Source organism: Heptranchias perlo, chromosome 27, assembly GCF_035084215.1.
Source record: "Heptranchias perlo isolate sHepPer1 chromosome 27, sHepPer1.hap1, whole genome shotgun sequence".
Taxonomy (NCBI): domain Eukaryota; kingdom Metazoa; phylum Chordata; class Chondrichthyes; order Hexanchiformes; family Hexanchidae; genus Heptranchias; species Heptranchias perlo.
The window spans coordinates 25370959-25932733 of record NC_090351.1 but is presented as its reverse complement, the minus strand read 5'-3'; the positions used below and the strand labels follow the sequence as shown (position 1 = coordinate 25932733).

The window sequence follows — 561775 nt, the reverse complement described above, 5'->3', positions numbered from 1 at the left end:
TGGCCGAGTCACAGGAGTATGAACCATGTACCTGGTGGGTGGTGTCCTCTCGTGTGATGGTGGTATCTGTGTTGATGATCTGGCATGTCTTGCAGAGGTTGCCGTGGCAGGGTTGTGTGGTGTCGTGGACGCTGTTCTCCTGAAAGCTGGGTAATTTGCTGCGAACGATGAGCAGAAATTGATAGCCAAGTTCCGCACCCATGAGGATGGCCTCAACCGGGATCTTGGGTTCATGTCACGCTACACGTAACCCCACCAGCGGAAAAAAAAGTTATCTGTTTTTAATACAACTGGACATTCTCTCTCTCTCTCTGCCTTTCAGGTCTCTTTCTCTATCTGTCTGTGTAATCTGACCCATGGTGTATTCAGTATACTGGGATGTAATGTTTTCCGTGGCTAACCTGTCTGAACACCGACACCTTTGATTGCTGTGATCGCCTCCCAGCCTAATATATGCTATGCTTCACTCACTTACCTGACGAAGGAGGTAAACTCCGAAAGCTTGTGATTTTCAAATAAAACTGTTGGACTATAACCTGGTGTTGTAAGATTCCTTACATTTGTCCACCCCAGTCCATCACTGGCATCTCCACATCACCTTAATATACTGAGTGACTGTGGCTATCCCCCAGATCAGTAAATGTCACTGATCCAGACTTCTAATTTGTACAATACGTATGGTTACATACTAAATGTATTTCATGATACATACACTGCATAAACACAATTCTTTGATATCTATTACGCTTGTAGCACACACCTGCATAATCTAACAGATGGGGATGCCTTGTGGATTTTTAAGTGTTGATCTGCTAATAAAGGCAATAGTAATTTATAGGTTCATATCTCTTGTCATAAAGTTGTTCAGCTCTTTTTTAAATTTGGTGACAAGATTTTTCTTATGTTCTAGTATGTATCAAATAAATGGGAGATGGGTATGGGCCTCAGTTTGATAAATCCTTCTAAGTGATGTTAATACACAAATGGCAAAATCATGACATGGTTCATAGCCAGCTTTGCAAGTGGAGATATTTAATATAGCCTGCCATATTTACAACATTTACTATGGCTGCTTATGACACATTCTATCTATAACACTTGGGTTTTCATGATCTATTACTACTATTTTTGGAATCCAATGTTGCCAATTTATGGTTATGATATCATTGCTGTGCAAATATAATCCTTACTTTCACCAATATTTCTCCTTATGAGTGTTATAAATAGAAGATATGTTCTGAAGACCTCGTTCCCTATGAACTGGAGTGTGTCTTTACCTGCCCAATACCTAGATAATGTGTAGTGAGCCCTGAAGACAATCAGAAAATCCTAATCCCTGTATTTCAGCTTATTGATTTTATCATGCACCCTCACTCGGTCCTCCTCGACTTTAGTAGATGGTAAAATAAGCACTTTATTTGACTATGGCTTAGGTTATAAGCTGTCATACAACAACAACAACTTGCATTTATATTGCACCTTTAACGTAGTAAAACATCCCAAGGCGATTCGCAGGAGCGATATCAAATAGAATTTGACACCGAGCCACATGAGGAGATGTTAGGACATTGGTCAAAGAGGTAGATTTTAGGGAACGTCTTAAAGGAGGAGAGAGAGGTGGAGAGGAAGAGTGGTTTAGGGAGAGAATTCCAGAGCTCAGGGATTAGGCAGTTGAAGGCATGGCCGCCAATAAAGATTTATTCAATAATAAACAGTAACAATGAAACACAGTAATTACAGGCTTAACTATTTTCCTTAGAATGATAGAAAATAACAGCCACATCTATTACACTGTACTTAAATGTGCACTGGACCTGGCACAAGATCCTTGCATATTAACTGATGCAGCAGTTTACTCCTGATCATTTATGGAGTCTCTCCAGCCTGTCTATCTTCTCTGATTTTTCATTTGGACTACTCAAGATAAGCTGAAATATATCTATCTATATATCTATATCCTATTAAAAATCTTATGTCTGCTTGCACTTCCTGTCTATAAATTCTGGCACACTTTTTGTGTGAACTTTTTATCTTTATAAGTTCCTATGTCCACATTCATAATGGGATTTGCCCACGTAAACTCACAGAAACATAGAAAAATTTATGGCACAGAAGGAGGCCATTCAGCCCATTACGTCTGTGCCGGTCGAAAAAGAGCTACCCAACCTAATCCCACTTTCCAGCACTTGGTCCGTAGCCTTATAGGTTATGGCACTTCAAGTGCATATCCAAGTACTTTTTAAATGTGATGAGGGTTTCTGCCTCTACCACCCTTTCAGGTAGTGAGTTCCAGACCCCCACCACCCTCTGGGTGAAAAAAAAATTCCTAAGCTCCCCTCTAATCCTTCCACCAATTACTTTAAATCTATGCCCCCTGGTTGTTGACCTCTCTGCTAAGCGAAATAGTTCCTTCCTATCCACTCTATCAAGGCCCCTCATAATTTTATATGCCTCAATTAAATCACCCCTTAGCCTCCTCTGTTCCAAAGAAAACAGCCCCAGCCTATTCAATCTTGCCTCATAGCTAAAATTCTCCAGTCCTGGCAACATCCTTATAAATCTCCCCTGTACCCTCTCTAGTGCAATCAAATCTTTCCTGTAATGTGGTGACCAGAACTGTACGCAGTACTCAAGTTGTGGCCTATCTAGTGTTTTATACAGTTCCAGCTTAACCTCCCTGCTCTTATATTCCATGCCTTGGCTAATAAAGGCAAGTATCCCATATGCCTTCTTAACCACCTTATCTACCTGTCCTGCTACCTTCAGGGATCTGGGGACATGCTCTCCAAGGTCCCTCTGTTCCTCTACACCTCTCAGTATCCTCCCATTTATTGTGAATTCCCTTGCTTTGTTTGGCCTCCCCAAATGCATTACCTCACACTTCTCCAGATTGAATTGAATTTGCCAATTTTCTGCCCACCTGACCAATCCATTGCTATATTCCTGCAGTCTACAGCTTTCCTCCTCACGATCAACTGCACGGCCAATTTTTGTATCATGTGCAAACTTCTTAATCATGCCCCCTACATTTAAGTCTAAAGCATTAATATATACCACAAAAAGCAAGGGACCTAGTACTGAGCCCTGTGGAACCCCACTGGAAACAGCCTTCCAGTCACAGAAACACCAGTCGACCATTACCCTTTGCTTCCTGCCACTAAACCAATTTTGGATCCAATTTGCCACTTTCCCTTGGATCCCATGGGCTTTTACTTTTTTGATCAGTCTGCCACGTGGGACCTTGTCAAAAGCCATGCTAAAATCCTTGTAGATGTACATTGTAATTGTACAATCTGACCACTGTTCCCACAAATCACTCAAAATGTTTCCTGAAATTATTTTCAACAGTCATTTTTTATCAATAACTAAAATTTATAATGTCCAAAATAAGGGTTAAATAAGGAGTTGTGATTGTCCCCTGTTCCTGTACCCTACTTCAGCCCCTCCTCATGGAACTTACCTGAGGGCTTTTGCCGGGGAGGCAGGTGGCCTAAAGTTGCCATCTCCTGTCGGACGAGCTGCCTGAGGCACAACTACCGTTGGAAGTTCGTCCCAATTATTTAGATGAGGCCTGAGGAACAATTTCCATTGCTTCGGGTGTGTGCTGCCTCCAAATACTCGCCCATAATTACTGTTCTCATGTTATTGTGTATCAAAACAACCCAGTTCATTTTCTGTGGTAAACCTGTTTTTTATGCAGGGACAGAAAGAAAGAAGCCAATAACATGATACACCGTAGATAAAATGCTTCATTTTTGTCAATGGATTTGGACCCTTTATATTTTAAACATTCTTTTTTAATGGATTGTCAAAGGAAAATAGTTTGATTTGAAAGACTGGTAACATTATTTCCAGGAAATATGAAAACTATTTCATGAAATGTACATTCTGTGTGGTGTAAATACACATACTGAATAATGAACAGCTTATGGAAATGAATGCACAATCCACACAACCTAGTGAATGCAAAAGGTACCTCAGGCAGTAACAGTGGCAGTAATAATTCCCTTATGCAAGGGAAAGAGTACAGATCAATTCCAGAGGCTTTTATTTGCTTTGAGTGTTGGGGAACATTTTGCTTTTGAATAGGGTGTAGACTCAGTGTGCCGAGATAGTGTCTCGGAGTTGTGGAGCTCTGTAGATTAATTTGAAGGACTGTCATACTGCTGAAGGAAATGAATGAGGAAACAAACTTCCCACAAATACACAACAGGTCTATAAAAATGGTCAGGTTAATATTTCAGCAGAACAGGGACCCATTTTAATGAATGGTTCCCAGCTGAGAAATTAACCGATCATTTCCTTTCAGAGAGAGATTGGCCTGCTGTGTTTCCAGCATTTACTGTATTAATTTCAGATTTCCAGTCTTTGCAGCTTTCACAGATTTCACATAACCTAATACATAAGTTTTCAAGTTGGAGTCTGAGAATCTTGCAGGGTCTGCGATGGGATGCCAGAGGTTCTGTGAGGTTTGATTTCTGTCCATCTGATGCTGACATATCTTTGAACACATTGTCTCAAGAATTGTATTATGTATTTTCTCTATATTCTTTATTTCTTCTCTCTCTAGCATGTTATTTCTGTTCCTGTACACTAAAAAAAAATTGCAATGATAGCACTGTTTCCATTAGGTGGGCTGACATTGTTATTCAGACTTTACGAGAATGGGTCCCTAAATGTACCAATTTTGCACAGGGTCCCCCACACAGAAATATTTGAAAACTACTGGCCTAATACCTGCGTGATCAACTGATAGTTACAGGAAATAAATTTTAAAGATCTATATATTCTATCAGTGTCATTTGAAAGTTAACAGAAATTTAGTTCTCAATGGGTTAATACAATGATTCATTTTTGTGCTAATACATACTACCTAATACGAACCATGGTCTTGTGACAGCATTATGTAAGTTGTTATATGTGTCAATATCTAAGTGGATCTAAGCAGGTGGGAACATCCTGCTGTTTCACCTGTCATGATTCACATTATAAAACCTGTAAATAAAAAATGCAAACAGAGCAGCTTATTAGAAAATAGAGTTTGCAATAACTAACTGATGTAATATAATTTTTTGTGACGACACAATGCCAGTTGATTTGCTGGCCTCAGTTACATTTTGGCCTCAGCACCCCTTGATTAGGGGAGGGAAAATCCAGCTAGGGTTCTGATCCAGATTGATATCCAGTTACTCTTGCTGGAAATTAGTATGTGTGGGATGTGATATTCCCTGTATTAAATAGCTTGCTGGCCCTAAATTTCCCAGTTCACACATGAATGATAGTTACTTCGTGAGAGGAAGGGAGAGATGGAAAATAAGAACTTCTGGAAATAGCCATTGAGATTTAAGCCACTTGATTCAGAACTTACAGGATGTTGACAGACTTGCCCTGACATTAAACTCTTTATGTTGTGTTCTTGTTCTTTTTAAAAGGGTATAAACACCATTCAACATGTTTACAAGCTTGTTAGGATTCTATTTTGCCAGAGGAATGTGACCTTTAGTGACTTAAATATGAAAGCCAGCCTTTTTCAAACTTGCCTTCTTAACATAAATTTCATTTCATAGAATCATAGAATCATAGAATGATCCAGCACAGAAGGAGGCCATTATGGCCCATTGTGCCTGTGCCGACACTTTGAAAGAGCTATCCAATTGGTCCCACTCCCCTGCTCTTTCCCCATAGCCTTGCAGATCTTTCACCTTCAAGTATTTACCCAATTTCCATTTGAAAGTTATTATTGATTCTGCTTCCATCACCCTTTCAGACAGTGCCTTCCAGATCATAACAACTCGCCACGTAAATTTATTTTCCCTCAAGTCGACTCTGGTTCTTTGCCAATTACCTTAAATCTGTGTCCTCTGGTTACCGACCCTTCTACCACTGGAAACAGTTTCTCCTTATTTGCTCTATCAAAACCCTTCATTATTTTGAACACCTCTATCAAATCTCCCCAGAACCTTCTCTGCTCTAAGGAGATCAATCCCAGTTTCTCTAGTCTGTCCATGTAACTAAAGTCTTTCATTCTTGGTACCATTCTGGTAAATCTCTTCTGCACCTTCTCTAAGGCCTTGATATCCTTCCTAAAGTGTGGTGCCCAGAATTGGTTACAATACACCAGCTGGGGCCTAGCCAATGTTTTATAAAGGTTTAACATAACTTCCTTGCTTTTGTATTCTGTGTTTCCATTTATAAAGCCAAGGATTTTGTATGCCTTTTTAACAGCCTTCTTAACTCGTCCTGCCACCTTCAAAGACTTGTATATGTACATCCCCAGGTCTCTCTGCTCCTGCACCCCCTTTAAAATTGTACCATTTAATTTATATTGCCGCTCCTCATTCTTCCTACCAAAATGAATCACTTCACATTTCTCTGCATTAAATTTCATCTGCCATGTGTCTGTCCATTTCACCAGTTTGTCTATGTCCTCCTAGAATCATTAATATATATCAAGTCCAGGTCATTCATATTTATCAAAAAAGAGCAGTGATCCCAACACTGACCCCTGGGCGACACCACCGTACTCTTCCCTCCAGTCTGAAAACAACCGCTCACCACTGCTTGCACCTATTATGATCTACATTGCAACTAGACAAGTATATTGCCAATAGTAGATGATAAACAAAGGAAAATGATGGTTATTCAGGATTTTGGTTCCATCAGAAGATGGCCCAGCATTTGCTACCATGTTTGGCATTCATCTCCACTTTACCAAAAACATAATAATAGATGCATGACAAAATGCCTTTAAACTCATTGAGCCTGTTCCTTCCAATAGCCCATGTGCAATTTACGTTATCATGGATTCTATCCAATTTTGTTAGTGCTCTGAGAGCAGTGACCAGTCAGAGGTAAAATCCCAAAACTCTGAAATGTATTTTTCAATCCTGAAAGAGACTTGTGTGAAAACTCCAGGATATCAAATTAACATTACAATCTTTGGAAATGTACATGCCCACTTGTATTATGTGTTCCCATGATCCCTCCAAGACCAGAACCATAGTGTTCCAATGAATATCATCATTTAATATTTTAATATAACAATATTCTGTAATGAATATCAATCATCTATGCCTATACTTACCCTCATAATCATCAATTCCTTTCTTAATCAAATATTTGTCCAGCAATACATTTATTCTATTTTTTAACATTGAAAAGCATATACAATCAACACAATATGCAGTGCATTGAGATTATATAATAGACAGCAGACAACATGTAAAGGAAATTTTGTAGCAAAACAGCAAAAGTGTGTTTTGAGGCTGAGTATTACAAACATTAACCTTGCTTCTCAAACCTAGAAGAGCATGTAACAATGTATTTCTATTGCCCCTTTGAGGTGATTTTTTGTAGTCATTTCCATTTTCTGCACTCCACCCAATTCACAATATCAAGTAATAAATTGAGAAAGGGAGATTACTCTGGTGAGATAGTGTCACATGTTTAGCTTGTATAACCATTCTTTCAATTCTAGGAAGAATGCAAGAAACACAATTTATTAATAGGGAGTAAGGTAATTTACTAATACAAAAAAGTGATACATTAGGGTTAATTTCCATTCTACAGTACATATTAGTCTACAAATAATTTACTTATTGCACACAACTGAGGAAGATTTACTGAAGAAAAAGAAACAACTCACATTTATTTAACATCTTTCCTCAGGATATCCCAAAGTGCTTCATCGTCAAGGAAGTATTTTTTGAAGTGTAGCCACTGTTGCAACATGGGGAAACCTGGCAGCTAGTTTGTGTGCAGCAAAAAGATAATGGCCAGATAATCTGTTTAGTAATTGAGGTATAAATGTTGGCTCGGACACCAGGATGACTCCTCTGCTCTTCTTTGAATAGTGTCATGTAATCTTTTACGTCCACCTGAGAGGGAAGATTGGGGTCTTGGTTTAACGTCTCATCCAAAAAATGGCACCTCGGACAGTGTAGTTTGAACCTCCTACATCAGGTATAGCAAATGGCAATGCAGTGTCTATCTCAGAATTGTGACTTTTGTTACATTACAACCTTATTTTAAATTTCTGCAAAGTGTGGGCAGTCTTGTGCTGTGACCCAAATCTGCTCTGAACTGGGATGGCTCAGCATGGATCCAAGTAAATAAAGGAAAAGTGTCTTGTCTCCCAAAGATAATCAAACAGATTTTCTTCCTATCTATCTATCTATCCATCTATCTTTCTATCTATATCTGCACACATTTCGTGTCAACATTTTCATAATAAATTTCTGTGTCCACATTCATAATGGAAACTGCGGATGTAGACTTATCATGCTGTAATTACACCTTCTCACCAGTGGAGGTGCTGCAGCACCATCAATGGCAGGAGGGTGAAATGACAATGTAACACGTTTACATAGGCAGTTTTCATTATAAATATGGATGTAGGAATTTATAATGGAAATATAAAAATAAAGGCACAATGTATGACTTTAAAAAGGGGACTGAATTGTCTGTGAGCCCTCATCCAATTATCCCCTGCTCACCTGAAGATGACACTTGGTCTAGACTCCCCCGGGGTAATTTTAACTTTTGGCTTTAGTGTAAATCAGGCGATATCAGATTGGCTGTCCACTGTACACCTTGCCCGATTTTTCTTTCCATTGAAGTCAATGGCTCTTGGTTCCCCAAAGTCTCAAATTTAAAATTCTCATTCTTGTGTTTAAAACCGTTCATGGCCTTGCCCCTCCCAATCTCTGTAACCTCCTCCAGCCCTACAACCCTCTGAAAACTCAGCATTCCTCTGACTCAAGCCTCTTGTGAATCCCCCACACCCTTCACTCCAGCATTGGTGGCTGTACCTTCAGCTATCTTAGCTCTACATTCTGGAATAACTTCCTTAAACTCATTTGCCTCCCCACCTCCTCTTTTAAGACCCTCCTTAAAACCCACCTCTTTGATCTCTAAATATGTCCTTCTTTGGCTTGGTGCTCATTTTTGTCTGATTCCACTTTTGTGAAGTGTCTTGGGACATTTTTCTACATTAAAGGCACTATATAAATGCAAGATATTGTTGATGATAATTTGGCAGTATATTTCAGCATTACATTCAGTTTTCCTACTGCTTTTTTCTTCTTTCAACTTCTTACTTGCCTCTCAGATATTCCACAGCCTACAGAAATTTACTAAGCAATGAGTAGTTTATTGTAAAACTTTTGGAGTGAAATCTTGGAAAATGTGATTGATTTGAAAGAAGTCTGACATTGGGAGCTCATAAATGGATTTGTAAAGATGTCTGATTAAGATGCTTGCTAAAAAAAATCATCAGAACAAGATCCTGGATCAGGGAAGAGGGAGCTGCATCCCATTGTGAAGTGTTCAACTCAATTTGATCGCTTCCAACAAACAGAATGTATACTTTAGCTATAGTTTAAATCTATGTAAGGAATCTTACAACACCAGGTTATAGTCCAACAGTTTTATTTGAAAATCACAAGCTTTCGGAGGCTTTCTCCTTCTGACTCACCTGACGAAGGAGAATGTCTCCGAAAGCTTGTGATTTTCAAATAAAACTGTTGGACTATAACCTGGTGTTGTAAAATTCCTTACATTTGTCCACCCCAGTCCATCACCGGCATCTCCACATCAAGTTTAAATCTAAGCAGACGATGTCAGAACATTCTGTCCCTATAGAACCAGCAGTTGTTTAGTTTTACACGTGTGCTTGTTTGGAATTGGAATAGAATTTCAAAAGTGATCAGTTTAGATTCACTGCCTAGAATGTGAATTATTTAAAGTACAGAATGTCGAATACTTATTTTTAAGGATTCAAATCATTCAATTGTCATTTCTCTTTTGTCAGCACCTGTAGCATAATATTGTAATAATGGAATGATGTAATGTAACAATGTTTCACGCCGGAGTAAGGCGTTGCAAGTTTATTTCGAAAATGAAACACAACTTTGCCGCATGTGTGGGATGGCATGGATCACGCACAGGGAAGGCGGTCGCTCTGAACAGCTCTTTCTCTCGGTCTTTATAAGGCAGCGCACCTGCCACTTGTTCTTTCTGTGCGTGTGGTTCGTACGCGGTCGTGGGGGTTTCGGGCATTCCCGTGAGTTTCCGCAAACTGACGAAAAGACACGAGCCGGCGACACCAGTTCATTTCCATTGTGTCCGCACTTTGTCGAGCCAGAAACGCGGAGTGGCAAACAAGAGGGAAGAGAGAGAGAGGCTGCCATCACCCAGTTTATCTGCATTCAACACCATTGCCCACTCCATTTATCTCTCAATCTGACTGGCCATGAATGCGAATACCTCGTCCTCTCGTTTGCTCTTTTCTGTATTGCTTTTCGCAGCAGGTTTTTTGTTATTGCCTCATTACACAAGCGTTCTGGCACAGTTAAAAAATCTTCCAATTTGCAAAGAGGTAAGGTGCCTTCGTTATTGTATTTTAGATATTCCACAGCCTTGGTAACGGTGCATCTGTGGCTTAAAATAAAAATAATTTGTAGAATTTCCTCCCAGTATTTATCATTTTGAAATATTCTGTAAATAGGTATGCATAAGTATCAATTTGTAAAGACAAGTGAATTGCGGTGATACACATTTCTGGAACTATATTAGTAACAAATTGATTTTAATTGCTTTTTGCCTTCAATGTTGTCGTTTTAGTCTGGATTAAATGAGATCTTTTACTTGTTTTGTACCATAGATCGTGCTGTGCGCAGGCATTTGTCCATATGGAAGGTGTAATTTTGATTTAGCAGCTATTACACAAAACATCAGGGACCTAGAATAATTACTGTGGAGTTGTAAAGTGCTGTCCACTGCAAATGTTATTCTCCACATAAACTGACAATTGCAAGGCCTCATTTAACGAAGTTATGAAGTGTTTTCCATTATTGCTGCTTAGTTGAAAGCCATAGTACTCGAGTCTTCAAAATAAAGTTCGTTCTTTTGATTCCTTCGAGTTCCATCCAAGTCTGTCAACATGACTTGAAAATGTTCTGTGCAAAACTACAATTTGTGAAAAATCTGCTAGTGTGCAAACAGACGTCGCCCTCTTAAGAGTTCCTGTTGGCACCTGCTTGAAAGTCCGTGTGTGTCAAAGTCACAAAGTTCGGGATCATTACAGGGCTGATGTAAACCACCAGGTGGTGTATGGAATACAATGGCAAGCTACAGAGATAGAACTGTAGCTATTACAGTATGAGCCAGACAAGATAGTAAAAAAAAAGTTTCATAAGTTATTTTTCCGAAATGGAAAACAAATTCCATGTGTTATTTAATATATCAGCAAAGTAGTGTAAAATAAGAAATGTGAGATTATGAACTGTGACACTTTAATGATCGATCAAATATTTAAGGATGATTGCTTGTAATATTTGTTGATCATTTCTGACTCAACCTATTTGGATGCAAATTATTCATAACAAATATTTAAGAATGCATTTTTCAATCAAATATTACCTCTACATTTTTAATGTTGAATATTAAAATATAGCAGTACACTTCATTTGTGGTGCAAACTGTAAAATGTGCCTTTAATAATAAAAATGAGTAAAACTCTGACAAAATATTACAGACCAAAAAAGACGTAACAGAAAAAAGTCTTGAAGGGTTTGACAACCTTCCAAATTGCTTTGCATATTAAGCAACAGGTGCACCAACATGTTCCTCTGTTGAGGCAGTGATGCAGGAGACGGAGCTGTTAAATCTATTGATCATAATTTTCAAACGTGATCTTGGTTTCTGGGAAAACCTATGTATGTTAAGGCAACACTGAGCAACAAAGGCATGTGAATGTTTAACTCCAGGTTTTGGTGACATTTGTTTGACAGAAAAGGTCAATGGAGTCACAGTTTTTGGCAGATTTCCCCCTCCTTTCACATCATGGGGGAGAGGGGAAACCTTTGGTGTGATGGCATAAGACAATGGTGGGAAGCTGTCTACCTAGTTCCCTGTGGCTTGCATTCACACAAGAGATTTCTTACATAGGGAAGAATTTTCCTCTCTAGGTAAATAAAACATGATCTATTTTTTAAGTTTTTCTGCTTTCACAGCAATTTGCCTATCACTGCAATGTGGTGCAAATATACAACGGAGGGGGCAGTGAATTCCACAGTACCTGCTTTTAGGCTATAACATTTGGGCAGTTTTCTTACTGGTGCATGCAATTATCAATTTACTGATTTTTTTTTCTTGTAGAAAAGATAAATTTGAAAAATATAGATTCCTCGTGGAACTATAATGCAGCACTTTTAAGGTAAATCATACAGGACAGAAGGAGTGCCAATGCTGGCTCTTTGAATATTAAGCTATCCAATTAGTCCCGCAGCCCTGCTCTTTCCCCATAGCCCTGCAATTTTTTTTCTTTTCAATTATATATCCAATTCCCTTTTGAAAGTTATTAATGAATTTGCCTTCACCATCCTTTCAGGCAGTGCATAATAACTTGCTGCGTTAAAAAAACTCATCTCCCCTCTGGTTCTTCTGTCAATTACCTTAAATCTGTGTCTTCTGGTTACTGACTCTCCTGCCATAGCATAGAGCATTTCATATTTTCAAAATGCTTCACTATTTATCCTTTTGCAAACTACCTGTCAACAGTAAACTTGCACCAAACTTAAATTAATTTGTTAAATGACCTAATGATGTAGCATATAGGTATACTACAATGTCTTTGACTTATCCACATACTAGCCCTCATTTTCAAGTAGAGTTTCCAATGGGGCTTAATAGGGGTGTTGCAATGTTAGCACATGTCCGTCTGTTGGTGCATGTTGCTGTGCCTACTTTCAGGGTCAGCCACATTTATGTAATGTGGGTGAGCTCCAGGCTTCAGGAATGCCTCTCATTGGGAGTTATTACATTAATGGGTGGGAAATTATGTATTTAACGAACCATTGCTGTTTCTGTTATCAAAGAATCACTGTAGTTTGAAGGAATGTCAACAATTCATTGTAAAGTAGCAAGGTTCCATGGTTTCTGATGGGGCTGTGGATATTTTGCTGGAGCAAGTTCACGAGAGAAGGAAGGTCCTGTTTCCTGCACATGGTTGTCAGGTTTTGAGATGTGCAGCGCAGGCTGAATGGCAGGAGATAACATAAATGCAAATGGCAGCACTTTGTGCCATGAAAAGTTTAATGATTTCGACAAATGCCTCAAGGTATGAGACCACCATAACTTCATAATAATGATATATATGAAGCATATGTGACAAGTGTAGTCGCCTCACAGTCTCACAGCATTTTGAATGCTTCTCAAGAATACTTAATTGTGCCGAACGGTACTCTTTGCAACAGTTCCTTTCACCTCTAAAAGTGCCTTCTCTGGCATCCTTACATGCTATTCCTCCTGGCAAATCCTTCAATCTCCTGCCTCAGAATCATACATGATCATGAACTCACAGTCCCTATGGGTTGCATGTTGACACAGGGATATCACAATCTGTGTTCATGGCAATTTCAAAGTCTCAACTGTTGTGCTATATTTGCAGAAAAGACTGCATTTAAGAAGAAGGAGAGAAGATGCATGGGGCAAGGCTGCCTCCCACCTCCATCCACTGATCCCCTTTGAGGTTGCCACTGCAGAAATCAAAGCCAAAGAAGTCACAGAGAAAAGGGATGGGGAAGTCACAGTTCTTGTCGCAGTTTGGGTTTTCTACAAAACATCTGCATCCTTTTTCCATCCTATTCCCTTAAGATCAATTGAAAATGATAAAATAAAGTTGTAAGCTGTCCATTTAAATGAGTTCATTTCTAAAGGCACAACCAAGCAACCCTGGACACCAATTTTTCCCATGTAAATTTAACATTGAGTGCACTTCTGGCATAAAGTTCAAAACTGCTGTCTAATGCTAAATGGTGTCAGTTCCTGCACCAGGCATTCACCCTACTGTAAATGAGTATCATGCACATTGTGGGCAGAGATTGAGCACAGATGATCTCCACCAATACTTCTGATTGGTTATGCCTGCCCATACTTCTGATTGTGTCAATCTGGGCATAACAAATGACCTGAAAAACAGCCCTAATGAGTTCTGGATTTCCAACAGAACATCAGGGGAGGCATGAAGTGGAAGTAAGGTGCTAACTCAAATGGAAGGAGAGAGAAATTGGAGGATGAGTATGGGTTTGGTTACAGATAGCATTGTAATTGCTAGGGAACAGGTTCCCTAAGTCCTGCCACATCTGATATTTAAATATTTCCAGAACTGCACAATATCATTTTAATATTATTTTTGTGCTAGTGTGGACCTATAAGCAGGTTTACATGCTCTGAACTGAAAAGTGAAGTTCTATTAACATTGAATTTAATACTTTTTCTCATTTAAAAAAATGTCAGTAGGTATGTCTACATGGTAATACATTTGCTGAGAAAGTCATATCCATACCATGCAACCAACATTGTATCTGACTGAACCAATACAAATTTCATGTGAGAACTACAAGGGCTAAATTTCATAGAAAATGTTTGACATAACAATTCTTGTTTGTGGTTCCTGTTTGTGTGCTGGCATTCTAAGTCAGCACAGACTTCCAGTTAAGATCATCATCATATGTATGGGGTTGAGCAGTCTGATTAAATTAAATAACGCAGAACAGAAAATGAAGAATATAAAAAGGTTTGTGATGAGAAAAGACCATTTGGCCTTTTAGTACTTGGTTTGTGGAAGGAATCTGCTATCAGCTGTATTGTAGACTCTGTCCAGCCCTATTTCATCTCCTGAGGAAAAGATTGCCATCGGACCTTTATCAATGCCCTCATATGGGGACATGTAGTAGCAATCTGACAATACTACCTCTGTCTCTGTGTGACATCTCCCTGCTTGTTGTAGTTCAGATCAAAAGCCGGGCTGATTTGGGATTGCACTCCATTCTCTCTGTGGGCTCACACATTGGTGCAGGGTTGTCCCATATGTAGCACCCAAGCCCTCCAAACCCTCCCTGAAGGCCAGGCAGCTAAGTCCTTCTTGTGTTTATATTTCTAATTTGATGGTTTATTCTGTTTGAATTTTGAGTCCCTGGAGATTTGCATAAGGCTGTTTTAGTGATGTTGCCTTGTTGGTGACTAAGTCTTAAATGAGGATCCCAAAATCTGTTAGCATTTGGCAACTTGACATACATGCAAATTAATGGAAATATGGATTTCAATTTTGCATGTGGTCACCCACACCCCATGGTACACACTTAAACAGCCCACAAAGACAAAAGCTTGGACACCTCGGCCTTGGTGCTCCATTACACAGTACTATTGTACCTTCCCAGACCAGCCATTATTACTTAAGGAAAAGGATAAGCAGCCAACCTCTTCCCAGAACAATGCTGCTATATAACATTCTCCGCTAGTTTGTCTTTTTAATACTGATGACTAGTTGAAATTGAAACTGGTGACATGCTGTGAAAAATCTCCATTGCAGTTAAAATGTATGAATAGAGATTATTTTCTACATCGGTAACTCATTTCCACAGTGCTTGTGAGTCATAAGAACATAAGAAATAGGAGCAGGAGTAGGCCTCGAGCCTGCTCCGCCATTCAATCAAATCATGGCTGACCTTCGACCTCAACTCCACTTTCCTGCCCAATCTCCATATCCCTTGATTCCCCATGAGTGCAAAAATCTATCTATCAGTCAGAGACAGAAGTGTTTTACACATATGAAGTAAACTGCACATTCCAGCTGTCGTACTGAATAACCTGTAAGCCAGTAAAAGGGCGTGTATTAGTTATTAACATAATACTTCACTGAGAATAAATATTTATTTTTCAGTTAAACCCACATGATGTTACAGAAAGGAAATTTGATAAAGGCAATGGAAGATAAAAAAATTCATTACCTGAACTGCAATGTAAAAGAATTTGTTAAAAATCCAAAATGTGTTGCAATATACACCAATCTATATGTTATGTGTAACGTATGGTACAATAATCTGTTGTATTTTCTGAAACTCGTGTAATCTCCACATGTGTAATTGGGAAGGCATAGTGGAGCTGTGTACTGGAGACATGCAGGGGGCAATTTTAACCTAACCCACCCGGTGGGAACGGGATGGATTCGGATCCGCCAACCATTTTACACCACACGATTTTACGCTCCATTAAAGTCAATGAAGAGTAAAATCGGGCGGAGCATAAAACCCAAACCTGCCCCTTTTTCGTCAGGCGGGTTAGGTTAAAATTACCCTTGCGGTATCACGAGTGGAAAGTTTCAGGTTTAGAATGTGCAGATTATCTTTCTGTAAATTTCACACTTCTGCCAAACCACGTCACGTCCTTACGTTCTCCATTATTGACACCTTCCTCACTTGTCTAGTCAACTCACCATTGCACTGTTAGACAGTGTTGGAAAGGAAGGCATGGGAAAAAATAGCTTGCATATATTATACAACATGAGAGTCAGGATTTAATTAGAAACTAGTAAATTATCTGTGGCATTACTATGGTCAAGGACCCCTGAAAAATATCCCGCAAAAATATCTAAAAGCAGATGGTTCAGTAATAATCAGTCTTTACTTTTAAAAAGGCATAAAGATATTTGAATAAGGAGAGATGGTTCAACTGTAATCAGTCCTTCGTTTAAAATCATGCCAAAATATTTAAGTAAATAACAGATATTTTAAACTTTAAAAATGGAAGAAAAAAATTAAATAAAAATAGGAGGTTCAGGAGCAGTAGAAGAGGGGATGTAGTGAAGAGAGTCTCTGTACCACCAGACTGCCAGACATGATTTCAGTTCTGTTTTTCACAGGACAACCCGGGTTTGAATCCCCTTTCTCTCAAATTCTTTCTCGTACTCTTTCTATCAGAGGTTAAAATGTTTCCTTTGCTCTTTGAAAAGCCTGCAATACAAAGTGAATTCAGATAGACACACAATCATCCAGATTTAAGTCACAGATAGATCACATATTTGTTCCTTTGGAAGTCCCATTTCCAGATATGAGGCCCATGAGTGGATGAAGAAGGAACAGTAGTGGTCAGAGGTCATATTTCGATCATAGAATGTATCCATAAAATTTATTGGATGGTGTGTGTGTGAGTAAAGGCCACTGTGGGAAGTAAGGGGAGGAAAAAAGATATCTTTTGCAATCATGCAAATAACTGAGAAAAATAAGAAGGGAAGATTTTGAGGAAGGCTGTGGAAGAGTAAACAAATAAAATATTTGCATCTTAGGCAATTGAATGACCTGAACCTGCCCTGTTCCTGCCGGGCAGGTTAGGTTAAAACCAGGCCCATAAAGTTACAATCAGTTTTAGGTGACACTTTCACAAGCATTAAGCTATGGCTTTGAAACCGGGCTAAATCAGGGACTGAGCAAGGCAAATGCAATTAATGTATGAAATTGTGGTATCTTTAAACTTTATGAAATAAAGTATATTTTGAAATATAAAAAAATACATGAGGCTGAAGAAGTAGTTCAGAGGTTGTTCTGAATTATTACATCACTGAACAATTACAATGCAATTTAATATAATAAAAGTTTGTCCTGAAATATTTTAAAAATTAACTCAATTTATCTGGTATGAGGTTTTCACTTTCTGTACAACAGTGCAGATTAATTTGTTGGAGTTGTGAAGTTGGAAGGTAAAAATCTAGTGAGAAAATACAATTGCCTTATCCTCTAAAAATGCTGGAAATGCTGCAAAGTAGCAAAAATAAAATTTTTGAAGGAATTAACACTAGCCTTTCACCTAAGTAATAAATCTCGTGTCTTCAGTGCTTGTATCTCCCTTCAGAAAAGTTTAAGTCCACCATTGCTGACCAGTTTTTAACGTTGAACAGACAGCAATCAATTTGTCAACTAGCTTAATCAACATTTTTTAACATTTCTCTTCTGTTTTCACCCCCTCCTCCTGAGTATGCAGGATCCCCCATTTCTGATGAATCCAAATGCATCTATGAGCTGCTTTCACTCTTCTGCCTATATTTGTGCTGGTCTTTCCAAACCTTCCGTTCATTAAGCTGAAGCCAGGTGTGACCATTAAGTGGTCACTTTTTGAGGAATGCCCAAAGCTGTATAATTTTGCACAAACTTCTCTTGATTGTCTTTAACACGTATGGTTCCACCCTATTCACCAACATTTGTTAATCCGTTTTTTGAGTGTCACACGTCATAACAGAAGCACTAAACACGAACAAATAGACCATTAACACGTTCTCCTCAGCTGTTGCTTTTTTTAAATAAACAAACATCTACCTGTTTAATAAATTTATCAAATTGAGGAATTTTGGACCCCTAACTTCCAATATTTGTTACAAACAAATCTGTAAGTTAATTTTGGAGCTGGTTCCTACAATTGTGTCGGTACCTTATAGACAGAAGCAGCATTTCAGTTGTATGAGCTAGTTTTCAGCATTTGTTTACACAAATGTGGGTGTTTTGATTGTTAGTGATTACTCATTTCAATGTCAGTACATTGCACAAGTTATTAGACATAAACCATTAGAACAAGAAAAGTAGTTTGCAAACTACTTGATACCTGTTGCTACACCTGAATTATACCATCAACGTTTTCTTTGAATTTCATATCATTTGGTAAAGCATGCAGTGTGGTTATTCAGTTGGATTGTGTCCAATTTTTGGGCCTGAAGTAGGGATGCTATTAAACCTCAAAATATTTAGGGAAAAGAATGGAGCAAAGATTTAAGAAGAACTTTTTGATGATTGCCCTTTCTCTTTTGTTAAATGACTAAACTACTCAAGAGGAAATCAGTTTGAACGTTTAAAAATTTGGACAAGAATGATATAGCATTCAAAGAGTCAACTGATAAAATGAACCTAAAATATGGCTTGTTAAGAGCAGGGGTTGAAGATAATTGGATCTGTATGTATATGAGCTCGAAGACCAAGAAATCTGAACGATAAATTGGAGATTCTGATCCACCTAAACTTTGCCTTAGCCCTCCTTATCTTATGCACCTGCACTTAAGCTTTTCCCTACAGTTTTCACCTGTGCCCTTGGGTGTATCACTGTGGAGAAAGGGATATGCAACTCCTCCACAAAAATCCGTTTCCAACTTTTCTTTCTATTGATAATCTTTCTCTATCTGTATCCTTTAGTCTCAGTTATCTTCAGCTTCAGGTAGGGATAATTGATCTCCATTAGGTCAATTAGCTAAATAAGCTTGTAAGAGCTAGAAGCAAAATGTGATCCCCTTCAGGGAGTTAAGTTAAATAGTGACTTTTCATCACAATTGAGAAGGATTGTTACTTCATGTACACATAGTGATCATTATATTGCAATGGAGGGTTTGGCTCCCTTAGGCAAAGATGGTCAGTTAATAGTAGACCATATTGATGAGTGCAAAGATTTGCTTTTTTTTAAACAGCTTAAGTTGACAGTCTCTCTGGAAAAGAAGAGCAATGGTATTGTTTATAGTTTCAGCATAGTGCCTTGGGAGTGAGTTCATGTATCACATGTAGTTAGATTGAGCTGTGAGTAGTTTTCTTTCATTGTTTGTAATCCTCAAGTGAGTTTTGGATAGTTAAACCAGAATTTAACAAAAAGAAAATTAATAAAATCTATTTTCTCCAAGTAATAGCTTATTCACTGCTACTGGAACAGAAGAAGTTCTGAAATATAAAGAAAAATAATTTGGGATTGAAATTCCTTGGGGGTTCCGCCGGTCTCCCGTCATAACTCTGGTGGGAGATTGGCTGAACCTCCTGGAAGACAACAGAGGCCCAGTTGTACCTCCTTCCACCCTTACTTGGGTGTCTACCTAAAAGGGACAGGGCTGAGGATGGAGACACCCAATGTTGAGAGTTCCCATCTTCTCGGCCTACAGGGGACCCACCATAACAACAGAGGGAGAAGAGCTGCACTGGCTTACAATCCTGCCACACGTCAGTCGTGGCTCAATGGTAGCACTCTCACCTCTGAGTCAGAAGGTTGTGAGTTCAAGTTCCACTCCAGAGATTTTGAGGTCTCTGTTGGCGGATGGATTTTACTCAAACCATAGAGAGGTTGGTGAGAGGAGGCAGAACATTGATGGGCTAAAACTTCCAACGAATAGTATTATATTCATCTGGGGTGGTGTGCTAGATGAGTCTGTCTCTCAGCTGTCTAGCAGCCATTGCCACTGCACCTGCTTCCTGTTGTTCATGGGCTGGGTTTTCAGCATCAACAGTGTCATCATTAGACTCTATGGCACATCTGCAAAATTGTGAAGCCTGCAGCATGCTACCACAATTTGTAAGACGTCGCTGGGCACATACTGCAAGGCATCTGAAGGTTCACATTTGGAGCACGCAATGCTACGTGGGTGCTATCAATCACCTCGACAACTCTGGGGAATCTGGAAATTCTGAAAAATTTGATGGCCCTCTCAGTCATCTATGTGGCAGCACTGTCAAAATGTATAAATTGAGCTGCCCTGGCAAAGAAAGCATTGGTGACTTACCTTATAGATGAGTGCACAGCAAATTAGTTGATTTGGTAACGGTCCCCTGTCACTCCCTGGAATGTGCCTGTGGCATAAAAGGTGAGAGCTGTGGTCACTTTCTCTGCCACAGTCAGAGCTGTGTGTGCTCTGGGTCTTGGTCGCAGCAATGAACAGAGCTCCTCCAAAGCTTCATTATTGACGCACAGTCTCCTGAGACAGAGCTCCTGAGAAAGGTCACAAAATGTACCCTACGGTGAGTAGTGCTGTAATGTTCTGGCTCTCCTCTGGTGCCGTCTGATTAATCTGGCTTCCCTTATAGGCTCCTGCTGCTCCTATTCCTCAAGCATATATATCATGTAAAGTCAGATTCCTATCGGGAAGCCCATTGTACAGCCATCAGTTCCTAGCTCAATAATTGTGTTGAACTAGAATGTTTTCTGAGAGTAATGCAGAATATAGGGCAAAGCTTCCTGAGTATTTCTGCAATACCAGCAGTGGTATACGGCCAAAAGTCTTCACAAGCAAACTCAGTTAAACAGTGTCCCTTTTGCTAAATACTGCCACCTTGATGAATGGATGCTGGCAAACTGCACCTTTTAAACAGTGACACACTTCTCATGGGCAGATGGGAAGGCGGAAATCACGGAATTTAGGGCGGGTGACGTGATCCCATACTAGCTCCATTATTTGCATGTGGCTGCCACTTTGACGGCTTGTGTTTTTTTTCACCGCGCCATGAAACTAAATGGAATTCATACCAAGGGGCTTCTACTGTGGAATCGTAGTGTACATTGGCCCAGTCAGCAATTCCTGCTTCCACAAAGGCAGAATTGCTGACTTACCCAACCCAGGAATTTTGGGGCCATTAACTTATTTCCAATAATACCTTGCATTTATTGAAGAAACTCATAAATCCAGTTCTGAATCTTCATTTTTACTCTAATATGTTCATTTTTCATATTATAAATAAAATTTTGATTGTGTGATAAGGTATATAAAACTTGGTGGTGAATAAGGAATTGGCTGAAAGAGTGCATGGAGCAGGCACTAGTTGGGGAGATGTGTTGATCAAGAAGTGCCTCAGGAACCAGTCTTTGGGCTTTTACTGTTTCTAATCTAAATATAAACAGCCTGAAGTCAGCACACAATGCAATTTAGTTAGATTCGGAGATGACACTCAATTGGGAGGGGGCAGTCAAACAGTGGTGTCAACAAATTGCAGAAGGACTGCTATGGTTCAGGATCTTTTGACCATTTTTCCACAGAAGCGCTTTGAAAAACGAGAGTCACTTTAAATGTTGTGTTTTAAAAATAGAGGGTAATTTTAACTTTGATCGCTGGGCGGAAAATGGGCGGTAGTGGATCGGCTGCCTGTTTTACACTACGGCCGGATTTGCCTTTTCACTGACTTCAGTAGAAAGGAAAATCGGGCGGGGTTTTTTCACATCGTTCACCTGACGAAGGGGGAAGCCTCCGAAAGCTTGTGAATTTAAAATAAAATTGCTGGACTATAACTTGGTGTTGTAAAATTGTTTACAAATGTTTAGTCACTGCAGAACAGCAATCAATTAAACAAACAGAATGCTAAAATATATTGTTATATCAGTAGAGTACAGGTTTTAAGATCATCTGCTTGACATTTAATGGTACTCTGGTAAGGTCACACCTTGGGCACTGTATTCAGTTCTGATCACTGAGACATGAGGGATATGCCAAGCCCTAGTTGCAGTGCAGAGAAGTGTCTTGAAGATCCCTAATATCAGTTAAAAGAAAGGCTAGAAAAACTGAGACTCTTCAGCATTGGAAGGACATAAATTAGATGGGGACTTTATACTAAATGGAATAGAAAAGGTAAATGAACATAATAATTTGAAGTTGAACTTTAACTGCAAGATGGAGGACAATGGCTATCAACTGGTAGAAAGCAAGCCAAGAAGCACTCCTTTGTGCAAAAACTCATAAATACCTGAAATGGTTTTCAGGGTAGGGTATTGTAGACAAAAGCTCTACAATCGTCCAAGAGGCGGTTAGATGGTGGGACCGTAGATATCTGCAGAAGAATGAGCTAAATAGACTGAATAGCCTTCCTCATCTGTACTTTGTGAACTTTGCAAATTGAAGTTTAGTAAGCTATACATCAAAATTATTTTTGGAAAAAAATAGATCAGACAATGTACAAAAGCAATTGTCAACCATTCTGATTGTAGCATGGTTAAAAAAATTGTTTAATTAAAAAGGCATCATTGTTCTCCAGTTGTAAAAAGAGCTACACAATGACATGATTGGTTATATTGTGTTGCCAATAAGTCACTGATCGTGCAGGTGCTGAACAATTAAATATATTTTTAAAAATTCACATGTAAACTGTTTGCACTGCAGAAGATATTGCATCTGCTACAATACAGAATTTTCTATACAGCAGCTCTAAAACAAGGTAAAAAAGGGACCAGAACCAACCTTGTGTTAAAAACCTCTTACTGTATTTGTTAAAATTTTACTTATATAACTTCTCTAAATAATTCTCTAAATTTTTAAATAGCCACAGGAGCCCAGCTGAGCAGTATGGGAATTCACTTACCTGAACACAACTTACTTGTTCAAAACAAAAGACAAAGAATTAGATTGGGAACAACACTGACATGTACATACTATGCGCAGTCATGAATTATATCTTCACTATACATCGCAAATGAAACCTGTTATTTTATAAAATGTTTGTTTAACAAAAAGAATAGCTGATTTCTAATAGTTCCTGTATATCATCTTTGGATGATTTCACAATACTGCCTGAAAGGGATCGGAGAATTAATGAGGGTTTCAACAGAGTAGTTGTCAAGTCACATCTCCACGTCATTGACATTGATAAGAAGAGACACCTCAAACTGAATTAAATAAAAGCTTTGAGGCATGTTTTCAATTAATTTCCAGTTACATTATATGATGTAAAGCAGAACTTTCTGAATATATATGCACTTTGGTAAAGGCAATGACAATTTTTACCTACTCAAGCTTGAATGGATAAATGCTTGGCCATTCAAAGGTAATAGCTATTTGTATCAAGGTAGCAATCACTGATTTGATGTAGAATTCTGACTTGAATCATTGCCACAGTTAACATATTGCATTTCCCAGATAACATCCAGATTTGTGAGTATTACAATTGTTGCCTTTTATGAGCCTATCAGTAAATATTGCAGCATAGAATAATTTTTCCATTAAACCAGCAGCTAGTCCATTGTTTTTTCCTCTACCCAGGCTTAAAACATTTTCTAAAATGTAAATGAAAATTAGCAAGAGCAGTTCAAAAGGTGGCCCCGTGTAGATAAGAAATATTCTTATTGTGCAGAATTTTTATTTGTACTTTTTCAACTCCACCATTGAAAGATTATTTACTTTTTTTCTACCAGGTGCACAAATGTCTTTAGAGTAGAATTGAATTTGATACCCATTGACTAAAATGATTAACAGAAGAGCTGGCAGGTTTGATAAAATAGATTTTTCTGTTTCCTGCTAATGATGCCAATGGACTTCAGAGACTGAGGCCAATATGCAGTAGAAGAGAGGCTGGTTTGAGACCATGATTTAGCCACAGAATCGATTTGCAGCCGGTAATTACTGATTTGTATTGCCTAGCTGGAAGGGTTTACTTTCTCAAACCATTAAAAAAAACTCTGATGAAGTTTATAAAGTGCTCAAAATGGATAAGCAATAAGATGTCTAACCCAAGCAGTCTGAGATGTCCCCCCTCCGTTTGTTTTACACCAGTGTTTCCTGGATTCAGATGTGGACTTTACAAATTTGCATCACTCCCACAATTTTCCTGTCATTAATTTTAATGGTTAGAAAGTTATGGGAGTGATGTGCCTTAAATCCTGATATGCTTCCTAGCAGGTGAAGCTCTGCGCTGGGCGCACAAATGTGTAAAATTACCTTTACTCTCATTTTTGTGTTGTTGTAAAGTAGAAACTGCTGTGCAGTGATGCAAAAGTGGTAGTAAAATGGCATCCTTAACCTTTTGTGTATTTTGTTAACCATAACTAATTTCTGGATAAAAATGTATAATAATTATATACTTATAATGTGGAATTTCATTCCCTCCACTACTATTCACAATGAATAAGGGAAAATTCTATCCTCTGATTTGGAAATCTGTACAAAGTGCAATTTTACAACTAGAATTTTATAAACTGTGTTCTTCAACATAGTAAAAACAATCCTTAAAATTACATTCTGACACTGTTGTGAATGAACTATTGAGTTTTACAATCTTTCATAGTTAAATTTAGAGCATTTTGTGGTTACAGAGGTTTAGAGGAATCAAGAAAATTTCAGAATTAACAATGGTTTGGAGAGAAATCAGTGCTCTATTATTGCTCATGTGGATTGCCCTGGTACCCCAAACTTGAGCCATTTCCCCAACCCTGGGAAAAAATTAATGCACAGGCTGAAAACCCAACTTAAATTCATATTTTACTTTTAAAATTAGCTGCCTATCTGATGTAGATTAATGTAGCATTAACTGTTCTTTTGTTCAATAACTCCACCTCTTGACTGCAGTTTGACATTAATTTATTTTGTAAGTCATACCATTTATTCAGAGTACATATGAACTCAAATGGCTGTTCCAGGCTAATGATCAATAATAATGCTATATATTTATTCATGGCGCACTGAGCATTAAAGAAAATAAAAGACTGGTCCAATTTATGGAGCTGAAGTTCACACATTGGTTATATTTTGTGTATTGTATTACAGATTCTTTCTCGGGATTTTATTACAGTAGGAGTAAAATAATTTACTAAATTGTAATTTGCAATAAAAATGGTGTTTATCCTATAATGAATTTATCATAATAAAAACAGAAAATGCTGGAGAAGCTCAGCAAGTGAGGCAGCTTCTGTGAAGAAAAAAAGAGTTAACGTTTCAGGTTGAAGATATTTCGACAGAACTGGAAGACATTAAATAGTTAAAGTTTTTAAGTAAGTACAGAGCCAGGGCAAGTTCGGGGTGGGAGGGGAGGGGAAGGGAGGAAAGAACAAAAGGGAAGGTCTGCGATAGGGTAAATGGCAAGAGTAATTAAATGACAATAGGAATGATGGTGCAAGGCAAGGCGGGTAGTAATGGAACAAGTTAAGAAACAAAAGATTGGTCTAGAGTAGCTGTAAATGGCAACAGCAGCTGGAACAGAAAATGCTGCAAAATCTCAGCAAGTGAGGCAGCATCTGTGGAGAAAGAAACAGAGTTAACGTTTCAGGTCGGAGATCTTTTGTCAGAACTGGATGATGTTAAAGTTTTTAAGCAAGTACAGAGCCAGGGCAAGGTGGGGGTGAGGGCAGCTGCAGCCCAATGAGTGAAAAAAAATGGGAGCAGTGGTTATGGTCTGAAGTTATTAAAATCAATGTTGAGTCCGGAAGGTTGTAAAGTGCCTAAACGAAAGATGAGGTGCTGTTCCTCGAGCTTATGTTGAGTTTCATTGGAACTGTGTGAGAGGCCGAGGACAGAGGTCAGAGTAGGAGTGCGCTGTCCCTTTTGTTGTTTGTTTCCCTTCCCTTCCCCACCCCCCCCCACTTTTCCTGGCTCTGCACTTGCTTAAAAACGTTAACTCTTTAACATCATCCAGTTCTGATGAAAGGTCTTCGACCTGAAACGTTAACTTTGTTTCTTTCTCCACAGATGCTGCCTTACTTGCTGAGATTTTCCAGCATTTTCTGTTTTTATTTCAGATTTACAGCATCCACAGTATTTTGCTTTTGAAAGAATTTATCATATTTTAACTTCTAACTAAAAAGGTATAAGTGCTGTAAAAGACTGTAACAGACTGCAAAAAAAAAAATTGCTTCTGAGGTAGTTAAAACTGAATTTGTCAAGCTGTCTGGGAGCAAAATTTTCTTTTCACTGAAAATGTTAGCGTCGTATTTTTTCACCGATTTAATCATGAACTACAAATAAAAATGGAGGAACATCGAAAATTGTGATTCCTGCAAGAAAGATTTTGTTAGCAATAACAAACAGTATCAGCCAATCACGATGCATACACAGGGGGCAGCAGGGCACGAGAAAAGCAATGTATGGAAGTTCACAGCGTACAAGGGCAAATTTCCTCCCCCAAAAAATTACAGTAAAACTTCACAAGTCCACCACATTTCTAATACACAACCACCCTATCAGTTGATAACATTTTATCCACTTTAGTACGCCACCTTTCAGGAAGTGAACTACTTTTTCTTGGTTCTAAGCCAAGAAATTTTTCGCTCCCTTTAATTTATCCACCACCAAAACTGTGTCCAAGTTTTGCTAGTACTGCAAGTTGACCTCAGTAGAAATCTTTAGAATTTATGAAAAATATATTTATTTTTTTCCATTAGCGCTCTGAGACCAGCTATATTGGCCAGAAAGATCAGCTGTAGAATTGCTGCACAACTAAAAATGTCATATTTGCCATCCCTTTACCCTATCCCACATAGCAGGCCATACATTTGCTACTGTCCAGTTCTACAAAATTGGCTGTTCCGAGTTCTTCTCTCAAACACTCTACATGAATTTCCTTAATGTGAAGCCAGATTTTGATGTTCAAACTCTGAATATCTTATAGAAGTATGCCCTTTGAATTTAGCTAAAGATTACATTTAAAATGGTCCAGGCTCGATCTCTGTTACATCCGAGGCATTGGTTTGAGTAGATCGTAAAAAGGTACACTCCCTGTTTGAAGGACAATCATGCCCATAAACCTTGAAGATAGGAAAATTTCCTGCTTGGCGTCTACAATTATGGTCCAAATGTAACTGTATTACTGTCCCGTTACACATGATCAATGACTGCCTAATCAGTAATATGCTGACTAAGGAATTATAGGGGTAGATCTTTGTCTTCACTGCCTGGGTGACAATCAGGCAGAGTGATCGCCTGCCTTTTACAGAATCCACCCGATTTTTCATTCCTTTGAAATCAATGGGTTGAAAATCGAGCGAGATCTATAAAGGGCGGACGATACACTCTGTCTAATAACCACTCAGATGGTGAAGATGAAAATATACTCCATAGCTTATTATGTCCAGAATTAATGACAACAGAAAACCATGATAAATCATTAACAATGCCGAGTACATTTCCTGTTTGGGTGCCATTGCTGAAGATAGATTGAAATGCTGGCAGCAGCTGTTGCACCATATGAATGGGAATCAGATAAAGGTGAAGGTGGGTTCAAAAATAAATATTTGAAACAGCAGCCTTTGAAGAAACAGCAGCTTAACGTTTGCCCGTTCGTTAGCTGAAACTCAGTTTTGATTGTGTCCAAAGGCTAGCATATTTACTCAGTGTGAAACATCATAGTTAACAAATAAATTAAGACTTATATTGGCTGGGCAATTGCTAAAACAGTGCTACTGTAGCAAACAGTGCTACACTTACAATTCTTGTTGCCATCACAATATAAAGTTTGGTAGTATGTCTATGCATTGTGTATTAATTCTTCAAAATGGGCCTTACTAGTGTAAATAAATAGATATAACAGACTGAATCGAGGCAAGTAATTTTTACATTCATACATGTATCCTCAAGGTGCACTCATTTTTACAAAATAAGAGAGAACTTTTATTGGTGCTTTATTATGTTCCAAAGCACTTCACAACTAATGCATTACTTTTGAAGTGCACTTACTGTAGGCAAATGCAGCATCCATTTTGGGCTCAGCAAAGTCCAACAAATATATGAATAACCCAATGATCCAAAATAGCAAACGAGATGAATGACCAGTTAATCTATGTTTTGTGATGGTTTTCTTCAAATACTGCAATGAAACATGTACATCCACAGGAACAGGTAGATGAAAAGACAGCACTTCACACAATGCAGTACTGCCTCAGTACTGCACTGAAGTGTCATCCTAGATTGTATGTTCAAGACCTGCAGTGGGGTTTGAACCCACTACATTATAATGTGCATTGCCAATGGTAGAGTCTTATAAAATTGTGACAGTAAGTGTGCAGTATTCACCTCAAACATTTACCCCAACTCTTTCCTTCCTTGTAGCTCTTGTGAATCAGTTACTGATTTCCACAATTTGATAGCAATATATAAAAACAAGCAGTATTTTTTGACAATTTGTATCAGCTAGTTTTCAGAATATATTGACAAATTGGACAGTTCTTCTCATTTTGATAGTTAAATAGTGCTTAAGTTTTCCAACATCAGGCTATTGCCTAATATTGATTCGATAAGAAAACTCATTGATAAAATAGTTAACGACAGATATGATGTTACATAGTTACTTGATGTTAATTGACTGCCTTGTGCTCACAGCTCTATACAACATTGGCAAGTGCTTAATTTTTGCTATATCTGAATTACTTCAGTCACTGTTATTTAGTGACACTGATACTGACTGAGTTTCATATAATTTTACATATAAGGTGATCATCTTATATTGTATCTAAATTTTAGGAATTTTTGATTTGAATGCCACTGAATGATTAGAACAGCCTGTTGTCTGCCTTTGAAGGTTTACGATCTATTAATTTGCATGTATTGTTAAGCAATAATATATTTTTACCTGCAAAGTTTTCTTTTGTACTGTGCGTTTAATGTGGAACATTTCTCATTTCTTTCAGTCGGATTACTACTATGAATACACAGAGTGTGACAGTCTTGGCTCCAGGTGGAGAGTAGCTGTGCCTCACACCCCAGGGACCTGCACAGGACTGCCAGACCCAGTCAAGGGCACAGAATGCTGTAAGCCACTTGTCAAATTTGAATTTCAGTTTGGACATTTGTATATTTTTAAAAAATATATACCCACAGGCATAGCAGTACTTGCTATAAAGTGTTTCTAATCCAGAGTTTGATGTTTTATATATAAAAAAAGCCAATACTAATAACATAGGGCAATCTTATATTTTGTTCTTTGGTGCTTAGTTTAAGTACATTCTTTTAATGCACAAATATAATATAAATTGGTAAACTGCATTTTACTAATATGAGAAACATAACTGATAAAGTTGATTGGAAGATCCTGATCAATATGCTGCCCAAAAGGCTGGAAGAATCGTTCTTTACTCTTCTCCATATGGATCTTGTAGTTTTCACAAACAGCAGATCTACCCTATCCAAATTTTTAAGTATTGATCAAATGGTGGTGATCTGGATTTCAACTTGTAGCAGCTTGGCTAAGACCCACTTTGTGGCAGTGCGTTTGATTTACTTAGTGTAAAGACTGGTCTGCAAGCTTCAGGCTAAAGCGGGATATCAGTTTGGAAATACAGGGGCCTTTCACCTTTTTACTGATTGACATAGTCCAGCAACAGCATAATTGGATTTGAAAAGTGGTAAGGTGACAATTCTTCTTGTAACTAGTATTCTATTAATTACACTTTAGGTATTTAAAAAAAATATATATCATAGTTGTGATGGACTTTTCTCCATATCTATGTATTACATCTCTTGCTTTCATTGAACTAGATTAGGAATTTAGTTGGGGAAATATAAAAAGCTGTATTTATGCAAATTCTATCTCATTGTATAGTTAACACAGGACTAATTTATAATGAAACAGTAAATATATCTTTTTCTCTTGATCCATGTTGATTTAAATATGAGTTTAAGGTAACTCAACATTAAAAACATAGGCCAAGATTTAATTTTGATCTATTTGAAATGAAAAAGACCAGATAAATGTAATTCTCTAGTACATTATTTCCTAATAAGTCGTGTGTGATTTAATATGTTTGACATCTATCTGGTCCTATTAAATACCAAATTTATTTTGAATATACATTTTTAAAAAGAGCCAAAGAAAAAAACCTTATAGCAGTCTGTCCTGTCATTTTAATATCCAAAGATACAAGTCAGCACCTTCACGGGAGAAGTGGAGAAACTGGACGTGGGGAAGGATTTTTAAAACTGCAGAAAGCTACAAAAAATGTTTCATTTCAATGCGGAAAAGTCACTGGATTGAGTTAGCATTCATTGTAACGGGTTTTAAAGCTCAATTTGTCAACTGTATAGGTTTTGTTAAAATATATTCCCCAGGGTTTCTTTTGAAACCTTTTCAATGGTTTATGTCTATTGCCTTTAATAACCTTTTAGAGAGAAAAACATTAAAGTGCAATGTAGTTGTAAGAAGTTGCGAGAGATATATGTGCTGTAGACTGGTGGTAGACTTTCCGCTCATTTTACCCCAGTAATGTCAACACAATCTGGGCAGAATCAGCCGAACCAGCGCAAAAGATCGGGGAATTTTAAACATAAGTGAGTTATACCCAAAACCAGATACGTTCGTGTTTTCCACAATTTTTTACGTTGGTTTGAGATTCAATTCACCCAGATCACAAAACTGGCCACGGCCCCAGGTCGAAATTGCAAGATTCCTCCGATTGTGCTGGTTAGGGAAGGCTCTTCAAATTACGCTCATTTTCTTAGGCGCACCGGCACCAGTAGGCACATTTTAAAATTTTTCTCAAATTAGAAAGTACTGAAATTACGAAGAAACTGACTAGTGTACACCAATGAAACTTTTAAATAGTTCAGAATAGTTTTTTTAAGTCATTCTTAGTGATTTTAAATCAAGTTTCTCACAGGTGGAGGACTGGACACTCTTATTAAAAATGTATATTATTCATTTTCAGCTGAATTAATAAAACTGCACCCTCTTACCACTCTTAAATACATTAAGGAATACTTTTTAATGGAAAGAAAAAAAAAAGAATTGATTACGTTACGCTGCCTGATCGCGCTGGTTCTTGAAAGATTTTACATTTGTGATTATGCAAATTAATTTTAGCGGAGACTTGAACTGTAACCTAACCAGCGCATTTTGGCCACAATTTCCCGATTGCACCCAAAGTGGAACCACTACCCCTTGTAGTAAAGTGATGACAGTAATGTAACTTTCCTTTATGTTTTGTTAATATATTAATTTCTTTTTCAAAATTGATTGGAAGTTACAAATTTGTCATGTACTTTGATGAAACTGGACTAAGGAATTCATTGAAGCTAAAGAGAAACTCTATGTTTGAGACTGGTGATCTTGTATCATTATGAGATTACTTTGCAAGAAGGCAAATTGGGTGTTTGTTTGACTGTAGGCAATTGATTTTAACGAGTCATTGACATGAGATGTAAAAAGACTTTAGAAATAACCTCATGTTCAAGTTTTCAATTTCTATCAAACCCCCTTTTACTTAAAAATCTAGCAAAATACTCATCTTCAAATTGTAGGAGTGATTTTAATTTGCTGCTTTCTGTGTTGGTAATGATATTGTACATCATGTGATCAATTCCAAAAATGTTTTAAGGCTGGGGCGGGGCTATGTTAATGAGAGGCAGAGGGTTTCAGCAGATATATCTCAGGAGCAGTGCAAATGACCGAGAAAAGTGGGGGTGCAACTACGTTAATGAGTGGCGGAGGGATTTGGCTGACATTTCATTGAATCAGCACAAAAGATCAAGAAAATTTGGACCTAGCGCAAAGACTAGCGTAAGACACTTATGTGCGAATTTTCTCAATGTTTTGCGCTGAAAATTGGCTTTACCGTGTATTACGTCGTTGGTTCATTGTAAGTTTCAAGGTTATTCCAGGCCTAATAGATGAACATGCAAAAACTTTTATCTTCATCAATATTTCATTACGATAATTGAATAGTAACTATTACTGATAAATACAAGTCAGTTGAAAATACATAATATATTTGCATGCGTTTTGACTATATTAGCAAATCTTGCCCAAATTTCTTATATTGACTTTGTTCATTTTGTAGCTTTTTCCTGTGGAGCTGGTCAGTTCTTAGACATGAGGAACCAATCATGCAAAGAATGTGTTGCTGGTACTTACTCTCTCGGCACTGGCATTGAATTCAATGAGTGGGATGTGCTGCCATCAGGATTTGTTAACACAGGAACAGCTCCTGAGACATCAGACAACGATTCAACTGAGAATTGCACCATGTAGGTACATCTGTGTATAGACCAACAACAGCCTTTAGCAAGTTACAGGGAGAACTGATAGTTCCCTCCTGAGCTGTTTAAGATTTATTTATTACAATCTTTGGTTACAATACATTCTCAGAAAATGCATTGTTACAGTTATAGTGTACAGTACACAAGGTAAATTGTACATGTTACTTGCAGTAAAATAAAAAAATAACCCAGTCAATTAGACTAGGTTTCAGTGGGCTTGATGTTCATGCATCACTCTTGTCAGACTTAAAAGGAACAATTATCTGAATGCATGCATCCAGCATGGAGCCTCACCCACTGGGGATATATATTGGGAAATCGCAGACACAAGCCCCATGATTTTCCATCGGTTAAATGTTTCCATTCTTTCTTGGTATATTTTTACTCTTGTGTGACCCAGGGGAAATAGGGGAAAACTACAAGAAAAATGAATAATTTATGGAAAAAGTTTCATCATGATCTGGGAGTATTAAATCATAATGTCCTTTGCTAAATGCTACCAGTAATGTTCTTTAAGTCAAACTGAATATCTGTAAGGAATCTTACAACACCAGGTTATAGTCCAAAAGTTTTATTTGAAAATCACAAGCTTTCGGAGGCTTTCTCCTTCATCAGGTGAGTGTCGGATTCCTTGAAAATTACCGCATATATAGTCACAGAACAATGCCTGATGATTACATATAATCTTTCCAACTGCCCGTTATCAAGGCAATCAAAGCAATTGAATAGTGTTCAGACAGAAAAACATTAGATACCAGACTACTGAATATACAAACGGCCAGAACCAAAGACAGGGAGGGAGAGAGAGAGAGAAACATCTGAAAGGAAGAGAAAGAGAGAGAATGACCAGTTGTATTAAAAACAGATAACTTTTTTTTCGCTGGTAGGGTTACGTGTAGCGCGACATGAACCCAAGATCCCGGTTGAGGCCGTCCTCATGGGTGCGGAACTTGGCTAACAATTTCTGCTCGACGATTTTGCGTTGTCTTGTGTCTCGAAGGCCGCCTTGGAGAACGCTCACCCGAAGATCGGTGGCTGAATGTCCTTGACTGCTGAAGTGTTCCCCGACTGGGAGGGAACCCTCCTGTCTGGCGATTGTTGCGCGGTGTCCGTTCATCTGTTGTCGCAGTGTCTGCATGGTCTCGCCAATGTACCATGCTTCGGGGCATCCTTTCCTGCAACGTATGAGGCAGACAACGTTGGCCGAGTCACAGGAGTATGAACCATGTACCTGGTGGGTGGTGTCCTCTCGTGTGATGGTGGTATCTGTGTCGATGATCTGGCATGTCTTGCAGAGGTTTCTGTTGCAGCATTGTGTGGTGTTGTGGACGCTGTTCTCCTGAAAGCTGGGTAATTTGCTGCGCACGATGGTCTGTTTGAGGTTGGGTGGCTGTTTGAAGGCGAGTAGTGGAGGCGTGGGGGATGGCCTTAGCGAGGTGTTCGTCGTCATCGATGACATGAATGGACCCCATTGGTCGCGCGGCGGACACAGAGGAATTCATCAGGAGAATGAGGCTCCGGGAATTCTTCCACAAATCCCAAGATTTCAGCAGTGAACCCAATGAGATAATCAACGATCCAGAACCACAGACAGAGGGATCCGCGGTACAGCAACCGAAGAAGAAAGAGTCAAACTGGACTCCCCCGAAGGGTCGCTGCCCTAAGCTTGACATGTATGTTCAAGCCGTCAGGAGATGCGTCAATGCCAGATTCATCAGCCGCACTCACAAGACAGTCCAGAATGTCACCCGAGCACAACGCAACGCCATCAACGCTCTCAAGACCAATTGCAACATCGTCATCAAACCAGCGGACAAAGGAGGAGCCATTGTCATACAGAACAGAACGGACTATTGCAAAGAAGCATACCGACAACTGGACAACCAGGAACACTACAGACGGTTATCCGCAGATCCGATCAAAGAACACACCCACTATCTCAACAAACTAATCAAGACCTTCGACCCAGATCTTCAAACCATCCTACGCGCTCTCATCTCACGTACTCCCCGCGTGGGAGACTTCTACTGCTTCCCAAAGATACACAAAGCCAACACACCCAGATGTCCTATCGTATCAGGCAACGGAACCCTGTGTGAGAACCTCTCTGGATACGTCGAGGACATCCTGAAACCCATCGTACATGGAACCCCCAGCTTCTGTCGCGACACTACAGACTTCCTACAAAAACTCAGCACCCACGGACCAGTTGAACCAGGAACACTTCTCACCACGATGGACGTCTCGGCACTCTACACCAGTATCCCCCACGATGACGGCATCGCTGCGACAGCCTCAGTACTCAACACCAACAACAGCCAATCTCCAGACGCCATCCTACAACTCATCCGCTTCATCCTGGATCACAATGTCTTCACCTTCGACAACCAGTTCTTTACCCAAACACACGGAACAGCCATGGGGACCAAAGTCGCACCCCAATACGCCAACATTTTCTTGCACAAGTTCGAGCACGACTTCTTCACTGCACAGGACCTCCAACCAATGCTATACACCAGATACATTGACGACATTTTCTTCCTATGGACACACGGCGAAGAATCACTGAAGAGACTACACGATAACATCAACAAGTTCCATCCCACCATCAAACTCACCATGGACTACTCCTCAGAATCGGTTTCTTTCTTGGACACACGAATCTCCATCAAAGACGGGCACCTCAGCACCTCACTCTACCGCAAGCCCATGGACAACCTCACGATGCTCCACTTTTCCAGCTTTCACCCTAACCACGTCAAAGAGGCCATCCCCTATGGACAGGCCCTGCGAATACACAGGATCTGCTCAGATGAGGAGGAACGTGATGGACACCTACAGACGCTGAAAGACGCCCTCGTAAGAACGGGATATGACGCTCGACTCGTCGATCGACAGTTCTGACGGGCCACAGCGAAAAATCGCATAGACCTCCTCAGAAGACAAACACGGGACGCAACCAACAGAGTACCCTTCGTCGTCCAGTACTTCCCCGGAGCGGAGAAACTGCGCCATGTTCTCCGCAGCCTTCAACATGTCATCGATGACGACAAACACCTCGCTAAGGCCATCCCCACACCTCCACTACTCGTCTTCAAACAGCCACCCAACCTCAAACAGACCATCGTGCGCAGCAAATTACCCAGCTTTCAGGAGAACAGCGTCCACGACACCACACAACCCTGCCACGGCAACCTCTGCAAGACATGCCAGATCATCGACACAGATACCACCATCACACGAGAGGACACCACCCACCAGGTATATGGTTCATACTCCTGTGACTCGGCCAACGTTGTCTACCTCATACGTTGCAGGAAAGGATGCCCCGGAGCATGGTACATTGGCGAGACCATGCAGACACTGCGACAACGGATGAGCGGACACCGTGCAACAATCGCCAGACAGGAGGGTTCCCTCCCAGTCGGGGAACACTTCAGCAGTCAAGGACATTCAGCCACCGATCTTCGGGTAAGCGTTCTCCAAGGCGGCCTTCGAGACACAAGACAACGCAAAATCGTCGAGCAGAAATTGATAGCCAAGTTCCGCACCCATGAGGACGGCCTCAACCGGGATCTTGGGTTCATGTTACGCTACACGTAAACCCACCAGCGAAAAAGAGTTATTTGTTTTTAATACAACTGGTCATTCTCTCTCTCTTCCTTTCAGATGTTTCTCTCTCTCTCTCTCTCTCTCTCCCTCCTGTCTTTGGTTCTAGCCGTTTGTATATTCAGTAGTCTGGTATCTAATGTTTTTCTGTCTGAACACTATTCAATTCCTTTGATTGCCTTGATAACAGGCAGTTGGAAAGATTACATGTAATCATCAGGCATTGTTCTGTGACTATATATGCGGTAATTTTCAAGGAATCCGACACTCACCTGACGAAGGAGAAAGCCTCCGAAAGCTTGTGATTTTCAAACAAAACTGTTGGACTATAACCTGGTGTTGTAAGATTCCTTACATTTGTGCACCCCAGTCCATCACCGGCATCTCCACATCAAAATGAATATCAAAAGACTTTGACCAGTGTGTACATAGATTACACTTAGCAAGTTTGTATAAGAGAATTGTATTCAAAATACGCAGTGGGTGAAGTACGGATGAGCGAGGGTTGTCCTGCCCATCTGTCCTAACGTCAACGGAAGAGCCGCAGAAACCGGAAAAAATGGTGTAAATGCCATTGACACCATTTTGCCAGGGTTTCCAAGCCCTTCCACTGAACTAAGTGTGGACAAGCAGGAAATCCCCTGCAGAAATTCACCCCCTTGATGTATTAATTGATTGATAGATGCATACAAATAAACACAGAGACAAAAACTGATGCATTAGCTCAGACAGTGTTTTTAGTTATCCCTGCACCATTGAATAAATCCCTGATGGAACAAAGATGCAAGGCTTTTTGTGACCTCCTTCATGTAATCAGCTTTTGTTTAAACAAAAGTACAGCTTTCTCCTGAAAAAATATCACTACTTTGCCGAGAAATGTTAGGGTTAAGGCTGCTGATTAAAAATTGATGGATTGTTACCCATTTGATTATTCAGTTCATAACTGCATCTATATTAAAAAGGAAAAAAGCATATTTTAAACAAAGTGGATACAAAAATGTTTTAAATTACCTGATTGAATCATTTCTGAAAGTTAAAATGTGCTGTCTGTATGTGGAACAGGACAGAGACTGAAAGTTTATCTCGTGCATAGGCATTCAAATCTAGATAACTGGAATCATTGATCTTGTAAGAAGAAGAAGAACACTGGATTTTGGTATCATGACATATATATGCCGAGGAAGCAGATGAATCTCCAACGCCCTCACTAGGAACCGTCTGGGGTTTACCTCCTGGTGTAGGTCTGGGAGTGAGTGGTGCCTGGTTTGACTCGTCGAACGGTCTTTATACTAACCAGTTCGAATTAAATTTAAGTTAACTTCAACCTTTGATTAGGATAGCTAGAAGCTACACGAGTGAATGAATTAACCCTTTCTTGCTGAATCATGAAGGAAGATGTCAGACAACCGATCATACACTAAAAGACTGTTCATTGGTTCCAAAATCACAATTTAAAGTTAAAGTTGGGTACCGACCATTTAATAAATATAAATAGATGTAGTCAAAGTTATCTAGCAGTCTGAATAGCAAATCATTATTAGAAACAGTCACTTAGTAAAATAAGTAGCCAAAGTTATGTAGGCAATTCAGTGTATCACTATCACTATAAATCAGCATTAATAGACGCTGAGTTTTAATTATAGCAGTTACCAGAGTCCAAGATTATTACAGTTGGTGAGGTTATTTTAGGTTTAAACCCTAGATATCTGACAAGTTAACAGCGTTGATAGCCAGTCTTTTGGATAGATTACCATCTAGATACTGGTGGTTAGCAATGTTTCAGAGCTTACTCGACCTTGTCCTCATGAGCGGCGTGATTGAGTCAATCTCCTTCATTCCCTGGGACGCAGGCATTAGCTTTTGGAATGTTGAGCTGATGAGGCCCCTTTCAGCAGCGAGGTTGTCTGTTCCACTTGGATCTTCAGTTCAGGCTGAACCCATACTATGCACGAACGATATCTGAGCTAGCTTCACTCTCACCTTTCTTTGATCTCGGATTTAGAAAGTTAAATGACACTTTTCTCTGTGTGAAACTGGCTGGTAGAGCCTAACATGCTATCACTGTGTTTTACTCCTCTTAATATGTTGTACCTGTAAAGGCATCTTTTTGCATCTACTAGGTAAAGGTTCTTACAGAACAAAGAGAGCCCAAGTGAACTAACAGAGATTGCTACTTGCACAAAGACAAAGAGAGATACTACTACAGACTGTTTATTACTCCATAAAGAGTACTACAGTTTGTCAACTACTGGTTACTGATCCTGATCATTTGAGGGGTGAAGAACACTCTAAATTATAATCTTAATTTTGGAGGGCGGTTGCCCTGCATTCAATTAACCAATCAGAGCAATGTATGTGCTAGAAGGACTCGCCCTCTCACTTCTACCAATCAAAGCTGATAAATGTGGAGTCCTGTGACTGTCATTGAGTCAATGGGGCATGACTTTACCCTCAGCATGACAGACTTTGTCTCTCTAACTTTTCTCCATTACTCTTTCCCCATAATCTTGCACTCCTCAAGAGTTTTTCACACAAATGGGGAGAAATTACTTCTTTATGTTGAATTAGGTATTACCTAAGTAGTTTGAGTTAGGGAATGTCTGTAGTGTAAACATGGTCCTTTCTGGTGTCATTACTTATTACATTTTATGGCTTTAATTTCTTTACGGCCTTTAGCTTAGAAAATTTTTATAGCCAAATTATTTGGGAATTTCCATGGCCAAAAGCATGGATGATGGTTTGAATTAGTTTCACGTTACAGCCATTTCCCAGTATTTAGTTCCACTGCAGACTTTGAGAACAGCTTTCGAGTTAACCTCCATTTTATACATACTTTAAGGCTTATGAATCTTGAAAGCACCCTGCGGGCAATTTACAGGGCATTGTTTGTGTAATCCTTTGTTTAGAAGTTCAAAGAATAGTGTATGCAAAGTTGTTTCCTACATTCGCATACTGTACCTGGATCAGGTAACAACATCAAAATAAAAGTTTCAGCCCTGGTCCTCTTAAAGATTCTGTGCAGCTACTTAAAGGGAATTTTCAGATAGACAGCCACAAAATCTGTTCTCACAAATCTTAGTATTTTATTCAGGGCCAAGAAGGAAAGACCGAGTAGAATTGGCCCATTCTTGGATGCAGTATTGGAGGGGAAGAAAATTGTATGGGGGTCTCCACTGGGCAATCCTCATAACTCTGCTTATATTGGCCAACTGTGGCATTCGGGGACCCTAAGCAGATTACAAAAATGGGGAATGGCCTGCCTTAATGGCAAAGATGGCTTATCCCATGTGTGGCTGAGCCATATGGACTAGAAAGATCTGAAGTTTAATCCAGGGTCAATGTTGACATAACTAATCTCAATTTTGCAGTGGTGGACAAGCTACAACAGGCCTTAGTAGGCCTGGGTTAGAAAGGCGAAAATCAGTCTTGGGATCATAGTTCTGATTGCTATCTACCGACCTTTGCTGGAATGCATGAGTTTGGACATCAGATAAGGATACAATTAGATTTGGGTGTGATGCTACCTACAGCTGAATAGCCAGCTGACATTGTTAAAACTCACTCATGAATAATGGCCACTCAAGTAAGATACTGAAGGGTGACTAGGACTGGCGGAATCATACCCCAGCAAAGAGTCAACACCTTTGGTGAGGGTGGGGAGGGGAGAAGATTGGTGAGAAAAGAGGAACAAGTATTTAAAACAAAAAGTGGGTACATGTCCATACCCTCAAAAAAAAATGAAGTATAGTGCAAGGAGCCCTGGATTTCTGAGCAGAGACATGGATAGAGGATAAAGTTACACCTGCCTTAAATGCTCCAGTTAGTATTCTAATTTTCTCCTTTATCGTTAGCAATAGTTGCTATTTATGACAATCACTTCAGTATAAACAACGTTACGTCAGTATTCAACATCAAGTTTGCAGTATCAGTACCTGTTTATTTGATTGCACAGACATTGCAGCCTAAAGATTTGTCAATTGAAATTCCTTTCAGCACAATTCAGCTTTGCATTATGTTAAACTGGAAATCTTCTTTTCTATGCATTTTTGATAGGTCAAAATGGACTCCTCAAGGTGATTTCATAGCATCCAACAGCGATGAGTGCACAGCTGCTCTGATGTATGCAGTGAACCTGAAACAACCAGGCACGGTCTCGTTTCAATATCTGTATCCGGACACCAGCATATACTTTGATTTTTTTGTAAGTAATTACTGAAGGAACAGCTCTCTGAACAATGTTATGGACTTTTTATATGTGAAGCACTGATTTCTTTGAATATAAATTGTTACCTCTGAAGCAGAAAATGAATGTCAGCGGTCTCAGGAACATGGAATCACTGCAGCTACTTTCAGCGCCCTCTCTTCAGAAGACAATAAGAGTAGACACACAAAGAAATAGTGCAGAAAACAACCCTGGCTTGCAAATGTGAATCCCATAAAATTGCAAAGATGAAATTTTATTTAAAATGTACTTAATTTTAAAAAAATTGTGACATTTAAAGGGACATTATTGTCCTAGTAAAGTAATACCCTTGGTGCAATTGGTTATGTAAGAACAGTCAAAGCTGGGCAAAACCCATTTGGCCCTTAAAGTTTGTCCCAATATTATCTTAACTCTCCCAATCCAGTATACAATTGCAATTTGAAAAAATGCCACACAAAAATCAAGTTTATGCTATTGAACATCTACAGCTCACATCTTTCTGGACAGCCAGTGCATCTGTGTGGCACCAAGGAGTCTTGGTAAAACTGAAGTCAGTGGGGATCAGGGGGAAACCTCTCCAGTGGCTGGAGTCATACCTTGCACAAAGGAAAATGGTTGTGATTGTTGGAGCTAACCATCTTAGCACCAGGACATTGCTGCAAGAGTTCATCATGGCAGCCTCCTAGGCCCAACCGTCTTCAGCTGCTTCATCAATGACCTTCCCTCCATAGTAAGATCAGAAGTGGGGCTGTTCCCTGATGATTGCAGAGTATTCAGTTCCATTCACAATTCCTCAGTTAATAAAGCAGTCCATGCCCGCAATGCAGCAAGACTTGGACAACATCGAGGATTGGGCTCCTAAGTGGCAAGTAACATTCGCTTTACCCAAGCGTCAGGCAATCACCATCTCCCACAGAGAGAGTCTAACCATCTCCCCTTGACTTTCAATGGCATTACTATTGCTAAATCCCCCACCATCAACATTCTAGGTGTTACCATTGACCAGAAACTCAACTGGATGAGCCACATAAATGTCATGGCTACTAGAGCAGTTCAGAGGCTGGGTATTCTGCAGCGAGTGGCTCACCTCCTGACCTCGTACATCCTCTCCACCATCTATAAAGCACAAGTTAGGAGTATATTGCACAATTAATCAAAACTGTCATTTAAAATAGATTTCCAAGTACAAGTTGTCCAAAAACAACCCAAACCAGGACAATACTCCTTTTAAATCAGTACAGTCTAATCAACAGTTAAAGTGCAAGTTTTTCCATTACATTGTTTCTGAAAATACAAAATCTTTTGTGTCTGATCATCAAATTTAGCTGATATAATTTTACTGAGTTGTAAAACTTTGATTTTATAATTGTTCCACTAAACCAATAAAGCCAGGATCATTCAACAGAGAACATTATACTGACAGAGATGAGATTTACCCCGAACAAATGGTAATGGGTTTTCCAGTACCACTGACCATACTATTGCCAGAAAAACCACTATCTTCGGTAATTTATATTTCCCCATCAGCAGATTTTATGCCTGGTGGCATTTACTTCACTCAGCAGTTTCTGGTGTATATATGCAGAAATCTTCCTTTAAAAAAGTGTGCAGTATCAGCCCATGTATTTGCTGGAGTTCTCCTGTTGAAGATCAGTTTCTGGGATGTATTCATCAGCAGGAGGACCATGAAACTGCAGACAACTTACTTGGTCGGGATCAGACCAGCATCCAGTGCTTAATCTCCAGTAAGAATGGCATTGACGAAAAGCAAAGGGGCATTGAGCAAAAAGTTGGCAATCTTGCACACCTGCCTTTTTGTTAACAGGCTTGTCTCTTTCCTCATGATGCTTGTAGTAACTTCTTAATTCCCTGTGCTCACACACTTGGATAAATGTAATGCTTAGTGTTAAAAACAAAACAGAAAACGCTGGAAACATTCAGCAGGTCAATCAGCATCTGTGGAGAGAACAGACGAATTAACGTTCCAGATGTGGATCTTTCATCTGACAAAGGGTTAAACCTGAAACATTCAACAGGTCAGATGCGACTGACCTGTTGAATGTTTCCAGCATTTTCTGTTTCTGTTTCAGATTTCCAGCAGTTTTTTGCTTTTCGCTGTGTTGGTGTATTTTGTATTGATAGCACCAAGGTTGCCATGCTCCAGAAATTATATTCAATGAGATTATTCGACAAAGTTGGTGAATCCCAGCCCTCTCCTGCCTAATCTTACCTCACAAGACACATATTCTGTTAAAATTGCTTAGATACTTTATTAAGTGCTTCTCGTAGTGAAATTACTAAATTTTATATAGAAATAATGTGCTGTTAAGTTAATAAAGAAAGGTAAAATTCAGCAAGCTGATGGCAGATGGACATAAATATGATCCGCTTATGGGCCCCAGTTTGAAAACCTATGTTTTATAAAGATATAAAATACAAATAGGCTATATATACATTCAAATATAAACTAAAGCATAATCGTGAAACAAAAATGAATGAAATTTGGGATCTTGTCAAGAAGATCGTTAGAAAATCCCCCAAACCAGTGCAACTCACCAAAACTTATAGGACTATACCTGCAGATACCAACTGAGGTTATTGCCAGCGGAATACCACTTCCATTAGTATGAGCATCCTTTTCTCCCTAACAACACCCAGTATTTTAAAAAAGCAAAAATTGTCATTGAAAAATAATAGAGAAATAATAAAGTTAGTTCTGTATTGTGTGCCACTAGCTAAATGCAATAATTCTTTCTCCACAGGTTCAGAATGATCAGTGTCAAACAATGGACAGTGAATCAAATTGGATAAGAAGAACAGAAAGGAATGAATGGGATAGTTGTACAGTAGGTGTTGAGATCTGAAAGTTGTATTAAAAATATTTTCAGCCCCTGTTCTTTAGTCCTCCCTGGGGCATTTCAGTTTTTGTAAATGTTTCTTGGGTATTGAAACTGCGCCGCTACTCGATAATGCAAATAGGCTGATTTACAGCAGTGTGAGCAGTAACTTTGGTTGAATTATGATTTGGCAGGTTGGTGATATTGCAACATATTAGATTTATACATCTACTTCCTATTTATTGTATTACCCATTTCTATGGCTGTTGATTGATGCTGAAAGATTTTATGCTGCAATAAAAGGAAAATCTCTGTTGGTCTGAAGAACATAAGAAATAGGAGCAGGAGTAGGCCATAGGCCCCTTGTGCCTGCTTTGCCGCTCAATAAGATCATGGCTGATCTTCTTACCTCAACACCACTTTCCCACCCCATAATTCCTCGATTCCCTTAGTGCCCAAAAAAACATCGATCTCAGTCTTGAATATACTCAACGACCAAGCATCCACAGCCGTTTGGGGCTGGGAATTCCAAAGATTCACAACCCTCTGAGTGAAAAAATTTTTCCTCACTTTGGTCCTAAATGGCCAACCCCTTATCTTGAGACTATGACCCCTAGTTCTAGACTCTCCAGCTGCGGGAAAACAGCCTCTACCGTCATCCCCTGCACTGAAAATGTGAGAACTCTGTGTTCTTCCAACTCTAGCCTCTTGTGCAATCCCATTTCCTTTGCCCCACCAATGGCAACTGTGCCTTCAGCTGTTTAGGCCCTAAACTCTGGAATTCCCTCCCCTAACCTCTTTACCTCTCCACTTCTCCTCTTTTAAAATGCTGCTTAAAACCTAGCTCTTTGCCCAAGTGTTTGCCCAAGACCTGTCCTAATGCCTCCTTCTTTGGCTTGGTGTCAATTTCTGTCTGATAATGCTCCTGTGAAGCGCCTTGGGATGATTTGCTACATTGAAGGCGCTATATAAATGCAAGTTGTTGTTGTAGTACATATGAAAAGATGCAGTATCAATCACAGAATATTCACTTTATGTACAAAGGAAATTGTTGTTGGCTTTAGAGCTCAGAAACTTTGTAGTATCAGACTTCTTTCTGTTAAAGTAGCAGTCCGTTCTAGGCATCTTGTTGAAGTGTCACAATTGCAGAATGCAAAGTGTATCTGGAGGTAAGAGTTGGCTTATTCAGGAGAAGTTGTGTCATCAGTTGCACTTGCATGTTTAATAATGTTTGATTGGCCAGAAGCCCATTATCTGAACTCCAACGAAGCAAATAAGAAAGAATCGATCAAACAGAAAGAAGGAATCAAATTTGAAAGAAAAGGAAGAATTAGAAGAAAAGCACATCTCACCGAACAGGGAAGGAGAGAAGTGGTGTTTGGGAATTTGGGGGCTTGTATAATGGTCGACTTTCTTTATTTCCTCTGATCAAGGGGTTAGAAAGCCTTTGCGTCATTCTTGCTGAAAATTACAGGTTATTACTTGTGGTGTTTTCAGTCCAGAAAGAATCAGTATTCTTCCCCTCTTTCTGCCTGTAAGTACAATGCTAACAATCTATTTATTTTTGTCCACTGGTTAATGGTTTGTGTTTGGAAGCATGCTGTGCAATATTAGGAACAAATGCAGCTCCATAGTCCACTGTTTCAACTAAAGTGTTAACCTATTTATTTTAAATATTTTAATCCCTTTGTTAAAATATTGGATAAAGGAATTTTAGATGACATTTGTTGCTAACATTACACAATGCAACTTCAACCCAATGGATTCATATGTGTTATCGATAAATATGTACTGGATATATGTTATTTTGGCATTACCACCTTTGCACTATTAGAAACATAAGAAATAAGTTTAGAAAGAAAATGAAGAAATAAGGAGAAAAGAAGGAAAACAATAGCACCTTGCATTTATATAGTTCCCAAATTGTAATAACAATGTCTCAAGGTGCTTCCTAGGGGTGAAAAACAGACACTGAGCAGAGGTGGCAGGTGAGCAAAGACATGATCAAAGAGGTCGGTTTTGAAGAGGCTTTTGATGGAGGCCAGAATGCTGGCAATAAGGAAGTGTCACAGTGCAGTCAACAGTAGACGTGGCTACATGAACATGTATCAAGCAGCTTCATTGTTAAGGATTGAAATTGGAGTTCCATTTCTGAGGAAGATTGTGAGTGAAGGCAGCTGTGTAGCTGTTGAGGATGTCAAAGGTGACCTGTGGCAAAATGGCCACTTGTAGTAAGCACTGGCATAAGTTCAAAAATTGTCTGAGGAGACTGAAATAGTACAATGTTGAAGGATTTAAGGAGAGTGTTCCCACATGTGGGGCCAAAATTAACAAAGGCTCTGTGACCAAAGGCTCTTTGATCAAAGGAAATATGGAAAGAGAGGGGATGAAAAGGAAACTGGAGTCGGAAGGGCAGAAGTTGCATGTTGGTATGTAAGGTTCGAGGCTATCACATAGATGGGGCTCGGCAGGGTTATGGAGGAACTTGATCTTAAATTTGACGTAGCAGAAGATGTACAGAAGATGGAACAGGTTGAAGAAACCATACCAAGAGCCCAAAGGCTGTCTGAAACCAGCATTAGAGATCCTGTGTCTCAGATGGACAGAAATCTTTGGCACCCAAGGTCACAAACCCCATAGCAAAGTGGTCCAAAGTGCATACGAGGAGGTGAAAAACCGTATCAATGTACACAGTACTTCTCAAAGGACATAAGTTCAAGTACACAAGATGTTCAGAGACCTCACTATCTTATAAAGATAGGTGGAAAAGCAAGTTGTGATGAGGACACAAAGTGTCTGCAAAGGGATATTGACAGGTTAAGCGAATGGGCAAAAATTTGGCAGATGGAATATAATGTGGGAAAATGTGAAGTCATCCACTTTGGGAGGAAAAATAAAAAAGCAAAATATTATTTGAATGGAGAAATACTACAAAATGCTGCGGTACAGAGGGATCTGGGTGTCCTCGTACATGAAACACAAAAAGTCAACATACAGGTGCAGCAGGTAATCTGGAAGGCAAACGGAATATTGGCCTTTATTTCTAGGGGGATGGAGTAAAAAAGCAGGGAAGTCATGCTACAACTGTACAGGGTGCTGGTGAGATCACACCTGGAGTACTGCGTACAGTTCTGGTGCCCTTATTTAAGGAAAGACATACTTGCATTGGAGGCAGTTCAGAGAAGGTTCACTAGGTTGATTCCGGGTATGGAAGGGTTGTCTTATGAGGAAAGATTGAACAGGTTGTGTCTATACTCATTGGAGTTTAGAAGAATGAGAGGAGATCTTATTGAAACATACAAGATTCTGAGGGGACTCGATAGGGTAGATGCTGAGAGGATGTTACCCCTCATGGGGGAATCTAAAACTAGGAGGCATAGTCTCAGAATAAGGGGTCGCCCGTTTAAGACGGAAATGAGGAGGAATTTCTTCTCCCAGAGGGTTGTGAATCTTTGGAATTCTTTACCCCAAAAAGCTGTGGAGGTTGAGTCATTGAATACATTCAAGGCTGAGTTAGATAAATTTATGATCAGCAAGGGAGTCAAAGGATATGGGGAAAGGGCAGGAAAGTGGAGTAAGGTAAAAATCAGATCAGCCATGATCTCATTAAATGGCGGAGCAGACTCGAGGGGCTTAATGGCCTACTCCTGCTCCTATCTCTTATGGTCTTATGGTCTCAGTTGGTCTGCTAAGGTTGGTCTAAGCACCAAAGTAGGGCCCCAAAGTATGTAGGGCACATTGTACTATTTCAATCCTCTCCGAAGATCTAGCTTTCTCCTTGCCCCAGCTGTAGAGCTAAAGGATGCTTTTAAAAGAAAGACGCTTTGTGAGCAAAATAGCAGGATACAGTCAGTGGACGTTGTGTCCATCAACCTGCAACTGCTGGTGGCCATGATGGGGGTGTGTACAGACTGTATCTGTGCAGGGTTGAAGGATTTATTCAGTGCACTGCAGGCCACCACGGAGCATGTGTCAACTCCAGGGACATCTGCAGTGGAGCCCACACCAGCAGAGGCCTTAGGCTCAATGCTAGAAGGTGCTCTCTCTTTTGGTTTCCAGATGCTGCCCACCCATATTAAGCAAACTGTCACCAACTGCTCTACAGCTCTAATTGTTGTTATTAGATCTGCTGTCACACAGATCATGGATACAGAGATCCAGGACCCCACAGCAGAGGAGTTAACTCTGTGAAATAGTTCAAATTCAACTCCGCAGGCAAAACATGTGTGGCGCATGAGCATATATCAAATAGTGCTGCCCGCACTGCACCGAGACCAGAACATCTACCCTCCTGTTACCATAGTTCCCATAACACAACTGGTTCAAAGAATTCTGGTATTTTCATTTTTAAAATGGAAACTTTGGTGGGGGTAATTTTGCGAAGAAGCATGGAGCACGAATGGTAAATGGCTGGAGTTGGCACAGATAAGGGTGTCTGCTCTCTGGGCAGTTACACAACTGAACCTTCCTACCTTGCCCCTTCTCTGTACAGATGTTAGTAATTGCACAGGACCAGGCAGCCCCCACAGGTGTGGACATGGGAGTAATTTTACGATCAGAAAATCATGGACGCATATGCCTGAATTTCTCACATACGCTGTTGTGGGAGAGGTTCCCAGCTGACTGCATGGACTCTTAAAGCTGGTGCCTTTTGTGTCATGCATGCTATGGCTATATAATTTGAATCGACAAATTTTGGGTATTCCTAGCATGGCAGTCTTCCTGAGGTATGAAAACATTTTCATCATTTGCTCCCATAACTTATGCTTATGGGAGGCTGTGATTCTGCCCCTCCACCCAGGCATTTCTCACAGTGCTCCTGATAGGAAGATGCCCTTGAGCGCTGAAGCTGGCAATTGTCCTTTGCATGCACATTCTGCAGCAGCACCTCGAGGGCAGCATCCTCAAGTGGGCAGTTCGGCTCCTGTGCTTTCTGCTCTTTATTGTCCACCAAGCAATTTTGTATTTTGCAGGTATTTATTGCAGTTCCCCTTTATGTGTGAGAAGCATCATTTTAAGTGCTATGGTTTTGCCAAGTATCCCATTCCTGGAATCAGCAAGTTTCCTGTGTTTGAACCAGTTTGAAGAGAAGGCATGACAATGAGTTCACCCTGTGAAATGATACAAATTCAACTCCGTAGGCAATGTGTGGCGCATGAGCACATGGCATATATTGCTGACCGCACTGCACCGGGACCAGGACATTTCCCCTCCCATTAAGCGTTCTGTTTATGCAACTGGTTCAAAGAATTCTGGTATTTTCATTTTTAAAAGGAAAACTTTGGTGGGGGTAATCTTGCAAAGAAGCATGGAGCACAAATGGTAAATGGCATCCTGTGACAGTACGGTGTGTTTTAAATTATAGGGGAAATGTGCAGCACATGTTGTTGCCATTTTTCTCCTTTTTGCTTCAAAAACAAAACTGTAGTGCTAAACATTGTACGATATTTTCCTTATCTCGCTGGAAGACGGAAGTTTAAATAAATGAAAATGTTTCCACACCAATGTGGACAAACAGGTTTTACCACAAGAGGAAATTTCATAGCATCAGCTGCTACCCACACTGTTTCTGCTCTTCACTTGGGCTCTTGAAATACAAATTAAACAGGGTGTTGCTGATTGACAGCTGATTATCAAAGGATGGATTTTAATCCTAATAAGTGTTCTACTGAGAGTGCTTAGTATTCACCAGGCAAAGGACTGGCAAAAGCTTTTAACCTTAATGAGTGTTAATTAGCACGATTTCAATGCCAGTCAATATTTGTTGTGCTTTATAATAATAAAAGTAAATGCTTTATTGACTTTTGACAAGGCTGCCAGTATAAAAAAATCTGTAACAATCACACAATGCACATTATCTTCATTATTCCCATTTCTTTTTGGAGAAGTTACTTTCCCCCTTTTTAAGAGTCATGTGCCATTTTACAATTCATGAGGGCAGGCTGGAGACTCACTCTTGTGCATATTGCTCGATAGCTCATCACAAGGAGGCGTATGAGAGCAGCCCAGGGTCATAGCCTCTTGTAAAGCTTTACTAACCTGCCACGATGATACAACTCAACTCAGAAACTGAAATGGAGATTGGGGGCAGGGCACTCCATATTTTTAATTATAACAGAAAAAAATTTACATTTACAGTAGCAAGCTACTTACCTTTTCAACTGGAATTTAAAATGCATTTTGAGTCAAAAGAAGCAGAAAAGAATCGCTGACCTATTGTACTCTTTAAAGAAGAAATAAACGTTTTCTGAATTTTTTTACACACATGGAGGTGCAACACATCTATGCATCTTGGGACCTGACACCTCACCCCCTGCCTTGCCTCCCCTCCCCCCCCACCCCGTAGCTGTGGAGGACAGTGGTGGTGCTGTAAAGGCTGCCCTCCAACAGCTGTTACGCTGTTTACAGTTGATTTTAACAGTGAAGAATGTGTGTCATCATCAGGGCACTTTTTGTAAAAAAAATCAGTTACCAAATGATGAACGTTGGCATTTTTTTATTCACTTTGCTCTTTTTGCTAATTTAATTTTTTTTTGTTTAAACAACGGAAGGGAAATGGGTTTAGAGTAAGTAGTTCCAGTTGAAGAGCTATCAGCTCCACGAGTGTGATGGGCCAAATAGCCTCCTCCTGTGCTGTAATTTCTATTAGTGCAACAACTGTTCTGAAACATAAGCTGCAGTTTGGGTTCGAGCCAGTAAGAGCCCTGTTTACATTGCTTGTCTCCTGTCCAGGTGGAACTTTAACTGTCCTGTTTAGGAGAGAGCTTTGTGCATGGCGGGATATCTGTATGTGCAGAGCTGTCCCCAAAAGTTAGAAATTTAAACATTTCTAACTTTTGGGGACATTTAAATTAATTCAGGTAGGTCATAAAGAACCCAGGGGTCAAAAGGATACCTTGAGTATTTTGTAAAGCCGGTTTGACACCTCAGTGGATTTACGCTCCATGCAATGTCACACTGAAGTTTTTTTTATATTTCAAAATAAACTTTATTCATAAAATTTGTAAAGGTACATACAATGCAATTCAAGTTATGCTTCAAACAATACAATACAAGTCATACAATTTGCAACAGTACATACAGTACAATTCAACGGACCCAGTACAATCAATACAGTTACGCAGCATATGTTGTACATACAGTTCATGGCACCCTAGGGTGCATCATTGCATTACAGTCGTTACAGATACAGTACATTGTGTTACATTCATTTTTCATTTTACATTCTGCCCGAGGGGGTTTTTAACCCGATTCCAGCCCCTTGGTATACAATGGCGGGAGGGCTCTAAAACAGTGGCCTTTCTCCATAGAGCCTTTATGTAGGTTGCACCTGGCCTCAGTGCATCCCACAGCACCTACCCCTGGACCTTGGAGTGTGTCAGTCGGCAACGATCGGTCGTGGACAGCTCCTTCAGCTGGAAGACCAGCATGTTTCGGGCGGACCAAAGGGCCTCCTTCACCGAGTTGATGGTCTTCCAGCCGCAGGTGATATCTGTCTTGGTGCGCGTCCCGGGGAACAGCCCGTAGAGCACAGCGGCTTGTGTTACTGAACTGTTCGGGATGAACCTGGACAGATACCAACGCATCTCTCTCCACACCCTTTGTGCAAAGGGGCAGTCCATGAGGAGGTGGAAGACGATCTCCTCCCTGCCACAGCCTCGAGGGCAGCTCATGGTGACACTGAGGTTCCGTGCGTGTTGGAAGGACCACACTGGGAGGGCCCTTCTCACCACCCCCCAGGCTACATCTTGGTGCCTGTTGGTCAGTTCCGGTGACGAGACGTTCTGCCAAATGGCGTCGACCGTCTGGTCGGGAAAGAAACCGATCGAGTCCACCCTCTCATCACCACTTGCGGGAAATCTCACTTCATTTCGCTCCTAAATCAGGTCGGCCTTGCCGTTATACTTTCAGTGTAAGTTTAGCATTGGTACAAAGTCACAATCACTTCGCACCAACGCTACACCTGCAGTGTAACTGCATCCTATGATTCTATGGGATAGATTTTCAACTTGTCACACGGGCGTAGAACTGTCCTTGCGGATTGGCTGAAATTAATGGAAATGCGGATCAGCTGATTTCTATAACAGGCGACTGATCCACAACACCTGTTTTACCCCTGGGCAGCACATTGAAAATCTGTCCCTATAATTCTTTAGTCACAGTATTCATGGTAATGGCATCTGACTTGTACAAATCTTATCTTTCATATTTTCAGGATCATGTGCTGTTACTCATTCCAGATTTTGTAATGTGCTCTCTTTTTCTTAAAAGGTACAGTTGAATCGTGGCAATAATGTCTTGTACTGGCGAACAACAGGGTTTTCACTGGGTACTAAAGTGCCAAAACCTGTTCTCATCAGAAACATTTTTATCACAGGTATGTTGAAAGCTAGATTGAACCAATGAAATAGCCTATTTTAAAATAAGTGTTTCATGATGCAAACAGTTCCTTGATACAGGTTGTTATGTGGTTCTGTGAGATAATTTCAGAATAATGGGCACCAGGGAAGGAATAGGTCGCAAGTAATACAGCAGTAACCAGTCTGACCTGTGAAACAAAGTTTCAAGCAGTTTGTTCTGGTTACCTGAACACCTTGAGTGTGCTTGCTATATTTAATTCACAGCCTCTCTGGTACCTATTAATATATATTTTAATATAAACTGGGTTCAGTAGTGTAGTGGTTATGGTAATAGGCTAGAAACACACAGATTGTGAATTCAGAATTGAATTTAATCGATCTGGTAATTTGTGGGTTGGCACCAGGAAAAAAAAATGACCACGAAAGCTGCCAGATTGTTCTAATTAAAAATTCGACTGGTTCATTAATGCCCTTCAGGTAAGTGAACCTGCCTCTTCCTTCTGGGTCTGGCCTACATGTAAGTTCCATCCCACACTATGGGGGTTAAATTCATCTTCGGCGTGGGCACAAAACGAGTGGTACACCCCGTCCAATTCTCCTTTCTATTGAAGTCACTGGAAAGGAAACTTGAACGGGGTGTATTAAGGTCAGCCGATCTGCTGCTACCCGTTGTGCAGCCCCATTGAAGCAGACTTTTACCTGCTATGTGATTTACTCTTAAAGAGAGATATTTCTGGATGCACTGGATCACCTGGGCGCAGCGAATATCGGAAAATTGAGCAGGTTGGAGTACACATCTATCAAGGAACCCACCTGCAGCCAGGCGATCCAATGCGCCTTGGTGCAGACCCTGGAGAATCTCCCCTTTATTGCCTTCTAAAGTGGCCGAGCAAGCCTCTCAGTTGTAAAAACATTTGCAACTCAATTGCCACCATCACCTTCTCAGGGCAACTAGAGATAGGCATTAAGTGTGATCTTGCCAGCGTTTCCCACATCCCAAGAACGTTTCTTTTAAAAAAAACAGTGACGAATAAAAAGTTAGAAATGTGAAGCTACTTTATAGTGATCGGAGAGGTCGTTGAGCTTCATATTCGGTGATGTCTATCTTCTGCTTTGTTAGTGAGTGTAATCAAGGCCTATGGATAATCTGGCATGACATTATAAGGTTGTGTTGTGTGCAGGTTCACTGATGCAGGACCGCACCTTTTTAATCTAGCAATTAAGGACAGTAATTGTGCACTGATCCCTCGTACCATATTTCAGTGGTTTAGTGTGGATCTTAATCTCCAGTCACTGCAGTTTTATTCTGTTTGAACCCAAATGTTGTGCTCTTTTTTTTCATAAACAATATGGCCGTCAGCAACATGACCTTGGTTATCAATAAAACCCCTGAGTATCACAGGTGTTTTTGACATACGAGATCTTGTGACTGGCAGAAAGGTATTGAATATGTAATTTTTGCAGCATTACCGGGTCACTGTGTTTCTTGTGCAGAATAACAGATTACTGAACTGCACAGGTTCCGTGATGAGTCTAAAAATTATGTGGGGGAGGATTAAATGACTATGATTGAAAATGTTCTTTGAGGCATAAAATCCTTACTTGTTTTGAAAAGTTTTAAAAGAGTTTTTTAAATGCTCTTAACAGAAGGTTCCTACATTTCATGCTGTGATAGTGAAAGGTATAATTTGCCTGTAGCAATTTTTAACCTTTCTGAATGACCAAGTAGAATTGTGTTGGAATGACAATGTATTATTATTAAGCAGTATTTCATTACAGATCACTATTTTTGTGTACTTGGTGAGTTGATGCTGGACATGCCCATCCCACTTTGTATTCCTGCACGTGTGAAAATTACCCGTGTCACGCTGTGCAGTTTCAGCCCCATAGAGTTTTCTGGCAATCAAGTACAGATTATTTTGTGGACAATTCTTCTTGATGCAACTTTGTAATATTCATAATGACATGAATTTGCCTGCAGTATACCATGCTCATTCATGATGGAATAGGACCTCATGAAACAAAGCATATGAGACTTATTAAATATATATTGCCAAAAAACTATATCAGTCTGGGCCTTCCTTTACTGGAATAGAGTTCTTTCTCTACACTGCCACCATTAATTCTGCTTTTTTTTTAAAATGCAGGGCAGATGCGACAATATAGAGAATAAAATATATTTTAAAATGTTAGGAGCATGATTTTCCCCTCCTGTTCTCGGGCAGATGTTTTGGAAAATAAATATGTGCACTGATCTTCAAACTAACTGGTCGTGTTAACTTTGAACATTAGTAATAAAATAAATGATAAATATTGCAATTATGTCAGAGCACAGTTCAGCCACAGTTGTTACCATTTGCGTGAGTTTTAGATAAGATGACATCCCCAAGAGCTAAAGGTTCATCCCTCAATTGATTGCTTTCATGGGTATTTTTTGGCTAACAATTTTTCCTTCAGTTTCCCCTTTAATTTTCTCCCCTTAGCCTTTCTGTCTTGAAAGCAGTGACTTATGCTGGAATATGATTCCATGGATGGTGGAAGACTTACTTCTGGGACTTAACCCAAATGGCCATTCTTCATGTGTGAAGCAAGATGGTGCATGTTGGCAGGTTATTAAACTCTGGTGCCATCACAACTGAACCTGACCCTGTCTTCACCTGGTATTTACACGTGTGCAGTTCCAAAAGCAATCAGGAGCAGGAAGCATGGCTGTTTCTTTTCCCCCTTCCATTATCCAGGGATATTGAAACCAATTGTAGCAGCCCCACATCATCAGTGGCTGAGACTAGTCAACTTAGCAGAGACTAAAGATCAGAGCTAAGGCGATAATAATATACTTGGATTTATATTGTGCCTTTCTCACCAACATGTCTCAAAGTGCTTTACACAACAATTTCCTGGCCTTTATAATTTAATGTGTACACATGGTGCATTTACTCACTAAAGTCATTTAAACAAGCATTGATCAAATTTTTCATCAAGATCAATGGTTGAACTCCTGTTTTGGCAAAGTTGGAAATCTATTTGTTCAGAATATTTATCCATTTACGGTGCACATCATTTTGACTACAGAAAAATTAGCCATTAAGAGTAAATTTGTATGTTAACTTGGCTCAGTTGGTAGCACTCTTGCTTCTTTGATAGAAGGTTGTGGTTGGAGCCCAACACTATAGATTGAGTGCATAGTCTAGGCTGACACTCCAGTGTAACATTGAGGGATGCGTCCAACTGTGGCAAAAAATATAAAACTGAAGTCCTATATGCCTATTCTGATAGTTCAGCTAGATGTTAAAGATTCCATAACATGGGTCGAAGAAGAACAGAAAATTCTCTTGATGTCCTGGCCAACAGTACTCTCTCAACCAATACTAAATAAAAACAGATTGACTGGTTATTCATTGCATTGCTGTTTGTGTGACATTGTTACTAAAGAAGAATTGTCATGTTTGACTACAATGGATGTCAAAAGTACTTGTGTAAAGCATTTTGAGACATGTTGATGAGAAAGACACAATACAAATCCGAGTTTATTATTATAATAAACATATTTGAGATTGGGAACATAAATTGGGTGCAGATACCACCTACTGTATTTGATAAATTGTTACAGGGGAAGGTACAATGTGCATAATGATACCATGAATTTGCTTTGAATCCATGTACATTTCTGTACTGAAGAGAGAATTAATCCATAAAACTTACATGACAAAATACCCGCTGCTACAGAAGAGATAGACATCTTGTTTAATTAATCAGTCAACCCTTTGCCTCCCTTTGTCATCAGTTCTCTGGTTCTGTTTATTTTTAAGGGGTGGCCTATACATCGGAATGTTTTCCTTGTAAACCAGGTACTTTCAATGCAAAACCTGGATTCTCCCATTGTGAACTATGTCCAAGAAACACCTATTCTCCAAGAGGAGCGACTACATGCCTAAAATGTGAAAAAGATCAATATTCAGGTAACATAGTAGTGAAGTAGTAAGTTCATTATTAATTGTACCATTCCCTATTTACATTAATATATTACTTTGGCAGCTAAGCCTTCACACCATCATCAGTAGTGGAACATGATGTTCTAGATGTTACTGCACAGATACTAGCGCATGAACATGTAATACAGTCATCTAGAATTGCTTTCTCCAGTGGAGTGTCGGTCCATTTATTTTAAATAGGCTAACGTTTCTGCTAAAATGGCAAAGAGGGCAGTTTCACCCAAACACATGAAGCATCAAGCCAATATCCCACAGCTTAATTTCAGGGCCTTGACCTTATGTCTATTTGATATGAAAAGAGGGAAATGAAGAATGTTACTTCATATGTACAAGAAGATTTAGCCATTGAAAATCTTTGTCTTTCTGCCAGATACAATTTTACAAATGGGGTTTACAAAAGTTGATAAAGAGGGACGACCTTAGATGTTCTCATGGTCCTTCTTTTTATTTCATTAATGTTCTCACATTTCAATTTCCTCTCCTGGATGTGTGTAATTTTGCTGGTGGACAGTTTAATGGGACCTGGGTGCTCTTTAGGACTTCAACCAAGTGGAAATTCTTCAACCATGAGCCTAGAAAGTGAAAGTTGGCAGGTTATTTTCAACAAGGGGCCATCACAACCAGTCTGATCCAGTCCTTTCACACAAACCTCATCACACCTCTGTTGAAAGTGCTTGCTTTCCAAACGAGAAGGTTAATAATTCAATGGTTTGGCACCCTGAGTCATAGCTCTTTGAACTAATCGGCAGTTTGTTCATGAAACTGTCCCCTTTATTAATGTAAGGCAGCTACATGAACCGAGAAGGCAAAAAAATGGTTGCCTCTGCTCTGGCTCCTCGCCCCTTCCTTGTAGAGCTGTTTTCCCCTGTGTTATGTAAACTAATGCTTCTGCTGTTACTGCTCTAAATTGAAACTAAAAGGTGTGAAGAATAAAATTGTTCAAAATTATCTGTGGCTTGTTCCTCAAGTGTATTTGCACCAACAATAATTTGTGATCTATTCTAGATTGTATTTTTGTTTGGGTTTATTTGTCAAGATTGTATCTAGGTCATTGCACAAGCTTAGATGCCATGGTATTCATTCATTTGTGTCTTTTTTGAATCAGAGCCTGGCTTAGGAACATGCAAACAACGACATCCATGCTCAGAGAAGGACTATTTTTCTACACATACACCATGTGATTTTGAAGGAAAGGTAATTCTTTTACATAGAATTTGTGGAATGTTCTATTTTAACTTTTTTTTATATAAAAGGTGTCCCTCTTCTACATCAAGCAGCCCCACATGCAATTTACTGAGATGTACTAAACTTTAGAAGCCCTTTAAAAAGGACTCTTTTAGGAAGACACATTGACAGAGTAGGGCTGATAATGTAATGTGCCTGTTTCACTGATATGAATCAAGTACTGGCTCTCTATTATCAAGTGTGAAGGCCTGAGGCCCATGCCCAGCAAACCCTAGTGTGACCAGACAGTGCATAGCCTGTGCACAAAATTGGGCAGTCAGGTCCTTAATTTAGTGGCTCATCCCTTGGTTTTCCTCAGTCCTGTACTAAAGTGTCATCCTAGATTATGTGATCAAGTGCTGGATTGGGGCTTGAACCACAAGCTTCTGACTCAGAGGCAAGAATGCTACCACTGAGCCAAGACTGACACATTGGGTTTCCTTTCACTTCACTTTCATCCGGCACTTCTTTCTCTACATCTCCTTTCAGCCTTGGCTGTAAGAATTTTGCCTCTGATCGCAACAACTTCCCTTTAAGTGGACATATCTCTTTAAATTTCACTTGCGCAACAATTTAACGGTATGCCCCCCCACCAAACCCCCCCATTAGATTAACTCCCTACATAAGGCCAAAGCTGCAGTGGGAGATGATTTAGAAAAAAAATCTGAATAGATTTGTTCTAGAATTTAGTCAATCTGTACTGAACTTCACCAAGATCTAAAAATCTATTCTAGTGAGTGTGTGAAAGAGAGAGAGAGAGAGAGAAAACACACCTGAACAGTTCTTGTCTAGAGTAAAAAAAAAGACATCTCTTTTTGGCACCAATCTAATTTTACTTTTCAAGCCATCCAAACTGTGGGAATAAAAACAGAAAATGCTGGTAAAGCTCAGCAAGTCAGGCAGCATCCGTGGAGAAAGAAACAGAGTTAATGTTTCAGGTCGAAGACCTTTCATCAGAGCTGAAACGTCCAGGACAACCTGAAATGTTAACTCTGTTTCTTTCTCCACAGATGCTGTCTCACTTGTTGAGATTCTCCAGCATTTTCTGTTTTTATTTCAGATTTCTAGCATCTGCAGTATTTTGCTTTATCCAAACTGTGGGGTTGATTTTGACTTTTGCATTTTTATTTATTCGTTCATGGGATGTGGGCGTCGCCAGAGAGGCCAGCATTTATTTCCCATCCCTAATTGCCCTTGAGAAGGTGGTGGTGAGCTGCCTTCTTGAACCGCTGCAGTCCATGTGGTGAAGGTTCTCCCACAGTGCTGTTAGGAAGGGAGTTCCAGGATTTTGACCCAGCGACGATGAAGGAACGGCGATATATTTCCAAGTCAGGATGGTGTGTGACTTGGAGGGGAACGTACAGGTGGTGTTGTTCCCATTTGCCTGCTGCCCTTGTCCTTCCATCTGACCCCCTCCCCTGCGATACAGGCCCCTCCCCTGCGATACAGGCCCCACCCCCGAGATACAGGTCGCACCCCCGATACAAGCCCCGCCCCCGCGATACAGCCCCCCCCGGATGGGAAAGCTGGAAGTATGGGTCCTTATGATTTTGACGTAAGGACGCCTTTATTTTGTTTTTGTCGGTGTCCGGTCTGACAGGCCGGCCTAATTGACAGGCTGGTCTCAGTCGGACAGGAGCAGAGGAAGGAAGAGGATGTGAAAAGGTAAGTGTTCAGGTAAGTCTTAGATTGTATGGATGATGGGGGAGGGAGGGAATGGGTGGGCATGGGGGGACATGGTGGGCGTGGGGCATGGGTGGGCACATGGAAACCGGGGGTGTGTGGGGGGCACGGTAGTCGTGAGGGAGGGTCAGTCATTGGGGGTGGGTGGGAGGTCAGTCACTCATGGTGGGTGGCGGGGGGGGGGGGGGGTCAGTCATCGGTGGGGGGGGGGGGATTAGGAGGGCAATCGGTTGTCAGTCACCGGGGAGGTCAGTTACCGGGGTGGGGGAGGGGGTTGGGATCGGGGATCATCGCGGGGCGGGGTTCTGCGTTCGTTGAGCGGGGGACGTCGGCAATCATTTGCGGGGGGGAGTATTGGTGATCATTGTGGGGGGTTGCTGCAGGTCGGCATGTTGGGCCTGGGGGAAGCATTCCTGCTCCTCTGGGCCTACAAGCTGTGCCAGAAATTTACTTACCTGCAGTTTTGGGCCTGCTCGCCTCCTCTCACGGAGCGTGAAGGAGAAGGCCCAGGAATCCCGGCCACCAGAGATTGAAATCGCAAAACTTTTCAAAATGGAGGCCCGCAGCCTCCTGGAAAGGTTTTAGTGACCAACCTGCCTCCTGAGAGCGGGGTGGTCTCCCACCCCTGTGAAAACCAGAAACGGGCGGGTTGCTGGCGGGTCCGAAATTGTTGCAATTTTCAATGACCCCCCGCCGCAAACCCACCCCTTTTTCCCAGTTAAAATCCTGCCCCTTACGTGAATTAAGCTCCAGCACTTTTAACTCACTTCCTAAGGATTAGGGGAACCACAGCACAAAAGTACCAACAAATTGCCACTAAATTAACAATGCTGCTCAGAAAGGCCTAACTGATAGCTAATAATTAGGGGTGATAACAATGATTGGAAGACCACACATAGATGGAGAACAGGGAGCTTTACCCTAAGTCTGGGCTGCAGAATACCTGATTTGGGAGTGTTTAATGAGTGCCCATATTGGAGGGGTGTTCTATTCCGAGCATTGATGCACTTTGATAACTATAAATATTTAAGCAAAAAAAATCCCTTTTCTCAAAATCCAAGTTAATGAACATTTACAATAACTTGATTAACAAGCATCTGAACAAAAACAACAGAACAATATTGTATCTTCAGTCTATTTTAAGTTCTTATTTAGGTTGGAATGTCACTAAAGGTAATTTTATTTCTTCCTCGATGTTGTTTGATCTTCCAGACTCAGATCATGTACAAATGGATTGAGCCCAAACTCTGCAGTGAAGATGCAAAGGGAGCAGTGAAACTTCCTGCTTCAGGAGCCAAGAAACCATGTCCACCTTGTAACCCGGGTTTTGTCCAAGTCAATGCTACTGGTTGTCAGCCTTGTCAATATGGCTTTTACTCAGATGGATCTAATGGTAAAATTAGTGCAATACATTGCTTTCTAAGACTGTTTTTTAGCCAGGGATACATGAAACATACCTTGTGTAAGAGATCATGTGACATTACAGAGCTTTATAAAGAAAGAGTGATGCAGTTAGTATCATTTTATCAGTTAGAAGTAATTGATACTTCTACTATGGAAAGGCCCCAGATGATGGGAGTGGCAGCTCCTACCTTTCCAAAAACATTACCAGCTTATCTTGCTGTCTACAGTAAAATAGGGTACAATTATTCTCTAGTACATGACCAGAGACCATTTAGGCGTAGCATTACACGGTTTTAGCTCCGCTGTACACCTAAGCCACAATTGTCAATTAAATTATCTGTTACTAATATAATTGCAAAAAATTAATTTGAGCCACATGACTTTATTAGTCATTGCTTCAAGACTTCATCTGGAACGGAATTGAATGGGTTTTCCCTTTGGTATTTAAAAACTACCTATATGAGGGGAAATCCATCTGAAACAGAAAATTGTTCTATTCTACTGCATAGGAAGAAATTAGACTGCTGCTCTGTGACAGTGGAGCTCAGTGCATGCTGTTTGGACACATGCACAATGCTCCATCCCTGGGCAGCTCATTTTTAATGAAAGAGCAATTGGGAGCAGCACTTCTCTCATAACATGCAAATGAGTCAACAATAGGTTTATAAAGTTACCACAAGGTCCAGTGGATCGGCTATGCGCTGTTGGCTGTGGATGCTGGGTCAATTGAAATTTTCAAGACTGCGATAGATAGATTTTCGTTGGGAATGGTATCAACAACAACTTGCATTTATACACTGCCTTTAACGTAGTACAACGTCCCAAGACACTTCACAGGAGCATTATTAAACAAAATTTGACAACGAGCCACATAGGGAGATATTAGAACAGATTGGTCAAAGAGGTAGGTTTTAAGGAGTGTCTTAAAGGAGAAGGCAGAAGTTGAGAGGAGGAGAGGTTTAGGGAGGTATTTCCAGAGCTCAGGGCCTAGGCAGCTGAAGGCACTGCCACCATTGGTGCCAATGTCAATGGATTTGGAGCAAAGGCACGTACAGATCAGCCATGATCGAATTGAATGGCAGAACAGGCTCGAGGAGCTTAACGGTCCACTCCTGTTCCTATGTTTTCCTGCAATTATATTAAATCTGGTGCGATCTGCAAGCAGCATGAGGCTATCAGCTGAAGTTGGTCTCATAATTTATGCTTTAGTGTGCTCTGATCTGATTCCTCAGTTGTGCAGATCCAAAAGATTTTTGCATTGGCAGCCTTACTTTCCATAGAGACATAGACAATAGGAGCAGGAGTAGGCCATTCGGCCCTTCGAGCCTGCTCTGCCATTCAGTATGATTATGGCTGATCCTCTATCTCAATACCATATTCCAGCTCACTCCCCGTCTCCCTTGATGCCTTCCAGCTATAATGAGCTGAAAAACAAAGCTTGCACATAACACCAGTGTATATACCTCTTGATCTCTAGTCCTTTACTGCTGCTTTGCTTTCTCATGACACTAGATTTTTAATAGTCTGCACAGGAGAAGGTACTTCAGCCCTTAGTACTAAACCCTGCACTTTTTATATTTCAAGCAATCCTGTTGGAAGTCACTACTATTTTAATAATTTCCTTCAAGTATGAAGCCTCACCCTGTTGAGTAAATAAGGACATTTTATATTGGCCAGTTTAAAATTATAGAGTGACCAGTGCCGTAAACACTTACGCAATGTCAAAACTTGGGTATATTTGCACTACACAAATACAAAAATAATTCATACAACTATGTTTGATTGTTGAAACTATTTGCATATTTTCAAAAAATATACTTTATTCATAAAATTTGCAACAATACATACAATACAGTTGTCATATCACATTCCAGATGTACACAATACAGATTATACAATTTGCAGGTTACATCAAGTACAGTTCAATGAAGACATTGTACATAATTACAGTTCATAACACACTCTAGAGTGCCTCATTGCAATACACTCAGTACAGATGATTAATTTCAGATTGATTACAGATTCATCACAGGTACATTACAGATTCATCACAGGTACATTACATCAATTTGAATTTTACATTCTGCCCGAGGGGGTTTTTCCCTCATTGCATCCCCTCGGTATACAATGGCGGGAAGGCTCTAAACATTTGCCTTTCCCCACAGAGCCTTTGTAGCAGCCGCACCCAGCTTCAGTGCGTCCCTGAACACGTAGTCCTGGACCTTGGAATGTGCCAGTCTGCAACACTCAGTCAAGGACAGCTCCTTGAACTGGAAGACCAGCAAGTTTCGGGCAGACCAAAGGGTGTCTTTTACCTGCATATGCCTTCAGGATCTGCATTTTCCTCCTTCACTAATTTTAACAAAAATCGGATACAAGTAGAAAGCAGAAAACACCCCTTTACACTTACAGCTACTTTTTTTGATAAAATCAGTGACTCGAGAAAAATACATCCCACTTTGTTATTACTCAGGGGGAGGTGCAGAATCTTTGATGATGCATGAAAATAATTGATAGTGATTGCTTAGAATATTACTGGGAGTGTCAAGTGAATATTACTTTGAGATGCAAATTGTTTTTAATTCCACGTAATGTTGTGGCTGTGTCGAACAAGCTATTCAAAATGAGTAGTACCAGTCCTGCAATCTGAGACTGGTAGTGGGGGATAGAACAGACTCTACATAGCTACCAATGACAATATTTTATTATTTTTTAAATGCTAATGTGAGGCTACCTTTGTTTGACCGATAAGTAATCTGTTCCGAATGAATGTTACAGAATTCAATCGAGAATAAAGACTTACAAAAGAGATAAACCTTTTCTATGCAATTTCAGATGATCAAACTAAAATTCTTTTTAATTCTTCTCATGCTGGGACAGCTTGCCACAATTGTTCTGTTTCACACAGGCAAATCATAAGGGACAACATCTCTAGTTGGCTTTTAAGGGATAATTGTATGAGTCTGCGTTGCTGGTGCGGAGCCTCACTCACCAGCAGCACATATTGGAAATTCAGGCGCGTGATGCTCCAACCATTAATAGCCAAAAACAATCACCTGAGTTTCTGATGTGCACCTGCTGACGGGCGAGACTTGCCACCTTTAGTGCAGACTTGTAAAATGAGCCCTATGGCATCAGTAAAGTTGTGGTAAAAGGGTACGTTCTCAGAGATTCCACTCCTGGATCACAGAATCGGGCACAGACATCAGCTCACTTCATTCACAGTGCTGCCGACTTTCCCATCAATGCTGATATAAGGCCTTGAAAACCTCTTAGAAATTGATTTTTGCCTCAAGTATGACCCTCAAAGAAGTGAAGTGTAAGCAGCCAATTGTAGGTGATTGTATAATGAACAGCTCTTGGCAGGGTGTAATACTGAAGAAAAATATAACAAGATCTGTCTGGCCACTTAAATAACTTCCTTACTTTTGCTCAGAGTGTATTAAGTGTCCTGTTGGAACTGAACCAGTACTGGGCTTTGAATACAAATGGTGGAATACTTTGCCAAAAAATATGGACAGCTCATGTTTCAATGGGATGGATCAAGATTGTGGAGAAAAGAAAGGTATGCAGAATAAAAATAATATATAAAATAATATATATTATCATTTGTCAATCGTAGCCTGTCCAAACCATTTAAGTAATACTTGTCTCTGTAATAGATTTTTCTTTTCCATTCAATATGGACAATTATTAAACTTTGAAATGTTACCTTTTAATATCTTAAACTGGAAACAGAATGAATCCAAGGACCTGTCCCTGTGTTACTTCACTGGTCACTTGTCTCAAATGAGATTTGTAACTAGTCAATGTTTCCTATTGCCTAGGCCATTTGTGATCCTTTTTTCTTTCCTCCTGCCTAAATTCGTGATTCTGCACCTATGATCCCAGTCATTGTGAGATAAGATACTTTATTATTGCAGCACTTCAAGTAAATAAAGGGCACTTAGTCTTTGACCCCCATGGCCTTGCTGCCTAGCCCATATCCTCTGATCTGAGGGGACCAGGCACAAGGACAACTGTCAACTACTTCTGGTGCCTCTGTGTTTGGGCACCTGCCCAGGTACCTGCAACAAAATGAGGCAGAAAGACCCCACCTCATTTGCATGACTGCTCCTTGCACAAGTACTCCACTCCGCCCCCCCCCCCCCCCCCCCACCACCACCACCTCCCCAGTCGCCAGGATCTCCAGGGCAATGTAAAAGGGGTAGAATCTTGGCATCATGGGTTTCCTTTGCTCTTCTCTGCACATTGAAACTGAGGAGGGGAATGTTGGTGCCTATGATGTGCATGTACTTTTTTGAGAAGTAAACTAAAAATGATGTTGGAGGGAGAAACTGTTATTTTGTAAAATGTCAATTGTTTACTCAGGAGAATTAGCTGCAGTTCTGTTTTTAAAAAAATCCTTTGTTTCAGGTTGGGAGGTGGCTGGAGACCATATACACAGTACGGTGGCAAATGCTGACAATAATTACTTGATGCTGATTATGGATATTCCTGGATTTAGGTAAGAAAACTAAAAAATCTTTATACTGTACTACTTGTATGGCGTACACAGGGGCTTCATAAAGCTGCAGGATATCTTTTATGATGGTTTATATAATTATTAAGTAGATTATTAAAAATATATATGTATTTTTACTGTGTTCCCTTTCTCCCTTGTGTTTTCCTCACCAAGATACATACATACATAAATAAACGCTATCCTCCTAATGCAAAATGGTTTAGTGCATAGATTTTTCCAGTCAGACTGTTAGTGCTGTTTCTTGGTCTCTGCACCAGAAGGTGTGCCTGAGCAGTGTTGCAGAATCCTCCCTTGATAATGTTCACTCCCTACCACAGACATCTTGCTCAGGTCTGGTAAAACCTTTCTCATGAGCTTTAGTGGTAGGTATAAGTGTTAGGTGAGGCTACGGTTCAGACTTAGGCTTCCTAGCTGGCTGTCTATTGAAGTAATATTATAGCTAGGAGGTCAATGTATTATCTGTGTCATTTTAAAAAGTCGTCTTAAAGTTCAGTTGTAACAGCAAGCATTTTGATTATTGGGCCCAAATGCTGGTAAAATATATTTTATTTCTTTAAACTTAACTTAATTACATGTCAAAAGGAAAAAGAGTGCTGAAAGGAATATGAATACAATACTTCAAAATAATTACTTTTTTAAAATATGAGTGCATAAAACAGAGGTAACCATATTATTTTTAAAAATATCTTATGCACCCTTTTACCTTTTTCTTTGTATTACATTTGATTTATTGCACAGGCCACCACAGTCAGCAGTAGAAAATTTAGACAATCCAGAAGTTGCTCGGATCACTTTTATCTTTGATACAGTGTGCACTGCAGACTGCGAATTATATTTCTTGGTGGTAAGCTACGTCACATTTATTTTTGCGCCATGATGGAAGGCTTCAATGGGTGGGGCTTTATGTAAGATGTGGAGAGGGATTAATCAAGGCGCCTTGAATGAATTTGAGCAGTAACAAAGTTTTTTCTTGTGTATGATAATGAGGATATTAAGTGGCATAAAAGTGCAATAAGTTTAAATTTCATTGGTATATTTGACTCACAAATGAATTATGTAGGACATCCATACCATTGAGGTATAGAAGTACATGCACACATATCTCATGAATACTTCCTTTATACCATAGAAGCATTTTAAACAAATTTAAATGACATCAGTTGAATGTAATGCATGGGGAAATATTGCTGATCGTGGGAATGTGATGCCCTGTTGTGTTCTTAAAATCCTTAGGTTTAGTTAAAGTCATTGGCCCTGAATTTCAGCTTTGAGCGCAATCGGCATTTGGGCACAAATTGCGCCTGAAAATTGCACCAGTTGTGTTTTTTTGTGAGTTCCCGCTAAATTGTGTTAACATAAACACAAACGTAAAATCTTCTGTGAACTAACGCAACCTGGCAGCTTAATAGAGCATAATCATTTATTTCTTTTTTGAAATAAAAAATATTCATTGATGTTTTTAAGATGTATTTAAGAGTGGTAACCTGGTGCAGTTCTATTAATACAGCTGAAAATGAGATGTGTCTACCTTGGACCTCCACCATTGACCCTGCCAAGTTGGTGGGGTCTGGAAAAGGTCCTTTCATTTGTCTTGACATTTCACCACATCACGAAAAGCTGATAAAGCTGTAGAATAGAGAACGGCATTGGATTGGTCGTCAAGAAGTAGGTTAATGCCATCTCAGCACAGATTTCTTTCTTTAATTGATGGGGATAGAAGTAGGAGCTGCTCGTGAATGGGACCATGGATTGTGGGTAGATTTCTCCATTCATTTTCTTGGTGGTCAGAGTCTCGTGCTGTCACAGGTGGAGACATTCTGCACAAAATGTCAGTTCCCGGGTCACCTCTAACTGTAACATCTATTAAGCTGTTTATATAGCCAGTACAAATTTGTTCCTCAATATGGAATCAGTCACAGCTACTTTTCTTAAAAGCAGACAGATCTAGAGACTTGTAAATAAAAGCTTCCTGAGTTTAGACAATACACTAACAAGCAGCTCTAAAGCATAAAACAGGATAAAAAGGGTCAACTGACTGTGGCAATGAACATATATTATACTTCGGATCACGGGGCAGTTCAGTAAAATGCAGTAGCTTGTTTGGACTATTCTTTTCGTTATAAATCCTAAAATAATGTGCAAATATTTCAGGGACCTACTAGAGAAAGAACAAGATCGGTGGAAGTCTGGAATGGCACCAGACAAAAACAGTCCTACACGTATATTATTCAAAGAAACACATCACTTGCTATTGTGTGGGCATTCCAGCGCACTGCTTCATTTGAACAGGTATACTGTTATACTGGAACCTGTACTTTTCTATACCTTCGAATGCATTTTTATGGCATCAGAATCTGTTAGATTAAAAATTGCAATTTCCTAAACATGCTGTGCTTAATATGCATAAATGATGGTTTGATGGCTTCAAACTTGAATTTTCACAACATCAATATGATAAAAAGGGACAAAGAAGAAAAATCGTATGTCCCGTGCTTTCCCCAGGCTCTGATTGTTTACCCAGATTTCGGCTTGTTTCACACCAGTTTTTAAATGTAAACAATCTTACAACACCAAGTTATAGTCCAACAATTTTATTTGAAAATCACAAGCTTTCGGAGGCTTCCTCCTTCGTCACATTCACCTGACGAAGGAGGAAGCCTCCGAAAGCTTGTGATTTTCAAATAAAATTGTTGGACTATAACTTGGTGTTGTAAGATTGTTTACATTTGTCAACCCCAGTCCATCACCGGCATCTCCACATCATGGCTACCAGTTTTTAAGTTCTGCTGTATGCTAATGAGATTCTCAGGAAATCTCGGCATAAATTGCCGTCGGCAAGATCGGGGCAGAAACCAGTGTAAATTTTGGCGTAATGCATATCGAGGGATTTCAGGCCCGTAGTTTCTATTTGTGTTAAGTTTTGGGGACTCTCGTCCTCTTCTTGGTAACTTTCTTTCAAGTGTAAGAAAAAATAAGCCGTTTCACCTGTTTGCTAAACTAAAATACATATTTACAAATTTTTGGATTAGTAGTTACAATGATACTCTTCAGGGACAATTTTTCTACTAACTTAATTGTTATTCTTAAGATTGTTGATTACATCATCACATTGTCATGTTGGAGTCCTTCAGGGTGATTTGCTAATTTTCAAAAGCCTGAGACAAGATGTCTCTGTAAAGGTTTCTGTGAGTCACCCTCCTTTGTGACGATTTCAACAGCTGTGATCTTCTAGCTGCAAAGTTTTATCCTAAACACTCACATCATAAAAAAATCAGGATAACTTGAGGATAAGAATCACACAGTTTGACTCTGCATTGGCTATTCTGGATAAAAAGAAGCCCTTTTGCAGTTGGGATAGCATGCTACCTCAGGGACATTGCTTTTCTATGCCTCCATGTGCTGTCTCATTATCCGTCACTCCCGCATTCAACATTCATCTCCAAGTTACCATTGTCACCTAACTTTCACCAGAGCCCAGACTATGATAATGGATTGAGACCGGATTGTCTCAGAGTGCATATCTGAGTACCAGGCATGTAATACTGACATTATCCAACATCAATATTTTTATAAGTGTGAATGAGTTTTGCCTTTGGTTTTAATACATTTTAATCCCTTGTTAATGCTGACATTAGCACTTACTATCTCACACAGGTACCACAGGGTCCCATACTATTTAGTTTAACTAGTTTGAGACTTTGCCACCCACCTTGTTATCCATCATGGCCTCTTAGTTTCATTAGAGAAAAGGATCCATACTTTATAAAGACACACTCCCTGGCGGAGTGGGGGTAAACGTGAACAGACAACAGACTATATCTAACCCATTATGAAAGACCTTTCAGTTGGAACCTACATTGGGGGAGGTGCCCTTGGACCTCAAGGAGCTGAAAGAAGGTGTTCTTAGCACTTTTCCTTAGAAGGTCAAAGAAGTACAGATAATTTTTATTGCTTTTCTCTTTGTTCCCACATTTTTACCTAACAGTTTCAAAATCAGTTGTCACCACACGTACAAACATATACGGGGCAATATTAACCCTTCCTGCCCAGTTAAAATCACCCTGGAGATTTACCCACCAATGTCTCGGTCCCTTCCCGCAGCCTTCTATTTTAACCTGCTCTTCTGAGCAGGAGGGAAGGACAACCTCTGGAAACCGACGGGATCCTTCTATAAATATGGAGATCGGGATCTGATGATGTTCTTCCTCTGACAAGAGGTTGAGTCTGAGACACCCTCATGCACCTTCTGGAACCCAGTTAGAGATTTTGACAGAAACCTAGGAACAGGTAACTAGCCTGACATTTCAGCTAGGGAATGGTAATGAAGTTTGTGGGATATAAAGTGGGTAAAGATTATTTACATAATTGGCATTAAAAATTGCTTCAAGCAAGAACCAGAAGGTTACTTAATTGAAATACCAAATGCCCAGAACAAAGGCTGTAAAGGGGAGTCATCTGCTGAAGAGCATTTAAAGGCTATTTTATGCATATTACATTTTTTGTATTTCTCCTATTTCGCACCATCTTCCATCACTTTCACTCTGGCTGAAAGAGCAGGCAGGTGCCATGCTCTCAGGTATCTGACAAAGCAACTTTTGAACCAGGAAGTTTGCCAGAATCAACCTAACTCACTAACCATCTGGTGGCTCCATTTTCCCTGTCAGATATGTGCATCAATTCTGTATTGGGCCTCACCGTCGGGGCTTGAGCAAGATCAGGATCCCACTGTTTGGAGAGTCACTCATACAAAGCCATATTGTATCACTATGGTACCTCATGTTGAAGATCCAGTGAGTTATCTTTCAAATATGAAATGTCAGGTATCTGGAGCAAGAGGGGACAGCTTTGATTTCAGTTACTATATAATTTACTGCTCATGCCATAACACAATCAATGCACTCTCAATAAATGAGGAACATTTCGTCCAAAGGATTCACATTTTATGACTGCCTGTATGCAAAGCAGTGTAAGTGTGTGTGTGTGTGTGTGTGTGTGTATGTATGTATGTAAACTCTTGTTGAATGAACTAGAATTTTTTGAGATAAAAATCGAGTGAGTCCTACAACGGGCGTGCGATCCAATTTGCAGATTACTGCCCAGGCCGTGAAGGTCAAAATTCCTCCCTTTATGTTTTAAAACTATTTGAAAAGCAGTCTAATATGTTTAAGTTTTTGCACAGCAGCAAAGTATTATCTTGTGTTCCATTTTAATAAAAGCATCACTGGTATATATTTAAGTTTTGGCTTTTATGTTTCAGAGACGAATGTATTCATCTGATGTTGCCAAAATCTACTCCATCAATGTGACCAATGTAATGGGTGGTGTCTCCTCATACTGTCGACCTTGCGCGCTGGAGTCTACCTCCTCGGGATCTTCTTGTGTGTCATGTTCACCAGGACAGTACATAGACAAGGAGTCCAGTAAATGCCAGGAGTGTCCACCAACTACACACCTCAAAGCTCATCATTACTATGGAAAGGAGTCTTGCATCCCATGTGGACCTGGCACCCAAAATAATTTGGTAATCTTTGTCATTTATATTTTTGGTGAGGGATCTCATTGCTAATGAATAAAATAATACCCAATATCAAGTCAGGTATTGCATAGGACAGCTGTAGAGTACTCTGCCCTAGAAATGTGCTATACCCCCAAACACAGATGAGTATCTCTACTGTCACATTAGTGCCAAAATATAGACAATTTTGTGGTATAGATTCATATATTTAGGAAATGTATTGTCAGTTCTGAAACTCAATACATGTAGCACGCATACAAGAAACAGAGAAGGGAAAAAAATAATGTGCTTCATTCAGTGTGAAACTTGACACCTGAAGTGGAGTTATGCTTTGAACATGGGAGCCCCATGTTATCAGGTGTGCAGACCTGAGGCCTACTATGAACCCAATACACTAGGTGCTTACCTATGAGGTCAGCCAGTGCATAGACTGGGAATCTGCACACAAACTGTGTAAGGTTCATTAAGGCCCCAAAAAATATACAAATGAATAGATCTCCCTAGAATGTGACCGCAGTGTTTGAGCTGAAGAGGAGGCCTGTTTAAAAAAATTCAAATTCCAGTCCTGGCTGGCCTCTCCTTATAGAGCCACCTTTATTTTTCTGCCTCCCCTTTTTTCAAAGCCTTTTCAAGCCAATTTTTCAATGGGGACTTTGTGCCCCCCCAAGTGAAAAAAATATATAGCATGATTAGGGCAGTCAGCAACCCGTCAGTGTCCTCAGGCACCCAACACTGCGAATCCAACCAGATGGCTGGGCGACATGGACATGTTGGGCCGAAGGGCCTGTTTCCATGTTGTAAACTTCTATGATTCTATGGCACTCCCAGCGTGTCTCGCACTACTCATTCAGAGTGTCACAAAAGAATTTTAAATTGTGCAAGATCACTTCATTTGGGCACATGCAGGAACAATACACTGCCCTGAGACCACGTCATCTTCCCCTTTGTGTCATCCAATAGTATAAAAATTCCATTATTAAATGCAACGATTTCAGAGATGAAAGTACATAGAAATGGATACATTTTGTATGTCACCCTCATAGATTTGTAGTGTGGTCTGTAGAAAAATCACTTTTAACTTCTTTACAATAAATCTATGCAAATCACAGTTTAGTGTTCAGAGAAGTATAAAAGGTTTAAATAAGTTATCTTAAATTTACCCATTGTGTATATTTGATTTCCAAATAATCCAGCTTTAACGTACATTAAAAAACTTTTAATGAGAACAACCCTTTGACCCTACCCTAAGGGTAGTTGATCCCATTATAAGAACTCTGAGGTTTGATACTTGTTCTGTGCTAAGTTAGTCATTCTCAGGTTGAGGGGGCAATTACAACTAGCCTCAGTATCCCCAGGCTGGGAGAAAATGGGGGGGAATAAAAATAAAATCAGAAAAAAAATCACCTGATTACCGTATCATCACCTTTTGTATAGTGACTTCAGCTGGAAGGAGGTATGTGTTGGTTGAGAAGATTCAGGGCTAGCTTTGATACTTTCCTTGGTCAAATAGGTAAGGTACCCTAGGGATGCTAGTCCTCAATGAACCATATTCCAACCAAAGTCACTACTACCTTCAGGAGAGTAGGGATAAATCAGAGAAAGAAAAGTTGGTGGCAATGTCCTGTAAACCCATCAGAACAAACAGATGAAATTGACTGTACGTTCCAATTTCATAGTGAAACAGCAGTCTATTAAACAGGTCTTTTCCAACTGAGGAACTCGTATATCAGGATCGGACCGGAAAAATGTGTTGTCTGCATGGAAAGTCTGATGATAATCTAGGAAGATTGAGTGTAATTGACTAATGATCATTTAAATTAATTATTTTGCATATGGAGTTTTTTATTTACACATCAAATGTCATGCTTTGAATAACACTTTGTATAACAATGGCTCCACAGATAACAGTCGACATATTTGCATGTTTGTTAAGATGACAGTGCTTATTTTCATTTTGCAAAACCAACACTAGCTTTGTTGAGGGGAAGGCTAGAACCCATATGTGCAATGTTTGACTCCCCTGGAGTTTGCTTCAATAATTGGGACACTTGGTGTGAAGTTTCTGGTTTTATATGACCAGAAGGCACATACGGTGTAGTATATTTTGTCTATATGATAATTCTTGAAGATCAAAAAATATACTACTCCATATGTGCCTTCTGGTCATATAAAAGTTTAAAAATCAGTAGGAGTCAGCTTTAATGTCTCATCAAAAAGATAGCATTCCCTCAGTACTATCCTGAAGTATCAGTTTAGATTATGTGGTGGAGTGGGACTTGAACCTAAGACCTCATTACTCAGAGGTAACAGCACTACCATTGAATGAAGGTGACACCAACCATTGTATTATCTAGAAAATAAAGACTGGTCCAGGAGAGGGAGATTGAAAGCTAGAGATAAGAATACCTATCAGACTCTGCTTTTGTATCGTCCAGGGCAATATCCCAATAAAGCTGACTCCTGCTGATTTTTAAACTTTTATTTCTCCCAGTAAAGCCCACAAGTAGTTTAACATCTCTTTGACCAGAAGGTACATATGGAGTAGTGTATGGCATTATTGGAAGAAGAGCAGGGGAGTTCTCCTAGTTTTCTAGCCAACATTTATCCCTCCACCAATACCACCAAAGCAGATTACCTGGTCAGTTCATCTTATTGATGTTTGTGGGACCTTGTTTTTTTTTAAGTTGGCTGCTGCATTTGCCTATATAACAACCTGACTACATTTCAGAAGTCATTCATTGGCTATGAAGATGTATTTTAAAAATATGTTTCACGAGGCTTTAAATGAAAATGACCTGGTTGAAACATCTCTTTGTAAATGTTTTGCATGTATTTCTTTTTCAGAACCACACTCTCTGTTACAATGATTGCAAATTTGAATACCACAAAGAACATAGGACTTGGCAGTACGACTTCAGCCTTCTCAGCAACTCCACTTCTGTTACAAGTGTACCTCGTTTCACTCCGAAAGGAGTGAGGTACTTCCATCATTTTAATATTGGCCTCTGTGGAAATCAGGTAGGGAGCAAACCCCTTGATATCAATAAGATTCCACTTCCTCATTTATACAAAACAAGTAACCATGGTTCATTAATTAAATATTTACATTGTTTGTCAAAAGGGAAGGAAAGTGGCCGCATGTGTGGATAATATAACAAACGAAGGTGTCATTGATCATGACGAAGGCTTTGCCAGAGCTGTCACATCTTATATCTGTCAGTCTACACTTGTTCCATCAGATGTAATGGGATTTAGAACTATCATGTCATCCCATCCCATCAACTTGGCAGATCATTTGATAGGTAAGTATTTTATAAAAGGTTACATTTATACAATGGATACACATCACAATGCCCTGTTGGAATGGACATGTTAATAGGATCATAAAACTTTTAAAATTAGACAGATCAGTGTAGCAAACCCCTGTCTGTTGAATCAGAGATAAAATGGAAGGCAACAATGTGTTCTCCCTGTTCTAAGCTGCAGACATATCCAGACATGTGCAAGGATAAGAATAAAAGCTTTGCAGTTTATTCAGCAGGCTAGACTTACAACTATTTTATTGTATAGTGAAGGCACCATATTTTTACATATTACTAACCCACAAGAGATAAAGGTGTTAAATTACACTCTGCAGGTGTTAGCATGTGAGCACTTAAACGCATAGTAATGTATAACAGTCATATGAAATTTCTTTGTCCACGACCTTAACGGAGGCATTAACTCATTTATTTTCATTTCAAAGCCAAAGTGACCATTATCTTGAAATGCATACCCTCTTTAAATCTCATCTCAAATACCATAAACATTGAACTATATTGTTAAATATGCATCAGATTTTCTGTCAACACCTTCTGATTTTTAATATGGTCCCGTCACAAGCCAACACCCATTGAGCCTGATATTAAGTTTAAATATCTAAAATATTTAACTGAAAAATATTGTCTACCTCTCCATCACACCTCACATAACTGCTGCAACATTAGACAACTGTTACATAAACTACAAAAGAAGGAAGTTTCCCACCCTTCTCTTTCCTAATAATCAATATATTCATATATCAAATAAAAACCTTGATTTAGGAACAGTATTTCTAATAGAACAATAAGCATGTTTTGTATTTTCTCATTTTATCAAGGAAAATTTCGGTTAAAATTTCAATATTAAAAGAATCAAGGGATACCTTTACAGTAAGGGGCTGTGGTGAAGATGTCTCAGAATTTGGCATGGATAACTCAGGGTTAGATTTATCTGAAAGAATACAAACCTTTTTCTCCCATTGATGGGTGCTGTGGGTGACAAATGAATCAAGTCCAGGCTTCAATATCTGGTCCCAGAATTAACATTTTTTAAGACGTTTTCTTTTACATTTTCAGGAGTGACTACTCAAACAACACTCGATAATATCACTGCTAAAGCTGACCTGTTTCCTATTGAAAAAGGCAGAGTATTGCCTGATATAATCTTCTTTTACAGGTAAGTGATTTGCATTTGACTACTCAAAGAATCGATACATTTTAGAGTTCCATAGACATAATGGGGGTGGAAAACGAGTACAAAGAGGTTCAATTCAGGGGGCCAACCTCCCATGCCCAAACACCATCAGAAACATGTCCAACGCCATATTGGTTCAGGCACTTTAAAGGTGTCCTGGTGGCCGCCTAAAGCAAGCGGCAGGTCCCTTGAATATGCTAATAAGGGGCCTAACCCCTCTTTTAGGACCCAAACCAGAAATTGGTTTTGCCTTAATGTATCAGGCACAGCCTGCTGTGTTCAGGATCACCTAATTTACATGCGGCCTAACCAACGGTCCTTAAAAGGACCACTGGAGTTCGCAATCAAAAAGGTAAGTTTAAAAGAATATATACTTACCTTAATGTGGAGCCAGGAGGAGCGGGGGTGCTGGTTATAGTTCATGCAGGTCAGCAAGAGCTATCGTGTTTTGCTGACCTATAGAAGCGGTCATGATGGCTTTAACTGTTCAATTTGCTAATAAATCAAAATGTGGATGCTTTCACTTCTGATGACATGCTTTTCAATCTATGTTGTGATATGAGCAGGCAGTAACCTCAGAAGTCCAAGGAAAATCACCTTCTTTGCTGATGTGCAATGCTTCCAGAAGGAAGTCATTCAGCCCATCGTGCCTTTGCCAGCTCTCTGAAAGAGCTATCCACTTAGTCGTGGCCTTTCCTCATATTTAAAAAAAATTCCATTTCAAATATTTATTCATTTCCCTTTTGAATGCTATTATGGTTTTTGCTTCCACCACTGTTTGTGGAGGGGCATTTCACAACCCAAAATCTCCCTGTATATATATATTAAAAAAATTCTTACTTCTCCTCTCATTCTTTTGGCAATGATCTTAAATTTATGCCCTCTAATTACGAGCTCACCAACCAGTGCTGTCTTGTTCCCCATACTATTAGTAATTCTACTACAACTCTATCTGCTTTTTTCCTTTCTTAAGCTCTCTAAATGGTATACTGTGTTTTCCTTATATGTCAATCCCTCTTGGTTTCCTTCTCATTTCCCTTCTACATCCATACTTTCCACTGTGGCTGTGTGTACACATCCGAATATGTTGGGAGTGCAGTACACTGTCCATGTTCTCTGCCAACTTCCATTCCAACCATTAACTCAGTGCTGCCACTGTTAACTTCACATTTTCAAATGACTGCTCAGTTTAAGCTCATCATTAACACGCTACTGAACAGATTGAATTGAATGAGACTTTGTTTATATTACACAGGTCTACTGAATCAACACAGACTTGTAAAGATGGGCGAGCTTCCACAGTAAGATTGAGATGCAGCCCTGCAAATATTGGCTCAGGAGTCATTTCTGTGCCAAGGTAATGCCTCAGATTCTTAAATAATATTTTTAAAGCTGTTGGCCGCATCATAACCCAAAAATCTATGCTGCTTATTACAATTCAGTCAATATTTATAATATGTATCTCTCCGATCACATCAGATGTTTAATGTAAAAACATCAACAATAAACAGACGCAGTTCTCAGCTATCCAGGTACTGATGTGTGAAAAGGGAATCTTGTGCATGAGGAATCATTCATATGTAAAAAGTATACCATTAACTGCTCGGTATCATAGCAACTGAAGTGCTTGCTTCAAATCACAATGACACAGGGCTTGTACCCAGGCGGTGGATGATGGTCTATCAGCCAACAGTATTCATGATGAACCTGTGAATGCTCAGTTAGATGAGCTGTTTCATCGTGAGGGAAACTGGTATACCACCACTGTCACTTTTATAGCTTTAATGATTGGTGATAGGAGCAGAACATTGAAGAAGGAATGGGAAAAGTACAAAAAGATATTTGAAGCATCTATTTATTCATTTTAGAGTTTGTTTTCCACCATTCTGTGATGCCACATTTTTATTGCTGATAATAAATGATAAAATATAATTTATAGCTTTTAAAATTGTACATTTTTTATCTTTATTGAGTACAGTACTTCAAAAAGCAGCTTTAAACAGCAGCTTGAGACAGTTATAAGCTTAAATTAAAGTGACCTCTGGTGGCAACTTCAGAACACAATTCTGTTCAGACTGACCAAGATTACTAAATTTCAGGGATCTAAGTTCTGTAATTCAAACTTGTCAATGTCTGGGAAATGGTAGAAATGAGATTTATGAACAAAAAGAATGAGGCAGAATGCAGATCTGCTTAAATATATGGAGCTGATTTTTTTTTTGTAAGGAGTGAGATATATGAAAATAGGTCACATTTGAAAACCAAACTGAAAGACGGGTAGATTTTCAATGGAACTGAAAACTAGGCGGTTTCTATAATGGACGGTGATTTGTAATGCCAGTTTACCTCACGTGGCAGGTTGACAAATCTACTCCCGTCCCTCCGAATGATTTTCTATTGTCAGCTCTGCCACCAAATTAACTAGCTTCTCATGAGTAAAAATGATCACAATTCACTTTTGTAGAACATTCTGCCTTATTGTTTTCTCTAATGCTTTTTACTGTGTTGACAGAAAATGCCAAGAAGGAACATGTGACGGTTGTACCTTCCACTTCCTGTGGGAAACGGCAGAGGCTTGTCCTCTTTGTTCAAAGAGTGATTACCACGAGATAGTGGGAGCATGTATTAATGGAATTCAGGTATCAAAGTGGAACTGCTCCGTTAATATGGATGAGTTGAAATGTTGATTTTCCAAATTGCTTATGTCCAATTAAACAATAGGAAAAATGGCAGAGATCCATAATGCCAGATTTCCTTCCATTTAGCTCCCATTTAATTTTCCCCTTGGGTTTTGTATTGGTGGCAGAAGTGCCTGTCTGTTTGCAGTTTATTATATTATATTTAGGCCCCTCTGACATCTCCACAATTTCTCAATTTTGAGCATTCAGTCATCTACCCCTCTATCTCCCATATAAAATGGGCGTCGAGAGCACGTACTGTTTAAGGAAGAACATTTAAAGAGCCCAATAGTAAAGTTCGTAGTAGCATTTGAAGATATTTCTGAATGTTTTTTTTTCTTTTTACTCCTGTTTCAGTTTAGTTGGTCAGGAGGCTTTGTACCAAGTGTTTGGTACTGCCATATTTTTGCTATGTCCACAATACAGGAACAGTGAATTTACCAGAGAAAATTCTTCCTCACTTATGGTTTTTAGAAGAAGGAGAAGACGAGCAGACAAATCAGGCTGCACCCACCTGCCAGTACATTCCTACCCACATTTACAGGCAGAGGCATGCCTTCCTGACAGTAGGCTGTGGAACTGGCTGCACTGGCTCTGGGTAAGCAAGACAGCCAAATACACAGCAGTTCCACCTTCGCTATAGGGCTGTAACCGCGAGTGATGATGAACAGTCAGATGCTCCCTCGAGTCCTCTTTATTTACATCTGTCCTATGAGGAGGAGTGTGCCCTGGACTGGCAAACATACTGCCCCTCTTCTCTACCACTTCATTCTGCAACACCTCCACCTCATCAGCACCTCCACCACTTGGCCACAGAAAAGTTCCCACCTCCACAGTTGTTGTCACTCGATTTTGCCAGGCATTTTTTGTTACTCAAGCAGTCTTTGCTAAAGCTGAAATAAGCATTCAAAATATTGGCAGCCTTTGCAAAGGATACTAATATTTACATTCCCGTATAGGGTCATTTACCTTTAAGTGGCTGCACTCCTTAAAAGAGCAAAGCTGCTTACACAAAATTTCTTCCCTTCCCCAGCAAATTCCCTTCAGCAGTCCCAAAATGAGCCCACCCACACTACTGTAAAATCAGGTGGGGTTCAGCACACTAATGGTTATGACAGGGGATAGTAACACACCAAACGAAGAACACCTACTGGGAGGTCAAAAATGGAAATCTAGCTCGTCATGTCTAAGACTATTTCTTAGTCCTATTTTTCCCATTAAAATATATGTTAATTACTCCTATGCTGACAACATCCAGCGCTACCTCTCCAGCAGCTCTCTTGACCCCTCAAATGTTTTGTGTTGTCAGGCATTTACGGCTAAAAACCCTCATTCATGCATTTGCCACCTGCAGACTCAACTATTCTAATAGCGTCCTGATCGGCCTCCCATCCTCCACCCTCTGTAAACTTCATCTCATCCAAAACTCTGCTGCCCGTATCCTTTCCCACAACAAGTTCTGCTCACCCATCACCCCTGTGTTTGAGGACCTACAATGACTCCAGGTCCTCCAATGCATCCAATTTAAAAATTCTCATTTTCATGTTTAAATCTTTTCATAGCCTTGCCATTGCCTATAACCTCCTTCAGCCCTACAACCACCCCCCCCCCCCCGCAACTCTCCGTTCCTCTGACTCTAGCCTTTTGTGCATTGACCTTCCCTTCGCCCCATCATTGTAGGCTTGCCTTCAGCTGCTCAGCCCCCATGCACTGGAATTCCCTGCCTAAGTCCCTCCATCTGTCAACCTCTATCTCCTCTTTTGAACCCATCTCTTTGACCAGGCTTTTGGTCACCTCTCCTTATAGATCATAATATCATACTATCATAGTAGGTACAGCACAGGAGGAGGCCATTTGGCCCATCGTGCCTGTGCTGCCTCTTTGAAAGAGCTATCTAATTAGTCCCATTCCCCTGTTCTTTTCCCATAGCCCCATAGTAATTTTTTTCCCTTCAAGTATTTATCCAATTCACCTTTTGAAAGTTACTATTGAATCTGGTTCCATCACCCTTTCAGGCAATGAATTCCAGATCATTACAACTCGCTGCATAAAAAAATGTTTCCTCATGTTGCCTCCTGCTCTTTTGCTGATCACCTTAAATCTGTGTCCTCTGATCTCCGACCCTTCTGCCACTGGAAACAGTATCTCCTTATTTACTCTGTCAAAACCGTTCATGATTTTGAACACCTTTTGTTTTGGTGTCCATTTATTTCTACTTATGTCTCTGTGAAACATTTTGGGACTTTTTTTATATTACAGCACTTTTAAATGCAAGTTGTTGTTGATAAACCTCATATATCCTATCTAATTTAAATGTCCTGTAAATACAACATTACTTTTACACATCAGCCATGCTCTTACTCAGCGAACAGTTCATGAGCATTTAATGATTATTCCATTCAAAGAAGCACTTTTCTATACGTAATAAGTTTTGATGTTATAATGTAAGTGTGCTCTTGTCTGGTGCAGTGAAGAAATAGAGGCAGATACTGACACTCAGTGGCCATCCACCTCACTTACTCATTCCACTGGCAAAACATTTGCAAGAAACACGTGGTTAGGAAATAGAAAACACACACAATACACTGTCACTAAAGGAAATAACTTGGATAAAACACACTCCAAACACTTACACAGTTTGACTAAATTAAATTTGGCTTAATTAATACTCTAAGTGAGATTTCATTTGGAATGGGGTAGAAAAGGTTAGTTGTTGAGAAATGTTGTTGCACTCATGGGGCTCGATATTAGGAGGGCAGCGGGGGGGTCGCCCGGTGAAATCAGTCTGCCCCGCGCGCGATCGCAGGCTAATTGGATTCACTTACCGGGTCTTCCGGATTCCTCGCTGCTGAGCTGCGCGTCGGGCAGACTGCACGTGCGCAGTAAGGTCTGTCAGCTGGAGGAGCTCTATTTAAAGAGGCAGTCCTCCACTGACTGATGCTGCAAGAAATAGGAAAAATTACAGCATGGAGCAGCCCAGGGGGGAAGGCTGCTCCCAGGTTTAATGATGCCTCACTCCAGGTATCATTGGATGGGGTGAGGAGGAGGGGGAGGACAGAGATCTTCCCCCCGGCGGGTGGGAGGAAGCGGCCTGCCTCTGCCACGAAGAAGGCCTGGCTCAAGGTGGCAGAGGAGGTCACCTGCACCACCAACATATCGCGCACCTGCATACAGTGCAGGAGGCGCTGCAATGACCTCAGTAGGTCAGCCAAAGTGAGTACACTTACTCATTCCCCTACACTCCGTCTGCCACATCACCGCCCCCACCCCACATCTCCTTCTGCACTGCCAACACTACTCGATCACATCACCCCTCACACCCACTCAAACCTCATCCTCATCTTACCTGCACTTACTCACCTCGCCAGTACTCATCCTGCCACTACCACTCAACCCAATCCTCATACAATCTCATGGCTCTATCTCATACTCACCCTCTCGTGCATCTCTTTCACGGTCAGCCTCACTCAACCTGCCACTACCTGTGCTGCAGCCACAGGGCATGCATCACATATGTGCAGTAGGCAGCGTAAGGCAAACGTGTCATGAGCATGAAGGGGATGCACAAGGGTGTTTGAGGGTTTGTCATGGTTTTTACTTATATTGAATTTCTGACCAACTCACATTACATATTATATTGGCACCACTACTGTCACGTCTTTGCGAATCTTGTCTGGTTTGTGCAATAATGCCCTTTCCTGAGGATCACTATGAAGACCCACACCTGATGCCACCCATTGTGTCACTGCAGAGTGGGTGTAGGTGTATTTGCAGGGCTCTTTTGTGCAGAGGACTGAGAGACGTCGGCGATGTCCCTGATGGCACCCTGGAAGGATGCGGAGGAAAAGTTGTTGAGGGCAGTGGTGACTTTGACAGGGACAGGTAAGAAGATGGTGCTCGGGCCAGCCGGGAGCAGCTCGGCATGAAGGAGGCTGCAGGTGTCCACGACTACATGTCGAGTGACTCTGAGCCTCCGTGTGCACTGCTGCTCAGAGAGGTCCAGGAAGCTGAGCCTCGATCTGTGGAACGTGTGGCGAGGGTAGTGCCCTCTGCGAAGCATCTCTCTCTGCGGTTGCCCTCCCTCCTGCTGTGCAGGTGGATGTGTCACAGCACTGTGTTGTGGGGCTCCACGTGTCAGAGGTGGACGGCGTGGCCGGCGAGGCTGTTCGACCTCCGAGGAGGTCATGACTGCAGCTACGGCGGCCCCCATCCGGAAGATGTACATCTGAGGGGGTCCGCAAGGTAGGTACATGTGTCTGGACCCCGGGGTAAGTGTGCAAGTTGGTGAATTTTATTGTTAGGAGGAGGGTGGTGGAGGCCAAACTTTGTCCCAAGTGACAGAGTGGCCTCCTGCAATGAGTGAGGGTCTCCCCCCCCCCCCCCCCCCACACCTGTCAAATGGACCTTTGCAGCTACCACAGGCTGATGGCTGCAACACGTCCATTTCAACTGGGAGTGTTTCCCCCAGTACGGGAAACAGTCCCAGTTGTTTGTAAAATCCCACCCCATGTAAAATATTTCCTTAATCAGGTCTGTTAACGACCTGAAATACCAGTATAAATACTTTTAAGTGGCATCCCGCCGGCTTTAATTGCCTGCGGGAGTCCCACATGCGGGGGCTGCTCGCGCACGTCAGCGCGTCTGTGGGGAACCCGGAATAGGGCGGGCTGGAGCCGGGCTCCTGACCCGCTCCGGGATTCCCCGATTTTCGGAGCCCCCCTGCCAGGATTGCACCCGATCGCGGGTGCTGATATCGAGCCCATGGGCTCTGATGCAAGGCTGTGGGCAGTAGCAGTGATATACTTGGCCAGGCTATTGGCCAGTAATATACGTGATTTTGTACGTATGGTCATAGACCATTTGCACAGTCATGAAGTGGAACATGTTTGTGTTCATGAAAGGAGTGGCATTGGGGACAGTGGCCTTCGATAATCCTCTGCACTTCGGCAAATCCGGCAAAACAATAAAAGTGCAGGGCTCTCTTGTGTTGATGCCTGTTTTCCGTCAGGAAATTCATTAATTCACTGGGCCAGGCAAAGTTATCTGTGGCCTGTTTGATGTAACTGTAAGATTCCACCTCTACCCCTGTTGTATGGATCGGCCTGGAGCACAAAAAGGCAAAGGAACAGTTACCTTGATAGCCACTGGCAGAGCTGTCCCCATTCTGGAAATGATTTCTCAGTCTCGTTGCAGGACAATGGAAAGTTCGTCAGGGCCTCCTTGGGAACTGATGGTTTTCACAGGAAGATTTTGTGGGACATAACCAAATGCCTTAGCTTGTATGCATGAGTGGGAGTGTAAGGGAAGGTGCTACTTTACTGCCTAAGGTGAATACACACCTTTCTTGCATGACTCTGCTTATCCTTCCTCTCCTCTTTCAGCACCTGCAAATAAAGAGGGATATCCAGGCCAATAAAAATAGCTCCTATAAAGGCCACACACAGTGACAGATCCCTGATGAAACAGTAACAGACAGCATATGGGTGCAGCTTTAAGAAGCTGTGATTAAGTTCACTTTTGGAAACAGCTTTAAAAGGCACCCACATCGGTGAAAGGAAACATAGCAGTTATTCACAACAAATAAAAAAAAATGGTCAAATGCATCTGAACAGAAAGAACCCCATGGTGACTACATCTCCCATGAAGCACTCATTTCACATGCTCACTGAGCATCTGGTGTGCTGTTCAAACACTCAGACTGAATTATGGGTCCAATACCACATCAGTTGACTCTCAACTGCCCTCTGAAGTGGCCAAGCAAGTTACTATCAAACAGCTATAGAAGAAGACCCACCACCACCTTTTCAAGACAACTAGGGCTGGACAATAAATGTCAGCTTTGCCAGCAATGTTTACATCTCGAGAATGAATTTTAAAACATTTTTGACTCTAAATGAGCCTAACACACAACAGGTTCACAGGCACCAAAGACATTTCCGCATCACATTATCCTGCATGATGGACAACAGCCACTGAGCAGGCTTCAATGTCTGAGCATACAGGGACCTGGCACCCAATCACACCAATGCTATGGGCAGCCAGAATCGCATTATCAGACTGTGACATTCTTAAGAGATGGTGCAGCGGGTTAGACACAGGCCTTTCATCTCTGGGATCTGGTTCAAATCAATTGTTGGCTGGTGGGACGAAAGTCTCTGCTGGCTGAAAGAAACCCACATGAAATGAGTTTGGATAATTCAATCCAGTTTATAGTTGTCATATGCAAAAAATTACCCCTAATTTGACATGTTTGGGCACAATTGCCAACATCACTTGTAAAGGCCCGGGTTGATCTGTGAAATAGAAAATGATATGCAAGTGCAGTAGGGAATGCTGTACTAAAGTTGAGACATCATTGAGACCTATTTTTTTTAAAAAACATAAATTGGTAAGCTATCGAGGTTGAGAAGATAACTTAAACACTATTTATAATACCTGTTGCTTATTATATCTGCTTACAGAAAACTACGTATGTGTGGTGGGAGCCAAAACTGTGTAAAGAAGGAGTTGCATTGCCAGAACAAAAAGTGGCAACGTGCAAGACAGTAGACTTCTTCTTGAAAATTGGAATAATCACAGGGACAATTACTGCATGCTTATTAATTGCTACATCATGCTACTTCTACAAGAAAAATCAGAAGTGAGTAAATAAATATTACTTCATGTTCAGATAAATAATACTGGAACTGCAGTCAGAGTTAAGGAATAGGAAGAGGAAGGGACAATTCTCAATGTACATTACAGGCTACCAAACAGTGGAGATGAGAAAGAGGGGCAGATTTGTATGGGATATGTAAGAACAACAGGGCAATAACATTGGGTGGTTTTAATTATCCCAGGGTAGGCTTGGATAAAGGTACCAGAAAGATAATGTAGCGTCTGTAATTCCCTTATTTATACAAACTATTTGTTTACAACATTATTATAAGACATTGTCATGAGAAATTTCTGAGTTCCTATATAAATAAGTCTCAATTTTAAACATATAGTATGGTGTAAGTTTTAAAAGTCATATAAAGTATGACTTTTACATAAACTTCACACTTGTACTTGAATTGTGTTTAGGTTAGAGTACAAGTACTGCAAATTGGTGATGAATGCCAATGCTAAGGACGGTGAACTGCCAGCAGTGGATAGCTGTGCTATAATGGAAGGTGAAGACATGGAAGATGATCTGATTTTTATGAGCAAAAAATCATTGTTTGGAAAGATAAAGTCAATTGCTACTAAGGTATGTTGATATTTGATGACTTAACTGTACTGGCAAGTGTTTGGTTAGTAGTACTAGCTGTTACACATTTTTTTCTTTTATATTTAAAAACTACTGTTAAATAATAAATGGTAGTTTAACACAATCTAATCAAACAGCATTTTTTCATTTACTTAATAACTATATTTTTATTTGTTTCATTGAAATTTCTTATAATTGAGACAGAATACAACTCAGCCAAGTTTTGGAAGTGTTCTGAATCAATTGGGTAAAATTCGTGTTTATAATTATGACGTAGAAAATGATGGGACTTTCACAACACAAATGACAACTAGAAATAATTTAATTGATAAGTTTAGATGTCACCATAAATTTGAGCCCTGAGACTGGATTAATGCCTTAAATGCACCTACATGTATCTATTATGATGCAGAAGTGAATTCTCATTGTTTTCCTATTTATTTTTCTCTTTTGGTTCTTCCACTTTTCTCCCCTTCTGTCTTGAAGCCTCATATTGAGGTACAGTTTCACAGGCTTTAGCTACCAATCCAATATCTTGCCCAATAGGCTATTTGTGTGCAAATGCCAACAGGCTGTTCGACTGTGAAGAACACTGTAGCTGAGCCCAATCAGGACCTCACCTGATGTCCACGTTCGCACGCTTTCGAGAAGGAATTATTAGATAGCAACCACGAGCAGGCGTCCTGCATGAATTTTTTCCCCTCCCTAGCTCAGGGGCACTGAGGGCAATAGTAATATCCCTATTGCCATGCTGGTTGAGGTCAGCTAATTCAACGTAGGCCAGGACTTGAACGTGGGATCTTTCTGGTTGTGTGGCTTACGCGCACACTAAGCAGAAAATGTTCCAACTTGAACTATTGGGGAACTTCATCCTGTCACAATTACAAGACAATTGGCAAAGTTTTAGAAGGGGAACCGGACGGAATATTGGATAATGTGGCAGGGCCTGCAGTAGTCCCATTTATTTTGTCTCCATTCTTAATGACATAGATTGTTGTAAATATATTTTAAAATATTATGTACCTGCGGAAATAATTTACAGTCATGCACTTGAGTAGAAGGAATAATTATCTTTCGCTTGTGTTGGTTGTCCAAACAGTTATCTTTGGACTATGAACTGAAGTGACATTGCTAACCCTTAATGATGAGTCGCTTGATATACTTCTGTCTGTTCCTATCTGTTATTGTTAATGCACATTTTTACATTTGGACTGTCTGCATTTCTTTTAGCCTTCATATGTTCATGATCCTGGTATAGAAGAATGTTTTGCCCTAGGAAACACAGTCTTAGACTGAAGCTCAGTGTCCTTCCACTTAGATAGAAATGGTGAGCAACAGATGAGGAAAAAAAAAATCAGATGGTAAAATCAAGCTAATCATTTATGGAAATTGATTATATGCAGTAACAATGGGGAGGGGTAAAGTAACAGATTTTTACTGATTCCATCAATAATTTTAATATTATAATACTTAGAATAATAGTAATTTCTAAGAATTATTTTTGATTACTTTTCAATCATGAACATGTATGCGCATAACAACAGCTTGGCATTGAGATCGCATCCTTAAAGTAGAAAATCCTGGTAAAATGCTTCACAAAGGAGAAAAGGAACAAGCACAAAGTCTTTGCAGGCACGTTAGGAGAGATGACCCTACAATTTGGTTGAAGAGATATGTATTGAAGAAGCTTTTAAAGGTGGGGAGGGAGGTAGTGAGACAGAGGTTTTCGGGGAAGTAGTTCTAAAGAGTAATGCCCTGGTAGCTGAAGGCCTTGCCACCAAAGATGGAGTGGAAGGAGGGGGAGATGCTTAAGAAACCAGAGTCAGAGGATCATGGGGCTGCAGAAAGTTGCAGCAGTAGTGTGGGCTGAGGTCATGGAGGGATTTGTAGATAAGAACTAAGATTTTAAAGAAGATCCAATGGGGGATGTGGAGCCAATAACAGAACTTAACAGACCACACACATACATTGCCATTACCTCCTAAAAACAACTGATGCCAAAGATTTATCATTGCCTCTATGAATAGTTTATTGTGCTAATATATATACATATGGATACCAGTACTCGGCAGTGCAGTGAACTCTCATTGTAAACTCCTCATTATCCAACTGCCATGGTTCTAAACCGGCCCTTCCACAGTTCACATTCCAGTGTTTTTATACAGAGCATTCAGCATTCTATCTACAACTTATACTTACAATTAAAAAGTTACATTTTAATTGGTTCAAAAGTTAAAACTTGAAAGATCACTCTCTATGACAGTAAAAGAAATAGTTTATTGATCGTGTGAAATCAATCTAATTCTTGTCAGCCCTCTGGAGTTTTGGGCCTTCTTTCTCCTATGACAGGGCAGACAAGCGACCTGCTACTAACTCTATGTCAATGCTGTTTTGAAACCAGTCAGTGGGAGAAACGCAGGAGCAGCCTGGCATCGACTCTCCTTCCAATTCCCCATCCCTCCACTCTGTACTTTCCCATAACAATGCAGCTGAAATTGGAAATTCAACCAGGTGAAGGACTGATCTTCTGTTCCAGCAATGTTTGTGCCGGCACTTCTTCCACATTGCCTTCACAAAGAAACCTGTTTATGAATGTTACTCTTGCTGTGGGCGGTCTTCAAATCTATACAGTGAATTAGGGAAAACACAGGTCCTGACTTCAACATCATAACACCAAACTTTATTTTTTAATACCTGAGTTCCATAACATAACATAAATCCACATTCTGATCTTTCTGGCTTCTACCTTCTGGTTCTAATCACCTCTTTCTTTTGTTTCTTGGTTTTCATGTCTGAAGGTCCAGACTCTGTCATTCATTGAATCATAGAATGGTTACAGCACGGAAGGAGGCCATTCAACCCATCGAGCCTGTGCCGGCTCTTTGTAAGAGCAATCCAGTTAGTCCCATTCCCCTGCTCTTTCCCGTAGCCCTGCAATTTTTTTCCCTTCAAGTATTCATCCAATTCCTTTTTGAAAGCCACAGTTGAATCTGCTTCCACCACCCTTTCAGGCAGCGCATTCCAGATCATAACGACCCGCTGCGTAAAAAAGTTTTTTCTCATGTCGCCTTTGGTTCTTTTGCCAATCACCTTAAATCTGTGTCCTCTGGTTCTCAGCCCTTCCGCCAATGGGAACAGTTTCTCTTTACTTACTTTATCTAAACCTTTCATGATTTTGAACACTTCTATCAAATCTCTTCTCAACTTTCTCTGCTCTAAGGAGAACAACCCCAGCTTCTCCAGTCTATCCACGTAACTGAAGTGCCTCCTCATCCTTCCTAAAGTGCGGTGCCCAGAATTGGACACAATACTCCATTTGTGGCCGAACCAGTGTTTTATAAAGGGTCAACATATCTTCCTTGCTTTTGTACTCTATGCCTCTATTTATAAAGCCCAGCATCCTGTATGCTTTTTTAACCACTTTCTCAACCTGTCCTGCCATCTTCAAAGATATGTGTACATACACCTCCAGGTCTCTCTGTTCCTGCATCCCCTTTAGAATTGTACCATTTAGTTTATATTGCCTCTCCTCATTCTCCTTGCCAAAATGTATCACTTTGCATTTTTCTGTGTTAAATTTCATCTGCCATGTGTCTGCCCATTCCACCAGCCTGTCAATGTCCTCTTGAAGTCTATTACTATCCTCCTCATGTTTTACTACACTTCCAAGTTTTGTGTAATCTGCAAATTTTGAAATTATGCCCATACACCCAAGTCCAAGTCATTAATATATATCAAACAAAGCAGTGGTCCTAGTACCGACCCCTGGGAACACCACTGTGTGCCTTCCTCCAGTCCGAAAAACAACCATTTACCACTACTCTCTGTTTCCTGTCACCTAGCCAATTTTGTATTCATGCTGCCACTGCCCCTTATATTCCTGGGGCTTCAATTTTTCTGACAAGCCTATCATGAGGCAATTTATCAAACGCCTTTTGGAAGTCCATATACACAAGTAGGTAGGCAAGGATTCGGAAAATCTACTGTGTGGTGTATTTTGAATGGTGTTGGAGGAGGCTGTTTAGATACTCTGATATAACAGGCTTGTATTCTGAACTAGTTTTATGTGGGGCTGTACTTTCTATGTACTAGGGCCGCAGTTCATAAAGTTTTGTTTGATCTGCTAAAATGCTTCAACTATTTACAGAAGAATGGCAGAAAGATGCGGTTTACGAGTTCAGTGCCTTTGTGAATAGGGGTCAAAGCTGACTGTAAATAATGATCAGTTTTACAAATCTTGTGTCATGTTCCAAGTTGCAGGAGCTTGTGTCTCGATGTGAAATTTTGCAATTTTTTTTTAATTTCAGAGAACACCAGATGGTTTTGATTGTGTTCCACTGAAATCTTCCTCAGGATCAGCGGACATGGACATGTAACATGATCTTTTACGTGCACTGCTTTGTTAATTAGCTCACTGAAGTGGCCTTTTTTGAGACATATTTGACCTAACAACAGTTTATAAAAAATAAATGTTATATCATTAGAATGCAAAATATAAATGAGGAATCTTTTGTATACATGGTATGAACATTGCCTCATGATGGCCTTACTACTGTATCATTTATGATGTACAACAAAGATTTCAAAAGAATTAATTTATGTTCAAATCTTTAGAAGGACTGGCGATTAATGACAATCATAATTACACATTGTGGGACCACTTAAGATCAATTCTTGTTTGCCCCAGAATCAAGAATTAAGCAGGACTTTATTTTTAACACAGCTCTTAGATATTCAAAGTGTAATGAAACTTAAAGATGCGTCATCTCTAAGACGTTACTAGTCCACATTGAAAATACTGCACTGCAAAGCATTTTTAACATGTTGAAGACATCGAGAAGCAGCCAATGAGTCTAATGCCATTTTGCTTTTAATCGCATCACAATCTGAATGGGGTTTGATAGTGGGGGTCGTTAACTCTTGTACTTAGCCTTTAGCACGTCCACTAATAGAACCACCATACCTAGGCATTCCAGTGAGTCCAATCTGAATTCTATTTGCTCTGCATCAATCACTGTACAACATGGCACATGCTTCACTACGCAGTGAAACTGGACCCGAATGCCACCTATAGTAGCACTGCATCTGCCTTAAAATCGAAAATATCCAGAGGGAGCAGATCCTATACCATTCCCCCCATTTCCCAAGAGGTTTGGCTGCCTCATAGTATAGAATGTCTGGAATAAACGATTCTGAACATCAGTAACCACGCATGTGTGAAGCAGTTGGTTGTTTTGCGTACATTAGAGCTTCAGGAGGTTATTGTTTGGTGCTGAATAATTTTTTTTATCACAATATAAAAAGAGTCCTAGCTGTTATCAAAGTTTTCTCTCAGTACTATCACTTATGAAGATTCTGAAGTTCTCACAAAAGAGGTCAATTTGAAGACTTGCATGCTCACACTGTGCACCGCTGCTATTTGCCTTAAAACTCTGGTTCTGTCATTTGCAAGAACCGAGAGGTGAAGAGTAGATGTTAGTAGTATGTATACAACAACAATAGCGGATTTATATAGCGCCTTTAAAGTAGTAAAATGTCCCAAGGCTCTTCACAGGAGCGTTATCAGACAAAAGGAGGAGAGAGAGGTGGAGAGGCAGAGAGGTTTAGGGAGGGAATTCCAGAGCTTTGGGCCCAGACAGCTGGAGGCACAGCCGCTAAACAGAAACCTTTCAGAAACTAATCACTGCAAAACCAGAAGTATCGTTATAATCGACGACAGAATAACATTTTAACAGGTCAGCTTCTGAAACTCCTGCTTACAGGTTGTGAGGTAGCACATCGTGGGCTTGATAAATTTTTCCCTGTTGAATTGGGTAAATATAAAAACTCTAACATTAGGTTTGTTTCAATCACTGCTCTAGTGCATGTGCTAAAAAGCCAATATATGTACTTGCAAGAGGCAGGCAGGCTGCTTTAAGAAAACAGGGCAGAGACTGTAACCACTCAGAGGGCAATTTTCCCCATCCCAGCATGTGCATATGGGCAAATGAATTGCTTTTATTTAAATAGATGAAGGTAAAAAGCAGCAGTCCAGTTGGGATGATTGCTGCTCTATCTTAGTGAAGGCTGTATATATCATTTCTCGTGTGAAAACAGCTTCATTCAACATCCACAAGTGTGCACTTAAGGAGTCATTTTCCAACTTTTTCTTCTGGCAGGGAGCCTCACCCACTGAGAGTACGTATCAAGAATTTGGGCGCACATTGTCCATGGTTTTCTGACCATTTAAAAATAATTTGGGCCATTAACATTGCATTTTATCATTTATTTTGCTTCCACATTCCAATGGCAGCTGACTTTGTATTTCATGTTGTCTTTGGGCACAATAAAGGGAAAATAGAGAGTGTTATAAAAATCTTGATTTGCAGTCATGAAGACCCTATTCTTATTGTAATCTAGTTAAAGACATATTGATCTTAAGTGGCATTTGGGCCCATAACTGTGCTATTTTACTGTATGGAACTGCATTGTACATGGAAATTGATTTTTAAAGTGAGATTTGTTTTTTTTAATTAAAGTTGATCTTAGGTGATCCAATGAATTCAGCAACTTTTAGCCAACTTCCTGGGGAATTTTTAAGTTAGTAGTTTGCTTGTCTCCTGATGTAATGTATCAGGCCTCCAGCTGCGAGCTCATTTTGATGTGCAACAGCAATGGCTTGCTGCTCCTGGGGGCATTTTATGTTAATCAGGGTGGGGTAGTGGCGATTACTACCTGAACATGATTGTCTAATGTTATTACTGGAGTCATGTTGAGTACAATTCAAATCTGCACTCAGCATTAGTCCAACAGCTAAATAGTTTTTAAAAGAATATTTCCACCCCAAAAGTCTGGAATTTTGTCCCAGTGAAACTGGACTCCCAGCTATGTTGCAATCAAGGATAAGAATTGATTTTTTGGTGGAGAACATCCAGCCCTTCCTTATGTCTGTTCTTACCCAACAGCAATACACATAAATATAGCTGATAGTTAATTTAAACATGTAAACCCAGGCCTCATTGCTCAGGCCATTCAATTGCTACTTTCATTGTTTGGTAATGCCTTACATCTGCCGCTCTCAGAATAGATTCCACTGATTTTGAACTGGGAAACCTTGCCTGCTAAGTATAGGCATGGTATGCTCCTACACATACCCGCCCTAATCCTTCACCAATTCAAAATTTGTTAATGAATCAGGCCTCATTAGTTTTCATTACCAGCAATGTGCAGTTTCTATCAATTTAATTTACAAATTTTTGCAGTAGCAACAAAGGCCAGTAACTCATGGACCTGCCCAATCTAACTTTCAGGCATCCACTGAAAAGTGCATCAGTATCTCTGATCCCTGAGGAGAAAAGGAACAGCTGACTGTGAATAAATCAGGAAAACATCCACACTCATGGATATGATTCCAGAATCATTTCATAAACAGCTGATTTACAATTATGTGATCCACACATAGAAACTTCTCTTTGTTTAAACTCTTCAACTCTGCCACTGTTGATGGGATCGCAGGATCAAGGTCCATCACTTTCATGGATGCCAACATTTTCCTGGAGTCAGGAGTTTGTGTTCTCCCCAAGAGAATCTTTGATAGCAAAATAATTTATGTTCCATAAAATTGCACTTGCTTAATTTTTTAGTTTGTGTTTTATGTGTCCCCTATCTTGGACAGTTTTTCCCTCTTTTTCAGCTGTTCTCCTCTTGCATCATTCCCCAGTCAAGAGGGCAGGCAGATGACCTTATGACAGACCCCTGCTAATGCTTGGATGTGCCTAAGAAGGGTAATTTACCCTCAGATTTTCTTTCTCTCCTATGGAACAATGTTTCCCCCACAATGATCTGACAGAAATTGAGAACTCATGTTACGATGAATTTGGATAGAAATCCACAGACTAGCACTCTGCATTTTTTAATGCTATGTTTTGGCTAATTTTGTTTCCTTTTAAAAATTCAAAGTTTACTAAGTCAATAAGTCTAAAAATTGTATTTGTTTTCTGCGGTTAGGAAGAAGTTAAAACTGTGATCATTTGTACGAGATAAACCTGGAGCTGCGTTGCCATGGTAACTTGCTGTTGCATTTGGCAGTGTTACTATACTCACCATTTGGCAGACAGAGAAATTACTTTGAATACCTGGATGCCATGAAAAGGCCCCAACTAAAAGGGAAACATAATAGAAAGATAGTGGAATTTCTGCACAGCTCCAGTATGACTCTGTAACTTAACTTTCCCAACAAAAATGTTTTCATAAACGCACAAACCACTAGTATGTTATGACTGGATCCCAAATTGTATTATGTGACAATATCAAAGCTAAAATTTACCTTTTAAAAGGCAATGTAACCTTTCAGGGACTTTCAATGACGTAACTTTGTTATGGGATCATTTAAAATGTGCAAGCACCTACATATATTCACCATTTGCTTTTGTAGATTTATGTGGCAGATTTTTAACACATTTTCAGTCTGTTTAATGTTAGCATACCTGGTCCACAGCCAACTAGATTAGCCTAGAAATGATTGCTAGTGATCTTAGGGAAGGAGCACTGAATGTGTTTATATGACATTTCTCTGTCCATTATTTTGATGGAGGTGTGAACTTGCTTAGAATAAATGGGTTAAAGGCTCTATTAAAATAGCAGACAAGGGAATGTCATATTGAGCATTCATCTGCTAATATCGCAAAGAGCAATTTCCAATATTGTATCTTTTAAAATGGTCTTACATTCTACATTGTAATCCATGTTATGATGTTGTGAAATTGAGCGAGTTATGAAGGACTTCATATCGTGCTTCACTTAAAATAAAGCTCTTTTTTTGTTTTCATAATTTGATTTCTGGCTTGTGAATACAGAAAATGATGGCTTCATCTTCAGTCTTTTTCTGTATTAAATCAGCTGCTGCATATTATTCTGCCACTAGTCCTGAAGAGTGTTTTGCAGGAAATTCAGAGTACTGTGCAAAAAAATTATCGAAACATTTTTAACCCAAACATGGGTTTGTTTCAAGAAAGGAAATCCACTGTGATTTAGTATCTCTTTTGATGGATGGTGAAGGGGAGGGGGAGGAACTGGAATTGTTATGTTTATTTGATATTTTCATCCTGAGTGTACTGTTGTCCTGAAGCAATTCAGGGCTTAGAAAACTGCAATGTATCAAGTAGAAATATAATTTGACCTCTTTTAAAATATCATTTTTGACAAATATATATGTTTGCTTAATTTGGTGGAATACATGTTGTATTTAATCCTGTGTAAATATTAAAGTTTGGTGTCTTCAGTGCTTTATACTTATTGGTCTGTTCTATAATCATTTTAATTCCAATTTAAAGTGTGAGAAACACATTGTAAGTGGCAGGAGCAGAATATGTGTCTTTAATATTCTTTTCAGTTTATTTTTTTCCCCTCAGATTTGACTAAAACGATTTTTAGACTTCCATTAAATTGTACGCAGTGCTCAATACTGCACATAAAAAACAGGCATTCAGATTTCAGGACATGGCCTTATTACAGTGATGAGTGTATAACAAGCCAAGTGAATATGGGGCACTGTGCAGATTTCACCCAATGCCTTTTGCGAAGACAGACCTATGAAATAGTTACTTCACTGTATTCACAACTATCCTATATTCTGTGATGTTAACTACGTCTCCCCCATTCTGTACATAAACACAGAGTGCATCTCTATAAGTCCAGCACTGTGATTAAATTCGCACTTTGAAAAATGGAAGGGAAGAAGCACATTTAAAAGAAACCTTTAGAAATATGTCAATGTGCAATCAGAAAGAACAGTAGATTTTGCCTGTATTACAGTCAGGAATTAGAGAGAGACAGGTTAATTGATGGACTCAAACTGTTCTCATCCTTCAAATTAATCTGCCTGTCTTCAGTTCCACTGGTATCATACAAGCTGTTGTCCATCATTGCTTACCCTCTGCAGTGCAGTGACATCTTATTCCTGAATAATGAACAGGGTTGTCAACACTCACTCATTTGGTGTGAGACTCATTTTGCTTTATAAATGTGCCTCACTCCTACAAATAAACAGCACTCTATGTATTTGTAAATTGTTTCAATCTTTTTGTTCATGCTCCTTAACACTTGCCTGATGCTGACAGCTCTGACCGTGAGTAACTTTCTCATTTTGTGAATGAAATAAACGCAGCTGCAAATAAATGACAATGTTTGGAAATTCAGCAAATAATTCATCAGCTAAATAAAAGACATAAACAGTCAAAGACAAGCCTGTTTAGTACAGTAACACCTGTCAAATCACAGCAGGCCAGCGCAGCAGTCAAAATGACTTCTAGTGTGCTTTTTATGTCGCATTTAATTCCTGTTTCTGTTTCCGTCTGTCGGATGAATAACATGCTGACTTGCGTTTGTTTTGCGCAAATTCTTGGTTAAATTTTCAGTTTATCAAAACAATGAATCATTGACACAGGTGTGAACAGAACCTAAAGCAGAAGAAGGCTGTCTGCCTGGATAATTATTGTGAATTGAAGGTACATATTATTAAAATGGAGACACATTTCAGACACATCAGCCATAATTTTAATCCTGCTCGTTCAACGGGAATGCAGCAGGCGGGTGATTAAAATAACAGTGGAGTACTTAGCACAATGTTCCCTCTGCGCAGTCCACCTGCTGCCATTTTAACTGTGCAGGCAGGTGGAGGCCTCATTAATATATTTAAATCGGGGTCTTATAACACAATAAGTTCCTAATGCCATTTTAATATAAAATCGCGGAAGTCCTGCCCAGTCCAATCCACAGGTAAAACATGGCCGGGTCGGTGTCTCAGAGCCTCTGAAACATTATTTAAAGGGGCACTTGCCTGCAGCTAATTCGATCACTGGATCTTTGTGGTATTTGGATTCCTAGGAGAGTTTCTAGCTTCCAGATTGCTTCTTTCTCACTTTTTTTTTGCTTTATCAGCATCAGTGAGCTCTATCTGGTTATCATGGGTGCTATTCTTGCCAGTTTTAGTTGGATGGAGTTACAGTTGAAGGAAGAGGAGCAGCAGCAGCATCCTCAGAAACCAGTACAAGCAGCAACTGGGACTATCAGAAGACAGCAGTTGAGGGACCATACCCAGCAGACATGATGTACAGGCCAAGAGTCACTTTCTTGGATCTATCTAGAGAGCATTGCATCAGGAGGCTGCGCTTCTCCAGGCAGGCTGTTGCAGACCTCTGCAGCCTCCTGCAGCAGGACCTGCTGCTTGCTGGATCAGGGGGTCATCCTTTGTCAGTGACTGTCAAAGCCACCAGATTCCTTAACATCGTTGCCATTGGCTCCTTCTAGTCTGCTACAAGGGACATCAGCCGTATCTCCCAGTCTGCACTGCACTGCTGCATTAAACAGGTCACTGACGTCCTGTCCACCAGTCTTGACCTGTACATCACTTTTCCATTGACCTCAACAGACATGTCAGGGCACCAGAACACCAGCCAGCAGCATTCACCAATAGAAAAAGGCTACCGCTCCATTAATGTCCAGGTCATGTCTGATCACAGAAACAAGATCATGCAACTCTGTATGACAAACCCAGGTAGCGGTCATGGTATATTTATCCTGCAATAGTCTACCACCACCCCCCCCTCCCGCCCCCCAGTATTCGACCTTCCCAGGAACGTAGCAGGAAGAATGCTGGGGGATAAGGGATACCTCCTACTCACATGACTCATGACACCTCTCTGCAACCCACCATGCCTGAGCAATACAGGTATAATCAAAACCAGGGACCACCAGGATGATTATGGAGATGCCGTTAGGATGCTGAAGCAAAGGTTCAGGTGTCTCGACCGGTTTGGGGGTTCCCTACAATATGCCCCACAGAGTCTACCATAACATTAGTGATGTGCTGAATATGACACAACCTCGCCATACTAAGAGACCTGCATTTGGAGGAAGCACAGCAGCATCATCAGTCCTCATCAGACAAGGAAGACTGAGGGGAGACGAGGAAGCAGCAGAAGGAGGAGGACCACACCTTGCAGCAAGAGGTATGAGAGATCCAGCTAATCGCTCAGCAATTCCCCTGTCCTCAAAACTTACACAGAGCTCCTGAATAGTAGCAGTCCTTATTATATCCTTCACTAGTCCCTTAAGCTTTCCATTCATTTCTCATCCAAGTGATTAACCCATAGTGTTTTTCTAACTCTGCTGCTCCTACGAGGTGCTCCCTTAGTGGTACCAGCAAAGCTGGTGGAAGGCTGCTGTTCCTCATGTTAGGACCCTCGTGGCCGGTGACTTCTAGGTGCTCAAGCACACGAGAGTCCATCTGCAGACTGTTACACCTGGACTGCCGCCGGTACTTGCTGGCACCATGGTCAATATTGGTTAAGGAAGTGGCAAAGGAGTAGATATGCGGACATCCTGAGAGAGGACAACACGTACTGCTCCCATCGCGCCACTGCCATTCCCATGGGGCTGGGGCTCATCACTTCCACTGATCTGTGGGAGAGCAGACTGCAGAAAATGAGTGACTCCTTGAAAGCCCCTATCTATTTGGTTCACCAATCTGCTGATGGTGGACTTCTGTCTCTCCAAAGAGTCTCGAGCCTGCATGACAGCCGTTCGAGCTTCCACAAAAACTGAGTTGGGCGATTCACCACAGGTGAAAGGACTCAATAGCAGGCAGTAGTGTTACCTGTTAAAAGTAATAGATGCATGCAAAACTGTTACACTTCAGGCTTTATCTCCAGGCACTACCAATGTAACAAAACTTTATGAAATTGTGATGACCAGAATTAGGCTTGACAGAGAGGAATACTCAAGAATTTTCATACAGATAGATATACTTTATACCTGTTTAGTTCTGGAAATCAATTGTAGTTTGTCATTTTAAATTAAAACAAAATATGCCTTTTATGTTGTGAAATAGCATATTCTTCCTCATTTCAGCATGATCCACATGCCAGTAGGAATAGTCACAGGTTAATCAAGGAGTAGCCATCATATTTTTCCAGTTACAGCTTCAAACTATAGCTTTGTTTCTTAGCATTTCTTTGAAGCAATGTCCCAAAATGATTTGAAGTTATGCTTCAAGTTTCCTCCCAAACTTATTTGCATAATTCCAAATGTAAAATTTCTCATGAATCAGCGCAACGGAGCAACGTAAACAAGTGTAATCGATTAGTGACTGGGAGCAGAGGCAGTTGGGCCTCAAGTATCTGGGAAGGTGTCCTATAAAAGCCACTGGAAAAAAATTTCCTTCAGAGTGAGGCTGAAGATCAAAAGGTAAGGACTCTTTTCTCTCTCTCCGCAATCTTTTTACTGCCATATACCCTGCCTTAAGAGCATTGATCTGAATGATTTAAATTAATTTTAATGTATTAATGTATAAGTTTTAAGAGCAGTGAGTGATTTCAATCTGTGCACTGAAATTTGATGACCCCTCCCAAACTGGCGCAATTGGTGGAAGGAATCTCGCCATCTCCACTATTTCGACCTGGGAGCGTGGCCAGTTTTGTGGGCGGGCCTGCTTCGGGCAAATGGCTGATTTTTGAACCAGCGTAAAAGATCGCAGAAAACACAGGCGTAAGTGGTTTGGGACGGAACTTACTTACGCTTTAAATTCCGTGTTCTTTTGTGCTGACTCGGCTAATTGCGCTGGAATTGCACTGATAGAACTGGTGAAAAAACAAACGGAAACTTGACCCCTATGTTTTGATTTTCATGATTATCATTTAATTTGTTTGGACTTTCTCTACAGTTGTTCCTGTAATGTAATAGTCTAACATTTAAAGGGTTATAAATTTAATGAAGATAAATAGAGACTATGTCAGGACCAGCAATGTGATCTGGTAAATGGCTCAAAGTGAGGCTGAGTAGATCACTCGGGTGATGAAGTCAAAGATTGGCTATAGTCAGGCTCATCATTTCTAACACTATTGAGGTACAGCTAGCAACTTCAAGTTTGCTTCACATTTGCACCCAGCAGCTGTTCCATTGCAAACCCCTCCCCCAGCCATTTCCCCTCCCACTGCCTAGTGTCCCCCAAACTTGAGGCCAAATACCAACCTTGTGGAGATTGCAATATGTGCCTCTCCCCATCTTCTGGCTCAGCATTAAAAAATGGTGACAAACAAGCGAGTGACCGCAGCCAAGATGAGACTTGAGTAAATTTGTGCACCTTCCTATGCTCATGATGGCTATGACATACTGTATTTTGACATTTGAAGTACGCTTTTATCACTTGAGAAAATGAGATGCATCTAAAGTCAGCACCTAACGAGCTTACATCACAATGAGACCGCTGATCTTCCAGAGAATTTTATGTGTGGCGATTCAATCACATTACATGACTTTATGACACCCTTGGAATTTTTTTTAAACACAAAATGCCTCAGACTGTTCTTATCTTTATGTTTTAAACTGGGCTAATTACCCAGTTTAATGAAGGGGCTGGAAATGTGTTGTAATTCTTTACATTCCCCCCTTCCCATTTTTATCTCCCAAGTCCACTCCTCTCCCTGTAATCTTCAGAGGCCAGGAGGTGGGATTGATTGTGTGCAGGAGAGACAAATGAGCTGTGACCTGTGTGCATAGTAAAGAGCAGCTGTACATGCCATGAGGTGATACTGATGCTGTGTCTCTCTGAGACACCTACTTAGAGGTCCAGCTATCAACTAACAAAACTCTGGATGTGTAAGTGACAGATTCATCCCACAGGCAAACCTGGGACTCAGACTCACACATGAAGACATGTAATACATTTCAAGGTCACTCTGAACCTGCAGATCTTTCTCACATTTTACAAAATATCACATTACAATCAATTCTGCTGTTCTAACCGACAACAATATGTCAACTTATTTACAGAACAACAGCTCAATGTACTAAAGTCAAACAACTGTGCTTACTGGACAAACGTGCTACGCTACATAAGTCATGCCTCTCACTGTCTTTGTTTATGATAATACATGGGCCCCTTCCTCCTGGTAAATATCTCAGCCTGATCACAGTCCTATCTGCAGGTTTCTATCTCCTCCCGGGACTGTCCTGCAATGTGATGACAAAGGAGAAGTGGCAGACTTTCTTGTCAAACAATGTAACAAGATGTCACAAATCATGCCAACATGTCAATGCAGTGCAAAAACATCATTATACAGTTATTTATTTAATTCATTAAATGCTCTATTGCTGCAGAACATTGTAATATTGTGTAGTAAACTACTTTGCACACTGCAAATTAAGAGGGTCTCAAATCCCGATCTGCCAAATCTGAAGCCTGGAATTCAAGTAAACCAGTATATGCGGTGGAGTGGGGGAGGGGGAACACTCCACAAAACAACACTTTGTGGATCCACAAGACCATTATTGAGGGTGCTACCACTTTTATATTGTTGTGAACTGAAAGAAAAGTTAAGATAATGAGGGAGGAGCGAGTAAAAGCTGTGTCTCAAGTCCACCATCTGAGACTGTACCAAGGAACTAGGAGGGTCTGACAGCTGGAAGAATCGCATCATGAGGCCGATACTGGATTTCGAAGAGCTTTTGAAGGATTCTCTACCATTCAGGTAGGCTCTTGCTTCTGACAATGTATTTCAATGGCTTGGGGGTCAAAGAATAATCTTTGCTCAGGATACATGGAAGTTCCAAGGACATTGCAAATCTTACTTTTGTGATTCGCCTGTTAAACACAATTCTTGGCAGTGCCTTGAACCTCAGACAGCAGACTCTGATTAATTAGGTACATTAATGGTCATGGATTTGTGGCTTTGAAAGTTGCAAGCACAAATACTGCAATTTTGGCATCTTCTGATTGGCTTCGTTGCAAGTTGAATTTCAGCTTTTTTCATCATCTTGGGCTATTAAATTTAAAACAAGTTGCAGAAACACAAAATGGAGGTTTTGATTTTATGAATGTTAAACAATTAATAATTATGACACTGCACATTCCATTTAACACTGTTGCAGGTGAACAAGATTAGAGATACAAATCTCATTATTATAGGGTGTTGGGCTGCAGGTCGTATATCACTTGCATCAGGACAAGTAGTCTGTGGAAGTAAGCTAACATTTGCAGGTGGTGTCCCAATGAGAAACATTTGAAAACTATTGCATTAAAACAATAACTGATACTTAGCCAGACACTGGTACAAAAGACCAGGAAAATATATGACAGTTTCTTTCTATTAAGAATCACAAGCTGATTCTCCCATACCCCAGGATGTATACTGCTAATACTAGAGAGCAGGAAATGGAAAACATAAATTGCTTCAAATTCTGTTAGACCACTTATAGAGATCTGTACAGCCTCCCACACCAGCACTACCAGGCTGCCAGGAAATTGGACATATACATCTTATCAAGTCGCCACTGTTTTAATATGGACCGATGCACCGGGTTCTCTCAAGCTGTCAGGTTTTCAACATTCTAATCAAGCACAACTGTTCTTCCTCAACCCACGTACTTCTATCTAATTGTGCCCATGACATACAAAATGACACTGCATCCACAGACGGGGTCGTTAATTCTTCTGCACATGTACCTCGGGTCGGCACTTAAGTCCAAAACCAGATAGTGGGCGAGAGAAGGGCAGGGCAGGATGGGAGGGGTGGGCCCAATGTCTAACTTCTAATATTTTCCTTGCTTGTGATGAAAATTCATTCAAAACCGTAATAACTAATATCACCATAGCATAAAACATCTAAGTGGGAAAAAGTACTCTATTTTAAAAAACAGATTTCCAGGGCTTGATTTTGACCCCTGGGCGGGAACACTAAAGCACTCCTGCTCTTCCTTGACCGCAAGGAAACAAAAAAAATGTAATCACTTATCTTGTTGGGTCTCTTCTAGTCTTGGCAACTGTTCCCCGCAGGTTTGGCCTGGTGGGGAAGCCATCACTGTTTCCCCGTGCTCAGGCCACAGGTTCAAATAGCAGATCAGCCCCCAATGATGTGCTTGGAGCTTGATCTGCGTATGCAGTGCCATTTTGTATATCTCAGGCATATTTAGAGGGAGGAAGAACAGTTATGCTTGACTAGCCTGTTCAGAACCTGACAGCTTGATTCTCTGGCAGTGTGAGAGAACTTGATGCATCGGTCCATATTAAAACAGTAGCGACTTGATAAGATGTATGGGTCCAATTTCCTGGCGGCCTGGTGGTGGTGGTGCGGGAGGCTGTACAGATCTAACAGAATTTGGAGCAATTTATTTTTCCACTTCCTTTTCTAATATGAGCAGTGTGCATCCATGTCCCAGAAGCCTGGGCTATGGGAGCATGAGCGTCTGATTCTTAGCAGGAAGAAATTCTCCCATATGTTTTCCTGGTATTTGTATTTAAAGGGGACCACGACAGCTTTGAGCAGGTGTCCTCGCTGCCTGTAATTTAATAATGCAGTCAGCCAGATTGGGGCGGGAAAGGAGAAGTTAAATCCCCCGCTCCATTTAACTGCCCCCCCTGGCCTGGTTTCCACCAATCAAATCAAGTAGTGCAAGAGTTCCTCCCTCCAGGAGGCTACCTCACACCACGTGAACTTGGCGCTGTGTGGAGTATAACTCCCATGCAGTGTAGAACAGGGTTTAGAAAGTGATCAGTGGACCTCCTGGCTATTTTATTAATTGACTGCAAAGTCTTTCTAATGTTGCGAGAAGGTGGACATTTCAGCTAGTGTGCTCATAACATTATGAATAAGTCGATGTGAGAGTGGAGTTCTGCACGTTTTTTTTTTCATTAAAATATACTTTATTCATAAAATTTGCAGCAATACATACAATGCAGTTGTCATATCATATTCCAAACGTACACAATACGGATTATATAATTTGCAGGTTACATCAAGTACAGTTCAATGAACACATTGTACATAATTACAGTTCATGACACTCTAGAGTGCCTCATTGCATTACACTTAATACAGATTATTGATTACAGATTCATTACAGGTACATTACAGATTCATTACAGGTACATTACATCAATTTGAATTTTACATTCTGCCCGGGGCGGAGGTGGGGGGGGGGGGTTTCCCTGATTGCAGCCCCTCGGTATACAATGGCGGGAAGCCTCTAAATGGTTGCCTTTACGTGTGTAAGTATGCATGCACACAACTCGCTCCTGATGGGGAAAGTGCAGTGCACAGCACACAACATTGCAATTCTGCTGTCTCAGTTAGTATTACTGCAGCCTTAAATGTTTTGGTTTCTTTTTTCAATAATTTGAAGCCTTTCAGCAAAGTCTGTGCTCATCCAATGAAAGAATATTTCCAGTCTATCCAGAAAAGAGAATAATAGGGACCATATGGTGGAAAGACTTAAACCAGCATGTTTAATCTGCTTTAATTTAGCAAAGCACCAATTGAAATGAGTAACTAGAAGTTTAAGAATAATAATCAGCAATACTCCAGCAACAAAAATGTTAAACTGAAACAGGCAGTTCACCTTAGGCATTGCTAAACCTTGCACAGCAACTAAAATGAAAGGTATAACATTTGCTTGTGTGCATAAATGAATCAGAGGGGTATGTACAGAGATGAATTAATACTCAAAGGTGCTTGAGGACACATGATCCAGCATAAAAGACATTAAAATATATATTATGGCCAAAACCAAGTAAATAAAGCTGGTACATGACTTAAATATCGATGTAAAATCAGAAAATGTTGGAAACACTCAGCAGGTCAGGCAGCATCTGTGGAGATAGAGACAGCGTTAATGTTTCAAGATGATGACCTTTCATAAAAACCAATGCTGCCTGACTTGCTGAGTGCTTCCAGCATTTTCTGTTTTTTTTCAGATTTTCAGCATCAGCAGCATTTTGCTTTTATTTAAATATTGATGTAACTATTGAACTGCAATGGTTGTATTCATTCTCGGATTGCATATACTTGCAGTACATATTGCATATTCTCTTGGCTATTCAGATCATTGTTTCCAAGTGTTTGTCTATGACTTCATTTTTTATTCAACATTTTAAACATAGAATCATAGAAATTTACGGCGCAGAAGGAAGCCATCCAGTCCATTATCTCTGTGCAGGCCGAAAAAGAGCTATCCAGCCCAATCCCACTTTACAGCTCTTGGTCTGTAGCCTTGTAGGTTACGGCACTTCAAGTGCATATCCAAGTACTTTTTAAATGCTATGAGGGTTTATGCCTCTACTACGCTTTCAGGCTGTGAGTATCAGATCCCCATCACCATCTGGGTGAAAAAATTTCTCCTCAACTCCCCTCTAATCTTTCTACCAATTACTTTAAATCTATGCCCCCTGGTTATTGACCTCCCTGCTAAGGGAAATAGGTCCTTCCTATCCACTCTATCAAGGCCCCTCATAGTTTCATACACCACAATTAAATCTCCCCTCAGCCTCCTCTGTTCCAAAGAATGATGTGGAGATGCCGGTGATGGACTGGGGTTGACAATTGTAAACAATTTTACAACAACAAGTTATAGTCCAGCAATTTTATTTTAAATTCACAAGCTTTCAGAGGCTTCCTCCTTCCTCAGGTAAATGTTCAGGAGCTCCTCGAAGCCTACGCATTTATACATATAGAACAATACATGGTGTTTACAGAATGCCCCTGCAACTGCCCGTTGCCAAGGCAATCACCGTGTTCAGACAGAGAGGTGTCACCTGCAGAACCCCCGAATACACATTCAACAAAAAAACAAACAGGAAAAAAAACAGAGAGAGGCAGAAACATCCGGAAGGCAGAGAAAGCCAGCAAATGACCCATTATATTAAAAACAGATAACATTTGTTCGCTGGTGGGGTAATGTGTAGCGTGACATGAACCCAAGATTCCAAAGAAAACAGCCCCAGCCTATCCAATCTTTTCTCATAGCTAAAATTCTCCAGTCCTGGCAAAATCCACGGAAATCTCCTTTGTACCCTCTCTAGTGCAATTACATCTTTCCTGTAATGTGGCGACCAGAACTGTATGCAGTACTCTAATAGTGGCCTAACTAGTGTTTTATACTGTTCCAGCATAACCTCCCTGCTCTTCTATTCTTTGCCTCGGCTAATAAAGGAAAATATCCCATATGCCTTCTTAACCACCTTATCTACCTGACCTGCTACCTTCAGGGATCTGTGGTCATGCACTCCAAGGTCCCTCTGTTCCTCTACACTTCTCAGTATCATACCATTGATTGTGTATTCCCTTGCCTTGTTTGTCCTCCCCAAATGCATTACTTTACACTTCTCTGGATTGAATTCCATTTGCCACTTTACCGCCCACTTGACCAGTCCATTGATATCTTCCTGCAGTCTACAGCATTCATCCTCATGATCAACCGCACGGCCAATTTTTGTATTATCTGCAAACTTCTTAATTATGATCCCTACATTTAAGTCTAAATCATTGATGTATACCATGAAAAGCAAGGGACATAGCCTGAGCCCTGCGGAACCCCACAGGAAACAGCCTTCCTGTCACAAAAACACCCGTTGACCATTACCCTTTGCTTCCTACTACTGAGCCAATTTTGGATCCAACTTGCTATTTTCCCTTGGATCCCATGGGCTTTTGCTTTTCTGACCAGTCTGCCATGTGGGACCTTGTCAAAAGTCTTGCTAAAATCCGCATAGAATATATCAAATGCATTACCCTCATCGACCCTCCTTGTTGCCTCCTCAAAAAATTCAATCAAGTCAGTCAGACACGACTTTCCCTTAATAAATCCATGCTGACTGTCCTTGATTAATCCATGCCTTTTAAAATGACGATTAATACTGTCCCCCTCAGAATTTTTTCCAATAATTTGCCCACCACAGAGGTTAGGCTGACTAGCCTGTAATTACTCAGTCTATCCCTTTCTCCCTTTTTAAACAACGGTACAATGTTAGCAGTCCTCCAATCCTTCGACACCACCTGTAGCCAGAGAGCATTGGAAAATAATGGTCGGAGTCTCTGCTATTTCCTCCTTTGCTCCTCTTAACAGCCTGGGATACATTTCATACGGGCCTGGTGATTTATCTACTTTCAAAGATGCTATAACCCCTTAATATTTTCTCTCTTACTATGTTTATCCCATCCAATATTTCACACTCCTCCTCCTTAACTATAATGTCTGCATCATCCCCCTCTTCTGTGAAGACAGATGCAAAGTATTCATTAAGAGCCATACACATGTCTTCTACCTCCACACAGAGTTTACCTTTTTGGTCTCTAATAGACCCTACACTTTCCTTAGTTATCCTCTTGCTCTTTATGTAATTCTAAAACATCTTTGAGTTTTCCTTGATTTTACTTGCCAATATTTTTTCATGACCTCTCTTTGCTTCCCTAATTTCCTTTTTAGTTCCACCCCTGCACTTTCTATACCCCTCTAAGTTTTCTGCAGTATTGAGCTCTCGGTATCTGACATAAGCTTCCCTACCCTGCATGCTCCTTGACATCCAGGGAGGCTCTAGATTTGGGAGTCCCACCCTTTTTCTTTGTGGGAACATATTTGCTCTGAACCCTCACTGTCTCCTTCTTGAATGCCTCCCACTGCTCTGAGACTGATTTACATTCAAGTAACTGTTTGCAGTCCACTTTTGTTAAATCACTTCTCAGCTTTCTCCTTTCCCCAATTGAGAATTTTTACCCCTGGTCTATCTTTGTTCTTTTCCATAACTATGCTAAATCTAACTGAATTATGATCACTACCATCAAAATGCTCTCCCACTAATACTCCTTTCACCTGGCCAGCTTCATTCCCTAAAACTAAGTTCAGAACTGCCCCCTCTCTTGTTGGGTGTGCTGTGTACTGGCTAAAAAAGTTCTCCTGAATGCATTTTAAAAATTCTGCACCCTGTATACCTTTTACATTGATTCTATCCCAGTTAATATTAGGGTAGTTGAAATCCTGTACTATTACTGCCCTATTGTTTTTGCACTTCTCAGAAATTTGCCTAAAATTTTGCTCTTCTATCTCCCTCTGACTGTTTGGAGGTCTATAGTACACTTCCAGCAGTGTGATTGCTCCTTTATTTGTTCTTCAGTTCTACCCATATGATCTCATTTGATTATCCTTCCAACATGTCATCCCTCCTCACAGCTGTAATTGTTTCTTTAACCAATATTGCGACCCCCCCCACAATCCTTTTTTATCCCCCCCTCTATCTCGTCTGAAAATCCTGTAACCAGAAACATTGAGCTGCCATTCTTGCCCTTCTTTAAGCCATGTTTCAGTAATAGCTATGATATCATACTTCCATGTGTCTATCTGTGCCCTCAGCTCATCTGCTTTATTCATTAGATTCCTTGCATTGAAGTATATACCATTAAGCACTGTCAAACTCGGAGCGGAGCTACAGGCAGGAGCGGACCTAGGAGAGAGCGCGGGACTCGGAGACTACTAAAGGCCCAGGCTCGAGGGCCTACCCGCACTCGGAGCGGAGCTACAGGCGGGAGCGGACCTAGGAGAGAGCGCGGGACTCGGAGACTACTAAAGGCCCAGGCTCGAGGGCCTACCCGCACTCGGAGCGGAGCTACAGGCGGGAGCGGACCTAGGAGAGAGCGCGGGACTCGGAGACTACTAAAGGCCCAGGCTCGAGGGCCTACCCGCACTCGGAGCGGAGCTACAGGCGGGAGCGGACCTAGGAGAGAGCGCGGGACTCGGAGACTACTAAAGGCCCAGGCTCGAGGGCCTACCCGCACTCGGAGCAGAGCTACAGGCGGGAGCAGACCTAGGAGAGAGCGCGGGACTCGGAGACTACTAAAGGCCCAGGCTCGAGGGCCTACCTGCACTCGGAGCTACAGGCGGGAGCGGACCTAGGAGAGAGCGCGGGACTCGGAGACTACTAAAGGCCCAGGCTCGAGGGCCTACCCGCACTCGGAGCGGAGCTACAGGCGGGAGCGGACCTAGGAGAGACCTACGTGAGTCTTTTTCCCCAGCGGGGAGGGAGCTTCGCGGGCTTTTTCAAAGGCAGGGGGTGGGGCCAATTCATTGGTACCCGTATATAGGTGGAGCGGTTGCTGAACCCGAGACACGACACTAGTAGTGACTCCCACCTCCTCTAACCTTTTGGGGGGGAGAGGGAATTTAAAGGGTAGGTTCGTTTTTATATTTTGTTTTCAGGGACTTAACTCCTGGACCTAAGATAAATAAGAAGCAAAAAGTAATCCAAAGTGGGACGTCACTAAGGAAGATGTAAGTGATTGGTTGGTGAGTTTTTTCCTGCTGAATTTGTCTAAGGTTAGAGTTTGTGGATTCTAGGGTCTCTGTTGTGTAGTGGGGGACTGCTGTTCAGCAAGGGCCCTTGAGTATACCTTTTAATTGAAGTGAAATTGGTGGGATTCATTTAATTTGAATTAATTAGTTAAAGGGTAAGTCATGTCAGGACAGCCCAGCCTCGTGTTATGCTCTTCCTGCTCTATGTGGGAAATCAGGGACCCTTCCGGTGTCCCTGACGACCATGTGTGCGGGAAATGTATCCAGCTACAGCTACTGACAAACCGCATTGCGGCACTGGAGCTGCGGATGGATTCATTATGGAGCATTCGCGATGCTGAAAACGTCGTGGACAGCACGTTTAGTGAGATGGTCACACCGCAGGTAAAGGTTGTACAGGCAGGAAGTAAGTGGGTGACCTCCAGGCAGAGTAAGAGGAGCAGGCAGGCAGTGCAGGGGTCCTCTGTGGCCGTCCCCCTCTCAAACAAATATACCGCTTTGGATATTGTTGAGGGGGATGACTTTTCAGGGGAAGGCAGCAGCAGCCAACTTCCTGGCACCAGGGGTAGCTCTGCTGCACAGGCTGGGAGGAAAAAGAGTGGAAGAGCTATAGTGGTAGGGGATTCTATCGTAAGGGGAACAGACAGGCGTTTCTGTGGCCGTAAACGTGACTCCAGGATGGTTTGTTGCCTCCCTGGTGCCAGGGTCATGGATGTCACTGAGCGGCTTCAGGGCATTCTCAAGGGGGAGGGTGAGCAGGCAGAGGTCGTGGTCCACATTGGGACCAACGACATAGGTAGGAAGGGAGATGAGGTCCTGCATCAAGAATTTAGGGAGCTAGGTAGCAGATTAAAGAGCAGGACCTCAAAGGTTGTAATCTCTGGATTACTCCCAGTGCCACGGGCTAGTGAGTATAGAAATAGGAGGATAGAACAGATGAATGCGTGGCTAAAGAGTTGGTGCAGGAGGGAGGGTTTCAGTTTCCTGGATCACTGGGCCTGCTTCTGGGGAAGGTGGGACTTGTACAAGTCGGACGGGTTGCACCTGAACCAGAGCGGGACAAATATCCTTGCGGGGAGGTTTGCTAGCACTGTTGGGGGGGTTTTAAACTAACTTGGCAGGGGGATGGGATACAGAGTGGAGCTACAATAGGGGGTGATGTGCAGCCAAATATTGAGAAAAAAACAAGTCAGCTTGGAAGACAGGGCAAATATGTAAGAGCAAGGCTGGATGGCATCTATTTTAATGCAAGGAGTCTTGCAAATAAGGTGGATGAACTGAAGGTGTTGATAAACACATGGGAGTATGACATTGTTGCTGTCACAGAGACATGGTTGAGGGAGGGGCAAGACTGGCAGCTCAATATTCCGGGGTACAGAATCTTCAGGCGAGACAGAGGGGGAGGTACAAGAGGAGGGGGGGTCGCAATATTAATTAAAGAATCAATTACTGCCATAAGGAGGGATGATATATTAGCAGGTTCCTCAAATGAGGCCATATGGGTGGAGCTTAAAAACAAAAAGGGGGCAAGCACTTTGATGGGAGTGTACTATAGACCCCCAAACAGTCAGGGGGAGATAGAGGAACAGATATGTAGGCAAATCTCAGAAAATTGTGCAAATAATAGGGTAATAATAGTGGGGGATTTCAACTTCCCCAATATTAACTGGGATACTCAGAGTGTAAAAGGCTTAGAGGGTACAAAATTCTTAACGTGCATCCAGGAGAGCTTTTTGAGCCAGCATGTAGAAAGTCCTACAAGAGAGGGGGCGGTACTGGACCTAATTCTAGGGAATGAGTCCGGCCAAGTGGAAGAAGTGCTAGTAGGTGAGCACTTTGGTGACAGTGACCATAATTCAGTGAGATTTAAGGTGGTCATGGAAAAGGACAGGGAGGGGCCGGAAAAAAGGTTCTAAATTGGGGGAAGGCCGATTTTAATAGGATAAGGCAGGATCTGGCCAAAATGGACTGGGATCAGCTGCTTGTAGGAAAATCCGCATCGGAGCAATGGGAGTCTTTCAGAAGGGAGATTGAGACCATACAATGGCAACATGTTCCCGTAAAGGTCAAGGGTGGTTCCAAGAACTCCAGGGAACCTTGGATGTCAGGGGATATACGAGAATGGATTAGGAAAAAAAGGAGGGCTTTTGGCAGATACAAAAGGCTAAGGACGGAGGAAGCCCTAGAGGAGTACAAAAAGTGCAGGGGGATACTTAAAAAGGAAATTAGGAGATCAAGGAGGGGCCATGAAAAAACTCTGGCGAGCAAAATAAAGGAAAATCCTAAGATGTTTTATAAGTATATTAAGGGTAAGAGGATAACTAGGGAAAAAATAGGGCCCATTAGGGACAAAAATGGCAATCTGTGTGTGGAGCCGGAAGATGTAGGAGGGGTTCTAAATGAATTTTTTGCATCTGTTTTCACTATGGAGAAGGACGACGTAGACAGAGAAATACGACAGGGGGACTGTGATATACTCGAACATATTAACATCGAGCGGGAGGAGGTATTGGCGGTTTTAGCAGGCCTAAAAATGGATAAATCCCCAGGCCCGGATGAAATGTATCCCAGGCTACTGTGTGAGGCAAAGGAGGAGATTGCGGGGGCTCTAACACATATATTCAGAACCTCTCTGGCCACAGGGGATGTGCCAGAGGACTGGAGAACCGCTAATGTAGTACCATTATTCAAGAAGGGGAGTAGGGAAAAACCGGGGAACTACAGGCCAGTGAGCCTAACATCAGTGGTAGGAAAATTATTGGAAAAAATTCTGAAGGACAAAATTAGTCTCCACTTGGAGAAGCAAGGATTAATCAGGGATAGTCAACATGGCTTTGTCAAGGGAAGATCATGTCTGACTAATTTGATTGAATTTTTTGAGGGGGTGACTAGGCGTGTGGATGAGGGTAACGCAGTGGATGTGGTATACATGGATTTCAGTAAGGCCTTCGATAAAGTCCCGCACAGGAGACTGGTCAAGAAGGTACGAGCCCATGGAGTCCAGGGTGCCTTGGCACTTTGGATACAAAACTGGCTTAGTGGCAGAAGGCAGAGGGTGATGGTCGAATGTTGTTTTTGTGACTGGAAGCCTGTGGCCAGTGGGGTACCACAGGGATCGGTGCTGGGTCCCTTGCTGTTTGTGGTCTACATTAACGACTTGGATATGAATGTAAAAGGTATGATCAGTAAGTTCGCTGATGATACAAAAATTGGTAGGGTGGTAAATAGCGAGGAGGATAGCCTCAGTCTGCAGGACGATATAGATGGGTTGGTCAGATGGGCGGAACAGTGGCAAATGGAATTTAACCCGGAAAAGTGCGAGGTGATGCACTTTGGAGGGACTAACAAGGCAAGGGAATACACAATGAATGGGAGGACCCTAGGCAAGACAGAGGGTCAGAGGGATCTTGGTGTGCAAGTTCACAGATCCCTGAAGGCAGCGGAACAAGTAGATAAGGTGGTAAAGAAGGCATATGGGATACTTGCCTTTATTAGCCGAGGCATAGAATATAAGAGCAAGGAGGTTATGATGGAGCTGTATAAAACACTGGTTAGGCCACAGCTGGAGTACTGTGTGCAGTTCTGGTCGCCGCACTACAGGAAGGATGTGATCGCTTTGGAGAGGGTGCCGAGGAGATTCACCAGGATGTTACCAGGGCTGGAGCGCTTCAGCTATGAAGAGAGACTGGGAAGATTGGGTTTGTTTTCCTTGGAGCAGAGGAGGCTGAGGGGGGACATGATTGAGGTGTACAAAATTATGAGGGGCATAGATAGGATGGATACTCAAGAGCTTTTTCCCTTCGTTGAGGGTTCTATAACAAGGGGGCATAGATTCAAGGTAAAAGGCGGGAGGTTTAGAGGGGATTTGAGAAAGAACTTTTTCACCCAGAGGGTGGTTGGAGTCTGGAACTCACTGCCTGAGAGGGTTGTGGAGGCAGGAACCCTCACAACATTCAAGAAGCATTTGGATGAGCACTTGAAATGCCATAGCATACAAGGCTACGGACCAAATGCTGGAATATGCGATTAGATTGGACTGGGCTTGATGGCCGGCGCGGACACGATGGGCCGAAGGGCCTCTGTCCGTGCTGTATAACTCTATGACTCTATGACTCTAAATTCCTTTGTTGTCTATTTTCTAGCCTTTGTTTCCTCTGCCTTCCAAACTCGCTTACTAATTTTCTGCCTTCCATTTCCAGTTCTGCTTCTCTCCTTTCTGAATCTACGCTCAGGTTCCCAACCCCTGCCAAGCTAATTTAAACCCTCCCCAACAGCACTAGCAAACCTCCCCGTGATGATAATGGTCCCGGCCCTGTTGAGGTGCAACCCGTCCAGCTTGTTCAGATCCCACCTCCCCCAGAACTGGTCCCAATTCCCCAGGAATCTAAAACCCTCCCTCCTGCACCATCTCTCCAGCCATGCATTCATCTGCAGTATCCTCCTATTCCTGTACTCACTAGTGCATGGCACCAGGAGTAATCTGGAGATTACAACCGTATAAATTTAAATTTAATATATCTAACCTGCCACCTATATTTATAACATTTACCTGATTAAGCAGGTTTCTGCCCTTATTTTCCTGTGTTCAGTGCCATGTAGAAGTTCTCCAGGATCTTTTAACTCACTACTTTTGCTACTTACTGTGTTTTAATCAAATTGCTTCGCTCAATTTTCCATTTAAATTTCTCCCGTTATGTACCAGCATTCCTGAATGATAAAATGCTGATTATAGTGGGAAATATTTAAATGGAAATCTGTCCCAGGTAGTTTGATTACAACCAAAACAATAGCAGAGGAAGATTTGAAGCAATGAGTGGAGGGATTGCCAGACAGGAGGGATTACTGAAGATGACAAAAGAATAAGGCGAAAGAAAGAATATGCATTTATATTGCGCCTTTCACGACCTCAGGACGTCCCAAAGCACTTTACAGCCAATGAATTACTTTTGAAGTCTAATCACTGTTGTAATATAGGGAAACGTGGCAGCTAATTTGCCCACAGCAAGGTCCAACAAATAACAATAAGATAATGACCAGATAATTGGTTTTATTGAGGATGGTTGAGGATAAATATTGGTCAGGATACTGGGAAGAACTCCCCTGCTTTGCTTTGAATAGTGTCATGGGATCTTTTATGTCCACCTGAGAGGGCAGACGGGACCTCGGTTTAACATCTCATCCAAAAGACGGCACCTCCGACAGTGCAGCACTCCCCCAGAACTGAAGTGTCAGCTTAGATTACGTGCCCAAGTCTCTGGAGTGGGACTTGAACCCCCTATCTGACTTAGAGGCGAGAGTGCTACAACTGAGCCAAGGCTGACAAAAAAGAGATTTTATTTCTCCTCTCCTGAAGGCACTAACTGATATTTCCATGGGTTCTGGAGCCCTCTAGTACCTTGTCCAAGCGCTCAATCTTAATGTGTGAGCTTTGACAGTAAGCAGACTATTCAGCCATAACCTGCATCACAGTCAACCCAAATCTTGTTTTCACCCAAGCTCCATAGATGTGTGCTGTCAAACAGGTGTTACCAGATAGTGATCAGGAGCTCCAGTTCCTGCATTGGCTGAACACAGGCTAGCGAGTCAATTGGGGTCTTTTAATTTGTATTCCTCAGTGCTATCCAGTGCAGTGCCTTTACCCACTAGGCATTTGGGGGAGCTACACATTACAACAAATCATAAATAGTCCTTAATCAGTGCATCAACAAACCTTTTGACATATAAAATGAATTGTCATATTACAAATTAACTTATTGAGTTAAATCTGCAAATCAAAGGGTTAAATTACAAAAAGAAATCCAACTCAAATTGGACCAAATTCAAGCATGCAGGTTAATTGAACATGTGGAGATTAGACTTGTTGCATTATCCAACTAAAGTTATACTTATGATGAGCTTGTTTGCCTGAATTGATACCAGCTGTCAAAGGGAAAAATGTATGATGCTTAAAGGAGAATTCCACTGAAACTGTGATCATTTGTTCACGATTTCTAGTTACTATTAAGTATGTTCTCATTTACTGTCCTGTACGTCAGCAGGATGTGCCATGCTGTCTTTTCATTGAGTGCACCGTGGGATGAAGCTGTGTAAGAAGGTAGGCATTTCCTGTTCAGCCCCATACTGTGCTTGATGCACACATAGGGCTCGTCCAAAGTCTCCTAATTTCGTATCTATGTTTCCGCAGGAGCTCTCAGCACAACACACAACTAATTATTGTCAAATTGTCTTTAAATGCTATTTTATTCAATGTTGAAAATTGTAAAATAATTTTGCTTAAATTCATGTTGAGTTGTATCTGGTTCACATGTACCTCATTCACAGAATGTGGCACGGATATGAAATCCTTATTTAAATCAAAAAACTGAAGTCAAAATTGAAAAGACAAAAGTTCAATTATTGCTCTCTGAAGGAAAGTTTGTTTAAACATTAGTAAAAATCTAAGCTGGTGAAAGAGTGAAGAGGCACATCCATTTAAGTGGGGATTTCTTGTATTTTTTAGTAATCTTTTTGTCAGACAGTAAATAGCACTTTTTGCAGAAACAGTATTAATTTGTGGCATTAAGGTCAAAAGAAAACAGCAAATGTTGGAAATCTGAAATAAAAACAGAAAATATTGCAATCTGGGGTGTAACCCTTCATCAAAATATATATGACTACATTTCTGCAGGAGCTCTCAGCACAACACACAATTGATTATTGTCAAATTGTATATATTATCCTGACTAAGCTCTGTTGGCTTCTTGATGGTTGCTAGCAGGTGTGTCAGAACAGCCCATGATGACTCTCCCATGGATTTTCCCTCCGTGGAAGCATTTGGTATCCTCTAGCCACCATCCCATGATGTTGCGTTAATTCCCTGTCTGGGATTCACTGGTGCAAAGGCACCTTTTAACACTTTGTGACCCCCTTTTTCTGGAAATCTCTAATGTATTAAGTGTTATGTCTGCACACATTTCCTATCTATAAAACCTGACTTCTTGTTTTCAATTCTTTGTCACATTTTTTGCGAAAACATGTTCCATTATAAATTCTTATGTCCACACTCATTCTGAAAACTAAGATGTTTCTAAATGAAAGAAAAGATTAAAGAGAAATAATTTTCTGCTTAGTATTTGTAGCCAAATGATAAAACATTTTCTTTCCACTCACATTTTATGATTTTATTTCAAATAACAGAGGAATGTTTTCCTTATGTTACCTCGAGACATGATTAGAAGCATGTCCAAAGTTGTAATATGCTTGAGGGTTTGAATAACAACATGTGAACCCTGAGTGCACTTTGCTGTTGAAGACATTCCAGGCAAGTTTTATTCTCTATAATACACAGTTTTCTGTTTTTTCCATTAGTGAGCTTTCCTGTTTGAATTCTTATCTTCTATTACTGATGCAAATTTTTCCCTTGCCACTGAGAAATGAGTCTGCTGCTTTGTCTCATGTGAAGACTAGAGTATTAGAAGATTATATGCCTGGGGTGGGGAGGGGAAAGAGGTGAAGTTATGTGACATGGAGATTGTATTTTACTAAAATAATATCCTGTTTTGTTAGATAATATTCCATAGAGACTGTTAGGAACAGGCAAAAAGGGAGTGGTTATATCGGGGATACTATACAGGTAGCAATACATTAGAAATCTGATTACATAAGAACTAAACCCAGTTACATCAGATATCATCTATTCTAAATTTGTTAAGGAGTAAATGTGAAAAAGATAGTAAGAATTTACTTTTAAAATTTATGGTATAATACCAATGTTGGTCCAAGGTGATGAGCTGTCAGAATTTCTTCTGTTACTGCTGTTCCTTTATTCTTGTTATGCCACTGCATGCAAAGATAAACCATGTGAGAAGTGAGCAGTATGTGGCAGAGTGATACTTTCAGGTGCATAATATTTGTATATGAAATATGATATGTAAGGATAAATAGTTGTTTTTTTAAAAAATGGCATCCTAGGTTTTCTAAGTAGTGGTATAGAATACAAAGTTAAATCTATATAAATCATTGGTTAGGCTACAATTAGAATATGCAGGCTGATTTTCCTCTCCGCCCCTCTGCTGGGCACTAGTGAAGAGGAAACCATTGTGTGTCCACTTTTGAGTGCCCTAGCCATGAAGAGGATATACAAGAGATTTGGAAAGAAAGAACTTGCATTAATATAACACCTTTCACGACCCCAGGATGTCCCAAAATGCTTCTCAGCCAATGAAATACTTTTTTGAAGTGTAGTCAGTGTTGTAATGTAAAAAACTGTAGCAAACAATTTGCAGTCAGCAAGGTCCCACAGCAATGAGATAAATGACCAGATAATCTGTTTGTGATTTTGGTTGAGGTATAAATGTTGGCCAGGACAACTCCCCTGCTCTTCAAATGGGCCAGGACAACTCCCCTGCTCTTCAAATGGTGCCGTGGGATCTTTTACATCCACCTGAGGGGAGCTGATGGGGCCTCAGCTTAGCATCTCATCTGAAAGATGGCACCTCTGACAGTGTAGCACTCCCTCAGTACTGCACTGAAGCGTCAGTCTAGATTATGTGGTCAGGGAATCTACAACCTTCTGACTTAGGGGCAAGAGCTCTACCACTGAGCCAAGGGTGACACCCCAGAGAGCCAGTGCAAGCATAATGGAATGATTAGCCTCTTACTGTACTAAATCATTCTATGATTCTATATCATTGTGACTGTAGATGTAACATAGGTTTACGGCTGTTTCAACTCCAGCCCTTCATTGATTTAAATATTTAACACATCATCTGTCTTTAGCTGTATTATAAGGGGTATTTTCAGCTAGATTTATAATCCTATGGTCCTATAGTGTAGAGCTACTTTAATTTGAAGGAATATGGGCACATAGAAGATGAATTCTATTATCAATTTATCCCAATTGAAAATGTCTTTTTTTAACTTCATCCTTGAACTTTTAAAAACACAAACAGCTGTCATGTAATTTAACTACAGGTTTATAAAGACAGTTGGTTCATAAGCATAGGCAGATAAACAAAAAAATCATTCCTTTAGCTCTTGTTTCCGAAAGTAATGTCATAGCCAGATTACTAGGTATCTATGTACTTGGGATCTGTAAACATAGAATTGACCTGAATATGTGCAACCCTTCTCTTTTATATATACAAACACAATGAAGTACAGCTGGGGTCTGGACAATGACCCTGAAAAAGAATTTTACTTTAATCAAGTAAGCCCTCTTCAATAAACAATATTACACACTCCTGGCTAACTTAATTCACAAGTTGGAAATGCAATGTCAGGAGGTCCAGTAGCACAGCCCATTGGTGTATCAGTGCACTCCTGCACAGGGCAGTGGAACACCGATTGGCAGTGTAATTGCCTGATGTCAGCTGAGTTGTTGGTAGCTCCTTTTAGAGGGAGGAAAGGTGTCTCATGGCACACCTCCTGGTGCCTGCCACCATGGGTTGGCAAGGGTTTCATATTGGAACATGATTAATAGAGACTGCTAATGGAAGGTATCACATGAAAGCATTTGAAAATTGAATTAAAAAATAATAGAGAGAAATGGATTGAGTAGATTGCTCCAGTTGAAGATCTAGCACAGGTGCGATGGTCCAAATGGCTGCCTTCTGAGTTCTAATTTCTATGATCCTATGACCCCTGGGTCAGGCCATTTTTGCACTTTTTTTTGGTTAAGGAATGGTGTGGGAGGCAACCTAAAAGTGGGGGAAGGGGAAATAAGGGGGAACAAAAAAAACTTAAACAAAAGACTTTTTAAAAAATGCTAAATCCTAAAAGGGTTAATTTCACTCTTGGTTTATATTGAAATCCCAGCTGACAGCTGTTTGCCTTCATAATTTAACATTTGTTTGGGCTGTGAAGTCGGGTCACCTCTGTAATGACTAACAGACTTCTCCTAATTGATACCCAACCCATTAAATAAGCCTGAAGTCCACAAGCTCTGCAAATCCATTCCCTGGTTAGTTAAATGATTAACTAGATTTCTCCAATGGTATTTTCAGCTGCCAAGTTAAACACAATGGAAGACATTTACCATCCAAGATTTTGAAGCAATTATATGACAGAAAAAGGAAATTTTGACAATAATGTGAAAGCTCATGACATGTAAATTTTAAATGGTGTATTAAATAATTTTTTTAAATGCATGTGGTAATTGAATGTGACCATTGGAATAATTCTAGATGAGGATGTGTTTGCAGTTTGTCTGGCTGAGTTCAAGCCAGGTACAGTAGCAGCTCAGATACGAAATGTAAGTTCTCAAGATTTAGGAAGAGATGTTGTGAAAATAATGTTGGGGAGATTTTCAACTTGCCTCTCGGGTATAAAACTGGCATTGCGGATTGGCCGCCTGTTGTAAAACAGTTGAAAATCTACCCCTTGTGTTTCCTTCTCCAGCTCCCCACACATATACAGCAGAGTGCACCCAGTTATATTTTGTGTGTTATTACGTGATTTCTAATTAATGTGGTGACATCCAATCTGAAATAATTGCAAGGAGGGTCACGTGTAGCTCTCCAATAATGAAATGTTTGTCAGTGTACACAAATATAATTTTTGTACTTTATTTGTAAATGGAAATGCTCTGCAGCAAAATTGTGTTGATTTGTAGATAAGTTACTGAAAGCCATATATCTGAATAACTGTCAATAGTATCGTCATGGTGGAAAGGTATAACCTGTTAACGGACAGTCAGCATGGATTTAAGAAAGGACAATCATGTCTAGCTAACCCAATTGGGATTTTCCTAGACTTTACTGATATAGTGGCAGGGGAAATGCATTTGATGTTACTTGGATTTCAGAATACTTTTGATAAGGTTCCACACTGGCAATTAATTACTAAGATAAGAAATTACAGACTAAGGGATATAGTATAGAGCGGATAGAAAACTGGCTTTAAAAAAAGGTACCAGAGGTGGCCATAAACAGAAAATTTTCAGGCAGGAATACAATTACGAGACTAACTATTTTTACCTTGCTCAATGGGGGGACAGATCAGACAATTGGGCACAGAGGTCAGTATGACCGATTCATACCCCTTCTGGTTTCCTGTTATTAATTTTAAAACCAAGAGGGCCGCGAATCAGGCGTGCTAGCCTCTGTGTCCGATTGTCCAACCTGCTTTCCATTTGAGTGAAGGTGTGCATTAGGGTTACAGTGGGTAATTCAATGAAATCCTCAGCAATAAGCATAGCTGCATTAAAAAAATGTGGAGATGCCAGTGATGGACTGGGGTGGACAAATGTAAGGAATCTTACAACACCAGGTTATAGTCCAACAGTTTTATTTGAAAATCACAAGCTTTCGGAGGCTTTCTCCTTCGTCAGGTGAGTGTAACCTAATGTTGTAAGATTCCTTACATTTGTATTAAAAAGAGGCAATTGTCACTAGGATGCAATAACAGGGATAGGGTACCATTCAGAAGAGGTGGTATTGTTGCTGTACATCAGTCTGACCCATTCTGGAATACTGGAAGCAGTTCTGGTCATCTCATTTTAAGAATCAAGGGAATCACGTTGTCTTTGAAAATGTACAGAGCCAAGCAACAAAGGTAATTTCAGCTATCAAGAATTTAAGGTACAAGGAAAGGGTAGAGGTTGGGCTTATTTTCTTTGAAATAGAGGAAATTTTATAATGATCTAATTGATAGTAAAGGGAATAGAAAAGTAACTCCAGAATACTACTTCTAGTTAAATTGTGAGAGTAGGATAAGGGGACACAGGTTCAATCTAGTAAAAGGTAAATTTAGGACTGATATTAGGGAGTTTGTTACACAAATAGTAATCAACAACTTGCACTTATAGCACATTTAACATGGTAAAACACCCCAAGGCATTTCACAGGAGTGTTAAACAAAATTTGACACCGAGCCACATAAGGTTTTAAGGAGCATCTTGAAGGAGGAGAGAGAGGTTTAAGGAGGGAATTCCAAAGCTTAGGGCCTAGGCAGCTGAAGGCACGGCTGCCAATGGTGGAGCGATTTAAAATCGGGGGTGCGCAAGAGGCAAGAATTGGAGGAGTGCAGAGATCTGAGGGTTGTAGGGCTGGAGGAGGTAACAGAGATGGGAGGGGCGAGGCCATGGAGGGATTTGAATTTTAAAATTGAGGCGTTCCCAGACCAGGGGCCAATGTAGATGAGCAAGCACGGGTGATGGGTGAATGGGACTTGGTGCGAGTTAGGATACGAGCAGCAGAGTTTTGGATGAGCTCAAGTTTATGGAGGCTGGAAGATGGGAGGCTGGATAGGAGAGTATTAGAATAATCAAGTCTAGAGGTAACAGAGGCATGGATGAGGGATTCAGCAGCAGATGAGCTGAAGCAGGGGCGGAGGTGGGCGATGTTACAGAGGTGGAAGTAGGCAGTCTTGATGATGGAGCGGATATGTGGTCGGAAGCTCATTCCAGGGTCAAATCAGATGCCAAGACGTCTAGTTCAACACTTCGAATGGACTTCCAGATAGAGTTGTGAAGATGAAAACCCTGAAATAATTTAAGAAACAATTAGATGTAAGAATGGGAGAACTATAGGATCTTTCTTGATTGATGAACTAAAGTGGGCTGAATGGCCTCCCTCATCCATAATTATTTTGTGATCTTGTGAAGCTGTCAAGATTTTGAAGGGAATTGATCCAAGTAAATTTCTCACTCTCATGAAGAGTTGAAATGCCAGGGAACACAAGTTAGGAAATTAAGAGTAAAAGGGGAGTCGGGCATTTTTTTTTATTCCAAGGGTAATGGAGTTTTGAAATATGTTACCAAAAAAGGTTGTCGAAGTGAATATTTGCGGGGAGGGAACGGGGGGGCGTGTTTGTGGAGTGGGGGGAGCGACAAAGTGTTAGGGACGGTCCCTGGCAATTGGGAAATATCGCGGGTTGAAGGGTGGTAGGGGGACGGGTCTGCAAAGATAACGGAGCGTAAGGAGGTTGTTGGCAAAGATCACGGGGCATAAGGAGGTTGTTGGCAAAGATCACGGAGCATAAGGGGGTGTCAGCAAAGTTTGTGGGGCATAAGGTGGGGTGGTTGGATGGGCAATCGGGAGGGAGGGAAATAACGCGGGACATAAGGCTTCGGATCATGGGTCTGGAGGGGGGGGCGGCGGCCGATCGAGGCAGAAGGTTTACATGAGGGGCGGGGGGGGGCACACTCCTGCTCCTCCTGATGCAAACAGTGCAATAAGCAGCTGCTGCTGGGTTTCCAGAGCCGTGGGAAGCCCGGCCAGCCAGCGTTAGATTTAAATTAGGCTCCCAACTGCACTGTGGGAGCCTGATTTAAATATTATAATGAACTGTCCTGCCTCTCGAAAGCGGGCACAGACACCTCATGCAACCCGCCGCCGTAAAAATGGTATTGAGGGAATTGGTGAGAAGAGGGGAGGCGGGATTAATGTATGGAAAAGGAAACTGCTTCGGGCATAATGATCTTTACCTGCTCCAAAATTCCTTGTGTTGCTGTCTATTATTATAGTTTGTTATTTTCTGAATAGTTTTCGCATTCTTGATTTTTTTTTAATCCTGTTCATTTTTTAAAAAATCTATTTTCCTCTGTGTCCATCAATGCCCTTCTGAGAAGGTGGGAAGTAAGCTGCTCCTAGGCCTCTTTCTCTGTAACCTCGGAACTCTGCAAAAGTGGCCTAAGAGGACTTGGCTTTTAATTATTCCACTTCCCTGTAGTAAAATGGCTCTACTTGATATCTGCATCTTTTGATCCAGGAGAGGTGAGGAATTAACCTTGTGGATTATACTGATCTTGCATCCTCCCGCACTGCGGTGTAAATCATATTCTCATCAGTGCTGTATAACTTTTACATAGATAACTGTTTGAAATAGATTAAAAGATTTGTTTTAATTGAAAATGAGCCTCAAGTCTTACCTTTCTTATCTTAAAAAAGACCCACAATAGCTAGTCTCTGCCATCGCTGTTTATTTGATGTATGCATCTTAAAAGCTTTCTTGTTTAAATGCAAGCTGTTGTTGTGCAGATGTTAGCACTGCTGGCTGTAATCTTGAAATGTTTGGCCAGCCTCAGCCATAACCACTCCTTCCTTGCCTGTGCCTCGTCGCATTTATGCAAATTGATGGAGACTGATTGGCAGGAAAGTCCACCACTCCCACTGTTAGTTTTAGGACTATTTCAGCAGTGAACTTTAATTAATTGAATTGGTATGGACCTTGCTGGTTTACAGAGGGATTGGACTGCACTGATGTATGCCCGTAGACTTGTAACATGGTGTGCAGCATTCTAACCGGAGAAAGGGACTGCAGAAAAACTATGTTTGCTTTTGCACGGGTTACTGCTCTGTGCTGCTGTGTTTTTTGTTTGTTCCTTTTACCAGTGAATGAAGCCTGGAAGCAAAGTAAACCACGCCTGAAGTTCTCGTACAAAGGTAAAAGTTTGACATGTATCACATTTTTCAGGATTTTTTTTACATCTCACTAAATTACTTCAAGATCAGTGTCAACCCTGTAATCCTCACAGTTTTTTAAAAAACATTAACTCCTGCAAAACCAGCAGGAGTTTATCTGAGATGTAACATTGGCAAGTGATTATTGTGTTTGACAGAATATAAGATGCTGATGATTATAATTACACCTAAAATCTTTCTGATTTGCCATTTAAGGTTTGATCAAATGCTTTATAAAGCTCAAAGTTTCTGTGCAAATTGTCTTCACAGTAATTTAGTGGTGATCTGCTGATCAAGTTGTTTTCAGTCTAGAAGCCTCAATAATCCAATAAAAATCACCTAATTAGATCACTGTTGGAACAGTGTGATTGGATATTAGATAATTGTTTGGGCAAGTGACTTGACACAGTCTTGACAGCTTGGAATGAGCACTGCAAATTCTACATTTACCTCGTGTATCCACAGCCCAAGTTGTGCAATTTTGCATTAAAAGTTCCAGAAGTAGTGGAAACGCTGGGTTTCTAGTCAATGGCTCTACATTGTAATGACGGATCCGAGTGTGGCCAGCCGGTATGTGAGGAGGAGGACAAGCAGTAAATGAGCGGAGATAAAGGGTGAGCCCACCAACAGCGTTAGGGCAGAGAAAGAAGAAAGGAGAGCAAGATGAGGGCGAGCAGCATAAAGGAGACTGAGAGACCCTGACCCTGAGAGGCAACCCAATCCCATAATATTAGGCAATCACTTGTCCTAAATATGCAAAAGACCCGATATATCCACTCAGAACATTCATGTTAGATTTCAACTGTTCTTTCCACACCACTTGTTCAGCTGCTGCAGAACTTAACTTCATTTTAAATCATGTTTATTTTCTTTTATTTGTAAAATGGCTAAAAAAAATTCACAAAACTGCCTAATGATCTGGTGGCAGCAATGAATAATAAGGTGTGCATGCATTGTTTTTCTTTAAAACCATGGAAGCAATGTTTCAGCTCTTAGCTTCACCCCAGAATAAAACTCCTGTTCATATGCATGTCTTGACATGTGTTACCTCATTATGTGAACGACTGATCACACTTTCATTTTTAACTGGAAACAAAAGAACAAATTGTAACTTCATCTAGCGTTAAATCTGGATGCATAGAATAAAAAGAATGTTAATCAATGAATCAGGATTTTATTTCACTTCAAAGAAACGGTGACCACTTGATAATTAATTAATGAAATATATCATATAACCTGTTGGACTAACTTCTCCACTTTGTCTTCAGGCAGTGGTGCAGCTCAAGCCATCCCCACTCTCAAGTGACTGCTATTTTTATGAGGTTTATGGGGCTCTGCTTCAGGGAGGAACAGTCATAGAGACTGACTTGAAATGTAAATGCTTATTCCTTCTTTAAACTGAGGGGAGAAAGAGTGGACATGGAGGTGGCAATCCTATCTGGATGAGGATAGGAGTCGCTTTTTAAAAAAAAAAATTCTCCTTTTAAAATTAATTGCTTTCTTTATCGTTCTCCGACCCAAGCCCAGATTCCTATTAGCATTCCTTTTGTTCTTCGTACCACAAATCATGATTGGAAAATAGCACTGTTGGGCATTCTTAGTACTGAATGCCACAGTTTGGCCCAGCAACCCCCACCTCAGCAACAGATGTCACTGCAATAATTATGCAGATGAAACATTTGCTGTGGCTATTGCTGTCACAACCCTCTGAAGACTGCACCTGAGTATGGCACAAGTGCACTTTGTCCTGTCACAAATAATGCGTGCATTGGCTCGTAACATTACACTTCCAATTCCTAACTGAAGAAAAAAATCTTTGATACTCAATTTCATGTGTGAAGCTTCACTCGAAGACTAGAGTTGCTGCGATAAATCACAGTTAATTGCAAGGTATAACAGAATTTTCTCTCTCTATCCAATGTCCAAAGCTATGTGATCTCTATATCTGCCGGATCCTAGACATCTGGTAAAGGTCTAGGGAAAGGAACAACTTTGAAGTATGTGCGTGAATTTTAAATGTAATGTTGTTACTGACAGGTCAGGGGGCACTGTGACCTTTCAAGGAAGGACAGATTCAGGCACAACTGAAGAAGTCAAATTATTTCAGAGTTTACACTGTTAACTGATATATATGCAGCCTAATTAAAAAAACCACAGGGATAAAAATATTCATTTCATTATTTGTTAAGTTGCAGAATGATCTGTTTGCTCAGAGAGCTGCACTTTTTTGCTACAGCTTTCAAAATATAGGCAATTCTATGATATATACATCTGCAAAATACAGCTTTCTATCATTGCTGGATATGGTAGAATTTAGAAAGAAGCCAATTCTCAAAACCACAGAATATGTTTCCACTTGCAGCATTCCTTAAATAAATTGGGGGTTAAAAAAAACCCTGTGATCTTGTGATTTTTATTTACAAACATGATGAGCATTATGTTGTTGAAGAGCTGCCAACCACTCATTCATATATTTCACATGACATGTGGAATTTCTTTAGCTGAAGGATTAGGTCATTAATTGAGGAAAAACCATATGTGATCTTCTAATGGCATTACTGCCTTGTGTTCGCAGCTGGGATAGTTGGTCATAATTTGCCTTTGTCTTTTTCTCATCAAACGTTGCCGTTATTTCTAAAGATATTATCCAGGAAATAACCAATTACCAAAAAGACCATATGAATCTTCCGTGACTTCAGAATCTAGTCTGTATTGTTCAGTTCAAGCTTTAATTAATCGCGTATTCATTGCAAGGAATCTTTCATGTTTGCCATACAAAACAGTTTGTTATTCCATAGTTATAATGTATTCTGGGCAGTAGGAGTGCAGAACATGGATATTCCCAACCAGTAGTCTTATGCTGGTGATTTTTGTACAAGGCTTGCCAACCAATGATTGTGGAACGTGCGAGCAGTAGTTTGTAGAGAACTGTTGTATTTTCCATTTCTACCAATTGTTATAATATATCCCTTGTCACATTTTATTGTGGTTCTGGAAATCGTATTACATAGCGTGAGATTTACTGAAGATGTTACAGCTGTTCTTAACTCCCATGAAAAACAGTCCTTGGGGGCACACACATCTGTTCCTCATGGATCTTTTCAGCAAATTCTCTGAATGGAGGCATATGGAAAAATTTCTTGAGTCTTGATTCAGCCAAATGGGACTGTTATCCTATATGTTGTGTGGTCAAGAACTGATGAAAACACATAAAAACAGTAAATGCTAGAAAACACTCAGCAGGTCAGGCAGCTACTGTGGAGAGAGAAACAGACTTAAGGTTTCAGGTCAATGACTTTTCATCAGAACTGGAAGATGTTATAGATTAACAGTTTTCAAGCAAGTACAGAGCCAAGGAAAAGGCAAGTGGGAGGAGAGAACAATGGGGAAGGTCTGTGTTCGGGTGGAGGGCAGGAGTGATTAAATGATAATAGAGGTGATGGTACAAGGCAAAAGGGGGTAACATTCTGAAAGCTATATTATTGAATATTATAAACCATAATGAGAACAAAGTGCCGATGTGTGAGCTTCACTTTATATATAATACCTTATATATAAATATAGGCTTTAAGCTCATTATTTTTGGATAGGCTTTAAGGATTTTTGGATAGGCGCATGATAGGCTTTAAGCTCATTATTTTTGGACCTAGTACAAGAATGTTAATGCAGCCATAAGAATGTCCATTTACTTTGGCGTACAGCCTATAGGACATTCAACTTCTTCTGAAATCCACTTCGTGTGATCCAACACAAACATTGGAAAGACAAATTGAGTCTGTAAATAAAATGCAAATTGTTTGGGTCCTGGATTTAACCACATTTGGCTGAACGTGAGACTTTCACACTTGTTTTGTAAGATAGGCGACTTGGTGTCATAACTGTTCCACAAAGTGTTAGGATATTGATTCAGATGACAATTACCTCACACCAGAGCAGCTCCTGATTTTGACCAGACACAAGTGGACAAAGGCTTAGATATTTCTTCTAGGAAGTAGGGAGGTTGAGTCACTCACAATGCTCTTGTGCTCTGGTGGCTGGGTACAGGTTCTGCTGCTCCTTCAGGGAGCGACACAAGAGATTAACGTATTTATATGGGGAGTGAATAACTAAACAACAGAGGAGGAATTAGGACTAGTGAATGGCAGCTGTAAAACTTTGCAGGAGGTCCCCAACTTGTGTGGCTTGGCATTAGGGTTCCCTCAAGTGCTATGTAGCTCTTTCAATCTCAGGAGCAACTCCGGTATGCTTGAGGCCTTCCGCGACCGATGGGCGCCACAAGGACTGGAGTGTTTTGTGGGACGGCAGGAATATTATTATAGTTTAGTCTTACAAGTTTCCCTTTGTTTTGTTCAAAGTTATTAAAGCAAAGGAAAAAAGATCTGAACTTTTTGGGCAGCTCGTAACTGTTCCTCCACGTAAGGCAGCTGATTGTCCTTTTGATGTTTAACCTTGTCTGATAATATTCACCTTTTTTATAAGGCTGATGACCAGTCTAAAACATATTCTCCTATACAGTGTAGTGATCACCTGTTTGAGGATCTGTAGAGCAGGGAAACAACATACAAGGCACTGATCAGCTGTTTAAAGGTATGGGAAGTAGGGGAGCAACTTATGCAGTGCACTGATCAGCTGTTTAGGGGTCTGGGGAATGGAGGAGTGTGAGAGACTTGTATAGTATGCATACTTTGGGTGTAGAGTTGGGAGAACTTGCTGGCACAAAAGGCAGCAGTTGGAGGAATCTTGAAGTCACTGGAGTAGCACTACTTTATAAGCTCTCTTTTTCTAAAATTCACAAAAACGAGGAGCGTGACATAAAGAGAAACGAGTAAGAAGATGAGTGACAGAGGCACAGAGATTGTGTTGCAGAGAGGGATGTATATCTATTGACTTCATAAAGAACAAAATTGAGGTAGTATTGCAACCTGATCTCACTCAGATGAATAAGATTGAACTTCTGTTTTCTGTGTTATGTTGTGGATAAGAAGTAAATCAATAGATAGAACAGGGAAATATGCCAGAAAGGTGGTACATTTTTACATTAAAATGTTTGAATTTTCCAGGGATGTGTGCTATGAACATCCATGCATAACTGCTACTTTTTCAGTGTTTGACCACTATAGTATTGGTGATGGGGCCCAAAGAGCAGCTCTTTTAGTAGACCGAAATAACCTGCTCTATAGTGTAGTGGTCATGTTACAGGATTAGTAATTCAGAGGTCTGGACTAATTATCCAGAGACTGTGCATTCAAAAACCTGTTTGAGAATTTGAATTTTTAAAAAAATCTGGAATTATCAGTAAAAATGACCACAAGGCTGTTGGATTGTTACAAAAACTCAATTGGTTCACTAATGTCCTTTTAGGAAAGGAAACTTGCTGCCCTTACCCAGTCTGGCCTATAATTGACTCCAGTCCCATAGCAACGTGGTTGACTCTTAAATGCCCTCTGTAGTGGCCTAGCAAGACAGTCAGTTGTATCAAATTGCTACAAACATGAACTGCAGTGGCAAAAGAAAAAGACCCATCACAGTGGGCAATTAAATGCCTGCTTTGCCAGTGACACCCACATCCTGAGAATTAATTTTTAAAAAATCTGTGCTGGTCCTGGGGGAAATGAGAAGGAAAGACTTTTGTTTTTAAAACAGTGCTTTACAAGAACATACTGCTGCATGAATTGAACATCTTTTTAAAAAGGGAAAAAAAATCAAACACTAATGTGTACCCAATCTAAATATAATCAGCTGCAGACTGCACAGTTGTAAGAAGATCTTAATAAACACAACTTTTCCAAGAGACTGTGCTCTGTATCCAGATTTTCAGCAATTGCAGATAAAAAAAATACTTGTTGGCAAATCTTTGTAACATTACTAATTCAATTTATTGAACAATTCAGTCTGCAAAAAAAAAACTCTTAATCAAAGCATATATTTGACACATTGCATTTCTAAAATATGGCCCTGTCTCAAGGTTCAATATTATTGGAATGTAAAGTTAGTTATACTTCACAATTATGTGGATGTGAAATGATTTTGATCCAAACGGTGGAATTCAGATGTGAAGTTACTTGAAGCGCATTTGAGTAAGTTTGTGAGACCAGTTCCAAGAGGTAGTCTAACTACAGTCCAGTGTAATGCCAAGTTTAATTGGTCCAGTGAACCAAATACTTTTAAAATTTCATTTTTAATCTTTTAAATGTTAGGGAGATGCCAGGATTGGCATCTCCCTAACATTTAAAAGATTAAAAATGAAATATATAATACCAATTAAACTTGGCAATCCTGGCATCTCCCTGGTAATTAAAATTTAATTGGCATTCGGATGCTGGCGAATGGAGCTTTGTGCATGCCTGTTTGGGTCAGTGCCCAGAATTCTCCCCTTTCTCTAGCCAGAAAGCAACAAAGCAGGCAGCAGTATATCTTGGGTCAGCCTGCCCTGTGTTGCTACATACAAGTTCTAGTTCCTACAGTAAAACAATCATTTAAGCAAAATTAATTAACTGAGGCAGTGAATTGATCTTACTTAAAATGCTTGGATCATTTTCTGTTTTGCTCAATACTTTGCGTCAGCCATGGCTCAGTGGTAGCACTCTCGCTTCTAAGTCAGAAGGTTGTGGGTTCAAGCCAGAGACTTGAGTACATAATCTTGGCTGGCACTTCAGTGCAGTACTGAGGGAGTGCTGCACTGTCTGAGGTGCCACCTTTTGGATGAGATGTTAAACTGAGGCCATGTCTGCCCTCTCAGGTGGGGACATGAAAAAAAATCGCCATACCTTTTCAAATAAGAGCAGGTGAGTTCTCCTGGCATCCTAGTCAACACTTATCCCTCAACCAATACCATCAAAAACAGATTTTCTGGTCATTTATTTCATTGTTGTTTGTGGGAACTTTGTGTGCGCAAATTGGCTGCCGCGTTCTTACGTTACAACAGTGGCTACATTTCAAAAGTACTTCATTGGCTGTGAAGCAGTTTGAGACGTGCTGAGGCCTTGAAAGGTGCTATTTCCTTCTTTGTAATTAAGTATACTGTCTGAAATAGGGAGTTTATACAATGGAAGTTAACACAAAGCAACTTATTATGTTTGGAATTCAATGCTGGATCATATGTGTCCCAGATTCAAGTGTCACAAGTTAGTACTTATGATTGTCTCACAAATATAAATAACTGCAAACAACATCTGAGACTTGATTCTTGATACTAGATATATAAATCTGTCAGAGTTGCATGTGTAGAAATCCCAGAGTCGATGGTGAGACATCTTGACTGCAAATCTCTAAAGCTGCACAGCCAGAAATGATCTTAATATTGCATGTAGTTGGAGCACGCTCCCAGTTGGAGCAGTGCCGTGTGTGTGTGTGTAATGCTATAGGAGATCACATCCCCACAACACAAGCAGCACCATTAACAAGTTTGACTTCTTCCCATCGGAGAACTGTTTTCTCTGCAACGGGAACTTTCTTCATAGAACTGTTCTACTTATTTATTATTTTAGGTCAGTCTGAGTTGACCCAAATGGAGAAACAATCCTCTGTCTTCTATAAAGTGCTGTGCCATCATTTTTTTTCTATCCAGGATGAGGCTTATGAGAGGCTGCAAATGCACAGTGAGCTGCAGCAGTTATTTGAAAGTCTAGATGTCTTTTTGAATTTTGGAGATTAGTGATATGTATGTGCGCCTTTAACCTGTAGAACTCATGTAACTTTAACCCTGACTGATTTCTTCAATCTGACCGATTTTCTTCAATCCCTATCTTAACATTGATTTCATTTAATTTTCTTCCTGCACCCCACCTTTTTTTCTTTTTACCCAGGTGTAACCTTTTAAAATCCAGCCTGGCAGCACTGCCTGCTTAAAAACAGGAAATTCCATTATTGTTGGGGCAAACCTGTGTCAATCATTGATTCTGTGGGTCGGTAAACCTCCGCAGCACCTGTGCACAATGTATTAACTACTTTGAGACTTGCAACTGAAGTAGGTGAATAGATTTGGAGTAATAGTGCTATATCCATTTCGCCAGTATTACTTTGAGCCTGAGGCTTTTAAATATCAAATTAATTCTATGAAGCAAATCAAAACTCCCTATGACTGATGTTTCTGTACCCTTTTAGATTGATGTGAAGCTTTGTATTAAAAAGGTACACTTCTTACCTTGAAGGACGTGGTCCCTTTGATTTATAATTCACTGATTTTCTCCATCACGAAGATTCAGTATCCATTTGAGAAATAAACTATAGCCTTCCCGGCCCCCCCCCTTTATATCCACACAAGCCATCTCAATGTCCAACCCAATGTACAGATGCTTCAGCTCATAGACCTCTTACCCCTCATAATCCCCAGAATCAAGCAGTGTTACGTCATACTATGAAGGCACCCATGATGTAATCTTTAAAATGTACAGGAGTGGTCATAATTGTAAACCAAATTTTTATTATAACTTTTATCCTAATGTTCTAAGGTGAAACGTTTGACCTGTTGTATATAGCTGGTTAGTAATAGCTGTTGCTTCAAATGTATTCACAACAGAAAATAGATGATTGAGAATGCCTTTACAACTTACATACAGAGTATGTGCCTCAAGGGAGAATCATACCAGGTTTCCTGACTAGCATCATATTTAAATATTTGTTCGAACATGTCTTTATGAAGTCTACGTTTGATGGAAGATTGGTTAAACAGTTGAGGCCATGTGTTTATTGAATGTTGAGAAAATTAAAACAGCGTGGGCCTTGGTCAAGGTTTAGTTATTGCTCCTGGTGTGAAGTATTTTTTCTATCAATTGCAGATGTTTTACATGGTAATGGATATTTTTTTAAAATTACGTAATTTATAATGTGATAATTCGTTTCCCCCCCTTGATTTTTTTTTCATTTTCGCTCCTAATAATGGCAAATCATCCTGGAGTTCTGAGCACTGGCAACACTTAGATACCTCACCCACATGACTGATCTTCATGTGCGATCTTAAGCTATTCAAACATGATGAAGGTATCACAGGCAGTCTCAATCATGTTCTTGCATGACATTTACTTGTGTGCTTTCCTGCAGGGGTCAAAGGACAGAGATCAGTAACAAGAACCATATCTCGTTTTTTTCCCCCTCCCTCCTAGCCTAGGGACATTCCAAATGTCACCCTGGCTGAGATTACATAACTCAACACAAACCAGAAACCACACTTGGGACCTTCCTGATTTGTATGGTTCAGTACCTCACCACACGGTTCCTTTTCTCACTAAGCTCCCAACAAAGCCCTTAAATGTTCATTTTTATAAAAGTACTTCATGCAAAATTTCTATGTTGCAGTATTACTCTCCTCTCAATTTCCTAGACTTTTTAAAAAAAATAACTTTTTTAACATGTTTCCATTTTTTCAGTGCTTCTGCTGCAGCATCCATCACCTGGCTTTCTCCTCTAGCCAGGGAGGTGGAACTACCTAGACCATAGACTTCTCCATGGCTGCTATCGATGTTACTCAGAAAGCAGAATTGTTTCTGTAGAGCAGCACTGCTTTCTATCCTCCAGTGAAAGATATTCTCTAACGGATGGTCCATCCACAAATGGGGAAAAATTAACCAAAAAATGCTGGCATGATCCAGTCCTTCTGAATTGGAAGTCTTAACGTTTAATTGTTAAGTTTTTCAGTTATATAAAGGGAAAAAGACAAATGAGGAATGGAATGGGGCTACACAGTGGAATCAGGTGAGGGTGTGACAAATGCTACACAAGGCTGCAAAATTGCTAAATAAGTTTTTTGCCTCATTTTTTACCAAGGAGGAGACAGGCAACTTATTTGATCCTGGAAGGGAACTAAAGGGTGTTGCAGAGATAAGCTGTGAGACTATTCCCATTACTACCAAGTTAGTTTGTACAGCTGTTCGGCAACCAACGGCGAATAAATCTCAGGGGTCGGATAAGATGCATCTGAGGATGCTTAAGGATATAAGGGAGGAAACTGGTACACAAGGGCAACTTAGTGATGACTTTTCCTCCTTCCATGTGGCAGAACATGGTCTCCATTCAAAATTTCCCAAGTCATTAACAGCTAAGATCAAGAACTCTGACATGGGTGAATGACAGCATTAGCCTATGTCAAAGTAGAAACTCAAAACTGACATCCAGTTTTATCTACCAATGGAAAAATAACCAGAGGATTGATTCTAACCCTGACCGCCGGGTGGAAACGGTGTGGGCAGAGGAGTTAAGATGGCGGGGGGGAGACTGAGATGCATTCCGTCCCCCACCATCTTAATTCGCCTCAGAACAGGCACAAGACAGCCACCCGTCCCAGGCAGGCGGGGGCCTAACTGACATTCAAAAGTCACAGCCCGATGGCATAAGCAGCGCAACGTCGTTTTAACTGAAAAATTTGGAACGCCAAACCTGACAGCAGGACCTGGCGGAAGTCAGCAGAGTGGCCAGAAGATGCCAGTTTATGTATTTAAATGTAACTTTTCCAGGTACTCTTTGTGGGGCAGGTGTGCATCCTGCGGGCCTCCACAAGGAGTGCTTGTGCCTATCTCCTAACACTAACTTCATGCTGGGGACCATTCCCTTAGATCTCCGGTGCCTTTGGGCTCTTATCCTAATTTCTGCGTTTCCTACATTACAACAGTGACTACACTTCAAAAGTTGTAAATTGCTTTGGGACGTCCTGAGGTCATGAAAGGCGCTATATAAATGCAAGTTTTCTGTCAGTCATAGCCCTAGAGACTCTTCCCTAATAGTAACTCACTCGCCACTTTTTTTTTAAAAACCCGCACAGCTTCCTGTTCCTGTAGGTTAATTTGTCTGATAATCAATGTAAGAAATTATTCAGCATATCACTGGGAGCATGGAACTGGCATTACCTAAATGTTGCCATCAATTCTGTTCTGTATGATAGCCTGTGTTTATTTAAAGACCCCTGCCCATTGTTACATTGTGTGATAAACCATGTCCCCTGATTTTTTTTTCCTGTGGCCAGCACTTCTGCACTTTTTGTTCTCTGCAGTACTCTCCCAATCTGAATCCGTGCTGCTGCCATACTGGTTAGCTGGGAGTGACTCAGTACTGCTGCCATACTGGTTAGCTGAGAGTGATTCAGACTGCCTGCCTTCACACTACCCAAGCTTTACTGTTGTATTATTTGATCTTCACCTGAGAGGACATACCAGTACAACATTTGTTGTTGCTGTAAACATACTAGGATCACAACTCAGAAGTTATGACCACAAGAGTGTCAGTAGGTATGCTAACCTGAGATTTTGAAAGAGTGGTAATTTTGTAGTCTCCTCCATCAGCATTACTGTTTCGCCAGTCTGCACCAGCCACGTAAAGTTGTAAGTTCTGGAGTTGGGCGATCTCGTCCTGTGACTCATTTCCACGTGGTGAGGGGACTTTAGATTTCTACAGAATACTAGCTTGAAAATCTTTACCAGAAGTACTCAATAGCTAACCTGCTGGCATGATAATACACTCACCTATTCACAAAAAATGGTTATGTTTTATTGTATAAACATGGTGTTTGACATATCCAGTTAATAATTTATACTGGCTTTCATTTTGAAATGTTAAAAGTTTTCTTGTTACAAAATCTGATGATATTTGGACAATGCCTATTGTGGATGAAATGGAGGGAGGAGGAAGGGAAACATTTTGAACGATCATCTGAATACCTGAGAATCAACAGGGAATAATGACTTGTTGGCAGAAGCAGTTAGTTAGTGTAGTCAGCAGGTAGTGACACTGTATAAGGGGATCATTTCATTACTGTGATTTGCAATTACTGAAACAATGGGGCTTGTTTGATCATTTAATTAGTGGAGTCATTCAGTCTGTATGATCACTGGCTCGTGAAATCATTCTAATAATAGTTATGATGTATCATTTCCACACCGTTCACCTGAGGAAGGAGGAAGCCTCCGAAAGCTTGTGGAATTTAAAATAAATTTGTTGGATTATAACTTGGTGTTGTAAAATTGTTTACAACTAATAATAGTTGTTTGAGAGAACCAACCTGTTTCTCTACATTACCTATGTTTAATTTAAATGCTTGCCCATATGCTGTTGATTTTTGTAATAGGCTGTGGAAAAGATATATCAAATGCACGTGTTTTGTAAGCGTTTACATTAAACATGAGTAATATAGAGAAAAAAGTTGGTTCTCTTGAAATGCTACATTCTATAGTGGAATGTGGCTCTTAAATAACAGCTAAACTGAATTTGTGGTTATATCTTACATTTAACCTGCAGAAAATGTAAAGTAATTGTACATATAAATGTATGTGGGACAGGCGCTGGTTACTTTGGAAAGTGGAATAATTTGGTTAATGTGAGCAGACCACGATTTTCCCAGTGTCATCATACCAAACATCTTGCTCTGTAAACCAGATATGACCCTTAGAATGGACACCAGATCATCATCATTATGCTTCCACATCATGCACTGCCTCTGTTGGATCCCAGGTTATCACAACTATCAGTGATATCATTTGCTTTGATGAGCTACATAATATTTTTCAGGAAAATCTTTGGACACTTCAACAGCTGTGTCCAGATGGGTGCCACATAAAGGTTAACTTTCCAGAAAGCTATGTGTAAGGCACATATTTAACACTAAAAACACACTGGCTCCATTGGCTTAAAATAACGTAAGGAATCTTACAACACCAGGTTATAGATTATCCCCTTCATCACGTGACGAAGGGGATAATCTCCGAAAGCTTGTGATTTTAAAATAAAATTGTTGGGCTATAACCTGGTGTTGTAAGATTCCTTACATTTGTCCACCCCAGTCCATCACCGGCATCTCCACATCATTAAAATAACGTGTCACTGGATATTTTCTTGAGGGTGCTCTGGCGTATTGAGTCAAACAGCTATATAACACACTCGTTCTGTAAGTCTGTGCATTATAAGAAAATATAAAAATTACACAGAGGTAAGAAATACCAGCACGGGAAAGAAATAATGTTAACATGTGTAATTAATCAACGTCTGAGTCAAAATCTTGGAGTCCCAGCAGTGTGCTTTACATCATGAGAAAGAGATGGATGAATTATGAAAGAGAGAAAAGCATTGATCTGCACTTCACACATCTCCTCCCCCTTCCACTAACCTTGGCTGATCTGCAGTTAACACCATGTTGGTATCATTTGGATTAGGAACTTAAATCAAGTTACAGCACAGTTTATCTGATATTTGGTAAAACTATTCCAAAAAGAGAATGGATTTTTAGACATTGCTGGTGAAATGCAACATCTAAATGTTTTACAAAATTAGGCACGCTGCCACTTCATCCTCATATTAGGAAGATGTAGCCTCTTTCTACGAATGCTGTATGCTTTATGAACGCTCCTTGCTTAATGTGCCAACTAGTACACTCGAGATCTGACAAGGGACCTGTTATCAGACACTTTCTTTTCCTCTCTCCCAAAGATGACCGAGTTAAGGCTAGACAATCTACCTTGTAAGGGAAGCAAGAGTGTAGCTGCAATTTGAATTTAGGCCTTCAACTCAAAGATTTAATACGCTTATGCTGTACCAACCCCAAGATGGAGCTGATTTTCAAATGAATATTTTATATTAAGATGCAGAATATGGTCAATTTCTACATGCTGCAAGGTAAAGCAATTATCAAAACATATTCCAAAATCAACTCCGATACAGTATTCTAAAAACATAATACCAAGAATCAAGACACCATTTGATATCAGAATTTCCTAAGGACAATTCATGGTAGAGACACCTTTTTTGCAGTGCTGCATTTGAGATTAGCAGAATATTGTGCAGTGTCTTTGTTAGAGCAACTCCCTCATGTCCAGTAACACTACAGGTGAACTGACTCCAGTACCCAGGGGTCTCCACTCAAATTAAGTTTCAGACGTGTTATTCATTCATACATCCAACACTTGACACAATTTGAAGGTCAACGTAAAGACAATGTTAATGTCCAAGTAAGCTTGTACATGGCAAAAGGTGTTCTGTGTAATCAAAACAGAGGCACCTCTCGGTGAGATCAGCAGGGATGCCTAGTTCTGGTAACTTGACATTTATGGTATTTTTGCAGAGACAACTTCAGATATTCCAGCACTACAGTTGCTGATTGTGTCCTACTTTCATCCATTCTTCACATCCTTTCCATATCTTTTTAAGGAATCTTGAGTAGATGTAAAGCTGAAGCACAATTCAGAGCAATTTTTAAAAAAAGATACAGTAAGTAATGAGAGGGTTTACATTATTTATTTATTATTGGATGGGCAATAAATGCTGGCCTCGCCAGTGATGCCCACATCCCATGAACAAATTTTTTTTTTTTAAATTGTCTCAATGGAAGATCAGAGAACAATTCCACTCACTACATTGTGTGGATTTACTAAGGATACTGTTTAGATTACAATTGGTAGGGTTTTAATGTTGCTCTGATTTGCTGCTTGTACTGTACAAAAGATTATTGCAGTTATATAAATTTGTTTCTTGTGGAGAAATGAGGCACATGAAGGTATACTTGACATGACTATTATCACTGTAAGTATAGAGTTTGACAATAGTTCTGCCTCAATAAATGAATATTAAAATGCTCCACTGATGACTTAGTGGCACATATACCACCTGATGTTTTGTTAAGCCATACAGTCCAGGAAATCACTTTGAATCTTGCTGTGTGCTGAGTTAGCTAGATTTGTTTGAAGCTATCAATGGTGTCTTCCTGCCTCTAGCTCTCCCTTCAGATCTTTAACTGTGGTCGACCAGTAAACGCAATATACAGAATCATGTTGTGATTTTCTTTTTATGTGGATAATTTTTCACAAGGTGAAGTTGTTACTCCTTACAATTCAAGTCAGTTTGAATATGTTACAGGCAAATATTTTTTTTAATACAGCTCTCTCAAAATTTACAACAAACTTTCTGTAAATGCTATTTGCACAAAACTTTGGCAGTGGCCTTAACCTTAGTGACCTAGTTCATGTGCATCAATGTCGATGAGTTTTTTCCACATTGGCAGTGGTGATTAATATTTTCAGTTTATTTTGTTTTTCTCTGACAGATTTGCTGATGAACTCCAGTTGTAATCCATTCCAGGGATCTGCAGAAAGTTCCAGCTTCCAGTCATTACTAATAGATGAAGAAAGGGGAAAACTTCTGGTTGGAGCTAAAGACCTGATTTACATTTTGAATCTGGAAAATTTGGACAAGGAACCTAAAAAGGTATGTAGTACCAACATAGGAGCCACATATAGATATAATGGGCTCGATATTAGCACCCGCTATCTGGTGCGTTCCTGGTGGGGGGGGGGGGGGGCTCTGAAAATCGGGGAATCCCGGAGCGGGTCGGGAGCCTGGCTCCAACCCGCCCACTTCCGGGTTCCCCACAGACGCGCTAACGTGCGCGTGCAGCCCCCACATGTGGGACTCCCACAGGCAATTAAAGCCGGCGGGTTGCCACTTAACAGTATTTAGTCTGGTATTTCAGGTCGTTAACAGACCTGATTAAGGGAATATTTCAGCAGGGGTGGGATTTTTACAAACAACTAGGACTGTTTCCCATAATGAGGGAGCACTCCCGGTTGCAGCTATCAGCCTGTGGCAGCTGCAAAGGTCCATTTGACAGGTGGCGGGGGGGACCCTCACTCATTGCAGGAGGCCACTCTGTCACTTGGGACAGTTTGGCCTGCACCACCCTCCTCCTAACAATCAAATTCACCAACTTGCTCACTTACCCCGGGGTCCAGAGACATGTACCTACCTTGCGGACCCCTTCAGATGTACATCTTCTGGATGGGGGCCACCGTAGCTGCAGTCGTGACCTCCTCGGAGGACGAACAGCCTCGCTGGCCACACCATCCACCTCTGACCCGCGGAGCTCCACAACACAGTGCTGTGACACAGCCACCTGCACAGCAGGAGGGAGGGCAACCGCAGAGAGAGAGATGCTTCGCAGAGGGCACTACCCTCGCCACAGGGTCCACAGACCGAGGCTCAGCTTCCTGGACCCCTCTGAGCAGCAGTGCACATGGAGGCTCAGAGTCACTCGACATGTAGTCGTGGACATCTGCAGCTTCCTTCATGCCGAGTTGCTCCCGGCAGGCCCGAGCACCATCTTCTTACCTGTCGCTGTCAAAGTCACCACTGCCCTCAACAACTTCTCCTCCACATCCTTCCAGGGTGCAACCAGGGACATCGCCGACGTCTCTGTCGTTTGCACAAAGAGCCCTGCAAATACACCTACACCCACTCTGCAGTGACACAATGAAGACCCACACCTGATGCCACCCATTGTGATCCTCAGGAAAGGGCATTATTGCACAAACCAGATAAGATTCGCAAAGACGTGGCAGTAGTGGTGCCAATATAATATGTGATGTGAGTTGGTCAGAAATTCAATATCAGTAACAACCATGACAAACCCCCAAACACCCTTGTGCATCCCCTTCATACTCACAACACCTTTGCCTTACGCTGCCTACTGCACATATGTGATGCATTCCCTGTGGCTGCAGCACAGGTAGTGGCAGGTTGGGTGAGGCTGACCGTGAAAGAGATTCATGAGAGGGTGAGTATGAGATAGAGCCATGAGATTGTATGAGGATTGGGTTGAGTGGTAGTGGCGGGATGAGTACTGGTGAGGTGAGTAAGTGCAGGTAAGATGAGGATGAGGTTTGAGTGGGTATGAGGGGTAATGTGATCGAGTAGTGTTGGCAGTGCAGAAGGAGATGTGGGGTGGGGGCGGTGATGTGGCAGATGGAGTTTAGGGGAATGAGTAAGTGTACTCACTTTGGCTGACCTACTGAGGTCATTGCAGCGCCTCCTGCACTGTATGCAGGTGCGCGATATGTTGGTGGTGCAGGTGACCTCCTCTGCCACCTCGAGCCAGGCCTTCTTGGTGGCAGAGGCAGGCCGCTTCCTCCCGCCCGCCAGGGGGAAGATCTCTGTCCTCCCTCTCCTCCTCACCCCATCCAATGATACCTGGAGTGAGGCATCATTAAACCGGGGAGCAGCCTTCCCCCTCTGCTGCTCCATGCTGTAATTTTTCCTATTTCTTGCAGCATCAGTCAGTGGAGGACTGCCCCTTTAAATAGAGCTCCTCCAGCTGACAGACCTAACTGCGCATGCGCAGTCTGCCCGACGCGCAGCTCAGCAGTGGGGAACCCGGAAGACGGGGTAAGTGGATCCAATTAGGCTGCGATCGTGTGCAGGGCAGACTGATTTCACCGGGCGCGTTACCCACTTGCCCAATAGACCCCCCCAGCCGCCCTGCTAATATCGAGCCCAATATATCAAAACCTGCAAATTGCATATAAATCTAATTTCAAAATAGATAGCTGCAGGGGTCGAATTCAAAGAAACTCTGAGGGGCTGATTTTCACTTGTTTTGCCTGGTATGAACAGGGCTGTATCAGCCTCAAAATGGGGTCTGTAGCTTTACCACCCATTAACACAGACTAAAACATTTAATAAACCAATGAATTTTAATGCTGAAGGTGTGCTGTCCTTCCTGTTGACCATTGACCCATGACATAATCAGCTGAACAGGTTGTTGTGAAAAGTAGTGCTGGCATTAAGGATGAATGTTGAGGAAAGATCAGTAGAAACAATAATTGAGTTGACAGGATAAATTCCGTGATATTTAATGGTGTATAGAATTTCCTAGTAATGTGCTACAAAATAATCCCAGACCACACTGCAGTAATGAAATCGCAAAGTAAGTCAGTACCCTATTGTGAACATCATAGCACTGAAATCCCAACAAGAAAACTTGAAGCCAAGTGTACAGCTAATAGAAAAATAAACAACATATGTGTAATATAAAATAACAGCTAGGAAGGAGAGAACTCACGTCTGGAATCGAATCTTCAGATTCAGATGAGGCGTACAAAGGTCTCCAGCTTCTCTTTATTTTGTGATGTATACCCTTGATTAAATGATGTAACTCACTCCCAGGATCCAATTTGTCTGCGTGACATGGTTCTGAGATTTCCAGTTCAACTTTAAACATTAGCCCATAGTGAGTGATCGTTCTAATTGCTGTGTTAATATATGAAGCATGATTCTGTGTGCACACCTCAAACTCTTAAACTAAATGTATCACCCACTTGGCTATGAATGTTTTCAACTCCTCATCAGTGATGTTGAGAAGTCAGCATAAAGCTCACCACCACATCTACTACAAACTGGAGTCACAGAACCTTCTTAGGTTGTTCTCAGCTCAGTTGTTTGCCTCTTTGCCCATCTGGTAGTATGCTCAGCCCTGTTATCGCTTGGATTGTGCTCCTCGCAACAGTCTATTCAATCAATGGCATCATAGGGACTGTACCCATTGGGGCTGCCAACTTTTTCCCGAGATCAAAACTGGAAGGGCAGCAGGAGAAGGGCGGGAGAAGAGTTGGGATCATGGCTTCAGTTCTGAGATTTGCTTTCCTGATGAAAATACATTGCAAGCCTTAATAACCTTGAAAATTAAATTTCCACGTTAGAGGATACAGAAATGGGGTGGGGGGGGGGGGAAATACCTTTATTTTAAACAGCAGACTTTTAGGGGCCGATTTTTCAATCTGTGCGGCTGCCTATAACAGTCCTAGTCCAATAAAGGGCTTAATGCCTGTTTTGAGGCCCACCTGGGAAGGTGGGCTACACTGAGCGGAGAAGGCGCTGGGCCTGCTCCACTCAGGTTTTGATGGCTTGGATGTGGCTTAACAAACAGCCACCACCAAAAAGATAAGATTTTGTTTTTTTAAAAAGTTTTTATGTTTGTGGAGCCAGGAGGAACAGAAGTGCTACTCCTGGCTCCATAGCACTTCTGAGGGCTGCTGCTAGCCCACATTCACCTCCCTCCCGTTCTCCTCCTTCCTGCCCCCTCACACTTGCCTGACAACTGCTGCTAGTGAGAAAGGCAGTCCAAAATTGGACCACATGACCTTGGCGAGGTGCCTCTGGAGGCACGACAGGCACCGACAGCTTGCCCAAAATATTAAGATGAGGCCTGAGGACCAATTTTGGGTGGTCCTTGGGCTAGTCTTTTCTGCCACATGCAATGAGTGTGCAACCCCCCTCCCTCCACCCCCACCCCCATATCTCCTTGGCAAGAAACATTTAATCTTTTCTGGTCAGTGTATTTGACAATTACACAAACTACTTTGATAACTGGTCAAAGGATCTACAGGAAAAAAATTAAAAGTACTTAAACTAATTTTTTTTAGCTTTAATATGTTTTCTCTTGTCAGATTTATTGGCCTGCAGCTAAGGAGAGAGTGGAGCTGTGTAAACAGACTGGAAAAAAGGAAGTAAGAAATTTTTTGCATTATTTTGGCATTTCCAAGAATTTTTTAAAATTTTATTAAAAACAATTTTTCATATTTTCTGTCACTTAATATGTATGAAACAAATTACTGTCATTTTAATATATATGAAACAAAAGTTTGAGCTGTACAAAATGTAACAACTGCATTTAAAAAAAACCTCAGGAATTAGTGTGTTTTGTTACATTGCCTGTTTTAAAAAGTGCTCATCCATTATTATAAACCATATAATAAACTGACTCTATATAGCTGATTTTTAACTCTGAAACCAAATGACTTGGCTGACACTAGTGATACACAAGCTCTGGATGAAACCCAAGAACCTCAGGCAAATGTTGAAATGTAGGTTTCTAAGGTGAATTCAACAGAAACAACTTTTTACTAAACCGCACAAGCCATTCATTAAGTAAAATGCTTTAAAAGCCTACATTTCGATAAATATGATGGAAATTAAAGAGTGATAAAGAAACAATATTAATATTCATTAAATTTTCACGGAATTATTTTTCTCTGGAAAAATTGAAATCTGAACGCTTAAGTTAAAAATGAATCCTAAAAAAAACGCCCCCTAATTGTTATGGCTACTTTTTAAAAAAAATATTGCCATGTTGCCATTAAGATTGGTTGTTTAGAGCCAAGCTGATATGGTGAGGAATTGGTGTCTTCATGGTGCCACTCTTGTGAGCCTCCTAATGGTAGCCCAAGAGTGACAATGTCAATAACCTAGAAGCAAGCAACCCGACTCCAACCCCATTCCCAACTGCAGGGAGCGTGCAACCCAAGATGGAACAGAATGAGGAGAAAAATAAGAGAGCATATATTCTCGCAAAATAGTCGTTTCCCAATTGTTCTCTTAAATGAAAATTACTTAGTGGAAGTGAGATTTTAGATGAACTAAGTAAACAAACTCAAATCATTGTTTGCTGCATGGTCTCTTCGTCATGTTTATTATTTGTGGTGACAATGTTAGATTGTTTTTTTAAATGAGTGTGGGATAGAAATCCTTTTTACTGGAAGACTAAACCCCAGTGGTAACAATACTGCTTTTACTATCAGACAGAGTGTGCAAATTTCATCCGGCTACTACACAACTTCAATAAGACACATGTCTATGCATGTGGTACGGGAGCTTTCCACCCTGTATGTGGCTATATCGACCTGGGACCCCCTACAGAGGTAATGTATCCGGACTTTACTGACGTTTATGGTCAACAGCTGTCACTTCAGCTAAAATGTATTCAAACTTTATTATTACCAGGTCATGGAGATACCTCCAGTCATTCTCCTCCCTGAGGTTCGAGCTTTTTAATGACTATAATGGAGATTCTGTTCAGAGCGGAGAAACAGAGTATGTTTTAATCATGGAGCGGGATAAGAATATGCAATAACAAGGTTTCACAATAATCTCAGGCATCATATCATCACCAACAGCAGATTTCTCTGTCTGCCTATCTCTACATTTTCCAAATCAGAATGCCTACACAACAGATTAAAAATAGGGGAGACAATTGCTTTTACTTAAAAGCAGCACAGTGCACTGCAGTCATAATGTAATTATATATTTGGCAAACCAATGCATACAGCGAAAATCCATTATCCCCTTGCACAATTATCTGCCAGAATTTTCCCAGGACAAAATGTCAAAACAGGAATCCCTGTTATCTGGATCCTGGCCTAGTTTGTGGCCCTTCCACCGCACTCCTGCCAGAACAAAAGATGCACTGGAAGGACTAAAGATTTTTGGCCTCATAATGTTGATATTTTGTTATTTGTATTGTATTTGTCTTTACTCCAATGCCTGGGGTACAGCTGTACAATACAGGTGAAATCTTTTGCGAGCTCACGCCACCAGTGGGGTCTTGCTTGCAGCAGGTGGCTTGTTGGAAAATTGTGGGAGCATTACCAGTGATTTTCTGTCCATTTGCCATCAATGGATGGAAATAATGGGCAGTGCACCTGTGACTTTCTGTAAAGCTGCCCTGCCAGTGGTGTGGGATCTTGAAAAATTTTGTGCTACATTTAGTAAAATTTGGAGACTCTGAGTTATCCGCCAAGTTCGATTATCCACCAGCACGACTCTTCCGTTAGGACAGGAAATGGAGGCTCCATGGTATAATTGCACCAACCTACTTGTTGTGCCACAGCCTCTGCTGTAACTTACATTATTTATGACTTCTATTAATCATATGAAGTAGCCTCTTCAGACACAATTAGCTTTATGGCTTACAATGATTGTGTTGTGAAGGAGTAAATGCTATAATTTTGACCTGTAATAAGAACCACTCAGTCTTTAAAGAGGAAGGTATTTGTAGGAGGAAGCACTTGCAATATATAATACTTCCCTCATATGTGTCCACTGTTAGAGTTCCAACATTTTTTAGTCATATGGTTGCATTTCCTTTCTGAAAATGGTTACTCAGTAGTTGTAGGGGACTCATTCTATCGATGCATTTTCAAAGAAAGGAGCAGGTCCTTTGTAAAATATCTCATTAGGGTTTCTCCCTGCTGATCAGGAACCCTCTTTTACAATTCAAACCATTACAGTTGAGTTTTCCTGTGTTCTCAACTTCTAACAGCAAGGTTAGACCAATAATGCTTTGAAGTAGTAAAGTTCCTGATTGACATAAAAGAACTCTAACTCAATGTTCCTGCATGGAGCGCATCCATGCTGTTCACTTTTCCCATATCAGCTTCCCATTTCCTCCTTCATAAAGTATGATATTCCTGGCAACAGTGGAGCAGCATTTCACGGGGGAAATATAACTTCACAGCCGTAATAAATTATAAAACTCTAATCTTAGGATAGAGAAGGGGAAAAGATATTTCATGTTATAAATAGTTCCCTCGGCATTAATGTTCCCCTTTTATCAACTGACAATGATTTCACAGTTTAATCGTTGTCTTTGTAGGCTTCGATCACCAATGTTCCCTACCACATGAGTTTAAACAGGCGAAGGTTTTTACCTCAGTATTAACAAAATATTTTACCTCTTTCACTTATTACATTGACTGTGCCACTATTAATATAGTGATATTGATGGTACCTGTAAATAACTGATAACTGTACACCTTTTCATGGCTGCTCTTTCTGAATTCCTGTAAGAAGTGCTATTTTTGGTGATCTATTCATTTCAAAACATATAAAACTGCACAAGATCTATACAAAAAGCATTATTAAAAAGTTGTCACAACTTTCATCAGTGCTTGCTGCTGGAACTGGTAATGTGCCAGTTCCACTTTGTAAAAGAATTGCCAACTACTAATCAAATGTTGAACTAAAGATCGCAACACTTACCTGACAGTCGAGGGGCAGGATTTTAAATGGGGAAAGGTGTGGATTGGGGGCAGGGGGACAATGAAAATTGCAACAATTTCAGACCCGCCTCCAACCCACCCATTTCCAGTTTTCAGAGGTGGGACAAGAGGCGGGCAACCAACCTGCTGTCAGAAGGCGGGATGGTCACTAAAACCTTTCAAGGAGGCTGTGGGCCTTCAATTTGAAAGGTTTTGCGATTTCAACCTCTGGGGGCGGGGATTCCCGGGCTTTCTCCTTCACTCCACAAGGCCCGAAACTGCAGGTGAGTGCCTTTTTTATAGCACTGCTTGTGGGCCCGGAGGAGCAGGAGTGCTTCCCACAGGCCCAACAAGCCTACCTGCAGTGATTCCCTCCCCCCCCCCCCCCCCCCCAATGATTGTGGACGACACCCCCCTCCCCCAACAACAATCACGACCCCTGCGATGAACCCCCAATCCGACCCCCACCCCCCCGCCTCGGTGACTGACATCCGATTGCCCCCTCTGATGACTGACCTCCCATGACTGACGCCTCACCCCCCCCCCACCCCACCAATGACTGACTTCTCTCCCCCACCCCACCCCCCCGTGACCCCGATGCCCCGCCATCCCCACCCCTCCCCCCGCCTCTTCCATACAATCTAAGACTTAGAAGACGTCTTCCTCCTTCCTCTGCTCCTGTCCAACTGAGACCAGCCTGTCAATCATGCCGGCCTGTAGGACAGCAAACCAACAAAAAAAATAAGATGTCCTTACGTCAAAATTGTAAGGACGTCCAGGAAACCTGTACTTCCGGGTTTCCCGTCTGCGATTCGACCCCCGCCCCCTTCTCGGCTCCGGGCTAATATGCTGATTGAAATCAAGAGGAAGTTGGGCGACTAAACTTGTGTTGCTATCTTGTAGCAATATTGTGGAATCGTGGACACTGGACTGGCATCGTTGACAGCTGATTTAGATTTATTGGAGAAACAGTGAGAATGACGCAGCTTAGTGTGAAATCCCATGGACACTAAAGTACTGGAGAATTGAGAGAGAGAAGGAGCAGTTGGTGGTCTGCTATGATATATTCAGCTGTCAAACTTTCAATAGGTTGTGGAAGTACTGGACAATTGGGATAATTAATCTGACATGCCATTCCTGGCTGCTGAACTTTCATGGTGACTGAAGGGTTAGTATAGACTGAAATGCAAGTGAGACTGAAACTATGATGGGAAACTCTGAAATCCTGAGAAGGACATAATGGAAGAGACTATTATGAAGGAAGACAGATTCATCCTGACAGGAATGGATATTGTCGCTACTGGAGAAAAAAGAGAAAGATGGTCCTAAAATTAATTGCAATGTCAAAATAAAACAATGTGATGCTTCAGTTGTACAGAGGCTAGATCCGACCCCATCTGAAGTAATGTGTTCAGTTTTGGGCATGAACCTCAGGAAAGATGTGTTGATGATGGAAGCGCTATAACATATAGATTTATCAGTATTACCAGGGTTTAGTTAAATTATGAAGACCGGTTGGCTTGAGTTTAGAAGGTTGAGGGGTGATCTAATCGAGGAATTTAAAATGATTAAGGGATTTGATAGGATTGATGCAGAGAAACTATTTTCTCTGGCGGGGGAATCCAGAGTAAGAGGGCAGAATGTTAAAACTAGAGCTAGGCCATTTATAAGTGAAATCTGGAAGCACGTTTTCACACAAAGGATAGTGGAAATCTGGAACACTCCCTCCCAAGAGGCTGTTGAGGCTAGGTCAATTGAAATTTTCAAGACTGAGATAGGCAGATTTTTGTAGGTAAGAGTATCGAGGCATATAGAACCAGGACAAGTATATGGAGTTGAGGTACCGATCAGCCATGATCTAATTGAATGATGTAACAGGCTAGAGGGGTTGAATGGCTTGCTCCTGTTCCTATGTTCCTAGATGGCAGCATTTGTCATCCAGGAATAGTTAAGCTTCAGATGCCGTCCAAACCAGTTTGCTTCCTTCTGATTGGTATTGCCATCAGCAGTGGGAGCACCATATGCCTGCAGCTGACAGCACACCATCAATATAAAAGTGTCTTTTGCTTAGCTCCAAACAGGCTCACTTTTTATTCTTTTCTATATTCAAAGTGTTATATTCCTCAAGCTGCCAAATTTGAGTGATATGTTGCTGTTACCAATAGATCAACAACAACTTGCATTTATACAGCACCTTTTTATATAGTAAAATGTCCCAAGGCGCTTCACAGAAGCGTTATCAAACAAAATTTGACATTGAGCCACATAAGAAGATATTAGGACAGGTGACCAAAAGTTTGGTGAAAAAGGTAGATTTTAAGGAGGAGGAGAGAGAGGCGGAGAGGTTTAGGGAGAGAATTCCAGAGGTTAGCGCCTAGGCAGCTGAAGACATGGCCACCAAAGGTGGAACGATGAAAATCGGTAATGTACTTTGTTTTTGCACATAAAATGCAGTGGGAAACTGAGTGTCCAGTCTGCTGTGTCTGAACATTAAAAGATTCAATAATGTAAAGTATCAAACTGTGATACATGCTGTGAATTTGAAACATTTGACTGTTGAAACTTGTTTGTTGTGCCACTGCAGAAGTGAACTGTTAAATGGGCTTGTCCTACGGCCTGCTGCAACTAATAGCGTGATCAGCAGTTCTGTTCCTCTCACTCACTCGGTCAGCTAGGGGTTACTGGTGATGGGATGCAGAAAGTAGAAACCTGAAATGTAATGAAGATATATTAAATGATAGGATTGCTAGGATTGAACAACCTATTAGCTCTGACAATGGTTAATAACATGTGGTAAAAAGCCTGCCTCCCAATAGTTGCATTCCTATCCATTCACTAATTAGCATAAAAAATGTTTCGACATGTTTTATTCTGGAACCAGGAATAATCCTTGAAAATCTCCTCCTCGTGCTTTTGTTCATTCTGAACCCAATTTAGCAGAAAACATGCTGGGATGTTCTCCATTACTATATTGTACAGCCTGCAAGACTTTGAAATACAGATGATTATTTTTTGGTTGGATCTGATCTCTAATTTCTTGTGGTAACTTTACTGACAGGAGCTCTCATTGAAGTTTGACCTTAAAACTCTGGAATCTGGAAAATTGAAATGCCCTTATGATCCCATCCAACCTTTTACGTCAGCACTCATAGGTAAGGCAGTTGTATAATGCTGAGGACATGAATTACTAATGACGTTGAATGAATTTCTGTTTTTAATATGGACTAAACATACAATGATTATACAGTTACGTGCTGTACATTCAAATAGATTTAATGCAGTATTTGACTTTTTTAAAACTATATATTTATCTGTGGCTCGCGAGATATACAAGTAGGATGAAAAATGATCTCACTAATGTAATGATGGTGGACAACTTGGATTTCTTTTCATCTCCATCTCCTCAGACATCTGCTTGTATTTTTGCATAAGTTCTTAATCTCTGAGTCAGGATAATATTCAGCCATTTGTAGTGAGGTATATCATGGACTAATCGGTACATTACACAAGAAAGTTCCACTGTAGAGTATCAAGTCGAAGGAATTCATCGTAGAGCTGCCACAAGGTCAAGACCACACGTGGCTCCAGTTAGTGTTATGATTACCAACTGACTGACCACATTTACACCATGTTTTATCTTTTTGCCCAGCAGATGAACTGTGTCTCCCTATAAAGCTTAGTCAATAATTGCTGCAGAGGATAAAAATCATTGTTTCATAACACCCCAAAAGAATTTGTAGATAATTGTGCACAAGGGGAAAAAACAGTTCAGACACACTTCTCATAAATCACTATCAATTCCCTCACCGTTCATTTTTATAAGATTCCAGTTTCCTTACACTCTCACAACACATCTTTGATACTTACAGTAATGTTGAAACAGGAGCTGCTATTACATTGTGTTTTACATTGCTTTAGTTATGGGGAAGTTACCTGAGTAGAAGAGCTTATAGCCTAGAAATTACTGTAGGTGACGTCCCCTGATTCTTTTAAAAATGATGTGAATACTTAACACGTTTGTGTAACGTACCTCTGTCCACTATTTTAATGGAGGCATTTACCTGTACAAAATAAAACAGGTTACTATTTCCATTAAAATAGCAAACAAAGAAATGTTAAGCAAACAGATTTAGCATATGACTGCTAATATTGCAAACCATGATTTCTCGCTGCGCACAGAACCTGCTATTTCCATTTTAAACAGGGCTTGGTGAATATGCATCTTGCATTGTGGAAATCTCTTCGTATCCACATGGGCTTTCGAGAAACATATGCCTGAAATGGGAAGGAAATTACTCACAAAAAACGAACAAATAATTGAAACATTCTGCCTGTGGATTGAAGCCTTTATTAGATTCATGAGTGAAGGGATAAAAGAAGAACATTGTGGGATGTTTTTTGAAGATTCAGAGCTGCTTTCAGGGGAAGTCGCCAGCAGCTTTATGTTCATTGAACTCCATCTTCCATTTTTTAAGTGAAAAAGAATTTCTCGTGTTGCCTTTTGGTCTCTCTTCTTGCTATATACTGCTGATGTGGCTGTGTTTCTGACCAGAACACTGTTGGCTAGTCGCTTAACTAGTTGAATCTAGCAATTACTTCCAGTAATGGAAATAACTTTTGATTAAGTGAATGGATTTGCTACAGTTCTATGGGTATCCCCTCACTCAAGTGGCCCATTCTTCATGTGTGAGCCTGAACAGCGAGTGACAGCAGTTTATTCGATCGTGTTGGGGGTTGAGGAGTGCGTTACAGCCAAGCCCGATCCTATCATAGAATCATACAGCACAGAAGGAGGCCATTTGCCACGTTGTGCCTGTGTTCTTTAAGTGCTATCCAACTAGTCCCACTCCAACAACAACAACTTGCATTTATATAGCGCGTTTAATGTAGTAAAACATCCCAAGGCGCTTCACAGGAGTGATTATCAAACAAAATTTAACAACGAGCCCCATAAGCAGATATTAGGACAGGTAATCAAAAGCTTGGTCAAAGAGGTAGGTTTCAAGAAGCCTCTTTTTAAAGGAGGAGAGAGAGGTAGAAAGGCAAAGAGATTTAGGGAGGGAATTCCAGAGCTTAGGGTCTAGGCAGCTGAAGGCACAGCCACCGATGGTAAAGCGAAGAAAATCAGGGATAAGCAAGAGGCCAAAATTGGAAAAGCGTAGATATCTCTGAGGATTGTAGGGCTGGAGGAGGTTATAGAGATAGGGAGGGGCGAAGTCATGGAGGGATTTGAAAACAACAATGAGATTTTTACAATCGAGGCATTGCCGAACCAGGAGCCAACATAAATCAGCGAGCACCGTGGTGATGGGTGAACAGGACTCGATGTGAGTTAGGATACGGGAGGCAGAGTTTTGGATGAGCTCAAGTTTATGGAAGGTGCAAGGTGGGAGGCCATCCAGGAGAGCATTGGAATAGTTGAGTCTAAAGTTAACAAAGATATGGATGAGGGGTTCAGCAGAAAGTGGGCTGAGGCAGGGGCGGAGATGGGCGATGTTACGGAGGTGGAAGTAGGCGGTCTTGGTGATAGAGAGGATATGGGGTCAAAAGCTTAGCTCAGGGTCCAATTGGATACCAAGGTTGCGAACAGTCTGGTTCAGTGCTCTTTCCCCATAGCCCTGCAAGTTTTTCCTTTTCAAGTATATATCCAATTCCCTTTTGAAAGTTACTATTAAATCTACTTCCACCATCCTTTCAGACAGTGCATTCCAGATCATAACAACTCGCTGCATTTTTAAAAAATTCTTATCTCCCCCTGGTTCTTTTGCTAGTGGAAACAGTTTTTTTTTGTCCTCACCTGATTTTCACACAGGCTTTCTTTCCAGCAGAAGCTGGTCACTGGACAGAGATTAGAAGTGGAAACCCTGGCTGATATCAGTACTCCTGAGCTCAGAAGGAGAAATGTCAATTGTAGCACCCCTACAGCTGAGATCAATTAACTGGATACAGTTGAGGGATTAAACTGGGAAATTTTCTTGTCTGTGTGGCTCTGTTCCATACAGGTTATGCACTTACTAACTGAACCATTGGTAAAGACATTGGACACAAATTTCTACTCCGTAAAGAAAAAACTACTGTACATGTAATCAAGTTATATGTATTTTTTTTGGCTGTAAAGCAGAAATGCCCTCTAATTTTTAGAGAATTAACCTTGCACCCTGGCTCACACGACAGGGATTTTCCGGCAACACCAACTCCAATGGTACAGCTCTGCCTTTGACCCGCATAATGAGAATAGCCGCCTACACCTGGTAACGTTTAATGATTAATATGCTGATTGCAACGTAGGGCAATAATCAGCAACTTTTTTTATTGCATTGCATGAATCTAATAATCCTGGTTTGATAAATTTGTAAAATTTGGCACTGTGACATTTACAATTATTATAAAATTAAATAATTATCCCTCTGTTATAATTTGTAACATTGCGGAGACCATGGCCACAATCTTCCAATCCTCCTTAGATATGGGGACGGTGCCAGAGGACTGGAGGATTGCAAGTGTTACACCCCCGTTCAAAAAAGGGGAGAATGAAAAACCCAGCAATTACAGGCCAGTCAGCCTAATGTCGGTGGTGGGGAAACCTTTAGAGACAATAATTGGGCACAAAATTAATTGGTACTTAAAGTATGGGCTAATAAATGAAAGTCAGCATGGATTTGTTAAAAGAAAATCATGTTTGATTAACTTGATTGGGTTCTTTGATGAAGTAACGGAGAGGGTTGATGAGTAGTGCGGTTGATGTTGTGTATATGGACTTTCAAAAGGCATTTGATGAAGTATCACATAATAGAGTTGTTAGCAAAATTAAAGTCCATCGGATAAAAGGGACAGTGGCAGCATGGATACAAATTGTCTAGGGGACAGAAAGCAGAGAGTAGTGGTGAGCAGTTATTTTTCAGACTGGAGGGAAGTATGCAGGGGTATTCCCCAGGGGTCCGTATTAAGACCACTGCTCTTTTTGATATATATTAATGACCTGGACTTGGGTATACAGGGTATAATTTCAAAGTTTGCCGATGACACGAAACTTGGAAATGAAGTAAACAAAGTAACAGACTTCAGGAGGACATAGACAGATGGGTGAAATGGGCAGACACATGGCAGATGAAATTTAATGCAGAGAAGTGTGAAGTGATGCATTTTGGTAGGAAGAACGGAGAGGCAATATAAACTAAATGATACAATTTTAAAGGGGGTTCAGGAACAGAGAGACCTGGGGTTGCACTTTCACAAATATTTGAAGGTGGCAGGACAAGTTGAGAATGCTGTTTTTAAAAAAAGCATATGGGATCTGGGCTTTCTTAATAGAGGACAAAAGCAAGGAAGTTATGCTAAACCTTTATAAAACACTGATTAGGCCTCAACTGGAGTATTGTGTTCAATTCTGGGCACCGTGCTTTCGGAAGGATGTGAAGGCCTTAGAGAGGGTGCAGAAGAGATTTACTGGAATGGTACCAGGGATGAGGGACTTCAGTTATGTGGAGAGACTGGAGAAGCTGGGATTGTTCTCCTTAGTGCAGAGAGGGTTAAGGGGAGATTTGGTAGAGGTGTTCAAGATTATGAATGGGTTTGATAGAGTAAATAAAGAGAAACTGTTACCAGTGGCAGAAGGGTCGGTAATCAGAGGACATGGATTTAAGGTGATTGGCAGAAGAGCCAGTGGCGACATGAGAAACATTTTTTACGCAGCGAGTTGTAATGATCTGGAATTCATTGCCTGAAAGGGTGGTGGAAGCAGATTCAATAGTAACTTTCAAAAGGGAATTAGATAAATACTTGAAGGGAAAAAATTTACAGGGTTATTAGGAAAGAGCATCGGAATGGGACTAATTGTATAGCTCTTTCAAAGAGCTGGCACAGGCACGATGGAGCGAATGGCCTCTTCCTGTGTTGTACCTACTATGATATGCTAATATAAAATACAAATCTAGCAAAGAATGACCAGGATTTTCAAATCATTGGAACACTGTTTAATGGGATTTCCCATCATTTTTGTTGCAACACAAATATGTCAATTTGGAAACATAACACAGTATTTGACAAATGTCAGCTGATTTCGAAGAGAGGAAATAAAAGCTTGACCTGTGCGGCTTTGAAACTAAATTCGCCCACAATAAGCCAAACTGATCCTTTACTGTTTACGTGATGAGCACCAGAAGGTCAAAGCTCAAGCTTCCTGCAATGATTTTCTTATGGGAACAATGCTTTAACTTTTGGTCAAGATTTATATCCCCATAAAACCTCTGCAGTGTAAGAAATTCAGTTAGCATTGTGTTTGTTCAATAACCCTTGATGTTTTCCACCAATCTTAAAAATTCATTCTGTAGGATTGGTGGAAAACATCAAGGATAAAAGGGACAGTGGCAGCATGGATACAAATTGGCTAGGGGACATTCTTGGGATGTGGGCATTGCTAGCAAGGCAGGCTTTTATTGCCCATCCCTAGTTACCCTTCACTCACCCGACGAAGGAGGTAAGCTCCGAAAGCTTGTGATTTTCAAATAAAACTGTTGGACTATAACCTGGTGTTGTAAGATTCCTTACATTTGTCCACCCCAGTCCATCACCGGCATCTCCACTTCATGGCCCTTGAGAAGGTGGTGGTGAGCCACCTTCTTGAACCATTGCAGTCCGTGTGGTGAAGGTACTCCCTTAGTGATGTTAGTAGGGAGTTTGAGAATTTTGACCCAGTGAGGATGAAGGAACGGTGATATATGTCTACATTTGGATGATGTGTGACTTGGAAGGGAACTTGGAGGTGAAGATTTTCCATGTTCCCATCCTTCTAGCTGGGTTTTGGAGATACTGTCGAAAAAGCTTTGGCAGGTTGCTGCAGTGCATCCTATAGATAGTATACATTGCAGCCACGGTACACTGGCGGTGGAGGGAGTGGATGTTTGAGGCAGTGGATGAGCTGCCGATCAAGCAGACTGATTTGTCCTGGATGGTGTCGAGCTTCTTGAATGGGTGCAATTGCAACTACATTCAGGCAAGTGGGAGAGTACTCCATCATACTCCTGACTTGTGCCTTGTAGGCATGTTGTATAGTTACTTTTCTTACATCTTTACTATTAAGGGATTATTTGGGGTAAAATGTCCACCTTTTAGTTTCATGTTTTTATTCTTTTTTGTTTACTTGGCCTGACACCTCTACCACAGTGAGGAGGAAGTGGGGGCCAATTCGGATGCTCCTGTAATCCCAGCTGCCAGGAAGAAACATGGCCTCTTCAATGGTGACTGACCCCTTTGATTTTCTTCCTTCCTCCTCTTCTCAACTCCCATCTCTACCCCCAATGAGAAATATCTTGACTTCTGTTTAATGCCCGACCACTCAACGTGGCTCCAATCTGGAAATGAGCACACTTGAACCTGTATCTGTTCCTGTTCATAATTAATTATTTCTGTAATTTACTTCTCCGAATTCTGTAAGAAGAAAAGTGACTTAAGAAATGACTGAGCAAATGGTTGTGGAAATAAACAGAGAAAACAGAATAAGCAGGGAGTCCATGGTCACTGCACTACAACAACTAATTGCATTTAAAGCATCTTTAACATAGGAAAATGTCCCAATACACTCATTTTGTTGTAGCTAAATAAACTGAGATAAAATACAAAAAAAAACTTGCATTTATAATGCCCCTTTCATGTCCTCAGAATGTCCCTAAGTGCTTCACACCAATGAATTAATTTTTTGAAGTTTGGCAGTTATTATTAACCTAACCTAACCCGCCCAGCGGGAAATGGACCAAATCGGATTGGCTGTCCATTTTCCATCTCGCCCGATTTTACTTGCCATTGAAGTCAATGGAAGCTAAAATCAGGGGAGGTGTAAAACAGGCGGCCAATGCCATCCTGTCAGTTTCCTACCTTTCCCATAGCACTATTTGAAGAAGAGCAGTGTCCTGGTCAGCATTTATCCCTCAACCAATTCCAATAAAACAGATTATCAGGTCATTTATCTCATTGCTGTTTGTGGGACCTTGCCATGTGCAAATTGGCTGCCATATTTGCCTACCTTACAATAGTGACTATACTTCAAAATTATGCTTCATTGGCTTTAGGACATCCTGAGGACACAAACAGCCCTACATAAATGCAAGTTCTTTTTTCTAACAGCACTGCTCCACAAAGCTTTCTGTACATAATGAGCATTATAGAAGTGTAACTTCTTGTTGTATTAGTACTTCTCCCTTTTCATTGCTTGGCCTGCTGTGCAAGTGGTATAACCCACAGATTGAAAACAGCAAAATTGTGAGTAAACCAGCAGGTGTGAATTAACCCAGAAACTTTTAATCAACCACAATTAACCTCCAAGTGGAACACAAACAGCAATTTCTAGATTTAATGTGAAGTTTAACATTGCGGTAGGACAGGGAGTAACCTCTGGTACAACTTGACAAGGTACTAAAAGTAGGAAACCGACTAGGTGCCAGGATTAGTTAACAGCATTTTTCTGATAAAATGTTATGAGTTTCTCTAGGAATAACCCATCAAATGACAGTGCCACCATCTTCTCAGATCGTTTTCCACATGACTAATCTCTTCTGACCCCACACTTCATGGTGATGTCAGAAGAATTTTGAGTATACATGGTGAGCCAAAGGTGCTTTATCTACCTGAGCAGTAAGTCAGATCAGTTATTACGGTTGACAACCTATAAATAACATTGTTCATTGTTCCACCTTTTTTACATGTGTCAAAGCATTTTGAAAAATTCATCAGCATTTGCTCAGGTTTCATTAATCCTTCAACATGATACTTTTGCTCAAGGGTTTGCTGAAATGTTGTTATTGAAACTGTGTTGTCAGTACATTGCGGGAAATGCTTGGAGTGAAGAATTTTCTGCTTGGCATTAATGAACCTGATGAGCATCCCCTATAGGAGCACAGAAACCTAACAGAATAGCCCTCAGGACAATATGTGGGGAAGAATTGGTCTGGTTGCAAAATGTAGTGAAATTGTAAATGTGTTCATGAAAATGTCCTCTGGTCACTATCTAGTAATATTATAAACATGTTTAAAAATGCATTTATGATTTCACTAGAAATTCCAACTGAGGAAAATCTTCAGAAATTATGGTATTGCTGCCAAGTAACCAGAGCAATTTGGTTTGCAAAGTATTGCAGAGTCTGGTGCAGATTAATAAATTATGCACACCATGCTTCAAGAGTTTCAAAATTTGCTGAAACTACAACTTGCATAGATAAGATTTACCTGGTCTGGTATCTCTCATAAATCCCCTAAACCAGTTTTATAAAACCGAGTCTATCTCATTTGCACGAGCAATAAATCACAGAGAAAACTTGTGGATTTTCTTTGTTTTTCCCTAATATCCCCTTACTCTTTCACTCAGTGGACGATTCTGTAATCCCAAGCCTTAGTGCGATTTTTTTTTTTATATAACTGTTGGACCGTATGTGGCAGGCCAGAACTGACTAGCCTGTCGCTTTCCCAACCTCCCCTAAGGAACCAGGATGAAATCAGGAACTTGTTACACGGTGTATCGTAGTCAGTAAATGGCAGTTCATGTCTATTACTGCAGTCAAACTCTTGAGTTCTCAACAACACATGTCTGTTTCAAGATGATTAAAGGCAAACTATAAATAGATCATACCAAAAAATGCATTTTTACAAAAAGTGTTTCTTTTCCAATATTGGTATATATGAGATAACAACATTGTAAAATAAATGCAAATAAAGTTAAATAAGTCCTCCAGTTTCAGACAATGTGACTCTTAGTTTTAATGGGCTGGTTCAGTAAAAGAGCAGAATAGGTATCTTTTCCTGAGCCTTTTATAGTCTGTAGTGAAAGCTACTTCACAATGGATCTACTGTAAAAAAAAAAGTTTATAGACACCAGTGTAAAAGTTAACTTACATATTTTAAACAAAGGAGCCAAGTGCCAAAAGATGACTCATGCCCCCAAGTTCACAGGTCACTAAGAAATATCCATGAAAGGCATACTTATTGCATCGATGTGTGTAAGTATACTGCAGCATAAACATTAATAACATAGTTCCAGTTGAAAAGCTAGCAGCAGCACAAGCATGATGGACTGAATGGCCTCTTTTCATTTATGATTTCTTGGACTAAAATTCATACTCTGTCCAGTTCAGATGCAAGATTATGTTGGCAAAAAGGTGAAGAAAAAGATTGAGCGCATGGCCTGTTGCAAACTACATGAAGGACACTTCTTGAGGTTTGAGTTTGTAGCCGTACCTTTAATGCTGAAATACTAAACTCCTCCATTTCATTTTTTAAATCTTCAGATGAATATCTCTATGCTGGGACATCCTCTGATTTTCTTGGGATAGACACAGCTCTATTTCGCTCCCCCATACATCACCTGGAAAATCAATATATTCGCACAGAACACAACAATCCTCTTTGGTTAAGTGGTATGTCAGACTGAAGCTTGCTGCAAGTTAACAAATTCAGTGTGTTTGACAAACTTCATTCATTTCCCTTTGGCAGCTAAATAGTCCTTAAAACATTTGAAATGGTATATTAGGTTCTGAACCTCTAACTTTGTTTCAAAGTCAGTTGAATCATGTTTTATGCAGTAGGCTGAAGCAGACTTATATGAAAGAGGCCCCGTCAGTACTGTGCCTTGGAGCAGTAACCCAAGGTTTCATCCACATGGTGAGTTCTTGATCTCATTTTAGGGAGGCATGAAAGTGAGGCACTCCCTCAGGGAGAAAAAGGATAAGAAAACTCGAGTTCAGAACCTCACTGATTTCACACATCTCCAGCAGGGTGACCCATGTTTAACCATGAGCAGAGACTTCGAAACACGTTACCTCCCTCTCCTATTGGATGGGTAACAGTGTGCAGCACAGGAGAATCTAAAGATTGGCAAAGCACTGGGAATTCTAGGAATGCTAGATTGTGCCCACAGCTTAGTTCATCCAGTTGCTTAATTCTGATAAACTACCCATTCATACCGAATAACACATTTCAAGAATACACTTAAACACTTTTATGTTATGTATTGTATGCAATTCTGATATTTAACTCTAATAATTCCTAATTTATATTTATTGTTTAAAGGGAATCATCTCTTTGGAAGATAGACGTAACAAATTACTCCCCACAAACAATTAGAAAAACTTGTATTTATTTGGTTTGTTGATTCTCTTAGAGAGATCAAGGACTAGTAATTGGTTTGCACCTGACCTTGGGCATGAACCCAGCGGCAAACGGGAACCGGTGCACTGAAACTGATGAGCAAGAGGACCACACAAAAGTGGCCCTCTTGCATCATCAGGACGCGACTGGCATGTTGGGGATGCCAGTCACAGCTCCAGAGGCAGCTCGCCAGTCTCACAGAAGATGATGATCCGCCAACAAGGACGCCGGCAACGGTGAGTCTGGGGGGCGGGGAAGGGGGCACGAGCAGTGGCTGGCAGCATCCCACGGTTTTAATATGGAGCTAGAAGGAGCATTTCGTCTCCTTGTGGATCCATATTCAGGTGCGTAAAAATTTCTGACTGACTTTTTTTTGTAGGCAGCCTCCAGCAGTCCCTTTTAAGGAATGCTGGTTGGGCTGTGCCACACCTGAGGGAACTTACCACAGCAAGCACGGTGCATGCTACATTCAGGCGCCAACCAATTTCAAGAAGGAGCCTGAAATAGGCATTAGGCCCCTGATTTGTATAAGCAATGGGCCAAATGCCTGCTTCAGACGGGCACCCTGGATGACAACAGGGCACCCTAATCAATGACGTGGCGAAGAATGAGCCTGCACATGCCGGTTGGACCCTTCAGTGGCCATTTTCACCATAAAAACAGACGTTGCACGATCCAAATTCTAGGTCATATATAATTTTGAGATAGCTACTTTTCTGATTAATATCATAGGTTCTTTAATGAACAGCTTTGGCTCTCCTTGTGGGAGTACGGGACCAGCATCTTTCAGAGTTGCAAATGAATTATAAAGTAAAGTACTAGCCAGGATTTGGCTGGGATGGATGCTGATCCATACCTCCCCAAGACTAGCTGATCACTGATTTCTGCCGTATAGGTCAGTGGCGTTTTAGGCCCTCAGCAGATAGTTGGGCAGTAATAACAACAAACAATTTAATTTGTTTTATAAAGTTTATAATAAATATATTCCCCCTGTAGTAATGATCTCCTTCAACATTATTCAATACTGTAGAATCCATTCATTGTTCAATTTTAACATTCTCAGATTACAACTGTGATCAATATTCCCATGTCATTTGGGTGAGGATCTCCTGTGGTGTTGCTCTCTTGTATCTTCCAGCAACAGTCTCTCTGCATCTCCCCCACCCTCTAATTCTTTCTGTCTTCCTTCTGTTGCTATCTTTGTTTCTTCTATCTCTCATGAACTTTGGAGGTAATTTTATGAGCCTGCGCCTACGTTTCTGATGTGCACTCCTGGCGGTCAAAGCTCCCTAGTGGGAGAGTGGGCTCATAGAATTACTCCATTTGTATCTTCCTTTCTTTTCCCTGCTTTCTCCTCTTTCTTTTTCTCTTTTTGTATGTCTCTCATTCTCTTTTTTTCCTTTCAACAACCAAGCTCACCTTTTATCTCGAGCCAAGCTTGGGATGTAACTTTCTGAGCAACGTAAATAAACTTGCCTCTGTGGCTATGAAGGAGGGAGCCAAGGCATGTGAAGAGTCGGGAGGGCGGAGCTGAGCTTAGTTTGAGAAGGAGCACAGTGCAAGAGCTGGTGCTGCTGGAGTAAAACTGGGGGTCAGGGATTGAACTGGAAAGTGGTGCGAGACTAAGGCTGGGGCTGGGAGGGACTCAGTGGGAGAGGAGGGGCCTGAATTTATAACCACACGCCTAGAAGCATAATCGAGGACTGGGTCTGGGGCTGTGGCTGGGTGAGAGCCAAGTCTGTAGAGGTCAGCAAGCAGAGTTGGGAGAGAAGCCAATCTGATGAGGCTAACGAATAGTGCTTGAGCCCAGGGAAGAAAATGTATCCAGGGGAGTCAGGTACTGGGTCTGCTCCATCCAGGCTGCCTGGAAGGGGTGAATGGAGAGGTTGAGTGCTAGGGTCTGCTGCCTAGGCTCAGCAAGGGTTGGGGTGGGACAAAGGCTTGGAAGCTTGCAGGGAAACAGAAGAATATTAGTGGAGCTGGAGGATAGGAATTAGTTTATCTTGGCCATGTGTTCAATCATGCAGTTATGGTCACATGATTACCACAGACCAATCAGATTGCTAAAAATCTGTTTCCCTGCAAGCTTTCAAGCCTTTGTCCCACCCCAACCCTTGCTGGGCCTAGGCAGCAGACCCTAGCACTCAACCTCTCCATTCACCCCTTCCAGGCAGCCTGGATGGAGCAGACCCAGTACCTGACTCCCCTGGATACATTTTCTTCCCTGGGCTCAAGCACTGTTCGTTAGCCTCATCAGATTGGCTTCTCTCCCAACTCTGCTTGCTGACCTCTACAGACTTGGCTCTCACCCAGCCACAGCCCCAGACCCAGTCCTCGATTATGCTTCTAGGCGTGTGGTTATAAATTCAGGCCCCTCCTCTCCCACTGAGTCCCTCCCAGCCCCAGCCTTCGTCTCGCACCACTTTCCAGTTCAATCCCTGGCACTTTTTTTAACAATGTGATTCTGATTTTATATAATGCATTAATGTTTTTTCAAGTTTATTTTGGTACTAAACTAAATTAAGTAACATAATATGTTGTCATTTGTATTTTTCTCTTCAGACCCCAAGTTTATTGGGATGTACCCCATCTCTGACACCTCCAATGAAGATGATGATAAAATATATATTTTTCTAAGAGAGACAGCACTGGATACTACACGCTCTGAGAAGGCCATTTATTCCAGAGTAGCCAGAGTTTGTAAGGTTGGTTTGTAAAAATGTGAAAGTTGTTTTCGATTGATATTTATCAGTGATTTTTTTTTCTTGTGTTGAGGAATGGGACAGTTTGCTCCACTTTTATCAGGAGTGTTTCCTTCAGGCACTGCAAGATTAGTCATATGATAACCTGATCCAGAGCAAAACTTCTTTATTTATCCAATAAGCCCAAACCTCTATCCCAGAAGAACACCCCCAATAAAACTAATGTGAAATCTTCCATTTCCTACTCCAGTCATCCACAGCACCTGAGTGAGACTACAAATTTAGTGTTAATTTGCATCAAATTGTGGGCAGTTTTGAGCTATGGGCCCATGCCAACTAGAAACTGGGTAGAAACTGTCCAACCTCATCTCATTATACTAACTGCAAGGTTCTATGTGAGAAGACCTTCATTCATCAGTCTGGGCTAGGGGTGACAGGATAGTGTGTTAACTCACTACAATATATAAAGTGGGTAGAATCCACCATTAGTTTACAAAAAACAACCTTGTTTTTTGGAATGCTGTAGTGTCAGAACGTGCCCTAAAATTTTCTTGTAGTTTTGTACATTTAATATCATTCTCCTCTTGTGCAAATACAAAATTGAGTGTAACATTAGTAGTGAAAACTTGTATGTATTGTCAAGGATAGCACTGGCTTCCAATATTCATTGTTGTTGAACCATCTGCTCAATGAATAATCTTCTCTTCAAATTTACAGTGTTATCCAACCCCTAAAAGTAGGTTAGCTTCACCAGATACATATCTGGGCTGCATCACATCACTAGCCAGTGGGAGAGTAATAACTCCATATTTTTACTGAAGTTTCTCACTTCCATAAAGTCTGCTTTGCCAGGAAATGAGACAGTGTTCAGTTGAGAGCAAGCATAAGAGAATAAAAATAAAAGCAAGAGTGAAATAAATAGCATTGGAAACGTAATAATAGAGGGAAAGAAACAAAGAACTTTATGTATGTGGCACCTTATCACGTTCATTAGAAACATCCCAAAGCACTTCAAATGTAATGAATTATTTTGAGATGCATTTATTGTTTCTGTGTAGGCAAATTGACAACAATGTCTCAAACAGCAATGAGTTGAATGACCAACTAATCTGTTTTTGGTGACGTTGGTTGAAGGAAGAATTTAGCCAGGACAATTTGCTGCTTATCTTCGAACAGTGCTATGGGATCTTTAACATCCACGTGAACCACCAGAAAGGGTCGTGGTTTAATATCTCATCTGAAGAGTGGCATCTTTGATAATTTCAGTGCAGCGCTGAAGGAGTACTGCATTATCAAATGCTGGAGTGGGGTTTGAACTGACCACTTTCTGATTCAGAGAGGAGGAGAGTGCTATCAACTGAGCAAAGTCCCAGAGAGAGAGAGAGAGAATGAGAATCAGAATCAGGCAGGAAAATTGAGGGAGAAAAAATACTAGAGAGCTGAAAATGGAAGAGCAGGGTAAGAGACATCTTCAGAGAGATACGTGAAAGAGGAAAAAATGGAAAACGAGAGAGAGGATTGTTGGGGGGAAAAAAGTAAGATAACTGAGACATTCATTGACTTCTCCATCAGTTCAGTGTCCGTGCCTCTGTATTAAGCCAGCAGGAAGTACATTAATCTACAAAGTTGTGAAGCTTCCAAAGTACCTGGGAGGACAAATTGGTTTGTGCCCATTTTCAGGTGCACGCTACACGCACCGGAAGAGGCCAGCCTGAGGACCACCCGAAATTGCTCCTTGGGTCTCGTAATATTTCAGGCGAGCTATTGGCACCTGCCATGCCTCCAGAGGCAGCTCGCTCGTGTCGAATGATCCAATTTTGGGCCACCTGACTCGTCGGCAAGTGGTCCTCTGGTAAGTGCTGGGGATGGGAGGGGAACGGGATGGGTGCGATCGTGGGACATCAGCGGCCCTCAGGAATGCCGTGGAGCTGGGAGGAGGCGCTCCTGGTACCATAACAAACTTTTTTTTAAAAAAAGAAAAATGCTTCACTTGCCTTTTTGGTGGTGTCTGCTTGCTAGCTCGCATCCAAACCTGAGTGACACAGGCCCAGCGATTTGCTCCGATCAGGCCATCCCAATTTCCCAGAGGGGTCCTAAAACAAACGTTATGCCCCTCATTGGTAAATACCAAAGGGCCTAACAGCTGTTTCGTCCGGCCGCCCCAGAAGCCTGAAAAATGACCAGATGCCTTTCAGGTGACCTTGGACCCCAAAATGGTTGTTGATCCCCAAAATTAGCCCTCGTTGCATTCATTTTAATGCAGTCCGATTTTTACCCCCTGGTCTGCTAATTGCATCAGTAGGTATTAACAGATTTGATAGAAATAAATCTTTATATAACTTATACATTTGAAAACTAATGAGATAATGTCCTACAAAATATGATGACACCTACCCTTTAATAGCATGGCGAATATAAGTTGGCTAGCAGTATCTTACAAAGCAGGAACACACTGAAGGGGCTTGAAGTAGCGTTCAAGCAATTTACAAATGTCATCTGCAAACTGAGTGTACTTTAAATATGCTCTTAGACATTGTTTATTTGTATAGTGTAGATATTTTTCTATTGCTTACCTTCTCTGAACTTTAACATCTGAATTTCAGTGCCCAAAGTTGTTCTTTTCTGATCGGAGCTATCCCCCATCATTGTGGCCACAAAGTTTTTTTATCTATGGTTCCACGGAGCATGATTAGAAGAGAGGGGTCTGAATTTACTCTGGTGGGAGTCTGGCAGAAGCCACTGGAAAAAGATAAGGACCTGATTACGTCAGGTCGTGGTTGACTCCAGGAGTTCCCTGGTCGGTCTTATAAGGTCGGAGCCTCCGCCCACCCCTTACGATGCCAAGGGGATGGAGCTGGGTGCGGGGACTGCCGAAGCCAGGTCATCCCTAGCTTAGAAGGAGCTTGGGGTGTTGCTGGAGGCTGGCAAACTGAGACAGATGAAGCGTACTGGCCTTCAGATGGGCGCACTGGGCGGAGAGGAGGAGTCCAGGCAAGAGGTTATGACTTCAACCCCTGAAGAAAGGAGAATTAAAAAAAAAAAAAATTTACACAAAGGGCTGAAGCGGAGATAGCTGGAGTCTTGGGAAGGGGGGGGCCTGGGAATCTTCTCACCCCTGATGGAAGACAGGGGGTGGATTTTCCATCCGCATGTGACCAACAAACGGCAGATATACACCCTTAGTGGCATAGGCGCCACCAGCTCATTGCCCTCCCACTGACCAGGCAAACTCTGGCAGGGTCAACGCTGGGCGGCACCAGTGGGCATGATCCCAGCATGACTGCTCTTGCTCCGTTGACACTACTTCGTCAGAAGTGTGGTGGAAACCCTCACCCATACCCACAAATGGGGATCCACCGCACTTGCGGCAAAGTAACGTTGCGGACCTCCGAGGAATTTCCCAGACAAGGTATTATAACCTTATGATACTAAACCAGGGGTATAATGAGGTCAGGAAGAATAGCTTTAAAGAGAAATATAACTCAGGGTTAGTAGTGAGAAACACTCCTGTTTGTTATAAACTGTTTGTTATAACCAATACAGTACACAAATCACCCTGAACATTTCTTTAAATCTAAGTTGTCCCGTCAAAAGAAAATAAAGTGCATTTCCCTCTTGTTTCTGGTGAGATTTTACTCCAGTAAATTTACCTTGAGATGATATTTGATTTTGTTAATTAAATTCAGTCAAAACAGACAGAATCAACCTTTTCAATACTGACAATCCAGTAAGTTCTATGTTCTTTCAGTCCATATAATGAACATTGCTTTCTGAGGGAATTATGCTCAATTTTTCAGTCTTCTGTTAATAACATCTTCAGAGTAATAAAAATATATTCACAACTTAAGAATAAAATCAGAATCCAAAGCCATTCCAAATTTTGAACATTAGCTCTTATCCTCCCTTTTCTGTCTCTCCCTTTTAGATGTCAGCGGCCCCTTCTAAAAACCGCCTGCTGTAATTGAAATGCTTCCGTGACTGATATATTGTTTCAATAGTATGTCATGGACAGACAGATAGGAATATGGATAGTTTTATGCACTAAACTTGGAACCAGACCAGAGGCTAGTAAAGGGTCACTGCCATACCATGTAAGTTATTCGTGATGTTTTAAAGTGTTTCCACATGTCAAAGGAGTCTTGCAGGACCCCAGTGAAGAGGCAGAAATCCGACGATTGTTAGAATTCTGGAATACTTATTAAAATGGTGAACTTCTGGAAAACCTTAAGGAAAATAGGTTTAAGCTGTAAAATACTGAGATAATAAAACTCAGTCTCATTTTGATATCAGCCAATTGACCTTGTCTGTCCTGGATGATTGTAAGACAACCTATCCATACATCAAAATTCGTGGTTTGGAAGTCGACAGGGGACAATGAAAGCGTGGGCGGGAGGGAGTTATTTTTGGCACGTAATCTCCTCCTTTGATCAGGTTTAATAATGCGTACCCCCACCACATTGCTGAATCAGGCTGCTTTCCTTCAGTCAGGATGGGCTCAGGCAATGAACAAACAAATAAAATATCATAATTTATTATTTTAAAGTGTTAACTTTTTAACCAGTGACATGTTTTTCACAACAAAATAAAATTGAAGAACCATGTCTCAATTTTTCTTTTTAAAGTTTCAGATCAGGTGTGAAATTTTGATTAAAGACAATAAAAAATTGTTTTTTGGCACCACAGACACTGCCAGAAGGATTCATTCATTTCCAGCGACTCGCTGTTACTCAAACATTAAATGAACTGCATAATGGGCTCTATTTTAGCGCCCACTATCGCGTCCGTTCCTGGCGGGGTGGAGGCTCTGAAAATCGGGGAATCCCGGAGCGGGTTGGGAGCCCGGCTCCAACCCGCCCACGTCCGGGTTCCGCGCCGACGTGCGCCCGCAGCCCCCGCATGTGGGACTCCGGTAGGCAATTAAAGCCACTTAAGAGTATTTACCTTGCTATTTCAGGTTATTAACAGACCTGATTAAGGGAATATTTCAGGAGGGGTGGTATTTTAGAAACAACTGGGACTGTTTCCCATGCTGGGGGAAACACTCCCAGTTGAAATGGACGTGTTGCAGCTATCAGCCTGTGGTAGCTGCAAAGGTCCATTTGACAGGTGGGGGTGGTGGGGAGACCCTCACTCATTGCAGGAGGCCACTCTGTCACTTGGGACAAAGTTTGGCCTCCACCACCCTCCTCCTAACAATCAAATTCACCAACTTGCACACTTACCCCGGGGTCCAGAGACATGTACCTACCTTGCGGACCCCTTCAGATGTACATCTTCCGGATGGGGGCCGTCGTAGCTGCAGTCATGACCTCCCCGGAGGGCAAACAGCCTCGCCGGCCAAGCCGGCCACCTCTGACACGTGGAGCTCCACAACACAGTGCTGTGACACATCCACCTGCACAGCAGGAGGGAGGGCAACCGCAGAGAGAGATGCTTCGCAGGAGACACTACCCTCGCCACAGGGTCCACAGACTGAGGCTCAGCTTCCTGGACCTCTCTGAGCAGCAGTGCACACGGAGGCTCAGAGTCACTCGACATGTAGTCATGGACATCTGCAGCCTCCTTCATGCCGAGCTGCTCTTGGCTGGCCCGAGCACCATCTTCTTACCTGTCCCTGTCAAAGTCACCATTGCCCTCAACAACTTCTCCTCCGCATCCTTCCAGGGTGCAACCGGGGACATCGCCGACGTCTCTCAGTCATCTGCACAAAAGAGCCCTGCAAATACACCTACACCCATTGGAGCGCCTCCTGCACTGTATGGAGGTGGGCGATATGTTGGTGGTGCAGGTGACCTCCTCTGCCACCTCGAGCCAGCCCTTCCTGGTGGCAGAGGCAGGCCGCTTCCTCCCGCCCGCCGGGGGGAAGGTCTCTGTCCGCCCCTCCTCACCCCATCTAATGATATCTGGAGTGAGGCATCATTAAACTGGGAGCAACCTTCCCCCTGGGCTGCCCCATGCTGTATTTTTTCCTCTTTGTTGCAGCATCATTCAGTGGAGGACTGCCCCTTTAAATAGAGCTCCTCCAGCTGACAGACCTTACTGCGCATATGCAGTCCACCCGATGCGCAGATCAGCAGTGGGGAACCCGGAAGACCAGGTAAGTGGATCCAATTAGGCTGCGATTGCGCGCGGGGCAGACTGATTTCACCGGGCGCGTTACCCACGCGCCCAATAGCCCCCCCCGCCGCAAACCCGCATCCCTGGCAATATCAAGCCCAATATGTCTGAAAGAGGACTAAAGGTTTTTCTTTCCCAGTTTCTGGAAAAACAAATCTCTTGCCAACCAAGCCTAATTTCCTTTTTTGCTCCAATTTTCTCCCCATAATTTTTTCTCTCCTACAGTATTCAGTGTTTTGGAAAACATCTAAAGAGAAAGGAGGACCTGGAGCTGTACAGCCATAAAACAAATGCAAATATTCAATGGGCAATGTAAAGTTCCAGCTATCCTTTCCCTTGTGTGAACAACATAGTAACATCTCTCTGCCTCTTTCATGCTAAGAGTTGTCAATCTTGCATAGCTCTGAGGGAGCTTTTTGTGAGTCATGGATGCCATTTATATAGTATATGCTGATTCTGGATGATCAGTCAATTAGTTTGCTATGGTTACATCAGAATTGTTGGCGACCATATCATGCATTGGTGACATATGAAGTATGCTGGCTGTTACACTCTACAATTATGGCTTTTGTCAGCAAAAAAAAGGTGAATATGAAGTTAACAGAATATACTATATAAAAAAATAGATAATTGAGTTACTTCAGAAGGTTATAAATAGCTCAAGCTTCACTCTCATAGTTATGACTCAAGTAAATGACTTGGCATGGTGTGACATCTTGCGACAGATCCCATTAATTTCTGCACTTGCTGCATTAGCACGAATTGCTTTACAGTTATTGGAATTTTCCATAAAACGTCCTGCATGCAGTGAGAATGCTTGTTTCTGAGTAGACGTGATCAATAACAGATCAGTTGCCCTATTTATGACATTGTCTGAACTCCTTTGAGATTATTGCCTCAATACGAAAGACGATGTATCAGATTTTTGTTTAAGTAGGAAGCTCTGTTCCAATAATATGTCTCACCCAGGGATCTCACTCCCAGCTGATGAACTTCATGATATAATGGACACATTGGCCCTGAGATTCTGCAGGGTGTTTACCGGTATGTAACTCCATTGGGAGACCAGCAGAACTTCTCCCAGAGAAACAGCGCAAACAACCATTTTCATCTGTTTCTCTCGGTGGTATCGTTGGCCTCCTGCCGGAATTACAGTGGGAGGCTTGTAGGAGCCCTGTAGAATTTCAGGGTCAATTATCTATGGGACCATAAAGTTCTTGTAAACTAGCTTGCCAAGCTATTTTACACTTGGATCGGAATTCTTAGTTGGAACCAGTTGACTGATTGTATATATCAGATGTGTAATGTGCTGGGAAAGCTGGAAGAGGGCTGAATCTGGATGTAACAAAGCTGCATACTTTCACGATTACAATTTGCTCAGCTAGAATCAGAGTGGGAAACTCAAGAATCTTGGACAGATGATAGAGGTCAAGGTAGACATTGCTCTGGGTGTGATGTCTCTTCCTACACTCATCCACGATTGCTCGGATTCGGTTTGATCAGCCCCTCCCCCCCCTACCTGCTGTCCATTGGAAGCGCTTGGAAGTGAGGATTTAACCTGCCATTATAAAGGCTTCTTTTATTTGGTCCTCCATCTTGAGTGTCATTAAAGCTAACAGCATTTCAGTGTTCAGTATCCTCAGATAATCTTGGTGCACAATTGATTAATTAAAACTGGACGGTCTGTACTTACAGCCTCTTAGTCTAACCTAAAAATAAGGGCCCTGCATTTTCTCGTGGTTTTGGGCACACTGAGGCCATTATTGGGCCAAGAAAGATCTAGAGGGGGATGAAAATTGGGATGGGCCTGTTTATACCTTATCCCCACCCCATTTTGGTTGTGCCAGTGTGTCCTGAAACAGTGGGCCTAGCAGTTCTGGCATCTATCCCCTTTGGTGGTGACATCAGGGAAAGAGACATACGAACAGGAGTTGGCCATTCAGCCCCTTCAGCCTGTTCCACCATTCAATTAGATCATACCTCAACCCATTTACCCGCCTTTGCTCCATAACCCTTGATACCTTACATAATAAAAATCTATCAATCTCAGTCTTGAAAATTTCAATTGATCCAGCATCCACAGCCTTTTGGGGGAGAGAGTTCCAGATTTCCACTGAAGAACAAAAGAACTTGCATTTATACAGTGCCTTTCACCACCTCAGGACATCCCAAAACACTTTACAACCAATGAATGACTACACTTCAAAAGTACATGTTGTAATGTAATAATACCCTTTGTGTGAGAAAGAACTTTCTGATTTCACTCCTGAACGAAATAGCTCTAATTTTAAGAGCGTGTCCCCTTGATCTGGATTCCCCCACCAGAGGAAATAGCTTCTCTGCATCTACCCTATCAAATCCTTTTATCATTTTAAACACCTCAATTAGATCGCCCCTTAACCTTCTAAACTCAAACTCAAAGGAATACAAACCAAGTTTATGAAACATGTCCTCATAACTTAATCCTTTAAACCCTGGTATAATTCTGGTAAATCTACGTGGTACCCCGTCAAAGGCCAATATATCTTTCCTGAGGTTTGGTGCCCAAAACTGAACACATTACTCCAAATGGAGTCTGACCAAGGCTCTGAACAACTGAAGCATAACTTCCTCATTTTTGTATTCCAACCCCCTTGAGATAAAGGCTAACATTCTATTAGCATTTTTGATTACTTTTTGTACCTCTGCACTAGTTTCTAATGATCTGTGTATACCTGAATCCCTTTGCTCCTCTGCAGTTCATAGTCTCTCACCATTGAGAAAATATTCTGATGTCTTTCTTGGATCCAAAGTGGATGACCTCACACTTCGCCACATTGAACTTCATTTGCCATAGTTTTGTCCAATCACTTAGTCTGCCTCTGTTCCTTTTGTAACTTCCTCCTCCCATCCACACAACTTACCGTGCCTCCTAACTTGGTGTCATCTGCAAACTTGGATATACAACTATTTATTCCTTCATTCAAGTCATTAATATATAATGAAAAGCTGAGGCAGCAGTATAGATCCAATCGGAGAATGTTCCATATCCCTACTCTCTGTCTCCTACTTCACAACTAATTACTACCCAATGTCACAAAGTTATCTCCAGTTCTGTGCTATTTCATTTTTGCTAATATTCTCTTGTGCAAAACCTTATCAAATGTCTTCTGGAAGCCCACATAGACAACATCCATAGACACTCCTGCATCCACTATGCTAGTGACCGTAAAAAAATCAATTACATTAGTCAGACATGACCTACCCTTCACAAATCCATGCTGATTATTTTTGATCAGGTCATATTTGTCCAAGTACCTGGTCAGTCTATTTCTGCTGAGAGATTCCAGTAACTTCCCAAAAATTCTTTTAAACTAATGCGTGTGTGTGTGTAGTTACTTGGTTTCTCCCTCCCTCCCTAAATAATGGAGTGACATTTGCAATTTTACAATCCAAAAGCACAATTCTAGACTATCTAGAACGTAGAGAGTTTTGTAAATTTATGACTAGTGCACTTGCAATTTTCTCACCTATTTCCTTTAATGCTTTGGGACAAAAGCCATCCTGGAGATTTGTTTATCTTAAGTCTTGTTATTTTCTTCATTACTTGGACAAAGCTATCCAATGGAATTCCCACCAGCTCTACCCCTGGTGACCCCAGCATACAGCATAGCATCTGCCAGGTGGCAAAAGTAGGAACCACCAAATTTGGGAATGTTAGTTTCCTTAGAGCAACCAGTCACTAAGCGATCAGCTGCCATAAAGAGTGACGTTTTTGGAAAAGGTCTTCTTACAAGAAAGAAGCTTTTTCAACCAGACCTACTGGCCCTCGGCCCCCACCTTATGGGCACCCCAGCAGCACCAATATTGCGCAGGCACCCATTCATTTTATGCAAGTATGCTGACCCCAGGAATTGTGGCAGAGTCTGGGGTGCTTGAGGTCAGCTGGTGGGAGTACTGCTCTACCATAGTTAAAGCAGTGCTACAGGTCCTGAGGAAATTCAGGCCTATATGTTTTATACAGAGTGCTGCTGTATGCAGATGACATTCAGTGAAGAATCGATTATATTTAACGTGCCACATCTTAAAAACGGGAGAACATTTTACACTTCAACCAATCTTTTTTATTTATTTATTACACTTGGATCTGAAGTTCTACCCAATGGTTTGCTGCACTGGATCAGGTACACATTTGTCTAGAACTGATTGCAATAAAGTATGCTGCTTTATCTGCATACTAATATCTATGGTATTGCTAGTCATTGTGTCATTGTAGCTTTAACATTTTGTTTTGACTCTGTACAGTCACGTTGGTGCAATTGGCACCCTGCTGGTTAAGTAATGTCAAATGAACTTGAGCAAATGTGATGTTAATAGTTGTCTGAAGGTCCAGAAAATAGCCCTGTCAGCTTAATAATGCAGCCAAAAGGGCATCTTTTCTGCCTAAAGCATCCTACAGCAGTATGAAGCATCCATCATTTGAAATAGGTCTGACAGTGACCTTTTAATATAGGATGATCTCAGCTTGAGAGAAAAGGCTTGAAGTTCATTTTGCTTTGTGTCACAGTATGGTATGCTTGAATTTACTGACATCATAGACGTATTGCGAGTGTCGTAACATGATAATTTGCTCGTCACAAAACTTCTGGTACAAAAGAAAGCAGTTGGAAAATATATAATTTAAGGCATAAAGCACAGAAAAAAGGTGTTGGGCAGGGCTCGGTATACAGAGAGATTTAATTCCTCCGCTCTGGGTTTCATTTTCACAACTGAAGAAGGAATAATCATTGAGCAGTATCCTCAAACCATTTGTTGAAAGTTCTCTATCAAATCACATGATCTTTCTTTGCAGGGTAATTTAAAACCATTTATTTAGCACCTTTTACTTTACATCAATGTGAAGGAAAACTCACATTTTTGTGATGAGTTATTAAACAGTTACTCTTTTTTTAAAAAAAAATTCTGACCTTCTATTTGGGGTGGGATAAATTCACTGTGTATTCTGGGAACTGGACCTTTTCCAAATTCATTGGCACCACACCCATTTTACAGGTGTAAAACAAACGCCTAAACATCCAAAATGGTGGGCGGTATGCGCACGCTCATTCCACGCCAGAAGTGCACCGCCTGCCATATTGGTAAAAGCTCCACCATAGGAATCCAGGCCCTTTGCATATGCAAATAAAGGGCTTAATTCTATGGTCAGTAGTCTCAGGCGCTTGGCAGCCAAACCAGCGGTCCTTAAAGGGACCATTGGAGACGGCCTCTGAAAGGAATGTTTTATTTTTTTACTTACCTTATTGTGGAACTGGGAGGAGCAGGCCTCTGCCAGACACCGCCTCCTCCTCCCTCCCCCCCACCCCCCCCCCCCAATTGCTTCTCTCTCCACCCCTCGCTCACCCCCCCCCCCCCCCACTCCTTGCTTACCGCCTCAGCTGGCAGCCAGGCCAGCTGATCTTTGTGTTTCCCGCGACCAGTGAGCTGCCTCTGGTGCCAGCTGATCGCCGGTAATAAACAAATGAGGCCGGTGGACCAATTTCCCATGGTCCTGCCACCGGCCTCATTAGGTGTGTGCAGAGTGCGCTGCACTGGAATCTTGCCTCAATTCAGGCACTATCCAATTTCTAGGCCATAAAGTGGAAGGGGAATTTTAAGAGGGGGTCCTGTATTAAACAAAACATTGAATAAACTTAAGTAACTTCCAGCAAAATACCGGCTGTTTTCAAAATGATGACATTTACTGGGAGAAAATAACTGAGTGGTACAAGTGTAAATGAGCCCATTCATTGAATGCTTAGTAAGGAGGTGAAAGCAGCAGCATCACATTGTGCAAACTGAGAGGTCAAAATAATGGAGCAGTAGTATGTGCAGGGTTGAGAAAAACTGGGTCAGAGGTAGGCAACTACACATTAGTTATACTTGCTGACATTCTTGTAGAAGATGTAGTAATGCTCCCTCCAGAGGCGTTTAGGAGTATATTTCTCTGGTACAAGCTAGACACAGTCTTGCAGGAAATAAAAGGTGCAGCAAAAGTTGGGGTTCTTGGACATGTAGAGAAATTCAAATTAAAACGAGGCTTAAAAGAGGCATGAGATAAATCCAGGGCTATTAATACAAAAGAAAATCAAGCAGAGTACAGAAAGAAGATAGAGGCAACAAAACGATTAGAAAAGATAAGAGGGTATGAAGGAAGGCTCAGAGGGAACATAAAGGATAATGGAGTGGATGTAATGTTTATGGATTTTCAAAAGGCATTTCATTTGGTGCCTCATAGGAGGCTTGTTGATAAAATTAAGGTACATGGTATCACAGGGAATGTGGCAGCATGGGTAGAAAGTTAGCTAAAGGACAGAACACAGAGAATGGTGGTTAGTGAATATTTTTTGGACCCGAAGGATGTAAATAGTGGTGTCCCCCTGAAATTGGCATTTAGAACATTGCTTTTCTCAATATATTTAAATGATCTGGACATGGATATAGTGGGCACAATATCAAAATTTACAGATGATACAAAAATAGGCAGCATGGATAACTGAAAAGGACTGTAAGCAACTTCAGGAGAACATGGACAGGTTAGTAGTTTCGGCAAATAAAGTCAAATGAAGTTTAATGCAGTGAAATGTGAAGTGACACAAGGCCGTTGAAAGGGTACAAAAGAGATTTGTTAAGATGATACCAGGGATGAGAGGCATTGGTTATGAGGAGAGGCTAGGGAAACTTGGACTCTTCATTAGAAGAAAGTTAAGTGGAGATGTAATTGAAGTATATAAGAATAATGAGAGCTTTAGATAAAGTAAGTTGGGAAAAATTCTATTTTTATCACGTGATGCCAGGATTTTTATAAGTATTTGGGAGATCATATAATGGGATTCTGATTCTTGTGGAAGAGAACCAGTGGCTTTGCTGGTCAGTGGGAAAAATCCAATGGCCGTGATATTTGCAGGGAGGGAGCAGGGGCACATGTTTGCAGGGGGGAGCTTTGGAAATGCTGGGAATGCGGAGGTCCTACCGAATTTAATGGCAGGACCTCATTATCATTTTTTTACTCCGCTTCCCGCCCGGCTGCCCAAATTGACAAGCTGGCTGGCTGTTGGGTGGGAAAGCATGTTATTCCTGGCCCACAAAGAGTGTTGGTAAAGCACTTAACAGTTGGAGCCAGCTACTCTCACCTCCCTTTAGCTCCCGTTTCCTACGCCCTGGGAACCCTAGCCAGCCAGCGTTAAATTTAAATGGCTGCCAAAATATCAGGAACGGAGCCTCGTTTATGTATTAGAATTACCATCTCTCCTCTCCAGACACCCCGAAACCCGCTGCGGTTAAAACAGAAGCAGGCGCGTCCACAGCGGGTTGGAGTCGGGTTTCGCACGTTTACCGAATTAACCCCCTCCCCCGCCCATCTTGGAGGGGGGGGGGTTAAAATTCCCCCCAATGTTTTAAACTGACCTATATATTACTTAACTCAGTGGCGCCTAGCTATTTCTGTCTGAGGAAATAAAGAAACATTCTGATCTCCCTTTGGATTGTTATCCAGTGTATCAAAAAACAAATGTACTGCCAATAATCAAGGACGTTTCTATCAATTGTTGGTGAGGGAAAGGGCATCCAAAACTCGGCTGATCTAAACCAGTGTACCGAGAGAGGTGGAAGAGTATGTTTTAAGGAGAGGGAGGAGCTAGAGAATGCTTGATTACAAGATAAATGTGGTTGATGCTGCCCCTTCTTAGCTCATCCATTCAGGCAAACTTGCAGTCCCCTTCACAGCATCCAACTCTCTCTCAAATAACATCAAGATTTTTGCTTGTACTACCGTTCCCAGAATTCTATTCAAAGCATTCATCCTTCTTTGCATGGAAAAAAAACTTTCTGGCATCAGTCCTAACTTTGTCTTTTGCTGCTTTGAAATAGTGCCCTCTTGTCCTGCTGTCACACTTTATCTTGAGGTGGTGCCCCAGATCTACCTTTTCTGTACCATATACTACTTATATACCTCCACACCATTTATCAGCTTATAGGTGATATTATAGAGATATATCAGTCATCTACTTTGAAGGATGAAAAACCCAAGGTTCTCCTGCCTTTCCTCGCAACTCAGTCCTCTGCTGCTGAAGATGAATTATCTAGTCCAGTTTTACACGTGGATTGGTTTGTGGGCAAAGACTTTTATTCTACACCATCTCCAAGCATTTAAAATGTATTTGACACAAGATAATAAATTAGATGAACTTACTGTTGTGATTGTAAGCCACTTTCACAGTATATCTGAGATCTATTGATGAGATGAGATCTATTGCATCTATGTGATGAGATCTATTGCTGCTGTTGCTGTTTACATTATGCTACCTAACAAACTTAAAAATAGCCTGGTCATCTGGCCATTTACACATAGAACATGTAAGGTTTGATGGGGACAAACAATCAAATGTCTCAACGGACTTGATTCCAGTGGTGAAATTGTGCTTGTCTCATTTTAACGGACTGTGCTGGTAAATTCTGGTTTCACAGTTCAATGCTTTTTCTTTCTCCTGCTCTCCAAGACCTCTAGTTTTACTGGAGAACTCTCATTGTTGCAATGGATGTTGGATAGTCCTGCCTCCATAGCATTCTCTTGTTTTCTCTCCCTTTTGGAGTAAGAAAAAAAAAGTATTCAATAATAGCACCCTCAAATCATACAGCTGGATGAGCTGTGAAGAGAAGAGAGAGAAAAAGAATGCTTTAATGTCCCTATTATGAAAAATCAGCTCTTTTTAGTGGATGCAAGTGGGGTCCAATGTTTTCAATGCCTGCTTGTATCATTGTGGGTAGTTGGAAAAGACAGAAGGCAAGAAATTTGACCTCGTCGTGCCCATTTTATGGGCATAAAATGAGCGTAACGAGTGCCAATTTCGGGGACTAACATCCTGCGTCCAAAGGACACCTGAAAGATATGACCCGATATTGGGTGGGGCCATTTTTCGGGTGTCCCTGACGGCCGCCTAAAACAGGCATTGGGCCCCTTACATATGGCTGTTTTAGGCCCCCTCACTGATATTTAATGTCACTGAGCAGAGTAGGAGCCAGGCCTGCTCTGCTTGGCACTCTGAGCAACCACCACCAAAAAGTAAGTGTTTTGTTTTGTATTTTTAAAAAAATCATTGCTATGGAGCCCGGAGGAGCAAGTCTGCTCCACCTCGCCTTTGCTGGCTGGCTGGCTCAGAGATTGTGAGGCATTGCCCCGAAAGACATACATACTACTTTTTACAAGAGTTTGGTGTAAATTGTAATGGGAATTGGATTAACCCCCTCTCTATTGAATGTGGATTCAGATAGACCTGTCCCTCTTCCCTCCCAGATAGTGTTAGATAAATGTTCTTCCTAAATAACAAGATCTGAATCTTTGCAGAAAGATATTGGAGGTCAGCGGAGTTTGATCAACAAGTGGACAACGTTTCTGAAAGCTCGTCTAGTTTGCTCAGTCCCAGGACCTGATGGCTATCAGACATATTTTGATGAGCTGCGTAAGTAAAGTTCCATTTTATTTTTCGTTCAGTGTTCATATATTCCTAGAACCCTGAAAATAGAAGGCTGATTAAACAAAGTTTATTATTTTGTCTCTTAAAATCCACATTTTATAGGCCATAATTTCTTATTTACTATAGCACGATACCAAAATAGGGCATAGGATCAATTTGTTTTTGGCAATCATTTCTTTAGCCAAATTGAATGGCTTATCCTGTTTTCACTCTGCAAAGTCATATTTCTGTCAAACTACTTTACATCAATGGTCATGCAACAAACCCAGATAGGGAAGGCTTATCAGTATTAAGAATTGAGAGGACAGCATTAACAATATCTTTATATTGATATATACGTATGAAAGTTCTTGTCGGTCTTCTGCCCAATAGATCTAAATCAGCCATATCAGGAGCAGCAAAGTGGTGCTTGAGGTATGACGCCAACTATTGTGGCGCAAAGTGGTAGGACGCAGATTCATTGCCACATTCATCAAATAACAAGTTATTGAACTCAGTCATACTATTATGGGGAGCTGGTGAGCAGAGGCCAGACTGATCCCCAGAGGAGGCATGCTTAACTTCTTGTGACTATTACGAAGCAAAATTGGCAGAAGTCTGACGGCAAATCTGTCTTCTTTGACGACTTGATTGGAATGTTGTATAGCATGGGGAGATCGGGAAAGAAAAAACCTGGGGAGAAAATAACGATATGTTTCAGAAACTATATTACTATATCTGTATATGGTAATTTCTTAGATACGTAATACGGATCTGGTTAGTTTGACAAAGAGCTAATTATGACTGATTTTCTGGACAAAGTCTCTTATTTTGTATTCATTTTTTATTTTATAAAGAGGATGTTTTTCTGTTCAACACAAATGATGACAAACTCCCAGTGGTTTATGGGGTCTTCACATCTTCCAGGTAAATGAGAATGGTGTTGTGCTAAATAATGAATAGACATATTGATCACTGCTGTAGGAATGCAGAGCATCAGTATTATTTGGTCTGTCCACATAATCTCACTAAATATGACAAAAATGTTCTTTTTTAAAAAAAAACATTTTATATTAAAATTGTTCATATTTTTTTTTCTCTGGTTTCCATGTGTCAAGAGGATTTCTTTGACATTTTAGTTTTTTCCAGAAAATTCTGACAGAATATTTGTATTTACATAAATTAAATACGAACATAAGAACATAAGAAATAGGAGCAGCAGTAGGCCGTATGGCCCCTAGAGCCTGCTCTGCCATTCAATCAGATCATGGCTGATCTTCAACCTCAACTCCACTTTCCCACCCCATCCCCATATCCCTTGATTCCCCTAGAGTCCGAAAATCTATCCATCTCAGCCTTGAATATGTTCAATGACTCAGCATCCACAGCCCTCTGAGGTAGAGAATTCCAAAGATTCACAACCCTCTGATTGAAGAAATTCCTCCTCATCTCGGTCTTGAATGGCCGACCCCTTATCCTGCGACTATGCCCCCTAGTTCTAGACACTCTAGCCAGCGGAAACAATCTCTCAGCATCAACGCTGTCAAGCCCCCAATAATCTTTTATGTTTCAATTAGATCTCCTCTCATTCTTCTAAGTGCCAGAGAGAATAGGCCCAAACAACTCCTTATAACCTGTCTACCATGTTGACTTCCCCCCCCCCCCCCCCACCGCCCCCCATCCCCTGAATTTAATTCTATGCAGCAGTGGAACTTAAAAGTTTTACAGCACTGACAGAGTCACAATAATAAAATTCTCTTTGAAGGCTTTATGAACTTTGGATTAGTAATAATTGAGAATGTTTCAATAACCTGTTGTTTTTCTTTGTCTCTCAGTTCAGTTTTCAGTGGCTCAGCAGTTTGTGCATACAGCTTGGCTGATATACGTGCTGCATTTAATGGACCTTTCACACATAAAGACAGTCCTGACCGCCACTGGGTAGAATACCAGGGGAAGATTCCTTATCCAAGACCTGGAACAGTATGTACAGTCATCCATGAACTGTTAGAAGTGTACATCTTGTTATAAGGTTCAGTCCATTGCTATATAGAACTAGCAAGCACCTTTAAACATTTTATCTTCCTCCCCAATTTGTTCCGCTCCTGTTTTTTTTTATTCGTTCATGGGATGTGAGCGTCACTGGCAAGGCCAGCATTTATTGCCCATCCCTAATTGCCCTTGAGGAGGTAGTGGTGAGCCGCCTTCTTGAACCGCTGCAGTCCATGTGGTGAAGGTTCTCCCACAGTGCTGTTAGGAAGGGAGTTCCAGGATTTTGACCCAGCGACGATGAAGGAACAGCGATATATTTCCAAATCGGGATGGTGTGTGACTTGAAGGGGAACGTGCAGGTGGTGTTGTTCCCATGTGCCTGCTGCTGTTGTCATTCTAGGTGATAGAGGTTGCGGGTTTGGGAGCTGCTGTCGAAAAAGCCTTGGCAAGTTGCTGCAGTGCATCCTATGGATGGTACACTGAAGCTGCTGACCCTTGCTAGGATACCATCCCACGGCCTCACTAAACTGGATGTTCTTCATGTGTGAGCCTAGGTAGCGAGTGTTGGTAGGCTATTTAAGTATGGAATGTACGATCTCACCCTCCTGTCCTCATCCCATATCCACACAAACCTTTCACCTGAGGCCACCAGACAATGATCAGGAGCAGGAACCCTCCCTTTAACAGATGCCAGTTGTAGCATCCCAACCGTCACCGAGTTATAATGCTTTTCTCATTTTGGCAAATGCTACTGATTTAATAACCTCTCATTACATAAGCATTGGTGTTTTCTCTGAAAATGTAGAGAGCTTTAAAAACTTATTAAAAGTTAAGAAAAATCAGTACAAAAATTACTACCTACTTTCTTTTAGTGTCCCAGTAAAACATTTGACTCTGCCATTGAGTCAACCAAGGATTTCTCAGACGATGTCATCAGCTTCATTAAGAATCACCCAATGATGTACAAGGCTGTATATCCAATAAACAAGAGACCTGTTTTCATTCAAGTGAACGTCGGTTACAGAATTACACAGATTGTGGTCGACCGTGTTATTGCAAAGGATGGACCGTATGCAGTTCTGTTTTTGGGCACAGGTACATGGGATTCTCATTTTTAAAAAAAACCTTTCAAAATATATTCTTTCATTAATATACTTTTTTTTGTATGTTTCCAGATGTTGGAACAGTAATAAAAGCATTGAGTGTTACCAAGGACAACTTGAATGCAGAAGAAGTTGTACTAGAAGAATTGCAAGTGTTTGAGGTACAGAATATTATCTTGTAGGAATAGATAGGAAGCTGAAAATGTCTTTTTGTGGTTGTAATTGAGCTAGCTTGTGAGACTTCCCCATCCCAATCAATGTCATGCAATAAAACAAGGAGTTGCAGTACTACTACTACTAAATCCTATCTGGCAGCTCAGCAGCAACAATGGGGAATTATAGTGATCCACCAGATTTGTGTTCTCTCATTGTAATGATGAGAATCTGAACAACACAGAAAATCACCACACTGACCAGCACCAGCTTTCCTAATTGTTTCCCTTTGTCTTTTTTCTACATATGTAGTACTTGTTACATTTTATAAATATCATATATGCGATTTTTAAGATGTAGGATGTTAGTGTTGGGCAACATCCACTCCTGGAATTTCTGCAAGGGTTCTCCCAATTGCCCGCATTAACTCCGGTGGAAGATCGGCAGAAACCGTTGTTTACTGCGGAGTTTCCGCCAATCTTCTGCCAAAGCTATGATGGGAAATTTGAAGAATTCAGCAGAAATTCTACCCGTCAGGGTCTCCTTCCCACTTTGGGCACCTACACCTGAAATTTCCACAGGAGTTCTCCCGATCCCACGCCGCAACTTCAGCGGACGATCGGCAGAAGCCCTGGAGAAATTGAGTCAACAGTTTAAAAAGTCATTTACGCAGTGTCTCGAGGGGTTCCCTCAATCTCCCGCTGAAGTCACAGCAAGGGATCGCAGAAGTTCTGCCCTTTAGTGTTAGCATTGAATACTCACAAGTCAGGTAAAATTTGTCTTTGTGCACATCAGAGGAGTATCATCTCCTGCATAAATCTTATTCATTTCTGTATCAGTTGTCCGGTGGCCTGCCTGGGTGAGAATGCTAAAAATCAGCAAACAACTTTGGGTGTTAACTCATGAGCAGTGCAACCCTGTCAAGGGTATGACCAATTTTCCACAAATATTTATACAGTTAACAACACACTTAAGGTGGATACATATGCATTTACAATAACAAGTCAGTTTAGGTAGCACAGTTTAAATAACTCGACATTTACACTATAAAGGTGATATATATCAAGTTAATGGTCCATAATTAATATATTTTTCTTTCTTCTAAGGCTGATTAAATTCATAATCAATAATGTTGGATCTGACAAATATTCCTTCTCCAATATTAAATAAAATACATTTCAATACTATTTGTTATCTGGTTGTTTTAAGGGCCAAGTTTCCAAGTTCGGACTACCACTAGTGAACCTTGCCTGCCAGCCATGCATGTTGGGAAATTGGGGTCACCCTGCCCTCGACTTTGTCAATTAAAATTGGAAAATTACCCCTTATAACTCAAAAGTTTATTCAACACAATTTTTTTTTTAAAAAGCACCTTCTGATTTCCAAATCTGATCACTAGATCTAGAATTTTAAACACTGAATACATAAAAGCCTTGTAGACTTTGGCACCTACTTAAAAAAAAGATAAAATGAACATAGGATGATTAGAGAGTGTTGCCGGGTTACTGATTGTGACGAAAATCAAAGCCTGGCCTCAAAACAAATTAAAATGTTTTAGCAGCATCAAAGAAAATATTATATGCCAATCCAACTTGAAAAACACCATTGGTTAGATGTTGGCATCAATTCTTCCAGCTCCAACTGTAGCATCAGCTAAAAGTACCAGACTCAAAACTGATATAGAAAACATTAAACTGGCCAACCAAGAGCAAATACCAGCCATGCACTGAAAAATACACCAATTATCAAATGCAAGCTTACAGTAGCTCTATTTCCATGAAGTAGATAAATTGTTAATCTAATTAGTTTAGCCATAGCTGAAGCTTTGTCGACAAGTCATAGAACATTATCCAGTCCTGGAATTTCATGACAGCTGTTTACAGAAATCTGACTGGTGAACAATTCATGTCTGTCACAAACAAAGTTTGAAACTTGATTGAGTGACTATTTCGACACAGCATAACCACAAGCACCCAGTGTCTGCTGACAAAACTAAAGGACTAGATTGTCAACTCAGTTTCTATGTTTGATGACAATCATCAACAACTTTTTTAATCTTGTTGATAAGGTGTTGAATAAGCCCCTTACTATTATCACAGCCAGTGAAAGTCATTAAACAAGAAAGCAATCACTGAACAAATTGACACCAAGTTCGTTGCTACATCGTTTCATGTAGATACCGCTGTGATTTTTCAATAGTTATCAATCTGAGTTATTAAATTGTAGTAATTGCCAATTTTTACTTACTAGGAATCAACTCCAGTATTAACAATGGAAATATCTACAAAGCAGGTAAGCAATCTAAATACAACACAGCATAACTTATCTAAATAATGGGACCAGCATGTATTTGGATGTGGAAAATGTTTTTTTCAGTAGTCACTCCACCTTAATAGAAATTATTGCTTCTCATTAAGTTTTGTGAGTTAGGTGTAAAAACTACAGTTACATGGGCACTAAATTCAATGCCATAAATATCCAACTGCATCCAGGAGAGTAATTCAAAGTGAGTCATCTCAGACCACTCTTATTACCCTTCAAGTGGTTGGCTCAAGACAGCCATTTGCAGAGATCTGGGAACAGATTGGTGATCTGCTTTCCCAATCAGAGAATGGTTGAGAGAGAGAGACTTAAAGGTGGTGTTGGGGCCGGGGGGGTGCGGGGGGGCGGGGGTAATAGAGAGTAAATGGAATAAAAAATGATTAGATATCAGGCTCAACAAATAGCTCAGTTGGCAAAAATGGTGTTCCTTTTGAGACATAAAGACCAAGAATGTTCCATGTTTGATTCCTAGTCTGTGCTGTTAGCTGATCTCTATTGGGGTAGCTGTGGGGGCTTCTCTTTTGGTTTCAGCATCTCTGGGCTATGGAGTGAAAAAAAAATCAGCCAGTGTTTCCACTCCTGATTGCTCTCCAGTGACCTCTGCTGGAAGTGTGCTTGTGAAAAAAGCTTGGATTTGCTGTGAATAACCTGCTGAATTTACAGCAAGAAACAGCTACTCAAATGATTCCTGCCTAATTTGTGGAACTGTAGTATAGCATGAGTCGCTAGCTTCAGAACGAGAGGTGAGGAGTAAACAAAACTATAAAAGAGAATCCGGATAAGAGCAGTTGCAGACCGAAACAATTCTCTTTCTGGACAAATTCAGTTAGCTCAAATTTTGAAATGACTGTGTTAGTAAAAGCTCCTGTCATTATCCTCTAAAGGCAGACAGAGTTCCATTTTAATAGCTTCCAGTAAATAAGTATGAGTGCAAACAGTCTGATATGATGTGGTAATGCTCCCTTATTGCATATGGTGCATCTATCTTACAATGTCATTGTAGAGGTGATGCTATGGAAATGACAAGAGCTTCACCAGACAATTCAAACAGTAATGCAAACAGCCCATATAGTGCATGATGATTTAGGGACTTTAAGAGTAAGGAACTACTTCTCTGCATATATTTAAAGATTATTTATTATTGCATGACATGCACTGACAGACTTTAACCCTAAATAGAACCTATGCTTATGCAGATTTAATGTCACTTACAGAAGCAGATTTATATCGGATCGAAGGATAGCGTGGTGCAGCTTGCTCTGCAGAGGTGCGGTGCATATGGTACAGCTTGCTCTGAATGCTGCCTTGCTAGAGACCCTTACTGTGCATGGGATGGGACCTCATGTTGCAGATATGTGCCAGCGCCGAAAAGGTAAGTGGTAAATCAAAGTTAGCATAGGTCCCCTTTGAGCTATGAATTTTCTTTGTGGGTTTTTAGATGCATTTTTTGTGCTTTGTTACCGAATAGTTGAGGGAGTATTTCTTTCTGTAAATTATTAATGCTGATCACAATAAAGTAGAATTGGAATCAGGCAGCATGCAAAACCAGGGAAGAAAAATTATTATGCTTTGTATAACAACATCATAAATGCATTCATGCAGATTCCCTCTGCTCAGTATTTCTGGCCAAATTCTAATCCATTCCTTTTGAACTTTTACAATTTTGCCAGAAATATGGTGCAGAGGAAATTTACATTTACTGCAATGTTCAACCAGCAACCAAAACAGTTCTCCCCACCCCCTCACCTCCTCCTCCTCCTCACCAATGAGCCAGACAATTGAGGCAACAAGAAAACCACAAGTGCTGGAAATGTAAAATACGAATTACAACATGATGGGAATGCACAGCAGGTTGGTCAGCGTTTCAAACCCGTGACCTCTACCACCTAGAAGGACAAGAGTAGCGGGCACATGGGAACAACAACACCTGCACGTTCCCCTCCAAGTCACACACCATCCCGACTTGGAAATATATCGCCGTTCCTTCATCGTCAGTGGGTCAAAATCCTGGAACTCCCTTCCTAACAGCATTGTGGGAGAACCTTCACCACACGGACTGCAGTGGTTTAAGAAGGCGGCTCACCACCACCTTCTCAAGGGCAATTAGGAATGGGCAATAAATGCTGGCCTCGCCAGCACGCCCACGTCCCATGAACGAATAAAAAAAAACAGAAACCTATATATTAACCTCCCCCTTTTCCAGATGCTGTTTTTGCGTATCTGGCATTTTCTGTTGTTGTAGTGAGTCGGACAATGCCTGCTGAAATTTCTCCAACTCAAGCAGGTAAACTCAAGTGACAGGAAGCTTTGACGTTTATGCCTAGATTTTCCTGGTGAGGAGGTGGTCCAGCGAATAAAAATGGAGTAGAGAGGACTCCCACCAAAACACCCACTCCCCCAAAAAATGGCCATCGCAATTTCCCTCCCGTGACTTCACTGGAAGCTCACCTCATCGCATGCAAGTGAAGGAGTAGACGTGGCCAAGTGCCCCCCCACCACCCCCCCACAGGATTTCCCAACATTTCTGTCGACTTACCCCTGCAAATCGCTGCCACTATAAAGGTGGCAATACTAAGCCTGCACAGCGGCACACAGGCACGAAGAGATCGAAGGTGAAAAGTCATAGAGGGGTGATGTTGGTAGGAGTCACTTCCAAGACTTAGATTCTGCAGTATCTTTGCATTTAAAGATACTTTGTGAAACTTGCTGTGAGTTGTGTATATTGAAATAATGGATTTCCCTCTGGGGAGTCCATTGTTACTGTGCTTTGAGGAGGAGGATGATGAGGACATAAAAGAGGAAAGGATGGAAGTCAGGAGAGTGTGGCAGTCACACACGCATCCAACACCCGATTTGCACGTATCCATGCCACAGGGTCTACAGATTACGGTGGTCCTATCAGGATTGAGACAGTGCTGACTGTGGGCTGCAATGTCAAACATCGTTCTCTTTGTAGAAACATTCAGCCACTTGTACTTGTATTTAGCTTTGTGACCCTTGTTTACATGTTATACTTGATTTTCACGCAACCTTGCCCATACAAAGTAAGATATTTACCCATATTAGTTCATTAGCAATATCTTTTGACTTATCTAATATGAAGACTTGGAGTTTTTGTTATTTAAATCTGATGATTTTTTTTCTCTATTAGAAAGACCAGACGTCAAGATGTAAAATATGGAGACCCAATAATGCAGTGTTGGGATCAGGAGGACTGTGAGTGTATAAAGATAAATGTGGCAATTACTACATTACTCCTGAGTATTTGAGTGATAGTGGCACTTCATTTGCAGTTGATGGTAACAAGCATCCTGAAGCATACAGGATTTATTTTCCAAGCTGAAGGAGGTTTGATATGGATGAGGAGAAAAGATATATTGCTGAAAGTAATTAAAGCACACAGACATTAATGTGGCATCATGAAACACCAAAAATGATTCTCTCACTCCACTGATCAACCTATTTATTCCATATATCCTTTTTTGGTTTCCCCCATTCAAAGTCAATAATTCACTGTTCTGGCTTATAGGAATGGAGATCTTTTAATATTTATGCTTCCTTGATTACTAATAAAACAGGTTTTTTTTCTATATTGTTTTAAATGATGATGGCAGCCCTTGCAGGTAATAAATGGTGCAACACAATAATTTAGCTGGCAATCTTTACCCCATGCAAGATATAAACCCAATCTGACATACTGTGACTTTACTGGTTATTTGACACACATCTTGCATAGGTATGGAATCATTTAGAACATTCCTTGTAAAAACCAATAGTTTGGAACATCAGAGCATAAATAGTTTTCACAGCAGCTGCTTTCATTTTGGGACATGGAATGTTTTAATCTTTTGTTGTTATTAATCCATTCCAGCTACTTTGGAGTTTCCTACTATGAAATTATAATTTTTTTTTCTTTAATGCTCACAATAAACATTTCCTCTTACATAGATGCAAAGAGCGTGCTAACTGAGAAGAAGTTGATTTTTGGAGTGCAGTATAATTCCACATTCCTGGAATGCAGTCCAAGGTCACAACAAACATCAGTCATCTGGTCTGTTCAGCAATCACTGGATGGTCAACAGGAGGAGGTAATTAGTCCGAATGGTGCAATCTAACACTGAAAACCATTGGATTTGAGATGTGCAGTAAATCCTCCAGTTATGTTCCGAATGACTTGTTTGATTATCAATCAGACAATAAATATGTCAAACTATTTTTTCGCATCATCCCTGTAATTAAATCATGTTAATACTCAGTGTCAACTGATCACAGTGAGATTTTACAGCTCAAAGACAGTTTTCTAACATTCATGTGCTCTGTTAAGTGTGAACAAAATAAATTGTGCCTTGACCATCATTATGATAGCAAAACAGACAGCCAAATTACAGCGCTGTTTCTGGACCAAATAACATATTCAGGAGCCGCAGTGCACATCACTGCTCTACTGCTAGCATGTGGGTGCTTGGTAGGAATGTAACTTATAGTAGGCATGCTTTCCCAATCACAAGTGACCTCATTGGAATTGTTTTACTGCACATTAAAGATATGTTGACTTTAAAATCCATTCAGTATCTTCTCTGTGGACAGACATCCTGGACCTTCGGTTCATACTCCTAGAAGGCTGCAGGGTTTACCTAAACATTGCCTTTCTTTTTAAATGTTCCTATGTTTTTTTTTCTTGCTTTCTCTTATGTTTTCTTCTTGATCCTATAGAAAGTCTTGATCATGGTTTTCTCCATGTCTTATCAGACAAGTAAAATCTCACTCAATTAGGGGAAAGCTGACTCATTTTGTTTGGAAATGAATCTCATAGAGTCATATACTTCAGAAGGAGACCATTCAGCCCATCGTGCCTGTGCTGGCTCTTTGAAAGAGCTATCCAATTAGTCCCATTCCCTAGCTCTTTTCCCATAGCCTTGCAATTTTTCCCCCTTCAAGTATTTATCCCATTCCCTTTTGAAAGTTACTATTGAATCTGCTTCCACCACCCTTTTTCAGGCAGTGCATTCCAGATCATAACAAATTGCTGCATTAAAAAAAATTCTTCTCCTCTCCCCTCTGGTTCTTTTAAATCTGTGTCCTCTGGTTACTGACCTTCCTGCTAGTGGAAACAGTTTCTCCCTATTTACTCTATCAAAACCCCTCATAATTTTGGTCTGGGCCCCTTTTCGGCACCCCTGCTCCTCCTGGTTCCACGGGAACGTTAGAAAAAAAATGTAACTTACATTTGGACAGTGACCATTAGGGCCGCTAAAGAATCCTGAAAGATGCTGCTATATTGGTATACTTTGTGCCCGTTTTACACCCAAAAAACAGGCACAATGCATACCAATTTCTACTCCCATGTGTTTAAGTGCAATCTGACTCTCTTATTGACCATAAATCTTCTTCCTAACATTTACCATGGTTGATAGATCTGGGCTTCTGTCAACAATCCTTTGTTGTGAACCAACAATAATTGTATCTCTCTGGGACCAGAATGTATTGTTAGCACCTCCATCAGATATATCCGCTTTTCTGGTGTCAATATTATTGAGAATAGAATGGGTTCATTACAGGCATGGAGATCAGACAACTTTTTTACATCCGGCAATTGTTATTGTAAAATATGTTCTGACAGGTTTTTGAAGCCTGTGTTTATCTTGGAATTGTATTTGTATTTTATATTTAAAATTATATTCAAAACAGTTTTGCAAAATCAGTTTGTAATCAGCACATTATCACATGCTTGGTACAGTTGCCATTAACAAGCAAATAAGGTAAAGGAAAATAACAAGAAAATTGATGTTAGACCAGGAACTAAAATCATGATCTGAAGTAATATTAAGTAGAAAAGGATTTTACAGTTAAAATACATTATACTGAACATGACATTTTGTATGAGAAAATTCACCTTTATTAGGGATTTAGGTTAAGATAAAGGAAATTTGTTTGTGTTTCACATTGTTTTGTATACGTTTTGGCACAGGCAAAGCCAAATATTAAAACCAATCAATTTACCAAAAGCACTGCTGATACAATCTTCTGAATTACTGTTATTTTTTCCAATGAATTTTATTGCTAAAATTTGTTTGAAAATTCTATGGTGTAAATGAGAGAGGGACTGGGTAAAGCAGTTAGATATCACATTGTCTTTTCAACTCTTTGGCTGTGGCTTCATACCAGTTTAGAATGATGGGATGAAAGTCTCCTCTTTCTGTCAGGTACAAAGCTTCCAAATTAAATGAATTTGGACAGCCTAAACCCAGTTTCTGTTGACATGGGTCCAAAACACAAGTCAGTCCATAACTTGGCATTTACTGCTACAACCTGACTCGGAGAGAGTGCAGGAAATGGAAATGCCACATTAGTGCAGTAGAGAGTGTATTATTGAAACTAGAGTTAGGGCATATTGTTGGAACAGGAGGAACTGCACCTATCTTGTGCAGTATCTGACATAGGAATGCAGGAAGATGAAAATGCGTGAAAAAGTGGAGAAAATGTTTCACTTCTGGCATTGATATTCCTTCTGAGCAAAAAAGTTCACAAAAAAAGTAGGATTGGGTTGTGACCATATAAATACTATAGATAGCTGTAATTTAATATAATTTACGATAAATATATGTTCATTGGATTATCCTCATGTAATGAAAACATTTTTAAGAAACTACAGGTATATCTTACTTTTATACTATTCTCTAATTTGTTTTTATATAGATAAAATATGGTTCCAGAATCATCAAAACGAGACTTGGTTTACTCATACGTCATTTGCAGGAAGATGATGCTGGGATTTACTACTGCAGAGCTGTGGAAAATACATTCACACAAATCATTACAAAGTTTCACCTTAAAATTATTCTGAGTGACATCATGGTAGCTCCGACGAATGCAGGGTACAACGATGGAAAGGGTAGAGACATTCGGAGTAGGATGAGGCTACGTTACAAGGATTTTCTGCAGCTTCTGAATAAACCAGGCATTACTGTGAATGAATACTGTCAGCAAATATGGCGGAATGGAAAGAGAGGACAAAATAGCAAAACTGCAGCCAAATGGAAAAACACACCAGAGTTTAAGCGGTATTAGATTATGGACAATATAAAATGCTTTATATTGCTCCTTTTGAGGAGATACAGTAACAAAAATTATTCACTGGACTGTTGTATCAGAGTCATGGCTGAATAATCTGACTGTTTGTCTCAGGTACACTGCAAAGACTAAAAAAGCCCCACTGGATGAAATGAAAAGTTGCCATAAAAGCTAAAAAAACATAGCAAGAAGTATGAATATATCTGGATGTATTCTATTCATTAGAAGTACATGTTTCTTAAAAGGAAGGTTTGCTTTAAAAGAAAACATTACTATGTAGGCAATTATTTCTTTAAAATAGTTTGGGAAACAAAATGTCAACGAGTTCGCAAATCTCTGAAGACGTCCGTCAGTAAATTAATCATACTGTGGCAGCATGGATTCAAATCCTATCCCAATCTACCAATCTCAGAGCCACCAGTGACTTAAAAAGTTAGTACCAACTATGTGTTGATCAACATTTCCTAAGTATGACTTGGCACAATTAAAGATATTACAGACTTACTGCCATGCTTTCGCTGATCTGGAGGAAGGTGGGAGTAACTGGATTAAGGATTGCTAAATTAATTATTTCATATCAATTATTAAATTATAGGATAAGCATACTTTGTACTATTTCAATCTTTAAATGATGAGGTGTACCTTCCTTGAATTTTATATATATATTATCATCCCAATCTAATTCTCAAATAGCCATAGTAGACATTTTACTTATTTTATGTGCGTGGCTATATCTGGCTATATACATTAAATGTTGAGTCCACCTTGTATGTAAGGGGCCTTCCTTGAGCTATCCAGCTATTTCTTAGAGCTTATTCAGAATTAGTTTTATATAACTTGAACCCGTAGTTTGACAATTAATGAGGCTTAGGCAATACAACCTGGTCCATAATAGAGTCACTAAGCACCTTATGAGCCAAAGCTAAGTAATTTCCTGTCCAGAAGAAGAGGGAAGCTCCCAGTGACTCCATTAAAAAGTAGATAATTATGTTACCTTCTCCTCTGCCAATTTTTGCAATGAGGTTTTCATCTAAGGTTTTCTATTAGCCTACTGACAAATGTACCTGGATTATAATAATACTTATCAGCTTTCTTATTGGAAAGCCTAAAACATTATCACGTTGTGTAAATATACATTAAATGCCTGTATCTCTTGTATTAACTGAGGTTGCACTAAAAATCCACAACTGTACTTCAATGACTTCAGTGTTAAAATGGATGTGAAACATTCCTGCCTTTTTCTTAACAATGCTTGTTGACTTCACAAAATGTGCTGTTTGGCTCGTACTAATCTGCAGTCACGGCAGCTACTTTTTCCATATAAGAAAGCCTTGGGCTCGCATACAGTGCATTGTACAGCAATATTGACAATTTAACAGGTATTGACTTTTTGTTTATTTCTTTGAGCACTACTATAGCCAGGAGCGAATTAACACACAGGCCGACAGGGCCTGTCCCCAGGGACCCCAGCCAAATTTGGTACCCCTGGTAAAATTCACCACCGTGTGGAAAAACTGCATATAACCACTGCTTTATTATTAATGCACTTATACAGATTCTATGGGGTGAATTTTTCATGCATTTTACTACGTTTGTGTTTTAATGGATGGGGGGGTGGTGGAAAGGGGGAGGAAGGTTTTGTGGGGAATATAAAGGGATCCCCAATGTTCTTGATGCCTAGGGCTCAAGAATCCTTTCTCTGGCTCTGACCATAACATCCTTGCACCAAAGAAAAATATAATGAACTTTGGCTTTGAAATTAAATTAATATTTTACGAGAGGAGCCTTAAATTAATTCATTAATATTATGGCTTATTTGGAACGTTGATTTCCACAGTTATTCTAGGAAATGGTATGAAACACACTCTGGTATTTCAAATCCATGCTCTATAATCGAGATTGGACCTACAAGTATGCTGAGTATGGGACTTTACCTGCCTGTTTAAAAAAACAATTCTCTAACTGATCATCACTGTATGGACAATTATCAATTCAGGTTTTTTAAAATTATAAAAGCAGCACTAATTGGAAGGAAAAATATCATCAGTGTATTCACCTGCCAAAAAGGTAAAATTAAGGCATTTTATTAAATTTATCAGTAGATAATACATAACTGTGGAAATCAATGTTCAACTTATGATACCTTGATACAATGTATCTTCATCTAAGATGAAAAAATCCTAATGTTCTAATCTCTTACCATTTAATTAAAAGGAGAAACGTTACTATATCGTGAAAATTTGAGTAATAGACTTCCATTATTTACATGTGCATTTTCAGGGGATATGGGGATGGTGCAGGAAAATGGCATTGAGGTAGATCAGCCATGGTCTTGTTGAATGGCGGAGCAGGCTCGAGGGGTCGAATAGCCTACTCCTGCTCCTATTTCTTATGTTCAGTGGTTAAATAGAAGTCACGAGCAGAAGCCCTGCTAGATTTTCTCTCCCTCCGCACAGGTGCCCTGAGATGAAGTGCAGCAACCCTACCACCATCCAGGTTGAGATCATCTAACAACACTTGGGGAATCACACCTGGGATCTTTTTGCTCTGCATGGCTCAGTCATGGTTTTGTTCTATAGACACACAGACACAGTATAATTGGCCTCGACAAACTATAGAAGATCTAAGGTGTCTACAGTGTAAGGCCTAAAGCTCCTTCATTACTACAAATCTATATAAAATTGCCCATTACCAAAGAAAGAACTTTGATCGATATTGTTAAAGGCAAATCGTGTTTAACTGACTTGATTGAGTTTTTTGATGAGGTAACCAGAGAGGGTTGATGAGGGCAATGTGGTTGATGTGGTGTATATGGACTTCCAAAAGGCATTTGATAAAGTGCCACCTGATAGGCTTGTCAGCAAAGTTGAAGCTCATGGAATAAAAGGGGCAGTGACAGCATGGATACAAAATTAGCTAAGTAACAGGAAACAGAGAGTAGTGGTGAATGGTTGGTTGTTTTTTGGACTGGAGGAAAGTATACAGTGGCGTTCACCAGGGGTCGGTACTAGGACCACTGCTTTTCTTGATATATATTAATGACTTGGACTTGGGTGTACAGAGCACAACTTCAAAATTTGCAGATGACACAAAACTTGGAAGTGAGGTGAACAGTGAGGTGGACAGTGATAACCTTCAAGAGGACATTGACAGGCTGGTGGAATGGGTGGACATGTGACAGGTGAAACTTAACACGGAGAAGTGTGAAGTGATATATTTTGTAGGAGGAACAAGGAGAGGAAATATAAACTAAAGAGTACAATTCTATAGGGGGTGTAAGAACAGAGAGACCTGGCGGTATAGGTATATGTGCATAGGTCGTTAAAAGTGGCAGGGCAGGTTGAGAAAGCAGTTAATAAAGCACACTGGATCCTGGGTTTTATAAATAGAGGCATAGAGTACAAAAGAAAGGAGGCTATGATGAACCTTTATAAAACACTGGTTTGGCCACAACTGGGGTATTGTGTCCAATTCTGGGCACCGCACTTTAGGAAGGATGTGAAGGCCTTAGAGAGGGCGCAGAATAGATTTACCAGAATGGTTCCAGGGATGAGGGACTTCAGTAACGTGGATAGATTGGAGAAGCTGAGGTTGCTCTCCTTAGAGCAGAGAAGGTTGGGAGGAGATTTGATAGATGTGCTCAAAATCATGAGGGGTCTAGACAGAGTAGATAGAGAGAAACTGCTCCCATTGGCGGAAAGATCGAGAACCAGAGGACATAGATTTAAGGTGACTAACAAAAGAACCAAAGACGACATGAGGAAAACATTTTTTACGCAGCGAGTGGTTATGATCTGGAATGCATTGCCTGAAAGGGTGGTGGATGCAGATTCAATCGTGGCTTTCAAAAGGGAATTGGACAAGTACTTGAAGGGAAAAATTTGCAGGGCTGCGGGGGAGTGGGACTAGCTGGATTGCTCTTGCAGAGAGCCGGCACCGGCTTGACGGGCCGAATGGCCTCCTTCTATGCTGTAACCATTCTATGATTCTATGATATATTAATATATGTATGTGTATACATCTTTCAGGTCCTCCCAAAGTATTTCACAACCAATAGAATACTTTTGAAGTGCAGTCACTAATGTAGGTAAATACAGCATCCAATTTGCACACAGCAAGATTCTAAAAACAGCAAGAGACAAATGATTGATCTTTTTTGATGGTGTTGATTGAGGGATAAATGTTAGCCAGAACACGATGAGAACTCTCCTGCTCTTCTTCAGATAGTGCCCTGGGATCTTTTATGGCAACCCGAGCCGGCAGACAGGGTTTAACATCTCATCTGAAAGACAGCACCCCAGAAAAATGGAGCCGTAGATTATATGATCAAGCCCTGGAGTGGAGCTTTGACTCTGAGGCAAGATGGGTACTACTGACTTTTTATATAGCTCCCAAAAATAGCTTAACGGATGACTGTAGTTATATATAGTTTGCCAATTTAATATTTTGCCTTTATAAAGTCCTCTCTTTTTCTGTTCTGCTTTGTGTTAATTTAACTATCATTTTTCTTGGTATATTTGGATTGCTTTTTAAAAAAAAAAGTTGCAGGTAGAAATACGAATTACCCCATTTAAGAGATCAAAAAGTGTATAATGTAAAAATATGTGGAATGCAACTCATTATATTGTACTTGATTGTTGTAAAAAGAAAGTATTGCTTATTGATATAAAATGTTGGTCACTGATACAGACTTCTGTATGAATGCATAACTGGGATGAGGAATGCAAACAATACCTTTTTGAAAAGGTATCTAATATCACACTTTTAGTGTTAACTCTATACAATGTAGACTGTATCTACATGCATACAATTGTGATACATACTATACCTGGTAAGCACCATATTAGACTGACAGTTTAATATCTTGCTGTATTAGAATTATAAGAATAAAGTTTTTTAACTTACAAAAATTTGTTTATTAAATCTTGCAATAAAAAAGTTTGAAGAAGTACATTAGAGTCATCCACATAAGATTTTGTGGCAGGAATACATTAGATTTGAGTTTTTAAAAAAAAAATTCCACATCCCTATCGCTATAGCCTCCATCAACCTTGCAACCAATCTCCCCCCAAAGCTCTGCATTCCTCTGACTCTGGGTGTTGTGCATCCCTCTCCCTTTGTCACACCATTGACCAGCTGTGCCTTCCTCCACCCAGGCCCCACGCTCTGGAATTCCCTCCCTAAATCTCGCTGCCTCTCCACCTCCCTCTCTTGCTTTAAGTCTCTCTCTTTCAAAACCCACTTTTTTGTCCAAGCTTTTGGTCACCCTCCTTCTTTGGCTTGGTGTCCATTTTTTCCCACAAGCCTCTGTGAAGGGTTTTTTCTATGTTAAAGGCGCAAAATAAATGCAAGTTGTTGTTAATGGTTGAATATTGATCGAGACGGGCAGGTGCATTATTTTAATAAATATATTATGTATATCAGTGCAAAATACCCTGAAAATTATAGAGAAATTCTTTGAAATAGTTTAATAATTAAAGTTCTTAGAAAATACAAATTTAGGCTTACATAAAGTTTTTAAGTTTTAAAGCAGATAGGTATTATAAAAGCACATTATATATCAATGTGCTGTGCCATATAGTGATAAGAAGTTGGTTCATCCCCATGCTGCTCACTGGTGGGCTCACTGATTCCAGTTGGCCATCAAGAGTAAAATTTCCTGTTGTATTAAAAAAAATCATAACTTTTTTTTTAATATAGTTCACAAAGCAAGATCTTCCCTCCAGGAAGAAAGGAAAAAAATCAGAGGGAAAGCTACCATGGGACACTTTTCTATACTACTACTACTACTACTACTACAACAACAACTAGCATTTATATAGTGCCTTTTAATGTGGTTAAAAAGTCCCAAAATGCTTCACAGGAGCGATGATCAAACAAAATTTGACACCGAGCCACCTAAGGAGATTAGGACAGGTGACCAAAAGCTCGAATGGTAATAGATTGAATGGTAATGGAGTGGCCAGCAAACAATGCAATAAATGGTGTTCTCGAGGAGAAAATAAATGCAAAAATTGTGCGGGAGGCAATCAAAGCAGGATGCGATTTGAGTAAAGGTATGTGGAAAATAGCAGAGAGTACTTTATAGATGTACTTGTGGGTAATTTTCTTGAAATTTGAATGTAAAACATAACACCATCTTAGCCTGAATCAGAAAATGCTGGAATCACTGTTCAGGCCAGGTAGCATTCACGATTTTTATTTCAGATTTCCAGCATTTTGCTTTTTTATTGTTCACTGAATGGCCACTTCTCTTCCAGGAATGCCCCACCTCGAAGTAGTTCTGCTCTTCTCTTCAATGTGATTTTCAATGCTGCCTGATCTGCTGAGTGTTTCCAGCATTTTCAGTTTTTATTTCAGATTTTCAGTATCTGCAGCATTTTGCTTTTTGTTAGTCTGAATCAGTATTGCCAGATTCTTATTAGGTTGCCTTTGTAAAAGTCAGATAAATTGAGAAATTGTTTTGAAACTGCCATCCATGACGGAGGCAGCAGTTCTGGCGACTGCAGTTTCTTTTGATGCAGGGAAAACATTTCACAGGATGGAATATGGTTATCTGATATACTGCCTTACGTCCTTCAATTTGGGAAAAGATTTAATTTGGTAATGTAAACCCAATAGCCTGTCCACTGGTCACTATTGTTAGAGATTGAATTTTCTTTTCCAAAGGCAGGGTGTCTTCCACAATTGCCCTTCTTTTATGGCTATTCTCCCACCAACACAACCAATACAGTTGCAAGGTCTACCAACTTTTGCACATTTAGCAGGAAACGCACATGGGACTCAGACTTACAAAGGTTGTCTTTGATGAGCCACTGCCTTTCAGCACAGAAGATTTTTTTTTTAAATCACCTAAGAGATTTTGAATTGTAGTCACACAATGTCTTTGTTTAATTTTGTATTTGTATTGAAATTATTTTCTTTGCAAAAATACTTCAGCATTTTGAGATCGTCTGTGGCAGCAGCCTTCACAGGCCCCTGTAACTGCTAATTACAGCATAGATCAGTAGTTGGACACAAAACCACATGCTACATGCAGTAGCTGAGATAGGCCAAGGCATTTGTGATTCCCAATAACTTAAAATCTTAATGCATTTAACTTTTCCCTCATTAGAAAAGACATACATACTAGTGCTTGACCTAGTTTTCTCACAAAGTCATAAGGCAATTCACCCTCTTCTTTTTCAAGTACTTAATTTTTTTGAAAGAATGTAAATACTTGTACAGTACTTACTTTTCAAATCCTGATGGGAACACAGTTCACTTACCAGGGTTAGCATATTTTGTTATGATGTTAACACATTGTTACGTAAGCAAAAAATTGGTACTAAAACTCCAATGCTAAATAGTATATACTGGAATGAGTATTTGATAAATATATGTATGCTATTTAAGATGGCATATTTGTCAAGAATTTCTGATGTGTAAACTGGCCATTTCCTTCTTGTATCCATATTGACATATTTATGTATCTAAGGTGATTGTAGATTCAGAGTGTTATATTTACTAAAATCCCATTGTTCCTCTTTATCATTTAACCTGGCACTTTGTCTTGGGCTGTGGTGCAGGGATTTTAGCTTTCTCACTGTAGCTGGCAATCTACTCCCAGATTATAACACCATTAACCAGAAACTTAACTGGACCAGCCACATATAGCCGTAGTATTTAAGAGCAGGTCAGAGGCTGGGTATTCTGCAGCGAGTGCCTCACCTCCTAACTCCCCAAAGCCTTTCCACCATCTACAAGGCACAAGTCAGGAGTGTGATGGAATACTCTCCACTTGCTTGGATGAGTGCAGCTCCAACACTACTCAAGAAGCTCGACAGCATCCAGGACAAAGCAGCCCGCTTGATTGGCACCCTATCCACCACCCTAAACATTCACACCCTCCACCGGCAGCACACTGTGGCTGCAGCGTCTACCATCTACAAGATGCACTGCAGCAACTCACCAAGGTTTCTTCGACAGCACCTCCCAAACCTGTGACCTCTATCACCTAGATGGACAAGGGCAGCAGGCGCTTGGGAACACTACCACCTGCATGTTCCCCTTCAAGTCACATACCATACTGCCTTGGAAATATATGGTTGTTCCTTCATCGTTGCTGGGTCAAAATCCTGGAACTCCCTTCCTAACAGCACTGTGGGAGAACCTTCACCACACGGATTGCAGCGGTTCAAGAAGGCAGCTCACCACCACCTTCTTGAGGGCAATTAGGGATGGGCAATAAATGCTGGCTTTGCCAGTGACTCCCACGTCCCATGAATGAATAAAAAAAAACTGTGGAAAATATGCTGATGCCTGTATCTTTTATTTTTGGTGATTAAAAAGTGGAAAAAATTGCAAGTACTGAAAATCTGAGATAAAGCAAGAAAATAATTAAATACACATCTGAATAGGGGGAGAAAAAGTCAATGTTCAATTCAGACAAAATGTTTCCACACAAAATTTTAACCTACTTCTTTTCAGGTGTGCATTTCCAGCATTTCATTTAGTGAAGTCTTGACAGGATCTTATTGATAAAGAACAAACTAACAACTTCACTGCCCATCAACACATTTAGTTCTTGTCCTGTTTCCTACATCCTGAGGATAATGTTCCCAGTTAAACAGTTGCCTGCTGTAGTGGTGGTTTTAAGGCAAGAGAATATTAGACGAACAGGAGAAAATGCAAATACTGGAAATCTGAAACTTCAAAAATAACAGAAAACGCTGGGAAGAGATACAATGACAGAGGTTGCAGCCCCTGTTTCATTATTTGAAGGGGCTGTTCCTCAACTTCTGGCTCCACTTCAGTCCCACGCTCCTGATCTTTGGCCACCCAGTTCGGAGAACCTCCTCGTGGCTCTGCTCCTGGGTCTGACTAAGGTGGTCATCTACAGGTCCAGGTTGAACGTGGCCCATGGCCTCTTCCTTGGTCTGATCCGCTCCCGGGTGGCCCTGGAGAAGAAGCATGTGGTGTCCGCCGGTACGCTTGAGACATCCCATGACCGGTGGGCACCAGGGACTGGAGGGTAGGTGGATGGGGTAAATAATATCATTTAAGTTATAAGTTTCCTTTGTTTTTGTTTCAGTTTTAGTTGTGCACCTCTAAAAAAGGGGTACTTTTGTTAGGTTTTTGATGACACTGGGGCAACCCAATGTCTTCTTATAATCTTAATTTAAAAAGGCATCTATAAAGAGAAAGGGCAAGTTAGCATTTTGGGTGAATACCCTTCAACACAACTGCATCTGAATAGACGATAAATAAGGCTATGGTTCTGTTCCAATGAACGAAAAAACCACAAATGTTAACTTGTCCTTTATTTTTACAGATGCTGACTGACCTGCTGTGTATCTCCAGCATTTTCTGTTTTTTATATTAGCTCATCTCCTCGTCTAGGATCAATTCATTTGTAATCTTTGTAAAATTATAGTTCATGCCTTCAGTTTAGGAATGTATAACTTTTGTACACTTAGGTATATTGCAGCAACATTCCCTTTGTCGCATTCCGGGTGTGCTGCAGAGTGGCCTGTTGGTGGCGCTGCCTCGGGCGGCTACAAGGACTCGGGCTCCCGATCCCAGCTTGTTCGGCGCCGGCAGGCTTCTGCGCATGCCCGGCGCTAGCAGGAGCTCTGTGTGGAGAGCCTGCTCAGTGCAGTGTCGGTGAAATCGGGTGGTCCGGTCGCTGGGTTCGTCGCCATGGTGCTCGATCTGGATTTATTCCGCAAGGACAAGGGGGGAGATCCCGAGAAAGTGCGGGAGAACCAAGTGAACCGCTTCAAAGACGTGTCGCTGGTGGATAAATTGGTGGAGGCGGACTCAGAATGGAGGAAATGTGGGTGTTAATACGGTTGGTGTCGGGGGTGGGGTGGGGGAAAGGGGGATTAAAATAGGGGCGAGGGTAAAACAGGGGGTGGGGAAAGGGGTAAAGTGCCCGGGAGGGGGGCGATCCGGGCTCATCAAATAGTACCTAAGGGAAGGGGCTGCTGCGCATGCGCTTGTGCTTCTCTCGCTTCTGCATATTGTGTGGAGAATTGTCAAATATTGGATGGAAAGGCATGTAGATTGTTACTGTAATTTAATTCATGGGTTTTGTTTTGAATATCAACTGCACAGCAGAATTAACCTTGACCTAATGGAGTTCTCATTTTGAAGGTTTTGCTGATTATTGGACAGAATGGAAAAGCCTTCTTTGGTGTGGGCATAATATTGCTGTGTTGCTGAAACCATGATTTAGAGGTTACCATTAATGTTCTCCTGTAAAGGTCATTAATGCCAGCTCCCCTGGAGACCCAGGTCTAAGGGTAAGGATACCTTCTGGTGTAGCCCTAAACCATACAGATCCAAAGGTTCAGTATTCCAGCTCTAAACTGAGGTTGCTGATCACAGCAGTTGGGATGCTGCAATTGGTCTTAGTGAATCATAGAATCGTTACAGCCCAGAAGGAGGCCATTCGGTCCATCAAGCCTGTGCTGGCTCTTTGTCAGAGCAATCCAGTTAGTCCCATTCCCCCGTTCTTTCCCAGTTGCCTGCATTGTGCCACTGGGTAGGGAGGTGAAAATCTAGTAAGGTGTCAAACCAGGTTTAGCAAATGTTGATGGGGCCTGTTGGATCTCTGGGACCTACCTGACCTTGATTTACATTTTCAACTATTGACAGATAGCTCAGCACATGATATATCCACATACATGCAGAACATTCTCCTTTGCAGGAGAATTACAGTGCCAACTAGGCAGGAGCCAAGCAATATGAAAAGGATACTGCCGGGCTAAATCCTGAATTGCAGCTAATGCCTTCAGTGAGTGTAAATGCAGCTTTAGTATTTGCTGATGGCATCATAGTTGCTGATGTTTTTTTTTCAAATGTAGTTTCTAGTCAGGTGCACTTGAGTATAACCTCCTGCCTGTAAGAAGTAATAAATGTAATGATATTTGACCTTTTTTTAAAAATGCTATAATTGTCTCTGCTGTTGGAAGAGGATTTTTTTTTGTGAAATAGTCGTCTAGGACACTTTCTAGAAAATGCATTATGTGGCAGGATACCTTTGGTGCAGTAACCATGTGGTTCCACAGGGCGTCTGCTGTTGACTTTCAGAATCTGATGCAATCTCAGGCAAGTCAGTGTTGTAGTTTCACTTTTTGAATGAATTTATGAAGTAACTTTTTTTTTGTCTCTGGTCCTTTGCCATATATTTTAATTTAATATTTTTATTTTTGAAACATATTTAAGCAGCAGTGGTTCTTTCCTGAGGGAGTACTTCATGGTTTATGTTTTGTTTTTGAGGTGTGGTTAGTTGTATAGCCCTATGTTGTCACTAAATTTACCAGTCAATTATATCACAATAACAGGACTCCAATCCTGTAATCTGTATTTTCTTCTGAGTGAAATATTCAAAATGCATTACTTTTACATTAAATCATTACAAAATAACACCTTTTCTGCAGTAAGTGCTGCTGTAAATTTTCCAGAACTATACTTGATACATGATTTGCATGAGGCAGTGTAGCCTCACAGCTAACAAATTGTGCTGTGGGAGATATGAAAAGCAAAAGGACATGAAGATAAATTGATTTTAAAAAAACATTTAATTTAACAGAAAACAAACATTACATACGAACCTATTCTATTTTAAATGGGGGGGATCGGTATGTTGCTGCTTCAACTTTTCTAATTACTTTTCTTGCAAACTGTGTAGGTGTCAGTAAAAGTGTCCCCAGCTAATGAGAATTAATATACAAAATTTATAATTGTACTGCTGGGTGTTTTTAACAGTTCAAAGAGACGTACAGAAACATTTCACACATGCACCATTGTGCTTTATTGAAACCTTAGTGAAAATTACAGAGAAAGTAATGTAATTGTGTCAAACGTGTTACTGATGTTCTAGTCACACTAGAACTAGGATCAAATCTTGATTTAGTCCACTTTGTTTCAAAATGCCATTCTGGTAATTATTGTAATGATATTGTTGATTTAATAGTTTTAGATTTTGTGACTGCTGTTACATAAACACTTGACTTCCCAGTGCAGTGAGACCGCACTTCTCGATCCACCCACCACATTGACGTGCATGCTGATGTATTAATTTGCGCTGGCAACTTCTTGTGATACTCTCCCTTATGTAAAAACAGAATTGATCAAACATTGCCTCAACCAGCATTCAGTGTGAATTTTTCCAATATGCCAACCCTAACCTTTTTGTTCTATGTTCAGAAGTTCCTGGTTAGAATTTGTGAGTACTTTAACTAAGCTGCAGACAGTTCCCATGATTCTTCTTTGTCTTGTTTTGATCTTTGATAATGAGCATTTTATTTTTCCATCTATTTTCCTATACAGTGTAGAGTGTTGCCCTCATGGAGCAGGTACAGCATGGTACCTTTGTTTAGGGGAATTCAATTAACTTGTTCTAATTGTTCCTGTAAGTAGATATCAGGCAATGCTGTTTATCATGCACTACATGGTAACATCTAATATGGAATTGTGCCCTTTTGTTTTGTAATGAAGTGCCATTCCTTTCAATAAGAACAAAAATATAATTTTCAGACATTCAAAAGCTCTTTGGTACTTAAAATGTTTAATTTCAAGCTGATAAAGTCCATCAGATAAACAAATAAGTTAATTCAGAACGCTCAAATATTATTTGTCATAAGAATCGAGGAATCTTTGTCTGAAGAAGGAAAGTTTGAGTTGTTACTTTAACAGTGCACAAAACTAGCTTATTTAAATTAGGTTTTTGCAAACTGATCTAGTTGTGGAAGGCGAGTACTTCATCTTTATACCAGTGCTTTCCAGTGATTGAAGCATGTCCCTGCTTAGTGCTTTTCACACTGAATATGCAACTGTCATATTTTCTGCTCATTTTTTTCTTTTTTTTAACCAGGTCGGTTCCGTGCAGACAACTTAAACAAACTGAAAAACCTTTGCAGTAAAACAATTGGAGAAAAAATGAAGGTAAAATAATTTTGTCTGTAAAATTACCAGAAATGGTCCATCATTATTTATAATGGTCCCCAGTCAGTGACACAAGGGTGCTTTTAGTGGATAGTATGTATGATGAGCTGTCCTACTAGAGGGACAAGTAAATGCAGAGGTATAAAGAAAAAATAAAGATCTTGCATTTATATAGCGTCTTTCATAGCCTCAGGATATCCCAAAGCGCTTCACAGCTATTGAAGTCACTTTGAAATGCAGTCACTGATGTAAAGTAGTGAAATGCGATAGCCAATTTGCACATAGCAAGAACCCACAAACAGTAATAAGGTAAACAACCAGATAATCTGTTTTAGTGATGTTGGTTGAGGGATAAATGTTGACCAAGACACCAGGAGAACTGTCCTGCTTTTCTTCGATTGTTCCATGGGATCTTGGTTTTCTAAAAAGCCATTGATAACCTTATAGCCATTTATGTGATAATTTGTGTCCTGTGGGATGTGTGGTTATTAATGGTAGCAGTTCTGTATGGAATCCAGTCAAGTGTCGTCATTTTGCTTCAATATGTCATAGTTTTGCATGCTATAGTATTCTATGAATGATAGTTGGTGAAAAAAATATTTATCTGAAATTGTGTAGCGGCAAGCAAAACATTTGGTATGTTTTGTGAATTACAATTTGAATAATTAGACTGAGACATGCTTGCATCTAACACTGCAAGCAATTAATTTATATTAGAAATTCAGAAATCAAGTTTTGATAAGCAGATTTGCAATCTTTTTTATTAAATATTTATAAAAGGATTTTAGTATTTATAAATCTGTTTCTCCACAGAAAAAGGAGCCTGTCGGTGAAGGTGATGCTCTACCACAAAGTACGCAGAACCTGGATGACCTCAACACTGAAATTTTAAGTGTGAGTGGCCCTGATTCAATTATTGACTTGCATTTCTGCCACCCTTGCCGCACTATAGTATTTTTTGTTCTTTTATGAAAAGATACAGCTTGAATATAGTAACGTTTTTTTGGCCAACAATTAGACTTGTCGTGAGTAACAACTGAATGTTGAGTGCGCTGAAGAGTGAGATTAACAGCATTCATGTGATTGACCTGAATACAAGTATTTGGGTCCTTTGCACCTCTGCACTTTATTTTTCTGGGTGTGTTTGAGTAAGTTCCCTTCTTGGTTTCTTACTTTTACTTCCTTTCTTTATTACCTGGTTTGATGTTTACAATTAAGAGAGTGGCCTTGCAGCTTATTCCCAGGCAACCACCAATGCTTTCTGTAGCCAGTGACCAGGAAGCACCAGAGACTACCCAAGTGCAACTTTCCCTTCTGATTATCCTTTCTTCTCAATCTGAGCTGTTTCATATAGGAACGGTGGAGCAGGGTACAGACTTGTGTGTGCCCCTTCTCTCTGTCATTGAACATTGGTGTACTTATACTCTGTGTCACCATGCCGCCTTGTACAGTATTCTTTAAGGTACTCTTGTTGGTGAATTTAATGGTCGTCAGCATAAAAAGAAAAAACTAGAAAATTTTGGCAATGCACAGCAAGTCTGTGACGAGAAAAGTTTAATATTTCAGCGTAGCCTCTTCTTCAGAACTGGAAACATGGGAGATAAGCAAGCCCCTTTATAGAACTGAACAAAACAGGGGAAGGGAAGAAATTACAAATGTCAAGTATGCCTACTCCTATCATAAAGGAGAAGTTAGTGGGTTGTTAGCCTATGAATAATTTTTTTTTTAAAAAGACAAAGTGAAAAAATGTCAAATATTAAAGGTCATCTTGTCAGTCAGAGGATAGATACTTCAAAGACAAATGGTGCAAACAGCTCCAAATTGGAAGGAAATAAAATACAAGTTGAAAGGAAAATGGACAAGATTGCTTAGGTCTGAAGTTGCTGAATTCAGTGTGCAGACCAGAGAGCTACAGAGTGTTGAAGAGAAAGATGTGATAATGTTAATGTAATTTATATTAGGCTTCATTGGGATGGTATTGGAGGCTGAAAATGGATTGGTTGTGGTGGCAGTTGGAGGGGAAGTTGGGGTGGTGAGCCATAAGGAGGTCAGGACCGTGTTTCTGGGTGGAACAGAGGTATTTGAAAAAGTGACTACCCAGTCTGTATTTGCTCATTCTCGTGTAGAGTAAACTGCATTGTGAACAGCGAATGCAGTCTATTAGACTGGAGAAAGTACCTGTAAATTGCCGTCCCACATAGGAGAAGGATTTGGGCCCTGGACAGTGGTGTAGGAAGAAGCGAATGAACAGGTGTTGCATCTGGGACAGGTGAAGGATAGCTGCAGGAGTAATCCAGCAATTTTTCACTTCGTGCCAGCTTTATTGAAAAAAACCTCGACGAGCTGAAGTTGATGGTGCAACTGCATTGTAGAGTTGCACCAGTACATCTTTTGGAATTTGCTGAGCTGATGTTATGTAACTTAAGTACACGTGGAACAACACAAGAGGCATCTTGTAATTTTACTCCATGACAGGAAAGGAAGTATTTATCCACCCAGCTTTTTAGGAGGAATAGAAACTTACTGGTCCATAAGCTTGGACAGGTACATCTGGTCAACATTAGTCATCTTAAAAGCCTGTTGGCACTTGGACCCACCCATTCTTGTATAACATACAAAGCAGCTATTTGTTTTATAAATAGTTTGTACTGCCTCCTCACCCTCTGTAACACATTCTGGTGGGTTTAAAATTATGCACTGCAGGTTATAATCAGGATAAAGATAGTAAAACATTTTTTTATTCATTCATGGGATGTGGGTGTCGCTGGCAAGGCCAACATTTATTGCCCTTGAGAAGGCTGCACTGACATGAGCCAGCAGGCTGACTTATTGGTTGTTGGGTATATTACATTATTGCAGTGACCTCCAGGATCATTCACATTAAATTGAACAAGTGATTTCCTTCTTCGTGCTAAGTGGATTATTTATTTTAATCAATTTTAGAGTGAATGATCCCTCCTTCTATGCCCTTGTGACGGCCATGATGTGATAAGTGCCCTGATTTGTGACTTTTTTAAATTGATGCCCAACTTGTTTGCCTATTTTAGGTAAGGATTGGGGAAGTGAGGAAGTAATAAGGCACATATTTTGGTAAGATGAGTTACAGTGACCAAAGATCATTGAGATGTGAAGAATGTTATTGCAGTTTGGTCTATCTAAAACCAGCTATTTGATGAGTCAATTGCTTGAGGCAGCTTGTGCAGTTTTGTGCTGTTTATTCATGAAATTCTTTCCCCTGTTTCAGCTCTGCCTATAATATAGTAAAGCTAACTGTCCAGATTGGAGTGTGCTTGGTATATCTTTGGTTGCTTAAATCATCTCCAGCCGTCAGCTTAGTCGTCCGGTAGCTCGGAATTCCTCAAAATCAATTCTGGTAATTGGTTAATAAAGGCGCTATTGTGAATTTATTAAAAATGGAGAAGTTGGTATAGTACTATTGTGGTGTTACTAAATGGAATAAGTTACCAAATGGAATAAGTTACCAGCTCGTCTGCTAAGCTGCATCTCGTGATTGTCTTGCAACATTCCATAGATAGATTGCAGTTTCACCATGCCTCTGTCATGTTTTTGCCTTTTGTACCTTTCATTCCCCTGGAATATTCTAAAGGTGGTAACCAAGGACTGGTAGGATGCACCGTCACTTCTACAGTTTTATTTCAGTAAGGCCATCTTGGTGAAGTAGGAAGTGGCAACCAGGTACTTATCTGTGAATGATACCTGACACGAGAGACATTTTATTAAGTTCTGTATACTTTTCTCATTGTGCGTTTTGTCACTTCCTTAGCTAAAATTGGATGATCAGCATTTGCAGTCTCATGGAAAATCTTTGTTGTAGGAGCTGGGCTTGCCCTACACCCTGAGGTGGGACCAAAATGGCTAACTGGGCAAAGAAGATTCCCTTTCCATATTCTTTAGGAGAAAATAAGGCAGTGTGAATCATTGTATTAGTGAATTTCACCAATGAATGATTTTGTCCTTTAGCACTAACATTTTTTCCCTATTTATATACCCTTTTCACCTGCATGTCCACACAACATCATTTAATTGCAAGTAGAAGTCACACGTTATTAAAATTCATTTTGTAATGCAGTGATATTTACGGCTGACTGATGCAACAATTGACTGCATCTGATTTTAAAATAGCTAATTGAATTATGAACTTTTTTCTTACAGTTGGATAATCTTATTTTTCAGGCTTTAACTGTAACTCAGATCAAGAAAATACGGGTTCTCGTTGACGAAGCTATTGGAAAATGTGACACAGAACGTCTGAAAGTGGAAGGACAGAGATTGGACAGTTTGAGAGAAATTGGTAATATTCTGCATCCCTCTGTACCCATCAGCAATGATGAGGTAAGAGCAAAGCTCATCTTATTTCCTGGTTCTGATTTGTGTTCATTTTATTTTAAGAACTGAACTTTAAAATCTGAAAGTGAGAGTGCTGGAAAGTAAATATTTTTCCTAGCGTAGAGTTTACCCATTCCTCTTGGAGTTTCTCTTCTGAGGATGGTGAATAGGTTTCTGTTGAGGCATCTATATTGTGTTCAAAGCACAGTTATAGTCTCAAGAAGGGGGAATCCTATTGAGCCTGAAAACTACAAGAAGTCTTACTGATATCGGTGGCTCTTAAGGTGGTTCTCCGGGTTGTCACAGCATATACATCAGAAGCTTTGGAGAATAGCAGAGCAATCGGAAAGGAACTGACACAATTTCATTTTAGTAAGGAATGTGTAGGGGAGGTTGTGACTTTCCAAGAGATTGCAGAACTTTGTACAGCTCAGGGCAATATAACTTAGACTACTTTTAATTTATATGAAGCTTTTGACCTAAAAAAAGACTTGCATTTATATAGTGCTTTTCACGATCTCAGGATGTCCCAAAGCGCTTTACAGCTAATGAAGTACTTTTGAAGTGTAATCACTGTTGTAATGTAGGAAACGTGACAGCCAATTTGGGCACAGCAACATCCCACAAACAGCAATGTGATAATGACCAGATAATCTTTTTTATTGAGGTTGGTTGAGGATAAATATTGGCCAGGACATTGGGGAGAACGCCCCTGCTCTTCTTCAAATAGTGCCATGGGATCTTTTACGTTCAGCTGAGAGGGCAGACGGGGCTTCGCTTTAATGTCTCATCCAAAGACGGCAGATCTAACAGTGCAGCAGTCCCTCAGTACTGCACTGGAGTGTCAGCCTAGGTTTTCTGCTCAAGTCTCTGAAGTGGAACTTGAACCCGCGACCTTCTGACTCAGGTGAGAATGCTACCACTGAGCCGCAGCTCACACCAATTGATGTAGTGTCCTATGTGGCCTTCGTGATGAAACTGGAAGCTGTGGGAGTACAAGGCAAAATCTTGGAATTTTATCCAGCATATGTAGTTCAGCACAAAGATAAAGATAGTCAAAAGACTCACTGAACCTATTTCAAAAGAAGAGTGAAGCAAGATTGCTCGCTGACATCCACCCCATTTGATGTCTTCATCAAAGATGCCATAGATAGCATTTTACTGGATGGCGTTGCAGTGTATATTCCAGGTATTTCTGAAAATATTGCAGCACACCTTTTTGCTGGTAATGTGTTGCTGGCAGAATCACTTGGCGATCTAGTGCACTCTACTCACCAACTTGAACAATGGGCTAACCAATGGGATGTGATAATGGGTGCCCCCAAGTGCAGTAAGTTGGCGTTACATAGTTTAAGACATGACCTGGTAATATAAAGGGTACCTGTCCCAATTGTTGATTCGTGTCATATTTGGGGGTTCTGCTGGATGTCAGCTTTAGACATAGTTCTCTGAGATCGTGCTGAGGAGGGCCAAAGGGCACTTTGATCTGTCTTGTTTTGTCTTCAGCAATAGAAAAATCCCAATACTGGTTCAGCATGTGGCATATAAGATGTTTGTCCAACCAATTTGCCTTCATAATTCAGAACTTTTACACATACAACAGAAGGGTTTCATCCAACCCTTGTGCAAGATCCAGGGCCAAACTGAGGTGGATTTGTAGCAGAAAGGGGAGACACCTTACAGGCACGATTCTTTGCTAAAGCCCCTCACGTGAGGACCTGGATTAAGTAGTTGGCGTCGAGTAAACCTGGTACGCGGCATTGGACTTGAATGTCTAGAGCATCAAGGTGGCTGATTTGACTCAAGCTGCCCTGTGTAAGTCCATCCACCACACTGAAAGTAGATATGTCATGTAATTGATGAGGAAACTTTGAGACTTGGGATGACAGCTGCTGACAGGCATCGCCTAGTGACCAGGCATGAGACCATGTACTGATAGATTCAGTCTTCAGTGCCTGCCATGGTTGAGCTGCAGAGAGACAAGCAGCTGCTGCTGCTGATTTCAGCACATCCAACTGCTAGAACCATTGTTCAGTGGGATATGGTGTGTGTCTATGCTGTGGTCAGGAGGTTGGTGGAAATGCACTTGCATATCTATGGAGACTCATGCTGCTCAACATGCCGCTTCTAAGGTGCTCCTGGTACCTGCTGTCCATCTAATGAGGACTGAAACATGTGCTTGCCATTTAATTGTCAACCAATTAGTGACTATCCACCATGATTTTGGGAAGCGGGGTGGGGGCAAGCGGGGTCTTTTGGGGCTGAGATAACTCCAGGATGAAATGCCTAGAGATGGAAGTTTGGAACCAAGCCAACCCTCTGTCGGACTCTAATCTCATATCTGAACCTGTCAGGTCTAAAGTGCTCTAAGACACTATTATTAATTGACCAGTTATCCTAACCCACTAATGGACCCTGAAAGAGTAGATGTCATTGGCCACTGAGATTCTTCCTACTAGGATAGTCCTGCCTTTCCCAACGGGTAGGGTGGTTCTAGCCAGAGAAGCAGGGAGAAGCGCCTCTGCTAAGCTGCGCAGTTTTAGCTAGTTAATTTTGATTCTGCCAGCCTGTATTTAAGATCTCTGGACTTGGATTAGGGGGATACGTCTCTGCAGGGAAATTGAGCAGGGAAATTGAGCAATACAAGAAAAATACATGGGTTGTAGATTTCTCAATAGTTTATCTTGGAAACTCATAAACACAGAATGGGTTTCCATTCATGTCAGATAAACAGCTGACCTGTGTGAGAGTGAGTGAGGGTATGTGTGTATATGAAATTTATCTCTTCCGTTACAAGTTCCTATATCTACTGGTGGCACTTTCGTGCCTCAGTTTTGCACCTCCAGCTCCTCAGAAACTCTTATGCTCCAACCATTTCTGCTTCCCAGATTACTCCTAAGTTTTGCTATTTAAGTATAAATAATATCAAATCAAAGTATTATATAAAAATAGAGATGTAATATATGACTTTTAAAATGGGAATTCAGTTAGGTCTGTGCACTGTGATCAATTATTCCCCACCTTCAAAATCCTACAATTATAGATGTCTGATATGGTGCAATCAACTATAAGAAAAATTGTAGTGATTTCTGATCGACTGAAACCTGACATCAGATTATATAACAACCATGAAATCTTGCTCTGATATCTGTATTTACCTGTGTATCATTGTAATTTTGCATTTTTGGAGGGAGGGAAAGAGTGTGTCACAAAGTGCATTGTTTCAGAATCTTTGTCTAGTCATCATGCTATTCGTACAAGGATTAACAATCGCAATGTCACTATTGTCAGTCTATTGAAAGATAATCTGAAGTTGAGTACTTAAAAATTACATGTTCAGTTTATATCTGATTTTAGAGTATGACGGAAATTTGGAAGTTTCCTATTTTCCTCCTTTTACAGGATGCAGACAATAAAGTGGAGCGAACGTGGGGAGACTGTACAACCATGAAGAAGTACTCCCATGTTGACCTAGTGGTAATGGTTGATGGTTTTGAAGGAGAAAAAGCGGCTGTAGTAGCAGGGAGCCGAGGGTATTTCTTGAAGGTGAGGTTAAATACCAATATTTTGAAAAGATTTTGCTGCAGCCTATCAATTCAGTCCTGTATAATTGAATACAAATTCAGTTGATAGTGGGAAAACATAGAAACTTTTTTCTTCTTGTCAATTTCCTCCACATTTCTCCCCAAATGCATTTCTTTCTTTCTGGGGCAGAGTTCTATGTGCAGGTTCCCCTCCGGTACCTCACCTGAGCTTCATGTGTAAGCCTTCACAGTAAGTGTTGTTTGACTGCAGAGAGCATCACAGATGAGTCTGATTGTCTTCACCTGATGGTGATAGATTGTGGATTCAATTTGAAAATTCTGCACTCTTAGTTCAGTCACTCTGCATTCAATGGATATATTCCCTGAGCCATCAGAGGAGCTGAGGATAATGTAATCTCAGGATTCAGATTGGTAATCATCTCAACTATGGCTAGCTCTTCACCTGGCTACTGGAGGAGAGTCAGCCTAAGGAAACAGCCAGAGAAAATAGGGGATTGTGAACTGACGAGTGATTTTCAGCTCCCCTAAGACTCAGATGAACTTACTGACCCTGCGCCTGACAGATTAGGAAGATTTCATGTTCTGCTGGTCTGTGCTGATTTTGGCCACTATGCTAGTGAAGAACTACTTGGGCTCTGCACCTGTAGGCTAGGGAGAGGTAAAATCAACCATGGCCCCTGCTTCTGATGTCTGACATTTCAGGTCTTCTCTTTCTTCCAGTGCTGTACCGGTGAAGTAGGCTACTTGAGTAACTAAATATGTCTGAAAGTAATCCCAGTAACTTCCAGTGGAACCAGTGTTTGGGGCTGATCTGCTAGAGCCAAACTGGAACAATATTTCATACAACTTATTTCATAAGACCAATAAAGGTTCTTTCCTGAAGTGTTCCTTTTACTGTTTAAAATTGCTGCAATTATATTACAATCTACTCTTGTTCAAATGAATGGATTTGTGTAGCCCAGTACTGTGTTGATGATGTAGTTATATTAGGCTTAGTGACACAGACATGTATCTTGCATATTCTGGAAACAGATTATTTTTAAAACAAGTTATTTTTCACGGCTGTTTATTGTAATTTACAACAATTATTTTAAAATGTCCTGAATAAGCCTATTACCTAATTTTTCAAATGTTAATTTGTTAGATTCAGAATTCTACTTGCACATGTCGGCTGCAAATTGCAAAATTATCAACTTGCCACTTTTGGTTTCATATTTATGCAGTCTGTAAATGAGAAAAGGGGAAAAAAATTCAAATGTCCATCTAGCTGTAAGGAAATCCATTTAGTATTTTTCCCTCAATTTGCACGTGTAACTTCCATCTCTCATCCCTGCTGTGCAGATCACTGCCTGATTCTGTTTTCAGTAATTATAGAGTGGTTGCATCTATGCTAAAGAGAATGGGAAATCTCTTGATTTGTGTTCTTTAAATGAACTTTCCCTTGGTAGGAGAGGGATCAGAAGGAAAAGTTAATTGGTCCTGATAGTTTCAGTTAATGTGTATGTGCAAAAAGATTTATAACAGAATCATGATCAAAAGTAGTAAAATGTACAAGAGTATATCATGGTATGTGCAATGCATTCAATATTTTTAGACCTGTTTTTGCAGGGTCCCTTGGTATTTCTAGAACAAGCTCTGATCCAACATGCTCTGCGGGGTCTGTGCAGCCAAGGCTATACTCCACTTTATACGCCGTTCTTTATGAGGAAAGAAGTGATGCAAGAAGTGGCCCAGCTTAGTCAGTTTGATGAAGAACTCTACAAGGTACTAAAGTAATAAAAGTGCTTTATCCAGTCATAAGTCATAATGGTGGAAAAATGTTTCGAATCTTTTCCCACCCCCACATATGTTATTAGAATTAGGATGACTTATGTTGTGGTGCCATCCATGAACAAATTGTCATGAACAACATTTGTCATCACTCATGAAACCCCTGTTTATCCACAAACTCACTGATATTGAGCATCATTTTATCATTTCAATAACAACCATTTCTAATTTAAAATTTTCTCTAAACTTAAAGGACTCGTGATTCCTTTTGGAATCCAGTTTTGGACTCCTCTGATAGCTCAGTCAGTACATGCAGTGCCTAATGTCATACTGAGCCGTATAGATCAGGAAGATTCCACTTTTAATCCCTGGATTGTGATGAGTTAGCTAATCTCAACCAGAGCACCATAGGGGCCATAGCAGCTGGCTGGGAGGAACAAAAATTTAGGCATGTCCCTCGGTATCCATTACTCTGTCCTGAAGAATGCATGCATGTGAATGTTGGTGAGTACAGGGGTGGATTTGACCGTGATGCCCCTATGGTTAAAGATATTTACTCTCTAGGCTGGCACATGAAAAATAGCCACAGTGTTACAGATACCAGAGAGGATTGTATCCTGGCCTCTTGCGCTATCATCTTCAAGTGAGTAGAGTATAAAATTAGGTGTGGGAAAAATCAAAACAGGGTTTACTGAAATCGACATAGTTCCACAAGCATTGAATACTGTCAATTCCTTTAAAACTTAGATTTTCTCAATATCTCCTCTTTTCCGAAGACTTCCTTAACCAATTGACAAAACTTTTTAAATTTCCATTTCTTTTTGCCACCAATTTTCCCCTCTCCTGAAGTCATTACCTCCTTCCATACACACTGGTTGCCCTTCACCCAAGTGACCATTATTCAAGTGGGAGCCTGGGCAATGAGTGTCAGCATGCTAGTTTATAGAAGGTACCATCACAGCTGTGTTTGATTCTGTCTTGACTCTATATCCATTTATGCCCATTTCCAACAGCAGTCACTGGATAGCAGTCAAGAGTGGGAACCCTGACTGTCCTCTCCCAGCATAGAGACACTGAACCCATTACTGCTCTTGCTGGGATCAGCACAGACAGGGGGTTGAACCTAGGACCTCCTGAGTCTAGAGTTCAGTTATTCATTGCCATAACCAGTTGAGCTATCATGAAAACTCCAATCTTTCTTCATAAAATTCTTAATATCCTTGCCTTTGTACAGTCCCAAAAGCAATAATAACACACCTATGACTTGGTGATGAGAACTGCACACAGTACTCTAGACAGGGTCTGATAAATACCTTCTATATCAATAATATAAGCTTTCTTGATTTGTATGCTTTCCCTCTGCTAATTAAATCTAGTATTTTCTTTTTCTAAAACTATAGGTAAGCACTGTGTTGACATACCCACTGTATCTCCAAGATCTTTCTCAGTGAGCAGTATACTCCCACCGTTCTATTTAATGCATACTTCCTTTTTTGCTTCTTTGCTCCCATACCAAATATTTTACACAAATAAAGCATTATAAATAAGTGCTATTTGCTTTTTTGGCTTTAGCTGGTGATTTATATTTCAGTGCTACAAAGGAAATTCAGCACTCAATAGTGCCAAAAGTAAAGGTGCACAGAAACCTGTACTTATACTGAAGTGCTTTTCCCCATTTTCTCATTAGGTTGTTGGCAAAGGCAGCGAGAAATCAGATGACAGTTCAATCGATGAGAAATACCTGATTGCTACTTCTGAGCAGCCAATAGCAGCTTTTCACAGAGATGAATGGTTAAAGCCTGAGGATCTTCCTATTAAATATGCTGGATTTTCCACCTGCTTCCGTCAGGAGGTTGGCTCACATGGCCGTGATACAAGGGGCATCTTCCGTGTTCACCAATTTGAGAAGGTAAATCAAGACGTTGGGAAATTAAATTCCAGCTATCTAGGATAGCTCAGTAAATTACACAATATGGTACGGCACTGGGCTGTACAGCTCAGGTCAACCCAGGTTTTATTTCTGATGTCATCCATTCCCGCACTAGGATAACACAGTTGGCCTTAGTGTCACATGTTAGAGAAGAAAAAACACAGCCAAGGTTCCTCCTCCTGATTGCTCTCCTCTGCTCGATGTACATGTGAGTGCACTTCAGGGGAGGATAGGGTTGTACTTGGTTGTGATGGTCCCCATGTTGAATAGCACACAACCAGTGACTGACCAGTGTTACACATGAAGTGTGGTCACTTGGATGAGCTACCAGTGGCCCAATGAATTGCACCATAGCAGAAGCCACCGCTTCAGGGAAGAAGAGATTAGGGAAGAAAACTAGAGGAGAAAAAATGATCTTGGTCAGTGCAGACAGGATTTTTTTTGCCTGAAATTAAGACCAATTTTACTGCACAAACAGCAAATATATAGTATAAACAAATCTTTATAAGAGTAATAGCTTATGAAGTTTATTTCAGAACATTAAGTTATTAGACTTGTTGATAAATTGTTGACCGTTTTATGGCAGAGGAAATAGTTCAGTATAAATCCATTTTCTGTCACTGCAGATCGAACAGTTTGTTTTTGCTTCCCCTCATGATGATAAGTCGTGGGATGTGTTTGAGGAAATGATTGAAACTGCTGAAGAGTTCTACCAGTCTTTGGGCATTCCTTACCGCATTGTAAATATTGTATCAGGTACCTGAAAAATCATGCTGTTATGGGTGTGGGTCAGTGGTCGAACAGTTATTAAATGTCACTTAGCGGTTAAATTCAAATGGCTCTGCCTGCTAGGAAAAGCAACTCAGATTACAGTCAGTTAATTCTTGAAGGGTTAACTACCGTGGGTAAATTATGGGCTAAGAATGGAACACAAGACCCTTCTTCAGTCTACTACAGATCTGAAATCTACGTTTCAGTCAACTGTGTTTCTCTAATACATTCTGTTATTCTTTGTGCAAGAAATATGGTATAGAATTTTTTAATAAAAGCTAAGTACTCTTATTTATTTGGGTCATTTAGACAGCTTTGCTCTCACACTGATAACTGGGAGTGTGTAGCATGTTGCATGATGCAAAAGATACTTTTTTGAACTGTCATAGTGTTCAGTGGAAATGTGTGAGGAATGTATTTGTGAAACTTGATCGTTTCAGTTTCTTTTACATCAAAAACTCAGCAGCTAAAGTGATAAACTTTTGACTTCAAGTCAGAGAACTCATTCGCTTCCTTTGGGTCAGATCATTTGTTTTTTTGTCAGGCTGTTGGGTAGAGATGAGGTGCTTCATTAGATGTGCAAGGGTGGCAGAACCTGGCATGCTCTGTTTCGGTTGCGCCTCCTGTTAGCTGATTAACCAGTGATATTTACGGTACACACTGAAGAGTCTATGAATCACATAATTCTGATCTTCTGATGGGAATGTACAGAAAGATAAAGGGCTACATTGAAAAAAATGACAGTGTGCCCCTGAGCTTGCTTATGTTCTTCCTTGTATAAAATGTTTCAAATTTAAGTCATCCACTTTTATTCCACTTGATTTATTGAATTTACATCATGTACAAAAATTGGTCTGAAATTTATTTTGTTTTCTCTGCTCTGTTAGGTGCATTGAATCATGCTGCAAGTAAAAAGCTGGATTTGGAAGCCTGGTTTCCTGGCTCTGCTGCCTTCCGGGAGTTGGTGTCTTGTTCTAACTGCACAGATTACCAAGCACGTAGGCTGCGAATCAGATATGGGCAAACCAAAAAAATGATGGACAAAGTAAGTCAGCAGTTGGTATAAGGGGAAGTGGATGGTGCAGTGTTCAGCACACTGTCCTTTCATCTTTAAAACATGACTGATGAAACAAAAATCCTTCTCTGATAGTTGTAGCACTTTGATGTGAAAGCAGTTTTAGTCCAGTTCTTGGTGGGCATGGGCCAAGAACACAAAGCTTCTCATAGTTTGCACAAAATTGGTAAATTCACACTGGTAAAGTAAGGGGTGTTCTTAAGTTGTAGCTAAGGCATGTTGTTTGGGACAGATTGGATTGAGTTAACTCTGCATCTGGCTGTGCTGTATCTTGTTAGAACTTGATTTGGGCTCTGGATGGCAAGAGTGGAAAAGTGTTTCATTCCACAGCATGGATATCCCCTGCCTTAATGAGCATAAACATTTGTCATAAAGGAAGGAAAGGAAGAACTTTCATTTATGCAGTGTCTGTTTATATCTCTTGGGATGTCCTAAAGTGTTTCATATCCAATTAATTACTTTTGAAATATAGTCCCTATTGTTACATAGGCATACATGCCAATCTACAAAACTCGGAAAAGCTGATGAACAGCTTCAAAAAAACTGACACAGCCCCCAAAAAGCTGGTAACTCTAAAACAACGTTCAGCTAAAAAAAAACAGCCCTGGATAAAGACAATGACCAAAGCCACTGCTTCAGGATGACTGAATAAGTTAAATTTCTTTATATTACATTGGACTTCAGGGTTTTTAATTAGTGTTTTTGGATCGTATTCTGCAATTCAGTTTATTTTTCTGTGAAAACTGAAATTCAATGGCCTCACGAATGACGTGCAAAAAGTAGTTACAAAGGGACTGAATGGGACATGAACTTGTCATGACTTAAGTTGCAGCTAATACTAATATTCCATTAGTTCTTTATAGGGTCAAAAAAACTGAAGTAACAAAAGTTCAATTTTTAACTGGTGGATTTAGAAATTTTTGAAGAGTAAAGTGAGGTCGGAGGGCTGGGAACATCATCCCCAGGACATTTTTATTTTTGACACCTTTTTGATGCATTATCCAGCATTTTGAAGTCAAAAATAATTTATTCTGGGATAGTCAAAATAATTCATATTTTGCTTTGCTTGTGCAAAGAACAAAAAAGTGTGAAATTTTTTTTAAAACGTAAAAATATAACGGTTGACATTTAAAAGTAGAGTCAAAATGTTCAAACTATTAAGTATACATGCAAATTTGTCAGTAGAAGACCCTTGAAAACGTCCTGAGGCCTAGTAATTGGTTCCAAGAAAGCATTCCCTGGCATTTGTTGTTTTTTAAATTAATACATCTTTATCTAAACCATACAACTGCCCCATCAATCTTTTTGGGCACGTTTGCTGTCAGGTTGGCTCAGTTGGTTCTATTCTCACTTCTGGGTCAGAAGGTTTGGATTTGATTCCAGGCTTGAGTACGTTACCTGGTGCATCCCCATCCCTTCACTCGTGTGTGTGTGTGTGTGTGTCCCTTTCTTTGCCTGACCGTATGTAGCGTCCCAAAGCACTTTACAACCAGTTAAGTACTTTACAACAGTGTCTACACTGCAAAATGTAGGAAATGTGGCAGCCAATATGCATACTGCAAGGTCCCACAAACAGGAACGTGATAATGACCAGGTAATCTGTTTTAGTGACGTTGGTTGAGGAATAAATATTGGCCAGGACACTGGGGAGATCTCCCCTGCTCTTTTTCAAGTAGAGCCATGGGATCTTTTACATCCACGTGAGAGGGCAGTTTTTTGGTAGTGTTGGTTGACTGGAGAATCCTGGCTAGAATACTGGGACAACTCCTTGCCCGTTTTCATACAGTGCCATGAGATCTTTTATGTTCTCCTGAACCACCAGGACAGGCAGATGGAGCCTTGGTTTAACATCTCACCCCAAAGACGATATCTCCGACAATCTAGCACTTTGTTTATGACACTATGAAGTGTCAGCCTTAAATGCTCAGATCCTGGAGTGGGACTTGAACCTGCAGTCTTCTGACAAGAGTTTTGCCAAGTGAGAAAAGCCGACCAAAAAAGTTGTGCTGAAAGTCTTCTGTAGACTTAGTAAATGTCAGTGCTTTCTGCTGCTCAATATTGGAAAGTACGGTGCCATCCTGTGTGGCTCTTGCCAGCAATTGTGCACTCCAGACTTTGATCCCCTTCCCCTCTGAGGTTGTTTGCTCAAACCCAGCCAGACAGTGCACAGGTTCTGTGTTCAAATTGACCGTGAGCTAAGTTTCAGATCTCATAGCAAGTCACCGACTGCCTATTTCCACATCTACACCATTACCTCCACCTTTACCTCACCCCCACCAATGCTGAAATTCTCACCCATATCTTTTTCACCTCCAGGCTCAATTTAGGAGATTATCTCCTCACTGGCTTCGAGAGTCTTGCCCTGCATAAACTCCAAACTCATCAAAGACTCTGCTACCTGCATCCTATCCCATACTACGTCCTTATTAACTATTGCCCATGTTTGTGTAGATCTCCATTGGCTTCCCAAAGTGTTGAATTGAAAATCCTTCGAACTCTGGCCTCATTTATAATCCCTCCTCTGTCTGCTACACCTACAGTGATGCAGCTTTCTACTGTCTTTGCCCTATAGTCTGGAATGCTCTCCTTAAACTCCTCCACCTTCCTGACTCTCTGCCTTCAAAAGTCTTGTTAAAACCTTTCTCTTTGATAATGCCTTTGGTCACCTCCCTTGACTCTTCCACTACCGTGGCTTTCATTTTTATCTCCTTAGTTTAACACCTTGGGATGTTTTGTAATTAATGTCGTTTATGTAAATGAGAGTTTTTTATTTGGCCCATTTTTTTTAAAAAAAAGGTAATCGTCATTACCTCTCTACAGTAGCAGCTCATTTTACTTTTACAATTTTGTTTTTCTAATTTCACGTAGGCTTCTTTTCCTCCTCCAATTTTCCCCACCTCCTCTGAAGGAATACTCATACAGTAGTTGGGTTCCACAGTTGCCTGGAGAGGGCATCAGTGTGCTGTTCAACTATGGGGCTACTATAAACCAAACCACATCCTCTCCTTACTTGATATCAGCATTTCCTGGAGGTCTCTAATAACAGTAGAGTTTGCGAACCCTGGTAAGGCATTTCTTTTCTCCCTAACGTGGAGACATTGAAGCCAACTGCAACACCCTCGTCAATCTGCTCAAACCCAGGATCTTTCTGATTGGTGTGGTTCAATACAACACCACACATCTACTCGCTGAGCTATTGAGAAAGCGTCAAAACAATATTTTAAAAGCAACTGGAAATGATGCAGGAAAATCTAAACTGAAGATTGTATTTTTGTTAAATGGGGTGAGGCAGGGACAATTTTGGTGGAGGCATTCAGCATTTAAACTTATTGTACAGATAAACAGCAGATAAATGGTGTGATGGACTTGTCCAATGACACATTTAGGCATACAAATTGGCATCAGCAATGAAGCTACATGTGGGTGAAAAATGATGACTTCACTAAAAACTGTTTCTGTGAGGAAAAATGTAAATATAGTGAGTAAATCTAGCGTATTGTATCATGCTGAGCCACACAGATCAAGAAGGTCCCAGTATGACAATGAGTTGATTTCAGTTGAAGAAGCAGTGATGGTGCAGCAGCTGGCTTCAGCTCCTTAGCCTAGAGAGAAAAAACAGCCACGGTTTCCACTCATTCCTGATCTCTCTTCAGTGATTCCTACTGGAATTGTTTGTATCCTCACTTGACATCCTAGCACAATCGGGCTCATCTGTGATGCGTCCTGCGGTTGAACAACCTGCCCTAGCCTAGGCTCAGATATGAGGCTTGGTTATTTGTGTGTGGCACTAGAAGGCTACCAGTGCTTGTGAAACTGTACCCCAGCATGACTCTGTCTTCAGGTTAGAAATGGTGAAGGGACAAAATTGCAGGATGAAGAGGAAAAATATCTATTTGAAAGAGAATTCTTCCACTTTAAGGATATAAATGAAAAGGAAATGTGAAGAATGTAGAATAAATATCATTCTTTACTCTTGTTCCCAGGCTGAGTTTGTGCACATGTTAAATGCTACAATGTGTGCAACGACTCGTGTCATGTGTGCTATTTTGGAGAATTACCAGACTGAAGATGGTATAGTGGTGCCTGAAAAACTCAGACAGTACATGCCACCAGGTAAGTGGGAAAAGAGTGTATGTATATGTGTATATGAACCTTGCAGACTTGAGTTGTTAGTGGTAGGCCACTGTCCTACCATCGATATAACTCAGTTTAATTCACTTCTGGACAAGATCAACCAAGGCACAGATAGTCTCTATAAATCCAGTTAAGCTCCAGACAAGAATCCATGGCCTGAAGCTGTCTTTTTAGCAATTTCACTTGGAGATTGAAAGATAAAGGTTATTGTCAGGAGTGGAAATATGTGCAGACACGTTAAGAGGTTGTATTATGATGATTGGGGTCATGCACATTGTCAGGACAGTATCAGATGAGCTCTAATCTCTCAATCCACAATCTAACCTAGGGGAGTAACCTTGATGCAGTTTGTGAACTTAGAAGGCAGGAAATTATTCAACTTCACAGTTCTGTCATCACTCCCATAAGAAAGTGTGCACAAAGCTGTACCCTCTTAATTAAAATGTAGGATATGAATAAACAGGAACAGTTGTTTAGTACAAGGTGTGAGAAAGTTCTGTAATTCAGATAAGCAATTAGAGGGGCTCAAAAAATAGTTTTAAACATACTACTGGGAAAAAGAAAGAGAGGGCCATAAAATTGTGTTCTGAGTTCTAACACACTGGAAGAGGGAGAGATTTCAGGAATAGAGTAATAGGGTAAATTACTGGCTAGCCAGTTGCTGCTGGTCAAATGGTGTTGGATTTATAGATAATGAGGACTGCTTTGGGATAAATCAGACTGGTTACAGGAGTGATTAGCTGAATTTCAACTGGATGAATTGATCCAAGAGTCTAGCTAATGATGTAAAGGTAGGAATTGAGGATAATTTAAATCAGATATGGAAGGGGAGGGTTAAAGGATTTATAAACAAACAGATTATGGGATGATTCAGAAGACACTGAAAATAACAAAGAAGAAAAAAATCCAAGTGGAAGTTCTAAACAATTTTTTAAAATAGCATAAACTATTATTAAATGCTGGCAGCACTTGGAATTAGATACTTAATTTAGAAGCATCTACAGCAGCAGGAAACTATAGTTGGATGCTATGATGCTAGAGTTGGGGTACTAGTGGGACGAGCTTTTGCCAAATGGCCTTTTCTCTTCCCAGACTTCTTGTTACATATTGTATAATATTTTGAAGCTTCCTTCACAAGGTTCCGATTATTTATTGTGAGCTTGCAGCATTACGTTTTAACAAACATATATAGATTCACTGTGCAATTTGACATTCAGCCATACAGATGAGTAGCTCCCAGGTTTGATCTTGGCTGAGGGAGCAATTGGGGCACGAGAGTTAGCCTTAGCACCCCTGAGGTAGTATGGAGAAAAATCAGCCTGGGTTCCTTCTCCTGAACATTGTACAGTGATTGTAGCTAGAAAGTGCATGTATCTGAACACTGAGTGAGGATAGGATCAGACCCGACGGTTGTGCTCCCAATAGTTCATTAACCTGCTAACACTCATTGTCCAGGCTCACATGTAAAATGTAGTCACTTGGGTATGGTAACAAAGGGTAGTCAGCATCTGTGGAACTATGTCACAGCAAGAGAGAGGATGAAAATATTTTTCTTAAATTTATAACAGCTTTAGAGTCGTAGAAGTTTACAACATAGAAACAGGCCCTTCGGCCCAACATGTCCATGTCGCCCAGTTGATACCACTAAGCTAGTCCCAATTGCCTGCACTTGGCCCATATCCCTCTATACCCATCTTACCCATGTAACTATCCAAATGCGTTTTAAAAGACAAAATTGTACCCGCCTCTACTACTGCCTCTGGCAGCTCGTTCCAGACACTCACCACCCTTTGAGTGAAAAAATTGCCCCTCTGGACCTTTTTGTATCTCTCCCCTCTCACCTTAAATCTATGTCCCCTCGTTATAGACTCCCCTACCTTTTGGGAAAAGATTTTGACTATCTACCTTATCTATGCCCCTCATTATTTTGTAGACTTCTATAACAAGGGGACATAGATTCAAGGTAAAAGGCGGGAGGTTTAGAGGGGATTTGAGAGAGAACTTTTTCACCCAGAGGGTGGTTGGAGTCTGGAACTCACTGCCTGAAAGGGTTGTGGAGGCAGGAACCCTCACAACATTCAAGAAGCATTTGGATGAGCACTTGAAATGCCATAGCATACAAGGCTACGGACCAAATGCTGGAATATGGGATTAGAGTAGACAGGGCTGATGGCCGGCGCGGACACGATGGGCCGAAGGGCCTCTATCCGTGCTGTATAACTCTATGACTCTATGACTCTAAGATCACCCCTTAACCTCCTACTCTCCAGGGAAAAAAGTCCCAGTCTATCCAACCTCTCCCTATAAGTCAAACCATCAAGTCCCGGTAGCATCCTAGTAAATCTTTTCTGCACTCTTTCTAGTTTAATAATATCCTTTCTATAATAGGGTGACCAGAACTGTACACAGTATTCCAAGTGTGGCCTTACTAATGTCCTGTACAACTTCAACAGAACATCCCAACTCCTGTATTCAATGTTCTGACCAATGAAACCAAGCATGCCGAATGCCTTCTTCACCACCCTATCCACCTGTGACTCCACTTTCAAGGAGCTATGAACCTGTACTCCTCGATCTCTTTGTTCTATAACTCTCCCCAACGCCCTACCATTAACGGAGTAGGTCCTGGCCCGATTCGATCTACCAAAATGCATCACCTCACATTTATCTAAATTAAACTCCATCTGCCGTTCATCGGCCCACTGGCCCAATTTATCAAGATCCCGTTGCAATCCTAGATAACCTTCTTCACTGTCCACAATGCCACCAATCTAAGTTTCTAAGTATGCAGTGTGTTTTTCAGGCAAAAAAAAACTCAGCATTTGATTTAATGGCCTGTAAATTGCTCCGAGCAGCGAACCAGCAGTGGTCGCCGCGATTAGATTTAAATTCACCCACTAAGTTACCGCGTTCTTTTTAGCGGCAACTTCCTTGAACTGCTAGTTCAAATAACATCAGCATTCTTGCCCAGGCTGAGTGATTGGTGAAAGGATCGCTAAGGCCCCTCAGCCAATCAGCTTGAAGCAAGCCATGCTGCCAGAACCAGGAAGTGTAGCTCATTCACAACAGCGCAGAATAAAAACCAGGATGTGCCCGATAAGGTATTATAAAATGACATGGAGAAAGCAAAATAAAGAGAGGATAAGATTAAAAGACTCAGATAAAAGAGACAGGAGGAAAAAGTTTTTAAAAATATATAAATTTTGAATTTTTTTTTTAATGTCCAAAAACCAATAAAATCAGGAGTAATGAGACTCCACATTTTTAAAAGTTAAATTTTAGTGCCAGAGAGGTTGTTTAGCAATCGTTAAGATTTACCACGCTGTTAAAACTGAGTTTAGACTCTAAAAATTGAGCGTACTTGTTTTGTGGCGATATTAATTAGTTTCCAGCTGGGCAGGAGAGCAAGTTGGCGCTGGTCCATTGATTCTATTGATTGCAGCAGGCGAGGTTCCTTTAAGGTGAAGCTGTCAGATCGCCCAGGAGCAGCAAGTTCCGGGTTTCCGCATTTGACTGCGCATGTGCGGATGCCAGAATTTGCTCTTTGATTTCGCCGCTAATAACGGCGAGCGCTGTTGAGCTCACCATTACTTTGAAAGCAATTTCCGGCCCAATATGTTCAAACTGCAGTGTATGTATAGCTTACAATTGCAGGAAATTGAATCAACAACTGTTAGTATGAGATATTCTGAATATTAACCCATTATATAAAGTGTTTCGTCTTTCCCTACCCACAAACATACATGTATCTTATTCAAATAGGTTTGAACGAGCTGATCAAATTTGTTAAGCCTGCACCAATTGACCAGGAACCATCTAAAAAACAGAAGAAGCAGCAAGAAGGAAACAAGAAGAAACACGTATTCTCCGATACCAGTTTGGAAAATAAAGTACAGAACATGTCTGTCAACAATTAATGAGTCCTTTTAATTGAATGGTTATGTTATACTCTGTATTATCCAAATTAATTACTCTTGTGGATGACTTATTTGTAACTGAGATCCATATAATGTAAAATTACAGGAACAATATGTATGTAATACGGTAATAATGTGCACCTCTTGGACAGACTAGCATTTACTTGAAGTGGAGCAAGTTTTATGGAGTTTGCTGCCAATATTTGTTCATGGAATGTGGAATTTTATCTCTTCAATGGTTTACAATATAAAAAAACAACTTAACAAGCATGCTTTTGTCTTATAGGTCTAAATTATTTCAATTTTTGTACAGTTTATTATAAAATACATCATATCTTTTTGTCCTATCTTTCCCTGATTGTCTTATGCAGCCTGCCCAAGACTGTAGTTAAAATTCGGTACAGATTAAATTACTGTGCAGTAAAAATTGCTTTGAGGTGCAATTTTTGTGCTTCCTTGGTGGCTTGGCAAACCATGTGGCATGGTATTGAGCCACACAAACCCAGCAAGACATCAAATTTGATCCCTGGTCTCAACTGAGTTAGCTGCCCTTAGAGCAGCGGTGGGAACATGACATTTAGCCTCAGTCACTCCAGGCTAAGGAAGGGGGGGAGAAATAGTTGACATTCCTGTCCTGTTGTTAGTAAAAATACACCTGGTTGGACCTCAGATGAGGCCAAGATTGGACTCATTTGTGTTGCCCCCAAAGGCTCATTCTCACTCTCTCTAGGTTTACTGGTGAAGAATGGCAATTTGAGCAAGGTATTGGAGATGGCCTGCATTAGTGGAGTCTTCAGGGGAGGAGAACTTTGGGAAGAAAAAGTAACTTGATTTTAAGGGTCTATCAATGAAAGGTAAGGAGCAAGGCTTTTATTTCCTATTTCAATACATCTAGTTTATAAGTGAATTTGCTATGACGTGGCCAAGATGATTTGTTTGGGTTTTCATTGATAACATTTTTAAAAAGTAAGACTCTTCACAGGAAATTATCTTGCTTGACCAGCTAAGTGTTGTTCTCTACATCACTCTATTAATTCAACTCGATGTTGCAGCTGAAAGTTTGTGCTTGTTATGAGTTTCTAGTTTTTTTGAGTTCATATGATGTATAAACATTGCGTCACTGTCCCTTCCCAAATTATTTCAGTCACTACATTATAACCTGCAACTCACCATGAGCAATGTTGAGAGATCTGCTAGTACTGTAGTAGGACTTCAATAGGTTACTGGATATTGGTGTAGCTACACAATGGACATTTGGTATTGGGAGGTGTAAAATCTAAATCTGCACATTTGTAACAATAATGTACACAAATCTAATCCAGTAAAATTGTATTTTCCTTTCAGTTAACCCTTGTTACAATCTAAGCATGCTATCATAATCTTGTGAACTAGTTCCTGTTTCTGACATATGACATCGGGCCAAACTCGCCAGCCATTATGGCAGATAGGGGGTGAAATTCAACTTCGGCAGGAGTGCAAAATAGGTGGTAGCGAATTGGCTGCTCGTGCGCCCCACCCAATTTTCCTTTCCAAGTCAATGGAAAGACAAATCAGGTGGGTTCATAATAAGTAGCAGATCCACTACCGCCTGTTTTGTGCCCCCGCTGAAGTAGAATTTCACCCCTATGGTGTTTGTACTGAATACAAACTTCAATCACAAAATTCTAAACAATCACCATAACTGAATCTGCAATCAACTTACAGTAAATAGCAGAATTTGGAAACATGGTTAAGGCTCTAATACATTTGTGAGTTTCAAATTATTATAAATTGCTGAAACTTCAAACTTGCGGTTTTTTAATGCCATTTAAACTCAAGGTGTTGGTCACTGGGGTTTGGTTTTGATACAGTGCTGAACCTGACAGTTTAAGGCAGATGCATTAGCATACACAGTTGAAAAGACAAGATTTCTGAAGCATGTAAATGATGGTGTCAATGCTGGTATTAATTCTGTTTCCTTAAACTGGCAGTCCAGCCATTTCCCCAGTGATGCCATCAGTCATTGCTTGAACAAAAAAAAATGCAACCAGCACCTCCCACAAAGGCACAAACACCGAACCAGAAAGATACACTGAACCAGAAAGATACACTGTACCAAATTAAGTTGAAAAGATCTACAAGGTGCAGCAGAAAGAGCTAAACAACCCTTACAATAACATGCCTATCATCTGCTCCTCACCAACTCAGTTTTTTTAATATAAAGGTATGTTAATAGGGTAATTCAATGTGTGTTTACATATATATTAAGATGCACTGTGACTAAAACATTTTCAAAATATGTTTAAAATTGAAAATAGAGCTTTTAATCATATTCATTTTAAGGGATACTGATGGTGAAGCTCTTTAGATATGAAACTAAGATCAAGGTTTAAAACTGGGAGATGGTGTATTTGTTTTTACCATGGATCCTCGTTGAAATTAATTGCTAAAAAAGCATTTGCTTACTTCAGATGATTCCATACAAAGGATTTTAAAATAAATATAAAATTGAAATCAATGCAGAGTAATATTGGATGGGATGTAAAACTGGCGATCCACTCGATCCCATGGGTTTCCTGCCCAGCGAGTTAGGTTAAAATTACCCCTAGTCTCAGGATTTTCAGCCCCTGATATATAGCAATACTGAATCAGGGAAGTGAGGCGCAGCTGGAGAATGGACCTATGCTTTGTTAGCATTTGGGACAGTCCAGGGCTTTGGTAGTACTCAGATCGTATGGGCCTGACCACACTGCTGGGGGTGAGGGGGACATTCCACATCTGGCGGTACTGGTTTGTAACTTTTCATGAGATCTCTGCAAACATTAAATTTGGTGTTTTGGAGTGTATATCTGTATCTTACATATGTCAGTAATTAGAATATAGGTTCTAACTATCAATGAAACAGGTGATAAGTAGAGGGCTTGCTATTTGCTTTCAAAATTCATTTTTAAAAAAAAATTCAAATTGGAACGATGAAAGACACTATTTGCATTTCAGAGTTTAATACACTTTCAGAAATTTCTAGAGAATAATTCATGCACCAACTAAAATTACAACAGGTATGTAATCAGTGGTCTGGTTCTAACTAGGAACATAGTTTGTAACATATTGATAAAGACACAGACTCTCTGGTGAAGAAATTGAAAGTATTTCATGCTGACTGGCTATGAATGATTCCAATTTGAACTCAGATATTCTAAAAGTTATCTAAGACAATGAGAAGTTGTGTAAGAAAATTATTTGGAAACTGCAACAAAAGGATTTGTTGATAGTTTACTCCTGGAAAATACTATGAAATGAAAACAACGAAAAGTAAGAGCCAACTGGGTATAAGATGCTTCTGCAGAGCGAAGGAGAGCAATTTGGCAGGAGAATCAGATTTATCATCTCTTGCCACCTCTTTGCAACTGATAATAATAACTGCCTCCCTGAAAATCTGCTTCATTTGAGAGAGTTGAATAGCGACCTAAAAGAAGTCAAAAACCGGGGCTGGGGAGGTAGGCATATATATATACATATATATATTTTAAACAGCAAACTACACAGTTCAAATTGTTTGACAGCAACGTTGTGGTGCAATTTGTTCCACAGACTCTTCTTGGCTGTCCTAAGAATTGAATCTACCCCCAAAATCATACGGCTTGGTAAAACATCTTTATTTTCACTGCTTTCACATCTCCTTGCTGATTGATAGGCTAGAGCACATGGTATGGGGATTTTGCATGATAACTGTCAATGTTGCTTCATAATGTCAGAAAGAATACTCTGAAGCAGGATAGGTTTGTCTGTTGATTTTTGTCCCCTCTTGGATTGAGTTGCTGTACAAAATGGTCAAGTCACTAAGGTAATTGCTGAATCTTGCCCATAGAGGGCAGCCAAGTTTGAAGAGTCAAGGCTGCAATTCAAACTCAAACTCATGGAAATTCAATCCTGCACATAACCACTGTACATGATCCGAAAACCAGGATGAGTGCGATAAGTATTATGTTTTTATTCTTTTCTGTGATAGTAAAGGCATTCAATAAGGTGCCACATAAAAGGTTGTTACACAAGAATAGGGCTTATGGGGTTGGGGGTAACATATTAGTATGGACAGAGGATTGATTAATGGACAGAAAACAGAGTAGGGATGAACGGGTCATTTTCAGGTTGGCAGGCTGCAACTAGTGGGGTGCTGCAAGGATCGGTGCTTGGGCCTCAGCTATTTACAATCTATATTAATGACATAGATGAAAGGACCGATGTGTAATGTATCCAAGTTTGCTGATGATACAAAGCTAGGTGGGAAAGTAAGCTGGGAGGAGGACACAAAGAGTCTGCAAAGGGATATAGACAGGTTAAGTGAGTGGGCAAGAAAGCAGCAGATGGAGCATAATGTGGAGACTTATTTATTCGTTCATGGGATGTGGGTGTCGCTGGCGAGGCTGGCATTTATTGCCCATCCCTAATTGCCCTTGAGACGATGGTGGTGAGCTGCCTTCTTGAACCGCTGCAGTCCATGTGGTGAAGGTTCTCCCACAGTGCTCTTAGGAAGGGAGTTCCAGGATTTTGACCCAGCGACGATGAAGGAACGGCGATATATTTCCAAGTCGGGATGGTGTGTGACTTGGAGGGGAACATGCAGGTGGTGTTGTTCCCATGTACCTGCTGCTCTTGTCCTTCTAGGTGGTATAGGTTGCGATGTGGAGATGCCGGTGATGGACTGGGGTTGACAATTGTAAACAATTTTACAACACCAAGTTATAGTCCAGCAATTTTATTTTAAATTCACAAGCTTTCGGAGATTTTCTCCTTCCTCAGGCAAATGTTGCGGGTTTGGGAGGTGCTGTCGAAGAAGCCTTGGCGAGTTGCTGCAGTGCATCCTGTGGATGGTACACACTTCAGCCACTGTGTGCCGGTGGTGAAGGGAGTGAATGTTTAGGGTGGTGGATGGGGTGCCAATCAAGCGGGCTGCTTTGTCCTGGATTGTGTCGAGCTTCTTGAGTGTTGTTGGAGCTGCACTCATTCAGGCAAGTGGAGAGTATTCCATCACACTCCTGACTTGTGCCTTGTAGATGATGGAAAGGCTTTGGGGAATCAGGAGGTGAGTCACTCGCCGCAGAACACCCAGCCTCTGACCTGCTCTTGTAGCCACAGTATTTATATGGCTGGTCCAGTTAATTTTCTGGTCAATGGTGACCCCCAGGATGTTGATGGTGGGGGATTCGGCGATGGTAATGCCGTTGAATGTCATGGGGAGGTGGTTAGACTCTCTCTTGTTGGAGATGGTCATTGCCTGGCACTTGTCTGGTGCGAATGTTACTTGCCACTTATCAGCCCAAGCCTGGATGTTGTCCAGGTCTTGCTGCATGCGGGCTCAGACTGCTTCATTATTTGAGACGTTGCGAATGGAACTGAACAATGTGCAATCATCAGCGAACATCCCCATTTCTGACCTTATGATGGAGGGAAGGTCACTGATGAAGCAGCTGAAGATGGTTGGGCCTAGGACACTGCCCTGAGGAACTCCTGCAGCAGTGTCCTGGGGCTGAGATGATTGGCCTCCAACAACCACTACCATCTTCCTTTGTGCTAGGTATGACTCCAGCCACTGGAGAGTTTTCCCCCTGATTCCCCCTGAAATGTGAGGTTATTCACTTTGGTAGGAAGAATAGAAAAACAGGGTATTTTTTAAATGGTAAGAAACTATTAAATGTTGGTGTTCAGAAAGATTTGTGTGTCCTTGTACAAGCAACACAAAAAGATAGCATGCAGGTACAGCAAACAATTAGGAAGGCAAATGGCATGTTGGCCTTTATTGCAATGGGGTTGGAGTACAAGAATAAGGAAGTCTTACTACAATTGTACATGATGTGGAGATGCCGGTGATGGACTGGGGTTGACAATTGTAAACAATTTTACAACACCAAGTTATAGTCCAGCAATTTTATTTTAAATTCACAAGCTTTCGGAGATTTTCTCCTTCCTCAGGCAAATGACAAACATTTGCCTGAGGAAGGAGAAAATCTCCGAAAGCTTGTGAATTTAAAATAAAATTGCTGGACTATAACTTGGTGTTGTAAAATTGTTTACAATTGTACAGAGCTTTGGTGAGACCTCACCTGGAGTACTGTGTACAGTTTTGGTCTCCTTATCTAAGGAAGGATGTCCTTGCCTTAAAGGCGGTGCAATTAAGGTTCACTAGGTTGATTCCTGGGATGAGAGGGTTATCCTATGAGGAGAGATTGAGTAGAATGGGCCAATACTCTCTGCAGTTTAGAAGAATGAGAGGTGATCTCATTGAAACATATGAGATCGCAACCCCTCAAATAATGAAGCAGTCCAAGCCCGCCTGCAGCAAGACCTGGACAACATCCAGGCTTGGGCTGATAAGTGACAAGTAACATTCGCGCCAGACAAGTGCCAGGCAATGACCATCTCCAACAAGAGAGAGTCCAACCACCTCCCCTTGACATTCAACGGCATTACCATCGTCGAATCCCCCACCATCAACATCCTCGGGGTCACCATTGACCAGAAACTTAACTGGACCAGCCATATAAATACTGTGGCTGCAAGAGCAGGTCAGAGGCTGGGTATTCTGCGGCGAGTGACTCACCTCCTGACTCCCCAAAGCCTTTCCACCATCTACAAGGCACAAGTCAGGAATGTGATGGAATACTCTCCACTTGCTTGGATGAGTGCAGCTCCAACTACACTCAAGAAGCTCGACACAATCCAGGACATAGCAGCCCGCTTGATTGGCACCCCATCCACCACCCTAAACATTCACTCCCTTCACCACCGGCGCACAGTGGCTGCAATGTGTAACATCCACAGGATGCACTGCAGTAACTCACCAAGGCTTCTTCGACAGCACCTCCCAAACCCGCAACCTCTACCACCCAGAAGGTACATGGGAACAACACCAACTGCACGTTCCCCTCCAAGTCACACACCAGCCTGACTTGGAAATATATCGCCGTTCCGTCATCGTCGCTGGGTCAAAATCCTGAAACTCCCTTCCTAACAGCACTGTGAGGGAACCTTCACCACATGCACTGCAGCGGTTCAAGAATGATGTGGAGAAGGCAGCTTACCACCACCTTCTCAAGGGCAATTAGGGATCGGCAATAAATGCTGGCCTCACCAGCGACGCCCACATCCCATGAACGAATTTTTAAAAATTAGATTCTGTGGGGGCTTGATAGGGTAGATGCTGAGACATTGTTTCCCCTGGCTGGAGAGTCTAGAACTAGGGGTCATCGTCGCAGGATAAGGGGTCGGCCATTTAAGACTGAGATGAGGAGGAATTTCTTCACTCAGAGGGTTGTGAATCTTTGGAATTCTCTACCCCAGAGGGTTGTGGATGTTGAGTCATTGAGTATATTCAAAGCTGAGATAGATAGATTTTTGGACACTAGGGGAATCAGGGATTATGGTGATCGGCGGGAAAGTGGAGTTGAGGTCGAAGATCAGCCATGATCTTATTGAATGGCAGAGCAGGCTCGAAGGGCCATATGGCCTACTCCTGCACCTATTTCTTATGTTCTTATGCTCTTAAATGTTTGTTAAAAGCAAGCTGTCTTTAAAACCAAGATTTATTTTCAGCTGCAGTGTAACCCAGTGCTCCCAAATGACTTTGTGTAAGTTTGTCCTATGGTTTGCATTATCAGTCATCCATTAATGAGCCAATCACAATAGAGAGGCTTCAGAAGGTGTGAATTGTGTGTTCTTAAAAGGTGAGAACAAGCTTATGTGTCATATCACACAGTCCTATTATGCTACCTATTTTCCCATGGAGATGTCCAGTTGTCAGCTATCTAATACAGTTTGCTTTATCTTGAAAGTATTTCTGGACTGTGCTTCTGAAAATGATTCATCCACATAGATGAACTTTGTAGATGATAATAATAATGCAATAAAAACAGAAAATGCTGGAAATACTCAACAAGTCAGGCAGCAGCTGTGGAGAAAGAAACAGAGTTAACGTTTCAGGTCGATGACCTTTCATCAGAACTGGAAGAAGTTGAAGATTTAACAGTTTTTCAGCAAGTACAGAGCCCGGGTAAGTGGGGGGGGAGAGGAAGGGGAGGGGAGGAAAGAACAAAAGGGAAGGTCTCTGATAGGGTGGAGAGCAGGAGTGATCAAATGACAAAAGGGATGATGCTGCAAGGCAAGGAGGGTGATAATAGGACAAGTAAAGAAACAAAAGATGGGTTGAGAGGAGCTGTAAATGGCAACATCAGAACCATTACCAGCACCTGCTGTCCAAAAAAATGGGAGTAGTGGTTATGATCAGGGAGTACATAATAAATGGGAGGATACTGAGGAACAAAGGGACTTTTGAGTGCATGTCCACAGATCCCTGAAGGTGGCAGGACAGGTAGATAAGGTGGTTAAAAAGGCATACGGGATACTTTCATTTATTAGCCGAGGCATACAATATAAGAGCAGGGACGTTATGCTAGAACTGTATAAAACATTGGTTAGGCCACAGCTTGAGTACTGCGTACAGTTTTGATCACCACATTACAAGAAAGATGTGATTGCAGTAGAAAGGGTACAGAGAAGATTTAAGAGGGTGTTGCCAGGGCTGGAGAATTTTAGCTCTGAGAAAAGATTGGATAGGCTGGGGTTGTTTTCTTTGAAACAAAGGAGGCTTAGGGGAGATTTAATTGAGGTCTACAAAATTATGACAGGACTAGATACAGGGGATAGGGAGGACCTATTTCCCTTAGCAGAGGGGTCAGTGGCCAGGGGGCATAGATTTAAAGTAATTGGTAGAAGGATTAGAGGAGGGCTGAAGAGAATTTTTTCACCAAGAGGGTGGTTGGGGGTCTGAGACTCACTGCTTAAAAGGGTGGTAGAGGCAGAAACCCTCAACTCATTTAAAAAGTACTTGGATGAGCACCTGAAGTACCGTAGCCTACAGGGCTATGGACCAAGTGCTAGAAAGTGGGATTAAGCTGGATAGCTCTTTTTCGGCCGGCATGGACACGATGGGCCGAATGTGCCGTAACTTTCTATGATTTCTATATGATTCTATGATCTGAAGTTATTGAAATCAATGTTGAGTCCAAAAGGTTGTGAAGAACCTAATCAAAAGATGAGGTGCTGTTCCTCTAACTTCCGTTGAGCTTCATTGGAACAGTGTAGGAGACCAAGGACAGAGAGGTCAGAGTGGGAGTGGGATGGAGAATTAAAATGGCAAGCAACTGGAAGATCAGGGTCATGGGGAGCGGAGGTGTTCAGCAAGGCGATCACCCAATCTGCATTTGGTCTCGCCAATGTAGAGAAGAACGCATCGTGAGCAGCGAATACAGTCTACTAAATTGAAAGAAGTACAAGTAAATCACTGTTTCACCTGGAAGGAGTGTATGGGGCCCTGGAAAGTAGGAAGGAAGGAGGTGAAAGGGCAGGTGTTGCACCTCCTGCGCTCGCACGGAAAGGTGCCGTGGGAAGGAGAGCGGGCGTTGGGGGTGATGGAAGAGAGGAGAGGGTGCCGCGGAGTGACGGGTCCCAGTATTTTGCTTTTGAAATAATAATGCAGTACTTTGACAGTATTCTACTGAAAGGAGATTTTAAAAAACTGTAAATGCTGGAGGTCTTTGATTAAACTGCTGGAAATACACAGCAGTTTCATCAGCATCTGTAAAAGAAAAGTTGGATTAACGTTTCAGATGTAGGCCTATTATGATGGACCAATGAGGGTGACACTGATTTGCCCCAGGGTTACCAAACAAGAATCAGCACAACAAGTGCCCTTTTAGGGCACCGCTAATATAAGAAAGAAATGTATGGTCCAATCAAACTATAAGAAGCTCAACATAAGCAAAAATGTACCAATAAAAGCAAAGGGAACCTTCCCAAATAAATCAGAAAGTTGTTATCAGTGTCCAATCTATACCCTGATGAACATTTCAGGTGTAGGCTCTTTGTTAGAACAAACTTTTCAGCAGTGATGTGTGCAGGTTTTAAGAATGGGGGAACAATAGGCAACTACAATAGAAACAGAAAGTGCTGGAAACACTCAGCAGGTCAGGGAGTATCTGTGGAGAGAGTAGGGTTAACATTTCAGGTTAATGATGAAAGGTCATTGCACTCTCCTCTCAGCACACGTTGCCTTACCTGCTGAGTGTTTCCAGCGTTTTCTATTTTTATTTCAGATTTCCAGCACCTGCAGTGTATTACTATTCCCCCCCCCCCCCGACCCCCACCCAACTTTAGGCAGCTACAATAGATGTGAAACATGACTCTTCCTAATAGTAAATGATGTGGAGATGCCGGTGATGGACTGGGGTTGACAATTGTAAACAATTTTACAACACCAAGTTATAGTCCAGCAATTTTATTTTAAATTCACAAGCTTTCGGAGGCTTCCTCCTTCCTCAGGTGAACGATGTGGAAATTAAGTCCTCGAAATGAAGTCGCATTTATAATTCACAGAACAATGCTTGGTGATAACAGACAGTTTTTTCAACTGCCCGTTGTCAAGGCAATCAGTGTGCAGACAGACAGGTATTACCTGCCAGGTCTCAGAATATACAAATCACCAAAAAAAACAACAAACAAAAAAAAACCAAAAAACAGAGATAGAGAGGTAGAAACATAGAAAAGACAGCAACTGACCCGTTATATTAAAAACAGATAACATTTGTTCGCTGGTGGGGTAACGTGTAGCGTGACATGAACCCAAGATCCCGGTTGAGGCCGTCCTCATGGGTGCGGAACTTGGCTATCAATTTCTGCTCGACGATTTTGCGTTGTCGTGTGTCTCGAAGGCCGCCTTGGAGTACGCTTACCCGAAGGTCGGTGGCTGAATGTCCTTGACTGCTGAAGTGCTCCCCGACTGGGAGGGAACCCTCCTCTTTTGCGATTGTTGCGCGGTGTCCGTTCATCCGTTGTCGCAGTGTCTGCATGGTCTCGCCAATGTACCATGCTCTGGGGCATCCTTTCCTGCAACGTATGAGGTAGACAACGTTGGCCGAGTCACAGGAGTATGAACCATGCACCTGGTGGGTGGTGTCCTCTCGTGTGATGGTGGTATCTGTGTCGATGATCTGGCATGTCTGCACACTGATTGCCTTGACAACGGGCAGTTGAAAAAACTGTCTGTTATCACCAAGCATTGTTCTGTGAATTATAAATGCGACTTCATTTCGAGGACTTCATTTCCACATCGTTCACCTGAGGAAGGAGGTAGCCTCCGAAAGCTTGTGAATTTAAAATAAAATTGCTGGACTATAACTTGGTGTTGTAAAATTGTTTATAATAGTAAATGGATAGTAGCACCCGTTAGAGGTCTGGTGCATGTTTTATTGTTTTTTAAATAAATTTGTAATATCTATGGTAATTATAATGTTAGTTCCCAGTTTGCCTTATTTCAAGATGCAAGATGCAAAACTATCTTTGGAGCGGAGTATACAACTGGAGAGGGCAAGGCCAGTTCAAAGCTACTCATTCTACCACATTTCTGAGAATTTAACAATATGTGTTAAATATTGGATGATAGATCAATTTTGCCTAAGGATGTTTTATTCTAAAAAATATTCACGCTTAAAAGAAGCATTTCTGCATAAATGTGCTCCCAGTGACAAAAGAGGTAAAAACTAGTCTAGAATACACTCTTACTATGTTACAGGTGTCAGCCTTGGCTCAGCGGTACTACTTTTGTGTTTAAGTCTGTAAGTTGTGGGTTCAAGTCTCACATAATCAAGGATGACACTTCAGTGTAGTAGTGAAGGAATGCTCGGAGGTACCATCTTTTGGATGAAACATTAAACAGAGTCTTCGTTTGGCCTCAGGTGGATGTAAAGAGTCTCATGGCACTATTTGAAGAAGAACAGGTGAGTTCTCTAGGTGTTCTGGCCAACATTTATCTTTCAATCAATCACTAATACAGATTATCTGGTATATTGTGTCACCTTGCTGTGTGTAAATTGGGTGCTGTAGTTCCCTACATTACACAGTACTTCATTGGCTGCAAAGTGCTTTGAGACATCCAGTGGTTGTGAAAGGTGCTACATAAATAAAAGTTCTTTCTTTCTCTACTCTCATTTAGATTTGTAATAAATTTAAAGTAATTGAGCTCTTCAGCCATTTTAGAGAGCAGCTATATAAATTTACAGCACGTGCAGAGCCCTGTAGACATGATGCTTACTGAAGATTATGTTTCAACCACTGCCACGTACAGTTTGCACGAAGGTGCTTACAGGCCTGATGAATAGAAGAACTTGAATTATTCAGAAATATGAAGTGCACTTTGTCAGGGTTCACTCACAGAACATGACAACTGTAGAGTGTCGTAGAGTATTTATTTTTGTTTGCAGAATTATAAAAGTGTTGGTTCATCAAAAGGATTGTCCATTACATAAATATTCCATTTCCTCCCTTCTTTTACTGACTGCTTCTGGGATGAAGAACGATGAGCACTAATAGCTGTAGTGGTCTTCAATCATGAATGAGCATAGCAAGTTAGGTTGTTTAATAGTGAGGGGGATCAGAGCCAAGCTTGATCCTATCCCTACTTGAATTACACACATAGATAACAAGCAGGAGTGGGTCCTCTGGCTGATTGTCCCCTTCTTTGCCCAGGACTATTGAATTGTAGTGCCATCCCAGCTGTAATCACCCAACTCAGCACAACAATCGAACTGGACCTTCCACTTCATATGGGTCAGCTGCATGCACCTTTACCAATTCTTTGGAGAGTCCAAAAAGAAAATATTCAAATGCCTTTCAATTTATTTTACAATAAACAATCTTACTTTTTCCCCACATTTCTTTTCTTCTCTCCTGAAGATTCTGATTCTGGCCAGAGTATGACTTTGTTGGTTCCAAAAATGTTCTGGTAATACATTCTCACCTGATGTCACTTTACAGTGGGATTCACTGGTTAACAATCAAGAGCAGGACCTCTGGCTAATTGTTTTCTGGACCTCCGTTGTTGCAGTATCTCAATCATTGTCTTGCTTAGATCAGCTAACTCAATACAAACTGTGGACTGAACTTGAGACTTTCTGGTCTGTATGGCTCTTTACTGCACCAAGTGATCCTCTTACACACTGGGCCTTCGGGCAAGCTTTGTTTATTATTCTATACTCCTTGCTGCATTGTTCACCTGCTGTAAGACAATATCCTGTAGGGATCATTTCTAATTGTTATAGGAACACAACACAACAGACAGAATGGTTAATCACCAGCAGCTGTTCTGCTTTCATTTGCAAGCTATTGAATCATAGAAACTTACAGCACAGAAGGATGCCATTTGGCCCATTGTGCCTGTGCCGGCTCTTTGAAAGAGCTGTACAATTTGGTCCCACACCCCAGCTTTTTCCCCATAACCCTACAAATTTGTCCTCTTCAAGTACCAATTGCCATTTGAAAGTTCCTATGGAATCTGCTTCCATCATCCTTTCAGGTAGTGCGTTCCAGATCTTAACAACCCTCTGGGTGAAAAAAATTCTCCTAATTTCCCCTCTAGTTCTTTTGACAATTATTTTAAATCTATGACCTCTGGTTACCGACCCACTTGCCAAAGGGAACAGTTTCTCCCTATTTGCTCGATCAAAACCCCTCATTATTTTGAACACTTCTATCCTATCAGGTCTCTCCTTAATCTTCTCTGCTCTAAAAAGAACAATCCCAGCTTCTCCAATCTCTCCATGCAACTGAAATCCCTCATCCCTGGTATCATCTTGTTAAACCTCCTGTGCACCCTCTCCAAGGCCTTGACATCCGTCCTACAGTGTGGTGCCCAGAATTGTACACAATATTCCAACTGAGGCTTATCAGTGAATATCCCACGATAGATAACAAGTATTCACTTTGCAACCACCCTGCCACCAATGAACAGGAACCCCAAGCTAACCAGTTGAAATGATCCCTTTAATCACATTCATGAGCCTGTGTTCACAGAATCATTGTTTTTGAACTGCTTACATATTATGGCCCTGAGTTTCAGCACGGGTTGTTTCAATCTCCCGCTTTAACTTTGATGGGAGTTTGGCAGAACTTTCAGAGAAATGACATAAAAAGATAAAAATGGCCATTTACACCTGTTCTCCAGGGCTTCTGCCCATCTCCTGCCGAAGTTAGGAAGGGGCAATGGGAGAACCCCCATGGAAATTCAGGGCTGATGTTTTATCTTCTCCAACATCATTATTTTACTATGGTCCACATCGCCTTAAATCCACAGTGAGACAGCTTCATCTCTGCTTCTATTTTGAGCTACAGTTGTATTTATATCGATACTAAAAGCAGAAAATATATTAAATTTGCTGGATACAACATTTACCATCAGTACTTTACAGTTTGTCAATTATTTAGGCTTTGTGGATAAGCACTGTAGGTTTCCAACATGTACCCTCATTTTTCATTGTGTTTGATCTCAGCACCTGGAAATGTTATCGTTTTGTAAGGGCATGTTTATTGCCCACCCCTAGTTGCCTTCAGAAGTTGCTGGTGGGTTGTCTTCTTGAACATTGATTGTAGAACCCAGAGAACACTTCACCCAGGGTGGCAATTCCCATCTTGAAGGACATTAGTGAACCAGTTGGGTTTTTGCCACAATTTGGCAACTTTCATGGTCATATTTTCCTGGCCCAGGAATTATTGAATTCAATCTCACAACTTGTTATAGTGGGATCTGCACTTACCACTCCTTTGTTGCTGACCTGGTACCATAACCGCTGCACCACCCACCGGTTTCTTGAAGCACATGGGCGGCGTTGCAAGCAGCCATGTGGTGTCGCTGTTTTTATTTAATGTGTGAAGAAGAAAAAGACCAGCCAATTTCTGAATCCACACCAAAATGAGCAAGGCAGTGGCAAACTGTAAAACTAATACAATTTGTAATGAATATATCACAGTAACAATAGTAATTACAAATCGGGCGCATTGTGAACCCCAATTTGAGATCGAATGCATGGTACACTACACCCTTTGCTAACGATTACTATTGGCTTTAGACCTTCTGGAGGAAATAGCCATCATTGAAAATGAACATCAGACCTACATTATTTAAGGATGGATTTATAATCTGGGTCTCGGTTCCAGCCAGCCAGTACTGCCCGGCTCCCAAACAAGGTCACGAGAAGAGGACAGAGTTCTACTCATACGCTTCGCTCCCAGACATTAAAATTGTGTTTAGAGAGCGCCCGCCAGAGTGTACCTTTTAAGGATGTGTAGATATAAAGGTCCCTTAAGTACGTTTTAAAGCAGATTTGACATCCTACTCGATGTGGGGTATCTTCCCCCGGATCGAGGACTTGTAGGGAGTCGAGTTGCACTGTTTCATTTGCGTGAAAGCGGTAATTACTTTGTGTGGAAGCAGAAATTAATTGAGTGTCAGTACAACGGCAGCTTAAAACATGGGCTGCAATTACATAGCATATATGTCAATGGTGAATTTAACGAAGTCTGGACTTTGTGATGCCCGGAATCCCAGGAAAACACAGTCTGCGGCTTTAATGTCCGAGTTATAATATGAGTGTGAAACTAATGCATTGTACTCTGCATTGTGTTGAAATAATAATTCCGGGCTGTGTATTTGCTCATAAGACGTGACAACTAAAATGTATAACGTCAATTAATGAAACATTGTGCTCACTATAGTAAACAATACGACATTTGGAATTGTCTGCCAATGACCGTGCATGGGCTGCCTGTTCATGTTTTGTGCCTTCCGTGTGGACGGATCGTGCAGCGGTAACTGAACGCTAAAGAACTCCCAGTTTGCGTGTAAGACTTAAGATAATTGTAACCGTTCACTGCATTTGAAATATACTCCGTTAACAGCATCGCATACACTCGCCTGTACTGTATGTTCAACAACGGGAAAGCTTCTCGTAGCATTTTTGTGCTAACATGTAAATGGCAATGCTATTCTTAATTGATTCTCGGGGTGATGCGATCGGAATATTGAGCCAAATCTATGATGCTCTGAATTCAGTTCTATCGAATTACATACTTGAACAATTTGATGCTGGAAAACCTGATCATCTTGTCACAGAAAAAAATAAATGCAATAACGAATCATCTATTTGTTCCACCAAATATCACGTTCTGATTCGTTAGTTACCTAAACGACTGGAATTGTTTTTATTTAAACCCAGATTTAAGGGTTGGCTGCGAGTAAACAATATCTATCTCACAAGCTCTTACATGTCAAGATTGGTGGGTAACACACAAATAAATCAAAGCTAAACAGAAATTACAGTTGTTCGCAGATCACACAGTCGAAAACCACCCCGCATGTGCGCAGAATGGTTAAATTGCAAGGGATGAACGAGCTATTTAATCCATAGATTATATTAATATTTATTATGTGCTTAGTCCTACATCTTAGTATTCTACCAGCTCATCTTCAATTGTGAAAGTCAACGGACAGTCAGTCATAAAATGGGATGAGCTTCTTCTGCTATCGGCCTTGTAAATAAACTAACGAATGAACAATTCCAAACTGGAGTGATGTTCTGTTGTGGAATATCAATAGAAGCTGAGTGGGGGGATTTGACATGACACAGCCATACTAAAAGAGGAATAAAGATGACTCCCTATTGATATCGGCAACATATCGCACATAATCAGACCAACTGGGTGTTTAAAAGAAACTGCTCCGTGGGTTAACTGCTCTTATATTCCGTTCAGAGCTGGTTTTAGATGTAGAAGTGGCGCATGTTTAAAGGGGCATGGTGCGGAAACTCGGATCGGTTACTTTTTGTTCAATTGTGTGGTACACGGTAACAGCCAATGCGCTACTAACCATTTCGGGTACTGGATATCATCTGCAGTTATTTCGCTTGTATAACACAAACTGCAAAGTCAGTTAAGTGGACGGGTGAGATTTAATATTCCATACTGCACTGTTTTTTTTAAAGTTTGGTAATCAAAAATACCGTGTTCAAACTGCAATGATGTGGAGATGCCGGTGATGGATTGGGGTGGACAAATGTAAGGACTTGCACAACACCAGGTTATAGTCCAACAGTTTTATTTTAAATCACAAGCTTTCGGAGCTTTCCTCCTTCGTCAACGAGATTCCAAGTTATGGGAGCTCCTTGAGAACAGACACAAGCACATTATGATAACGAGCTTCTTTTGTATGGCTTAGGTTGGAATATAAAACTTGGTAATATTTAAGTACTTCGGAATTGTTTGAATTTGGGAGGGGCGGGTGGGTACGATTTGCTGGGACATGTGGGAACAACGAAAACCAGTTGTGTCACGGGGCTGCTTCACGGAGTCCAGTACTCAGCTCCACCCATTCCCCTGTAGCCGACGTCCAGTGCCATCCTCTCATCCAGATCGTCTTGCAAGCAACTCGATAAAATCTATTTATGAGTCGGCTGCAGTGAGATCTTCACAAAGTGGCGGTCTCTCGTTGTGAGGGCTGCGGGACAGATGCAACTGGACAACATCCACGGATCACCTTTTGTTGCCACACACCTGCTTGTTTGTTTTATAATTACCTGTTTTGCAAGCTTATGCCATCTCAGGTAATGTTTTCTTTTACTTGACTTCCAGCTACATGTGTGCAGATGGTGCTGGGATTTAGCAGGTGCCGGCGTGTCCTGCAGCAGAATTGACCCTCATCGCTGTAAACCCTACCCTCCTGTCTATAGAACCCTCAGTGAGGACCGGTCACAAAACGAACGCTGATAACGTGACCAATCTGTCACTGCGGATTTGAAACAAAGAAGATCACAACTTCGGGTCCCGCTCTAATAATGGCATTCGTTTACAAATACTGCAACATTGCAACTAGTCAGAACTATAGAGCGAAATAGATTTGAACCGCAATTCCATGGGGACACCAGTAATTTTGTGTCTACTATTGTTTTTTTCCCCAGTGGAAATCATATCACAATATAGCTTTTAAATTTCTCACAAATATTACGATTTAATCATAAGTGGGAAAGAGAAAAGAGCCAAATGTTCATTCAGGCCACATCTTCCTTTAGATCGTGTTATTTCCTCTTTTGTCACTCCCTGCTGAATCAGGCATATAGATTAATAGAGTTCACTGTGTTTTCTATAAGCAACGAATAGAAACAGCCTAGCAATTTCACGGTGAAACAATTCTCCAAGCAAATAAGATAATTGTTAATTTAAATAACTATTTTAACGTATTCTTTCTGTTGGCGATATAACCCAACAGGTTACAAAATAAACAGTAAGCTCACTCCTGCTAAACCGGCCTCCAAAATTATCACTAAAACTAATTATAGAAATTGTCTGATTTAATCTTGACACTAGGATGTGGAGAGAGACGCATTCTTCCTTCCTGGGTTTACTGTGGAGGAAACAAATTGCGTTACTTCCTTTTGCATAGTTCTATAAATGCTTTTTTAAAAAGTTATTGGAATAACTTGTTTATTGACGAATCCGGTCGCCTTTCCAAATCATTGTTAACTCTAGGAGTTACAGTTATACTGGAGATGACGTACTGCAGTATTAAAACACTTGCTAGTTATTAACCAAACCCAAGGCTCGGACGAGAGATCTAATAAACACCAGCACTTTATTAAAAATTGCATTATATTTGTACGCTCCTACCAAGGGCAATTCTGCCGGATCAGAGCCAGACCAGAGCACAACATTTAGGAAGGGCATTGCCCTTTTAAGTGTTGTTCTGTCCTCTCTTTCTGCCGGCTGAATTCGCCTTGTTTGAGCAGGTTTATGCTAATTGAAACCCCCGCCAGGACGCAGACGGAGCCATTTTGTGCGATCATTTAACACAAACGGGGCCGAGGAGTGTTGCTGTGGGGATGGGATCCGATCCGTGTGATGATGTGCCGGCCGACAGAGCTTAAAAACAGGAGAATGGGAAAACGCAGTGGCTAATCATAAAAAAACCCACGAGAGCAGAGCAGACGGAGGAAGAGGGAAGTTTGATGGAGCAGCAGCAGCAGTGGAGATGGGACAGCGTTACATTGAGCCAAGAATGGAAGTGACTGTGCTGAACTGGACTCTGGTGACCTGCTTGTTGTTTAACACCCCTTTGTTGGAGTGTTTTAGCGTCCACCTCTCTGAACACTCAAAGCCAGGGACTTTAGTGGCGGATCTAGCCACAGATCGGACCTGTGTTATCCATCGGGTCTCTGCGCCGAAATTCACCAGTAGATACTTGGAAATTGACTGGGCTGCGGGTACGGTCCGGGTCTCCCACCGCCTGCAGTGCGCCGGCCTCCCCACCAACCCATTCACTATTCACCTAACCAGACAATGTCACCGAGCGGGCGCCGGGCAGGTTTGGGATCTTTCCAGTTACATCTCCACCCGCCTGGATGTCCACGTCCACGGGCAGAACTGTTTCACCAAATACCGGCGGAAGGCGCGGCGCAGCGGCGGGGCGGATTTGGAGATTGTCAGCGCCTTGCGGGGCTCCGCTCTCCCAACAACTTCTTGCTTCCCCGCCGGCGAACCGCTGCTCGACATCGGGGACCTTCTACCTGCTTCTCAGCGGACCTGCGACACCTTGCGCTGTCAGGTGGTGAGAAACCGATTCGTCCTCTCCCGGAGCGGGCAGTTGTTTGCACCCGAGAGGCTCTGCCTTGAGCCGGGTGCTTTAATCGGAGTGCAGGTTCGTTGCCGCGGGTGCTCAACTTTCAAATCGAAAGCTGAAAGGAGACATGGCGGCACCTTGGAAGATATCGAGATTGAGCTGAAATTGGGCGTGGGGTCTTTAAGAGAAAGTTACTTAAAACAGTTACGACTGAGCGGCGATGGAGCCGGGAATAAAAGACGCAAGAGAAATGTGAATACAGGTCCTCAGTTCCAGCCACCCATCTACCAAGTGTCAGTTCCAGAGAACAAGCCACCAGGAACCAGGGTGATCTCCGTCAAGGCTGTAGACCCCGACGAGGGTGAGGCTGGAAGGGTGGAGTATTCGATGGATGCCCTCTTCGACAGCAGGTCGAACAGTTTGTTTGTCATCGATCCGGCTACTGGAGCTGTCACCACCGCAGAGACCCTGGACCGGGAGACCAAGGACATCCATGTGTTCAGGGTAACCGCGGTTGACCACGGAATCCCCAGGCGCACAGCCATGGCAACTCTCACCGTCACTGTCAGTGACTCCAACGACCACGACCCTTTGTTTGAACAGCAGGAGTACAAAGAAAGTGTGAGGGAGAACTTGGAGATTGGTTACGAGGTGCTAACAGTGAGGGCAACGGATGGGGATGCTCCGCCTAATGCCAACATCTTGTATCAGATTCTCAACAATGAGGGGGAGAACGCGGTATTTGAGATTGACCATAGGTCTGGTGTGATGAGGACCAGAGGGCCTGTAGACAGAGAGACTGTGGAGTCCTATCAGTTATTAGTAGAAGCTAACGATCAAGGAAGAGACCCTGGTCCGCGAAGCTCCACTGCTATAGTCCATATAACGGTGGAGGATGACAATGATAATACCCCTCAGTTTAGTGAGAAACGGTACGTGATCCAAGTTCTGGAAGATGTTGCCCCTAACACAAAGGTTCTGCAGGTCACAGCCTCTGATCGTGACAAGGGGAACAATGCATTAGTTCATTACAGCATCATGAGCGGCAACACCCGTGGGCAGTTTTACATTGATGCCCAAAGTGGTAGCATAGATGTTGTCAGTCAGTTGGACTATGAGATGAACAAGGAATACACTCTAAGAATCAGGGCACAGGATGGTGGAAGGCCCCCATTGTCAAACATCACTGGGTTAGTGACAGTGCAAGTGGTTGATGTGAATGACAATGCGCCCATATTTGTCAGTACCCCTTTTCAGTCTACAGTACTGGAGAATGTGCCAATAGGTTACTCAATTATTCATGTGCAGGCAATCGATGCGGATTCAGGGAACAATTCTCGTTTGGAATACAGGTTAATAAATACATCCCCCGACTTCCCTTTCTCCATCAACAACAACACTGGATGGATTGTGGTTGGTTCAGAATTAGATAGGGAGACAACGGATTTTTACAGTTTTGGTGTAGAAGCGAGGGACCAGGGGTCACCTTCAATGTCATCGTCAGCTAGTGTCAGCATCACTGTACTGGATGTGAATGATAATAATCCTGAATTTAGTCAGAAATTTTATCAGATAAGACTGAATGAAGATGCGGCTGTAGGATCCAGTGTGGTGACTGTATCTGCAATAGACAGGGACGTCAACAGTGTCGTTACATATCAGATCTCCAGTGGTAATACTCGAAACCGCTTTTCAATAACCAGCCAAAGTGGAGGTGGCCTGATAACCTTGGCCTTACCACTGGATTACAAACTGGAGAGACAGTACATACTAACTGTAACAGCCAGTGATGGGACAAGATTCGACACAGTTCAGGTGTTCATTAATGTTACAGATGCAAATACACACAGACCAGTATTTCAGAGTTCTCATTATACAGTTAATATCAATGAAGATAGGCCTGTTGGTACAACAGTGGTAATTATAAGTGCAACTGATGAAGATACTGGTGAAAATGCCAGAATTACTTATTTCATGGAAGACAGCATTCCTCAGTTTAAGATTGAACCTGATTCAGGTGCAGTTACAACACTAATGGACCTTGACTATGAAGACCAAGTATCATACACTTTGGCAATTACTGCAAAAGACAATGGAATTCCTCAGAAATCTGACACCACATATCTTGAAATTCTAGTTAATGATGTAAATGACAATGCACCTCAGTTCCTGAGAGACCATTATCAAGGGTCAGTATATGAAGACGTCCCTACATTCACAAGTGTCCTTCAGATATCTGCTACTGACCGTGATTCTGGATTGAATGGTAGAGTGTTTTACACATTCCAAGGTGGGGATGATGGAGATGGGGACTTCATCATTGAAACCACCTCTGGGATTGTTAGAACCCTGCGCAGGCTCGATAGAGAGAATGTTCCAGTATACAATCTAAAGGCTTTTGCAGTGGACAAAGGTATTCCTGCAATGAGGACTCCAATAGATGTCCAGGTTTCAGTGTTGGATGTTAACGACAACCCTCCAGTTTTTGAAAAGGATGAGTTTGATATTTTTGTGGATGAAAACAGCCCAATAGGACTAGTGGTGGCCCGAATCACTGCCACAGACCCAGATGAAGGTACAAATGCACAAATCATGTATCAAATTGTGGAGGGGAATATTCCTGAAGTTTTCCAACTGGATATCTTTTCTGGAGAGTTGACGGCTCTTATGGATTTGGATTATGAAGATAAGTCGGAATACATTATTGTAGTTCAAGCTACATCAGCGCCTCTTGTCAGCAGAGCCACAGTTCATATCCGTCTATTGGATAAAAATGACAATATCCCTGTGCTGAAAAATTTTGATATCATTTTCAACAACTACATCACTAACAAATCTAGCAGTTTTCCTACTGGGGTAATTGGCAGAATTCCAGCTCATGACCCAGATATCTCTGATACTCTTCATTACAGCTTTGACCATGGAAATGAATTAAATCTGGTCATTCTTAATCAAACCACGGGGGAATTAAGCTTGAGTCAGGCTCTGGACAACAACAGGCCACTTGAAGCAATCATGAGAGTTTCTGTGTCAGGTAAGGTGACTTGCGGTTTATCTTTGTTTAACCTGGGTCAGGACTATTAACACATGTGTTTGCAAACTCCCATTACAAACAATGAGTGAAAGAGAGTGTAGGAAAACAAACATTTTGATCCTGTGTTTGTTACCTTCTTGCATTCCCATTGTTTTCAATGGGATTAAAAACTAGTAAAACCTATATACTGCCAATTTACATAGTGGAGAAAGTGCTCCAGATTTCAAAACACAATTTCAATGCGTTTTTAAAAAGTTGCATGTTTCTAAAACATGTCAAATTAGAAATCTGAACAGCATTTATTTTTAAGGTTACTCTCTTTGTTAAGGCTATTTTGGAGACCATGCAGAACACAGAAGGGTGGTTTTAGGTATGGTACCCTCATCCTAAACTATTATGAAAGTAATCTACTTGTTACTGAATTTTTCCAACAAGTTTCATTTCTGGTAAAATATCTTTGCTTAGTCTTTACATTCTACTAAAGGCAGTCTATTACATGGAAGGTTTTTAATGTTATCAGTGTGATTTGTTAAATTGATGGAATCTGAGCTATTCTATTCAGAACTGATGTCCCAGTTTTAACTTTATTTTAAGAGTATGGTGAGATAAGAAGGCTATAGGTCAGATATGTTTTACACTGTTGGTTCCATGCTGTGCAATAATCCTTGACTTAAATCAAACCAAACAGTAGAGTAGAGCTAGATTTGATGCTCCCTGCATAAATGGATCCCTTGTCTGTAAGGGGTAACTCTCAGGTCTCATTGCTGTTGATACAAATTAGTGGAAATTTGTCTGTAGGGATCAAGTGCCAAAATGGCTACTTTGGACAAGATCCTCGGGGAGGTCATTAAAAATAGATTTTACTGGTTGTATTTTGTGGAAGAAGAATAATAATTGTGATTAAATACAGAACTTAAATTCTTGAACTTTTAAATATTATTAAAATAATACATTGCAGATTATGTATTGAAGCACAGATTTACTAATATATACATGTGATTTTAAACTATAGTACATTAAATATGGTAATAAGTGTAATTCACTGTATATCATATTACATCACTTTGCCCAGATCACTCGTTCACCAAAAATCCCAGCTATAACTTTATCATTTATTTCTGTCTGATAATACCCTCTTGTTGTCACTCATATTCCTGTTTTTTTGCATGTGGAGTGTTGTCACTAGGATCTCAATAAAGTGATTGTGTCTGTGTGTGAACATTTCTTAATATGACCATCTGAACTTTTGTTTTTAAACACCATACGACTGTAGACTTCGTCCTTCCAAACTTGGGTTGGGTATGGAGATAACCTTTTGAGGTATATGACACCAGGGCGAATTACTTCATTACAGGTCAATCACTGGTAGTAGTACTGTGAGGAATTTGAGGTGATGAATTCAGAGTATCATACAAGAAGTGTATTGGGGAAATCTTAAAGTATATTGGTAGTTATTTATACTAAATGAGCTGACTAACAAGACTGTATAGACTTTATCATCTTGTTCCTGTCATAACAAAGACACCCATTCAGATTCTCTTTAAATGGACAATTATCAAAATTGATAAAATTGCAACAGTCATTTAAAAATAAATTAGACCTCTACAACAATTGTAATTCCAAATGATTGGCTTTTTAAGGAGAAGTTCATATTTGAGTGAAACCGTCTGGCACATGGGACTGATGCCCCCTTTTTGGCAGACAAACTAAAAATGACAATAACAAGAAACATACTTCTTTAATTTATTGCTAATACTGCACAAACTTCCGTGCTTTTGTTGGAAATCTATTGTTTTCTACTAGATGGGTTATTACACGCATTAAAGCAAAGCTGCCGTTCCTTAGTGAAATGGAGGGTAATTATATGAATGCAACACTTTTTGTTAGGAGGAGGTATTGTGTTGTACTTTCTCCTGATCAGAAAAGTTAATTATGACACAATAACTAATGATGCAAACATATGAATATGCTTTTGGAATTGTGTTGACATAACCTGTAAGAGTGAAAAAGGAAAGAGCAATTTGACAGTTTGATGCAAAATTGCTCAATTGAAGCTGCATTTCTCTAATTTCATTATGCAGATAAAGTGATGGTGCCCTTGAAGAAAAGTATAACGAAGTCTGTAATGATTGTGTTCTGAGGAGTTAAAGTTTGTGTTTGCAAGCAAGAATCTTGCTTGTTTAGCAATCATAGATGATCATTCACTACAATACTGTCACAAATCATTTCATCCTCTTATTGGCACTTGGTCTTGATGAACCCATAATAGAAATAATGCACTGTGACTTCACCATGGTGCTTCAACCTTAATGATTGACAGTCAGGCTTATTTATGCAATGTAAACAGATGGCGAGCATCCATTAAAACTTCACATTTACTGCAATTAATTCCATTCTGTTCGGCTATAATTGACTTTTCCCTCTCAATAAAAATCTGGCAAATGCAACTTCAAAGGGTAAAATAATGTTGCAACTTACAATTATCTTTATGGAGAAATTCAATCAAAAGTTACCACAGATTTGGCTAACAGGAGATCTTTGTCCTCTAAACCACTCTAAGGTGTTTATAGCCTTATTAACTGAGGGGAAAGGAGCTACTGCTTCTAAAGACCCTGCAGTTACACCAGCATGGAATCCATTTCTGGAGAAGGGAATATTTTGTACCCGTATAATACTCCACATAGGGAACTGTCCCATATAGCATGTCTGCGGTTGTTTTCTTTGATGGTAGGCAGATTATGTTTATAAGCAGAGCTGTCTATGATCCATTGCCAACTTTGACAAGTGGATTTGCATAACGAACATGGCACAGTAATCAATACTAGGCCAAAAAAGAATCTCAGCAATGAGCAGTACCAATCATGTATATCAGTGGATTGTGTCAGGTATCAGTCCATCATCCACAAGTGAGAATACATCTGAGTATTTAGAAAAAAAATTCTGATATTTTTCAGCACTTTAATTGTAAAAATAGATCCTATAGATAGGTGTGATATCGTCTATTACAACTCTTGAATCTGACCAACTGACATATAGTCATAATACATCATTAATTTGTTATGGAATTAAGTCAACAACAGGATATCTATCTATATAATATATTAGAAGTGTGTGCAGACATCACATTTTTATCAACTTTTTCCATTGTAAATTCCTATTTCCACATTTATGAGGCAAGCTGTCAATGTAAGTTCCTCACACTGTAATTACACCCTCCTGCAAGTGGAGGTGCTGTACCCTGGTCCAGTTAAGCCCTGCCCTCTCCAACCTGAAGACTATACTTGGTCTTAATTCCCTAATACATATCAACCACATTCTGTCCAAAATTGTATTATGCAGACATGGAGGAAGATATGGTTGGTTCCGTTGGAATCATCTAGTCTTTTCTAGGTTTAACATCTTTTTCATCAGATAAAAATGCCAATGTCAATGTATCATCAGAAAATAAGAAGCACTGTGCATTATTGCATTGCAGTTGATTATTTCAGTGGATTTTCATTGCAATGATCTGTACAACATAACCACACATTTCTACATAGCGAATCCTTCTGAAAAGTTCTATTGTAAGGTTACAGTAATATACAAACAGCTTTATATTAAAACAATAATATAATCTACCAAATATCTCTATTCTATTTGGTAGAAGAGATGGACAGTTAAGCTTTGTAAGAAAGCTGGTGCTTGACTTAATTCACTTGCCTATTTTCTGGACATAGCAAAAGAAACTGCAGAAGACCGATTGGGACCTAGCTGAGTACTGATATTTTAACTGAATGTGTATTGTACAATTTTATTGAAAACTAGCAATGGTCAAGTTGAAACATACCTTTTGTTGTATCAAGAGATGATTCTTAGAAGTATAGAAGAACAGATGGAAGTGCAGGCACGTTTTATATTTTAAATCCCCAGGCACAAAATACATCCCTCTTTGTCGTGAATGTTTTGTATAATTAGGAGTGAAAAGAATTGAACTAATATTTCACAACAAAAATGCATTTTGTAAAATTTGCTAAAGAATGGTTTTAAGAGTCAAAGCACAAAGCACAAAGCTCCTGTTCAAACTTGATTTTCTTCCAAAGACTTGCTGTTGCTTTCAATCACATTATTGGATGAAATGCTTTATGTAGTGATGGAGCACACTTATTTTAAGGGCAAGGAAATTACTGCCTGGGGGTCAGTGGCACCTTAGCTAGCACCCCATCTGTTGGCTAACTACAGTGATACTGACCAAGGCATCGGAGAAACCTGAAGGACAAATAGGGAGAGCAAAAATGGAAGCAGTTTGAAACAGTGTAAATATGGCACTTTGAACAATCTTTGGCTTTACACTGCATAGATTGTAGCTGTGTTTTTGTGCTATACATTTCTCCCTTTTTTTTCAAAGGGAATTTGTGTGGTCTAACTTTAAATCCATGGGTGGTCTATTTCTTTTGACTGGGCATTTTGTAACTGTGCATCTATTACCCTTTACTATTTTTCCCCAAAGCTTTTGATCTGAGAGCAATAGTTTCTTCTGGTCTAAAGGCACACTTATTACTTATTGTCAAGTGGTGGGAGGAGGGAAACGTCCATGCAGGTCCTTTTTTTTCACTTTGACTAATAACACTATTGAGTTTCAAATGTGTCCTAATGCTATTTTAGATTCTAATGCATATTACTTCTATTGATTCTCTATTATAATGTAAGAATCTTGATTTTCTGAAGCAAATATTGTAAATAAATAGTTCCATAATTACCAAGGGACCTGGGAGATAACCAAAGAGCTTTGTCCAAGCTGTGTCTGGTTTTGGCAGCAGCTGTGTATAGGTCCATTCGATTGAAAAACAGTTTGCCTCTTACCTCAAGCACCTGCTGGGGGGTATCATTGGCACAAAGGGACGCTTGTCTGCTGTTCACTGTTGTTTCATAGGGTAGGCATGCTGATTACAGAATTGGCAGATGAGCCACTGTAGACAGATCAATGATGCCTCATTTCAGAGTGATTGGCAGTAATTGTCACTTTTTTCTTTGTGCAAGAGTGTGAATGCCATTTTGTAGTCTTCTATTCTGCTGATTATATAGCTAACAAGATGAACTCACTTTATCAAGTTGATGGCGAAGGTTGAAGGCAGAAGCTGAGTAATGAGCAAGTATTGGCGGCTGCATTCAAGTGCAGAAACTGCAGGGATGTTGGGGTATAGACTTATCAACATGTCAAATCCAGCTGTATTTTTTGTGTTTAGATTAACAAAATGTTTCTTACTTTTCAGTGTTAAATTTTATTTGAATCTTTTATTTTTTCCCCCATTTATCCTATTCTGTTGGATAAAGTGAAGAATAATAGGGAAACAGGCCTGGTACATTTAATGTGCAAGTGATCACTGTGAAGGTAAAATAAACAAAACCTTTTCACACCACTCCTGTTACACAGAACACTAATATACAGCTTGTAGCTAGGTGCTGTTCAGTTTCTGAACTGGAGGGAGAGTCACTAAACTGCCCTCAAACAATTAGTTTTGAGATACTTTTGCATTGTTGCGCTGGTTTCTGGAGAATGTAACTAAACTGGCACCTGATGCTTACTTTTCTACTTGCTACCATACCAACAAGCCAGTAAATCCAGTGGCAGCTCAAGAGGCTCAGGAAACATTGACTCTCTGCTCCTGCCAGAAGGTAATTTGGACCATTTTTATTTGTAAGCGCAGCCAATGTTGGAAGGACTGCCATTTGTCATTGGCTTGTTTGTATAACCGAAAAGTATCTTCAGAGGTGCTTTTAATGGAAGCCCAGGAACTCAGCCAGGAATAGGGCTGATAGTGCAATCTGTGATCAAACCATATCACGATTACAATTACAAATTGTTTATTTCAGGTCAAGACTCCTTTGTTTAAAGTATTTTTCTGTTCTCATCTCCTCCCTCATCACATGCTATCCCTAGTCAAGAAGGTGGCTGAATCTCCATTAAAACTCATTTGGCCACCATAAGGTACATGACAGCAGTGACTTTTCCTCTGATCTTTTTTCCCTTCCTTTTTTACAGAGAAGTGCTTGGCAGCCCCATGGCAGAAAGGCTGCAATCAGAAACTCTGCAAATGGGTGATGGTTGCTTTGAACTCTTGTCCCACTCACTGTTTTACAGACATGGTTGGGTCCCCACATACTGTGTCACTACAACCTAGTGCAACATACTTTTAATGTGATATGATAGCACACTGCATTGGTGCTGTAATGTAGTGTGTGATAGAGAGGTAGGATGGTGATTCAAGCCTGGCATTTCACCAAATATTAAATTCCCAGTCTTGGTCACCTTATGGAGGGCGGTACAGAGTGAGGCTAGGTGCTTCTCCATAGGTGTACCTGCTTACAGTCAGTTGCACTATATCACTTGCTGAGGGATGGGAGCAGATCACTTGCCTACTTGGTTCATTGAGGATTAGGATGGAAAAAGATGAATGAAGAAAATCCAGCTTTCCTTAAGCTTAGAAAATGCAAATCATCTCACCATGAAAATTAGGGTCAACAGAACAGAGGCTTGTTAGGCTGTATAAGAATTTTTAAAAATTGTAGTGCCTAAACCTTCAAAGCTTGAGCTATCATTTTGGATGGTGAGGAGAGGACTGTTTTGGGTGGGGTTGAAATAAAAGTGAACTAGAGCATGGTTTTGAAGCTGAAATGTCAGACCTGAATGGGGTGGTTAAATCTTCAAAGCTCCAAGGGAAAAGCCAATTGTGTTTTTGGTGGTTGTCAGCCATTGCTTTAAGGTATCAAACTTTGAAGTGCAAGGTTCACAGATGCTGTATCTTAAAGCAACATGACAAAAGTATTAGCATTTCAAAATTAACACAACCAAAAATGCTAGTAGCTGAATTGATAAAAGTAACATTTCCCTAATGGCTTTTTTTTCCCAATGAAGAGGTTTTTCACCAATTATAGAATTCCAATTTAAAAATTATGTTTAGCACTTAAAGAAAGAAAAAAAAGAAAGACTTGCATTTAGACAGCGCCCTTCACGACCTCAGGATATCCCAAAGTGCTTTACAGCCAATGAAGTACTTTTGAAGTGTAGTCACTTGTAATGTAGGAAGTGGTTTTAAGGTGTGAAGTATTATGTAACATGATGATGTTTTAGTAAAAGATGCAAAATTTTTAAATTTATTGATCAGGCATTTAGGTAATTTATTTTCATAGTATTTAGTTATAACCACCATTATAGTTATCATTGCAGTGTATTTTAGTTTAAGTGTAAAGGAGCAAAATGCTGATGACATATTTAAAACATAAAGGACGAGCTTGTGTTTGGATCATGTTAACAACAGAAAATGCACAGAGAGCTGCTCAGTGGGATGTAAGCTGCTTTATGCTAATGATGCCTTGTTCTGGAGATAGGCCAATGTAAATTGTGCAGCTTATCAGACAAGCTTGGCTACAGGCCTGGAGCAGTGCTGGAGATTGGAAAAAGACCCAGGTCAATGCCTTGAGTGCCAGCTGTGCCCAATATATGATAAATATGTTCTGTCAATTGGGTCTGGCCCTGATGACATTAAAATGTCACCACAAGACTAATCTGCTGATGACAATTTTGTTTTAGAATTTGATGTCATAATGTCTAACTATGGTGTGGATCTTGGTTGTCCATGAAGATTCCAGGTTCAGTCCTTGCTCTTTGCTGAGTTAGCTAATCTATAGCAGGTTGGCAGTACTGCTGCTACAATTGGCTTCCTGCTCCTGGGCGAGGGAGGAGGAAGATGAGTTGGGGTTCCCATTCCTGATCACTCTCCTGTGACTCTTGCCATATGGATATTGGGTAAGGGAAGCAATGGGCTTGGTTGTGATGCCCTCAATGGTTGAATATCTTGCCAGCACTTGCTGTTCAGATTCACACGTGAAGAATGGCCATTTTAAATGAATAAGGCCAAGTTGAGACCTGGCCTTTCTTATCACTGCTACTTGCTTTCCCTGACTCTATTCGGCCTTTATCAGGATTGCATTTGCAAAAGATGGGGAAGAAAAAAAAGAGAGAGAAAATACACACAGAAAAGTGGAGGGGGAGAGAAACAAAGTGAGCGGTAGGGAAATATGGAACTACTTAGCATTAATAAGTGGGATTTCATCCTAAGCTGCTGCAGCAAGCAGTCTTGCAGCACAAACTTAACATTCTGAGGACATCACTCTAACTTTTATTTAATATGATAAATCCTGAGCCGTGTCAACTTTAAACATTGGGCCTGAAATGCCCCGGGGATTCATGTCTGCCTCCTGCTGTAACTCCAGCAGAAGACCGGAGGAACCCCAAGGAAATAGTGGGGCGGAGATCACGTCTTATAAAAGGTAGATGAGATACCAGGTAATATAAGCATGGTCACTATGATCTCCTAGATTAGTTCCAATTGCCTAAGAAGGTCGAAGAGGAATTTTCCAGATTTGTTTTCCCTAATTAGGTTTTTATCTTTTTTTGCCTCTCCCAGGAAATTACTTGGCTGCTGGTGTGTAGAGGGTGTCTAATTATGATGCTTTAGGCTTGAAGGACCGAATGGTCTTTCCTGCCCGATATTTTCATATATTCGTATGTTTCTTTACTTAGAGTTTCCTTAATGCCTTGTAAGGGGCAGAACTTCCATCCACCCCTTACAAGGCAAGTGACAGGGAGTGGGGCCAGAGGTGTGAAATTCCTAACCTGGGAGTTCCTGCTCCGAAGTCTACAAGAGGACCCGGTGTTGCAGAGGGAGCTGCTACATCTTGTGAGATAAGGTGTACCGGCCCCAAAAAGGTTTATGTGGGGCCCCACCATTGGGCTCCAGGCCAGGCAAATGGTCCAAACCCCCAAACAATTTTTTTAAAAAAGCATTTAAACAAAGATTTTTGCTTGACTGGTCCTCTTGCTCAGGGAGCTGAGACGAGAATAGCCAGAATTGGGAGATGGGGGTTCTGGACAACATCATCCCCCCACTCCACCCTCCACCATAGGTAAATAAACCTGGGATTTTCATGGGAATGGGCAGGTGGGCACGGGATGTGCCATAAAGTGGCGCTTGCATCTGCCCGTCCCATGCTAATAAGGTGCCTTCCTTGCAAACTCAGGCAGGGGCAGTGCTGGAGGGCACCGTCAGGCATGATACCATTGTAACCACTGGGATCATGACCTGAGCAATTTTGAGGCCATTTGGGAAATTTTAACCACCCCCACGACGGGTGGGAGAGGGTCAGGTTTATGCAGGAGTTAAAGAGAGGCGGGAGCTGAGATCCAGCAGGTAAGTGCTTTTTAGAGCACTGCATGTGGGCCAGGAGGAGCAGGAGTGCCCACCCAGCCCCCCAAGCAAATCGTATGCTGAGATCTTCCCCTCCCTCCTCGCTGCCATGCTCCAAGCTCCCCACCATGCCCCGATCTTAACCAATTGCCGGGGACTGTCCCAAACTGTGGCCTTTTACCGCTGACATTCGCAGCCGGCCAGTCTCTCAATCTGGCCGGTTGCCGGGTGGGAAATGGAGTAAAAAAGATGCCAATGAGGTCCTGCCGTTAAATCTGGCAGCACCTCTGCCTTCCTGGCATTTCCGGGTTTCCCGGCTGCAGACATACACCCCCGCTCCCTCCCCGCCTCCCTGTAAACATCGAGGCCATTGTCTCTGAGTCACTCCAAATATGGTAGTTTCTGAAACTAGTTCAGTATTTGTGGCTATTAAAATAACATTATATTCTCAAAAATAAAGTAAATCAGATCACTAAGCTTGGCTGTGTGATGAATATACACTGCTATGTTAGTGCAGGAAAATAAAGATACATCTATCTCCTAATACAGAGTAATGAGAAGATTTCGTGTAATAAAATGCAAAGCTTCTTTAAAGCTTATCAAACCCCATATGTAGTTTATATTAATTGCATCCCAGTATTTGGAAGGGATTAGTTCCAGCTGCTGATGTACTGTATTGATGGATGGAAGTGTTTGTTGGATGCAGCAATCCTCAATAAGCCCTCTCGCTTGGTACCTCCCATATATTTTGACATTAATTGAATTAGCTGTCTTTGAAAATAAAACTGATGTAACTCTTATCTTTCCTTTCCTGTCGCTGCCTTGGGACAGGAATTTCCAGTGCACTAAAGCTGTGTTTATACTACAGGTTCATGCAGGATTTTTTTGCCACTCTTCTCCTGAAGGCACTGCATCATACTGACGTAGGGTTTCATAGGCACCTGATGCCCTCTGGTATCGTAATCACGTGGCTATTCTTGATGTGTGAGCCCAGCCAATGTCTCCGTTGGGCCTGATCCTGTACTCGCCTGACATCCACACTCACACCCACATTTTAGCAAGAGTCACTTGATAGAGATCAGAATGTTTTTTTTCTCTTCCCAAGAGAACTGAAGACAGTTGCTGTCCTGGTTGAGATCAGCGACCTCAGCACAGCTCAGGTACGTCTCCCGGAATTCGGATTCCCTGCACTTCGACTCCATTTCTAATCACAAAATAATCGCGTTTGATTCAGATTTACTACTTCCTTCAAACATACGCCTTGTACATGATGTCGATAGTTTGATTTCAATTTTTGCAAATACATCATTTGTTCAGCATTCTTTCAAAAATGACTGAACTGCCGTTGCAGTAATCCAGTTAATAACACCAATCTAACTGTATACAGAGATCATGGGTTGGATGTTTTAAGCATTAGAACTCAACCCATTGTTGTGGAGAGCATTGGAAAAGGCATAATTTACACAAGTTTTAGAACTGACAGAACGAAATGTTCAGCTACATCTCCTTTAATCTGCTAAGGAAATTCAGCAGTTGGAGGTTTACAAATGTTCCTTCTGCATGGTCATTGTATAATATGAATTTCAGATAAAATCCCTTGAAGACTAAGGCACTGACCACTTGCACAGAAATATTGATCTGTGGCTTTTACTAATTAGTTTATTGATTTTTTGGTTGTTATCTGGGAGTTATTGTTCAGCCATGAATTGTCAAGTACACTAGTAGAAGAATATCCTGTTCAATTTTCTGATAAAATCTGTTGTCTATAATCTACCAAATCCATGTTGTTTGACTATATTTTTCCTCCCATAAGCATCATGGTGCTTTCATTAACTTGCAAGAAGTCTAGGAATTGCCCTCTTACCCCTCTGATTTTCTTCCCTTTCATCTCTCCTTTCCTAAAGGTGGAGACTTAATGTTGGGATGATGTTTCATGGATGCCAATATCCCTCCAGTACAATGCGGCCCTTTTTCTTAGAATCATAGAATAATACAGCACAGAAGGAGGCCATTTGGCCCATCGTGCCTGTGCCAGCTCTTTGGTAGAGCTGTCCAATTAGTCCCACCCCTTGCTCTTTCCCGGTAGTCCTGTAAATTTTTTCCCTTAAAGTATTTATCCAATTCCCCTTTAAAAGTAGGTATTGAATCTGCTTCCACCACCCTTTCAGGCAGTGCATTCCAGATCATAACAACTGGCCATGTAAAAAATTTTTCCTCATGTCGCTTCTGGTTCTTTTACTAATCACCTTAAATCTGTGTCCCCTGGTTACTGACTGTTCTGCCACTGGAAACAATTTCTCCTTATTTGCTCTATCAAAACCATTCATGATTTTGAACATCTCTATGGAATGCCTCCTAGGTTACTGAGGGAAGTATGGGTGGAAATTACAGAGGCTCTGGCCACAATCTTCCAATCCTCCTTAGGTATGGGGATGGTGCCGGAGGACTGGAGGATTGCAAATGTTACACCCCTATTCAAAAAAGGGGAGAGGGATAAACCCGGCAATTACAGGTCAGTCATCCTAACGGTGGTGGTGGGGGGGAAACTTTTAGAGACAATGATCTGGGCCAGAATAAATTGGCACTTGGAAAACTATGGGCTAATAAATGAAAGTCAGCATGGATTTGTTAAAAGAAAATCTTGTTTGACTAACTTGATTGAATTCTTTGATTAAGCAACGGAGAGGGTTGATGAGGGTAGTGTGGTTAATGTTGTTTATATGGACTTGCAAAAGGCATTTGATAAAGTACCACATAATAGATTTGTTAGCAAAATTAAAGCCCATGGGATTAAAGGGACAGTGGCAGCGTGGATACAAAATTTTCTAGGGGACAGAAAGCAGAGAGTAGAGGTAAACGTTAGTTTTTCAGACTGGAGGAAAGTATACAGTGGTGTTCTCCAAGGATCAGAATTAGGACCACTGCTCTTTTTGATATATATTAATGACCTGGACTTGGGTATAGAGGGTATAATTTCAAAGTTTGCAGATGATATGAAACTCGGAAATGTAGTAAACAATGTGGAGGATAGTAACAGACTTCAGGAGGACATAGATGGACTGGTGAAATGGGCTGACACATGGCAGATGAAGTCCCTCTTTTGGTAACATTTTGGTATATCTCTTCTGAACCCTCTCTAAGGCCTTGACATCCTTCCTGTGTGTGGTGCACAGAATTGAACAGAATGCTTCAGCTGAGGCCTAACCAGTGTCTTATAAATGTTTGGCATAACTTCCTTGCTTTTGTACTCTATGCTTCTATTAATAAAGTCAAGGATCCCATATGCTTTTTTAACAGCCTTCTCAACTTGTCCTGCCACCTTCAAAGATTTGAGTACATACACCCCTAGATCACTCTGTTCCAGCACCCACTTTAAAATTATACCATTTAATTTATATTGCCTCTCCTCATTCTTTCTACCAAAATGTATCACTTCATACTTCTCTGCGTTAAATTTCATCTGCCATGTATCTGCCCATTTCACCAGTCTATCTACGCCCTCCTGAAGTCTGTTATTATCCTCCTCATTGTTTACTACATTCTTCATGTGTGAATTTAGACAATGAGTATCAATGGACTTTTCATTCAGGGGGCAACACAGCTAAACCCAATTCTGCCCTCACGCATCACCTAATGTGGTACTAACCAAGAAGGTTTAAATTTATTCCTTTTATATTTCTCAAATTAGCTAATCTCACCCAAAATGGTGATAAAGGCATCACAATTAGCCATCCCTGGGCTAAGGAAGGGAAAAATAACATGAGGCCCCCCCCCACTCCAACTGTTCTGCCTTTTAACAGTTTGGTGATATGGTCGGGATCATCCTAAAAGCTAATGGATTTTGTGTGAATTCGGTCAGCGTTTCTCTGTGAGTATTTGTAATTTGTTAAAGAAATAGTATACTCGAGCAACATGGCACCCAGCTGTAAAAATTCACACTTGCTGCTGTTTTTTTCTCTCAGTGTGATTTTAAATACCTTGATGAGTAGATTCTCAACTCGTGTGTTAATTACTTATTCTGTGAAACCCAAACCTGACTCAGTTGGCAAGTCTGTGGTGTTGCAGAACCCCCGAATACACATTCAACAAAAAAACAAACAGGGAAAAAAAAACAGAGAAAAAAAACAGAGAGAGGCAGAAACATCCGGAAGGCAGAGAGAGTTGCAGAACCCCCGAATACACATTCAACAAAAAAACAAACAGGGAAAAAAAAACAGAGAAAAAAAACAGAGAGAGGCAGAAACATCCGGAAGGCAGAGAGAGACCTTCCGGATGTTTCTGCAGGTGTCACCTGCAGAAACATCCGGAAGGCAGGTTCTGCAGGTGACACCTCTCTGTCTGAACACGGTGATTGCCTTGGCAACGGGCAGTTGCAGGGGCAGTCTGTAAACACCATGTATTGTTCTATATGTATAAATGCGTAGGCTTCAAGGAGCTCTTGAAACATTTGCCTGAGGAAGGAGAAAATCTCCGAAAGCTTGTGAATTTAAAATAAAATTGCTGGACTATAACTTGGTGTTGTAAAATTGTTTACAGTTGGCAAGTGGCATATAGACTAAGAAAGTCCCAGGTTGCTGGTCTGTGTTGAGCTAGCTGATCTCAGCCATGGAGCTGCAATTGGCCTCAGCACTCCTGGGATAAGGAGGGGAAAAACCAGTGATCCCTATCTTGATCACTGTCAAGTAATCTCTTCTGGAAAGTGCACTGCAGTGGTGACTCCAATGGTAAAATTGCTTTGAAACTCACTGCCAACGTTCACACATGAAGCATGTTTACTTAGGTGAGGTACCGAAGGGCGGCCAGCACCTGTGGGACCACATCCTGCAGGAGGTGAAGGAGAAATCTGTCTGATATGGGTAATGTCTTTCTCATTGAAAAAGCAGTAAACCTTAACATGATGTGGAGATGCCGGTGATGGACTGGGGTTGACAATTGTAAACAATTTTACAACACCAAGTTATAGTCCAGCAATTTTATTTTAAATTCACAAGCTTTCGGAGGCTTCCTCCTTCGTCAGGTGAACGATGTGAAAATGAAATCCTCGAAATGAAATCGCATTTATAATTCACAGAACAATGCTTGGTGATTACAGACAGTTTTTTCAACTGCCCGTTGCCAAGGCAATCAGTGTGCAGACAGACAGGTGTTACCTGCCAGGTCTCAGAATATACAAATCACCAAAAAAAAACAACAAACAAAAAAAACAGAGATAGAGAGGTAGAAACATAGAAAAGACAGCAACTGACCCGTTATATTAAAAACAGATAACATTTGTTCGCTGGTGGGGTAACGTGTAGCGTGACATGAACCCAAGATCCCGGTTGAGGCCGTCCTCATGGGTGCGGAACTTGGCTATCAATTTCTGCTCGACGATTTTGCGTTGTCGTGACCAACCGCAACATCGTCATCAAACCAGTGGACAAAGGAGGAGCCATAGTCATACAGAACAGATGGGACTATTGCAAAGAAGCATACCGACAACTGGACAACCAGGAACACTACAGACGGTTACCCGCAGATCCGACCAAAGAACACACCCACCAGCTCAACAAACTGATCAAGACCTTCGATCCAGACCTTCAAAGCATCCTACGCACTCTCATCCCACGTACTCCCCGCGTGGGAGACTTCTACTGCCTCCCAAAGATACACAAAGCTGTACACACCCGGACGTCCTATCGTATCAGGCAACGGAACCCTGTGTGAGAACCTCTCTGGATACATCGAGGGCATCCTGAAACCCATCGTACAGGGAACCCCCAGCTTCTGTCGCGACACTACAGACTTCCTACAAAAATTCAGTACCCACGGACCAGTTGAACCAGGAACACTTCTCACCACGATGGACGTCTCGGCACTCTACACCAGTATCCCCCACGATGACGGCATCGCTGCGACAGCATCAATACTCAACACCAACAACAGCCAATCTCCAGACGCCATCCTACAACTCATCCGCTTCATCCTGGATCACAATGTCTTCACCTTCGATAACCAGTTCTTTACCCAAATACATGGAACAGCCATGGGGACCAAATTCGCACCCCAATACGCCAACATTTTCATGCACAAGTTCGAGCAGGACTTCTTCACTGCACAAGACCTCCAACCAACACTATACACCAGATACATCGACGACATTTTCTTTCTATGGACCCACGGCAAGGAATCACTAAAGAGACTACACGATAACATCAACAAGTTCCATCCCACCATCAAGCTCACCATGGACTACTCCTCAGAATCAGTTTCTTTCTTGGACACACGAATCTCCATCAAAGACGGGAACCTCAGCACCTCACTCTACCGCAAGCCCACGGACAACCTCACGATGCTCCACTTTTCCAGCTTCCACCCTAACTACGTCAAAGAGGCCATCCCCTATGGACAGGCCCTGCGAATACACAGGGTCTGCTCAGACGAGGAGGAACGCGATGGACACCTACAGACGCTGAAAGACGCCCTAGTAAGAACGGGATATGACGCTCGACTCATCGATCGACAGTTCCGACGGGCCACAGCAAAAAATCGCATAGACCTCTTCAGGAGACTAACACGGGACGCAACCAACAGAGTACCCTTTGTCGTCCAGTACTTCCCCGGAGCGGAGAAACTACGCCATGTTCTCCGCAGCCTTCAACATGTCATCAATGAGGACAAACACCTCGCTATGGCCATCCCCACACCTCCACTACTCGCCTTTAAACAGCCACACAACCTCAAACAGACCATCGTTCGCAGCAAATTACCTAGCTTTCAAGAGAACAGCGTCCAGGACGCCACACAACCCTGCCACGGTAACCTCTGCAAGACATGCCAGATCATCGACACAGATACCACCATCACACGAGAGGACACCACCCACCAGGTGCATGGTTCATACTCCTGTGACTCGGCCAACGTTGTCTACCTCATACGTTGCAGGAAAGGATGCCCCAGAGCATGGTACATTGGCGAGACCATGCAGACGCTGCGACAACGGATGAACGGACACCGCGCAACAATCGCCAAACAGGAGGGTTCCCTCCCAGTCGGGGAACACTTCAGCAGTCATGGACATTCATCTACCGACCTTCGGGTAAGCGTACTCCAAGGCGGCCTTCGAGACACACGACAACGCAAAATCGTCGAGCAGAAATTGATAGCCAAGTTCCGCACCCATGAGGACGGCCTCAACCGGGATCTTGGGTTCATGTCACGCTACACATTACCCCACCAGCGAACAAATGTTATCTGTTTTTAATATAACGGGTCAGTTGCTGTCTTTTCTATGTTTCTACCTCTCTATCTCTGTTTTTTTTGTTTGTTGTTTTTTTTTTGGTGATTTGTATATTCTGAGACCTGGCAGGTAACACCTGTCTGTCTGCACACTGATTGCCTTGGCAACGGGCAGTTGAAAAAACTGTCTGTAATCACCAAGCATTGTTCTGTGAATTATAAATGCGATTTCATTTCGAGGATTTCATTTTCACATCGTTCACCTGACGAAGGAGGAAGCCTCCGAAAGCTTGTGAATTTAAAATAAAATTGCTGGACTATAACTTGGTGTTGTAAAATTGTTTACAATTGTAAACCTTAACAGGTATTGTTAACAGAAGTAATATTGAGACTGGAGCACAGAAAACCTACCAATTTAAAAACATAGCATTTGAAACAATACCGTGAGTTGGCTAAGCAGACTGCAAATATATGCTCCTGCCCACCTGCAGCTGATGCCAAAAACCAGATGGTTCATAGTACTGTGACTGACCCAATAGACTCCCACAAGAACAGAAAAGGCTGGTCAATCGTCACCTGTGGGGAGAATAGATACCTGACTTTCTGAGCTCGTACCTTTCCGCAGGTCAAGCCTCAGTTACGAGCCTGAAACGCCAACTCTTTTCTCTGTGTGCTGACTGACTTGCTGCATGTTTCGGCTTTTTTATGTTTTCTGATTTTGTTTCAGATTTGCAGCATTTTGCTTTTTATTGCCAATAGACTTACAATGGTGACTGTATTCCAGTGGCTCTGGAGAAAGGAGGGTCCAACTGGGCTGGGGATATGAATTGTAATTTAATAAACTTCTCTCCCTGAGGGATGAGGGTACACATGATTGATTAATAATTGTGGCATGACACTTCTTTAATAAGGAAACCATATAAAGCCTCAGTGATCTGAGCAAACCTTTAATAACGATGCTATTGCAGCAAACTGTCTGTTCATCTGTTGTTAGCATGACATTCGAAAAGGAAATGGTGTAATATTCAGCAAATGTGTTAATAAATCCAATGGCAATTACTGTCTCGTTCTCAAGGTTTAGGAAATCCTTTATGACATTGTAACAACTATGTGATTGTAGTACAGACATGTGATTGCACTGCTGGTAAATATTTGTAAAAATATTGGTACATGGGTGATAAAATTCCTGCCTTTGCTCATTTCAGTACAAAAGGTAGGTGTATTAAAGGTGGTGAAATGCAGCATTTTATTCGCATCTTTGCAAATGTTAATGAAGAGAGGAATTTCATTCCCATATTTGTTATTACCTCCCTTTTAAAATGAAGTACTTTGTTTTAAATAGGCAACAACCATTTTATATAGCGTCTTGAACTTGGAAAAATGTCCCATGGCACTTCACCGATACGTAATCAGACAAAATGGACGCTGAGACAGAGAAGGAGATATTAGGAGTGGTGACCAAAAACTTGGACAAACGTTTTAAGGAAGGTCTTAAAGGAAGTGGAAACACAGAGAGGTTTAGGGAGGGAATTCCAGAGTGTAGGACCTAGGCGGCGGAAGGCACAGCCGCCAGTGGTGGGGCGAAAGGAAGGAAGATGAACAATAGGCCAAAGTCAGAGGAACTCCGAGTTCTGGGGTTGGTTGTAGGGCTGGAGGAGGTTACAGAGATAGGTTGGGGTGAGGCCATAAAATGATTTGAACACAAGCTTGAGACTTTTAAATTGTAGGCATTGGTGGACTGGCAGGCAATGTAGGTCAGCAATGGCAGGAGTGATGGGTGAGCAGTTCTCGGTGTAGGATAGGATACGAGCAGCAGAGTTTTGGATGAGCTGGATTTATGGAGGATGAGAAGGGCAAGGAGACCATTTGAGTAGATCAAGTCTGGAAGTGACAAAGGCATAGATGAGGGTTTTGAGCAGCAGATAGGATGAGGTAGAGTTGCAGGAGGGTGATGTTATGAATGTGGAAGTGAATAATGATGGAGAGGATATGGGATTGGAAACTCAGCCCAGAGCTGAATATGACACCCAGATTGTGAACAGTCTGGTCAGCTTGAGGGTGGCTGGGGAGGGGGTGCAATCAGTGGCAGGGGTGTAGAGTTTGTGGCAGGGGCTAAAGAAGATGCCTTTGGTCTTCTCAAAGTTTAACCAGAGAAAATTGCAGCTCATCCAAGACAATAGTCTGACAACACAGAGGCAGAGAAGGCATGGAGAGAGGAGGGATGGAGAGAGGTGGTAGAGAGCTACACCTGGGTGTCATCAGTGTACACATACATGTGGAAATTGACCCCATGCCTTTGGATGATGTCACTAAGAAGCATCAATTACATAGAAAAAAATAGAAATTATAGCACAGAAACAGGCCATTCGGCCCAACTGGCCTTTGCCGGTGTTTATGCTCCACATGAGCCTCCTCCCACCCTACTTCATCTCACCGTATTAGCATATCCTTCTATTCCTTTCTCCCTCATGTACTTATCTAACTTCCCCTTAAATGTATCTATGCTATTAGCCTCAACTACCCCAGGTGGTACCAAGTTTCTCATTCTAACCACGCTCTGGGTAAAGAAGTTTCTCCTGAATTCTTTATTGGATTTTTTAGTGACTATCTATCTTATATTTTTGACCCCTAGTTTTGAACTCCCCCCCACAAGTGGAAACATTTTCCCTTTGTCTCTGTAAATTTGGATGAAGAAGAGGAGGGAGGCAAGGATAGATTGTTGGGAAACTCCAAAGTGGGTGGAAAGAGAAGCCATTGCTGGAGATGCTCTGGCTGCAATTGGATAGACTGGAACCAAGTGAGGGTAGTCCCACTGAGCTGGACTGGATGGAGAAATGTATAGGGGGACGGTGTGGTCGATTGTGTCAAAAGCTGGAGAGAGGTCGCCCAGGACAAGGAGGGAAAGTGCACCCAAAAAAAAAGAAAGAACTTAGAATTTATATAGCGCCTCTCACGACCTCAGGATGTCCCAAAGCATTTTACAACCAATGAAGTACTTTTGAAGTGTAGTCACTGTTGCAATGTAGGCAGAAAATGTCATTTGTGACACCTTTTCTATATGCAATTTTGCACATCACCCTTCTCCTGGAGTGCTTCTTGCTGTATAGAAATAAGTAGTGGGGGATTTGGGTTTCTGGCCATGATTTCTCACAGTGGCCATATTTCCAAGTCAGGAAATCTTGGTGAAAGTCTAACATAAAAACAGAAAATGTTGGAAATATGCAGCAAGTCAGGCAGTATCTGTGGGGCAAGAAACAGTTAACATTTCAGGTCGATGACCTTTCATCGGAACTGGAAGAAGTTGAAGATTTAACAGTTTTTAAGCAAGTACAGAGCCAGGGAAAGGGGGGGGGGAAACAAAAGGGAAGGTCTCTGATAGGGTGGAGGACAGGAGTGATTAAATGACAAAAAGGATGATGGTGCAAGGCAAGGAGGGTGATAATAGGATGAGTAAAGAAACAAACGATGGGTCCAGAGGAGCTTAAATGGCAACATCAGAACCTTCTGGACTCAACAGTGATTTCAATAACTTCAGATCATAACCACTGCTCCCATTTATTCGGACAGCAGGTGCTGGCACCTGCTGTCCGAAAAAATGGGAGCAGTGGTTATGATCTGAAGTTATTGAAATCACTGTTGAGTCCAGAAGGTTGTCAAGTGCCTAATCGAAAGATGAGTTGCTGTTCTTCGAGCTTCAGTTGAGCTTCATTGGAACAGTGTAAGAGACCGAGGACAGAGAGGTCAGACTGGGAGTGGGACGGAGAATTAAAATGGCAAGCGACCGGAAGGTCAGGGTCACACTTGCGGATTGAGTGCAGGTGTTCAGCAAAGCGATCACCCAATCTGCGTTTGGCCTCCCCAATGTAGAGGAGACCGCATCGTGAGCAGCAAATACAGTATACTAAATTGAAAGTCTATGCTGGACTGCCTCCTACTTGTGTATTTCCTACAGCAATTCTTCAGAGTGATACCTGAGAGCACTTAGCTCAACCAATGTCTTGGCTGCTGTTGAGCAGAAAAGATTGAAAAATACATCTTGTATTCACCTTTTCCACATTTTCCATGATATTTTTCTTAACGCAATAAAGTGTCGGTGAAACCTAAATCAATTGCAAACTGTGTACAATTTGGCTTGGAGACCAATGGAAACAGCAGAGAAGTTTTTCTTTAGTTGAGTAAATGGGCAAAAGAGAAATGAATATTCCTCTCCTTTTTTAATTATATGCAAATTCTGGTATTATGCAAAGAATGGGCTAAAAATCAGTTTTAAAAAACAGCCAAGATAATGATAGTGGGTGAGTGCCAGCACTAACCTTTAAATGTAATATCACATTTTTTCATTGATAGAATTTTAAAAAATGTTCAAAAATCACTGCTTGATGAGATTCAGTTAGGAACACAGGTTCATAATTGAATTCTGCTAAAAGCAACATTCATCTAGACACTGAACAGATGCACTGAAGTTAGCAAAGACAGGAATTTCACCACCTATGTAATACTTTTACAAATATTTAGCCTTAATTTGTAGGAGGAATAAAAATTTGGCACAGTATTCATATGAAAGTGTGGATTTTTCCCTCCCCGTTCAGATGGGGTGAGGGGTGTGTAGTGATGGTAACGTCAGTGTTTCAATCCAGACACCTCATTTTGTTCCACTGCTTTTGCACCACAGCTTAACATTGAATAATTACCACATCGTGGCTTTTGTCCTGCGTATTTGAATGATAAAAGGCTGACTGAGTTGGGTCAGCAGGAGAGAAAGGAGACTTGTCCAGAGATCATGGCTGGAAACAAAGTGGGCCAGTGTGGTTTTCAGCTGGGAGGTTGTTAATTGTGGTTTGAAGGAATGTTGGGTTTTAGAATGAAGGAAGTTCATTTACACCCCTCTCCAGTCTCTAGATGAATATTGGTTTTGGCAGAATTCGAGTATGAATCTGTGTTCCTAACAGCTTCAGAAAACCACCCCATTTAAAGTGTTTTTACATTTCACAAGTGCAGCTGACAGCAGACACGACATTCTCCCCCCACTGGTTGCATTCCTTGGTGTAAATGACCCAATCTATCTGGAACCGATAACAGCGTTCTCCCAAAAATGTGAGACTATTCATGCTTTTATACTGATATCAGTGGGGCGTCTGTGTTGCTGATTCCTGAAACGTGGGTCTCATGCAGCAGACAGCAACCCCACTGTAATTCTGCCAGATTCGCTGAGACTGGCATCCAGTAACATTCTTTTTTTTTAATGGGTCTTCCTAGATACTGGCCTAAGTGAATCCTGCTTAAACCGCAGCTGAGCTTCTGACCTCACATCATCTCCATCACAAAGAGTGCTTACTTCTATCTCCATAACAACACCCACCTCTCCCCTTACCTCAGCACATCTTCCACTAAAACCGTCATACATGCCTATGTCACCTCCAGGCTTGATTTACTGCAATGCTGTCCTGCCCAGACTCCCATTCTCTGCCCTCCGTATCCAAAACACTGCTGCCCCTATCCTATCCCACACCAAGTCCATTTCACTCATCCCTGACCTTGTTGACCTACATTGGTCCGGGTGAAATGTACAATGAGCGACCCATCCAGTATCGTCTGTTTTACACCATCGTTGAAATTTAAAATTACGCCCTTTGCACAAGGCTGAAGTCATAGAAACATTCATCCCTCCCTTCATCTCATCATTAGCCATGCATCCGGCCATCTAGGCCCCACAATCTGGAATTCCCTCCTTAAGCCGCTATGCCTCCCCACCTTCCTTAGTACCCACCTCTTTGGCCCAAGCTTTTGGTTCGCCTCCTAATCTCTCCTTCTTTGGCTTGGCCTCAATTTTTCTTCGCACCTCTGAGAAGCACTTTGGAACATTGTTCTAAATTAAAGGTGCTAAATTGTTGTTTACATTGGGGTTGCCACCAGCTGAGCCATGCTTTGGGAACTAGTGGCACTCATTGTGATGTGGAGATGCCGGTGATGGACTGGGGTTGACAAATGTAAGGAATCTTACAACACCAGGTTATAGTCCAACTGTTTAATTTGAAAATCACAAGCTTTCGGAGGCTTTCTCCTTCGTCAGGTGAGCGAGTGTGGGATTCCATGGAAGGTTACCGCATTTATATTCAGAGAACAATACCTGGTGATTACAGATAATCTTTCCAACTGCCCGTTGTCAAGGCAATCAAAGTGTTCAGACAGAGTGATGTTACCTACAGGACCACCGAATACACAAACGGCCTGAACTCAAAACAGAGAGAGGGAGAGAAACATCCGAAAGGAAGAGAAAGACAGAGAATGACCCGTTGTGTTAAAAACAGATAACTTTTATTCGCTGGTGGGGTTACGTGTAGCGTGACATGAACCCAAGATCCCGGTTGAGGCCGTCCTCATGGGTGCGGAACTTGGCTATCAATTTCTGTTCGATTTTGCGTTGTCGTGTGTCTCGAAGGCCGCCTTGGAGAACGCTTACCCGAAGATCGGTGGCTGAATATACTTGACTGCTGAAGTGTTCCCCGACTGGGAGGGAACCCTCCTGTCTGGCGATTGTTGCGCGGTGTCCGTTCATCCGTTGTCGCAGTGTCTGCATGGTCTCGCCAATGTACCATGCTCCGGGGCATCCTTTCCTGCAACGTATGAGGTAGACAACGTTGGCCTTGTCACAGGAGTATGAACCATGTACCTGGTGGGTGGTGTCCTCTCGTGTGATGGTGGTGTCTGTGTCGATGATCTGGCATGTCTTGCAGAGGTTGCCATGGCAGGGTTGTGTGGCGTCGTGGACGCTGTTCTCCTGAAAGCTAGGTAATTTGCTGTGAACGATGGTCTGTTTGAGGTTGGGTGGCTGTTTAAAGGCGAGTAGTGGAGGTGTGAGGATGGCCTTAGCGAGGTGTTCGTCGTCATCGATGACATGTTGAAGGCTGTGGAGAACATGGCATAGTTTCTCTGCTCCGGGGAAGTACTGGACGACGAAGGGTACTCTGTTGGTTGCGTCCCGTGTTAGTCTCCTGAGGAGGTCTATGCGATTTTTCGCTGTGGCCCGTCGGAACTGTCGATCGACGAGTCGAGCGTCATATCCCGTTCTTACGAGGGCGTCTTTCAGCATCTGTAGGTGTCCATCGCGTTCCTCCTCGTCTGAGCAGATCCTGTGTATTCGCAGGGCCTGTCCATAGGGGATGGCCTCTTTGACGTGGTTAGGGTGGGAGCTGGAAAAGTGGAGCATCGTGAGGTTGTCCGTGGGCTTGCGGTAGAGTGAGGTGCTGAGGTGCCCGTCTTTGATGGAGATTCGTGTGTCCAAGAAAGAAACCGATTCTGAGGAGTAGTCCATGGTGAGCTTGATGGTGGGATGGAACTTGTTGATGTTATCGTGTAGTCTCTTCAGTGATTCTTCGCCATGGGTCCATAGGAAGAAAATGTCGTCGATGTATCTGGTGTATAGCGTTGGTTGGAGGTCCTGTGAATTGAAGAAGTCCTGCTCGAACTTGTGCATGAAAATGTTGGCGTATTGGGGTGCGAATTTGGTCCCCATGGCTGTTCCGTGTGTTTGTGCACTGACACCAACATAAGGACAGGTTATGAATCTAGTTTAAGGTCATGTTTTTCTAAAATGTAAATACGAGGAAATGGTCCCCAGAATTTCCACTGTTTAACCAACTGCATTAGAGTGGGGCCCAGCAACACTACAGTTTGGCACCTGGTGGAAGGTGTGAAAGGGGCCAAGTTGGTGTATGAAGATTGTCTTCTTGAATAAGGAGCCTTTCTTTAGAAGAAAAAGAAAGGCTTGCATTTAAAATGCTCCTTTTACGACCGTCTGACCTCCCAAACAGCTTTACAGTCAATTTGCGCAGAGCAAGGTCCCACAAGCAGCAATGCAATAATGAACAGATAATCTTTTTTTTAGTGATGTTGGTTGAGGGATAAATATTGGCCAGTCCACATTGTAAAAGAACTGTTTTTAACTGTTTTAAAATTGACTAATAGGCTAGGGTAGTAGCAGGAATGGGTAGGCAGAGGTACAAGAGGCAGTCTCCTCCTCCAAAAACTATTAGCCTTCCATATGAGTTGCAAATTGCAACAGTTAACAGCTTTTCCACACTGCTGGCCTGTGAGGGCAGCCTGAACACTTAGTCCACCTGTCGCCAAAAAATGGCCTAGTATTATGAGGTTAATTATCTTCTGGACTTTTTTAAAAGAGTGATGTTCATATCAGATCAGATGTTTTTCTGAAAAATGCCGAAAATACTTGAGCTAGGAAAATCTCCATATTTGATGTGTCCAGCACCTGCTCTGTTTACCTGGTAACATGCGGACTTCTCCATGTTCTACAGAAGTTTTCTACTCTGAACCAAGCTGGGGGTGGGGGATGGGGTAGGAATCTTTCTATCGATTTGCTCTTCCACCTTCATGTGGGAAAGTATTTGGTAGCTTTAGGTAAGAGCGTGGTTACTAGTTTCCATTATTGACTTCACAGAGAGGCAACAGTATGAACAGTGTACCTTTGCTAAATCAGTTTTCAGGGATTCAAATGCAGAGCCTGCATTTAGGGAATGGCCCTCAGCATAAATTAATGATCCATTGGAGGCCACTGGACTGCACAGTGTATTGAAGCGGCCACATACTGTGTTGTGGAGTAGTAGGACACCCCTAGCTCACACATCCTGATCTCATCCATGCTGTTGTGGAGAGAGACCCAGCTCTGGCCAGGCATTTACACGAGACGTCCTAGCTGTTGGTCTGAGACTGGATCGATTGCTCATTTTCTCAGCTGGGATACGTAGCCTAGGGAGATTTATAACATCCTAATGCAGCTTTTGACATAGTTGACCCAACCCTGCTCCTCCAATGCCTCTCCTCCGTCATCCAGCTGGGTGGGACAGCCCTTGCGTGGTTCCGTTCCTCTCTATCCAGTCGTAACCTGCAATGGCTTCTCGTCCCTCTTCCACACTGGAGTCCCCAAAGAATCTATCCTTGGTCCCTTCCTATTTCTCATCTACATGCTGCCCCTCAGTGACATCATCTGAAAACACAACGTCAGGTTCTACATGTACACTGACGACACCCAGCTCTATCTCACCACCGCCTCTCTCGACTCCTCCACTGCCTCTGATTTGTCACGCTGCTTGTCTGGCATCCAGTGCTGGATGATAAGAAATTTCCTCCAACTAAATATTGGGAAGACTGAAACCCATTGTCTTCGGCCCCCACAACAAAGTCTGTTCTCTGGCCATTGACTCCATTCCCTCTCCCTGGCCACTGTCTGAGGCTGAACCAGACCGTTCGCAACCTTGGCGTCATATTTGGCCCTGAGATGAACTTCTGACCCTATATCCGCTCCATCACCAAGACCGCCTACTTCCATCTCTGTGTCACCGCCCATCTCCGCTCCTGCCTCAGCTCATCTGCTGCTGAAACCTTCATCCATGCCTTTGTTACATCTAGCCTCGACTATTCCAATACTCTCCTGGCCGGCCTCCCACCTTGCACCTTCCATAAACTTGAGCTCATCCAAAACTCTGCTGCTCGTATCCTGCCTCGTTGCAAGTCCATCACCCCTGTGCTCGCTGACCTACATTGGCTCCTGGTCCAGCAACGCCTCAGTGTTAAAATTCTCATTCTTGTGTTTAAATCCCTCCATGGCCTCACCCCTCCCTATCTCTGTAACCTCCTCCAGCCCTACAACTCTCCAAGATCTCTGCGCTCCTCCAATTCTGGCATCTTGCGCAACTCTGATTTTAATCATCCCACCGTTGGCGGCCGTACCTTCAGCTGCTTAGGCCCTAAGCTCTGGAATTCACCCCCTAAACCTTTTCACCTCTCTACTTCTCTCTCCCTCTCTCTCCTCCTTTAAGACACTCCTTAAAACCTACCTCTTTGACCAAGCTTTTGGTCACCTGTCCTAACATCTCCTTATGTGGCTTGGTGTCAAATTTTGTTTGATAACGCTCCCACGAAGCACCTTGGAACATTTTACTACATTAAAGATGCTATATAAGTTCAAGTTGTTGTTATATTAATTTGTTGTTGATGGCAGATTTTGTCAGTGGCAAAATTGCAAAGTGACATTCCCACTGGTGGAGGCAGGTAAATCACCAAAATAAATTGTTGTCGGCTATGTGTCCAAAAGGAGTGCCACTTCAAGCATCTTCCGTAGGCCATTAGGAACGGCACTGGTGCCAGTCTGACCATCAGTATTTGTTTCTTTAAAATCTCTGTCCATGACGATGGTTTCTACAGCAATGAGAGCGTAAGATGGTGTGGAAGAGCTGCTTCATGATGATATTAATGCTACTTTGGAGCGGGGAAAAGGAGGATCCTCTGATGGCCTGCGGGTAAAGATACCACCTGGTATAGTACAAAGCCATATAGACCAGAATGCCCCAGGTTTTAAGCCCAGTCTGAGCCAAATAACGGATCTCAGCTGGGACGGTGATTGAGGCACTACGATTGACCTCACCACCCCTGGGATATAGAGAGGAAAAATTGGCCAGAGCATTTGCTCTTCATCGTTATGTCGTGACGTCTACTGGAAGGTGCAAGTGTACGGACATTGATAAGAATGAGTTTTGGCTTGGTAGTAATGCCCTACCAAATCAAATAGCCTGATAATACTCTGGTGCCGATTTTTGGGTGAAGGAGTGGGTGTGTTGGGGGCGGGGGGGGCTCCAAAAATCGCTGAAATGCCAAGTGGGTTCGGAGCCGGGCTCCAACCCGCTGACTTGCTGATTCCCCAGTGATGTGTCTGGGTGCGCGTGCACCTCCCGAATGCGGAAGTCCCACCGGCAATTAAAGCCGGCGGGATGATAATTTGCATAGTTTGTCCAATAGTGGAGGTACTTGAACTACTTGATTGACTCGACATTTTGGCAGGGGTGCAACTTTGAAGCATCCTCAGCGTGTTTCCCGTGCTGTGGGAAACACTCCCTGCTGCAACAGACGTGTTTCAGCCAGCAGCCAGTGGGAGATGCAGATACTTATTTGACAGGTGGGGAGACAACGTCATTTATTGCAGCAGGGCACTCTGTCACTTCAGACAAAGTTTTGACTGCAAGACCTTTGTGTTTTCACTCAATATTCTTACTTTCCACCCAAAACTCTGCCGTGCAAACACATTCAACTACTTTACAGACCTCCTCAAACTCACACCGTCAGGATGGGGGGGCGCCATGGCTGCATTCACCACTACATCTGGGGACGTTAATATCGGGGCCTCTGTGTCTTAGCTTACAAATGGGTAACTTCTTGGGTGAGGTACATCAGTAAAAGTCAGTACATTCAGGTGTGGAGAGGGGTAAAATTGGCAGAGTTGTTATGATCTGGAATGCACTACCTGAAAGAGTGGTGGAAGCAGATTCAATAGTAGCTTTCAAAAGGGAATTGGAAAGGAAAAATATGCAGGGCTATGGAGAAAGAGCACGGGAGTGGGATTAATTGGATAGCTCTTTCAAAGAGCCAGCACAGGCACGATGGGCAGAATGGCTTCCTTTTGTGCTGTATGATTCTAAAAATACCATATATATCTAATAACGGTATTCGTTGGTCAGTTGGTTCCCAAATTTGTTACCAATCTTCTCTCGTTTAGTAGCATTCACAAAAAAGAGAAATAAAAATGACATTTTTAAGAGTTGGATTTTTTTTTTAACAGTCCTAGCTGTGACAGCTAGTTTTCTTCAGTACAGTAGTTGGAGAAGGCAACAATACAGCAAGTGCGATGGTCTTGGTCACACTACAACAGCGAGAGATAAAGCGATTCTTCCCCAGAGGAGGCCTTTTATTGAGGGAAGCTTTCTGAATCTAATTTGTGCAATTGTCTGTTTTGCCGCTCTGTCATGACATCTCAAAGCAATTATTCAAAGTCTTTGAGTGAATGAAAATGGGTCATTGATATGCAGCAGCTTTTGAAATAAAAATGTGAAAGAATCAGGAGAAGGGACCGTGGCCCAAGATTCAACAGCTTGGGCTTTCTTTGTTCTAGAAAGGTCTTAAGACCTTAACAATCATGTGGGTCAAGCTTGATTTGCCACAAAATGGGCAAGCATCTGCTTTGAAAAGCAAATATTAAATTGTAACTTATAAACTGTTTGTAACCCTCTAATGATTGCATCAAAGTATTGAAGGGTGAATATTCATTTTGCAATAACAAAAATGTTGAACTGTGATTCTGAAATTTAAACAGGAAATCTCAACAACAACAACAACAACTACTACTACTACTACTACTTGCATTTATATAGTGCCTTTAATGTAGGAAAACATCCCAAGGTGCTTAGGCACTTTGAATCTGTAATCTGGTCATGGGACCCCTTAGACAATGGGGACATTTTATAATCCTCAAAAGACTTTGTCCCATTGGCCTTTCCTGACTTTTGGGTTTTGCTTTAAACAAATCGCGTTTAGTAGTTTTGTGCCTTCCCCTGGAGCTGCTTTTATACTGGCCTTGCTTTTATATTGACCTTGCTTTAATTTGGATTCCGGATTGATAGTTTCCGTGAGCTGATTCCTATGATTTCCCAGCAGCAAACTTGCAGGCCCATTTTTTTTTTAAAAAGTAAAGAAGATTTTCTTGCATCAATGCCCTGGCACACTGGATTGCTTGGGCACAGTCAATGTGGGAAAATTGGGCGGGTTAGAAGGCACGCCTGTAAAGGAGTCCTCCTGATTTTACTTTCATTTCATTTGATGGAAGAAAATGGAGCAAGGTTTCTGACCCATCCGATTTTCTGATATTCACTGTGCCCAGGTGATCTAGTGCGCTTGGGCACAAACCCAGGAAAATCTCCCCTACCGCATCGACAAGACTGCCACCAGGGTGCTGGATTTAGTAGTGTAAATGGGGGGGATGGCAGGTGAGGTTGGTGGGGGGTTGCTGGATCATGGGATGCTGGTATCTCAGAATCTGAATTAAAACTAGATCAATATAATAGCAGCTAAAATGGGTTGACCCAACCGTTGACCTTCGCGATTCCGGCAAGTTTACTTTGAGGTTGCTCCTGGCTGCATGAGACACGTGCGTCAGGTGCCAGTGACTCTGGTACCCCGCTAAACCTATTATAAATGCAGCTTATGTTAACAGACTGCAATGACAGACTGAAACCTATCAGAAATAATTTAAGATGATAAAAACAGAAAATGCTGGAAATACTCAGCAGGCCAGACAGCATCAGAATTAATTTAAGGCCCTTTTACATGATAAAAATGCAGCCAAAGACACGTGCATCATTCCTCCCCTTCCCCCACTGGCTGCATTAGCAAATATAAAAGTGCTGACTTGCTCCAGTGGCAGCAGAGACCCATTTCTTTGTCTCTTTAAGCTACCTCTGGATTTATTGGCTCTGCTTCTGCCTGATATTTGATGGAGAACAGTGCCAGGTGGGGATGTAAATGGGAGAGTTGTGCTCGGACGCTGATACCCAGTGTTGTTCTCCTGAAATCAGCACTGCAAAGTAAAGTGCCTTTTCCATTTGTTTTTTGGATGGAATGAAATTTGCACTCATTAAGGCAAGTGATAGAATCTGTCTTTACGTTGTCAGCAGCAACTACTCTCCCATGAGGCATCGCACAGATTGGATGCCAATTAGCCACTAACCTTGGATAAGCAATTCCTAGTCCACAGGTTTGTTATTTCCATTATCCAAAATATGTTTGTCACTTCACTGGGGGGAAAAAGAACTTAAATTTTTATGTAATACCTTGACACATCTTTAGGACAGGATGTTTCAAAGCACTTTGCATCTAATGAATTAATTTTTGAAGTTCAGTCTCTGTTATGCAGGCAAACACAGCAGCCAATTTGCACACACCAAGGTCCCACAAACAACAAATCAGCTGTATGACCGGTTAATTTGTTTTTGGTGGTCTTCATTGAGGGAGGATTGTTGCTGTACTTTAAATAGTGCCTTGGGATCTTTTACAGCCACCTGAAAAAAGCCTTTGTTTAATGTTTCATTCGAACGTTGGCACTTCTGACAAATCAGCACTTTCTTGGAAGTATCTGCCTAGACTACATATTCAAGTCATTGCATGGGGTTTGAACTCTCAACTTTCAGACTCAGAGGTGAGAATGCTACCAGCTGAGCCATTTCCAGGACTCAAGGCCACTAGAAACTGGGTTGAGATGGTCCAATTTTATTTTGTTTTAAATCTCTCTTGGTCTGTCGCAGTATTCCAGAGTCTATTTGTAACCATTTCTCATAAGGGAGAGGATAGTGTTGTGAACGCACTATGACCCTTTCTGCAGATTCTCATGAAGTTTTCACAAAAATAATAATTGGATAAAAAGCAAAATACTGCAGATGCTGGAAATCTGAAATAAAAATAGAAAATGGTGGAAATATTTAGCAGGTCAGGCAGCATCTGTAGAGAAAGAAATAGAGTTAATGTTTCAGGTCGATGACCTTTCATCATAACTGGAAGAAGCTGAACATTAAACAGTTTTTAAACATGTACAGAGCCAGGGAAAGGGGGGTGGGAAGAAGGGGAGGGGAGGAAAGAACAATAGGGAAGGTCTCTGATAGGGTGGCGGGCAGGAGTGATTAAATGGCAGAAGGGATGATGGTGCAAGGCAAGGAGGATGGTAATGGGACAAGTAAAGAAACAAAAGATGGGTCAAGAGGAGCTGTAAATGGCAACATCAGAACCATTACCAGCACCTGCTGTCCGAAAAAATAGGAGCAGTGGTTATGATCTGAAGTTGTTGAAATCAATGTTGAGTCCAGAAGGTTGTAAAGTGCCGAATCGAAAGATGAGGTGCTGTTCCTCGAGCTTCCATTGAGCTTCACTGGAACAGTGAAAGAGCCGAGGTCAGAGTGGGAGTGGGACGGGGAATTAAAATGCTAAGCGACCGGCAGGTCAGGGTCATGCTTGTGGACTGAGCGGAGGTGTTCAGCAAACTGATCATAATAATTGAATAGTTAAGTGTACTTATCACACTGCTGCACCAGCCGAGTACCAAACCCCAGTGACACAACAAAACACCTGGAGAATACTCTTCCTCGTTGCTGTAGCGCTACAGAAATTGTAATCATGATTAATGTGTTTACATTTCTCTAATCCTTAATACTATTGAAGAATTACATGGGCATGGTATCACTTTTATAGTCCAAAAAGTTTATGAATGAAATCACAAAATGTCTTTTTAGTCTATTTTTATTAAAACAAAAGATAATGATGCTCAAGGCCCCAGTGGGATTGGTATCTTATAATCTGCTGTGGTTTTCCGATGTCATTGCCGGCACCTGCCCATCTTCTCTACTTACTACCTATTTATTCATTTGTGTGCAGTAAGATTTGTCCTGCTCCTAGACTTTACAGCAGTGCTATATTTACTGAAGAGAAACACAAAATTGATTTGAATTTTGAAGTATGTTTGTCATCTGGTTGTGTACTATCTAGGATTTCAATGATGCAGCTCCTGAAATAAGGATTTTCCATTTGGTTCTCTTCCATGTCACGGGCCCTTTTCTCAGATAAAGCATTGAGAGAATGCAAAATTTGAAAAAGAAAACATGCCAAGATGGGTTTGGTTCAATCCAATAGTGGCCATGGAGGCCAAAACAGTGGTCTCATCCTCTCACCCTCCGCCCCCCCCCCCCCCAAATACTGATTCAATTCCATTTGGCACAAGTTATTACATAAAAGAAAGACTTGCATTTATATGGCACCTTATCATATCTCTCAGAACATGCCAATGTTCACATACAGTGAGCTGCTTTTAAATGTAGGGATTGTTGTTATGTAGGCAAATGCGGCAGCCACTTTAGGAACAGCAAGATCTTACCTGAAGAAATGGATTGAATTACCTGTTGATCTGTTTTTGGTGTTGTCAGTTGAGGGGAGGACGTTAGCCAGTATACTCGGTAAACATCTGCTCTTCTTTGAATAGTGCCATGGGATCTTTAACAGCCACCTGAACAGGCAGATGGGCTTTGGTTCAGTGTCTCGTGCAAAGGACAGCAACTCCAGCAGCACAACACTCCATCAGTACTGTACTGGAGTGTAGCCTCGATTTACATGTTCAAGTCTTGGAGTGGAGCTTGAATCCACATGTGACTGTAGTGGAGGTTGCAATTTATTAAAATTCCTGTTTGATTTTAGTTTTAAATGTTCTTTGCAGTCTGATGGTTGTTAGTAGGCCATTGTGTTCTGTAGGTCCCAAATCTATGTGGGAAGATGACCTTTCACCCATGTTCTGACCCAAGCATCTTTGTTATGGATACATTGAAGTACACAATTGGTGAAGTTTTATTTGGAATTCTGTGAATGTTGTGTTTTCTCTTTTCTCTTCAGTTTTTTTTTAAAAAACACAAGCACAGGTTGTTTAAACATCAAGTGGGTTCACTGTTGACTGTCTTGACTCAAGTACTTGAATCTGGTTGCTATTTTGTTGCTGTCGATTTTTTGTGCACTATTTACAGTTAAATGCATACAGTGTAGATCAGCCTAATGTGTCTGAGTGTTTTAACATTGGATAGTTCCCACATTTCACACCAGTTGGTGAACTCATTTTACATGTATTCAAGTTCTGTATTCAATAAAAAACACAAAGGCATGTGCTTGTTGTAAGCTTGAGTCAGCACAACCAGAATATAAAGACATTGGAGCGTTCAGCTGCTGATTCCCACCCCCGGCCGTCTTCTCCATTTTCCAATACTCTCCACTTCCCATCCTATCTCTTGAAGACATTGATTCCTTGTGGAGCATGGTGTGCTGGGCCTGAGATAAGACCACACACTCCTTCTGCTGTTAGATTATAAAATTCTGGATAATTTTTCAATCGTTGATTTTCCTCTGTTGGTTCCCAAATTTGTTCACAAATCTTCCCGTTTTATGAGTTTCAAAAAAGGATCTCTTCCCTTTGCAACAACAATAGTTCTTGTGCACATAATCCAAGCAAATATAAAATCTCTTTTGTATGTTTATAAATGTATGGGCTGTCTGTGGAAACACTGGCCAAAAATTGGATGGGCTCCAATGCTAACTATTAGGCTGAGTAACTCTTCCAAGCCAGTTCCTTGATAATGTTCTCAAATAGCTATTCAAACAAAAACATTTGAAACCATTCAGCAGAAATAGACAGACAGACTAATTCAAAGGATGTTAAAACTGATTTTTGTTCTTTTTCATGTTGTCAATTTTAAAAGTGATCCTGATGCTGAGGTTCTCTTTTTTTTAAAAGTTTTTTTCAATTGCTTTATTGAATGGCAACATGCCTTAACAGTCAGGACTTTTAAGCAGACATGATACATGAAACTAGTCAAAATATAAAACTTCTGACAACCATTTCGAATGATTCAGAAAAACGCAAGACATGTGCAATCTTGGAATGATTTACTCGTAGATCCAATTCTTGTATTCCACCACCTTCTCGAGTTTAAACCAAAGGCTGATCTCCTTCTGCACACTTGGTACGGAGTAGAGGAGCCACGACAGCCTGAACCGATGGACCAGAAGTGATCGCTGGAAACCAGGATTGCACCTCTGTGAAGCCAGACAGAGTCCAGAGGGGCATCGTCGGGGAAGTCATCATACACTTTGAACACAAGGGAATTAAACTGGTTCCAATGAAATTTCTTCAGGCCTCCTGTGGCTCTACTCAAAAAAAAAAACCTACATTGAGCTGGTGGACGAGCCTTTCTACCCCAAACTGACCCAAGTGCATGAGCTCAGGGAGGGTCTGAATCTGGTGAAACTGGCATGGTGATGCTGGGTGAGACCAATCCTGCACACTCCTAGCCTCGCACTATTTGTGGTGATTTCTGTATTCAGGTTGCGAGGAACATCATTGATGGCACTAACTGTGTACCAAGCACGTAGGAGTCTCTTCTTTTAAAGCTGGAGAAGTGGAACATTTTGTTTTTCATAGCTAATTTTAACTTTGATTGTGTCAAAGTGCCTCAAGAGTGTTAATTATGGTAAGTGTAGAATTATCCAGGGAGGCAGTTACTGTCATTTGTACACCATGGTCAGCATTTACTGCTTAATCTCCTGTGGTGTTGTTCATGGACAATTTTTTTTCAAAACTTATGTCTTTCAGTCTTCCTATCACTATCTCCTTGTCTGGCATTGTCGCTTTCTGCCTTTTTGTTTGCCTTGTCTTCTCTCTCTCTCTCTCTGTCTCACTCCCTGTCTCTGTCTGTGTGTCTCTCTGTATGCCTCTCACACTCTTTCTCTTGTCTCTGTATCTGTCTATCCTCTGATATGCCCCACTGTCACCAGATTTGGAACAGACCATTTAGTAGAAAAGAATAAGTATGCTTACTGTTTAATGGAAAATGTTTTTTTCTCATTTTGTTTTTACTTTGTGTTTGTTTAGTGGCTATTTTAATGGGAAATAATCATTGTATCAGAATGAGATATATCAGTGGCACCCAAAGTTAGTTTTGACATCAGACATAGCAGGGTGTGACATGCAGCACTGAACTACAACCAAAATTGCTGTTTTTCATGGTCCATTGTAAACAATTTTACAACACCAAGTTATAGTCCAGCAATTTTATTTTAAATTCACAAGCTTTCGGAGGCTTCCTCCTTCCTCAGGTGAACGTTGTTGGAAATGAAATCCTCGAAATGAAATCGCATTTATAAATCACAGAACAATGCTTGGTGATTACAGACAGTTTTTTCAACTGCCCGTTGCCAAGGCAATCAGTGTGCAGACAGACAGGTGTTACCTACAAGTTCTCTGAATATACAAATCACCAAAAAAAAACAGAGATAGAGAGGTAGAAACATAGAAAAGACAGCAACATAGAAAAGACAGCAAATGGCTACCATTTCATGGTCCAGGCCAGACTCTTAAGCCTTTATCCTGTGCTCATAACCAAATCTCTGAAGACTCGGAATAACTCGACAAGAGACGATTCCGAGGAGTCTGGCCTGGAGAAATGATCAGTCTGGGAAGCCAAGGATGGCTGAGAGGCCACGAGTGTCTCATGCCAGGTACTGGGGACTGCTGCCTGGAGGGAACTAGTGAGCAGCAGTGCAACAAGGCCTACTGTCTGGGAATAGAAAATCCAGGGACAGAGGCTGGGAGGCACACAGTGAATGGGAAGCCTTGCTACAAAGAGGAAATGCAGGGATTGGTCTTGACTTTGTTTCTGATAATACCACATAGTTAGCAGGGACAAAACCAATAGGAACTGTACATAGACATAGTGTGAGTTACAGCAACAACAAAAATTTATAGAAGATAGACAGGATCACTGAATGAAGGAAACTGTTTTTATTGCATGGGATTCTGTGATATATCTTTTAGAAAAGTTGTGTTTTGGATTCAATTCTATGATTCTATCCATTTGATGTGAAAATAAGGAAGTTGGCTCTGAATAATTAGCCAGAATATAGTTTTAAATTAACACTTTTTTTTCATCAAAAGTAAAATACTCAGCAAGTCAGGCAGCATCTGTGGAGAAAAAAACTGAGGTAACGTTTCAGGTCGATGACCCTTCGTCAGAACTCTTCCCTCCCCTTTTCAGAGTGTTGACACTTACTGAGGTTCCTGTTGGTGTAGGCACTGTCACTTCTATTACATCCAAGGGGCAATTTTACGACTTACACCTGCAGCAGCGAAACTTGCCTTTTAGGCACATATGTCTGGAATTCTGGCACGTGCTGCATGTGATTTTCCAACTATTAAAATTAATGGTCAGAAAATCTTGCACAGGACAAACCCAAACTTCCAATTTGTTCCTCCGGCAGGCGAATATCCCTGCCAGAAGTGTAAAATCCCTCTAGGATTAGATTCAGTTCTACACAAATTAATGGCATGTTCAGTGAATCTTGAAAGTCGTTTCCAAGAGCCTGGATAATTCTTAACTATCCTAGCTGCTTGTCAGTGTTTGAAGTTAATTAATGTGTTATGTGGAAATGGAAGAAAGCATTCAGTGGAATACAAAACCCAGGCGTGATTCATGTCAGAGTTCTCATTTTAGAAAGCAGTAATATAGAAATAGCATCATTTCATTTGGTAGTGAGCCATTAAACAAATAAACTATTGTGGGTTCTTTCACTGTTAAAATGTGATGCTATTTCTGCAACGACAAACCCAACAACACACAATGTATCTGGCTGGAGGCATTGTGTTCTATCAAATACTTTTTAAAACTAAAAGGGAGTAAGTACTCTGGGCGCTCACTAATGTAAGTGCAGGGAGATGATTAAATGGACATTGGAACACAAAAATCTACCGATAGCAATATAGATGAAACACTATTATTTTGATCATTAGTCTTCGAACTGTACCCTTTGGTAAGCTTAAAAGGCAATATATCATTTTTGTATTGACGGAATGCCATAATCACATTAACTATTTAGTTATATTCATGTCCTTAACCTGAACTGACCTGTGTACATTGAGTTCCATTTTTAATGTCCAGCACAAATTGCTAGCAATTCCACTCAAATGTTAATTTTTTTTTAATACGAACACAGAGTATAATTTATTCCAATTATCTGCTGAATGTGGTATCATTCAATGCACTGAGGGACATCTATCTGTGTGTAATTATAGGATGGACCATGTTGATAAAGTAGCTCAATCAATAATGTATACCACTGTAATATCAGTGTAGATACAAATGGTATAGTATCTGATGTGCAATGAAAACCCACAGTTATTTTCATGCCACCTACATATATGTATATAAATAGCCCCCCAAGGAAAAGGGAAGATTTTATTTTGTTTGAGTGATGTTGCTGATAAATAGTCTAATTTAATGGTTGCTGACAGATCTTATCAATTTGCAAAGTATTTCTTTTCAAGCAACTGGAAAATGTGAAGAATTGTGGAAATGAGCTGACCTCACTGTGCAGCATTAGAGATGTAGAGTGGTCGAGATAAAGGCTCACCCTCCTACTATCCCATGTAGTGAATGCCCCTTTCCCCTGGGCTGTCAGTGGGAGCTGCTGAGTGGAGATGAAGAATTTCTCCCAAACTGAGGAATAGTAATAGTAACTTTCAAAAGGGACTTGGATCAATACTTGAAGGGGGGAACAAATTGCAGGGCTGTGGGGAAAGAGCAGTGGAGTGGGACTAATTAGATAGCTCTTTCAAAGAGCCAGCACAGGCACGATGCACCGAATGGCCTCCTTCTGTGCTGTATTATTCCAAGTCAAATCACCCTTGTGACTCTTGCACATCTCTTATCCGGTTACAGACACAGGACTGATGTGTACTGAGGGGGAGAAGAGTAACTAAAAAAAAAACTGGTCAATAATTGGTAAAATTTTTTTTTTAAATTGGACCTTTTTTGAATTTGTATTCAAAACACAGTGAATGCTGTAGTTTCCATTCCTGATCATCACTTCCTGCACAAGTGTTGTATTTTAATGGGAATGATGAGTTTAATATTTCACAATATTGTGACTGAACTGTTCTGTTGCATTAGCCCCACACTACTGCACTGCATGAACACTGTGACCTTTGGTAGAACAGTTTTATTAATGGCCTGCCATTAACCCATTTGAAGTGTCCTTTCTTCAACATCCCTCTAAGCATAATATACCATTTCTTTGGCTCCCAAAAAGCTCCAATTAGAGAGTGCACTTCACTTTGCTTATAATGTATGCTGTCCATAGAATTTCCCAACAATTAAATGCAAACTATTTCTTAATTTAACTCTTGCAGTAATAATAGCACAATCATTAATCCTACAATGTAAATATCACACATTTACCAACTTTGAATACACAAGATAACTGGCTTCTGCACTGACTGCCTCTGCAGTCAAAAGAACAGATTAAAAGTTGAATGAAATCATCAAGTGCATATATATTGTTAAAATAGCAGATACTGGGGAGTCATTCTTGGAGTTGGAGTTTCAGGATTCATTCTTGCCATTCAAAATTGTTCCCCCAGTTAGCTCCCGTTTTCTCCTGAAGGTGTTGACTCACGCTGGGATAGAGTTCCATGGGCACCAGCGGTTCTCTGGCACATTCAACCAAATGGCCATCCTACATGTGCGAACTAACGCAGTGAATCTCAGAAGGCATTTTGATCATGCAGAACATCACAGCTGAACCTGATCTTGTTCTCACTCAACACCCACAGGATTTACTGGCTAGTAATCAAAAGCAGGAAAACTGGGCATAATGAAGTCAATTGGAACATTCCTACCACAATTCCAGCTGAGATCGGCTAACTTGACCCAGACCAGGCACCAAACCAGGGTTCTGCTTAATCTGTGTACCTCAGTAACACATAGGGAAGATTTCCATTGTTTGCTATTTATAATGAAAAACAAAGTATGTTTACTATTTTGTTATAAATAGCGCCGTGGAAATTGTCCCCCTCCTCGTCTCCCAGATGCATTGAGGGAGCCTTGTCATTTATGATGATGTTCAAAATGCTCAATCTGGTTATTCCCATGGAATTGTTGCCAGATGCCAATTTTTTCGTCACCAATTTTTTTTCCTCTCCTGAAGGCAACGCCACCTGCAATCCCTGCTGAGTTTTAGTAGATACTCAGTCATAGCATGAGGATGCTGAGCTGTGTAGTGTGTAGGAACTCCCAGATTCTCGTCAACAAGTTCCTGGTTGGCTTTCTCTTTGAAAGTAGGGAGGAGGCGTTGATTGTGGTCGGGGGGTGGGGGGGGCGGGTTTCTTGGCGATTTTGCTCTCTCCCAAGTGCTCAGTGAAAGCTAGGATGACCCTGTGGAATGCTTTGTTTAGTGAGTGTTGTCATGACGATCCAAGGCATTGCTGCAAAAATTTTGCCCAGAGAGCGCACTTGTGACGGGCCTTTGTTCTGCCTGCATTGATCGCCTGGTTTGCATGTGCAGCGCTGTGGCTTTCATCTCAAATTGGTTTTCCTTTCCAATTCATGCAACAAAAAAAAAGTTTGTGCTATTTTGTAAAATGTAAGTGGAGGCTGATTTACAATGATGTAAATATGATTAATACTTATGAAGAGTTGGAAAATTGATTTTAATTGCAAGAGCTGGCTGAACTTCAAGAGGGGAAGAAAAGGGATATGTTGACTAGACATGGCTTAAACACTAAGAAGCAAGGTTACTGTTGGCCAAGTTTTAAATATAGCCAAATGAGGTTGGTGCTCATCCAGAGGCTTTGAAGCTTTCTAGAGACACAGTTTGAGCAGTAGAAATATAATGCAGTTTAACCTTTTCAAGGAATTTGAAGAAAAAAAAGCCCGCTTTTAAGCCTTTGTAAACTCAGCTGAACCAAAGTGATTAAAGAAAAAATATGATGCGTTATTTTCCATTATTGTTAAGGGCCATAGAAGAGCTCTTAATTCACTGTATTTTTTTCTTTCTCCTTTCCCCATTGCTCTTTGTGTCCATGTTCTCCAGTTGAGATGAAAGGTTGCGACCTGCTCCCAGGTCTTGGCTACTACCTCTCTGTAATCAGTGGGATGAAAATCAGACACAATCTATAACAGGTGGACAATCTGTGCTGCCACACTATCACCCAGGTGGTGAAGTTGAAAATTGCCCCTATGGTGCTTTTTGTTTTCCTGGATGGTGGGATTTAAACTTGGTGCTGTGACTCCTTCACTTTTAGTACAATTTCAGGTTTTCCAGGATGCATTTACACCAGAACTTTAGCATTGGTGTGAAGTGGTTTGTGAGGGCCTGAGTGAAGTAGAGTGGGAGTACTTCCTACAGGTCAGACCCTAACTCCAGATCTACACTACAATTTCTTAGTGTCGGTGCGAAGTGAAACTGCTGTAAATGCGCACTATGTTATAACATCAATGTCAAACCTGAGTCTGCCATTATTTAAACAGGTCATAATATGCAGGATATCCAAGGTTATCTAAACTGGATTAACACAGATAAACCTAAATATGCCTGAATTGACACACTTGATGATCTGAGTTATAGAAACCACTTTGAAGTCTAAAATGTAAAAATGTATTTTGGTATTGATAGCCAATTGGTTTATGTAAATATAAAATTTGGTAGGCTCAATAAAGATGTTGAAGCTTACGCCACATTGGCCATGCATGAGTGAATTCAGTCCTGCTGCTCTTCTTATAAAGCCAGTGACCATTTCCAGACAGTGCAAAAGGAGGACAAATTTCATCACCATTGTCAGGTGAAGCTTACAACAGATGTCTACTGCCACAATGAGAATCCCCATATGGTGAAATCTCATAGCCAACTGAGCTTCCAACATTTTCCAATTTGGTAGTTTGATTCTTATCAAGGCTTTGTTATTGGTATCTCCTAGCATAAACTATTCGGGTGCCATGACACTAGTATTGGTATCCTGACAGCCTAGAAATATGTTGTTATTATGCTTGCACTGTGACTTGCCTAGATTTTGTATTAGAACCTAAATCATTTAAGTGATTTCTCATAATGCCTACACTCCATCTTTCAAAAAAAATTCTCTCCAATTTTTTTCCCTCCCCTCCTCTCGTTTCCTGAAGCCTCATATCCCACAAGTCACTTCAGTGTACGCCTGCTCAGTTAGCTGTATATTTTAGGGATAATTTCATTTCAGTATACAGTTATTCCTCTAATGGGTAAATGTAATATCTCATTACTGATTATTCAGTAGTTAGCTGTGTAGCTTTGATAAAGGTACACCAAATTCTGTTTTAAAAAAGGAATATATTTTCCTCTCGATGTAAACTTAAAGGAAAATGATTTTACTAGATTCATTATAAATGAGTGACAGTTTAGGAAATATTTTGTAAAAACTTTATAGACCAATTTAAATGGACCCCAATATGTTAGCAAAGATCTCCTACTCGAGGAGAAGTATTACTTTTTTGTAAAAAGAAATTCAAGTTCAGAGAGTCCAGCCTTGCCAGGTCTCCTGACATAAAAGACCTGCTCAGGTGTCTTATCCAACATTTCTGTATTTGAACTGCTACTATTTATGTGAGCAGACACTTACATCTGTCCCTCTGTTGGATACTGATCCTGGCACTAAAACATAAAGTTAAACTTCTGTATAATTGCTCTCCATAAGTTATCCACTCAGACAAGAAAGGAATTATCCATCAGGTGGAAAGTTATTTTAATTGTGATTCTGGAATTTACTTCAACAACTACATGCATTTATATAGCGCTTTTAAAGTAGTAAAATGTCCCAAGGTACATCACAGGAACGTAATCAAACAAAAATTGATACTGAGCCAAAGAAAGAGACATTAGGATAAGTGACCAAGGTAGGTTTTAAGCAGCGTCTTAAAGGAGGAGAGAGCACTGGAGAGGCGGAGAGGTTTTGAAAGAGAATTCCAGAGCTTAGGGCCTATACGGCTGAAGGCAGGGCTGCCAACAGCAGGGCAAAGGAAGTAGGGAATGCACAAGAATCCTGAGTTGGAGGAACGCAGAGTTCTCAATAGCCGCTCACCTCCCCCCCCCCCCCCCCCCCCCATGGTAACATTTCCCATTCAGTGAACAATCCATTTAATCTTATAAAATGGTGTTGCATACATCAAACTTCGCAGCCTCATGATCTTTTGCGGTAGTCACTGAAATACAGTAGTTCTCAGCAATAAGAAACAGTGGAAATCTGAGTTTACATGCTTTTCATTTCTGGGTTCTCCAAATGGAAGTTTTGATGAATTGGTGCCATTAAACTGCAATCAACAAATATTAAAACAAAACTGAGAATGGCCTGGACCATGGATTCTCGGATTTTGCTAGGATCTCTGTGGGTAAGTCTAAGCCATTGGTGGACCAATTTCATTTTGCAAGAAATAAGCAAAGTGTAGGGGCAAGCAATCTTTAAAAAGAAGCATACAGAAGAGCATGGTGCATTCAGGCAAGGTGAATGTTACTTGGCCTCCCAACTCGATTGAAGATGTACAGCTGAGTTTGCACAGCAGGAATCTTTAAATAAAGGATAAAACACATAAAGATCTGAGAAAGCGAAAAGGGAGCTGAGTACACTGGGACATTGAAGTGGAAAAGGAGAGTGAAAATTACCTGACAGCTTGCTATTCTCTTTTGAAAAAAACGTTTTCCCTTCGGTCAGGATGATTTTAGTTCAATTATGTGCTTGTTTCAACCTGGAAGCACTAGCTGGTGTAATTGTATAATTTGTAGAGAGTAAAAGTTATTACCAATCGTAAATTCAGTGACTGGATGGGTAGGTAAAAAGGAAGGTACACCTTCAGTCATACTGGCTGGGCTTTTCTTACTTTTTAAATGGATTTATCAAGTGGAATTCTGAAAATGGCAAACCTGTTAACTAACTTCCATATTCAATGGTTTGTGTGTAGTCTTGTGAGGTCTTAACTGTTAATATTTCTGTAATTACTTTTATAACACGAACCTTTAACTTGAAAGTGGAATTGAGAGCATGTTACAGAACATAAGTTAAATATACAACAGTGACAACAACAATGGGGGGGAAGGACCCTACAAAAATACAAGAAAGTATTAATTGCAAAATGCATTCAGTTCATCCAATTTGCCTTGTTGTTTGGTTTGGATGTGGAAAAATGACTCAATCATTGTCGTTCCTTGTAACATTCTCCTCCATTTAAAAAAAAGTTTTAAGTTAACACCTGCTGCCCACCAGATGCCATTTGCTACTTAAATTCAAAAATCTAGGCACAAAAAAAATTACTCTTTAAAGATGAAAAGTGTTTGACAAATGATTTTTTTCAATGTTAACACAATTTATGTTGCGATCTGGTGTAGTTTCACAACATCATCGTGTCATTCACTAGTGATGTCTTTGCAATAAAAATAACATCATTTTGGCTGTTGCCAATCCACAGTGAGTGAGACGGGGTCAAGGTGGGGTGGTAAAATTCAACTTTGGTGGGGGCACAAAATGGGCGGTAGTGGATCGGCCGCCCATTATACACCCATTATGAACTTAACAGAAAGGAAAGTCTAATGGGGTGTGCAACGGTCGGCCAACCCGTTACCGCCGGTTTTGTGCCCTCTCTGAAGTTGAATTTCACCCCCCAGGGCTTTAAATTGTGTGTGCTACTTGGATTCCACAAATTATAAGTGACCCACGATATTCTGGTTCTGCATAAAGACCTCTGCATCATCTTGTCAACTCCTTCCATGATTCTTCCCCAGTTGTCTTTTTTCCCCTAATAGAAACAATTTGAGCTTCATGAGCCTCTCCTCTATCCAACCCTGTTATTCTTCTTTGGACTTTTTCTCATGTTGCTAGGTTATGCTAAGGCTGGGTGAGAATCATTGATCCATGCTTATTATCCAAGCGCCTGTTTCCCTTTAAGGAGGCAGCAGTGCGGAATTCCTAACATCTGCAACGCTTTGGCACAGATCTGTTGACAAAGCGATTTATAAAATATAATTAGATCATTTCCTGACCAAGAGAAAGCTCTTGCAATATGCATTTCTTCGGTACAGAAGTAAAAAGGGCTAATGCTTACTTCAGCCCCTTTAATGGGGAATAAAACAATTGGATATTTCTGGTCATTTATTTGTACAGTGCACCAAACACCAGTTTTTTGCACATCTGAATGTACATTTATATCGTTCATAGAAATTATCTTTGCACCACAACTGTGGATTGAAGATTAAAGATTGTTAATTAGTACACTTCAACGTCACTATGGAGAAAAATCTTGTCCACCCAGCAAAAACATAATGGGATAAATTTTAATGGGGAGCCAGGATGAGGGCGGGGTTGGGGGGGGGGGAAATTCCGGCCAAAAAACCCAGAAGCTGGTTGTCAGTCGGATGGGAGAGCAGCCGAGGAGCGGATACCAGCAGGTAAGTCTTAGATCGGGGGGAGCTCGGTCATCGGGTTCGGGGGTCAGTCATGGGGGGGGGTTGAAGATCATGTTGGGGGGGGGGTCGGCCGATCGCGTGTGTGGGATCGCGGCAGGTAGACTTGTTGGGCCTGGAAAAAACACTTCTGCTCTTCCTGGCCCACACGCAATAAAGGCACTTACCTGTTGATCCGGGCCTTCTCGCTTCCTCTAAAGTGACGTCAAGCAGAAGGCCCAGGAAACCTGGCCCCCAAGAGTTAAAAATAAAAAAACTATTAAAATGGAAGCCCACAGCCTCCATAAAAGCTTTCACTGACCGACTTGCCTCCTGAGAGCGGGTTGGTCGCCCACCCCTCGACCCGCCTCCATTAAAACCGGAAGTTGGTGGGTTGGGGTCGGGTTTTACTTTTTTACGATTTTTACTTTCCCACCTGCCCCCAACCCACTCATTTGTGGGGTTAAAATTTACCCCAATCTGTTGGAAAAGATCTCTCTTTTTTTTGTTTGTTTTAGATTTAATTCAACTAGTTGTTTGGTTATGATCATTTAATGGATATGTAATTTTTTCACTAAGCTCCTGCTAGTTTAAGATGCTGCTTTAGTTTCACCCTTAAAGTCAGATGCACGTAAATATATAGATCTTATTACAGGCATATCTCATTCCAGTGGCAAATTTTCAGACATATGTACAACCATAGGGAGGCAATGAAAGTGTTAATGATTCAGTGAACTGTAGAGCGTTCAGTTCAGAGGAAAGTCAAATCTTGTAACGTACCTTTTCAATGGGAACGTAGGAAACATAGGAACAGGAGTCGGCCTTTCAGACCCTCAAGCCTGTTCTACCATTCAGATAGTTCATGGATGATCTTTACCTCAATTCCATTTACTCACCTTTGATCCATAGTCCTTGATAACCTTCCCTAATAAACATCTATCAATCTCAGTCTTGAAAATTTCAATTGACCCAGCATCCACAACCTTTTGGGAAAAAGAGTTCCAGACTTTCACTATCCTTTGTGTTAAAAAGTTCTTCCTGATTTCACTCCTAAATGATTTTGTTACTGTAGTTTACAGTAGAGTATCTGCAGGCTTGCTGCTCAGAAAATACATTATTTACATAAACTTAGCAGCATTTGCCTCTGTTCTTATTATGGAAGCATGACACTTTGATAGTCTGCTCAGCTTTGACAATGAAATTCTAGACTATGAATTTTGAATGAGCATCATACGTGTATCAGAGTAAGATTATTAGCTTTTCTTAAATACCTGTCCCAGTAGATTGGAAGTAATGCTCCCCTAATAAGACAATTATGTCATGTTTTCTTCAGTGGAAGGTTGGAGGGCAAATAAGCCACAGTGGCAATCAGCAGTCTACATTCTGCACAGACCTCTTCACTGCTGCAGTTGGAAACTAATTAAGCTTAGAACTTTCTGTTGGTGGTATTAATAGATGAATGCTTACCATGTTCACAACATTCCTGTGTCTAACATTTTAACAGAGGCATTAATCTGCTTATTTTAAATGGGTTAAAATGTCTGTTAAAGTAATGGACAGGGAAGGCATTTGTCCACTAATAACAACAATAATTTCTACATCATATTCTTTTGTTGATTTTTTTTTTCTCTAATAACTTTTTCAGAACTGAATTTATTTTAGAAGGTTTCCTCACACGCTGGTATTATTTTCTGTGTTTAAAACCTGAGAAAAGTATTGGCTGTAAATGTCTCACATTGACTATATAGTTGAAGATATAAAATGTTACAGCATCCTCAAAATGAAAAGAAACTAAGATTTTTGGTGCAGTTTTAATTTATTTAACCTGGTTTGAAATTACACGTATGCCGCTTTCTTTAGTTTTTCCAATTTTCTTCCCTTCCAACCCCACTCGCCTAAGGGTGCTGGCTCTTGCTAGAATACAGTTCACTGGTGCTGGTAGCATTCCAATACCTTACTCAACTGGACATTTGTCTATTGGCCAAGATAGTGAGTGTTGGTAGACTATTCAACTTTGGAAGGCATTGCAAATGAGCCCGATCTTGTTCTCACCTAAAATCCACATAGGCACACTTTTATCAGGAGTCACCGATAATGATCTTGAGTAGGAACTCTGGCTGAATGCTAGAAGAACATATTAAGTGTTCATCCATTAAAAGCACCAGCTAATTTCTAGGCGTAAATAGTCTGTAATTGCAGCAGTGAAGAAGTCTATACAGAATACAGATAGCCACTGTGCCTTATTTGCCTTCTGACCTTCCAATGAAGAAGCCACAGCATAATCTTATTAGGGGAGCATTGCTTTCAATCTACTGGGACAGATATTTAAGAAAAGCTAATAACCTTTCTCTGATACACAGTATGATGCTCATTCAAAATTCATAGAGTAAGATTTCTCCTAAAACCAAGCTAATAAAATTTCTTCTATAATAAAAACCAATGTAAATATCACTAAAATTGCCACTACTGTTGCCCTGGCTGAGATCAGCTAACTTATCATAGACCTGGTATCGAACTTGGGACCTTCTATGGTTGGGCAGCACTCTGGGTGGTGCATTCAGCCACAAAGCCACTGGGAGGGCTTATGTATACTGCTTTCAGTTCAAACTGAGTGTGTATCATCCATTTACAATGAACCTAGTTTAAGAATGCCTCAAGCTTCACGTGGCAACAGATTTGCATTCATACACTACAGCATTGTGTGTAGCTTTGAAATTAAATTCTACCTCTGCATGTTCCTGTCATGTAAACAGGAGAAATTTGATGAGATCACGTTGATCGATGTGAATGTGTTTGACATTAAGTTCCTGCCAATTTCTTATGTAATCTGGTCTTGAATATCTTCAGCTATTTGCCTGCCAATTTTTTTCCCCCTCTCCTACTACTGCTCCAAATGTTACTAGCTAATTTAGCAAAGCCAAGGGTCCAGGTATGGGACCTTTTCTGGTGCACACATCCCTTTGTTAAATATTGCGAGTTAGTGGAAGGGAAAATTGGCCAGGGCATTTACAGTGTCACTACACATAAGGGCCAATCCCACACTTCCTGCAGGGAGTAGTGCTGACATGGAACGACTTGCAGGCACACAATCCATGATGTATTCTCCATTCATTTTAATTGGTGGAAAATCATGGTGTATGTGACTGTGATGCACTCCTTGGAGCACAGAATTTGCCCTATCATGATCTGACGAATTCCTATGTCTGTTTTTAAGAATTTAAAATAAAATTGCTGGACTATAACTTGGTGTTGTAAAATTGTTTACAATTGTCAACCCCAGTCCATCACCGGCATCTCCACATCATGTTTTTAAGAATTTCTAGCAGTGAGATTATTTTGTTCTAAATTATTTTTTTTCCTTCAATATTGTCTCTTACTGAGATTACGATTCCACAGGCACTGGCAGCCCTGTGATACCTCGCTAAAATGGCCATACTGTTATTTTTCCCCCCCCTCTACCCCAAGGGTGCTTCAGCCAATTCTAGCACTCCCATTTACTTCCCCAGTTACTATCAACTTGCTTAGCGCCAATTGGAGATTGAACCTGGTACCTTTTACTCTATATAGTTCAGTATAGAACCAGGCACCGCAGTGGGATAGATGGTGGCCTTTCACCTCTGATACCTGGGTTCAAATCCAGCTCAGACTAATGGGATGAAAATCTCCTCTGGCTGTAATGATCCTATACGAAATGATTTGGGACAGTCTCAATCCAATTCCTTGAGGCATGGGCACAAAACTGGCACTAAAGTGACAATCTCATTCAGAGATGTCACAAGATAGCTGGTGTGGGAAATGGAAAAAATGTCACACTGGTGGGGGCAGTAGAGGGAATTTTACTCTGCATCTAGCACTGACACTGGGTGCCTGAAATAGGAAGCGTTCCATTCCCCAGCTCTAATATCCATCTTGATGAGCCCACACAAAAAAAAAATCAGTTTGGTTATATAGATTTCCTGTGTGGTCTACATTTAGTATGAATCAAATAGACAATGAATAAAAGGATTGTCTTTGGTCGTGGAATAATGAGGGCTCACCTGATTGCATTGTATGATGTGGTACTGAGCCACATAAATTTGATCTCCACTCTGAATAAAAGTAGCTCATCTTGACAGGATTGACACTGGGAATATACAGTTGGTTAGACAGGGTAGAAATCAGCCAGGGCTGTAATTCCTAATTGCAGTCCAGTGATCCCTGCTGGAAATTAAGTGTGTGTGTGGACATTGGGTGAGAACAGAATTGGGCTTGACTCTGATGCCCCACAGTCAAATAGTCTGCCAACTCTAACTGTCTGGCCTTACAAATAAACAACATTCACACGGCTCACCTCATGAGCCAAACAATCCAGGAAGGTTCTGGGTTTGATGCTTCCTTGGTCTATGCTGAGTCAGCTGATCTAAATCAAGGTGATCACATCATTAATTACCTTGGAGTCTGAGTTATCTGCCATTCTTAGTTGAGGTGATAGATACACCAGACCAGGGAGGAGCAAGTCCGATTGCTATGATGGCCAATGCCACGGTGGGTAAATACACTGCATACAGGTCAGGAAGGTCCTTGGTTTGATCTGTATTGAGATAGATGATCTCATCTGTGTGATATGGTAGGTCTCAGTACTCACAGGCTAGAGAGAGCATAATTAGCTATGGTACCCATTTCTGCTTGCCATCGAATGACCTTTGTTGGAAGAGCACATGTGTGGGATTTTATGTGAGGGCAGGATTGACATGGCTGTCATGGCCATCACAAGCTGTTAAGTAGCACCCTGACGCTCACTAACATGCACGTGAAGAGCAACCACTTTGGAAAGGTAATGGAAGACCTCTGGAACCACAGCATAGCATGTATTGCTGGCTGAAAAATCTGTTTCAGCATGTACATTCATAAGGGATGAAACACTGGCAGGTTGCCAGCCAGCTCATCAAGCTTAAAAAAAATAGTTTTTATCTGAATTATATACAGGTCTCTAATTTTCACACAAAGACCAAAGGATTCCTTTATACCAGGGTGTGACTCACACTTGTCGTTTTTAAGCACTTTGTCTAAGGTTCCTGGCCTTTCATGATCATGTTCCTGTATTGGTTCCAGTGAATCACATGGTTGTAGTCACTCCAGGAACAATAAATGGATAACTTTGGGTGAGCAGGGGTCACCATCCAGGGTAGTGGCTTTAAATCTTCTGGCCTGTAAATGTTAGAGGATGATTAATGACTTAATAGATTACTTTACAATCCAAGCTGCTTCTTTACAAGGGTTTGACCCAGTGTGCCTGAGACCAGTTAAAATGAATAGACAATGACTGTATTTTGCTGTTTAACCCTTACCCTGTTGAATAGACAGAAACTTTAGATCACTAGCACTACATATACTGGGACAAGACCTCACATATATACAACTTGGCAATTGGACTATGACAAATCCAATTCTCTGATTAGATAATTTAGATTTACATAGAAATCAAATATTCAGAACCAATGATTTGTTTATTTGGAATCCAAGAGGGGGGTCACTGACAGGTTTAGCTGTTACAGGGGACATGGATTTAGAAGTTAATTAATGACCTGATATTAACTCAACTGTGGGAACCTTGGTATCTCATGCAACTAATGCTGCATGGGAGAATGATATTTTAGTTAGTTATTTAACGATTCAGCATTTATTTTAATGATTCACCGTCCTCTCGCTTTGCTACTCGATATCATAGAAGGTGGTACAATCTGGACAGGGTATTGTTCAGTGGCTGCCATGAATCCTGTTCATTGTGAAGTGCTTTGAAGATCCTGAGGTTGTGAAAGGCATTATAAATACAAGTACTATTTTTTAATATGCATTAAAGTATCATAATTGGAATTCTTCAGGAATGCGATGATCGTTCAAAAAGATCTTTCTCCAGTTCGGGTTGGGACCAAAGTCTCTAGACTTTGCTGTAACACAAAAGTGAATTTCATATCTGGTTGAGCAATGTAGATTCATATATGGAATGTACTTTAATGCTGGACAAATCAGATTTGGGGGATCAGATCAGAAGAATCATGACAAATGAGGATTAAATTGCTTCAAGACACACCACTGTAATCCATAGCTATACTGTGAAAGTGCACTGAGTTATCACAAAATCTAAGATGCCCTTTAACTCACTTTCTTTAGTAGAATCATAGAATAGTTACAGCACAGACGGAGGCCATTCAGCCCGTCGAGCCCTTGCCGGCTCGCTGCAAGAGCAATCCAGCCAGTCTCACTCCCCCGCCCTTCCCCCATAGCCCTGCAATTTTTTTCCCTTCAAGTACTTAACCAATTCCCTTTTGAAAGCCATGATTGAATCTGCCTCCACCAAGCCCTCAGGCAGTGCATACCAGATCATAACCACTCACTGCGTAAAAATGTTTTTCCTCATGTCGCCTTTGGTTCTCTTGCCAATCACCTTAAATCTGTGTCCTCTGGTTCTTGACCTTTCTGTCAATGGGAACAGTTTCTCTCTATCTACTCTGTATACGCCCTTCATGATTTTGAACACCTCTATCATATCTCCTCTCAACCTTCTCTGTTCTAAGGAGAACAACCCCAGCTTCTCCAGTCTATCCACGTAACTGAAGACCTTCATCCCTGGAACCATTCTTGTAAATCTTTCCTGCACCATCTCTAAGGCCTTCACACCCTTCCTAAAGTGCAGTGCCCAGAACTGGACACAATATTCCAGATGTGGCTGAACCTGTGTTTTATAAAGGTTCATCATAACTTCCTTGCTTTTGTACTCCATGCCTCTATTTATAAAGCCCAGGATCCTGTATGCTTTTTTAACCGCTTTCTCAACCTGCCCTGCCACCTTCAACGATTTGTGCACATGTATCCCCAGGTGTCTCTGTTCCTGCACCCCCTTTCGAATTGTACCCTTTAGTTTATATTGCCTCTCCTTGTTCTTCCTACCAAAATGTATCACTTTGCACTTCTCTGCGTTAAATTTCATCTGCCACATGTCCGCCCATTCCACCAGCCTGTCCATGTCTCCTTGAAGTCTATCACTATCCTCCTCACAGTTCACTCCACTTCCAAGTTTTGTGTCATCTGCAGATTTTGAAATTGTGTCCTGCACACCTAAGTCCAAGTTATTAATACATATCAAGAAAAGCAGTGGTCCTAGTACCCTAGACCCCTGGGGAATACCACTGTATACCTTCCTCCAGTTCAAAAAACAACCATTCACCACTACTCTCTCTTTCCTGTCACTTAGCCAATTTTATATCTATGCTGTCACTGCCCCTTTTATTCCAGTAAGAGTAAGACTCTTATTTTACCTTTGGATCAACAAATCCCAAGTTTTTAACTTTGACTTGCATTGGCTTATTGTGCAGTATTTCAAAAATACCTTTAACCTGTTATAGTTTCCCACGGAGCTGTGTTTGATTAAAGGTTCAGTGTTGTTCAGAGTTTCTGCCTGATCATTGATGTCTGGTTCGAAGTATTAAAGGTAATGAGTGTGGGAGTTTACTTCACATTACATACAATATTTATCATTTTGGATAAATTTGAAGATGCTGTACTCTGGAGGATTGGGGGGCAGTGTGGGAGTGGATGTAGTGATGATTTTCATTGCCATCTCTGACAGTTAGAACTGGCTGATGTTTGATTACTGGAATTTTTGGCTTGCAAGCCTGAAATTCCTGGCATTATATTTTTAATATGATTTGTGCTGTGGAGGTGACTTGGATTGTGGTAGTGAAGGCCCTGGTTTTATGAAGTTTTTTGCCTTCTTGAGGCTTTTAATTGGAAGTGGGCATCACGCACGAACAAGGTGGAAATGGTTTCATCCCACAGAAATCTGATTAGATTTTTTAAAAACAATTGGAGATACATTTCCTGCTATTTTAGTCATTGATTAATGTTTATTGCTGTGAGCGAGTACTGTTTTAATTCAGTAATTGAAGCAAATTGGAAGAGGCGGAAAGGCAACTGTTGCATAAAAAGCACCAGTTCCAAGAAAAATGAGACTGCTGTTAAGTTTGGAATCAGTGTACTAATAGCTTTAGCTATCTCTGTGAATGTGGTATATGTTACACTGCTATAATATGTGGTGGTTATCAGAGTAAAACTGGAGGGAAGCAGTCCATAAATGTAGAAAGAGAGTAGAAGACATAAAACTCCTAGGCTGCATTTCTTTATTATAGGGCTTAGCGTTGAGAATTCAGATGGTCCAAATATTATGACTTTCCCTGCTTGGGAATTGAACGAATAGAATTGACAGATGTTTCTATTCCCCCTCAAAAAAATGGAGTCGAATAACCTGTCGAACAATGGGGAAATGACATGATGGCCAAGCACCCATTCACAAATTGGGATATGACTACAGAGGTCACTTTCCCTCCCCCACCCTCCCCCCCACCCCCACCACCACCACCCCACCCACTCAACCCCAACTGACAAGAGACAGAGTCCACTTGGAACATTAGGTCATGGCAATATAGGCCTAACAGGCTACTATGAAAGCTAATATTTCATGTAGATAATTGTCCTTTAGATTGCTGGAAAAATCGATGTATAGATTTACCAGGCCTTACCTTAGATATGTGGGGTAAATTTTCACCTTCACCGCCTGGGCAGTAATCTGGAGAGGCGGATCACCCGTAGTACAACCAGCCCGATTTTCATCCCATTGGTGGAATTTCTTTCAATTGTAACAGAGCCTTTCTTTGCTAAATTGACTTGTTGCCATCGACTTATGATGTCCATAAGATATAAATGAATGGGGTTTCATTTCACGTTATCATCTGGTGTTAGAGCAAAGTAAACCGGCAAGAAAGATAGCCACTTCAGCAGAAAGAAACTTAATGTTCAATATCAGTTTTGCTTTAAGCAGGATTGTGTTGAGTTCCATTTCATTTAGTACTGCAGCAAATCAGATAAGTAACTAATTCTCAAGAATGCAGGGAATTATAAAGGAAAGTAATTAATTTTCAGCCTGCAGAGCATGAAAACTGTTTTGTACAATATCCTGTGTAATCTTCTGTGCTTCTAATTGGCTTGTAAACATACTTCGCCTTTTACTTGGCACTGTCATCTTTATATAAAGGGTAAATATTACATTTATCTAAATTGATATGGAAGTACAGTAGGAGGAGCAGTCATTATATCGTTAGAGTACAACATATTGTATGTTGACCCTAGGATTGAAATTGTGGGGGCACAATCAGGAGATGGACAAGACGAGAGAGAGAGAGATACCAGAGATGGGTGTCACTATTCATTTGTGTTGGTTGAGCTTGTTTCATAACCAACCCCATTTAATGACCCATACTATTGAAGCATCACTGATAACCACAAAGGAAACGAAAATTGTTGTGTAAACAGCACCTAAATCTTTTAACACTTAGAGTTGGTATGTATTACCCTGTCATTAACCCATGACGACATTAGCCCTAAATCCCTGACCCCTTTAATCACTTAATCCTGTCTTGCCTGTTTTTCAACATTGCTACAAAAACAACTCTCTTTCCTACACAACTTTTAAAACTCTTTGCATTTTACCAGTCTGTTTCTAATTTTCATTGTAAATATGCTCCACAAGTCTCTTTTTAGGAGCTGGCATCATCTTATAGAAAGGGATGGAAGATACTATCAGGGAATGTTTTGCACAGTAGTTGTTACATGAGATTTATCGGGATGGGGATAGGGAGGAAGGGTTCATTTTATGCTCTCTCTAACCGTTAATTTGTTTAATTTTGTCTTTCATCTGATTTTCCTTCTAACTTCCTCATTTTACCCCTTCTGAAGGCAACAACTCTCATGTGAGGTACAGTTCTCCATTACATTGCCCAAGTGTCCATTTTTCATGTGTTTCCCTGGGTAGCGAGTGCAGTAGACTATTTGATGATTGTACTGTGATGAGCTGGATCCTGTCATCTTTCAACAGGGATCACTGGATAGCGATCATGAGCATAATTTGCTGGACAAATTCTTCCCCCACCCCCAGGACACTGAGGCCAATTGTAGCAGCCCTTTAACTATCTTTCATTTGTTTTTTTTATAAAATCATTTAACGCTGTATCCATTTAACATTTATTTTTCTGATCTATGTAATTCAAATGAATTCTCAGTTACAGTTCAGCAGGGACATATTGGACTTTTTTGCTACTTCTGATAACAGGACTCCACTGCAGAGATAGGCAAGATATCACCATTTAATTTTGTTCTCTTTTGCCAACTTTCTCCACTCTTCTCCTGAGGTAGTTGACTCCTTCCAGGGATAAAGTTCCTTGAGTGACAGTTGATCACCAGTACCTTGCCCAAGTGACGATGTGTGAACCACGACAGTGAATGTTGGTAGCGTATTTAAAGAAAGAACTCTCATTTATATGGTACCTTTCACAACCTCAGGATGTCCCAAAGTGCTTTTACAGCCAATGAAGTACTTTTGAAGTGTAGTCACTGTTGTAATGTAGGAAACTCGGCGTACAGCAAGGTCCCACAAACAGCAATGAACTAATGAACAGAAAATCTGTTTTATATTTTGTTATTGATGTTGGTTGAGGGATAAATATGGGCCAGGACACCGGGGAGAACTCCCCTGCTCTTCAAAATAGTGCCATGGGATCTTTTACGTCCAACTGAGAGGGCAGACAGGGCCTCGGTTTAATGTCTCATCTGAAAGACAACATCTCTGACAGTGCAGCACTCCCTCAGTACTGCACTGGAGTGTCAGCCTGGATTATGTGCTCAAGTCTTTGGACTAGGACTTGAACTCACAACCTTCTGACTTAGAGGTGAGAGTGCTACCACTGAGCCATGGCTGACACCCGTGAGGGGCATCACAGCTGATCTCAAAGCCTGTAAATTATACTCTTGCTGACCTAATGGTATTACTAATTTGAATGAAACTAATCTTCACCATGTAAAGAAGCAAAAACATGCAGAAAATGCTCCATAGGACTGCTGTCATTTTGATGCAGCAATATGGTGTGTGGCGCAACCAAAAATGAAAATCAGAGTCCTGCTTCCAGGCTAGTTGCTTTCATCAGTGGAATTACTGTTTATGAAAGCCTTTAAATAGATGAAATCTGAAATAAAATGCCTTTAGCGAAGTTTCTCTGAAGGACTAAAATCAATTGCATGTTCAAACATACTATGCCTAGATAAAGACATTAATATTTAAGCTGTTGATATGTTTGTAGGGCTTATGCTATATTTCACCCTTAGGATTTTTAAGAAAGGAATTTTCATTAACATCATACTGAGCTAACTCCATACCTTCATAACTCTGACAACTACTAGATTGATAATTGAAACCCAGTATTCAAAAAGCCACACACTTAAATCTATGTCTTAATGTTTCCTGTTGTAAGTGCTGCTCCCTTCTTTTCATTTGAGCTGCTCACCTCAAGGCACTGGGGAATTGAACAAATCAGTGAGGGCAAGGGGAGGAGTAGAAGGTACTCTCATGTTATGTGAGTTTATGCTATGAGTATTTGTGAATTCATGTTATGTTTTTTGATTATGTCTGTGTGAAGTACTTTGGGACATTTTTCTATGTTGTATAAATGTAAGTTGTTGTTTACTGTCAGTTACTGTTGGAGGGTTTCTGGTAGTCAGCGACATCCTAAAGATAAAGGTGATGATCTTTGAAGACCCAGTAGTATCATAGACCCATGATTGCCTTCTGCTGCTGGAAGAAACAACTCCAGGGTGGTGCTGCCAAACACACTGAGCCAGACCAGCATGCTTTTACAACGTGATGTAAACGTACGAACATAAATGTTGCACTGGATTGGCTTAGTGTCTGTCCCAAGGTTCATGACTCCAGTTTTTTAATTTAGAGGAATCACTCATATTATCATTTCCCATTCCTCTCCTGTAGGCCTGTTGGAGGCTGTTTTGGAAAATGCATGAGCGGAAGATGGCGCCCCCATTTTCCAAATTGGCCTTGAACAAACCTATATGAGAATGAAGGCAAAAAGTATGACAACTGCGGGTAAGTGGCACACTGAGGTAGATTCTGCTGATCTCCCATAACTGATACAGAATGGAAAAGGGGTTTGAAATGTAACAACAAATCTGAATGTATAATGTAAGGATTTAAAACATTTGAAAACTTCATTAAAAGTTTTCGCTTGGCAATTTAAATTAGGGATTCACTTTTTGAAATGTTAACAGAATTCGTCAAAAATGTTTCCTTTCAAACTTCTTGTTTATTTTCTTTGTTTCCTTTAACAAAGAAGGCAAAGTTGAATAGTGACTCCAGTATTAGAAGAAACCGTGCTGGAATGTAGTTTAAAGTTGGCGATGATTAATACTGACGCCTCTTGATTTGTAACTTTGATGTGTTCTGTGCCTGCTGGCATTATCAGCTGCTGTGTGCTGTTTGCCAATGATAGAGTGCCAAGGATGTCATTCATCTGACAAGTCTTATAAGGAGAGAAGGTGGTGAAGTAAGCTGATGTTTGAAGGCCCGTAGGGTTCCTGTTGTACTGAAGGGCAGGAACTGCTGCAGAATTGTTTTTGTTTAATTTTTAATCTCTCTGTGCCAAGCTGAGGTGAACTTATTTGTTTTGCTAACTTTCAGCTTTATTTTTCTGTTCGTTTAACCCCTTGAGGACTACAAAATCCAGTTGAGACATATGTCAATGAGCAAAGTGTAAAATTCCATTCTACCATCCAGCCTCTCATTCATTTTTGTTATTTGCAGTTTCTTTTACTTGGAGTGTAAAATGTTGTTGAAGGTTTTCAGTTCTTGGTACACTGGTTACAGTTTGAATCTGCACAAACCTCTTGTAAAAGATGATAGCTTGTATGATGCATCAAGTTTTTTTGAGTGCACTTGTTTTGATCTTAGAGCATATCACTATATGTTCTTAGTATATACTATAGCTTCTCCAACACTCTCCTTGCTGGCCTCTCCGCTTCTATCATTTATAGACTACAAGCTATCCAGGATGTGTTCTAAGCTGCATTAAGGTCCCCATCACCACTGTCCTCTCCATGCTTTGCTAGCTTGCTGTGTATCAGAGAATTGATTTTAAGATTCTCATCCGCACCTTCAAATCCCTCCATGACCTCCCTCGCACCCCCCTCCAACCCTGCCTCCGCAATCTCTTCCAGTCTTATGTCCCAGAATGCACCTTCCAGCCTCCCAACAATGATCTGCTTCTCGTTCTCCGGTCCACCATCACCGGTTGCTCTTTGACCATTTTGTCCCATACTCTGGAACTCCCTCCCTCGGTACCCCTGCCTTGCCACCTTTCTTTCTGCCTTCAAAATCCTCTTTAAGACCCTCCTCTTTGACTGTGCTTTTGCTCCTTTCTGACCTTCATCCTTTTTGTCTCCTCCTGCTGAGTGTCCATTAGGTTGTATATTAGTACTGTGTACTTGGTACCGAGCGATGAGGAGTGAACCTTGGAAGACGACTTGTGGATGGCCAGGGTTCCTGCTCCTGATCATTATTCAATGATCCCTGCTGGAAATTGTGCCATGTGTGAACATCACATAAATACAGGTTTGGACTGATAAGGCACTACAGGACTAGGGGTGAGAGGAGGAATCAGTCATCGTTCCTGCTCCAGATTGCTATCCAACAGTTCCTGCTGAAAAGTTTGCTTGTGTGGAGGCCAGATGAGGACAGGATCAGGTTCAGCTGAAATACTTCCCATCATCAAATAGTCTGCTGTCACTCACTATCTAGGCCCTCACATGAAAAATGGTCGTTTGGAGGCGAGGTACAAGCGGATGACTGATACACGTGGAACTGTTCCCTAAGTTGAGTCAGCACCTTCATGAAGGAAGGGGAGAAAACTGGAAGAAAGATTGATTACACTTTGCATGTGTGAATTATTATATAATTTACTCCATGTCTACATGGAAAGGTCCCTGAGAGCTGAGTTGATGTTTTATTTCCTCATCTATTTTGCAATATTCCCTTTCTGCTGATTTTTTTTTTCAGGCTCTTTATAATAAGTACTAAAAATTTGATAAAGGTTATTCTTCACAAAACCAGCCATAATTGTACTTTATTTGTGGGTTGTTATTACGTATCCATTATATGGAACACATGCAATGACATTCAGGGCTGGCATAAAAACTGACCTGAAGCATACTTACAGCCAGCCCACTCTCCTGCCTGTGTCACTCCTGAGGTCACCTTTCTAACATGCTCTTGATTTTCTTTCTCTGCGTCGAAGCATCTCTCGCCCGTTTCTTGCCTCCTGTAGTTCCTGGACATCACATACTGCGCCACCAACCTTCCTTGTACTGCATAACTGTGTTAAATTGATCAACTTAATAAGAAAAGTGACTTTCGAATCGCACAGAAACGTATTTAATGTAACCATGATTATGGCGAAAAAGAACTGTGCACATGAAGCTGCACTTGCAAAGCAGGACAGGCAAAGGGAACTTCCCTTTGTTCTTCTAGTTGTACACTGTCTCAGTCTCTCACATTGATTCTCTTTCTGGCCGCCAAACATGCTGCTTTTCTATTTTTGACTGCATTAAAAAATGAGCTTTTTTTTAAGCACTTGACTAGGCTGTATTTGATGCTGTCTTTCAAATGCAAATGACGTCGCTAGGAGAGCATTTGTTCCCATGTTCCAGTCCCTCTGAAGGCTACCAAACAATACAAGCCCCACTGTGATAATTCTTTCGGGGATGTGTTTTGATCAGACTTTATTCCTAGATTTTATAAAGACCAATTGTTATATATACTGTAATTATAAGGTCTCTCTTCTTATTGCTCCTCTGTACATTGTATCTGTTCTTAGTTCTAAAGATCTAGTAACGCTGATTGTAACCTTAATATATTTAATCAAATTCTTTTTTTTTTTACAGAGGATATTAAGATCTCTTTTTTTTGTGCTCCTCCTCCTTTTGCCAGTTTTCTTCCTTTTCCTCCTCCTCCTCCTCCTCTTCTGAAGGCATTGACTCCACAGGCACCGGTACCTCCCAAGTGGCCATTTCACATGTGTGAGCCTGGACTGGGGGTTTGTCAGTGTATTCCACCCCAGGGGACATTCCCAGCCAAGTCTAGTCCTGTCCTTCCCCCAATGACCACACATGCAAAATTCTTGCAGGAGCCCCTGGATAGTAATCAGAACCAGTAACCTTAGCCAATCGTCTCTTTGCCAACTCAAGACACTACAACCAATTTTAAAGCCCCACCTGCCACCCTAACTGAAATCAGTTCACTAAAATCTTCTAAATTTCTTAATTTATTAGCATAGACACAGAGGGCTCAATTTTAAAACCGAGCTGGGAAGGGGGCAGGGGGTCAATTTGAGGTCGGGAAACCCATTAGTACGGGTTGCCCGGAGGGATGTCTTTTATTTTTTTTGTGGGATTCCCGTCCGACTGACCGGCCTGATTGATCGGCTGGTCTCAGTCGGACGGGATACCAGTCAGGGAGAGGACATGTTCAAGTAAGTCTGCAGGTAAGTCATTGATTGTGTGGGTGGGGGGGGGGGCAGGGTGCCAACCTATGCCCACCCATAACCCTGGGGTAGGCATAGGTTGGCACAGAGTCATGAGTCATGGGCAATGGGTATGGCGGTCAGTCACGGCGGGGTGGGGGTGTTGGGATCGGGGGTCATCACGGAGGTCCGCGATCGTTGAGGGGAGGATCGGGGGTCGGAGGATCGGAGTGGGCGGGAAGGATTGGGGTAGGGAGTCGGAGGAGCGGAGTGGGGGGGGGGGGGGAGAGGATCGGGGTCAGGGGTCGGAGGATTGGAGTGGGGAGGGAGGATCGGGGTCAGGGGGAGGATAGAGGTCAGGGTTCGGGGGTCTGCGATGTTTGGGGGGGGGGGAGTTGACGCAGATAGGCTTGTTGGGCATGGGGGAAGCACTCCTGTTCCTCCAGGCCCACAAGCTGTGCCTTTCTAGACACCACCTGTTAGTCTCGGGCCTTCTCGCCTCCTTTCACGAGGTGTTAAACAGAAGGCCCGGGAATCCCGGTCCCCCGGGGTTCAAATCGGGAAGTCCAGAAAAATGGAGGCCCGAAGCCTCCTTAAAAGGTTTTAAGGCCCGATCCGCCTCCTGGGAGCGGGTTGGTCATCCGCCCCGGTGAAAACAGGAAATGGATGGGTCTGAAATGGTGGCAATTTTCAATGCCTCCCCTGCCGCCAACCTACCCGTTTTTCACTTTGAAAATTGAGCCCAGAGAGTTTTTATCATTTTATTTCCAACCCCCCCCCCCCGCCTTCCCATTCATATGGATGAAAGTCTGATATTGTTAGAAGTGAACGACAGGCAAAAATAAGTTTTACCTATTTAAGTATTGAATGTTCTTGCAGTGCCTTCAAAACAAGAGCACTTTCTGATATACATTGGAGCTGCTATAATGATGTTATGAACCTTTCTAATCCCAGATAATGTGAAGTTAGAATCACTGATGAAATCCCCAGAACCTTAATACATTTGTTTCACAGTTGTTCTCTGTATAAACAACAAAAAGTAATACTATAGCTTTTCCTTTTCCATAAGGGAGTGGGAATTACGGTATATCAGTTCTGCACCATATTCGTCCCTTAACAGCTGCTATCTTGTTGCCAAAATGAGGAATGTATTCAGTTTCACCCTAGGGCAAGATCTTGTCCCTAGCTGAATTAGGAAGTGCAATTCTATAACGTGCTACAGCCTAATAGTGAAACGATGATTCTATGATTAATATGAGGCCAACATTCTTTTGTGTTTCTGTGTTGCTGTAGACTTACCATTGATCCTTTCATGACTAAATTGTACCATCCTTCAGACTATAGATGGACCTGAAATCAGTCAAAATCTGACCCCACAATGCAGTATATTGGAGTTATTTTATACAGTCTGAATTGGTGCATTTTTAACCAGAACCACTTCAGGGTTTGGTTTCATATGGATACCATATGATATGGCCAACCGTCCTAAAATGCCCACTGTCAGCTGTTACCCATTTCAATTTACCAACAAAAAGTTTGCTCATGGGGTAACAAAAAAAAGAGCGGCAACTTCAGGGCTCCCCGTTACTCAGCTGGTAAAAATGGTATGTAACTGAGTCTATGCGGACCAGCAAATTCCCGATTATGGTTCCCAGTCTTCACTGAGTTAGTTGTTGTCAGCTAGTGTGATTGTAGCGGTGCTACATTTGGCCTACCATTCTTAGTCTAAGGATGATGTGGAGATGCTGGTGATGGACTGGCGTGGACAAATGTAAGGAATCTTACAACACCAGGTTATAGTCCAACAATTTTATTTTAAAATCACAAGCTTTCGGAGATTATCCCCTTTGTCAGGTGACGAAGGGGATAATCTCCGAAAGCTTGTGATTTTAAAATAAAATTGTTGGACTATAACCTGGTGTTGTAAGATTCCTTACATTAGTCTAAGGATAGGGAACTTTCCCATTCCTGATCACTTCCCTACAGGAAGCAAATGTTTCTGGAGGTCAGCATGTGATGCTGTCCCCTCCCCCACAGAAGTGTAACCTGCCCACAGTCCTTGAGATTACACACAAAGATTGAGCTCTTGGGAAAATTACCAGATGGACACTGGTGGTTATTGGACTGTATACTAGTGTAAGCCAGTATCTTCAATGAAAGAGAAAACACAGATTTCAACCAAGTAACTTCCCTACTGAGAGCATCAATTGTAACTGTGGCAGATGCACTTGATTATACAAATTTCATGTAGTGAGATCAGATTACAACACTAGAATAATTTGTGGCATAACTGTACCTAATTGATTTACAGAATAAATAAGAATTTGATGCATATTAGCAAGGAACCTTTATGTCTGTGCCAGTGTGAGGGAAGCAACATAATGACGGGTTTCACCAAACCTAACAACATTTTATGAACAAACTTCTCAGCGGATACATTCTCATTCTGAAGTTGGGTTTTTGGTCTAATTGTAAATGATGGCAATATTTCCGATAAACCTCACCTCTGACTTATCACTTTCCCGACTGATAATTGTCATTCTTAAATACTCAAGACTTTCTGGAGCTGTCAGTCAGGCTTCCAAACCAGAAGTGCAATTTTACTGCACCTAGCTGAATCCTGGAATTACGAAAAATCAAATTATATTTTCAAGTGTCACAGTATCAAACCTGATAATTCAGTTTAGAATCATAGAAAGGTTACAGCACGGAAGGAGGCCATTCGGCCTATTGAGTCCATGCCGGCTCTATGCAATCCCACTCCCCCACTCGTTCCCTGTAGCCCTGCAAATTTTTACTTTCAGGTACTTATCCAGTTCCCGTTTGAAGGCCATGATTTAATCTGCCTCCACCACCCCCTCGGGCCGTGCATTCTTCATGTTCAGAAATTATGCATTTGAACCTCTAGGTCCCTGTTCATCCATCCTCTTCATCTTTCCACTAAGTGTATACTCCAACTTCTTGTTTTTCTTCCAAAAATGTTTTAATTAACAGTTCTCTGCACAAAATTAAATTTGCCATCTACCTGCTTGTCCTGCTAAGCTCTCTAGGTCTTTCAGAGTGTATAATGACACTAAATTGTTCACACTTGTTTCTTTAAGCACCGTCCAAAAATTTGATAGTTCGTTTAAGTGATATGTTGATGTTCCTTACTCAATCTACAGGCCTGAATAGATTTTAATCTTCTATTAGTAAATGTGAGCTTCCAAGAGGAGAATCTTTTTAAATCCAAATGGCTCTGTAAAATTGCATGCACAAAAAAATAAATATTTTTAATTAAGTACCTTTTTGCATAGCAGCCTAAAGTTTTTCTTCTAAGCATGAATGAATTTTAACCCTAATAGCCAATCATTCTACATTTTTAGTTGGGAGGGAGAATCAAGATTTGCAGTTTAAAAAAAAATTGTAGCATAAATAATCCCAAAATTGTGTATGTTGTAAAACTGAGCACTTTTATACTCAACTTTACTCCACTTTCTTACAAAATATTTAACACAATATGCAATTGTAGATGAGCTTACTGCTTTCTCACTAATTCAGCATCATCTCCATAGCAAAAGAACACTAAGCTACTCTACGTTGTTTATCTCCTTTCTTGTCGGCATATTTTTCAGTCCAGGAAAGTGAGAAGAGTTGGGTGTTTACTGCTAGATTATAACAGCGACATACATTTATATCAGAGGGCTTTCTGTGGTGTTGGTGGTGGAGGGCTGGTGGAGATGAACTGAGGAAACTCAGGGAGAGGGAAAGACAAAGGGCTCAGTTTGAAGAGGTCGGTTTTAGGATAGGAATGATATCTGTTTTTGTGGCTTCCTTCCCTTCCAATTATTAGGGTGAGGAGAGCCACAAAGGCAAATTAGGAGTTTATTTAACATGGGTCAATTGCTACACTTCATACCTGTTGACACCTGCCATGTTCTGTAATCTGCCTTTGCCTTGTTTCTGTCTGCTCTATGTTTGGAGGAGGGCTGCTTTGATTCTGTGGGATGTTTGTTGATCCTCACATGAACAAAGGTATGTTATTCTTGTGTTTACTGAGATTTTTATTTCACTGTAACTCTGTAATTAGCAACTACTCATCCTGTTTAACAATTTCAACCCAAGTGCTGTGTATTGCTTCAGGCAAGAGGTGTTCTTGGTATCAATTCAGTAACTTTAGTTCTCCTTTGACTCCAAAACGTTGTTCTTCAGTAGCGATAAAAACAAATCTTTAAATGCTAGAAATCTGCAATAAAAACAGAACTGCTGTAAATACATAGCATGCCTGTCAACATCTGAAAACAGAAAATTAGGTTAATATTTCAAGTTGAGATCCATCATGAGAACTCTCCTTCAATATAAACTTTATCATTAAAATTATGTGCTTTTAGTAACCTTTGTGTCCAGGTAGTGGTCATACACCTCAACTGATCAAATGAGGGTCAGGCTGTGATGAATAAACCAAAATATCTGTGTTGATTATTTAGTACCTTATGGTAATATTTTCAGATGATCCTTGTGGGACTTCCGAATGATTTGATGCAAACACAGAAGGGATAAATGAACATAAAATGTCGCCTTTTGAAACAAACAGGCTAATCTGAATCTGTTTGAATTATACTAATATTTTGGTTCCTCTGAATATCTGAATTTTGCTTTGCATTGAATGTAGAATTTAGTGTTGATGCTAATCATAAATAACCATCCGTATTATAGGACATAATTAATGAAGTAACTGTGACAGTATACAATAATATTGGTACACATTGGACTTTAACATACTATGCTGCAAAGTGGTAGGATCCAGGATTGTGTCATGACAAAGTGAGTTACTGACCTAAGCTTTGCCATTGTATAGATAGCAACATTAGGAGCAGGAGTCGGCCATTCAGCTCATCGAGCCTGTTCTGCCATTGAATTAGATCATAGCTGATCTGTACCTCAAATCCATTTACCCGCCTTAGCGCCATATCCCTTGATGCCCTTACCTCACAAAAACCTTTCGTTCTCAGTCTTGAAAGCTCCAACTGTCCTAGCAACACAGCCTTTTGGGGGAGGGAATTGCAGATTTCTACTACCCTGTGTGAAAAAGTGCATCCTGAATCACTCCTAAATGGCCTAGCTCTAATTTTAAGATTGTGTCCCCTCGTTCTTGATTGCCCCACAAGAGGAAATAGTTTCTCTATCTATCCTATTGAATTTTTTTAACATCTTAAATGCCTCGATCAGATCATCCCTCAATCTTTTATACTCAAAGGAATATAAGCCAAGTTTATGCAACCAGTCTTCATAATTTAATCCACTATCATTCTGGTGAATCTGCACCCCCTCCTGGGCCAATATAACCTTCCTGAAGTGCGGTGCCCAAAACTGAGCGCAGTACTCCAGATGGGGTCTGACCAAGGCTTTATACAACTGAAGTATAACTTCTTCCCCTTTGTAATCCAGCCCCCTTGAGAGAAAAGCCAACCTTCCATTAGCCTTTTTTGATTGCTTTATGTACTTGTCTACTGGTTTTAAATGATTTATGTACTTGGACTCCCAAATCTCTTTGCTGCTCTACAGTGCCTAGTTTTTCACCATTTAGAAAATACTCTGATTTATTTTTTATACCTCCAAAGTGGATGACCTCACACTTGCCCACATTGAACTGCATCTGCCATAGCTTTGCCAACTCACACTATTCGAAGAAGAGCAAGGGAGTTCTCCCGGTGTCCATTTATCCCTCAACCAATTCCACCAAAAACAGATTATTTGGTCATTTATTTCATTGCTGTTTGTGGGACCTTGCTGTGTGCAAATTGGTTGCCGCATTTCCCTACATTACAACAGTGACTTCATTTTAAAAGTAATTAATTGGCTGTAAAACGCTTTGGGATGTCCTAAGGTCGTGAAAGGTGCTACAACAATGTAAGTTCTTTCTATTACTGGATTCTGTTTGTGAGTGACATTTGTAGTTGGTCTTCTGGCTTCATTTATCTACCTGTGCGAGAGGCAACTTGATATTCTGTGCAGGATCTACCATCCACTAGTGCATCTGCACAATTGCCAAGTTCACGTTCCCAATATATGCAGGAGGGAATGTGACGAGCTTGTGCATTTTATGGACATGTCCTTGGTTCATGATATTATCTGTGATTGTGAACGGAGTTAAAGTGATCACAGAACCTTTGGTTGAATTCAATCTACTTCACTGTGTGCTCGGGCTTCTTATGGAAATCTCATTGGGTTCCAGTATGGGGCACCTGGTTGATCTCTGCTGCACATCAATACATTCCAGTTGTTAGGCATCAGGCTCATACGCCTTTTCATTGTATCTGGATCAAGTGGTTATGGAAGATAGCTAATCATAGAGACTTGTGTATTCTTTCCACCTCAACTTGGTGACGTTCATGATGGGATATTGTGCATTTTTCACTGTACTGCAGGGAGACGCCCTAATTTGATATAGATATGTTTTCCCTTTGGTAAAAGTGTAGGCGTCTCCAGTTTTGTGCTTCCCTTCCTCAGGCTTCCTATTCATTCTGTTTCTCCATTTATAGTGTGGGTCTACCCTGAACCCCTCCCCCACCCCAAGTAGTACTACATTTTCTTGTAGTTGCGGTTGCCTCTCCTTTTCCATGTGATGATGGGACTCTGTTCTTCTCATTTTGTTCGGTGGTTGCCCTGTTTTTCTTTCCGATTGTTCCTTTTGTCTCCTATAACTTTTCTTATACTGGCTGTGCTCCGCAGTACTCTTTATTCTTCCAGAGTCCTCCACATTGATTCCAGGGATATCTTGATTTTAAAAAAAGGAAGAAAGACTTGCATTTATATAGCGCCTTTCATGACCTCAGGACGTCCCAAAACATTTTACGGCCAATTAAGTGATTTATGAAGTGTCGTCACCGTTGTAATGTGGGGAATACTCCATCTAAATAATGGATACTCCATCTAAATGTTTTTACCTTGACTGATGGCTTTCCTGCTTGGGTATGTAAGGTTGTTTGCCTTTTGTGTGTGCTCATGTTGTGCTGTGATTCTATTCCTGGAAACATTTTATAAATAAATTGTTTTAAAAAACCTTCTAACAGTTAGAATCCTGTTATATCATTGCTTCTCTTCAGCTGAATTCGGCGGGTCTCGATTTTCTTTTCTGAACTCATTGTTTTACTCTAAGTTTATTGGGCTCACAGTTTTCAAGGCACTGTGTTCTGTTCTCCCCAGATAACATCCTTTAAGGGAATGCTGATGACTCATCCATTATGTACTTTTGTTGTCAGGTAGAATTTGCCATAGTACACAATTTGCATTATAATCTAAGAATCCCAGCAGAGATAGTCCTTTAAAAGCTGATTCCTGCTCTCGACATATCTTTGAGGAATTGAATGACAACCCGCTGACATCCCTAATTATTTGCTGACTCCCAGATCGTAAAATAGGTGTAACCAGAGAGCTCAGTTCCATAGAGTTGTTAGTGGCATTGAACTGGGAATTGGCAGGGCTGGTACAGCGGGTGGCAGATTTATTTCTACTCTGTAAAGCTTTCTTCATTGTTAATATTTCATTGGAAGTGATAGTTCACCTCCAAGCAAATAAAAATATGAAATATGTCCTCATTTTTCACACAGTGAGATACATTCTGAAACCACTTAATTGCCAAGCTCAGCATGGTTTATAAAACTGACTTTTATCTTGAAAATCTGAATAAAAAAGCATTTGAATACACAGCAGACATTCACGAGGAACCAGCTAAAGATTAAGCAGTTTTAGCAATCCCTCATAATGTCTTCACTGTGTCAGATTAACATTGGAAGTGTTATTTCTTTTCATGAGAGCTGTTATTGCCCAGAATTATTACATTTATTGCTATCATAATACATATTCCACATTTTTGATTTGGAAGACAATTTGACAGAAAATTGAATGAATATACTGTGCTGCTGCTCTGTTTTGGGAACAATTATGTCCTGATGTTGGGTGCCGATTTGTGTTTGTGGTTCTGGTTAACAGTAATATCTACACATCAGTGTATTTACAAAGATCACATGATGCTAGTTCTTTGCCTCATTGCACAATCACATGAGGGTAATAGTGGTGCTTAATACAGAATGTATTTCAGGCAAATATTTGAACACGGTGGCAACTGTGTTATAGTAGGGTATACACTCTTTTTTCTTTATTTTCTATCCTTTTCCTCTCTCCTTTCCTGAAAGTAGTGATACGAAATGGTTCCATAACAACTGCTAAGACTCCAAGATCTTGGCCACTGGCCATTCTTTCACTGCAAGCTTAGACAATGAGTGTTGACAGGCTATTTTTACCATTGGGGATATCAAAGACAGATATTGTCACCACATGTGCAGTTTCCAGCAGGACTCACTGGATAGAAATCAGGAATGGGAACCGTAATTGTTTTCTGCCCCGTTAGCCCAAGGCACTGAGGCCAATTATACTGCAGCCTGATTGAAATCACCTAACTCAGCACAAACCAGGGATCAAACGCGTGACCTTCTGCTTTGTAGGACTGGATACTACATTTATCAACCACCAGAAGACCAAAAAATACATTTATAAGCAGCTGATGCTCATATAAATTAACATACGACCAGATTTTGCTGCCAAAATAACAGCGGGTTTAATGCGCAAGCCGTTATTAATGTATAAACCGTCCGGCAATTTATGGCAAGGAAGAGATACTCCGTGAATTGTGAATCACCAAGTTGCTGGACGATTTGCGCCACTCCTCCGTTAGCCTCGCAAAAACGGTAGCTGGCCCTCTACCACCCCGTGAGTTTCAAGAAATTGCTGCATTTGCGCATTAATTGCCAATTAAACTCGCCGTAGAAAGTTCGGGCTAGTACATTTTTAATGATGGGATTTATGTTCCTGCAATGCCACTCAACCTCTCCGGCCCAGAAAGGGAACAATTAAAACTGTGGAGTCTCATTCCTGCAGGTAGTAAATTGTTCTTAGCGATTTTTAAAATTTAAAATGTTTTAATTTTTTTACTTACTTTTCCTTTGTTTCTTTTTTTCTCTCTCTTAATCCAGTCTTTCTTTCCCTCTCTTTAGTTCTCTTTCTGTACCTGATTTGACTCTAATTTACCCTATTTCCTTCTCCGCCATTGCTCTGTTTCTTTCTCAATCCTTTAACCTCATTGCTTAATGAGATAGATTGTTGGTCCTGTCGTTCACCAAGGTCCCAGATGCCCCATTAACTGCACTTTCAGCAACTTGCAGGGCAAAAAATTTTTGAGCTGAAGGGTAAGGGAAAATGCCTAACTAACTGGGCACACCGCGAGATGCCCTGATCCAGCAAAGTCTGGGCCATTATTTGAAAATTCTCCATTCTAAACTTTTCATTCAATTCTGCTCCCTTGGGCTACAATATAAAATAATAAATTACATCAATGCTGGGGAACAATAAAACGGTCTAAAGCATCCTCTGTTGGTCAGTCACGCTAGAAAGAGGCTTTCATAACTTCCTTATGCCAGTAGACTTTGTGAGTTATGAGCCTCTTCACATTTATGAAAGAAGAATAGGAAAATTACTGATGCAATGTCTGTACCTGTGGATAGACTATGCTAAGAGATTCATTTTAATTGAGGTTTTATTGATTTTTGTGACTGATAATCAAATGATGAGATATATCCATATATATGCTAATCTTTTATTGTTAATACAAGAAGTAATGGATGAGGAATGGAGAGGTCACTATAATCACTGACAAAATGTTGAGCAACAGCATCACTTTACGTCTGGAGAACATGTCCCCAGAGAAGTTTCTCTCCCCACTCCTATCTTTTCCAATTCATATCCTGACTATCATTATTTAAGAAATTATATGCATTTTTTTCTAAATCCTGACCATTCATGAAAATGCCTGGGATGTTATTCAGATGGGTTTATTCCAGGGGCAAAATGGGAGTTTCTAATTTTTTAAAAGAGAGTAAGGGAGGGGTAAGATGATGGTTGACAGAAAGAGGTATGATGCTGTAATCTATATCTGGTATAAAGGTTACAGGTTTCAGCAAAATTAAATGCCTGTAAATTAGCATGTGTGATGTTATGATATGAATATTTAATACACTTCTACCAAGTTCTTCTCCCCCTCAATTTCAAAGGAGCAGTAAACCATTTATTTTAATTGGGTTTAACTGATGCCTCTGTTAAAAAGGGGGTGAGAGGAATTCATATAAACGGGCTAAGCGTTCATACACTATCATTCACTGAAATATATAAGCTATATTGTTCAGAAAATCTTGATTGAAAGAGCTTGTATATTATAGCAGAAGCCCTATGTAAAAATGCTTTTTGTCCTTGTTTTTCAGATGGTATTCACAGTGTTACAGCCCAGTGTACACTGCAGGTCACTATAATCACTGACGAAATGTTGAGCAACAGCATCACTTTACGCCTGGAGAACATGTCCCAAGAGAAGTTTCTCTCTCCACTCCTATCTTTGTTTGTTGAGGGAGTGGCCACTGTATTATCTGCTACAAAAGAGGACATTGTGATATTCAACATACAGAATGATACGGATGTAAGGGCCACTATCCTCAATGTCAGTCTATCTGTCTTGTTGCCTGGTGGGGCCCACAATCAGTTTTTCTCTTCTGAGGACCTACAGGAGCAGATTTACCTCAACCGTACTCTGCTGACAGCCATCTCCACCCAAAGGGTGCTGCCATTTGATGACAATATTTGCCTCCGGGAACCTTGTGAGAATTACATGAAGTGTGTGTCTGTCTTGAAGTTTGACAGCTCCGCCCCGTTCATCGCCTCGGATACCATCTTGTTTCGTCCCATCCATCCGATAAATGGCTTGAGGTGTAGGTGCCCAGCAGGGTTTACTGGAGACTACTGTGAAACAGAAATTGACCTCTGTTACTCAAACCCCTGTGGAAACAATGGGATTTGTCGGAGTAGAGAAGGAGGATATACCTGTGAGTGCCATGAAGACTACACAGGTGAGTTCCGAGCATGTACACTTTTACTCATCAGTCCAGGTTACATGAACATGGGAAAACAGGTTCTGTTTGAATGCTTCATGTAACATTGCCACAGCTGTTATGATGTTGTTTGCCATAGCCCCAGAAATCCAATGATGGAGCCAGTTGTCATTTACCTGCTAGTTTTCATTTCTGTTCAGTACAATTTAAAGTATCACAGTTTAGGTCAAATCATGTTTATTGTTTAACCTAGAGCCATTTAACTCCCACTTCCCTGATATCCATCCCATACTACAAGACATGTTAATGCAATAACTAGGCAAGCAAGAGCTTCAGTAGCTTAAAATCAAGTCTTAAATCTTATTGGTTAACAACAAAGTATACATTGTTTGCATGACAATGTTTTTAAAAAACAATTCATAGTGGTATCAGAAAACTGTTATGTTGGTACTTCATCCATTAACTGCCATTAGATGTCTTTAGCACAATTAGAGAATGTAGCTTACAGTACCATATTTAATTTGCTAAGACAGTTTAGCATTTTCTTTATTAATTTTCATTATAAAACCAAAAATCGCAAGAGGCCTGATAAGATGAAATCATATTTAACTTCATTTTTTCCTAAGTGCTTCACTGTATCATTTACTTAGGTTAGAATATGATTTTTTTAAAAATTACAGAAGCATTGCTGTGTATATGTGAAGGAGTAATTTTTCCTTAATTTGCCATTTTTGACAGTAGATTTGCCAAACTTATGATTCCACCACCAACAATCGGCTAAGTAGACTTCAGGAAAGTAGGAAAAGTCTTTTGGGCCTGTGTTTGAGTTTTCCTCTCTGTTCCCCAGTAATATTCTTCCTTCATCCAATCCTGAAGGTAATGATTCCTTGCTGGGTACAGGTCCGCAAGCATCGGTTGCCATCTAATACCTCACCCTAGTGTCCAATCTTCATTGCGAACTTAGATAGTGAGTATCGACAGGCTAGTTGAATGTTGGGGACATCACAGCCAAGTCCAATCTTGTCAATACATAGCGTCCATAGTTTCCAGCAGAGGTCTTCCGGCAGGGAACCCTGGCCAATTGATTTTTGTTCCTTCCCCCACTCTCGGCCAAGGAGTACTGTGTACAATTGCTGCACCCCTATTGCTGCCTGGCTAAGATCAGCTAACTCAGGACACAACTTGGGAACTTCCTAGTCTGTAAGGCTCAGCTACTCAACGCCTTAACCAACTTTGGGAAACACAGATGTACTATTTTCAGTACAAGCGGATCAATTGAAGCCCTGTGGAGCAAAGCACCTCAACCTCAGAAACAGCACAAAAGTGGCTGCCTATTGAGGAAGCCAGCATTTGTGGTAGAACATTAAAATCTTTCCTCCCTTCTAAACTTAAAAATTGGTGATACATTGTGTCATTACATGATTGTTTCATCTTTTGGCTGTGATTGATGGCACAGCTGTGAGATTCTTATTCTTGGGTAATCGCAATCCAGTTTTATTTGATGGTAGACCCATTGCATAAAACTGCAATAATCGAATGCAAATTGAGGCAACAAGGATTACCATTCAAGAAAAGATAGGTTCACTCTGCAGTAAGCTGGCTTTTCATAATGTGTTTATTTTCCTTCACCAGTTTTCTCCCCTTACATCCCCAGTTGTTACAAATGTTAGACCTGCACTAGATATTCTCTTGGTTTCAGCATTGCCAGTCAGTCCTGTACAACGACTCTGGAGCCGATTTTCGGGTGAAGGAGCGGTGCATTGGGGGTGGGGGGCTTTGAAAATAGCTCAATGGTCGAGCGGGTTCAGAGCCCAGCTCCCGAATGCGGAAATCCCACCGGCAATTAAAGCCAGCAGGATGATAATTTGCATAGTTTGCCTGATAGTTGAGGTACTTGAACTACTTGATTGACTTGACATTTGGCAGGGGTGTGATTTTGAAGCATCCTCAGCATGTTTCCCATGCTGTGGGAAACACTCCCTGTTGCAACAGACATGTTTCAGCCAGCAGCCAGTGGGAGATGCAAATGCTTATTTGACAGGTGGGGAGAAAACGTCATTTATTGCAGCAGGGCACTCTGTCACATTAGACAAAGTTTTGGCTGCAAGACCTTTGTGTTTTCGTTCAAAATTCTCACTTTCCACCCAAAACTCTGCTGTTCAAACATATTTAACTACTTTATGGACCCCCTCAAACTCTCACAGTCAGGATGGGGGGGCGCCAGGGCTGCATTCATCACTACATCCAAGGACAGGCAACATCACCAGCCTCGCCAGGCATGGAGTCCACCTCCGCCACGTGGAGCTCCACAACGCAGTGCTGCGCCACATGCACCTGCACAAGAGCACAGAGGACAACAACAGAGAGAGTGACGTCGCAGGAGGCACTACCCTCGCAACAGGGTCTACAGACCGAGGTTCAGCTTCCTGGACCTCTCTCTGGGGAGCAGTGCGTACGGAGGCTCAGAGTCAGTCACCAGGTAGTCGCTGACATCTGCGGCCTCCTTCATGCCGAGCTGCTCCCGGCTGGGCCGAGCAGCATCTCCGTCCCTGTCGCTGTCAAAGTCACCACTGCCCTCAACTTCTTCGCTTCCGGATCATTCCACGGTGCCACCAGGAACATCGCCGGGGTCTCTCAGTCGTCTGCATAAGGCAGGTCATCGACTGCATGTTTCACAGGGCCTCGCACTACATCAACTTCCCCATGGACGACTTCAGCCAGACGGAGAGGGCAGTGGGATTTCACACTGTGGCTGGCTTCTCACGGGTGCAGGGTGTAATCGATTGCACCCATATAGCAATACGAGCACCTCCACACAAGCCAGGACTGTTCATCAACAGAAAGGGCTATCACTCCATTAACACTCAGCACGTTTGTGACCACAGCAAGAGATTCCTTCACATGTGTGCCAGATACCCTGGCAGCTGCCACGATTCCTTCATCCTCTGGGAATCCAACATCCCGCTCCTCTTCCACGCACCGAACACCCTCAAGGGCTGGCTCCTCGGGGACAAGGGCTACCCCCTGCACACATGGCTCATGACATTTCTGAGGAAGCCCATCACCGACCAACAGCTTTGATATAACGACAGCCACATCGCTACCAGGTCTACAATTGAGAATGCTATAGGGCTGCTCAAGATGTGCTTCAGGTGCCTTGATCATTCTGGGGGATTGCTTCAATACGCATCAGACAGAGCGGGACGCATTATAGTTGTGTGTTGTGTCCTGCACAACAGAGTGGGGTGCCGCTTGAGGAGGCCCTATTCACATCTGCCACCCACATTGAGGAGGAGGAGGAGGAGCAGGAGCAGCCCATGGGCAAAACAGCAGTTCACCTGTCTGCTCTTGAGGCCAGGGAGTCACTGATATGTGAACGGTTCTCCTAACATCAGACAGTGTGAAGAGCCCAGTCCTCACACCTCTCCACAGCTGCCCCTGCCACCAGTTTCTGCTCATGCTCACGTGTGCGGTAACTCACCATGTGCAACCCCAACTATCTGTGGACTAGGACCCACCGAGGTGAGAGTATCTGCGCTGGTGGATGGCTCACTCAGATGTGATGGTGCACCCTCTAAGGCCGGCAGGTCCTCTGAGGAATCGCCCTCTGACGTCACAGCGGTTGCTGAAGGCCCTGTAAGAGAATAGAAGGCAATATTAAGCATGATCACAGATGTGTCATGTTGCGATGAGCATTCTGAGGTGCTGAAGATGGCAAGGCATGTTAACATCAATTCATATTGTGCGTGCTGAATGTTAAAGTTCTGCCACCAGAAGTTTGTCGGGTCCCAGTCTCAGCATCCCCGACAGACAGGCACTCGAGGGTGGAGCTCAGCTCCAACGCCTCCTGCTCCGCGTCTGTGAGGACGATGATCTCTTATGGCCCACCTCTGGTCCTCGCCTTCTCCCGTGCATTCTGGGCTCTCTTCTCCTATAAGGGGAGAAATACAGACGCATGAGTGAGTGATGGTGACGTGGCCAACCGATGAATGCATTGGTTTGGTTGCGGCTGACCGTGAAAGAGATGCCTCAGAGGGTGAGTATGAGACAGAGCCATGGCATTGTATGAGGATTGGGTTGAGTGGTGGTGGTGGGGTGACTAATGGGGAGGTGAGGAAGTGCAGGTAAGTTGAGGATGAGCCTTTTGTGGGTGTGGAGAGTGATGTGATAGTGCAGTGTTGGCAGTGCAGAATGAGTTGGGGGGTGGGGGTGGTGATGTGGAAGGCAGAATGTAGGAGAATGAGTAAGTGTACTCACTTTGGCTAACCTAGTTAGGTCATTGAATCGCTTCCTGCCATGGATCCAGGTGTGGGAGATGCTGCTGCTGCTGGTGACCTCCTCTGCCACCTCGAGCCAGTCCTTCTTGGTGGCAGAGGCAGGCCACTTACTCCCGTCCGCCGAGTGGAAGACATCCCACCTCCTCCTCACCCCATCCAGTATCACCTGGAGTGAGGCATCGCTAAATTTAGGAGCAGCCTTTCCCCTGTGCTGCTCCATTGTGGTGTGTGGGTGTTTGCTCCAGGAGCAGCCATTGGAGGACTGCCCCTTTAAATAGAGCTCCTCCAGCTGACAGCCTGTGATGCGGGTGCGCAGTCCGCCCGCTGTGCAGCTTTTGGACGGCAAACCCGGAAGCCACGTTAAGCGGCTCCAATTGACCCCCGATTGCATGGTAAACAGACAGATTTTATTGGGCGGGTTACCCACACGCCCAATCACCCCTCCGTTGCCATCCTGCCTCCCCACTAATATCAGGGCCTCTGTGACCCTTATGGTCTGTAGAGTACCATTTTTACTTAATATTTAGTTCAATAATACGTGACCCAGGGCCTGTAACAGTAAGATCCCTCAGGTGTATCGGACACTGTGATCTTGCACGTGCTCCCACATGCATTTCTTCTATCTTTTGGACAGCAGACTAAAAAGTACTCGGGTGAGATGAGGCCAATTGTAAACCAGAAAACTGGCTTATTTTGCATGCAATATGTGAATTAACAGAAAACTGATGTCACGGCAAGACTTACCTGTTTCCTATCACACCCTGAAACATCCAAGTAATAAATGATGTTGACTTTGTTCTTTGATATGGACCCACCTCACTTTACAAGGCAGAATTGTTGAACTAACTTGTGAGACTCTCTGTCATTCTGACATCTCTGGAATGTGCTAATGATCCCCCCCCCATTGTCTCAAAACTGATAAAGATAACCATTCGAACCCATTTCTCATCCAAGAGCCCATCAAAATTCTTAGTCAAACTTTGTTTCAGTGGCTCCAGGCTTATTGCTATTGGGCTAGAAACGTCTGCTGGAACTCTACCCTTTGTAACCTGAACGTGACTATATATTCGAAATATCATTATTTTAAATGAAAAATCCCTTCCAGGCTGAATAGATAAAATTCTTGAAACATTACAGTGCTGATTGATACTGGAATATGTTACAGTTTTCATTTTAAAAATTCTACTCTCTTTCCTAATTTCACACTTGAAATTTATTTTGGGCAAAGATTCATTTGCTAAACAAACATGGCAGATATAATGGAATGGATAGCTGTCACTCCAGCTCATTTTAAAGGGAAAACCCAGTTCACTGACCAGTGTTTCTAGTTCAGAAGAATAGAATGTATGGAAGAGCTCTATAGCAACCATGACACTTACCTTGGACAATTTCCAAGGTTATTTCATCATTCTGATACCAGTCTTTACCAGATAAAGACTTCAATTTGAAATAATGGCCTCAAACTATTTCTTGTCATTTACAAATTATATGAACTCTCTAGGGTGCAAGAAGAAGCTTATTGTAATTCCCTCAAAATAAGTCAGTGAGAAAGTTGAAAAACTAATTAGATATTTAGGTATATTAGCTTGCCTAACACGCGTCCATACCCATAATTCAATATTTGGTTGTACACGACAAGAAATTTAAAACAGAAAGCTAAATACTGCAGATGTTGGAAAACTGAAATAAAACCAGAAAATGCTGGAAACACTCAGCAGCTCAGGCACCGTCTGTAGAGTGAAGAAGGTAGGGTTAACGTCAGAACTAGGGTCATAGACTAGAAACGTTAACCCTCTCTCCATAGATGCTGCCTGACTTGCTGAGTGTTTACAAGAAGTTTTGGTTGTGGAAACTGTTATAACGATTATGCGATGTCACACTGTATTCTAACCAGTTCACTAGCAAGCCTCATCCATGAAAAATAACAGGCTTAGCAGTGTGTCCAGACAGACAGTAACAGCAGCAAGCCTGTTGTCATAACTCCCTATCTCTATGACAACAATCAGTGGCACGCTTCTAGAACAGCATGTTTAGTTCAGGACCCGAGGACACAAAGTCTTAAACGTCTGAAGATAATTTATTTCTGAATTGCAGTGTATTCAAACTTAGAAATAAATGATGGCATATAGTGGGGGCAAGTAGGGATTAGTCAAAGGAGAGTAAGACTCTATAAGTGGGCGAGTAAAAAGAACTATGTTTGAGTTAGGGTAGGACATGTGAAGGTTGGAAACTCTGGAATTTTAATATCAACTAATTATTTTTACCTTTTACAACCTTTGCTGCATGCTGGTGGTTGTGATCAAATTACATGAACAAGACCGAAGCCTTGATCAGATTGCAATTCCCCGCATGCATTGCTGATCTTTCAACCAATTGGAGAAGAGCACAAGGTCTGTTTAATAACTGTTTGTTCCGATGGTAGCAGGTGTCAGACCCTGGTTAGCAGCACTGTTTACATAGTTTTATCAATGGATGATGAAACAAATTGTTTCAGTTTTAAATTTTATACATCAAAATAGGCTTTTGAAACTTTTTAAAAATTGAATTTCATGACTGTTTAAATGACAGAATAGAAATGTGTTTGAGAGACAATCATTCACGTACAAAAATGCCCTTTTATGCTCACAGTATTTGTGGACTTCTTTACAGAATGTCCTCTGAAATGTAGAAATACTTCCACCCCTATTTTCTTATTTCTCTGTTCTGCTGATGTATGGCTCCAATTATGCTAGCTGTCCACTGGTACTTCACTCAAGTAAGGCATTCTTCATGTGTAGCCTAGATGGTGAATGTCAGCAGGCTATTCAGTGGGAGTGGGACGGGAGACGGGACACAATCGGGCCTGATCTACCCTTTCATCAGACATCAACACATATGTATTTTCTATCAGAGATGCTGGATAGCGATCAGGAGTGGGAAGCCTCATTAACTTTCCCCGCTCCCTGGTTCAGGATCAGTGAGGTTGTTTGTTGTGTGCCTATCACTGTATCAGCTGAGATCAGCTAACATAGCACAAACCAGGCATCAAAACTGCGGCTTAATTGATCTGTATATTCAATACCATGCATCCCAATGAGAGTCCAAACAAGGAAAACTGTGTTACCACTAGGGATACAGAGTACCTGGCAGTAATATGCTTTTCACGGGGCGGCAACTCTGGATTGCTCATGGCTCATTCTGAAGTCTTGCCTCTATTGTTTTCAATGGAACCACTCAGGTTGCATGGGAGAAGGAGGGAGCAGAGACATCGTGCAGTCCCTGCAGCTCACAAAAGTGACTTCCTTTTAAAAAAATATTAGACACTGTGGGGGATTGTAACTGGGAGCATGTTTCAGCTGGCCGGGAGCAAGGCAAGCATCAAACCTGCCCGAGCTCATCAATTGGAGGCCTGGTCTATTTTAACTCCCGAGCCTCGTATACATCTACCGATCAGCTGCTCACCCGAAATAGGTAGAAAGAGGTAGCTGACCGGCTGTGAGAGATTGGGTAGTCGGAGGCTGCCTACTGGCACTCAGTTGAGCCACGGGAGGGATTTCAGCAAGGTCTCGCGAGTGGGAAGAGGTGGGGGGCGGGTGCAGGGGCCAAACTTTTGTTATGGGGCCCGGAGGAGCACTCCTGCTTCTCCTGACCCGACAAGAGAAAGTTTGACACTTACCTTACAGAGCCTCTTGTTCCTACAGACCCAGGTTTCACTGAGTGGGGTGGGCACCCACTCAATCGGCAGTTAAAATTCTATTGGAGTCCAAATGACATCATAGGATCCCAATTTACATGTATTAATGAGACTTCTACCTGCATCAGGCAGGCTTCTTGGCTACCTAAAAAACAGGCTGAGTTAAAATAGTGGCAGGCAGGAGGAAGAAATCGAGTGGAAATGGGGCTGTATGTTTTAGGAGGTGATTTTAACTCTGTGGCCACCCCATTCCCACCAGGAAGGGTGGGATAAAATCACCCCCACTGTCATTGTGAACAGAGAAGCTTGTTTGAATTTTTTTTTATATATATATGGTCAGCAATTTATTTTCCCTTCAAAAGAAATCTAAGAACCATGCACTTTTTTTGCATGGTAGGATACTGAAAGAATGCAATGGACAGCGTAAGCCTATTATTATGATGTAGAGTTTCCCTTCATAGACCTCAACCTTTTTTTTTTCCCTGGGTCCTACTGTTTGGGAATGATTATGACATTAATAAATATTAGCTGCAGGAAAAAATACTTTGTCTTAGGGTAGCTATTCATCATTGTCAATGTAAACAGTTATGGAATAGTATAGGGTTTGAAACCAATGGATTTGAGGCTGCCTTCCACTCATACTTCAGTCTTAGCTGGTGCGCAGGGTCATCTTGATGGATCTATCAGATGGTGTACCATATTCTTCAGTCTTGACAGTAGAATGTTGTGGGCCCTGTAAAACTATGTTAGCCATGATGCAAAGTACAAGTTGGGGGGTGGAGTCTCTTCACAGCTTTATTGAAATCAAGCCAAACTTAAAATCAGAACTGTGACAATGATGGTACCAAAAGCAAAACAAACGCACAGTTAGAAAATCATTAAAGTAGGCTGAGTTGTGGATAAATGAACAGTAGAATAGATATTAAATGCAGAAAGGGGAGATTTCCTGTTTTTAGTACTTCTGGTGCAGAATTACATCAACTGGGAAGACATATTGGGAATTTGTACATCCCCAGCCCATGATTTTCCAACTGTTAAAATGAATAGATCAGCAATCATGAGTCGGGGGTGCATAATTTCCTGCTGTGTGTTCCTGGTGGGTACAGTCCAGTGGGAGCAGATTGGTAACTAGCTTTAAGGAAGGTTTGCTTTATTCCCCTCATTTTCTTTCACTTGCAGGCACTAACATACACTGGGGTATGGTTCCATGGCTACCTGCTTCTGATACCTTGCCTACACAATCATTCTTCATGTGTGACAGTGAATGCTGGCAGGCACTTTGGCTCCAGAGGCATTACAACCAAGCAAGATCCCGGCCTTGTCTAATGTTCATATTTATTCACTTACACAGGAATACATAGAAGTCACAACATGTAAAAAGGCCATTTGTCCGTGTTGGCGTTTATCTATAATATGAGCATTTAGTTCTAAGTACGTTTACTCATCCTGTTCCCATAACCCTTCAACCCCTTTTCCTTCATCCATCTATCCAATTTCATCTTGAATGCTGGCATAGGGCCCGATTTTTGGGCTGATGGGTTAAGTTAGAAACTCACCTGCTACAGCAGAAAACAGGCCCAGGCTACTTTAACTCCTGGGCCTCAATACCAGCCTGTGGAATATTGGACAGCCCATGGCTGCCCACTGACATGCAGGTAGGCATGGGGAAGGGGTTTCCAGGAGAGTCTTGTGGGATGAAAAGGTGGGTGGGAGCAGGGAAAGCTTAAACTTGCCTTATGGGGCCCAAAGGAGCATGCCGACTCCTGCTGGCCTCACAAGGAAAATAAAAAAATACTTACCTTAAATGGCCCTTTCTGATCCCAGATCATCTTCTCGCTTGACTTTACCTGGTGGGAAAGCTGCAGCAGCTTCCTCGCTCAGGACGGCGTTAAAATAGCAGTCGGGACCCGGTGACATCATTGGACCCCGATCTGCAAAGGTCAGTGAGGACCCATCCAGCTTTGAGCAGGTGGCTTAGCCGCCAGTCCAGAATCCTGAGTCAAAATTGCGGATATTGGGATCCCAATGGCTGGAGGGTGAGTAGATAACCTGGGTGATTTTAACTGCCTGCCCATCCGGTTTCCAATGGCTAGGTAGGGTTAAAATCGCCCCCATACTTCCTGCCTTATCCAATAACTCTGGAAGTGAATTCCACAGTCTCACAATTCTCTGTGTCAGTGGAAGTCACTGGCTAGCAATCAGGATTGGATACTCTTGCTGAACTTTGCCCCAGGGACACTGAGGTTAACTATAGCAATCCATTTCCTACTTTCACTAAGGTCAGCTGATCAGCTAACCCAGCACAGGCCGGGAATCGAACCTAATATCGTCTGGTCTGGATTGGTTCATTATACACTGGACAGTGCCTTTACCAATTAGGCCAATGAGGGAGCATGAAAGGTCCCTTTAAATAAAAAAATATTTTTGATGTGAATGTATTTATACTTCCTATAAAAACAAAATAATTTTTAGGGAAAGAAAAAGCAGTGAGTTCCAACAAGTCCATCCTTTTTGATAGTTATCAACTGTGGCATCTCACCATCTCCTCATACCCTTTCATCCCTGTTTAAAAAAAACAGCAAATTATTTGCTGAATCCTTTTACAGTGCCTGATACAGTGGCCTTCCCTGGTCATTTATTCCACAACTCTTATTGTTCTTTGTTGGGATAAAAGTTCCACCTGACTTCCCTTTTTACTCTTTATATTGTAGTTTTTAACTCGTTTTCTTGGTATTTTAGCTCTTCACCAAAGTCGATAATTTGCTTAGATCAGTTCCTAGAACAATTCCTTTCATAAGCTTGAAAACAACAAATAGGTCACTTCAAAGGTCTGCTCCGAGTGAACAAGCTCAACTTTGTTAACTTTTTCTTAAAACCTAAATTCCTGACATCCAGTATCAACTATTGGCATTGTCCTGTCAAAAAAAACTATAGAATTTCTTCTTATGCTTTGTTGAACGAGTTGGTGTGAAATTCAAATATTTTAACACTGTTTCCATTATTGCATTTTGTCATCATTTTGTTTCCTGTATCAGAGAATGGGATAGACAGGGCTGTAGAATTCCCTGCACGACAGTGATGAGACTTGATGCATAATTCCATCATATAATATCACTTTCACATGCTGTCAACATGAGGCATCATGATAAGAGTAGCACTTGGCTCTTCCAGAACCAATTGATGACTATTCCTATAACTTATTCCCTGGAAATAATGTTGCATGATAGACTGATGGAAGGTGCAGTTCTGTGGAGTCGGACTTATCTTTTTCTCCCTCCCCTCCCCATTCCCCATCTTTGAGATGAATAATTCTGCCACCAATCAGCACTTTCCCTAGCTGTCTGGTTGAAAACTGGTCACACTTGCTAACTGAGAGCTGTTGGAGGTGAATGTCCGTTTCAGCTAGAATTCAGACTTGAGAGCCTAATATTTGGCTATCCAATGACCTGCCTCCAAAGGTTGCTCTGAAGGTTTGATTTTTAATAGCTTTTAAATCCAGCTACTGTACTGTTGATTAAGAAATAGTAGGATTATTAAAATGTGACCTTTCGGTTTAGTGCAGGTCAAGCTTGATAACAACAGTTGTGCATCTGTGGGAACACTGGTTTTCTCAAACAAAGAATTTTTTTGCTATGAAATCTGTGCATTTTGCTCTGGCTGGCATGTTGACCTAGTTAAGCATTGCTTGCTGTGCCTGTCAAAATCACCAAGCTGGAATATAATGCAAAGCCCTGGGAAAGTCTTGAGGAAAACCATAGGAACCACACAAGTGTAGTTGGTGGCTTTAACAAAGGACACTTCTTTTTCTGCAAGCATTTGTTCCAGTCAAACTAACTGGATGAACTTCACTTAGACAAATCACTGCTCCGGTCTAATAGACAGTTTATCAGTCGAGCATTTTGAGACTGAAGCATTTCTTAAATATTAGTGATGTATTGGATTATACTCAAAGTTTACAATATGTAAAAGTCTCAAATGTTTTTATACTGCAGTGTCTGCCTTTACCATTGTTCTTCCCATGTGCTATGTATATCAGATGTTTACTATTGATTGAATTTCAAAAACTTACTTAAAAAGTTCACTAGTTTTTTTTATTTGTTTCCTTGATTTGCCATTTTTATCCTTTCCTCTGTCTGCCTGAAGACATTGACTCTTTGCTAGGGTATAGTTCCATAGCTGCCAGCCACACTCTGGTACCTTGCCCAAGTTACATGACAGTCTCGACGGTGAGTATTGGCAAGCTATTCCACTATAGGGGTATCACATCCAACCTTGATTCTGTCCTCACCACCCCAATGTCCACACTTCCAGTAAAGCTAATTGTTGTGCCATTGTTGTTTTCCCCTCTAGGATCAGCTAACTCACCACTGACTGGGGGGTTGAACCTGGCTCAGCTACTCAATGGATAAACTTAGTAAGCCAATGGGGAATGTGTAGCTAGACCTTCTTGAGCTGTTCATCATGACAGTGATGAGACATGATGCATAATTCCATCATATTATCACTTTCACATGCTGTCAGCATGAGGCATTATGATAAGAGTGGCACTTGGCTCTTCCAGAACCAATTGATGACTATTCCTATCCCACAACAGTGGCGGGCTTGACAGTCAACCATTTATTATTTCAACCACTGGGGAGATTGTGTGCACTTCCATGGGATCTGTCTCGTACAGTGTACAATGACAGCTTTGCAAAATTGGTTGTTGCAGGAACCGAGCCTATCAGTAATTGTTCTCTGAAAAAGATGACACAGCCCCTTTAAGACTGGCTTTCTGAAACCTTGCCTGTGATGGATCGATGGTTTTGCAGCTTCTCCGGTTGTCGAACCATCACTCTTGAAGTGTTCCAATTTGACACCTCATTTAAATTGAAATCCAAATTAATTAGAAAATGACTAATTGTTAAGCAACTAGGCATCCCCAGATTAATTGCCATTGCACATTAAAACATAAGCAGATGGAATGGCTTCAAGCCATCTTGTTTGCTTCTCGATCTAACATTCACACAAAATGAACCAGCTGTGGTATGTGAATCAGCCTTTTACCCTGGTCAAGTAGATGACTGTTAGCATTTTGAGCCCTGGCATATTCACCAACCTTTTGCACATTAGATGGTCTTAAATTTAAACCCTAGAAATAAAATGTAGGTAGTCAGGTTGGAACTTGCTACCTTGAATTTTGTGCCATCTGGTCATGCAAGCAGAAGAGAAGCCTTGAGATGCTGTGAGTTGAAGGATCACAGGCGCCGTGATAGACTTGTCCCCAAACTGCAAGCCAATGTGCGCATCAGTAGATGACCGTACATCGTGCAGCTAGATTAGGTTTCAATAATTTTATATAGAAAGTCCATGGAAAATTTGAGTTTGGTAAGGTTATCAATTGAATGTTGCATCTTGATTATGTGCCATAGTGAGATAAGGGTATCTGTGAGATGCAGCTGCATGGTTGTGTGAAGTTTTGGAATAGGCAAACAGTAAATGTGAAATGGATGGATGGGCAAAACTGTGACATGGAATTTTGGGTGTCTACCTGGTACACAGTCTTATCTTGCCAGATTCCTTAAAATGCACCATCTTCCCCCAAATATAGTCCATGTCCAGAAGGTACTGGAGATGGCGTTGAAACTGGTTGGCTCGACTATCAGCCGTGCAGGCACGGGGCATGGCAATCCTCTTGAGAAGGGGGCCTGGAGTGCCAAACGGGGGCTCAGGCATTGCTCTGCCACCCATCCATAGACTGAGTTTTGTGCTTCCTTCTTGGCTTTTACTTTTTTTAAATCTCAACTGTCATTTCTTCCCCTCCCTCATACAACCATTTGGAAAGGCGATCAAGTTTTTGCAGTCATTTTTGAGCCTCCCAGATGAAGCCACTTCCCTCCAAGTTGTTGCATTCCCTTTAATTTGTAGTTGCAGTTTTTAAGGGCTGCAAGCTTCCTCCGTCCATTGTAGTCATGCTCCCTGTGCAAGGCACCAGTAATGCAGGAAGCTTATTTAAACTATATGCATAAGCTGGACTCGCAATATCCAGTGAGCCCAGCTCTCCACTCTGCCAGCCTATGCCAGGGCCTACACAATGTGGTCTCAGTAGCATATCAGCCTTGTGGTGTCATTGCAAAGGTCTCATTCCAACAATATGCAGAGTACAGTTGAACAATATGTGTGTGTTAAACAGCTTCCTTTTAAAAAAAAAGTTTCTCTGTACTCTTTTTTTCCTGCTCCTCTTGTAAAGGTGATGATTTATGTTTAGTTCCACAGACATTATTGTCCTGTGTCATATCATCCATTCTTTGTGTGCAAGACTGTGACTGTGGAAAGTCTAACTGAGCATTTTGAGGGTGGTACCCCAAATATATTCCAGCAGTGTATGACGTAAAAGCAATTAAGGAGCAGGGTTGATGGGTGATTTATTCTTTTTATCTTCCCCTTCCCAGTCGAGGCACTGAACCCTACTGTCATGCCCCAACTGTTGCTCTGGCAACGATCAGTTAACTCTGTGTAGACTGAGGATTTAAGCTGGGACCATAATTCAGGTTGAAATTGGGCAACTCACTTGCCAACCTAACCATCAAAAGAGGTCTTTATTTTTTGAAAAAAATGTTGAACTGTTAGCTCGCAAGTAAGGAATTGTTGGCATTTATATCTTTTTAAACATGTTGTGCCTTGATCTCACAATCCCAGCATCTCGTGCAAAATGTTGTTATCTTTGGAAAGCTGAAACCATATATATATACCACAAGCACATTAGGTGGAATCTGTCACTGCAATAGACATGTAAAAGATACCATAGTTTGAAGAGAAGTGAGGGCCTGAGGCAAGTAAGATTTTCAAAGGGTTCAAAAAGATACAGTAAATGAGAGGTGTGGTGTGGACTGGGAATCACTGAAGCACCCTGGCAGAATGGTGACAGGTTTTAGTGAGACTCACAATCTGTGGAAAATAAGTCATTCTTGGATCTTGCAGATTATAGACAGGTGCCCTTTCAGAGTGTCATTTCTAGGGGTTACTTTTCCAGGCACTGATCCAGAAGGGTGAAATAGTAGGAAAAACTACAAATGATAACTAAGTGATCTCCCTTCCATTTAAGTTGTCATTTTTTTGGCAGTTATTTTCTTAAAAGTGACTGTCCACTACCCAGCCTGGATGTATTTAAGTAAGGTCTAGCCCACATTTAGTCCTTTAACAACTGTTTGAGTGCCAGACTGCCAGAGAATCATTTCTGTGCTGGCACTGGACAGTGAGTATTGAGCTGATACTGTACTGTCTATGTACAGTCTGTCTGCATAAGCTTACAATAACCATTAGAAGTATGTAGCCATCAGGAAAACTAACTCAAATAGTCTGCTAAGTATTTTAGTATTTTTGAATTGCAGTTACTTTTAATGTATTCCACAGTGATCCGCAGATCAAATAATTTGTTTTATTCAAAAAATGTGAAAATAGAAGATTTCTTTTATTGTTAATTAATTTAAATAGACAAGTTAACATGTTTAAACCATAGAATCATGAAGTATTGAAACTGAAAAGATCACAGCAAATATCTAATCCTCTTTCATGCTCGGTCAAAAATGCCTGATTCAAATGTACTTTGTAACCCTCAAAAATTAGAATTTATAGAGAAAGAAAGAAAGATCTTGCATTTATATAGCGCCTTTCATGGTCTCAAAGCACTTTACAGCCAATTAAGTACTTTTGAAGTGTAGTCACTGTTGTAATGTAGGAAAAGTGGCAGCTAATTTGTGCACAGCAAGGTCCCACAAACAGTAATGTGACAATGACCAGATAATCTGTTTTTTAGTGCTGTTGGTTGGGGGATAAATACGAATGAGTTTCATTTTCGATAAAAATAATCCAAATTAAATCTGGTTCAGGTTCCATGTATGACTTTACCTACATAACAACAGTGACTACACTTCAAAAAGTAATGCATTGGATTTGAAGCACATGCTGAGGCACGATATAAAAGCAAGTTCTTGAATTCTTTAAACCAGATTCTTTGACTGTAATATTATTTATTTTAAATGAAACAAAATTCAACTAAAAACCAGACATTTTTAAACTTTGATTGCATTTTTTTTTATTCGTTCATGGGATGTGGGTGTCGCTGGTGAGGCCGGCATTTATTGCCCATCCCTAATTGCCCTTGAGAAGGTGGTGGTGAGCCGCCTTCTTGAACCGCTGCAGTCCGTGTGGTGAAGGTTCTCCCACAGTGCTGTTAGGAAGGGAGTTGCAGGATTTTGACCCAGAGACGCTGAAGGAACGGCGATATATTTCCAAGTCGGGATGGTGTGTGACTTGGAGGGGAATGTTCAGGTGGTGTTGTTCCCATGTACCTGCTGCTCTTGTCCTTCTAGGTAGTAGAGGTCGCAGGTTTGGGAGGTGCTGTCGAAGAAGCCTTGGCGAGTTGCTGCAGTGCATCCTGTGGATGGTACACACTGCAGCTACTGTGCGCCGGTGGTGAAGGGAGTGAATGTTTAAGGTGGTGGATGGGGTGCCAATCAAGCGGGCTGCTTTGTCCTGGATGGTGTCGAGCTTCTTGAGTGTTGTTGGAGCTGCACTCATCCAGGCAAGTGGAGAGTATTCCATCACACTCCTGACTTGTGCCTTGTAGATGGTGAAAAGGCTTTGGGGAGTCAGGAGGTGAGTCACTCGCCACAGAATACCCAGCCTCTGACCTGCTCTTGTAGCCACAGTATTTATATGGCTGGTCCAGTTAAGTTTCTGGTCAATGGTGACCCCCAGGATATTGATGGTGGGGGATTTGGTGATGGTAATGCCGTTGAATGTCATGGGGAGGTGGTTAGATTCTCTCTTGTTGAAGATGGTCATTGCCTGGCACTTGTCTGGTGCAAATGTTACTTGCCACTTATGAGCCCAAGCCTGGATGTTGTCCAGGTCTTGCTGCATGCAGGCTCGGACTGCTTCATTATTTTGGGGGGTTGCGAATGGAACTGAACACTGTGCAATCATCAGCGAACATCCCCATTTCTGACCTTATGATGGAGGGAAGGTCATTGATGAAGCAGCTGAAGATGGTTGGGCCAAGGACACTGCCCTGAGAAACTCCTGCAGCAATTTCCTGGGGCTGAGATGATTGGCCTCCAACAACCACTACCATCTTCCTTTGTGCTAGGTATGACTCCAGCCACTGGAGAGTTTTCCCCCTGATTCCCATTGACTTCAATTTTACTTGGGCTCCGTGGTGCCACACTCTGTCAATTGCTGCCTTGATGTCAAGGGCAGTCACTCTCACCTCACCTCTGGAATTCAGTTCTTTTGTCCATGTTTGGACCAAGGCTGTAATGAGGTCTGGAGTTGAGTGGTCCTAGCAGAACCCAAACTGAGCATCGGTGAGTAGGTTATTAGTGAGTAAGTGCCGCTTGATAGCACTGTCGACGACACCTTCCATCACTTTGCTGATGATCGAGAGTAGACCAATAGGGCGGTAATTTGCCGGATTGGATTTGTCCCTGCTTTTTGTGGACAGGAAACACCTGGGCAATTTTCCACATTGTCGGGTAGATGCCAGTGTTGTAACTATACTGGAACAGCTTGGCTAGAGGCGCAGCTAGTTCTGGAGCACAAGCCTTCAGCACTACAGCCGGGATGTTTTCGGGGCCCATAGCCTTTGCTGTATCCAGTGCGCTCAGCCGTTTCTTGATATCACGTGGAGTGAATCGAATTGGCTGAAGACTGACATCTGTGATGGTGGGGATATCGGGAGGCGGCCGAGATGGACCATCCACTCGGCACTTCTGGCTGAAGATGGTTGCAAACGCTTAACGGAAGCCTGGAGTGAATCCCTTAATGTAATGTTTTAAAATGAACAGTTATACCTCCAGTACTATGGGTTACTGTTTCTGGAAGTGAAATAATAGAAGCATAGAATGACACAACACAGAAGGAGGCCATTCTGCCCATCGTGCCTGTGCCGGCTCTTTGAAAGAGCTATCCGTTTCGTCCCACTACCCTGCCCTTTCCCCATAGCCCTGCAAATTTTCCCCCTTCAAGCATTTATTATTTCAAAATATTTTAAAAATTCCTTAAAAAGATTAATGTCTTGTTTCTCACCAGGAACTCCAGGTGATTGAGACCCATAGCTCCTTCCATGCTCCACACATTTTTTTTAAAGTCTTGGTTACAATATACATTCTGAGGCTGCTGAAAGCCTGATTGGGAAAACTTGTATTAAATATACACAGTAGGAGAGAAACATTCTGCACCATGCAAAGTACAGGCATCATTTGTACTGTACAGAAATGCAGAATTAGAAACTTATTATCTTGGGAAGAATGTCGGTGCATTGATAACGACTGCTGAATATTTGTTTGGGGTGAAGTTTCTATACTTTTATCTGAATTAATTGTATTATTATTTGTCTGGTTTCTTTCTGATTTCCAAGCATAAAGAGTTATTTATAATATTAAAGGCCTTCCAAACTCCAGTTCATTGTTAAAGATGGAAGGATTGATGTATAATTTTATATTTTGCTCTAAGCTTTTATAATAGTACAGAACAAATGTGGATGTTGGAACAAGGCTGCTGCCATTGTGTTGGAGGCCTGACTGATGAAACTATCTCTAATATCATTCTTAAGTAACTTCTGACAGTCTTCCCTCCCTTTCAGCACCTCTGTCAGTCATTGGATCATTATCATAATTATCTACTTCCTTTACACAGTAATTACTACTTTTGGCAGGAAGGTCTCTCCAAATCACAGCAATATCTAATAGGTATGGGCTTGATTAGTCAGTCCTGCATGCTTAGCTTCTTATAAGGTGCTGACAATACTGGCGTCTGGGGACCTGGGAAATAATGAAAATTGAGTCCGTATTTTAACATGGGATTACATTCTATTAAACTAATGCCTTTGGTTATTATCTAATTGAGGCAATTTGAGAAATGAAAGCTGCAGTACAGTGACTGAGAACAAAGTATTTTTAATTCTTATTTGAAATGCGTCTGCCCATTTCCCAGCTGTAAACATCACCAATAAAAAAAGTAACATCAGAGGAGTCGATTTATGCATTCATTTATTGTTGCAGCAGATCTTTTTATTTAGATACCCCCCTCATAGGTTTTCCAATATCAACTCCAAAGCTACTCACTTCCTCAAATTATCAGTATTTCATAGGGGTTCTTGTGTGTTCAATTTACTTTTAAAAAGAAAAGTCAGTACAAAATTATCATTGCATAGTCTACATTGTATAATTTCCTGATAATCAGCCATTGAATATCATTCAATAAATCTGCAGTGATTGTGTCACAATCCTTCAGTGTGCATGTCATCATATAACAGCTACTTGGCGATAGTGCGCAGGCCATTGATGTCTGCTGTGGGTAACTGCTCCTGCTGGAAAGAGACCGAACAAATCTGGCCCTTGAGTTTCAAACTAAATAAACCAGCCCATGCACTTCAAGTATATATGTGTATATATATATAGATAAATTTTAAAAAAATACCATAGAACAATTTCAGGGTTGTAATCTCATCTCAGGATTCAGATAACTGACTTATTTTTTTCCAGTTTTCTTTCGTCTTCTCCTGCAGCTGCTGGAATATGGTTTCACAGGCACTGGCAGCCATTTAGTACCTCACTTGAATGGCTATTCTTCATATGCCATTCTGGAGTGTGAGTGTTTGCAAGCTTTTTGACCATGAAGGGGTGTCACATGCTGGGCCTTACATGGTCCCTGCCCAATGTCCACTTGCACATTTTCCAACAGGCCACTGGCAGATTTTATTTTCCTCGTCCCTAGAAATCAGATGCTGAGGCCAATCACAGTGCTTCTGCCACTCCCAAGCTGGGATCAAGTGACCATGTGTAAGGGATTTAAACCTGGAGTCCCACTCCAGAGACTTGAGCACAAAATCTAGGCTGACACTCCAGTGCAGTATTGAGGGAGTGTTGCACTGTCGGAGGTGCCCTCTTTCGGATGAGACGTTAAACCGAGGTGGACGCAAAAGATCCCGTGGCATTATTTCAAAGAAGAGCAGGGGAGTTCTCCCCAGTGTCTTGGCCAATATTTATCCCTCAACCAACATCACTAAAACAGATAATCTGGTCATTATCACATTGCTGCTTATGGAACCTCGCTGTGCGCTAATTGGCTGCTGCGTTTCCTATATTACAACAGTGTCTACACTTCAAAAATACTTAATTGGCTGTGAAGCGCTTTGGGACGTCCTGAGGTCGTGAATGACACTATATAAATGCAAGTCTTTATCTATCAATAGCTGAATTTTAGTCCTCTAACTTTCTCCCCTTCCTTCTCTGAACTCATTGAAATCAGAAGTCCTCTGGTACCTTGCACAAGATCTTTATGTGTCAGCTTGACTAATGAAATGTCAGCATGCTATCCCTTCATGACTGATATCACAGTCAAACCAGTCCCCAGATACATACTTTCCAGTGCTGGATTGCAATTAGGAACCAGATTCATGGCTGAATTTTTCCTCTTTCCTAGCCCAGGAGTACTGAGGTCAATTGTGGTGCCCCAACTGTGGGTCAGTTTGAGAAAGAAGTAGCTCAACACAGACACAGGAATCGAACCTGGGAGCTTCTGGTCTACATGGTTTTGTACTACACTAGACAGTGTTTTTACCTACTAGGCTATTGGGGGAGGCTAGGGAGTTCATTCTTAATTGGAATGATTGCTAATTCTGGAGCCAAGGATAAATCATTACTACTTTTCTGCACCTTGTACAGTGAATAATGGAGAGTGAGTGATGACAAGGCAGCAATCTGATCAAAAGGTTGAAATGACATCATATACTTTTAGTAACCATTGTCCAATTTAGATCAATACCTGGAAATCTCTCCTGGGTGTTTAAATTTAAATATAATTCCTTACATTTCCCCCCAATCCTTCCTCTCCTGAAGACGATGGCATGCCGATCAACAGGCAGCAATGGACCTCCAATACTTTGGCCAAGAAGTATTTTTTTCATGTGAGTGTATAGCCAAGCCCTGTGTTCTTATGCATGCTAATAATGAGGGGGAGAAATCCAGGCGGTTCCTTCCCTTATTGTCATGCCTCATCTCTGCTCTGACTCAGATTGGCTAACTCAGTGCAGATCAGGAATTGAACCTGGTAATTTTGTAGTCTGTACAGGTCAGTACTACAGGAGGCAGTGGTCCAACCCATTGGACCAAGGTGGAGGTTGTTTTTACAAATCTCTCAGAAACATTTTAAAGCGCCTCACATATAATGAATTATCTTCTAATGAAGTGAATTATGTGATACAAGCAGCAAGCTCCCACAAAAGTCAATGAGATTAATTAAATCTGTTTTTAAATGGTGTTCATTGAGCAAGGAAAGGACCATGCGATCTTTAATGCCCACCTGCACAGGTAGACAGGCCCTCAGTTTACAGCACTTCTGATAGTACAGGAGTGGAGCTTGAAATGACAGTTTTCTGGCAAAGGCAAAAGTGCTACTAACTGAGCTAAGCAGACACATTTAAGAGGTTTCTTTCATTTTTGAGTTTATTTGTGTGCTGGCAGCAGTTGTACATACCAACATATTAACTGTTTGTGTGCTCTATATTATTTGTGATACAGGTTTGTTAAGAATTAATCTTCAGGCAATTACCAGGAAATTTTGTTAGTGCGTATGTGTTGGAAAGGATACAGAACAATGTAAACTCCTGTTATATGTCACATACATATAGATAAACACACACACAAAAGGTCACTACGAAGCAGCCAAGAGTGGGAAACCAGCTGATTTTCCACCTTATTAGCACAGGGGATGCTGAGGCAAACTATAATGCCCCAACTGCTGCCCCAGCAGAGATCACGACATATAGGAGATCAAATCTGAAGGAGCTTCTGGTCTGTACAGCCACCATGCAGTGCCTTCACACACTACGCTATCAAGGGAATTATCTTTTTGTTGCACTGGTACAAATTTATATGGAACAGACTGCCAACACCTCATAGTCCATGTCCAAAATGAGTGGACAATTGATCAAGGGTGGTTTCCATGGAATTGTACCACAGCAAGAGTCAGTGCCTTCAAGGGGAATGAAAAGGGGAAAGAAATGGGAGGGGGGTGCGGAAAGCAATAGAAAATCTTATTTTGTAATGGAACAGCTAAACAATTTGCTATGGAACCTTATATTAAATGCAGCTGTGAGTATTTTTATGTGGACAAAATGATTGTGAGACTAGCATTCAGCTTGTTTTATGATCACTTCATCTTCTTGCTGCCAAGCAGCCTGGGTCATTTGAGGGACTGGAAATGAATTCTTCCATTTCATTTTGCTGCCTTTGCTTTAATTGCTTTGAAGGCTAATTCCTATTGAGGGCAAGAGGTGAAATGTGATAATATTAGATTATAGTCATTACTATTCTAACAGGATTTACTCCCATTTTTAAAAAAATTGAGTGCTTTGCATAGGAGTCAGATAGATCTTAAAGGTATTTTCTTTTCTTCAGTGTATTGCCTCCTTGTCTAAGTGTGAAATAAATCATGGTTGTAAACTCCAATCTTGCCCTTTGTGACATGTTTTCCATTTCTCAGATGAAGAAGGGTATCGTAGGGACCTGGTTCCCATAGTAACAGGTGCTGGTTGCTGAATGATGCAGCCAAAGAGAGGCTCACAGCACTAATGCTGCTTTACAAATACACCCAAGGGAGGTCTAAGCTGGAGCTTGAATTTTATTAAAGGTTCTCGATTCGACAGATGTTGGTCATTTAACATTGTGAATTTTCAGTTTAGAGACTGCCTGGAATAAATAATTGGGATGCCTCAATGCTATTCTATTCCAGGATGACCTTAACCCTGAACCCTTTTAGAAATGAAGGACAATTCTGTAAATTAAACATTTTTGATGACAAAATGTTTTTGGGAATACTAAAACTATACATTACCTACCTAACAAGAATGGCAAAAAAGCACATGCAACAAGGAAGTCGTCATCAAAAACTTAATACTTTTCAATTATACATTGTCATTCTTAAACTGCTGGAGGAGAGCACCTTTCATATTCTCGGGACGTCCCAAAGTATTTCACAGCCAATTAAATACTTCAGTGTATTCACTGTTGCAATGTAAGGAAATGCAGCAGCCAATTTGCGCACAGCAAGGTCCCACAAACAGCAGTGAGATAACTGACCAGATAATCTATTTTTAGTCATGGTTCAGGGATAAATGCTGCCCAGGATACTGGGAGCACTCCCCTGCTTTTCTTTGAATGATGCCGTGGAATCTTTTGCACCCACCTGAGAGGGCAGATGGAGCCTCAGTTTTACAACTTATCAGAAACTCCTATATTGTAGACTGTCTCTATAAGGATGTCCTTAAGGGTCGTCCTAGAAAAACGTATTATTTATACCCTGTCTTATATAGTTTCTCTATTAGTGAAGGTTTTATAAACAATGCACATTTATATTTGAGGTCGCATTACAACTCCATGGCCTTAGCCTTTTCTATCTCTGTAAATTCCTCCTGCGCTACAACCTTCCTGAACTCTCCATACCTCAGTCTCTGGTGTCTTGCCCTCCCATTCCTCGTAATATCTCTTTCTTTGGCTCACATCCAATTTTTTTTCTTTATGCTCCTGTGAAGCACCTTGGGACATTTTTCTACTTTAAATGTGCTGCATAAATACAAGTTGTTGTTAAGATTGTAATCAGTGAAGCCTATCGTACATTCATGTTATTTACATAATACTGTCATAGTTTCCCTGTGTAACTAGCACCAACAGTATTTGAGTTACACAAGAAAGTATTTTTGGTAATTACTTTACCTCGGCAAACCATATTTCATTATACAAATTGAGTACAATTAGCATAATTCCTGAATATAATTTGGCTTTTATCATAATGAACATACCATCCAAGTTTCATAAAGACGAGCCACATACTGAATTGTTTGGAAAGTCTGTTGTGTAATTAATATTAATTAAAGATGGACCCACAATGTTGGAACTCCTTTTTTAAGAAAAAAAGCATTTACAATAAAATTCTGATTACCTTTTGAGATCCTTTTTACAGAAAGCAAAAGCAGATTATATCGAAGGTGTCTTGGCACGGAAAAGATACTGAGTCTAGAACTGTAGGGGAGCTTAATTAATACACGAGTGATAGTTTAATGGCTGTAACTCTGTAAATGTTAATTTGGTTTCCTGTACAATCATACTCTGTACTCCAACAAGCCAGTCCCCTTGATGTTACTATACATTGTTTAAATAAAAATATTAATTAAAAGTATTCAAAAAATGGATGGAACAAAATGTTCATTAAAATTCTCGGTAACTATTTCTAAAAAGAATCTGATGTAAAACTTCTGTTTAAGACTTGAGGTTTATTATCCACAGAATACACAATAAAACCATGTTCACTCATCTAGGATTTCAATATGTTATGACCCACGGCCAAAGTACTTGTCCTTAAGCTGTACACTGCATTACAGCAGGAATATTTATTTTTCTGCATATGAAAAGCATTGTGTTAGCTGTGCCTGTTGTACTACTTACAGTTCCTCTCCTCACAACTTTCTGTCCTGCATTCCTGAAGATGCTGACTCTTTGCTGGGGTTTGGTTTTACAGGTACCTCATCTACATAACCATTCTTATTGTGCGAGCATAGATAGTGAGTGTTGCCAGACTATTTGCCCATGAAAGGCACCACAGCTGCAGCTGATCCTCCCCACTCTAGAACAGAACTATTCAATTCCCTAAGGTACAATGTATTAAAATACTCATGCTGGGACTGACACCATAACAATACAGATTTGCACCAATGATTCCTCAAAATACTAGGTTCACAGCCTCGGCCATGCTGTTATGTGGAGATATTGAATGGAGACCACAAGGGAGAATCACCCTTGGTCACCCTCACACACTTTTGCTGGCCAGTTTCATTTGCTACAGTGCCCCTGGATTAAGAATGGGAAAAATAGCCAGGGTCATTCTTACTGATTACTATTCAGTGACCCCTTACTGGAAAGTGCACATGTGTGAACAAGATCAGGCTCAGCTGCGATGCCCTCCGTGGTGAAATAGTTTCAACAGTTGAATAACTTCAGTGTGTAGACTCACACCTAAAAAATGGCCGCTTGGGCTAGGTGCTGGAGAGCTGCCAGCATGAGACAGGACCTTCAATTAGGGAGGGAGTAATTGGAGGCTGTGATCATCTACTCGACTGTGCAATATTTTTTAGTTATCAGTTTCTGCTGTAGTAAAGCAGTGCTGTACATTTTCTACAGTGCACCTGTTTATTATGTTCTGTTTGACAGCCATGCAAAAAGAAAGCCAGAGTCATACTGCAAAGTCTTCCATTATGAGTTCTCCACTAATGAAAGAGCCATAAACAATGATTGTCCTTTGGGTCTTGCAGTGTGGTGTTACTGTATTACCGTACATGGTGCAAAAATTCTGATAAAAGTAATCCAACCCCGTCAAACGCAGTGCCAAGACTTGTTATTGACTTGTTTATTATCTGCTGATGTCGATGCAAGCCAGGGCAGGTGGGGTTCAGAAGAAAGGGAACTGAATTACTATTTGAGAGCTAAATCTTTCTGAAATATTGACAAGAGATGTATAAAGTATTTTGCAAGTTCACTGTTTTGTACAAACGTGTCAAAACTCAACAACTGTCCTGTCTGATGATTTTTGACTTTTTTTTAATCTGCATCATAAGTTTAAAGCAGAGGGAACACAATCAGACAGAAGGAAAATGAGTCACCAGATGTACTGTACAAGATAGGGGACTAGCTGTTGCTTGTGGTTGCAACTTGGCATGAGACATAAAGGCCTTGATTTTGGATTTTAGCTTATATCGGGCAGGCGATGGACAGAATGATCTCAATGCCCACCCAATGTTGGCAAGAGGCCCAGAATATTTTAATTGTCAGGCCTCACTTAAATTTAATTGGTGAGCTGCTTGTACGATTTGAGCATGGGGATTGGCAGATCACCATTTTGGGGGGTGAATCTAGCAGTCCAGCTACAGAGCACGGCTCTGCAGCGAGAAAAGCTGAGGGGTTTAAGAAGGTTCGAGTGGATCCAATGTGGCTGAAGACTCTGTCACCAGTGAGGGGAAGGGAGGGGGAATGCACAAAAGATAAGAGTCAGAGGACTGAAAGATGCAGGGGGAGTAGAATATAAGGCTGGAGGAGAATGCACAGATAGGGTGGGGCAAGGCTGTGGAGGGATTTGAAGATGAGGATGAGAAGTTTATATTAAATCTGTTGGGGAATAGGAAGCCAGTGCAATCCAATGAGGACAGGGGTGGAGTGGAGGGGTGGTGGGGGTGACAGTGGGGATGGATGACCAGGACTTAGTGCGCAACAGGATATGGGCAGATGCACTTTGGAAAGTGGAGGATGGGAGGACATAAGAGGGCATTGAAATAATTGAGTGTAGAGGTGTCAAAAGTATGGGTATGGGTTTCACTGGCAGAAGGGGTGCGGGTGGAAGCAGGAAATTCTGTGCAGGTAGAAATAGATAGGATGTGAGGTTTGATGCTCAGTTCTGGGATGAACAGGACACTTAGGTTTCAGATGGTCATGTTCAGTCTGATTGAATGATTCAGGAAAGGAATGGAATTATTGGCAGGAGAGGTGTGCTTATGGTAGGGGCAGGAAACAATGGCAGATACTTCAATGCAATAACATTAGCAGTTGCATTATCGATGTACCATTCTTCAGATGAGACATTAAAATGTTCTCTGCCTGCTCCATCGATTCATGTGGATGTTAGAGATCTAAGTGTGCTATTTTTAAAAAACTGAGTTCTCCCGATGACCTGGCCAACATTTTTCCTTCAACTAACAAGACAACAACGTGTGTGTATAATATATATATATATATATATATATATATATAGCGCCTTTAACGTAGTAAAACGTCCCAAGACGAGAAACAGATTAAGCGATTTATTCATCTCACCAGCATGTATAAATAAATAGAAGCCTTCCTTTTATCGATAACATTTTCCCTTGAATGACATCTTAATCGTTTGCATTTCATTAATGTATGAACAGACCTCACAACTTGTAAATGAACAGAAACCAATTGAATTATTTAAGTGCAATGTCAACTGGCTTTGCTAAAATTGCACTTCTGTATTTTGCATTCTATTGGAGTTTAAAAATATTTGTTTTATGTGGCAATATTCCAAGCACACATCATTAAGGTATGTTAATGTATAAATCTTACAATAACAGCAATGCTTTATTGACTTTGTGCTGGTGTGTGATGTTTGTTGGACAAATGTGATCAAATGATTTAGCCATTGCTGTTTATACAACTAATGCTTCACAGTGTGTAGGCTCATTGTGTGACTGTTGAGATTAGGAGAGACTGCTTGAATGGAGCTAGTTGTACAGTAGCAGTAGTATAACTCTGTGTTTAGCAGCTATTAAAGCAATGTTTTTACACCCATCATAAAGCTTTTATGGTGGCTAGAAGCAACCACCGGCCTGATAAACACCACAAACCATTATTACAGGCTGTAGTAATCTGCGATGCCTTAAAGCTACACTTTGGAAAAGTGACATTAGTTTTATTAGTGTGAAAAGCTTTCATGCACTGCACATATTACAGACTGCAGGAAGAAAGGGAATCCAGTTTAAATTGTAGTATGGAGATTTCATTTCAAATCAAAGAAATTATGTAAAACTCCTGAACAAAGAAATCATAATGTGAGAATGCCTCATGCAGCCAGGATTGATAGGAATATATAATTAAAGCCCTTAGGCAAGTACAAGTTAATTTGAATTAATAATTATACTGAAATTTTAAAAATAAATGAGAAATTCTTTCAGGACACAGGCAGAATTTGAGAAATGCTCACCTGGAGTATTTGGAATAAATGACTTTGGTTTGGGGATGGTCATGATTGTGGCTTTGTTCATGAAAAGCCATTTAGCCTAACTGTTCTTGTACAAACATAATGGTCTTTAGGTTGTTTAATTAAAGGTGAATTTTGTTTTTTTGGCTGATTCTCTGTGTGCTTCTGTGCACCGGTGATCTTTTAATTCTGTTCTGTTTAAAGGTAAGTATACTTATTGAGAAAACTTGGCTTCGCCATTGAACATCAACAGTACTTTTGCTGTGTACTTAGTGAAGATATATCCTTTGTGTCAGAACTAGAACTTATTCTCACTGTTATGTCCTCAATCACTAAGCCCTCAAAATAAAATTGTTCATTCCTATTTGTGAAAAAAACACTAGTAAAAATGAAAAATCCCCTGATGGCTGAGCAGGTAAAGGCACAAGGCAGCAACCAATATAACACTTTGCTACACATACACAGCATGGGCTTGGCCATGATGCACTCCGCAGTCAAAATGCTTGTTGCCATTCAAATGTTTAGGTTCACAAGTAAAGAAAGGTCACTTGGGCAAGGTACTGGATGCCTACAGGCTTCCATGGAGCAATAGTCCTGTCCAATTAATTGGAGGAGGGGGGATAGAAAAAAGAATTAATTTTATAATAGGAAACGTCACTTTGTTTCTGCAAATTTTGAAAATGTTAAAGTTTTAAGTGATTTCTACATACCTGTATCCTGTAAAACTCCCACAAGGTGTAGCTATTGACAAATTACATTTAAAATCTACATGTAGTACGACCTCTGCCCCCCACCTCCCCCCCCCAATCCAGACATGCACCAATATCTGGTTGAATGTTGGGTGTATGATCCATTTCCAGACCTCCCTGTCAATCTATTATCATCCTCCGATAGTCCCACTGATGTCATGAACTTGCCACGTCTGTCTGTCTAAATATGAAACGTGATCTAGATCCAGGCCCTTTTCTTGCAAGAACTTCTTCTGCAGTAGATACAACAGAGGGAGACTGTCTGTGAAATATTGCACCTGAGAGACCTTTGTTGCTCTATTTTCTTTGATGTGATTTATTCAATAGTTAAGAGTCCCTTCCTCTGTGGGTTGCTACTTATGGGTGGGGTGGGGAATTATGGGGTGTGGAATAGCTTTGATGGTAAATACTAAAGCTTGTTTGAATTATTGTTCAGTTGCCGATAGTGTGCATATTGGAGAAGGGCCTGAACCAGTGGTTTTGAGTTTTTAAACAACTGCTTAATTTGGCCAGTCACGCCCACTGCCACAAAATGCAGAAGCTCCTTATGATTTATTGCAATATTTCCAGCCCACATTTGCAATGTCACTTGATCCTAGAATTATACAGAAATATAAGGAATTGCTTGGACATTTCCCAGGGTCTCTGCATACGTTATTATACCTGAAATCTATCCTGTACGGTATGTCTCGATGTACAAGCCAGCTTGTGGGAATTGCTGCTGATGTTGCAGAGAATGTCCTAAGGGACCAGCTCTAAGTTCCCAAATGTATAAAACAAATGATGCACAGTCTCAAACTTAAATGTTATTTATCAAGAGTGTGTCAATTGCTTGAATCAAAGAAACTGGCAGTGCTTTTTAGCTCTCCGATACTATAAATACAATTATTATGTCAGCTAAATGCTTTTTAAACACTGTTTGGTAATCAATAAACTATGTTTTGTTGGAAAGAGTTCATTATACATGTAACGTCTACTCCTTTTAATTTGAAGTAGCTTAAATCAAATTGTCTATTAATTTATATTGAAATTATGCAAAAATAAAAGCCTCCCGTGCTGTTTTATTAAAATTGCTTCACATTGATTGACAATGTTTTGCAGAGGAAATCTTAACCCAATGCTTGTTACTTGGTGTATTAGCCTGGTTGAACAGCACCACACCAAAGAATCACCATCCTTGCCAAGATATAGAAATCGTATTCCCTGGATTACTTCACAGGGTTATTAGTCATTCTAGTTGGATGGTAATTCCTGATTGAAAAGGTCTCTTGGAAAGATCCCAGAAACAGAATGTTAATGTAACCAAGTCTAAATTGGATTTGTACTGGTCTAAATTCATATTCTGCGCCATGTAATCAATTTTCTAATAATAGATTTCTCTTTCTGCCAATTTGCCCTCTCCCCTCTTAAAAACATATTGGGGGAGAAGTTTGTCTTGGGCAGTGGTGCAAAACGGGGCGATAGCACACTGGCAGACCATCTTACCCTCCACCCGATTTTCTTTTCCATTCCAAGACGAATTTCACCCATTGATCCCTCACTGGGGTACAATTCTACACGGAGCACTCCTGCTGCTACCTCACCCAGTTGACTGTTATTCATGTGTAAGCCACTATTTAACTTTAGTGGGCATCATAATCAAATCCAAACCAATCTTCAACTATTAATCACATATTAGAAGTTCTGGGGGGAGGGTGGGTGTTGCCTCTGGATTGTGATCAGGAGAGGGAACCCTTGCAATTTTCCCCTCTTTACTCAGATCAATGTAATGCTGTTGTGGTTGTGATTAACTTCTGCAGCACAGAGGAGGGACTCAATTTAGGACTTCCTGGTCTTTTCAGTTCAGCTAATCACTGTGTAAACAAACTGAGCCATTGAGGAGCTGATAAACATTTCCAATAGTATCTAGTAATGACCTTATTTGTTAGTGGGATAGGGCTAAATTAAAAACATAAACATACAGATGTTGTTTCTGAAAACTCCTTCATGACTTAATCCGAATGTTTCTCTGGAGCTTCTGTATGTTCTGGTCTGAAAATTGTATTGTCAAAGGATGTTAAAAGCTCAGGAAATTTTATAACAGTTATGTTCCATCAGCACCAAACAGGATATTAAAATAGCCACAACTGAACAATTGGAAAGTTGGTGTTTTTGTGGAAATTCTACTTTGTGTTGGAATTTCTTATCCTAGTTAGTTGTTATTTGCTATTATTCTGCAATCAAGTATTTAGAACCAGATCCCTGTGCTGAACACTAACCTAATGTCTCTCTTCTTCAGGTGATTACTGTGAAGTGAATTCTCGGTCAGGCCGCTGTTCTCCTGGAATTTGTCGAAATGGAGGGACGTGCGTTAACCTGCTGGTCGGAGGTTTCAAGTGCGACTGCCTGCCAGGAGAATATGAGAAGCCGTATTGTGAGATGACCACTCGGAGCTTCCCTCCACAGTCATTCATAACCTTCAAAGGGTTGCGCCAGCGTTTTCACTTCAGCATCTCACTCACGTAAGTAAAGTGTGCCAGTTACTGAGCATTGCTTCACCCAATGCTTGTTCCCTGGTCGCTCAGTTGGTACGTGCATTGTCCGATGTGGAAATTAACCATACCAAGCAGAACGGTCATAGGGTCAATCCCAAGTCTGTGCTGAATTAGCTGATCTTGGCTAAGCCATCAGAATTGGCCTCAGCACCTATGGCTGAGGGCAGTGGCCAGATTCCTGACCACCATCCAGTTGGACAAAGTGCATGTGTGAATGCTGGTTAAGAACACCCATTAGGTGCCCACAGTTCACTAGCTGGATGATAATGAGAACCGAGGCCCAATACTACATGCGCCTCAGGCCTATCCATTCAGGCGCGGTGATCATTCCCTGTGCCCCTGCATGACCGTTTTTGGGCATGCTCGAATTTCTCGGCCTCCAAGTCTAGGTCAAGATTGGTGACTTGGCCAGCTAGTGTCTGTGGAGCTCTACATTGGCATGAATCAGTGTTGTCAGGAGAGATGGGGAGAAAAAAATTGAACAAACATGAACATTGCCAATGGCACCATTAACTGAAAAAGGAGTAGATTCCACAGAGAAAGCATTTTCATGCATTAAATAGCTGCACGAATGTAAGACAAATATTTAACTCATAGCCAAAATGGGAATTTAATGATAGGCATGACCAGTCCTTTCAGGTTCTAAGCAATATGTTTTTCATTGATTCTTTTTTAAACTCTTATTTTGTCATGAGAATATCTAAAATCGTTGCTGTTATTTTCTTAGAAATCGGTTAATTGGTTTTGTTCTGTTTTGGTAGTTGATAATCTGTAACGCGTTTAATTTTTAGCTTCCTCATTTCTGAAATCTCTGACCCACATGGGACATAGTGGATATTATGTGGGTGTTGGTAACAATTCCGTGTCCCAGGAAATTGGTGATTAACTGCAGTGGTAACAAGAAGAATAACTAACGAGTGTCCCAGAGGCACCATACAGCACAGACCCGGCAACTCTTACTCATTAGGAATGACAGTCACTCGTTTTGGTTTAATAATCTGGCCCATTTTAATGTATGCCATTGGTGACAATAAAGCACAGTTCCATATATTTGAGTGGGTTTGCAATCTGCACTATTCTTGCTGTTCATTAATGTCACATTTAGCAGGTCCTCGTCCTTGACAGGGCTGCGTATTGATACTGAAATTCTGCAGAAGGAGGGAGGGAAGAAGATACCAGGCGAGTTGATACTGAGCACATTTCATTTTGTTTCAAGTTTCGGTGTTTCATATTCTGTCCAGTAATGAAAGCTCATATTAAGAACCCATCTTGTTTTGTGAGGGAAAGGATAAAGCATAGTACTATACAAAACATTTGGCGAATGCATTCTATTAGCCTAGAATTACCTAGCTGCTCAGTTAGAAATTGTTGTAATTTTTGAAAGAGTTTTCTTAAGGGATGGTCTTTTGTTGGGACTGTCAAAGTTCTTTTCTCACATGAGATTTTCAGTCATGAGCAGTTTACCTGAGGAATCAATTCACTCCGGAAATGTAAACCTGGCTAAAAATGGCAAACTATCACATGGGCCTTAGGGGACAGTCAGCAGCATTAATGTGTTCTTTTCTCCTGTATCTTAACCTCTTTTCCCTGTCTTTCTCTTGTTCTCTGTTTTCTTTTGCTGTATTTTTCTTTCTCTCTGTACAGTCCATTTAGCTGTGGGATATATAAAGTGGTTTCACCAGCTGGAGATTAAGGGAAAACGAGAGACAGCAATGCAGGCAGAGATACCTCAACATTCAAAGGCAATAGGGAAGGCCTTCTATTAAAACTTTAGACCCTACAGTTTAAAAGAGTTGCTATCATTATGAACCCTGAGGCAGTACCACCTCCAAAGGGATCTCTTTTCCTGCAGAGGGAAGAAGCAAGGAAAAGGTCAGAAAATATCAACAGTGCATAGACATGAGAGATTGCAATTTTCAGGCAGGTGCTAGCAATTTCCAACTTGAGAGTTTTGTTCAATGTGGGAGGATTGATAGCCCTGTTATCAAAATGAATCTGAATGGTTTTTGTGACAGTATGGCATTTGACAGTGTAGCGTTTATTTGATGGTGTGCCATTTGACGGTGTGATGTTTATTTGACAGCGTTTGTTTGACGGTGTGGTGTTTATTTGACGGTGTGGTGTTTGACGGTGTGGTGTTTGACGGTGTGGTGTTTATTTGACGGTGTGGTGTTTGACGGTGTGGTGTTTGACGGTGTGGTGTTTGACGGTGTGGTGTTTGACGGTGTGGTGTTTATTTGACGGTGTGGTATTTGACAGCGTTTGTTTGACAGTGTGGCATTTGACGGTGTGGCATTTATTTGACAGCGTTTGTTTGACAGTGTGGTGTTTGACGGTGTGGTGTTTGACGGTGTGGTGTTTATTTGACAGCGTTTGTTTGACAGTGTGGCGTTTATTTGACAGCGTTTGTTTGACAGTGTGGTGTTTGACGGTGTGGTGTTATTTGACAGCGTTTGTTTGACAGTGTGGCGTTTGACGGTGTGGTGTTTATTTGACGGTGTGGCGTTTGACACTGTGCCGTTTGGTATGGTGTTTATTTGACGGTGTGGTGTTTGACGGTGTGGCGTTTATTTGACAGTGTTCCATTTGATGGTGTGTTTATTTGACAGTGTGGCATTTATTTGATAGTGTGCCATTTGATGGTGTGGTATTTATTTGACAGTGTGGCGTTTGTTTGATGGTGTGCCGTTTGATGGTGTGGCATTTATTTGGCGGTGTGGCATTTATTTGACGGTGTGCCGTTTATTTGATGATGTGCCGTTTGACAGTGTGGCATTTATTTGACAGTGTGGTGTGTGACAGTGTGCCATTAGGCGGTGTGTTTGTTTGACGGTGTGGTGTTTGTTTGACGGTGTGGCGTTTGATGTGTGATGGTTGTCGGTGTGGCGTCTGTTTGTTGGTGTGGCGTCTGTTTGTTGGTGTGGCGTCTGTTTGTTGGTATGGCGTCTGTTTGTTGGTGTGGCGTCTGTTTGTTGGTGTGGCATTTGTTTGTCGGTGTGACGTTTGTCGGTGTGGTGTTTGACCGTGGCGTTTGTTTGACGGCGTGGTGTTTGTAGTAATGAAGGCTTGAAGGCCACAGCATGCTGCCTTTGTAGTGGTTGAATTACATTTTGTGCTAATGATGAGGTTTATGTGGAATCTATTGCTGGGTGTCTGTTGTATTTGATGTGAACTTTGAATTGCTACTTAGAGCTGATTGAGGACTATCTGAATTTGTAACTTATCTCTTGCCTGTGCTTCATATTGCTGGAGATTACACTTTTTGTAAATAAAAATTCCTCATGCCTGGAGTGTAATCACTTTCATTTTAGAAGTCTGTCAGGATAATTGTTAATAGGGAGAATAAAATCTGAAATAATATATACTACATAGGTTTTATTTCCTCTGCTTTTTATTTTGAATTCTATAATTGTTTTCCACTGTAAGGAGAATTGAAATCTCTATAATGGGTAATATTGTGTAGTATTAATTGACTGGCGCTATAGTACAAGTAACATGAAGAGTGATGCAGCCTATTTATAACTGAAGCGAGCCAGTGGTGGGCGGGCAGTGGTAAAGACCGCTGTTATCGTGTATACACACTATTCATTTCAAGATGTGTTGTGTGATTTGGGGAGTGGAAAGTAGAGCCAGGAGTTCAAATAACACACTGCAGATAGACCACTGATATTCAGTCCACACATGGTTCAAGTAATGCTATGATGTTTGGCATGTGATGCGTGCCACTTTATATGGAAAATTAAACTAAAATCTACACGTATGATATATATATATATATATATAAATATCACAATGTAAATAATGCAAAATAATTTAAAGAAAATATATACCAAATTAATTATGAAGACTGCTCAAACTCATTTCATATAGGGATATTTCCATCTTAAACACCTTTTAAATAGAGTGGCGATACTGCCAATTACTCCGATTGATACCTTGTACTATTCATGCTAGTTTTAATGATTTGTTGAGAAGTAGAGAAGCTGGTGTCACAAGAAATAATATCGATGTCACTGATGCTTTATTTCTGAGCAAAGGTCCTATTCATCGATGATAGAAAAAAATGTCATAGCTTAAAAAGGAGACATGTTTGAAGTGTAGTTTTGTGGGGTGAGTAAAACCATAACTCTCAGATATTTAATTCTACGAGATTAGCTTTAATTGCTCCAAGGCTGTTTTAAAAGTGTCCCTTAAGGGTGCTCCATTACTGGAATAGCATAATGGATTTTATGTGAAATATTGCATGGCCCATTCATCATTCAGTAGGCATTGGTATTATCTGCAGATGTACAAGAGCTTTGATTAAAAAGCCTTTATCTGTGCATTTTGTGTATTGTTTAGGATATTCAGGATATTTGTACTGAGGCTATTCAGTCATTGGCTGGAGCCTCCTGTTTTTTATGCCTTACTGTACAATGTACACATGTATAGTAATGTCTGGAAGGCACAATGGCTGGTAAGTACCTCAATTCCATTTACCCACAGTTACTCTATATCCCGTGATACCCTTACCTAACAAAAATTGATCAATCTCAGTCTTGAATATTTCAATTGACCCAGTATCCATGGCCTATTGATATGCAGATTTCCACTATCTTTTCTGTGAGAAAAGTGCTTCCTTATTTCATTCCTAAATGGCCTAGCTCTAATTTTAAAATTATGCCCTCTTGTTTTGGATTCTCCTATCAGAGCAAATAGTTTCTCTGTATCTACCCTATTGAATTCTTTTTATCATTTTAAAGGCATCGCTTAGATCACCCCTCAATCTTCTAAACTTGAGGGAATTCAAGCCAAGTTTATGCAACCTATCCACTTTGTTGAAGCTGAGGATATTAGGGATTTAATATAGTTCTTTGACAGCAAAATAATGGCTGCAGTATACTGATATTCAAGAGTATTGTGGAGTTCCCTGAATCTTGGTATATCCAGATGAAAATACCGTATAATTTTGTTCACCCAGATGAGGAGTCAAAGCTCACTATGGCTATAAGGAGTATGAGAGAAGATGCAATAAATTAAAAGGTAGAAGTTAGGTTGCACCAATTCTGTGGGTTGTATGAGAAGAGGAAGACTGAGTGAGGTAAGGAGTACCATAATTTGAAGTTGCCAGGAAGGCACTAAAGAAAGCATCTTCTCCAGGAGTCCTCTTGTAAAATTCAACAACAATCAAATTCCAGAGTATATGGTTAAAAAAAAGTATGGTTCAGTGTGCACACTTTTAGCAAATGAGCACACTCACCAACTGTTTATATTGGGCCTATAAGGCTGACTGTTGAACTTAAGTAGCGACACACTGTTATGACTTGTCATGCTACTCACTTTTAATATGCCTAATGCACACATGAAGAGCAATTATTCATTATTGTGCTTTAAATCTGGAACTAACAGTGAGCTTTACAGATCCAGCTGAACCATTATTCAGAATTTGAAAATTAAACGTACTTGAATTGCAGTTCAACCCTTAAGCCCTGGTATAATTCTGGTCAATCTGTGCTGTACCACCAAATATATCCTTCCTGAGGTTCGGTGCTCAAAACTGAATGCAGTACTCCAGATGGAGTCTGACTAAGGCTCTGTACAACTGAAGCATCACTTCCTCACTTATGAATGTATTCCAGTTCCCTTGAGATAAATGCCAACAATTCCATTAGCCTTTTTGATTATGTTTTGTTCCTGTGCAGTAGCTTTTAGTGATTTGTGTACATGGACACCTAAATCCCTTTGCTCCTCCAAAGCTCTTAGTCTCTCACCATCTCCTCGATGTAAGTGGTTCCTCTCTTTTCAGGTTGCCATTACAGTAAAACCCAATGGAGTAGAAGTTTCTGTGATGGTAATATTGTACAAATGCTTAACATGCTGGTCCCAAATTTCCTTTACCACTGTTTTAATGGAGGAGTTAACTCATTCAAAATGCCACCATCAAAATAGCGAAGAGAGTAATTGGTACAAGGGTATTAAATGCTTGTTTGATATATTGCTATTTCTATGAGTTTCACTGGTGTAAGGTACTGCCCTGTATTTAGAAAACATGAAAGTTTGACTTATTAACCAGAAGTTGTGGCACTTACAATGTCCTGATAGCAGAAATGTATTACACTGATTTAATCATTATTTGGTGATGTAACCATTATTTTGTACTTCTAAATGAAATGGATTTGCATCAGTTGTGCTACTCAGAACTGCATTTACAAAAAAAAGCACCAATTCAAACAACACAAGTAAAATGTTATCTCGGGAATCTTGGGCAGTCCGTTAAACTGCCACTGTCACGATCCTGTTGGGATATACCAACGCTTGTCCAGTCTTTTTTTCAGAGTGCAAACTCAAAGTATTTGAGCTTTACTTTTTTCCTCTGCAATGGGATTCATAGATGGATTTGTAAAGGGTGTAATGTGCTTGACCATTTTAATCGAATTCTTCAAAGAAACTGTAAAGTGTAGAAGAAGAAAATGCAGTGGATGTTGAATATATCGGTTTTTAGAAAGCATTTTATAAGGAGCTGTATCAGAATCTTCTTGTGGATATGAAGGCTCATGATATTAAAGAGAATATAACTGCATGGAATGAGAGCTGGTAAGAAGACAGAAAGCAGAGAATGGGGTAAATGGATATTTTTCAGATGGTGTACCCCAGGAGTCTCTACTGGGGCTCTTTTTTTGTTTTCCATTAATATAAAATATATCTGGACATAGGAACCAGAAAATGATTTTTAAGTTGTTGATTATACCAAATTAAAGGGTATGGCAAATGGTGAGGAAGATTTAGGAGATTGCAGGAGGACATAAACATGTTGGCAGAATGTGCAGACAGGTGGCAAATGCAGTTTAGCTCAGAGATATTGTGGTAGTTTTAAGAAAAACAATTGGAGGAGGAAAAGTCACAGTAAAAAGAAGTAAACCCTGATTGGTAAGAGTGCAGGAAGAGGAAAATCTAGGGGTGCAGATCCATCGATCTTTAAAGCTAGGAATGCAGATAGAAAATGCTATAAAAAGACAAATGTGATACTAGCTATTATATTCAGTTATTAACGTCAGTGCTCCAATTTAGAGGGCAGAAGGGTGCCCAGCACTAATAATTTCAGGGATCGACTGGTGAAACACTTATTTAAATTGAAAATCAGGGGCAGCCCGGTGAGGACTGCACTTTTATTCAGAGAGGCAGCTACGAGGATACCAGATAAGTCAAGTCATTCATCTGCTTATCATTTTACCCCATGATTATAATCAAACACAAGAGGGATATAGGGAACAGTAGTAAATGTTAATTGGAAAATATGGTCACGGTAAAGCTGATTGTCACTAACATTGGGACCAATACAATACAAAAGTAACTGAAATATCGTGTTTGCCAGCAACAACCGGGTCAGCAGCAGTTCATTTTACTCTGAAAGAAAGATGCACTGGGACCAGGAGATATAAGGAATGATTCTACACACCCAGTGGGGTGCTGCACACACAGGGAGCATGTGTTAGAGGACCGGGACTACATTGTTGTAGCCCTAGCATCAACACTTGCCCCCTAGGAGTATGAGATCACAGAATCACTTGGACATGGTAACTAATGTTTACCTGGGACATAACACAACAGGAATGCAAGCTAAAAATAGATGTAACATGATTCAGTTGAGCACTTATTTACTCTTGTCTAGTGTGAAATAATATCAGCAGCGTGCTCCAACTTCCCGCGACAATCACGTCCCCACTGTGCCTTTAGCTTAAGACCAGACATAATTGAGAACAGACAGTTACTGCAATAGTTCTTCCTGCAACCTTTCATTCCACTTGTACTTTATTTATGCGATGGCACAAGTTCAGGGATTAACAACAAAGCTGCAGGTCTGATCAGTTCTTCACACTGCAAATGTTTGATCCAACAAAGGACAGAAGTAGCTCTTCTGGGAAAGATTATCAGTTCTCAACACCAGGCCAACACTGTTGCAGATTAGCTGTCAGGTGGGCTGACTGGAGTTTTTGTTGCCAGCAAGATTCCCCAGGTGATCATCAACCAGTCTTGCTATAAATAAACGTGACTTTTTTGTGCACCATTGATTCGAATTTTACATACTCTTATTTTGTTGTTTGGGTATGGGATCCATCCAATTAGTTTAACTTTTCTATTTGTGGTTACGAATTGCAAAAGTCAGACCACAAAACTATATTATCCAAAGAAAAAATAAATCAGACTTGACAGAAATGGTCTTAAAGCTATACTTACCAAGTAACTTCCTGCAACACGTTTTCAATGCATGAACTGTGGTGACCAAATACAAAGCTTTTCAGCTGCATCAAGTGGACCAATAGGGGAAAGGACTTTGAGGAATCTAGTCTGACCCAGTCATGGTCTACTTTTCCAAGCCTGATGCTACAGTGCAAATTTGGATCATGATTTCTTACTCAGGGTAACAGTGCACCCTTCCAAATCTATCAAAATTAGCTGATCTGGAAGCAACATTATATATTTATTGGCACATCTTTGTGAGGACATTTCTAAGATTTTTTTAAATTTAGAAAGTAGGAAAAATAGTTGAACCTCATCTGTCCAGATTATTGGTATTCATATTATGGCCATAGGCCATTTGCAGTCCATCTCCCTTCTCCTGTGACCCTCAGCAAACTAGCTGCTCTAAGTATCTTTGTACCTCCATTTACAGCCTGCTCTGCTGTGAGATATTTGCTCTGTTGGGATTCAGTGCTGATCTCTCTTTTCTTGCTCTGCAGCAAAAGAAGCTGATTAGGAGGTACAGTTATCCCAGTTTTCATACAGCAAGCAAAGTGGCCCCATTAAAATGGAACTATTAGTACTAAGGGTTGTTTCTCCCCCCCTGTTCCTGTGGAAAATTTCATTTTTCAACTACAACATAATCAAATCAGGATCTCACTGAGTGAGGAACCGCAGGCCCCATCACTCTCTGGTGCAGCGTGTTCCAACATTATAGAATGTGGACCTCGAGCAAGACATTGATTAGAATTGTGGCCTTTAACAAAAAGTTAGAGTGTAATACTAATCTATGTTGTAAGCAGTTCTGGTGTATATGTCTTCATTATAGCTGTATTAAGCCCTTAACATAATATACTGCCCCCCCCCTTAATATTCTGTACTTGCCCTCCCCATGTTTCCTGCTCTCAACATTGTGTGAGAGGCCAAAGCTTGTGGCAGCATCTGGGGGAGTTGGTGGTTGAAGGTTTGGCTCTAGTTTTTATACTCAATTTTTTTTGTTTAAAACTGAGCCACCACCTTGCTACTTGAATATGGCTGATTCTGCTAAGTTATCTTTACTACAGGAAAGGATACACAGCAGGTTCAAGATGTGACTGGAGGAAAATGTCAAAAATTAACAGAGGCTCCAACATTTACACAATTAAAGATCCCACTTTTTCTCCCCTTCAGTATACCCCTACCTTCTCCTGAAGGTACATATTCATGTTGGGGCACAGTCTATGGTAGGAATAACTGACCTAAGGACATAGGGGTCCCTCTTTTGATCACGGTCAGTGATGCCTGCTGGAGATGCAAGTTTGTGAATGTGCTCAGGCTTTGCTGTGATGTCTGCTGTGATGAAATCACCCATTGACACACAAATAATGGCCAATTGGGTAAGGAACTATCACCTAGTGAAGGATTTAATACCTTGAGTAGAGGGGAGGGGAGAAAAGAAATGGGCAATAAAGTTTTTTTTTAGCAATGTAACACATTAGGTCTGACTTTTCAAGTGATCACTCCTGGCATGGACCCTTACCTGATGGGAGTACATATAGAAAAATAGCAGGCACAATCTTCATGATTGGACAGAAAATTGTGGGGATTATACCTGTGATTTCTTGATATGTGGGTTTGGAAAATTAGCACTATTGATTCCCGTTTCTTTTTAGCAGCAGCAAATGAGCAGTGAATGAATCCATTCCAAGGTATCACATGTGAACTTGCTGAAACTTAGCTTGGATTCCACCTGAGCTTTGTGCAGCTTATTAAAAGGCAGATTTATTTGTTTTTACAAGAAATCCAGGCTCCAACTGTTGCCAGACTTGGAGTGAGACCGAAGTTTAGTGGTTTGTATCTGGCTTTGAGCTTAATGGGCTGCGGTTAGCTTGGGGCTTAGACAAGTCCAAAACTCCCAAATTGAGGCTGGTTATTGTAGCCTCAATTTAAATATCCTGTAAAATTGATATAAATTAAGGTCCTGGATGGCAAAATTTGAAGCAGAAGGAACATATTTTTGGTGTGAATTTTTATGATGATCAAAGGGAGAGATATTAGTGTTGGAGAATCGAATACATAATTTCTCCAGTTTGGAACACTTACGCCATTAATTTCCACAGGGATTCTCTGGGTCGTCTGCTGTAACCTCATTGGAAGATCTGCGGAAACCCCGGAGACATTGGTGTAAATGGCAGTTATGCTGCTTCTTTGGGGTTTCCATTAATCTTCTGCAGAAGTTACGACAATCAGGAGAACCCCCGTGGAAACTCAACCTCAGTGTCAGCATCAAGCACTCCCAGATTAGGTGTAGTATGGTTAAACGCAGAGTAAAACTACCAACCATGTAATTCTGCCGCTACATTATCATGTTTCTCCTTATAAACATGACTTACTTAATGACAGGAAAAGTCCTTGGTTGTTACAAATTATATATACAATTACAGTCTGGGTTTTGTTCCAACAGGAAACTCCTACTTCCTTCCCCCTCTAGTACTTTCTTGGGGCCAGTCACCACCTTCACGGGGTGGTCCCAGGAAGCAGCAGGGAGTGTGGTGGACAGCATGGAAATCCCTGGGACCCCACGTCCCCACAGCCATTTACATGTGGCCAGCAAGGAAGGAGAGAGCAGTGGTAGTCCCAGCGGGGCTGGGGGTTAGGAAATCCTGGTCAGACAGTGAGGTGGTGGTAGGCCTCACCGCCTGAATTTTCCAACACTCTTGTCGCGATTGCAGCCGATTTTGAGCGGGATTGCAGAGGAGAATTCGACCTGGTATCTTGGAAGAAAGATAAGCAACTGGAATAACAGATTCGTCAAAATGCAGTCTACTTGCATGCCCTTCTGCTTCCCTATAATATCGGATACATGAGAGAATTTACCACAGCTAGGGTCCTTGAATGTTTGTACATTGCTACTACATACTGCTGAAAATAGGCTAATGAGTTGTAGCGCTTAAACTTTGTGTAGGCCAAGTAGACAATCAGGCTTTCCTTTCACAAAGTATTAATTTAAAATATCTGCCATTCCTTCAACGACTGATTAGGTAAGTTGAGTTGAGGCTTGATACGAATCATTAATCTGCTCTATTTCGCAGTAAGGTGAACAAACAGAACAACAGTTACGGTTGATTTCACATTTTCACCAATACAACTTATCCATGCAATAATATAGAAATAATGAAAACAATGAGCTATTTGACTTCAGTGGGTCATCTTGCTTGTCTTCAAGCTAATTTTCTAACCCCCTTTTCTGTACTTCATTCTTCTTGCAGCCCTTTACTGTGTGAATGTTTCCAGCTTTTGCAGCTTTCTGTTTTTAAAAGTCTGACGCAGTGTCAAACTGTCAACTCTCCTTCCACCACCACAACCCCCCCCCCCCCCCCCAACCCCCAAGCAGAGTCCACCAGTCTAACTCGGTGATGACCCCGCTGAGCGCATATTAATTGAGTCGGCACAGCAACAAGAGTGTTAAGAATCACTGGAATGTCAAACCATCCTTTGTTGTCTTCAGGATGCTGGATCAGACGTCCCATCCGAAAGCTAATCTAAACCTGCCAGACCTATTGTCCTGTCAATTTAACCCCTTGAGAACTAATAGTGACATGATCTAAAATCCCAAAACCTATATCTGTATTAAGTTAGCTGATTTCAGCCAAGGCAGTTGTTGGGGGACTGCAATTGCCTCATAGACCCTGGGCCAGGGAAAGGAAAAATCAACCAAGTTCTCTTTCCCCTGATCACTACCCAGTGAATTCTGCAGGAAGTCTCACATGGTTGTGATGGCCTGCATAATTAAGCAGCCTGCTAACGCTCACTGAGCTAGTTTGAGAGATGAAAACATTCATACCAAAAAAGATTCATCACCAGGATTGGGGAAGGGGAGTAAATTGGGGGATAACTACTTCAACTTGTACAATTGATGAAAAATAATGCTGTGGTTAAAATACAGCACTTCAGGATCTAACCAGAACAAAGTCAGGAAATGGTGACCCTGCACAGCTGCAAAGCTTTGGAAAATCTTGTACAATTATCGAGAGTGACAGAAACACGATTTTGGCTTCAATTACGTGCTGTCAGTCATACATGGGGTGAAGGAAATGGTATCTGTGCTGCAGACAGCTATTTTAGAAAATAACCTGTCAGTGAAAGAGGGAAAGAATTTGTGCCTCACACATTTAGTGAGATTTATTTACTTAACATTTGAATCTAAAATCTAAAGCAGGCTCAGTGGGCCTTATGGCCTACTCCTACTCCTATTTCTAATGTTCTATAAATGGAATTTAAAAATTCTCAGTTTTCTGTATCTTTGTCAAACGAGGTACATTTTATGAGAATTCTGAAGTATAGGAAGTTGCCTTTCCTGCAATCCTGGTGTTCAGGACAATTAACCATGAATTTGCTTATACAAAATATGGAACCTTTGATTCATTTCGCACATGCATACAAGGCAGATTAACAATGTCACTTTATCACACTAGTGTCTCCTGTTGACTGGAAAGGAATAGCATAGTTGAAAGTTAGACTCCAGACTCATGGTTACTCGGTGCTGAAACCAGAGTCATTTCTGTATTATAAAACCCACCGCTGGGGAAGCAAGTTTTCTCTACCTTATGACTCATTAATGTAGAGCTTATATTATGAGCTTTATTGCAGAATTGAATCCATACCAGGTACACTAAGAAACAAAAGACTGTGTAAACAGAATTATCACCTTACATCTTAACTGTAAAACCTGACTTGATTGGTTACCTTCAACTTGCTGACAAATGTAACCCGCATTACTCAAGATCATCTCATTGGATATGTCCTGTGGGTGATTTTTATGAAGTTGTAGTTGTTCAATATAATACATTCTTGTTGAGAGCATTTGTCATTGTCAGTGTTAATCAACTCCACTTTTATTTGTCATAGTTCCTCACAGCCATCCATTTTGTGTGTACTTTGAGGCTCATGTTATAGCATGGCACAAATTAAATTGTTCTGAAGAGTCAGTGAGTTTATGCAGTGAGCAGCTGAGCCATACAGGCTAGGTAGATCCCAGGTTCGATCTCCAGTCTGTGCTGGGTCAGCTGGGGCAGGAGTAGGTGTGTTATAATTGGCTTTAGTTCACCTTGGTTAGACAAAGGCAGATCAGCTAGGATTCTCACTTACGATAAAGCTACTGAAACTGGCCTCAGTGCCTCTTGTTGGGGAGGAAAAATTGGCCAGGTTTTCTACTCTTCATGCTGGCGGTGCGTGTGTGTGGACATCAAATGAGGACAGGAGCTGGCAAACACTGTCTAGATTCATGCATGAATAATTTTCATTATGGTAAGACACTGGAGTACAACTGGAATTGTATCACAGTAGGGCGTTAGCGAGCAGTTTTAGAAGAGGAAAGGGAAGAAAAATTGGCTTAAAAAATGTGGAATGACTGGGAGCAAAGATTCAATAGTCAATTAATAGAGAGAATTCGATAACTTAAAGGTGCTGAAATAAGGGTGAGTGGAACCCTTATCTGGTCAAAAAGCAATGATGTACAGGTTGGACATTTACACGCACATTTTTTCATAAATTGCACTTGTACACTAAAATTTATGAAATAAAATCGTCTAACCGCAGGAATTGCTAAACATGCAATAATAGTCCAAGAAAAATCACTCTCTGACATTGTTTTATGTAACACTACCCATGGATCATGTTTCACCAGATGCTGTTTCTGGTGTGTTTTAGATCAGATGGAACATCAAAGGATACTGATTAATGATCTATTTATGAATTTAGGGTATGCACCACAAGGTTGTTTTGAATTGAGTAACTGCAGGTCGTCATTCAAAGCCCTTCACGGAGTGTGATAACTGAGGAAAATAGAGCAGCATTGCACTTTTGTGCATTTTAAGTGGAGCAGGAAATGTCACAGAAGTTTGACATTACTTTTGTTTTTCAGTCTTAAATTACCCCTACACATTGACTGATGCTGGGCTGTGGCTCCATGGGCACCAATATCCCTCCGGTATCAAATCCAAGTGGCCATTCTTCACAGTAAGGGCCTGAAGTCTATTTTACCACAATGATATCACACCAAAGCCTGATCCTATGTCCTTCTGATGTCCCTAAATGATCACTTTATAGCAGGGGTCACTGGATAGTAGTAAGAAATGGGAACCCAAGCTAATTTCTACCCTGCTGCCAACCCATGGATGCCACACACAGTTGTAGAGTTCTGTCAGCTGTGGCTCAGTGGTAGCACTCTCACCTCTGAGTATGAAGGTTGTGGATTCAAGTCCCACTCCAGAGACTTGAGCACAAAATCTAGGCTAACACTTCAGTGCAGTACTGAGTGAGTGCTGTACTGTCGGAGATGCCGTCTTTCAGAAGAGACTTTAAACCGAGGTCCCGTCTGCCCTCGCTGGTGGACGTAAAAGATCCTGTGGCACTATTTTGAAGAAGAGCAAGGGAGTTCTCTGGTCTTGGCCAATATTTATCCCTCAACCAACATCACTAAAACAGATTAACTGGTCATTATCACATTGCTGTTTGTGGGACCTTGCTGTGTGCAAATTGGCTGCCGCATTTCGTACATTACAACAGTGATTACACTTCAAAAGTGCTTCATTGGTTGTAAAGCGCTAGGGGATGTCTTGAGGTCAGGAAGGGCGCTATATAAATGGAAGTCTTTTTCTTTCATTCTTACCACAAAATCAACTGAGATCAGGATAGGAATCAACCCTTGCCTGTATTGAAAGCTACTTATCTGTTCAGATGAAGATTTAATCTAATATCCTTCGTGAAGCTGAGGGGGTCCTAAAGGTGCTACTTAAAGCTGTATTTGCCAATATTTATTTTTGTTGGATTCAGTGGTACTGCACAAGGGAAGAAAGCTCCTGCAAAAATCACTATTGAAATCCAGCTCAATTTAGGACTTACTGGACATGATGAATTGAACTGATTTTTTTTTATTATGCTTTTTATAGTCTAGTCTCTGTGTTGTATTACTGTTGTAAACAATTTTACAACACCAAGTTATAGTCCAGCAATTTTATTTTAAATTCACAAGCTTTCGGAGGCTTCCTCCTTCGTCAGGTGAACGATGTGAAAATGAAATCCTCGAAATGAAATCGCATTTATAATTCACAGAACAATGCTTGTGTTGGACATCAGGGATTGGAACTAGCATCAGGAATAGAAGATGACGCATTTTAGAGGTGCTTTCTCTGATCCCTGTGGCTACATTCCGTGTAGGTGAACCACAAATGCAACAAACCTTCAGTTCTTCAGCAATTCGCATTTACAGTCTCCGGGGTTTTTCCTGAGATATCATTCCCAAACCTGTAAAAATGTGCCTCTAAATGTGCATTGCTTGTGTGGACTGTAATACTATAAAACTTCAGACACTCATCAAGAAAACCTACCTTGAAAGACAGAAATACCTAATGTTAACAAGCTGGTCGCATATTAGTAAAGAAGCCAGTGATGCGCTGTGAGTCTGATGCAGCATTTGTCTAGAAAACAACAGTGACTACACTTTAAAAGTCACATATTAGCTGTGAAGCACTTTTGGGACATTTTGGGGATATGAAAACTGCTCCATAAATGCACGTTATTTATTTCCATCAATGCAGTATTTAAAGAGTTTAAATAATTTCACTTTCACGCTCTTCATAAAAATTATACACAAAAAAAACACTATTAAATGCAATATTATTAAAAAGAACCTGCTGGATTTGCCATCTGCTGTCATGTTAGAGTATGCCATGCTGTACATGGTTGTTCACCTGCCCAGTCCTCTTAGTGAAACAGCAATGCCCTTTTAATAGAAATTTACCATTATCCACTTTTTTGATCATATTTTCACAGAAATGAATGTGCAAAGAAACTAGTTTTAAAAATTAGCTCCCCCTGAATTAATAATTAAAAGGTTCACTTAATCATCAGGTGGATGGACTATTCACTTCATGACAATGGTAGCCATTGTGAAAAGATGACACCACACAGTTTATTGAGTAAACATTTACATATTGACATGAGAATGGAATATAAGTGGAATAAAGTTATTATTTTAACTATTTCTATGATTTTGGAGAAACAGCATTGGCTTCGTTATATTTAGTTTAAATTGTTGGCATCAGTAGTACTTGTTGGTAACACTGTAAAGTAAATGAGGTGTAGTAATACTGAGTAGACGGTATACAATGCAGCAAAATTCCAAACTGAACTCAGTGAATGAAAAATATTACATTGCAATATCTAGAGCAGATTTCTGCTTTGTACTTTCTAAATGACTTTTGGAATAAAAGTGTCTTTATTTTGCAGGTTTGCTACCAAAGAGAAGAATGGCTTGCTGTTGTATAATGGACGTTTTAATGAAAAGCATGACTTTATTGCCTTGGAGATTATTAATGAACAGATTCAGTTAACATTCTCTGCAGGTAACTTATTATTTCATGTCTTGGTCTGACTCAGGACTGATGGCTTTGTGATTTGATTGAGGAGCTGCTGAAGACTTTTTGTTAAGATATCTGAAGCACTGAGGCTGAACAAGACCATTTGACCCTGAGATAAGTTTCCAACCACATATCCGTTCCATCACCAAGACCACCGACTTCCACTTCCGTAACATTGCCCGTCTCCACCCTGCCTAGGCTCATCTGCTGTTGAAAGTCTCCTCCATGCCTTTTTTTTACCTTTAGACTTGACTATTAAGTAGGAACATAAGAAATAGAAGCAGGAGTTGGCCACCCGGCCCCTCGAGCCTGCTCCGCCATTCAACGAGGTCAGGGCTGATCTTCTACCTCAATGCCATTTTCCTGCACCATCCCCATATCCCTTGATGCCTTTTAATATCTAGAAATCTATCGATCTCTGTTTTGAATGTACTCAATGACTGAGCCTCCACAGCCGCTGGGGCAGAGAATTTCAAAGATTCACCTCTCTCTGAGTGAAGAAGTTTCTCTTCATCTCAGTCCTAAATGGCCTACCCCTTATTCTGAGACTGTGACCCCTGATTCTAGACTCACCAGCCATGGGAAACATCCTCCCTGCATCTACCCTGTTGAGCCCTGTAAGAATTTTGTATGTTTCAATGAGATCACCTTTCATTCTTCTAAACTCTAGATAATACAGGCCTAGTCTACTCAATCTCTCTTCATACGACAATCCTGCCATCCCAGGAATCAGTCTGGTGAACCTTCGTTGCACTCTCTCGATGGCAAGTATATCCTTTCTTGGGTAAGGAGACCAAAATTGTACACAATACTCCAGGTGCGGTCTCACCAAGCCCTATATAATTGCAGTAAGACATCTTTACTCCTGTACTCAAATCCTTTTGTAATAAAGGCCAAAATACCATCATTCCAATGCTCTCCTGGCCGGCCTCCCATCTTCCATCATCCATAAACTTGAAATAAAAACAGAAAATGCTGGAAATACTCAGCAAGTCAGGCAGCATCTGTGGAGAAAGAAAGAGTTAACATTTCAGGTCGATGACCCATCTTCAGAACTGGGAGAAGTTGGTCTTTAACTTCTCCCAGTTCTGACGAAGGGTCATTGAAATGTTAACTCTGTTTCTTTCTCCACAGATGCTGCCTGATTTGCTGAGTATCTCCAGTATTTCCTGCTTTTATTTCAGATTTCCAGCATCTGCAGTATTTTGCATTTGATCCATAAACTTAAGCTCATGAAATCTCATGGCATCAGATCAAACATGGGCAAGGAAACCTCCTGCTGATTACCACCTACCGCCCTCCCTCAGCTGATGAATCAGTACTCCTCCATGTTGAACACCACTTGGAGGAAGCACTGAGGGTAGCAAGGGCACAGAATGTACTCTGGGTGGGGGACTTCAATGTCCATCACCAAGAGTGGCTCGGTAGCACCACTACCGACCGAGCTGGCCGAGTCCTGAAGGACATAGATGCCAGACTGGGCCTGCGGCAGCTGGTGAGCGAACCAACATGAGGGAAAAACCTACTTGACCTCATCCTCACCACTCTACCTATCGCAGATGCATCTGTCCATGACAGTATTGGTAGAAGTGACCATCGCACAGTCCTCGTGGAGATGAAGTCCCATCTTCGCACTGAGGACACCATCCAACGTGTTGTGTGGCACTACCACCGTGCTAATTGGGATAGATTCAGAACAGATCTAGCAGCTCAAAACTGGGCATCAATGAGGCACTGTGGGCCATCAGCAGCAGCAGAATTGTATTCCAGCACAATCTGTAACCTCATGGCCCGGCATATTCCTCACTCTACCATTACCAACAATCCAGGGGATCAACCCTGGTTCAATGAGGAGTGTGGAAGAGCATGGCAGGAGCAGCACCAGGTGTACCTAAAAATGAGGTGCCAACCTGGTGAAGCTACAACTCAGGACTACATGCATGCTAAACAGCAGAAGCAACATGCTATACACAGAGCTAAGCAATTCCACAACCAACGGATCAGATCAAAGTTCTGCAGTCCTGCCACATCCAGTTGTGAATGGTGGTGGACAATTAAACAACTAACAGGAGGAGGAGGCTCTGCAAACATCCCCATCCTCACTGATGGCAGAGTCCAGCACGTGAGGGCAAAAGACAAGGCTGAAGCGTTTGCAACCATCTTGAGCCAGAAGTGCCGAGTGGGTGATCCATCTCAGCCTCCTCCCGATATCCCCACCATCACAGAAGCCAGTCTTCAGCCAATTCGATTCACTTCATGTGATATCAAGAAAAGGCTGGGCGCACTGGATACAGCAAAGTCTATGGGACCTGACAACATCCCGGCTGTAGTGCTGAAGACGTGCTCCAGAACTAGCTGCGCCTCTAGCCAAACTGTTCCAGTACAGCTACAACACTGGCATCTACCCGACAATGTGGAACATTGCCCAGGTATGTCCTGTCCACAAAAAGCAGGACAAATCCAATCTGGCCAATTACCGCCACCAGTCTTCGACAGTGCTATCAAGCGGCACTTACTCACCAATAACCTGCTCACCGATGCTCAGTTTGGGTTCCGCCAGGACCACTCGGCTCCAGACCTCATTACAGCCTTGGTCCAAACCTGGACAAAAGAGCTGAATTCCAGAGGTGAGGTGAGAGTGACTGCCCTTGACATCAAGGTAGCATTTGACCAAGTGTGGCACCAAGGAGCCAGAGTAAAATTGAAGTCAATGGGAATCAGGGGGAAAACTCTCCAGTGGCTGGAGTCATACCTAGCACAAAGGAAGATGGTAGTGGTTGTTGGAGGCCAATCATCTCAGCCCCAGGAAATTGCTGCAGGAGTTCCTCAGGGCAGTGTCCCAGGCCCAACCATCTTCAGCTGCTTCATCAATGACCTTCCCTCCATCATAAGGTCAGAAATGGGGATGTTCGCTGATGATTGCACAGTGTTCAGTTCCATTCGCAACCCCTCAAATAATGCAGCAGTCCGAGCCCGCATGCAGCAAGACCTGGACAACATCCAGGCTTGGGCTCATAAGTGGCAAGTAACATTCACGCCAGACAAGTGCCAGGCAATGACCATCTCCAACAAGAGAGAATCTAACCACCCCCCCTTGACATTCAACGGCATTACCATCGCCGAATCCCCCACCATCAACATCCTGGGGGTCACCATTTACCAGAAACTTAACTGGACCAGCCTTTTTAATATTTTGGCTACAAGAGCAGGTCAGAGGCTGGGTATTCTGCGGCGAGTGACTCACCTCCTGACTCCCCAAAGCCTTTCCACCATCTACAAGGTACAAGTCACGAGTGTAATGGAATACTCTCCACTTGCCTGGATGAGTGCAGCTCCAACAACACTCAAGAAGCTCGACACCATCCAGGTCAAAGCAGCCCGCTTGATTGGCACCCCATCCACCACCCTAAACATTCACTCCCTTCACCACCGGCGCACAGTGGCTGCAGTGTGTACCATCCACAGGATGCACTGCAGCAACTCGCCAAGGCTTCTTCGACAGCACCTCCCAAACCCGCGACCTCTACCACCTAGAAGGACAAAAGCAGCAGGTACGTGGGAACAACACCACCTGCACATTCCCCTCCAAGTCACACACCATCCCGACTTGGAAATATACCGCCGTTCCTTCATTGTCGCTGGGACAAAATCCTGGAACTCCCTTCCTAACTGCACTGTGGGAGAACCTTCACCACACGGACTGCAGCGGTTCAAGAAGGCAGCTCACCATCACCTTCTCAAGGGCAATTAGGGACGGGCAATAAATACCGGCCTCGCCAGGGACGCCCACATCCCATGAACGAATAAAAAAAAACTTGAGCTCATCCGAAACTCTGCTGCCTGTATCCTAACTCTCACCAAGTCCCGTTCACCCATTACCTTTGTGCTTGCTGACCTACCTTGGCTCCCAGTCCGGCAATCCCACGATTTTAAAATTCTTATCCTTGTTTTCAAATCCCTCCATGGCCTCGCCCCTCCCTATCTCTGTAACCTCCTCCAGCCCTACAACCCTCCGAGATGTCTACACTCTTCCAATTTTGGCCTCTTGCGCATCCCCAGTTTTAATTGCTCCACCACAAGCGGTTATGCCTTCAGCTGTCCAGGCCCTAAACTCCCTAATCCTCTCTGCCTCTTTATATCTCTCTCCTCCTTTAAGACGCTCCTTAAAACCTAACTCTTTGACCAAGCTTTTGGTCACCTGTCCTAATATCTCCTTATGTGGCTTGGTTTCAAATTTTGTTTGTTGCTCCTGTGAGGCGCCTTGGGACGTTTTACTGTGTTAAAGGCACTATATAAATGCAAGTTGTTGTTGTTGTTGTTCATAACAGTACTGGAATAAAGATGAAGAGTTTTTTCTTATAGAAAAAACCAAAAGGTTTCTTCCAAATGATGCACAAAATTAATTGTAAATCTGTGCCATCACCTGATACTTAACAGGTGAGACCATGGCTTTCATTGTTGGATTTTTAGCCCCGATGTTTATTGATACCACCTCCCTGTTTAATAAAAAATATTTTGCTCCAGATTTCCCCATCCCATGCCCTGCTACCTACAAGATATACATGCCTCTTTCTAAGGAACGTCTATGATTTTGTACACCGACCTCTACATGGATGTGACCAATGTGGATCCTCGGTCGATCCAACAAAAGAAGGTGCAAGAAGGCAGACCCCAACCAGTTTCCCTTATCTTTCATACACAAGCTGAATGAAGCTTATCCTGTAGGAGAGCCCTCAGCCTGATGCCAGTTGAGACTCACTTGGCATTCTAATGCCCTGATATAAATATTTAAATTGTGTATTAACTGGCAGCCATTTATATTACAGAATCGCCTTTAGCTGTAATTTATGCTGTTTCTGTTGCTGCTGAATCTGCCCCTTTATACTGCTGGCAGATTCAACAATAGTGGAAGGCTGAGCATTTGCAAGATTTATACCCTGCAGTCATAAACATGGCATTACCAGAACTGCACATGTGTGAATCTCATGCATGTGCAAAGTTGCAATTCCAAATCTGCCTGGGACCGAACTTGATGTCGGGGAAAGATGTGTACAGGCCAACAATGCTGAAAATAACCACTGTTTAGATTAGCTGCAAGTGGTACTCAATAGTCAAAAACACTACGTGAAACTTCCTTTCAAACGATGTCCTGGTGCCTTCAACATCAATGGCATGGGTTTATAAAGTTCCATTCAACAGTACTTGTTGGAGGTAACTCTGTAAAGTAAATGAGGTGTAGGATTATTGTAGTAGACTATATAATAAAATTCCAAGTTAAACCCATTGAATGATAAATCTGATTGCAATATCTGGAGGAGATTTCTGTTTTCTACTTTTTATGAATTGGTGATATTAGGGTGTGAACGCTTAACACATTTGCATGACATTCCTTTGTCAGCTATTCTAATGAAGGCGTTAACCCATTTGTTTTGTCCATATGAACACATTAGGTGATTGTCTGCTAATATTGCCAATAGTAAGTTGTAGGCTTAGAAGTTTGAGGTTGGACAGCATGAATCCACCCCATCTTTTATATCTTGCTGTGAGATATGAACTGTTGTAGCAGCTTGCCCTACTTGAATTGCTGTTCCTGGTGGCTGATCACAGAATGGCATTGCCAGTGACTATAAAACAATCTATGGTTGAGACTACTACCACGCATTCCTGCTGAAAGGAAATACACTGCAGTCAGCACTGATACAGAAAAATGGAAAAAAAGAGGAAAAACAAATGGAGGAATAAAACTTAGCAACAAAAATTTAACGACTGTACGTGTGCCTACTTTAGGTAATTTTTGAAGCTCTACACATCTCAGTTTGTTTTGGACATGGTACATAGCTTGCTGACGATTCTGACACTCTAGTGCCCAGTGCAATGTACCCTGGTCAATTAGACTTTAGAAAAATATAAACTTTCTGTAGCATTTTATGTGATGAAGTAAGCACCAGGTGGGGAAAATATATTCAGATTTATTACTGATAACTGAAATTGTAATATTTTTGCTCTCTACTGATTACATTTGAATAGCATAGTATGGGGAAGAATATATATCAGTCAGATTTAACTGGCTCCAGCTCTTATTTTCTAGTTTTCAGTTTCCCCATTGGTTCCAATGAATGCATTTACACAACATTAATCCCACAGAAAGCTTCCCCCACCACCCCAATGTTTAAGTGCCTAGCAGTGCCTCCTGACATAGTACCAGCCATCATACCAGAAGATCACAGGTTCGGTCCCCAGTCTCAGAGTTAGCAGATCTCTGTCAAAGCAGTAGTGGGGTACTACAATTGGCTTCAGGTTGCTCTCTGTCTACTAGAAAGTAGTTACAGTTACTGGTGGATTGATAAAGGGAACTGGAGAAACTAATAAAAATCTTCGTAATACATATTGAAAGCCCCCATGATGTCTTAGCAGGCCTGGGCTGGGAGAGAGCAGGGAAATTGGACAGGGTTATTACTCCATGATAACTGCTGGAAGTACATGTATGTGGATGCTGACTGAGGATAGAATTGGGCTTAGCTGTGATGGCCTTTGTGATTAACCAGCCTGCCAACAGTCACATCTGTGAAAGCGGACACCAGCAAGAAAAGCAAAAGAAGAGGTTTGAGGAGGGAAAATCAGGGAGAAGTTTTGCAAAAAAAAAAGTCAAAGCAGAAACTCTATAGATGGCTAACATGAGAAGTGAATAGAAGCAGCTCATTAAATGTAGCATTTTTGTTTCAAAACAGGCGAGTCAACAACTATGGTAACCCCCTTCATCCCAGGAGGCGTGAGTGACGGACAGTGGCACACCGTCCAACTGCAGTATTACAACAAGGTTAGGAAACAATCGTTCAGTTATGCAGCGCAAAGATTGCAATGTCTGTAAATCATTGCATTCTCTTATTCAGTAGTTCTGGAGCAAGATTCAATAAGATTTTTTCATCATGGATTTGCAATATCACACTAATTTTAAGGTGTTCTTATTCATTGCGTGGTGGGTTGTGGTTTTGTTCCCAGTCTTTCACTGACTAGTACACTTGTACTATGTGGATCACAATGTTAGGCTTAAGCTACATTTGTATTCGCTTTAGTGGGGTGCAAAAGCCACCAGTTCCTGATACGCAGGGCCCACATAACCAGCAGCAACCCTGAAGGACACTCGCCAGATAAGCTAAAGCCGGCAGCCAGGAAGACCCAACAAAAACAGTCACTGGGTTTGGCGAAGCCGGCAAGTTTACTTTGTAGTTGGGCTGGCTGCATGATGCCTGCTCATCGGGAGCCGATGGTTCTTGCAGCCCATCAAACCCAGTATAAGGGCAGTTTTATTTTGTCTTGGTGGATATGTTAATAGGTAGGTAAAACTGTTTGATTTAATAGCAACTAGTTCATTAACTGTTATTATAATTGTACTTAGTTTTCAAAATTCTGTGTGTCACAAGATGGATCATTGATAAACTGAGGCTAGAATTGGAAAATCAAGCAATATAAATCAAAATCTTACTGAAAATGCATTCTTAATGATCTTACAGTATTTGGTGCCTGAAAATATAATTTCTGGACATGTGTAGCTATGGATTGCCTGTGGCCAGGTTTTCTTTTGTTCATTTAAAGGCTCAGAATTAATTTGTCCCATGTTGGCTCAGTTCATCAAAGTACACAACAAAATTCTTTTATCATTGAATAAATGTCAAGAAAGGGATTTTAGTTTAGACTTTAGTTTAGTAACTGAACTGTTATAATTCATGGCCCCTTTACGCTTCCGATGGTATCCCAAATTTCATGGATATGAATGAGATGCTGCTACCTTTCAAGCAATTTTGTAACTTTGGGGTCAGTTCTAACCTGAGCAGGTTTCAGGTGGGTGGGAGTGGGCCAGTTCGAAATGCACACATTGGCCTAAGTTTGAGACCCGGGGTATTTTAACTCCCAGGCCTCATCGACATGCCACAAGCCAGCTGCCCGCCCAAAATGGGCGGTAAACGGCAGCTGACTGGTAGGCAGGAGAGGATGTTCGGGCGGCCAGAAGCATCCGACCGGTACTAAGGAAAAGCTCGCTGGCAAGCAGTTAAGTTGCGGGGAGGGGGTTTCAGCAGGGCCTCATGGGGGAAGCCTGGGGAAGGGGCGGCCGAAACTTGCCATTGTGGAGCCCGGAGACCTTAATGGTCCTCTTCTGTCTGCAGACTGGCATCTCCGCTCAGGCCTCAACTAAAATTCAATCGGACTCCCGTTGACGTAACTGGACTTTGATTTGCATAAATCCATAAGGCCCCCACCTGCTTCAGACGGGAACCTCCTCTGCCTGCAGAACCCTGCAATTTAAAATCCGAACTGGCGTGAAAGGGTCAGGACGTGAGCGGGCAAGTAGCCTGCTTGTTTTTAAGTGCCTACTCACCCAGTTTCCCACAGGCGGGGGTAGGGTTAAAATGGTACGGTGTGTTTTTGGCCACTATACTTTCCCAGTGGCTGCGGATTATATTTGCAGATCAGCTTCAAAGGCTGGCTCAGCCTGCCAGTGGTCAGAAAACCGGCTGCAGCCAACTGAATTTCCAATTTGATTGTTAGCAAAGGCGCTGCTGCCCTGGCAGGTGCCGGTGGAAACAGGTCTTTTAGTTTCAGATCATCCAGAGGCAGCATTACTCCCTTGTTTACCACACTGCTTCAAGCACTTGAATGCTTCCCTTTTGTATCAGTGATTAGAACTGAACAGTTTAAGCATTACTACCTCTGATTTGCACTCCACTGTTTTGGGTATATAAATCAGCATTCTGTTTGTCCTGTTGATTGTTGCTGAGCATTGACTGAACATGTTAAGCACTGATAACCCAGGACCTCTTTCAACTTCACCCTTAATTATTTCATTCTAGCCACTCCAAAATGTAATTCTTGCGACACGTGTGTGTGAATCTCCCTCCTGATTGATAGGCGGAGGTGCTAATCCGACGGTTTGTCACTGTCATGGGTATTTGATTCATCCCGTCAGCTGTGGTTGTAATCCCTTCGCTGACATTGTTTTTCTTTGTATTGATACATTAGTTGTGAAGATACTTGGTCAAGTATTTTGCTTTGTATGTTTTCCTTTGTTGTATTGATAATTGGAATTTATTTAAAGTACTTTTTCACATTCCATACATTTAGTCAAAGTGTGATATTTCTCTTTGCTCCTGTTGTGTTGGGCTGTATTCGGCAGTGCTGCACAGCTGATTTCCTGTGTTGTATGCGGCCTTGTATTTGATTTGTGCTACTTGCTGCTTGTTTGCTGCTGCATGTTTTATTGGATTCTTCATAAGGCCAGTGTCTATCCATTTATTGCTTTTCTTTTTTCAAACAGTCCCTTTTGTCCTGAATATTAAGAGCTGGAAACTTTATCTCATGCATGGTGGATATTGATTATTGAATTGGGTTTGTTGGGTGTAACTGCCTGAAAGGGGGATGGAAGCAGATTCAATAACAACTTTCAAAAGGGAATTGGATAAATACTTTAAAAGGAAAAATTTGCAGGGCTATAGGGAAAGAGCAGGGGAATGGGACTAATTGGATAGCTCTTTCAAAGAGCTGGCACAGGCATGATGGGCTGAATGGCCTCCTTCTGTACTGTACGATTCTATGATTCTAACTTATGGTGTGATTTGATGTTCTGTTCTCCCATGAATGAACTGCACCATTAACCGATTTCAGAGATGTGCAGGAGAAAGGCCTACATTACTAGAGTTCTCCTTTCCTTGATACTGAAACCAAAAAGTGCAATTATATGACTTTATCGATTATGGTTTAAGAGAATTCATGTCACTGTGGATGGTCACATCGCTTTGACTTACTTTTTAAGTTAAAAATTAAGCAAACGTTTGAGTGTCTATTCCATGTGGTTCCTTACTCCTGGTGGGCTTGATTCTTTGTAAGGAATGGGAATAGAGCTGTGAGTATAGTGTTGGCTGATTGCTGTATACTATTTTCAGAATTTTCGTCTATTCACTGATGTTATTGAAAAAAATGGTCTGAGTATAAAGAGGCTTTCACTCACATTAACTCATTAACATTGGCAAACAAAGAAAAATATACTACAATGTGTCTTTAAAAAGTAGCTATCCTTTCTCTTTATTTTATATGAGTATTGTATCCTGGGTGTATTTTTCTGATTCGCTGGAGGCAATCTTTCTGCTGGTGTCTCTGATAATTATATGTGTGCCATGAGCAGGACAAACCATCAGCAGACAGATAGCGCCTGTCATCTGGAGGTTTCATTCACAGCCTGCAGCAGGAATACAATTACACAATGGGGGGCCTGTTTAAAAAGAAGTTCCTCATCAGTTCAGCATTTTGAATTTTGCTGCAATCAGTGAAGCTCTGAAATGTCCTTAATATGATTAAGAAGTGAGCATTGGAGGCTGCACAATTTTGAAATTGTCAAGAATTCTCAGCATACACATATGGGAGTATGCACATAGACACATACACACATACATGTAGAAACAAACACACACACACATCTTAATTTGATTCATTATGTTTAATCGGCAACTCTGACAGAACTTTCAAACAGTTCCTGTTGTTACTGGAGGGAAATAAATCATTTAAGAAAAAAATTCCAAGACGATTCATCCCGGCGAAGCCGGCTAATTGTACCATATTAATAAATATGTTACCGCTGTTGTTATGATCTGGAATGCACTGCCTGAAAGGATGGTGGAAGCAGATTCAATAGTAATTTTCAAAAGGGATTTGGATAAATACTTGAAAGGGACAAAATTTGCAGGGCTATGGGGAAAGAGCAGGGGAGTAGGACTAATTGGATAGCTCTTTCAAAGAGCCGGCACAAGCATGATAGGCCAAATGGCCTCCTTCTGTGCTGTATGATTACATATGTAATCAATTTCCTCAAGTTTTTTCAAATGTATAATACTTTTCATCGCTTAATAGTGGCAGGTTTGAGAGCAGGCTTTCCTGTTATTGTGCCTGGGTATGGCACATAGAGGAAAACTGGATGGGGAGAATTGGACAGGCTCTGTTATGAGTCTGCAATCCTCCCCACTGGCTTTTTCTCGAATGTGCTGTGTCCAGTGGATCCTTTGCACCCAAATGCAATAAGAGGGAACTATGTCCCTTGATACTCTCTGGGTTATGAATACTGATATTTCATAGAAAAATACAGAACTATTTTGTAAAATTGGAAACATCCTGTCTTCATTGATAGACTCCTCAGAGGATTACAAACTACACATTAGTATGGTTCACTGCGCCTGATATTGAAAGCCTATCTAAGCGGGAACTACTTGACTTTGAACATCCTCCCATTTGGCATATGATTTCTGGGAGACTACACAGCAGAAAGCAGCCCGACAAAGAATCAAAAGTATTCATTTAGAAAAGCTCTGAGTCCCAATGAAAATGATGCAGTGTGACGCCTTGTCAGTGATCAATAAAGCAATGTGTGCGAGCAGGCTAGCTTGCAGAAGTTGAAGTTTGATTTAAGCAGACATCTGACAATGTTTGTAAGATCAGTTGACAGCTGTGAATGCAGCACTGACACAGCTAATGGCGTTCTTCAGTCAAAGCACGGTTGTTAACCGTGCTGTCCTCACAGACTTGCTATAATTAAGCATGCTCGAACTACAAGACCTTTTTAATTATTTGTTGGCTGTAAAAATAAGTTGTTTTGCCAATTGACAGGAATGTTGTTTTGAAATAACTCACAGCATCCTATCCTCACAATGTCCACGTCAGGTTCAGTTAAGTGTACTGCAGGGTAATATTCTCAAAAATTCAATTTATAAGCTGATCTCAATAAATGTAAATCTTTTGTGTTAAAAATGTTTTTTTAAGTTTGACTCTGTAATAAGATTTGCATTTTCTTGCACTGGTGACTGTCTCACATATCAGGAACTGTCCTGTCATTTGTTTTCCTGTGTGCTTTTTGAAACAGTGCATGGCATTTAAAAGTGATTCAGGATGACATGGGATCTGAGTCACTGCTTCCCTGATCCCAGTGTTGAGTTTTTAAAAAATAATTCTTGGGACGTGGGCGTCGATGGCAAGGCCGGCATTTATTGCCCATCCCTAGTTGCCCTGAGAAGGCGGCGGTGAGCCACCTTCTTGAACTGCTGCAGTCTGTGTTTGTAGTGGTTTTAATCCAACTGAGTGGCTTGCTAGGCCACTTCAGAGGTCAGCTAAGAAACAACCACGATGCTGTGGGATTGTCATTACATATATGCCAGACCAGGTAAGGACAGCAAGTTTCCTTCCCTGAAGGACATTAGTGAACAAGTTGGGTTTTTGGGACAATCTGACCGCTTCATTGTCACTTTTATAGATACCAGCTTTATGTTTCTAGATTTTTTTTAAAAAACTGAATTCAAATTTTCAAACTGCCATGGTCGGATTTGAACTCATGATTTTTGAATTATTAGTCCTGGTTTCTGGAGTACTAGTCCAGTAACATAGTCACTACACCATCGTGCCTGCGTCAGTTCAAAACTCACCTGCTGCAGCAAAAATGAGGCCTGGGATATTTTGACTCCTGGGTCTTATTTAAATGCTGCTGGCTGCAAATCTGATTTGGGCAGGAAGGTGATGTTAGCACACACTGCAACTGCATTTCCCAATTAGGAAATTTAGGTGTCTTAAATATATGCCTAAAAATATGACCTAAGTCATCACATATTTAATTAAAACATTTCTATTCTAGTCACATCATAGATATTGGGGGTGATTTTAAACCCCAAGAACGGGTAGGTTTGAGGCGGGTGGGAGTTGAAAATAGTTGTTTTTTGGGTCGTGACTGCAACCCGGCTTTATTTCCAGGTTTAACCTTGGCGGGTAAACGTACAGGCATCCCACTGGGAATTCAAAGTTTGAAAATTTTGCGGTTGTGACCCAAAAAAACTATTTTCAACTCCCACCCGCCCCCCAACCCACCCGTTCTTGGGGTTTAAAATCATCCTCATTGTGTTACAGCAGGATTTTAAAAATCAGCCCTCTTTACCTGCTGAACTTTTTACCGTGCGTTTGATCAGTAACTGTTCCCTTTTTTTGGAACGGACTAGTTGCCTGTGTTCGCTTATTAAATGAACTGTTGATGCCAAGCTTTCCCTTTTGCAGGCCCTGGGCATGCATGGTATGTGAATTTGAATCCTTTCGCATGCTGCTGATGGATTGTATTTCCTTTTGCTATTGTACTGGGACACACGAAGGAGGATTTCATATTTTACAGGGGCTGGAACTGGACTTTCTTGTGATATAATAGGACATTGTTCTCTCTGACAGTTCTTATTTATTTGCGTTGCTCAGAATATATGTGTGGAATTTTGAAAATAACCAGATCAAACATATAGGCTAATTTGCATTTTTCATTCTTTTGAATTTAAATGAAATGCTTCCCAGAACTCCCAGCAAGGATCTTCACAAGTTTGAACCGTGATCTTGACTGATAGTCAAACCTACCTGCCTCTGCTGGTTGTTTTTCACCAGTTCTCGAGGGGGAGGCTGAACTTTGAAGTGCACAACAACAGAATACCCCAGCTCTCGGGATGAAAACTAGTAGATGCAGTTTTGTCCCCTAGAAGTACATCTCTTATCCACATGACGTCAGGAAACTGGAGGGTGGGACCAGGAGACAGCTTAAAAGGGCTCAGGAAAAGTGGAGAAAATAGAAAAGAGTGGCCTTGTATTTTTTTCATATTGTAGCACCTTTTTAAAATGTGTGATTAATTGGAGTGGTAAGCATTTTATTACTTACACCAGGGGTGTCCAAGCTTTCTGACTTTGTGGGTCACGTAGGTGCTTTGCATAGAGCCTTAGGACCACATGCAAGGGCCAATTTTCTGACTCCGTGCTGCCAAAGCTTTGCCTGCCTGCAACATGATGGCAATGCGGGCACCCATATGCGTGATTTTCGACCATTTAGTGGTTGTAAAATTGAGTGCAGCACATGTCCAAATTTCTGATAGGAGCTGTCGGGTGGCATAGGCTCCCCGCTAGAAATACAAAGTCAGAAAACGACCTCTACAAAGTTTATGTCCACATTCCCCTTAATTTGTATATATTCAAGTTGCTGATACCAACAGATCTTGGAGTTTAGATATAGGGTTTATCCATCGATGAGTCAATAGGATTAAAAATGCCTCTTTCCAAACTTCCAGGTTCACAAACTCCAAACAGGACAACCCAATGGGTAAGATATATAAACATAAAGGGAGCTGAGTTGCCTGGGGGTCACAGGCCAAATGTGGAATTCCACAAATACTTGACGATCCTGGTTTCTTTATATCAGTAACTGCACCTTGAACTCACTTCACTCCTCCAGCTTCCGAATGCATATTACTTGTCCCCAGCTCACCCCAGGCTCTTGATTTGTATCTTGTGTACACTAAGGTTCTACCACCTTTGCTCTAGCCTCTTGACTTGCAACCCACAATGTTCTGGTTTCAAACTTGACTCACCATAATCTCCTCATTTACATTATCTTTGCCAAGCTTAACCTTCTAGATCGCAGATACTTGGGTACCGAAGCATGGACACAATGTATAATGAGCATGCAAAGTGCATATGTTGCTTTTTCCTTATCTGAATAATCCTTTTCAGTTTGGAGTTGGGTCAAGAATAAAAGCTTACTTAAACAAAAATCATTTGTATTCAGCTGAGCCCCTTTTGTATGTTTGTATGTGTGTGCGCGTGTGCACAGACAGGGCCTTTTGAGAATCATCTTAAAACCTCGAGGACCCAGTGTAACAGTTTGTGGCCTTGGGCTGATTGATTTTCTTTTATTTTCCCTTCAATTTCAGTTTTTTTTTAAAAATGTAAAATGTTAAAGAATACTGGTGTCTCCCTGAGCAAAAAGGTTAATACTAGGGAGAAGGGCAACCCACTGACATAAACAACAAAATAGAACACATGTTTGAAAGCCAGGAAGGACACCAGTGACAATTCAATATATACAGACTTAAAAATTATGAACCATAAAATGACAGTTAATGAGCTTCTTAAACTTCTCTGCAAAGGAAACTTATTTTAATTCTTTGTCTTCCAAAAGGAAACAGCATTTTGCAGTGATGAAGACCAGGAGGTCAATAATGTGGTCCTGGTAGCAGAAATGCATTTTGGGTGTTGCGTTCACCTGCGGCCCAATTAAGTTAACTCATAGTGCCACTGGTATATGCAATACCCAAATAGTCTTAATTGCATGCTATATTGCATTATATTGCAGTGTTCCTGGCACACAGTGCTTGAAGCAAAGCAACACATTATGTGAAGCCAGAAGCTTCTTATTTTGAAGGTGTTTTGCTATTGAGGGGCAAAAATGGCTGCAGCAAGGACATGAGTACAGACTGCACCCTTCCAGGACGCAGCCCTGAGTTGCTGTTACAAGATGCGCTGGAGAGAAAGATTGTCCTTTTTGAAGCAGAGGGCACCCTCCTCTGAAAAGTAGCATGAAAGCTGCCTGGATAGATGCTGTCTCACCTGTGACCAGACCCTGAGGCCAGATCAAGTCTTAGGAAGGTTCTTGAGTTAAGTGTGCTCATACTTGGGTAATTTTTACAATGTTCATAGAATCTTACAGCACAGGAGGAGGCCATTCGGCCCATCATGCCTGTGTCTGCTCTTTGAAAGAGCTAATCAATTAGTCCCACTCTCCTGCTCTTTTCCCATAGCCCTGCAAATTTTTCCTTTTCAAGTATATATCAAATTCCTTTTTGAAAGTTACTATTGGATCTGCTTCCACCAACTTTTTGATGCATTCCAGATCATAACTCATTGCGTAAAAAAAATTCTCATCTTCCCTGGTTCTTTTGCTGGTTATCTTAAATCTGTGTCCTCTGGTTACTGACCCACCTGCTAGTGGACACAGATTTGCTCTCATAATTTTGAACACCTCTATTAAATCTCTCCTTAACCTTTTCTGTTCGAAGGAGAACAATCCCAGCTTCTCCGGCCTCCCCACATAACTGAAGTCCCTCATTCCTGGTATCATTCTGGTGAACCTCCTCTGCACCCTCTCCAAGGCCTTGGCATCCATGCTAAAGTATGGTGCCTAAAATTAGACACAGCACTCGAGCTGAGGCCTAATCAGTGATTTATAAATGTTGCCTCACAATGTACCTTGACAGCTTGTCACTGTAAACTTGGAGGAGCATCACACATTAAGAAGGCACAGCACTCTGGTAACTGTTCACCTGCTTTCCAAGTACACAGGCTTAATGATGTTTAAGCACTGCACTTTGCATTGCATCCACGTCAATGTGTTTGTAGCTAACACAAAAGTACCTGCATACAGCATGCTCACAGGTTCAAGTCAGATGAATAAGAGCTGGAATCCTCTTCTACCACTGGGTGAGGTAGGTGTCTTCATTAAACAAGTTGACAGATAAGCAGTGGGAAATCTTCAAATGTGAGATGGATAGATTACAAAATGTGGTGCCCCAACTGCTGTCCTGTGTGTGATCAACTTACCTAACACAGACTGGGGATATTGAACCTAGGACCTACTGGTCTTTATGGCCTGGTGCTAGTTTGGGTGACGCCTTTACTCATCAAGCCATCAGGGGAACTTTATCATATTGGCTTACAGAAAGACTGCCTGCCGTATTCACAGCTAAGTGTGGGAGAACAGATAGCTCGCTGTCCCAAGACCTGGGCTACAATATAAAAGCAGCTTTAAACGTCCACCTAAACAAGCAATTGGGATCTCCGCTTTATGTCTCATCTGGAGGAAAACATCTCCAACAATGTAGCACTCCTTCAGTAGTGCATTAATATGTCAACCAAGGTTATTTATAAAGTGCTGGAGTGGGACTTGAATAAACAACCTTATGACTCAAAGGCTAGCATGCTACCAATTGAGCCAAGCTAACATTATCACATCACCAGTGGTATTGTGTATTTTTCCATGTACAAATGTTATAAAATGGCTTGGAAGACAGGTTACCATGGTGACAGCATCAGGTAAAATGGAAACTATATAGAAATAAATCCTGTCATGGTGGGGGGTGGCAACAACTGTTGCGACATCATTTACAGCTTCAATTATATTTATGTATCTACGTCGGTGACCTGACCGTAGGCCTAAAGGTGACGGGGATAGAACCAAGGAATGGAAAAGGCAAAGTTGGCAGTAACAGTGGAACAGAAAAATGGAGAATGATTGTGATGGAGGTGTAAAAAGAAGAAGAAAATGAAGTGAGGGAAAAAGAAAAAAGAACCATTAAGTGAGATAGTGAAACAAATAGAAATTAAACATAGAACTATAAAGAGAAAATAAAAAGGGATAGGGAAAGAGACAGCAATGGAGTAAGACAAAAAAGATTTTCATGAAGAGAAAGAAGTATTTAAAATATGAATATAATAAATGTTTTCTTTGTAAAGAGACAAACAGTAAATGGTTCTAATCTTTTGAAATCAAGCTCTCTAATACAGTCAACAAACCAAACAATTATAGAGACAACTTCTAATTAGGTGTTGTTTACCTACCTGAATTCATGTCATCTTCGTGGCAAAGTAGACAAAGATGAAGGTGGGTTTCTAACAAGTGCTCTGTGATTGAACCTATAAACAATAATAAAAGGTGAAATCTTTATCACCTGAAGGGAACTTTTTGAACTTGGGGGAAAAACTTCTAAGTAAAGAGCAGGTTAGTTTAAAGCTATTGTTCTTCATTTCTTTCAACTTCGTTGTGTCATTTAAACTTTGTAAGACCCTCTTGAAGCAAGTTTAAAAAAAACACTTAATTTTACTCTAAGATTAGAATCAAAGACATATCATTATTTCTTTGTTGGCTGACAGGTAACGATCTGTCTCTGTTTCAAAAACAGTCCAAGACATGATGTGCTATTTGATTGAGCTTGTACTGGCGTGCCTGCAATGCTTCATTTTCATTACAGAAAGTGCGTTGATAAGATTAGAGTCAAGTTACTTCCAATGTGCTGAAAGACTTTGAATTCAACAGCCAAAAATTGCAAAGTGCCAACCAATTAGTTAAGATGGTCCGTCAAAAGACATAGTGCTAGGGGGAATAGACTGCGCACATCGTATTATCTCTTGATATAGGAGAAAAAATGAAGAAGATTTTTTTCAAGTACCTGTAACTTATTTATTCAAACAATAATCTATCTTGCCAGCTAGAAATCTGGAGCATGCATCTCCAAATGTTCAATGGGTAAATATACATTTTGTGATACTGAGCTGTACAAACCAGGATAGAAGCAGGTTTAGAAGCATCAAAAATCTCATGGCTAGAAGAGACCATAGCTGGGATTTTCAGCTTCAGTGCTTCCCAGCCTGTGAATTTCTGTCCACTAAAATGAACAGGAGGAAAATTGCGGGCTGGGGAAAGCAAAACTGGAAAATCCTAGCCCATGGGTCCAAAGCTTTTTGAATTATCCATTTGTTTTGGTGGCTGTTGGAATGTTTTCAAAACTGTACTTGCCTATGTAGCTGCTCCGATGGTTCATTTGGTAAATGTTAAAAGTGGAACTGACCCAGGCCAGGAAATTCCCAGGTTCAGTTCATGGTCTGTGTTAACTGATTGCAGTCAGGGTGTCAATAAGGATGTTGCAATTAGCCTCCGTAGCCCTGTGCTCCAGATTGCTACCCAGTGATTCCTATTGAATAGTGAAGTGTGGACGTTGGGCACCGCTGTGATGCCTTCCACCAGCAAATAACTTGCTGACATTTACTGTCTAGATTTATACAGGAAGTATAATTACTTGGATGAAGTACTGGAGGATGACCGGTACGATGAAATAATACCTCAGCATCTGTCAGTGCTTCAGGAGGGGAGGAGATTATTAGGGAGAAAAAAGGAGACTGTAAGTACAAAAGCAGCAGTTCTTGGCATAAAATTGTATGGTTGCTTTAAGTACTAACAAATTTAGTGGTGCAATTCCAGTCAAGATCTTGTAGAGGACTGATAAGTTAGCCACATTTCTGTTATTTCAGAGGATGGATGCTGGTAAGGAATCAGCCATCCTACTCCAGTCTGAATGGCTTGAACTACAATGAGACCAAGAGAAAAGAGATTAGGTATTTTCTGCAGCCTGTCAAACAGGACCACAATGCTGTATGACTGGTGCCATGGAACCATCAGTTAGCACCCATCAGACTGGAGAGTGGGAAATATTAAAAAAAGAGGTTTAGTACCACGTTGAAATTGCTAATGGTGAGAACTTGAGCTGCCTTTGCTTGAGGGTTTTTCAATTCTTTTGGCCTTTACATGCAAGTGATAAGGAATATCAAAACATAAGGTGCAGAGTCATTGGAAGAGTTCTTACTGATCATTTTTATCCATTTTGCATAAGTTCTTTATTAAATTATATCAATTTAACTCACAAAATACTGCGCAGTAATACAGCAGGTGTGAACATGCATAAACAACCTGGGATCCCCCAAGATTTCAGTATGGAACTGCTCCACTGAGAGCACCAGTGTAACACTGGAAGCATTACCCAACCTGCCAGCATAGATTTGATTATGTCGCCAAGATTGCAATAGCACCATGACCATTTACTTGCAGGTGTGTGGAAAGCAGTCATAAAGAATTCTTTAAAAGCTTATTCTTTGGCTCATAAATTTAATGTATCATTTTTTGAACGTTTTAAATAATAGTTAAGGGAGCATTATGGAGATTGAATCTTACTCTTTTAAAATTGAGAACCGTAATGGGTCAAAAGAAACACTGCTAGTATGTGACCAGATAAAATGATAGAAAATTACATATTTGCTATGAATTGAGTTAAAGATTCCATAACAATCAGTATGTTTAGAAAGACAGAGTTGGCAAACATTAAGTGTTCTAATAAAAGGGTCTGAATGTATGCCAACAATGACAAGACAAAAAGCTGAAAATCACGTGAATTGATGAAGCCATGGCAACACGATGGAGCATAATATCTCCTCCTTGCACAGCTGGATGGGTCGCAGCTTGCTGCCAATCTCCTTTCCTCCCCCCTCCTTTTCTTGCCCATAGTTCCTCTGAATAAGTAACGATTGTCCACTGCACATTGCTCTTATGTGACAGAAGCTCATTACCCAGTGCCGAGGCCACAATAACGCACTGTCGTTGCCATTCCGTGCACAATTCACGCATGAAAGAAGGTTTTCAATCTGTTGCTCTGAGGACTAAATGAAAACAGCAGTCATTTATAATGACAACAGACGAGGCATCCCCCCTGAGGCCTCAGTCAACTTGACAAGAACTGTCAACAGGCCAGGTATCCCATAATTCCAAGTATCAGATTAATTAAATCTGCGACACATCTGATTAACATCCTGGTTTAATCCTAAAAGTCTCTTTCTAGCTTGTAACATGACTTTCAGAATCAATCTTGATCTTCTAAAACTTGTTCTGATTTAATAGGCTAATTAGTTGGGTTTTTTTATTATTTACATGTACAGCTGCTAGGAAATTTCTCTCAATTGATGTTCAATAATGACCTGATGATTGAATTCGTGTACATTTCCCTTTTGCGAAAAAGATCTTTTATTCCAGAAACAGCACTCTTTCCCCCCTCCCCCCCCACCACCGACTATTGACATGTGAAAGTGATATCAAGTCGTTTGTGTGGTGAAGGGTTTCCTAGAATGGTCTGTGGTATGAAGCTTTCACCATCATCGGGATAACTTTCATTGTTATCTGCTACAATAAGCGGCTTTTCCAATCTTTTTATTGTTCAATTTACTTAAAGCATTATACACTTGAATTTGTATTTCTTTTAAGTGAAACTTTAATGTATTATTATCCCTCTGAAGAATATTTGTTTGATTACTTTTAAATTAAATTTTATTTGCTCCAATTTTTCTCATCCTAGTCACTGCTAGAGTTGAATTTCATTTTTCATGTATGAGTTGGTGGGTAGGGGGGAGAAGGGTGGTTGGCAAACTATTCAACTGTGGAGGGCATCAGAGTTGATCCTGTATGTCTCCTCACCTAACACCTGTACATACAGTTGAAATCATGAGAGGAATTAGCTGGGATTAGTCCCTGAAGCTCACAGTGCCAGGGAGATTAATAAAGAGACAGAGATAAAGCTGTTGCTTACTGAAGCACTTGTAGTTAACTGGTGTTAATTTTGCTCACTTGGTTCACAATGAGATAAAATAATGTTCATATTTTGCATTATTTTATTGCAGTATTTGCATTTCATATATTAATTTACAATGTTTGTTATTTGAATTGCAACATGAATGCTATGAAAGCTGACAGTCGGCAATCAGATCTTGGTTATAATATATCCCCCATTAGAACACATTTTTCATGATGGCTGCTCAGCAATATGTTGCAGGAAGGTGTATTGCAGTATTAACGCTTTTACTGTAACGCAGTATTACTTGTGGCCACAGAGATCAATGAAACACCTTTAGTCTGTAATGCTGATTCAAACAAAACCCAAACTGACCTTTACTCATCAACCTCAAAACACCAGATTTGTACCAGTGAACTCGCTGAGTCAAACTCAACAGTGTAAATTGAAAATTGGCACATCTCCTAATATTTGGTCAGTTTGGATTCAAAAACATATGGTAAAAAATGCAGAATGCAAGACATCAACTTAATGTCAATCCCGCTCGCACAATTGTATAGTACATAAATTCTCAACACAAAAAATCTTGCATTGCACTTTTGAAAGCATTCCTAACTTCATAATCAAAGCAGTTCCCATTACTCTGTGAGGACCTCCCATTACTACATGAGGAAGTGGGCAGTCTGTTCAAAAGTATTGTGGGACTGTAGCCAGGAATTTTGAGGCCTGGGCAAAAAAGGCTTTAGCAAAGGCCACACCCAGTCAAAATATGTCTTGTGTTAGTAATTGTTCACATGCAAGAAATTCATGATGACATTGCCCCCTTTAACACAGAGATACTAATGTTTCCTTAATTTCACAAAAACATATGACCAGATAACTCATAGAATTAACAGTGCAGAAACAGGCCATTCAGCCCAACTGGTTTGTGCCAGTGTTTTATGCTCCACAAGCCTCCTCCTCAATGGAAAGGTTCAATGGAGAGCCACTAGGTTAATACCTAGTTTAAAAAAACTCTGTTATCATGATAGGCTCAGGGAGCTGGGGTTTTTTTTTACTCTAGAAAAGCTTTTGGAGTGAGGTATTCAAAATGGTGAAGGTACTAGAATGTGTGCATGTGGACAGATTATTTGCATCAAGTAAGTTAGGGAGGACAAGGGGACATGATTATAAGTTTACATAAGCATAAAATTAGGTTCGATGTCCAGAGATTTATCTTCTCACAGATGATCATTGAACTTTGGAATAAATTGTCAAGTCTTGCAATGGGTGCAGACTCACTGCAAATATTCAGAAGGGAACTGGACGGGTTCCTGGAAGAGGCTGATGTCACTATGTACAAAAGCTAGGTGGGATGTTGGGTGATCTACCTCGTGATCACTGACCACCTCCTGGAAATTATTTTTGGTCACTTTTGGGGATCAGAGAGGAATTTCCTCGAACCCTTTCTTCCCTGAATTGGCCTAGCATTTTTAAAAATGTTTCTTTTTGTGCCTCGCCAAGAGATTACATGGCTGTTGGTGGGTAGGGAGCATTGAGGGTTGTGCTGCCTAATTGCAACACAGCTGACTGGGACAGACTCAATGGACCAGCAGGGTTTTTTCTGTCCATCTTCTTTGTACGTTTGTAATGTCTCACAAGCAGAAATTAAAACTGTAAGCACACGGACTTCCATGAAAGTGTTAATTCCTTTTTTCCTCAGCAACTTTATCTCCTTCCCTCTTGTGAAGGTGTTAATTTCTTGCTGTGGTACAGGCACCAGACACCTTCCGCTATCTTGTCCAAGGGCTTGTTCATGTGTGAACTTTGACAGTGAATATTGGAAGATTATTTGACCACGGACAAGTATCACAGCTGAGCCCAATTCTGTCCTCATCAGATATCTGCACATGACAGCAGAGGTTACTAGACCATAATTACAAGCAGCAATCGTGACTTATTTTTCCTCTTTGTAACCCAGGTTGCAAAGCTAATTTTAGTGCCCCTAATACTGCTTCGGATGAGACCAGATTACTTGGGATTGGACTGGGGTCTTCCTGGGCAATAAGGCTTAACTATTCAGTAAATAAACTAATATAGCTATTGGAGAAATGCAGCACTTACGGTTAAAACAAAATGAATTCTGGAAGTCATAATGGATGTCACATATATAAAAATAAGATCTTTATTTTCACAGTTTTGGGACTATATGAATACTGCAAGTCTCCAGAACATTGTGCGAGTGTATATGGTTGTGAAGCAGAAAAGGAGAAAGAGTTTTGGGGCTCCAAGTATTACAGAACTTGAGGGAAAGTAATGCATTATGTATTCGGTTACCAAATATAAAACGTCATTGTTTGACAAAAAGCCTGGAATCAAGTTACTAAGAAAGTATTGGTACATTTAAAATGTTTCCCTTCCCCCTTGGACTTAATTTCCTTGGTGTTTTCAGTGCAGACAATAAAATGAATTTTTCTCGGATTATCATTTCCATTCAATTGATCTTTGTTCGGTCTGAAAAACATTTGGTTTGGTCGGTTGCCGTTGGAGGCTGCTAGCTGGTGAAAGGATGATCTGATAGTTGAAGAATGCTTTTGTCTGTAGGGGGCCTGGGTAGTGTTGCATGGGGATGCTAGGGGAAAAAGAAGGACTGGGAGAAACAAAAGAGTCCATGAAAGTTTAGGCCTGCAGACTTTGAACTGCTTAAATCCTTCCAGGCTTATGTTGGTAACCCTTGTTCACTGAAGCCGAGCAGCATGTTTTTTGTTACTGTTGGATGTTTAAAGGGACACTGTCTTCATGATAAAGTATTTGGCGAACCTTTCTATGTTTGTTTACAAGCAGATGGTGCAGTGGTGTAAATTGCATCATCTGTACATGAAGTTATTACAACAGATGGGTCTTCTGACTCTTCAGGAGAAGAAAGGATTTATCAAACACCTTTCATGAAGATAATGATCCTTTAAAAAGCTCCACCTATTAAACTGGAATCTCCCCACACTTCAAATAAACAGCCCTTCCCCCACTATTCACATTTAATAATGCAATGTGGTCATAAACTAGGTGCAGTTTAAAAATCTCTTTAAAGATGCCTTTGTATTGCCCAGTTATTTCCTTCTGTCCAGAGAAAGTGACTTCTGCATGTCACTTTCTTCCTTTGTACTTTTAAGTTGGGAGCCAGCCAGTGGGTACCACTGTGGAATGCGGAGACCCAGTTGCTGTATTAGTGGGAATGCAAGGAACTGTCTCCCTGCATTTGTTTCACTGAAACCAGCTAAGGTAACCAAATGGGACATTAGTTGGCCCAATATTTTGTCTCTTCCTTAGGTGTGTGGCAAGAAGTGCAGCCGAAGTAGGGAGACCCATGGAGCTCCAGTCAGCTGAACTCCTATAATATAAGAGCACTGTTAAGTTGTTTAAACAGCACTACTCCTTTGGGGCTGTAACACAATGTGTGATGGAGTGGGGTTTATGCCTGTAATTCTCCACATGGCAAATTCCTCAACTATGATGGAGAGCAGAAAGAGGTGCTGATTCGAGGCCAGGGGGTTAATTTTGCAATGGTGGTGGGTTGGCAGCAGGGGTTGAAGGTGTGCGTAGCAAACCCGCATGAACAAAACTTACCGTTTCCGACGCGATCGCATGTTGATTGCTAATGATTAACGTCCTCTCCGGGTTTTGCGCCCGGCAACCAGTCTGATTGACAGGCTGGCTGCCACTAGGAGCTGCAACGCTAGGGGTGGGGGAGAGAAAGAGAAAGAGTGAGACGTCATCCAGCGCTGGAATGGAAGACCGGGGGTGGTGGGGGGGGGGGGGGGGGGGCGGTGAGAGAATGGAAGATCGGGGGGGCAGGGAGAGGGAAAGATCGGGGGGAGAATGGAAAATTGGGGGTGAAGAGGGGGACATCAGGGGGGAGGGGGAAGATCGGGAGGACATCGGGCGGTGAAGAGGGGGACATCGGGGGCGGAGTGAAGAGGGGGACATCGGACTTCGGAACAGGGTGCAAAGGTAGGTTCATTTTGTGTTTTAACTTCCTTCTGTGGTATTTTATGTAATTTATTTAGTTTCTTCTTCCCTGATCCGGCCCTTCACACCTGGTGAATCAGAAGTGGTGGGCAAGCCGCCAAGGTAAGTTTAAAAATCATTACAATTACTTCATATGTCACAGGTAAAGTGCCTTAAGTACCTCAATGAGGTACATTTGGCTCTTTATCTGTCATCCCGCCGGCTTTAATTGCCGGTGGGACTTCAGTTTTTGGGTCGCCCGCGCGCACACAGGTGGGTCCCTGAGAAACTGGGAAGTCGGCAGGTCGGAGCTGGCTTCCGAACCGGAATGGGATTTCTGTGATTTTCGGAGCCCCCCCCGCTCTCAACGCACCCGCAATTGCCTCCTAAAATTGAGCCCCAGGTGTCTCCCATAGGGAGGAAAGTTACATTAGAAGGTAAGTCACCTCAAGCTGCTCTCGTACCCCCTAGTATTTGGCATTGAAAGAGGCATTGGAGATCATTGCCTGAGGTCAGAGAACTGTCAATACTAGTAATCATATGAATGAATTCTGCAAATCTTAGAAGGTTTATATTCCCAGTGAATCGAATGTACATTGTTAAACTTAACAAATTGTTTAGACCCAAAAAGGCAAAGTCCTGGAGAGTTATTGGAGCTGTGCCATGCATGGCTGATCACACTGTAAGGGAAAAGATAAGAAAGAATCAGAGTTATGATTGTAAGAGCCTTTAGGCGAAACAGTACTTTAATAAAGTAAACATTTCAAGACAATGTCAAATTTCTACCAAAAGTAAATAGAAAAGGTATTCTTTCAGATTGAGTAGTTCTTTCAATTAAAGGGGCAGTGTTTTCATGAGAAGAGTGGTGAAACATTTTTCTTTGGGAAGATAAGAACCAGAAGAGGCACACATTAGCTTCATCACTGTAACATCACCCTCAAGTTATAGAGTGTTATGTTTTGATTAGTTTATATAATTGTATTCTGTGTTTGAACAAAGATTTACAATATGGTTTGGTGAACTTGTTTTCATAATTTTCATTCTGTACAAACATCAGCTCATCAACATCATTTTTGGGAATGTAAAGAAAATCATTGGGTCGATGCTGTGTGATGAAATGAGTGTATATTAAAAGCTACAAAAGGCCATTCTGTACGTAATGGGCTAACTGACATTTTGTAATAACTTGAGGCACCGTGTTAAACCTGTACTAATAGCCTCAGCTGTCTTGGCAAATACTGTTCACATCATTTTCAGGGTATGTGCCCAACTTAATCTACACTGGACTAGAAATGCAGGTTCATTTGTTTGTCTAAAAGGGACTCACTCTCTTTCATGCTAAATTCTATTAATGGTGTTTGTCTAGCCAGTATTCCATGAAAAATGTTATCAATTTTTTGCCCCCTTCTCCATCTCTGGATTCTCCAGGTGAAACTAATGTGCAAAGAAATGAAAAAAAGTAGTATCAAGCCCTTTGATTAATGTGTACAAATCAAGGTTAAACCATTTTGGAATAATACAGCTGCAGAAAGGTCAATAATGCCCTGGTGCACATAGCGTGGCTCATGATTTCTCATAGAATGAGTTCCCAATCTCGGCTGTGCTGTGACGGGTGAGTTGAGACCAATGTTTTCCCACAGGAAGGGAGAATCAATTGGAAGATGGATTAGGTTGTGCAGTCTTTCCTCTCTAGCAGTTGACTTGAGTGGTATTGGCAGAGGACAGTTGCTTGCCCTCTGTCTTGTCACTGTGATATCTGACTTTGAAATAACTAAACAGAGAAAGGAAAATGAAATTACAAAATGGATAGGATAATTACATTCATGGGGATATATTGAGGAAGTTAATTATAGTTTGTGGAAAAGAAACAAAAAAAGAAAAGCATACAGAAGACCAAAAATAAAATCCATTAACCGTAACATCGTAATATAGCTTCCTCTTGATTGTTCAGTGGGTAAATGCACCATATAGCATGGCACAACACCATAGAGACCAGAAAGGGCCAGGTTCAATATTTGATATTGAAATATTTGATCTCAGCCTGGATAGAAATGAGGACAATACATTTCTCTTGGTTGCTTTTGTGACTCAACTAATCAGAAACGGGCTCTACAGATATTGTGCTGCACTTGATTGGTCCCTTATTCTGGGATCTGACAGTTTGAAAAGACACTAGATTCTTCCATGCATTTCTGAAATAATACATTCCTATATTTGTAGACACAAAACCATTAATATAGGTTTATAATAGTTTGTGATTTTTTTAATGTAACTTTTTCCCTGTGATTTTAGCAGTATTGTTTAGAGTTCTTTTGTAAAAATGACATCCTTCACATACTGTTCCATGCATTGAATCTCACATTACAAATTAAAACAGTGGGGACATGTTAAAATGTATGTTAAAAACCAGAAACACTTCAATTCTCTGACATTTTGGCTGGTTTTCTACACTGAAATAGTTTTCTCTTGTGGCCTCTCAAACACATGGACGTGAGCCGACATTGCCAAAACATGTTTCACTCGAGATTTTAAATATCCATCTCTTGGGAAGGTTACGAGCCAGATTCAGACTCCTGTCTCAAAAGGTGAAGCCGGTGTCTTAGACCGATGTTTAAGGACTATTCTTTTAATAGAATTTTCATTAATTGACAGCATGCAATTGGTGCACTGCATTCTGGGAAGGCACTTCACTCTTAGCAAAATGTGACAAGGCTGAAAAATGTTCCTTATGTTTCCGAGATTATCCATGCATAATTTGTAAAACAGAGTTTTATCTGGGCTGACCTTTTTAAAAAAAATTAACATCAAGCTGTAATCAAAAAAAAAATTCTTGAGCTCTATCCATTTTGAATATTAAAATACTAGATTTCAGACCATCGAAAGTTAATTTAGAAACTTCATACCTGAGCAAGTGCTTCTGATTATATGCATTTCTATTCACTATATTTTTGTAATAAATTACTACAAAATCTGCTTGCTTTTTTTTTCCTACAGCCAGTTATTGGGAAGTCAGGTGTTCCTCAAGGACCTTCTGAGCAAAAGGTTGCGGTGGTTACTGTTGATGACTGTGACACTTCTGTTGCATTGCGTTTTGGTAGTTTTATTGGGAACTATTCCTGTTCAGCACAAGGAACTCAGTCTGGATCAAAAAAGTAAGTTTTTTTTTAATAAAAGAAATGAACTCATGAGAATTCTTCCTTTTGTTACCACAGGCTACAACTATTTTTTTTAAGTTATCTTTTCTCGCCCAATGGTTCAGTGAGTAGCTGAACTGTACAGACAAAGAAAGTTCCAAGTTTGGTCAAAAGCAACAACTACTTGCACTTATATAGCACCTTTAACATAGAAAAATGTCCCAAAAGACTTCACAGAGGTGCAAGGAAAACAGATGCAGAGCCAAAACAGGAAAGATTAAGAGGGGTGACTAAAAGCTTGGTCTAAGAGGTGGACCTTAAGAAGGGTCTTAAAGGAGGAGAGGGAGGTGGAGAGGAAGTGGGATTTAGAAAGTAGGTCCTAGGTGGCTAAAGACTCAGCTACCAATGGTGAGGCAAAGGAAGGGGGGTTGCACACTCGGCCAGAGGCACAGAAACATGCAGAGGATAAAGACACTGCCAGCTGTAGTTTTAAGCTTGACAAATCAGAAGGTCCAAAGTTCGAGTTAGCTCTGAGGAAAGGATGGGGGAATAAAGAGAGGAAAAAAAAACCTGAAGTCTGGAATTTACAATCTGTGTTATTTTAACGCCAATGGTGACCATCACCAGCGTTAAAATAACACATATCGGGAATTCCAGGCTCAAGTCTTCACAGCTAAACATTACTTTACCACAGTGCTCCAGACTACCCTTAAGCAATGTCGCAGAAGAACCACTATTGTACTACAGTATGGAACTTGTCGATTGTATGGTTGCATGTATTTTGGCATCTACCAGTTAAAATAATCAGTAAATATGACTAACTACCAATTTTTTCAATTCTATGTTTACCACAAAGTAAGGGAGATGCCAATAATATAACCTCCAGCCACATTGCTTCAGACTCATTGCATCATTCATAATTCCATTACACACGCGACAGCAATTCAATCACAATTAGGTTTATTTCTAATCTCAACATGTTCTGCTAAATTAACCCACCCACATTTGTCTCAGAAGGTATATATTTGGAGTGGGAGTTTGTTTTGGCCATGTTCCCTTGAAGGCCACACCTAGAATAATTACCTTTTTTCTCTTAACGTGTCTGTAGTAAAGAAATCTATTAAAAGGAGGAGAATACTTTCCTGCAAAATATTTTTCTATTTAATTTTTTTTGTCCATTTCTCTTCTGCCCTTCCCAAAGGTAGGTGGCTGTGCTGGCTGAGGTTTCACATCAGTCAAATGTTTGTGTTGGTTGTAACTGTCAGCAGGTAATTTGATTGGAGAGAGTTACAGCCAAACCCACTTACTGATATCTGCACATCCACACCTTTCAACAGGGGTCACTGAACACCAATTCCAATTATCCATCGCAATTTCACTCGATAAAACTTTGCATGCGATGTCAAGAGCACATAATGTTTCCTTTGTTATTTGCATTTCATCTCCTTCATGCATAAAATCAGATAATGTTTCTTTATTTTTATTCATGTACCTTGAATGTTGATGTAAGAATAAATTTTGGGGACTCTTCCCCCAAATTCCATTGTGGCCATGAACGGAGGTTCCACTGTAAAGTATTTTGATGGTATGTGCTGCAGCTTTACATTTGCAGTTTGCTTCTGACATTGAATGTGCTGTCCATGTTAGTGAAAATATAAATGGCCTGTAATACAAATAAACAGGTTTTCTTTCTGAATTTTGGAAAGAACATTTTCATTACGTAAAGTTTTCAAAAGTGTAGCACGATCCATTCTTTCAAGTTTGTCTGTTATTAGTCAAGCTTTGTTAGGCACTTATGGCATTGCCCACGTGATAATGTGTGAGTAATAAAACTCAAAGGATGAAGGATCTCGTGTCAAGAGAAATAAAATAAAGACTGCTACTTTCTCTGATTTTGTTTCTCAGGTCCCTGGATTTGACAGGTCCTTTACTTCTTGGCGGTGTTCCAAACCTGCCTGAAGATTTTCCTCTTCAAAATCATGAATTTATAGGATGCATGAAAAACCTGTTTATAGATAACCAGCAAATTGATATGGCTGATTTCATAGCAAACAATGGCACAGTATCAGGTAAGTTAGAGAAACCAATATGGTGTAACACATTGGTGTTCCAATGTGTTGAATTTACCATGAGGGGAAAGCAACAAATGGAGGTCAAGTGCTTCCCCACAGTCAGAAAAGAAAAATAGAATGTGGAGGCATCTCTCTGGTAAATCTAGGAATAATATTGGCGGAGCCCAGGACCAGGGTTTCTTCCCTGCTCTCATGTGACAAGGGAAAACCTAAGCGGGGAGAAAAGTATATTTAAAGGAGAAAATAATAATGTCTTAAAAGAAAGCAAAATGGGAAAGTATATATTTCAGCATGCAAGTGTTAAGACAATTCCAATTATTTTAGTGGTTTACTTTTAAAATTATAAATCGTCCTGGGGAAGGAGAAATTATCTGCTTTCATTTTTGGAATGAAAGGGACTATCATTAGTCCTACCTCTGAAGAACTAGATTATTTCTCACTCCTGAAATGAAGGGATGGATGATCCTGCTATACAATACGTGTGTCTGTAAAATGAGATGTACATCATTTTCCCTTCTGTAGGGTGCTCTGCAAAGTGGAATTTCTGTGATTCAAACACATGCAAGAATGGAGGGACCTGTGTGAACAGATGGGAGACCTTTAGTTGTGAGTGTCCCCTGGGCTTTGGAGGCAAGAACTGTGAGCAAGGTATGGATACAGATGCACAACCTAATCAGTGCATTTATCGAAATTGTCATTTCAGGTAAAACGTTACCTGAGCTCTTTTCTTGTTGGCAATTTCTCCGAATATGTGGTCTTGTTCCTCACTGATCAGAATCTGTCCTCTCTCTCTTGGACATCCAAGCCAAAATTCATTACCATCCTCTCAATACCATTGATTATTGGGGTCAGCTGGGCAGGAATGAGAGAATGGGAGGAGAACTGAATCATGAAAGTGACGGACACAGTCAAAGCTAGTTTGTGAGATAAAGAAGGAAATCTGTTTTTGGCTATATTCAAAAGGAAAGCGTTAAAAAGGATTGAAAATTCATTAAATGATTGAACAATGATTGATGTATTAAGGTTCTCGGACATGAATGATCCCTGTTATTAGGCTATGGGCTACCAACTTTTTCAACTTCCATTTTATATTGTGTTACAAATGAAGTGCAGTGAATGTGGATTTTCAAAAGGAATTTGTTAAGGTGCTGCATCAGAGGCTTGTTGATAAAATGAAGGCACGTGGTGTTAAAGTGAATGTTACAGCATGGGAGCAAGTTGGTTTAAGGACATAAAACAGAAGAGTGGTTAATGGATATTTTTCAGACTGGAGGAATGTAGGTAGTGGTGTCTCACAGTAGTCAATGTTGGGACCATTGGTGGTCTTAATGTATATATAAATGATCTAGACCTGACACAAAAATGGGGAGCATGGTTATCTGTGAGGAGGCCACTTTCGGAGAACATGGACAGGTTAGCAGATTGGGCAAATAAATATCAACTGAAATTTAATGTGGATAAATATAAAGTGATTCATTTTGGGAGGAAGAATAAGGAGCGGAAATATACACTTAATGGTAAGACTTTAAAAGTAGTAGAGGAGCAAGAGACTTAGAGGTTCATATTCAAAAATGTTTAAAAGCAGTAGGTTTTATAAATAGCGATTTATAAAACCTACTGCTTCCGGCCAGCAGAACGATGGGAGGCCTGTCCATTTTGAGAGCTCGTCCTCATTAACATACACCCACCTCATTAATATACATACACTTCATTAACATACACCTGCCTAATTAACATACATCTGCCTAATTAACATACATTCACCTTATTAACTTACACCTATTGAGCTGCACATCCTGAATGGGCATCCCGCTGCAGCTTGCTGGCTCCAGCCCGGCGCAATATTGGGCGCCCTGGAGGCCGACCCAGCCGACAGAATGGTAGGCCCAGGGAGGGGAACCTAGTGTAGCAGACGTCCACATTATTCTTTTGGAATCCAGGGGTGCACTAATGATCCTCCTGGCCCCATGAAAATAATTTTAACACTTACCTTTTCGGGCCTATTCCTCTTGCTCGCTAGTTTTACTGAGCGACGAGTCCAAGGCACGTGCTCCCCCCAGTAGGTCATTAAAATTGCGTCGGGGACCTATGCATGTCACAGATCTCTGATTTGCATGGATTAATGAAGGCCCCAGGAAATATAGCGACACAATGGGGATAGGGCGGTAAGTAGACTTCAATTTTAACTCTAGCACTACCCTGTTTCCGGTGGGCGCAGAGAGTTAAGGTCCTCCCATGGAGAACAAAAGCAAAGAAGTAATGATGAACCCAAACAAATCATTGTTTAGACCACAGTTAGAATAACTCTAACCCTACTTTAAGAAGTATGTCAAGGCCATGACATGGGTGCAGAATAGATTCACTAAGATTATACCAGGGATAAGGGGCTTTAGTTATGAGGAGGGACGAGTAACTGGGGTTTTTTCACTAGAACACCGGAAGATAAAAGATCAGATAGAGGGTTTCTATATTATGACAGTTTTTCCTGATTTAACTTATCAAAACCTATTTCCACAGGTTGGTGAGTTGGTAACCTGGAAGGCCAGATTTTAAAATCACCACCAAAAGAATGAAGGGAGAGGCTCGGAGAGTTTATCCACTTTATCACTTTAAACACTTCAGTTATAATCACCCCTCAAGGGAATGCAAGCCAAGTTTATATAATCTGTCATAATTTAACCATTTAAGCCCTGGCATTATTCTGGTAAATCTGTGCTGTACCCCTCCAAGGCCAATATATCTTTCCTGAGGTTCAGTGCCTAAAGCTGAACACCGTACTCCCGAGGGATCTGAAGCAACTGAAGCATCACTTCCTTACATTTGAATTCCAACCCCCTTGAGATAAAGGCCAACATCCCATTAGGTGACATGGGCCAAATGGCCTTCTTGTGTTCTGTAAAATTCTTTGATTCTATATAAGAATATTATATGATGTATGTTGTTAAAAAATGCAAAATGTTTATTTCCCAAGGTCAGTGGTTTAATGAGGGTAAACTGTATTTGATTACTCTCAATGGAAATAATGCCTTTGCTGGCAAGGCATGTTTCAATCTTCAGTTTGTTTGTTTGCTTGTTTAGTATTTATGAAGATTAAAGTTCAATGTTGTGTGAATCACATGAAATGTATTTGAGTTTCTTCTAACCGTCTGACTACCAGCTGCACTTGAACCAGAGCGGTTCTGGTTTATTCAGCAGGATGAGAGTTAACATACAAGGAATTAAAAGTATTGTAATCCATAACATAACGGCAGGCTTCCAAGAGTTCTAAAATGTATTCATGTGCGTGCAATGTAGCAGATGGATGAATAGTGAATAGTGCTAAGCAGCACTTTAAAACCCTATCCGTGGATCCAGTTACACTGCACCTGTCTTGTGCGTGATGGAGTTTGTCTTTTGAAAACAACCCATCAAAAGAAAGAAAAATAAAACCTTGTTTTTTTTTCCATGAGAAAATGTTCAGCATGAGTCTCTGGATTGTTGTAGTGCATGCTTTTTATTTCAGATGCTAAGTTGTAAACACAGTACATAATTACAGATAAAGACCTCAATTTCACCACCGCAGGCTCCATCAGCTTTTGCATCCTTGTAAATGGCATAGTTGTGATATTTCTTCTTTTCTCTAAACTTGTATAATACATTGACAAAACTTTACATGGATACTTTCAATACTGAGCATTCCACCTACTGGTTCAGAAATCTTTGAAAATAGAATTAAAGCCAGTTGTCGTGGTGCATATAGGTACCAACGATATAGGTAAAAAACGGGATGAGGTCCAACAAGCTGAATTTAGGGAGTTAGGAGTTAAATTAAAAGTAGGACCTCAAAGGTAATAATCTCAGGATTGCTACCAGTGCCACAGGCTAGTCAGAGTAGGAATGACAGGATAGCTAGGATGAATACGTGGCTTGAGAGATGGTGCAAGAGGGAGGGATTCAAATTCCTGGGCCATTGGAACCGGTTCTGGGGGAGGTGGCACCAGTACAAATTGGACAGTCTGCATCTGGGCAGGACTGGAACCAATGTCCTAGGGGGAGTGTTTGCTAGTGCTGTTGGGGAGGGTTTAAACTAATGTGGCAGGGGGATGGGAACCGATGCAGGAAGTCAGTGGGAAGTAAAGTGGTGACAGAAACAAAAGGCAGTAAGGGAGAGTGTACAGAACATGACCGGACAGATGGTCTGAGAAAGCAGGGCAAAGACCAAGGGAAGTCTAGATTAAACTGCATTTATTTCAATGCAAGAAGTCTGATGGGCAAGGCAGATGAACTCAGGGCATGGATGGGTACATGGGACTGGGATGTTATAGCTATTACTGAAACATGGCTAAGGGAGGGGCAGGACTGGCAGCTCAATGTTCCAGGGTACAGATGCTATAGGAAAGGTAGAGCAGGAGGTAAGAGAGGAGGGGGAGTTGCGTTCTTGATTAGGGAGAACATCACGGCAGTAGTGAGAGGGGATATATCCGAGGGTTCACCCACTGAGTCTATATGGGTAGAACTGAAAAATAAGAAGGGAGAGATCACTTTGATAGGATTGTACTACAGACCCCCAAATAGTCAATGGGAAATTGAGGAGCAAATATGTAAGGAGATTACAGACAGCTGCAAGAAAAATAGGGTGGTAATAGTAGGGGACTTTAACTTTCCCAACATTGACTGGGACAGCCATAGCATTAGGGACTTGGATGGAGAGAAATTTGTTGAGTGTATTCAGGAGGAATTTCTCATTCAGTATGTGGATGGCCCGACTAGAGAGGGGGCAAAACTTGACCTCCTCTTGGGAAATAAGGAAGGGCAGGTGACAGAAGTGTTAGTGAGGGATCACTTTGGGACCAGTGATCATAATTCCATTAGTTTTAAGATAGCTATGGAGAAGGATAGGTCTGGCCCAAAAGTTAAAATTCTAAATTGGGGAAAGGCCAATTTTGATGGTATTAGACAGGAACTTTCAGAAGTTGATTGGGAGAGTCTGTTGGCAGGCAAAGGGACGTCTGGTAAGTGGGAGGCTTTCAAAAGTGTGTTAACCAGGGTTCAGGGTAAGCACATTCCTTATAAAGTGAAGGGCAAGGCTGGTAGAAGTAGGGAACCTTGGATGACTCGGGAGATTGTGGCCCTAGTCAAAAAGAAGAAGGAGGCATATGACATGCATAGGCAGCTGGGATCAAGTGGATCCCTTGAAGAGTATAGAGATTGCCGGAGTAGAGTTAAGAGAGAAATCAGGAGGGCAAAAAGGGGACATGAGATTGCTTTGGCAGATAAGGCAAAGGAGAATCCGAAGAGCTTCTACAAATAGATAAAGGGCAAAAGAGTAACTAGGGAGAGAGTAGGGTCTCTTAAGGATCAACAAGGTCATCTATGTGCGGAACCACAAGAGATGGGTGAGATCCTAAATGAATATTTCACATCGGTATTTACGGTTGAGAAAGGCATGGATGTTAGGGAACTTGGGGAAATAAATAGTGATGTCTTGAGGAGTGTACATATTACAGAGAGGGAGGTGCTGGAAGTCTTAACGCGCATCAAGGTAGATAAATCTCCGGGACCTGATGAAATGTATTCCAGGACGTTATGGGAGGTTAGGGAGGAAATTGCGGGTCCCCTAGCAGAGATATTTGAATCATCGACAGCTACAGGTGAGGTGCCTGAAGATTGGAGGGTAGCAAATGTTGTGCCTTTGTTTAAGAAGGGCGGCAGGGAAAAGCCTGGGAACTACAGACCGGTGAGCCTGACATCTGTAGTGTGTAAGTTGTTAGAGGGTATTCTGAGAGACAGGATCTACAGACATTTGGAGAGGCAGGGACTGATTAGGAACAGTCAGCATGGTTTTGTGAGAGGAAAATCATGTCTCACGAATTTGATTGAGTTTTTTGAAGGGGTAACCAAGATGATAGATGAGGGCTGTGCAGTAGACGTGGTCTACATGGACTTTAGCAAAGCCTTTGACAAGGTACCGCATGGTAGGTTGTTACATAAGGTTAAATCTCACGGGATCCAAGGTGAGGTAGCCAATTGTATACAAAATTGGCTTGACGACTGAAGACAGAGGGTGGTTGTAGAGGGTTGTTTTTCAAACTGGAGGCCTGTGACCAGCGGTGTGCCTCAGGGATCGGTGCTGGGTTGCTGTTATTTGTTATTTATATTAAAGATTTGGATGAGAATTTAGGAGGCATGGTTAGTAAGTTTGCAGATGACACCAAGATTGGTGGCATTGTGGACAGTGAAGAAGGTTATCTAGGATTGCAACGGGATCTTGATAAATTGGGCCAGTGGGCCGATGAATGGCAGATGGAGTTTAATTTAGATAAATGTGAGGTGATGCATTTTGGTAGATCGAATCGGGCCAGGACCTACTCCATTAATGGTAGGGCGTTGGGGAGAGTTATAGGACAAAGAGATCGAGGAGTACAGGTTCATAGCTCCTTGAAAGTGGAGTCACAGGTGGATAGGGTGGTGAAGAAGGCATTCAGCATGCTTGGTTTCATTGTCAGAACATTGAATACAGGAGTTGGGATGTCTTGTTGAAGTTGTACAAGACATTAGTAAGGCCACACTTGGAATACTGTGTACAGTTCTGGTCACCCTATTATAGAAAGGATATTATTAAACTAGAAAGAGTGCAGAAAAGATTTACTAGGATGCTACCGGGACTTGATGGTTTGACTTATAGGGAGAGGTTGGATAGACTGAGACTTTTTTCCCTGGAGAGTAGGAGGTTTTGGGGTGATCTTATAGAAGTCTATAAAATAATGAGGGGCACAGATAAGGTAGATAGACAAAATCTTTTCCCAAAGGTAGGGGAGTCTATAACGAGGGGGCATAGATTTAAGGTGAGAGGGGAGAGATACAAAAGGGTCCAGAGGGGCAATTTTTCACTCAAAGGGTGGTGAGTGTCTGGAACGAGCTGCCAGAGGCAGTAGTAGAGGCGGGTACAATTTTGTCTTTTAAAAAGCATTTGGACAGTTACATGGGTAAGATGGGTATAGAGGGATATGGGCCAAGTGCAGGCAATTGGGACTAGCTTAGTGGTATAAACTGGGCGACATGGACATGTTGGGCCGAAGGGCCTGTTTCCATGTTGTAAACTTCTATGATTCTATGATTCTAAAGACATTTTTGGAGCAGTACATTGGCCTAATGCATGGTTTCTGAGCTTAAGTACAGAGCATTTTAATTGCAATATTTAGCTATGCGCATTTTAATCTCAGGATGTTATTTGTCTTTTGCTGAGTTAGCTGATCTTCCTGGCAAGTGTGGCATATGCAGATATCAGATGATGAGATTGGGCTTGATTGTGATGCTCCACATGATTGAATAACCTGCTAATTCTCACTGCCTAGGTGTACAGGTTTTTAAAAAAGGGCAGGGTACCAGAGTATAATTCTAAGTGTGAGAGAAAATATGGACGATAATGTATACCTAGGAGTGATTCAAAACAGTAATCTAATTGGGTTCAAATGGCATCATAAACCATGAAACCAAAAGTTGATCATTTTTATAACTGTCATCAAATCTTAAAGTGAAATTACAGCCTTGAAATTACTCCAAGATATGCTATTTATAGTGTAAATTATTTAGCATCAGATACTATAGATGGTGTGATCTTTGTCCCTGGTTACAGCCATGGGGACCAAATTCGCACCCCAATACGCCAACATTTTCATGCACAAGTTCGAGCAGGACTTCTTCACCGCACAGGATCTCCAACCAACACTATACACCAGATACATCGACGACATTTTCTTTCTATGGACCCACGGTGAGGAATCACTAAAGAGACTACACGATAACATCAACAAGTTCCATCCCACCATCAAGCTCACCGTGGACTACTCCTCAGAATCAGTTTCTTTCTTGGACACACGAATCTCCATCAAAGATGGGCACCTCAGCACCTCACTCTACCGCAAGCCCACGGACAACCTCACGATGCTCCACTTTTCCAGCTTCCACCCTAACCACGTCAAAGAGGCCATCCCCTATGGACAGGCCCTGCGAATACACAGGGTCTGCTCAGACGAGGAGGAACGCGATGGACACCTACAGACGCTGAAAGACGCCCTAGTAAGAACGGGATATGATGCTCGACTCATCGATCGACAGTTCTGACGGACCACAGCGAAAAATCGCGTAGACCTCCTCAGAAGACTAACACGGGACACAACCAACAGAGTACCCTTCGTCGTCCAGTACTTCCCCGGAGCGGAGAAACTACGCCATGTTCTCCGCAGCCTTCAACATGTCATCAATGATGACGAACACCTCGCTATGGCCATCCCCACACCTCCACTACTCGCCTTTAAACAGCCACCCAACCTCAAACAAACCATCGTTCGCAGCAAATTACCCAGCTTTCGGGGGAACAGCGTCCACGACACCACACAACCCTGCCACGGTAACCTCTGCAAGACATGCCGGATCATCGACACAGATGCCACCATCGCACAGGGGGACGCCACCCACCAGGTGCACGGTTCATACTCCTGTGACTCGGCCAACGTTGTCTACCTCATACGTTGCAGGAAAGGATGCCCCAGAGCATGGTACATTGGCAAGACCATGCAGACGCTGCGACAACGGATGAACGGACACCGCGCAACAATCGCCAAACAGGAGGGTTCTCTCCTTGTCGGGGAACACTTCAGCAGTCATGGACATTCAGCCACCGACCTTCGGGTAAGCATACTCCAAGGCAGCCTTCGAGACACACGACAACGCAAAATCATCGAGCAGAAATTGATAGCCAAGTTCCGCACCCATGAGGACGGCCTCAACCGGGATCTTGGGTTCATGTCACACTACACGTAACCCCACCAGCGAACAAATATTATCTGTTTTTAATATAACGGGTCATTGACTGTCTTCCTTCTCTCTCTCTCTCTTTTTTTTGGGGGGTTTGTATATTCGGTGGCCTTTTAGATGACACCTTTCTGTCTGCTCACTGTGATTGCCTTGGCAACGGGCAGTAATCACCAGGCATTGTTCTGTGATTTTCAAATGCGAAGGATTCGAAAATGTCATTTCCATACCGTTCACCTGAGGAAGGAGGAAGCCTTCGAAATCTTGTGGAATTTAAAATAAATTTGTTGGACTATAACTTGGTGTTGTAAAATTGTTTACAATTGTCAACCCCAGTCCATCACCGGCATCTCCACATCATTTGTCCCTGGTGTTTGAGAATATGAAGGATGAATGTTGATGTCTATTCACCAGTAAAGATACTCGTAACGTGCTAGCCACCATAGGAGGTTTTATTATTAAAGGAGGTCCTGGACAAGTTCAAAGGGCTCAAAACTGATAAATCCCTTGGGACAGACAGTATGGCCTATAAATTAGGCAGTGCAGCATCCATTTTTCAGGCGCTATCTGGCCTACTATGTCCCCAATATGGAGGGCAGGAAATCCATGCACATTTCCGGCCAGAAGTGGGCTGTCCGCCATAGTTGAAAAGGGAAAACCATCGGCTGCTGTGCCCACACCTGAAATAAGTGTTAGGCTCTTTGCATATGCAAATAAGGGGCCTAACGCCTGTTTGAGGACCCCACTGAAAAACTTGTTTTCCCTGAGACAGGCTGCACTCAGTAAAACCAGACCATGCTACCTACAAGGTAAGTTTTCAAAATATATTTACCTGAATGTGGAGCCGGGAGGTTCCTGCCAACCCCACATTTAAAGAACGCGGGCCGTCACCGCTCTCCCCCTCCGATCGCAGATGGTACCCTCCTGCCTCCAATCCTCCCCCGCCCCCCCCGATTCCCCCCATGGCTTCTGAGTAGAAGTCCGAGGCCATCATGGAGAAGCTTTATAGTGTTCTGGTTATGCTGCACCTCGAATACTGTGTTCGGTTCTGATCATTGAGGCACATGGAAACATTCAAGCCCTGGAAACAGTGCAGAGAAAGGCCGTGAGGTCCCTCGTGTCAGAAGAGACTGAGTTATGAAGAAAGGCGAGAAAAACTCTTCAGCCTTGAAAGGAAGCAGATGCAAAGGGACCTTCTGGAGATGTATAAAATACTAAGTGCAATAGAAATGTTATTCCAGAACAATATTTCAAGTTAAACTACAACTGCAGAATAAGGGGAGATAAGTCTAAAGTGTGGCAAAAGGCAAGTTCAAGAGGATTTGGGCTGTAAACATTTTTTGTTTAAATATTTGTGAGAAAAGCAGGATTGCGGACCAGAGGCAGTCGGAATTTGTAGGAGCGTCATTAAGAAATTCTGTGGCTACTTATCATTTGATCACTCCTGTCTGTTGCAAACATTAACATAATGTATTGTGTATGACTAATTTGAAGAACCACTAAATAAAAACTGAAGCCCATTTAGCAGAGAAGTATAGAAAGTTTGCATTCTGAAGCAGAGAATTCAGGAAGGAAAGACAGGGAAGAGAGCAAGGGAGATGAAGGGCACAGCAAGGATTGAATGATTCCACGTACTGCAGCATCGCAGGCATTTGGGCTCAGCTCCAGTTCTGATGAATAGGATAACAGTTTATTTTCTTTTATGGCCAATAATTAAGTGAGTTTAAAGTGATTTCAGCATAGTGGCTCATAAGTATTCAGAAAATCTGCACTACATGAAACTCATTTGCCAATCTCTTTTGCAAGAATAGCAGCACATGAGACCGAGATGTTGGTGAATAATAATATCAAACTGCTGTCTTGCTGGTGATTTTCTGAGACTAAGGATGAAACACTTTTAGTTGGGGTGATGGAGGAGATGCTAATAGAATAATGGAGGAAGCATTTGGCCTATGATAAACCTGATTTTGGAGTGCTTCTTGCATCCAAAGTGCTAAGAACAATGATGTGTTTAATTTCTCCAGTATTGTCATTTTGATGTGCAAATAATGCCAGCAACAATGAATTGGGGATGGAACCTAGCACACCTGAAAATAGCTGGCTGCGGTATTTAAATGGAGTATATCAGAAATTTGCTTATCGGTGTTTAGAATCATAGAATGACACAGCACAGAAGGAGGCCGGTCGGCATATCGTGCCTGTGCCAGCTCTTTATCCATATACTCCATAATCCAATTAGTTCCACTCTCCTGCCCTTTCCCCATAGCCCTGCAGATGTTTCCTCTTCAAGTATTTATCAGATTCCCTTTTGAAAGTTATTAGTGAATCTGCTTCCACTGCCCTTTCGGGCAGTACATTCCAGATCATCATAACTCGCTGCATAAAAAAAATTCTCTTCATCTCGTCTCTGGTTCTTTTGCCAATTATCTTAAATCTGTGTCTTCTTTTTACCGATCCTTTTGCCACTGGAAAAAGTTTCTCCTTAATTACTCTATCAAAACCCTTCATGATTTTGATCACCTGTATTAAATCTCCCCTTAACCTTCTCTGCTCTAAGGAGAACAACCTCAGCTTTTCTAGTCTCCCCACATAACTGAAGTCCCTCATCCCTGGTACCATTCTAGTAAATCTCCTCTGCACCTTTTCTAAGGCCTTGATATCCTTCCTTAAGTGTGGTGCCCAGAATTGGACACAATACTCCAGCTAGAGCCTAACCAGTGGCTTATAAAGGTTTAGTACAACTTCCTTGCTTTTGTACTCCATGCCTCCTATTTATAATGTGGAGATGCCGGTGATGGACTGGGGTGGACAAATGTAAGGACTTGCACAACACCAGGTTATAGTCCAACAGTTTTATTTTAAATTACAAGCTTTCGGAGCTTTCCTCCTTCGTCAGCTGATGAAGGAGGAAAGCTCTGAAAACTTGTGATTTAAAATAAAACTGTTGGACTATAACCTGGTGTTGTGCAAGTCCTTACATTTGTCCTATTTATAAAAGCAAGGATCCCGCATGCTTTTTTAACAGCTTCCTCAACTTGTCCGGCCACCTTCAAAGATTTGTGTACATACACCCCCAGGTCTCTCTAAAATTGAGCTGGTTCTGAAATTGGTTGCTATGCAGCCACAGCAAGTTGGTGATCATGTAATCCCAATTCAGGGATTGTTTCTCCTACATACACAGATTCAATTGTATGCTAAGTGCATTCAGTACAAGATAAGGTTTCCCTATTCGGGCTCTGATCTTTGCTATTAATAAGGCATTAGGGCCCCACATCAGCATCTAAAAACATTAAAAAGAAACAAACGGAGAAAGAAAGAACCTGCATTTATATATAATGCCTTTCACGTCCTCAAGACATCCCAAAGTGTTTGACAGCCAATGAATTACAGCTAATGAGGGCAAAGGAAAAAAATCCTTCTTTCATGAGTCATGCTGGGAGCTTGCAGTTATTCAGTACCTCACCAAAGTGACCACCTCTCAAGTTTAAGTCTAATTGGTGAGTCTGAACAGACTATTTTACCTTGGCAAACATCACAACCAAGCTTAATCCTCTCATTACCTGATGTCCATGTACACATACTTTCAGCTGACTTTTTCTCTTTCCCCCTTCCTCCCCAAGCCCAGGGTGATGAGGCTACTTCTAGCATCTTACAGCCACCCAGCCTGACTCCAATCAAACCTTCCTGTTATCTGTGTGGTTCTGAACCACGGTGAAAAGTGCATTTATCCACTGATCCATTGAGGAAGATGGATATTTTTAACACCAGAGGGCTAGGCTGTGCAGTATTAATCTTAAGGAAGTATGTTGTTTATCCAAAGTACAATGATAAATCTCCAGAATCATTCAGCTGTCAATGGCTACAGGCTCAGATGAAGCTGTACGAAGTGACTGCTGAGCTCGCCAAATTTGCAACAACTGGAGAAAGCAAAAATTTTTCTGACATTTAATGTTTCCTACTCAGCAGCTGTTTCCGTTCTATTCTAATTTTACAAAGCTGTTAGGCCTGATCCCACAAGTTGACCTGTTGTATACTCAGGTCAAATGATTTGCCATTAATTGTAAAACAATAGCAGGCACTATAGAAATTCCCTGGAGACGGCCACATGTATGAGGAGTTAATGATTTACATCTGTGTTTGGGTTTTGTGCATTGATATCGAGAAGTTTAGCTGTCACAATTTCCTCTGCTGCAGCTGTTTGCTTTTGGATGTGGTGCTGCTGGTAGAGAGGATAGTGTAGCATTCTGAACAGCTTATGTAGGATCTGCATTAAGGAGCACGTTCACTCTTTGGACAAGAGGGCAGCCAGGTTAAAAAAATGTACCTATGCCACTTATCCTGTGGGAAATGTCAAAGCAGTTGAAGTGTGGGTGCTTATTGTCAACCAATTTAAAATAAGACAGTAAATAAGAGGAATACTTCTATTTTGAACATGGGTGCTGAAAAATCGTACCAAGTAATCACAGTAAAGCTTCATATGTGATAGTTGTGGCCAGTCTCTGAAATTTATAATGTGAAGAATTGTTTAAGGGAGAAGACCAGGCTCCCTTGGTGATTTGGCAAGATAATTCAGCGAGTAATTGAGCCATACAAACCAAAGAGAGCCCAACTTTGATCCCAGTCTGTGTTGAGTTAGCTAATGTCTGCTGGGGAAACAGCGGGGAGCAGCAGTAGGGGTGCAGTGATGTGCTCAGAATGTAGCTATTCCACTTAACATCTGGAAAGCACCAGAGGAATTAAAAGTGTGCTTGCTTATTGTCAAACTAATCTGAAATGACGGTGTGAAATAACAGTAATAAGAAAGGTTGCACTAGAAATCTATACTAAAATATTGGTCAGGATTTCGTATCATTATTCAAGGTCTCCATCTTAGCATTGGCACCCATCTGATTTTTGGATGATTTTTATTTAAAAGTCTAGTTTTAGTGTAAGTTACCTAGTTTTCAACTGTTATTCTGAATTCCAGAGGTGAGGTGAGAGTGACTGCCCTTGACATCAAGGTAGCATTTGACCAAGTGTGACATCAAGGAGCCACTAGTAAAGTTGAAGTCATTGGGAATCGGGGGAAAACTCTCCAGTGGCTGGAGATATACCTAGCACAAAGGAAAATGGTAGTGGTTGTTGAAGGCCAATCATCTCAGCCCCAGGATATCGCAGCAGGAGTTTCTCAGGGCAGTGTCCTACGCCCAACCATCTTCAGCTGCTTCATCAATGACCTTCCCTCCATTATTAGGTCAGAAGGGGGATGTTCACTGGTGATCAGTTCCATTCGCAACCCCTCAGATAGTGAAGCAGTCAGTGTCCGCATGCAGCAAGACTTGGACAACATCCTGGCTTGGGCTGATAAGTGACAAGTAACATTCACGCCAGACAAGTGCCAGGCAATGACCATCTCCAACAAGAGAGAGTCTAACCACCTCCACTTGACATTCAACGGCATTACCATCGCTGAATCCCCACCATCAACATCCTGGGGGTCACCATTGACCAGAAACTAAACTGGACCAGCCACATAAATACTGTGGCTACAAGAACAGGTCAGAGGCTGGGTATTCTGCAGTGAGTGACTCACCTCCTGACTCCCCAAAGCCTTTCCACCATCTACAAGGCACAAGTCAGGAGTGTGATGGAATACTGTCCACTTGCTTGGATGAGTGCAGCTCCAACAACACTCAAGAAGCTCGACTCCATCCAGGACAAAGCAGCCGGCTTGATTGGCACCCCATCCACCACCTTAAACATTCACTCCCTCCACCACCGACACACCATGGCTGCAGTGTGTACCATCCACAGGATGCACTGCAGCAACTCGCCAAGGCTTCTTCGACAGCACCTCCCAAACCTGCGACCTCTACCACCTAGAAGGACAAGGGCTGCAGGCACATGGGCACACCACCAGCTGCACGTTCCCCTCCAAGTCACACACCATCCTGACTTGGAAACATATCGCCATTCCTTCATCGTTGCTGGGTCAAAATCCTGGAACTCCCTACCCAACAGCACTGTGGAAGTACTTTCACCACATGCAGTTCAAGAAGGTGGCTCACCACCACCTTCTCAAGGGCAATTAGGGATGGGCAATAAATGCTGGCCTTGCCAGTGACGCCCACATCCCATGAATGAATAATTTTTTTTTATTTGCCTTGAGTATTGCATGGCCAAGCTTTCTTCCACTCCTCTTGGAATTGGTGTCTTGAATGTCTTGTTTAATTTTGAATTTTCTCTGGTGTAGTTCATGCCATGCCATGCCGATCAAAGGCGCGATTTTAACCCCACCCGCCCGGTGGAAACAAGGCAGGTAAGCAGTTCAAACCGAGCAGGTTACTCACCCACTTAGAACTTCCCCCTTTCTTGCTGCCTACATTCTTAACTTGCAGGAGGCTGATGTGGCATCCTCTTGAATTTAGGCAAATCAGGGTCCTGTTGCTTCAATAGTCATTGCGTTTTAACCCGGGCCTGAGCAGGGAAGTTGCTGTGGCTCTCCCGTCAGGTGAAAGCAAGTCAGGAAGGCCAAAGAGGCCGTCCAAAGTAAGTGAGAAATTTCCTTCATGGGGCCAGGAGGAGCAAGAGTTCTATAAGTAATTCGGCCCTTCTGGGCAATCTTGAGTGGGCTAGCAGTGGAGTCATGCAGGTAGGCAGAAGAATCCAGCTCCTGACCATGGGAACTGAGTTTGATGCTCAGTCGTAATTGATGGTCATACTCCTTCCCCTGATGGGTGTGTTTGCCAATCATGCCGGCTTGTCTGTGATGAGAGTGAGAAAGCTGGTCAAGAGGTGAGAATTACTTCCTACACTGCTGAAGCTCACTCCTCTGAGAGGCCAACCAAGACAGTAATTGGCAGTGCCCATGGAGATGGACTGTCCTGCTTTACCAGCTAGGAAGAATGTAAAAGAGTTTGTCGAAAAAGCTTCATTTAAAAAAAAATCATTATCGGCAGAAATCTTATTGTTCAAAATATTAAAGACTTTGATCCATAAATGAAAATGCCCTGAAAATTAAGCTAGCAGTTTTTCAAGTCTTTGTTGTCTCACAACCAATTGTGCACTGCAAAATCAGTATGCAAATTTACTTTGGTTTGGGAGGGAAATTAATTTGCACACTCAGGACTATAAGGCCATAAACAGCCATGAAGGATAGGGGTGAACTGAGCCAGCACATATCCCCTTTGGATATGGATGAACATATGGAACTGTCTGAATGGGCCATGCATTGGGGAATGGCTCAAAACAAAACCAGAGCATTAGACAGAAACAGAATTATTCAAACCATATGGTGATAGATACTACGGTGTGAAAGGTTGATTAAATCTGCAAGGTTTGCATATATTCCGGGAATGTTCAGAAGCATTGTCTTATATTTTGCTGAAGGAAACCTTACAAAACAGGTACATAAGTTCTGGCATGAGACAGAAGCAAAGGTGCTCCTCCCGACCCTGCTCCTGCCTCGGACTCTTGGGGCGCTTCCGCCCCATACTGGTGGAAATTGCCCAGGCTGCCCCCTGACCCTGCCATGGCTCTAACCAGTCCACAAGCAAGGGGGCCAATCCAATAATTTTTAAAAAAATCTTCCTCTTTGGGAGCCCAAGCTGCTTGTCAGGCAGTGGTGAGATCCACATGCTTCCTTGTGGAGGTCAGCATGCCTCATTTTTCTTGGTGTACTGGCCTCGACTGAAACACCAGGTCCCAACTGAAGTTTGGTAGTGGGAACTCTCTGCTTAGGGAATCTCTGCCCCTGGCACGTCATTTGTGTTGTAAGGGATAGATGGAAGTTCCGCACCTTACAAGGCAACATGGAGACTGTCAGATACAACGCAGACCAAATGTAACTGGGTCTCCCCCATTTCCCTGGTGGTTTCACCACACATACCTATCCAAACATGTAAATTTAGATTTTTGAAAAAAAAGTACACACAACCATGCAAATAACATTCAACAATGCATATGATGAATTCCAAGGTTGGCAAGCTGCTATATAAAACAAAGTGTTCCCAATTGTATACTTTTGACTACCTCATATCATAATGATAAGAAAGTATCTATATTCAATTTCTCGGTCTTGCTTGTTGCCTGTGTTTTAAACTTTAAAACTGTTAGTTGGATAGATTGAGACTAGACAGTTTTTATGGTGGAGAAATGAAATTCTGTTCCAAGTCTGTTGTTCATTGTCCCTACGCATGATGTCTCTGGAATGGAATTTTATAATGGCTCTGAAGAGAAATTCTACATAAAATATTTGTTCTTCGATGGCCTCCGACCAGCAGTTTTAAACCGTGCACTGTGGGATGAACTGAGTATTGAGAGACACCAACAAGTATTTGTAACATTTAGCTTCTCCACTCACAAAGAAAATGGGCATCATGACTTGCACACAAAGGAACATAGGAATTGCTGGACGAAAAAAGACCAAAGTCCATCTAATTCACCTCCTACCATCCTCGTAATTGTATGATACAACAGTAATGAAGTTGTTGACCAACAATAGCAATCAATCTCTTATCAATTAGTCTACAACAGACCCAGACATGAGGTGAGGAAATGTCCCAGTAATGGAAAGTTTTGGAACCATAGGCCCAAAGTCACTTGTCCTCCCAAGCGTGTTACACTTGCCATATGTCATGTCACATTAAAGTCAAGTGTTTCGTTTTAACAATCAACCTGCTTTTTCCAACTGAAAAAATATAAGCAATACTTTCTAATCAAGTTTTATTTTCAATAGGGTTTCTTTCTAGGGCACTTTCTGTTACAGTAAACTTGTAATAACCTTACTAAGTGCATAAAGCAGAATCAGGTCTGTTAAGTACTCTATGTTGCATCTTTTTCATTGAATCCAACATCATATCAAACATCAGTTTGTCAAATTGAAAGGCTAGTGCCATGCAATTATACTGATCTATTATTTCCCCAGTGAGGGTGTTTGAAATGTAAGCTAACTTAATAAAGGTTAATTATGGTAACAAAAGGAAGTCTTTCTTAATATATAAAACATAAAGTGACATTCATTAGACAATCCAATTTAGGGGTGACACTCACATAAAAGCCCAAAGACCTGTCACGGTTTTTCTGGCAGATGATTGAATTCTGCTTGGGAAAGTTTCTTGTAATGGGGTCAGAGGTGAATGGATGTTGGAGTTTTTGAATTTTTCTTATAATTTCAACTTTGGAGCTCAAAATTTCTGAATTTGTAAAGTCAAAAGCAAAATTCTGCATTCCACTACCCAAACATCCCTAGAATCTCAACAACACAGATCCATCTTCCACCATATTGCTAGACAGTAGAGATTGGAGGGGATTATAGTGAAGAAACCCCTGCACCACCATAAGACCATAAGAGATAGGAGCAGGAGTAGGCCATTCGGCTCATCGAGCCTGCTCCGCCATTTAATGAGATCATGGCTGATCTGATTTTTACCTCAACTCCACTTTCCCACCCTTTCCCCATATCCTTTGACACCCTTGCTGATCAAAAATTTGTCTAACTCAGCCTTGAATGTATTCAATGACTCAGCCTCCACAGCTTTTTGGGGTAATTCCAAAGATTCACAACCCTCTGGGAGAAGAAATTCCTCCTCATTTCCGTCTTAAACGGGCGACCCCTTATTCTGAGACTATGCCTCCTAGTTTTAGATTCCCCCATGAGGGGTAACATCCTCTCAGCATCTACCCTATCGAGTCCCCTCAGAATCTTGTAAGTTTCAATAAGATCTCCTCTCCTTCTAAACTCCAATGAGTATAGGCCCAACCTGTTCAATCTTTCCTCATAAGACAACCCTTCCATACCCAGAATCAACCTAGTGAACCTTCTCTGAACTGCCTCCAATGCAAGTATGTCCTTCCTTAAATAAAGACACCAGAACTGTACGCAGTACTCCAGGTGTGGTCTCAGCAGCACCCTGTACAGTTGTCGCATGACTTCCTTGCTTTTATACTCCATCCCCCTAGAAATAAAGGCCAATATTCCGTTTGCCTTCCAGATTACCTGCTGCACCTGTATGTTGACTTCTTGTGTTTCATGTACGAGGACACCCAGATCCCTCCTGTACTGCAGCATTTTGTAGTATTTCTCCATTCAAATAATATTTTGCTTTTTTATTTTTCCTCCCAAAGTGGATGACTTCACATTTTCCCACATTATATTCCATCTGCCAAATTTTTGCTCATTCGCTTAACCTGTCAATATCCCTTTGCAGACACTTTGTGTCCTCATTACAACTTGCTTTTCCACCTATCATGAGCAAATTTGGCCACAAGACACTCTGTTCCTTCATCCAAGTCATTGATATATATTGTAAATAGTTGAGGCCCCAGCACTGATCCTTGCGGCACCCCACTAGTTACAGATTGCCATTTTGAAAATGACCCTTTTATCCTGACTCTTTGTTTTCTGTTAGTTAGCCAATCCTCTATCCATGCCAGTATATTACCCCCAACACCATGAGCTCTTATCTTGTGCAGTAATCTTTTATGTGGCACCTTATCGAATGCCTTTTGGAAATCCAAATATACTGCATCCATTGGTTCCCCTTTATTCACCCTGCCCGTTACTTCCTCAAACAACTCTAATAAATTTGTCAGACATGATTTCCCCTTCATAAAACCATGTTGACTCTCCTTGATTGTATTATGAGTCTCCAAATGTCCTTCTACTACTTCCTTAATATTGGATTTTCCCAATGACAGATGTTAGGCTAACTGGTCGATAGTTACCTGCTTTCTGTCTCACTCCCTTCTTGAATAGGGGTGTTAAGTTTGCGGTTTTCCAATCCGCTGGGACCTTTCCAGAATCTAGTGAATTCTGGAAGATTGCAACCAATGCATCCACTATCTCTCTAGCCACTTCCTTTAAGACCCTCGGATGCAAGCCATCAGGTCCAGGGGTTTACCTAGTACTTTTTCTCTAGTGATAGTGATTGTTTTTAGTTCCTCCCTCCCCTTTGCCCTTTGATTTTCTACTATTATTGGTATGTCATTAGTGTCCTCTACTTTGAAGACAGATACAAAATATCTGTTCAATTCCTCTGCCATTTCATTGTTTTCTATTATTATTTCCCTAGTCTCATCTTCTAATGTTTACTTTAGCTGCCCTCTTCCTTTTTATATACTTGTAGAAGCTTTTACTGTCAGTTTTTATATTTCTTGCTAGTTTACTCTCATAATTTATTTTCTCCCTTTTTATTATTCTTTGTCATCCTTTGCTGGTTTTTAAAGTTTTCCCAATCTTCCCAATCCCAGTGGTTTAATTTCTTTCCAGACACCTCCCCACCACACACATGCCCATAGAAGCAAATCCATCTGAAATGACAGAAAAAAAAAGTACTGAAACAAAAAACCCCATGTATATGCATAGTTGCTTGCAGCAATAACAGGACATGGAAACTAGGGATTTGCACAAAGGGAATGCTGTTCTTTTATTCTTATGTAGCCTTATTTTACTTTAAAGGGATGAATACGTCAAAGTAAAGTGAACCAAATTCAAATATATACATATTAATCCAAAATAACTTAAATTCAATTCATTTTGGACCTGGAAGTCAGCACAATTATGTGCATCTCTGACATATGCTGACTTTCTTTTGCTTTTTAAAATAAAAACTTATATGCTGACCAAAGTGGGGGCTGTCAGTGCTGTGGATTGAAGTGTTTTTTTATGTTTTTCACTCAGAGGCAATGTTAGGTCGCGTAAGGAACAGGTTGGATGTATGATCTTCCTCTGCTCTAGCCCAATGAAATATCTAAATCCCAACTTGAGAAGATCTCTCAAAAAGCATTAGTGTAACATTTTCCTTCCCTACACCAGGCAGCCTTTAAGTGTAATTTGATGCTGAAACTAGGGCAGTTTTGTATTGTAAATATTCATCCACACAAGTGTTTTAAGACTTTTCCAAGCTCAATTCAACATCAACAACAATTTGCATTTATAAAGCACGCTTAATGTAGTAAAACGTCCCAAGGCGCTTCAAAGGAGTGTTATCTGACAAAATTTGACACCGAGCTACATAAGGAGATATTAGGACAGGTGACCAAAAGCTTGGTCAAAGAGGTAGGTTTTAAGGAGCGTCTTAAAGGAGGACAGAGAGCTCGAGAGGCGGAGAGGTTTAGGGAGAGAATTCCAGAGCTTAGTGCCTAAGCAGCTGAAGGCACGGCCGCTAATGGTGGAATGATTAAAATCGGGAATGCGCAAGAGGCAAGAATTGGAAGAGCGCAGAGATCTTGGAGAGTCGTAGGGCTGGAGGAGGTTACAGAGATCGGGAGGGCGCGGCCATGGAGGGATTTGAAAACATGGAGGAGAATTTTAAAATTGAGGCGTTCGTGGACCGGGAGCAAATGTAGGTCAGCGAGCACAGGGGTGATGGGAGAACAGGACTTGATGTGAGTTAGGATACGGGCAGCAGAGTTTTGGATGAGCTCAAGTTTATGGAGGGCGGAAGAAGGGAGGCCAGCCAGGAGAGCATTGGAATAGTCCAGTCTAGAGGTAACAAAGGCATGGATGAGGGTTTCAGCAACAGAAGAGCTGAGGTAGGGGCGGAGACGGGTGGTGTTACGGAGGTAGAAGTAGGCGGTCTTAGTGATGGAGGCTTTCATCGCATTGCTTTTGATAATCATTTGTAAACAGTGAATATATCACCCAGTTGGGTAAAAGATACAGTTCTCTACTCCAATACCCCAGTTAGTTAATGCACTAATACTGGGCAATACAGATTGAGAAGGACTCTGGTTTCAATGCTTGTCTGTGCTTTAATTCCTGGCCAAGGGAAGCAAAAGTCAGCCAGGGTTCCTTCTCCTGATAGTGATCCAGCAGCCTGTCCTGGAGCTGCATGTATGTGGACGTCTGGTCAGGTGAGGAGAGGATAATGTTTGGCTGCAATACCCTTGTGGTGGAATTGCCTGGCAACTACTGATAAATGAAAAGTGGCCAATTAGATGAGTATCGCAAAATTCAGCGCTTTCAGGAGAAGGGGAAGTGAGGAACTTGGTTAAACAAAGAGCTGGGGAATGCATTTCTTTACTCCTAGGTTGCTTGACAACATCCAGGTATCCATTTTGACAGAGAAGTGAGAGGACAGACTGGACTAAATGTTCTCCGTGAGTGCCAACAGTGCTGTGGTTCAAGCAGGATGGGTTGAAGGGTTGTCAATTTTCTCCCTTCCCCTCTATGATGGAATATATCTTTTCCATGGGACTATGTGAGAACCAAAGAAACTCATCGCACCTAATCGCTAACTGATTTATCTCTTCTGTTCTTTTATTTATTCAACCTTGATGTCCAGCACTATGAACCTTGGGCCTTCACCTTGGTTTGTCAATTTGAAAAAAAAACAAGTAACAGGCAGCTCTGATATTTGAACGCACCAGCTGCTCGCCAGTTTGAGCTAACAGACTTGTGTTAAACTAATGTGAGTGAAGATAAGATAATGTGCATTGACTGTTTGGCTTCTTACATTTTTCCCCATTTCAAAGTACATCTTCTGAAACGCAAGTAGAATTTGCAGCACAAAGTGCTCTTTACATGCAAGAACTCTTAAAATTTGCAGATGGTTTATTTTTAGTTTCTTTAGGCTGCTAGTTATTAATTAATAGTGCTGTGAATTGAAATGTAACTTTATGGTTTGGTTAATGTTTCATGTAAACTTCCCATAACAATATAGCGGTGAACTGATTTTTTTTGTTCCAGTAATGGCCAGTCCCCAGCGGTTCCTGGGTAACAGCCTTGTCTCATGGAGTCATCTCGTCAGCACAATCACTTTGCCCTGGTATATTGGGTTGATGTTCCGTACACGGCAAGCAACTGGCATCTTTATCCGAGCAGATGCTGGTCAGTTCTCAACAGTCAGCATTGAGGTTGGTAATTTCAGACATTGAAACCTTTTTAAAGCTTTACAAATCATTTGTGTGGATATATATAATACACACACACACACACACACACACACACACACAGAATGTTACTGTATGTAACCTGGAAGAACCATCAAAGAATGGGGAATTAGGTGGGTTGATAGTACAATGCCTTGACTTATTTTTTAATTATTGAAATCAGCTATCAGGAAGGATGCTAGTATGTTAAAAATGAAAACAAAGATTAAAGAATACAAATCCTTTAAGGAAATATTTGTACAGTGGGCAGTCCATAGTGTATTGTTTGCTTAACCCTTAGACTGCAGCAGGCCCAGGAAGATTCTTTTAGCAAGTTTTCAGCTCACACTATTACTGAAACAAATATTAATATTACATAATGTCAGAACCAGTTTAACTGTTGTAATATTAACCCTTACCTACTAAAGTAAGCACCTACAACACAATTTTAATTCAAAGTAAGTTTTTTTTGAAGTAAACACTAATTTGCTAATCCTGTCGTCTGTTTCTTCCCTTTACTATTCTCTCAATGTTATATTTTTATTTTAACTTAAACTTTTCTTTTAGTATCAGCTTGGCTCAGTAGCATTCTTGCCTCTGAGACAGAAGGTCATAGGCTGAAGCCCTACTCCAGGGCTTGAGCACTGAACCTAGGCTGACATGTCTGTGCAGTGCTGCGTGGGTACTGCATTGTTAGAGGTACCATCCTTCAGTTGAGATGTTAAATGGAGGCCCCGTCTGCCTGATCAGTAGATGGAAGTAATCCCATAGTATTATTTGAAGAGCAGGGATTCCAGTTTCCTGGTCAATATTTATCCCTCAAACAAAAACACTACTAAAACTGATTATCTGCGCACTTATTTTGTTGCTGTTTGTGGGACTTTTCTGTGAGCAAATTGGCTGCCGGCTTTACCTACATAACAACAATGACTACATTTCAAAAAGTAATGCATCCTGAGGACATGAAAGGCACTATATAAATGCAAGGTATTCATCTTTACGAGTCTAAACTATCATATATCTTATTCTTTCTTTTATTCTAACTTTAAATCTTTTAGTTAATTGTTTCCATCCGTTTGTAAATGGGAGCAACTTTCATAAATGGATTTTTCACTGACTGAAAATCAGCTTTAAAGCCCAGGTGTTAAACCAATTTAAACCCCAAATTGGAAATGGTTATTCAGCTATGTGACCAAGCTACTGTTCCACACATCAAACATTAAAAAGGCTGTACCAATTATGTAATTTTATCAACAATCTCCAGAGCCTGACAAAACCCAGACAAGTAAACTCATGTATGCCGCTGAATGGGTTAATAAGCATTCTTGGAGATGTAGAACAATTTTTTTTCATCAAGGTCTTCCAGTTTTGTGTTAAGAGCTTTCTGCCATGTCTGAGTATATCTACCTGTAAATAATACATCTGCCAGAAAATTAAACATTTAAATTTCCCATGTTGCTCACCCAGATTGTATACAATAATGATGACAGTTTTGAGCACTGTCTTAACAGAACGGTTCACAAAAATTGAAACCCATAAAATAAAATATTAACTTCTTTTAATGGAATTAGCCTGCCTCAATTCCATTTGTTGATTATATATTAATGATTTTACTGCTTAAATGTGTAGGCTGAAACAGTTTTATTTATCATATAAAATATACTCTTTCTAAACAAAATAAGTACCAGGATTGCCACTTTAGAACCATGCCATTTTGGGGAGCTGTAGCTGCCAATTTCTGACTCAACCTGAGGAACCTGACCCAGTTTCCCTAGTCTGTGTGTGATACATGGACAGAGGCAGTAGGCCATTTGGTTCAGGTGTCCACAGAAGTTAGCAGGCCTGGACAAATTAAGGTTGTGCCACACACCATACACTTCTAAATGAATACATTTAAACAATTGGAAACAAGACACATTCAATGGGGTGAGGAAAAGTTAAAGTTTTAAAGAATAAAAATATAAATGGAACATGATGGCTCTATCATTGCCAAATGCAAGGGTTCTTAGACACTTGGGATTGTTAATATGATGGCAGCCAGCTGACCAAAGGAAGTCAAGCACAGAGACCTGAGGTGCTCAATGTGCCTCAGTGTGGCCAATACAAATGAGGGGCAAGAGTAATGTTCATTAGGCCTCCGAAATTCATTTAAATTGGGCAACTGCCTCATAATCAGGCTGGATTATCAATCAGAGTGGTGGTCCAGAAACACCGTGAGGCTGCCTTTAAGTTTATATAAAAGTGCAAATTGGGTACCTCTGCCCTTTGTCCTTCTTGAGACAGATGCTCCTTGCCCCCTTTCCCCCCACATGCCTGGTGCCCCCAGCCAGTGCCTCTCCCTGTCCCACATCAAGAAAGTTCTGGCACACAGTGAGCTTCCAGCTGCCCTTCACTGGTCAATGGTGCCCGATGATGGAGCCCTGGCCCTCCCAGCACATCATGAGAGCTGCAGGTGGCACACCACTAATTTATATACCCGGCTGAACCCGGGTTAGCACGCTGTTTTATGTGCAGGCATGGAGAGTCTGAACAGTGACAGCACAGGCAGCGCTGCATGAGGGTTGCACAATTGGCCCCATGGAATGGCATTCAGACTGCCTCAGACTCATGTTACATATGAGCCTTAACTATCAGGAGAAGGAGCCTTTCAGTCTGCCCTGGTTGACATAAATCCTGCTCCTAAAAACTAGGGGATACATTATGGACACCTGGACTGTGAGGAATAAATGGTATTAGAAGGTATGGTGCTGGCTGTTTTGTTTTGATCCAATATACTTAACGGTGATATCACTGTCTTTTCAGCTCAGTGAGGGAAATGTGATGTTAAGTGTGCATCGTTCGAGCAGCCAGGTCACAGCGCTGACCGTGGACCAAATAAAAGTGAACGATGGTGATTGGCACCACTTGCAATTAGAACTTAAAAGTTCCAAAGATGGCAAGGAAACAAAATACACAGCTCTCATGTCTATAGACTATGGACATCACCAGGTAATGGCTGTCAATGTGAAAAGGTATTTCAAACTTTTAGATTTTCAATTTTTAGAGGGAAGAATGAAGAAAATTGGAATTGGTGTGTAATAAAAGCTGTCTGTAAATATTTTGCTTGTAATTTCTAACTTGGAGTCCCCTAATGGCTCAGTGAGTAAATGCACTCCATGATTATGGAACTGAGCTATACAGATCAAGCAGGTTTTATGTTCAAGTCATGGGCTATGCTGAGTTTGCCAAAAATATCTGAGGAGACAGTGGTGTAATTACAGTCGGCAGGAGTGACCCTGGGAAAGGGAAAAATCAGAGAGGGCTCTTGCTGCTGAAACTGTCTATCATTCCTTACAGGAAGTGTGTGCGTGCACACAGACCCTGAGTAAGGAGATGGTTGGTTTTCACTATGGTGACTTCCATGATGAATAGTCAAATGACACTGTGTCCAGACTCACTCATGAAGAATGATCAATTGAGTGAGGTACTGCAAGGATGCCTCTTGAACCTTATCCCAGAACAAGTCATTGCCTTCAAGAGAGGAGGGACAAAGACAAAAATAAATAGAACTGAGGATGTATGACCATTATAAAATTCCAAAACGATCTAAAGTCAGCACAATTTAATTTGCACACAAAAAATGGTGTTTGCTGAAGTATCTCATGAATACCAGTTCTCTACAACTCTGGGGTCAGTGCGCTGTTTCCCTTTTGCATTTGAAAATTCAAGTCATGTCCCCAAATAGTGAAAATCCAATCCCCAGTATGCTATAAATCTAAATCATGCCTTGATACATTAAAAATCCAAATCCCTATAAACTAAAAATCCAAATCACCTAAACACAAAAAATCTCAACCTCACATACCATTTTTGCTTTTCACTTCATCACCTGGTCTGGCCTGTTCCTCCACCATCCCCTCTACTACCTGTATTGACCATTACTCGTTCCCTGCCAATTACTTTTCTGGATTTTCATCCAGATCTGATGCTGTAGCTATTGCCTCCATCACCAATGTATCCACCTCTGCTGTGTGTCAAAGGTTCTGCCTCAACTCTTTTTAAATTTCCTGGGCCTAGAGGGTGGGGTGAGGACTCTTTCCTCATTGGTGCAAGAAGACCCCGTCTTCATTGGTTTAAATCCACCAATGAGGGAGCATCATTTTTTAATCCACCAGACCTGGGAATTTTAAAGAGCTGATGTTGAAAGTCAGTGGTATCCACAAAAGCACACAGAAAAACCGTGGGCCAGGTAAAAGAAACTTGCAGGTCACATTCGACCCATAAGCTTCGCCTTGCACACCCTTGTTCCACAGCATGAGAAAATGACTAACCAGCGGCGGATCCAATCCCCCTCCCCCCTACACACACATGCACATTCCACACGTACACACTTGCTCAAACATCCCAGCTTTCAAAACCCACTTCAGGGACTTAAACCAGAGCCACCATTTGCTTCACCTCTACTACTTGAAATGCTCCATCAAGATGTGTTTCTGTGCATGTATAGAGCATTTTTGATTGAATGCCTTCCTGATGCAGGTGAGAGCTTTGACTTCACACAGATGCATGCATTTGTACCACAGCTGATTTTGATTAGGGGCGAAGCTGGATTTGCTTTGAGGTAGGAAAATGAGCAAAATTCAAAGATAATCTTTGAAATTCAGCGATTATTGCAACAATTATTCACTTATCATTCTGTCCTTGTAATATATAATCAAAGGGTAAGGAACAATCTCATTTGGACAGTTCCTACCCTGCCAGTGCGTATTGGTAGATAATTACTATGCAAGTTAAAAGCATAGATTGCTTCTGATTGATTGAAATCTTAACTCAGTAAGGTATCTACTTAGGTGACAGGTCACCAATGTCTTTTTAATTTAATGAAATATTGACACTGATTTCATGTCAGGAGTTGGAAAATGCACTGAATTCCTAGAATACAAGAGATGGTTATTAGCAGAAATAAACATTTGAATAAAGACTTTAAACCATCGAAAATCTAGATTCTCTGAATCTGGATATCAGCTTTGCACTACAAGTCGCTGAGCAAAAAATATGTCCAGAGGACTCTCAGCAAAGTTTATCGTCAGGAACTCTGGATGCACACCAATGACTAAAGCACGAGAAGCTCAGACACATCATTACCCCCCCTCCTACTAGAACCCAGGAATCAGACCTATATCCCCATAATCACTACAATGCCATGTAAACAATGTACACAATCTAGCAACTCACCATCAGAAGCACTTCTAAGCTTCAGCAGAAAAGAAACTCCTGCCTTTTGCTGTCATTCCTAAGCCCTGCTGCTGACAGAGAATGGAAGTTTCTGAATGACAGGAAATACCACCCTTCGTGTGACTTGTTTTTTTAAAGTGGGTAGGGTGAATTTTTGTGCTCATCAAAGGTGAGAGGTCAGTGCTGAGAAATAGAACATTGCCCAGTCTCAGCATCCAGCACTTCCAAATCAGGCTGCCACAGACACGATGGGCTGATTGGCCTCCTTCTGCACTGTATCATTCTATGAGTTAAATGCAGAACAAACTTCCCCCTAGTCTGCACCAACTTCAGAAGAGCATCTCTGTTACTTCAAAGATCTTGATTGTTTGTTTGTTTTTTCATTTTCCCATGCTAGCCATCCCTGTGTCACATCTGAGTAACACTGCAATTTAGTGCATGGTCAGTTTTGTGTCCATTAAGGAGCAGTTTGAGATAGCTCTAATTTCATATTGCATAGCGTCCTAACAGCCATCAGAAAGGGCAAACTTTTGCCACCTTTTATAATGTGTATCCTAATGTGAACTGATAACTCATTGACAACTCAGAATTGAAGACCCTGCATAGCTATGAACCAATATATTTGTCAGTTTCTCTTCATTTTCAAATTGTGATAATTGTGATAATTTGCCCTTTGAATTCTTATTCCATCCACTTCACAGACAATGGTGGAAATTGGTAATGAACTGCATGGGCTGAAGCTGAAAACAATCAGTGTGGGTGGAGTCTCTGGGAATAACGGCAATGTTCTTCATGGGTTCCGAGGATGTATACAGGTACAGCAAAGAGCAGGATGACTGGTCACTGTGCTGCTGATGTTAATAATGATTTTCAATGTAATTGAACAGGTTGTGTCTATACTCATTGGCATTTAGAAGAATGAGAGGAGATCTTATTTAAACATACAAGATTCTGAGGGGACTCGATAGGGTAGATGCTGAGAGGATGTTACCCCTCATGGGGGAATCTAAAACTAGGGGGCATAGTCTCAAAATAAGGGGTCGCCCGTTTAAGACGGAAATGATGAGGAATTTCTTCTCCCAGAGGGTCGTGAATCTTTGGAATTCTTTACCCCAAAAAGCTATGGAGGCTGAGCTATTGAATACATTCAAGGCTGAGTTAGACAAATTTTTGATCATCAAGGGAGTCAAAGGATATGGGGAAAGCGGAGTTGAGGTAAAAATCAGATCAGCTATGATCTCATTAAATGGCGGAACGGGCTCGAGGGGCCGAATGGCCTACTCCTGCTCCTATCTCTTATGGTAATAAGCTTACAGTTATTTGTTTCTTCAGATACTCTTATGGATAAATTAATGTTTTATGGTATTATATTCACATTCAGTATTAGAAATGTTGAGTGGACTTTTCTCCCCATAAAAGCTCAGTAGGTAATTGTACTATGTGGTGTAGTACAGAGCCATAGAAACCAAGAAGATCTCTTATTCAATCCCTGGTCTGCATTGAGATCGCTGATGTGAGCCAAGGTGGCAATTGACCAACAATTGGCCTCAGCATCCTCAGGTTTAGGAGGTGAAAAATTAGCAAGGGTTCTTGACATTGTTGCTCTCCCGCAAGCCTCTGCTGGAAGTGCACATGTGTAGACGTTTAGAAAAATAAAATCAGGCTTGTTTATGTTGGCCCTTATGGTTAAATAGCGCACTGACATTTACTGTTCAGGCTCAGACATTATAAGGTACATTCACCAATTCTGTGTTCACAGCAAGGAATTATGCATGAAAGAAGTGCAGGTCAGAGATTGGTCTACAACACTGATTCTCCGCTAAGTGTGCGAGATCAGTAAATTTGCCCTGAAGGGTTGCCATTCACTGGTCATCATCAGTGTTGCTTGACAGTTGTTTCATGTCAGGTACACAGTTGTGCTTTTGTCTGGGGCTTGGTCCTTTTGTCTTGCAAATTGGAATATTGCGATTCCATAACCTGTCAGAACTAAGTGACTCTTGCCCAGTTGACAGTGGGAGAGTTTGAATATCTGTGAATCCTGGAAAATAAAACCAGGCCCTCTGATTGTGAGATCAATGCTCCACTTCTAGTGCTACCACACTGATGTAAAGAGCATCTCTTGATTCCAATAGAATTCTGCAGCTATAAAGCTAGAGAGTTTCCCTTAGCAGCTGGTTTCAGTTATCGAAATTATTGTTCACAGTTGCCACTGAAAGGAAACCCAACTGACATTTCAATTTGATTCCAAGTGTGGAAATTCAGAAAAAAATGCAATCATAATGCTTCTGTGCCGAGAATGATTAAAAACATACTGAAGCAAACAATTTAGTTGCTTCTGTGAACCACTGTAAAATTAACGATTTCTTCCTCAGGGGGTTCGAATTGGTGAGACCTCATCCACGGCAGTGGCATTGAATATAAACCATGCTGAGAAGGTGAATGTGGAGAGAGGCTGCAGCATTCCTGATCCCTGTGACTCCAGCCCGTGTCCTACAAACAGCTACTGCAGTGATGACTGGGATAGCTACTCCTGCAGCTGTGACCCAGGTAAAGATTTACACCACTTCAGTAATGGGGTCATCCAGGAGCTCAGCATTTTATAGCCTGTGTGATTCTCTTTAGGTCTTAAAACACCAAGGCAGGCTCATGGGATTCAATATAGTGATTTTTTTTTAGGTTTAATGTCCCAAAAACCATCCACTATAATCTCTAGATTTGTTACCATAAAAACCGTTAAACATGTGGGTGTCATTATGTTGTCACATTGCTATTCAGAATAATGTATAAAGTGGTACATACTCACTCGAATTAGCCAGTATTGAATTTCAGTCCATAACTGACTGTTCTGTGGAAATCCCAGTGTCCGGTGTAGTTGATCTTGGTGCCTGCTGACTGGCAAACTGCATAAATTTCAAAGAGTAGAATTGCATTCTGTTAGCTACTTCAAAGATTGGAAGGGCAAAGACTCTCTAGTGATTAAGTAATATAAATGTTAAGTACTTCCCTTAGTGATGTCCCATATGTTATTTATTTTCACTTCCAAAATTGGATCTAAAAATAATCACATTTGGTTAGTCCTTTATTTGCTCAGTGAGGCCAACCTGAATGTCTTTTGAGTCTTTTTGGCATGTTTTAAAACAAAAACTTAAATAGGAGTGCGTTTTTACAAGCCAGTTAGGTTAACATGCATTGTGAGAAAGATGCCTGAGGACATTCTATGAAATACTATGAAGACCTAAAGAGCGCAGGTGCCATAGGAAGCAGTCCGCATGATTTTAGAATAGATAATGCCCTCCAAACCTACTGGGATTCTTTAAGGGGTTAACTAAACTTGTGGTTGAGGCTGATTTAGTAAATGCAGTTTACTTGAATTTTCAAAAACCAGTCAGCAAAGTTCCTCTTGAGACGAGTCGGGAAGATTGAGACTGATGGAATAGATGACAAGTTATTTCTAATGGTGTCTGTAACAGACTGATAACAGTTGTGATGTGGCATCTCAAACAGTGTACACGGATACAATGCAGTGAAGAGGTGGATTAATGGAAGCAAAACATTAACTTTGAACTTCTAACTGTGGTTAAAATAAAGCTAGAACCGTGAAAGCTCCGTTTTCAAGGCAAGTGCTAAAACTGTCTGCCCTAGATTGACATTTCCATATACTTTCCTACCATACCATTTAGCGTAGATACATGGAAACTATTACCAGGCTTCTGGGAAAAGGTGGGGGGACAAAAAGGAGACTGGTGGAAGCAGCTGACAGAGCATGTCCCTTTATCCAGCCACCTGGATCTGTGCATAGAGCAGATTTATCTGAGTGTTTTAATTGTACACATTGAATATATTTTTTTTTAACAATAGCAATAAGGTAAATTCTTGTAGAATTTCTGGTGACGAGTTAAGTGTTTCATTTTGAGTGTCCGTTCCTCTGATGCTCAGCACTGAAAATAGGCTCCAAGGATAAACACCTGCACCTGTAGTGATGTTGTGTGTATGGACTTTCAAAAGGTGTTTGATAAAGTACCACATAATAAACCTGTTAGCAAAATTGAAGCCCATGGGGCAATGGCTGCGTGGATACAAAATTGGCTAAGGGGCAGAAAACAGAGAGTAGTGGTGAACGGTTGTTTTTCATATTGGAGGGAAGTATGCAGTGGTGTCTCCCAGGAATCAGTATTAGGACCACAGCTCTTTTTGATATATATTAATAACCTGGACTTGGGCATACAGAGCATTATTTCAAAGTTTGCAGATAATACGAAACTCGGAAATGTAAACAGTGAGGAGGATAGTAACAGACTTCAGGAGGACATAGACAGACTGGTGAAATGGGCAGACACATGGCAGATGACATTTAACACAGAGAAGTGTAAAGTGATTCATTTTAGTAGGAAGAATGGTACAATTAACGAAATGGTACAATTCTAAAGGGAATAATGGAACAGAGAGACCTGGAGGTATATGTACACAAATCTTTGAAGGTGGCAAGACAAGTTGAGAAGGCAGATGGGATCTGTGGCTTTAAAAACAGAAGCATAGAGGACAAAAGCAAGGAAGTTATGCTAAACCTTTATAAAACACTGGTTAGGCCCCAGCTGGAGTATTGTGGCCAGTTCTGGGCACCGCACTTTAGAAAAGATGTCAAGGCTTTGGAGAGGGTGCAGAGGAGATTTATTAAAATGGTACCAGAGATGTGGGACTTCAGTTTTGTGGAGAGACTAGAGAAGCTGGGGCTGTTCTCCTTAGAGCAGAGAAGGTTAAGGGAGTTTTGATAGAGATGTTCAAAATTTGAAGAGTTCTGATAAAGGAGAAATTGTTTCCAATGGCAGAAGGATTGGTAACCAGAGGACACAGATTTAAGGTAATTGGCAAAAAAACCAGAGGCAACATGAGGAAAAAAAAATTACGCAGTATGCTGTCATGGTCTGAAAGGGTGGTGGGAGCAGAATCACTAGTAACTTTCAAAAGGGGATTGGATAAATACTTGAAGGGGAAAAATTTACAGGGCTATGGGGAAAGAGCAGGGGAGTGGGACTAAGTGGATACCTCTTTCAAAGAGCTGGCACAGGCACGATGGGCCGAATGGCCTCCTTCTGTGCTGCATCATTCTATCATTCTATGATTCTACCTCAAGCCATATTACCATCTTTAGTACATGGATGGAAATGAATACCATTGTAGGTCAACTCAAATCATATGTGTTTATTGCTTGACAAATCCTCCTTTTTTCATTACCAGTCGAGCAATAGGCCTTAACATAAACTGGTACTAGACACCCCTTTACATTTTTTAGCCTTGATTTTTCTAATTTGCATTACAATCTGTAGAATTGCAGCTTTTTTTTTAACCAAGCAATGTATTCATGGGAACTCTCCAATTGTTTCTAGGTTACTATGGTGAGGAATGTAAGGATGTCTGCTCCCTAAATCCTTGTGAACATCAGTCTGTGTGTACCCGCAAACCCAGTTCTTCACATGGCTACACTTGCGACTGCTCAGAGCACTACTTTGGACAGTACTGCGAGACCAAGTAAGTAGAGTCTGTGCTCAGTCATTGTCATAGCTGGACTCTTAAGGGCTAGGTGCTTGTTGAAATACAGTTTTTTTTCATTTGGTGAATTAATCTAACCAATATTTTTAATTTAAGGATTCTACACTTTACTAAGAAGCACCTTTGTTAGCTGTTGGGTAGACTCATATGATACACTATCAGAATGATATTGGGATGCTTTTAAAGTCTCTATTGTCATCAGAAATTTCAGGAAAAAAGGTCGTGAAATATTTTCCAGTAGCCTGTTTAGTAAGAGATGGCAGTCATAAGAACACTAATACTTTTACCCTAAATTTATTTCATTATATTTTTCATCCCCTATTTTTGTATTTTAGGTCACTCGATGTCACACCCCTATATAAATCCACATCCAGCCACTCAGTGACCCAAGAAGGGGAGTGGATCAACTGGTTCTGCATCTTTACCAGTGGTGGTCTCTACCTGGCTGATGTGTGAGAGAACCACCCCAGAGTCTGCCTTTCTCTGATGACCCAGTTGAAATTGGAGACTCGGTTTAACATAGTAAACAGTAACAGTTTATGGCAGGAGAAGACCTTCGGTCCACCTAGCCCACCTAACCACAGTATTCCCTTGGTGTATTTTGAATAACCCTGAATCCCAGGGGACTCATGGATGCAAACCTCTGTAACTGTGGTGTGGTACACACCTGAGCTACTAGTGTAGTTACAAAGAAAATATCATTTTGACCAGTCTCAGTGGGATTTTCTTCAAACAAATGTCATTAATGAGATGTCAGTATTGATTTTTTTTCAAATGATAACAGTCTGAATATTTGATTATTCACCAATTTGCATTTTCCACATGTAGGATTGATCAGCCTTGCCCCAAAGCATGGTGGGGGCATCCTATCTGTGGACCCTGTAAGTGTGATATAAGAAATGGGTTTGATGCTGACTGTAACAAGACCTCTGGAGAATGCAGGTGCAAGGTGAGGAATAAGATCTGAGCCGTTAAAGCCTGACAGCCAAACATTCAGTACACAACTTCGCATAAACAGGTGCTGCATACTGGATTTCCCCCACTACTTTTAGTACAGAGTTTGTGTTCATTAATAATGATTTCAGTCAAAAAATTATGTATTGGGTATAAGTCAAAACTTTTACAATATAAAGTAAACTTTAGATTCCTATTAGTTTCCCAGACTGAATGCTTATCCAATATTGAGCTGAATATTTGAAATTCACTGCCTCTTGTTGGGTAAATATTGGCCTGTACTTGCCAAGCTATTGGGTTTGGAGGTAGGAGGTTCATGGTGGTGATGTGTATGATCCACAATATGCAAATCAAATGGTGGCAGCTGGTGAAAGAAAGAAGACAGAACTTGCATCGCTAGTTAGGCCACACGTAGACGAAGTTTTCCTGAATGCAGCTGGTCCAGCGCCCTGGGCAACCCAATTTTTCAAAGGGTGCCTCAAACTGGTATTAGGCCCCTTATTTGCACATGCAATGGCCAGCACCTCTTACAATGCAGCACTCTCTCAGCACTGCACTGAAGTGTCAGCCTCGATTGTCCTGGCGTGGGGCTTGAAACCACGACTGTCTGACTCAAAGTGAAAGCACTGAGCCAAAGCTGGCACTTTAGATTCTCATATTCTGATGCCAAAATAATATAGGTGAAACTGCCTTTTAATCTCTTGAAGCTGAACTGAGAAATATTGGGATTTTGATTTGCCTGACCGATCATCACAAACCTGCACATCAGAATGATTTGTATGGTAGATTTTTTACTGTAGGTGTTTGGAAATGTAGGGCCAAAGCTGTTCGTTCATTACACTTTAATATATAGCACTTTATACATCGAGGAATATAACACCGGTCAAATTCAACAATAAGGCTTGCAAATTGTGGGCTCAAACAGTTCAAAAATAAAAATCCCAATCTCTTCAGGCTCAAGCTGGGAATAATGGTGTTTGAAGTTTAACATCTGAATTTTTATTTTGTTTTATTATTTGGCTGTTAGTTTTACAGCACAGCGTCAGTTGTTACCGGTCACTGTAGTTGGATCAGTCCAAAATGGAAATTATACTGCAACAGTCCAAATAAGACTAACTGAACTTGGAACACCTCCCAGCAATATGTTTGTCAACACTGTTGAAAAATTAATTAAAATGAGAGGAACATTCAATATTTTTAAGTTCTAATGAAAAACTGTTCTTGCCGCTTCATTCCTTTTCAACTTCATGTTAGACCACCAAGTAGACCCTCAGAAAATGTAGCTAAATGCATCACACCACCAATAACACTAATTAGGTAGAGCTTTGACGAAACACTGAAGAAAATATGCCTTCTTTTACATTGAGGGTACGCACTATGAATGGTAAATATTTATACCTAAATCATTCCAAATACTTTGTCATGTCTTGTTTTTGAAACTATTCATTTTCCATGCATTCCCACTTACAGGGTTACTTTGTGCAATCCTGTATGTTTTCCAGCAGCTATATAGAAGACTGGTATGGTTAAATTCAAGATTGGGAGCTGACACTTAAGATTCCCATATATTTGAAGGATGCTTAGTTCTTCTTAGTGTCAATGTGATTGTTTGTAGACCAATCTTCCTAAGCCATTTTTTAAGAGTCTCTGTTGAGTATACTTCGTCCAATGTATAGCTGCTGAAATAAAGGATATATATATATATACATAAACCTGAGGCTGTGCAGTATGGTGGAGCATTACATTACTGCTCCCACAACTGACCCACAGTTCCACAGAGTGGTACAATGTGGGTTGACACTCAGTTTCCCACGTGGCATGTTCCTGTCCGAAAGAGGGGGTGAATGGAAGCTTCCCCAAATACAAGAAGACTAAATTAACAGGTGAATCATCTTGTGTGTCTCATAGAGAACAACTTAAGGGTGGTATTATTGGAGGCCTGGGAATTGGTTATGTGTTGCCAATCATGGTATGTGCTCAAAATATCAAGAGAGAAAATAAGGAAAAGGAAAAATACAGGAAGTAAATCTGTGTCTCTATTTTGCAGTGTTAGTTACACAGCTATAAAGTGGTAATACATCATTTTGTTTAGGAAAATCACTACTGGCCTCCAGGAAGCAATTCCTGCTACCTGTGTGACTGTTATTCAATTGGTTCACTTGCCCGCTCGTGCGCTATGGAGACAGGACAGTGCCAATGTAAACCTGGTGTGATCGGACGACAGTGTGACCGCTGTGACAATCCTTTTGCGGAAGTCTTCAGCAATGGCTGTGAAGGTGAGTTTATGTGGGATTGAATTTTTAAGCTTGTGATGGACTTAAGAACAATAAATATTTATATTAAAAAAAGGGCAATAGAATTAGGCAACCATTAACTTTTAGTGCTGAACTATAATGAAAGTACAGAAAATATAGCTACAGAATGCTGTACGTTTGCGCATAAATAACGGCAAGCGCCATTAGTCTCACCATTATTTTGACAGCAAATTTTGGCCCAATATTTAATGTCTATGTTAAAATACTAAATGTTTCAAAACAATATTATAGCAATGTATTCATGTAAAGAATGATCATTTGTTCAACATATTATTGGAGCAAACTCAAAATCTTGTTCTATATTTGATTTGTATGCATAAACACTGATGCAGGTTGATACAGCCTAGAACCAGCAGTTTTTATGGGAATGGATAATTAATGTGATAGGAAAGTAATTTATTTTTGGTTTCACTTCAGCTTTAACTGTATCCCGCCTTTTTCATCTGTTTATTTTCCCTTCAGTGATTTATGACAGTTGCCCACGAGCCATGGAGGCAGAGATCTGGTGGCCTAGAACCAAGTTTGGACTCCCTGCTGCAGTGCCTTGTCCCAAAGGATCAATTGGTAATGTTGTTATTGCACTTTCATAAGTCTTCAAAATATTTCCTTGTTAATCACCCGGAACAGTTTAATCTGACTCTGTTGTTGACACAGTGTAAAGATATAGTTTAACATCACAGGAGGTGAGGAATGACTTTCATTTAAACTAGTGGGAAGTGCTGAGCTTCTAGGCTGCTTCTTTTGTTTCCTTTAGCTGACTTTTTAAATGTATGAAGAAAGAAAGATACCTTCTGTGAAATTAAGAAGAAACCTACAACCTAGCTCATTGAGGGTAGAACTTTAAAAACGTATTGCCGGGGAATTTCCTCACTGCTTCTCCCACTCCACTGCCGTAACTTGGGCGGAAACTCGGTTTGTACACGTAAACAATGGCTTTTGCTGAACTTCTGCTAAAGTCATGTTGGGCAGAGCAGGAGAAGCCCTGAGGAAATTCCCAGCGTATATTTTTAGGAACAGGCCTGAATCTTATATAGAATTGTTTTGATACCTCATGCTACACTAGCATTTTGTAAACATCTGTGATTGTAAATTCCAGCAAGTACAGGGTCAAGAACTTTTCTGTGTCTAGTTATACCGCGCGCATACATACAAAAGCAGGGAAGTGATGACAAATCTGCATAAGATGTTGGTTAGGCCATTGTTACATACTGTGTGCAATTTTGGGCAGCACTATAGAAAGGATATTGGAACCAAGGAAAATTTGTAATGTAGATCCACCAGAACAATATCAAGGTTGAGAAGATAGATTTATGATGAGAGATTTTAAAGCCCAGGATTGTATTCACTGGAACAGAGAAAGTTAAAGGTTAATAGAAGTGTTTAAAATTTTGAAAAGGTTTGAGAGGATCAATAATGAAAGATAACTTCCTCTAATCAGTGAATTGGTAAGAAGGGGGCATAAATTTATGATTAGTGCTGGAAACAGAAAGGGGAAAATTAAAATAAATGTTTTCACATAAAATGTTATTAGAATTATTTTGATACCTCATGCATTTTGTCGACGTCAGTGATTGTAAGTTCCAGCAAGCACAGAGTCAAGAACTTTTATGTGTCTAGTTATACCGGGAATACATACAAATCTTTGCCACAAATCAGTATTGAAGCCCAGTCGATCATGACATATGAAAGGGAATTAGAAAAATACAAAGAAAAATTGTTAAAGAACAGAGAAATGGGACTGCAATAGATAGCTCCAATAGGGGTGCTAGTGACAGCACAGCCATGATGGGCCAAATAGTCTCCTTCTAAATAAGCCTGTTTATTTTAATTTTTATTCAGAAATTGGGGGAATGTTGTAAATAAGACCTGCTGATCTTAGATTGAGCTGGGTAATCTGTTTAGCTGCTCAAGTCTCTTCCCCTACATTGTATTTGTGCATACTTGTGTGAACATTTTGTCAGAAGTTTGTATTTTATGTCAGTGCCTACTTGTTTCTCCAGGAAGGATCATCACTAAAATCCAAACGAGAATGTATTTGTCAGTTGAACACTACATATCAATTTTCTTGTATTTTGTTAATGAACAGGAGTCTCTACTCTTCTTCAAATAGGAATTTATGGGAATTTATATGTCCATCTAAGCAGGAAGATGGCTTAACATCTCATCAGAAAGTGAACACCTTCAACAATGCAGCACTCTCTCAGTACTGCATTAAAATGTCAGCCTGGATGATGTGATCAAGTTTTGACATGGAGCTTGAACCCCTGACCTTCTGCCTGAGGCAAGGGTGCTGCCAACAGAGTCGCTGAAATCCCAGGGCTTGGGCATGTCAAGGCAGTCCGAATCTGAACTCAATATATTTCAGATTTACCAATCTTACATTTGTTTTTGGATCTTCAATATGCAATCCTTTTCATTTGCAGCTCGGGTGTTATGTGTTGCGTGACTTTTTTGCTGTACTTTACTGAAATGGATGTAGAAGCATCTAGAATCATCTAAATTGGGCAAAGTTTAAAAATACAAACTATGTCCAGCTAAGTTTGGGATGAGCCACAAAGCTCATTTACTTCTTCCTGACCTTGTCAAGTAGGTAGAATGTCGCTGAAGTGATTTGGTCCTTCCAAGTCGGCTCTGCGCTTGAGCTTTTGCACGCAATGATTTTGGTGGCACCTGGCATATTCCTATCTCTGTACCAAAGACTGTCTTGGGCAGACACTGAAATACTGTATCTTTTTTTTTCTACAGGAACAGCAATCCGACATTGTGATGAACACAGGGGCTGGCTCCCTCCTGATCTCTTTAATTGTACCACCAATACCTTTGCAGAGCTGAAAAACTTTGTAAGTTTCAGTGGGAGAAATTGGTTACAAGGTTGAGATGAACAAGAAGTTGAGGTTTCAAAGTTCCTTCTAATGTACATAATGTTTTTCATATTTCCATGTATGTGATATATAGTCCTTTCTGGAAGTAATACTGTGCAGAATTTCCTCCTCATGAAGGAACAGAGTAGCTCCTGAAATTACAGTTAAGCTGCATCTATGTGAAAAGTGTTAAACCCAGATAGCAGCCTGTTCCATGCTAATGTACTGGTGCTCTGTGCACTCAAATAGTCGGATATATGTTTGTAGTCATAATTTGCCAAGCAGTCATTTGTCTTCTGTGTGAGGCACAAAGAGAAGGATAATTTTAAGATTATAACTGGTAATCTGGTCAAGTTACACAATTGCTTAATGTAGCTAGACTCAATGTAATATATGACAGTCTTATCATTAATGCTCTGTCACTGTTAAAGGAGAGAGGGAGAGAGAGACACACATTAGGGAGATCAGATTAGAAACTGAATATCCACATTATCCTCAGAAGTAAAATATTTTAATCATATCTTTCTTTCATTTTGATGTTTAAGCTTTTTTCCAGGATGCTAGGTGATAAGGGCAGAATTCAATATTTTGGTCTAGACTACAATTGCAGAATGCTTCTGATTTCCTCATCCCTCACTCTTTCTTCAGACAACTGTAGTTAAAGCTCTTGCGACAATCTCATCAAATACTTACTTTAGAGAGATTTCACTTTCAACATCCCCTTAACCTAAAAAGAACTGGTCCCTGAATTTTGGTAACATAAAGATATGTACTTTCGTGATTGTTGAGAGGTTTTGTCACTTTCTCAAAATGTATCTTTTGCGCAGGCTGATAAACTGAAACGGAATGAAACTTTGTTGGATATGGGAGAATCCAAGAAAATTGCCCTAATGTTACGGAATGCCACTCAGCACACGAATGAATATTTCGGCAGTGATGTAAAGATAGCGTACCATGTGACCTCAAAAATCTTAGAATTTGAGAACACGCAGCAGGGATTTAACTTGGCTGCAACCCAGGATGTCCAGTTTACAGAGGTAAAGGAGTTCAGAACGCAGAAAGATGGTTAATGCAGTGCATGGCACCTGAAACACTCAACACATCGGGTGCAATCACTTCTCATTATCAAGTGCTGAGGCCTACTCAACGTCTAATGTGCAGGACGTTTCATAGTGCGGGTCCCAAATAATCTCAGTGCATAAAGACTAAGCAAATATTGTGCACAGGACTTGTTAAGGCCCCAATTACTATGTAAATTAGGGGCAAGCATCATAATGCACTTGGAGCACCTGAGAAGTGCTGCAGACACTCGGCAGCCATTTGTAGCGGGCCCTTCAAGAGAGGCATTTCAGTGGATGGCCTGCATTACTCAGTGGCCGTCTCCTCCACAGAGGGCATTTTTCATTGCAGCTCTCCTGCTGCTTGGCCTCTAATACCCAATCAATGCAGCAGGCATTTTTTGTTTTGGCCATTTAAAAAAAAAATCAGGCACTGCTTTGAGGGCAGCCATCAATTCTTCAACAGATGCTGGCACCTGATAACCCAAACACGTGACCTCAGCGCTCTCTAAGTATGTCATGTGCAAATATTTAAATTAGCTGACCTCGCTTATGGGCAGGGTCTGCTTGAAGTTCCATAGTTATGACCAATGTAGTGCCCAATGTCAGTCTCCATTTTATACTTCAAATTGTCAATTATCGTAGGTTTATCTATTTCCGTTTTTGCATATCGTCAAGACTTGTGAAACTAGTTTTCTTGCTAGTCAGATGTATTTTTTTTAAATGACTGATACAATGACTTTGGATACATTAAAATTTAGAGTCACTTATAGTCCAAAAAGGAACGCATACTGAAAATCAACAGCATTTGCTTTGAAAGGTGCTGATATAATTTCTAGTGGATTTGATCAATAAAATTTTGTTTTACTGTATTTTGAATGAATTATTGCTGTAAGTGTAATATTTAAAAATCAGTTGATGAAACAAAACCTTGCAGGCCCCGTCAAGTCATCAAACTGGATCTTGAATGAGTCTAGAGTTTTTGGGGGTGATTTTAAACCCCAAGAATGGGTGGGTTGGGGGCGGGTGGGAGTTGAAAATAGTTGTTTTTTTGTGTCGCAACCACAAAATGTTTGGACTTTGCATTCCCAGCAGGAAGCCTGTACTTTTACACGCCAATGTTAAACCCGGAAATAAAGCCGGGTTGCAATTGCAACCCAAAAACCAACTATTTTCAACTCCCACCCCCCCCAACTCACCGTTCTTGGGGTTTAAAATCACCCCTTATGCTTCCACTACTCTACCCAGAAGACCATTCCAAGTGTTGATCATTCTTTGCATGAATAGTTTCTTCCTGACTTTTGTGCTAAGTAGACCTTTCACCAGTTTAGTTCGTTCCTTCCCTGCTTTGTAAAACTTGCTGGCCAAGAGAGGCAGTGTGCATCCAGCCCCTTTCCATTGCTGCTGTGTACTTGGGCACCAGAAAGCATGAGAGTGACCAGGGATGATTCATCCTCTGATTTTATTTATTTTTGTCCTTCCCAGCTGTGATAGGGAGCTCACCCTGTGGGGACCTTTAGGGCCGTTAAATTTATGCGTGTAAATGGAGTTTCCTCCCCATTACTGGCAAAGTAACACTGGCGGAGCAGGAGCAGCTACGAGGAATTTCCTGGTCTAGGTATATCACTGCTCTATATTGGAGCATATTAGCAAAGCCGTCTGATGCACTACAAGCTAACCTATACCAACCAGGGTTTTAACAGAATATTTGATTCTATTCAATTTGTTAAATGGAGGAAAGTCTTTTAGCATTGCCAATGAAGGGGAACCAGCCAGTGTTGAATTTTGATTGATTACTTTTGGCAATCAAGAAATTTCTGCATTAACTTCCATCAGGAGATTCAGTAGATGGATACAGCCCACAATAGGGTTGATCAATTGTGGTCTGTGGATGGACTGAATGACCTCTGCTTATTCTAACTTAATGAACTAATAAATTGCCCATTTTGTTTTGTTACATTTTCAGAACCTTATTAAAGTTGGAAGCGCTATTCTTGATGTTAGTAACAAAAAGCACTGGGACATGATCCAGCAAACAGATGGAGGGACTGCACACCTGCTCAGGCACTATGAGGATTATGCAAATGCTCTGGCACAAAACATGAGAAAAACCTACCTCAGCCCTTTCACCATCGTCACGCCCAATATTGGTGAGCACTACAGAAGCAGGAGCTTGGGTGGGCTCGAATCAGTAACGTGTAGTGCCTTCTAGAATATATTAATTATAAAACTTTTATTCTGAGTGGTCTTCAAACTGTATCAGATTGACTGAATCTTTTCATCGGTTTTGGTGTTGGTTACACCAATAGCACTGTTCCCCTAACAGGGGCTCCTCAGCATGCTGGTATGTTTAACCCTTTAAATACTGAATCTCAAATTCTTGCTTTTTAGTATAAACTGCAGTGCTCAAATTCAAAAATCATTAGAAGCTAAACTCAATTCCCTAGGCTTCCTTCCTAGACATTGAAGTTTGGGCAGCACACCACTTTCATACAGTATTTTCATTTCAGTTTAAACTGAAGCTTCATTTCACTCACCCAGAATTGAGATTATGGCAATTGTACTTATGAACTTTGAGTCTGCAGTTGTCCAGTTTACACCAAGTTTTCAGCAACTTGAGATTAATGGGAACATGGACTTTATATGTAGCTCACAAAGACAAAAAGCTTAGACACCTATGTCCCAAATAAGCAGTAGATGATGTAACCTGCTTACATTCTGCTTTATTTTGATGCACAGATTTCACCATCATTCTCACAGAATTTTGTGTCAATTATTTTAGCATTAATGTAAACAATCTTACAACACCAAGTTATCAAATAAAATTGTTGGACTATAACTTGGTGTTGTAAGATTGTTTACATTTGTCAACCCCAGTCCATCACTGGCATCTCCACATCATTTGAGCATTAATGGCATGGTTGAAATTAAGAAAGAAAAACCACAGCTTTTGTGATGTGCAAGTAATATTAAAATTAGAGTCTCAACTAGAAATCTTGAAGACAAATTTCAGCAATCTAGGAGTCCATTACATTACAACATTAGAATTCATGCAAAGCAATTTTGGCTTCTCATTGATGATAAACTTGTGTTTTATAAATTGAGTATTAAGCCTGTCCTGACTCTAGAGTGAAGTGGAGTGAGATTCATTCTTCAGGGAATCTCACTGTGCTTCTCTCCAATGTTAGGTTTCACCCTGACTCTTGATTCAGTCTGCATTTAAACTGCAGGGGATTCACACTCACAAGGGGTAATGGTCAAAATAGCTCTACAACATTGTAGCCCTAGTTCTCTGACTGCGCTGCCTTCAAGCACAGGACTGTAGAATTGCCCCTTATAACTGCTGTGTCTGTGAGAATTGAAACTGCTTCACACCAACACTAAATTGCAGTGTAAATGCCAGATCAGAGAAAAGGAGTTTGGGTTTGGCTTGACTTCTTGCCCTGCTCAAGCATATGTCAAGGGCAGTTCACTTAAGAGCAGCATTAATGGCATTTATTTAGAGTGATCATGATGTGCTTCTGAAATGGGAACATAGTGTGAAAGTAGGAAGCTAATATTGAGAATAAAGATAATGCGCTAGACATTGACTATTAGGTGGCTGACTGGCGGAGTGTGCTGGCCGACTGTGCGATAGTACCGATTGGAGGTGCGGTCCATTTTGAAGGTCGGGACTCATTACCATACTGTGGTGTGGGCGGAAAATAGTCGCCTCACGCAGCTTGCTGGCTCTGGGTTGGCACAATATCAGGCAGCCCATTCGCGTTAACAGGGCAGTAAGCCATTTTCGGGCCACTACCGCCCTGCTTATGCCGGGCCGCCCAAATTAAAATCTAACCCAATGTGTGTGCAAAAGGCTTTAGAGCTCCAATCATGTCCAGCTTTTACCTTTGGAACAGATGCTATCTGATCACTAAAGACTAACTGAAGTCATTTTTTCCAGTTATTTCAGTCGATCGTCTTCACAAAATGAATTTCTCTGGAGTGAAACTTCCTCGATATGACTTTATCCGAGGGGAGAAACCTGAAGACTTGGAGACTATCGCAATCCTTCCAGAATCAATCTTCACACCTGCAGAAATTAAAGGTAAGAACACTTCCTTTTAAGAAGTATAACATTAAATATCATAATTTCTACAGCATAGTACAGTATTTGTGATTCCACCCCTTCCACAGCCATCTGTTCCCGCTCTGCTGGGAAGGGTGACTTATTTAATTGCAAATGTCTTTAAATATTAACCTTTCATTCTACCATTAAAATGCTTCACTGTGTCTTAAACAAACTGCAAAAGGACTCCTTCCCCCTCCAATCAAAACACTGAACTCCTGCTAAAACAGGCAACTCAGAATCACGTCTTTATCAAGTAATGTAACACCACATTTGTCTACAGAACAACAGTGACAAAACTTCAAAAGTAATTAATTGGCTGTAAAGCACTTTGGGATGTCCTGAGGAGGACACACAAGGTGCTGTGTAATTGTAAATTCTTTCTTTCCAAGAAAAATATTGATCATATTTTCACCAGACTTTGACTTTAGATAAACCTAATGGGAGTGAATTTCCTCGGGGCTTCTCTTGCTCTGTCACTGTTCACCGGTGGAAACCCCATTTCCACGCGTTAAACAGGACTTCCGCTGAAGTTATAGCAGAGCGGGAAAAGCCCCAAGCAAATTCATCTCCAATAACTTTCTTATGTCCACTGCAAAATTAATAATTGCAGGATGGTAGTCACTTGCATTATAATAAAACAATGTCATGCCAAGAGTGCGCAAACGCTTTTTATGTAATAAAGATGCCTAAAAATGTTTGCATTTGATCTAAGTTGTTGGAAACTGGGGCCATGGGATCTACATTGGTATTTGCATGCCTGAATGTGCTTTATTTCCCTGGGGTTTTGATTGCTTTTTGAATGATTTTCATCACTACCTCTGTGAACACCATGATGTGGAGATGCGGTGATGGACTGGGGTGGATAGATGTAAGGAGTCGTACAACACCAGGTTATAGTCCAACAGCTTTATTTGAAATCACAAGCTTTCGGAGCTTTGCTCCTTTGTCACCTGAGTGAATGCTGAGAATGTTGACTCTCACAACAAGATGCATTAGACCCGTCCCTGCTCTCCATCCAGAACGTGGTTGGACACTGCTTGCCCTTTGCCATGACGTGCCCTGTTGGAGCTGCTCATTATAGGTTGGGCTTGCTTTCTTCTGCTGGCCTGTAGCGGTTATTCCGATTGGTCGAGCTGACCATGATGACGGCTTCCCTCTCCGTACAAAATTCCTGGTGTTTCCATGGTGCTGAAGTCCGGCGGCTTCACCCGTGTTATACAGCACTTTAGCAAATAATCAATAAGCAGTAAGCAAGGAAGTGTTGTACGACTCCTTACATCTGTCAACACCTTGTGAGGTCATTGGGTGAGCATTGCCCACATGTCCAGTTTATAAATAAGACAAAACTTTATGAGATGACTGACAAATATATCACTGAGGAAATGCTGGCCATAATATATGCCATTGGAATAAGATGACATATCAATTATTTTTGTATTTAAGTGCCATATTTTGAGGTATTTGTAATGGTTACTAGGTCATTAATAGATAATTGATGGCACAGACTGCTTGACAAAAGGGTGTAAAGCAGTGTTGTCCAATAGAAATCGCTGACTAGCCACAGCTGTTGCTACAGCAACACTTTTTAGGCACATGCACTAATTTTAGTAAATAATATCTTACACACCATACAGGTAAATGTACTTCATGTGTATATTTACTTAACAAAATAATTTCAGTGTAAAACTTTGCAGTCTTTCTAATTCACCAAAATTTGGAATTCTGCTATCAATTTATCAGACACAGCACATCTTAGTGCAGCTCCTAGGTTTTTGTCCAGCAGTTGCGAGTGGTACTTTGACTTCATCAGAGTGAATGCTGAGAATGTTGACTCTCACAACAAGATGCATTAGACCCGTCCCTGCTCTCCATCCAGAACGTGGTTGGACACTGCTTGCCCTTTGCCATGACGTGCCCTGTTGGAGCTGCTCATTATAGGTTGGGCTTGCTTTCTTCTGCTGGCCTGTAGCGGTTATTCCGATTGGTCGAGCTGACCATGATGACGGCTTCCCTCTCCGTACAAAATTCCTGGTGTTTCCATGGTGCTGAAGTCCGGCGGCTTCACCCGTGTTATACAGCACTTTAGCAAATAATCAATAAGCAGTAAGCAAGGAAGTAAAGCACACACAATGATCAAAAAACACTTGTGCACTCTGCTTTTCGTCTTATCATGTTACCAACAAAAGCTCAAAAGGTTAAAGTAGACTCTGTGTGAATATGAGTATTGAGATCACATGCCCAACAATCAAATGAAATTTACCACATCTTGATTCCCAATTAGCCACATTGGTGTAAAGTCATTGTAGCCCAATGGAGGACTGCAGTTAAAAACAAAAGTACAAAGCAAAACTTTTTGTTCTTATCAATTAGTGACAAGGAATTGAAATGGGTAAACCTACATTAATGCAGCTTACTCTCAAAACACAACTTTCTCTTGTCTGATGTGTTTTAAATGGAGTAGACTGTACGCCCTCTTTCTGACCCATAAAAAAAAGGGCATTGTCTTCAATACAGTCTGTTTGATTAAATGTCAATATAAACTTTTGACACCAATTAACACAGCAAATTGGAAAACCCAGCAGTCAAGAGTTCAGATTATATGGATCAACCAGGATTTCTTATTGGAGCTTTTTGTCAGTAATAGCAGTTTTAAGGAAATGTAAACTTGTTTTATTCAGTTTCTTTACCAGAAAACCCCAAAGTCCCAACCTCCTCATCTGAAGAGGAAAGCACACCTCTGAACAGAAAGAAGCGACAACCAGATTCAAATGAGCAAGATGCCATTGCCAGTATAATCATCTATTGGACACTGGGAGAGCTTTTACCAGAGCAGTACGACCCTGACAAAAGAAGTCTAAGGTAAACCTTAATGGAAAAAACATAAAGGTATAGCATACCTGCTCAGCCCTCAATCCACAAATTAGAAAAAAATATCGTAACAAAGGTGGAAATAGAATCCATTTGTTAATTAAGTTTCTGCAGTGTAAATATGTGATTTATGTCTCTCTCAGGGTTCCTAAGCGACCTGTTATTAACAGCCCCATAGTTAGTATTGCTGTCCATGACAACGATGAATTATTGCAGCATCAGCTGGAAAAACCGATCAGAGTGCAGTACAGGCTTTTTGAAACTGAAGAGCGATCCAAGCCAATTTGTGTCTTCTGGAACCACTCCATCCCGTAAGACATCTCACTCATTATTTCTAGCCCTGAATGTCTTAGGGAATAGACTGTATCATTTCTAATAAGCCCACAACGCAGCATATATGGATAATGAGGTAGTTCGATAAAGGACCTGATATCTGGTAACAAGTGGTCTGCCTGGTCTTGTGTCAGAATGATTGATCTTTCTTAACAATACAAGCAGATTGATATTCTTTTAAATCTTGTGTCAAGGTAACCCTCTAATTTCCAAGCTCCATTTTTGTGCCACAAAGAAAATAGCGGGCCTCTGTGAAGTATTTTAGTCTAATGAAATAAATCTTTTCTGTCTCACTTTGGTTTAAAGAAAAAATTATTCATTTTTCCCAGGGGTCAGAATCAAAGATGGAATTTTCCATTTTAGGCCTCAGAATGACATATTCTTGCATAGTCCAGTGATCTGGTAATTGAACCACACATAGTCAAACTGGAAGGGGGCCAGCCTGACCCAAACGGTGCCTAATGGGTAGTTATAACTTCATATTACTGCAGAAAGCTGCCAGGCAATCACCAGCCTTAGTCTATTTGTATAGCACTTAAACTGATTGTTAACAAATATTAAACCTTTATTCACCCCCTCCTTTCCTGAAGGCAGTAGCTAATACTGGGCAGCTCTGTGGACTCCAGCAATTCTTTGGTAGCCGAGAAAGAGACAGGTACTATTTGCCAATGGTTGGTATCACAACAATGCCTGAAATGGCCCTCAATAGATGCCAGGAGTGGAAACTGCCACAGCCCAGGGGGTTGAAGACCTGTTGTGTGATCAGCTGAGTTCAAGTAACTCAGTACAGATGAGGGACTGAACCAAGGAATGTTCTGATTTGAATGGCTTTTGCGCGCCTTATTTCCAATAAAATATATTAATATACGGGCGAAGTGTTCATTTGTATATATATTATATATTAATATATTACATTGGAAATATAAATGGAAGGTAATAAATTCAGTATATATTTTTTAAAAATTATACGAGAACATGTTTTTTTTATCTCTTCTAATATCCCCTCCAATTTTCTCTTTCTTTTACTTTTCTGCTCCTAAAGGCAGTCTTATGCTAGTATGCAGTTCCACAGGAATTAATAGCCCTCCATTTAGTCACTGAAGTGACCATTCATCATATGTCAGCCCAGATAGTGAGTGGCGACAACCTAGTTTATCATGGGGGAAATCTCTGTTGAGCCTGATTCTGCTGTCATCTGAAACCCACACAGGGGCCCCTGGATAGCAATTAGGAGGTACCTACATTAATAAAAGAGAATTGCTTAGTGTCTCTCTGTTCTGAGGTGACTTACTGGCCAGTAGTAATCACATGACTGAGTATTGCTTAATGCAATTTTTTCAAGTGCTGCAGATTTGTCCATGTGAACAGTGTGACAGATGAGATTTTTCAGTCATTGGCCCATGGTAACTGCTTCTCATTAATCCATGTTAACCACGTGATTATCACAAGGAATTATACTACAATGACAAAATAACATCACAGAACAGTTTCAACTGATTTTCTTGGGGTACAAAAAAATCCCTTCAAATTATGTTAGCAGGGTCATAAATAAAATAGAAATTGAGCAGGGAGGATTCAACATTTTCTTCCCATTTATTCTGGAATAAAATATATATGTAGTTCAGACAGGTGAACAATGCAATAGCAAGAAATTCTATATTATATATAATACATATATGGTGTAATACAGATAGTATACATCTTAAGCTAATTAGAAATTGCTGTACCAATGCTGTCTTGAACTTGATGAAGTTTAGAAATACATTATGCCGCATTTAGGTTTAATAACTTATCTCTAAATGCCACTTTTCTCATTCTTTGGTCCACACTGGTGCAGTGTTGGTGGAACAGGAGGCTGGTCATCCAAAGGATGTGAATTAGTCTTCAGGAACGAGACCCACATCAGCTGCCAGTGTAATCATATGACCAGTTTTGCTGTTCTCATGGACGTTTCCAGACGAGAGGTAAATCACAGTCTCTTTGGGGAAAAATATTACATTTTTACTTCTGATTTCGGTACGGGACTTTCTCATATTGAGCGTGTTCAATAAGTAAGTAGCCTGAGGTATGCAACACATTTGCAATGTGACAGATTCCATTATATTATTGTTTACATAGCATTCTGGTTCTCATAAGAAGATTGTAAGTTTCTTTCTATAACATTAACATTTAAATTAAAGTTTATTGTACCCTCCCTCTTGGTACTTTTTTTGTTAAGAGTTGCTTTGTGGAGCTGATCCTTTCTCCCAGTCAGGCTTTATAGTCAGTCTATCATGCCTGTGACTGTCCCATTGAGAATCTGAAGTGGGTGGGTGTGTACAACTCCAACCACCTCAGCCACTTTGAAATGATGGCTCTGAAATGGTAGGATTTTTTTTTCTTGAGAAACTACAGTGAAGGGCCAAAGCCAATAGTTCAGGCACCCCTAAGGTTAAAAATAGTAAAGGAGAAGACAGGATAAATAAGGAAGTAATTAAGTGCCATTAAGCTTGAGTTTTAAAAGCCTGAAGCAGATAAGAGGAAGGCAAGTCCGAGAAAAGAAAGAAAGAATTTGCATTTATATAGCGCCTTTCACAACCTCGCAGCTAATGAAGCACTTTTGAAGTGTTGTCACTGTTGTAATGTAGGGAAATGCGGCTGCCAGTTTGCAAGGTCCCACAAACAGCAATGCAATAAATGACCAGATAATCTGTTTTAGTGATGTAGAATGAGGGACAAACCATGGCCAGGGCATCAAGAGAACTGCTTTGCTCTTCGAATAATGCCGGGGATCTTTTACATCCACCTGAGTGGGAGGATGGAGCCTCCGTTTAATGTCTCATTCAAAAGACAGCATCTCTAAAAAAAATTCTGAAGAACAACTTTATCTGTGACTGTGATTGTGCGGCATTACCTCTCCTTAATCTCCTTGACCTCTCTGCAGACTTCAACATGGTCGATTATACCATCCTATTTCACCTCTCCTCCAATGTCTAGGTTGGTGGGACTACCATCACTTGGTTCCACTATTAACCTATCCAAGAGCATCTTTAGCAATGGCTTCTCTTCCCACCCCAACATCATTAATTCTGGAGTCCCCAAAGATCCATTCTTGGCCCCCTCCTCTTCCTCATCTACATGCAGCTACTTGGCAACATTATCCACAGACATGAGGTTAGTTTCCACATGTACGCTAATGACACCCAACCCCACCAAACCAGCACCTCTGTCAGCTCCTTCATAGCATTTGTGCTATTGGGCTGCTTGTCCAGTCTTGGATAAGCCATAATTTTCTGCGGCCTAAACATTGGGAAGACTAAAGCCCCCACCACAAACTCTGCACCCTCAACACTAACTCTTTCCTCCCTCCCTGGTAAACGTCTCAGGATAAACCAGACTGTTTTCAACCTTGGCATCCTGTTTGACCATGAGCTGAGTTTCCAAACCCATATCATCTCCATCACAAAGGCTGCCTACTTCCACCTCCGGAAAAAAAAATTGCCCACCTCCATCTCTACCTAAACCCATCCACCACTGAAACCATCATTCATACTTTCTAATACCTCCAGTTTCTGGTCTGTGCTGAGTTAGTTGATCACAGGTGGGACAGTAACTGGGATGCTACAATGGCCTTCGTGCTGGGAAGGGGAAAATTGGCCCGGGTTCCTGCTCCTAGTCATTATGCAGGAACTCTTACTGGCAAGTACATGTGTGCAGGCATTGGGTGAAGAGAGGACTGAGCTCGGCTGTGATGTCCACAAGATTGAAAAACCTAGTGATGCACATTGTATAGACTCACACATGGAAGAACAAAAAGTCCAGAGTGAGCAAGGCTAAAACAGTCCATCAAGCCTGTTCCATCTGGAGTCCAGAATAGCACTGAAGTAAGGTACCAGATGCTGGCCAACGCCCTTGGAATCATATCTCAGCAAGAGTTAGCCCCTTCAGGAGAAGTGAGGGGAGGGGGGCAAAGAAGAGAATGTTCAAAACATAAACTGATTCTTAACCCACATAGACTAATTAGCCTTGTCCAGCTACACTGGAATCAAATCACAAATGAAGAAAGTGCACCTAAAGACCATTTTTTTTACTTCTTTTACAAAATTTTACCTATTTTGTAAAACAAATACACTATGAATATCTGTTGAATGAAGTTTATATCCCACTCTCTGGCTGACCATAATTTCATTTAAGTTTTGGCACTTTGTGAGTTATTAAAGCAGCCTCCATGTGGGGTATAAAATGTGTCACATGAGTCTTCAGAATGTTTATATACATAGATGAGCGATGAATTCAAAGTACTTTTTGTGGTGCAATGCATAGCAATGACCTTATGTATCACCCATCGTGACGTGTGATTGCAATAGCATGAACAAAGTTGTAAAATCTCCTAAAGGGCGGGGGTTACAAATTGCACAACTTTATATGTAACTAGTAAGACACCAGGGCAGATAGTGTGTGTATAACTATTGTATTACTGCACTGTACTTGAAATCCCAATTTTGCAATTCTCTCCTCAGAATGGTGAAATTTTACCTCTGAAGCTGGTCACGTACTCCACTGTGGCTGTCTCACTTGGTGCTTTGCTGCTGTCCTTCTTGATCCTCCTATTTCTGAGGTCCCTTCGCTCAAACCAGCACAGCATCAGTAAGAACATGGTAGTGGCGCTCTTCTTCTCTGAGCTCATCTTCCTCCTTGGCATTAATCAAGCAGACAATCCAGTAAGTGATGATAGGGGTCTGGTAGGGGTTATTTGATCAACATCAGGTTTTCCTCCTTGTATCAGTGAATGACATTGAATCAAGTCAGTGACAACTTGACAGTTGATGCATTATCGTATGGTCATAACTGGCGAATACCCAGGATAGTCCTCACACACAGGACACCTGTTTGCACATTGCACATGTGAAGTCAGACCATGACTGTGTGACCAGCTTGATCCAATGCATACGCAGCAATGTGTTCTCTCTCACACCTGCCCATTGGTGTTAGGTCTGACCGCACATGTGGAAGAGTTATCATTGCTCACTGGCCTGGTAAAATAAGAGTGTCGTTGGCCTATGCTTTTTAAAAAATTGTTCTCGAAATGTGGATGATGCTTGCAAGACTGTATAACTGCCCTCCCCTAGTTGCTCTGAGGAAGTGCTTCTATGGACCTTCTTCTATGCAACAACTGACCTGTGATTGCTGAAACTTAAGTTTTATCTATATGGTTACATGACTTTGCTACCATTATATCATGGTTAAATTCACATAATTTAAACCTGAATTTAATCACAAAAGTTAAATAAAGCACATGTAAGCAATGTTTGATGCAACACTTTGGTACATTTTAAGAGAAGGAAAGGAATGGAGATTAGTGTTTAATATTAACAATAACTGCAGGCTTTTGAATTGTGGTTTTGTGATCTAAATGCTGAAGTATGTTTAAACTGAGCAATGGAGACCTCTAGTGGAATGGTCAATGAACTACAGTAATAGAAAATTACAGAATTGAGTAAAGGCCGTTTGATCAGAACTTCTGCTGAAAATTTCTTACAATCTTTTCTCATTCTGCACATTTTCAGTCATTCTCATGCATAAAGGCAATAAATTAGATTACTTGTTTCATATACCGACACATGAAAAGAAAGGCAGGGAAAGACCCAGGCCCGGCCTATCGAGTCAACAAAAAACTCTGGGAAATTCCTGTTCGATTCAATAAGGCAAACAAGCTCTAAGAGACTGTGGAGACCCAAGACTCATCTCAGTCAGAACTATCTAGCACCTTACCCCTATAACTGGAAATCTTTTCAGTTTGGAACTTGCCAAGTTCCCTTTTAAAGCACTGTGGTGACTCCATACTCATCATATTGTCTTGGCAGTTTATTCCAGAGGGCAGTGACTCTCTTTGAAAATAAGTATTCCCTGGCATCTAACATAACTCTTTCCCTATGGATTTATTTAGGCAAAACTGCTTGCGCTACCATCCCTAACCATTTCAAATAACCTGGTCCAATCCATTCATCATTTAAAACCTCAATATTATCCCCCTTAAGCCTGCATTTCAACAAAGTTAATAACTCTTGGAGCTTATACTCATAACTGAGAACATTAGACAAGTCAAATTCAAGAAAAGGCCATTTGGCCCAACAAAGTACATCACTATAGTACTCTAATTCTCCCGACCTAGCATTCAACTCTATTTTGAAGCCCTTTTAAAGGATGCTGGTCTACAGTTGGTCATGTTCTTTCCAGACAGAAAGTTGTCAGTGCCACATGGAACTTCTTTCTAAAGTTCAGGTGGTAATTGTTTTGTTTTCTTTCTTTGAGACATGTCACCACAGAATGATGACCTCCTGGCATCTTAACTAAAAAGCTCTTTTTCCATATCTGAGCCTGACAGTAAGTATTGGTGGCCTATTTGACAGTGGAAAAATCATAACTAAATCTGATCCTGTCCTCACCCAATGTCTTTACTTGTTCCAGCAGGAGCTACCTGATGAAATTTTAGCTGTTTTTTCACCTCCCTGTGGGACATAGAGGGCAATTGTAGCATCCCCACTGTCATTGCTGAGATCAGCTTAGTACACATGAAGGAATGTACTTGGGGCCTTCCTAACCTGTACAATTCAGTTGTTCACCATTTATACCCACAAGTTGTTACACAAATTTATATTAACCTAAAGTCCTGTTGGACATTGGAAATTTTAAGACACTTGTTTCAAAGTCTCCATTCTAAGATTCTGGCTAATATTTCCTCCTGAATTATAATTTTTGTTTAGTATTATTCAGTATTAATAAACCATGTTGGTTCAGTGAACTATTCAGATTAATATCTGACTAACAAAGTTTTTTGAAAGGTAATTTCCAGTGCACAGACCTGCACTCACTAGTACTTGTACACAGTAACCAATATATAACTGATAAATTGTATGTCATCCACAGTTTGTCTGCACTGTGATTGCCATCCTGCTCCACTTCTTCTATATGTGCACTTTTGCCTGGATGTTCTTGGAAGGGCTGCACATTTACCGCATGTTAACAGAGGTCCGTGACATCAACTATGGCCCCATGAGGTTCTACTACATGGTTGGCTGGGGTGTTCCTGCCTTCATCACAGGTATTTCTTCTTTGCAATGTTTCGTAAATGATGAATCAATTCCCTTTTTTGAACTAGATAAGCTGCACCTACAATATAGGCACCAACTTTCTAAGTTATGTTCATCTTCCGAAGTAATGCGAAAATCCTAAACATTTGTGACTAAGAAGAAATCAGTTGAATGTATGATTCTTCTCTGGTTGCACAAAATGTCCACCATGTGCTTTGACATGCGTTATTGTCTTCCCACTAGTTTCTGATGCAGGATGCAAAATGTGCCAATCAGTATGCAGATAAGTATTTACAGTGATCTTCGTATCACTTTTATTTGCTGCAAGTGACACATGTTCAGTACATTTATTTTGCTCAATCAATTTTAGTATTTCCCTGGGCCATCGTAATGGTGAAATGAGCTCTTTAAAATGGACTTGCTGTTATCTTTTCAATTTGAAAGTGAAACCCATGATTGGCTCACATACCCAAACTCCTGCTAATGATCAAATTAACGTGTAACTGAAGAAAGCTAGGAATTCATTTCAACTCTATTCTTCATCCATTTCAATATATTTTTAGTCCCTCTGTCTCTTGTGGTACCACCTGAGAGATGGGACATGTAGACAACTGCTCCTAGGTTTCTGCCAAACAGCTGATTAGTCGCTGGGTTGCCAATGAGATTGGTTTGCCCTTTAATTTTGGCACTACTGAAGGAGATGGAGAAATCAGTGTGTAGAATCATGAACTGTAAAACCTGCTGTATTGAACATGATGATGTCAAAGAAATGCAGCAATTTTTGCACTACTTAGTCAAGTTTCAAGACCAATAAGTTGTATTCCCAAGTTTGCAAGTCAAAAGTTCTCTGTGGAAATCGGATCCATACACTTGATTTTATGGTAGTATAGCACATTGAAACAATTACACGATATCCCACTCTGCCACTAGTCTAGTTACATTCTGAAGTTGAGTTATAAACTGCAAGTTTGTGTGTATTGCCCTGCCACTTTGGAGAGCCAACCGGTGTTACCTAATAGCTACAATAATGGCACAGTATGTGGTTATAACTATTTTTTGTTGATTTCCCCATAATCACCATTAGTGATAGAGGCCTAGAAATTCCAGAAGCCCTGCCTTATTGTCAGACGTGTGATGGGGCAAGGATGCCAGTTCTGCCTCCAAAAGTGACATTATAGCAAAGGAGGGACAGGTGCAAGAAGAAGCCTGCCTCCTGTATTGGAAATTGTCAGGAAAGGATGGATACCTGGTGGAAGTTGGTTCCATCGCAAATTGCTCCCGCCCCATCTGAACCTCAAAGTGCATCACTGTATAACTCTAAACATGTAGCTGTTTTATTCTAAACATGGTTTCTTTGTGTTGTGACATTTTTTGCAGGGTTGGCTGTCGGCCTTGATCCCGAGGGTTATGGTAATCCCGATTTCTGCTGGCTGTCCATCTATGACACTCTAATATGGAGCTTTGCAGGGCCCATAACTGCAGCGGTTTCTGTAAGTTTGCAAATTTGTTCTTAAACTACTAGATCTACTAGAAAAGGAACCATTGATAGTATGGCACTGTCAACCTTTTTGGGGGGGGTGGGGGGGGCTGTGAAAATGGCGAAAATCCCGAACGGGTTCGGAAGCCGGCTCCAACCCGTCGACTCCCGGGTTCCCCACAGACACGCCCGAGTGCGCACACGCTTCTAGAATCCGGAAGATAGTTAAAGAACCAAATGTACCTCATTGAGGTACTTAAGGCACTTTATTTTTGACGTAGTAGATAGTTGAAACAATTTTAAACTTACCTGGGCAGCTTTCCCACGACTGCCGATTCACGCCTGGTGAAACAAGGCATGAAGGGCCTGATCAGGCAAAAAGAAACAAAATAAATTAAATAAAAAACCATTGCACAAAGTTAAAGAAACAAAATAAACCTACCTTTCCACCCTGCTCCGATGTCCGATGTCTCCCTCTCCGATGTCCCTCTCAGCCCCTGATGTCTCCCCCTCCGATGTTCCCCCCCCAGCCCCCCGATGTCTCCCTCTCCGATGTTCCTCTCAGCCCTCCCCGATGTCTCTCTCTACGATGTCCTCTCAGCCCCAGTGTCTCCCTCTCCGATGTCCTCTCAGCCCCAGTGTCTCCCTCTCCGATGTCCTTCTCAGCCCCCGATGTCTCCCTCTCCGATCTCCCCCTGTCCCCCCCCCAATGCCCCTCTCCGATCTCCCCCCAATCTTCCCCTCTCTCCCCCCCAATCTTCCCCTCCCCCTCTCCCTCCCCCCGATCTTCCCCATCCCCTCTCCCTCCCCCCCCGATCTTCCCCTCCCCTCTTCCTCTCCCTCCCCCCTGATCTTCCCCTCCCCCTCTTTCCCCCCCCACCCCGGATCTTCCCCTCTTCCACCTCCCCCCCGACCTTCAACTCCTCCCCCCGCGACCCTGATCTTCAGCATCCTTCACTCTCTGTTCCAGCGCCGGATGATGTCTCGCTCTGTCTCTTTCTCTCCCCCCGCCTCGCGTTGCAGCTCCTGTCGGCAGCCAGCCTGTCAATCAGGCTGGCTGCCGGGCGTGAAACCCGGAAAGAACTTTAATCACCATCATTACATTGTGATCGCGTCGGAAAAGGTAAATTCTTTTTATTCGGGTTTGCCACGCGCACCTTCACCCCCCATCACGCTGCCAACCCACCACCGTTTCAAAATTGAGCCCCAAGTCACCACGGGATCAGTGCTGGGACCACTGCTTCTCTTGATTATATATTAATGACTTGGACTTGGGTGTACAGGGCACAGTTTCAAAATTTGCAGATGACACAAAACTTGGAAGGGTAGTAAACAGGGAAGAGGATAGTGATAGACTTCAAGAGGATATAGACAGGCTGGTGGCATGGAAGTACATGTTACAGATGAAGTTTAATGCAGAAAAATGCGAAGTGATACATTTTGGTAGGAAGAATGAGGAGAGGCAATATAAACTAGAGGGCACAACTCTAGAAGCATTACAGGAACAGAGCGATCTGGAGGTATATGTGCACAAATCATTGAAGGTGGCAGGGCAGATTGAGAAAGTGGTTTAAAAAAATACGGGATCCTCGGCTTTATAAATAGAGGCACAGAGTACAAAAGTATGGAAGTCATGATGAATCTTTATAAAACACTGGTTCAGCCACAACTGGAGTATTGTGTCCAGTTCTGGACCCCGCACTTTAGGAAAGATGCGAAGGCCTTAGAGAGGGTGCAGAAGAGATTTACTAGAATGATTCCAGGGATGAGGGACTTTAGTTACGTGGATAGACTGGAAAAGCTGGAGTTGTTCTCCTTGGAACAGAGACAGTTGCGAGGAGATTTGATAGAGGCATTCAAAATCATGAAGGGTCTAGACAGAGTAGATAGAGAGAAACTGTTCCCATTGGCGGAAGTGTCAAGAACCAGAGGACATAGATTTAAGATGATTGGCAAAAGAACCAAAGGTGACATGAGGGAAAACTTTTTTACACATCGAGTGGTTAGGATCTGGAATGGACTGCCCGTGGGGGTGGTGGAGGCAGATTCAAACATGGCCTTCAAAAGGGAACTGGATAAATACTTGAAAGGAAAAGAATTGCAGGACCACGGGGATAGGGCGGGGGAGTGGCACTAGCTGGATTGCTCTTGCATAGAGCTGGCGCGGACTCGATGGGCCGAATGGCCGCCTTCTGTGCTTTAACCTTTCTGTGATTCTATGATTTTCAGTGAGATTTTAGGAATAGTTTTTGCAGCTGATGTAAAAATAGTAGCAGTCATGCTAATGGCCTCGGATGCATTGAATCAGTGTTTTACGGGGCAGAAGCAGGCCACTTGCTCCATCAATCTGCAGTAGTGGTTTTCTCCATGTAAGCCAAATAGTCTAATCACTCTTTCCTGCTCATTCTTCATACCCTTTAATAGTCCTCCTTTTCCAGCAACTTCTAATTTCCTTTTAAAAGAATTTATAGAATCATAGAATGTTACAGCACAGAGACAGAACACTGCTGTAAGTAGTTCTTTCTACACTCAGATGCTACCAATTCCCTTTATCAGGTAAGAGCTACAAGCCCTGTTTTGTTTTAAGCTGCTTCTATGATGTACAAGACTGTGTTAGTAATGCTAGCTTACAACACAGGGTTCATACACAGCCAGCTGCAACCCGAAGGTAAATGGGCTGGGTTACTCCAAGACTGTCTTTACTGGGTCGTCCCATCAAGGCTACTTCTGGGTTATAGCTGGTTGCAGAAGATCCATCACCAGAACCCAGCGCCGCTCATACAAATCTTGCAAAATCATAGAATCATAGAATGGTTACAGCACAGAAGGAGGCCAGGAGGCTATTCGGCCCATCGAGCCTATGCCGGCTCTTTGTAAGAGCAATCCAGCTAGTGCCACTCCCCCGCCCTATCCCCGTGGCCCTGCAATTTTCGTTCCCCGTAGCTCTGTAAATATAACAGCAGCTTTAATCGGGTGTGGATTCACCTCTAGAATATGTAAAAATGCTTTATCATATCCTGATTCTCTGTGTCTTTAATTCTTAAAGGTTTCTGAACCAAGGATTATTGTTTGAGTGATATCAGAAATGACTTATAAGGCACCAGTTACAAAATTATTTGAAAAAGGGACTAGTAAAAGGCAAAAAGTCAAAAGATAGGAAAATAATGTTTCACCACTTTTCACCACAAGTGACAAAGATGAAACGTTGGCGTTTTCTATTTTTAACTTTTTTTACTATCTTTTGACTTTTTACTGTTTGCTTTTTCTCAAATGCTTGTCTCACCAGTCTATAACCAATTACTTTTGTCTTGTTTGATCACTGTACTTTTGTGAGTCATCCATTACCTAGCCTTTTCTCTCATTACTCATTCTGAATACCATACTATAGATGTTTACTGTGGAATCGCTCCAGATTAATGTGCAGGATTCTGTTTGTATGATGAAATTCATTGACCAATATGTGATGAACAGGATAGAAAGTGATTAAGGATCTTTTGAAAAGTGACCTCTTTGATGTATTAATGTCAGGTGAATTCATATTTTGGTGCAAATGTTCACATTTTTCTGTTAATCATTTCCATAGTGGCGAACTGGTACCTGAAAATGTCACATAATGTGGACCAGTGCGTATAATGTATCGTAGTCGGTCCTAGGTAGTCTGTGTGCGATCATATTAAACAGATTAATAGGGCCACTTTTACAATTTAACTTATACTCTACATTTGTTGTAAATATTTATCTTAGCATAAAGGTTCCTCCCTAGGAGTAGCTGTCTTGGTACTTATTCATGCATAGTGGAGAGTAAAGCAGTAGCTATTTATTCAGGTATGTCTTCATTCACTAAATAGTATGTCTTCATTCAGGACTTAATAACTACCAGTTTCACTGTTACGTACTAAGTGTGCATCTGAAAGAAGATAGGAACTGACAAAGGACGAGCTGCAATTCATTGTTATCACTGTGTTTTTCTGCTTTGCAGATGAATGTTTTCCTGTATGTTCTATCTGCCAAAGCTTCCTGCAGACCTAGACACCAAGGCTTTGAGAAGAAGGGGACTGTGTAAGTGCTTATAGATTAAATCTTTAACAAAGCAATAATGGACTCATTTTTAAAAATTTGATTTTTATTATAACTAATCTTAAATAATCAGGACAGAAGCAGAAAATGCAAAGTGGTAAAAGACAAAAGTAATTCCTTAAACTAGTGCTAGAAATGATTAGTATACTGCACCAGCATATATGACCTTATATCAAACCTTTAAATAGTTAATTTAACTCATGAAGTGTCAAGTGGCATTTTATGATTCTAAAATCTACATTTGGCTGTACTTTCTTTTAGAGGGAGGCAAAAATGCAGCCCTCAAGACTTATAATTCTTACATTATTGTTGGACCAAAGGAGGTCCCAGTGCCACCAGCTCAGATTGGCTGCACTGACCTAATAAGGAAGATTTTCTGGGGGTGAAATGCAACATCAGTGCAACGTAAAACGGGCAGTAGTGGATCGGCCACCTGTTACACACCCTGTTAGGTTTCCTTTCCATTGAGGTCAGTGGAAAGGAAAATCTGGAGGAGTGTATAACGGGCAGCCAATCAGTTATTGCCCATTTTGTGCCCCCGTCAAAGTTGAATTTCACCCCCTCTGAGTCCTCACCCACAATATGTTACTTCACCCACACTAGTGCATATCGAAAAATCTGTCCATTGAAATCAATAGGCATAAGATCATGGGTAACACACTTGCAATTTTCTGATACATGCTAACTGCCACTGCAGGCAAAAACTCAGAAAATCTACTCTAAAAGATCTCTCTAATTCCATATTTAAATAGTATACAGAAAAAGCACCTGATGTCTGTCAATTAGCCACAAAGGTGTGAAACCACAATAAGAAAGCAACTATCTAACACAGTGGTGTGTTCTGGTGTCCTTATTATACAGACCAGTAAATGGCAATGTAATGATCTCAGTTTCACATTTCCTCGTTTGTTGCCTTTGAAGTTAACAGCTATTTATTTGCTTATGTGAATTTTTCTAAAAGCATTTTTGATGCCGTTTAGGAGAATGTGATAGACTGAAAAACAATACAATCATTTGGAATTTCTGGGTGGGGGGGGGGGTTCTAAAAACAGCCATTTACGCCATTGCTCCACGATTTCCACTGATCTTGCAGCAGGAGATCAGAAGAACCCCCTGGAAATTCTCCCCAAATGTGTTTTACCAGTATATACGTGTCCAACTTGCGTATTACTGTATATGTTATAAATTATTGGGATACTGCATGTATTACAGAGAATATCATTTATAAGGCAGATGCAAAGTTGGTGTTTTACAGCAACAGAATGATTGTGACTTGCTTTTGTTGAATGTTTCAATAGATCTGGATTGCGCACTGCATTTGTGGTGCTGCTGCTCGTCAGTACCACTTGGCTCTTGGCCTTACTGGCTGTGAACAGTGACACCATTATATTCCACTACCTCTTCGCTGGTTTTAATTGTCTCCAGGTAAAGTTTTCCTTCAATTCACCTTTTACCAAGGCCTGTAGTAATCAATCTTGGGGTCCTAATTATGTTTTGCTTTCCGCTTACAGTTTCTCTATTTTGGCTCTTCACCTGCGCAAATCAGTCTCCTCTCTATTCTTAGCTCTTTCAAAGAGCCAGCACAGGCACAATGGGGCAAATGGCCTCCTCCTGTGCTGTATCATTCTATGATTCTTGCCCAACCATGCCTGTTGGCAATCAGGCTTAGTTTGGTAAGAGGCAATGTGTGGGGAGCTGGATTCAAGCAAATTAGGAATTGGATGTTCACACGTCTTATCTTAATATTCTGAACTTGGGGGCAGTTATCATTGTAGTCAGAGTTGGCAAAAATCTATTTGTATCTTTCAATCGTATATACCATGTATAATGAACACTATTAAGCCAGTCAGATGAACTTTCAGCTATTGCTTTCCATACAAGCAAAGTACCAGGGAATCATTCTTTTTAGTTGCTTTTTTTTAACATGTCCTCCTAGTGCTGCGCTTTCCTATTTTGTTCATGGTATTTTCTATGATACACACTTTTAATGATGATAGTGTTTTTAAAATTATACTTGTATTAGTTAACTGTTGTAGATTTGCTCCAATTTTGCTAGCTCCTATCATTGCATCTGTGTATGAGTGTTTTACTTTTCAATACTGTAAATTTAAATTTTAGAATTTTTAAAAATCACACTATAGTTGCTATTAAAGTAAAAATAAAGTCTCTCATGTCCAAAGTTATATTCATTTTCACTGGCCATGTTACTGAGGAGCCACACTGGAAGTGTAATTTAGTGTTTTACATATTTTGAGCCGTCCTAAATAGCACTAATTCATTTTTTCACTTATGAAAATAGGTTTTACAGAAGTTAAAGCAGTAAAATATTCATGTTATAAAAACAGAAAATGCTGGAAATACTCAGCAGGTCAGGCAGCATCTGTGGAGAGAGAAACAGAGTTAACATTTCAGGTTGATGACCTGTTGTCAGAACTGGAAGAAGTTAGAGATTTAATGGTTTTTAAGTAAGTACAGAGCCAGGGAAAGAGGGAAGGAGGGGTGGAAAGAACAAGAGGGAAGGTGGAAAGTGGAATAGGGTGGAGGACAGGAGTGATTAAATGACAAAAGGGATGGTGGTGCAAGGCAAATGGGGGTGATAATGGGACAAGTAAAGAAACAAAAGATTGGTCTAGAGGAGCTGTAAATGGCAACAGTAGAATCATTACCAGCACCTGCTGTCTGAAAAAATGGGAGCGGTGGTTATGAACTGAAGTTATTGAAATCAATGTTGAGTCTGGAAGGTTGTAAAGTGTCTAATCGAAAGATGAGGTGCGGTTCTTCGAGCTTCCGTTGAGCTTCATTGGTACAGTGTAGGAGGCCGAGGACAGAAAATATTCATGTTTCCAGTGTTAATAAGGAAACTTCTGAAGGGCGAAAGGAGGTAATCTGATAGCAGTGACTGAGCTCGCTAAATGAAGAGGGCTACAATGCTTCTATTGCCTGAGACCAGACTGATAGTTTGTACTCATACTTTTCTTGCTTATAGGGTCCATTTATCTTCATCTTCCGCTGTATCCTCAACAAGGAAGTAAGAAAAGCCTTTAAGTATGCCTTCAGTAAGAAGCACACTGATGATACTGTGGTCACAACAAAATCAACACTGGCATCAGTTAGTAGCTCCTTTTTACTTTTTAGATTTGTCTTTTCTGCATTTATTCCCTGTTACCAGCTGAAATATTAGTCCAATGAAACCCTGGTCTAATAACATCTTATTTTCCCACGAAAAAATGTTCTTCCCAGAATCGGATTCTTGTAACAAGATTTCCACTTACGTAGATAATGAAAGATGGGATTGTGTTACAAGGCTGATGGGTTCTAGTGACCTAGGTTGCGAGGATAAAATTTGTATAGTTTGCGTAGTCGTTGATACCCTGAGAGGGCTGAAGCTACTTTCATCCATTTTTCATATTTTTAATTATAATATGAAATACTTAACACATTTTTTCATGATATTGAGATTTCTGTTGAAATTTATATCCTGCTTAATCATGAATTTTTCTGTTACCATTGCCATTTAGCATCAAAGCGACTGTTTATTGGGAAATAATATGACATTCTCCCAGGCATTCTCACCTTTGCTGAAAATTATAAACTTGTACAAGAGACACTATTGGCATGTGTACTATTCTATATATAAAAGGCTATGTTTTTTGATAGTGCTTTTTAAAAAACACTTCATTTGAACAAAGTTTAATTACATTTTATTTAACAGTTAAATGTTCAATGGTTACAGTATCAAAGTATATTACTATCTATGCACTGTTTTTAGTAGGACGGGTTCTTATGGGGAAATAACCCGGCATCAATAAATCCTATAAAAACATGACTGGAGATGAGAGTATATTGTGATGGAGCACACATTGAATAGAGGTGTGAATAAATGAATAGTACATAGGAACAGGAGTAGGCCATTTAGCCCCTAAGGCCTGTTCCGTCATTCAGTGAGATCATGGTTGATCTGTGCCCTAATTGTCTCTACCCATCTTAGCCCTATATTCTTTAATACCTTTTGTTAACAAAATTCTATCAATCTCAGATTTTAAATTAACAATTGAGCTAGCATCAACTGCCGTTTGCGGAAGAGAGTTCCAAACTTCTACCACCCTAAGTGTGTAGAAGTGTTTCCTAACTTTGCTCCTGAAAGTCCTGGCTCTAATTTTTAGGCTATGTCCTCTAGTCCTAGACTCCCCAACCAGTGGAAATAGTTTCTCTCTATCTACCCTATCAGTTTCCCTTAATATCTTGAAAACTTTGATCAAATCACCCCTTAATCTTCTAAATTCCAGGGAATACAACCCTAGTTTGTGTAATGTCCCCTCGTAACTTAACCCTTGGAGTCCAGGTATCATTCTAGCATTCCACTGCACTCCCACCAAGGCAAATATATCCTTCCTAAGGTGCGGTGCCCAGAACTGAACACGGTACTCTAGGTGTGGTCTAACCAGGCCTTTGTATAGCTGTGGCATTACTTCTACCCTCTTGTATTCTAGTCCTCTAGATATAAAGGCCAGCATTCCATTAGCCTTTTTAATTATTTTCTGTACCTGTCCATAACATTTTAATGATCTATGTACATGGACCCCTAAGTCTCTTTGGACCTCCACTGTTTTGAGCTTTTCACCATTTTGAAAGTACTCTGATCTATCCTTTTTAGGTCCAAAGTGGATGACCTCACACTAGCCTACATTGAAATCCGTTTGCCACATTTTTCCCCATTCGCTTAATCTATTAACATCTCTCTGTAATTTTATGCTTCCATCTACATTGCTTACAATGCTATCTTTGTGTCATCAGCAAACTTGGATACATGGCTCTCTATTCCGTCGTCTAAGTAGTTAATAAATACAATGTCTAGTTGAGGCCCCAACACAGATCCCTGTGGGACACCACTAGTCACATCCTGCCAATTTGAGTACCTGCCCATTACCCCTACTCTCTGTCTCCTGCCACTCAGCCAATTTCCTAAGCAGGTCAATAATTTGCCCTCCATTCCATGAGTTTCAATTTTAGCTAACAGTCTCTTATGAGGGATTTTACCAAATACCTTCTGTAAGTCCATGTAAATAACATCCATAGACATTCCCCTATCCACTACTTTAGTCAACTCTTCAAAAAATTCAACCAGGTTCGTCAGACATGACCTACCCTTTACAAATCCATGCTGGCTCTCTCATAACAACAGAAGAAATAGGAGCAGGAGTAGGCCACACGGCCCCTCGAGCCTGCTCTGCCATTCAATCAGATCATGGCTGATCTTCGATCTCAACTCTACTTTCCTGCCCAATCTCCATATCCCTTGATTCCCCTAGAGTCCAAAAATCTATCTATCTCAGACTTGATATGTTCAACTACTCAGTATCCACAGCCCTCTGGGATAGAGAATTCCAAAGATTCACAACCCTCCGAGTGAAGAAATTCCTCCTCATCTCAGTCTTGAATGGCCGACCCCTTATCCTGCGATTATGCCCCTTAGTTCTTGACTCTCCAGCATGGGAAACAGCCTTTCAGCATCTACCCTGTCAAACCCCCTCATAATCTTATAAGTTTCAATGAGATCACCTCTCATTCTTCTAAACTCCAGAGAGTATAGACCCATTCTACTCAACCTCTCCTCGTAGGACAACCTTCTGTTCCCAGGAATTAATTTAGTGAACCATTGATGCACCGCCCCTAAGGCAAGTATATCCTTCCTTAGATAAGGAGACAAAAACTGGACGCAGTACTCCAGGTGAGGTCGCACCAAAACCCTGTACAATTGTAGTAAGACTTCCTTACTCTTGTACTCCAACCCCCTTGCAATAAAGGCCAACATGCCATTTGCCTTCCTAATTGCTTGCTGTACCTGCATGCTAACTTTTTGTGTTTCTCTGATCAGCTGAACATGTGTTTTTAACAATTTGAGTGTAAACATCCAGAATATACAACAATTGTTCTTGTTGGATTTGAAGAGTTGGTCTAAATGGTATTTTCTTGTAAAAGAACAAAGATTTGAAGACTTTTTGATATGTTTCTCTATAAGTGCGATGTTCTTCTCTGTGGTTGTGTAAAATAGTTGATTTAAAAACAAAACATTTTCTTTACTCCTAATTGCTTCATGCCTTTTGTTTCAAGCAGTCGTTGTGTAATAACACGTATATTGATGGTCGTGCATATCGCTCAGCCTTTGGCGATTCAACTGGGTCATTAAGCAGTGCTACGAGGTCAGGCAAAAGCCACAACAGCTACATTGCATTTGTTCTCAGGTAATTTGGCAGACGGGGCAACACTCTGACTAATTCAATCCAATTCAGTCACTGATACTATAATGATTTGAAGGACTGTTCTGACTTGACGTTTTACTTTCATTTCGAAAATGAGTTCCCAGTTATGTCTGAATTCCCAGTGGAAAACAAGATGGATTGCGTCCATGAAGATGTAACTATAGTTTTGAAATCCTGTGCCTCAGAAATAGTGAGGACAAATGGCAACACCTAAAATTTGGTGTCAGTTAGTATTGTAAGATTATGATTAGAGCAATATTATGATTTGGGCTGGACTCCACTCTACTTACCTACCCGCCAAAATAATAATATTCTTTTGGAGGGAAGTGATATCTATTCAACAGCTAATAGAATAACAATAGTTAGGCCCATGTTGCTGTCACAGGTCACACCACGTCCTTATTCCTGAGTAAATATCAAAGTAAAATTTGTTGTACATTTATACCATTCTTGCAGGGATGAATGGGGGCTATGTTCAATTCTGCAGCCTTGCCCATTTTCGGTGGTAGTATCTGCAGCCCTAAATCTGTGTACCTGTAGTAACATCGCTAGCTACACTGTTGAGGACAAGTTATTCTCTTTTCTTTAGGGAAGAAGCTGCCTTGAATAACAGTACCTCGAGTCAAGCCCACGTTGCTCTCACTGACCATGCCACTTCCTTATTCCATGAGATTAAGGTGAACCCAGATGGTAAGATGGCATATTTGTGGTTACTGTGCATCCTTCGCTGGACAATCTGAGTGTGTAACCTTAGATCCTAAATCCAAAGTTTCTAGAAGATGTGCAAGTCCAAATTTAGTCCCTTAATAACTGTTTCACAGCCAAATTTAATGAAAATGGAATCAAAGCGTTAAACCACTTAAAACCCAATTATATAATAAATATTGAGTAAGCTTGTTAACTATCATAGCACAACCGTTCTTTAGCAAGGGGGCAGTTGTACTTTGAACTGCAATAAAATGGGCCCTTTTTGGCACTAGAGACAAGAGCATATTTTTTCTAAATCCCTGATAATGTGGGAAAGGGCACAATATAATGCATACAAGTTATTTGCATTGTTTAGCACTAAGAATTGTGCTATAGTACCTCAATGCTGATTGCACTGTAAATTCTGACTAATTTGCCTTGCAAACCTGATGAAGAGCATTATTTGAGGAGAAAGAGAGATCAGCATCCTTCCTGCTTCTGGATGGTGAACCAAGGATAGAAATGCCTACGTGTCCTTTATTTATTGAGAAATGGCCCTGATGGAATCTTTAGCTTGCATTTCACCATCAGTATCGGTGGGAAGGATGTAAATTTCCATATCCTGAATAACAGCTGCTTGAGAGGAAATTAGTGGATATGTAATTCAGGTGGGTTTCTTCCATTCAGGAGATTCTCCATGAACATATCTGAAGTGATGTAAGTGCTTCCTCAAAGGGAGGAAATATATTTTATAATCTTTTCAAACAGGAAAAGAACTTTCCATTGTTTTGCTACTTCTTTACTTAACAAGATCTTCAGAGTTTGAATATACTGATGCTTAAAAGGTTACATTGTTGCACTCAAACCTATTGTTGGATAAATATATTCTACTAAATTCTCCCATAATCTTTAATGTTATTAATGGAGATGTCCATTTACTGAGCAATATACCTGAGTCACCTATTCTTTATGCTGCTGTTTAGAAATTGTTTGTGAGCAGACATTATGTCATGCATAACTGATGATTCAGAAAGTTGAATACCAATGATATGATGCATGAGAATTGGTGGAGTGTATAAAACGCTCTTCATTCATGCTGTTAGTGAAATGGAACTCCAAATCATAAGTAGATGTTTTACATAAAATCTCTGCTCTCAAGCTGCCTCCAACTAGTTGCAAGGACTGATTGAGAGACACAAATCTCCATTCATAACATTTAAGAGATTGTGATCATTCTGTAGTACACCATTAAACATGATCTTTGAATTTGATCCAGAATGAATGATAGTTACTACATTGTTTATTCGGATGTCCTTCTTTACAGAACACGATTCAGACTCAGACAGTGATCTGTCTCTGGAAGATGACCAAAGTGGATCTTATGCCTCCACTCATTCTTCAGATAGTGAAGAAGATGAGGAGTATCAAGGAGAACCAGGTTGGGAGAATATTATGTCCCCAAATAATGAAAAACATCCTAACCACAGTACTCCAAAAGGTAACTGTATGAAGCAGCTCAGACTCCCTTATTACATCCATGTTGGAACGGTAAGCCAGTTCATGGAACCAGATACCAGTCACTGGATCCAGTTTCTGGTTAGTTCCAGTGAACTTGAGTAGAGTCAGGTATCAGCAATTAAAATCCTATGAGTATTGTCTTATCTGTGCCATTTTATTCTAATTTTTTTATTTATAACTTACTTGGGTTAATTCTACAGCAATCAAGTTATTAAAAAATTTAAACATTGAGTGCTCGTGATGGAATCTTTAGCTTGCATTTCACCATCAGTATCGGTGGGAAGGATGTAAATTTCCATATCCTGAATAACAGCTGCTTGAGAGGAAATTAGTAGATATGTAATTCAGGTGGTTACATTTTTAGGGGTTTGTGGCAGCACTAATTGTTAGTAGTCCCTTTTGTAATAACGCCAATGGTGTACCAGTCTATCAATGGCCTACTTTTGATGATGCAAACTGAACCATGCAGCTGGGTTTCACATTGCTGAAAAAATAATGAAAATACCAATTAAGTAGCAAAGCTGAACTACTCCAACACAGAAACACTTTTATCAATTTAAACATTTAAACATTTGGAAGTGCCAGGCAATGACCATCTCCAACAAGAGAGAATCTAACCACCTCCCCTTGACATTCAACAGCATTAGCATCACCCAATCCCCCACCATCAACATCCTAGGGGGGTCACCATTGACCAGAAACTTAACTGGACCAGCCATATAAATACTGTGGCGACAAGAGCAGGTCAGAGGCTGGGTATTCTGCGGTGAGTGACTCACCTCCTGACTCCCCAAAGCCTTTCCACCATCTACAAAGCACAAGTCAGGAGTGTGATGGAATACTCTCCACTTGCCTGGATGAGTGCAGCTCCAACAACACTCAAGAAGCTCAACACCATCCAGGACAAAGCAGCCTGCTTGATTGGCACCCCATCCACCACCCTAAACATTCACTCCCTCCACCACCGGCACACAGTGGCTGCAGTGTGTGCCATCCACAGGATGCACTGCAGCAACTCGCCAAGGCTTCTTCGATAGCACCTCCCAAACCCACGACCTCTACCACCTAGAAGAACAAGGGCTGCAGGCACATGAGAACAACATCACCTGCACGCTCCCCTCAAGTCACACACCATCCTGACTTGGAAATATATCGCCGTTCCTTCATCGTCATTGGGTCAAAATCCTGGAACTCCCTACCTAACAGCACTGTGGGATAACCTTCACCACACGGACTGTAGCGGTTCAAGAAGGCGGCTCACCACCACCTTCTCAAGGGCAATTAGGGTTGGGCAATAAATGTTGGCCTTGCCACGACACACATCCCATGAATGAATGAAAAACAATGTTACATGAAATACTCAGAAATTAAAGTAATGAAGAACCTTCTGTAATTACCAGGTTCAAGGTGACTACCCACTGTGTATTTAGATTCATGCCCTAATGTGTAGGAAAAGAAAATTGCGGTCTTTGTCATTTCTGTCTTTAAAACAAATTTGAATGGATTTTTCTAGTGGACAACATATCTGCCCATGTGAAACCTTATTGGCCAGGAGAATTTATGACCACAGCAAGTGAAAGTGAAGGCCACGGCGGGTCAGAGAATTTAAAAGTCGAAACAGTGGCAAACATCGAGCTTCACCGAGAAAAGCTCAACCATGTGGATGAAAGGCCAAAGGAGAATGGAGACAGTCTGTACAAAGAAAATGCATTGACATCATTGCCGAACCCTAATGCACAACCTCAGAAAGGTAACTGTCGGTAGAAATCACTTCATTTGTACAAAAGTCCTTTGCATAATTTGGTTATTTAGCATTTTTATCAATTAAATGAGTATTGACTTTGTTTATGGAGATATCAATTTATCCTTAGCGCCATCATTTTCAGAATCATTGTTTGACAAAAGTAATGAAGGTGCTTCAGCTCCATAGAATCCTTTCCAATGCTGTAACACAAATAGAAACAGGCAACTGATGAAACAGAGAAAACACCCAGCTATTCCTCTGGGTCACCAAGGCAGAATACAATACGTAAGATTAAAGTAGTTCTTCCCTATCAGACAGGCAATTGTGTTATTAATCAATTTAGTGGGAATCAACAATATGGGAAGGAGTAGGATGGGGAATCATGGAAGGGGAGTTTCAGGAACTAGGTGAAAGATTAAGGAGAAAGAGCTCCAAGGTTATTACCCATGCCACACACTGGACTCGTTAGGGTTGTACAGATAAGGCAGGTCAATGTGTGGCTTGCACATGGTGCAAGACAAAGGGCTTTTACATTCCTGGAACATTGGGACTACTTCTGGAGCAAGGAAAGGCTGTACAGATGGGATGACCTTCACCTGAACCATTTGGTGGTAGCTATATTCTAGCGAATGGGATGAATAAAGGAGTGGAATAGGTTTTGGTCTTATAATGTGAGGGGGAAGTGAAGTCAGAGCAGACCGCCAGCTAAAGAAAATCATGGAAGTTAGATTAAGAATTGTGAAAGATGACTTAAGTTGTGTTTATATGAGTGCAAGGAACAAAATGGGCTGAAAGTGATGTAAACAGGGAGCAATTTGACATTTAAGGACAGAGTAGGAAAGACAGGTAGTGGGGTGGCACTATCAGGGTCAATGCTGGAGGGCACCATCAGGCATGATCTGGTGTAACCGCCAGGATCGCCACCCACAGATTTGTGGGCCATTGTGTTTTTTATATTTTCTTCCTCTTTTAGTCTTGTGTCATATGTGCTATTCCCTGGATGAGAAAGTACCCTTTGCTCTGGGCTTTTTCTGTCCCATTCCATAACCAGCTGTGTCTCATCTGAATGACTATCTGATTTCTCCCCCCACCTTGATGAATACATTGAAGTTGATCGCCAATAGAGTATAAAGTGGGGATCAACAATTTGCCCTGTGGAAAATCACAGCTGCAATTGCCATCTTACAAGTCTGGCACAGCACATTTGAGTGCCAACATGTTGTGTAACTTCCCTGTATTTAAATAGTATTTTAGCCTCTTGATTTTTAAAAGCCTTTCAATTTCCAATAACAAAACTGAAAATGTAACCAATAAAACTATAATATTTATTTGCCCTTCTGAACAATTTTCTGCTGATTCTTAGGCAAAGTTTGTATTGTGTTGTTATTTGTGATGCTTGCTTTATTTGTTCTTGTGTGTACACTCTTATTGATCAGTCTCATCTCACAGAAGTTTAATTGTAGCTCAGTTGTAATTCAGGGGTTCCCCATTCCCCACATCACCTGATAATTCATTTCAAAACAGCTTAAAGAAATTTTCTATAGTCCAGAAATCTGGCAGTTTTGGTTGTCATATTCTGTTATTGTCTTTTGCAGCACGACGGTCAAATTAGTGCCAAACTGATGATGGTGGATCCTTACTTCTAACATGTATTTTAATTGTGGCCTTTAATGATGATTTTTATCTGTCTTGGTTGAGATTAAGGGACAATATTGCAATTCACTCTGATTCTCTTTGATCTCTTTGATCTGTTCTCTTTGATCAAAAAATGTTTAGTCATTAATCTGCCATATTTCAATCACTTGTATGATACGAATATCTGCATTAATGCCTGGAAAATAAAATATTGCCTTCAGTAAGTTATGAAATGTTTTCATCTTCCTTTGAAACTTACAGGAATTCTGAAAAATAAAGGGTTACCACTCTTCTCAGAGAAGAATAGCATCAATCGAATTCATAATGAACTTTCCAATCATAAACCTGCCACTGTCTCCTCACGAGCATCTTCAGTGGGATCCAGTGAAGGAAGCCGGTCAGGAGGCGTAACAAAACTGAGGCAAACAACAGGGGAGCAGATGAATGGAGTGATGCCCATAGCCATGAGCATTAAAACAGGCACAGTGGACGAAGATTCATCAGGCTCCGAGTGAGTATCTCTTACATGTGTCCCTCAAAGCTAGCTAACAAAAACACAGCACAGAAGGCAAACTGACTGAATCCCTGAAGTAGAAAATCATTACGTATTGCTATAGCAAGAGAGGCCTGTTGTAATGTGAAGCAAATGACTTTAATTTGTATAGTTTCTACAGGTGCTGGGATCTAGTTTGTCGCTTTGCCATGAAGTTGCAGTTGTTAATTTTTACACATATTGCACCATACAGAAGTTAAGATTATTGTGCACAGAAAATAGCTGCAGAAACCTAAGGCAAGATTTTCAACTTGCCATCTGGACATTAAACTGGCACTGTGAATCAGACACCCATTATAGAAACCGTCCGACTTTCATTTCCATTGAGATCAAAAATTGGGCAGTTTCTATATCGGGCAGCCAATCTACTACACCAGTTTTACGACTGGACAAGTTGAAAATCTACCTCCTCGTTTCCTAATGCTTTCTTAGAGGTGGATAGAAAGACCCATTACATTCTGCAGGAAAAAAATCTAAATGGGTTATTTGTTATTGGGGATTGTTGGTGGATTGCTGAAGGATTATCAGACCTGCCACTTTATGGTCAAACCCTTTGATCAATATTTCATAATATAACACATACCACATGCCCTTCTATAGTTATGGACCCTTCTGCATTACAGATAACATGTAATAAAGTCTCTAAAATAATTATGTTGCTATTCTTCTAGTTCTGTTCCAAAAATAAGTTTTACCTTAAATTAATGTCATTCTTGTTTGCAATGCTCCATAGTCAAAGCTGTCTACGGTCACAGGTGAAAAATGGTCATTTGAATTGGATATCAGAGGGTTGCCAGAAAGAAGTAAGGAAAATGTTAAAACTGGGGGTGGGAGAACGTAACAAGCAGTAGTAAAGTGAAGCGGTTTTGATATCATTTCACCACAAAAAGGAAAAATATACAACATTTCTGACTCATTAGAATATCTGCCATATTCCAAATGGAATTTAATTTGTTCCCCCTCAATTACAGTACTTCTAATAAATTTCGTCATGAGGACAAAATTAAGAAGCTTCATCAATATGGAGATGTGAAACAAGTTCCCAATTAAAAGTTAATGGATCTCCCTTTGCAGCAGAATGAGAGAGGGTCAACTCAGAATTCACCACTGCACGTACTTCACTCCGCACAAACTTAGAAACTTCCTAGCAGATGAATGCTGGTGGAACTGACCAGGACAGAAACATTTGGTTATGCCCAGGCCACCAGTCCTTCCAGAAGGAGGTGTGTGAGGCCATAGGAACTATGCATACTCTGCCTTCTGCCAGCTGGGCACTGAACCCATGTCACTCATAAGCTTGCACAGATCTTGCACCTGGCAGCAAGAAGATGCATTTCCCTGCTGTGGCCAATACCAGAAGATATTTGTTCAAATCACATGTGGGACATTTGCCAGTCAGAGCAAATCATGCAGACTGTGCATGGAACTAGAAATACGCCAGGGACAATGCAGCCCCTGCTGGGGACCCTTAACTGCCTTAACCTATTGTTACATTTCCCCCCTTAATTAATAACTCTGGAACTGTCCTAATGTTTAGAACTGTATAACTATATTCAACCCTCATTCAATGCACCTACACATAATGAAGTCTTTATTATGTACTATGGATTAAACGATGTTCATGAGAAAGCAAGGAAACTTCTTGTACAAAACAATTGACAAGAATTAGCTTTTTTAACACTTTTTTTAAGAGTTGAATGAGTGTGGTCAGGAATGGGATTGAGGATTTAAGGATAAGCAGACATAGTGATATCAACTGGTGTGTGAAACATGGTGGGTCTTGAACTACTGGGATTTTGGGAATGTCATTCCAAGGGACCTGGCACCATGCATATTTGGAAAGTCAATGTTGAATATAAGGTGTAAGGCTAGATAAGTATTTTTTGGATTTGCTTGATTTATCTTTAAGGAGCAAGGAGAAATTTTCCATAATCTATCCTCAGGACATGAAATGGGTTGAGTAGAGTTCACGATAGCGCAGAGCGTGCAGGGTCTGTCGAAGGAACAGTTTGATGATCTGAATGGATTTTTCTCATTCAAAGCTTTCTAATGTATTTATTGCCCTATATCTTTCTTTTAAATAAAACAGCATTGTTTTCATCCTTGGATTTGCCAAAAACACTTAAATTTGTTCTGTAATATGAAAGTTAAAATCAATATCTATACATCTCTGTATTTATGAATCACAAACTAATTTCTATTCCCTTTTTCTCCTCATCAAACTTGCAGATTTCTATTTTTTAATTTTCTCCATTGAAACATTTACAGTTAATTTGAAACAGTATCACACTGTCAGCCATATACTTCCAACTATGAAATGCAGTTGATTTCCATCACACTATTTTCAACATATAATCATGGTCATGCATTTTTCTTTTCTTTTGTCCTTTTCACACTCAGTAGCAGTGACGAGACCTCGATATGACTTCTCATGTCAACATAGGACACGGTGGATTGCTAAAGCTGCGACAAAGTCACTTTGCTTACTTCAGACAGCACATGTGACTTGCTGTGCCTTGTCCCAAGGTACAAACCTGCACATAAGCGAACTCTCTAAAGTGGAAAGGAAAGAAACTGCTGTCATGTGGGAAGTGTGTCTGGAAGTTGTGACTACTTGTTATTATCAGTGCCAAATCGTGTTGAGACGCTGCTCTGTTTGCGCACAGTACTGTGGACAAAGTGGGTGCCTGGAGACCAGATTACAAAATAATCGAAATGCACCCAGACATACTTTGGAGCAGTCAGGACAGAACACAGAGCAACTAAAATTCAAAGAAGCAAATTGAAGCTTCAGAATTTCATGTTCTCAAACAATGTGCAAAAGAATGGAAGACTTAAAGCTTCAGGGAATTTATTATAACTACTGTTTATATAAGGTCTGTTTGTGATTATACCCCTGTGTCAAAAACTCCCCAAGACAATCTCGATCCCAAGCTTATTTGACTCCTTTATCTTTCCTGATTTTAAGATTAATTGTGCCAGTTTTAGGTTATGAGAAACCTGCATTACAGGAATAATATCAGTCACCTCACAGTAAGGGCACCTCACATGTAGCTACGGCCATTTTCTGTTTAAGCTACAGCTATATGCAAATAAAGCATTTAATTACTTTGAAATTAAATGTAGCTTTCGCTGCAAAAAGCCTTTGCATTTTTGTTTTATCAATGTTCAATACAGTAGCAATGGATCAAGAAGTGTGTATTTTTTACTGAAACACATTTATTATTTTGGTACGGTTTAGAAATTAATGTACGAAGGAGTAAAAACACTGTACTTGACCTGCTTTATTTGGCAACGATAAACTTTTTACACAATCCATATCATTAACTAGATTTTCATCTTTTTAATCTAGATATTCACATCTAAACTATCCAGTTTGGTAATATTTTTATTATGGGTGCACATTATAAGAAGCAATGCATGCTATTGAATTTGTCTTTGGGAAACTAGTGTCACAGGTTGACTATCTGGCAGGCCCCTTTAAATAGCTCACAACATGAACTGAGCGGAATGCTGCAACTGTACAGATACAAGCCGGTAAACTGTAACCACATTCACCACATGTGGGGGAAAAATTGCCTTTAGCCACATGGCCTTCATGCTCCAGGTATCATGGAGTTGTCCTCAGACCAATGCCTACTTTGAACAATTTTTTTTTAACAAGACAGTTGTTTGTAGATATTTTGATATAATTTGTAAGTTGTCTTGAGAGAAAATGTGTGATGTACATGCTTTTCTTTTTAACGTTGGTTAACATAGTCCTAAAAGAAAAGTGAGTAGAAAATCCAGGATGTTTTATTTAAAGAACGCTGCTCATTTTTTCTGTTAATATGTTTGTCCATATTGTATAGATTCAATGTTTTGACTGAAAGCAAAGGCTTCCACTATTTTAACTGAAGGAAATTTGGTGATGATTTTTCCATTGTTGTCTTCACCACAAAAGACCCGAAAACTGAATGCTTTCTAACAGTGAATTGTACAGTGAAATCCTTAATGTACATATTGTAGGTTTTTAAATAAATGTAGTTGAAAGAGGTATAGTAGCCTGAAATTGACAGCGGTATGGCCAATTATTTTGCCCAGAATATATTCATTCTTGATTAGGAGGAACTTGTTAATAATCTAGTACAATTTCTTGATCTATTGTTAGCTTATTCATTTTTGGTATATTTTCCAAGTATGTTCTTTTCTCATTGTTTTCTAACAGAGAGCATTGCATATTAGATGTACAATTAAGATTGTATTAATCTTCACTGATGTTAGTTGATCATATCTCTGCTGTGTTCCTGCAGCTTCAAATGGGAACTAAATATGAGCTCATTTCACTTATGCCTCTTAATTTAGTAGCGTCATGAACCGAATCTCCACTGAGAACTGAAATGGGGACAATGGAATCTGGGCAGCACTCTTAGGAACATAGGAAAGTACAGGACCAGGAAAGATTTCCCAGTCCATCTGGCCAGTCCAAAAATGAATTCCTTCACAGGACAGGATGCAAAAATACTTAATTTACAGTGATCTTTACATTATGTTGTGTAATAATTAGACTGTTTATTGTAAGCAGGTTAACACCTCCACTAAAATAGTGATCAAAACATATTAAGCAATTGTATACTATTATCACAGCATAATTTCAAGTCTAATAGATCTTTGGAAGTGGCTCTATACAAAATATCCGCACCTATACTGCCTTTTACTAGCCATTGAAAAGCAAAATGCCCTTAAAGAAAGACCCGAGGGCACTAGTGAATGTGCAGATGCTTTTATGACATTGGGTGTATGAGATGATTCAGCAGAACACTATCCCATTGAAATGTAATCCATATCAACAACCAATTCTGCTTTCTGTAATAATGGATATATATATTTTGCCCAGATTTGAAAACTGATGGATGGGACCAAAGGTTATGTTAGTGAGTCTACAGCTGATTCTCAGTTTGGAAAAATGGCCCAATAAGAGAAAGGAAGCAAACACAAATTGAGCTCACATATTTATTACAGAGATCCACAGCTGTGCCATTTTGAGCACAAGTGTGAAGAAATTTGAATTTCCATATTTCTGCAGAATTCTTAAATTATAATAGGGTACCGTGAAAAATTCAGCAACCACGGATTATTCCATCTGCTGCAAAGGGATCAAGTGATTGAATGGTAATTTATGAATATTGCACCACCTTTGAAAAGTGTCTAAGATATCTGATAAAACTAGAGGAAAGCAAAATGGAGGTAAGTCAAAGTTTTCTTAAATTTTACCTCCTTGCAGTAAATCCTGATACTGCCATTTGATTTAAAGCTGCAGCTAACACTGGTGGTTAAACTTCAGTCCAACACACAGGAACAAGGCAAAGTTCTTAATACTTTGGCTTTGGAAAAATGTTGTTTGAAATTATTGTCTTTTCCCACACTTGCTGAGGAACATCTTCTTGTCTTCAACCATGAAAGAAAATTATGAAATAGTTAGCTTTGTAGACCCCCTTACTGACATGTTTTGAAAGCCGGGCTCAAATATTGTTACTGGGTGTCATTTTTCAGGATGATTGCAATTTGGGACTAGATGTTTTGCATTTCCCTCCACTGTTTTACTAAGTATTGTGCTGATTGTACCTAACCATTATGGTAGGTACACTCGAGCCTAGAATGGCACTATTGAATTAACCACAACTTACAGAATCGAAAGAGCCAGATTTAATTATTAAACGGGAACAAAATAAGAAATAGTGTAAAATTAATATATTTTCAAAACAATTCTGAATAAAAATGGATGGATTCTTCAAATGAAGGAAACAATAATCTTGAATTGAAATTATTCTGCAATCTGCTAAATTCTAAATACAAAGGTAAGGTTTCCTGAAGCAAATTATCCTCAACTTGTGTGAATGACTGCATTTAAAGATGTGTGCTAATTCTTCTTTGTTCTAATGCTAGTGACTGTTTAGTACATACTTTGTTTGATGTAATGCCATGAATGAAGATTTTTATCTAGAACTTGACCAACTGAGGTAAGCCTGATAACAGCACAATGCCAAAAGGGCAATATTCACTTCACCAATGGAGAATATGTTTCATCACAAATTGTTCTTTTGGAATAGGGATAATCAAATTTCACCCTCCCCCAAGGTGTAGTTTTCAAGGATGCATATTAGCAGTTGTTTTATAAAGAGTCTTTAAAGTTTTCTTTATGGAAAAGTGTTTGTTGAGATAACATCTTGTGTTTAGACAGTGATGTATTTATTGTGTTTATAAATATATAAACAAAAATCTTTCAAGATAAAACCCGTTTAAAATATACATTCTCTGAAAGCTGCAGGCTTCACTGCAAAGCAATTTTACCTCAGGAACATTTGGAAACTATTGCTCATTTGATGCAGGTAAATTGCTGGAATTTTATACTGTATCATTTTGAAATATGTACTTATTGTAAAACAAAAAGGAAAAAATTATAAAATTTATTCTGTAAAGGTGAAATCCAGATTTCTCTGGTTTTAAGTTATTTTTTCCCTTTTTAGGAAATGTATCTCAAATTAGTGTAGATTTGTATCTCTGCCAGTTATTTGCAAGCATTAACATGATTAGTTCCAAATATGTAACAGAATGGCTTTAATATAAATGTTAGCATCTCAGATTTATGACTATTGCAGTCATTTTTTCAACATGTTTGTACACCTGATGTGTGTGGTTCTTGGTTTCCATGGTAGCAAACTCAGCTGCTGTTCCAACTTGTATATTTTAACTTTCCCCCTAAAAAAAAGTTGAGAACTATGTTATTAGATTAATTTTTTCATCATGTCAGAAAATCGTTTAACATTGCTGAAATGTAGTGATGTAATTTTCAACAGAAATAGTGAAATAACACTGGAATTCAGTATAATAAATTAATTTCGGAATCAAATTTTCAATGTTTGTTTGTTCCTATTTGGAAATTTTAAGAGATATTCGACGTACCAAATATTTAGAGCAGAAAGTATTGGATTATTTTTCTTTCAGGGCTAGTTTACGCTTTTCACATATCATCTAGAACAAGAGTTGGGCTTTCACTTGATTCTTGTGTTGAATTACTCAACATTGCATCTATTGCCCTCCTACTCAAGAGTGATGCAGGAGGGCAATAGATGCAATTAGTTGATAGTACTCCACTGTCTGTCTTATGCTCTTCCTTTTCTCTATGATTTTTAATCTCCATTAGACCAGACTATGGCCTAGAAATTTGATGGCACGCGCCTGTTTTTCGGGTACCTAAACTTCCAATAAGGCGGGCAGGAAGTGCGCACTCATTATGAGCCGGAAGTGCACCCCCCGCCATATTGATATAACCAAAAAAATGAACGTCCAGAGCTTCCACCTGCAATAGGTGTTGGGCCCCTTATCTGCATGTGCAAAGGGTCGAACGCCAGTTTCAGTCCCCTTGGGTTGCCCTGAATGAGGCAACTGGTCATCCAAACAGCTAGTGGATCTGACTTTCTATCTTGCCTGGAACTGAAATTCACAACTACTCTCAAAGAAAGAAGATCCTATTTTAACCACTAAGCTCACATTTTGAAGTTTAGATTTTCAATAAAATTCCAAACATGGACAATACTTGATCTAGTTGAATTTTTTGAGCTAATCAGTGTATAAAGGGAATGTGGTGGCTGTTTGTTATATATATTTTAGAAAGCACTTGGTACAAATATTAACATACATAAAGTGAATAGCCATATGAATAGAAATGGGTAGGAAACAGAAAGCAGAGGGATAAATGGGTGCTTTTTGATGTGGGTTGTAGTGTCCAGGGATGTGCGCTAGGTTCCCTTTTATTTTCAACTTAAATAAATAATTCAGACATAAGCACAAGGTGAATGATATGAAGTTTGTTGATACCACCAAATTAGGAGCATAGCAAACTGTGAGGAAGAATACATGAGTTTGCAGGAGGATTGTGGACACTAGAGTGTATAAATTAATGGCAGGTGCAATTCAATGAGTAATAGAGATAGCTAAGTACAGAGATCTTTAAAGGAGAGATTTCAGATAGATAAAAGCCATATAAACAACAAAAGGAGAATTTGATTTTATACATAGGGATGTTGAATATAAAAGCAAGGAAATAACCTTGAATTTAAAGCAAGTTGGAATATTGTACGGGGTTCTGGGCATCCCAATAAAGGAAGGATATTAGAACCATGGGATGGTGATAGTGAAGATTCACTAGAATTACACCAGGAATAGTTGTGAAGAAAGGCTTGAAAAATTGGGGATTTTCACTGGAACAGAGAAGGTTAGGAGGAATCTGAGGTTTTCAAAGATATGAAAGGTTGGAAGAATACATAGTGAAAGATTGGGCATAATTTTAACCTGGAAGAACGGTAGGTGAGGAGGGCGGGGGCAGTAAAAATTTTAAAGCTTGGAGCTGGAACGAATCCTGGCTCCAACCTGCCGAAAAACGAGTTTCACCCAGATGTATCTGGGTGCGCATGCGCTTCAGAAAGCCAGAAGTCCTGCTGGCAATTAAAGCCGGTGGGATGACATTTAAAGGGACAATGAAGATACTTCAAGTACTTAACTCAATTAAATTTTTGTGGATTGAGGCAGACAAATGATTTTAACTCTGCTTGAATGTGTCTCCCATGGCCTCTGAAACACGCCATGGAAACGGAGGCAAGTTGCAGCCAGCAGCCATTTGGACATTTAAACCAGTGATTGTCCTGCTGCAAAAACTCACCTTTTATTCCCATGCGTCAATCAGTTCTCTCAAACGTTTAGCTGGGAGTTCTTTGTCTTTAGACTGAGATTGATTTGTTCACACTCAGAATTCTTCTGTTCAGACATATTTGCCTACATTTTGAACCCTCTCAAACTGACACCATCAGGATGGGAGGGGCGCAATGGATTTATTCAGCACTACCTCTGAGGAGAGGGTACGTCATCATCCGCGGCAGGCACGGCGTGCAGTTCTGGGAGTTGCAGTTCCACAAGACAGAGGTGCACCACAGGGACCTGCAGAGGAGCAGAGAGGGAACAACGGAGGACCAGACATAAGAGGGTCTAAACACCAAGGCTGAGCTTCCTGGTCCTCTGAGGAGCAGTGGCTACGAAGGCTCAGATTAAGTCGCCAGGTGGTCGCAGACATCTGCAGACTCCTTCGTGCAGAGCTGCTCCCGACTGGGCCTGGTGGACTCGCATTGCTCGTCACAGTTAAAATTACCACTGCTCTCAACTTCTTCCCCTCCGGATCCTTTGAGGCGCCACCAGTGACATCACCAGGATCTCTCAGTCATCTGCCTGTAAGTGTATACGACAGTGTATATGGCTTGTTTGCCAGGGCATCCGGCCACGTCAACTTCCCCATCGATGACATCAGCCAGAATGAGAGGGCAGTGGGTTTCCACTGTCTGGTGGCTGGACTCCTCCAGCCTCTGCGTCAATGTGGAGACTGAGCGCGGCAAGTCTTCCAGTATGTTGCAAAGGTTCTGCTGTATCTCTATCATTCTCGTTTTCAAGTGGTTCAGCACCTGTGCCAAGCTGAGCAGAGCTTGGACTCTTCACCACTGCCCCTGCCACCAGTGTCTGCTCGTGCTCACTTGTGTGTGGTAACTCACCAGGTGACAACCCAACAACCTCTCTAATCTGCGCTGGTGCATAGCTCACTAAGATGTGACAATGCACCCTCCGAGGTGGGGAGCTCCTCTGAGGAATCGTCTTCGTCCACTTCTTCAGTCCGTGATGCCCAAGGAAGAGAACATACAGCAATATTAATAATCATCGCAGCAGTACTGTTGCGATGAGCATACTGATGTGTACAACAGGTCAAACATTGATAGCATTAATCCATGTTCGTGAAGGATGTTAAAGTTCTGGCACCAGTTTGTGGGGTGCCAGCCCCGGCATCCCCACGGCCAGGCACTCCACTGTTCGACTTATATCCAATGCCTCCTCCTCCACCTCTGTGAGGGCCACAATTTGTGGAGGTTACCCTCCAGTCCTCGCCCTCTCCCTTTCATTTTATGCTTTTCTACAAGGGGAGAAAGTACAGACGTGTGAGTGTGACGGGGTCACCCGATGGATGTATTGCTTTGGGGCAGGATGACAATGAATCAGATGCACCAGAGGGTGACTATCAGACAGACTGATCACATTCCATCAACAGTGGGTGAGTGGGAATGGTGGGTGCACAAACTTTGGTGGGGGGGGGCGGTGGGGAGGTGAAGAAGTGCACAGAAAGTGAAGGAATCTTGACAGTGAGCCTTAAATGGGTATGAAGAGTTATGTGATGGAGTAGGCTTTGCAGGGTAATGTGTGGAGGAGGGGTGGGGGTGGGGGTGGGTAAAGTTCACTACTGAATGCAGATGTATTAGTAACTGTACTCACTTTTCCTGACCTAGTTAAGTCATTAAACCACTTCCTGCATTGCAGCCACGACCGGGACACCGTGCTCCTGCTGCTCACCTGTTCTGCCACCTCCAGCTACACCTTCTTTGTGACAGAACCAGGTTTCTTCCTCCTGTCCGGGGGATAAAGGACCTCCCTCCTGTTTCTCACAGCGCCCAACAATGTCTCCTGGGCGGCGTCTAAGAACCTGGGCGCTGGCTTGGCTCTGGGATGTTCCTTGCTCATTTTTGCCTCCTTTCTCCTTCAAAATGCGTTGTTGGAGTGGCCCTTTAAATAGTGGACTTTAAAACGTGTCACGCAGGTGTGCAGTCCGCCCGCTGTGCAGCTTGGACGCAAAACCCAGAAGTTGAGTTAAGTGGCTTCAATTGAGTAATGATCACTTGGGAAACAGCACAAATTTTTTTTCCAGGTTTCCCACCAGATTATTGACCCCCTCCCCCTCTGAGGTCCCGCCTCATTGTTAAAATTTAGGCCATTGTTTCCATTGGTTATCAAATCAGTTAACAAGGACACAGACTCAGGATTATCACATGAAGAACAAAGGAGGAAATTAGAAGCTATTTTTCACACAATTAGAACAAGAAATGTTTTATCAAAGTGTTATGGCAGAGAATATTACACAATTCAAAATGGAACTGGCAAGTTTATGAAAGGGGCAGGGAAATGGGATTAAAGTGGATGGCTTTAGTTGAAGAATTATTAGTCGCCTCCTTCTGTGCTGTAATGAGTTATTTAAAAACAACAGTCATTGAGGTGCAAATGTGACACACATATATATGTGTGACAAAGTACAATGGGCACAACCATGCCCCTAACCAACAGAGTTAATCAATAAATATAAAAACAATTGAACTGAAATTGCTCCAACCGTAAGGTACTTCTATGATCAAGTGCATGCACCTAATTAACTTAAATAGCATTCACCATCTCTGTCCCTGTTTTCAAATTTTATTCCTACCTCTTCTGAAGGGGCTGACTCTTGCAAGGTATACTTCCCCGGAAAGTGCTATGTCACCCAGTGTGATACCATGCCATACAGACCAAAAACTCCCACATTCAGTCTCTGCTCTATTGGATGAACTGATCGTGGTCAGGCCGGATGGGGATACCAACAGCTGTATCTTCTTCCTCCCTTAGCCCGACCATGATCAGCTCACTCAGCACAACAGCAGAGATTGAAAGTGGGATTTTTCTTGGTCTGTATGGCTCGGTATTACACTGGGTGGTAAACACTTTTACCTCATTAAATTGTAGTTACAACCAACATCACTAAAACAGATTAGCTGATTATTTCTCTCATTTCTATTTGTGGGACCTTACTGTGTGCAATTTGGGTGCCGCATCAGTGATTACACTTCAGAAGTACTTTGGGACGTCCTGAGGACGTGAAAGACACTATATAAATGTAAGTTTGTTCTTCTTTCATACTGGCAGCCCCACAGTACCAATTGATCATTCTTCATGTATGAACCCAGAGACTATTAGTAGGATATACAAAGTGTTCATGTGACGTGATGAGGGTCTTAAAGTCTTCACCTCAGGTTCGTAAGCACTTTCCAGCAAGAGTCATTAGATAGTGGTCAGAAACAGAGAAACACAATGATTTGCCTAGCCAATTGCAGCAAAACAGCTGCCCTGCCCACCTGACCGTGATCAGCTCACTCAGCAGAAACTGAATGTGGGATCTTTTGGTCTCAGTGTCGCACTGGGTGACACATGGCACTTTGACCTTATTAAATAATAGTTACAAAATGAGAGAATGACAACCATTTGCTATAAAATGCATTTACTGAAGCTTGTCTTAAAAAAAACATTTGTTGAGTAAAAGATGTTAGTACACAATGAAATACAATTTGTTTTGCTTAAAAAAAAAGATATAGATAGAAAATAGAAGCAAAAAGTTTTACTAGAACCATATCCAAACTTTACAAGGGCCAATCTCACATTTGTTTTTGTATCATACAGTATATCTTTTAATTTTTTTCAGTATATAGCAAAATTCACATTTTTATTATGCACTCGAGATAACTAGGTCACTTAATGAGGGCAGTAAGAGTCAATCACTTAGGCCAGACCAGGTGGGTGTGGCAGGTTCCCTACCTGAAAAACATTAGCAAACCAGTTGGGTTTTTATGACAATCCAGCAGCTTTTCTGGTACTAGCCCACAAATTTCAAAATTTATTGAATTCAATTTTCAACTTGCTACGATGGGATTTGCTAGTCCAGTACCTTAACCACTACATTACCATTCCTGGCATTATTATTTAATTGTACTTTGTAAAATGTACATTTTATGGACTGTTTCATAAACTTATCTAATTTTAGTGGGAATTCAAAGATGGACAATATTGCATTGTATTAATAAATGTTACATTTCCGGCACCGGCAATTTTAGTGTTTTAATTATTGAACATTGTTAATGTAACATGGTTTTTGTATCTCCTGTAAATACTTAGTGAAATGGATTGTGGATGGGGGACGTCAAGAGGTAGAAACCCCCAGGATGTGCACTGTCGTCTCAGAATTTATAAATACATTTCATCCAGCTTTTAGTTAAAGATAAAACTTACACATCAGAAAATTGCTGTATCCAAACAATCAAAGCAAATGTCACTTTTCTTGAGTATCTTGGGTATCTTACTTTTAAGTAGGATACTATGGACTTTTGAAAAACAGTCCCAGAATCACTTGAAATTGCAAGTATTTTAAATTTACCACCCTGCAAACAGATATTATTAAGTATTCACAGTACTTTCCAGGTATAATTCTCCTCTCTTGAGAGAGACAACATTCCAAAATAAACTTTCAATGAATTCTGATGAAGAGCAACACAGCTAGCTTTGTTTAGAACTTCAAGAAAAATTTCATTCTCCTCAGCTTTTGTATTCGTTAAACCCCTAAAAACGATCATCTGAAAAAGAAAGCAATACTTATATTTAGAAACTACATGCAGACAAAGATATTCACACAGGATTGTATTTAAAGGGGTAATATCCTGTTTCACTGAGTGTGAAAACAATGCTGTATGCATTTAAAGCATTCAATAAATAAATGGCTGTAATACAAAACAAGTCTTGCTAACTTTTTCAGTCTATAGAAAGCTCCTTGATCAGAATTGTTTAGTATATATTATTAGATGAAGCAAAAAAAAAATCCTTCTAATACAACAGTTACACAGTACTTTTAAGATGAACATTACAATCAGTTTCAATACCTTTTACCTAACTACACCATTTCTACCATGCTTAGGGCACATGATGCACAGCACGAGAGAAAAGCAAACAAAAAATCCAATATAAAGGTTTATAAATGAAGAGGTGGTAGTCAGCATTAAGTAATTGAATCTCTTCTTTCTGTCGAAATACCTCCTTCACTTCATTTTTCTGTTTAAAATGTCTCCTTAACTATTTTATTGAATTTCATCCTTCTATGTTTTATCCAATGTATGTCATTTCAATCTTGAGAAGATTAAAAGAAATAGGCTTTGTAAGTTCCTGAGTCTAGTTCTGTTAGAGGGCTAAATTTGTAGCATATATTCTCAACTATAGTTCCTGCCATGGGCTCAGTTTAGACTACATCAGATGAAGGAATGGAACATTTTTTACATTTAAAATGTTTTATATTTCTTTATATTACTAACAGCTCTGAGCCAATTACTTGGATATATTATTGAGTTTAATTTTTTTTGTAAATCTTGTCCATGCAATTGTTATTACTGCATATTTCTAAAATGTGTATGAAAATTTATTTGTAAAATGATACAATCCAAGAACAAACTTGCATTTGTATAGTACCTTTCATGTCCCACAATGCTTCAGCAAATGAAATACTCTTCAATTGTAGTAACTGTTGTAATTTAAGGAAATTAGGCAGCCAATTCGCTCAGAACAAGGTCCCACAACAGACCCTCCAGTAAATTGTGTTTGAGTTTCTGTAGTCGGGCTTGAACCCATGACTTTCTAACTCAGGGGGTGAGAGTACTACAACTGAGCCAAGGCTGATACCCAAGCCATTCAATGCGTTACGATGCAGATTAAGTTAGGACCCACCATCTGGACATGAAACATGATTCCAAAAATTACGCAGTATCCACATATTCAAGTGGCAAGTTGGAGCTAATTTTACATGAATTGCAAGACTGGCCATCATAAGAACATAAGAAATAGGAGCAGGAGTAGGCCAATCGGCCCCTCGAGCCTGCTCCGCCATTCAATAAGATCATGGCTGATCTGATCCTAACCTCAAATCTAAATTCATGTCCAATTTCCTGCCCGCTCCCCGTAACCCCTAATTCCCTTTACTTCTAGGAAAGTGTCTATTTCTGTTTTAAATTTATTTAATTATGTAGCTTCCACAGCTTCCTGGGGCAGCAAATTCCACAGACCTACTACCCTCTGAGTGAAGAAGTTTCTCCTCATCTCAGTTTTGAAAGAGCAGCCCATTATTCTAAGATTATGCCCCCTAGTTCTAGTTTCACCCATCCTTGGGAACATCCTTACCACATCCACCCGATCAAGCCCCTTCACAATCTTATATGTTTCAATAAGATCGCCTCTCATTCTTCTGAACTCCAATGAGTAGAGTCCCAATCTACTCAACCTCTCCTCATATGTCCACCCCCTCATCCCCGGGATTAACCGAGTGAGCCTTCTTTGTACTGCCTCGAGAGCAAGTATGTGTTTTCTTAAGTCTTTTTATAATGCAGAAAAAGAGAGATGGATACAATCATTTTATTGCAAACAGGAAACGTCAATGGTAAGTGAAATACGTTTGTATTGTGAATAAATTTCAGTAACATTTGTACAACTGCAAACTTAAAATACATCAAAATGAGGATCTCGCTGTAAATCTAGCCCAGAACGATGGAATGAAAATCTCCCCAGCACATTCAATCTAGTTCCTAGTATTATGGGCCTATAAAGCAAAACTGTTCCTAATTTTCAGAGAGGCCACAAGATGACTGCTGTAGAAAATGGAAAAACAGTGTCACACTGGTATAGTAGGGGTTGGAGATGAGACATGTTATTGGGATAGTAGATAGAGGTTTCCTCTGCACCTGACTGGGCTATAATCTTACATGGAAGTGCTTAATGCAACAACTGAGCCCCTGAACTAGGAAGAATCAATCTTTCACCTCAAACACATTTTTTTTAATTTACAAAATTGCTTAACTTCTTTTTAATTATATGCAAAACATGATTTTCAGGTAGATAACTAATAGAACTGTGACCTTACTCTTTTACAAAAAAAGATTTTGATCCCGTGACTCACACAGTTCACTTACGTGCTTTTGATGGTGCCCAAACGTATGTGCGCTTGATGTTTTGTTTATTTCTAAAACACTATAACAGAACTTGAAAAAAATGTTAACTCTAATAGCTGTCCTGGAGAGTCTGAATTTCTGCCATTTGTCTTGATTCAGTGTTTTTTTTCTCTGTTTGCCTGTGAAGGCAGTGACTAGGAATAATTATAAGTGATCAACTGATTGGATGCCTTATTTTTCTGCTAGCTGATTTTATTGGTGTGTGGTGGATGACACATCAGACTCATGGTTGTTTTTTTCCTCCCGTTAACATACTGATTTACGTAATAACCAGTGTGAATAATTCTGAATCTTTTACATGCACTGGGCTACTACTATATTAACTTTCTATAAATTTTAAAAAAAACTTTTACATAAATTCTCCTATATTTTATTTCATACACTGGGTGTCTATTCAAACCAAGGTGTCTGTAGTGCTAAACCTTAAATTAAAGACCCTGGTAAATAATCACTAAATCCTAAAAGTTAATGAGTAAGACTGATTAAGCCAGAATAAAACTGTTATAACTTGGAACTCAATTTACATTTTCATAAAGTATAGCATAATGTCACTCAGAGGTAGTAGTCTACCTGGAGCATGGTTGTGATGTTCAGCTTTTTACCTGGCTGTCATTTTAATGCTGAAGTACTCCCTGTGGAAATCCAGGTAATTGTAGATGTTTGCTAATTTTTCAGTAAATTCCAGGCTCCAGGATAAAATACCTACCTCCAAAATTATTTTATATCTATAACAAAAGTATGATGATACATGCTAGACACATGTAGTTCATTTTTTTAAAGTTTAAAACTTGATTTTCTACATTGGAAATCGCAGTTACCGTGAAAAAATGGCAGATGAAAGGATTTTGAATCTTTTTTTAAGTGCTTTAGCAAATTTATACATGAATGAATCTCAATAAAGTTTGTATATTACCAACAATAAAAGCAATTAGCGTTCAGTTAATGTTTTCCCCACAACAGCAGATACGATCAGTAATTCAATGTATGGAACAACACAACGCAACCCTGCATTCTACCACTTTGTGCCTCAATAAACTGGAACCACAACATATTGCAGCACTTCCTTTTAAGTGGATTGTTTTAATGCCAAGGGATAACAGCTAATCTGATCCTACTGCTTCAATATAACAAACATGGCCTGTAATAATTCAACTGGAGACTATTCTCTCCTGTATTCAATGCTGTCCTGAAAGTCATAGGAAACCATGAGAACATTTTGATTCTTTACAATTGAAGTACAGATAAAAAAAATTCTGCGGTCAACAGAAACAGTTGTTTTGAATTAGTCAACTGAAATAATGGATTGCATGCAGTATAAGGCACAAATTTACAAATTCATCTTTCCAATAGCATATCACAGTTAACAGTTAAGTAGTCAGCTTGGCTCAGTTGGTTGCACTCTAACCTGTGTCAGAAGGCTATAGATTCAAATCCCATTCCAGTATTTGCACACAAAGTCTAAGTGGACAGAGCTGAGGCAGTGCTGTATGATAAGAGATGCCATCCTTCAGATGAGATATTAAACTAAGGCCCTAGCCATCTGTTTAGGTAGATGTTAAGGTTCCCATGGAACAGAAGAGTGTGGAGTTATTGCAGTGCCCTAGTCAATATTCATCTCTCAACCACCACCAAAATAGATTTACTAGTCTTTTGTTACATTACTTTCAGTGTTATCCTGCCGTGTAGAAATTGGCTTCCATGTGTGCATAGAGAACAGCAATGACTTCAAAGTAATTTGTGCAAAGCAGAGGACTTTCAGATGTTTCTCAGACAAAAAAGGTGTATAAAATTCACAGTATATTATTAACAAAGATATTGAGGAAATATTACCTTTTTACAACTTTACTTGAAGTCATTTTCTTGGGCTGAAGCCTATTTTGGATTCCTGAAGCAGTTACACTTGAGTTCAGATGCTTAGTTGAAGTAACTAAAAGAAATAGAAAAGCAATCTACAATAAAATATGGCAAAACGACTGCCTCATACACAGTAGAAGAAGTCACAGAAACAACAGGATTTTCTCCCCTTTCCCCCATATTGCGATCACTGATGCTCATTACCCAAAAGGATGTACACTATTTTAGAGCATTCAGTTTTAAAAGACCCCTTTCACCTTAAAGTTCATCCAGAATTTGAGAACAAGCATGACAACAGTAGCTGGCAATATATCGTGAAGCAAAATTCTCAAAACACTATGCTACTAGATAAGCTTGCCCAAATCAAGGCTGCACTTGCTTTATAGAATCATAGAAGTTTACAACATGGAAACAGGCCCTTCGGCCCAACATGTCCACGTCGCCCAGTTTATACCACTAAGCTAGTCCCAATTGCCTGCACTTGGCCAATATCCCTCTATACCCATCTTACCCATGTAACTGTCCAAATGCTTTTTAAAAGACAAAATTGTACCCGCCTCTACTACTGCCTCTGGCAGGTCGTTCCAGACACTCACCACCCTTTGAGTGAAAAAATTGCCCCTCTGGACCCTTTTGTATCTCTCCCCTCTCACCTTAAATCTATGCCCCCTCGTTATAGACTCCCCTCCCTTTGGGAAAAGATTTTGACTATCTACCTTATCTATGCCCCTCATTATTTTATAGACTTCTATAAGATCACCCCTAAACCTCCTACTCTCCAGGGAAAAAAGTCTCAAGTCTATCCAACCTCTCCCTATAAGTCAAACCATCAAGTCCCGGTAGCATCCTAGTAAATCTTTTCTGCACTCTTTCTAGTTTAATAATATCCTTTCTATAATAGGGTGACCAGAACTGTACACAGTATTCCAAGTGTGGCCTTACTAATGTCTTGTACAACTTCAACAAGACATCCCAACTCCTGTATTCAATGTTCTGACCAATGAAACCAAGCATGCTGAATGCCTTCTTCACCACCCTATTCACCTGTGACTCCACTTTCAAGGAGCTATGAACCTGTACTCCTAGATCTCTTTGTTCTATAACTCTCCCCAACGCCCTACCATTAACGGAGTAGGTCCTGGCCCGATTTGATCTCCCAAAATGCATCACCTCACATTTATCTAAATTAAACTCCATCTGCCATTCATCAGCCCACTGGCCCAATTTATCAAGATCCCGTTGCAATCCTAGATAACCTTCTTCACTGTCCACAATGCCACCAATCTTGGTGTCATCTGCAAACTTACTAACCATGCCTCCTAAATTCTCATCCAAATCATTAATATAAATAACAAATAACAGTGGACCCAGCACCGATCCTTGAGGCACACCGCTGGTCACAGGCCTCCAGTTTGAAAAACAACCCTCTACAACCACCCTCTGTCTTCTGTCGTCAATCCAATTTTGTATACAATTGGCTACCTCACCTTGGATCCCGTGAGATTTAACCTTATGTAACAACCTACCATGCGGTACCTTGTCAAAGGCTTTGCTAAAGTCCATGTAGACCACGTCTACTGCACAGCCCTCATCTATCTTCTTGGTTACCCCTTCAAAAAACTCAATCAAATTCGTGAGACATGATTTTCCTCTCACAAAACCATGCTGACTGTTCCTAATCAGTCCCTGCCTCTCCAAATGCCTGTAGATCCTGTCTCTCAGAATACCCTCTAACAACTTACCCACTACAGATGTCAGGCTCACCGGTCTGTAGTTCCCAGGCTTTTCCCTGCCGCCCTTCTTAAACAAAGGCACAACATTTGCTACCCTCCAATCTTCAGGCACCTCACCTGTAGCTTTGAGGAGGAATTCTAGAAATTTTTCAAAACTTTACCTGTGGTTTTGAGTTGCTTTTCTGATCCCCTCCCTTTAAGTACTTCTGAACTGTCTCTTTCATTTTTGATCCCAGCACGAATAGATAAGACAGATCCAGGTCTCAAACGATTTCCAGGAGGAATCAGCTTGCTCGGTGGTCGGACTCGACTGCTGATCTCGGTGCTAGCAGCTCTGCTAACACTTGGAAGTAGCTTAATGTTTGTGTCAGTGGTGAGTTTAAAAGAGATTGATGAACTAGGCATCTTGCTCTCTGATATCGTTGGTGCTTTGCCTTTACTTTGTTTGTTGTGCAAGACAGTACTCTTCCCAGAATCTCCAGAGGGATTTACTGGATTGTTTAGTGATACACCTGTTACAAAAATAAAAACCCATGACATTTACCTCCCTCCTCCATTTGCCTGGGCGCAGATCAGGCAGAGTGCATTTACAATTTAATTCAGTTTTACAGCCTTTTGTTACCATATAACAGATGTGCTACTGCAAAGTCAAGACGACCAGAGACAGCAAAGGAACTGATACACAAACACAACACCTTAATGCCAATAATAAATAATGAATGAAGTTACACCATTATGACTGAGTAGTATAAACTGCTTCAGGGTGTATTTAAAAGCTAAAATACTGATATGAATATCAACTATTACTTAAGCATAGTAATGTGGGGTTAATTACCTTTTCTGTATGTATGATATAAAGTACTAAAATTGCCTCATGGGTACTTACCTCTGGTTTGCTTTAGGTTCCCTGTTGAGGGCAAGGGTGAAAACGGTGAATCCTTTTTAGAAGGATACTGGTAGGGCTTAGATGGAGATAATGAATGCATATTTCCTTTCCTGTTAAAACTAGATGGAAGCTTCAAACCAGATGGTCTGCAAAGCACTGACTGTTAAAAAAAACAGAAAATTAATTTAAATATTTGTATATGAAGAGGAGAGGAAAAATCTACCTTGCTTCCATCAGTAAATTGATATCTTGTGGTAAAATAAGTAATAAGACAGCAGCAAATAAGTGGTGTTAGAACAAATATTTAGTAACTAGCAGCCAGTTTGCTATTATGGGAAATGAATTAATTGAAGTGCAAAACATTTTGCCCACTGCAAGATGCAGCACGATGTAGGTGAAAAATTTGACAATAGTAGTGGTTATTATTTTAGCAATTCTACTGCTATTAAGTGCACAAATAATATTTTTTATATCTGTCTAATTATAAGCTATTGTACTGCTCAAAACCAAGAGAGTAAAATATAGCACCTTCTTAACAGCAGCTTGCTTGCTTTCTGTAGATAGGTTACCTTCCTCTGTTCGTATGGGTTTGTCAGAGAGTTTGTCAGAGGTTATTCGTTCAGACTCACTGGTCAACTCTATTCCGCAGTTGGTGGTTTGAGGTTCATCATTAGGATGTGCTTGCCCAGTGTTACTGATTGGACTGTTCTCATTTGTAACCTGAAGATCCACAGAAGGAAGTAGAGCTTTATTTGGGCTGTCCAATACAAAAAATGTCTCTCTCCGTGGACTTCGAGGGCTTTTTTTACATGTTCTTTCATCTTGCAAAAGTCTGATTTTGGCTTTGGATTCTTTTTCTAATTTTGATCGGTCACTGCCACTTCTGCCCTCTCTCCCTTGTCTTTTTGCATTTTCCTTCAAAGCACATTTTTCAAATTGATTTGCCAGCCGATTTGCTTCCTTCACTATTTCCACCAGCTTTTCTGCACTTAAGGGGCTCCACTTCAGCACAGTTTCATTAGTTTTCTGCTGGTTTCCATTATTACTGTTCACATCAATTCCCATAGCAACACACCTCTCAGAGTGTCTGACTGGACCAATGAAAACTTCTTCAGTATCATTTTCAAGCAACGACTCTTGGCTGTAGAAGCAGAAAAACTTGAACTGAGTACAGGTTAAACCATATCATCATGGGCAAAAACCAAAGAAATCCTAAATACCCTACGAGTCTTTATGGGGAAAAAATACATTACAGAGAAGGTGTGCATATACAAGTACTAACGGAATAAAAATTAAAAATTGCAAGTGCTAGAAATCTAAAACAAAAACAAAAGATACTGGAAAGACTTAGTAAGTCAGGCAGCGTCTGAAAGGAGAAAGGACACGTTAATGTTTCAGGTGTGTAATGACGAAGAAAAGACACCTGAAACATTAACCTGTCTTTTTCTTTTACATTTGCATCTGTGTACTTGTTACAAATATTAACTGCTTTTTCTCTCTGCATTTGATCACATTGCGTCCTTTGAGGTGGCCTACAATTGGCCTCAGTGTCCGAGCCAGGAATGGAAAAAATAAAGAGTCCCATTCCTGATCGGCAGCCAGTGATCACTGCTGGAAAGTGAACGCATGTAAATGTTAGATGAGAACCAGGCTCAGCTGTGATGCTCGGTGTAGTGGAGTAGCCTACCCATCCTCACTGTCTGAGTTTACACAAGCCACTTTTTCAGGGGACTGGTGCTTTTGAACTGCATCACCGTCTTTCAATTCTTCAGGAAAGGAAGGAAAAGTAAGAAAAAAATATAAGCAGACCTCCCGTGGCATTGCTCAAAGTCAGAAGGGTACAATGGGGAAAGTGTGACACTTACAGAAAGTGAAAGCTATAGACAAGACCTGCATCTCTATATAAAAAAAACTTGACCTGAATTTTCATGTATGCTCTTCTAATTTTCAATTAGAGAGGAAAGTACAATGTCACCTTCCAGTTACATAACCAATAAGTGTGTCCCTTTCATAGTGAAAACAATTACATGCAGAAATCACAGGTAGAATACATCAGCTGTATAAAAGTCATCTGTGGTTCCTAATTCACAATTTTGCCATGACATACAGGGACAGAGAAAAATATTGGGACTATTTTTGCAACAGATGTAGCTTGGGCACCACAATGCTTGGTTCAGAAGTTGGCAATCTGCACTTGGTCCCAAAACTTACTCTAACAGGCAAAAATTTACTCTTGAAAAGATAACACACTATAATATGCTTGAAAACAAGAAATAATTCCATGCCTCTTTAACAAGGTTACACTTACTTGACAAAGCCCACCTTACCTTTCTGCTGGAAAACTAATTCCAAAATCAAATGTTTCTTCAGTTATAAAGTTAACATCTGGCAGGATAAAAAATATAAAGTTTAAATGTTTTTTTACACAAATTACCCAAAACTTAAACGGACATTGGAGTTTCAGAATTTACACGACAGTCTACGCATTTCAAGAAGTAATTCATTGTGTGAAGCATTTTGACATTTCATTGTGAAAAAGCACTGAACAACTGTTATTACACTAGGCTCAAAGAAAGAACTGGCTTGTATTTATATAGCTTTCACATCCATAGGATGTCACAAAGCAGTTTACAACCATGGTTTAATGTGCAGTCACTTGTTACGTAGGCAACCACGACATCCAATTTGCACACAGCAAGATTCCACCAAGAACAAATGAATGAATTGACTAGATAATCAATTTTTGGTGGTGACGGTTTAGGGAGGAATATTGGCACCTGGAGAATTTGGTTTTTCCAATGGTGTCATGGGATTTTTAATGTCTACGCTTCAAAAAGTACTTTGTTGGCTGTAAAGTTTCCTGGGACATCCTGAGGTCGTGAAAGGTGAGACTTTTTTTGTTCTCTACTGGAGTAGGCAGACAGGTCCTCAAAGTGTCGTCAATAGACAGCACCCCTGGCAATGCAGCATTCCCTTAATACTGCACTGAAGTGGTAGTCTAGATTACATACTTAAATCGATAGTGGGAGTTCAATCCACTACCTTCTGCCTCAGAGGTGAGAGTGCGGCCAACTGAGCTAAGTTCACACTCAACATATAAAGTAGAAATAAGGAGTTTAAAAAAAATTCACTCTCGGGATATGGGCGTTGCTGGCCACACCAGCATTTATTGCCCATCCCTAATTGCCCTTGAAAAGTGGTGGTGAGCCGCCTTCTTGAACTGCTGCAGTCCATGGGAAGGTACTCCCACAATGCTGTTAGATAGGGAATTGCAGGATTTGACCCAGCAATGATGAAAAAAAAACAATGTATGTCCAAGTCAGGATGGTGTGTGACCTGGAGGGGAACTTAGAGGAGATGGTGTTCCCATGCACCCGCTGCCCTTGTCTTTCTAGGAGGTAGATTTCTTGAGTTGAAGTCTGAAACTTGTAAATATATTTGTGCAATTTTTTTAAATATCATTTTACTGTATGGTGTCACCAATGGGGACATGTAGGGTTGTGGAAAAAAATCTAAACCTGCAATCCATATTATTTGGTACAGTAACATTTTACAACCAGTCAATTACTATACTATGCCTTGAAATTAAATGGGTTTCTGATATCAGTACAGAATGCATTTTCTTTATTTCAACTCCATGCACCTCACATGGATGGTGCACAATCTGGCTGCTGGGACAAAATACAACAGTGAACCTTCAATTCTCAGATGATCAGAAGATAAAAATAATGTCAATCTTGAAGAGTTTCTAGTTTAAAAGAACGGAAAGGTTAAGAAAGGAACTATTAAGATCAGAATAGAACTCTTAAATTATTTGCACTGCAAAGAGAAAGGGGCTTACTGAACTTTGAACATGGTGAGGGGATTTTCAACTGCCAATTTCTCATCTGTAAAACAGGTGACCAGCAGAGGAAAAACTGGTGGGGGCCTCATACACCATTTGCTCACCTGATTCAATTTTCAGGCAGGTCTATAAATAGGCACCCAGTACTCCCACCCAAAACAAGCAGGAGGACCTGTTTAGATATCCAAATCGGGTACAATACCGGATGTAGGACTGATTGTACGTTTCATGGAGAAATAGGCAGAGCGTGCAAAGTGCGTATTTCTCCCAGACATTGAGGTCAAACCAGCGTGTCCGTAAATGCACCACTGGAGGGCGTTTGAAAAGTTAAGTTTCATTTAATAAAAAGATTTTTGTGGGGCCAGGACCCCCAAATAGGCCCTACCTGTCCGGCGGCTATTGTAAAAATGAATGCCGAGATAAGGAAGGGGATATTAGGAGGGATGGCTAAAAGCTTGGTCAAAAGGGTGAGGTTTAAGGAGGGCCAAAAAGGAAGAGTGGGAGGTGAAGAGGCAGAGCAGTTTAGGGTGGGAATTCCAGTGGGTGGGGCTTAGACTGCTGCCAATGACGAGGTGAAGGGAATGGGGATGCACAAAAGGCCAGAGTCATAAGAACAGTGTTCGTGGGGTGCTGTTGGGCCAGAGGAGGTTACGTGGATAGGTTGGGGTGAGACCATGAAGGAATTTAAACACAAGGATGAGCATTTTAAATTTGAGGTGTTGGGGGACCAAGAGCCAATGTAGGTCAGCATGGACAGGGATGATAGGCGAGTGGGACTTGGTGCGGGATAGAATAAAGGCAATAGAGTCTTGGATGAGCTGAAGTTTACATAGGGTGGAGGATGGGAGGCCGGCCAGAAGAGCTTTGTCATAGTCGAAACATGAGGTGACAAAGGCATAAATGAGGGTTTCAACAGCAGATTGGCTGAGGCACTGGAGAAGGCAAGGATGGAACAGAGGTGGAAGTAGGTGGTCTTTGTGATGGACAGTATATGGAATCAGAAGCTCATCTCAGGGTCGAATAGGATGGTGAGACTGCAAACAGTCTGAGACAGTAAACATGCATCAAATGTTGCAGTTACCATCATCAGTTGGCAGATTCATTCTTGTCTTCAAAACAGTGTCAGTTTCCAGTCAGCTCAATAAATGCTTTATCTGATAAAGAAAGAAATCTATTAAGTTAATGCAAGTAAAAACAAAGGCACTATCTATTGGTTCATCTAAACTAAACTTTTGAGCTGGCTAATTCCAGAAATCACTGTAATACTACTTTTTCATGGATTTCTTTTCCAAAAAGATGCCATATGAAACATTAAGTATTTTGCAGAAGTAAAAAAAAATCACATTATTTTATTCTAATTGGTTCACTTTTGATGCCCCACTCTTCCCCTATTTCAAACCTAAAAGGTTAGAATCAGTGCGCTCAATAAATCTACTACACCAAGCCAGTGCAGCTTAAAATTGCAGTCATATTACCACTTCTGCATCTAAAGTGGCAATGTAACTCGAGTCAGATCTGACTCCACAGCACACAAGAAGGGAAACCTCTGGCAGTGGCAGCTTCACACCAGAATTTGCATTTTCAGGCCACTGTATAATTGATTTCTCAGAGTTCAGGTGTACAGCATGAATTAATGTATCATGACATCAAGATGAAAAGTGGTTTAATGGATATTCAGCAAGATCTTAAGTTTTCATTATCACCTCAAAAACACTGATGCGATCAGTGCATGAACACGAGTGCATCATCACAAGATCCATAATATGCACAAGTTTAAGGACTGAGAAATGGCTTCAGAATCATTGAAAATGTTAAATGTGTGAGAGATAGTATAACTTAGGTCAAAGCAACCCCTGCACACTCAGGCAAACTGGTTTCACATCACAACATTCACAATTGGTGCACCCTAACCCTGTCTAGGATCAGAAATTCAGACTTGTTGGGCATCAAAAGACTGGCACAGTTCTGAGCAGCAGCCTCTCTTTTAGTGGCATACTTCAAAAAGGATCTTTGGAATGATGTCAAGTAGGACAATGATTACTACTTTAAAATTTGCCACCACAGCTCACAGGCTACACCAATACCAAATCATCAGAACGGGCTTCATTATCTACTAGATAATGACATGGTGCCAGGACGTGTGCCAGAATTGCAGTCGAGGTCTTTTGGGCTGGATTTACTTTGTAGAAATGTTCCAGATAGCCCATTTCAAACCATAAAAAGCAAAATGCTGCTGATGCTGTAAATTTGAAATAAAAACAGAAAATGCTGGAAACACTCAGCTAGTCAGGCAGCATCTGTGGAGAAGCATAGGGTTACACTTTCAGGTCAGTGCCCTTACATCAGAGTTCAACCCTGTTTCTTTCTCCACATATGTTGTCTGACCTGCTGAGCGTTTCAAGCATCTTCTATTTTTTTGGTCCATTTCAAGCCATGATATCCAATGCTGTTAAGACCAGGATGTGCACCACAGCGGACCGCAGCAGTTCAAGAAGTCGGCTCACCACCACCACCTTCTCAAGGGCAATTAGGGATGGGCAATAAATGCTGGCCTTGCCAGCGACACCCACATCCCATGAATGAATAATAAAAAATAACCGCTCTCTGCACACCTGGAGCTGCCCAGCTGTACACTGGAGCACATCTGCCACTCTGCGGCTTCAGGTGCAATTACAATGTGCCACTATCATATCGGTGCAGAGCCACTTTAGATGCATCGCAACACTAAAAGTGGCAGAATAACTCATGAAGCTACTGAGTACTGCGAAGTCCTGACCAAGGGCCTCCTCCCCTGGAAGGTCTTCCCTTTACAGATGCTGGCGGACCAGCGGCGGTTGGTTTTATTTTACACTGAAGCCCCCAGATACAAGACACCAATTTAAACTCAGAGCATGCGGTACAACTCCGAACTCCTGCAAAGACCCTGCCCGGTTTCTTTTAATGCTCCATATTTCGAAGCAAATATTCACCTACCATCTCAGCTGCTCGAACCAAAATCTCTTTTGTTTATTTTCTTTTGCCGCCGCTCATCGCCACAGGAAAGGGGCGGGGCCATGTTCAAACTTGCCGCACGTGACCATAAGGTGCGCCTCGGATTGGTTGGAATTTCCCATAATAACGAGCTTTTCTTGAAATAAATAAAATTCGATTCATGTTATTTTTCTTTTTGTGAAAAAAAAAAGTCACCATCGACCCATAATAAATTAATAAAATCGATCTTCTTTTGTCTATTTTCCGATCGGGTTTTATCGAAGAAAACTTTAAAGATTTAAATCCCCACCTTTGACCCACTTTGATCGGTCCGTTGACGAGAGGTGGAGCTGCGATTGGCTGAGGGTGACGTCAATCATTAGCAGCGCGCTGGCGATCGGTTTAAATATTCCAGCGCGAGGCCGAGAGTCCGGTTACCGGTGGAAGTGAAGAGGTGATTTGCGGGAGCGGTTGGCAGTCACCATCATCACCGATAACCCACAGGCTGCCTGTTGTATAAAACTTAAATGAAGAGTGCCTTATGCAAAACAAAGTGTTTAAAAAAAGGCGCATTTGCACTGCTCCCGATCAAAGGATTTTGCCGTTCTCGCTTTAACTCTAAAAGTGTGTGGATTTTATTCTGACTGCAAAGGTCGGCGTGAATAAGTGAACAAAATGAAGCCGGGCCAACAGCAAGCAAACCCTAAATGTGACATTTCCAGCTGGTGTCTGGATTTTCAGTGATCTGTTCCGAAATTACTAAACTGGCAATCAAAACAGGAATAGGAGAAGGTCATTCAGCCCCTGGAACCTGTTCCGCCATTCAATTAGATCATTGCGGAGCTGTATCTTAACTCCATCTACCCGCCATAGTTCCCTAACCCTTAATATCTATGCCTAACAAAGATCCATCAGTCTTAGTTTTGACATTTTCAATTGACCCCTAGCCGCAACAGTTTTTTGAGGGAAGAGTGTTCCAGATTTCCACTATGCTTTGTGTGAAAAAGTGCTTCCTGACATCACCCCTGAACAGCCAAGCCGTACGCCCCCTTGTTCTAGACTCTCCCACCCCAGGAAATAGTTTATCTACCCTATCAACCCCTTTGATCATCTTAAACACCTCAATTAGATCATCCCTTAATCTTCTATATTCAAGGGAACACTAGTCTATTGAACCTGTCCTCAATGTAACCCTTTTAGCCCCGGTATTGTGGTTAGCCTGCGCTGCACCCCCCTCCAAGCCTAATATATCCTTCCTGAGCTGTGGTGCCCAGAACTGAATGCAGTACTCCAGATGGGGTCTCACCAGAGCTCTGTACAGCTGTAACATAATTTCCACCCCTTTGTATTTCAGCCCTCTTGAGATAAAGGCCAATATTCCATTGGCCTTTTTAATAACTTTTTGTTCCTGTCCACTAGTTTTTAGTGTTTTCTGTACTTGAACTCCTAAATCTCTGCTCAGCCACAGTGCCTAGATTCTCACTATTTAGAAAATACTCTGATCTATTTTTCTTAGATTCAATGTGGATGACCTCATTTTCCCAAATTGAACTCCATCTGCCACAGTTTTGCCCACTCACTTAATCTATCAATGTCCCTTTGCAACTTTCTGCTCCCATCTACACTATTTACTATGCCACCTAACTTAATGTCATCGGCAAACTTATTTATAAATGTAGTAAAAAAACTGAAGCCCCGGTACAGATCCCTGGGGACACCACTAGTCACATCCTGCCAATTTGAGTACATACCAATTATCCCTACTCTCTGTCTCCTACCTCCTAACCAATTCCCTATCCAAGCCAATAGGCTGTCAACAATTCCATGCTCTTTCATTTTTGTTAACAATCTCTTCTGTGGAACCTTGTCGAATAATGATTTCAATACGTAAAGGTTGACATCTCTGCAGTGGTGTGACCTTGTAACATCCCAACAGAAGCTACACCTCCAAAATATCTATACATACTGATTTGATGTTTCAATGAGGGCAGAGCTGCCAAATTCCAAAAATTACTTTCACTGAGATTATTAGTCAAGAGAACCAAACTCAAGAACTCGCCTGATCCTCACTCCACAAGAAGTTCAGAAGTCAAGTTAAAATTTTGGGTGATTTCTGTAGCCAAAAATATGTTGAATTTCACACACCTGTAAAATATAATATGGAAACCAGTTGTATTGCTAGGCTGCACTTTTAGATTGTCTTTATACTGCACCAAGAGAACTGAGTGAATCTCTCCTGAGTCTGCTTCAAGTTGGGAGAGCTAATTTACAATGGCTGTTCCAAAACCCAATCTTACTTCCCAAGTTTAAACGGTTGTTTTGAGATCACTGGCCGCGAGCTGTGTCTGCCTTGCTATAGCCCCATGCAAAGGTTCAGTTTATGGTCCCTACATCTTAATTGACAATGATACTAAATACGACCTACTTAATCTGGTGTCAAATCTTCACACGTACAATCGTGAAAAGGCATGTTTGCAATAGGTAATATAAAAATAGTTGACAAAATGATCAGGGATCAGCTAGTACAATTGCACAGATGACCTTTCACTGGAGGCACTTGCAATTGCACAGTTGAACGTTCCCAACGCTGCCCATTGCTGGCCTCAATGTTTTTTTACACACCAACCTCAATGCCCGCAGTGCAGCAGAACCCACTTCAATGCCAGCTTGAAGCTGTTGTGTAAAGACACCTTTGGGCACAAAAGTACTGGGAGGCTTGGGATATCTGCAGTTATGTTTCCCCTGTACTTACATAGAATTACATTGAATGCACAGCACAGAAACGGGCCATTTGGCCCAACTGGTCTCTGCGGGTGTTTATGCTCCACACGAGCCTCCTCCCACCCCTCTTCATCTAACCCTATCAGCATAACCTTCTATTCCTTTCTACCTCATGTGTTCATCTGGCTTCTCTTTTAAATGCGTCTATGCTATTCACTGCAACTACTTTTTGTGGTAACGAGCTCCATATTCTAACCACTCTCTGGATAAAGAAGTTTCTCCTGAATTCCCTATTGGATTTATTGGTGACTATCTTATATTTATGGCCCCTAGTTTTAGTCTCCCCCACAAGTGGAAACATCTTCTCTATGTCTACCCTATCAAACCTTTTCATAATCTGAAAGACCTCTATCAGTTCACATCTCAGCCTCCTCTTCTAAAGAGCCCCAGCCTGTTCAATCTTTCCTGATAGATATAATCTCTCAGTTCCGTATCTTTATTCTAAACATACTTAGAGAAAGAATAGACATTATTTTAATCTCTAGATATTTTTTCCATAGTATGATGCATGATAAGTACGAATGGGCGAAAATTGGGATTCCTAAAAAGAGTAATTATCATTCAAAAGTTCTGAAGTTTGATGCGTCCGTGCGTAAATCAATCGCTTTTGCTCTGGCTATTCAGATACTGAATAGACCTCAGTTGTGGGAGTTAATCTGCCAGCCGAGGAGTATTTGTGGTGACACTGAGGCCTGTCGGTTCGAGACTGCCGCTTGTATGGAGCTGTGAGCCGGAGTGGACGGACTGTTGTGCAGCGGGAGCCCTGAGCGAGCGAAGTGAAAGAAGACTGAGAATGTCGGGGATTCCTCCGGACTCCTGGCAACCCCAGAATGTTACACTTGAAACGACGTAAGTCCGGGGGTTGGTTGGTTAATTTAGAGCAACGTGCTGCGCTTAAACCGGATTGAATGAGCAAGGAAGGAGCATGGCCTCTTCTTCTTGCTCCAGCAGCCTCAGATCGCTTTATATTGTGAAATGTGATTTATAGATAATGCACAGTTTTGGGTGACTGCAGATTGGTTTTTAATATTTGTAATGGTGAGCGTAGAGCTCGCCAATCTCACTTGTTTGTGGGGTACTTTTTTTTTAAAAACCCTCTTGGTTAGAAACTTTTAGTATTTTAAACACAGTAAGTAACCAGTAGTGATGATCACTGCTTCATTTCCTAAAAAAGAATCCTATGTTGAGCCCAAAAACGAAATGGCAGTTTAAAACATTTGAGGAGGGGAGAGAAAGTTAAATTACTACATGTAGTCATTTAGTCAGCAACAAAATAGATAAGACTTTTAGAGCTTTAAAAATGCTCTTTATTCATCCATTTTCATTTATTGCTTGCAAATTTCAGTCATACAAACTCTTCCAGGTCAGATGCATGAGTCAGGGAACTTCCTGTTCTTGATTCAATACAAAGTTACATCGATATCAATAAGGTGTTTGGTGATAACATGAAAACTGGCCAACACAATGCAGAACTCACCTAATGGGGTTTGCCTCTAATTTCCAAGTGTTGTTTGTTCCGTGTTGCACTTCGTACATTTTGATTCAAGGAAAGAGATATTTAATTCTGCATTGTAAAGGAATCTCTGTTAATACAAAGTTTTTATGTAGTGGACTTCTTTTCACAAGAAACTGGATTGATCTCACATATAAAAGTTTTTCAGGGTGTTTATGATCATGTGAGACAGTAGTCTCTGGTTGAATTCAGTTGGAATGAGATTAATAAGCTGTTCTTGTAGCTGCTGGTTAAAACTACTTTTTTAAATTTTAAAACAGCATGGGAAACATATTACTGGAGTTATATTGGAAGCATGCACCAAAAACCTGCAAAAACTTTGCTGAGCTGGCTCGAAGGGGTTATTACAATGGTACGAAGTTCCACAGAGTCATCAGTGGTTTTGTGATTCAAGGAGGCGATCCAACTGGAACAGGTAACAAGGGGGAAATCTGGAAGGGAGGTGCAAGGATTTCTTTTTGGAAAATTTTTGTTCTCGGCAAAGCAAAAGGCATTTGTGTTGGGGAATGAAGCATGATTCCCATTTCAAGCATTTGATGTCAACCTCTGAATAAACCCTGCACAAGTTTGATGCTTCTGTTTCTCATGACAGCAATCTTTGTGAATTATCTGAAGGAGATTCCCAATTGGTGCAAGATTGGGACTGCTTTATGCTATGCACCATCCACTAGGATCTGGGTGGAACCTGCCCAATGCCATTTTGAATGGAATTTTTTAATCCCAACAATCAATCCTGGATACAAACCTGGTCCAACAGCTGAATGGGCAGCATTGCAGTTCGGATTTTTTGTATAGTTTCTCTTTGATTGATTATACCACGTTCCCCAAGTGCAGGCCAAGGTGCACCTCTTCTTGTCCCATTCCTATTCAGCACAAGCACTGCAGATTAATTTGAGCTGTGTTCTCACTCTGTTTTCTGTTGACCTGAAAGATGAAAGTATCACATGCTGGGCCCACTTACATAGATCAAATTTATTGCACTTAAATAGTTGCTGAAGCAAAGATAATTGGCAATACTGGGAAGTACAATGAATGTATACAATTTTTAAAAGAGGCCTAGGAATAAAGCCTTTCAAACTTTCTTCTGATAACATGAACAGCCCAGTAAAATACTTATTTCACTTTCTTTTATGCTTTTGCACAAATTGTCTCAAAAAGACCAACATTAAATAACAGAAAACTTGATCTCACTGTGCATTTGCTATTGAACAGAAAACTTACTAGCGACCAATATACATAAACAAGTCATTGGGATCAATTTTTATTTTTGTTCTAGGCTGTACGCTAACCTATTGTGCCACCCAGCCTTCTGTTCAAGGACTAAAAAATCGCTTGTTCAAGTTTGTAGAGTGGTCATCCTTAATTGGTGTTGCTGGCAGTAGAATTGCCAAACATTGTGTTTCTAATACAGTTAATCTGAATATTAGTGGCGCTCTTGCTATCCTGTTAGGATCACCATTTTCAGTCTGAATGAGCAGAGCAAGTGGTTACTGCGTATTCCCATCTATCTTGAACATGATGCTGTTTAATAAGCCACTCAAAGGCCCGTAACAATTCTGATGGTCTCACTATTAATCTGAAGGAGATGGAACCAGTCCTTTTTAGAGGTTTGCTGGAGCAAATCAAATAAAAATTCAGTTTGTTTAAGGTCTGAGGCAGGATGATGGTGAAATTGGATTTAACTATGGGCCGGATTTTGCTGTAAAATAACGGTGAGGCTAACATCGCTCACCGTTATTTATGTGCAAATCGAACAGTAACTTCCAGCGACCGCACATGGCAGTTAAACACGGAAATCCGGAAGTTGCTGTATAAACTTAGGCATGATGTGGAGCTGCCGGCGATGGACTGGGGTGGACAAATGTAAGGAGTCTTACAACACCAGGTTATAGTCCAACAGTTTTATTTCAAATAAAACTGTTGGACTATAACCTGGTGTTGTAAGACTCCTTACATATAAACATAGGAACAGGAGTAGGCCATTCAGCCCCTCGTGCCTGCTCCACCATTTGATAAGATCATGGCTGATCTGTGATCCAGCTCCATATACCTGCCTTTGGCCCATATCCCTTAATACCTTTGGTTGCCAAAAAGCTATCTATCTCAGATTTAAATTTAGCAATTGAGCTAGTATCAATTGCCATTTGCGGAAGAGAGTTTCAAACTTCTACCACCCTTTGTGTGTAGAAATGTTTTCTAATCTCTCTCCTGAAAGGTCTGGCTCTAATTTTTAGACTCTGCCCCCTCCTCCTAGAATCCCCAACCAGCGGAAATAGTTTCTCTCTATCCACCCTATCTGTTTCCCTTAATATCTTAAACTTCAATCAGATCACCCCTTAACCTTCTAAACTCTAGAGAATACAACCCCAATTTGTGTAATCTCTCCTCGTAACTTAACCCTTGAAGCCCAAGTATCATTCTAGTAAACCTACGCTGCACTCCCTCCAAGGCCAATATGTCCTTCCGAAGGTGTGGTGCCCAGAACTGCTCACAGTACTCCAGGTGCGGTCTAACCAGGGTACCCTTCTCCTCCAAAAGCTGCGCGAAAATGGCATCTCGCCAGCTGACTCACCATTCAAATGAATCGAACAGCGTGAAGTTTCTGCACTGACGTCGTAGATACGGACTAAACGCGCCAAAAAAAAGTTAGGGCTTGTCCATTCCAGTGTTAGTACCCTTTTAATGGCATGGTAAGTCTTAATTACTGCCAAACAACCGCTCTGGCACTGAAAATTAACTTTTACAAATGTGGAGTCTCATTCTTTTAATTATTGTTAGATCTTAAAAAAATAAGTAAAACATTTTTTACTTTTTCTGTCTCTTAATCCAATATTTCTTTTCCTCTCTCTATTTTGCTTAATGTACCTAATTTGACATTAAATTCACTATTCTAACTTATACTTCCTGGTTCAGTCTCTGTGCTGCTCATTAATGATTCTTCAATCTGATTGGTTAAGGAGACACACAGTTTCTTGCCCTGTTTATACAGGTCCCAGATGCCCTGTAGAGTGTGCCACGTTGAATGGATCTCTAAATTAGAGTAACTTGCCGTGCAAATGCTCATAGAAAGGCTATGGGCAAGTGCAAGTCTAACGAACAGCTTCACTGCTCACAGCAAATCCCGGCCCAATTAAATGGTTCAATTTGAATTTACAGAAAAGGGAGAAAAAACAAATAAATGCATTGAATTTGAAATTGCTTTTGATCAGGGATCCCCATTTATTTTTTGTGTTTCTGTATGATCACTGTAGTACAGATTTTACAATCCACAGTACTGTGAATGGGATGGTATACCTTCAGACTCTGTATTTGCAGCTCCCAGCAATACAGCTATCATTTTAAGCACAGTATGTAAAGTTTTCCATATCAGGATGGCAGAGCATAAAACAAAGCTGGAATTGGAAGCTTGTGGGGTGGGGGTGGGGAGTATGGAAATTGGTAGTTATACAAATTCCATATCTGAGAAACACAGTTCCACAGTTTAAAATCCTGTGGATTCTCTCTTAAAACAACCATGTTCCATTTTGATTTTGGTAGCTCATTACAGAAGGACGTTATTAAGTGCTCCTCATATTTGTAGCCTGTTTTAAGTTGTGACATTTATATTTGTGTTGCAGTTAAGAAATTGTGATTTTTGTTTTGATATGCCAACTTCTTAAACTGAAATGCATCTGACTGTCCTAAAATGTTTCAAATAACTACAAACTGTTACTGCTCACATATACAGGTAGAGGAGGGTCATCTATTTATGGAAAGCAGTTTGAAGATGAATTGCACAAAGATTTAAAATTCACAGGTAAAGCCCCTGCAGGTTTTGAGCTCTCAATAAAGTTTTTGCTTTTGTTTTGCAAATCTTGCAGTAAGAGAAATATTGCTAGGTTTTCTGACTGACTATTGTATAAGTACCCAGTGTAAATTTGACTCATTATATATCAAACATTTTGTGTGATGTTAGATCCAGGGTTTGGAGGAAAAAATAATTTGGGTCTCATGATGTTTTAAGATTCCTCTCTGTTAGTGTCAACCTAAATGGCACAATGGTGTTTGCAAACCTACTTGCTTATATTACTGTTTCCCAATTTTTTTTAATAACCGTATTGAGAGTAAAAGCAGCATAAAGACAGAATGAGTTTTTAGATAGAAGAATGTTGTGTGAAGCTTACTTGCAATAAATTCTGCTTCTTATTAACTTCAATTGTGCTCTGCTTACTAAAAAGTAATGGATCAATTTTAGAATCACTGTAATCATATCACTAATGTATAATAGCAATGCAACTTTCTATTTAGATATTGTTAAAGCTAAATAGAGTGTAAATAGCAACTACCCAACAGAAGTTGACCTATTTTTGATTAATGCATAATTGAACAAAGTGAATTTAGTGTCAATTATTTAAGAATTACACAACATTTCATGTTGAGAAATGTTCATATGCAGTATGGCTACCGTTTTGAGCTTTGACATTTTAGAAGCATTCAGTGTCATGCTATTGTGCCTGTATGAATTTTGGACAATGTGACTGGATTGGTGTCTTATATATCCTGGAAAAAGGTTACTGAGACATCCTGGCTTTTCCATATCTGACCTCTCAAGTTCTAAAGGAAGCCCTCGGTCAAATACAAAACCAAACCAATAGCAAAATCTGTATGTATTTGAAAACTGCATTAGATTTCCTGTCAAGCCTTTTATCAAGGAGACAACAACAGATCTTTAGCTAGAGTTTTAAAGTGACAGCTACCAAAATAATATTAAATGAAAATATATTGGTGTAGAATGTCCCACCGTAAGTTCGAAAGATTGGCGGAAACCCTGGAAAAACAACGGCAATGGCCATTTATGTCATTTCGCCGAAATTATGATGGGATATCATGAGAACCCTGTGAAAATTCCTGTTTTTTTCCCACATTGCTATCTAAATGCAATTGTTTCTTTAATCGAGTTGTAAAATAAGCTACCATGAAAGGCCTTTGAAGTGAAGTGGGTTCGAGAAGCAATTTGATGCATTTCTTGAAGGATTGAAGGATACAGGAAGGCTTTTCAGTGGGTTGATCTATCAAAAGGGACAAGCTTGTTGGCTCAATGGCCCTTCGTTGCTCTTGAAAACACTTGTGTTCTGATAATTTTAATAGTTATTAGTGGAAAAAAAATTCTCATCTTTGATACAAAATGCAGCCATGTTTGGTACATTAGAAAGCAGAGAAGGTACACATTTAGAACTCAGCTGGGATTTGTTCATAATGAATCTCAGCAACTAAATGTCTGCTAAGGATCGTATAGTGTTTGTGTCATTTGCTTGGGTTGTAGATGATTCAGAAATCTGCAACTCCATAATGTTGAGCCATTCTGCTTTTATATTTTTAAAATAATTATTATTTTACTAGTTAGAACAGCAATAATATGACTAGGTGAGATTGTGATTACTACATCTAGTGCTAGTAGTATCTTATAGGACCAGAGGCTGATGATTAAGGTAGCCAGTATTCTGGTGTGCATTGATCAAACTTGGTCTAGTTTTACTTTTGACTCAACAGTGCTAAATCACCTTTTCTTTAAAATAGAATAGTTGTCATCTGTAAACTTAACACACATTCAACAATGAACATTTTTTTTCTCTTTAATAAAAGGTTTTATCATGCATAACCATAAATTAAAAATCAACCATTTACACAACAACAACTTCAATCATAACCAATTTTACTATATCTGCCCTTTCTTTTCATAGGTGCAGGGATCCTTGCCATGGCAAATGCAGGCCCAGATACGAATGGCAGCCAGTTCTTTATAACTTTGGGACCCACACCGCTGCTGGATGGCAAACACTCAATCTTTGGTCGTGTGTCCCGAGGATTGGGAGTAGCTAAACGTATTGAAATAGTGGAGACCAATCGTGAAGACCGACCTACAGATGATGTAGTAATTCTGAAAGCCATTGTAAATGGATTGAATTAAGGCTATAATCCTATAATATGGTGTTCATTTAATGTTTCAGAATAATTCCTAGGTAGTGGTGTTTGTTTTAAACAACCTTTCTGGATACAAATTTTGTGAGTTTGCAATGGCGGTATCGTAAACCAGTGCCGTACCACCTGACTTCACCATGACATTTAAATTCATTTCCTTGCCATCGGTAAGAGCTCCAAGCTATTTCTTATTGGTGCCTTGTGGTACATATCTGCCTACAACTCATCAAATAATAATACTTGAAAATATCAAATTAAGCAGAAATTTCATAATACAATGTATTATTTATTGCAAAAGAATCATTTTTTATGGTTTTATATAAACAAAATGCAGCCATAAAAATGACAGAGAGGCGATACAGAATCCTGAGAGCAGCATGATCTCTGCCTTACTATAGTGCATTTAAAGCCTAACATAAAGCCAAATACATCATCTTACTGCAAGCACTGGGGCCCTTCATTCTTGAATTAGTGAGCCACGTTTTTGCTGGAAGAACATAATGGAGAATGAGAATGAAAGACCATTTAGTTTCTCCAACTTGCTTTGAAATTGAAATATACTGCGATGCCTATCCTGTTCCAATATATGTGTTTTTCTCAAGAGATTGTGTGTATTTTGTTTTCACTGCACTTGGCAACTGCGTGAGAGTCTGCTTAAGTCACATCTTTAGTTTCTTAATTTGAATAAATTGTTCTCGTACTGTTTTAAATTAGAGACATAATGGTGGCTGACGTGGAAAATAAAAATCACTTCACACTGGTGCAGTAGGGGTTGCTATTCTGAGGCCTAAGATATATTCTGGTGGTGGAATAGAGGGAACTTTACTTTGCAACTGCTGTCTACTATAATTAGCTTTATCATGCTGATGCTAAAAATAAAAAAATAGCAGATTTTAATAATGGCAATGGAGAGGAAGAGAAAAAATGCAACCTCACCTGACCTCTGCAGTTGCAACCATTTGCTAACTGAATTGCAGGGGTTTCCTTTTGGCGCTTAATCTGCCAGTCTTATTCTTCCCAACCTTTTCCTGCCCCATCTTGACTGCTCACGCTCTGTCCTAACTTTTCGAGCTTGGCTTTAGCACCAGGCTTCCCTACTCTTCCGGATTCAACACCTGCGTTCTACTGGACAGTTGTCAGAAGCAGGGACTGTTGGTGACTTTTCCTCTCTAGCATCAGCATCCTTCCTGCCATCTTGGTTGACAGCAGCAAACTCAACATAGACTGGGAATTCAACACGAGATGTATGGCTCAGGTACACAGTGCCTTTACCAACTGACCATTGTGGGAGTTAATTTTAAAAATCACCAAGATTAGCCAATAATACAAACAGTATCGCAGTGAAATCCCATCTACTCACTGACCTTTTTTTGCAAAATTATAGGAGAAATTTCATTCCCATAGTTCTTTTCAACAAATGCATACGCTGATCCTGTAACAATGAACAACCAACAACTAAACATGCTTCATGCTTACCAGCTAACAAAATCCACTCTCTACTACCACAGTAGTATAATTGAAGAAGGGGGAAAAACATTTTCTCCCTTAGCTAGAACAAATTGTGCTGTTTGAGTCTTTGGCCTAGACTTTCCGAATGGGGACACCTCCCTGCTGGATGGGACTTCTGCCCACTACAGAGCTGCTCCCCTGAGCCCAGACGACTTTCTGTTCTCAGGGTCAATTGCATGTTGAAGGCAGACACCCATCCTTCACTGGTGAGTTGTGGGATCTTGCTATGACAGGCTTTGGAGGAAGAAGGTAGCCTCCAAGTTGCCTGAAAAAATTAAAAATATTTTCCCCAAAATTCTGGCTGCTGTTCCTGGGGCCTGTGCACAGCAATTGCAGTAAACCTTTTGAGGCTCCTGTCATCGACCTTTGAATGCTGGATGTCAGGGTATAACCCGTGGCCCTGGCGTTTAACATTCAAAAAGGGTAAATGGCGGGAACTACAGTGGATGCTGTGCTTCCCTCACTGTAATCTGATTAGCATGCGGGAGGGAACCAGACAGCCTTAAACTTTGTGTTTAAGTTCAAAAAGTATTCAGGCTACTCTTTGAAAGCATATAGTCTCTGAGCTCAGTGACTAAGACTGGCTGGAATGATCTCAAATGTAGTGTCAGTAATAACTGTACAGAATTTATACCAGTTAGATTTTGTACTAATTGTACCTCCTGTTTACCTCAGTGTAAAAACATTTTCAATGACAATTCAACCAAGGAACCCAAAGGTCGCTTATAGAATCATAGAAAATTTATGGCACAGAAGGAGGCCATTTGGCCCATCGTGACCATGCCGGCCGCAAATGAGCCACCCAGCCTAATCCCACTTTCCAGCACTTGGTCCATAGCCATGTAGGTCACGGTTTTAATCCAGGTACGTTTTAAATGAGTTGAGGGTTTCTGCCTCTACCAACCTTTCAAGCAGTGAGTTCCAGACCCCCACCACCCTCTGGGTGAAAAAATGTTTCCTTAGCTCCCCTCTAATCCTTTTACCAATCACTTTAAATCTATGCTGCCTGGTTATTGACCTCCCTGCTAAGGGAAATAGATCCTTCCTATCCACTTTATCTCAGCCCCTCATAATTTTCTACACCTCAATTAAATCATCCCTCAGCCTCCTCTGTTCCAAAGAGAACAACCCCAGCCTATCCAGTCTTTCCTCATAGCTAAAATTCTCCAGTCCTGGCAACATCCTTGTAAATCTCCTCCGTAATGCAATTACATCCTTCCTGTAATGTGGTGACCAGAACAGTACACAGTATTCAAGCTGTGGCCTAACCAGTGTTTTATACAGTTTCAGCATAACCTCCCTGCTCTTGTATTCTTTGCCTCGGCTAATAAAGGAAAGTATTCCATATGCCTTCTTAACCACCTTATCTACCTGACGTGCTACCTTCAGAGATGCACTCCAAGGTCCTTCACTTCCTCTACACTTTTCAGTATCCTCCCATTTATTGTGTACTCCCTTGCCTTGTTTGCCCTCCCCAAATGCATTACCTCACATTTCTCCGGATTGAATTCCATTTGCCACTTTTCTGCCCACCTGACCTGTCCATTGCTATCTTCCTGCTTCTGCTCTTCTAGTGGCTGCAGTCCTCATGAATAGTCCACTTTACTATTTGTGGCTTCATTTGTACGTCATTTCTATCCATTTACCAATACTGAATATCACTTACTACTCATCTACCTCGTTACTCATCTCTAAGTCCTGTAGAATGATATACTTCTTAGTACATCTCACACAGTTTGGTATGATGGGAAAATCTACATTCTATATGTCTTTGTCAAGGTTGTTGATTGTCTAGTGAGATCCCTGGAGTGAACGCAGTTTGAAGTTTCTTCTGTTCTTGTTACTTGAACCTATGTATATCTTGATACAACTGATTTCTGACTTTTCCTTCAAAAAAATCGGTTTGCCACCATTCCTGCAATAAAACAATAGGACATGACATACACGTCAGGACAATTTGGTTACACTGATTACCATTTGCAGAATGTTCAGCCAATGTAATGTCCCCTTTGAGGCGTTGCAGATTCTGTCAAGGCTGTGAGGAGAGCAGGGCAGTGGGATTCATGTCTGTGCTGGCTGTTTGCTAGCACAGACATGAATCCCACTGCCCTGCTCTCCTCATAACCTTGTATTTTCCTCTGCTTTAAATATTTATTTTTTCTTTAAAAGATTTACTGGTCTCTGCCTCAAGCATTTCCTGTGGCAAAGCATTCCATGCTCCAACAACCTTCTGCATAAAGACATTTCTCCTAACCTCTCTCCTCACTCCCATAGTGACAATTTTAAATTGATGACCCCCTCAAAACTGATTCCCCAGCCAGAGAAAACAGACTTTCCTATGTACTCCATCAAAATATTTCCTAATTTAATAAAACACTATTAAATATCAGCCTCCTCTGTTCCAGTGGAATTAATCTCAGTATCTCAAGACTCTCCTCATAACTATCGTTTCCCATACTGGTGAATCTACACTGTACGGGCTCTGTGGCTCTAATATCCTTTCTACTTTAACTGTGGCCTTACCGATGTTTTGTGAAAATTTATCATTACTTTTGATCTCTATAGCCCTATTTATAAAACCCAAATGCTGTTGGCCCTTTTATGGGTTTATCTATCTGCACTCACATTCAGAGAATTCTATACTTGAACCCCTAGAGTAATGACCAGTCTCAGACAATTGCAACGTAAATGCATCCTACTTAAACATTCCTATTAATAGGGCTTCCATTAATTGGTATGTAACTACCAGGGGGAAAAAAAATGCTAAAGTGTTTTAGTTCAGCAAGGGAGTTGGAGTCCAGGTTTTTTTAAACTGATCTTTTGAGTAACTGGAGAGATAGTTGAAGTAAAAGGTCCTGAAATTCCTCAGGGGTTCTGCTGATCTCCCATCGTGACTCCAGACGGAGACCGGCAGAACCTCCAGGAAAATGGGGGAGACCCAGTTGCCAGGGCTCTGGTGTTTTTGGGAACTTCCCGGTTCCATTGTAAGTGGCAGAACCTCCGTCCATTCTCTACAAGACAAACGATAGCAAGGGGACAGAGCCAGGTGCAGATTCCCAGCGGCAGGAATTCCTGCTTTTTAGGTTCATTGGGGATCCACGTCGGTGTAGACCGGCACTCCAAATGAGGTGAGGCATATTGGCCTCTGCAAGGGCGGATGTGGAGCCCAACCTAAGGAAGCAGTGTGGACCTCTCAGGGACCCTGAAGCTACTTCTGCTAAAAAAATAGCAGGATTAACCCCATCGCTTACAGGGCCCCAAGAGGTACGTGGCCGAGGGGGTTGTACAAGCTTCCCCCAATGGTGGGCGGTGGCTGGAATTTCTGAATGCATGGGGTATGCGGGACCCAGAGATACACCTCGAGTGGCACTTGCACCTGCCTGCCACATGCTAATGAGATACCCTCCCACTGACACCGCAAACTCTGGTTGGTCCAATATCACACCATGCAATGCATTTATCCATTCGGCCTCCAGGGAGTAAACAACCAACTTTAAAAGTTTGGCTAGCTTCCCTATTTTTGACAACTCCTCAACTCACTGACTAGGCAAATTTTATTTTCTTTAATCCTTTCCTTTCTTATCTGGGCACATATCAAACACTGATGTGATAGAACTAGGATTTACTGTCGGGTCATTTTTCCAGTGTGGCTGAAATGTAGAATTATGATTCTATGAAACGTCCAATTAATGTTCTGTTATTTGCTCAATTAAAAAATTACATGAAGCATGCTTAGCAGTTTATCGCCAATCATACAGAATCTCATTCAAATACTCTTTGATCTTTCTGGGTTCATTTTCATTCCTCAAATTTCTTCTAACCATCATTCATTTTGCCCCCTTCCCCTCTGAGCTGTAAAGCACCACGAATATTAACAACATCACCCTTCCTTCTGACTGAGTTTTAACGAGTTTTAATGAATAAGTCGGCAAACATGACAGCCAATTTGCAGCACATCCCACAAACAGCAAATGGTGGCAGATGGTGACTAGTGGGGTACCGCAGGGATCAGTGCTTGGGCCCCAGCTATTCACGATATATATCAATGATTTGGATGAGGGAACCAAATGTAATATTTCCAAGTTTGCTGACGACACAAAACTAGGTGGGATTGTGAGTTGTGAGGAGGATGCAAAGAGGCTTCAAGGCAATTTAGACAAGTTGAGTGAGTGGGCAAATACATGGCAGGTGCAGTATAACATGGATAAATGTGAAATTATCCACTTCAGAAGGTAAAACAGAAAGGCAGAGTATTATTTAAATGGTGATAGATTGGGAAATGTTGATGTTCAAAGGGACTTGGGTGTCCTTGTACACCAGACACTGAAAGCAAAAATGCAGGTGCAGCAAGCAGTTAGGAAGGCAAATGGTATGTTGGCCTTCATTGCAAGAGGATTTGAGTACAGGAGCAAGGATGTCTTACTGCAGTTATACACGGCCTTTATGAGACCACACCTGGAGTATTGTGTGCAGTTTTGGTCTCCTTACCTCAGAAACCATAGAGGGAGTGCAGAGAAGGTTTACCAGACTGATTCCTGGGATGGCAGGACTGTCGAATGAGGAGAGGTTGGGTCACTAGGCCTGTATTCACTAGAGTTTAGAAGAATGAGGGGGGATCTCATTGAAACGTATAGAATTCTGACAGGGCTAGACAGACTGGATGCAGGGAGGATGTTTCCCTGTCACTGAATATACATAAGAAGATGATAGATAGATTTCTAGACACAAAAGGCATCAAGGGGTATGGGGAGAGAGTGGGAAAATGGTATTGAGATAGAGGATCAGCCATGATCATATGAATAGCGGAGCAGGCTTGAAGGGCCGAATAGCCTACTCCTGCTCCTATTTTCTATGTTTCTATGTTTAATAATAGATAATGTGTTTCTTAGTGGTGTTAATTAAGGGAAGAATGTTGGGCATGACACCAGAAGAACTCCTACTCTCCTTTGAATAGTGCCATAGGATCTGAGCAGATATTTAGGGCCTTGGTTTAACATCTCATCTGAAAGATGACACCTCCAATAAAACAGCACTCTCTCAGTACTGCACTAGATTATGTGCTTGAACCCATATCTACATGACTCAGAAGTGAGAGTAATACTGAGTTAAGCTAATGTGGATGTTTGGAGCTAGCGCAGTCATTGGAGAGAATAGAGGATTAGAGGGTTTTTTGAGAAGGGAGTGACAATAGCAAATTAATTTCAATTGATACACTTTGTAAACAAAATGATGTTTAACTATATTATTTATGCAGTAGTATTTTTGGCCACTTTGGAGGCTGTTGCTCAGTATTTAAATTACATTGACTGTTATTAGTCTAGAAATTATTGTAGCTGATAGAAGTGGGTGAACCCTTAATCTGTTTATATGGCATTCCTTTGCTATTTTGGCAGCATGTTAACATATTTGTAAGAAGCAGGTTAAAACCTGCGTTAAGATAGCAGATAGAGGAATGTCATTAAGATGAATGTCCATCCGTTAATATCACTAAAAGTGATTTCTAAGTTATTGAGAATTGCTAATTTTGATGCAATTTTGCAGAGTTATCCTGAGAAACACAGGGGAACAACATTAACGTTCAATTGTGTTCAGTTCGACTTGACAGGTTTGTTCTCTGGCCCTTATTGCAATGTAATTAAGTTTTATTTAAGGCAAATCTTTTCTAAATACTAAAAATCATATATTTCATTATCACTGAAATATAAAAGTAGTTAGACGTGTTAATCTTCTTCAAAACTGTGATGTTATCCATGAAGACTTGGAGATTTAAGGGGTAATTTTCCAATTTTGCACTCCCAGTGGGGAGCCTCGACCGTCAAGAGTGCATATCAGAAATTTAGGCGCGCACTGCAACTAACCATTGATTTAAATATAACAAGGTATTGAATTTTAGAAACATTGTTGTGTTATAATAGTATGAAAACAATTATTGCTTTAAGCATAGACTGTCATCCCACAATATAATTGTTAATCCATTTAAAATAAATGGGTTAGTGCCTCTGCTAAAATAGCAAGAGAATTTCAGAATAACTCGTTAAATATTTGTACGCCATTATATAATTTCTAGGCCTAGGCATTTTATTAAGCATGTCTGACCACTTAAAGAATGAAAAGGAAGATAGAAATATATTTAGGAACTGAGGGGAAATATAAAATACAAATATAAAATTAAGATACAGCTAAAATAATAGTTATTCACCTGCTGTAGATACGATTATTGGGTCAGTCAGAAATATCTAACAGGTAGGAAAACTTAAAGTTTGCCTGCAAGCAAAATAATGGGGCAGAAATCACTCCCGAAATAACAGAGAGCTCGACAGCGTTCTCCAAGTGCTAACTTCCAATTTGTTTATCTGCCCAGCTGGAAAGTAACTAATTACGCCACCAAACAAGTACGCTTAAAAATACTTTATAAACTTAGTTTAGATCTGTAAGTCTTAATGACTGCCAAACAACTAAAAATTAACCTTTAAAAACATGGAGACTCATTACTTCTTATTTTAATAGTTTTTGGTCATTAAAAAAAAGTTTTAAAAATTAAACTTTGTTTTACTTTTCCCTTCTGTCTCTTTTATTTAATTGAATTATTTCTTACCTTTTTTTTCTTTGTCTATAATTGTTTTTGCATATGATTTAAAATGTTGTACCTTTCACTTCCTGGTTTAACACTGCAAGTCTGCAGAGGCAGTGAACGCAGCTGGCAAAAATGCTGCAATCTGATTGGTCGAGGGGAAAGATCGATCCTCTCGCTTCTCCCAGGGTCCTAGCTTCGCCTGAACTGACGCTGGGCTCTTCTCCGCTGCCTATTGGAGGAAGTGGCAGAAGAAAAGTTTCTGTATGTGAGCTTGTGGGTTAATATAAATCAATGGAGTGGCAAGGAGTGTTGGTTCACCGCTATGAGCGATTTCTACCCCATTCCCGTCACGCACCTTTCTGCTTTGCAAGGTTTCCTTACATCCAAACCATATCACCACTGGAGGGCAGTATTCATCTATATAATATGACATTGTCTTATATTCAGATTTAAAAGTAAACAAAATTGTAATTACTTGAATTAATGCAGCATTGAAATAATTGGCACTGGAATTGGAGGCAGAATGAAACGATCCCATTTTCTTTTACAAATTTTATTTTTCCTCGTTTTGAGTATCTTCTATCCTTTATCAGACATCATTCTGCTTTTCTAGAAGGTAAAGGCACATCTAGTATAGCACTATGTTGTACAGACCAAAAGACCCAGATTCAATTCTCAGTCTGTGCCTAGTCTGATCTCTGAGGGCAGCAGTTAGGGCACTAAATTGACTTAAACACCTCATGGCTGGGGGTGGTGGAGGGGTATAACTAGAGTTTCTACTCTTAGTTGCTATTCAGTGACTTCTGCTAAAAAAAAATGCAGGACTGGGCTCAGCTATGATACCTTCCATGGTTGAATAGACTTCTAGATGTAGATTTACCAATCAGTCCTACTCAGGTCCCCTCCCTCACCTCTTTTTCTGATTCCTGCTCTCGCCCCGAACTGGAAAATTTAATCAACTTTGCTTCCAATTTCCACTCTTCCCTCGTCTTCAAAGGGTCCATCTCCGACTCTTCCCTTCCCTTACTCGACTTTTCTAACTGCATTTCCGGGGATAGGCTGTCCACCAATATCTGCTATAAGCCTACCGACTCCACAGTTAGCTTGATTACACTTCCTCCCGCCTCACTTGCTGTAAGGACTCTAGTCCATTCTCCCAGTTTCTCCATCTCCGTCACATCTGTTCTGACAATGCCACCTTCAACACCAGTGCTTCTGATATGTCTTCCTTTTTCCTCAACCGAGGATTCCCCTCCACTGTCGTTGACAGGTCCCTTGACCGTGTCCGTCCAATTTCCTGCACTTCTGCCCTCACCCCTTCCCCTCCTTCACAGAACCACAATAGGGTCTCCCTTGTTCTCACCTTCCACCCCAACAGCCTTCACATTCAACAGATCATCCTCCGTCATTTCCTCCACCTCCAGTGCGATGCCACCACCAAACACATCTTCCCTTCCCTCCCCTTTCAGCATGCCGAAGGGACCGTTCCCTCCGTGATACCATGGTCCACTCTTCCATCACCCCCAACACCTGTACCCCTTCCCACACCACCTTCTCATGCAAGCGCAGAAGTTGTAACACCTACCCTTTCACCTCCTCCCTTCCCACTGTCCAGGGCCCCAAACACTCCTTCCGGATGAAACAGCAATTTACTTGTACTTCTTTCAACTTAGTATACTGTATTCGCTGCTCACGACGCGGTCTCCTCTACAACCTCCGTTCAGTCCGCAAGCATAAGCCTGAGCTTCCGGTCGCTTGCCATTTTAATTCTCCGTCCCACTCCCAGTCTGACCTCTCTGTCCTTGGCCTCTTACATTGTTCCAATGAAGCTCAGCGGAAGCTTGAGGAACAACACCACATCTTTCGATTAGGCACTTCCAGACTCAACATTGAGTTCAACAACCTCAGATCATAACCGTTACCATTTTTTCAGACAGCAGGTGCTGGTGATGGTTCTGCTGTTATCATTTACACCTCCTCGTACCATCTTTTGTTTCTTTACTTGTCCCATTACCACCCGCTTTTGCCTTGCACCATCAACCCTTTTGTCATTTAATCACTCGTGCCCTCTACCCTATCATAGACCTTCCACTTTGTTCTCCACTCCCCCACCCACTTTCCCGGGCTCTGTATTTGCTTATAAACTGTTAAATCTTTAACTTCTTCCAGTTCTGATGAAAGGTCATCGACCTGAAACTTGAACTATGTTTCTCTCTCCACAGATGTTGCCTGACTTGCTGAGTGTTTCCAGCATTTTCCTTTTTTATCTCTGACTTGGTATTAGTTGGGTGGTGCATTAATAGCACTTGTTTAGTCATTACCTCCAAGAGCATATTGGACCTGCAGTTGGGAGCTAGTTGAATGGGAGGGGTCAAAGGCTTCCAATACTTTCTCCATATTTCTTATACTATCCACTATGTTCTACCAGCCATTTTTATTTCTCATCAGCCTTTGCAAAAGCTGGTGAGTAATGAAAATAGCTGGCAAAACATTGTGGTTAGTATAAGAAATACGAAGGCAGGAAACCGAGTCTTTGACCAAGGGATGGAGTGGTACACCATTCAAACCCTCTGTTTGATATTTGGTGGTACTTTGTCACTATCTCCCATTGTGTCACTACTTCCTCTGGGGCTTCCCATTGGGGCGATCCTCTGTAACTGCTTCCTGTGGGCAGCCCATTGTGCCAAATTTGTGAACATTCTAAAATTAAACAAGTGCTAAAGCCTCCTGAGCAACTAAGTGCTGTCAGACAACAAAGAAATAAAATACAAAAAAGGTGGAAAAATAGCCTCAGAATCTCATTCAAATGTTGCCAATGGGAAATTGGCAAACACTTCAGCACCAGTTAAAACTCCGACCAGAAAGTTAAGCGGGATGCTAAATGGGCTGAAAATTGAGGCACAATGCATTTTTCTTAGCTGAATTCATGTGATAGTGTGGCTATTAGCACAATATTGATTTCAATGCCTAAGTTGTATTCATTGATTTTCTCAGGGAAGAGGGAAATTTACACAAGCCCACTGAGGCTGGTTTTGTACTAAAGAGTATAGAAATTTACACTTCAAAGCTACCAGGATAGGTGTGCATTGCAACAGAGACTTTTGTAATGTATTGCTTTCAATAAATCGAAGACAGGGATAATAAAAGATAAAATCATATCATCACATGACTGATTACTTCATTCTACAAACCTGTATTGCAAGATACTTTATTAGGTGACGGGGTTCCTTATTAATGATTCTTCCTTTGTCTGCCTCAGAGTATCTGACACTTCAAATAACCTGCTTAAATTTTACCTTTTAGACTTCAGCTGAAACTTGCAAAATAGTCTCCACTGCATTTTTTATTTTCTGTTGTAACTAATATGAAAATCAATAAGGCTATTTGCTTGAAGGGTTATAGAAGTCAACTTGAAGTTTGTTTAGTTGCAAACCATTTTTTTTTCCAAAATGCAATTGAAAACCTGCTTCTCGGGTTGCACACATACATAGGATTGAATTGATCTTTACTTTCTAATGTTGCATTGTGTCAAATTCTTTGACATCAAATAATTCAAGCAGACAATACAGCAATAAGTGCACACCTGGGGAGGATGTAAATCTCCAATCATTCTTTGCACAGGTCCTGTTGCGATATTGAGTGACTCCATCTTTCACTATCAGTCCAGATTGTATTGTCCTTTGCATATATTGTTTTACATTGATTAACAACTAATTTTATTGTTTTAAATAATTTCACATTCAGCAGTTGTTAGTGCAAAGATAACCCCTGGCTTCTCTTCTCCACTACAAACCATCTTCTTAAACCCCTCTCCCCTGCCTGCTCTTCCCTCACTTCCAACAATAAGTGCGAGGAGCTCGTGGACTTCTTTGTCACTAAGACTGAGACCATCCATTCAGCTGCCTCTGCCGCTTACCTCCCTTCCCCTAGTCCACCAAGCCAAACTCTCCGAAGGCTCCCCCCTGCCCTAGCCCTGAACTCGCACCTTTCTCTAGTTTCTCTCCTATGTTCCCTCATGCCCTCTCCGAGCTCACCTTGACCATCAGACCCACCTCTTGCTCCCTTGACCCTATTCCCACCAAACTGCTGGCCACCCAACTTCCCTTCCTGGCCCCCATGTTGGCTGATAATTGTTAACTGTTCCCTCTCCTCAGGTACTGTCCCCCTTCCCCTTCAAATCTGTCGTCATCACCCCACTCCTTAAAAAACCCACCCTTAACCCCTCTACCCTTGCAAACTACCGCCGCATCACCAACCTCCCTTTTCTCTTCAAATTCCTTGAACGTGTTGTCGCCTCCCAAATCCGTACCCATCTCTCCTGCAACTCCATGTTCGAATCCCTCCAATTAGGTTTCCACTCCTGCCACAATACTGAAATGGCCCTTATCAAAGTCACAAATGAGATGAAGAATCTGATTGGAAGAGTTGAGAACTGATTGAAAGAGTTTGTTGGTAGGTGGGTGATGGGAGGTGTAGTGCATGGAGCAGTGGATGCGGCTAGTGATGTAGTTGGTAGGATATGCCACTTGACAGTTGAACTCGCACCTTGAACACTCATGTCAAATCATTGAATTTCTTCCTGCACTGCATCCATGTTCGTGGTGCTGTGCTCCTGGTATTGATCTTGTCCTCTACTGCCTTGGGAGCATGTCTGGAGGGCCTCTTTCTCCCTTGTGGATATAGGATGTCCCTCCTTCTGTCCACTCTTGCACCGAGGCCTCTAGTGCATCATGAGAAGCTTGGTGCACGCTATTTCGCAGGCCCGGTACAAACTCAGGTCAGCAGCTTGGTGGAGTCTAGCGTGCAGATTGGAGGATGTGGGATGTAGTTTTGAGAAATCTTTATTCAATATTTTAAAATAAAACAACAGTTTTTAAACATAAGGATGAGACCTGCGTCTATGTTTTACGTGTGCAATTTCTGATCGCTGTTCAGATTCCTATCTTATATTTTGCAAATATAGGAGTCCTGCAAACTTTGAGCTGCCAAGTTGTTGCTCATTAAAAGTTCCAGAGTTCCCATCATCACCATTCTTCACTATATTCCAGCACAGATTTACTTCTCAATGGACCTCCATCACTTCCTGCAGCCATAGTGCACCTCCCCTTTAAGAGGTGCAGGCTGCCTTTAAGTGGTGCTAGCCACTCCCGATATCAGGGCACCCTGCTTATATGTGCAGCCACTCAAAAGCGCAGATAGCGCTGGCTGGATGCAGCAATCATTGAAATCACCAGGCAGTACGAATGTTACGTACTGCCTGCATCGCAACGATCAGGCGCAGGTTAATCGCACACTGCAATCCCAGTGCCTGTTTTCAGGGGTTATCCAATATAACCTCCACTGTTTTCGGTCCCCACCACAAACTCCATTCCTTAGCCATCGACTCCATCCCTCTCCCTGGCCACTGTCTGAGGCTGAATCAGACCGTTTGTATACTTGGCGTCCTATTTGACCCTGAAATGAACTTCTGACCATATATCCGCTCCATCACCAAGACCGCCTACTTCCACTGTCGTAACATCGCCCATCTCCGCTCTTGCCTCAGCTCATCTGCTACTGAAACCCTCATCCATGCCTTTGTTACCTCTGGACTTGACTATTCCATTGCTCTCCTGTTCAGCCTCCCATCCTCCATAAACTTGAGCTCATCCAAAACTCTGCTGCCTGTATCCTAACTCGCTCCAAGTCCCGTTTACCCATCACACCATGCTTGCTGACCTACATTGGCTCCTGGTCTGGGAATGCCTCTATTTTAAAATTCTCATCCTTGTTTTCAAATCCCTTCCTGGCCTCGCCTCTCCCAATCTCTGTAACCTCTTCCAGCCCTATAACCCTCCGAGATCTCTGCGCTCCTCTAATTCTGACCTCTTGCGCATCCCCAATTTTAAATCACTCCACCGTTAGCGTCCGTATTTTCAGCTGCCTAAGCGCTAAGCTCTGGAATTCTCCCCCTAAACCTTTCTGCCTCTCCACCTCTCTCTCCTCCTATCAGGTGCTCCTTAAAACCTACTTCTTTGACCAAGCTTTTGGTCACCTGTCCTAATATCTCCTTATGTGGTTCGGTGTCAAATTTTGTTTGATAACACTCCTGTGAAGCACCTTGAGATGTTTTATTATGTTAAAGGTGCTATATAAATGCAAGTAGTAGTAGTAGTAGTTGTTGTTGTTGTTTTACAATCTTCATTTTGCTGACTAACCAACTTGCTCAGTCTGCATCTAACCAGTCGTTGCTTAATTGAAAGTTATTTAAGGATTAATTTCCTCATGGGGAGGTTAACCAGTACAGTGGGAGAGGGTTTAAACTAATTTGTCAGGCGGATGAGCACCAGGGTGAAACACTGGAGAGGAGAAACAAGGTGCACAGAGGACAGGGAAGGGCAAGTATCACTATAGTAAAGAATAGTTCAGAGATAGGAGGGATCAGTCAAGGGGCAAATACGAGGCAATCTAAGATGAGTTTGGAGTGCATGTGTGTAAATGCATGTAGCGTGGTAAATAAGGTTGGTGAGCTGCAGTCTCAAGTCGCCACATGAGACTACGATATAGTGGCAATATAGACCTGGCTACAAGGTATTCAGGAAAGATAGGGAAGGATAGAAAGGGGAGGGCGGTGGCAGAATTGATCAAGGAAACTATTATGGTACTGGAAAGGGATGATGTAATTGAGGGGTCAAAGACAGAATCTATTTGATTAGAATTAAGGAACAATAGAGGAGCTATTTTGCTGCTGGGTGTATACTATAGGCCACCAAGTATTGGGGAGGAGATAGAGGAGAAAATTGGTAGGCAAATTACAGAAAGATGCAAGAGTAGTGATAATAGGGAACTTCAATTATCCCAATATAGTCTGGGACAGTAACAGTGTAAAGGGCAAAGAGGGGAAGGAATTCCTGAAATGTGTTTAAGAGAACTTTCTGGAATAGTGTGTTTCCAGCCCAAACAGGAAGGAAACAGTGCTGGATCTAGTTCTGGGGAATGAAGTGGGGCAGGTGGAGCATGTTTCAGTGGAGGAGCATTTGGAGAATAGTTAACCCTCCTCTGGCTCCCAAAACTTCAAATCTTTGTCCTCATTCACAAATCCCTTCATGACCTTACCCACTCTACTTCTGCAATCTCCTCTAGTCCTCGGTCACAGCTCACAACCTCTGCTCTTCAGACTTGTGTACTGCATATTGGTCCCCTCTACTCCCCCATCAGTAGTATAGCCGACAGCCACCAAGCTTCTGCACTCTTTCTAAGCCCCTCTTGCCTTGCTGCATTTCTCCTAGCCTTTAAAAGCCTCCTCAAAACCTATATTCAATCCCTCCTTTTCTTACTTTTCTCTCAACTCCTGTTTGGTGCTGGATCCAACCTTCTGTCAAGCGCCTGAGAACATTTCACTGTGTTAAAGGTCTTATATAAGTACAAGTTATTACTGGTGTTTGAAGCTTTCAAAGGGGTACCTGCGCTGTTAATTATAAGCCCAAACTTTCTGCGGTGAGTTTAATGGGCAATTAATGTGCAAATCCAGCAAGTTCTTAAAAATAATGAGGAGACTAAGGGCGAGATGCCGTTTGTGTGAGGCAAACGGCAGAGCAGCGTAAATCGACCAGCAAGTTCTGAAGATTTGCAACTCATGGTGTATCTCTTCTTCCCCTGAACTTGCTGGCCGATTTGTGCATTAATAATGGCGTGCATCGTGAACTCGCTGTTATTTTTACAGGAAGATTTGGTTTTCTGGAACGGAGATCCTGGAGTCCACTTGAGGTATTTCTGGCCCCATCATGTCCCAGACCAAACCCCTTACAGGGTAAGGAACCCATGTTACGTATTGCTTGCACCAATTTCACTCTTAGTAGTAAGAAGATACATTCCTCTGATGTGGTACAATCCAACACCGCACTCCCATCAACAAATGTGGACAATGCACTTGCAGAAGAATTGCCACTCAGAGTACGTCACAGTGTGCACGGAGCTGGCAAAACACCAGGAAATATGGACCCCTCTTCCTGTGGGTCCACTCATGTATCCTAAGCTCCAAAAGCCAGAATGGTCCTAGCATCAACTGCTCAGTGCAATGTCCTTGAAGCTACTCCCCACTTTGTGTATTCCAAGCCTGACTAGAAATGACCTTAGCCCCGTCATTGACGTGTCCCACCTCAATATATAGACCTGTACATGACCCTCAATGGATTGTATAATCTGTAATATCGCATGTGTTCTGTATAGAACCATGACCTGAGAAAGTCTGTAAGCTTTTCCTGCAACGCAATAAAAAGGGTCTTGCCAAAAAGAAAGTTTACAGTTGTAGCATCAATGAAAAATTATACATTTATCAGAAGGAATATACATTTTAGAATTTCCCTAGTTAATGCCAATGAGTATAGCAAAGCAGATGACAGATGGTACCCACTTATCCCCTTGTACCTGAAGTGTACAAGATCGTTAATGTGCTGAGGTTTATTTTGCTACAAGTGTAATATTCTTAAGTGAATTTTTATTCGCATTTTCTTTTCCTGAAGATGCAGAAGCTTGTCCTGCATGGTTTTACTGAGCAAAGGTAGACCTCGGGAACCACTCCCAAGTGGCCTTTTTTCATTGAGAGACTAGACAGTGAGCGTTAGCATGTTATTGTACTGTGACGAGCATCACATTTGAGACTATCATTATCAAGCATTTACACATGGTCACCTTCCAGCAGGAGTCATTAAACAGTGGTCAGCATGATTTCCTCCTCTATTTCTAGGCATGCTGAGGGGCCAAATTTTAGCTCCCCAACTGCTGTCTTGGCTTAGGTCAATGAACTCAGTAAAAACTTGACTGGAACCTAGGATCTTCTGGTCTGTGTGGCTCAGTTCCAGACCAGGCCTTACAGTTATCCACTAGGATAATGGGGAGGAGCACATCCGAAAAGGTTTCATTGTAAAAAAAAATAGATTTCAAGGAGCAGCCTAGTGATGCCATTAGTTGATGAACACCATGGTGTAACAAAATATAGGTTCATGTCTGCTTTCCCCTCAAAATGAGTCTCTTATACCATCCATTTTTTTTGGTGGGGGGGGGGTGGGTGGAGGATGGAAAGTACCAAAGCAAGGTGCTTTATAGGAAGGGAAGGGCAATCAAGGGCCAAGTCCATCCACACAGCTTTCTTGTACCTAGACAAAAAGACCAGCTCAAGAAAGACATTGACTGAAGCTTGGTATGGGCTGGTATTGCCAATCTTCTGAATCAGGAAATAGTATCCAGATCAGTCATTCAACAACAACAACTTGCATTTATCTAGCACCTTTAACATAGTAAAAAGTCCCAAGGCACTTCATAGAAGCATAATCAGACAAAAAAATTCCACAGTGCTGTTTTTCAGTTTCTTTACAATAAGTGACAGCCTATCAACAGCAGCAATCTTTGATGTTGACAAGTGAATTCAACCAAATTGGACAATTCTGCCAATATTCATTTACATACTGAAATCGCTGAAAATAAGTGCTGATTCGTTGTATCAGACAGTGTTAAATAAGAATTTTAATTTAACAGAGATGCAAACATAGCACTTCCTGTCATAGCTCATCTTTTACAGTACCAAAGCAATCACCACTAATAAACCTGCAAATGGCTTTTACCTCTGATTTCAAATCCATCGCACACTCATGGTATCAAAGTCTCATCTTTCTAAGCGACATAAAGAAATGAGTTTGAACATTATCAATCGACTTGCATAAGGCTGCAGCACAAAGCTATCTATACATTGGCAGTACAATTGGCAAATCACTGGTGGTAATTTTCATCTTCACCGCTTGGGTGGTAAACTGGCGGAGCAGAATGCCCACTCATTTAGAACCCGCCCAATTTTCATTACCGTTGAGTTCAATGGAAATGAAAATTAGGTGGGGTCTCTAACAGGTGGGCAATCTGCTCCACCAGTTTACCACCCAAGCACTGAAGATGAAAATTGCCCCCACTCAGAGGCCAAGGCTATCTGCTGTGGGGAATAAAAGGGTCTCACCTATGTGCAATGGGGTGTTTAAAGCAGTCTAGAAGCTTTACTCTGCATGTAAGCCATCCTCAATAGGCATAGAAAATGGAGCAAAATTACACAATGCTAATCTAATAAAATAACATGACATTGGCAATAAAAATTGTTTTGCCCAATATTAAATATTTCAAAAGGCCTATATGATCTAGCTTGAATTTCTGTAATTCTGTAATCTGCAGCTCGTTTTTCTTTCCCAAGTAAAAGGTTATAATTATAATATTTATTGATCTTCCTGATTCTAGATAATTTCTAGCATACTTTGAACTTTCAATCAAATATCTAGTAATTCCAGTGCAAAAATTTGCACGCCTTTGGTGCAAAAGAAGACATATTCATGCCTGACAGAATGAATAGTGGTGGACAGTAGAAATGCAGTATGTTCAAAGAAAATAATATAAAAGAGAATATTATCTGAGGAAATATACTTTCCATGCTTTAAGATACTCAGAGCCTTGGAGAGCTCATGACCTACTTATTGCTTTTTTACTTGTGCTCTTTTAAACCAACCACTGATTCTGTTCTGGGTATATTTGCACCGCCGTTTCCCTTTAGAGGCACTCATGTGTTTTGGTATTAACCTTTTCACTAACATAAGGGGCTCGAATTTAGCAGGCCTGCGGGTTCCCAGCGGGTGGTCCTCCGGGAGCGTCGAAAACGCGGACGGCGAAATTAGTGGGTTGCCCACGCGATCGTAGCAGGCAACACACTAATAGGAATCAATTACCTGCTCCTCCGGGGTCCACGGCGCTGGCCTGCGCGTCGGTCGGGCTGCGCATGCGCAGTACGATCTGTCAGCTGGAGGCTCTCTAGTTAAAGGGGCAGTCCTCCACTGACAGATGCTGCAACCAATAGAACAAATTGCAGCACGGAGCAGCCAAGGGGAAGGCTGATCCCAGTTTAATGATGCCTCACCCCAGGTATCATCAGATGGGGTGAGGAGGAGGGGGAGGACACAGATCTTCCCCCCGGCGGGCGGGAGGAAGCGGTCTGCCTCTGCCACCAAGAAGGCCTAGCTCGAGGTGGCAGAGGGGGTCACCTGCGCCACCAACATATGGCCCACCTGCATACAGTGCAGGAGGCGCTGCAATGACCGCAGTAGGTCCGCCACAGTGAGAACACGAAGTCTTTCCCCTACACTCCGTCTGCCACAACACTGCCCCCACCCCAAATCTCCTTCGGCACCGCCAACACTATTCTGTCACATCACCCTTCATACCCACTCACACCCCGTCCTCATCTTACCTCCACCTACTCACCTCGCCAGTACTCATCCTGCCACTAACACGCAACCCAATCCTCATACAATCTCATGGCTCCATCCCATACTCACCCTCTCGTGCATCTCCCTCACGGCCAGCCTCACTCAACCTGCCACCACCTGTGCTGCAGCCACAGGCCATGCATCACATATGTGCAGTAGGCAGCGTAAGGCAAACGTCTCGTCAGCATGAAGGGGGTGCACAAGGGTGTCTGAGGGTTTGTCATGGGTGTTACCCATATTGAATTTCAGAGCAACAAACAGCACACATTATATTGACACCACCACTGCCATGTCTCCGCGAATCCTGTCCGTTGTGACCAATAATGCCCGCTCCTGGGTATCACTATGAGGACCCACCACTGATGCCACCCATCGTGTTACTGCAGAGTAGGTGCAGGTGTATTTGCAGGGCTCGTCCGCGCATACGACTGAGAGACATCGGCGGTGTAGCCGGCTGCACCCTGGAAGGATGCGGAGGAGAAGGTGTGGAGGGCAGTGGTGACTTTGCCAGCGACAGGTAAGCAGTTGGTGCTGGGGCCAGCCAGGAGCAGCTCGGCATGAAAGAGGCTGCAGATCTCCACGACTACATGTCGAGCGAATCTGCGCCTCCCTGTGCACTGCTGCTCGGAGAGGTCCGGGGAGCTGCGCCTCGGTCTGTGGACCCTGTGGCGAGGGTAGTGCCCTCTGCGACGCGTCTCTCTCTGCGGTAGCCCTCCCTCCTGCTGTGCAGGTGGGCGTGCAACAACACCATGTTGGGGGGATCCACGTCTCTGCGGCGGACGGCGTGGACTGCGAGGCTGCTGGTGCTGGTCATGCTCTTCGTCCTCCGAGGGTGTCCACACACCACCCATCTGGCAGGTGTTGGTCTGAGGGGTTGTGCAGGGTAGGTGTGTGGTTCCTCGGACTGGGGCTGCGGTTTCGTGTCGGTCTGTCCTCTGGCTTGGCGGGGGGTGGTGGAGGGCAGGGGTTGCCCTATGTGACGCGGTGGCCTCCTGCGTGGGTGAGGGCTCTCCCCCGTGGAGCGCACCTTGGCACCTGCCACAGGCTGCTGGCTGCAACACGCCTGGTTGGAGGGAGACTGTTTCCCCCAGTGTGGGAAACTCACTGCCTTGAACCTAAAATCCCACACTTCCTCTTTTGACAGCTGCTTCAGCTCATTAACTGACCACAACGAGCAAGTTAAGTACTCTCAAGTGGAACCCCGCTGGCTTTAATTGCCTGCGGGATTCCCACCAGCGGGGCTTGCGCGCGCAGCCCCGCACGTCAGCGCGGTACCCGGAAGTGGCCGGGATTTCGTCGCGATCCGGTCACGTGACCGGAGATCGGGATTTTCGGGGCCACCCCGCTGGTAACCCGCCGGAAACCCGACCCTAAAATCGAGCCCAAGGTGTCATTCAGGTTTACATTCCAATCTTCCATCTTTGTGCAATCAATAAAATGTTGCTCTTGAATGAAACAGATACAAATTGAATTTATGATGGTGTTTAGATAAATGGAAACCAATTCAGTCATGGAATCCTAATGAAATAAAAGGAAAATAAAGAAAAAATACCAAATGCTGAAAATCTGAAATAAAACCAGAAAATGGGGGAGCTGCACACAGCAGGCTAAGCAGTATCTAAAAGGGAAGTAAAAGTTAATGGCTTAGAAATTTGTCCATGCAGCTCCTGTTTTTCAGGTGCTAAACGGTTTCCTAAGCTTCCCATATAGCGAGCAAGAAGCACACACTCATTACGAGCCAACAGTATGCTGCCTGCCATATTGGTGTAGATAAATATTTTTAAAAATTGCAGTCCAGGGCCCAAGCCTGAAACAGGCTTTAGACCCTTTACATATTCAGTAAGAGGCCTACTGCCTGTTTGAAGCCTCTTCTCCAATATTGGGTTGCCCTGAATGCAGCCAGCACCAGACCGGTTGCATTCAGGAAAACTAGATCTACATGTGGCATAACAGGTGGTCCTTAAAGAGACCATTGCAGGTTGCAACCAACAAGGTAAGTATTCAAAAAATACTTACCTGAATGTGAAGCCTGAAGAAGCAATGCTCTTCCCGACCGCACATTGAAACTACGCGGGCCGTTGCCGGCCACCGCTCCGCCGATCATTGCCGTTACCCATCTGATCCCGACCTCCACCATCCCTAAATGCTGCCAACTGCTATCCATCCTTTCCGATCCGAATCACCACAACCCACCCGTCTACTGCTACCCTTCAATGTGATCGGCCCCCCCACCTGATCGTCCCCCCCTTTCCGATACCCTTTAACGACTTACCTGAAGGCCGTTGCTCGTGTTGCAATGGCCCGATCTTTCAGTCCTCTTCTCCAGCGAGCTGCCTGAGGATGCCCACTAGGTGTCTGCAGCTTGCTGGCTCGATGATAACAAGGCCCAATTTTACGTGCACCTTGGGCCTATCCATTTTTCTCTTTTGGTTGTTGATTGACCTGCTTGGCATTTCCAGCATTACCTGGTTTTATTTCATAGAATTCAAATGTACCATTCCTATTTAGCAAACAGCTTGCATTTATATAGTGCTTTCAACGTAGAAAAACATCTCAAGGTACTTCAGAGAGACCGAGGCAAAGAAGAATAGATTAGGAGGGGTGACCTAAAGCTTAGTCAAAGAGATGGGATTTAAGGAGCGTCTTAAAGGAGAAGAGGGAGGTGAAGAGGCAAAGGAGCTTAGGGAAGAAATTCAAGAAAGTAGAATATAAAATCCTTATTTAAACATAGATTTTTTTAATGAATTTGTTATGTAATTATTAGAATTCATCCATAATAACAGAATAAATGTCCTGTATAGTAAATAATCATGTAACAACCGTGCAATTTTCTCATCATCAGCTTGTGTATTGTATTATGTATCAAGGGAATAGATCAACAATATTTGCCATATCGAGCAGATTGTGCCCTGTAGACAGTGGAAAATCTTTATGAGAAGTCTGGATTAGGATAGCTCTCCAGTTCTAAAGGGAAGTAATCAATATCTTACCACTAGGGCAGCTAATTATTGCAGCAAGTGATTTGTTATTACTCTGATCCTGAAAACAGACTAAAATATATTTCACTTATTAGTAAAGAGATTGGGATGTTACTCTTCACCCAAGGTCAGGATTGCAAAATATAGTACAGTTTTCACTTCTATAAAACTAGACTGTCCTCTCTACTTCAGTTAACTGAGTTTGATAAAATCAAGAAAGCAAGTGAAAGCTCAATTATAGAAAACAGTCACCTAAAGAGAATTTCTCTTTTTCGAATTGATCTAGTCAATGCACACTATATTATAAAATAATCAGGTGTCAAATAGGGTGTTTGACTGACGCAGTGTTTTACAAAACATTCTCATTTCACCATCGACTACATGGGAATGAGTTCATAATGTTTTAGTTCCAGTGGTATCTGCCCACAGGACAACCTTTTGAGGAATTACATAGTTTCAGGTCCAGGATTAACATTTCCTTCAGATAACTCCCCCAGTGTGTGGTAAGATATCAAACTATAGAGACCAGAGGACTCATTTTACAAATTCACATTCCCGGTGCACAGCTCCGTCCATTACGAGCACATATCAGGGAGTCAGAGCCACGTGCCCAAATTTCTGATTAGCGCTTCCGAAGGGAGAAACTCTATGACAGGAGTACAAATTTGTAAAATTATCCCTCAGAAGTGCGAGGTTCAATTCCTCAGCCTGTGCTCTAACAGATCAGTTGAGGTTCTATAATTGGCCTCTGTTCAGGTATGGACCTTGCGTGAGACAAGAGACGGCTTGGTGATGATGCCTTTCTCAGTCGATTAGGCAGCTGACACAAACTATTGGCTAAGGACTGTGATCACAGAGTAAATTTAAACAGATACTGATTTGCCAATCAATTGAAACATTTAAAAAAAATTAGGCTACTAATGATACAAGTTTCTTTTGTCCTTTACTGCTGGTGCTCATTGATTACAATGTCGTGGCTATAAATTGATGTTGCTTATAGAAGGAATCTTGAATTTGTAGCCTATCACCCAGTATTAAAACACAACCAGTCACTGTTAGAATTTTCACATTAGAACATTTCAGCTTAATAATCTCCAAGCAAGTTAATATTTATACATTGCTATTCTTTATTTAGTCTTAGAACTATACACATTTGATTATTTCAAATGGGTTTGTTCTTCTTCATTTTACTATTGGACTTTTAAAGAAATGCTTGGACCTGGTAACTGAAAGGAGAATGTTAATGACTAGAATCACCTAAAGAGAATTTCTCTTTTTCGAATTGACCTAATCAAAGCACACTATATTATAAAATAATCAGGAATCAAATAAGGTGTGTGACTGACGCAGTGTTTTACAAAACATTCTCATTTCACCATCGACTACATGAGGATCAGCTCATAATGTTTTAGTCCCAGTGGTATCTGCCCACAGGACAAACCTGCCCTAAATTCAGTGCCGATCGATATCAATCTGGCAACCCTACTCTGAGAGGCTACAGGGGTTAAAATATGTTGACAGGATAACGAAATGGGGTAAGGAAGTAAAGAGAATAACATATATGTTTAACTGTAATTGCCCTGTGTGACAGCTTGAGGCTAATGGCAGTTTATAGCTTTGGAATGATGCACAGCAAGTTATTTCTGCAATCTGCTCTAGGGTCTTAAACTACCTCAACAAAACAGTGGCAGTTTTGTACCACATCTGGTTGATATTGCCGATTCACTTGAATGCTTGTATTCCAAAATAAAAAATGTGTGTTTTAAAAGCTGCAGCTTTTTCTGCAACACAAATTGGCCATTTAGATATTGTCCTTGTCAATTATTTCTTCCCTTACTTGCCCCCATGCTAGCCAATGTTGTAACTGGTTCCCTCTCCTCAGGTATTGTCCCTCTCTCTTTCAAAACCACTGTCATTACCCCTCCTCAAAAAACCCTCCAATGACTCCTCCATCCTTGTAAGCTACCAACCCTCGTTTTCTCTCCAAAGTCCTTGAACGTGTTGGTGCCTCCCAAATCTGTGCCCATCTTTGCGGCAACTCCATGTTTTAATCTCTCCCACAACAGTGCTGAAATGGCCCTAATCCATGTCACAAATGATATCCTCTGTGGCTGTGACTATGGTGCACTCTCCCTCCTTGTCCTCTCTGCAGCCCTTGACAGGGTTGACCATACCTTCCTCCTGCAATGCCTTTCCTCTGTTGTCCGGCTCAGTGGGACGGCTCTCGCTTGGTTCCACTTTTACCTATCTAATCGTGGCCAAAGCATTCCAGCAAAGGCTTCTCTTTCCGCCTCACACCATTATCTCTGGAGGCCTCCATGGATCTATCCTTGGCCTCATCCACTTCCCCATCTACATGCTGCGCCATACATACATTATCCACAGACATGGGTCAGCTTCCATATGTACGCTGACCACACCCAGCCTTACCTCTCCATCGGCTAGCTCCATCCTTTCACTGCCTCTGTGTTGTCAGACTGCTTGTTTGATATCCAGACTTGGATGAGACACAATTTCCTCCAGTTAAACATTGGGAAGACTGAAGCCATCGTATTAGTCCCACCCCAAATGCCGTACCCTCGCACTGATTCCATGCCTCTGCCCGGCTACTGTCTCAGGCTGAAGCATACTGTTTGCATTCTCAGTGTCCTATTCAATCCCGAGCTGAGCTTCCGATCCCATGTACTCTCTATCACAAAGACAGTCTAATTCCACCTCTGTAACATCGCCCGCCTCCGCTTCTATCTCAGCCCATCTTCTGTTGAAACCCTCATCCATGCCTTTGTCATCTCCAGGCTTGACTATTCCAATGCTCACCCAGCAGGCCTCCAATTTTCCACCTTGTGCAAACCAGCTCATCCAAAATTCTGCTGCCCATATCCTATCCCATTCACCCATCACCCCTATCCTTACTGACTTACGTTGGATCCCCTAACATCTAAAATTTAAAATTCACATCCTTGTATTTAAATCCCTTACAAGGTCTTGCCTCTTCCTATCTCTGTAGCCTCATCCAACCTTACAATCCCCCACCCCCACCCCGGTCTTTCTGTTCCTCTTGCTTTGGTCTTTTGTGCATCGCCCCCCGCCCCCCCCTTACCCTGAACATTGGTGTTCATGTCATCAATTATAAAGACCCCATGAACTGTAATTACTCCCTAAACCCTCCGCCTATCCACCTCCCCCTCCTCCTTTAAGGACTTCCTTAAAACACACCCCTTTTGGTCACCCCTTTTAATATCCCCTTCTTTGTCTCAGTGTCCATTTCTGTCTGATAATGCCTCTGTTAAATGCTTTGGGACATTTTTCTATGTTAAAGGCACCATATAATGCAAGTTGTTGATGTTGTTGTTATTATTTATTAGAAGTGCAAGACGATAATATATAGCTTTTCTGCCTTTTCAGTGGGGGAATGAGGTTTAAACAGGTTTAAATTATATACACTATAGCAAATATATGTAGCCTTTTTGTGAGCAAGCATGCCAACCCCCTCTCTCAACAGCGAACATAATGCTGAGGTAAAATAACCGTACAACGTCCCTTGCATTATATTGGTGCTGCACATTGAACTGCATGATACCGTCACTGGATGCAAAAATAGGAAAGCTGTTCCCTTTCCCAGCAATGTAACAACATGTAAAAATGCTGACCAAATTCTTTGACGCTTCTGAGGAAATGACATCTCAAGTGGTCTGTGGAAAGCCCCATGACATGATGTACCTAGACAGTCAGAAAAACTTTGACAACATTCTGAATGAAAGGCTGCTGCCTAAGCTTAAAATACTGGGAACTGAAAATAAAATCTGGTAATGGAGCATGAAATTGGCTGAAGGAAAGGAAGCAGTATAGACATAGACACATACACATACACACACGGACATACAGCATATGGCAAGAGAGGTGATTAGCAACGTTCAAATATCTAAATTCAGTTTGGTGATCCAGTGGGTAGCTTTGGAAGTGGCTTGGTGTAATTCTGAGATGCCGCCAGCAAACAATCAAAGCAGAATCTGATTTACAATGTTGTCTATAATTTGCGACTGATGTCCACAATCACATTGTGCATTGCCTCTTATCTTCCACAGGTGTAAGAAATGACTGCATCTGCCACATGATGTTCTGAAATGGGTCAATACAGATGATTGTTTCTGTGGTAAGTTGAAACCTCGGAGTTCTTTCGTGGGGTCAGCAATCAGGTGTTTGATTGGGAGATTAACATTGTCCCACAATTCTTTCCAGTGTGCCTTAGGATTAAACTAGGACATTTTAAGAGCGTTAACTTGATCCCAAAAAGACTTACGAGTTTTCAGGCGTGTCTTCGGAAGATTCTGGAGGTCCTCATGAATTGGTATGTTCACTTTGGCCGTAGTTTGACTGTACTCACGAGTTGTATGTGTGTCTCTCTCGATTTTAAGTGGGGGTGTATGTGCTACAGTGGGCAACCAATGAACCTTAATCCACACCTTTATCACCTCCAACGATCTCCTTGAAAGCCTCCTCACTTTGATCCCACAAGACATCCAGCTTGCTGCAGCCCATTTTCTTCTCTTCACTAAGGTCTGCATCTCCATCACTTCTGTCCTCATCAAGGTCTGTTGGCTTCCTGCACCAAGAGTTTCTTAAATTATCACCCTCACATTTAGCACTGTCTACAAACTCACCCCTCCCTACTTCCATGATCTACTTCAGCTTTATGTTCGTGCACATACCCTCCACTCCTCTGACATTGAAACTACTTCTTGTTTCCTCTCCCTCCTTCAACCTCTATGTCTCCACTTGTCAAAGTCTCTTCCTCAACATTTCTGACTTGTCGCTCGCCTCACTACCTCCAAAACTGTGCTTTTGCCCCTTTACGATCCCACTCCTCTTTCTCTCTCCTGCTTGCCCTCACTATCCATCACCCTGTAAAGTGCTCAGAGATGTCTCCTTATACATGGTGAGCATTATAGAAATGTACATTATTGTTTATGTACTGATGTATTCCTCACACAAGAACCACATAATCAGAATGTACATATATATATATATATATATAGATATATGTTAGCTCTTGGAAATACAGCAAAGATTTGAATAAAACCCACAGGTATTGATTTTCTTTCGAGAGTCGACAAAACTAGGGAAAACTGCCGATGCAGACTGAACAAGTAAAAAGAACTCCCTTAGCTGCATATATTACCATTTGATTCTGGCATGTCAAAAAATGTCTCTTAAAATTACATTATTTATCAGGCTAGAAAATATGTATTCACTGATTGTCTTTAAAATTTTTTAGCACCTTGTTTTAATACTCATCTTAATAATTGTGATAATGGTTATACGATCTGAGTTCAGATATGTCTTGCCATGTCATAGGGTGGAGGGTCTTTACATCTCTTAATACAGTTTGTTCTTGTGATATCATTTTCAGAATGAGGTTATGTTTACAGTTTTATAAATATTCACACCAACCAATTAATCAAATTTCACCACATCCTGTATGAGCCACTATCTTACTTTGTCAAGAAACCAACACATTTCCTTCATCTCATGTTAAATTTTCCCTGGTCTACACTGAATTAGCTTCTCTCTGCCAGGACAAAGATGTGCTCACTACACTCAGAGCCCTCAGGCTGGGAAGGGGAACAAATCAGTGATGGTCCTTGTTTTTTAGCTTTTCACAGCATTGATTACTACATTTTGTAAAAGGGTAGCTGAGAAAGGTTGACGATAGAAAGAACTTTATACAGCGCCTTTCACATCATTAGGAGGTCCCAACGTGCCTCAGAGATAATTAGTTACTTTTGAAGTATAGTCACTGTTGCTTTGTAATTAAATACGACAGCCAATTTACAGACAGCACGGTCAATTTTTAACTGTTTTGAATTTTGAACTTGTACTCTTTATGGCTAGAAATGTCATGCGAGGATTTAATCTCCCACAGTCACACAGGATTTTTTTAAAGGAAAAGCCATTAGCTCAGGGACCAGACAGGCTGATTGTGGTAGGTAAAATTGTTAAGGAAAATATAATGGCCTCAAGTTTCCATTGGGTTCAGCTGGATTCCCACCATAACTCTGTCAGGAGACTGGCAAAACCCACAGAAAAACAGCAGGGACCTGGTTACGCCGGGATTGTGGCCCGCAGAAGTTTGGAGCTGATAGGAAGTCTAAGGTACTTATTGTATTATATGGTGAAAGATTTCACATGGCATAGTAAGCATCGTGTATCATTGTCAAAAATCGACTCTACATTTAATATTAATAAAGGAAACACAACCTTTTTTTCTTTAGGTATAGCTTCGAAGGGATTGTATTTCTGTTGGAAGCCTGTTCTAACAGGAAGTCAGCCTCCTATGCATCTATTGTTCAGTCAGCCGCAATGCTCTGTGCTTTAAGTTTTGCCAGCCAGCAGAGTTGCCAAGCTAAGTTTCATGGCATAAGAAATGAGCTTCTGTTTTAAAGTCTATGGCCTAAATTTTAACCCGGAAGAACAGGTGGATTGGGGGTAGGGGGGGAGATAATAAAAATGTTAGTAGCTGGAGTGGGAATGAATCCCGGCTCCAACCCACTGAAAAATGCATTTCACCCAGACACATCTGGGTGTGCACGCTTCAGAAACACGGAAATCCTGCCGGCAATTAAAGCTGGCGGGATGACATTTAAAGGGGCAATTAAGATTGTTCAACTAGTTAACTCAATTACATTTTTGTGGATTGAGGCAGACAAATTAATTTAACTCTATGTGAATGTGTCTCCCGTGGCCTCTGAAACACGTCATGGAAACAAAGGCAAATTGGACATCTAAACCATTAATTGACACATGGGAATAAAAGGTGAGTTTTTGCAGCAGGGCAATCAGTTCTCTCAGATAAACCTTTGGCTGGGAGTTCTTTGTGTTTAGACTGAGGTTGCTTTGTTCACACTCAGAATTCTTCTGTTCAGACATATTTGCCTATATTTTGGACCCCCTCAAACTGACACCATCAGGATAGGGGGCGCAATGGATTTATTTAGCACTACATTTGAGGAGGAGGCACATCAGCATCCGCGGCAGGCACGGCGTGCAGTTCTGGGGGTTGCAGTTCCACAGGGCAGAAATGCGCCACAAGGACCTGCAGAGGAGCAGAGAGGGGAACAACGGAGGGGCCATCATCATAGGAGGCTACAGGCAGAGGCTACAGGCAGAGGCTACAGGCAGAGGCTGAGCTTCCTGGACCTCTCTGAGCAGCAGCGCCTACGAAGGTTGAGTCGCCAGGCGGTCGTAGACATCTGCAGGCTCCTTCATGCAGAGCTGCTCCCGACTGGGCCTGGTGGCCATGCAATGCCCATATCAGTTAAAGTCACCACTGCCCTCAATTTCTTCACCTCCGGATCCTTCCAGGGCGCCACTGGTGACATCACCAGGATCTCTCAGTCATCTTCCTATAAGAGTATACGACAGGTCACCAATGGCTTGTTTGCTAGGGCATCCCGCTACGTCCTCAGCCAGATTGAGAGGGCAGTGGGTTTCCACACTCTGGCTGGCTTCCCACGGGCATAGGGCACAATTGATTGAACACATGTAGCAATCCGAGGACCTCCACTTGAGCCAGGAATGTTCATCAACCAAAAGGGATATCACTCTATCAATGAGCAGCTGGTTTGTGATCAGCGGAAGATGTTTCTACAGGTGTGTCCCAAATTCCCTGGTAGCTGCCATGATTCCTTCATTCTGCGTGAATCCAACATCCTAGCCCTCTTCCACGCCCAACACAGACTCACGGGCTGGTTCCTTGGAGACAAGAATACCCTCTGCAGACGTGGCTCATGACACCTGTAAGAAACCCCACCAGCGAGGTACAGCAGTGGTACAACAGTCACATCACCACTAGGTCTGTCATTGATCAAGCCATAGGATTACTGAAAATGCGCTTCAGGTGCCTGGATCGATCTGGGGATGCCCTTCAGTACGGACGAGCGAGGGTGTGTAGAATGATCGCCGTGTGTTGCGTCCTGCACTACATCGCTCAACAGAGAGGGTTACCGGTGGATAGTTCCCATGTGCTCAAGAAGCAGCCCCATCTGCCACCAACATTGAAGAAGACGACGACGAGATGGGAGGAGGAGGAGGGGGATGACGATGGTCGAACCATCGGCAGAGCAGCATCTCACCTGGCTGCTCGTCATGCCAGGGAGTTACTCATATTTGATAGATTCTCATAGGGAGGTCCGCAAAGTGATGATAGTCAAGTACTCAGACCACCTGTAACGACGACCACCACCACCACCACTACAAACCACCACCATCCCCCCTCCCTCCCAGATTGCAAAAAACAGTCCTACAACTACACATATACACATTGTAATTGCACACAATGGGTGGCATCAAGTCTTGCTATTCATGATGAAACACATGAAAGGGCGCTTTCACAAAAGGGACTCAAGAATGGGCAAGACGTGGCAGTGATGGTGAGAATCATAACATTTAACGTGAATTTAACGAGAAACAAATAGAAGTGAAAAACATGACAGTCTGTCAGACACCCTTGTGCAAACCCTTTGTTGATTACAAAACCTTCCACTTCCTCTTCCTAACGCTTCTACGTCGTGTATCCCCTATGGCCGCAGCAGATGCTGTGGCAAGTTGCTCAGATTCATGGCCATACTGCTTAGATGCTTTCGGCTTGCGAAATAAGGGGGTGAAGAAGTGCACAGAAAGTGAAGGCAACTTGACACTGAACCTTAAGCGGGTGTGAGGAGCTATGTGATGGAGTAGGCTTCAGAGGGTAGTGTGAGGTGGAGTAATATTCACCACAGAATGCAGGGGAACCAGTTACCTGGAATGCCTGAAATGCAGGCATTAAATCTCTGCCTGCATTTCAGCCATGACTGGAACACTGGGCTCCTGCTGCTTAGCTGGTCTGTCACCTCCAGCCACTCCTTCTTTGTGACAGAACCAGGTTTCTTCCTCCTGTCCGGTGGTTATAGGACCTCCTTCCTGTTTCTCACAGTGCCCAGTAACCTGGTGCTGGCTATGCTCTGGGATGTTCTTTACTCACTTTTGCCTCCTTTCTCCTTCAAAATGCATCGTTGCAGTGGCCCTTTAAATAGTGGGCTTTAAACGTGTCATGTGGGTTTGAAGTACGCACGCTGCACAGCTTAATGGCGAGAAACCGGGAAGTACAGTTAAGTAGTTTCAATTGAGTCACAATCGCTTGGGACCACACAAAAAATTTTTTTCCGGGTTTCCCACCCACTTATTGACCCCCCTCGCTGAGGTTCCGCCTCATAGTTAGAATTTAGGCCTATGTATTGAGAGAAAGTGAGCAGTATCTATTATTTTATGCTTCCAGGAGAATAGTGAACTGCATGATTCACTGTTTTGCACATTTTACTGTTCGATTACTGGTTTTATTTAAATAAAACCATCTGTGGTTTGGAGCCTGAGTCTCAGTCTGATAAGAGTGTATATTCAGTCTGCTTTTCAAAGAGAGGAGAATCACATGATACATTCTAGTAGTTATCTCACCATCCTTTACCTAGATATTGGGCAGAAAAAGATACACTCTGGAACATAGGAGATATGTCTGCTCACATAACTGGCCAGTGACGCTTAACCAGAGAATTTATAAAGAGTAAAAACTCAAAAATGACAATCCCACAAACAGCAATGAGATAAATGCCTTAATTTTGGCGGTGTTGATTGAGCGATGAATGTTGACAAGAATTCCCTGTTCTTTTTCAAAATTATTCCATGGGACTTTTTATGTCCATCTGAACAGGTGACTAGGACCTTGGTTTGATGTTACATCTGCACAATACAGCACGCCCTCAATAATATAATAAACGTCAGCCTAGATTATGTGCTCAAATCCTTTAGTGGGAGTTGAACCCATGACCTTCTAATATGGGAAGCAATAATGCTACTACTGAACCAAGTTGGCACTGTCTACAAATTGCTCAAGAAATAATGACCATTCCGACAAAATACAACTTCTACTGAAAGTTTAGCATTGGATGATTGTTTTATGCTTAGCATTCCAAATTATTTCTATCCCTATCTGTTTATGTAAAGGATACTTCAGCACAGTATTGCAATTCTTTTAACATCCTGGCACTAAGGCTGGGTTTTTAGATTGTTTCGAAACAATAATAGTAGGCATTTAAAAGTTTACAAGCAGCCTCATCTTCAAAATGCCAGTGAGATCATCATGCTGCTGTCAAACTAATATCGATTCTTTCAGATGTAGGATAGATATTTCATAGTAAAATAATACATAAGGCAAAATTACAAAACTTTCCATGGGCACAATTTGTTGAAAGTGTAAATAAAAAGGTAAGACTATTGTGCATGCACTATGAGCTTGTAGCAATCTAAGGCTTAGGACCAGACAGATGTTTGTTTCACAAGTTTTTAGATGTATTTCACTCTGTAGATGGATGATTCTGAAATCAAACATAGATGTTATTAATCTCATACTTTAGGTCAAAATACGTAATGAGAAACATTACAATTTTGTAGTTAGATGTCACACTAATGAAGAAATCAGATTTTGCCAGACTTAATGAGGGTTAAATTCGATAACCTCCGAATCCTGGCGTGGCCCGCGCTGTTGAGAGGCTGCACGCACAAGCAGGAGGCCCAAAAAGGGGCGTAGCCAGCACTTGTTAAAGGCAGCCAGCACCTCTTACAGGTATTCGTTGAGTGGAGCATTAAGAGCTGAAAAGGTGTCTATCACTTTAAATCAGAGTTGCACACTGATCTAATGCATATTCTCCCATACTTTCGAGTATCTTACTTGTACAGAACCACAAAGGGGTTGAAAAACATCCAAGTGAATTATAAGCAGCCAGGCTATAGATAGACATAACTCCTAAAGCCAATTGCGTGTGTGCAAAACCCTTTACCAAGATGGTGTCCAGCTCATGTAATGCTAGAAGCGTGCGCGCGCATACTGGACACCTTTTGGGAATTTCGGGAGGCCGCGTAGCGCTGAAACAACGGGCGCTGCCCGGCCCAATTTCTAGCTCTACGAGTGCTATTAGACACCAAGAGCAAATGCATTTTCATGATTCAGTCTGCCACTTCTGGTACATTTATTTCTTTAAGTAACATAATTTCTAATTAGGTGAGAGAATATTAGTATAAGTCCAAGACACAAAATAAAAATGCATGCTGCATAGTACTTCCCCTCCACTCAACATCATTCCTCTGACAAGTACATGCTGCTTCCTTTCCTTCTGCAAATTTTTTAAACCACGTCCACACTTTACTTTGCTTCCAGCTGTATCATTCTAAAAGTGAGGGAAGTTTTGCATGGAGTACCTCAGGGATCAGAGCTTGGACCTAACTGAGATTTAGAAAGCCAATGCAAATTGGCCAATTTTGTGAACAACACGGAATAGATCTCGACTTGTGCAATAGTATAAAACAGGTGACAGCGAGACAGAAGCCCATTTTATATCTATCCCGATTTTTATTTCCACAAAGTCAAGCTCTAGCTCCACCAAACTTGGGGTGGGGGCCACTGAATTTGATGAGACAGCCAAGGATCTACAGAAAGAGCAAGATAAAATCTGTAAATGTTCCACTGGAAAATTCTCACTATTCAATTGGCTTTCTCTGTGACAATGAATCTAAATTAATATTGAATTGGTTAATGCTTTATTCAAGTCAGTCCTTCACCCGTTTTTAGGAGTTATGTCTATCTATAGCCTGGCTGCTTATAATTCACTTGGATGTTTTTCAACCCCTTTGTGGTTCTGTACAAGTAAGATACACAAAATTTTGATAACAGCCTCTGCATGTCAAATTCTTGTTTTGTGATAGACATGTCATCACAAAGAAGAACAAGCTCTGACCTGATCTTTGCATAAATATATATTTACTTATAATATGAATCATGACTTTGCAGATCAGGAGGCATATGAATTTGGGGAGAGGGAAGCTATTTCAAGATATGTACAGATCAATTTTGGCCTATTTAATTGGTGTTCCTACACTAATAGGTAAATATCATATTAAATTAATTGACATTTTAGAATAGCTACCTTTTTCTTCAGTTTGCCATTTTATGTTTAATACATAGAAACACATAAGAGTAACAACTCAGAAACAGGCCATTCAGCCCAACCTGTCTGTGTTGGCCTTTACTTTCCACGCAAGCTAATAGTTCTAATGGCATTTACCTACCCTGTTTGCATATCCCTTCAACCCCTTTTCCTTCATCCACCTATCCAATGTCATTTTGAATGTTGACGATAATTTCTGCCTCAACCACTAACCCTGGAAGTGAATTCCACAGCCTCACAATACTTTGTGTAAAGAAGGCTCTCTTGCTCTGTGTTGTAAATCTCTTACATTTAATCTTGTATCAATGGCCACTTGTTCTTGACCCCTTAGGTACTTAAAAAAGTCTCCTTATATCTATTCTGTTCTAGCCTTTCATAGTTATAAACACTTTTACCATATCGACCAATAATCTGATTTGTTCCAATGAAAGCAGACCTAATTTTTCAGATCTTTCTTTGTATTTGTAATTTCCTCATACCAGGCAGCATCCTGGTGAATCTGCATTGTACCCTCTCCAAAGCCTGAGTATCCTTCTTATACTATGGAGCCCAATACTGCACACAGTACTCTAACTGAGGTCTTACGGTTTTGCATGAGCTCATTATTACCTCTTGGCTTTTATATTCTGTACCTCATGAGATGAAACCTGTAATTCTATTAGCTTTTTTTTACAGTTTTATCAACCTGAGATGCTGACTTTAATGTCCTGTGTGCCTGTACTCCCAAATCCCTCTGCTCTTTCAAGCCTTCTTTCATGAAAACTATAATTACTGCTGTTATTTCTTATTGCTGAAATGCAGCATCTCAGACTTACTGATACTGAATTCCATCTGCCATTTTGTAGCCCATTTCCCCCATCTTATCAATAGCCCTTTGCAGCTTCCTTTGGTCTTCTAAAGAATTAACTATACCTCCTATTTTGGTATCATCTGCAAATTTTGACACCAGTCCCTCTGGGCCTATATCCAAATCATTGATATACACAGTGAACAGAAGTGGCCCCAGAACTGAACCCTGTGGGACACCACTACCCACTTCCAATCCCTTTGAAAAACTGCCCTTAACTTCTATTATCTATTTTTTCCCTTCTAAACAATTTTGAATCCAATTTGCTATCCTCCCCCTAATCCCATACCCATTAATCTTCTTTAATAACCTCCCATGTGGTACCTTGGGTCAAAGGATTTCTTAAAGACTTGGTATCCAGCATAGTTTATGTGCGTATTTACAATTGGATTGATTTTTTTTGATTTACTGTATCTTGCCTGATTAAGTTTGACACAGTTCACTGCTTTGTAGCTGGATGACGTTAACAGAATGCCAGTGGCAGCAGTCATTTTTAGATTATCACTAGAGGTATCATCGATACTGGTGGCAATGTTGCAATTGAAGTGAATTACCTCCAGTGACATGGAGACCCTACTCCAAGAGTGGTTTCTTCCTGCGCAATTGGAGGCAAAGGGCTGTTAGCGGCAAACATAAACAGCCATTGCAGATCACTGGTTTGTTCTAGCTGGAGGCAGGCTCCTGCTCAGTTTTTATATTGCTACCCTATAGGGACTTTCCTCTGACATTAAAGATGCCTTTATGTTGTGATACTTTAGTCCGAATCATAGGAGGCCGCTATCCGTGAGCTGGCTCCCATCATTTACTCTCCTAAATCTGGCTCCCTTATCCTGGCGGCGGACTTGTAGACCCACAGGCCAGGAGAACAGACCAGGCTGATTTTTGTCCTCTTCCTAGCCTGGAGTCCTGAGGCCAATTGTGATGCCCTACTGCTGATTTACTGTGATCAGCTAACAGCACAAACTGGGAACTGAAGCTGGCACCTTTCTGGTTTGTATGTCTTGTTACCAAAGCAAGCAGTACATTTACTGACTAGGCCATCAGGGAGTAGTAGATCCCTATTTCAAAGTAAGGGCAGAATTTTAACAGTGAAAAACGGGTGGGTTGGGGTTGGGGGGGGTGGCATTGAAAATCGCAACAATTTCAGACATGTCCCCAACCCACCCATTTCCAGTTTTCACTGGGGCAGGACGAGGGGCAGGCAGCCAACCCGCTCTTAGGAGCCTAAAACCTTTCAGGGAGGCTGCGGGCCTCCATTTTTGCAGGTTTTGCAATTTCAACGCCTGGGGGCTGGGATTCCCAGGCCTTCTCCTTCACGTCATGCGAAAGAGGGTGAGAAGGTCTGAAACTGCAAGCAAGTGCCTTTCTGGCACAGCTTGTGGACCCGGAGGAGCAGGAGTGCCTCCTCCAGGCCCAACAAGCCTACCTGCAGCGACCCCCCAATGATCGCGGACTCACCTCCCAATCTCCAATGCCGCCACAATGATTGCGGACCCCCGCGATGACCCCCGATCCTGATGCTCCCCCCTAACTGACTCCCGATCCCTCCCCCCATGACTGACACCTTCATGAGCAACAGGAATCAATGACCTGTCAATATGCAATTTGATTTTCCCCTCAGCTTGCCTAAACTGTTGAATACTTGAGAGAATTCACTGAAAATACAATCCTCCATTGTTGGTACAGTATATTGATGCTACATACTGCCGAAGGGAGACTAATGAGTTGTAGTGCTTGAACAGGGCTTTCCCTTCACAACAAGCACATCAGCTGAGACTGGTTTCTTGCCAGACTTAATGTGAGCAAAAAATTTATGAAGCACTGGGATAGGTGATTTTTACCAAATGCAATTAACCTCATCTGCGGATAGTGGAGCTTCATTTGAGAATCAGAACTAGCAACTTTGGACTGGTGACTGGATTCATCAAAACCTTTCCATTGATACCGAGGATCAATAATGATTAGGACTGGTACATTTTGAAAATAAACTATTGGCATTTGCTCATTGCTGATCACCGAATTGATGGTATGCTATTCTGAAATGACGAATAAATGTGGTATCATCTCCAGAAGTGCACACAGCAGGTTCTGGTTCAGTAACTAACTGCATATTGTGTTGTTTTGACTGCCTATATTTTTTGTTGCTATGTACCTGGGCCATCATTTTTTATTGGATGTTTTTGTGGAGGTCTATGGTTGGATGACTAACAGCATCGGGAGAAGTGATTTTATTTCCCTCATGCATGATGTTCTTTACCCTTTGCAGGTCAATCACTGGAATGGGGATATTTTTTACTCCAAGCTCATCCATGGTTTACTCTTTCTCCAGGGCTCGGCAGTGCAAAATTTCAGATGAGCATCATTATTTAATCTGTAGTTTGATTTCACCATTTACAGTGAAATTATATTTTGTTGCTTGCCGAGGTAATCATATGCAAAAGCGATTTGCAGATTTATTCTTACGTTGTTCAGCCTGTTGAAATCTGACTGATTCTTAACTTGTATTTTGCTTGAAAGTGAAATTATCATTGAGGACTTTCTCAGCCCTATCATGGTCTGCACTATTTCCAGTATTAGACAATGTGTCGAACATATCTTGCAAATGTTCTCTCTCATAGTGCAAATGTAAAACTCTCTTTTGCATAATATTGGGGATAGTAAAACCTGTTTAAGGCATATTCAAACTTTTTCACCATTTCTCTCACCTTCAAGGGACTGATGTAAGGTTACCATGTAGATTGAATGGGAGCAAACAAGGCAAAGCTGATGCCTCATTACTAGCAGAACTATATTGTTAGTCAGATGAATATAGATACATATGGTTATTGAGGCATTCCAGACATACACAGGCCAAAAGCTAAACAAAGCATGAATAATCTACAGGAGTTAATTAAGCATATTTGTTCCTCCTGAGCATCCTAAATTATCCACGAGCCTTTTAATAGTATTCTTGAACATTTTCATGGCCAAATTGTCATGTTTGTCTTTATAAACACTGTTTATTTGCAGGAATGGTCTTTAGGGATAATTATTCAACTTTGTCCTTCCAACCGGGAGCCTTGCCCATTAGAGCCACATATCAGAAATTCAGTTGTGCGCTGCACAAGATTTTTCAACCTCTTTCACTCTCTGAATATGCAGCTCCAGATTATCCAAATCAGTTCTACCTTCTCAGACAGCTATCACGATGCCTTAATTTTAAGGCAGGCAGTCAGTCCATGGTCCCACAATATTTGAGGCAAGCCTCAGGGAGGTTCCTGGCCACTTAAATCTATCTACTTGAGCCACATGATGCCTCTGCATTCCCCAGGATACTAATTGAACACAGGTATAATGAGGTGCATGCATCCACCAGCGCATTCATTGAACACACTACCAGCACATTGAAGCAGCATTTTTGGTGTTTGGGTAGATCTGAGGGCCATTTCAATATAACCTGGCTAGAGTTTCAAACATAGTGGTAGTGTGCTGCATGCTGCACAACTTCGCCTTGCTAAGAGTCTTCATCATGGAGGACCCAGAACTGCTAAAACTAGTTACTGAAACATAAAAGATGAAAGGAAAGATGAAAGAAATTAACCAAATGATAAAAGTGTGAGAGAGACAGAAGACTCATTAACTTAATACAATTATGTCAATTTGAATCTATCTTGTAATCTGTCATTCTTTAATTGTGCAGAAAAGAATCTGATTAGACACAGTTCTTAGGTATAACTAAATAGATATAGCAGATAAGAAAAAAAATAATAAATGCTGGAAACGTGAAATAAAAACAGAAACTGCAACAAATACATAGCAATTCAGTCAGCATGTATAAAGATTTTTTAAAAAGTTAATGATTTGGGTGTGTACCCTTTCTCAGGTGAAGTTCTGTTGGAGTATATACCCGAAACATTAACTTGTCCTTTCTCTTTACAGCTGCTGACTGAACTCTCGAGTATTCCCAGCATTTTCTGCTTTTATTTTAAAGCAACTAGCAGTTGCTTGATTGTAAATATATCCGAAAAAAGTTATAATGGTCAATTACGGAGCTCACCAGGATCCTCTTGTACCTGTCTACCTGACTACATGAGTTTCCACTGATTTCCCTATAATAAAGATTTAACAGTCTTTACCAAACTTTTTCTTGGAGTGAGGTCTAACTTTTGCATGTGAGCAAGATTATAGGGTAAAATCACTGATCCCGTACTTCCAGGAGAGAGCCACGCTCAAACAGAATGCAGGCCAGAGAATCAGCACCACACCATGGTGTTGCAGCTCTATTTCTGACCTGGGCTCCCTTTAAGAACAGCTCCCTGCTGGGAACTCAGGATTGCTGAATTTAATCATCTGAGTAGAAGGAAAATGAAAGAAAAATCCATTAAACTTAACGCACTGAAAAAAATTTCATAGAGAAATATTCCCTTAGTTGTCATGAATGCTGTGCATATACTTTTATTTAATTGTATAAATCGAGTTTCATTATTTTTTTAACCAGTTTTGTAATGAAGACATTAAAGCACTCTTTATAGTCTTGTGAAAACCACATGTACTATAACAACCCCTTTCTTACTGACTTAGGTATTAATATCTGATGCCAGTCTATTAAAGCACCTATTTAATTGATCTCTCATAGTACTCATTCTCATCCCTAGTAGTCGAATCGATATCTGTCTGAAGAATTTGAATATTGAAGCCTGCTTAAATGCAAATTGTTTTTGCCAACTAAAAATATACATTAAACTGGCAAAGCGCTTAACTAATTAGCCATGAACTTGAACGTTCTTAAGTTTTGTGAATCTTTCTGTTCAACTATACATCGTCTGCTCACCAGTACATGAAATATTTTGAACAAGAGATAGAGATCATCTCTTAATAGTGAATTGAGAATTGTCCTGCATGAACAGAACAATTGACTTGTTTTATTCTTGGAGAATTGTGAATAACGACAGTTTTATAGTATCATATTGGGCCCTTTCTTAAAATCAAAAGCTGTATTAAAAATCAGCAACAGTCACAACATATGAAATTTTAAAAAGCAGCTGCATTAGCCTTGTGGAACAGATCATCTGGCTTCAACAGATGGAGTTCATTGTCAAGAATATCAAGCAATATCAGGCACATTTGCCTGAGGAAGGAGAAAATCTCCGAAAGCTTGTGAATTTAAAATAAAATTGCTGGACTATAACTTGGTGTTGTAAAATTGTTTACAATTGTCAACCCCAGTCCATCACCGGCATCTCCACATCAAGAATATCAAGAAAATAGAAACAATAACATAAAAAAGTACATCTCAGATATAAAGTTAATAGAGCTCGAATAGTAGCTTCAGTGATTAGAATTTAATGTGACAGTGCCTTTATGTGGAGCAGTATACTCTTGAATTTAACTTGGTCTACATTTAAAACAGGATGGCAACAAAGTAGCTTTAGTACCCGCTGTTCGGGCAATGGTCCAGAAGCATCTTTCAGGCTTATCAGCATCTCAGATGGGCATATCTACAATGATGAACTCTGATTGCTTTGTATTACAAGATATGAAGTATTTTGTCTGCATGGGATAATACGTTGATGATGCAAGAATCTGTGTATTTAGGTGATTGACTGGCCCAATAGAAGATGTGGAAATTTGTACTCGTAAACAGGACACGCATTAAAGCAGTGTGCATTTAACCAGAAAATTTTACATTTAGATAATGGCAAAAATATTGGGATTCTGAAAATTATGTATTTAACAGGTATGTGCATTCAGTTGATCAGAACTTAAGTGGTCTTCACTGTGTCAATATATTAAAGTGAATGATCTATATTCCTATCTATTATTTTGTTATTTTAAACTTATACCATGCATGAACTCTGAAATAATTATACCTCCACATGGTTTTGACAACTGTACACAGCAACAGCAATCACAACCTCAAAGTATTAAGCAAATCTGTTACTTGGCTGAGTATACTGAACTTTAAAAAATATTTTATAACTTTCCCCTCACCTCTTCTGAAGGCACAAATTCATTCTGGGTATTGTGCCATGTGTGGTGTGCCCAAGTAACTATTCCTCACATATCAGCCAAGATATTAAGTGTCAGTTAGCTATTTGCTTGATTTGGGGGAGGAATCACTCCCAAACCTCATCATGTCCTCACCCAACATCCACACATAAGCACTTACCAGCTGGAGTTGCTAGATAAAGATCAGAAGTAGGAACCCTGGATGATATTTTTCCCCACTCCTTAAACAGGGATGTTAGACCAAAAAACACACAAAACCATCAAAAAAACATACAATCCAGCACCAAACAAACCAACTAGAATGATAATCTAAGATGTACTTTTTTATGTTTTTGTTTCTATTTTCTTGATATTCTTGACAATGAACTCCATCTGTTGAAGCCAGATGATCTGTTCCACAAGGCTAATGCAGCTGCTTTTTAAAATTTCATATGTCGTGTAATGAGTCTGAGCTGCTAATGCATCCATCCCAGCCCAAACAGATAACTGTTACAAAGCACCGACTAGTTGACAGTGCTACATAAGTAGATGCAGTGGGCAAAAGAACCTACAAGCTACTACCCATTAAACCACTTCTCAAACAGTCCAAATGTAAGATATGTGTCAATGGATCCTCTCAACATCTGCGCAATATTTGAGTTTCTTCTAGGGTCCAGATACAGATGCATAACCAACATATTTTAAGTAATGACACAAAGCAATAAGCTGAAAATGCTATCAGTTTTATCCAGATGATTTGCAATGTCACTAATGGCTGCAGAACTTAAATCTTAAAGAAATATCCTACTGTTTTCCAAGGTATTGATAAACTGAAGATGACCTGCACAGAGATGAAATAGTGAACCTTATTGTGCAGGCCCATGGACACATCCCTTTCCACTTGCACAAGTTGGTTGAAAAAGAAGGGGTAAATCCTGACATTATTGAGAAAGTAGAAGGCCCAACATCTTGGGTTTCACCTAATTGCTGTGGTATTGAAGCTGAAGCTTTCTGGCAAGTTCAGTCCATCCAATCAATCAAGCTTGAGAGGCACAGTACTCTTGATTGCAAATCTAAATGACATTAAAGGCTTCTCCACTATTGTCTATACTCAATGCTTCCCTGTGCAGCTTGGCTGAAATTAGGAATTTAGGAGAGCAATGGCTCAAACCTGTATATTTCAATTGAGGAGCAGCTTGGGCCTTTGCACTTCCTCTATGTGGCACTGTGCATTGATGCTGCAACATCCAGCGCCATCAAGATGTCAATCATTTTGAAACTCTTCCTTTCTCTTTATAACAGATCTAGCTAGTTAGTGCACATGGTCAGCTTTTTCTACACCACTGAACAATTGGGCAATAAGTTACATACCTGTATTTACTGTACAAAAAAGAAAACAACTTATTAAAGTTGAAATAATTATATAAAATATATATTTCTATATAAGTTATTACACTCATTTGTGGATAATGGAATACATTATTTAACATTGTATTTATCATGTACAAAACATACATATATCAGTATTACTTAAATAACCAATAGAAAATAACTCACATACGTTTCATAACACCTGTATTACTTCTTAAGCTGAAAATGGAATCATGTTTTATATACATTACACAATGCAAAAATAAAACATGCAATTGAGTAGAGTTCTATGATATTTAGCTAACACTATTATATCTATTCTTACTTGTGAATTGTAGCTTGCATTGCTTTATGATACTGGCTATATTGATTATAAGATATTTCCATTGCATGCACATGTGAACATCTATTATGCAATATCATACACTATGGGATCACAAGATATTTATAGGGATTCCTGTGTGGGTCATTCTAACAGCAAATACTATTTTCAGTTGGTAAGATAACTGCACCTTGAAACGTCAACTGCCTGAAATTATGTGCATAGAAATATTTAACATTTTCATTTGAACTTCCTTTCTCCACTATGTTAGGCATTTTTAAAAAATTAGTTAACAAGTCTGCCAGAATAGTGGAGAGAGGAATTTCATAATTTCAGTGCCTAGATCAATAAAACCGTGATAAAAGGGCAGAGTTTGTGCATACCTAGAAATTGCGGGTGCTCTGTCCATAATTGTCCATCAATAAACGATGGAGAATCAAGGGCAGCACACTTGAGCTATTCCAATTTGTGTAGCCAGCAGTCAAGGCTTCGCTTCTGTTAGTGTGAATTTGAATTCTACTTTCTAAAGCAGAATATAACACAAGTCATTATATACTAATGCCTACCAAAAAATAATTTCCATACAGTCATTAAATGTAACAAAGTGCTGAAACCACAGTTAATCTGCAATTCTGAGCACTTTTAGACATGCTTTTATTTTTCACTCTGCTCACCAGGCACCATTATTGTATTCGCTGCTTCTTCTACATCCCTTACTGATTGGCAATCTGAACTAGAACAATGATTGAATCATACTAGCAAGTCCTTCTCCTGTGGAATCTGACAGGAAATCATTTTCATTCTCTATTATTCAACCGAATTTAGACACACAACAGATCCTGAAGTCCTGTCTGTGATTTCATCGGTCAAACGTCAAATCTCAGTATTGGTATCAAACACGGGCGGTGATGGGGGATGGGGGGAGATGGGGCGGGGGGTGGAATTATACACAAACCTCATATTACACCTCTTTTATACAAATGGAAGTTAAACAAAAAGTAGCCTCTCATTCTTCCTTTGTTTTTCCCAATGGGAGAATGCATTTAGATGTGTCTTATTTCTTACCCTAAAACATTAACATATCTTTGAAATTCCATAGCACTGATTATCTATCTTGGCATTTGAAGTCATCACTAGTATTTTGGGATGAGCAGTAGGATGGTTTGCTCTTTTCGTTATAGAACAATTGCTAGCACATCTGACTCCTGCTGATTTTTGAATTAAAGTTGCTTAGGTCACTTTGGACTTACTACATATACCATAATTATTAAATGCTTTAATAGTTGGAAATATTTATTAATGTTTTTAAATACTGGACTGCCTTCTGATCTTTTCTCAGCTTACTAAAAAAGTCAAATAGTGTTATGATTGATCAGTGGAATAAGCATTGTGGCAAGCCTTGTATTATAATTGAATCACAAGCTTTGTGCACTTGTTGACAACACAATTTTTCATTCCACTGACCGGTAATAACACTTTGTTAGATATGCTTTGGATTTTTTTATTACTATGAGAAAAATAACCTTAAAGGTAGATTTTCCTGAATAAGAAAGTTATTTTTGTGAAACTCCTGCCACTCTCGTTGTACACCAGCTCAACTTTCCATCCACAGATTAATTTCTTTCTTACCGTCTATTCCCTGGCAGTGTCATATAATTAAAATGAAATTAATATACTAAAATACCAACACATCCACAGATTTATTTTTAAATATGCACTTATCATAGAATCATACAGCAGAGAAGGCGGCCATTCGGCCCATCGTGTCTGTGCTGGCTCTCTGAAAGAGCTACTAATTAGTCCTACTCCTCCGCTCTTTCCCCATAGCCCTGCAAATCAGCCATCTGGTAGGGGTGATGTAGCAGTGACAGAGGTGTTAGGAAATGGTGGGTAATGGTAGGTACAGAGATTTTTCATTGTAGTTTGAATGAAGCAGCCCCACTGAAATCAGCAGCGGCATATTTGAATGCTGAGCCTTGATTACAGCTCTGGATCTAAGTTTAAGTACAGTAATTAGTTGAGATGCGTGCTCAGTTTGTCTTGGTAAAAGCAATTACATTTTCCATGAAATAAATGGGATTTAAAAACTGATTCAGTTCAATTCATCATAGCCATGAGCTGTTATTGTGAATAGTATAAACACTGTGAAAGGTGAGCATTGTTGTGTGAGCCTGAATTCTCTACAGTAGGTATTAGTTTGATAAAGATCAGAGACTCCCCTGATTGCAATGTTGCTCAGCAGCTCCAGGTGATGATAGAACTGAATGTGTGTGATTATCAAGAGATAGAATTAGAGAAAAGCTTTTACTATCAGTAGCACATTCCAGTTAACGTAATAACTTTGCTGGAGTAATAACAGTGGTTTCATACCACCTGAATGCTTATACGGGAAATGCTGGTAAGAAAACAGTCTGAAACTGTAAGCCCTTTGTTTAGTGTCAAGCTCTCTGAGCTCAACTCGTCCATGAGACACACCTCCTGCTCCTTTGACCCCATTACCACTAAACTGCTGACCATTCAGTTTCCCTTCCTGGCCCCTATGCTAGATAACATTGTAGATGGTTCCTGCTCCTCAGGTATTGTCCAGCACCCTTTCAAACTGCTGTCATTAACCACCTCCACAAAAAAAACCATCGTTAACCACTCTGTCTTTGCAAGCTACCGCCCTCTCTTCAATTTCCTTTTCCTCTCCAAAGTCCTTGAACGTGTTATTGCCTCCCAAATCCGTGTCCATCTTTCTTGCGACTGTTTGTATCTCTCCAATCAAGCTTCTGCCCCTATCATAACATCGAAATAGCCGTAAACAAAGTCACAAATGACATCCTCTGTTAGTGACCATGGTGCATTATACTTCCTCATACTCTCTGCAGCCTTTAACATGGTCGATCACATCACCTCCTCCAACGCCTCTCTATTGTCCGGCTGAATGGGACTGCCCTCACTTGGTTCCACTCTTACCTATCGGATTGTAATGAGAGCATCTCCAGCAACAGTTCCTTTTCCCGCCCCTGCACTGTTACGTCTGGAATCCCCCAAGGATGAGGGGGTGGACATATGAGGAGAGGTTGAGTAGATTGGGACTCTACTCATTGGAGTTCAGAAGAATGAGAGGCGATCTTATTGAAACATATAAGATTGTGAAGGGCTGGATCGGGTGGATGCGGTAAGGATGTTCCCAAGGATGGGTGAGACTAGAACTAGGGGGCATAATCTTAGATTAAGGGGCTGTTCTTTCAAAACTGAGATGAGGAGAAACTTCTTCACTCAGAAGGTAGTAGGTCTGTGGAATTTGCTGCCCCAGGAAGCTGTGGAAGCTACATCATTAAATAAATTTAAAACAGAAATAGACAGTTTCCTAGAAGTAAAGGGAATTAAAGGTTATGGGGACCGGGCAGGAAATTGGACATGAAGCTGAGTTCGGATCGGTCAAGGCCCTGTGGGTGGCGGAGCGGGCCCAGGGGCTGAGTGGCCGGGTCCTGCTCCTACTTCTTGTGTTCTTTAGATTTGAGGTTAGGATCAGATCAGCCATGATCTTATTGAATGGCGGAGCAGGCTCGAGGGGCCGATTGGCCTACTTCTGCTCCTATTTCTTATGATCTATCCTGTGTCCCCTCTTCTTCCTCATCTGTATGCTATCCTTTGGCGACATTATCGCAGACTTGGGGTCAGCTTCCACATGCATGCTGATAATTCTCCACCAGCTTTCTTGATCCCTTCACTGCCTCTGTGTTGTCAGACTGCTTCTCCGACATGAGCCATATTTCCTCCAGCTAAACGTTGGTAAGACTGAAGCCATCATCTTCGGCACCTGCTACAAACTTTGTGGCCTTACCACCGATTCCATTCCCAGTCATGAGCCCTCTCAGGTTGAACCAGACTGTTTGCTACCTTGGCATCCTATTCGACCCTGAGCTTAGCTTCTGATCCGACATCCTCTGCATCACAAAAACTGCCTACTTCCACTTCTGTAATATTGCCCGCCGTGTTTGAATCTTTTCATGGCTTCGTCCCTCCCTATCTCTGTAACCTCCTACTGCCCTACAACCCCATCTGTTCCTCTGACTCTGGTCTTCTGTGCATCCTCCTCTTCCTTCGCCAAATCATTTAGTTGTTGTGCTTTCAGCCACATCCCTCTCCCCATTTAAGACCCCTTTAAAACCCATCTTCTGGACCAAGCTTTTGGTTACCCCCTCCCATATCTCCTTCTTTGGCTCAAATTATGATTTTGATTATATCTCTGTGAAGACAGTTTTTCTACATTAAAGGTGCTATATAAATGCAAGTTGTTGTTATTGCACAAATTAACTCCAGATTTCTCTGAATTTGTATATAATTCTAATAATACATTCAACAGGTGGAAACAATCATGGCTCTCATAGAGAAAATTTTCTTTAAGAACTAATTTTATAATTTCAAGAATTGTGCTTCCACAAGTGAAAATTTTCCCTGATATTTCAGCTGATACAGAAACAGCATAGCAGGCAAGTTGCATTAGAATCACTGTACAGTAGGTTGGCAGCAGTATCCATGATTTTGAGCATGAGACTCATCACTGTAGTCTCTGTTGCCGAGGTGCCCATTCTGCCCACGCATTTGCCTTCATCAGACACCAAAGGCTGAGGTAGGTTTTGGACAATTTGCAGTTTGTGAATTTGACTGGATTAGTATGGAGAACAGTCTGCGGATTCATATTTAAATTTGCTTAAATCTGATTTTTTTTTTGCACACTGAACGTGTTCATCTCCTAATCATCTCCCAGTGATGCACCTCCGTAGCTATAATTTGTTTGTATTTGTGCAGATGCACTTATGCAATGCTGCGTCACCAGACACCCTGTGGCTGAAAATATCAGATGCACAGAATACTTCATGCATATTTTCCTTTGTTATTAAACAGTTTCAGATTGGCAACTGTTTAGACTATGGTGCTCCGAACTGGCCCTATAATGAAAGAAACTGCAGAGGCGAGCTTATTAATTCTGAGCACAAAATTCATCAATTTTAGAATGATAATTAGAGGTCAGATACATTGAACTATGACCACTGATTGGCAGTGTAAACAGGGTACCATACGCACCCATATTTATGACATATAATTATTATCACTGTTCAGGGCAGAAACTGTGGAAGGGAAGGGACAGGGGATCATTTTATATGTAACTCATTCTGGTAGGTACTGTTCTAACTGGTAAACAAAGTCTCACAGATAACCAGGTTATGCTTACAATGTACTTAAAATGTATTCCTCTTGGACCCCACTTTCAGGCACAACCCGATCCGGCTCCAGTCTCAGGCAGGTGCCGACTCAATGCGACACTGCTGTCAGACAGAAATACTGACAGATTAGCTGCAAGACCAGCTATAGCGACACCACAAGATCTTATGGCAGGAGCTTGTCCTTTTGGAATACAGAGAGCCATTTTCAACAGGACAAATGCTTGCCGGCAAGATCAACTGGCACTTGAATGCCTGATCATGCAGTTGATCTTTCAGTACCAGTCTGAGTCAGGTCAGATCCTGACTGAAAGCTATAAGAAAAATCACTATCAATTGCAGTAAGGAGTCAAAATTTTGGATGCAGGTCACAGGTTTTTTTCTCCCAATTTGTTTTGACTGAAGAATGTGGGGGAGAGAAGGCAGATCAATTTATTTGTGGGTGGCCTTATACCATAGATTTATATAGTAAACCTACACCTGACCCAAGATATGTACCAGAATGTCCATACTTATATAGAATGTATTTTACTTGAAAGTAATTGTGTGATTTGCAGTAGTTCATTGACTGTGACAGACTCGGGTTCCTTGGTGGTCACAATCCTTTTTGCTGCATTTGGAACTTTTCCATCAATGTAATGTTCAGTTACTGACACAGGAAATAAGGTTTAAAAAATTAAAATACAGATCCACAGTGCACGTATAACCATGTCGATCATCCCAACGTACCCTTCCACAAGTACTGTGCAATAAGAATGTACAGCGACTTAAAACTATACATTGTTAAAAGGCTTGCATATGTGCATATTTCCCGTCCAACCTCTGATTTTTGATGACATTTTATGTCTACATTTGCAATTGTAACTGCCTATGTAAAGATTTACACTGGCAATATCCAATGTAAACATTTGCCCAACACACTCTAGTTTCAGGCCTTCAACCAGTTCTGGCACTGGTACCAGAATGTTACTCCCCATTCCTGCCTCTCAGCTCCTCTGTTTTTTAGCCTCCTCAGCCTATGCTCCCAGTTGTTCACCCACTCCTAAGTCTTTGGCCCTGGATATCTATATTATATATATATATATATATATATATCCATATTCATATATATCCATATCCACATATCTAGATATATATCTATATCCATATATATCTCTATCCATCTCTCTTTCTCATATATATCCATCTCATATATATATGTATATATATTAGTCCATCAAGAGTACAAAATCACAGAATGTCAGCTTATCCTCCCACTATTTTTTTTCACCCATGCTGTTCTCCTCAAGCTTCGTTTCTCCCTCTTACCCACCCCCCGCCCCCCCCCACCCCCCATTTAATTATTTTTTTGGTCATCAAGAAGATAAAAACACAGTACAGGATACAAGAACACATCAGGGATCACAGATACCCAAAAAAAAGACAAAATACAGATGAAAACAAATCATCATGCAGACAATGGATTTATTGTCAAGAATTACATTGAGGTCAAGCAGTGAGACATCCCACAAGGAAATCAAACATAATTTGAAAGAAAAATAAATCAACAGTTCACTGTGACCCACACATCACTCTCGACATAAGTCAAATGTGCATACAGTCACAAAAATTGAACTAAAGAAGAACACTCAAAGTAATCAGTAGCACAGTCACAGATATATGTCAACCATAAAATATATAATTTAACACACAAACATCATCCCCACAAGAATCACAAGCATAAAATTAATCTATACAAATACACAGAACCTCACCATCATGAGATACAAACCTCACAATTAAAAAAAATACATCTATTGAGGGAGAAAGCTAGACAATGTAAAATAAAGACACTGAGAAATCATAAGGAGATCTTTTACTGGGTCTGCGCCAAGTACACTAGTTGGCCTGGGCACAGAAAATCATGTGGGTTAGAGCGCACACCTGTAAAGGAACTTATCTGATTTTTCCTCCATCCATTTAAATGGAAGTTAAATCATGTGCCTGTCGAGGAAAATCACTCCTATAATCACAGAATAAGACATACAAAAACCAGATGACTCAGCATGAGCAGCGTCACAAGAGAGCTACTGGTATGAAATAATTATCTCAATATAATACTTGTACTCAGTCACCCCATGGGCCGTAACTTGTTAATGTATCCTATACAATGCTGCAAACTACTTTAGGTAATCTATTTTTCTCACTCTCAAGAGGCGAATTCTGCCTCTTCTTCCAGCTGCTGTTTCTGGAGATGGTCAAGCTGAGTGCTCAATCCACTTACGCAGGCCAGCAATATGATTTTCACATTACTGACCTGTATGAACCTTTGGCAGCCAGAAATGAAAGATCCAATCAAGGCTCTCAAGCAATTGTGCATGTTTAATTTGTTCCTACATTGCTATTAGTGCTGCGGAATATATCCTGTATTGGAAGATGGGCAGACCCCACCGCACCAGCGGAGGATTTTTCCCTGAAAGATAATTTTTTGGAGTTTTGTAAAGAAGTCATCCCGACTTAGAACCATAGAAATTTACAGCTAAGAAGGAGGTCATTCAGCTCATCCTGCCTATGGCTCTTTGCTGGAGAAATCCAAAACTAATACCACTGCCCTGCTCTTTCCGTATAACCCTGTATCTTCACCTGCCTCAAGTATAATAAGTACACAGTTTCACAGCTGGTACTGTAGAAGGTACCTGTTGCTGAGGCAAAATTGTTGGTGTAGAATAGAGAGAGCTTTACACTGCTGTGCCATGAGAGTGCTTGATGTTAACATTATAGATGCTCAAAAACGAAAGGGTTTCATTTTTTGGCACCAATATCCCTCACCCAAGGAGCACAACATTTTACAAGGATCACTTTCTGGGACAACATTACTGCAAAACAAAGTAGTCACGTAAACGGTGAAAGGGTGATGAGTAGTATATGTATTAAAGCCCCAAAATTCCACATTTTTGAGTTAGCACATCTTGAGTTGTACCTGCCGATGCTCTACAGAACTGAATCTGCCAGAAATCCATGTGCCAGCTCATTTGTATATCCACTGGGGAGGTTTTCTGCTCTTGCAGTGGGAAATGGCAAGGTTGGGACACAAAGCCAGTGCAAGGTTAATGGCTACACACCTACACAGTTGTTGCAGTATGCTTGTGAAGCAGCACACAGCTGCACGCATCTCTGTCTCCTTAAATCGAGAGAGTTATGTTCACATTCTTAGCCTGTACCCTTAGCCTTCCTGCAGTTCTACCACAGCAATGGTGTGGAGGGGAGGAGAGGAGGGTGGGGGGAAGCAGACAAAGAGAAAACTGATGATAATGACGATGAGCAGGAGGAAAGATTGAATTTTTATCTTATCAACTATGAGGATACCAAAGGTGAAGAGGAGGACGATGAAGAGGGAGAAGAAAGCACTGATAAGCCCACCCAATCCTTCCCTGTGATCCTCTGTCACAACCCCCTTGATCTCACCTTCTGTCACTTTTTCATTCCCTGCATCATATCTGCACCATTTCAGATATTTTGACTTGGGGGAAATTAAATATTATAATGACCCTTATTTTAATGTATGCTAATTAGGTGGCTGGGCACTTGGTGCATGGACCATGGGAAGGACGAGAAAAAGGTGGAAATTCAATGGATCGTTTTTGGTGTGGAAAACTGTCAGAAACGACGTATGTCCCAACTTGCTGGCCATAACGAGTACTCATCCTGACTTTCCCCACAAACACACTGAAAATGGTGTGGAATTTTGGAAATACACTTTTTCAGTCTATTATTAAGGAGTCCACTGTGCTTTTTGTATGCAGTTCTAATCCAATCATGATTACAAATAAATTGAAACCTTGCTGCGAAAAATAAATTGCCCAGGGAAGACAGATGAAAACATATATGCAAAACTATGAAAAAGTGTCTCTATGTACTTTAATATCTTTCCTATTTGATTACTAATAGAATTCTTTGGAATATTTACTGCGTGCCAATAGCTAGCTGTGAGAATGCTGTTTGGTAATTTAATTTCCTTTTTAGTCCAACAAGCAATTTAAATATCTACTCAACCAGATTATTTATCTCTGTGAACAACAGACCACTGCACTATAAAATGATCGGATCTTTAGAGCGCAACATTATTTTCAAATTTTAAATAACAATGTGGTCACGGCTGAGTGCAGCAAAACACATTGACCAGCGGGAGTTGAAGCTGGATAAATGGTGTATTTATTTCGGACGATGAGGAACTGATGGCACACAGTACGCATTGCAAGACTTCAACGTTGAAGACAATAGTGAAAGGTTTCACCAAAGCTCAATATGAAGGAATTTCACAACACTAAAGAAAAAATTAGGCTCTCCAGCTGAAAATCACTGACTGATAGTCACACGACTGTATTCGTCATGTTAGTTTGCAGTTACGTGACCGTATATATTTGTCTATCTCATTAGGGATAACTGTGCAAGTCTGCACTGCTGGCTGGGAGTCTACTATAAGTGCTTTTCAAAAATTTGGGCGTGCACTGTCCATTAATCTTAATGGTCACAAAAACATGGGCAGAATGCCCCCAAATTTCTCATTGGTGCTTCCAGCAGCTGAGAATCCCTATTAACAGCACGGACTCTTAAAATGACCCCTTGGGCATCTTCTCTGCTCTAAATCAAAAGCAAAATACTGCAGATGCTGGAAATCTGAAATAAAAACAGAAAATGCTGGAGAAGCTCAGCAAGTGAGGCAGCATGTGTGGAGAAAGAAACAGTGTTAACATTTCAGGTCGAAGGCTTTTTGTCAGAACTGGAAGATGTTAAAAGAGTTAAAGTTTTTCAGCAAGTTCAGAGCCAGGGAAAGGGGGGGCGGGGAGGGAGGAGAGGGGAGGAAAGAACAAAAGGGAAGGTCTGTGATAGGGTAGAGGGCACGAGTGATTAAACAACAAAAGGGATGATGGTGCAAGGCAAGGAAGGTGGTTATGGGACAGGTTAAGAAACAACAGATTGGTCAGGAGTAGCTGTAAATGGCAACGGCAGAAACATTACAAGCACTATCTGACTAAAAAAATGGAAGCAGTGGTTATGATCTGAAGTTATTGAAATCAGTGTTGAGTCCGGAAGGTTGTAAAGTGCCTAAATGAAAGATGAGATGCTGTTCCTCGAGCTTCAGTTGAGCTTCACTGGAACAATGTAAGAGGTCGAGGACAGAAAGGTCAGAGTAGGAGTGGGACTGGGAATTAAAATGACAAGCGACCAGCAGATCAGGGTCACGCTTGCGGACAGAGCGGAGGTGTTCAGCAAAGCAATCACCCAGTCTGTGTTTGGTCTCCCCAATGTAGAGGAGAGCGCATTGTGTGCAGCGGATACAGTATACTAAATTCAAAGAACAAGGTAAAAGAGACAAATGGAAATCCTGTCGGAGGGAAGAGCAGAACTTCTTCAAGGTGGGCATTCCTGGGAGAGAAGTGGCAGTGAACTAACAGCTTCCTGTAGGGACTCCATTCCCTTCTCCCAGTTTCTCCGTCTCTGTCACATCTGTTCTGACGATACCACCTTTCGCACCACTGCTTACGATATGTCTTCCTTTTTTCTCAACCGAGGAATCCCCCCCACTGCAGTTGACAAGGCCCTCGACCGTGTCTGTCCTATTTCCCGCACTTTTGCTCTCACCCCTTCCCTTCCCTCCCAGAATCATGATAGGGTTCCCCTTTCCTCAACTTCCACCCCACCAGCCTCCACATTTGACATATCATCCTCTGCCATTTCCACCACCTCCAGCGCGACGCCACCACCAAACACATCTTACCCTCCCCTCCCCTTTCCGCATTCCAAAGGGACTGCTCCCTCCACGACACCTTAGTCCACTCTTCCATCACCCCCAACACCTGCTCTCCTCCCCACGGCACCTTCCCATGCGAGTGCAGGAGATGCAACACCTGCCCCTTCACCTCCTCTCTCCCCACCGTCCAGGGCCCCAAACACTCCTTCCAGGTGAAACAGCTGTTTACTTGTATTTCTTTCAATTTAGTATACTGTATCTGCTGCACACAATGCGGTCTCCTCTACAGTGGGGAGACCAAACGTAGACTGGGTGTGGGTGATTGCTTTGCTGAACACCTCCAGTCTGTCCGCAAGCGTGATCCTGACCTGCCGGTCACTTGCCATTTTAATTCCCAGTCCCACTCCCACTCTGACCTCTCTGTCCTCGACCTTTTACACTGTTCCAAAGAAGCTCAATGTAAGCTTGAGGAACAGCACCTCATCTTTCGTTTAGGCACTTTACAACCTTCAGGATTCAATATTGATTTCAATAACTTCAGATCATAACCACTGCTCCCATTTTTTCGGTCAGCTAGTGCTGATAATGGTTCTGCTGTTGTTTCTTAACCTGTCCCATTACCACCTTCCTTGCCTTGCACCATCATCCCCTATGTTGTTTAATCACTCGTGCCCTCTACCCTATCACAGACCTTCCCTTTTATCTCTTCCTCCCCTCCCGTCCCTCCCCCCACTTTCCCTGGCTCTGTACTTGCTGAAAAACTTTAACTCTTTTAACATCTTCCAGTTATGAAGCAAGGTCTTCGACCTGAAACTTTAACTCTGTTTCTTTCTCCACAGATGCTGCCTGATTTGCTGAGCTTCTCCAGCATTTTCTGTTCTCTGCTCTAAAGATTAGCAACCAGTTTACTCCATACTTTTTAGTCTCTGCGCTGATGAGCTGTAGCAGCCCCTGATGTTACTTACGCCTGCTCATTCCAACATATTATCGAGTCACATTCTTCTTTGATTGTCATTTGATCTGTTACCAGCAATGTTCCAGACAGTAACAACCTCAACAAATTTCCTTGTGATTCCGGAACAATGTGCCCTCAGTACCTCATCATAATCAGCCTTACCACTTCACTTTAGACGTCCTTGAACTAGCACAGGAAAAGTGAAGTGGTGAGGCTGATTAATCATTCTTCTTGTCTAAGTATGTTGACTGAGTGATGCAAGACATCCTTCTAAAAGAAATTGTAATTGAATATTATCTCACGTATAACAAACTTTTATATATAAACTTTTGCATCATTGAAAATAGTAGTCATTGTCACAGTGTCTGTAAACAAAATGGGTCTGTTAACCATGTTAATGCCACTTGTATATCTGACAATGTTTAATGAACAATTCTTTTGTTTGAAATGGAAAACTTAGGGTGATATAAAGTTATTAAGGACTGGTTAATGATGCAAAGAAATGAAGTTACTGTCCGAGTAATATCAGCAGGGTGGCAGAGAATTATATAAAGTTGCACCCTTACAAGTTCTTTCATTCTTGAGTGTTAAATCATGCTATACTTGTTGGGTGTTAACAAATATCATAATGTAGAATGTCTAATTAAGGCATGTAACATGTTTAGCCATGTATTGTACTTTGTGAATTCAGGACTCCTTGCACATTGGTCGATTGTCATGAGCGTATCTCTTCTGCTCTATCCAAATCTAGAGAAAGGATAATTCTGAACACTAAGAGCTGACACATACTGTAACCTGCCTGCTAATCCCCATTTTAGTCATTCACATTTGAAGATGCAACTCAGGATCACATGTTGACAATGTCATAGTTCTGTTGTCAACAGAAGTGAAATGTTATTTATACAAAGGATTTGACCAAATTACAAGGGAGATGTTGCCATATTTATATATAGAAGACAGCATGTCTGGAGCTAGAAATTAGGCTAAAAATATGAAAAGCAAATTCAAAGGCTCTTGCTGCAGGAGACATGGTGAATTACAAATGTGTCAGGGCATCTGACATGGTTACATGGGAACAGGACTTTTGGAGTAGGTTGAGCCTGCCTGAAAACTCCCACATATAGCAACTTTGTCCCTTTAAAAAGATCAGCTTAAAGGAGCAATGCTGTGTTCACAGGAATATGGGTTGAGAAATCAGGGCTACAGTGTTGTAACCCTCTTGCTGACCTATGCCCCTATAAGCATACCTCTTCACTGAGAATGACACTGCTTTGTTCTTTATTTGAACATTTCTTCATTAAAGTTTATACAAAATGCTTCCAGTTATTCTACAGTGACATGAGAAATGAAGTGAATCAGTTGATTTGTTTTGAGGAAGCATATTAAAATTTGCTGATGATGAATTCTAGTGTTTCAAAATGTGAACTAATCACTTAGCTCTCACCCCTGAAAGTTAATTTGTTCAAGAAGTATGTTCACAACATTAAGTACATATAATTTCATTTTGTGCAGCTGCCTTTTTTGCTCCATTAACTATCCAAATATCTCCCTGTGTTACGACCTTGTCCCACTTGTGTGAATTCAGCCCAGGTCAAAATCACTTCACATGCCTAGAGAGGGAATTATAATCAAGGTGATGTGTAAATGCTGGAGGCATTTTTAACGTTTTAAATATTTATGACAAATCTGGCTGAGATTGAGGTTTCTATCAAAGAGGCAACTTTCCCTTGCTCGCTCCACAGTGTTATTGGCTATTGGCTCACATACCTCATCTACGCTCCTTCCATCTACAATACCTATTCACAGACTGATTTTTAATCATTCATTCTGTCACACACAGCTTATCTCCAGTCACTTGCTCACCCACGCAGAAACAACCTTGGCCTTCCGTTTACTTGTAGGGATTTACAAGGACCAATTTCATTTTTTTTCTTCCTGTCTTCCTTCGCATTATTTTTTCTAAATCAACGATGCCTACCACAAGAAGAAGCTTTTGAAAAACCTATGATTTAGAACCATTTCGTACTTTTGAGATGTATTGAAATGGGAAGTTTGCAGAATCTCATTAAAATTGTCAGCTTACTTCTGTTGATAATCTAACGTCCTTACTCATTAATTAAAACCGAAAATGTTGAAAATGCATCAGGTGCAATTGTTCAGTGCTGACCAGGTCTGTGATTTTACATCTTGAGCTTATTTGAAGCACTCACTGTGGGAAAGGCACGGGGAGCGCTGAGGTCAGGTTTTGGCAGCCTGGCATGGTGGAGCATGAAGAATAGCCGTGAGCAAAGTTCCTAAGCTTGGTGGCAGCAAAGGTGAGCACTCTCGCCTCTTTCTATTGGAGCTAGGCGAGAGGCTCAAACAGGGCCTCGCAAAATTCAGAGATTGTGTGGCATTGAAGTCAATCTTTCATGGGAGAGGGGTGCTGAGCTTCTGGGTCCCCATTTTATCGTTAGAGGTGAAGGAACCTACTTTTGTTTGTACTTGTTTGGTTACCATGCCTTACTTTCTGTTCATGCTCCAAGCTCTGCAGAGATTTATCTTAAAATTTGGTACCTGAGGCAGCTAGCTGGCCAAAGTACACTGCCAATTTCCCAGCATGGAGTGGTAGAAGCCATTTTGAGGTTGGTTCCTCTCACAATTTTTTTTTAAACTATAACATAATTCACAGAGAAAACCTGTAAATTATCGACAAAAATACTCACTTTTTGTCACAATACATGTCCACGACTCTTGGAGCAGGCTAGTGGTTGTTGAAAACTGAGAAGTAATTCAGGTCACAAGCCTCCAGAAGTATGCTATGCTATTTGATATTGTTATACAGAGAAAGTGTAACCAAGTTGTACCTCTGAGAATGGGGTGTCTTAAAAGGTGATCAGTAATTGTATTTTCAAAATGCTCCTTGTCTTGTACTGCAAGTAAAAGTGACAAAGCATGAAGTATTACTGTACTTGAATGGAACATGTAGTATAAAATGAATAAGCTATTTTTCTTTCATTTTATTCTAAAATTTAGTGCACTTATGTGCAGAAGCATTCAAACCAAAGGTGGACATGAAAGTGCATAATAAAATACATTTTGCAGCTTGCAACTTCCTATTGCAAATTGTGGGTCATTATTTTGCATTGCTTTTCACTGATCTGTGCCTCAGTATTATTACAGAACTACCATATGAAAAACAGCATGATGTTTGAATTTATTGGGCTGGAAATTGCTCGTAAAATAACAATGAGTCTAACTCTGCTCACTGTTATTAATGGGCAAATCGATGAGTAAGTTCCGGCGACCGCACATGCGCAGTCAAACCCGGAAACCCGGAACAGGCTCTTCCTGATTCCCTGCTGATCTAACAGCTTTGCGGGGAAGGGGCTGTAATCAATGGACCAGTGTGAACTTGCTCTCCTGCCCAGCTGGAAACTAACTAATCTCGCCACAAAAAGGTATGCTGATTTTTTTTAGGTCAAAACTAACTTTTAACAACATGGTAAGTATTAATGACCAGAAATAACCTCTCTGGCACTAAAAATTAACTTTTAAAAATGTGGAGTCTCAGTACTCCTGATTTTAATAGT

The 561775-nt window shown here is 41.0% G+C and overlaps 6 protein-coding genes across 12 annotated transcripts; 5 read left to right on the top strand and 1 right to left on the bottom strand.

The window, feature by feature from the left end:
• The first annotated feature begins 10113 nt into the window (after positions 1–10113).
• On the top strand, positions 10114–94004 carry elapor1 (endosome-lysosome associated apoptosis and autophagy regulator 1). 2 transcript variants are annotated; one of them, XM_068007469.1, is made up of 22 exons: positions 10114–10378; positions 28945–29065; positions 32089–32275; positions 39950–40097; positions 42863–42946; positions 51209–51314; positions 55107–55256; positions 56395–56483; positions 59409–59589; positions 63037–63165; positions 64017–64107; positions 64864–64969; positions 66277–66414; positions 69383–69646; positions 72485–72658; positions 72762–72942; positions 74017–74116; positions 75390–75491; positions 76647–76773; positions 83274–83452; positions 83878–84043; positions 88351–94004. In XM_068007469.1, the coding sequence occupies exons 1-22, from the start codon at positions 10253–10255 to the stop codon at positions 88417–88419; spliced, it is 3018 nt and encodes a 1005-aa protein (XP_067863570.1). In that variant the 5' UTR covers positions 10114–10252; the 3' UTR covers positions 88420–94004. The 2 variants fall into 2 exon arrangements, with proteins under 2 accessions (XP_067863570.1, XP_067863571.1); XM_068007470.1 differs by lacking the exons at positions 10114–10378; positions 28945–29065; positions 32089–32275; positions 39950–40097; positions 42863–42946 and adding an exon at positions 51063–51107.
• A 27257-nt stretch (positions 94005–121261) lies between these two features.
• Positions 121262–193039, top strand: LOC137344476 (semaphorin-3D-like). The gene is made up of 17 exons (XM_068007468.1): positions 121262–121497; positions 136532–136692; positions 140706–140765; positions 141837–141956; positions 147133–147226; positions 156347–156475; positions 159768–159910; positions 175383–175497; positions 176349–176418; positions 177327–177471; positions 178353–178575; positions 178656–178744; positions 180987–181028; positions 182273–182430; positions 184210–184274; positions 185007–185146; positions 187755–193039. Exons 1-17 carry the CDS (start codon positions 121338–121340, stop codon positions 188124–188126), a joined length of 2286 nt encoding a protein of 761 aa, XP_067863569.1. The 5' UTR covers positions 121262–121337; the 3' UTR covers positions 188127–193039.
• Positions 193040–197714: 4675 nt separating this feature from the next.
• On the top strand, positions 197715–222821 carry sars1 (seryl-tRNA synthetase 1). Its single transcript, XM_068007466.1, has 11 exons — positions 197715–197946; positions 200992–201062; positions 201876–201956; positions 205257–205415; positions 208812–208955; positions 210563–210718; positions 212412–212633; positions 213281–213410; positions 214313–214470; positions 218484–218613; positions 222397–222821. Exons 1-11 carry the CDS (start codon positions 197811–197813, stop codon positions 222549–222551), a joined length of 1542 nt encoding a protein of 513 aa, XP_067863567.1. The 5' UTR covers positions 197715–197810; the 3' UTR covers positions 222552–222821.
• Positions 222822–241223: 18402 nt separating this feature from the next.
• Positions 241224–470254, top strand: celsr2 (cadherin, EGF LAG seven-pass G-type receptor 2). 5 transcript variants are annotated; one of them, XM_068007462.1, is made up of 35 exons: positions 241224–245053; positions 314828–315466; positions 346229–346451; positions 362970–363085; positions 369829–369917; positions 391066–391223; positions 393111–393274; positions 393800–393925; positions 415740–415906; positions 418724–418909; positions 421837–421950; positions 423508–423682; positions 426520–426661; positions 427511–427631; positions 429729–429912; positions 430414–430515; positions 432697–432791; positions 433640–433849; positions 435837–436020; positions 437814–437957; positions 440660–440840; positions 440993–441160; positions 443020–443146; positions 445682–445882; positions 448089–448263; positions 449630–449742; positions 453709–453788; positions 455105–455231; positions 456793–456915; positions 459921–460048; positions 460656–460756; positions 462078–462251; positions 463785–464021; positions 465912–466161; positions 468604–470254. In XM_068007462.1, exons 1-35 carry the CDS (start codon positions 241432–241434, stop codon positions 468626–468628), a joined length of 9171 nt encoding a protein of 3056 aa, XP_067863563.1. In that variant the 5' UTR covers positions 241224–241431; the 3' UTR covers positions 468629–470254. The 5 variants fall into 5 exon arrangements, with proteins under 5 accessions (XP_067863563.1, XP_067863565.1, XP_067863564.1 ...); XM_068007464.1 differs by having other exon boundaries at positions 459918–460048; positions 462078–462191; XM_068007463.1 differs by having other exon boundaries at positions 459918–460048; positions 468607–470254.
• Positions 470255–478362: 8108 nt separating this feature from the next.
• LOC137344700 (G2 and S phase-expressed protein 1-like) lies at positions 478363–493265 on the bottom strand. The gene is made up of 8 exons (XM_068007832.1): positions 493183–493265; positions 491291–491363; positions 488693–488750; positions 486894–487506; positions 486366–486525; positions 485641–485991; positions 483723–483819; positions 478363–479480 (listed from the first exon to the last, which is right to left on the bottom strand). Exons 2-8 carry the CDS (start codon positions 491310–491312, stop codon positions 479477–479479), a joined length of 1305 nt encoding a protein of 434 aa, XP_067863933.1. The 5' UTR covers positions 491313–491363; positions 493183–493265; the 3' UTR covers positions 478363–479476.
• A 3327-nt stretch (positions 493266–496592) lies between these two features.
• Positions 496593–504034, top strand: ppil1 (peptidylprolyl isomerase (cyclophilin)-like 1). 2 transcript variants are annotated; one of them, XM_068007459.1, is made up of 4 exons: positions 496593–496809; positions 497734–497888; positions 501201–501269; positions 503194–504034. In XM_068007459.1, the coding sequence occupies exons 1-4, from the start codon at positions 496754–496756 to the stop codon at positions 503418–503420; spliced, it is 507 nt and encodes a 168-aa protein (XP_067863560.1). In that variant the 5' UTR covers positions 496593–496753; the 3' UTR covers positions 503421–504034. The 2 variants fall into 2 exon arrangements, with proteins under 2 accessions (XP_067863560.1, XP_067863561.1); XM_068007460.1 differs by lacking the exon at positions 496593–496809 and adding an exon at positions 497395–497445.
• Positions 504035–561775: the final 57741 nt, after the last annotated feature.

What these genes read in the sequence shown, in the direction of transcription:
- elapor1 (XM_068007469.1), top strand. Translation starts at nt 10,253, where the DNA reads ATGAATGCGAATACCTCGTCCTCTCGTTTGCTCTTTTCTGTATTGCTT. An exon ending in CAGAAACATTTTTATCACAG is followed by an intron (nt 51,315 to 55,106) that starts GTATGTTGAAAG and finishes TTTATTTTTAAG; the next exon opens with GGGTGGCCTATACATCGGAA. An exon ending in GATATAATCTTCTTTTACAG is followed by an intron (nt 74,117 to 75,389) that starts GTAAGTGATTTG and finishes TATATTACACAG; the next exon opens with GTCTACTGAATCAACACAGA.
- LOC137344476 (XM_068007468.1), top strand. Translation starts at nt 121,338, where the DNA reads ATGGTGTGCAGCATTCTAACCGGAGAAAGGGACTGCAGAAAAACTATG. An exon ending in CAATCCTCTTTGGTTAAGTG is followed by an intron (nt 156,476 to 159,767) that starts GTATGTCAGACT and finishes TTTTCTCTTCAG; the next exon opens with ACCCCAAGTTTATTGGGATG. An exon ending in GACATATTTTGATGAGCTGC is followed by an intron (nt 175,498 to 176,348) that starts GTAAGTAAAGTT and finishes TATTTTATAAAG; the next exon opens with AGGATGTTTTTCTGTTCAAC.
- sars1 (XM_068007466.1), top strand. Translation starts at nt 197,811, where the DNA reads ATGGTGCTCGATCTGGATTTATTCCGCAAGGACAAGGGGGGAGATCCC. An exon ending in CAATTGGAGAAAAAATGAAG is followed by an intron (nt 201,063 to 201,875) that starts GTAAAATAATTT and finishes GTTTCTCCACAG; the next exon opens with AAAAAGGAGCCTGTCGGTGA. An exon ending in GTGTTCACCAATTTGAGAAG is followed by an intron (nt 212,634 to 213,280) that starts GTAAATCAAGAC and finishes CTGTCACTGCAG; the next exon opens with ATCGAACAGTTTGTTTTTGC.
- celsr2 (XM_068007461.1), top strand. Translation starts at nt 241,432, where the DNA reads ATGGGACAGCGTTACATTGAGCCAAGAATGGAAGTGACTGTGCTGAAC. An exon ending in TTTGAGAAGAAGGGGACTGT is followed by an intron (nt 453,789 to 455,104) that starts GTAAGTGCTTAT and finishes ATGTTTCAATAG; the next exon opens with ATCTGGATTGCGCACTGCAT. An exon ending in GATTAAGGTGAACCCAGATG is followed by an intron (nt 460,757 to 462,077) that starts GTAAGATGGCAT and finishes CCTTCTTTACAG; the next exon opens with AACACGATTCAGACTCAGAC.
- LOC137344700 (XM_068007832.1), bottom strand. Translation starts at nt 491,312, where the DNA reads ATGAATCTGCCAACTGATGATG. An exon ending in ATTAGTTTTCCAGCAGAAAG is followed by an intron (nt 487,507 to 488,692) that starts GTAAGGTGGGCT and finishes CTGCTTCTACAG; the next exon opens with CCAAGAGTCGTTGCTTGAAA. An exon ending in GAACCTAAAGCAAACCAGAG is followed by an intron (nt 485,992 to 486,365) that starts GTAAGTACCCAT and finishes TTTTTGTAACAG; the next exon opens with GTGTATCACTAAACAATCCA.
- ppil1 (XM_068007459.1), top strand. Translation starts at nt 496,754, where the DNA reads ATGTCGGGGATTCCTCCGGACTCCTGGCAACCCCAGAATGTTACACTT. An exon ending in AATGTTACACTTGAAACGAC is followed by an intron (nt 496,810 to 497,733) that starts GTAAGTCCGGGG and finishes ATTTTAAAACAG; the next exon opens with CATGGGAAACATATTACTGG. An exon ending in CAAAGATTTAAAATTCACAG is followed by an intron (nt 501,270 to 503,193) that starts GTAAAGCCCCTG and finishes TTCTTTTCATAG; the next exon opens with GTGCAGGGATCCTTGCCATG.